Source organism: Tursiops truncatus, chromosome X (assembly GCF_011762595.2).
Source record: "Tursiops truncatus isolate mTurTru1 chromosome X, mTurTru1.mat.Y, whole genome shotgun sequence".
NCBI lineage: Eukaryota > Metazoa > Chordata > Mammalia > Artiodactyla > Delphinidae > Tursiops > Tursiops truncatus.
In genome coordinates, this window is record NC_047055.1 from 35,622,002 (window position 1) to 36,198,717 (window position 576,716).

General features: G+C 42.8%; 2 protein-coding genes and 1 long non-coding RNA gene across 29 annotated transcripts; 2 read left to right on the plus strand and 1 right to left on the minus strand.

Annotated features, from left to right (window-relative positions):
* Window positions 1-128,179: 128,179 nt before the first annotated feature.
* On the plus strand, window positions 128,180-235,292 carry AMMECR1 (AMMECR nuclear protein 1). Of its 5 annotated transcripts, XR_002179284.3 has the most exons (7): window positions 128,188-128,705; window positions 179,803-179,913; window positions 214,463-214,577; window positions 228,008-228,098; window positions 229,493-229,589; window positions 231,925-232,204; window positions 234,092-235,292. XR_002179284.3 is itself a non-coding variant. In XM_033849841.2 (6 exons), the coding sequence occupies exons 1-6, from the start codon at window positions 128,233-128,235 to the stop codon at window positions 234,147-234,149; spliced, it is 945 nt and encodes a 314-aa protein (XP_033705732.1). In that variant the 5' UTR covers window positions 128,185-128,232; the 3' UTR covers window positions 234,150-235,292. The 5 variants fall into 5 exon arrangements, 3 of the variants coding, with proteins under 3 accessions (XP_073655107.1, XP_033705732.1, XP_019805003.1); XR_002179285.3 differs by lacking the exons at window positions 231,925-232,204; window positions 234,092-235,292 and adding an exon at window positions 220,408-220,541 and having other exon boundaries at window positions 128,180-128,705; XM_033849841.2 differs by lacking the exon at window positions 231,925-232,204 and having other exon boundaries at window positions 128,185-128,705.
* TMEM164 (transmembrane protein 164) lies at window positions 235,248-411,978 on the minus strand. 23 transcript variants are annotated; one of them, XR_004524533.2, is made up of 9 exons: window positions 411,829-411,893; window positions 410,436-411,105; window positions 335,718-335,767; window positions 314,726-314,792; window positions 284,556-284,634; window positions 257,048-257,148; window positions 255,232-255,440; window positions 238,270-238,428; window positions 235,248-237,684 (listed from the first exon to the last, which is right to left on the minus strand). XR_004524533.2 is itself a non-coding variant. In XM_033849852.2 (8 exons), exons 3-8 carry the CDS (start codon window positions 410,442-410,444, stop codon window positions 255,234-255,236), a joined length of 513 nt encoding a protein of 170 aa, XP_033705743.1. In that variant the 5' UTR covers window positions 410,445-410,717; window positions 411,022-411,105; window positions 411,829-411,978; the 3' UTR covers window positions 251,037-255,233. The 23 variants fall into 23 exon arrangements, 19 of the variants coding, with proteins under 19 accessions (XP_033705734.1, XP_033705735.1, XP_033705743.1 ...); XR_004524531.2 differs by having other exon boundaries at window positions 235,248-237,744; XR_004524532.2 differs by having other exon boundaries at window positions 235,248-237,747.
* Window positions 411,979-471,138: 59,160 nt separating this feature from the next.
* Window positions 471,139-494,664, plus strand: LOC109552469 (uncharacterized). Its single transcript, XR_002179280.3, has 4 exons — window positions 471,139-471,329; window positions 473,747-473,856; window positions 482,109-482,275; window positions 494,470-494,664. It is a non-coding gene; the product is annotated as an uncharacterized lncRNA (long non-coding RNA).
* The last annotated feature ends 82,052 nt before the right edge of the window (window positions 494,665-576,716 follow it).

A 576,716-nucleotide genomic window follows, 5' to 3' on the forward strand; every position in this document is an offset into this window, starting at 1 on the left:
GGATAGTCGTTAGTTCCTTGGGCTCATTGAGTCCTGCCAGTGGTTTAGTCCCCATTTTACTACCCTGATGGCCCTGAATGACTTTCTCAGGAAAAGGAAGGCATTTAACTGATCAATGGTTGAGAACATCATTCCATGAATTGACAATCCTGTTTATTATGATTTTTATTATTAATAACAAAAATCACCACTATTACTACCACTTATTGCCCACCTAGTGTGTTCCAGGCACTATACTTTAGGCAACTGTACACAACTTTAAACTGTCTATAGTGCACAGAGATGTGCAAGCATTACCCGTTTGAATCTTACAAGAGATAGTAGTATTATTCCCATTTTACCGGGTTTCTCAGATTAACTGGGGCTGGGGCTAGACTAAGAGCACTGTGATAGGTTTTACTGTCTTTGACTATCGCTTCCTCCTCGGGGTTGCCTAGCCTTTGACATCCCTAAGGCCGCATTCAATTATCTCTCTGATGTCCTAGATCATGGCTCACTGAAGCCCAGTCTCTAGCAAATACAGATTTCAAGTTTCTCTGACGACATGTGGGTGGGCAGTCCCAAAGCCTCAGCCTTCCGGCACACTCCCACAAGCAGCCCCCAAAGGGGCTTCTTGGCACAGAGCTTGGAAACCAACACGCACGCTACACGGTGTTGATACATCCCCACAGCCTGCCCATACGCCCAGTGGAACACTTGCTCATTTGGGACAATGTCACAGAAGTCATCAATCTTGTGCAGTATGCCTCCATAATAATATTGAGAATACTAGCAACAGAAGTGACGACAGTCAACACTTCTTGAGCGCGCGCTGACCGGCAAGCACTCTGCTGGGCACTTTACGTGCATCGTTTGGTCCTCACAGCAACACTAAGAGATTTTGGTAGTACCCTATCCTCATCTTACAAAGGAGAAAACTCAGGCCCAGAGAGGCTTAATAATTTGCCTGCAGTCACTTGGATTCACGGGTCCACCCAACTCCAGAGCCCCCTACTCTTCTCCACTGTGCTATAGTGATCCACCTCGTGTTCCCTCTCTCCCTCTTAGTCACATTACCAAGACAGCACCCCGCCCCATCTCCAGCCTGGACAACCCCGAGATGGGGTTTAGTAAAAGAAATACTGGCCTTCCTCCTGGCCCCTTGGTTACTCTAATAAGTGGTGCAATGGGAAAGATGAGTCAAAAGGGCGGTGATAGATGACCACCCCCGCCCCCATCTTTAGAAAAATCCCTGAACACGCCACAGTTTCCCACTAGGCAAAAGCCAGAAAGATCTTACCTTGCCAGTTAGGGAGAAGAGAGGGAGTGTGTCCTTTGTGCCCCTAGCTCTTTTGGTCTGGCCAACTTACTTATGCCCCATGCCCAGACAGTTCATTAAAGTAAGACCCAATACCAGCAGCTGTTCTCTGCAATCTCCCTTAGCTATCCCCTGCCACGCCCCCCTCCTGCCCGCCAGCCAGCCAGCCTGCCCGCCCACCCGCCCCACTGCTCCTGACTTGCTAGTGCTTGCTCTGTCTCTCTGGTCCCAGATTCCTGCCTCTATATAGGCTCTGACATTTGCCTCTGGCCGCCTTTCACTTGACAGCCCTCCAGAAGCTCCAGAAGTGCATAGCACTTGGCCTATGCAACTCCACCCTGCTTCCCCTCGCCCCCAATTGCTGCACCAGCTCGCTCTGCCCGCCTCTGGCCGTCCCAAAGAAAAGAGGAGAGTCACACAAAGAAAGAGATGAGACCGAAAGTGTTCTAGCTCAGGAAGTGAGATGTTCCCGCTGCGGCTGCGCAGACACTGGCGTCCTGGAAGCCAGGCACTGCCACCGGTGGGCCGTGGAAGAGCGGGCAGGGCTTAGAGGGAAGGGAACCGGGGCTGGAGGCTGAGTGGAGCAGTGGCAGAAGAGCTCAAAGACGTTTGGGTGCAGGGAAACCACCGTTGGGAAGGATGGGCCGTGGGGCTTCAGAGCCCAGCAATGGCGACAATTAAAAAGCCAACTGGCTCCGGCGTCAGAGACTCGGAGGGAAATCTGGCAACCAGTGACTCTACCACAGGGCTAGAATTCAACAGCGAGGCTCCAGGGTGTCCAGACAGCTGGCAAGAAAAGCACGCCAATCTTAAGCGTACCAGGTGAGGGCTTGCTCATAGAAGCAGGGCTTCAGCCTGCTTTCTAGAACTGGGGCACAAGGTCAGAGTAGAACTAACAGGAAGGTTTGCCAGAGCTCTCTAACCTTCTGAATCAGGAGCCCTCAAACCCCTATACTAAGGGCAGAAGTGGTCCCTGAGCCGTGGATAGGGCAAAGCTTTTAGGTGAAGTTCAAGTACCCCAGGGACTCAGAGTCTAGGGCCTGGCGGGGAGGCATTCAGGTCATTATAAACCTCCCCATGCTCCAACAGCCAACAATAATTAGCAACCAACAATACCTGGGCACTCGGGCTAAGCACGACACTTGCTTCATATCCTTTGTGCCTCGTGGCAACACCTGCAAGGTAGGCGCTGGCCATTCCCTTTTATTTTTTGCTTTAGAAATTTTTTCCCTTCATTTTCTTTTTTCCAATTTTCTTTTTTTATTGAAGTATAATTGATTTACAATGTTGTGTTAGTTTCAGGTGTACAGCAAAGTGAATCAGTTATATATATATATATATATATATATATATATATATATATATTCTTTTACAAATGGAGAGAGGGGCTTGGAGAATTTGTGACCAAGGTCACAGAACTAGTACATGGCAAAGCCCAGATCTGAACCCGGGTCAGTCTGATTCAAGAATCATTTCCTCTCTTTGTAAACAGACAAGCGGTTAGAAACATTCCAATTGCCACCTTCCTCTTCCCACCCCAACTAATGGCTCAATCATCGTAGTGATAATAATAATAGTAATAATAATAATAATAATAATAATACCAACTGACTTGGAACTCTTCCCATACGCCAAGAACTACACTGAGGGTTTTACAAGCATTCTCTCATTTGATCCTAACAGCTGTTTTTAACTCTCAGTTTACCGATAAGAAAACTGAGTCTCGGTGAAGTGAATTGACATGACCAAAAGCATACAGCTCTGTTTGACTCCAGAACTCACTATAGTACACTACTCAAAAAGAAAAATTCCAGTCACTCTCCCCCTCCCCTAAAGCAAAAACTACTCACAGGGAACCCAACAACAACAATGACAATTATTATTATTATACTTAATAATAAAAGCTAACATTTACTGTGCCAGGCACTGTGCTAAGCACTTTACGCGCAAGATCTCATTTGTTACTCACAACAACCCTATGAGGTAGGTACTATCATCACCCTCATTCCCAGAGAGGCACAGAGAGGTTAGCTAGCTTTCCCAAGGTCACACAGCTAGGAAGCACTGCTGTTTATGATCATAAAAACTTGGAACTTACCTAAATGCCAGTGTTAGAACCCAATCCACTTAATGATTAAACAAATCATGGTGCATCTGCAGTGGCCAGTGAAAACGATTATCTGATTTTTATGAAATAAATATGTATATTTTTGCATAGAAAAAAAATACGGTTTGGAAAGATATATACCAAAATGTTAACAGTGACCATACCGGAGTGATGGGATTAAAGGGGATTTTTACTTTTGTTTTTCTTAGCTGCATTTTCTCATTTGTCCATAATGGACCCATATTGCTTGTGTTAGAAGAAAAAATATATTTTTCTTTCTTTTAAAAGGTGTGTTCCTCTAGGGTTCTATCTCCAGCCCTCTCCCCTCCTCTCTCTGAGTGTCCCCAACATCTCCCCGCCCATGCAATCTTTCTCCCCCAATAGGCTTAATTCTTGCACCACTCAGGTCCTTGGTCAGTAGTGACCTCAGAAAAGTGTCTCTAATGGCTTGCTTTTATTTTTTCTTATTATCAAAAAACAAATTTCTTGTTTTCCTACTTTTATTTATGCCTAACAATTACACAAGTAATCTAGGAATATATACTCAGGATAAAAACTTGAAATCCTACCTACAGATAAAGCTAGTCCTGCACCTTCCCCACCCCCCATCCCCTCAAGTCTGTTCACAGTTGGGTGTGTCTCCTTCCAAACTTTTTCTAGCTGCAATGGCATTTGGAGTTCATATCATGCAATTGCTTGCAAAACCCAGGGTGCGCAAAGAGCTACAGTTAGAAAACCATTCTGACACTGGGCTCTCCAGGAGTTCAAGTTCTGGTCCACTGTGACCATTTGTCATCAGCCGGCTTCTAAGGCAGCTACTGAGAGAGGGTTCTTGCAGGCTCAGCCCATTTGGGTCACAGACTTCCGTTGTATTCGTGCCAGTGTCTTTACAGCCACAGAGAGGGGAGGCCTACTAAGGAGGGAAAAGCCCAGAAACTGCAGCTTGGCATCTCAGATCCCTCACGTCTGGCCCAGTCTGCAGTGATCAATACGGCTATGAGGTGTCATGCTCCCGCCGCCTCACAAAAGGTAATTGAGTTTGGGGGATTGCATGGCTAGCTGCTCGGGGGAAATAAGAATAAACAAGAGACGGTTCAATATGTCAACAAATAGCTTCCCGGTTCTTGAAAATAAACCTTTCCTGAGATTCTGCACGATATCCTCTCCCCCAGCCCTAGCAAACAGGCACCCAGATAACAGAAAAGAGACAACCTCAGGCTAAAGAAATACCTGATCTGCTTGAGGATCCTCTGCCTCCCCTGATCAATCAGGGAGGGAGAGACCCTCCTCACCCCCTTGCTCGCCCCCTTCCCCAACAGCCCTGATGCTTAAAATGCCCACCCGGCTCTTTATAAATCGAGGGGGCAAGTGGCTAGTATTTACTGAGTCCTTACCCTGCCAGGCACTGTGGTAAGCTCTCTACATACATCACATCATTTATTGCACAATAAACCAATGAAGTGCGTTTTTTACCCTCATTTTATAAATCAGCTGAAGAACCAAAGTAGAGAGAAAATAAAATCAAGTAACTTACCTTGGCTCCCACAGTTGAGAGGGAGTGAAGCTGGGCTTGTCACTAGGGTCTGTCTGACTCAGCTGATGCTCTTAACTCACAGGAGAGTCACACACTGTCTTCGAGTCTCTGAAGGGCTGTCATATGGAAGAGAGGGTAGGTGTGTTCTGGGTAGCTCCAAAGAGAAGGATTTGACTGTTAGTTGGGAATTACACTTTCATTGGATGTGCTGCAAATTCCCCAAACAACATGTATATGCATGTCCAACTCTATAGGGGAAAGAACATTATAAGAAGAGCAAATGGAACTGCCTTGCATTAGGTGCTGTCCTGAAGGATCTTTGGAATTGGAGACAACAGGAGGGATATCGAAGGACTGCAAATGGGCAGCGTCCCAATTTTCTTAAATAAGGAAACTACAGACCAGTATACTGTTAACTCCAGAGCTGTAAGCTTGATGTCAATCCTCGGAGAGATTCTGCCACAGATCATGAAGCAGGTAATTTATAAGCACTTAGGACGTAAGTGGTGGTAGGAGGTACCCAGAGGTTCTAGCAGAACTGAACAAATTAAACCAGGTTCCCAAGACTGGCAGCTATCGCGAACCAAAAAACTGGGGGACTGACAGCGGGTTGCCAGATTTTTATTTTTCCAGGTAAAGGAACAAACAAGGCAAAACAAACCCAAATTATCATTTCCTAAAAAGGGTTTTCTTTAAACCCCCAAAGAGAAGGAAACAATCTCAGAATAAAGGACAGTCCTCTAAATGAAATAGTTTTCGCTGTACAAAACACTGGCTACGTAGTCCTCTGATTTTCTCACTGCACCCGTGGACTGCTGTGATTTTCACTCAGAGTGAAAATATCAACACAGATAAGATAAGATACCTGTAAGACAGGAAGTCTTTCTGGCCAGAAGAGGGAAGAACAGAGTCTGACCTTAGCCTAAGTGGGGACATTAACATAGATAAAGGAAGTGTCCACAGGAAGGAGCGTGAGAGAAATAAAACTTGCCAGGTGCAAATGCAAGCCCTGCTGCGGCAGGACTTGGCCGGCGCATTTGACCTCTGCCATCTCTTGGACCACACGACTGTCTTGCAGGAATATGCGCCTGATGCCGTTAAGCATTTGGCTCACAAACCAGTTTCTGACTTGAGACGCTCCAAGCAACCTTCAGACTATTACTCGTCTCTCCAGGGAGAGTTCCTAAAGGCAGATGAATTCACAACTGGCTCAATACCATGGCTAGACTGGGGTTCCACAACAATCTAGAAGGCGGCTGCTAGCCTTGATCCCGTCCTGTTTGACCCTTTTATCGATGGTGTAAATAAGAGCACAGATGGAATTTTTACACAGTTATTCTGGGGCTGAGAAGAACCTGTACGCTCAGCCTGGGAAGTAGGCGTACATTTTTAAATCCCATTGTTTACAATGTATGTCTCTGCATTTTGTCACTTTCTCTCCTGTTCTTTGTTGCCAATGCAGTAAGCTCCTACAGTGTGTGCTTGTCATGGGAAATGCTTAGTGAACATATGGCAGCTGTGGGCTCTGCCCGCTGAAGAGCAGGTAGGTTCTTCTCTACAAAGTGCTGAACATTCATCTCAGGCCTGTCATCTTCCCCCAGGTAACTGGTGTCATTGGATACTTTCCCGGATCAGAAAAGAGCACAAACTGATGTCCTCTTATTTGTAGAATTGACCCCATTTCCAAAAGAGTTTCAACGGGACTCTGACCACGTCTGTTGACCTTGACCTTGTTTCTCAAGGTGAAGGTAAAGCAGCTTACGGTACCTGCCATACTCGATCCAACTGCACTTCTCGAAGTGTGGCTGGGAAGCCCTCTGTGTGAGTCGCCCCCTGGGAGGACTGTTAAAATGCAGGCCGACCTGGGGAGGTGGGCTCCACGTTTAAAGAGTCAGACTCAGTAGGTCTGGGGTGAGGCCGAGGAATCCGCCTTTTGACCCAACTGATTCTGAAACCCTCTAGAGTTTAAGAACTGCTGGCTTAGGGGTTTGTACACCCTGATTTTAACATCAAACAAACCTGGGTTCCAGCTCCCAGCACTTCGAGTTACCTCGCCTCAGTTATCTCGTCTTTAAAACAGGGATAATAACAGTACCTACCTCCCAGGGTATTTGAATGTTTTAAACAAAAAACATGTGTAAAGTGTCTGGCACCTAGCTGAAGCTGTCATCTCTCCTGGACCTGCTTATTCATGGGTCCTGCTGCCTGCCCTCTGCCCCTGTTGCCAACTGCTCACTCTTTCTAGATCTGGTATTCAAACTGCCCAAGCAAGAGACTCTCATTGGTCCAAATTTAGTCACCACTGTGCTTGTTGGGCAAAGTTCTCATCCCAGGTTCCCTCCTAGGCAACTTGCCAGCCTATAGAGTGACTGCTTTTGAATCAGATGCCCTCTCCTGGCTCAATCGGCTATTGCCAGGGGGATGCAGGGTCCTGTGGGCACCAAACATAGCCACCTATTCATAAGAAACTGTTCCTTCCCTCTGCTAGGGTCTGCGGATGGAAACTCCTTAGAAGGGGCCCGTGGGTGTGGCAGGAATTCTGAGGCTTAGCCCGTCCAGTACACCTAGGCTTCTCATTTATCCAGCCTGCCAAAGGAATGAAGCGTTCAAGTTCACTGAAGTCTCTATTTAATTCCAACTTTTCATCTCCATCGGTCTAGGAACACCAGTTTTCAAAAAACTAGACACAGTGAAGGGAAAAAAAAACCAAAAAACCTTAACCCTAAAAATGAGACCGTCTGTGTCTAGAACACGTTTTTAAGTTTTCAAAGCACTTTCGCATCTATTTCCTCATTGCAGAGCTTGCAAACCGGCGGCCACAGGCTGGATTCCGACTGCAGATGGATTTTATTTGACCCCTGCAATGTTTTTACCATTTTTTAAAGTAGTTGCCAACATTTGAAAGTCAGGAGATTTCACCTATAAAGCTGGATTTCCGGCTTCTCTGGGAAAAACAGAAAGGCTTGGATCCTGGTTCTGAGATAGCAAGAATCAGGTGGAGCTGAGTAAGCTGCTCCCTGTAGATGGGGCACTGGCTCACCGTGTGGGCTCAGTACCTAGAAGCCACTTTTACTTTTGCAAGTAAAAAGTAACTTGCTTGGCCTCTGTGGGCCTTTGAGGCCTCATTTTAACCCCACGGAGTAGGTAGAGAAGGTGGTTAGGTTAAGAGCACAGATTCTGAGGCCCAACTGTCTAGGTTAGAATCCCAGCTCTGCCCCTCACTGGCTTTGGGAGTCTGCACGAGTGAAATAACCTCTCTGAGCCTCAGTTTCTTCATCTGTAAAATGGAGATGATGATGATAATAATAATGCCTACCTCATAGGATTATTGGCCCAACTAAATCAGTTAATGCATATAAACTACTTAGAACCACACCCGGTGCACGGCACGCACTAAAGAGACTTTAGCTTTTTTCATTGTCCACAATTCCCTACCTGGCTTTTTGACATGCGAAAGATTCTGAAAACTGAAATTTTGTGGCAAGCTCATTTGGTGGCCAAAGTGGGCCTGAACTGGCACGAGGCTATTCATTTATCCAACTTAGAAATATTAGTGTATTCGATCACAGGATACTTGCCCCAGATCCCACAAGGGGCGTTATATATGTTATATGTACAATATCGCTTTTCTAAAATCGAAAACTTCTGAAATCCAAAACACATCTAGCCCCAGTGGTTTCAGATAAAGGATTGTGGCCCTGTATTACTAATTTGTATACCCACTTGACAGATGGGGAAACTGAACTCCTGGGCACTAAGCAACTGGCCCAAAGTCCTACGGCTCGGAATTGGAAATAATATTGACCATTAGGCGTGAAGCCCCTAGCACCTAGTGCTGTGGTATATGTCAGGCTCACTGTAAACATGTTGATACAGGACTCGAGTGGCTACCGGTCAGGGTCCCTTGAAGAACTGAAGACTGCCACCATTTACTAAGAGTGACAAGCCCTTCCCCTAGTAGCATTCTTGTGACCCTTGGCGTTCATCTCCACTATTCATACCATTGGATTAGGATTAGGGTGGGGATGGTTGTCTTCATTTTACAGAGGAGGAAGCTGAGGTCCAGCGCAGAAAACTGACTTGCCCCAAATCACACGGCAAAAGACAGGCAGAGCCGGAACTAGAAACCAAATGCTGTGCTTTTTCGTCTTAAACCCCAAGGCTGATCCAAGGAAGACATATGCTGAACTTTCTACATAGTGACCCACACTCTCTGCAGACAATCCTAAAATTTTCAACATACCTGATTAAAGGAGAATGTCCCAAGATCTCAGCAAATACAAAAATGAGACAGCGTGCCTGGGTGGACCTCATCCTTCCCAGTGCCATAGGCAGCAATGTACAGACACCATCCAGTCAGAAGCCAGGGAGGGGAGATTTCTCAAATCCCAAGGAAATCACAGAGACCCTACTGTTTGCTCTTCTCTGTTGATGTTTTAGGAGCTGACATTTACTTATGCCAAAGGCCAAAAGAAATGAAAAATCTACTGGAAAGGGAATTTCATCAGTTATGGAGCGATATCTTAAAGAAACCTTCACACAGTATCAGTTCCCTTGTTTGAAATGCAGAAAATAGAGCACTGCTACTTCACATTGTTAGCGCATCAGAGACCTGGGAACGAAAACAGCATCCCTAGGACCTCTTGCCAGCCCCCTGTCTCAGCACAGCGGAGCTTTCTGACACCACTGCCAACTTAACCAAGTTGGAAAAGAGAAGGCAGGCCGTGCCCCGGGTGACCTCGTGTCTCTCCTAAGCTCATGGCTTGAGTTCCTCCTACCAACAAATCCGCACTTTGATCACACACCCACGGCGACCCAGATCTTTGAATTCAGCAATTCTTTCTCAGGTTTCAGCGAGGCATTGGCAGCCTGAGCTATTTTGGGACACTTTCTCTGCTGTGGATGCCACTTTCGGAATACGCCAGAGACATGCTCGGCACCAGGAGCTCTCCGTCCTGGACCCGTTTTCGGGTTTGCTCGCGCGCTCTCTCTCTCTCTCTCTTTCTCTGGGCTGATCGTTTGGAGGACAGTCGCTCTTGCCAACCTAATCCCAGGAGCTTGACTACCTTGCCGGGCTAGAGGCTCCAAGAGGCAGTGTGGCTGCCAGCACCCTCACGGTAAGGGGCATGGAGGCAGCCAGGAAGGACACATGTCCTGGGGAGGGGCGTGGTGGTCTGGGTTTGGATGTGGACTGAAACAACCAGGGGAGGGGCGACAAGATTTTCCAAAGATCTTATTCTTACAATCATCACTTCCTAATCTGATGCAACCACTCAGCAGGCATTCAGGAGCCTGCGGTCTCCATTTTCCTGTCCGAAAATCCTCTGCACCTGTAAGTACCGGGCTTCGTTGTCACTCGTACTGTCTCGGGGAGGGGGAGAGGAGGGCATGGCCTGGGGAAGGTCATCAATATCTGACCCAGGTGTGGGCAGGCCCATGACGTTGGAAGAATTCCTGACACTCTCCCCCCACCCCCCGAAGTGCTTCTTAGTTCAGAAAATGAAAGTGCCTCTTTGTTCTTTCCCAAGCCCCCAGCATACCAGAAACTCTACCCAGCCTTCAGGGTCTTCCGTTCGGCGGTGCTGTGCACACCTGATGTCTCATGTTGGACTTAATGGGAGAAGTGCACCCTCGGCATTTGAATTTCTTAAATGCAAACACAGCTACTATTGAGGGCACAGCCACTACTGGCTTCTCCATTTTTTATGCAGCAATTTGCTGAAATGGGGAAAGAGGTACTTGTAAGCAGGAGGGTCGGTCGAAATGAGAATTTAGACACTCCTCCATGGTGAAAATAGCAGTGTGGCTCGGGCTGATTCTCAGCCCAGTTAGAAACACTGCCACAATGCTCCACGCTCTGAGGGAGAGGGCCCCTTCCAGTGCCTTCCTATTTTGATGGAAAGAGAGGCCAGAATAGCTACAGGCTCTCCAGGAAAGGAGCATTTCTGATGCTCTTATCTACCACTTTCCTGAGAGACTGGACGCCGTCTCTGGCCAGTTTGTCAGTCCCTGAAGCAGTTCAAATGACTGCTCCAAAGGGGACATTCGGCCCTTTCTTTGGGAGACTAGCGAAGTTCCCTCAAAAGAGCTCCCGATGGGGACTTCCCTGACAGTCCAGTGGTTAGGACTCCGCGCTTCCACAGCAGAGGACTCGGGTTCATTCCCCAGGGTCGGGGGACTAAGATCCCGCATGCGACACAGCGCAGCCAAAAAAATTTTTTTTAATTCAAAAAAAAGAGCCCCAGATGACAGAGCCAGGCCCTGTTACCTACCCTTCTCCCCCGACACCAAGACCAAATCATTCTTAGGGGACAGGATACGTTTGGAGGCGAGGGTGAGGAATGCCTTTACAGAAAGTCATCTGGATAAACCTGCCAGGGTCCATACTAAAAACAGTGTCCCTCTGGGCTTTCATAATGACTTCCTGGGCCGTGAATAAGAACAGAAGGAGGTTGGAAGGTCTTGCCCTTTTTATCCCACACAGCACCATAGACGGAACATTGTCTTTAGCAGAGAAAAAGAAAGGCTGGCTACCTTCAACTTTTCCGGCTGGCAAAACAAGCAGCTCCTTATTTGTATTCTGCTGAGAGTGCGGGGTCTGAGGAGGATATGCCGAGAAGAGTGTTAATATCAGTACTGGAGAAATGAAAAGAGGAAATTCACCTTGTCTCTGTGGGAGACCGGATTGGTTCTCAGACTATAGAAAGTAACTAGTCTCCGGAGGAATTCGGTTTTGCTTTGACTCCTGCCTGTTTGTGTGGTCTTTGGTAACTTACGGAACTTCTCAGCCCTCCTCCTTACAAAAAACTCTGAGAAAATAAACGATGCTTGCATCATAGAACTTCAGTATCTGGAAGACTTTTTAGTCAAAGCCTTGAGTGGTGGGTGAGAGGAGGGAGATGGTCCTATGTGATGGATTCTGATTCTAACAGAATAATCCAGATTCTGGCTTGGTGGTAGCCTGAATTGGATGTCTACCTTATGGCATTCCGGGATTATTAAGAACATTCCCTTGCCCTTCCAAATCTCTCCCTATCCGCTCCCAAGGGCTTGAAAATTCTTAAGTATGTAATTCCTTTGACTCAGGGCTTTGGCATCAGTTAAAATGCCAACCTCTTGGGAGGGTCAGTCTGTTAAGCCTCACGTCGATGCGTCCCATCCTGGCAGCAAATTCTGATAAAGGGGTGAGGAGAAGGAAGGAACATGAGATCATTGTAGGTACAAAGATAAGCCTCAGAGCAAGAGTCTGGAAGCGGGACCCGGGTCAATGCCAAAATTACCAAGAACGTCCATTGACAGAAAGGGAAAGTTCTTGCTAAAATGAAGTACAAGACAACTTACTAAGGCAGAGGCTCAGGATTTGGGTAATAGGACAAAGACCCACTTAAGGAAACGGGGGACATGGAGGAGAAAGAATCCCATCTACTAGCATGGGACAGGAGATAGGAGAGTTCCCTGCAAGGGCAGCCTCGGGCTCGGTTTCCTGAGCCACTGAACTAGGGACTCTCCAAAATGTTGAGGCCTCAGTACAAAGAACCAAACAGATCAAATACTCTGTGACTCCTCAACCCTGGCATTTCTCCAGCCCAGGAGGGCAGTTCAAAGGAGGGGATCGCACAGGGACCTAGACGTGGAGACTCTGCCCCACCTTTTCCTTCATCTGGGACCAGAGTTGAACTCATACCCAAGGGGATTCATGATAGATACAGTCAGACACCTGGTTCACCAATAGCTGTAAGATGCAAAGAGGGGCTGCCCATGCAGAACCACAGGCCAAGGGGGAGGCATCCCCACATCCCTACGTCCTTCCAAGGGCCTAGTAAACAGGGTTTCGGAGTAAGACTACCTGGGTTGACATCCTGGCTCTGCCACTCACTAGCTGTGTGGCCTTGGGCAAGTCATATAACCTATCTCAGCCTCATCTGTAAAATGGGCACGGTATTAGTAGGATCCCTCAGAGAGTGTTGTGAAATGAGATGATGCACGTAAAGCCCAGCATAGTGCCTGGTACAAAGTAGGTACTTAACAAAAATCAGCCACAGTTAAGATTCCCAGCTCTCTGCTGTATGAATCATCTAAGAATGGGTGCAGATCTAACACCACCAGCGTTTTGGGGGGCTCACCACTTCCTTAAAGTAGGCCTCTTCTCCTTCGCCTCCCAGCCTCACTAGATGAGAGTATTCCCAAGCCTTTCCTCTCACTACTTTTCCATCCACTCCATCCCCAGCTAACTAAATAGACAGATTCACCGCTAGCTAAGGATTCATGAAATCTTTTTCTCGGCTTTCCCCAACCGCTGACTGAGCTTTGCTACCCGTTCCCTAGTGGTGAGATGGAGTCATTTCTGGGCGGGCAGAAATTTTAGAGTCTCTGGTTCCTGTAAAGCTCACTGCCGCTGTAGCATCAATACCTAGCCACGGCCACTCCTGCTGTGGCTCCCTGATCCTGTGGCTGCTGCCCCACGAATGCACTGCACCCCACCCCTCCCCCACCCTCCCTCCCTCCCTCAGGACACTCCTTTGTCTGGGCCTCAGGGTGCTGCAGCTTCAAGAGGCTTTCCCCTCCACTTCCTCACTTCCCCATCCCCACCCTCTCCTGAGGATACAGAATTCACTCTCCTTCAAGGGGTGCGGTGGCAGAAAAGAGTTCTGCTTTCTGTGCAGGCAGGCCCTCAGCGTGCTCTCTGCATTCTAGCCCTCCCTGACTCTCTGCTGGGCAAAGGGGAGGGGGAGGAAGGCCCCCTGGGCATGCTTTGGGTACCTCCAGAATCAGAAGACAGGCCCCCATCCTCTCAAAGACTTAAGTGAGAGCGGTTCTGGAACGATTTCAGCCCGAGAGTTTGCTCCAATGCACGTTCCAGCTACAATCTCCATAGAGATACACGTGTTGTTCACGTGGAATTAGGAGTTATTTTGTCTAATGTGTTTAGAACCATGCCTGGCCTACATTAAGTTCTCCGGAAACACGACCTGTTATGATTGTTACTATTAATATTATATATATATATAAACGGGATCTATAATATTCATGAGGAATAAATGAGTTCATGTGTGTAAAGTGTTCAGAACCATTACTGGTGTGGTCCAGGGATTTAACACAGGAATCAGTAGCCGTCCTCGGGGTTTCAGAGGAGATCCAGGCCATCCTGGATAATAGTTCTACGGGAGGAGTTGGTTGCAGGCTCAGAAAGAAGATGGTAGTTTGGGGTCTCTTACATCCAGAGTGTAACTGAAACCCTCGTGGCTAACTTGCTGCTACAGATTTATGGGATTATGGGATTTGGTTATGAGACCCACTAGGTCTGATGAAAGTGTTAGGGCTCCTAGGAGACCCACGCTGGTTCGCACAGACGGATCTTTCAAAATGCCCTCGTGAATGTGCTGCTGGCTCCGCAGCACTGAAGGCTCAGTTGTTTGCGCTGAACGCTCCAGCCGTCACTGTGTAGCCCTTGTATGTGTCCTTCCTGTCCCAAATCCCCGGTGGCTAATTTATTGGATTTCATTAGAAGACACTCCCCCACTGAAGAACTCAAAGCTGAAGTGACTGTCCTTTCCGTGGCTCGTGGCCCCTGTGTGACATGAGTTCTGCGCACAGAGCACCTCCCTTCGCTGGCGGGAGCGCAGCGCTGGAAAGGGGACACTGGTCCCGAGGGGAAGGGATGAGGTTTCCGGGAGGGGCTGGGAGAAAGGTGTCTTCCCACCCTGGGCCGGTGTCCTCCCCACATCACGCCCCTTTCATGCTGGGGCTCACCTGGCTCTGTCCCCAGCCCTTGCCCTGCAGGAGTAAACGGGAAAAGAGACACTCCATCCGGTCCCACAGGGTCAGCTAATGCCACTTGAACCCAGTGGTCTCTCAGCCCCATCTCCCACCCCTCTTCCTGCTGGACATGTCCACTCGCAAGTCGCACCGCCATCCCAAACCCAACGGGTCCCAGCTGAACTTGTCACCTGTCCCCACTCATGCCCCTGTCAGCTAATAGTCTTCTGCTCCCCATCTCATCTCAGTTAACAGCATCACCACGGACCCGAGCTGGAAGCTCAGGGTCACTGTCACCTTTTCTCTCTCCTGGACCCTCCATGACACCCAGCCCTGCGGTTTCTACCGTTGACACGTCCCTGGACTGGTCCCCTGCTCTCTGCTCTCACTGCCACAGTCCTGGGCCAGAGCACTTGCCACTTCTTGTCGGGACCCTTGAAAGGGCCTCCCAATCAGTCTACCCGCTTCGAGCCTGTCCAAGAGTTGTCTTCCTGGCCCGTCCCTCCTCCGCCTTCACAGAAACCTTTGGCGGCTTCCTATCGCTCACAGAACAAGGTGCAAAACTCTCAGCCTGGCCAACGAAGCCTTGAATAGCTGCTCCCGAGCACCTTTTCTGCCCCCTCTGCTGCTGCCAATCCCGCACCCCACCAACCATCGTCCCGCCCGCCAGAAGGCGCTTTCGTGCAAGTCCTGCTCCCTCTGCCCGGAATGCCCTTCCCGTCCCTCCACTGCCCCTCCTGGCAAAAGCCTCCAGCCCTCAAAACCCAGCTCAAAGGTCCTTCATCTGAGAAGCCTGCCTAACTTCTCGGTACCAGGTCACTTACCATCAGTGGCCCCGTGACGCTGCTACGTTCCTCGACCACAGCACCGCTGGACCATGAGTGTTTATGTGCGCCCCAGCCCCTCCTGCTAGATGGGGAGGTCCCCAAAGACTACTTGGGACCATATTGGGTTCTCCTTTGCATTCTCAGTACCCCCCAGACTTGGATATAATAAACTATTGGTTTCCTCATTTGTAAGTTGGGGATGAAAAGAATAGCTGCTACCTCCCAGAGTTAGAAGGATTAAATGAGATAATGCATATAATATGCATGCAGAGAATGATAAAGAAGACGGCGATGATAAGAAGGAAGAATAGTTAGCAGCTACTCGGTGCTTTCAAAGTGCCGGACACTGTCCTAAACCCTTTATATGGATGAGAGTCAGGTAAATCGATGAGTTAATCCACGGACACTGATTATGTATGCATGTGTTTGTGTGTGTGTATAAAGATATATTATAGACATCATTTAAATGCCATGTATATAACATATGTACTCCGCACTGTGCCTGACACCCAGCGGAAACTCTAGTTTTTCGTTTCTTCCCACATATTCCCCATCCTTCACCCTTAGCCCTTGCTACCCATCATTCCACAGGGCTGGGGCAGGAGAAAGGTGAACGCAGAAGGTGTCTCTGCGTCATGGTCCCTGGTAACAGACTGGTTAGTGGAAAAGAGTGAAGCCCTTGAATTGCCTTTGGACTTGGTGTCTAAGCTTAGTCTCTCCATTCAGGTTGTCATGTTTTTGAGGGCAGGGGCTATGCTGGACCCCTGTTCAAGGCCCCCATAAGCACCGGCTCAGCGGTAGGCACACGGCTTAGTCTGGGCTCAGCTCCAGAGGTCCTAGTTTTCAGCAATTGCTGAGGCAGGTCTTGGAGTCAGGGCTCCCGGCTTCTCCGGAGCACAGAGAGCAGCAGCCCAAGCCACCCGGTAGCAGCCCTCTCGGCAGCGCCCTGCTGGGGACGGGGCACCTGCACCCCGGACTCAGCTCTGCCACCAACCGGCCAGATGACCCTGTGCCAGCCTCCCTGATTGCCTGGGCCTCAGGGTTCTCACCTGGGAAATGCTGGCCCTTGGAGCTGTCTGAGGAGGCACGGCCTGACAGCTGTGAAAGCTCTTTGCCAGAAGGCTGTGCAGAAGCGAGGTGTTGTCAATTTCAAGTGCTGGGCTTCACTCAGTAGGAAACATTCAGGAAGCGGGGGTGGAGGGAGAGAGCACGGGCTCTTGTATCCAGGACATATGGGGGCCTATATTTGTTGTCCTTTGCTTAGCAGCATTAGTGATTCAAGCTGGTGCTGCCTGCGTGGAACACTCTGTCCTTCGGGATCCTCAGGGACAGGAGAGATTGCAGAGCGGCAAGGCCGAAGCCAGCGCACAAGACGGTGAAAAATAGAGCGATAGCAATGAGGGACCACGCACACAGGTTCATCCGCACGCATCCACGCTCCCCACGCCCCCAGCGCTGCCGCACCACAGCAGCTGGAGCTAATTACAGACACACAGACAGCGCCTTCTCCGTCCCACTCTTTTTCTCAAAAGTGTCAACCTTACCCACACACCCAACCACCAACCCGCCCCTGGGGATGGCCTGAGCTCTCAGTAGGGGTGTAGCTGGCGCCACGGTTAAGTGCCTAGAAAGAATATGGAGGGGTACAGGGTGTAGGAAGCCGCCATGTGGCTCCCCGTCTTGCAGGGGTGAGGGGAGCAGGCTGGGATACAGATGCAGCTTTGTGTTAACAGATGTGCTCTCCTGGTAGGAGAGAGCCCAGGCACTCAGCGCCTCCCTTCTCCTTCATCTGAATCCACCCAGGGATCCCCTCTTAACCCTTCTCCCTCTTAAATCCCCAACTTCCTCTTCAAAGTCTGTATGTGGCACAAAGCTCAATAAATGTTGAATGAATGGATGGATAGATGAATATACGAACGCTCCTCAAACCCACGTGACTCCCAAGCCCTGTTCCCACCTCACAGACCATGATAACTCTGCAAGCCCCTTCCTCTGCTTTGCTTTCTGTATACTCCCTTCGGGCAGTTTCAACTCTCACCTATACGCTTCTAACTCCTATATCTCTTTCCAGCCCAGACCTCACCAGCTACCTGAATATTTCTCATGGCCCTCAAATCCAACAGGCCCCATATTACATTCTTCAGCAAACCGGCCCCAGGGCTTTTCTAGCAGTGAGTCCTGGTCTGTCCAGGGAGTGGGGGAGGGAAGGACTTGCTGTATGCCCCCTGGCAGGATAGAGGCAATGAATATATCAGCACAGTCACGGGGCAAACTCCTGTTCCCAGGGCCTCTCTTCATTCCTCTCAAGGATCACACCTGCCGCACACCCATAAGGAAAGCCAACTTGGGAACCTGGGTGGCTAACTGCCCAATCTGGACTTCTAAGATTGGGACCAGGCAAGTCGTTTCAGCAAAGAGGAGTCCTTGGAAAGGAACCAGTGTGTACTGAGGAGTTATTTCTTCTCCAACGCTCTCCATCCAGACCTCACTCTCATTGCCTGGCAATCCCGGTACCGCCCAATCCCACCCCTGCCATTCCTCACCCAGTACACACACACACACACACACACACACACACACACACACACACACACACACACACACACACACACACACACACACACACACACACACACACACACACACACACACACACACACACACACACACACAGCCCTCCCCTCACTCCTCAGCTCCATTCCTCTTCATTCTGGAGCCCTGTCCCCTGCAAACCCCCAGGTAAATATTGAACCAAGATTGGTGGAGACTGGGGATTTCATTCCATCAAACCAGTGCTGGAGGGAAGACTCAATGTTTACTGAGAGTCCACACTCAAATTCTTTCCTGGCCTTGGCAAGGATAAGAGCAAATAGAGCCCCCCTTTCGTTCAGGCCCTCCTAGATTTGGACAGCAGCCAAAGGGACGGGTTACAAACACAGTGGCCTTTGGTTCCTGACAGCCTCAGGGCCTATGAAGGCAGAATCCAAGTTTCTTCCTTCTTTCCCAGGGGGTCCTGAGTACCCTACACTGAGACAAATGCAAGGTGTGGCTATACCCAACTGTGTTATGGTCACATCTAGGCATTTTCAGGTTTTAAAGCAAAGTGAAACCTTTATCACCAATTTCAGTCCGACATGCAACACGTGAAATACTTTATTTAAAGCATTCACGTGTTTAATCTCAAACGAATTTTAAATTCATTCGTTCATTCGGCAAATATATATTAAACACTTCAAAGAGCTGTAAACCATGGTTCCTGCCTTCATACTGCTCCTATTCTAGTTGGGGTGGGGCGCTACATACAAGGTTAACTGACAATACAGGACCATGCCATGTGCCCCCCCATACCTGGTGTGGCCTATGTGACTCTTACAGTCCCTCTGGCAGTACTGAAATTCTCTACTCTATTGCTACTCTCACGACTATTGCTCTCTCCTCCAATATAAGACAGTGGTTAAATGTATCTCCAGGGTGGGGTGTGTCTCTGGGTTCATATCTGAGTTCTGCCATTCACTATCTGTGTGACTTCAGCCTGTCTGAGCCTGGCGCCTCCTCTGTAAAATGAGGACATTAATAGTACCTACCTCACAGAGTTACAGTGAGAATCAAATGAATTAATACACACAGTGCAGTAAGAATGATACCTAGCACATAATAAGTGCTCAATAAATGTTAGTAATTATTTTCCTGAGGCACGTACTGTCCTTTGTTACCACCAGAGGTTACAATTCTTATTGGGCTTCCAAAAGAACCTCATAGAGGCCTTATTCATTCATCCATTCAATCAATAAATCCATGTTGGGCATCTACAAGCTAAGCCTGGGTCATATAGACAAATAAGGCACAGCTCCTGCCTTTGGGAATAAACAATTCACTCAGAGTAATGCTGGCTTACCAGTGCCCTGAAGCACCTGGAAGAAGCAAACACAAATTCTTCCTGGAGGAATACACCCTCCATCTGGTTCCAGATTCCCATGGATAGAGTCTGGCCAAACATGAACTCGTAACCCAAAATTACAAAGCACACCATGAAGCCAGAAACAACAGGAACAGAATCAGATGCTCCAAGATTGAGATATTGCAATTATGTGATAGAAAATATGTATTTTTTTTACATTTTAGGTGCATTAAAAAACAAAAGAGGATTTTGAAAACGTTAGCAAAGAACAAGATGTTAGCAGAAAATAGAGGAAGTGTCATCTTTTTATAGATGGCAAAGCTAGAGGTCCGAGAAGGAAGTGACTCCTTCAGTGTTACACAGCTAATAACAAGGGACGCACGTCAGCCTCTCAGTGTCTAGTGCTTTATTGTCAGACTTGGTTTCTGTGGCTGGGGCATATTTTCCCCGAGTCAGTCAATGAGTGAGATGAGTGCAAAGCGCTGTGTTCGATCTGTAGAAATGACAAAGATGAACAAAAGAGTGTCTCTGCCCTCAAGCAGCTTAAAATTCAGTACAGAGACATGACTACACACAGCCGTAACCATGGCTCTCAGGCTGTGTGGTAGAAGCTACTGTGGTCTGCAATGGTAGGAGGTCCCTGCAGGACAGGGAAGGGGTGGATCTGTGGGCAAGAGGAGCTTTGGAGTGGTGACAGGGGTAGAGGAGACTGGGAACAGCCTGACCAACGTCATGGAGAAAATGAGGCCACACAGCAGTTCAGGGAATGGTGAGTTCACTTGGCCAGCATGCTGGCTACATGCAGGGGCAGGCCTGTGCCCAAGCACAGGACGCTGCACTCACGAGGGCCCCCTGCTTCGTTGAATGTGCTGCTGTTGCTGTCCTGAAAGTCTTAATAATTTTTTAAAACGGGGTGCCACGTTTTCATTTTGCCCCAGGGCCCACCCACAAATGATGTAGCCAGTCCTATATAGGGGGATGGGGAGAGGCATGACTGGAAAGGCAAGGCACTCTTGGGAAGGGCCTTGAATGCCACTCTGATATCTGCTCTGAAGACAATGAGGAATCACTGAAGGTGTTTGAGAAGGCTATGGTGACTGTGGTTTTAGAAAGCCATGCGGTGGGGTCGGTGGGGTGACAGATGGATTGGAGAAAGGAGAGATGGTGGTTAGTTAGGAGACTATTGTAATAAAGCAATGGGGGTCTGGACCGCAATGGTGGCAGCAGACATGGAGAAGGAAAGGGTCTTCACTTTATTCAGTTATCCATTCTCCAGATGCTTACTGAGCACCTGACACGTGCTAGGCACGATGCGGGGGCTGGGATTCAGGGATGCACATGAGGAAGTGTCCCTAACCCAGACAGGGGGTTCCGAAAAGATTTCCGCCAAGATGTGATATCTGAGCTGTATGTTGAAGGGGGAGTAGAAACTCACCCCATGGACAAGGCACAGACAGGCAACCCAGGAACAGGGCACGGAATGTGTAGTAGCCTGCGACATCTACTGTGCGCCAGGCACTGTCCTAGAGGCTGATAACCCCTGTTCTCAGGCTGGTAGGGGAGGGAGACAACTAAGCAGAGAATAACAAGACGATGGGGAACGTGCTGGGATATAGATGCTGTGGGAGTATCTAGATGCAGGGGAGAGGCATCTAATGCAGACTGGGGAGGTCAGGGAAGTGTCTTCCGTAGAGGTGCCTTCTGAGCTGCGTGTCGTAGATAAGAAGATGTCAGCTAGGTGAGGAGGGGGAGGGCGGAGGGCCGGGGCCGGGGCGAGCTGCGTGCAAATGCCCAGAGGTAAGAAAGAGACTGTGGCCTCAGAGAATTGTAAGTGATTCCCTATCACTCGATTCTAGAAGGAGCATAGGAGGAGCAGGGGGAGATAGGACCAAAGAGGCCTTAAACGCCAAGCTAAGGAGTTGGGACTCCATTCTGGAGAACGGTAGTCCTCAGCCTTGATTGAATACTGAAATCATCTGGGGAGCTCTGAAAAAACACCGACGACTAGCTCCCACCCCCAGGGACTTGGATTTAATAAGCCAGTGGGGGAGGCGTTGGAATGTTTGAAAGCTCCCCGGGTTTATTCTAATGAGCGAGCAGAATGGAGAACCGGGGCTCAAATTTGAGCCCTCATCAGAATCCCCCGGAGGGTTTGTCAGACCCGAATTGGGAAGGGGGTGCGGTACTCCGAGTTTCTGATTCGGTAGGTCTCTAAGAAGTACCTACTCTAACAGGTTTTCGGAGATGCTGTTGCTGCTGGCGTCACGACCACACTTTGGGAGCCTCTGGTCTCAGGTATTGTAAAGTCAGTACCACTTCAGTGGAGGAGGGGGTGGGAAATGGTCTGATCTGCAGGATGGAAAGATCGCTGGGGCCACCGTGGGGAGAAGGGTCACCGAGGGGAAAAAGAGAGGTGAGGAACCAGGAAGCTACTGAAGGAATCAAGGCAAGAGAAGACCGCGAGGGAGTCTAAACTAAATAAAGCACTGGCAGGGGGAATGGAGAAAATGGGTCCAATCTGAGGTCCACTTAGGAAGTAGGCTCGGCAGGGCTTAGTGAATGGCTGAATATGGAGGTGAGAAATCAGGATGTGGGAAAGACAACTCTTGGATTTTTGCCTTGGGCAACTGGTGACTCTGATTGTACTGGGCATGCTGGTTACTGTAATCCAAGGCTAAAGGTGTTACCAGACTTGGGGCAAGAGGTTGGGAGGGGGGCATTTCTGCCCTCAAATCGCACAGCAATAGTCCCAGGGAATTTAACAGGCATCTCTCACTGTCCACTTAACCCCTGCTTTCAGCACCATGAGTCGTCACCTTGACCCTAAGCAACTTGGGATTCTCTTCAAAATACCTGGAAAGGAAAAGCAAGACCGTGATCACCCTGACATGATTGACCAGCCGCCCGAGCCCCAGGTACAGGGCCTGCGCCTCTGCTATTACCCCAGGTGTGTTCCATTCACTTGTTATTTTAATCCGTATAGGGCTGTTGCCTAGAAGGGTTTTTGAAATATTCAGAGGCCACATTTCACACACAGGTAAAGAATTCATAACCTGCTCTTATATAGCCATGGAAACAAATGTAGCTTAAAGGACAGCCTGCAAAGGCATTCATTTGGCGTGGATTTGAAATGTGTAAAAATGAGCAATTTTCCAGTGCATCATCGGTCGTGACTACTTGTTCAGTCTTCTCCGTGGGCAAGTGGAGTGCCAGCAATCAGCACGACCAGGACCATGATGGATGGGATAATTGTCCATTAGAGTACAGATAATTTTTGTACCGTGGGAGGGTTCGACAGCCTACAGACATGATAGATGGAAGATGAGCTAGCTAATGTGATAGGAGTGGCAGCTCCATTTCTGGTAGTAACCGTTCTCTGGCTGAATCGATGATTAATCAAAGACACTTTCTCATTTGAAACTCTTCGCTCACCGGTGCACAACTCCCGCTTTGGGTTAAATTTAATAGCATCATTATAAACTGCTGTTCAAGAAACTCAGATTACTTTTCCGCAGAAGAAATCATGCCACACTAGAGAGTGCTTTTGTGAGCTCGTGGGCAGGGGCCACGAAGGGGGGTGTGCCTGTGTGTAAACGTTTAACATTGGAATCCTCAATGCTTAGCATAGGGGCCGACACAGGGCACTCAATAAATGTTTGTTAAAGTAAAGTGAAATGAATTAATACGTTTGTCCATTCATTCATCTGTTTATTCCTTTAACAGACATTTATTAAATACAGGAATTAAGAGCTCTGGCCCGGGAACCAGATGCTCCAGGCTTCAAATTCTAGCTCCCACCAGCTGTATGAACTTGAACAAGTTACTTGGCCTCTCTGAGCCTGACGCCTCCTGTGGAAAATGGGGGAAACTATAGCACTTGCTCTCATAGGGCTGCTCGAGGGTTAAATGAGTCAGTGTCTGTAAGTGTTCAACACAGGGCTTGGCCCATAGTAAATGCTCACTAAAGGGCAACTGTTATATCATTATCATCATTGTTATATATACTATGGCTAGGCCTTTCTCAAGTAACTAGGTCCATATAAGAGGCCCAGAATCTCTTAAGAAATGACAGGGCTCTTGGCCAAAGCTGGCTTTCATTAAAGTGGTTATTTATGGTTTCCAACCCAGAGCCTGACTGCCCTAGGCCTGCCAGTCCTGGCCTGGTGCCCTCCTGTGGCGGCTCAGGCTGTCTCTAGGTGGGGAGTGCTCTCTAGAGAAACCTGAGAAATTGCGGAGCAGGAAGGTGAAGGAGGAAGGTAAGGGCTGGCGGGGATCCAATTTACCATCAACATGCAACCGCTGCCCCGCCCCCAACATTGTTAACTCCCTTGGGTGTCTTTCTGCGCTTTTGTATAGCTCTTCCTGGCAACATTTCTACCTACTAATTGCTATTTCGAACGTTTATCCTCTTGGCTCGGTTGAACAAGACTCTCCTTGATTTTAATTTTAATTTTAAGGCAACAAAGTAGAGAACCCTTGCCTTGGAGTTCAGTCAGGAAGTAAGGGAGGCGAAGCAACTTAGCGGCTTGAGATGATCTGGAGATAGAAACGATTGGCCACTGAAGAGCTGTGTGACCTAAGGCATATTGCCTACCGTCTCTGAGCCTCAGCTCCAGAAAAGGGAACGAGAGAATAATGGTTGTTGAGACTAAATGGGGACAACTTAGGACTGTGCCTTTTTTTAATTTAAGTTTTATTTTATATTGGAGTATAGTTGATTTATGCAGATCCTTCTTGTTCCTTATTCTCATGATTAAACTAGCCCAGCCTCTTTCAAGCCTTTTACAGTCCCCCGTTTACACACTCTAGTATACGAATTACAGGTCATGCTCGTTTTTTACATCAGGTAAATGTAATACATTTAAATGTGTGCTTCCCATATCTGTCTACCTGGAAGGTCTTATGAACAACTCGAGATCTGATATGTGCTCGATAACCGTTGGGTGAATGTTGGTAGTTGAGCCAGCAATCAGTAACCTACCCTACTGGTGTATGTCTTCCATCTCCCAGGTGGCATTCCAAGCAGCACAAAAAAGTGGAATGGGTGCACTGGACTCACGTGGTCCTGGGCTTGAACTCTACAACTGGCAGCTAGGTATAAAGCACGTGCCAGTGCTGGGAAAATGATAATAGGACCAGTAACCATAGCAGCAGCGGCAGCAGTAGTAATAGCAGTAGTAATTGTAACGATTAGCAAAATGTGGAGTAGGAAATTTTCCTCAAGGATTCATTTTGTTCTCAAGGGCTGTGAGGGGCCTGAAATATGCTATGTGGAGGAATTATAGTGTCGTTGACTCAGATAAACCTGGGTTTGAATCCCAGCCCCCTATATATGGATTGTGTGATCTTGCATTATGTTCCCTGAGCCTGTCTCCTCATCTGTAAAGATAATGACAGTACCTACCTCACAGCTTTGTGGTGAGGATGAAATAAGATACGGTATAAAGCATATCACAGTACAGTGCCTCACACATAATAACGACTCAAAAAATCGATTTGAATTAGTGAATATGAATTTTCAATAAAATGGCATGAAAGAAACTCCGGACACCTTTGAGCATCTGCAAGAGAGCTGAAGGAGGAAGAGAGAATTCCCAGTAAGAGCTGGTTAAACACTTAACCAGCTGTCTCTTCCAATGTAATACCTCGTGTTGGAAACAGTGGGAAATTGACATTCTCAGAACAAACCATTCCCAGTGAACGCAGAGAACGAAGCCACTGTTTCACGGCACAATCACCCAGTTGCTGCATCTCAGAGGGTCTCTGAGAATGTGATTAAGTGTTGAAAAGGACAAATTTGACACACACACAGTAGGTCATGTCAGCCCCTCCCCAATGGGGAGAAACAAATGCACCAATAACCAAGGAAGCCAACGCAGCAGAAAACAAGTCAAAGTAGTTGCAACCTGATCAGTGACCTCACCGGACTGACCCTTCACTCTTGGCCCTGGGGTGACCTGCCAGACTGGACAACCTGTCAGGCTGAGCGGTTGACCCCGGCAGGGAAGTCTACTTTCACGATGTCATCACATGTCCTCTCTCCTCTTTATGAGTCGAGGGGACACCGGACATGATGGGGTGGGATTGGCTCCCAGTCTGGGATGCAAAAACTACCTTTTTTCCACTTTGTGCTGTGCCGCCTCTGCCCCCCGCCATTCTTGTTTGGGCACGCACCGAGAATGGCATTCAGGATTCCTGCATTCTCTGACTCTCTTTTAGTGTTTGGATTGGCTGTTTGCCAAGGCAACTGAAGAGCATTTTCAGAAAGGAGGTGAGTTTGGGGAAGATCTCTCGTATCTTCTCCAATATTTTAACTCCCCTGCCAATTAAAGCATTCAGGGACCCCCTCGGAAAGAACATATCAGCACTCCCAGAGCTTCCAAATTAAAATTCCTACAAGACGCCTAACAAGGTGGTCATTTTCAAGGGAAGAGTACCCAGGTACGGTAGCCGCTTTTAAGAAATTTGAGAAGTGACACACAGGTTACATTTCTGTTGTGAAAACCACGCTGTGTTCCCTGTAAGCAACCGTTTGGGTGGCATTGCTGTCACGGGTGTGAAACATCTGGTTGTAACCAGAATGTGGGTGATTGGCTCACGATTGGGGAGGGCGGGTAAATATGGCTCGGCCTCTTGTCTTGTATCTGGCCCAGACGTGCGAATTCCTATCAGGAAACTGATTCTTCCCTGCCAGAATTCAATAGGTTAATAGTGAGTGCCACACGGCGACAGGTAAAGGACAACAGAAGGCCGCCCGAGAAGGGAGCTTGGATTTTCTGAGGAGTAGGCGACCTGGCTTGCCAGTCAGGGGAGGGAACAGGCCCTGGTCCGCCACTGTCGGAGGTGCAGGGAACACAACCAGAAGAAGCCTGGACAGGGGAAGTACTATTGGTTGAGCACTTACTCTCTCCCCACCAGGCACTATGCCGGGCCTGGGTAAGTTGTCTCATTTGATCCCAGCAAGAGCCCCATTTTACAGAAAGGGAAACTGCAGCCGTAAGGAAAAGACAGATCAAAGGCAGGAACCTGGAACAGCACAAATACCAAAGCGCCCAGAAGGCACTTGGAATCAGTTGCCAGGAAAACTTCAGCAACCTGAGTTCTTTATAGCCATGGCAATGGGGATTAGGAGATTTGCCTCTAAGCTTACCTCGAGGTGGCTGGTAAGGGCTGGCGTGGCAAGGACTGGGACCAGAAGAGGGATGGACAGGTGTCTGTAATGGATTCCTTCGAAGAGTACATGAATGGCCACACGCCATAAAACTCCAGCTAGCGCACTAGTGGGAGAAGGTCAGTGAGCGGCAATAGAAGAATTGGCACATGAATTTGAGCTCTGTTTATACTTCTATAATCAGTGCTAATCATTTCCTTGTTTGCAACTGAGATGTTCTGCCCTCATTAATACCTGTTGATAAGTGCAAATAGGCTTGAATTTCATTCGCAGAGACCCGCGCTCAAGCATACTGACAACTGCAAGCAAAGCACGGGTCCTACCGAAAATAACACACAATAGAAGTTGCCGCAGAACTCTGATTCATAAATTGTCTAAATAGTCTTCCTCCACAGACAGCATTAGCCCTCATTTGTTCTCCAGCCAAAACTGTCCTTGGCTCTGATCCGCAGGGAACAAATGACACTGTACTGCAACATTCTGCCGCTAGAGTGTACACCTCCACACGCAGGAAAAGCAGGCATCTCTCACCTTCAGCCCGCTGTGCCTACAAGCAGAAAAGTCCAAGTGCGTGAAAAGAGTTAGATCCTGCTTGGTCTTTTGAAGGGCGAGAAAACCTCTGAAAGGTGACAGACATCAGAGCTATCCATTTACACTGGTTGGGCTGTGACACAAAGTCAGAGGGGCTGGATGAGAACCTCAAATAATGACAACAGAGTTGCATTCCCAGCTGTGCGAAATGACCAGCATATCATGATTGCCTTTTCACGCAAATGTCAATGACATAATCCTAACAGGCTTGCAGCTCTCTCACTGGTGTAATAAAACAATGACCCAATTATTCCAGAGGGCTGAAGCAGCAGATGTGATGACTGGGTAGGCTGTGCCGGGCACTGTGTGTGATGGACGGGGCACAGTAGGGCAGCAAACTGTGTGCCGAGGATTTGAAATTTGCCTCCCAAGCCAAAACTTCTACCATTCATCTGGTTGGAAAAAAAAAATAAAGCCATTCAGTATGAAAGTTACCACTTGTTCTCATGACGGAGGCCAGTTGGGAAAATGTGGCGCAGCGCTGATTGAAGCAAATTCTGTTTAAAAAACCAGCCGGTTTGTGGGTATTTGTTTATTTATAACTCTCCCCTCCTCCTCCACACCCTGCCTCGTTCTGCAAAGGATTTGAGATGGGATGGGAACACTGAAAGTTTGTTTAAGTCCTAAACAGGTCCAGCTACTTTTTAGATGGACGACAAAACGAAATGCTTAGAATCAAGCGCCTTGCTCTAGAGATGCTGCCTCCGTTTTCCCAGTCAGCGCCGGTCCCCCTTGTATCCCGCAGGGAGAGGGACCTCTTGCATCAGAGCACACCTTGTCGCCAGTGCTACATTTTAATGTAACGCAGGGAAATAAACATGAGCCCATAAGCCCGAGCCTGAGAAAATAAAGGAACATGGATCCACTCCCTCTCTCACTCGTTCACTTACTCAACAAATATTGATTGGTACCTGTTCTGGAACAAGCTCTATTCTAGGCACAGGGGAAGCAAAAATGAAGAAGACAGAGTCCTTGAACTTGAGAAGCTCCCAGTCTAGCGGGAAGGTTAGCCGATCAGGGCTGTGGCAGGGTAGCTTCGCGGCTGCAGGGGGCATGCATGATTCAATTCATGGCCTCAGACTGCCTTGGGTTCAACTTCTGGTTCTGCCTCTCGCTAGCTGCCTGACCTTGGGCACTTTGCTTAACATCTCAGAGCCTCAATTCCCTCATCTGTAAAATGGGGCTAATAATAGAATTGACGTCATTGCATTATTATGAAGATTAAATGAGATAATCTGTGTAGAACACTTAGAACAGCTCCTGGCACATAGTAAGCACCCAGTAAAAAGTTAGCTCTTTATGCTTTCTATTCCTTTTGTTTGACTTTCGTAAGACTGTCTGGTGATGAGACTCCGAGGACTGGTTTCTAAAACAGAACTGTTTTCAACAAACTCCTCCCTTTAGCCTGATTTTTTTTTTTTTCATTTCGAATGACACAGTTCTGTCATGATTTTTTCCCTCAGCAAACATATGTCTGGCAAAAACCTCAGGGAGAAAATATTTCCCACATGGTTTTGTTTATGTCGGCCTACTATGTGCCAAGCACCCCTCTCGATGAGAGGAACGCATTGCTGAGTGATAAAGACAAGGTCCCTGTCCTCCTGGAGTTTACATTCCAGTGGGAAAGACAGACTCTAAACAGACACGTAGAAACAAACATAATTACCCAGAGAGGTAAGTGGGATTAAAGAACTATGGCCAATAAAAGGGATATTAGGAGGGAACTAACTGTAAGTGGTCGGAGAAGGCGTATCTCAGGAGGTGACGTTTAAGCTGAGACAGAAAGGTTAAGAAGAAGCCTCCCGTGTCAAAAGCAAGAGCAAAGGCAGTCCGGGTAGGAGGAAGAGCATGCACAAAGGCCCTGGGGCAGGAAAAGACTTTGGGAATGTTGCAGAAATCGAAAGAACAGCGTGGCTGAGACATGCAGCCCCGATAGGGAGGGAAAGCAGACAGGATTATTCTATGCGTTTTGAATGAGGACACGGAAAGCCCAGAGAGATTAATGGACTTACCCACAATGCCTTGCACACAGTAGGCGCTCCGTATGTTGTAGAATTGTCAGTCTGCAGGGCGGGGCTGAGGCCCACCGCTTTCCAAACTCGGACTGAGATTACCCACCACAACTAGGAATCAGCTACCCAGGAAGACTGAAACATATAGTCTTTTTCGTTGGTGAGTCATAGGCAACACGCATTAGAGTGTAGGGTCGAGTGGCCCCAGCTGCCGCCTGAGTGTAAGGGGCGGGGGTGGGCTCAGGCCGCGGCTGAAGCTTTTTAGCATGTTTATGATGAGCTGAAAGCACTCACTGCTTAATTTAAAATACCGCTCACACATACACATACAATTCAGCAGCTGGGGGAGCTGCCAGGAATTGAGGCTAAGTGTAGAAAATTGGAGGATCAGGAATATCGGGTACCCGGTCCTGTTTCCCAGCTCGCACGGGCTGTCTCTGACCCCGTGCAGTCCCATCTTCCCTAGTAAACTCCTGGAGGTCAAGACGCGGGTGGGGGCAGCAGCGGTTTGGGGAAGGGAGGCCTCCGCAGAGCTCTTCGTGCCAGCGACACTAGTAGTAGTTCTACCTGGTCTCGAGCTTGCCAGTTTTCCTCTCCATCCATGCCTATTAAAATACCCCCTCAAAGCCCAAACCCACTGTCCTGGTGAAGCCTCCCTGTGCGGCCCCCCCCAGGCCCCCTCACTTTCGTTTTCCTGGAAATCTGACAGTTGGGAAAACTCATGTGGCCCCGAGCACAAGTTGCCTGAGCTGGCTGTTGCTTTTTCTAGTGTGCGTATCTCGTCTCTCCAACCACACGGGGGCCCTCGGTGCACATTTGAGGAAGCGTGTTGCTTCCTTCTGTCTTCCTCCCGGCTCTCAGCACAGGAGTATGTACACAGTGAGAGTCCCCAGTGCCTTGGCTCCTGGGTTACATGACAGTATCGTTCAAAAAGCCTTTTGGGTGGAAGAGCTGCTCTTGATTTAAAAACAAGAACTTCAACTTGACAAAATGTGAAAACACCCTCAGGGGTATCCAGTTTCCTTCCCATTGCTCCCCTACACCCAGGGTACCCTGCCCACAAACTGGATGTGCCTGCAGCCTTCGCGATCAAAATGTCCCACAATCCATCTCTTTGTTCATAATATCCCTTCTGACCGGGAGGCGCTCTCTCCCAACCCTACCTATCCAAAGCCCGACTCACCCTTCAAGGTCAAATCCCAATGCCATCTCTGCCGTGAAACCTTCCCAGGCACAATTCCTTGCATTGTCCCTGAACCCTCATGGCACCCTGTGTCTACCTCTCGTAGGCTATAGGCTGGTGAGTTGGAATAACCTAGGTTCCAAGCTCAACTCCATCACTTCCCTAAGCAACCTCAGTTTTCTCTTCTGGAAAAGGGGATAACAACCTGCCTCAATGGGATATTGGAAGGTGCCAATCAAATAATGATATCCTCAGCCCACTCAGCGCAAGACTCGGTCTAGGGAGCTTAGTGAGGGTTACTTATCATCATCATCTTCATCATCTCTGGGAAGCAGGGTGAAGTCAAGGTTAAGAGTGTGTGGGCTTGGGAACCAGACACATCTAGCTTCCAGGCCTGGTCCCGTCACTTCCTAACCATGCGACCTTGGGCCGGTCACTTCCTCTCTGAGGCCCAGTTCCCTTACGTGTGAAATGAAGTAATCAGTTTCCCTGCCCCGTCACAGAACCTGTTGGGAAGGTTCAAAGACATACCGTACGCAAGGTATACCGCTCAGCACAGGATCCGTAGCACAAAAATTGCTCATTCAGGTCTACGCTCCGCTACAACCTATAAAACTCCTTTAAGGGCACAGACAGTATTTGACTTATCTTTGCATCTCTCCCTGCCTAGCCTAGCCCAGAACCTCTGCAGCTGGCAGGCCCACAATAAATCATTGTTGAATTGAATTGAAAACCCAAACCAGATGTGCCTCCTTCCCTGTCAAATGAAGCTTTCAAGCTGGTGGGTTGGGCCTGCTGCCCCTTCGACTCCCCTCCCTCACAGCTGAGCTGCCGCCATTGTCTCGCAGGGCTCTGGGGACGGAAGCCCGGTGGCGGGAGGGATGGGAAGTGGAGAGAGCCAGGCGGGATAAGCCAGGTAGAGAAAGAGAACGCTGTCTGCTCCTGGTGACTCAGAGCAAACTGCCTTGGAAGGGTGCTCTCCAGAAGTCTCTGCTGAACGAAAAGAGGTGGGTTGGATTCCCGAAGTGACACATCGAAAGCCCCTCAACCCATCCGGGGCCTAACTATTGAGGAAACCCACCGCTTCCCTCCAAACAGCGAAAAATGGACAGAAGTGAAGGTGTCAGGAGAAAGCTCCCTTCCCCTTTAGCAGACCTGGTGAAACTGAGGTTCAGAGAGGTTCGGCTCCGAAATCATGAGAGTGGGCTTCAGAACAGAGTTCAGCTGGTGCCACAGAAAAACTCTAACCACTGAGATACCTTGCCTCTAGGTGATTCTTGTTCCAGGACAGAGGTATGTATTGACTGCCCCACCGCCTCAAGACCCCTGGGAAGAAAACACAGAGCTTTACTGGGGAAAAATACTGCCAGAAATACAAATCTGTTTTAAAACTACAAAAAGAGGCCCATGTCTTCAGCGTTTCTGAGCCAGAACTGTGTAGACAGGGCACAGGGAGCAGCATGCTGTCCACAGGTCAAGGTGAAGAGCCACGCACCGGAACATGGCTGCCTGGACTGTAAGTCTCGATCTGTCACATACTAGCCTGTCTGACCCCAGGCAAGTGACTTAACTTCCTGGTGCCTCTGTTTTCTCATCTGCTCCAAGGTGCCAGTAATAGCACCTCCTCAGAGAATTGTCTACGAGAATCAAATGAGCTAATGTGGGGCTTCCCTGGTGGCGCAGTGGTTGAGAGTCCGCCCGCCGATGCAGGGGACGCGGGTTCGTGCCCCGCTCTGGGAAGATCCCACACGCCGCGGAGCGGCTGGGCCCGTGAGCCATGGCCGCTGAGCCTGCGCATGCGGAGCCTGTGCTCCGCAACGGGAGAGGCCACAGCAGTGAGAGGCCTGCGTACCGCAAAAAAAAAAACAAAAAAAAAATGAGCTAATGTTTGTAAAGTACTTACCATGCCTGGTGCGTGGAAACACTGTAGGACTATTTGTTAAATAAAAATAAATACATACCTCTTTCTCTCTGGAGCAAGACCAGCCTAGAGGCAGGGTGGTCAAGTGGTTAGACCTTGCCTGCAGAGCTAGCTGAACCCGGCTTCCAAGCCCAGTCTCATGACTTCAGAGCCGAATCTCCTTGAACCTTCAGTGTCACCGTCTTTAAAGTGAACTGCCAGGGGATCCTGAGTCCCTAGCCCAAAGGCCGTTTCGAGTTTTAAATGAGATAGCTCCAGAGTCCTGAACACAGCGCCTGACCCAGCGGAGTGAGTAAGCACCCAACAAAGGCAGAGTACTCATCATCTGAATCTTGGAGAATGCTGCTTCCCAATTTTTTTTTTTTTTTTTTTTTTTTTTGCCTCTTCTGGGTTAAGTTAACACACGATATGTAGTTTTGGAAATCCTGCCGCAGTAAAGGAACAATTTCATCGTTTTGCCAGTGAAATTCCTAAACATTTTATTCAAGAGCCAGAAAAGGGAAACATTTTTGGTCATTTCCAAACCACGCGAACATGGGCAATCCATTTCCCCAGTCAGTAAACCTGACCCCCCTCCCCCCCTCCCCCAAAGTTGCAGAAGTCACTTACTTTGCAGGACAAAAAAATCCGAAGGAATGAGTATTTTACTGCAAACAAAAGCCATCTTTGTTTGCTGCCCAGCTTTGGGAGAAAAAATACCTCAACCCAGGAGCTTGGAAAATTCTTGAAAGTTCTCATTTTATTCCAGCAAATCCAACCGAACTGGCAAGACTCCTGGCCATGTGAACCTGAATCAGAATGAGTCGCCTCTACCCACCACCCTCTTCACAGCACCCAGAACCCAACAGGGTACACTGGGCGTCAATACACATTGGTTGTCGACTCCTCCATGGGAGCCCCAGATTCCACTGCTACAATGTCTGCTACGTTGCCAAAACCCTCGGAAAGCAGCACTAAAGAACATTTTGAAAACAGGAAAAAAAAAAGCATCCATCAACTCACCACTCTAACACAACTCTTAATTTTGTGTGGAAAGTTCTCTTCCAGTCTTTATCCACGTGCAGACATATTTTTACAGCACTGTAGTCATAGGGAAAAACTGCGGCAGCTTCAGCCAAGAACCAGATACCATACAGCTCATGTCACTAAACTTTCCAAGTGAGGGCTTTTTCTTCCCTCATTCACTCCATTCATTCAGTCAGTCAGCCATTCGACAAACATGGATTGAGCCAGGCTGTGGTGCTACGCCCTGGGGAGTGCGGAGATGGAGATGACTAAGTCACAGTCCCCGCCCTCAAGCAGCTCCCAGTTTAGCGGGAGAAACAGACTAGTCAGCAGGAAATTAGAGCGCACCGTGATCAATGCATAATTGCTCTGAAGGCACAGAAGAGAAGCATTAAAGGTGGGCGGGAAGGGGAGGGGGAGCGGAGGACGGGGGAGACCAGGCAGAGCATACACAAAGACATGAAGTTAGGAGAACACAAGGTGTCATCAGGTAGCAGAAAAAGAGCTGAGAATGGCTGGATCCTAGGCAGATGGCAGTGGACTCGGCGAGGAAAGAAGCAGGGGGGCAAATCATGAAGATGAAAGGTTTCAGTTTCATTTTGAAGACTGGGGAGGGGGGAGCTTCGGAAAGATTGAGTTTAAGCAGGGTAGTAGCACAATCAGATACACATTTGAGGAAGACTGTCCCAGCAACAGAATGGAGGGTAGATGGGAGGATACGAGATAGGGAACAGGGGGACCGTTTAGCAGGCTGTCACGGTCATTGATCAAGATAAAGAGGGTCTAAAGGATTGAGATGGCTTCTCCTCTTACACGCTGTGTCATCTTAGTAGGTAACTTAACCTCTCTGTGCCTTAGTCTCTTCTGTAAAGCAAGGATAACAACAGCTCCCTTGTGGAGCTGCTGGGAGGGCTAGATGAGATGCTGCATGCAAAGCGCCTGGCACAGTGGCTGGTACCCAGAAGACACTCAAGACATGTTACTTCCCCTTCCCCTCATTCCCTTGTCTTCCACCTCACCCTTCCTTAAAGGCTGGCACGGTATGGAGCATGGAAGTGGCCGAGGCAGGATTCTAACCCAGACAGTCTGACTCCAGAGGGCAGTGGAGAAAGTTTGAAAGTGCTGTTGTCAGGACAGTTAGTTAGAAGGATTGTTTAGCCGAGTCGAGGGCCCAGCTGAGGTTGGAAACTATGACTTTTGAGTGGGACTAATCAACAAAGTGATGGGATTTCCTCCAGCAGTGTTCCTCCATCTGGGTGTAAGCACAGAGGAGGAGGCTGTCAGTTAACCTTATCCAGGCTTGGGTTTTTGCCTAGTGAATGTGTCGGAAAGACACAGGGCAAGGGAGTTCAGGATATAGGCAAGATCCTGAAGTCTACATTCCAGGACTTAGGCAAACAGACCTGGCTTCAAATCTCATCTCTGTCCTGTACTAGCTGTGGGACTTTGGGTAAGTCACTCAACCTCTCTGAGCCCCAGTCACCTCATTTTTTAAAAAAAAACAAAAAACAGTCCCTGTCTCATAAAGTCATCGTGAGAATTACATGAGGTTATTGAAATGATGTTGTGAGATGCCTAGTATGTGCCTGGCACGTACATATTCATTATTATTTTTATCATCATCGTCATCATTTTCAAGTGATGGAGAGGGAAGGAAGGAAGGCAGGAAGGGCTGACGGGGTGGAAGAATGAAGGGGCTCAAGAGCCTGGAGATCCTCTTGAGGCAAAAGGATGAGCTTTGAGGTCAGTGGGCAGGTGTGGATGGTGGGGTGTTCTGAGATGGACCGATGATGAAGCATGGTATGGCTAAAATGGGGGTGTGTCCTGCACATGGATCATGGATGTCAACTCACCCAGGATGATATCAGGACTTGGGGTGGAGAAGAAGACAGTGAGCCAGATGTCGAACTCTTCCTTGAATGGGTAAGGGGGACGGGGTGGCTAAAAAGAAGAGTCGATGAGGAGAGGAGAGGAGAGGAGAGAAGAGGGTGCTGTAGCCAGATGGCATCAGAAGGAGGAGTTCTTGGCTGAAGGCGGAGGAGTAACGATCTGGACGCAAACAGGGGAAGCTAGAGCACAGACCCCACCTCCCAGCCCTAGGGTGTCTGTGGTGTTGGAGTGCGAGCAGTGTCCACCAGAGGGCGCTGCAGGCAAAGCCGTGAGCTCCTCCGCGGAGACTCAGGTTTCAGCGTTTGCAGGCGCAGAGGTAGAGAACAGTGTTCTGTGAAGCTTATTTAGAGTGTAGGGAGAGTTGTTTTCCGTGGGGTGGGCTTTCCAGAGGGTACAGAGAATAGTGGGAGAGGGCAGTAGTAGGAAGATGGAGGAGTCAGGGGTGGTGTGGAACGGGAGCACAGGGCAGAATGGGGACGGTGCGGGAGAGGACAGATGATGGGCAGGGAGGCTCACGTTTGGGCTGTAGCCAAGGACTGGGGGATGTGAGGCTTGGTGGGATTAACTGTCCTCAGACTTCCAAATGAAGCTTTTTTTCCTTTACATCTTTTGTTTATTATAAAAGTAACACATGCTTATTTCAGACAACTCTAATCATTACCGAAGTGAAAATCCACCTTCCCCGTCCCTTTCCCCAGAGGTAACCACTGTTAACAATCTGTCTATCCTTCCAGACTGTTTGCCTATGAATAACATATAATATCCTTAATGAAAATCAGATCCTATTATACTAATTTTTCTGCAGCTTGTTTTTATCACAATATTATATTGGAGACATCAATCAGTATATAAATTACATCAGTATATAAAGATGTAGCTATGCATATCAGTACATATAGATCTAACTTGTCCTTACTTACGGCTACATTGTCACTGTCATCATTACAGCACTAGTAGGGATAGTACTAGGTGGCAATTATTGAAAGCCCTGTGCCAGGTACTATTTAGGTATTTCACACGCCATAGGGATTCTCTCATTTACTCTTCACAACTTTAAGAAGGAGGCAGCAGTACTATTATTCTTCCCATTTTATAGATGAGACCACTGAGGCACAGAGAGGTTTAGGAACTTGGGCAAGGTTACACAGCTCACAAGGGCTACAGGAGGAAATCAAACCTAGGCGGTCTGACCACAGAGCCCAAATTCTTAATAATTAGCATAATGAAGCTTAGTCTGCCATTATTTGGACATGCTATAGATTATTTATAAGTTATGAATTATGACACCAGTTCTCCACTGAGGTCATTTAGGTTATTTCCAAATTTTTGCTATTTACAAATAATGTTTAAATGAAGATCCTTTATACGTGGAGCATTTCAAAAGGCTAAACTCCTAAAAGAATACTTGCTGGGTCAAATAATATTTCAAGTTGCTCTCCAGAAGTTGTGCTAATTTAGACGCGTGCCAAGAATCGGTACGTCTACCCGTCTCACCATATCCTCACAAACGCTGGGTTTTAGCACCCCTTTAAACTTCTGCCAATCTGAAAAGTGAAAAACAACATCTTAAGCCTCTCAATGCTGTTTTAATTTGCATTATGACTACTTAATTATTACTGAGGTTGTGAACCTTTTTATATGGCCTAAACACTTTGTGTCTCCTCTGTGGATTGCCTGTTCATTATTTTTTGACCGTTTTTCTAGTGGACTGTTCATCATGTTCTCACTGATCTAAAGAAGCTCCCTCATTCATTCTAAATGAGTATTTATTGAGCACCTACTGTGTGCCAGACACCAGCACTAGGAATACAGTGGTGAATACGAGAAGCCTCAGCCTTCTTGAAGCAAACATGCAGGTAGAGGAAAAGGATAATAAGCAAATCATTAAATAATGTAATTGCAGATAATGGTGAGTGCTGTAAAGAAAATAGTGCACATCCCATAATGGAGCTCTTGAAATATTATGAATAATAAACCTCTGTCTGCCTTTGACTTTATCCGGGTTTGTCCTTTGTCTTTCAATTTTGCGTGAGATCTCTTTTGCTATAGTGAAGGTGTTCAGCTTTTTTCCCAGGCAAATCTGTCATTCTTTTTCCTTATAGCTCCTAGGGTTTTTTGTTTCTTTGCAAATACTTCCATTCTTTCAGTGGTTTCTCTTTTGAAAATCGAAATCTTTGACTAAGCTGAGATCTATTGGGGAATAAGGAGTGAGGTAGAGATGCAGCTTCATTTTGTCCGGTGGCAGGCCACTTGTCACAGTAAGTGGCACCACGGATTAAACGGTGTGTCCTTTTCCCCAGAGATGGTCAAGCAAGGCCCACAGAAAGGAAGAGCCTTGCTCAGGGTCACACAGCAAATTAGTGGTGGCAGAAGTGAGCAGACTGTAAGGTCCCAGGGGTGGCTGACTCCCATGGCCGCAATATGGGACTGAGCTTGCCACAGCTCCATCCATCAGCGCACTTGAGCGGCCCTCCCTGACCCGCGCCAGGATTCACTGTCTGCGGCCACAGCGCTTTCCCTTCCCAATAAACCCTCTGACCCCTGGCTCAGAGATAGGAGTGCAGCGGCCCACGGCAGCTCTGCTACTTATAAATACCTGCTGATCTGTGCTAAGCTACCTGACATTGAGGCAGTTTGGGCTGCAGAGGGCTGGGGGCAGAGGGCAGACAGATTTGCTGTTGAGGAATCAAACTGGGAAGTGTCTATTCTAAATAAAGAGATCTGGCTGTGTTTTCACTCAGTGGCTGACGGAGCAGCTGCCGTCCCGGGAGCCTTCCAGGGGGACCGCCTCGAATTAGGCCAAAGTGATAAGCTGTTTCGGAGACTTCTGGGCCTTGTTCTGAGGCCCCAGCTAGAACCATCCTAGAATCTAAAAGGTTATCTTCAAAAGACAAGGGCCTACACCACCTCCACTGCAGCTTGGCCTAGTATTCCATTTCACGTGGCGTCTCCTATACAGGGTTTCCCCCTCCGTCCACATTTCCCGGGGCTGTGGACATTGTCACACCCCCAGGAGAAAGGAGTGCAAGAGGGGGTCTCCCGGGGGGGAAAAAAAGTGAAGTGGGAGTTACATCATTCAGGCTACGTGAGGAGACATTTAAAAAAAAAGAAAAACACTCCTATTTTCCCTCAGTTACCAGGAGATTTTTTCGGTCAAAGTGTTCGAACATAATAGGTGGATAATTGCCTCCATTATTTCCCTTGGCTTTCTGTGGATAGACATAGCCGAACATATTGACAAGTTCTTATCGTCCTACTAACCTTGGTGGGTATTTTGTTGCTTCTCTCCTAAACCCAGCAGTAAATTTACTGCTTGTGATAAGGTAAAACAACCTCGTGGCATCCCATCTGCCCCCTACGTACAGGCAAAGTGGGCAGCCAGCCTCTGCGGTGAGATATAAGGTCGTTATTCCCGCGCCGAGGATCTCTTCAACCAGTCATAACGATGTCAGATATTCCCACCACCAACACGGTGGGAAGGGACCCGAGTTCCAGCTCCAACTCTGCCATGACTTGCTGTGTGACCTGGGGCAAGTCACTGCCCCTCTCTGGGACTCGGGTAGCTTCCAGTAAAATGAGAAGGTCAGTCTGAGTGGACTCCCTAAGCAAGTTCCTCGTCAAAATCACCAGTGGTACTAATTGATATGCAGATTTCAAGCCCCAATTCAGACTTACTGAATCACACTGAATGTTAGGGGCCACTGCATCTGTATGTCCACAGGACCCCCAGTGATGCCACTGTGCAGGCAGGTTTGCGATCCAGTGAACCAGATGACCTCAAGGCCGCTTCTGCCTCTGACGTTAGGTGGTTTGATACCTCCCTCGGCATTTCTATATTTTATCTCTAAGAGGGGTGCTCCCCTTTACCACCCCCAACCCTATGCAAAGGGGGGGCCCACTCTCTCATCAGGAGCCCTGAAGGCTTCCACCATTCACTTGTCAGACATTGAATAGTCCTTTGAGGACAGGACCCAGGAGGAAGGGGTACACACATTAGTGTTGGGGAACGGGGCCAGGAGAGAGAAAAGCAACAGTAGCAACAACAGAAAAATGGGGGACTAGATCTGCCTGAAGGTCAAGGCAGCCCGAGACCCCGCTAAGGACAGAGAGGACACTGATGTATTATAGGGGCCGCACTTGAGGCTTATGTTCCCTGGGGTCATCTCTGCCGCAGCCCAGGTAACACAGCGCAGAGGGGTGCAGCCACACTGGGGAACAGCCTGCTTTTAGCTGGCGAGGTCTTATGTTTCCTGAGGTTGGTACCAGTAAGCAAGGGCGTGAACCCATCTCTCTCCACCACTGGGACCATCTGACCTCAGTCCCTGGGCCCAAGCATGACTAGGGCCAAGAGACCTATAGGAAGCACTGGGCCTTGACATCAGGACACTCTAACTTTGGGGAAAGCTTTGAACTAGGGTCCTCTTCTCATAGTTGGCACCCTGCACTCTTTTGGCGATCGAGACCCCCCATCTCCTGCCAGTTTTATCCCCCGACTCTGCCGCCCTAGATCCCTAACTCCCTGGCTCTGGGCTTGAGTCCACATTCATTATTCATTCTCCACTCACCCGTATTTACTAAGCGCTCACTCTGACCTGGCCCTGGGTTAATTAGGCCGAATGGAAGCAGGACAGGCATGGTCCTGGCCCTCAGGAAGCCAGCGGGCTAGCACAGTGATTTCCAACCTTATCAGAATCAACACCTCTTTTTCTTTTTATCATAAATGCCTTTGGTTGTACCCCTTTATTATACTGAAATTAAAATCATAGATATAATAACCTGCATGCCTACATAAGTTCAAGAAGATCAAGAAATCTCCTGCCACACAAAGAGGCAATGAAAGTAATCCATAATCAACTACAATATATTTAAATATATAAATGTTCATGCAGGACGACACTGGAAAGCTAAACGAAGGAGGCAGAGGCTTGTGCGTTCCTCTAGAAGCCACACAAAAGCAACAACTACAAGCACAAACTGGTCAGGGATGTTGCATGGACGACTCTAATTCCAAAAGCAACATCACTACCGTCAACGTGATTTTTGAAATGGTGAGCGACTCTGGATAAACCTCAGGGAGAAGAAGAAAAAAGTTTGATCTTCCCTCTCTTTATACAATAGTTTCATTAAAACTGTGTGTGGAGGTGGGAAAGCAAAACCTTTTGTGCATATATGTAAAATATTTACAGTACACGTTCTGATCATTATAAGTGGGGTTTCCATGTCCACGGAAGTCCAACAGAACATTTGAAAATCATGCGAAATGCTGGACTATTCTTCATTTTGCAAGGCTGTCCTGGGCAGGGCAAGACATCTAGCATCTCCCTTTCCTGTCCACTAAATGACCTCAAGAATTTCCCCAAAGTCCCCTAGGGGGCAGTATCGACTCACTTTCGAGTCACTGGTCTAGTCTTTCAGCTTCCGTAGAATCCGGGCTTTGTCTGGTCTCCCCAGATTCGCATCCCCTTCACCCCTGCCCCCAAGGAATGGAGTCCCATCCTTGCTACCAGTGTCTACTGAACTCGGACTTGTAAGCCTCACGCCCTCTTGATCAGTTCAGCTAGGCTGGGTAGGACTGCTGCTTCAACCAAAGGCTTGTCTGGATTACGACCTGTTGTTGCCACTCCCTTTGGGTGACCTCACTGAACTCAGCTCTGGCAGTAGAGTCTCCTACCTCATGCCAAGGGTGCCGCTACTTGCAGATGGCAGCCCTTCAACTCTGTAGCTCAGCTCCCCCGGCCCCCCTCCATCCCCACCCTGGGCCGTTGGTAATCAGTAGGACAGGTCCAAGTACAGCCAGGTTAGAACTTGGATCTCACCAGATCCCTGTGGTCTTTTGCCCGCAGCTAGATTCCCTTAGGATACTGAAAGACAAAAGCATTCTCTTCTGCAAATAGGAAGACGAAGAGAGTTGGCCACTCTTGGGGCTTTCCTATACCAGTCTTTAAACAGCTTTCTCATCAGCATCACACAGAGAGCCCGCCAAACATTTGAGAAGCCAGCCTAGTTTCCTGCAGAGTACTATAGCCAAGAGTGTGTGCTCTGGAATCAGACAGACCTTGGGTTCAAGTCCAAGGTCTACCTCATACTGCTGAGCGACTTTAGGAGCTTTACTTAGACTCTCTGAGCTGCAGTTTGTTCATCTGGGAAAAGATGGCAATAATAATAGTACCTACCTCCATAGTGTCCTTCTAAGGGTGAAATGAAATGAATGCCCATAAGATGCTTAGCAGAGTTCCTGGCACACAGCAAATCCACCCGAAAATGATACTTATTGTTGCTATTCTGGGAATTACCTGGTGTGCACTGAAAACTGGCTTTTGCTGACTTTACTTGTCCCATTCTGCATGTTTCCACTTTACCTTCCAGACCAAGTTAGAAGTTTTTTGTGAGGCTGACCAGGATGGCCCTGCATCTGGGTTGAAGTTCTATCTGCCGAGAAATATCAAGCTGGAAAAATCTTAAGGGCTCTCCATCACCCAGGCAAAAAGAATGCTTTTTAAATTTTTTGTATCCTGTCTCATCCCACAAAGACAATGTGAGAAGTAGTCATTGAGCAGAGCAGAACTGGGGAGCAGGGTTAATTAGGAACTATATTTAAATATGGCATCCACTCTCTTGTCTGAATTGGTGTCTGGCAAAGTTGGCCGCATGGTTAATCACCTCAAGTCGTGTCTGCACGGTGCCAGAGATTTTGGAGGAAAAGGGAAAAACACCATCAATCATCCAGGTGCCAAAGAGAGCATTCAGCTCCCGTGCAGAGACGATGTGAAAAAGTCATCTCAGTGCAAGCAGTTAGATTAAGGCAACAGACATCTTGAAGGTTCTAAGCCGTTTGTTTAGCATTAACAAAGGGTCTCGAACAACCCAGAAACCACTGAAGGGAACATCCAGACATCCGTTAATGGGTCAATATTTATTGAGCACCTACTATGTGTGTGGCACTGTGCAGGCTCTAGAAAGCAGAGGAATATAAGAATCAGTCTAGAACCTTCCCTTGAAGGTTGCTATCTAATTGGGGAGTGGTGGGAGGGTGGCGAGAACAAATCCCTAGACAAAGCAATAGAAAGCCCATCAGCTAGGTCTTTCAGAGTAGGCTAACATCCTTTAGTTGCTGTAATTACAGTCTCACAAAATCAAGCAACCCAGATGTTCTGCTACTTGGTGAAAGAAAAAGACAGTTGAGCTTACTGAGGTGCCTGTTTGACTTTACAAGGCCTCAGGTAGAATGGTTCAAAACCAGGTCTGGTGTCCGGCAGATCTGGGCTTAAGTACTGGCTCTGCCACTTTACCAGCTGTGTGACGTTGCCCAGGTTGCCTAACCTCTCTGAGCCAGTTTCCCCCTGTGGAAATTGAAGGTAATGACAGTACTTCCTTCAAAGGATTGTCGTGAGGATTAAAAGAGATACCTTATCTGAAGCATTTGGCATAGAGCCTACCTCAGAGTTAATGTTCCCAAAAAAGGCAGCTTACTATAATCATTAAAAGAGAGAAAATGGCCATCACTAGCATTGGCCAAAGGCGTCTAGAAAAGTCTGGAAAATAAATTCCAGCCTCTCCAATTAGCAGTGAGGGCAGGTTCTCCTCCCCTCCTCGGAGCACTAGCATTCTCAGGGAAGAGCCAGCCAGGCCTGGTAAGATGGGGAGGTGAAGAAAGCATTCTCACGACAGCTTCTCCTCCCCCGGGTTAATCTGGTTTTTATGCTGCCACCTACTCGCCCAGAAGGAGCTCCCTTCTGCCCTTGAGGCCCCTCTCTGGGAGCTCTCTGTCATCCAATTTCAACATTCCTCCCTTTACAACCTCCCTTTGCAATTTGACATCCTACATCTCCTTCCCTGAGGTATAACAACACAAGAAAGGATAGAAACATTGTAATGTGACCTTTTTAAAAAGAATGACCTGTATGTAAAAATCCATCAGCACCTCTTAAAAAATGCATATACCCAAAACCCCACAAAAGGCTCTGACTCATGCTTGGGAGAAGCAACGGGCACACCTGAATAGATTTTTCTAATTTGACTGGCAAAAATGTATCTTTGAATCTCCCATCACAGTATGTAGTTTCCTCCCCAAAAGGAAACACTTTGGGTTATTAGGAGAAATCATAATGGCTGTTCCAACAGAATGTGGATGACAGAATCTGCTTCTGAAAATGCTACCATGTGTAGTATTTTGTTGTTTCCTGGTTATTAATACATTTTTGCCTCTGAGTCAAATGTTTTTACTTATGCCAAGAAAAATCGTGAGTTACAGGAAATCTAACAGGCTTAATTAGTGAGGAGTTTAACTTAAGCCAGTGGTGTTGCAATCACCCAGCCCAAGTCAGGCTCACTCCCCGCATTTAATGGGAAATAAATGGTCAGAAATGGCCTTCAGCAACCCTGTTTGAGAAAAGGCACACGAGGGGCATACCAGCAAGGCTGGCTCTCCCGAGGTAAAAATGGCAGGTTGAGGTCACTGTGATTATCAACAGCACTTTTTGCATGCAGGTTACTATTACATGTGGTACCTGTTGCTTTGCTTTCAACTTTCTGTAATTACAGTTTCTTCTGGTCAGATTGTGCTGCTTTCCCTGCCTTTTACCAATCAGCCCACTTGGGAGAAAGTCATTCATAGCCCCTTGAGTTTGCCCTGTAAGTGTATTTTAAAAGGCAAAGCTTCTTAGCCCAGCCAAATGAAACTGATTAGAAAAGTTCACCATAGAAACGGGAGACCTATTACGTGTAATGGCTGAGCTCTCTGCAGCCGGATCCTAAGCGTTAGGCCACAATTTCAGAATGAAAGAAACTTTAAAGGCTTCGGAAGATAGCCATGAAGACGATTAAGGGATTGGAAAAGAGGCTCTAGGGGAAAAGGTGAAAGGTATTAGGATTAGGAGGACGATTTAGTCCCAAGAGAAAAAACAAAAAAGAATGAGGTAGGCCGACCAGAATACATGAATGGCAGCATGAGGTACTTTAGGCTAGATGCAGGAAAGAACTTCACAACAATGCATCTCCTTCAACACTAAAGGCCATTCATTCTTCAGCCCTAAAACATTGGTGGAGCCCCAAGCACATGTTGGACTGTGTGCTGGGCGCTGGAGAAGTTCTCAGGTTAATGAGGGAGAGACCACGAACAGATCATTACAAGACAGTGGGATGCGTTCTGTAATGAAAGGAATTTGGAATGCTTTGGATTTTAAAAAGGCCAGAGGGTGCATATAGCGTAATATTATATATCACCTCCGGTGGGGTCTGAGAAAGCACCCAGTAATCAAGTACATTGATATTTAGGAGCAAAAGCACATGAATATTCACACGGGGTGTGATAAAGACAGACTATAAATAGCCTCATGCCCGTTCAGGTTTAGCTGCCAAATGAGTTTGCCATAAACTTACAAAAGGCCCTCAGTTTTCAGAGCTCTGGGGGCTTGGGAAGGACAGACATGGGAGTGTGGATCTGTGTGCGGGGAGTCTGGTCGAGCAGCAGGACTCGAGAGAGACAGGGGACTTTTGGCTGTAGGCAGAGCTTGTGTCTCTAATGTGCTCTGTGGCCTCAGGACCATGGACACATTTTGAGGAAGATGGCTCTGTGTGTGTGTGTGTGTGTGTGTGTGTGTGTGTGTGTCTGTGTGTGTGTCTGTGTATGTGTGTGTCTGTGTGCGTGTATGTCTGTGTGTGAATGTGTCTGTGTCTGTGTGTGTGTCTGTGTGTGTTTGTGTGTGTGTCTGTGTGTCTGTGTGTATGTCTGTGTGTGTGTGTGTGTCTCTGTGTGTGTCTGTGTGTCTGTGTGAGTCTATGTGTGTGTGTCTGTGTGTCTGTGTGTGCATGTGTCTGTGTGTGTGTCTGTGTGTGTGTATGTCTGTGTCTCTGTGTGTGTGTCTGTGTGTCTGTGTGTGCATGTGTCTGTGTGTGTGTCTGTGTGTTTGTGTGTGTGTGTGTCTGTGTGTGTATGTGTGTATGTCTGTGTCTGTGTGTGTGTCTGTGTGTGTCTGTGTGTCTGTCTCTGTGGGTCTGTGTGTGTCTCTGTGTGTGTGTCTGTGTGTGTCTGTGTGTGTCTGTGTGTGTGTGTGTGTGTGTGTGTGTGAAGCAGGGGGAACCTCCTCATTACCCCTCAGGTCAAGCCCACTTTCAGGGCCTATATATAACGTGGCCCCTGGCAACATGTCCTGAAGGAATTCACCAAATGGTCAGTCATTGGTTTTTGTTATGATTATGATGATTTCAAATACTTGGCCCCATGGTCCCTGTGGGCAAGGCCACAGAATTTCAGAATCAGCATCCACCTACTGCGTGGGTAATGGAGCTCCTCGAGACAAATTGAAAAGCCTACAGGGAGGGGCACCTGAGCGCCTGCTTCTCTGGACCGGGGAACACGCAGTTACCCACTGCCAGCCAAGCAGCTTCACTTAGGGGCTAACCTCCCTTGAGGGGGAACAGCCAGTGAACCCTGCCACACCCTCAGAAGTTGTTTGCTTTCCAAAGCAAAGGGGGCAGTCCTTGAGCTCGGTCTCCTCTTCCCAGTCAGAAAAAGGAGACCCCCTTCAGGGGCCGTTTTCTGCTACTACCCACCTACCTGCAACTGTCACCTACACCTAAAGCTGAGAGACACCAAGGCCCTCTTTCTGTCTTTAGACACCCCCCCCCCAAAAGTATGGCCTCCTCCTTGGTCCTCCTGTCTGCCCTCTGGGAATCCAAGCCCACATCATTTCAGGATGAGCTCAGCCTACAATCACTCCCTCTGAGGCCTGGCTTCCCAACCTTGGTGATTCCAGACTTCACATCTGTTGCAACACACAGGGCCCACCCTAGGCAAAACTAGCCTAGCCGGAGACACCCCTGCTTGCCTGGGGAGTCAGCTCCCTATAACCCTTCCCTCTCCTCCCCCTGACAGGAAAGGCTCTGGTAAAGGAATCTGCGCTCAGATGTAAATAATAACCCTGCCTGGCCCAGGCATCCCTGCCAGACCACCCTGGGCAGATGGACTCAAAGGAATCATCCACTGATGGTAGAGACGGTGGCAGCAGTCACGGGCCAAAAGGAGGTGTCTGGGGGCGGGGGGGGGACCTTCTCAGCATCCATCAGATTACGATATGGAGCCATCAGGTCAGCCCTCAGCATTCTCACTGTAAGATGGACTGCGGTGACGCTCCTCAGAGGAATGGACTCTGTTTACTGAATTCAAATCAGCTTGTGCAGTCAGACAGAGTCAGAGAATATCTAGAAATGGGATTGGCCACAGGAAGTCTGACGGGTAGTTGTGCTAAAAGTTGAGGATGCCGGAGGGAGGCACTGGGAAACGAAGAGGAGAGTTTGCAAAAGACCTGTTGGGGGACTTCCGTGGCGGTCCGGTGGATAAGACTCCGCGCTCCCAATGCAGGGGGCCTGGGTTCGATCCCTGGTCGGGGAACTAGATCCCACATGCATGCTGCAACTAAGAGCCCACATGCCGCAATGAAAAGATCCTGCGTGCCACAACTAATACCCAGTGCAGCCAAAATAAATAAATAAAATATTTCCAAAAAAAACCCAAACACCTGTTGGTGAGGTGAGGAAAGAGCAGCGGGGGAAGAGAAACCTGGATGGCTGGATGGCAGTGGGCAGGAAAGAGTTCACATTTTTTGAGTGCTTATTTTGTACTGGATACGGTTGCCGTGTTGTCTCGTGTCATCCTCACAACCACCCTAGGAGATGAGAAGTAGTATTATCCATTTTACACAGGAGGAAACGGAGGCTCACGGAGGTTAAATAATTTGTGGCAAATCACACAATCCATCCTGGAATGGTGGAGCAGAATTCAAACACTTGTTGGTCTGACTCCAGTGCCCTCAGCCCTCTGAGGGAGGGGCCCAGCATCTTGGGGTTGTGGGAGGAGCCTCCGTGGTGTCTGTTGAAAGAGGTGCCCAGACAACCTGCCCCCCCTTCACCATAACACAGGAGCACCCACACAGCTTCTGCAGGGGCCACCCACTCCTGGGTTAAAAATTGCATTCAGGGAGGGCACCATTAACATGTAAACATGTGCTCTGGAAAAGGTTAGCACAGCCCAGGAGTTGGGAAGGACAAAGCTCCCAATGGGATGGGCTACCTCGTAGGAGCCATAGTGGGGGCTTACAGGGGTGGGTGACACTGTGGCACTGAGTCCCCAAGGTACACTGGGAGTCTGAAGACACCGAAGACAAACTCGACTTAGTCACCGTTTTACCCAGAGCTGGCCCCTTCCTCCATACACACAAAGGAGAGAAGGCATTGGAGACCAACAGCCTGGGTCAAATCATGGCTTTGCAACCTTCCAGCAATGGGACCCTGGGCAAGTCACCACTCTGAATTTCCATCTCCTCATTTGTGAGATATGGATGGACATAAAAGCATCTCCTTCAGCATGAGATCGTGCACGTAAAACATTCAGCACGGCGTCTGGTACTTAGTAGAAACTCATTAAGTATCAAGTCCATCTGGCCTGTTCTCACCACCTCTTGGTGGAAAAGGGAGACCAAATTTGGAAGCCCTGAAAATAGCCTCTGAAGATAACCGGGGACTAGGACATTCATTCATTCATTCAACACGCAAGCCCTGGATCCCTCCTTTCTATCCTAGAGAGTCAGACATGAAAAACAACAGTCTTTGTTCTCAAGGGGCTCACGCTCTAGTGGGCGAAGATCCAACACACTACTGCCTTGTGACGGAACACATTATAATAGAGGCAGATCTAGGAGGGCTAGGGGGACTCCTGAGGGTGCTGAGAAAGCTTCCCAGAGAAGAGATCTGAGCTAGAACTTGAAGGAGAAGTAGCGATTGTTAGGCAGGCAGGAAAAGAAAGTATATTCCAAGTGAAGAGAATAGCATATGTTAAGTAGCAGAACATGGCAGGTTTAGATGGAGCTAGAACGGTGAAGATTGGTGAGACATTACCCTGGAGGAAGAGTCAGATGGGGTAGAGGATTCTTGTACAGAGAGAGATGACATTAAAAATGTATAATAACCAGTGTGGCATAGGCATGAAACACTTAGAAGAAACCCTGTGGCCGTAAACAATAAGTAAGGCCACGATGGGGCCTCTCAGGAAGGGATTCCTCATGCTTAGAACAGTTTTGGCCACTGAAGGGAATATAGGTGGATAATTCGTGCATTTGCTATTCCTGAGGCTTCCATGCTGTTTGAACGTTTAGCCTGACATTGACCGTAATATCTGGCATACAAGATATATGCGCAGGGGCACCTAATACTGTTTTACAGAAGCAATTTTCTAAGTTGCATCCGTATCTGTGGAGAAGAGATTCTTTACTATCCTGCCAGAACTTGGGTGCCTGTTCAGCAAACTGCCAGGAAGGAAGAGTGTAGTATCTTCCTAGCTTCCCTAAGCGTGTAGGCCACTGCCACACGTGTCATCTGTCCCTAATCAATGTTGAATTGCTGTAATGTAGTCGGTTGAATTGAATGTCTTCCCTTTGAAATTTGATCCCTGTCAATTTCTTTTAAACGTCTTAGCTAATCATTCGAATGAACTCACCTCTTCCCCTTCTCCTATTCGTTGCCTTTGCTAATAATAATAATGTCAGATAGTCTTAGGTTAGAGAAGGAACATTTCTTAAATTATCTTTGGACTCCATAGAGCTCCCTCTTCGTTAATGATCTTCTGATTCCCCCTGAGTCATCCATGGTCATCCCACACGATCATCTGATGCTAGCATGGATTTTATTGTCTGACCTGTTGTTTTTCTAAGCCTCCCAAGTGAGAGAATCAGTAATGCAGTCTCACCGCACAACGAGGTTATATTAATCATTTATTTGTAAGGGAGCCAGGTCACCTTTCACGTCAGCTCTCCTAACATGTCAATTTTTAACACATCTAACATGAAACAGCCCACAAACAAATCAGTTCCTAGATGTTTTTAGAAAATTAGTAAGAACAAAAACGATGGGTTTTTTCACCGTAGTTTAGTCCTAACCAAGTCAATGTGACCAGGGTCATCTCCACCTGCTGTAGGTCATGAGGGCAAATTCAACACTGTGTCTGTAGGAAGTGAGAGCCCAGGGTTTAGGCTTTGGAGCCAGACCAGCCTCTGTTTAAATTTCAGCTTTACCTCTTGCTTGCTGTGGGTCTTAGGCACGTTTTTTAACCTCGCTGGGTCTAGGTAAGTTGGGGATAAAAATACCTACCTGTGGGGTTGTTGTGAGGATTGAAGGTAAGGGATGGAAACTGGAGGGAGCTTAGCGCAGTGCCTGGCAGCGAGCAGACACTCATTAAGTGGTAGTTATTATTATTGTTACTGTGAGTCCGTTATAAAGCAGAAAGAACTCGAGACTGTGAGTCAGGAGCCTGGGTTCTGTTCTTAGCTGTACCACTAATGAGGCAAAGACACTGTCTCCTCTCTGGACCTCAGACACTCTGTAAAATGAGGAGATTTGCTGAGGGGTGGCTAGTGTGTCACATGGGTTCCACCATTCTCCTCATCGACATTCACAACAGGCATCAATAATCAATCACAGCACTCATTCCTGTGGAGCAAACACATAGACTTGGAATCATTCTCAGTGCCGGATCCCACATAGCCTCTACTGCTCAATTAAAGTTGGCAAGTGAAATGAAGCTTATTTGCCTTCCCTGAATTAAATGGCCTCAGACGTACGTTTTAGTGCAAACATTCTGTGGCTCTGTGGAAGAAGCGCTTTCTGATAGTTTGCAAGCCAACTCCAAGATGAAGTGAAGGGCTCCAGGTTCAGAGAGTGACTTCCCACCTAATGAGATGGAAACAAATAATTCAACCCAAAGGTGTAATGCAATGAGAGCAACCTGGATTTATGTCTGTTTCTTCTGCTGTGTCCTAGCTCTGTGACCTTGGGCAAATCACTTAACCTATCTGAGCCCCAATTTTCTCATCTGTAAAAACAGACCTAAGACGGTTATGTAAGACGTTAACATTCGGGGAAACTGAGTTGTCCTTGCAACTGTTCGGTAAATCTAAAATTATTCCAAAGTTTAAAACAATTTTATTTTTAAAACGTAGGCAGAAGGGCAATTACCTTGAGGGACTGTGAAGATGAAATGAGATAAAGTGTGGAAAGCATGTAGTTCGGTGCTTTTCTTTTTCCCCTCCCAGGCATCTCCCTTCACCTACACATGGGGACTCTCTGAACACCTGAGGAATCAGCAGGTATGTTTTCTGGACTGTGATGCCAGCAGGTTCACCGGCTTGACGGCATTGCAATTCAGAGCCTCGTTGCCAAGCCGAAACCCTGCAGGCAAGAAGGTTGGGTTTACACGGTCCTGGGATCCAATGAAGGTGTCCCACGTTGCCAGAAAGCAAAGTGGCCTATCTTTGTTGGACTCTGGGTGAGGGGCGGGGGCAGTGGGGCAGAGGCGTGTGCAGGGGGAGGCGAAATAAGAGAACTGGGTAGAATCTGGATAAAACTTGCAGGTAGCTAGTCAGGGAAGCAGGTTCATGCTCCACCTGCACCCTCCTACCTGCAGCTCTTTCTTGCTGTCTTTGGGTAAAAGCACTTTTTCCAGATCGACCCTGTTAGATCCAAATAAATTGGAGGTGGGGGGCAGAAGGAGGAGTATATAATCGGCCATTAGGTTCATGCAGGTCCCAGGCCTGTTTTCCCACAATCCACATTACCGTCAGTGCTCCATACTGTAACGGGAGAGGGAGGGGAGGGGGACGAGTGGACCCTTGTAGGCTGTTTCCCAGGCTCCCCATGGAAGGCACTGGTAGGACATTGGAAGGAGGAAGAGAGAATCTGGGGCATTTCTCTCCTTCCCTCTCTGCCTCATGTGATGTCCGCAGCAGTGACTGGGTCTCTCTTGTGGTTCCAGTTTCCACTGAGCCACCCAGCCCCTAGGCTCGAGCGTAGGAGCTCCTTGCTGTGGCTAATCTCTGGGTGGCTTCACTGTCCCCTGTTTGGCACCGAAGCTCTCTCATCAGCTGGGTAAGCAATTCCCTGCGCTGAATTCCTTCTCCCTTAAATACTCAGTGGTTCCTGTTGTCCCAGTTGGACCAGACTGATCAATCCTCCACTGGCCCACAGCCAGGATTCCTTGTCTCCACTAGCCAGTTTTCATTTTTGGAATGCAAGGCTCTGAGAGACTTATCTGGAAAATCTCGGTGGGAGATTAAGGGGAGTGGAAGAGGTCTGGGGAATTAGAAATGGAGGTCAAGCTCGGGAGAGCCCCGGTACCTAAGAAGTCTCTGTAACAAGAAGGGAGCAAGGACAGAAAAGCAGCGGAGCTAGTTTTACTGCTTCTCAAATTTGCCCTGTCTCGACCTGTGGGAGTCCTCTGCCTTGGCAGAGAACAAGTCAAAGCCTAGAAAGAGAAGAGAGGTGAACGCCACCCCCTGCCCCGCCCCCGTTGTGGCGGGCCTGCCTGTAGCCAGCGGCTGCATTCCAGTCAGATGGAGGAGAACAGTCCCACTGAGCCCCTCAGTCAGGCAGTCACGATGGGCCACGATCAAACTGTCCCAGGGAAAAGATTCGCTTGAGGCCGAGTGGCAGGATTTCAACAGTAACAGAAACTAGGCAGGACTGTCCCCAGGACTGGGGTCCCTTCACTTAATTTCCTTGCAAAATGGGTTTGGGGCTGTATGGACCCAGCTGCAGCACTTGAGTCTCATTCATCAGCTACTAATTGACTGTGTGACCTTGGAGAAAACAGGGAGAGGGCAGTTAGGCCCTCTGCTTACCTAAGGGGACAAATTGTGAGTACCCAGTACACAGCAAACTGTAATTCTAGCTAGGAGGAGGTACAAGACCAGATGCGTGAGAAGTGTTTCCTGCTGGGGGCCAGGAAAGAAAGCAGGATGGAGGAACTGCTCTGAGGTGCCCAAGAGCGTGGTTTTAAAGAAGTTATTGTTAGTTTGGTTTGGGGCAATGGCAATATGGTCATTGTATATGAAAATATCCCTCATTTTTTGAGATGTGTCATCAAGCATGTAGAGGTAAATGATATAACACCTGGGATTCCTTTCGATATATTAAGGCCAGGTATAAGAGAAAAGAGAAAAACAAAGGGAGATAAATAAAGCTAAAATGAAGAAATCTTGATAGCTATTGAATCTGGTACTGGGTACACATATAAATGGATTCTTTTCCATTACAGAGTATTACAAGATATTTAGTGTAGTTCCCTGTGCTACACAGTCGGTCCTTGTTGTTTATCTATTTTATATATAGTCATGTTATACTCTTCTACTTTCGTGTGTATGAAAATTTTCATAATATAGTTTTTAAAGCATGTATTTTAGAGTCAGGCCTGGGTTTGACCACATTCATTCAGGCAACAAATGTGTATGAAGTCATACTGGCTATGAGGCCCTGTGTTTTGACTCAGCAGTGGTGGGTGGAGGGAGCACAAAACAGACCAAGTCGGGATTCTCAAGTGGAGGAAAGGCTTTTGATGTTAGATGGCCCGAAAAAAATGACGGATGTCCACCTCCTCTATGCGGACTCTTTCTAATCCGCCTCTGCTGTTTCTGAAGCAACTTTCCGCTTGTAAGGCCAGAGTGCTTTCTGATGACTTCTCCCATGATCCCTAGAAGGACACAGGAGCTCTCTTTTGTGACCTGTGCTGCTGTAGTCAGCGGCTGGGCAAGTAGGAAGCCCTCCCTAGGGAGGACCACTGCCATCTGGGGTGGGCTGCATTTCCAGTGCCCTGAGCAATTCACATAGGCCCACCCAATCCTCGCTCCCAGGAGAGTCTAGACCTTCTGTGGGACATTCCCGAGTCACAAGCAAATTGCCCTTTCCCTCCCTCACCTGTCTCTCTCCCTCACACCTGCCCAGGATTGTGTACTTGAAATCACGTGGACAATAAGGCCATCTCAAAAGTTAGACAGACCTGCGTTTGAATCCTGGCTCCACAAACTGACTACCAGTGTGACCTTTTAGCAAGTCACCTCCATGCTCTGAGCTCCCGTTGCCTCTTCTGTAAAATCGTGACAAGATAGCACCTCCGTCACAGGGCCGTGTGAGGGTTAGTGAGGAAATGCAAGGAACGTGCCTACACAGTGCCAGGTACAAGGTAAACCTTCCCAAACCTGAGGGAGAGGAGAGGAAAGGGATTATTCTCTGCCTGGGTGGCAGGGGGGACAGGAGTCGAAGTATCTCTTTAACGTAGTCCCTGAGGCAAAAGACCTGATGCACCTCTTCACTAGGGAGAACACAGAGGCCCCGGATGAGGCGGAAACCCTCTGGCCTGGGGGGCACCCTAGGATTTTAGAGGAGACCCAAGAAGGAAACCCAGTTCTGAGCTCACGCCAAAGGTTTCAAGCTAATTCCCACAAAGCGTCCCTGAAGCAACCCTCACACATTCCCCGCCTTCCAGCCCACATGCTTTGCCCAGACCCCAACAGTTATCTAGAAATTGCCCTCGACTGGAGCAGGCTCTCTGGCCCTGCAGTGTTCTAGGACCAGAAGCCCCAGCCAATAGCTCAGCATCTGGGACTATGAGCCTGGGATAGCAGGTGGCGGGCCCGTGCCCGCTGTATGAATCACACGTAGCCCCCAGCTGCTCGGCAGGTGCCGACCGGACACACTGAGGGATGGCCTGCTCTCCCTGAAGGCCAAGGAAGATGTCACAGAAGCAACCTTGACATGCAGTTTGCAGATTCCACTTTCCAGGTGAAGGGACAGAAGCTCAGAGAGCTTAAGTGTATCACCCACTGCAGTCCAACTCCTGTGCAAGAGCTGGCCTGCAGGCCTCCGCATCCTCCAACCAACGCTCTTGCCCTTGACTCGCCACTACCTCTGAGAGTAGCTTTGTGGCAGTCCCCTCTCAGGCCAGGGTGGGCCACTGGCAGGATGAGGAGAGGAGAGGGATGATTCCTAGAAGAAAAATCCCCCTTTTCAAGAGGAGTGTGACTTGGCCCTGGTTTGTTTGTACATTTGTTTTATTTATTTATTTGTACTTCCCCTTATGTATTTATTTATTTTTTAACATCTTTATTGGAGTATAATTGCTTTACAATGGTGTCTTAGCTTCCGCTTTATAACAAAGTGAATCAGCTATACATATACGTATATCCCCATATCTCTTCCCTCTTGCGTCTCCCTCCCACCCTCCCTATCCCACCCCTCTAGTTGGTCACAAAGCACCGAGCTGATCTCCCTGTGCTATGCGGCTGCTTCCCACTAGCTATCGATTTTACATTTGGTAGCGTATATATGTCCATGCCACTCTCTCACTTCGTCCCAGCTTACCCTTCCCCCTCCCCGTGTCCTCAAGTCCACTCTCTAGTAGGTCTGCGTCTTTATTCCAGTCCTGCCCCTAGGTTCTTCAGAACCATTTTTTTTTTTTTAGATTCCATATATATGTGTTAGCACACGGTATTTGTTTTCCGCTTTCTGACTTACTTCACTCTGTATGACAGACTCTAGGTCCATCCACCTCACTATAAGTGACTCAATTTCATTTCTTTTTATGGCTGAGTAATATTCCATTGTATATACGTACCACATCTTCTTTATCCATTCATCTGTCCATGGACACTTAGGTTGCTTCCATGTCCTGGCTATTGTAAATAGGGCTGCAATGAACATTGTGGTCCATGACTCTTTTTGAATTATGGTTTTCTCAGGGTATATGCCCAGTAGTGGGATTGCTGGGTCGTATGGTAGTTCTATTTATAGTTTTTTAAGGAACCTCCATACTGTTCTCCATAGTGGCTGTATCAGTTTACATTCCCACCAACAGTGCAAGAGGGTTCCCTTTTCTCCACACCCTCTCCAGCATTTGTTGTTTGTAGATATTTTAATGATGGCCATTCTGACCGGTGTGAGGTGATAACCTCATTGTAGTTTTGATTTGCATTTCTCTAATGATTAGTGATGTTGTACGTTTGTTTTACACTTGATCTTAGCCAAAAGGCCGAGAAACGATTACATTTGTTTTAAATAAGCACATGTTGAAGGTTTTATTTAAGTCATTCGTGAGGAAATCAGGAAGATACCACCACTGGTACGAAAGAGGACTGACAATAACACACATTTATAGTCAGGGAAGGAGTGTTAAAATGAATTTACAAATGGATGTAAAATAGGAAAAACTGGTCAATATTCACAGCAATAATCAATTGTATTCCACCGGACACTGGACATATACAATCCCCAGAGCCTCCAGAATTACACTGAGAAGATATCCAGTCATTTCTTTCGCTCATTTCATGATCTTCTACAATTATCCGTACACCTGGAAACTGCAGAGATGTAGTGGGGTCTTCACCTGACTGGTGCTTTTAATGAAGCAGAGGAAATTTTAGAAGCGTGGGTGCAGTGATGATAGAGGAGAGAGAGCACAGGCCCTGGGAATATGGGAGGGAGGGACTTGAAGCCTGGTTTCTGCTCTCCCTCGTAGTGTGGCCCTGGGCAGGGGACTTTATCTCACTGAGCTTCAACCTCCTCACCTGCAAAATGGGAACAAAGACTGGTAGTATCTGCCTCATCTCGTTGTTGTGAGGCTCGAGGATAAAAATAGAGCACCTGGCACACAGTAATTGGTCAAGAATCCTAATAGCCAACCTTGAATGGGTGCCCGCTCTAGGCCAGGCACTGGGATAAACAGTTTACGTGCCTTAATTCATTTATCCCTCACAATAACTATGAGGTAAGTACTGTTATTAGCCCTTTTTATAGGCAAGGAAAGTGAGGTTCGAGGAGGTTAACTGGCCCGAGATGATCCAGCTAATTAGTGATGGTACCACTGTTTGAACCCAGGCAATGGACTTCACAGCCCAAGCTCTTAGGTTCTCTACTGCCTCCCTGTTTCCACAGGAGATGTGGCCTCTGGTCAGAGGCAGGCCCAGAAATAGAGGGGCAATGTGCAAATAGCACAAATGTGGTCTTAATCCAGGAAGCAAGTTTCCTGTAAACACGGGCCTCCGTAAAGAAGTCACAGAAGGGAGACCAAGGCCCAGGCTTTTTTTTTCCATATTATTATAGTATTTATTTAACAACATTATTAAAGCACTCACACTGCACCAGACACTGGTCTAGGGCTTTACACATATTAACTCATTTAAGGCCCAGGCTTTCTAATCCACCCACAACTCCCACTCATGTACACACATCACATCAAACCTTTTGATTGATCCTCCTCAGTGCTTCCCAGCCTTTTTAATTTCATGGAAAACATAGAAAAGTATATTTTTAAGGTCCAAGGGCCCTTGCTGCCCCAGGCCCCTGCCAGCCTCTCTGAGGGTTGAAGCGATCAATAGCTTGGTACATCAATTGAGTCACTTTGTTGTAACTCCCAGGTACCTTCTATATACTTCAAGCAAAATGATTCGACTGTATGTTTCCTATCAAACACATACTCAAAAATCTGTGGAGGGCTTCCCTGGTGGCGCAGTGGTTGAGAGTCCGCCTGCCGATGCAGGGGACGCGGGTTCGTGCCCCGGTCCGGGAAGATCCCACATGCCGCGGAGCGGCTGGGCCCGTGAGCCATGGCCGCTGAGCCTGCGCATCCGGAGCCTGTGCTCCGCAACGGGAGAGGCCACAACAGTGAGCGGCCCGCGTACCACAAAAAAAAAAAAAAAAAAAATCTGTGGAAAGCTGAACACTTAAATCTTCCACTACGTTTCAGGCTTTGGACCCCACTTCCTTCCACTCACATTAAGAGTTAGTAGATAAATAACTGCCTGATGGTTAATGTGATGCTGTACATTTTTAGTCATATTATTTTAAATGAATAATCAATATGAATTCATTTGTCATTCTTTCCTACAAGCATGGATCATAATAAACTCCTCTGTGATTCACAAGAATGTAAAAATTACCCCCATGGGAATTTTATCTTAATTCAGTATTATTGGTCTTTCTAAGTGAAACATTATCTGTCGCTCTTCTGAACAGAGGGTTCATTGATAATTGTTCATTAGAGGAGAAGCATAATATTTTTCATATTTTTTTCGGCCTTTGACAGAGTCATGGGTAAAAACTGGCTGGGTCCACATGATGCCAAAAGATCTGGATGAATAAAAAAGGAAGAGGTGATATTGTTCAATGACTATGCTGTTTGGTCCATGTACTGCTTGCCAACATCTGGGTGTTTGGCCTGAGAGGGTTCAGAGTATTTCCTTTTCATCCACATGTTATGGCTTTGTGTATATAGATGGCTTCTCACTAAACAACTTGGATGCCTCTATTATGAGGGAATATATGGAAGCAATGAGAAGTTGAAAAGGGAAGGGGTAGGACAAAGGGGAAATTGTGGCAGGAGACATTCCTAAAATGGTTCTGCCACTACCATGGAGTTGGAGCCCGAGCAAAGGAATTTGCAAATTTTCTACATTAAAGCAGTACTGGGAGGCTGCCATAATGATGTAGAAAAATGTGGTTAGTATAACACAAAACATCAAAAGGGGAAGAGAAATCATCAATATTATACCACTTATCAGAAAAGTGTTGAGTCTAAGTCGGCATCTATTAATCCATGTTTGCCATAGACCGAGGGGGTGCCCCTGAACATGATGGTTGGGGAAACAATGACTTGCCCATGAATTCAGCAGTCCAGGGCCCATGGGGCAGTCACATGGACTCTTAATACACTATTCAATTGTAGCTCTGAATTGAGTTAGTGGACATTCACAGCCTCAGTGTGAATGTGCGGAAAACCAAACAAGGGGACTTCATTCTATAAAAGCAAACCCAGAAAAGCTCGGCAGAAACACTGAAAAGTAGCCCAGAAGAGCAGAGCTTTCAGCACACATTTTAGAACTACAGATCAATGGAAAGTAACTTAAAATTATAGGAGGCAAGAGGCAAAGGGAAAGAGCTTCACGGGGAATCTCTCCCCTTCCCACTCCAGAGTGAACCAGTCTCTTTTTGAAGTTGAGGCTACTCTGAATAACGATGTTCCAGCTGACAAATGTGGAGAGAGGAGAGTGGCGGCCAGCTGCTGTTCACCACTGACACTGGCTCAAGGGTAAACAGCTTTCAACAGTCATGGGAAAGAGAGGCCTACTGCAGAAAGGGTTTATAAGAGAGACTCGGGAAGCTTCCTTCTTAAAAGCCATCACGGTCAAACTCTAGCTGAAAAACCAAGTTTGCCTTCTTGCCTTGATTGATATAAGGCAGTTTGACTGGATTAATCGGCTGCTTGGCTAGAGGGACCGAACAATCTAGTCCATACAGCTCAACCCCTCCAGAAGCTAGACAATGATCCAAGAACTCAACAGAGCCATCTCTATTGTGCTGTATGACAGCACGTGCTACTTCTATTCAGCCCTGTGCTTTTGGGGTCCCCAGCGGTAGGGAGTCTCCTGAGACCTTATGGGTATGTTCAGTTCACCTAGCTTCAAGATATATAGGAGATTCGATTTCAAGAGAAAAGATTTAAAAGCTACTTCTGAGTCATCCTCAAATATTTTAGTTAAAAGCAGAGCTGATGTTTTTCTTGTCATTCTTCTATGCAATCAAATAGGTAATAAGCATGATTAGAATATGTATTTTTCATGCTATTAAATATTATTTGCACTTCAAAATAAAAAAAAATACAACAGAAAGCTTATAAACATTTTATTTTTTAACCTGAATTGACCCTTATATTTTTTTAAAAAAAGGTTTCACAGAAATGTACGAGGGACCCCATGTTGCCTATATTTATGTACAGTGTAGAAATTCAGCAAGTATTAGTTGAATCTTAAATCCCATCAATTTCTTTTCAAATGATTGTTTAATGTGGGCACGTGTTTTATCTATATATCAATGTAGATATGTTGTGGCACCCTGCCACATACAGCTTGCCACGTTTCTCCACTGGGTCAAGTTTGTGTTTTGTTCAAGTAGAAAAAAAACACAAGTAATGATTAATTGGGGAACAGACACACTTCCAATGCTCTGTGGTAAACAAACAAGCTGACTCAGTGTTCTTGGTGAAACAAAACTTTCTCTAAGAGCCAAGAATCAAATAAACACAGGATGTGTCTACGCTTCTCAGCCTGTTCATTCCAGTTGGAATCATGGTCTGTAATGGCCTGTCTCTTCCTTCCTTCTTTCCTTCCTTCCTATCAAACTCTCAGCATAAGGCTTCTCACCCTTCTGGCTTTGAAGATTGAATACTCTTGAGGACATGGTGAATTCCAGATTAAAAAAAAAACTGTGTGTGTGTGTGTGTGCTCGTCTGTCTGTTTTGGCTGGGGCTACTGGCTACCCCCATTTGCAAGGGAATGATAAATTTCAGTCACACCCATCATCATAGGAGCAAGTCAACTTGTGGCAGAGCGAAGTGGCAGAAACAGGACAAAATCCCAGACATTTTGACTCCCAGTCTGGTGCTCTTTTCATTGTTACAAGCAGCCTCATCCACTGATAAAATGCTTTGGCATTTGGACGTAAACCGATGAATGTTTCTCAAGCCGTATTCTACAGAAAAATAGCCAGGCATTAGTAAAGGCTCCTTAGTCTACTAAGTTTGAGAAATCCTGCATATTCTATCTTCCCTTGGAGATCTGCAGTGCATGTTAGCATTTGAAAGGCTCCGAGAAGACTTGCAGTAAAGAACCCTGTTCAATTTTATCTAACTCAAAAATTTCCAACCTTATTTGACTACAGTTCTTTTTTATCCCTTTGAAGGCCTATTAACATCTTGTATGGTTCCATAGTCTGTAATTGGAAAAACGCTAGTAAAATAAATCGGGAACGTGTAGATTAAATTGTACTTACTATGTTTGGACACTGCTTAAGAAAATATCACTGGTACTGGAATCCAGCCCTTCTGGTTTCCTGGCCAGTTCACACTCTCCCCACTGCATACATCACATGCTTTCCCCATGGTCTTTTTTTTCTTCTGGTTGCTAACTGTTGCTCAGATCTCTCTAATTAGCTACTCTCTGGAGACAACTACCTTGTTAATCTAAGGCAATGGTTCTCAAAATGCGGGCCCTTGGTCAGTGGCATCACCATTACCTGGGAACTTGTCAGAAATGCAAATTCTTGGGCCCCACTCACTTCAGAACTATTGAATCGGAAACTCTGGGGCAGGCACAGTAATCTGTGTTTTAACAAGCTCTCCAGGGGATTCTGATGCGCCCTCAGGTTTGAGAACCACTGATCTTCTAAGGCAAGCCTTTAAACCACTTTCCCTACATCTTCTATTATTTCATCTTGTCACTTCTTTTCTCTTGTCACTCAGAAAACAGCCAAGACGAAGTAAGGTACATCGCAGGGACATGTGCCCCCTGCCTACCCCTCCCCCGATCAAAAGATGATTCCTTCAACAAACAAATCACTCATTCCTTCCTTTGATATATTCAGTTTAGGATGCAAAGCTTTGCATGAAATATGAAAACATTATCCTTGAGCCAGCCTATCGATGCCAAGCAGCTTGCCCCACCAAGTCATCGCAAAGCTGAAACTTCTTAAAGGTAACAGACATGTTTGTCTCTAAACAATAAGCAGATTTTAACACACCCAAGTTTTTTTTTTTTGTAATTCCATCTGTTTATATTTTTTAATATGGCTACTAGAGAATTTAAAATTACATATGTGGCTCATATCTGTGGTCTGAACTCACCCAAGTTTTGAAGAAAGGTTACACAGTGAGTTCTGCACAATCCTATTGATCAAATAAGCCGACAAATATCTACTGAGTGGCCGTAAAATGCGAAGCACTGTGCTCCATGCTCTGGGCTTTCATAGAACATAATGTGGGCACCTTGCACAATGCGATGTTACAATGTAGTTTAAGAGAGACAGCTATCGCGTCAAAAACTGTCCGACAAAACAAAGTAGTGATCAGAAAGTGACAGAAGAATGCAACTGAGCGATAGGCATCTAGACTGGAAAGATACATCTTTGAAAGAACATTGAAAACGTCTACGAGCTGAACGACCGAAGAGCAGAAAACATGGGTTGTAGTTCTCCCTCTTTCACTTAATAGTTCTGTGACCTTGCACAAGTCTCAACCTCTATGGCTTTTAATTGACATTCTGTAAATTAAGGGTAATGATACCATACACGCACAAAGGCAGGGAACAAAAACAGATGCACTCTTAAGATAGCTTTCAGTCTAAGTCCTCTGACTCTAGGAGATCTCAAACCGAAAGGTGCATGCTGGGTGGGGCGGGGTTGTTGGTGGTGGTGAAATTAGCAACGTTCCTAGAGCGCACATGCTCCAACCCAGGGTTGCCGGGTCTTCTGATTCTTGTAGGGAAACAGGAATACACATTTTATGTGAAACTTGCCCATTACAACTTTTTGCAACTAATTCTACAATTTTTTTTTTTTTTTTTGCGGTACGCGGGCCTCTCACTGTTGTGGCCTCTCCCGTTGCAGAGCACAGGCTCCGGACGCGCAGGCTCAGCGGCCATGGCTCACGGGCCCAGCCGCTCCGCGGCATGTGGGATCTTCCGAGACCGGGGCACGAACTTCTGTCCCCTGCATCAGCAGGCGGACTCTCAACCACTGCGCCACCAGGGAAGCCCCCTACATTTTTTTTTTTAATTGGACCAAAGAAAATGTGTCTGTGAGCCAGATGCACCTCGTTATATTACTAATTGGTAACCTCAGGACTAGACAGAGGCCACTTAAGTCTTCATAGGGAAGGTGGAACTGTGGGGAATTTTGCTGAGGTTGAAATGAAATGGTGGTATCAGTTTAATCATTAAGATGCCTCACTTCAAACAGAGTCAATATTTTTTTCTCTCCAAGTCTTTGTTTAGTATTACACAGGCATGGCTGCAGTCAATTATAGAGCGCTTAGGTCCCTCCTCCTTAAAGCTTTCCCTGGCCACGGCAGCCCCAAGTGCGCTCTCTCTCCTTTCAGTCCCCATAGCAATTATTTTCCATGCAATTCATTTGGCAATTAATCATATAGTGCCTTGTGGCATATTTTCTACTGTGGTCTTGAACTGCTATTTAAACATGTTATAATTATTTAAGTTTCCACATGTTTGCATCTTCTCTTCCCTCTAAGTTAGTAAGCTCTTTGAGGATAGAGGCCAGATCTTATTCCTTACAGTGCCTGGCACAGAGCAGAAGATTAATCTGCTTTGGATTTAATTTCAAAAGAGCATAGTAGAGAAGGGTAGTGTACCTAAGAGTATCTCTCAGTTGGTTTTTAGATCTCACCTTCTCCTCTACAGTCTGTGCTCTTTATCATATGTGAACTTGTAAATTTCTATTTAATAACAATAGCTTCAAGAAAGTGAAAAGATAACATATGGCATGAGAGAAAATATTTACAAACCTATATATGGCAAGGGACTTTATATAAAGAGCTATTAAAAGTAAATAATAAGACAACTTAATCTTAATATGTGCAAAGGATTTGAATAGACATTTCTCCAAAGAAGGCATAAGAATGACAGGTGGAAACTAAAACTTTGGTGATGAGCACTCTGTAGTGTATACAGAAGCCAAAATATAATATTGTACACATAAAACTTACGTAATTTTGTGAACCAACAAAAAGTATATTTTAAAAAAGAATGGCAAAATTTACAAGCAGCTCATGCAGCTCAATTTCAAAAAACAAACAACCCAATCCAAAAATGGGCAGAAGACCTAAACAGACATTTCTCCAAAGAAGATATACAGACTGCCAACAAACACATGAAAGAATGCTCAACATCATTAATCATTAGAGAAATGCAAATCAAAACTACAATGAGATATCATCTCACACCAGTCAGAATGGCCATCATCAAAAAATCTACAAACAATAAATGCTGGAGAGGGTGTGGAGAAAAGGGAACCCTCTTGCACTGTTGGCGGGAATGTAAATTGATACAGCTATGGAGAACAGTATGGAGGTTCCTTAAAACACTAAAAATAGAACTACCATATGACCCAGCAATCCCACTACTGGGCGTATACTCTGAGAAAACCATAATTCAAAAAGAGTCATGTACCACAATGTTCATTGCAGCTCTATTTACAATAGCCAGGACATGGAGGCAACCTAAGTGTCCATCAACAGTTGAATGGATAAAGAAGATGTGGCACAGATATACAATGGAATATTACTCAGCCATAAAAAGAAACGAAATTGAGTTACTTATAGTGAGGTGGATGGACCTAGAGTCTGTCATACAGAGTGAAGTAAGTCAGAGAGAAAAACAAATACCTAACACATATACATGGAATCTAAAAAAAAAATGGTTATGAAGAACTTAGGGGCAGGACAGGAATAAAGATGCTGACATAGAGAATGGACTTGAGGACACGGGGAGGGGGAAGGGTAATCTGGGACGAAGTGAGAGAGTGGCATGGACATGTATACACTACCAAATATGAAACTGATAGCTAGTGGGAAGCAGCCACAGAGCACAGGGAGATCAGCTCAGTGCTTTGTGACCACCTAGAGGGGTGGGATAGGGAGGGTGGGAGGGAGGGAGATGTAAGAGGGAAGAGATATGAGGATATATGGATATGTATGGCTGATTCACTTTGTTATAAAGCAGAAACTAACACACCATTGTAAAGCAATTATACTCCAATAAAGATGTTAAAAAAAAAAAAAGAATGGCCAACAAGCACATGAAAAGATATTCAACATGATTAGCCCTCAGGGAACTGAAAATCAAAATCACAATGAGATACCATCTTACACCTTCTAGGATGGCTATAATAAAAAAGACAGGTAGTAACAAGTGTTGATGAAGATGTGGAGACACTGGAACTCTCATTCCCACTACGGGCAGGAATGTAAAATTGTACAGCTGCTGTGGAAAACAGTTTGGCAGTTCCTCAAACCATATGACCCAGCAATTCCAATCCTAGGTATACAGCCAAGAGAATTGAAACATATCATCACAAAAAAACTTGTAAATGAATGTTCATAGCAGCATTATTCATAATAGCAAAAAAAAGTGGAAGACAACCCAAATATCAATCGACTAATGAATGGATAAACAAAATGTGGTATATCCGTACAATGGAATATTATTTGACTACAAAACAGTGAAGTCCTGATACATGCCACAGCAGAGATGAACCTTGAAAACATTATGCGAAGTGACAGAAGCTAGCCACAAAAGACCACCTATGATATGAATCCATTTACATGAAATGCCCAGAAGAGGCAAATCTACAGAAAGTACATCAGTGATTACCCAGGGCTGAGGAAGGGAGTTAGGGATGGGAATGGCTGCTAATGGGTGCACGGTTCCTTTTGGGGGTGATGAAAATGTTACAGAGTTAGATTGTGGTGATGGTTGCAAAACTCTGTGGCTATATTAAAAATCACAGAACTGTACACTTGAAATGGGTAAATTTATGGTTTTATTTATTTTTTTAAGATGATGTGGACCATTTTTCTTTTCTTTTTTTTTTTTTTTTTTTTTTGTGGTACGCGGGCCTCTCACTGTTGCGGCCTCTCCCGTTGCGGAGCACAGGCTCTGGACGCGCAGGCTCAGCGGCCATGGCTCACGGGCCCAGCCGCTCCGCGGCATGTGGGATCTTCCCGGACCGGGGCACGAACCCGTGTCCCCTGCATCGGCAGGCGGACTCTCAACCACTGCGCCACCAGGGAAGCCCTCTTTTCTTGTATTTTTAAATATATTTCCCCAACCACAGTATGTTTCTTTGGTGCCCAGTATTTATTCATCTTTTTGTCTGTCTTCTCCATTTTTATTTTCCACCTTTCTTCTCCTTTGACAGAGAAATCCCTTTGCTTATTCTCTTTTCTCTTTCCCATTTCTTTGAGTATTGCTCATTCAGAATTGTTTATTCAAGCTTCCTTGCAAGTTTTCAGGAGGATATGTATGAGCACAGAAGGGGGAAACTGCTTAGTAGCCCTAAGGCAAATAGATGCCTGTAAAATCACTGTGTTTGTGGGATAAATAGAGTAAGGGAAGAGGAATAGGGACTGTTGCCTGGTCTAACAAGTCTTGTAGGATTAGTTGACTTATTATAATAGGTGCATGTGTGACTTCTGTTTTAAAAATGAAAAGAAATGAATAATAATTTTGTTTGGGTCATGGTTCAGGAAACAGTACTAGAGTTTGGAAAATTAAGTACTTGGTTCAGGTTCAAGTTCTTTTTTTTTTTTTTTTTTTTGCGGTACGCAGGCCTCTCACTGCTGTGGCCTCTCCCGTTGAGGAGCACAGGCTCCGGACGCGCAGGCTCAGCGGCCATGGCTCACGGGCCCAGCCGCTCCGCGGTATGTGGGATCTTCCCGGACCGGGGCACGAACCCGTGTCCCCTGCATCGGCAGGCGGACTCTCAACCACTGCGCCACCAGGGAATCCCCCGATGTGGATCATTTTTAAAGTCTTTATTGAATGTGTTACAATATTGCTTCTGTTTTATGTTTTGGTTTTTTGGCTGTGAGGCATGTGGGATCCTAGTTGCCCAACCAGGGCTTGAACCCCGCACCCCCTGCATTGGAAGGCGAAGTCTTAACCACTGGACCAACAGGGAAGTCCCTATGGTTGTTGTTGTTTTTGTTGTTTTAACATCTTTATTAGAGTATAATTGCTTTACAATGGTGTGTCAGTTTCTGCTTTATAACAAAGTGGATCAGCTATACATATACATATATCCCCATATCTCCTCCCTCTTGCCTCTCCCTCCCACCCTCCCTATCCCACCCCTCCAGGCGGTCACAAAGCACCGAGCTGATCTCCCTGTGCTATGCGGTTGCTTCCCACTAGCTATCTACCTTAAGTTTGGTAGTGTATATATGTCCATGCCACTCTCTCACTTTGTCCCAGATTACCCTTCCCCCTCCCCGTATCCTCAAGTCCATTCTCTATTAGGTCTGCATCTTTATTCCCGTCTTGCCCCTAGGTTCTTCTGATCATTTTCTTTTTTTTTTAGATTTCATATATATGTGTTAGTATACAGTATTTGTTTTTCTCTTTCTGACTTACTTCACTCTGTATGGCAGTCTCTAGGTCCATCCACCTCACTACAAATAACTCAGTTTCGTTTCTTTTTATGGCTGAGTAATATTCCATTGTATATCTGTGCCACATCTTCTTTATCCATTCATGTGTCGATGGACACTTGGGTTGCTTCCATGTCCTGGCTATTGTAAATAGAGCTGCAATGAACATTGTGGTACATGTCTCTTTTTGAATTATGGTTTTCTCAGGGTATATGCCCAGCAGTGGGATTGCTGGGTCATATGGTAGTTCTATTTTTAGTGTTTTAAGGAACCTCCATACTGTTCTCCATAGTGGCTGTATCAATTTACATTCCCACCAGCAGTGCAAGAGGGTTTCCTTTCCTCCACACCCTCTCCAGCGCTTATTGTTTCTAGATTTTTTGATGATGGCCATTCTGACCGGTGTGAGATGATATCTCATTGTACTTTTGATTTGCATTTCTCTAATGATTAATGATGTTGAGCATTCTTTCATGTGTTTGTTGGCAATCTGTATATCTTCTTTGGAGAAATGTCTATTTAGGTCTTCTGCCCATTTTTGGATTGGGTTGTTTGTTTTTTGGATATTGAGCTGCATGAGTTGCTTGTATATTTTGGAGATTAATCCTTTGTCAATTGTTTCATTTGCAAATATTTTCTCCCATTCTGAGGGTTATCTTTTCGTCTTGTTTATGGTTTCCTTTGCTGTGCAAAAGCTTTTAAGTTTCCTTAGGTCCCATTTGTTTATTTTTGTTTTTATTTCCCTTTCTCTAGGAGGTGGGTCAAAAAGGATCTTGCTGTGATTTATGTCATAGAGTGTTCTGCCTATGTTTTCCTCTAAGAATTTGATGGTGTCTGGCCTTACATTTAGGTCTTTAATCCATTTTGAGTTTATTTTTGTGTATGGTGTTAGGGAGTGTTCTAATTTTATTCTTTTACATGCAGCTGTCCAGTTTTCCCAGCACCACTTATTTTTTTTAACATCTTTATTGGAGTATAATTGCTTTACAATGGTGTGTTAGTTTCTGCTTTACAACAAAATGAATCAGTTATATATATACATATGTTCCCATATCTCTTCCCTCTTGCGTCTCCCTCCCTCCCACCCTCCCTATCCCACCCCTCCAGGCGGTCACAAAGCACTGAGCTGATCTCCCTCCCAGCACCACTTATTGAAGAGACTGCCTTTTCTCCACTGTATATTCTTGCCTCCTTTATCAAAGATAAGATGACCATAAGTGCGTGGGCTTATTTCTGGTCTTTCTATCCTGTTCCATTGATCTATATTTCTGTTTTTGTGCCAGTACCATACTTTCTTGATGACTGCAGCTTTGTAGTATAGTCTGAAGTCAGGGAGCCTGATTCTTCCAGCTCCGTTTTTCTTTCTCAAGATTGCTTTGGCTATTCGGGGTTTTTGTGGGGGGTTTTGTATGGAAATTTTGTGTTTCCATACAAATTGTGAAACTTTTTGTTCTCGTTCTGTGAAAAATGCCAGTGGTAGTTTGATAGGGATTGCATTGAATCTGTAGATTGCTTTGGGTAGTATAGTCATTATAGTATGTGAATTTTGTCTCAGTAAAGTTGTTAACATAGTAATAATAGCTAATACTTATGGAGCAGCTCAGTGTAACACTCTTCTAAGTGTCCTAGATGTATTAACTCATTTAATCCTCACAAAACCCCTAGGAGGAAGGTACTTTCATTGTCCCTATTTGACAGCTGGGGAAATGGAGTTACACAAACATTGTCATTAGCCTGAGGTCTCACACTAAGTGGTGGAGGGGGGATTCTGATTCAGGCCATCTCAGTCTAGATAGAGTATTGCATTCATCAATGCAGTGCTATATTGGACCCAAATAGTCAATGCTTGTCATCTCTCCATTTATTCTTCTGGAGCCATGGTGAAGAGAGTCTGCACAGACATGGGCTACAGTGGAAGTGAATGGAGGGAGAGTTAATTAGCAAATAAAAGGGAAAAACCTACAGAAGACGCAAGAGGAGTAGATTTATAGACAGTCTGGCTCTGCTGTGATTTTGCAACTCTTTCTTCTGCCCATCACAAGAAGAGTATGTACCCTGTACCTAGTATGTGAGAGACTGTGTCCAATGGGGGAGGGGGGAATGTGCTAGGGTAATTCTTACAGAAAGGATTTTATAGTGATTCAGCTGGCCATGTCTGTTGCTTTCTGGGGGATGGTGCCCAAGTTCAGAGTGACCCATGAAGTAGAGTGGAGATGACTCACATTTTCCTTTTGATTCCTAGGAGGATATGGAGTAATCCTATCTGGAAGATCGCTAGGTTCATTTACTCAAGCACAAGTATTTATTAAGCTAAATAGAAGGGGATACAAAAATTGATAATAACAACAATTTAGTGAATGTTTACCATGTGCTGTGCCTTTCATATACTGACTTATTGAATCCTTAAAACATCCCTATGGGGTAGCTACTCTTATTATCATCCCCATTTTACAGATGAGGAAACTGAGGCTCAGGGAGATTGAGGCCATACAACAACTAAGAACAGAGTACAGATTCAAGCTCAAGTCGCTCAGATTCTAGTGTTTTTTCCAGTATAACATACTGCCCCCAGCAAATATTTAATGAGCTCATACTTATACAAGGCACCATCGGGGAGAAGGTAATACAAGTCTCTTCTCCTCAAAATACTTATAAACTGGTTGGGTGACAAGATATAAACACAGTAAAAGTTTTAAAATGCTATAATAATAATAGAATAATAATAAAAGTATACTGTATATACAAGTATGCTATTTATGTAGAAACAATACAACATTAGAAGAGGTGATGATGATGATGTCTACTATTTATTAACATTTACCATTTGACAGGCTCTGTTCTTTTTTTTTTTTTTTTTTTTTTGCGGTACGCGGGCCTCTCACTGTTGTGGCCTCTCTCGTTGCGGAGCACAGGCTCCGGACGCGCAGGCTCAGCGGCCATGGCTCACAGGCCCAGCCGCTCCGCAGCATGTGGGATCTTCCCGGACCAGGGCACGAACCCATGTCCCCTGCATCGGCAGGCGGACTCTCAACCACTGCGCCACCAGGGAAGTCCTGACAGGTTCTGTTCTAAAGGCTTTACAAATATTACCTCCTTTATGGCAGTTTATAGGTGAGGAAACTGAGGGAAAAGGAGGTGAAGTAATTGGCCCAACACCGTATAACATCATAAGTAGCAGCGTCAGGACTCAAACCCACGTAGTATGCCTCCAGAGCCTAGCCTTCTAGTTATTACATCGTATTTCCATGATAAGTATGAAGGGTTTGAAAAAATGCTATGGGAACCCAAAGGAGAAGGCCATGAATTCTATGTGGGGCAGTCGGGAGTGGTTTCCCACAGGATGCAATAGTTGTTCAGGGTCTTAAAGGAGGGTAGGAATTTACTGGCAAGATAAGAGGAGTAAGGGTGTTCTGGGCAGAGGGAACAGCATGTGCATGAACTTCTGTGAAGGCCTCGTTTATCTGAGGAATGTTGAAAAGTTCAGTATGACTGGCGTCTAGAGTATGTTGGGATTGTGAAAGGGTGGGAGCAGCAGTGAAAGTGGAAGATGAGATTGGAGAAGTAGGCTGCGTAATCAGAGGGTGAAGGGAGTTGTGCACAGCAGAACTGATTAAAAAATGAGCTCAACTATGATATCTACTGGGAGATTCTCCCCCTTTTTAATTTGACCCTGATTTTTTAAAGGGTCCCTTTCCTTTCTGCAAGCTTGGGAAATGAGTTTTGCTAAGCAAGGGTAAGAGTTCTTGGGGGGAGGAGGGTTTGAAGGGTGTACTCTTTGGAAAGGAGCTGAGCCACGGTGGGAAAGAAGATTGTAATGGGGAAACCTGGGAGGAACAGCCTCAGATATTCAACTGAGAGACAGAGAGACAGATACCCTTCTCCAACCTACCATTAGGTTGAGTGCAAGCAGAAGTTACTCAGCACCCACTCACCCCCCCATACACATACAGACCGGGAAGAAAAATGGTCTGAGATCTGGAGGGAAAAGCTACTAGTTGGCTTGTTTCAAGAGTTTCTCATCCCAGACATAGTTCCTTAGGTGTCCCTTCGTCCATGGGTCTGGGGGGATCCTTTGGTTCCTTTGCCACGTCATTGTGCAAAATTGAGGGAGTTCTACTGTGTCCTATAGGCAATGGACCACCAAAGAAAGTCGATAAGCAGGGAAGTATTAGGAGGCTCGGTCTTGAGGCAGATTGAAACCTGAACTAGAGGGAGGAAGAGACTAATGGTCCAGATCAGAGAGGATATGGAATTTAATTAACACAGTGACCCTGTCAGTGGGAGTCAGAAGGGCCTTGATTCAGGACAGCCTTCTGAGGTAAACATATAGCCACTTGGTGACCAACTGAATATAGAGGAGAGAGGACTCTCGGAGATAGCCAACTAATTTGACGAACTAATTACCAGCAGAATGTTTGTTTACAACACTTGGCTACTTTCAATATGACCTTCTAATGCTAGTGAGCTTGCCTTGGTTGTCTCACTGGGTTGACACACAAAAACTAGCTACGGGTTACACCCTTCCTTCTTATTTCTTTTCTGTTTTCCTCATTTAGTCTAGCACTCAACTCCATGGTTCTCCCCTGCCTCCTTTGTAGTTTCTTTTCTGCTCTTTTCAGAAAAGGAATCAGGAAGTCTAAAAGTGCCATTTCTGCAACCCTCACCCACGTCTCCCAGACCCTGGCAGCCTTTGTTTCTCGTTGTCGATGGTGGTGTTTTGGTTGCTGTTTCTTTCCTTTGTAATTGGTACACTGCTTACTCACCCTCTGTTCAATAAAGTTTGTCAGGACCCACTGTGCTCTTTCTTCCCAGACTTACACATAATTATTTTGTGTTTCTGTGTAGTTTGTTTCTTCTGTCTCTGTTTCTTCCACCTAGCCTTCTGAATTTTTGCTACAGTATTTAAAAACAAAGAGAGAATGCTGACCAAAGCACAGGCATGAAATAAGTAATTCTTAGCAAAGAATTTTTTAAAATACTATCAACAGCATAGAAGAGGCATGGATTCAGACCTGAATCAGATTAATCTTCCCAAAGCACCTGTTTGATTATAACATTGTCCAACTCCAAAATCTGTCATTATTCCCTCAGGTTGGCGGAAAGAAGTTCAAATTTCTAAAGCTTGTATGTTCTGTCCCCAACATAATTTGACAACCTTAACTCTTACTACTCTCATACACATAGCTACACATACCCATGTTTGTACCTTTAGTCATATTATTCATTCTAGCTTTCTCCCCCTGCCCCGTTCCCACCTGCTGAAACACCAGCTGCTCTTTTGTGCCTGGAAGACCTGATAATGATAAGGAATCAGACCTGGCTTTCAAACTCAGATTTACTACTTGCTGATTGCATGATCCTGGGCAAGTCATTTCTCCTCACTGCGACTAAGGTCTTCATTGGTAAATGTGGATCATAATAATCTATTCTCAGACTTGCAGTGAGGAATAAATTATATAACATATGTTTAGCTACATCTACCACAGTGTCCATCATATAGTAGATGCTCAATAAATTATCGAATGGATAGGTTTCAGGGGTTTCACAGATCACCTAAAGGTCATCCATGCATTTCACGTTAGAAATCCTTGAATTTGAATTCATCAGTATTGGGCAGTCTATCTAAATGAAAAATAATACCTCAAGAGTATTTTTCTGTGTGTGCACATGCGCAAACATATGCACATGCATGTGTGTGACAGAGAGAGAGTATGTGTGTGTTGCAGGGCAGGGGCGGGGGTGGGTATTTACTTCAGCAACTACATATCAGAGGGAGTTGAGGAAACAAGACTTGTTTTCAAAATAAGTCAAGTCAGATGCCAGGGAAGTTGAGTCACTCTAAGGAAGGCCCAGAGTGGACTCAGAGGAGTAAAAGAGGACTGTGCAGAAAGCCAGGATGGGCTGCGATGTTCTCTAGTCCTGAAGTCACAAGTCATCACTGAGGGAAAGTGAAAAGTCTCTTGACAGGAAGGCAGCAACCTGACAGAAGACTTTTGTGACTTAACAATTTAAAAGAACACTAAAAGAACAGCTGAAAGCAGATCCTTTATTTTTTTGTTTTTTTGGTCTCTCATGGAGAATTAACATCACATGAAAATCAGAATCTCACGAAACCATTTACTAAGAATGTAGACCATGGAAAGGCTCTCCCTGAAAGCTATCAGAGAAATGGAAAGCAATCAGGAATGGAACACTAGAGAACAATTCAAAGGTGCAGTAAAAAGGGGAAGGGGGTGGTGTGATACAGAATATCATGAAAGAGCAAGCCTATTGTTAAGAGAAAACCAGTGAGGGGCCTCAAAATGTCATCTGAGTGGTGAGCAAAGTGACGGGAGCAGAGAGCCAGCGTGAGCAGGGGTTGTGGAGAAGCTGTGCTTGCTGTTAGGAGAAGTGATGCTCCAGCAGATTGGCAGCGCCAGCAGTGGGGAGCAGCCGCCGCCATGTCAGTGTCTCTAAGGACCACTCCCATGTGTCTTCTCGGATAACGATTCACAGAAGGGAATTGGGCGACGCCCAGGGCATGCCCGATTGGTAGCTGATTGCCAGTTGTGGACATAATCATCTCCACCATGGGGTCTTCATAAGCAGCAGTTATTAATGGAAATGGGATTGCCCCAGCGAGCTATAATCGCTCTAATCAGTATTACTATTCAATTCAATAAATTCAGCATAATATTGAGCCACCTGGTATGTATTCTGTGCTGTGCTGACTCAGACAGGACCTTCCATTCATTTATTGAGCACCTACTGTGTACCAGGCACAGTTGTGAGCTCTGGGGATATAGCAGTGACCAAAACAGACAAAAATTCCTGCCTTCCTGGAGTTTACATACTAATGAGGTCAAAGAAGAATAAAGCAAGCTATCTGCTACTGAGCATCTTTTATGTATCAGGTGCTATATACATTATCACATTTAATCCACATAACAACGACATATGAGAAAGGTTATTTTCACCACTTTACAGAAGACAAAACTGAGGTTCAAATAGATTAAAAGCCAGACTAAGATAACACAGCTAGGCAGTGAGAGAACTGACATTGGAAACCATCCACGTCTGTCTCCTTCCAAAGTGCATGGGTTTCTCCTCTTTAACTTTCTGATCTTCCACAGACCCTTAGTGTCAATTTCAGCACCCTCAAGATTTAGCTTTCAGAGACTGCTAACAGCCATTCATAAATGTCAGGATTACTCGAATCAATGGTCAGAGTCAGATCTTGAGGATATAGATATGAAAACACATAACCTTTGCCCTGAACTCCTTCTCTGAGTAGGTGGAGAGGCAGTCTGGCAGAGTGCATAAGAGCCCAGGGGCTGGGGAAAGACTCTAAGTGACTTCAAATCCCAGTTCTGCCTCTGCCTGTTACTACCTGCATAACCTTGGGCAAGTTATTTAACTTCTCTGTGCCTTAGTTCTCCCACCTGTAAAATGGGAATAATAGTACCTACCTCATGTGCGGGGAGGATGGTGAGGATCAAGGAAAATAATAATAGCATACACTTACATACTGCTTAGTATGTGTCAGACACTATTCTAGCCACTTCATATATGTTAGGTCTTTAATGACAACCAGCAGTTCTCAAAGCAGAGTTCAGGGACCCCCGGAGATCTGTGAGGTCAAAACTACTTTCATAAAAATACTCTGGGGCTTCCCTGGTGGTGCAGTGGTTGAGAGTCCCCCTGCCGATGCAGGGGACACGGGTTCATGCCCCGGTCCGGGAGGATCCCACATGCCGCGGAGCGGCTGGGCCCGTGAGCCATGGCCGCTGAGCCTGCGCGTCCGGAGCCTGTGCTCCGCAACGGGAGAGGCCACAACAGTCAGAGGCCCGCGTACTGCAAAAAAAAAAAAAAAAAAAAACCTCTGGCCAGTTTTGCCTTTCTCACTATCATCTTCTCACAAGTGTATAGTGGAGTTTTCCAGAGGCTGCATGATGTGTTATATGATCTTTTGATTGAATGCAAAAGCAGATATGAGAATCCAGCTGGCTTCTATTAATCCAGATGTTTAAAAGATTTGCAAAAATGAAAAATAATGCTATTCTTCTCACTACATTTTTCTTTTTTTGGTTTTGGAAAATATAGTTATTTCCCATTACAAAGATGTCATTTATATTAACGTAAGTAATGGGTTTAACATTGTTATTTTAATACATTGATAAATAATTTTTTTAAAACTCTGTTTCAATTTCTAATGAGGGAAATATTGACAGATATAAGCCAAATAAACAAACACCCATTGAGGTCCTCAATAATTTTTAACCATCTAAAGGTCCTGCAGCCAAAAAATTTGAGAACCAGTAATATATATAATACCTAAAAAATATATATATAATATATATAATATATATATATATATAATATATATAATACCTAAAAAGCATTTAGCACAGTGTCTGGCACGTAGTAAGCACTCAATAAACCTGAGTGATTATTATTATAACACCTATAACCATAATAGGCACCATACGATGAGTATCTTAAATGACATTCTAAGTGCTGTGGAAGTTCACAGAAAAGAAAGCTCACATCCAGCTGAAGGATCCTGGAAAGGCTTCATGAATTAGGACGCATTTGACATAGGCATTAAAGAATGAATAGGATGGTGAACGGAGAATTCGGTAGAGGGGAGTTGATTCCAGGTGGCAGAAACACTGAAGCAGGAGAGCAGAGGGTGTGCTCTGGAAACAAGGAGTGGTCAAGTTTGGCTGAAACCAAAGCTATGTGCAAAAGAGTAATGGCAGAGAAGGCTGGAAAGGAAGATCGGTGAGCGCATACCTGTGGAGAGCCTTGAATGCCAGGATGAGCAGTTTGCATGTTACCCAGTAGGTAAGGGGGCGGCCATTAAAGATCATTAGTCAAGGGCTGAGATTTAGAGAGATGACTGGCAGCTACATTTAGGATAGTTTGAAGAGGAAGAGGCTGGACGTGGAGGAACTGGTGAGGAGGCTATAGCCACAGTTCAGGAGAAAGGGACAAAGAACTGAGCTAAGGTAATGGCCCAGGCGATGGAGGGGAGGAGAGGGATGTGAAAGAGTATGAACATCTATTAAATAAAAATTCAGTGAACTTCCATGACCTACTCTGTTTCTCTCTGCAACATTAAGGACTTCCCCACCCCACCCCCAAAGATAGGTCATAATGGATATATTTCATATTTATGGCCCCTGAACTGTGCCACATTGTAGCCAAAGAAATTGAATAGAATAGAGCATGTCAGATTTCAAAATGAATGTCCACAAGGAAATTAGGGTCCTGAAGAAAAGGACAAAAGTGGAGAGATATTGGAGGTGAGGGTAGATATTGAAATCCAGACTCCCTGTACAAATCAAAATGGGTGCAGATATATGGCTTATGCAATCTAGTGGAAAGGGAAGTTATGAGATGAGCCCAAGGGCAAATGAAAAGTATTTTTTCAAACAAAAGCAAAAGAAATGTTCCACCTGTCCCGAGTAAGAAAATACTCTGCAGTACATGGACAGAGTGGGGTGGGGATTAGTACATAACAGTTCCAGCCTTTTGCCCAGTTAATTAATGGTTTGCTTTGGGGCATTGTTTTTAAAAAAAAAAAAAAGAAAAAGAAGCCAAGCTATTCAGTGATTTACTACACTGTTCCCTTAGTTCTCATACCATTCTTTCTGTACTGCATAAGGGACAAATGAAGTTCCTGGAAAACTGTGGGCATCTGTGCTCTGCTAAGCCAACCATTTCACAGAATTAGGAAGAGATAGACAGAGGTCTTGCAGACAAATAGAGAGGCATTAAGGTTCTTGCTATCCCAAGTGGCTACCACGTATAGTTTTGCTTAGCAGGCGTGAATTGTATTCTTAGTTCTGATCCTGTGAAAAGTGACCGTAGGTAAAACATTCTCCTGGCAGGATTCCAAGATTGAATTTAAACAGTCCTCTTCTGTGAGGGAGATCTTCAGGGCGAGGGGAAAACCTTGAGAGTCCCATTCTCCTTGAAGGTTCATTATTACTGTCCACTAGCGGCTCTGCTCCACATTCACCCACAGCCCACCACCGGTATCGTGCAGTGATCAGGAAGGCGCCCAAGTGGGAAGGGGTTTCTGTATCCCAGGGTGGGACTGGCAGACTTGTCTACTGAGCTATGAAATGCTCAAGGAGAAGCAAATGACCAAACGTCATACCTCCCCTTGCCCCAATAATAGAAAGAAAACAATGGCTAATATTTATTGAGGACTTACCAAGTGCCGGATACACTTGACTTGAATCATCTCACTGGAACCTCACCACAACCCGCAGGGAGGCACTGTGATCATATTGTAGGTGAGAGAACAGTGTCAGAGTTTTAAGTGACTTGTTGAAAGGCACACACTAGCTAGTAAGTGGCAGAGCCGGGATTTGAATCCACATCTGTCCGACTCTTTCTGTTATGCCTCACCACCACTAAAAGAGGTTTGTTGGTTTTTTAATTGAAATATAGTTTATGTACGATATTATGTTAGTTTCAGGTGTACTACACAGTGATTGGATGTTTGCATACATTACCAAATGATCTCCACAGTAAGTCTAGTAACCATCTGTCCCCATACAAAGTCGTTGCAATACTATTGACCATATACCTTAGGCTGTATGTTACATCCCTGGGGCTTATTTGTTTTATGACTTCAGGTTTGTACCTCTTAATCCCCTTAAAGAGTTTCTTTTCTTTTCTTTTCCATTTTCTCCTGAATGCTGTGCTTCCCCACAGGGCAGAGCATGTCTTTGGTGCCCCAGACTATCATAGCACCATGGATCTCCACGTCACCTTGTAGAATTCTACGTCATCTGAGGCCTTTGAGGTGTCATGTCAGCCACGTCAGGAAGCTACCCTAACCCATTTGGGATAATAGAATCTCAGATTAAGGTCATCTGGTCCAGTGCCTCGGCTCATGTTGACTCTTCTCTCTAACATCCCTATCTAGAGGCTGGATCACTTGTGATTGAAAGCTTCCAGTCAGGGCTATCTTCATGGGCATATGGCTATTTCATTTTGTGCTGGGCCCTGCAAATTATGTGGTGATCCTGCTTCCAGTGAAGAGAAACTCATTAGCTCAGGAGGTAGCCCATTCCATCGTTGGACTGCTCTGTCTCTTAGCAAGGGCATCCTTATGGTGTGAAGAAATCTGTTTACCCACCGTTTCTTCCCGCTGGCTTCAAGACAAACAGACTTGAGATAAAATTTCTAGCTCTGCAACCTCCTCGCTATGGCTGTAAGCAAGTCATTTAACCTCTCTGAACCTCAGTTTCCTCATCTCTAAAATGGGGAAGGGAGTGGGAGGATGGACAAAATAGGTGAATGGGATTAAGGGGTACAAACTACCAGTTATAAAACAAGTCACAGGGATGTAATGTACAACACAGGAAATACACTCAACAATATTATAATAACTTTGTATGGTGTGTAGTCTATAAAAATATCGAATCACTATGTTGTACACTTGAAACTAATATAATATTGTAAGTCAACTGTACTACAATAAAAATAAATGAGATGGAAATATTATTACCTTCTTTGCAGGATTTTTTTTAAGGACAGGTAGGACGTTGTAGGTAGTCAATGAATGTTAACTACAATTAACACCATTACTACCCCTACCATGAGTGCATTGAGTGCAAAGGACTGAACATGGTACAGAACACAGATCCTGAAATGTTCCTTACCTAAATTAGAAAAATCGCTTTACTTGTCTTACATTTTTGCTATTCTTCTTACCTTCCATGCTAAGAAAACTTGATATCATTAGCCCACTTACCATTTTACCTTTAAAGTACTCTAACCAGCCTTCTAACTTGATAAAAAAAGATACTTCTCAGTAGTAGTTGTAGTATTTTACCATAGGACTGCCTAGTGTTTTAATTTCGTGTAATAATTTCTCATCCCTGATCTCATCTGAATCTCATAATAACTCTATGAGGCAGGCAGGGCAGACATTAGTTCATTCATTCATTTATTCATTCATCTATTCAACCACTATTAACTGAGGCTCTGCTATGTGCCAGGCCCTGTACTAGGGGCTAGGGATACCATGGCAAACAAAGCAGACCTGGTTACAACCCTCTAGAGCTTATATTGTAGTAGATTTGCAGGTAAGGAAACTAGCCTCAGTGTTTAAGTAGTCTGCACAAGGTCACGTGGCGAGCAGGCGGTGGAGCCGGGACTAGAACTAAGGTTTTCTAGTGATGCTCATTCCAGTGGATATGCCACTCTCCCCGTCTGTCTCTTGCTCCCCTGCATCCAGCTCTAAAGCATCTTGAGTTTGCTATTAAGACTATTCTTTCTAAACGCTGCATTTAGTCTTGCCGTTAGTTTGATTACACATCGTTCCCACTGGTCTGGTGGTTCAACATCAAGTCACCCCAGTGTCTCTGAGCTGTTTCCTGAGCTTAACCACTTGTCTGGATAACCTGTTAGCAACCCCAGAAGGAGAACTAGGGGCCTGCATGACTTCAACCCAGTCTCCTTAACTCCTTCCAGGGTGAGTTAACCTTTGTTTGGCCGGCAAGATAACACAATTTCCTTTTAAAAAGGCTGAAGTGGCTCCCAGTCGCCCGTGTATGATATCAAGTCTGAACATTCTGCCTGGCTTTCTAGGCCCTCCATAATCTGTTCCCACCCTGCCTTTGCACTTTATCTCTTTATTCCCCCACCTTTCACACGTCCACCCCAAGCTCATTTCTAGCCAAGGCACTTTCGTTCACCTCATCCCTCTTGTTACCTCCATCCCACAAACCTAGAAGCTCTCTTCTCCTCTATCTAAAATAAATCCTACTCAGCTTAAGTCTTACTTCCTTTAGGAAGCCTTCTTTAATGGCTCCAGTTCTCAATGATCTCACCAGTAACCGAATAGTTCTATATCCGAGTTTTAAAAATTAATTGCTGGGCTTCCCTGGTGGCGCAGTGGTTAAGAATCCGCCTGCCAATGCAGGGTTTGAGCCCTGGTACAGGAAGGTCCCACATGCCGCGGAGCAACTAAGCCTGTGCACCACAACTACTGAACCTGCGCTCTAGAGCCCGTGAGCCACAACTACTGAAGCCCATGCACCTAGAGCCCATGCTCCGCAACAAGAGAAGCCACCGCAATGAGAAGCCCGCGCACCGCAATGAAGAGTAGCCCCCGCTGGCCGCAACTAGAGAAAGCCCGCGCGCAGCAATGAAGACTCAACGCAGCCAAAAATAAATAACTTAAATAAATAAATTTTAAAAAATTAATTGCCTAAGTACACGCTAGAGAAGACGTCATTTGACAGCCCTTCATTTGAAAAAGTCCTGGGAACTTTAATTGGCCTCCTGCTTAACATGAATCTATAACAGTGATGCAGTTGCAAATACATAAGTAAGTAGATAGCTGGGAGACACAATCTCAGGCTATACTAAGGGAAATATCACGCCTCGATTGAGAGAAATAATGCCTCTAACGACTCGTTAATTCATTCACTCATTCATTTAAAACACATCCATCTCTTTTCAATGTGCTTATGCTTTGTTCCAGAAATTCCACCTTTAGGAATCTCTCCCACAGAAATACTGTGCAGCATTATTTGTCTCTAGTAAGTTTTGAGATTTTCCCTTTATCCTTGATGTACTGAAATTCCATCACGATGCATCTAGAAGTTATCCATTTGTCTTCATTTATTCTGCTTAGGATTAGGTATAGGATTTTAACCCGAGGACTCATGTCTTATGAGTTCTGGGAAATTCGCAGCCATTTCTCTTCGAACACTACTTCTTCCTATTTTTTTCCTTCTGGAATTTCTATTAGATGTATGTGGAGCTTCTTATAATCTGTATCTTCTAATTTCTCTTTCATATTTAGTATATTTATAATGTGCTATATTCTATATCTCAGCTTCATTTGTTATTTCACTAATCCTTCCTTCACTCAGGCCTTATTTGTAGTTTAACCTGTCAGTTGACTTTTGAACGTTTCAATGGGACTAGAACTAATGTCTTCCAAGGATCATCCCATATTTTCTATATTCTTCATTTCTAGAATTTTTCTTTGATATATATATAAATGTATGTACCATATACACCATATTATATACCATACACATATATATATGTATTCTGGGTTTTTTTCCTCTTTAAATCTTTAAACATACAATATTTTAAAGTCTGTTCAGATTGCCGTATTATCTGTAATTCCTTGGAACTGAAGTCTCCCCTTTCTGGTACGTACTGACTAACTCTTATTGTAGTGGGTTTCTTCATGTGCTTTATAATTTTCCATGTGAACTTATCTTCTGTAGGAGCTGCATTCTGTGAGAATTTGACCCTGAGTTGTAGAGTCAAAGTTGCAGTGACAGAGGCAGTTTTAAATTTGCTCCTACCAGAGTTCTATGGCATTCCCAGCTCTGGACAAGTTTTTATGTAAAGTTCTCAGGTCAGGGTTTCTGAAATACATGGGCCCTATGAATTTGGGTCTCATACCAATGTGAAGCTCAGGTTTAGATTTTTTAAACTTCTTAGGGGTGAGTTTATTTCTACCCCATCCTAGGGAAGATGGCCTACATCTTGTTTGTAGTGACACAGTATAGGATAATAAAGAGTATGGACCCTAGAGTCAGGATACCTGGGTCTGAATCTTATATCTGCTGCTTCCTGGCAGTGTGACCTCAAGCAAGTTACTTAAACATTTTGTTCCCTATTTGTAAAATGGGGATTATAATAGTACCTACCTCAATGGGGTTTTGTGAGGATTAAATAAATTAATACATGCAAAACATGTAGAACAGTACCTGGCACATTGTACGTACTAGTCACGATTTGTTATTATTTTGCCCCTGGCTATTTGGCAAATCTGGTTTCAATTCACAGATGAGGCAGGTCTCTGCTGCTCCTTGGTTTGTGCAGGAAGCACAATTCTAACTCAATTCCAAGCCCTTCGAAGGACCTAAAACCTCAGCCTCTAAGGTACTTTTCTGGTCCCATTATCCCCGTGAGTTGTGACACTTCAATTCATGCTCATTGCTGTGATTTTAAGTTCCATTTTTGTTTCTGGAATCTGGGATTTTTCTTTTCTTGCTTCTTGAATTCAGCTATATATTTTTGTGGTTAAATTTTAGCCAGTGTGTCCCTGTGTTTTGAGTTGCATTGCTTCTAATAGCGACCAATATTAGATAACCTAAGTGTCTGGTAATAGGTGATTTGTTAAATAAATTATGATACATTCTTCAAATGGAATACAATTCAGCCATAAAAAATAATGAAGTAGGTCTGTATACCTACATGAGCTGACATAGAATACAGCCTGTTGTACTGTTAAGTGAAAAAAGCAAAAAACAGAGATGGGTGTCTTCATTGTATGTATATAAATGTATGCTTTTTTTTTTTTTGTACATAGAAAAGGTGCTGGAAGGATGCCACCCACAAACTATTACTATGGTTACTTCTAGCATGAATGTGAGGGATAGACTTTTACTTCACTCTTTTTCCTTTAGTTATAATTTAAAAAAATAATATGTAGACATTTCTTTTAAAAATGGAATACTCTCTCTTCAATTTCATCCCCCTTCTCTGCAAAAGAAAAGCTAACCAACATTTACCAAGTATTTACTTGGCCAGGAGCTGAGACAATAATGATGAATAAGCTTCATTCCCCACCACAAGAAGCCCAAGATCTAATGGGAGAGACATGCATAAATAATCAGGGTGCTGTAAGAAATGTTCTCAAGGAGGTGGGGGAATGTCTAACTTTCTCAGAGGGAAGGGCACTCAGGGAAGCCCCACAGGGGAGCTGGGGCCTGAACAACGTGGAGTTCACCAAGTAGACAAGGGAGGGAAAATCATGGTAGTGGTCAAGGGTCAAGTAGGAAACCGATGGCACACTCAAACAGGGACTCTGAGGGAAGTTTAATAACGGGACTGTTTACAACCATGTGATCTGGGTTAAGGGAAACCAACAAAGGATGGTGAGGGAGATTTGACCACCTTTATACCTGAAGGGCCAAGAGGAGGGAGCTGTTACGAGAACCCAGAAAGAGTAGCTGTAGCTATAAAAGATGACCTTCAAAAAAGTCTGTGGCCTAAGATAGATTCTTCTAGAAGGACTCAACCAAACTGCTGACACCTCGCAGAGAGGGAGACAGGAGAATAAATATCCAGACTTTAATCTGCTTCTGATCTCCAGTCCCTTGCTAGTACCTCCCATTGGCCACCTCCAACAAGAATTCAGAGAAGAAAGAAGCCAGTTAATACAGTCCATAAAGGTCAGCCTCTGGAGGTACAGAGACAGAATGTACAAGTGTGAAAAGTGGATCCACTGAGGTATCTGGGAAATCTCTGTACGTTCCTCTCAATTTTTCTGTGAACCTAAAACTGCTCTAAAAACATAAAGAAAAATTTTTTAAAAGTGGATCTGGGGCTTCCCTGGTGGCGCAGTGGTTGAGAGTCCGCCTGCCGATGCAGGGGACGCGGGTTCGTGCCCCGGTCCGGGAAGATCCCACATGCCGCGGAGCGGCTGCGCCCGTGAGCCATGGCCGCTGAGCCTGCGCGTCCGGAGCCTGTGCTCCGCAACGGGAGAGGCCACAACAGTGAGTGGCCCGCGTACCGCAAAAAAAAAAAAAAAGAAAAAAAAAAGTAGATCTGGAGAGACAAATAGAGAATATTCCACATAGGCATTTTATGCAGAAAGAGCCATATGGGTAAAGGAATAAGAGCAAGAAATCACAAGGGGTATTTGAGAAGCAGAGCAGAGTTTAGTGTGACTAAATTGTTGGGTTTATGGGGAGGACAAAGGTGAGGTGATAGAGTGAGGAAGACGTGAAAGGAGTGTTAACAAACTGTTTGAGTTCCCAAATTCTTAGATTTGCAAACTGCCAGCCCATGGGACAAAATTGGCCTGTAAAAGTCTTTTGTCTTGAGTTTGAATATGAATATCTTTAGACAGCTACATGGACTCCGCAGGTCCCACCACTTGCCATTGTCTCACAACTGGTCTACCTGACCTTTTTTTATTATCTACCCGCCCCTGAAGACATTTGGAGGGGAAAATCCATATTAGAGCTTGTCCAGGGGACAGCAAAGCACATGGGTTGGAAACCATGTCAAATTAAGAGTTTTAGCCTTGCAAAAGAGATGACTTAGAAGGACATGATGGCTTTCTTGAAGTCAACCAAAAGCTAACATAGAGAAGAGGGAGTAGACTCATTTTGTCTTATCCCTTCATTCACTTGGTAAATATTTGTTGCCTGTCCTCTGTGTACCAGGCTGCAAACAGCTGAATTAGGCTCAAAGGGTATAAGTTTCAGGACGGCAGATTTAGACTCAGGATAGTGATTCTTAACCATTTTAGATCTCAGACCCCTTTGAATCTGATAAAAGGTATGGGTCTTCTCCACCGAAAGATGTACCTATACACATGCCCACGAATAACCACATGCAGTTTCAGGAGATTCATAGACCTGGTGAAACCATTCATAGACTCCAGGTTAAGAATCCCTGGAGAGGGGACTTCCTTGGGGGTCAAGTGGTTAAGAATCCACCTTCCAATGCAGGGGACGCGGGTTCGATCCCTGATTGGGGAACTAAGATCCCACATGCCGCGGGGCAACTAAGCCCCTGCACCACAACTAGAGAGTCTGCAGGCTACAACGAGTGAGCCCACACGCTCTGCAGTCCGGGCACCACAAGTAGAGAGAAACCCGCTCGCGGCAACGAAGAACCTGCGCGCTGCAGTGAAAGATCCTGCATGCCGCAACTAAGACCTGACGCAGCCAAAAATAAATAAATAAATAAATATTTTAACAATAAAAGAATCCCTGGAGAATATAATAGTCATATAATGGATAACTATGCAGCCATTGCAAAGAATGACATAGACGTCAAGTGAGAGAAAAGAAATGTACACAGTAGTGTGCATAGTTTAAGCAAAAGATTATATACATACAGATATGTATATATAATGTATAGGCTACCTCTAGAAAAATGCATAATAAACTGGTAACAGTGATTGCCTCCAGGAAGGGAACTTTGAAGGAGATGAGATGACTTGGGCTAGTGTTCGCCAGGAAGTGACATGATCTGACTTATGTTTCTAAAGGATTTGTGCAATAATTCTGGTTAAAAAAATGGAGGGTGGCTTAGAATATGGTGATAGCAGTGGGAGGTGCTAGAATACATTTTCCACTACGTGCACTTTGAACATTTGGCATTTTGTATCATGTATAGCTAATACCCGTTCAAAAGATAATATGTATCAAAAAGGACCCTTGGCAAAGATCTTTCCAGAAATTAAATACCTCCAATCATGGAGCATTCTGCTTTAGACTAAATGGAGCTCCCTGGAAGTCCTCATGTAAACACTAAATCCACCATCAGGAATGTGGTATTGAGGAGTCCTGCACTTAGAGGGGGGCTGCTTCAGAAAGCAAGAGTGAGCTGTCTCCACCTGAAGATGCCAGGAACCTAAGAACTCCTATTACACTTATAATCATTCTTTCTTTATTTCACAGATATTTATCGAGACCTTTTATGTGCCAGGCACGGGGGTAGGTACTGGGGATAGAGCGGTGACAAATAAAATCCCTGTATTCCTGAAGCTTACATTCTAGTGGTAGAGATGGACAATGAACAAGCAAGCAAATATTGATATATCAGAAAATAATCAGTGCTATGGAGAAAACTATAGCAAGGTAAAGTGATATGAAAGCATGCAGAGAATGGCAATTTTTGAATAGGATGGTCGAGGAAATGTCACTGGTAGTGTTATTTGCACAGAGTTCTGAAGGAAGCAAGTGAGTAAGCCTCTATGGGGAAAGAACATTCAGTTAGAGGGAACAGCAAAGGCCCTCTGGGAGTTACCTTGGCATGTCTGAGAAACAACAAAGAGGCCACATGGCTGGAGCTGAGTAATCAATCAATGGGGAGAGTGGTAGGAGTTGAGGTCAGAAAGGTAACGGGGAAGAAGCCAGCTCCTGTAGAATCTTCTAGGCCATTCTAAAGACTTTGACTTTTACCGTGAACAATATAAAAAGCCATGGGTGGGTTTTCGTTTTCGTTTTTGTTTTTGATATTTATTTATTTATTTGGCTGTGTCAGGTCTTAGTTGCAGCCTGTGGGCTTCTCTCTAGTTGTGGCGCATGGGCTCTATAGAGCACGCAGGCTTAGTTGCCCCGTGACATGTAGGGTCTTAGTTCCCTGACCAGGGATCGACCCTGCGTCCCTTGCATTGGAAGGTGGATTCTTAACCACTGGACCACCAGGGAAGTCCCCATGGGTGGGTTTTAAGCAGAAGCATGACGTGATCTGATTTACATGTTTAATGGGTTTTGCGATGATCCAAGTAAGAAATGATGCTGGCTTGGACTAAGGTAGTAGCAGTGGAAATAGCGAGAAGTGATCAGGTTCTAAATATGTTTTGAAAGATGCAGCCCACAGTATCGCTGATAGATTGGATGTGGGGTGTAAGAGAAAAGGAGGAGTCAAGGAAGACTCCAAGTTTGGCCTGAAATTCTAGAAGAATGGGTAAAGAAGACTGTGGGAGAAGCAGGTCTAAGGCAAATAGTCATTTTGGTTTTGGAGAACTTTGAAATGAGAGGCCAATTAGATGGCCTAATGGTTAGAAAGAGGAGGAAAACCCAGTAAAAGATGCTAAGAAAGAGGAGCTAGTGAAGTAGGAAGAGAACCAAGAATGTGTGGTGTCTCAGAAGCCCAGTGAAAAAATTGTTTCAAGAAGGGAGTGATCAACGGTGTCAAATGCCACTGCTGGGTCAAAAAAAAATGAGAACAGTAAAATGATCATTCGATTTAACATTAAGGAGATACTGTTGACCTTCACATGAGTCATTTTGGCGGAGTGAAGGGGGCAAAAGCCTGATTGGAGAGGGTTCAAGAGAAACTAGGAGGAGAAACATTTCTGCTCTGAGGACAGAGAGAGAAATGGGGCTGAGGCAGAGAAAAGTTGTTTTGTTTTTTAACATTGGAGATGTTGGGTTGGTGAGAGAAAAATTGCTGATGTCTTAGAGGGAGGGGAAAATGACTAGAGCCATGACCTTGGTAAGTCCAGAAGGGGCAAGATATAGTACACAAGTGGAAGGGTCAGCCATCAGTGGAATTACAGACAGTTTGTTCATAGTGACAAGAGGGAAGGCAGAGTGTGTGGATACAGATACAAGCAGGTTTGCAGATACCGCGGTGAGAGTCTGCAGTTGTTCTCTTCTAACTGCTTCTATTTTCTCAGTGAAAGAGGAAGCGGGGTCAGCAGCTAAGAGGGAGGATGGGGGAAGGGGTTTTGGAAGTTTGAGAAGAGGGAAGGTGCAAAACAGCCGTCAGAGAGAGTTCAAGAATGATTGGGCGAAGTAAATGTAGTGAAATTGGAGCGTAGCACGAAGGGCCCACTTGAGGTTAGTGGTCGTGAATTGAAAGTGAGACTAGTTAGCATGGTTTTAAGTTTTTTCCAGTCTTGTTCAGCTGCTGGGGCAGGTTTGGAATAGACAGAGAGTTGGATTTAACCAGGATTAGGTGTCTGTCACTCAGCTAGGGTGAGGGCAGAGAGAGGCAAGGGAAGCTAGGGCGTATGCAAAAGAGTGAATATAATGATGGACATGGGATCTAAGCTGTACAAAGAAGAAAACGACGACACTAGGGGACTGAGGAACAGTTCAGCACAGGATTGTTCTCTTGTTACTTTTATCATGTAAGGGCTAAAAAGTGCCCATTTCTGTTGGCAAGTAGGAGAGCACAAGTGACCTTGAGCACTGTTCTCATAATTGTGTTCCTCAAAACCACGAGCCCCTCCCATCACCCCGCGAGTAAAGTCACAAAACTTCGAAAACTGCACGTTCCCCATCCCTCTCTTGGAGATTCCCATTACCTGTTAACATATCAAGGACTCTGAATATTCTTGTACTTGGGAAACCGCATTTGACCAATCCAGTGGTTCACAACTTTGCCTGTCCATAGGTCTCTTTCTTAATGTAATACTATCCACATCAATCCCCAGGGACTAATACTCCATGGAGCACACTTTGAGAAATACTCATTTAGGAAGTATGTTGGGGATTGGAAGCTGAGTTTTAGACCCAAACCTCACTCACTGCAGCCTTTCTCCAAGGCAGTGTGTGTGGCAGGAACCCACGCCCTCCCCAGGCCATCACACTGCTGCAGCTGAGCCTGCCCTTGGAGACTGGGGGTCTAACCAGTTCTGCTACAGCCAAAAAAGCCCCTGATATTGTCAATACAGCTGATTCCCTAGTTTCCATTCAGCTGTAGCTCTCTGATGTTATATCTTCAATAATTCAAGAGACATTATTGTGACAATGCACTGGAAGCGGCATGAACGTTTATTAACCACTTCCTTGCATCCGGCACTCTGCTTGGCGTTTCACATATATTTTCTCACTCACTCTTCACAATAACACGGTGAGAAGGTATATGCTATTAAAAAAAAAACATTCTGGAAAATCACCAGCAACCAATTTTCTTCAGAAACTTGTTGCCTGGAAGAAGGGAAATCGGTTTAGTCGGTAAAAAGCGATGTGTTTCTGACAAACAGATTTGAAGCCCTAGGAACTTCATAGAATCTGAATGTTGGAGCTGAAAGGGACCTTACAGATCAATTTAAGATATTAGAGAGAGGTTACTGCATTCTCCTCAAAAGTTATTACATAAATTGTCTCAGGAGAGCGGGATTAAGAAATCTTGCCATAACTGCTTTGATTTAAATCAAGCCATATAAAATGATATTGTCACACAAACTAAAGCCTACTCTTGTAATACTGTAATTGTTATTAGCTGGAATTGCAAATGAACATTTAGAGTTTAATCTGTGTTTCAATGTTGTGGAAGCCCGATTTCACCAGAATGCAGCGGTCCTCAAACCTGAGTGTGTATCAGAACTATTCCAGGTACCTGTTTTAAAAGGCAGGTTCCTGGACCCCATCTTCAGAAATACTAATTCAGTAAGCCTGGTTTAAGGGCCGGGAAATTGGCACTTTTAACAAGCTCTCTGGGTGGTACTCAGTGATCCGTCACTGTGGGTAGTCCATAGACTGACCACAATCTGAGAAACACATCCCGAAGGATAGTCCCTTCCTAATCAAGGTGTGAGCAGGCCAGTGTCAACACGTTAGCTGGGGCAGTTGCTCTGCAGTTGCTCTGCAGAGATTGAGAAACTGTTTCGATGTCTCTACTGTCATAATAACCCCTCACCATCATCCCTGTGAGTAAAGTCACAAAACTTCGAAAACCCTGTGTCCCTCAACCCTCTCTTGGAGATTCCCATTATGTTAACATATCAAGTATCAAGGGCTCTGAATATTCTTGTACTTGGGGAAAACACATTTGACTAATCCAGTGGTTCACAACTTTGCTTGTTCATGGGGCTTATGTAATACGATCTACGTCCATCCTCAGGGACTAATACTCCATGGAACACACTTTGAGAAATGTTAATTTAGGAAGCACGTTGGGGAGTGGGAGCTGAGTTTCTACTGTTTCTGGATCCCCATTTTTCTACAGAATCTCATCTTAGTGTTATAATGAACTCTTAGAGACAACTCCTTCCCTGTGTCTGTATGATGGGGGCTGAGGCTCCGGAGCAAACAGAGTAGGTGCTGTGGAAACTTTCTGGGACATAACACTGAGGTAGAATCAAAATTCCTCTGGTAAGCTCTTAAGTGATTAGAAATTATTCTGCATACCCAGAAGTTTGTGGCATTTCATTACATTGTGGTCACTTATATAGTAAAGAAATGGGCGTGGATTGCAGGCTGTGGGATGCCTATACCCTGAAGGGATCTTGGTTCTGAGCCAAGATACAATCCTGAGTTTCACAGGTTCTAAAACGCAATTTTGTCTGTTTTAACCAGGGAGTGATTAGGCTCTGGGGGGGGGCAAATTTCACACAATCTAAACTCACAAGGGCAATGTTTTGGAAACCAAAATGTCAATTTATTAATTGGTAATTTAATTAATTAATTGGTAATTTAATGTCAATTAATTAATTGGCATCTTGGTAATTAACTACAAAGAACACCTATGTCAACCAGTGCATCCTCTTCCCAGTAGGAAATCTACTCAGGATAGCAAATAAAGGCAAAGAAGAAGGCTGTTTGGTGGAGGCAGTGATCTAGTGATCAGATCTAGTGATCTGATCTAGTGAAAAGAGCCAGAATTTTAGAGTCATCCACATCTAGGTTAGAATCCCAGCTAGGCTACTTGTAGTGAGTTGAATGGTGTTCTACCAAAAGATATGTCCAACTGGAACCTCAGAAAATGTGACTTTAGTTGGGATAAGTGTCTTTGCAGATGTAACTAAGCTGAGGATCTCTATATGAGGTCATCCTGGATTAAGGTGGGCTCTAAAGCCAATGAGGAATGTCCTTAAAAGAGAAAGAGAAGACTGAGACATAGGGGAGAAGGCCATGTGAAGACAGAGGCAGAGATGGGACTGATGCGGCCACAAGCAAAGCAAAGTCTGCAGCCACCAGAAGCTAAGAAGAGGCAAGGAATCAAATCTGCCCCAGAGATTTCCGAGGGAGCACGGCCCTGCCAACACCTTGATTTCAGATTTTTGGCGTCCAGAACTGTGAGAGAATAAATTTCTGTTGTTTCAAGCCACTAAATTTGTGGTAATTTGTGCGGCAGCCATGGGAAACTAATACCATTCATTTCGTTTTATGGGCTTGGGTAAGTCACATTACTTCTCTGAGCCTCAGTTCCCTCAACTGAAAATAGGACTAATCATAGAACCCTATGAAATCATAGGGTTACTGTGAGGATTAAATCAGTACATTTATGTAAAGTGCTTGGTACAGAATAGGTGCTTATTATATGGTAGCTGTTGTTACTGGTGAGTGAAGAGGTTAGTAGAGGGTGTGGGATGTTCTGAAGAGATGGAGTCATATCGTTTATGGAACCTCCTGCCACCATCCATCCCCCATCGGAAAGACAGTAAATATATCAGCAGGTCAGAGCATGGCGTGAGAGAAACTTCTTTCTAAATTATTTTTATTTTTGTTTCTATAATGGTTAAATAGCTTGCTCGGCCATATCGTATCATGAATCCCTTCTCGGTTTTGATGGGCTTTCCCAGCCATAGCATTTACAAGGCTACAGTAGGGTTTTTCCACTGTTTACGTTTTAGAGCATTGACTCTTAATGACCTCTTATAGGGAGGTTCCTTATCTTATCAGTACATGCTTTTTTTGTGAGCAACCAATCCCATTTCTACAGTGGGCAACTTTCCGGTCAGCTTAACTCCTTGAGAGTGGCATTTTTCTATCCTACCGGTTGTCCTGAACTCTAGAGTTGGGGGCCTTCTTCCCTTTCAGTCTGTAGCCCTCTATCTCCATTTTTCAGAACGCTGTGAATTCATAGAGCTATGTCTACTTCCTCACCAACCTGTTTGTAAACAGAAAACTCTTTCGTTTCTGTATCTGATATCCTCCATTCCCACCCCACACAGCCCCAGCCAGTGTTAGCTCTGGGAGGCCAAGGGAGATCGTGCCCTATTCATCTTTGTAGACGATGTCTTGTATACTGCATGGCATATGGTAAATATTTGTTAAAGTGAGAAAAAACAATAAATAAATCTTGGCCCTGGAGTCAGGCAGACCTGGGTTCAAACCGTTAGCTCTGCTTTTTGCTAGCTGTGGGAACTTGAGCAAATTACTTCAGGTTTGGGGACCTCAGTTCCCTCATCTGTAAAATGATGATAATAATGGTACCTAGGTCCTAGATGTTTTATAAGGATTAGATGGGTTAATATAAATAAAACCCTCAGGACAGTACCCATATATATAGTGAATGCTCAGTAAGTGTTCACAGTGCCTGAAGGACTATTTAAAATAATGAACAAGTGAATATACATTTTCAACAGGAAGGCATATAACTCCAGGACATCTTTAGTGCCCATAAGAGATCCAGGGAAGAATGGGAGAAGAATCAGTAAAAACGCGTGTATACTTCATTTACCATATCTCTTGCCGTGTGATTCCTACTGTCGGGGGTACTTGAAAGCTGAAGTTTATCAGAACAAACCATTCACATCGAATGCATGGAAGGAAAACAGCATTTCATATCATAACAGTAACAGTTGCTCAACTTCAGAGAGTACTCCAGAATATGATGAAGTGTTGAAAAGTGTAGTGTTGTCAATAGAAGCTATTACTAGCAGTTGTCTTAAATTAATTAAAAATACTGATTCCGGCGTTCTGGTTTTAGTGCAGAGTACTTGAGTTATTATTGTTATTAGAGAGAGTCTGAGTCAGGAGGATTGAATAGACAAATGACAACGTTAAGGGGAGTCAGATGAAATTTCACACATCAGGAGAGTTGCAGAGGCAATGAAAGCAACTTTTACTTTATATGACATTCTTTTAAGTAGTAGGGTAGGGATGATGGGGGAAGGGAGGAAGGAGAATTGATATGCTGGAAACCTAGCCAGAATCAGCTCTTGCTCAAGATTCTGCACCATCAATGGCTCTATTATAGTTATCCTGACCCCCCAGTCCTCCTATCTCCCCCTGTTTCATTCCTTCAGCAAAAATATATCGGGTGCCTACTATATGCCAGGCACCGTTCTGGGTGTCAGGAATATAGCACTAAACAAAAATCCTTGCCCTCCTGGAACTTACATTCTAGTAGGAGTCAGCACAGTATGGCTCATGGACAAATTCTGGCCCATCACCTGTTTTGGTAAATAGCGTTACTGGGACACAGACACACACTCCTTTCTGTATCATCTATGACTGTTTTTGTGTAACAACAGAGTTGGGCAGTTGTGTTGGAAACTCCCTGGCCCACAAAGCCTAAAATGTTTACTATCTGGCCCTTTAGAGAAAATATTTGCTGGCCCTTATTCTAGCAGAAGGAGATGGACAATTTTTTAAAATAGATAAATATATAAATGTCAAGTAGTGTTCAAAGTATAAGGAAAAAGAAAACTGGGAAGGCAGGTAGAGAATGGGGAGGAGGAACTTACAACTTTAAACATGGCTGTCAAAAAAGATCTCACCAAGTAGGGGACATTTGATCCAACACCTGCAGGAGGTAAGTGAGTGAGTTACATTGATATTCGGGTTGTATACAGCACTGTGGGCCATTGTAAGGAGTTTTACTATTACTATGTATGAGATGGGAAGTCACTGGAGTTTTGAGCAGAGGAGTGACACGTTCTGACTTTCATGTTAATAAGATTAGTCTGACCTTTAAATCAATAACGGAATGATAGACTTGGGTGATGGTGACAAGGCCAGGAGCAAGGAGAAGAGTTGCGAAGCTAGGGCAATATAATCCAGGAGACAGATCATTGTGACTTAAACCAGATGATGAAAAGTAGTCAGATTCTAGGTATATTTTGGAGATGGACCAACAAGATTTGATGATAGAATAAATGTAGGATGTGACAGAAAGAGAAGAATCAAGAATGATTCCAAGGTCTTCTGCCTGAGTGACTGGAAGAGTGAAGTTACCATTTAGTGAGATGGGGAAGAGAGTAAGAAGCAGGTTTGATGAGTGGAGCAGGTCTGGGGGGAAGTCTAGAGTAAGGGTGGAAGCAGGGGGAATTAAAAGTTCAGTTTTGGATGTGTTAAGTTTAAGATGCCTAGTAGGCATCCAAGGTCATATGTCAAGCAGGCAGTTGGATATAAAAGTAAAGTATGGAGGGTCCAAGCTGGAGATACACGTTTGGGAGTCATCAGCATATAGACAGTATTTGAAGCCATGAGAAATAGAAGCATCGCCAAGGAGAGACAAAAGAAGAGATCTAAGGCTTCAAGCCTTCCCCTACCTTTCAACTCTAGATTTAGTCCATGTCAAAATCCTATCAATTCTTCCTTTATGTTTCTCAATTCAACATTTTCTTTCCATTCCCACTGCTGCCCTCCTAACCCGGGATCTCATTCTGTCTCACTTGGCCTTTTGCAATAGCCACCTAATTGGTTTCCTTGCCTCTAAATGTCAACTCGAAACTCATCATCTCATCTGTCCCTCCCCTCCAAAAAAAATCCCTCTAGTTCTCCTGGGCTTGCCATCTTAAAGAATAACATCACCATTCCTACTTATTTGTTCAAGTTTGAAACCCGGAAATTACTCTTATCTCCTCATTTCTCCTACTTTCCATATACAATCCATTATCAAGCCCTGTCATTTTTACCTCCAAAATATAACTCAGTTCTGCCCATTTTCCTCTCTCTCTATTACCGCCATCATGTCTCACATGGACAATTGTAATAGCTTCCTAACTACTTGCCTTTCCTCCAGTCTATCCTCCATACTGATGTCAGTGGGATCTTTTGGATTTTTGTCATGGAAGTCAGCAGTGGTTTTTATTTTTTAAAAAACTTTTATTACAGTATAGTTGATTTACAATGTTGCATTAGTCTGTGCTGTACAGCAAAGTGAATCAGATATATATATATATATATATATATCTCCACTCTTTTTTAGATTCTTTTCCCATATAGGTCATTACAGAGTATTGAGAAGAGCGCCCTGTGCTACACAGCAGGTTCTTATTAGTTATCTATTTTATATATAGTCGTGTATATTTGTCAATCCCAGTCTCCCCAGTTTATCCCTCCCCCGCTTTATCCCCTGGTAACCATAAGTTTGTTTTCTACATCTGTGACTCTATTTCTGTTTTATAGATAATTTCATTTGTACCCTTTTTTTATATTCCACATATAAGTGATATCATATGATATTTGTCTCTTTCTGACTTATTTCACTCAGTATGACAATCTCTAGGTCCATTCATGTTGCTGCAAATGGCGTTATTTTGTTCTTTTTTTTTTTTTTAACAACACTACATGGGTTTCGCCTACCTATTTCATAGGTCCACAGAATAAAATTCAAAGACCTTTCATCATTTGGCCACAACTTTCTCTCCGATGGTATCTGCCATGGTTCTTCTGGAAATTCCCTCCATTTTAGCCCTGTGGCCTTGTCAGTGGTCTTTACACCTACCATGACCACAGCACGCCCCAGTAACTTAGTACAGACCTTCCCAAGAGTATTACAAGCATCTGAGGTAAAGACAGTATAGTTGAAACTCCTAGGTTGCTTGCCTCTGGGCTGAAACTGCTTCCTCCATTCACTTTACAAATACTATGCTTTTCTTACAACTACTATGTGTGCCATGATAACAGTTGGGAAGCACTGCCTCAGTGCACTCCATTCCCCCATGCTGGAAAGTGCCGTTCTCTCCTCTTCTCTAAGTGCCCTTCTATGCCAAGTTCAAGACCCATCTTCCTGATAAAGCTGTCTTGGATGCTGCAATCTCAGCCTCAAAATTCCCATATGACCTGACTAGACCACTCACTTGGCAGTTAGTATACGTACCTGTGTGTTGTTATTCAACTTTTAATGGTGAGATATTATCTCAGTTGTGATGTCAGCTCCTTAAGAACAAGGATTTTTATACCTACCTACCCTCCCACCTAGTGTCTTATCATATACTAGGTACTTATTACATTGTTATAATATGTATAAGCAGAGGAATAGATGAATAAATGAATGGATTTGTGAAACCCATCTGATGGTACGACAGAAAAGATCACTGGATTAAGAGTCAGAGAACCTGGATTCTAGTTCACTTTGCCACTAGATGGTTGCGTGAGACGTTAGGCAAGTTGCTTGCTTTGGTTCCCTGATTCACAAAACAGGAACAACACTTTCCATCCTCACTTCCAAGGTGAGATGGGACCATTAATGAAAAAATTCTTTGGTGGGCGAAAAGAGCATGTTGTTTGAGAATTGAGGAGGCAGCATGAAAGAAGAAAAAGGATACCGCAGAAAGTCATGGGTGGAGGAAAAGCCAGTGGGATGGGGGAAATTTGCCAGCAAAGCGAACTTGCCCAGGAATGGTTGAAAAAGGATGGCAAGTACGAGAGACAGAAAAATCAAGTATCTCTATGGAGAGGCAATATAACATAGCCATTAGATCCAGACTGCCTAGGTTCAAAGACTGGCTCTGGCGCTTACCAGCTGTATGACTTTGGACAAGTTACTCAGTGTAACTTATAAACTGAACTTCAGTTTACACATCTATCCTATGGGGATAATGACAGTACTAATTTCCAGGGAGTTATTGTAAGACTTAAGTCAGTTCATGACTGTAAAGTACTCACAGCAGTGGAGACCAGTGTCTGGCACACAGAGCACTACAGAAGAGTGTTTTAGATAAAACAATGGCCTAGCTCCTCCTTGCCAAGCAGAACTTCAATGCCCACGGTTGGGACTTCCTCCTTGGGCCTGAAGCAGGGCTCAGAGAAGCTCTGAGTTGTTCCTCAGTGGGCACGTCTTCTTTCCAGTTTCCAGAACCCTGTCCTGTGAGCCTGGTCTATCTCACTGTTCACAGGCCACTTTTACTAGTTTCCAGCCTGCAAAGTTTCTTCCCAATTCTTCAGCCTCTTTCAAAGCCCAGTAAGAGTTTATTAGGAGGACGGATTAGAGTGGATTCCGTGAGATCCCCAAAGCAAATAGAGTGAGAGTAGCCTACTCTTTAAGAATAATGGCTTTGCAATCAAGCAAAAGTGAGTTTGAATCTGGGCTCTGCAAATGACCAACTCGATGACCTTGAACAAATCAACCTCTCAGCCTCAGTTTGCTCATCTGTCAAATGAGGCCTCACAGGTGGTTTTCAGGATCAAATGAGAAAAAATAGACATGAAGCATTCAGTACAGGGCCTGGCACACGGTAAACACTCAAAAAGTGTTGATCCTTTTCTTTTTAATCAATTACTTAATTTATTTTTGGCTGTGTTGGGTCTTCGTTGCTGAATGCGGGCTTTAGTTGCGGTGAGCAGGGGCTACTCTTCCTTGCGGTGCGTGGGCTTCTCATTGTGGTGGCTTCTCTTGGTGTGGAGCACGGGCTCTTGGGCACACGGGCTTCAGTAGTTGTGGTGCACGGGCTTCAGTAGTTGTGGCTCGCAGGCTCTAGAGCGCAGGCTCAGTAGTCGTGGCGCACGGGCTTAGTTGCTCAGCGACATGTGGGATCTTCCCAGACCAGGGCTCGAACCCACGTCCCCTGCGTTGGCAGGCGGATTCTTAACCACTGTGCCACCAGGGAAGCCCCAGAAAGTGTTAATTCTTATCAGTAATAATCCTAGGATTATCGGTCTGGATTTTAGAATGTAATTTAACAGCATTATGGCTTTCATTCACTACTGCTCTGCCATCCCAATGTGCCCCTTCCAAACCTAAAAAGTGCAAATAAAAAGTTCTTGGAGCCAATAAATTGAGAACACTCCATTTGAGGTTTATGCCCAGTTCAAAAGCATTACAGAGAAAGAACTGGCAATTCTAAGTACACCAGATTTCAACATGTCTGTGAATATCTCAAAGTGGGGTACTCTCAGCCCCCATAAAACCACCAATCTTATTTTTAATTTCATTAAATATATTCTTCTTATAAAATGGCAAAAGTTTTGTCAATGCTCATACTTACATTTACCCTAGAAACAATTCTCCAATTGAAACAACTCTCCAGTGAGGACACAAGTAGCCAGCCAAGTACGTTTTGCTAAAGTTATCCAAACGCGTCTGGTAAGCACTTCTGCTCCGAGTGAAGGACTGGAAAGTGAGTTTGGGGGAAGAGGTCAGGGCCTCTCTTTGAGAAGAAATCCAAGAAGGGCAGGGATAACCACCCTGCCTCCCACACAAAGTGGGTGTGTAGAAAAATGCCCTGCACCCACTGGAGGAGAGCAACCATGTTTTCTCCTCTATGCATTAATCATGGAGGAATTCCTTGCCGTAGTTATCCAAGCGTTATCCTTGACACACCAACTGGAGAATTGTGCTCGGTGAGAAGAAAAAATTTATCCCATGTTTCAAAAAGGCAACTCTATTTAATGACTGGATTAAATATATGTCATGTCTAAAGGTCAAATACTATTTAATGTCTAAAGCAAAGAATGATTACCAAATAATGTAAGTATTTTGGATTTATACAACTGTTCCCAAAGCTAATTGTTTGCTGGGAAAAACTGGCCTTGATTATGAACATTAGTAAGTGTGCTTACATTTCAAATCAAGAAATCAGTTTCTCAAATGGCTTTAATCAAATCAAATAAAAACAAATAATTCTCAAAATAAAAGCATAAAACAAAAGAAAGTGTAAAAAAATAATAACTGATGAAGCTGTTACTTTTTATTCCCTGATATATATATATATATACTAACAACTTCATAAGTTATGATTTGTAGTTCAAAATATTGTTGATGTTCTAAAAAATAGTTTATATTTGAAGAGCATTTTTAAGTTTACCATCTAACATATTTTATAGCAACTGTTGATATACATTATATAAATATATATTATAAATATATGACATACAAATATACACATTATATATACATACATATATAAATATATATTATATATAATATATTTTTTAACATCTTTATTGGAGTATAATTGCTTTACAATGGTGTGTTAGTTTCTGCTTTATAACAAAGTGAATCAGTTATACATATACATATGTTCCCATATCTCTTCCCTTTTGCATCTCCCTCCCTCCCACCCTCCCTATCCCACCCCTCTAAGTGGTCGCAAAGCACCGAGCTGATCTCCCTGTGCGTGATATTAATATATGTTAATATATAACATATGTAACACATATGTATGTTAGATGCACCTATGTTACTTTGGAGGTCCACCAAAAACTTAGATGCTTCCCATAAAATATCTGAAATTTTTAAAGTAAATTTTCATTTAAATCTTTCAAAAATAAATAGAATGTCAAATTTATTTATTTTTTAATTTTATTTTTTGCCTCCATTGGGTCTTCGTTGCTGCGCGTGGGCTTTCTCTGGCTGCGGTGAGCGGGGGCTACTCTTCCTTGCGGTGCGCGGGCTTCTCATTGCGGTGGCTTCTCTTGTTGTGGAGCACGGGCTCTAGGTGCACGGGCTTCAGTAGTTGCGGCACGTGGGCTCAGTAGTTGTGGCACATGGGCTCTAGAGCGTAGGCTCAGTAGTTGTGTTGCACGGGCCCAGCTGCTCCGTGGTATGTGGGATCCTCCCAGACCAGGGATCGAACACGTGTCCATTACATTGGCAGGAGGATTCTTAACCACTGAGCCACCGGGGAAGCCCTCATATTTCATATATATATGTGATCTATAGTAACAGATCTATACTTACAGTTGACCCTCCACATCCTCGAATTCAACTGCACATCGTGTAGCACTGCAGTATTTACTATTGAAAAAAAAATCCGCATATAAGTAGACCTGTGCAATTCAAACCCCTGTTGTTCAAGGGTCAACTATATAGTCAAAGAAATAAAGACTTTTGAGAAATAATACTTCAAGAAGAAATGCTAAATTCATTGAGCTATTGGTGTCAATATTTCAATACAAGGATGCAAAATTTATAATGTAGTTAAGCATACAGACTCAAAAATCAGGTAAAACTGATTCTCATTTCCTTCCAATCTCTTGCTAACTATGTGACCTTGGGCAAGTTACTTCACTTCTTTGAGCTTCGGTTTTCTTACCTGCAAAGTAAGGATAATAATAGCACCTATGTCAGAGGGTTGATGGGAAGATTAAGTGAGCTAATTCACATACAAAATTTTTAAACTGTCTGGCATGTGGTAGGTGTTTAATGGCTGTTTTGAGATTTTGTTATTATTTCTACTAGAATGTAAGCGGTAGTTTCCTTCTCATTGTCTTCTCTGTTGGATTCCTATTGCCTAATATAGGGAGTACTCGATAAATATTTGTTGGGTGGATTAAGTTATGTGACACCTATATGAAGGTCCATAGCAGCTGTTTACTGATTGTGCCACTGCTTCTAATCTGCACAAGTAACTCAAGGTGAATTTTTTTATAATAGCTTTATTGAGTTATAATTCCCTCATTTAAAGTGTACAGTTGGTTTTTAGCATATTCACAGAGATGAGCAACCATCACCACAGTCAATTTCAGAACCTAATAATCACCCCAAAAAGAAACTCCATACCCATTAACAGTCACTCCCCATTAACTCACAACCCCTTCCACTACCACCCCGCAGCCCGAAGGTACCACCAATCTACTTTCTGCCTTTATGAACTTGCCTGTTCTGGACATTTCTTAAAAATAGACTCATACAACAAGTGGTCATTTGTGACTGGCTTCTCTCATTTAGCACAATGTGTTTTCAAGGTTCATCCATGTTGTAGCATGTATCAGTACTTCACTCATTTTCATGGCTGAATAATATTCCATTATATGGATATGCCACGTTTTGTTTATCCATTCATTGGTTGATGGGCATTGTGGTTGTTTCTACTTTTTAGCTATTATGAATAAGGCTGTTATGAACATTCACATACAAGTTTTCGTGTGGACATGTTTTTATTTCTCTTGGGTACATACCTAAGAGTGGATCTGCTGGGTCAGATGGTAATTCTCTGTTTAACTTTTTGAGGAAATGCCAGACTACTTTCCACAGAAGCTGCACCATTTTACATTCCACCAGCAGTGCATAAGGGTTCCAATTTCTCCACATACTTGTGAACATGTTATTATTATCTCTCTTTTGATTATAACCATCCTAATGGAAGTGGTATCTTGTTGTGTTTTGGATTTGCATTTCCCTAATGACTAATTATGTTGACCATCTTTTTATGTGCTTATTGGCCATTTGTATACCTTCTTTGTAGAAATGTGCATTCAGATCTTTTGCCCTGCCCATTTTCAATTGGGTTACTTGTCTTTTTATTATTGAGTTGTAAGAGTTGCTTAGATATTCTGGATACAAGTCCCTTATCAGACATACAGTTTGCAAACATTTTCTCCTACTCCATTCTGTGGGTTGTCTCTTCATTACCTTTGATTCACAAAAATTTGTAATTTTGATGTAGTCCACTTACCCATTTTTTTTCTTTGGTTGTTTGTATTTTTGGTGTTGTATTTAAGAAATATTGCCTGATTCAAGATCTTGAAGATGTACACCTGTGTTTCCTAAGAGTTCTATAGATTAGCTCTTACATTTGGGTCTTTGATCTATTTTGAGTTAATTTTGTATATAGCATGAGGTAGGGGTCCAAACTCATTCTTTTGTATGTGCATAGCCAATTGTTTGAGCACCATTTGTTGAAAATACTCTTCCTTCTTCATTGAATTCTCTTGGCACATTTAGTGAAAATAAGTCAAACATAAATGTAAGGGTTTATTTCTACATTCTGAATTCTATTCCATTGATGTATATGTCTACACTTATGTCAATACCACACTGATCACTGTAGCTTTGTAGTAAGTTTTGAAGTTGAGAAGTGTGTGTCCTCCAAGTGTGTTCTTTTTCCAGATTGTTTTGACTATTCTGGGTCCCTTGCATTTCCATATGAATTTTAGGATCATGATGTCAATTTCTGCACAGAAGCCTGCTGGGATTTTGATAGGGATTATGCTGAATCTATAGATCAGTTAGGATAGCACTGATATATTAACAGTATTGTCTTCTGAGTCATGAATATGGGATTTCTTTCCATTTACTTATGTCTTCTTTGATTTCTTTCAATAACGTTTTGTGCTTTTCAGTGTACAAGTCATGTACTTCCTTGGATTAAATTTGTTCCTAACAATTCCTTTTGATGCTAGTGGAATCAATGGAATTGTTCTGTTAATTTCATTTTTAGATTGTTCATTGCTAGTGTATTGAAACACAACTGATTTTTGTATATTGGTCAGGCAACTTTGCTGAACTCCTTTATTAGCTCTAATATTCATTTTGTAAATTCTTTAGGGTTTTCTACATACAAGATCAAGCCATCTGCAAATAAAGTTTTACTTCTTCCTTTCCAACCTGGATGCATTTTATTTCTTTTTCTGGCCTAATTGCCCTGGCAAGAACTTCTAGAACAATGTTGAATAGAAGTGGTAAGAGCAGACATCTTTGACCTGTTCCTGATTTTAGGAGGAAAGCTTTCAGTATTTCACTATTAAGTATGATGTTAGCTGTGGGGGTTTTATAGATACCCTTTATCGGGTTGAGGGAAAAGGTGAAATTTATTTGAAATTTATTTATTTCACCAGTGATGAAACTCTCAGGCCCAGTTGTATTTTCTCTCTTCTAGTTTGGTATAATTCTTCTGTTTCATATTCTCCAAACAGGGGGAGAAGGCCTTACAAGGCAGACCTATACTTTATTCTGAATTTCAAATTGGGAATGTTTCGTTTCAGAGGAAAGTGCTTTAAAATACAGCCTACTGGGGCTTCCCTGGTGGCGCAGTGGTTGGGAGTCCGCCTGCCGATGCGGGGGACATGGGTTCGTGCCCCGGTCCGGGAGGATCCCACGTGCCGCCGGGCGGCTGGGCCCGTGAGCCATGGCCACTGTGCTAGCGCGTCCGGAGCCTGTGCTCCGCAGTGGGAGAGGCCACAACAGTGAGAGGCCCGCGTACCGCAAAAAAAAAAAAAAAAAAAAAAAAAAAAATACAGCCTACTGAGAATTGTACAGATACTTAATAATTAATTTGTAAAACATAAGATAGCAGGCTTTCTTTGAGCTATGACTTTATTTAGTTTGGTGAAATTCGGGTTCTGCCAGTACATCTCATCTTTTCCTTAATCTCCTTGATGGGAGCATGGCAATGCAGGGAGAGCATGGAGGACTCTATTATGCATGATATCTAGAAAAGTAGTGGCATGTATGACAAGACCTCCTGGGTTCAAATCCTTGCTCTGCCGCTTACACATTTGGCAAGTTATGTGATCTGTATGTGTCTCAGTTTCCTCATTTGAAAAATGGGAATGATAAAAACAATAATGATGATGATAATAATAATACCTACCTTCTATGCTTGTTGTGAGGAATAAATGAGTTACTGTGTATAGAAGTACTTAGAACGGTTCCTGAAACTATAGTGAACTCTATTTATATACTTGCAATTAGGCTGTGGTGTTCAGAAACAAAAATATAGGTTTAAGAGCCAGATAAATCCAAGTTGAAATCCTTTCTCAACTGCTTTTGACCGCTGTGTGGCCTCTGACAAATTACTTCATCTCTCCAAGCCTTGGTTTTCTCATTCCGAATAGGAAACAGAGCTTACATTACAGGGTTATTAGAAGGAACAAATTAGATAATTCCTGTGAAATACCTAGCACAAAATAGTTGTTGAACAAATTGCAACTACTATGCTGCTTTACTTATATATTCCTTTTTTTTTTTTTTTTTTTTTTTTTGCGGTACGCGGGCCTCTCACTGTTGTGGCCTCTCCCGTTGTGGAGCACAGGCTCCGGACACGCAGGCTCAGCGGCCATGGCTCACGGGCCCAGCCGCTCCGCGGCATGTGGGATCTTCCCGGACCGTGGCACGAACCCGTGTCCCCTGCATCGGCAGGCGGACTCTCAACCACTGCGCCACCAGGGAAGCCCATATATTCCTATTTTAAGGCCAGTGAGATCCTATCACTGAACTTCTCATGCTCATTTAATAGTTCAGGCCGGGGATGGCAAAAGCAAATTCCATAGGGGGCTTTAGGTTTAAAAAAATTGTTTCTAAAATTACAAAAGTAACATATACTTGTAAAAAAAATCAAACTTTCAAAAGTATATAGTGAAAAGTAAAAATCTGTTTTCATACCCATTCCCCCACCCGTTTCACTTCCCCTCTCAGAGATAACAATACCAACAATTTGGTGTATATCCATCCAGACCTTCTTCAATGTATATACATACATATGAATATATACATAAGAACACATACATGCACATGTATATATTTCTACATAGACGACACCTTACTATGTATATTAGTCTATGACTTTCTAATTTTACTCATCAGTATGCCTTTTTTTAAAAACATCTTTATTGGAGTATAATTGCTTTACAATGTTGTATTGGTTTCTGCTGTATCACAAAGTGAATCAGCTATAAGTATACATATATCCCCATAGCCCCTCCCTCTTGAGCCTCCCTCCCACCCTCCCTATCCCACCCCTCTAGGTCATCACAGAGCATCGAGCTGATCTCCCTGCGCTATGCAGCAGCTTCCCACTAGCCATCCATTTTACATTTGGTAGTGTATATATATATATATCAATGCTACTCTCTCACTTCATCCCAGCTTCCCCTTCCCCCCCTGTGTCCTCAAGTCCATTCTCTACGACTGCGTCTTTATCCCTGCCCTGGCATAGGTTCATAAGTACCGTTTTTAGATTCCATGCATGTGAGTTAGCATACGGTATTTGTTCTTCTCTTTCTGATTTACTTCACTCTGTATGACATACTGACAGACAGTATGCCTTTGACATCTTTCCATTTGAGTACATAAAGACCTACCTCATTCTTTTTAATGGCTACTCAGTCATCTATAGGATGGATGTGTCAGTGATTTACTTTAAAAAATCTTCCATCGTTGCTCTCAGGATAGCAGCATGAGTATCCAATTGCAGGGTGCTTTTTTCTCAAAGCCTATATTTAACAATGTAGTATGTAAATGTGCAGTTTAAGGAAAATTCATAGTTTGCATAGATGATGAGTGTTTTGTTGAATTCTCAGTTGTAGAGACAGAATGGAAAGCTAAGCATTTGGACAGAAAGGAATTTCTTTAGATAAGTCAGAAGGAAAAAACAAGTCACTCCAAATATTACCAGCTTTTGAATTTTTTTTTCCTGGCGTGTTCTAATATGGAGAGACTAAATGAAAAAGAAGACTGGAGTGGAAAATCAGTAAGTTCATAACAGACCTTGGGACGCTTACTAAAGACAAAAGTTACTGTTGATCTGGTGGATAAAACACTGAAATAACTATAATAATTAACCTTTCGTATTGAGAAGTTACCATAATAATTACTCTTTCGGATAAGAACCTAGCCCAAATAATTGACAAATGCCAGAAAGTGATAGCCACGTATTCAAAATAATTACATTTACATAAATAAATCCATAAAGGAGAAATTAAAATTAATACTTCCAGAATAAGCAGAATATATTGTGTCAATTTCCGATAGCCCCAATCTGTCTACGTGCTGCTGATGGAGGTGTCAGAATTCTGGGCAAGTATTCACAAAGTTCAGAAGTGTCATAGCACTGAAGCAATGTGGTTATAAGAGAAGGAGATGTGTACAGATGGAATCATGGAAATGTCACTCATTGTAATATCTGAGCAGGAGGTTGTAATCAAAGCAGTTAGCAATTAGAAAGTACAAGGCCCTAACTCCCACAGAATTTTTGGTACAAGCAGCTCTGACAGCACACAGAACTGTTGTAAGATACTTTGTGAGAAAGCTTTGTCAGTGGTAATGCCTGACTTAATGACATCTTGAAACAGCTGTTTTTCTCCAAAAGAGAGCAAAATGTCGAAGCCTGCCAAATACAAATAATAAGGTGCTTACCTATCATTAACAAAACTATGCTTTCCTTATTGACAGAAAAGATTTGTTCACGTTGCGAGAAGAGTACATTACAGAACTAGTGAACAGCGATTGAAAAGTATATGGATGGCTGCAAAGCAGTGATTCCCAGCCCTAAATTTGCCACCCTCTAGGGTGTCTACAATTATCCTGAGGATCATCGTGAGCCTTTAGAAAATGTCTCAAAACAAAATTAAATATGAGGCACTTTAATTAAAAAAATTATATGTCATACAGCATTTTCAGGAAAAAGGGGCGATGGTGTAAAATCAAGCTAACAATAGCAATGTGTTATAAACGTCCACAAGGTTGGAAGCTAATGATGGTAAGACTGGTACATTTTATAGATTTAGCGGTAGTTTTTATGAATTCAGAACATTGTACCAAGGCACATCATCAAACTGTTATAAGCAAATGCATGTGTTTTCTATATTTTTTACACAAATAGTCATCCATGAATTCTGTCTCCAAGTTTTGGATAATTTTTGTCCTTAAGCATTTCCTGAATGTCTAAAAAACATATTCCAATGCTAGCAACAAAATCATTCATTCATTGAAGAAATGTTTATTGAGAGCATGCTATACGCCAGGTACTAATACGCACATTGCCTGATAGAAAGTTTGTATCAGCCATGTATAGGAGTGTCTGTTTTCCTAAGCTCTTTTGATAGCATATTAGAAAATATCTTTAGCAATATATTAGTAAAAATAGCATCTTATTGTAGTTTACCACTTCTGTGAATATTAGTAAGATTGGACACTTTTTCATATGACCATTTGTATGGTCATTTGACCTTTTGAATAATCTGTTCACAGCCTATGTCCACTTTTCTACTGGTCTTTTAATTATTGATTTGTAAAGGCTCTTTACATATTACCATGCCATCTGTCTGACCTTACTGTCTGAGTAGGAGCTTCCAGAGACAACCAAATTTGCTCAGTAACTATCAGAGTTGAAGTCAGCTAATGTCAAATATTTTTATAAGGTCTATGAGTATCCTGAAGTCATTGTGATTCTGTTCACTTCTCCTGTTTCTGCATATAATCTAATTTTATGTACACTAAACCAGGTTATGCCATAGCTAAACAGATTCCAGGAGTGTCCAACAAGCAATATTGTTCAGTAGTCAGTAAAGAAGAAATTGGACTATAATCTTGCCAGTGATTTAAGACAAAACAAAACAAAAAACTAAAAGATGTTACTATAGTTGCCACCATCAACTTGCTCATCATTCTTGAAGTTGGCATTAACAGTAGCATCTTTGGAATATTTCAACACATTTTTAGTGCTATGTATATTTAGAAAGGACTTCGCTGCCATCTAAGGCACACTGTATCACCCTGCTTTAAAAAAATCTTAGCAGGCATACACAATTAGGTCCCGGAGATTTGCGGATTTGAGAGCAATACTGACCTTTTCACCAGAAATGGCAGAAGCTAATTTGAGGCAATACCAGAGCTGCTCAGTAACTTGAGCCATCATCCTTGATGACAGATACGTATTAAAATTTCCATAGAATTCTTTTCTCTCTGTGATTCAGAGTCAGTAAATATTTGCTGAGTCTTAATAGGTGCCAGGTGCTTTTACACACAATCTTTCTTCTGACCCTCGCCACCAATCTATTATATCAGCATCCTCATGTTCATAAGAGGAAACTGTAACTCAGAGAGGTTACATGATTTGTTCATGGTCACATCGTAGCTATTAAGTGGCAGAGATGGAACTTGAAGCCAGATTTTCCAAGTCTAAGTCTAGTGTTCTTCTGATGGTGACGCAACTGCCCTCCTCAGCAAGACTGGATGGGACATGTGAATGTCCCAGGCAGGCTTATGTACTGGTGCCTCTTCAATATTTTTTGTTTGTTTGTTTTGGTTTTTTTTCTTTGTGGTACGCGGGCCTCTCACTGTTGTTGCCTCTCCCGTTGGGAGCACAGGTTCCGGACGCGCAGGCCCAGCGGCCATGGCTCACGGGCCCAGAGCCCAGCCGCTCCGCGGCATGTGGGATCCTCCCGGACCGGGGCGCGAACCCGTGTCCTCTGCATCGGCAGGCGGATTCTCAACCACTGCGCCACCAGGGAAGCCCCCTCTTCAATATTTTTAAAATGTGTGCTCAACATTTATTTAATGAGAGTCGGGAGAGACTGAGATCCTTTTAATAAAATTGTATACCTTTTTCATTACGTTCAAAATAGAGAATGTACCACATATCCTCGTCACAATAACAGATGCCATTTATTGAGCACTTACCATGCATCAGGGATGAACCACTTCACATGGATTACCTCCTTTAATCCTAAGAGATTGGCATCGTCATCATCATCCCCATCCCCGTTCAATATGTGAGGCCCAAAGAGGTTAAGTAACTTAGCCAAGGTCATACAGTTAGTAGGGAAGCCAGGATTTAAACTTAAGGCAGTCTGACACCTGAGCCTATGAGCTTAGCCACTATGTTTCACTGACTTCAACAACAATAAAAATCCTAAATTAGCATTTTAACCTATTCATTTCTTTCTTTTGTCACTCAAAACTGAATACAATGGAGGTAATTTACATGGATATAGTTATAAAATTACATTTAGTGTAACATTTTAGAATCCCACCCTTTTGTTTTTTGTGTGTTTTTTTTTTTTTTTTTTTTTTGGTTTTCTTGATAACAAACTGTTTCCTATTTTCCTTTAGTTCTTGTTTTGTCTTTAGTTTCCTTTTGCAATTTTCCAACCAGGTAACTTTCATGGAGGTGTATTAGAGGATTTAAAACTCAGATAAGAAAATAAACCCCTCATTCCTGATAAACAGCTTGCTAATCTCACAGTTGGCGGCACACCCTCTAACTTGCATGTGCTCATGGCAAAAATGGTATGGTTGGCACCAGTGAGGACTGCTGGCTTTTTTTGCTCTTGCTTTTTTTTTTTTTTTAACTCAAGGGCCCCAACCACTTTTTTTTTTTTTTTTTTTCCGGTACGCGGGTCTCTCACTGCCGTGGACTCTCCCGCTGCGGAGCACAGGCTCCGGACACGCAGGCCCAGCGGCCACGGCCCACGGGCCCAGCCGCTCCGCGGCATGTGGGATCTTCCCGGACCGGGGCACGAACCCGTGTCCCCTGCATCGGCAGGCGGACTCCCAACCACCGTGCCACCAGGGAAGCCCCCCCAACCTCTTTTAGCAAGAGAGGTAGCCAATTTCCATCTCACCATTTACTTTGGAAAACACTGGCAGAAACCCAGAGTAGTCAGCACCATATTTATGATTTATCCCAGAGATTTTCTAACACCCCTTTCAAACTGGCACCCCAGGCAGCTGTTTGGCTGAATCTTCTTCCCTGTCTCTGGAAGCTGCAGAGGAATTGATGGTCTAATTGGGTTTTCACAATGGTACACAGAACTCAAGAGTTGAAGAAGAAGGAAGGTATGGTTTGGGTACAAGCATATTGATTCAAATATTAAAAGACAACTTTCTATGAGTTTTGGCTGACCCTAATGGGCATATAGATTCCAGAGCAAAACCCATTTGGTGGGTTTCCTCACTCTGCTATTTGTAAACAGGTAAAACCTGATTATAATGAATGTCAGAGGGCAGCTGTAGCCTGCAGGTTGAATACTGATGCTGACAGCTGTGTAATTACAATGCAGTTTTATTACAGGGCATTACACATGTATAATTATAATGAAGTTTGGATAATTTAGAAAAATGACTGATCGTGAGCAAGGTCAGGCCATCTACAATCTGAACTTCCCCTTGGTGTTAGAGCAAAACCTTCAAACAGAACTGGAAATGAACTGGAAACTTTTCACTCCTGGTGAAAAGACTCCGCTACCCTGGCTTCTAGTTTGTCCAGTCATTGTGTGTACTTCTATGGAAAGCTAAAAACTTTACTGACTGACTACTTCTGGGTTCAAGATCATGCCTCTTCTCCCGCCCCCACTGGTACCCCGACAATTTTTCAAGGGCACGAGTCTGCTTTGGATCTTAATTAGATGTCTCTGACTAGAACTGAGGGTTTCAAATCAAGTGTAGGGAGTGGAGGCAGTTTTATGTCTTGATGCCTGAAAAAACAAAGCCTCCTTCATATGCTGACGAGAAATGCACAGTGACCACATTTTGGAATTTCAAATGGGAACACATAGTCTGGAAATGGAACAGAATATCTGAAATCAGGACTGCCCCAGAAAACTTGGATAATTATAACGATCGTGTATTTTGAGTACTTACTATGTGCCGGGCACTGGGAAAAGTCCTTCCCATATATCATCTCATTTAATCCTTTAATCCTTTCAACAAACCCTAAGAAGTGGGTCCTAGAATCCCCATCTCTGCATATGAGGAGACTGAGGCATAGTGAAGTTTGGACTACTTGCCCAAGGTCATATAGTAATCACATGGCAGAACTGAGATTCAAATCCAGTTCTGACTAACTGTAAAGGTGTTCTCTTGACTACCAAGGGGCCCTGACATTCTCTTGAGATGTTTAGGGTCTAAATAATTTCTTTGCAGAAAGGATTCAAAGGTAGGAGCCAAATCGGTATTTCCATCTGTGTATGACCCGCACAATTTTTGCCATATCCAAAGACAACATAAACTACAGGCAGGGTGTTCAGGCATGCTGTGCTCTCTCTCATTCCCTGAGGGTGCAGGTGGCAGCCTTCCCCACCTTAGCTTCATCCCCATAAGCCTACCCAGGATCCGTTCTTGGCCAGCCAGGTTCGTCTCTGGAAAGTGAACTGCCATGGCTACCTACTTTAACCTCAAAATCTTAAGCAATAATAATCATGAAATCACGGAGGGGATGTTTAGATGTACTTTTTAATGCACATCAAAATAAATAATGTTCATCTGTGATCACCCCAAATCATCTCATGTACCACGGGGGGACATATAACCACATACAGGACAGTACTGATCTGGATGATCTCTATGTGACCTTCTAACCTTGACATTCAATGAAACAATTAACCTCTAAAAATAATTCAAAAAGGATGAGATGAGTTTGAGTAAGATGGCAATTTGCCAATCCTTGCTCATTTTCCTCTCTTGAAGTCTCCAGTCTCTGCTTTCCTCCCATTTTCTGAGAATTTCTTCACAGCTTTTCAGAAGAAACTGGGCACTTCCCAGGGAACAAGCTGCTTCTATTTCCACAAATACTGAACTTCAACCTCCAGCTAAGGTTTCACATCCTTAGAGAAGCTTTCTCCCACCACCCAATCTGAAGTGACCCCCTATAATGTTAGCCTGTCTTATTTTTCTCTTAGCACTTATCACTATTTGAAACCATCTTGCCTGTTTGTTGACCTGTATACGGCCAGTCTCCTACTAAATAATAAGCTCCAGGAGGTCCCTGGCTTTTAGCGCAATGCCTGGCACGTAGTAAGTGCTCAAGGGGTATTTGTCAAATGAACGAAGTAAGGAATCTAAAGTTAGGGTAGGGCTGTGGAGCTGATGAAACAGAGAGAACATAAGGAAAGCTGAACTTTGGGTGATGCAATTTATCCAACAAGGTAAAGTGGGCAATGACCTGGGAAGGTGTAAAACTATCTCAGGAACTTACACCACTCATTCCATCTTGAGCGCTTACTGTGTTCGGGGCATTGTGCTAAGCTGTTCCCTGTGAACTGGCTACTATTAACCTCTGGGGCCTATGCCATTGGTAAGTCCCAGTTGCATTCATGTAATTCATGTTTATTGAGTGACTACTACATGTCAAGCACTGTTCTATGCTAGGATACAGCAATAAGCAGTACAAAGTTCCAGCCCTCTAGTGAGGGCCAAATTAGGACCAGGCATGCATCTTTATATAGTTCTTTTTCCCAGGTGGTATTTCCCAGTGGTCCTTTACCTGTCTAGCAAAACCAGATCTTTGCTCTCAAGGCGGTTTATCGGCCTTGACCCACTAATATTTATAACAGCTTCCATCCATTTATTGAGTATGCATTATGTGTCAGGCACTGTTGCTGAGGGCTTTATATATATATTAATACATGTATTAATCTTTCCAATAACCCCATGAAGAAGGTACTATTATTAACTCCATTTTACAGAGGAGGAAAGCGAGGCTCACTGAGATTAAAATGACTTGCCCAATGCATGTAGCTGTTATGCGGTGGAGTGGATTCAAAGCTAGGCAGGGTGCCCCCAGAGTCACTGTCCTTAACCATGAGTGTGTAGTGGTGTCTCTTATATTACCTATGGCCACCCTTCCCTTCTGAAGATTCTGGCAATGCAGACACTCTCAGATATTGGGTTTTCCTGGGGAGTTGGCAATGAGGTAGGTAGAAATGTTTCAAGATCTGCCTGTGTGGTTCAGAACACGAGGCATATATATACGGTGGATATATGTTATGGAGCAGTTGCCATGGTTCATTACACCCTAGGAATAACACTGACTCAGTAAAGATCAAATTATTGAAGATATAGTTCAAGAGGAAAACAGTATATGTCTGGACTGCCTTCATTTGAAAATGATTAAACACAAAGCCATTAAAGAAAAGCTGAGGGCTTCCCTGGTGGCGCAGTGGTTGAGAGTTCGCGTGCCGATGCAGGGGACACGGGTTCGTGCCCTGGTCTGGGAAGATCCCACATGCCGCGGAGCGGCTGGGCCTGTGGGCCGTGGCCGCTGAGGCTGCGCATCCGGAGCCTGTGCTCCGCAACGGGAGAGGCCACAACAGTGAGAGGCCCGCGTACCGCAAAAAAAAAAAAAAAGAAAGAAAAGCTGAGGAAAACAGTGCATTTGTAGAGAAAATATTAAAACCATATCTCAATATAGGCAACTCAGATTAAAATAATAAATATCTTTGTGCTATCAGTTTTATCATAATATATCCTTTAGGTTCAATGTACAACTAAAAGCTATAAAATATGTTTTGTTTTTACACTAATTCTGCATTTTACTGGAATATATACATTTGTTTAATGCCTTTTCAAAGCAATTTTCCTTACCTGATTTCACTGTGGTCTCATAAAAACTTTGTAAGGTAGAGGAGAGAAGATATTATCTTTGCTTTATAAAAGTATAAATTTAAGATACAAGGTGGACAAGTAAGTTACCGAGAACACCAGATTGGAATTGAAGAAGTGAAATTTGTTCCACACCACCAGGGTGCAAAAGTGTTACATTTCTTTATAACCTGACAACAGATGAAATCTGCTCTGAGCCTTCCACTTTTCAGCTGGCTAAAAATGCAATCTCACTCATGGTTTTGAGAGGCCCTTCCTCTCTGCCAAGGCTGCTGAAAGCCTTAGCGAATCATACACAGACCAGAAATTTCAGGACTGGCCCTCTGCCTGTTGTCCATACTGATATGTTTATTATGCAAATGCACAAGGCCCCTTGTAAGTAGGTGTGTCAGCTGCCTCTGTGCCACCCGTGGACATTGGTGGGGGAAGGGTGTCTTTCCTGAGGTTGGGAGCCTTGTGGCCTAGTATCCAGCCTCCCTGAAGTGTACCATGCAGTCATTGTCCTTTGAGAACTTGCCCCCTTCTTTGGGGCGCTAGAGGAGAGCAACGGTAGTCCTTGCTGCTCAAGGAATCTGCCATTACTCCCATCTCCTCTCTAGTGTTGGACTTCTAGAACTTCTAGGTCAGACAGCTTCTGCCACCTCTACTCAAAAGAGCTCACTTCTTAACCCTCTGGAACAAACCAGCATAATTTCCCTCAATGAACCTAGGCCTTTGAAATCAAAAGCTGTAGACCAGGTGATCATCTGAGTGGCTGACAGCTTCTGCTTTAGACCTTGCAAAACAAAATCTCCCAAGACAAGGGTACAGAAAGACTTGGCTATGTTTTGATTTGGGGGAAGGAAAAATACCTGCAGAGGCAAAAACAAATTATAAAAAATTAATATCTCAATAAATAATCCTACCACAAACTTTATTACAATTCTTATTGGTTATTTTTTTATTTTAGGCATGTTATTTGTAAGTCAGTAGTAACCATGGATCTACATTTTTGCAGTTGATTTCAATTCTGTGTATATTTATTGAACACACACAATGCTCCTATTACTGTACTACGTATTATATGGCGCATGTAAGAAGAAAAAGCTATAGTCTTTGTTTTTGAAATGTGAGGAAATGAAGCCACAATGTGTTCTTCGATAATCTGTTGCTGGTAAGTTTCAGATCCCACTATGCAAGAGGCTAGGAATTTCTTTCTTAAAAAAGTATGCCCTTTATGGAGGGTATCTTCTTTTCTTTCTTTTTTCCTCCTTGCATTCACTCAAGAAACATTATATGCTACTCATGGGGCCAGGGATATAGAGAGATGGCACTATCCTTGCCCTCAAGAAGTAGAAACTAGGTGGAGGAAGAGAATAGAGCTACAATATCAGAGTGGCCTAAAAAAGGAGGGAAATTCCAGAAAGAACTAAGAGCATGGACAAAGAAGGGAATAGAATTCCCTAAAATAAAAATAGGGAAGTGAAAGAACATAGCATCTTGAGGGAACTGTCAATAATCTGACTGATGTAAAAAGCCTGTGGGGAATAATGGTGAAAGACAAGGCTAGGGAGCTAGTCTGCGGTGTGATTGAAAATGTCCCTATATGCAAAGTTAAAGAGTTTGGGATTCTTCTTAAAGGCAATGAGACACTAACCAAAGGTTCAAGTAGGGTTGTGACAAAGGCAGAACAGCGTTTTTTTGAATGCTCCTTCTGATAGAGCTGCCAAGGATGGACTAGAGGAGGGTGAGACTGGATACAGAGAGAGTAATCAGGTGGCTCTTGGTGAGAGTTGATGACATAGGCTATAGAGGTAGAAATAGATTGGAGGTAATATTGGTGGACTAAGTGTAAGAGGTGAGAGATAAGTGGGAGTTACAGATGACTTCCAGGCCTGGGTAATCGGGTTGATGGAGATGACATTAACCGAAATAGGGAATACCCAAGAGGGCCAGGGTTGTATATAATGAGTTCTGTTTTAGATATGTTGAATTTCAGGTGTCTTTGGGACACCAGGTGAAACGATCTAATAAGCCAATTGAAATACCAGCCTGCAGCTTGGTTAGAGAAGTCAGGGTTGAAGTTAGAGATTTGGGAGTCATCAGAATACGGGGTTTGAATAGCCTGATGGCAATAAATGTAGAGCAAAAGAAAGGGCTGGGGATAGGGGCCTGAGGTGCAGGTATCTGGAGTAACAGAAAGACCCCAAAAGAGACTGAGGGAAGCAGTAATCTGTCATGGAAGATATAGGAGAAGAAAGGTCCTGGAAGGAAAGGATGGTCATGAGTCACAAACAAAGAGTAGAGGTCAGATAGGACAAGAACTGGAAGGGCCACTATGAATTAGACAATTTGGACGTCACCAGTGGGCTTTTGTTGGAGCAGTAGCGGGGGCATAAGCCAGACCACTGTGGTTTGAGGGCTTAAGAGGACATAAGGAAGAAGGAAACAGTATATGAGGCTTATTCTGTCAGGAAGACTGGCAGTAAACGGAAAGTGAGAAATAAGATGGCAAAGTTCAAAGAAAGATTGTTTAATGTGGGAGAACGCCAGTGAGAGTGATAGTGGAGCTCTGAGAGAGGAGAAGGCTAATGCATGGAGTTGAGTCTCAGACAAGTCAGGGGAGATGGGTTCTAGCCCAGTACTTTTCAAACTATCTGTGGTGAAGGATCAGCTTTTAAAATTTCCAATCTGTCGCAGACTGGTACTTTTGTAAAATAGAATAAAAATGAATTACTAGAAAAATGCAGTGAAAAGCACAGACAGTCAAAATATAAGCCCCAATTTTTCATTATTAGATCCAATGAATATACAATTACTTTATCAAATTGCTAAAAGAGTTTCTGAATTCTTACTCTCAATTTCAGTGCTTATGTTGTTGTAAATCAATATCAAACAGTTTGAGGATTGGAAGAGGTCTATCACCTTCTTTGGGTCCACTGTCTACTTTGAATAGCACTATTCAAAGTAGATAGCACAGGACCTGGAAAGGAGGAAGGAAAGAGCACCACTTCTTCCAAGAGAGAGGAAGGAAGTGGGAAATGATGGGAGAATAGAGAGAATGCTTAGAAATGGAATGAAGGAGAGTTGAGGGAATTCCCATCTGAAATTTTTTTTTTGTAGTAAAGTAGGAAGTCTTGACCTTATGGAGTAAGTAAAGGATAGAGGGTATAGAGTGGGAGGATTGTAGTAATGGGTTGAAACAGCTGTTGTGGGAAATGAGCAATGTAACTGAATAAAGATGAATAAAAGTGTTGTAAAACAATAGAAAGAAGGTCCAACTGAGACTGGAAATCATAGATTTGTTATGGAGCCAATCAGCCCAATTTTGTGATTTTCTCTAGCAGTTTTGCAGCCTCAGAGCAGGGGTGGAGAAACATATGGTGGGGCTCTGGTAATATGGTGGGCTAGGAGTGCAAACTGACTCTCCCACGGAAAACAACTAAAAATGCTGGATAAAATGCAGCAAACATCTTCTTTTTTTTTTAAGCATGAATTTATTTATTTATTTAATTGTTTTTGGCCATGCCACACGGCATGTGGGATCTTAGTTCCCCAACCAGGCATCGAACCCGTGCCCCTGCAGTGGAAGCATGGAGTCTTCACCACTGGACTGCCAGGGAAGTCCCACAAACTTCTTCTTAAAGGTATCACAAAGCTGGAAAGGTAGTAAGGAATTATTAGCCCAGATCTAAGCGAAGACAGACTGATGAAGTTACTTCTTTGAGAACATTTGCTGAACTTAATATAAACTTCAAGGAACAAGCCATAAGTGATATTAAAAACACAAACCAAAAGCCTACCCAAGGTGGGGAGTGTAATAAGGTTCCTCCCCAGATAAAACTGGAATGACAAGGGGTTGAACCATCAGTGTTCCAGTGAACCAGAAATAAGCCTACACGCACACATGCACACGCACGCACACACACACACACACACACACACACATACACACACAACACACACATAAGGGGACTTTGAGGAAAGCAGCCTTGGCATTACATTAGGCTGTAAACATTGTGTTTACCGCCTCTCAGGCGCCTGCCCTGAGAGGCTGTAAACACAATCTCATCTAATAAAGATTCGCAGCCTAAATTCACATTACCCAGGGACTCCAGAAAACCTCAAGCTCTGAATTTAGTTTAAAGTAGACCCAGACTGGTAGTGCCACCAGGCACCTGGCAGAATGCAAATCCTCTCTGCAGGAACCCACCCTCATCCTAAACCTCAAAATATTCCCACAAATAATTTTCCAAAGATATGAGGAAATCATACTTAAAAATCACTAAGCACACAACAAAACAAGGCACCATGCATAAGAGAAATAGGAAGTTCAAATGAGATAGATTTGAATCCAAATATATAAGTAGTTTTATTTAAATACAAATGGACTAAATGCTTGTGTTAAAAGATAGACTAAATTTAAAAATTCCAGCCATATGCTGTTTATAATAGTTACATTAAAACATAAAGATACAGAAAGATTGACAGTAAAAGGATGGAAAAAGACATTTCACACAAATACTAACCAAAAGAAAGCTGGTACTGCTATATTAGTATCAGACAAAATAGACTTTAAGGCAAGAAAGCACTACTAAAGATATAGTGGGTTGTTTTTATAAAAATACAATCTAAGGAGAAGATATAAAAATGTTAAATTTGCATGAATCTAATAATACCCTTAAAATAAACAAAGCAAAAATCAACAAAACTACAAGGAGAAATGGACAAGTCCACAGTCAGAACAAGAGCTTTTAACATACCTCTGTCAGTATAGAACAAAAATAATCAATAAGTACATAGAAGATTTTTATATAACACAATTAACAAAATTGATCTAATAGTGCAAGGAACACTGACGCCAACAATTGCAGAAATCACATTTTTTCAAGCCCACATAGAAGACTCACCAAAATTGATCATATACTGGGTCATAAAGCAAAGGATTAAAATAATACAAATGACTTCCAATGATCACGATGCAATTAAGCCAGAAATCAACAACAAAGTGATAACTACAAAAACCACATACGTTTGAAAATTTTAAATCATACTTTTAAATAAACCATGGGTCAAAGAAAAATCATATTGAAAATTGTAAAGTATTTTGAACTCAACTACAATAAAAATACTACCTATCAAAGCTTGTGGGATGCAAACAAAGCAATATTTAGAGGGAAAGCTATAGCCTGAAATGCTTATATTTCAAAAGAAGTAAAGGCTGAAAATGAAAAACTAGACATCCATTTTAAGGAGCAGAAAAGGAACAACAAAATAAACCCAAAGAAAATAGACGGAAATAAAACATATGATGAAGTTAATCCAGGATTAGAGGTTGGCTGAGAAGATGTTGTTGAAGGTAATAAGTAGGAGGGAATTGAGGAAGCTAGTGAAAGTGTGGGCAGAAAAGGGGGTGAAGTGGAAGTGGTAAAGGAGGGTATGTCAGGAAGATTGGAGAACAGGGATAGGTCTAGAGACATGAGGTCACAAAGACATGAGATCACAAAGCAGTTTAATGGGAGTAAGGGAGTTAGAGGTGAATACACAGGAGTTTTTGATTAGCGTGGAATTTTAAAGTTAAAGGTTTTATATGTGAAACAGTTCTAAATAAAGAAAATATATGGCATGTGGCCATATAAGCGGGCTGCTGAAGTGAGGTGGAGTACTCTTAATTATCTGTTTAGAAGTCTTTCTCTGACTCTACCTTGGTTCGTAAGACCTTATAGGATTGGAAACACCTTACTCATCTCTACATCCCTGTTATGGGGTTTGTCACATAGTAGATGCTCAACAAATGCTTGTCTACCCTAACTAATATAGGCAATATGCTAAGCACTTTACACACATTCTTTTATTTAATCCGTACAACAATTCTATGAGGTACCTACTAATATGCAACTTAAGAGAGAAGGAAAGTGAGGTTAAGTAACTTTCTCAAAATTGTACAATGAATGAACGGGTACTGTGCTAAAGGCCTGAGAGTAGATGTTTACTACAGCCCCAGACAAGCTATGCCCAAAGCAATCACTAAGCCCTACTGTGATTCTGAAGAGCAAAATTTTGCTGAAGCAGTAAAAACATCATGCCATCAAAATTTTCACTGGAACCCCACCACCATCTAAATCCAAGCATTTTATTGCCTGCCTTCCTCCTGTGCTCATCATTTCCATCCAGCTCAGTCCTCCATCTTTCCTGGCTAACCCTATCTTATCCATCTCCCTATTTATGAAATAAGAATAGAATAATAATTGATGCTTTGAGATCTTAGTAGTTGTGCTGTTCAGGATAGAAGTGTTTCAGAATTAATTCATCTGCCCAAAAATTACTTGTAGGTATACTTCACTGAAGACTTTGTAATGATGACCAAGAAATAAATAATACTTATAATGATAATAAAAACAACTACTTATAATACCTCTAGAAACTATCCATAATTAAAAGAAAGCCCTCCTTTGACCCAACATTCCTCTCTAGCTATCCCCTCATTTCTCCGCTCTTCTTCAGAGCCAACTGTTTCAACAGAGTTATCTGTATACACACTATCAGCAGTTCCTCACCTCCCTATTCACTTTTCAACCCACTCTAGTCTGGCTTCAGTCTCCTCCACTCCAATGAAACTACTCCTATTACTGCAACAAGCAACCTCCATCTTGCCAAATCCAATAGACACTTCTCTATCCTTATCTTACTTGAACTCCCTGCAGCATTTGACATAGCTAACCTTTCCCTCCAAGTTAAAACATTTTCTTCTTTGGATATTGTGACACGACACTGATGATTCTTTCCCCCTACCTCACTGGATGCTCTTGTTTAGTCTCCTTTGCAGATTTCTCCTAACATTGTGGTACCTCAGGACTCACTCCTGGGTTTTCTTCTCTTTTTTCTTTATACAGTTGACCCTCAATATCCACAGGGGATTGGTTCCAGAAGGCCCCGCACGTACCAAAATCCACAGATGCTCAAGTCCCTTATATAAAATGGCGTAGGACAAGGAACACAGCCAGTCCTCCTTATCAGCAGGTTGCACATCTGCAGATTCAACCAGTTGAGGATCAAAATCTGTGGTTGGTTGAATCTGTGGATGCGAAACCCATGGATACAGAGGGCCACTGTATTCCTTCTCCATGTTATCTCATCCAGATCATGGCTTCAAATACCATCTACATGCTGATAACTCTCAAGTTTATTTCAAGACTCTACTCTGAGTTCCTAACATACATATTTGACTATATGCTTGACATCTCCATTTGGATACCTGGCAGATACCTTAAACTTATTACATCAAGAACTCTTGCTATTTCTCCCAAACAGCTCCTGTTCCTATCTTCTCCATCTCAGTATGTCACCACCATTTATTCAGTTACTTAAAGAAGAAATCTAGGCATCATCCTTAATTCCTTCTTTTTCCTTACCTCAACAACATATCTATCAGTAAGTCTTGTTGACTCTAACTCCAAAATTTATGTAGAATATCTCACCTTATTTCATCATAACTGCTACCACCTAGGTCCAGGCCTACCCTGGATTATGGAAGTTTCCTGCCTAGTCTTGCTTCCTCCTCTCTGTTCTCCTCTAGTACAGTTCTTCACATGGCAGCAAAATTGATCTTAATGAACCCTTCAATGGCTTCCCATTTGGCTTTTTGAATAAAAACCCAAAAACCTTATTATGGCTATATGTGAGCCACTCTTGCTCCTTAATAAGTAAATAGAAGACTTGGACAACACTATACACCAACTAAACCTAACATACATCCATAGAGCATTCCACCTAATAACAGTGGAATACATAATCTTCTCAAATGCATGTGGAATATTCTCCAGGATAGACTATATGCTAGGCCACAAAACAAGCTTCAAACCATTTAAAATGATTGAAATCATACAAGGTATATTCTCTACCTTCAAAGGAATAAAATTAGAACTAAATAGCAGAGATTTGGGAAATTCACAAATATGTGGAAATTAAATAAAACACTCCTAAATAACTGATGTGTCGAAGAAAAAAATCACAAGAGAAATTAGAAAATAGTTTGAGATGAACAAAAGCAAAACTACAACACACCAAAGCTTATGGGATGCAGCTAAAGCAGCACTTAGAGGGAAATTGATAGCTGTAAGACCTTTACTTAAAAAGCAGAAATATCTCAAATCAATACCCTAACCTCTCACCTTAAGAAACTAGAAAAGGGACTTCCCTGGTGGTCCAGTGGTTAAGACTCTGTGTTTCCACTGTGGGGGGTGTGGGTTCAATCCCTGGAAGGGGAACTGAGATCCCACATGCCGCATGGTGCGGCCAAGAAAAGAAACTAGAACAAAGGGTAAAGTAAACCCAAGGCAAACATAGGGAAGGAAAGAGTAAAGATTAGAACAGAGATACATGAAATGGAGAATGGAAAAACAATAGAGGAAATTAATGAAACAAAAATTGGTTTGAAAAGAACAGCAAAATTGACAAGCTTTCAGTTAGACTGCCCAAGAGAGAAAAAAGGGAGAAGACTGAAATTACTAAAATCAGATATGAAAGAGGGGACGTTACTATAGACCCTACAGGGAAAATAAAAAGGATTAGAGAAGAATACCATAAACAACTGTATGCCAACAAATTAGATAACCTAGATGAAATGGACAAATTCCTAGAAATGCACAAAGTACCAAAACTAATTCAAAAAGACAAAAAAAAAAAAGTAAAAAAACAAACTAATTCAAAAAGAAACTGAAAATCTAATAGGCCTATAACAAGTAACAAAATTGAGTCAGTAATTAAAAAAGAATCTCCCAACAAAGAAAAGCCAGAACCAGATGGCTTCTTCACTGGCGAGTTTGACCACACTTTTAAGAACTAATACCAATTATTTTCAAACTCACCCAAAATATAGAAGAGGAAGAAAACTTCCCAACTCATCCTATGAGGCCAGTATTATCCTGCTATAAAAACCAGACAAAGATATCACATGAAAACTCAGACCAATACTTCTTATAAATATAGATGCAAAAATCCCTACAAAATACAAGCAAATTGATCCAGCAACATATAAAAAAGCATTATACACCATGACCAAACAGGATTCATCCCAGGATTAGAAGGTTGGTTTAATATCCAAAAATCAATTAATGTAATACACCATATCAACAGCATAAAGGACAAAAAGCACATGATGCTTTCGTTAGATACAGAAAAAGGATTTGACAAAATCCAACCTTTCACAATAAAAAAAATTCAACAGGGCTTCCCTGGTGGCGCGGTGGTTGCGAGTCCGCCTGCCAATTCAGGGGACATGGGTTCGTGCCCCGGTCCGGGAAGATCCCACATGCCGCGGAGTGGCTGGGCCCGTGAGCCATGGCCGCTGAGCCTGCACGTCTGGAGCCCATGCTCCGCAATGGGAGAGGCCGCAGCAGTCAGAGGCCCACGTACCGCAAAAAAAAAAAAAAAAAAAAAAAAAAAAAAAAAAAAATCAACAAACTAGAAATAGGAGGGAACTTCCTCTATGTAATAAAGGGCATCTATGAAAAACCCACAGCTGACATCATACTTAATGGTGAAAGACTGAAAGCTTTCCCCCTAAGATCAGGAACAAGACAGGGATGTCTTCTCTTGCCAGTTTTATTCAACATTGTACTGGAGATTTTAGCCAAAGCAATTAGACAAGAAAAAGAAATAAAAGGCATCCAGATTGGAAAGGAAGAAGTAAAAATATCTATTTGCAGATGACATGATCTTGTATACAGAAAATACTAAGAAATCCAATAAAAATTATTAGAACTAATAAACAGTTCAGCTGGGTTGTAGGAGTAAAGATCAATATATAAAAATCAGTTATGTTACTATGTAATGTACAATTCCCAAACTGAAATTAATAAAACAATTCCATCTACAATAACTTCAAAAAGAATAAAATATTTAGAAATAAATTTAACAATAGAAGTGCAAAATATACTCTGAAAACTACAAAACATTGTTGAAGGAAATTAAAGTAGACCTTACTAAATGGAGAGAAATCCCATGTTCATGGATTGGAAAACTAAATATTGTTAAGATGTCAATACACCTCAAAGCGATCTACATTCAATGCAACCCCTATCAAAATCCCAATCGGCTTCTTTTCGCAAATTGATAAGATGATCATGAAACTAATATGGAAATGCAAGCATCCCAGAAGAGCCAAAATTATCTTGAAAAAGAAGAACATATTTAGAGGATTCACACTTCCCATTTTCAAAACTTGCTACAAAGCTACAGTAATCAAGACAGTGTAGTGCTGACCCAAGGGCAGACATATAGTTCAACGGAATAGAACTGAAGGTCCAGAAATAAACCCCTATGTAATTTTTGATTGGTTCTTGACAAGAGTGCTAAGACATTTCAATGGGGAACAAAGAGTGTTTTCAACAAATATTGGCTGGGATGACTGGATACCCATATGCAAAAGAATTAACTTGGACTCCTTCCTCACACTGTATACAAAAATTAACTCATAATGGATCAAAGATGAACTGTAAGAGCTAAAACTATGGAACTCTTAAAAGTAAACACAGGTGTAAATCTTCATGACCTTGTATTTGGCAATGGTTTCTTAGGTATAGTATCAAAAGTACAAGCAACAAATAAATTGGACACCATTTAAAAAGTGAAAAGACAACCCACAGAATGGAGGAAAATGTTTGAAAATGATATATCCTGGTATCATGAATATATAAAGAATTCTTACAACCTAATCATAATGAGACAAATAACTCAGTTTAAAAATGGGTAAAGGATTTGAATAAACATTTCTCCAAAAAAGATATACAAATAGGTGATAAGCACATGTTAGTCATTAGAGAAACGCAAATCAAAACTACAATGAAATACTATGTCACATCCATTAGGATGGCTGCAATAATACTTCTTTTAAAGATAAAAACAAGTGTTGGGAAGAATGTGGAAAAATTGGAACCCTCATACATTGCAGATGGAATTCGAAAATGGTGCAGCTAGTTTGAAAAAGAGTCTGGCAGTTCCTCAAAAGGTTAAATATGGAGTTACCATATAACCCATTACACATAGCATATAATTCCATCACTAGGTATATACCCAAAAGAAATGAAAACATACATCCACATAAAAACGTGTACATGAATGTTCATTGCAGCATTATTCATAATAACCAAAAAGTGGAAACAACCCAAATGCCGATCAATTGATGAATGGATAAACTGTAGTAGAGCCGTATAATGGAATATTAGTCTGCCAGAAGAATGAAGAAAGAAGAATGAAGTACTGATAGATGCTACAACATGGAGGAACCTTGAAAACATGATGCTAAGTGAAATAAGGCAGACACAAAAGGACAAATATTGTATGATTCCATTTATATGAAATGTCCAGAATAGGCAAATCTATAGAAACAAAAAGTAGGTTATTGGTTGCCAGGGGCTGGTGGGGGGGCAGGTCGATGGGAGGGAATGGAGAGTGACTGCTAATGGGTACGGAGCTTCTTTTTGGGATTATGAAAGTGTTCCAAAATTATGTTGCTGATCGCACAACTCCGTGAATATATGAAAAACCATTGAATTTAAATGGGTGGATTGCATGCTTTGTGAATTATATCTCAAAATAAAAAAAGAAAGAAAGAATCAGAGGTGTTTGGGGGACTCATAGATCAGGGTGTAGCATGGGAAATTTCAAGCCCCTTAGAAAAGCCGTAAGCCACCATGAAGCATCTGCAGTAGAAATGGCAGCATGGGGGGTTCGTTAGAGAGAAGCCTGTCAAGTGGCATGGAAGAAATCCAGAATTCCTTGTGGGGACCTGTGGAGGACGCAGAAGGCAGCTGAGAATGAAGAGGCAGCATAGTTGCCAGGCAGTTGCTGTGGCATTAGTGAACAGCCCTGAAGTCAGGGACTGGATGGAGGATATGGCTGAAGTTTAGAGGGCTAGCAGACCGCTGGGAGCTGAGGTAGGAATCCTGGGCAGTAGTATATAAGGAGAGAGAGATGTGCTTCCTGACCCAGTCATTGTGCATTGCGCATAGTGAGAGAATAAGCCATAAATTATGGACATTTATTTTATTTTATTTTTTTATGTTGGGGGTAGGAGTTTATTAATTTACTTATTTATTTTTGCTGTGTTGGGTCTTCGTTTCTGTGCGAGGGCTTTCTCTAGTTGCGGCGAGCGGGGGCCACTCTTCATCGCGGTGCGTGGGCCTCTCACTGTCGTGGCCTCTCTTGTTGAGGAGCACAGGCTCCAGACGCGCAGGCTCAGTAATTGTGGCTCATGGGCTGAGTTGCTCCGTGGCATGTGGGGTCTTCCTGGACCAGGGCTCGAACCTGTGTCCTCTGCATTAGCAGGCAGATTCTCAACCACTGCGCCACCAGGGAAGCCCAATTATGGACATTTAAAAAGTGAATAGGGTGAGGCAAAATGAGCTAAACTTCAGCTAGGATCCAGCAGAGGTTATGGGACGCACTCACTGCCATGAGTGTGTTTGAAGTGTAAATCAAATGCTTGCACAAAAGAGACTTTTAATTCAGAACACATTTTTATATTCTAATTGACAACCTTAATCTGTCCAACCTGTGCCCAACCTGTGCCTCCAGGCAACTGGAATAGGTGCTCCAGAACACGATGAGATTAGTTATAGGAAAACAACTATATGTTCATAATTAAATGTGGAGGTGGGGCACACTTGCGGTATATACATTTTCTCACCCCATTAAATGCATAGAGGATAGTAGATGAAGTCTTTAAAGAAAAGAGAAAAGAGGGAAATAGTCAAGTAAAGATTCTCCAGGCTATAGTAGACACCGCGTTTTGGTTGCTCACAGCTCCCCTAACTGCCCAAGATAACACTCGCTTTGATCATCTTCTCCCTAAAAAGCTTTCCTTTCCAATCCACGGTTAGCTAGCTTTGTTAATACTTCCACATTCAGTATAGATATTCGCATACCTAAATCTTATTAAAGAGTTCATATAACTTTGTCTCAAGGAAATAGGTAGCAAAACAACATTCAATTAGCTTGCATTCCAGTTGACAATAGAAGATATAAATGAAACAACTATTTAGAAAACAGTCAAAAGTAGACCATGGTCCTTCGTCTCATTAATGTGTTCATTAAAAACAGGTTTCAGGAGGGAAGGAGCTGATTTGTAATCAAGAAAACAAAAGCTGATTTATCCATTTGAATTGAAAAGTAGGTAAAGAATTTCAGTATTTATTCACATATTCATTCAAGTATAAAAGGGAACTGATCACCACCTCTGCCACCAGAACCATGTGTCATATGTGTACAAGGTTAGATCAAAGTGGTAGCTAATAATATTACATTCTGCAGTTGTTCAAGGATGACAGTTGAGAAAGTTTGATGACAGAGGATAAAAATAACACTTGTTTGGGCATAAATGGAAGTTTTTTTCATTGAACTATGTGAACGTTCCTCTTCTCACCCACACTGCCAGAAACCTAAGAAAATAATTTTGCAACATAAAAGTGTTCACTACTCATCGAATTACAATTATTCTCTTTTTCTGAAATGAAAAATAACTATATTGTAAGCATGAGAATAAATTGAGGTAATGATAAAATAATCAGGATCTATTGGGTGTAATTCAATTCCCAGTTTTACCACATAGTAAATAATGTGAAAAACAACTTTTCACAGTTGTATAACAAAACATTTGACAAGAGTTACTTAACGGCAATTTAGAGTCAGATGCAGAAGCAGAAATGCTTACAGTTTGAATGTGCTTTCTCGACAAAGAGACTATGGCCTATTTACTTTTTTTTATTTAAAAGAAACGTGGAATCTTTAGCTCCCAGCTTGACAGTCAGTTACAAAAAGCAGAAGGCACCTTAACGTTTCCTCTGGAGGATATTATCACTCCAGTATCAGCAGCGGGTAGAAACACATTTGCTTTATCATACTTTGACCTTTACACTTCAAGTCAAGAGAATCCTGAACAAGGTCAGTTTCCCCACCCAGTGTGCACTTTGCTGAGATGTAAAAAAAAGTTTTTTTCCCACAGAATTTGATCTGTGGATTTTATTTATGTTTGAATGAAATATGTTTATTTCTATGGTGGTGACTTTGCAAGAAAACAAGACCAGGAGAGGTATTTCCTCAAAGGCTAAAAGGAGGCATTACTACCACCACCACTGCTTGCCAAGGGATTTGCAAAGCATCTTGAGGCTCAAGGTTAGTATGGGAGACGAGCCAGGCTCAGAAGAAGTTAGCACAGAGAAAAAAGTTAGTGTTTTTCCCCCTTTTAACCAGCCAATTCAACAAAGTACTTCAGATAGTAATGCTTAGTGGTCAAATAATGATGTCTTTTCTGCAATGATCATGTTTGGGTTTGTCTATTTCCTTTATGCTTGTGAGGTTTGTAATTGGAATTTTAAATCCTTGGGGGAAAAGCTATTTTTGTAATTCAACTGGGATGTCCTTGTCTTAGGGTTTCCCATTGCTTCAGTCCCCTAGCCTGGTACTAGAGCCATGATAGTGTTTTGTCTTTTAGATGAAATGCAGAACTAAGGACATGACTACTGGTGCTTATTAAAGATTCCTTGCTATTTTCACAAGAGTAGGGGCGTTAGACTCTTGTCTACTGGCCAAATTCTAAATCGGGAGATTACGTTCTGCTTTCCTGAATTCCCCTAGCAGAAGCAGCCATCCATGGTATCCTACTTTGCTTCCTGTGCTAAACTGTCGTGTGATGTCATTAAATGGCACTGCTTCTCTACTCTAGAAGTGACCACTTCTTAGTGGAGTGGTGAATAAATTGGTACCTATTGTCTGATATTGTATTTGACCTAGTTTCAAACAAATTAAAAGGTAGGCTCTGACAGTTAAGGATAAAGTACAAAACAAAACAAAACAAAACAAAACACCCTAACAGTGTACCGGTTGTTGTGGAGCATTTTTAAAAAAACAGTATGCCTTCTCTTCTGCAACACAGACAAACAAATTAATGCATTTTTCAAAACTACACTAGTGGTTGACAATAAGTTGTTATTTTGCCTCAAACAGGACGATAGTTCTAACAGGGATGATGAAGTTTGAGATGATGTGATCACATATCACGAACTAGTTAAACCATCTCTTTTGTCTTCGGGTTGTATCTAACCATCCTAGACAATTGATCTGTCTATTTCATAAAATCTCTCTTTAAGGAGAGTCTTCATTTTTCCTTGGTGACATAAAAACTTTCCATAAAAACTAAGTTCTTATTTTTATTTAACCTCTGTTCCACCTGCTGTAGCTTAATGCCACCATCTTTTATCCATCTCTAGCTTTCTATCATACACTGGTATTGAGAGGCAGTGTAGCACAACGGCACGGTTTTTGGAGTCAGACATGCCTGCGTTTGAATCCTGACTCCATCACCTTCTAGGTGTGTGATGTTGGGCAAGTTACTACTGAGGTTCAATTTCCTCATCTGTAAATGAGCAACTTCAGAGGGTTACTGTGAGGATCAAATGACATAACATATTATTTGAAGGGTTATGGGGTAAGATGAGGCATGGTACTCAGAACCCAAAAAGTGCTCAATAACTAGTAGCTATTTATCTGATTAGGTACACAGATCTGACTTAATTCATAAACTCTTTGAGAGTGGGAAGTGTACTTCCTGGATTTTAACATAAGTACAGTGTCATGCACGTACTATGGCACAGAGGCTCAATATTTGTTGAATGAATAAACTTATTTTTCCCCCAAGTGGAATGAACAGCCCTCACCTATTTGCAAGATCCCACGCATTTTAGCTCAAAGGTGACAAATCTGATCGCTCCTCTGATGCCTCCAAGTATGCAGATAGATACCTCACTTTGTCTAGATGTTTTGGCATGGCGTGGACACGATGCAAAAAAACTTACACTTTCTGTTTCTATCAGGTTCATTTCTATGAATTTTTACATTTGATGATTGTCTCGGGTGCCCAGAATGGGACTGACTCAATCATCTACCTCATCCATCCAAGCATTCTTTGAGAAATTTTTAAAATGAATACTAACGACTATCTAATTATATGCCTAAACAAAATCTTTCAACTTGTGACTAAGTATACTACCTGCCCTATTTACCTGTAAGATCTATGCTGACTGCAGATATATTTCTAATTTGCTTTGTTCCCAAGCCAGCCCCTTCTCCCAATTACCCACCGCCGCAAGTTCCAGAGCACAATTAACATCTGTGAACCAGTGAGGTGTTGGTTAGGACTTTATTTTTTGCTTTTAAACGTCTTCACGGGGCTAGGAGGGGAAGTTGAGGAACAAACAGAGGATATATAGATTCCATCGGGCTGCAGTATTTGTTGATAAGGAATAGAAAGGGTATTGCTCTTTTACCATAATCTTGGAAAACTTCTGGTGCGTGCTCAGATTGAGCCACTGCCGTGTGGCCATTTCCCCGACTGATTTGTACAGACTTTAGAGGGGCGATCTCAGGTGTGGAGCTCTGAGCACCTGCTTGCTCACACTCTGGCAGTTCAGAACCCAGCGTATTTGAGGCCGGTGGCTCAGGTTCCACGTAACTCAGCTCAAGTGTCACTAACACTATGTGCAGCGCCCGTCATCGAGCTGGGCTTTGAGACTTGGACACTTACTTCGGACTTTCTTCTTTCTCCCCCCTCCCCTCCCACTAGTTTCCCTTTCCCTCCTCTGACCCGGGGCGTGCCCACCTCTTCCCTTTGCTCCCACTCTCCGCTTTCTTCTTCTTTCCTTCTGCTTCCTTCCTACTAGGCTTCGCGTCTTTCATCCTCCGAGAGCCGCGGGGAGGGAGGCTGAGGCTCGGCTCGGAGGAGGAGGCGCGAGGCCGGCGGGACAAGCGCGAGGTGCCGATCGGCGAAAGCGCGGGGCGCGCGCCGGGACGGGGGCGCGCGAGGGCTGGCCGCGTGGCCGGGCGTCCGGGTCAGGTAGCGGCGCGCGCGCGCGTGGCCTACGAGCCCCAGGCGCGCCCCCGGCGGCCGGGGCCGCAGCGTGCTCGCCCCCGCCGCCAGCTCGCCTCACTCATGGGTCGGAAGCGCTGCGTGGGGGAGAGTGTTCCAAGATGGCGGCGGGTTGCTGCGGGGTGAAGAAGCAGAAACTGTCCAGTTCGCCCCCCTCTGGCTCGGGTGGCGGTGGTGGCGCCTCCTCCTCCTCCCACTGCAGCGGAGAGAGCCAGTGCCGAGCCGGGGAGCTGGGACTAGGAGGCGCCGGTACGCGGCTCAACGGTCTAGGAGGTCTAGCCGGAGGAGGTAGCGGCAGCGGCTGTACCCTCTCTCCCCCCCAGGGCTGCGGCGGCGGCGGCGGGGGAATCTCCCTGTCGCCCCCTCCGAGCTGCGGAGTGGGCACCCTACTTTCTCCCCCGGCCGCCGCCACCTCACCCTCGCCCTCCTTGCCGTCCGCCGCCTCGTCCTCATCGCCCAGCTCCCGGAAGATGGTGGTGTCAGCGGAGATGTGCTGCTTTTGCTTCGATGTGCTCTACTGTCACCTGTACGGATACCAGCAGCCCCGGACCCCCCGGTTCACCAACGAGCCCTAGTGAGTACCGTGCCCACCGCCGCCCTCTCCCTTGCGCTCGGGATGGGGCTCAGAGTTGAGGCAAAGTACGAGTCAGCCTCCCCGCCGGCCGCTGCCCCTGCCCCTCTCGCTGCCCCGGGTCCCCGGAGCCGCTCGCTCTGAGTAAGGGCACCCCGCGCTTTCTGCCCTCAGAGGCAAGCGCCTCACACTTGGAGCGGGGTGCTGCTGCGAGAGATGGCGCGCTGGTTCCCAGAGGTGTTCACTTTCTCTTTGAGATAACTTCGAGGAGTTTTGACCCTCTTCTCTCCTTCGCCACCCTGCGTCTCGTTCGCCCGGGTTTGGGAGCTCTGGTTCCCTCACGATGTTGACTTCTCCTGGCTTGGGTTTCCTTGACCCCCTGTGAAAGCCCCGCCGGTATTCCCGCCCCGCGTACCTTGCACATGGAGAGTTACTCTTCCATTGCAGCGTGAAAAATAGCAACTATCCAACTTCTGTTCTGCTAGTGATGGAACTTAGCTCCGGAGCCAATGAAGTTTACGCATCTTTTTCTTTCGGGTTTCCTCGTGTCCTGAGGAGGGAGGAGGTTTTTTCAAAACACATTTTCCCTTAGTACCTATTTTTATCCGAACATACCCATTAAAATGTGTTTCTAGTGAAGCGCACCGCCGGCTCTCTCACATTTAAAGAGTGAGACTTTTTTTTTTTTTTTTTTTTTCATTCCACCGTCTGGGTAATAGCTCATTCAAAGAGAGCTGTCCCCATAGAGCCACTGTCAGTTTGTACGTTAAGCGCACATTCGCTTTTGTGTCGATTTCACTTTTAAGAAACCCATGTTAGGCTCGACAGTTCGAGAAATAGTTGAACAGTAAGTGTGTAGGAATTTTTACGGTTTCCTTCGGTTTTGTACTTTTAGTTATTTTACCCTTCAAGTGTGTGGGTGAAATTATTTAAAATAACACGGTTACAGCTAAAAGCCAGGTTAATTCTAGTCCCTGTCCACTTGGATGTGTGGGAAATGGGGCATATGTTGTTTTTTTTAACGTGTAAACTGGGTATAAACTGACTTTTTGAGTTAAATGCTAGACAGAATGTAAAGCCCAAGGAAGGACAGAATGACAAAGAGGGCGATTGTTTTTATTATGAGTACTTAGCATCAACAGGAAAAATAATAGAGAAAAATTTCAGTGAAACTTATACTGAAAAGCATCAACCCTTTTTCTAGCTAAGACAAGTGCCCCTTGTCCCCATATCATAAATACCTGAATTGATGTTCTTTTTAAACTGCTTCTTTTCATTTTGTGAGATTAGGGGATTAGACTGTGACTGGATACGTATAAACACTTCTGCCTAGACTAAAAATATTCAATTAATATGTAAAGTGGAAATTACAATAAAGTGTCCTGGAAATTATAAATTTGCTTCGTTTGTTTTCTTTGGCTTTGATGCTTGAAATGTATTTTTGCCACTCTTCTGTGGTCTGTGCTTTTTCTTTCAGACTTGGTTCCTCTTTGGGCATTGGTTCATAAGAAATGCATGAAAGAGCATAGAGACTGATACTTTGTCAAATAAATTAAATATCTTGATAAATTTCATAGTTTTAATTCTAGAAGCTTAAATCCTAAACCCACACCTGTACTTAGCCAATTTAGTTTTTGGTTAAGAAGTAGAATTCATCTTGAAAAAGACTGCCATGTAAAAAAAAAAATCTATGAAATATTTATTAGGTTGAGTCACTTATTTGTGACTTTTCTGCCTTCTCTTGGATGTCTATGATGTATTAAAGCCAGTCTGGGGATGATACATAGGTTGGCTCAGCAAAGTCATGGGACTGCAAAAATTCACTCCTGTTCAGTTATATGAGTTTGGCAAAGGCTGTTTTACTATTCACGCTCCATTGCTCCAAAGCATATGCGAACACACTTTCAGGAGGTGCTATTTTCACACATTTTAAAGTGAGTTTGGGTTAACTGAATGACTGTAACAAGAATTTTAAAAGGAAAGTGAGCTTGACCATCTCATACAGGAAATGCTTTTGAAAATGTCATTTAAAAGTGGCTACTCTGCACACGTATTTAGGTATCGATTCTCCTCTAATAGTCCACCCACTGGATTTTTCATGGAATTAAACAGAGAAAATAAGACACCCTTTTGACCACTGTGGATATGTTGAAATGATGGTGGAAGAATAATAACTATTATTTAGCAGGCCTTGGCTGTGTCATGCATTCTACCAAACAATGAATTTAGAAGAGCCACTGAACATGACCAAGGGGAGAATGAAAGTTCACTTAAGTGGAAAGAGGACTGTATCTTATTTTCATTTATCTTAAAGTCATTTTTGAGGTGGACGGTGGAAAAATTCAGCAAAGTTTCTTAAAAGCAGTGTTTGATTATGGAAGTGATATAACTATAATCACTTGACAGTGCCTTAGTAACCAGAACCCATTTTCTTTCTGTTTTACATATTTAATAGCATTGTATACTTATTAGTGTGGCTTGGTGCTGGGGGTCATAAGACAGAAATAGGCACATTGCTTTTCTTTTTTCTCCTCAGAGTTATTAGGATCGTGGTGTCACGAGCAGTGCTGTTTCAGGTCCTGTCTCTGTCCACCAGAAGACGTGCTTTCAACAGTGGCACATTCTCCTGTGGGAAAGCACACCGTTTTCATCCCTTCCCAGGACCTTTCTGTCAAAATGTCACTGGTGAAATCTGCCTTTTGTAGGCTTAGAAGTTCTAGCTTCATCAGTGACCCTTCCACTCTGGAAGGTTATTAGAGATTTCCAGTGATCTATCTGTTTCAGGTTTGGCGGGGAGGATGTCACTATAGGAAAAGGCTGTGTGGATACAAATTCTTCACTGTTGCTGCTGTTTCTTGGAGTACCTACCTCATTGCGAAGAGGTAGCAGTATCTGGGACTTGGGAGGACAGTGGAAATCTGTTTAGTGGAAGACAGGTAACATTTGTGTTCAAAGTGAGGAATGAATTACTGAATCCTTGGTCTCAGTCGCACAGCCACATTTGCCCACAGAACTAAGATTCAAGACATGATAAAAAAATGACTTTAGGTGCATTTTACTGTTCAAAGTCAGAGTTCTTAGATTTATATTGAATAGATGGGAACACAGCCACGTTATAGGAAACGATTTGCTACCATAAAGGGATCCACTGTGCCAGGTGTCGAGCCAGTTAGACTCCAGAACCGTCGCTCTCAACCTGCACATTCGAATCACTGAAGAATTATTTAAAATATGGACGCCAGGGTCCCAACCCCAGAGATTCTGATTTAATTGGTCTTGGATGGGGCCTGGGCATCAGGATTATTAAAAGCTCTCCAGGTGATTTTAACATGCAGCTGAAGAGGAGAACCAGTGGTTGTATTCGACGAGGCCTTTCTCCTGAGATTCTGATTAATTTGGTCTGGGGTGGTTCCTGGGTACTCGGATTTTATGAGCACCCTGGGTGATTTTTGGTAAACAGCTAGTTTGGGAAACACTTGCAGTGTGGTCTGCAGAAGACATCACCTGGGAACTTGTTTGAAATGTAGGTTCACAGACCCCCACCTCAGACCTGCTGAATTTGAATCTGCAGTTTAACAAGCTCCCCAGGTGATTCTTATGCACATTAAAGTTTGGGGAGGAGTGGTTCTCGAACTTTAGGGTACATCATAAGCTCCTGTAGTGCTTGTTAAAACACAAATTGCTGGGCCCCATTCCCAGAGTTTCTGATTCAGTCGGTCTGGGGTGGGGCCGTGAATTTGCATTTCTAACAAGCTCCCTGGTGATGCTGCTGCTACAGTTCCCAGGACCACAAGTTGAGACCCACTGGGTTAGAGAGTGGTGAAGACCTGAATAAAGTAGTTGAGCAACTGTAGGGGAAGGGCAGTTTTCACTGTCAGTTTCCAATATAAAACTTCCTGCTTCCGTGTTAGTATATTTTATCGTGGTCTTTCTAACTTAGCACCAGGGAGATTGAAGGCTGCCAAGATCATCATAAGAGTCTGAGGTTCTTGGTTTGGTTTCAGTCCGAGGTGGGGTTGGCAGGGAGGAAACCCTCACCTGGAAACCTGCGGTACAATTTTAGGTCTTTTTTTCAGAAATTGTTAAATGTGGGGGGCACATTTTAGGAATTAAAAGCAGCTCAAGTATATCTTTAAGTGAGTTGTATTGATTTTAGTAAGTCAAGTCCCCCTCTGTTCCCATAAAAAATGCTTTGATGATTAGTTCGCTTAAATAACATGTTGTGATGAGATTTTGAAAGCTTTTACTTATGCTTACGCTTGCTAGATTGCATTTTAAGAATTTCCCTCATTAACAAAGAAATATAAAAGGATCCTGCTAAGGGACTGGGCCTGTTCAGTCTTTATATCTTTAATGCTGTGTTGCATGTCACATCCCATGAACTTTTAATTTTAATCTTCTTACCACCTTTGAAGTTAATGCAGTACTACATTCTGTATAGACCATAGCACATAAAATATGTTTTACTATTAAACATCAACAAGTGTGGTTTTTCCATTGCAGTGAACAAAATGTATTTTTTAAAAATCCACTCCTGGACATGCAGATTTTGAGAGACTCTGATCAGGTGTTTGAACAATTACCTTTTTCTTGTCGCAGTAGTCAAATTACTGTTTTTCTGTGTGCTTGGGAGGAATTGGGTTGCTCTAGGGAGGTGAGAGGTAGGCACTTTGTTTCACCAGAACAGTAACAATCCTATCGCATGTTAGTAAAAAAGATGATTTGATAATGCAGCTCAGGTCAAAGTGATATTAAATCAGCATTTTAAACACAAACTATTATATTTCTAGTATGTCTTTTTTGGATGAAGACTGACCAGAATGGCCAGAAGGTGAATATGTTTCTTGCAGATGGTGCTACTAAGCCATTACAGATTTCCTTATCTGTGCTAGTGTAGTGGTCATAATGGATAGTTCTTCTTTTTAAAAAAAAATTGTCTGAAAAATTGTTGAGCATTTTTGGATGTATTATACGGGTTGTTTTTCAACAGTGTTGATTTCCATTGGAAGGCAATCCGGTGTCCTATCTTACTGATAGAAAAGAAAGCAGGCATGCCCCCAGTTGTCATTTATGCTGTAAAAACCATCAGTGACTGAAATGGTAGGATGTAGAAATATAAATTACAAAACTATTTTTATATCCATGCATAAAGGCGTACGTAGGGCAAGGTATATTTAGTTACAAAGGAAAACTCATTGCTTATTTTACTTTCTCCCCCATGTGGCCAAAGGGAGTGATGATCTAGCTCATGATTTTTCTTGCTTATGTATTGTGTTTGTGCTGTGTTCAGGTCCCAGTTAGTGGGTAGCAACCAAGAAGGAACTTCTGCTGGGATCTCTCAGTCCAGTGGGAAGAAGGACCACTACTGAGAAAGAGAAAAATGCTCTGTTAGCCCATGCATAAGTTGCTTTTTTCTAGTATGTGTTTCTCAGAAACATACTAACATTCACATTGTTGTCTTTAAAAGACTACACACTTTTTGAAATTGTATTTGCGTTAAAACACTATACCCTATTATGGCAATTTATTATAATTTTGAAGTCAGTTGTGCTTCCCATTAACAGACCATCTTTTTGAGAATGTATATGTGTGAAACACTAAAACTTGTGCAATGAGATTAGTCAAAGTTCCCTATTTCAGTAGGCGTTTTTCTGTTCTCTCCATGTCACACATGCTTGCCTGTTTTAAAGCAGCACAATGACCAGGGCTTTTGCATTTAAATTTTCTTAAATAGTCTTTTTTTTCCCCCAACTTGTGTAATAATGTCTCTTTTTGATACTGTTCTGAATCAATTAAGCTAAGTGAGTGAGGACCAGCAGTAAAACCCAGGGGCTGCCAAGAATGGACCTTCAGTGTGTAAGCTGTCTTTCCACAATCAGTAATTGGGCAGTCGCTCACAGGACACTGGAAACAGTGTGGGAAGCCAGTGGTTGTGTAGGTGGGAAGAGTAGATTCCCAACAGTAAACTTATTTAGAGTTGAGCTTCTGTAGTTAGTGTTGCTAAGAGCAAAAATGAGCCACAAGCTTATGTAGTAGAAAGAAAAGCGCCCATAGGAAAAAGTATGGGGCAATAATATAGCTGGTTGGGTGGGGCGTATTTTATGTTTGGTCCAACTGTAAGTGGCATCTTTTCTATCAAGTGTGGGTGTATTTTCTACAGCTTTTAATGTATCATACTTTCAAACTTGCTCAACCTTAAAAATTTTAGTGTTGAGTAGCTGAGTGGAAATTATATGTCACTGGGGAAAAAAACCCGTTTTTTTTTCTGTTTGTTTGGTTTTTTAGCATATACATTATGCTGAGTTCCGTGGATGGAAACTAGAGAAATAGAAGAAATAGTTCTATCCTCACAGAACTCACAGTCTTGTTCAAGATATGATACAGATATCAGAGTTTCTTAAAATGCTTACAGAGCAGTGTATACATGATTACAGGTGAATTAGATACATGAAAAATGTTGTACCTAAGCATGGTAATGACATGGGGTAAAGGAGTGGTCAGGAAGAAGGCTTTTGGGAGAGGGCAACTTTTGAGCCAACGTTTTAAATGGCAGAAGTACAGAGACTATTGGTAAGAGTGGGTATGACCAGTAGATCTGGAAGTCTTACTTGGTTGTTCTCAAACCAGTTGCTGTCACCGCCACACCCCTTGCCAGAGCACTTGGGGATTCCCAGCAGCTGTCTTCAGTCAGCAACTTGCACACTCAGCATTCGCCATACCAATCCCCTTGCTCTGGTCTCTAAGATCATAAAACTTCAAGGAAATGGAACGTAGCCTTTTGTCCTGGGAACCCTCTGGGAATGCTGGATAAGAAATATTGGATCTGATTATAGTTTCCCATGTTAGGAAGGGAACAGAATTTGCAGACGAGCCCTCTAGAATGTAGGATGAATTGGAAGGAGAAGAGTCTCAAGGTAGGGGAGCCCAGCGAGGCTTAAGGTGATGAGGGCAGGAGGAAAACTGGCGTTGCAAAAGTAGGGAATGCACCCCAGGGACAGAGTTTGTGAATAAAGGAATGTTGAAAAATCAAGAAGTAGAAGAAGTTGTCAGTGTATGCAGAGACTCGCACCCTAGGACCAGGTTTTGTGTAGGAGTGGAAAGATTGCAGCTCACCTGTTTTTTGCTTTCCATCATTGCCTCTTCTTTTCTTGGCTCTGTGCCTAGCTATTCTTGTGCTCAGGAAAAGTTTGTTCAACAGCTCTGTTGGAATGGCGATGAAATTTGATCCCAAGTGTAAGAACCTACCCCGCCCACCTTTCACCTATTCCCAACTGTTATCTAATTTGAGAGAAAGGAGAAGACATGTTGGTTTGATCGAATTTGGATCACGTATAAAGATAGCTGAGAGAGCTCTTGGATGAGGATCTGAAATCAGGTGATTGCATGTGAGTAAAGAGGCATTGCAGAAAAAAGAAATCTACGAAACTCCCATTGCTGGGGCAAGTGAGGCTTTGAACATAATTCAGAGTTTGTAAGTCTGAGGAACCAGGAGGATGGTGGTGTCAGTTAAAAACATGGTGGGCGAGGGGATGGGACGAAACAAATAGTTGGTCACATGAAATCGGATTTCTTAATATGTATATTTCAAGTGTTGGCAGTTAGCAAATGTCATTTCTTTTTTAATTAACAGAACCACAGAGCAGCAAAGAGCTATTGTGATGATTTGGTTTGGTTGGTCTCTTGGGATCTCTCCAGCCTCCCGGTCTCCCCAGTCGTGACTTTGAACTGCCGAAATGGGTAGAGATCAGTGATAGTTTTAAGCTTTGTCTTGCTAGTAAAAATACCTGACAGAATGTTGGGTTTCCCTAATGTAGGTTTATACATTTTCTCAGTCTTCAGGCTTATGAATTTGAAAGCACTCAGTGACTCTTATATTTCCTTATGTGTTTATCACAGCACAGTTGTCAACAAAATAGAGCCTCGTGGAGGACCATCTCAGAAACTTGTATTGGGTTGGCCAAAAAGTTCGTTCGGGTTTTTCTGTATGATCGTACAGAAAAACGCAAACGAACTTTTTGGCCAACCAATAGTTTCAGGCCTTGGATTAAAGGAAATTTGTGAAGGACTGAAAGTACTGTCTGGTACTAGATTCTAGGTCCTATGTCCTCAAGCTTGGAAAAAAAGAATCAAGCTGGATCTGTTTTGCAGCTTTGCTCAGCAGTGAAAGAGAGATGTTATCAGTGGACAGAATTAGCCATATTGCTTTGTGATCTTTGCAATCTTCAGTGGATAGGCAAATGTGAAAAGTTCTGCTTGAGTCCAGGCCTGCTAATATTAGTTTTTAAAATAAGGTCTGTGATAGTCTTGATGATTCTTGCCTTTCCCCTGTTTCATTTTACAGATAATCCACACTGTGACCCAAAGCCACATGCAATGCTGGGAGAGCACAGTTGACTGTATTATGCAATATCCTGCCAGAAGATGCTGACCAGCTCTCTAGTAATGGAAAGTAGTGAGATTGACTTAACTGCCTATGTAGCTCGCCTTGCCATTCCATATACTTTCTGTAAGCATATGACACACAATTCTAGTAACATATCTTATAGTGAGATCTTGGATTGCTGCAAGGTGGTGACACCAGATTCTCTGCTTTGCTTCAGGCACTGGTGGATCTTTGAGTCATTCTCATAGTATGGGATCTATGAAAAATCGGTTTTGGTGCTGTCAGCCCAACGGCCACAGCACTGTGTCTGCCTCAAAGAAATGCTCGTGTGCTAGTCACGTTGGTGTGTTTCTTCTCTGTGACAGTAGTATTGCTTATGTAGCCTAAAGACCACGTGGTTAGGTATAGGTGGTTTGGGTACAGATAAGTTACATCTCTGGTACAACTTGGACCTCAGTACAAACCTCATTGTAGTAAGACAAATACCCTCTGTATCCTGATTTTGAACAACAGTGAGGTAAGTGTTTAGATGCTGGGTGCTCTTTTCACTTTTTTTTTTAAGGTGGTAAGTGGAAGACAGTGTTGGTGATTTATTCACTAAAGAAGAATCTCATGAAGTCTTCTGGCCTTTTTTCTATGTTAGAGTATTGCTCTTGATGCATTTCATGAAGTTCCCCATGATTAAAACAAACTCCCACGCTTAGTTTGCATTAGAAACAAAAAACTTGCCAGTAGGTTGGCCAGGTACTTGATTTTGTGGAATAACTCTTTGATGGTAGAAGTAGAGGGCTAGGCAGTCAGTGGTTGAAAATGTTTGTTCATTTCCTGGATCCATCTACCCCATACCCTTGTCAATTTAAAAAAAACCCACAAGAACAAATGGGAATGATACTGCCTCTATTTCTCTGACGCTAATGAGGTGATAGGTGGTTTGTGGTGTATTTTACTCTACGAAGTCCTCTAACCATTGCCCTGTTTGGCAAGTTGTTTTGCAGAAATCCACCCTTCCACACAGAAAGCATGGCTCTGTGGAGACAGAGAGTCACACAGGGCTGGAGGCAGGAGTAGGGGGCATGTGGGAATCAGCGAAGGAGAAAAATGAGATTGTTGTCAAGTGAGGTGATGCCTGGATTCAGGGCAGATAAAGAGACCAAGTGTGGAGTCTGGAGCAGGACTGCTGCAAGAGGCGTATTTTACATGATACAAACCTAGGTGTCCCTCCTTTAGGACCAAGAGTTGTGGCACTCTGGTTAAAAAGAAATGATTCCTATCAGCAACAGATGCACAGAATGAAGTTTAATAACATAAGAGGACTTGCGTACGGGTCCCCCGAGTGCTTCCTAGAGACCACATTGAAAACCATTCACATCGTGTCCTCAGAATGAGGCCTCTGGGTAAGTTTGGGAGCCGTGGGACAAGTAGCTTAAGTATAGTCCAAATGGATAAATGTAGCCACTCTCTGGTCATTATCCTTTTTTTTCTTGATTTATCCTCGAACATAGTTATAAATCCTCAGGTATTCAGATATGTCTTATTTTTAGGCATGTGTATTTAGGTATATTAATAGCCTCTCCTTAGATGTATGATGTTTCTTTTACATAGCTTGCTGCTCATAGTTATTCTCCATCACAAAGATTATGGAACAGATACTATGAAAGGAGAGAGCCAGATGTAATGTCTGATTGCAGAATGCAGTCATAGGAAGGCATCCTACTGAGTATACTTGGCTCTTCTGTCCCTTATCTCCAGTGTCTCTTAACGGGACCCACTATGGTCGATTTAATTTGCAAATTACACTCTCAGAGGTAACTGGGGTATCAGCTATTTTTGGTTAACGAATTTCTCTTCAATCATATAGATGTATACTGATTTTAGCAAGTTTATTTTTATTGTGGTAAAAAACACATAACGTGCGATCGAACCTGTTAACACATTTTGTAAGTGTACAGTACCGTTAACTATAAGCACCATGTTTAGCTTACTTTTTAAAGGTACGTAATAGTGGCTCTACCTCAAGCAAGTAAGTTTTCATAGGAATGTTGAGAATCTTTTAAAGATCTTACCAACCCAATTAGAGATGCATGAAGCCTATCCCCACTTCGTCCCAGCTTACCCTTCCCCCCTTACAGGAGAGCCTAATTTAGGCTTTGAAGTATTATTTTTCCAAACTTACTGAAAATTATGAGTAAACTAGATTAAAGGCATTAGAGGCAGAAACAACCATTTTTAAAAAACATTTCAAACTAGTAGCATTTCAGTTAGTATTTGACCTGGCATTTATCATTTGCTTTGTTAGTAGACTTAATACCAACTACCTGTATTTGAACAGAGCTTGATTTTCTAGCTTTCCTTTTAGGTCGTTATCTCATCCTCTGTTCTTTAGGGCTTTCTAACGAATTAGCTAATAATAATATAAGGAAACATCTTTGACAGGTCAGAGCTTGGCCCTTGTTCACCCACTTTTAAAGGTGGAAGGAGGGACCAGAGCATTAAAGGAGAACATTAGTTTTGACAGTTAATCCTGATATTTCTGAGAAAATGTGTTTTCTAGAGAGATGGAAAATTGGAAGACACCTTGCCTCATGGGATATTATAAGTAAGGCCTTTCAGTCCATATGTGTGCATATAAACTGGTTAAGCACTTTTTGCAATTGCTTCTTATGGTGTACACATTTGTTTCTAATGGAGAGCTCACATCTAAATGTGGTAGTGGCATCTGTGAAATAATAGGTATGGTAAAGTCATGGGTCTTGAAAGTTGTTTATTTGCCCTGTTGTCTACACAACCAGTATGAGGTTATTTATCGTTAGCAGAGGTGCAGACATTTTTAAGTAATAGCACTGAATTGTAATGCATTAATTTGAATTTTGGAGCAGTTTCTAACTTCTTCCATTTAGAGATGCCTCTGCACTTCTAAAGGAGAAAATAGAAATTCCACCATGATTTTCCCTTTGCTTATAGACATTTAAAAATGAATATTTGTTCAAGCTTCAGGATTTATTTGCCAGCATTATCTTAAGACAGTGTGTTTTACCTCGAAACCTATCTCTTATTCTAAGCTAGTACTGCTCTTCATATTTTGGTTAATTCTGATATTTCAGTTCAACAAGTGATATAACTGTTGTGGGCAGAACACTGGTAGGCTCCTTTTTGGGTGCGGGTGAGTGATCTATAAAATAGACATAAGCCATGCTTCCTGCCTTTAAAAAAGCTTGCAGTCACATTGAGGAGACAAGATTCAGGAAACAAGTAATGAGGTCACATATGACTTAATGGCCAAGTGAGTGATGGAGACAACGAGGTCTGTAGGAGTTTGGACAAAGACTAATGTGGGCAGGGGTTATAGGAGGGCTTTGTAGACAAAGTAGGATTCGGGCTGGGTAGGCCTTTTTCATAGATAGATCAAGCATTCTAGACAGGGAAACAACTTAAAGATATAGAGGTCAGAATGAGAATTAGACAGTAGTCAATGGGTGCCACAAAGGTAGTTTGAAGTGGGGGAGATCCTAGCAAGAAAGGGGATCCATCACGAGACTGTTGCTGTAATTCAGGCATTGGGAAATGAAGGTCTGCCAGTTGACAATTTTTAACTGTTAATGGCTTGTGAATTGCCTCTGTCTTGGTATAGTTTCCCTTTTGTCCAGTTAATTATGCCTCAGCAGGTTCTTTAATGTCACGAATGTCATGAAGCCTGGACAAGAGACTGGGAAATAACACAAGTAGGAGTCTGCTGTGTAGACAAAGTACTTTCATTCATCAATAGACATTCAGCATAAGTCAGTTAGATTAACATTGGTTTTACCACCCTTTGCTGAGTGCCTTCTATGTTCGGTGTTCTTTTTTTTTCTTCTAAACTTCAGTATCTCAAACATAAAGCTGGGAAAATTGAATAGCTGCAAAGATTATGTAATTGAAAAAATAAACCACCCTAATTATTATAGAATTAAATGGCTTTAAGCCACTTTTTTCCTCCATAAATTAATGAAGAAATTTTACTTGGATGTTGCAAATGTAACCCACATAAGGTAGGTACTGGGATTTATAATAATTATAGGAGAATTGTATACTAATTATTGAATGATGTTATTTATTAAATTAGCTTTAGATTAGTGGGTGTATCCTTATGGTTCTTTTTCTTTTAATTTTTTTTTTTTTTTTTGGCTGCGTCGGGTCTTCGTTGTTGCGTGTGGGCTTTCTCTAGTCGTGGTGAGCGGGGGCTACTCTTCGCCACAGTGTGCGGGCTTCTCATTGCAGAGCATGGGCTCTAGGCACACGGGCTTCAGTAGTTGTGGCTCGTGGGCTCTAGGGCACAGGCTCAGTAGTTGTGGCGCACAGGTTTAGTTGCTCCACAGCATGTGGGATCTTCCCAGACCAGGACTGGAACCCGTGTCCCCTGCATTAGCAGGTGGATTCTTAACCACTGCACCACCAGGGAAGCCCCTCCTTATGGTTCTTAACATACCCTATTTGAGAGTGCTACAACACTTAAGACACAAACTATATAAGCAAAATCTTTAAAGGTTTTATAGTATTATTTAGAAACAAAACTCTAAAATAGTTTCCTGAATTACAATAGAACAGCATATTTTTATTTTTTGTTGAACAGTTGCTCTTTGAAGACAAAAGAGCAAAATTCTCAGTCTTTTGTTGATAATTTGTCTTTAATTTTATTAAGATATAAGCTTAGAACCCCCAAATTCTTCTTCAGTGATCACTGTAAAATTTTATTTTAGTAACTCACTTTTTTTGTTCTCTAGAATATGTTTCAGAATATAAGGAAATTATTTCGCAACTCTGAGACTGATCTCTGACAGGTTCTAGCCACATAAGCATGAATGTTGTGCCAGCATACTCAGGAAGTAAAAAACAACACTAGCACAATGCTTATGAACAGTGTTCTCTGTGTAGTCAGTTTATGTTTATAAGTAGACCAGCTCTCCCTGATGTCATAGCCTTGAATTATGAATAATCTGTAACTTGAATTATCTGTTACTACAGTGAGGTGAAGATATACCAGATGTTAAAATAAAATAGGGGTAGTGAAATATTTTTGAATCAACTTTTTTGGAGAAGAGATGGATTTTGGCCTATATAGGTGATCATAGACCCCTGCCACACAGTAGGGTAGGAGGCCAAATGGAATCCAGTGGTTCTTAGGACAGACCACACAGAGGTCCCTGATCACTCTCAGTATGCTTAAAATCTTTATTAACAAAGGTGTATGCCCACGCCAGGGGAAAGAGAGGTAATTTTGTTTATACAGGGTTGAACCACCTAGATGCCAATTTCATTTTTCACAGGCTTCAAACAATAGTCATGTTAAATGGGCAGTGGCCTCCATAGTGTAGAGCACAATGGAGGGAAAAAAAGTCAGTGGTTTTCCATTTTGGCTGTGGCAAGAGAACAAGCAAATCCCGTTTTAAAGTGAAACAATGGGTGTAGGTCCAAAGGGTCCTGGTTCCTGTCTCCAGTGGGCTGTGCTTAGAACCTTTGCTGTGTTTATTTCAGTTCAACCTAGAGAAATTCAGGTCAATTTTTACAGAGGAGCGTTTTAGCCTTGAAGCTTTCTTTCACTTTCATGAAGAGTTATAATTATTTGCCATCCCATAATAACCATTCGTTAACCCTTTATTAACTTAAATAACTTACACGAGCCCAGCAGGGCCACTGGTGCTTTCCTGTTCTCAGAATTGTTGTTATATTTATTTGAATACTTTTGTCTCCCAATCTCTCCCACCCCAAAATTGAAGCACAAATCTAGGAGGATCCTTCTCTTCCCCTTCCTCAACATAATTTTTCTATGGAGCTTCATTTTTGAAAGCAGTAGTCTTGAATATCTGAAGGCTTGGTAGCAACTGCATAATATATAGAATTTTGAACACTTAAATCCTAGCAGTGTTTAACCACTTTGCATTATCTAGAAAGCTATTTACCGGTCCTGCTAGTTTTCCAATTTGGGGAGGTGGTGGAGTGATGGTGGTAGAGAGGTTGTGAATTTATGACTTCCAGGTTTTTTCAAACAGTGGATTTGAATATCTAAAGGAGTACATAAACACTGTTTAACTGGACTGATTTTGAATTCAGGGCAGTGCTAGATTTCAAAGATTTCTAGGTTTTCCAGACAGTTTAAAAGCAGAGAATAAGTGAGATGTTCTATTGTGCTCCTTCCTGTGCTTCACCTGGAAGTGGGTATCTTTTTCTCTATGTGTATAACTGACATCATAAGATCTTTGTGGATTTATTTGATATTGTCTGTTGTTTGGGGACTGACCTGGCTACATGTAGCTGTACGCAGGAGGGTAAGAACATGTGTTTATTGTTCTCAAGGAGGTATGGCACAGGCTTTAATCACCTGCTTATCTTTTACCTATGATTCCATTCTTATAGAAGATTGGAATGCTTGGAAGGCTATTTGGTACTATTTACTTATTTTTTTCTACTGTTTTGTTTTAAACTCTAGGTTTCCATATGTTTAGATAAATGCTTCTTTCTTTCCTAGTATTTCTGCAGTCAGGAGTTTTTAATCTATTGCCTAAGAATGCATTTTTGGGGGGGGTCAGCAAACACACTGAATATCCTACATTTGGTGAACCAAAGGAATACCTTTGTTTGTTTTTATGGAAATTCTTGATGTGTCTGTTCTCCCATTAATATAATTTGGATGAAGAGACACAGATTTGAAGAAGCCTGACCCAAGGGATTATGAGTTATCCTGAAAGCACAAATAATATTTTAGCATGTAATTTCCCTCATAAAATGTTTTATGGCAGACTTGTTTATGTCATAGAACTGAGTCAAAGCTGAATTCAACACATTAGTCTCTATCCAAAATTAATATTTTCTGGCTAAGAATCAACACTGCTTTACGACTCTTAAAGCATTTCCTTATATTAATCATCAGCAGTAGAAATTTGCTTTATTTGGGGACCATTTATTTTCAAAAACAATTTTTTCTCACTTCCTGAGTTATTGCGTAGTTTACAATGCAAAGAAAACATCCAGCGCAGGGTTGAATGATAGGATAGACTTACTAACTTAGCAACTCATTCACACATATTGGCCTTAAAGTACATAAGATTCAAATTATTTATATTAATGTCAGCGAAATGAAAAATTATTTAATCAAGGACTGTAATGCTTGCTCATAAATTCCTAAACTTGCAGATTCTAAGTCCATGAGTTCTAACGATACATAGTAGTGAAAACTTATCATGTTATATACCTTTATCATATGTTCATGCTGGTTTTTAAAAATATGTAAGACTAGAATAGTGAAACTATGAATGAATGATAGCATCGTAAATAGCACTGAGACTACTGCCGTCGTTGATTTTTATGAGTGAATTCCTCTATATTGAAGATTTGGTCAATTTAAATTGTTTTTCTCAGAGAAGAACTTAATGACTTTGTAATCACTTTTACTGTGTTGTAAACATTAAGTCAGTGATACTCAACAGTTTTTTTCCAGCAACATGCCTCTCTGCCCTGCAGCATGACCCCCAAACCCAGAGTCTCATGTACAAATTCTGGGTGCTAATTGGAGGAGTAGGGAAGTTATGTGGAAAGCTTTATGTGTTGGTTCTCATTCTCTGCGCCACCGCCCCCACGCCCCCGCAACATATACAATACACACAAGGGTGTGAGCAGGTCGTTTTTCATATCGAACCTGCAACTAAACTCATTCAGGACCCCCAGGACTCTCCAAATGAAGAACCGCTTATAATATGTTTGATATCTCCTAATTTAGTATTAGGATAATGCTATCATTGTTCTCAGACTCTTTCATAACTTGTAATTTGGTTTGGCAACATGATAATGAATAGTCAGTTGTACGTGATGAAATAGTAAATGTTCTATTAAAATGAGTTTTTAAAGTGTTTATGATTCTTTATAAAAGTCAAGATTTAGAGCTTGTAATCACTGTCTTCCTCGTTTCATCTAAGAAACACAGTGAGACCTTTTCTTAGTAACCTTTCATCTGTTATGACTCTAGGCATTGAATTAGATGCTATGCCTTCAGTCCCACCATGACTTGGATAAGTCATAGTCTCTCATGTTCTGTTATGTAAAATTAAAATATGTGAATCTTTAAAAAGAAGCAATATTTTAAAAATACTTAAATGTAGCCAAATGTTTATAACGGTAAATGCATTTTTTTCATGTCTATTATCAAAAAACATATATTTCCTTGTAGTCGGCACAGGTAAAATGAAATGTAAATATAGGTTGATCATATTTTACCTCTTCAAATTTTATAGATGTTCACGAATACTTTAACCTAGAAATTTATGTGTAGATATCACCAGGGATCCCACATGTTTTGCTGGGCAGTTTTAAGAGCTGAAGGTTACAGTCTTTTTGGAAGACACCGGTTCCAGAAAGGTTTTCAAACTCAAAGAAGGGATTTCAGAATATTGGAGTAAGGACCTCAGAAAATCTACTCATCTAAAAAAGCAACATGAAAACTGGCAAAAATTTTCAAAATCAGCTTTCTTTGGAATTCTGGAAATTAACCAAAGACTTCTAACAACCTTAGGAGCATTTATTTATTCATTAAAAACAGCCTATTTTCAGTAAGAACAGTGAATATTGTGTTTTAACTTGTCCTAATCCTACCTCCCTTTCCCCAGTTCCATAAGGAAACCAGCAACCTTGCAAACACAGTAGCTATGAAAACCAGTAGCCACTGGAAGGGTCAAGCTCCCCAAATATCCCTGTCCCCATAGAACTGTAACTGTTTGACCTGTCTGGCAGCTCCATGAAAAGGCCTCATTCACAAGGCTTGTCTTAACTTGATGTGACTCATCCTTGCTTAGTGGAAAAGTCTTATCCTCAGGACATTTGTTTAAAACAGTTAGGGGCAATTGTTTAACATTGCATCTGCCTGAGGTAGTGATACCAGGAGGGGCAAAGAAGGGGCTGGTCAAAAAACTCAAAAGAAGGATCTGGAGATGAAATAGGGAGCTTTAAAAAACTCCAGTATATTCCTGGGTATCTACAAGGCCATACACATGTGCAGGGCTGGGTGCATGCCCAGGAAAGATCTGAGGAGGCCCTGTTTGCTCACCTCTGGCTGACCTTGAAAATCTGCAGAAGTAGGAAATGAAGACCAAGGCAGAGTTGTAAACTGCCAGAGCATTGAAGGCATGTCCCAACACACACAGGATCCCTTGGCAAGGGGTGAAAGATCTATTGGTTCAAGACATTTTAGAAAAATCTCTGTCCAATCATTAGCTGACCTCTAAGCTAACTGAGCAGAGACTTCCAGTGACCACATATGGCAGGGAATACAGACTTTACAGAATTCTTCCAGGGACGTCCCCAAACAAACAAATAGCAACAGCAACAACAAACCTTATATTCAAAGGAAATCATGCCTGAACAATTAAAGGAACGTTGTGAATGTCTTGCCAAATAAAGAATATCAATAGATAGAAATTATTTTTAAAAGAACCAAATGGAAAATCTGGAGTTGAAAATTTTTAATAACAAATAAAAAATTTACTGAAGTGGTTCAACAGCAGATATGAACTGGCAGAATTAAGAATCAGCAAACTTGATGATAGATTGAGATTATACTGTCTGAGGAACAAAAAGAAAAAAAGGGTGAAGAAAAATGAGCAGATCCCTGAGGCCTGTGGGACACCATCAAATATACCAGCATACATATAATAGGAGTCCCAGAATGAGAAGTGGGGGAGCAGAAAGAGTATTTGAAGGAACAATGGCTGAAAACTCCCCAAATTGATGAAAGCATTAATCTACAACATCCAAGAAGCTCAACAAACTCAAAGTAAGATGAACTTAAAGTAGGAAAAATTCACAAGGATCCACACCTGGATGCATGATAGTTAAATTGTTGAAAGACAAAAACTAAGAGAATCTTAGAAGCAGCGAGAGGTAAGGAACATATCACGGACAAGGGAGTCTCAATAAGATTAATAGCTGATTTATCATCAGAAACCATGGTGGCCAGAAGGGCAGTGGGATGAGGTATTTAAGTGCTGAAAGAAATGGATTGTCAACCAAGAATCCTATATCTAGCAAAACTATCCAACATAAATGAAGGAAAAATTAGCATACTCCCAGATAAATAGAAACTGAGAATTTGTTGCTACAGATCTGCTCTTTAAGAAATACTAAAAGGAGTCCTTCAGGCTGAAATGAAAGGACACTAGATAGTAAGTTGAATGCACACAAAGGAATAAAGAGCACTAGTAAACATAACTACATAGATAAACATAAAAGGCAGCGTAAAGGTATCTTTGTAACTCTTCTCCTATTTGATTTAAGAGAGCTGCATAAAGCAATAATTCTAAAATTGTTGATGGGTTTATCACATATAAAGAGGTAATCTGAATGACAATAATAGCATAACGGAGAGGGGGAGGGACAGAGATTTTGTATACTGTTGACATTGGCTGGTATTAACCTGAACTAGATTTTTTTAAGTTAAGATGTTAAAATGGTTCCCAGGGCAGCCATTAAGAAAATGACTCAAACTGGAGGTAAGAATTTGGTAGTTAGTTTTAGAAATCTCCGTGCTTTGACATGCAGGTCAGATTCTGGGAGAGAGATTGCAGATTATTTTCAAAGTTAAGTTTTATTTGACAATTTCTTTTATATGCTGTAAACAAGCACATTATCTATGTAGAATATTTTGGGTTCTTTGTAAGACCTTAATAAAATACTAAAAAGAACTTCATAATGATCATTCTCAGAACGTTCCCATGAATTAGGAGTTTGTTCTTATTCCAGTTTCTAAGATGAGAAAACTACACCAGAGTGTTTAAGCCTTGCCTATTTCTTCTTAGTATGATTTCTAACATGGTGAGAATTATAATACTCAAGCATTGGTTTTATAACATATCCCTCCTCTCTCCTAAAAGTGCTTAATGGCATATATTTATTTATTAAAAAATTTTTTTTTACATCTTTATTGGAGTATAATTGCTTTACAATAGTGTGTTAGTTTCTGCTTTATAACCAAGTGAATCCGTTATACATATACATATGTTCCCATATCTCTTCCCTCTTGCGTCTCCCTCCCACCCTCCCTATCCCACCCCTCTAGGTGGTCACAAAGCACTGAGCTGATCTCCCTGTGCTATGCGGCTGCTTCCCACTAGCTATCTATTTTACATCTGGTAGTGTACGTATGTCCATGCCACTCTCTGGCTTTGTCACAGCTTACCCTTCCCCCTCCCCATATCCTCAAGTCCATTCTCTAGTAGGTCTGTGTCTTTATTCCCGTCTTACCCCTAGGTTCTTCATGACATTTTTTTTCTTAGATTCCATATATATGTGTTAGCATACGGTATTTGTCTTTCTCTTTCTGACTTATTTTTGATATTAAAATTAATATGTTTTAATAATTTTATGACACCCCTCAAGGAACTGGAGACAATTAAAAAATCTCTCTCTAAGCTTGCTTGCCTCTCTTCGAGAACTAATTCCCAGAGGCCTTCAATCTGATGTGCAGTATCTGTCAAAAAACATGTATATCTATTGCCCAGAAAGTTGGTTTTAGCTCAGGTGGAGTCTCTTTAGAGACTTGAGAAAAATTACGTTTTTTCTGAAATAAGTATGGCACATCAGTAAAAAAGTTGAATCATTTTAATAGAAATGTCTGAATTTTAGAAGTGAATTATCTGTCAATGGGCAGATTCAATGCATCCTTGAAAAAGTTAATTCAAATAAATATTTCTTAAGAATTTTGTATGTCCAAGGCACTGTGGGAGATTCAAAGATAAATAAAATGTGGTTCCTGCCCTCATCAAGGCTTACTATTAAGGACAAGTATGAAGGATTGTAACATGATGAAAAAAAGTTGCCTTTTATATTAATGCTTGCTTTAAAAATAAAAATAAGAATTATAATAGAGTTTTAGTATAACCTAAGCTTTTGGAACTTAACATAACCTAACTCACCTAATGAATTACAGAGTAGACTAAAAAAGTTCCAGATAATAAAACCCGTTATAACTTATAATATCAATGATTTGTTCCTATGGGGAGAACATCAGCTCTCATTTTGACTTGCTTTCAGTTCTCTTTATTTGAGGAAGAGGTAATGTGGCAGGCAAAATGATGAAAGGCTCTGAGCAGTTTTGAATGGATCTTGACCCTGCTGCAAGTAACATGAAACAAGCACTGCACTGCTTCTGGGGACTGGCTGTCAGGATCAAGGATGTCCAGCAGGCAAAACAAGATTCCTTGTAAGTAGGAAGCTATTGAATGGGTGCTCTCGGAAGGGACTACCATCTTCTTCTCTCTCCCCTTAGGGATCTTAGTCTCCTTATTTAGCAATTGTTTATCAAGTTTAAAGAGCGAGTAGCTTAGCAATTTCATAGTAATGTTTCAGCTTAGAAGCAAGCTGTACATGGTTGAGGAAGGGAGAAAGGATATGGTTCTAGTATACAGATCAAGAAGGTGCTGGTTCCACCTCCATGAAGTCAGGGCAACATTCTCAAGGATGTTCTGATAGCATACTTTCTTTCTGTGACAGACTTGTAAAAGTCTTTTTATTTGCCCTCACAACAAACCCACTGTGCTATTTTAAGCAAATTAGTTACTTTTACATTAAATGGTATTTTTAAAGTTATTTAATTTTTAAATTATGAAATGTTAATTAAATGAACTGTCTTCAAAGATGACTGACCTCGATATTAGTTACTGTGGGAATAATGAGATAGATAAGGCTTCCCTGCCCTTAAGAAGTTTATACTCTAGTAAGGGAGCTAAGTCATGCACTGAGATAACTGTACTACAAATAAGTCTTACCTTATAGAGGGAGGGACAAATAAACCCTATAGAAGTTAGGGAGTGAGGAGCCTGGATGGGAGATTTTAGCTAAGATGGCTGAAGAGTCATCTTGTTCATTGACATACAGATGTTAAAATAAAAATGAAATTTATAAATCACCCATATTTCCATGAAAAATCTTGCCTTCACTGGAATAAACCTGCATCTTTTTGAGCATTGGTGTCAACAGTTGCTGACCTGGGAATGACTGATGCTAATGAGAAGCTAATTTTTTAAGCATCATTCCCGGGGCAGAATCAGTGGTAAAGAATCCGTCTAGGTGTGGGGTTTTAAGAGTAAGTCAAAAGGAAGGGCCAAGATAAAAGGTCAAATTAATTCAAGAAAATCTGTGTCCCAAGATATGCCAGACATTGTGCCAGGAGCGGCTAATGCTGTGGTCCCTTGCCCCAGAGGAGCTAGCTCACAGTCTAGCAGGAGGATGCACACAGTGCTGGGTCAATGGAAGAACCTATCCCTAGATCCCATCCCATAACCCCTGGGCCTTTTAAACTGGGTGAAGGGGAATACATCAGATGGAAGGGATACTTTAAAACCTTCTGGCAGGAAAACTGTGTCCCTGGAATAAACTTTTTTTGAAGAGGTAGTATGTGTACATGGTATGAAATTCAAACATCACAAGAGGACAATAAGATGTACGTCTCTGGGCTTCGCTGGTGGCGCAGTGGTTGAGAGTCCGCCTGCCGATGCAGGGGACCCGGGTTCGTGCCCTGGTCCGGGAAGATCCCACATGCCGCGGAATGGCTGGGCCCGTGAGCCATGGCCGCTGAGCCTGCGCGTCCGGAGCCTGTGCTCTGCAACGCGAGAGGCCACGACAGTGAGAGGCCCGCGTACCGCAAAAAAAAAAAAAAAAAAAAAAAAAAAAAAAAAAAGATGTACGTCTCCTTCCCACCCCTCTCAGCTGCCCAGTTCCCCTCCCCTGCTGCCACCAGTTTCTTGTGTACCTTTATAGAGATAGTCTATGCATATACTAGCATTTGTGTACATATGCGTACCCTTTTTTTTGCACAAAGAGTAGCATATACATATACATACTATTCTATACTTTTTTTGCAGTTAAGAGTCAATCTTGGAGATATTTCTACATCAGCACACTGCGAAATGCCTGGTTCTTCTATTTTTTTCCTTTAGCTTTTTATTTCGAAATAATTATAGACTCACGGGACGTTACAAACGTAGTACAGAGAGATCCCATGTACCCATCACCCAGCTTCTCCCACAGGTGATATCGTCCTTAACTGTAGTGTATTATCAATGCCAAGAAACTGACCGCCACAATATAATTAAGTAGACTCCAGTGCCTGTTTCTGTTTAATGCCTGCAAGGTATCCTGGTGTATGGATGTACCATAGTTTATTTAATTAGTCCTTTATCTGTGAACATTTAGATTGTAGCATTGCTGGCAGAGGGAAAGACAGGAGACAATAATTATCCATGTATTCAGGGCCACTGCTAGCACGTACGTTGCCTTTGTGTGAATTTGAAAAAAGTGCCCTCCCTGGGTGGATGCAGCACCATAGGTGCATGGCTTGGAAAGCAGAATATAACCTGGGTAACTGCATTTAGCATCACTGCATGTATATCTGTTTGCACCTAAGTGGGAATCCATACGTGGGATAATGGAGTGTAATTGAAAATCTGCAGCATGGCATCAGTGGTCCAGTTTCGAACTTTGAAGCTGTCTTCTTTCCGACTTGGCACGTCCTCATCACCCCTCCCCAATATCTCAGTCATTGAATATTTTCTATTATTTGTATATGTGTCCTTCTCCCACATTGAATGGTAAGCTCCTTTGATAGCAGAGACCTCATGTCTTCATCTTTGTAGCTTCCTTCCCTTTCCCTCCTCACTCCATTATTACCTACATAGATAGAATATTGTTTTATATAAAAGGGTTGAGTAAATTTTTGTTTAAACTTTTTCTTAAGGCAAGGAAGTTAAGAGCAGTGAAGTTTTTAATTTGCCTGTCGGTACTTGAAGAGGTGTCACGAAGTTTTAAAATAAAAATTATTTCGAATGAAAATACCCACATATACTGCATTTGCAGGAGAGAAAAAGAGTGTGTCAGTAAGTCAATCAACTAATAATGGGGTGCTGCAATTTCAAAAATATTAAGCATTAAAGTATTAAAAGGAAGAAAATAAAGTAACTGAAGTCCTTGTGAAATTTTAAGCCAGTTATTGGGTTTTGGTTCCACCGAATATTGAAATGTGGGAATAAGAGTAATCCTTCATAAGGGCATTTTAAGAACTCATAATGTGTACAAAAGAAATATATACCGTTACAGATAAAAGAAAGCATTTTAAAGCTCTATCGCAAAGAACCTGAATACATATTTTATATGTATTATACGCTATGTTCAAAAGTACAGTTCTGAGAAGTTGCATAAATTTTGTGTCCTAAAAATATGCAGTGTCGTCAGGTCTTACCTTTGTATGCCATTGATTTAGGATTAAAATTGTCCATTTTTACCACCGGGCTTTTTTTTGCTCCCAAGCACTAGAAATGTTTTATGAAGTTTTAATTACATTAAGTATTTCATTAAAACTTACATCATTAGAACCATACGTGGTACATATCAGTACCGTTATAAACATACAAAGAAGAATGGAAATGTACTGTTTTTTAAACCATCTTCTATTGTGTAGAATTTACATTCACAATGTAACTAAATATAATTTAGCCGACTAACCATACAACCTAATTGGCATAAATCTTATACAAGTAACAAGTTAAAATAGATAATAGGAGTTGCAGAATAACTTGATTCCGAAGATTAAGCCCATGGCATAGGCAGTGAATGGACTTGACATCCATTTTAGACAGTTATGTATGCTTGTGTGTAATATTTAAGGAGGTGAGGGTTGAGGAAGTCGTACTGAATAAAAGTGGGGGAAAATGCTCACAGTGAGGTATCAAGTGAGAATTGCTTTGCCAGCAGCACATATTTTTTCATTATAGGGAGTGACTGTTACTAGAAGAGAATTGAAGAAAACATTTGTTTTCCTTGATTATTTGCTGTAAATAATTTTTTTGTAACCAAATCAACAAACTACTGTGGGTTCATTTTGAGATAGAACATTGTTATCTCGAGGCTTTGTTATCCTGATGTTAACTGTAATGGGTTTTTACCTGTATTCCAGGAAACAAAGCAAGTTGGATTGATTCCAGTAGGTTTTATTTTCCAGCTTTTGTGCTAAAATCAGATTGTTTGCGACTCTGAATCATGGTTCTATAAATTCTTGGCTATACTAAGTAAATTACAGTATATCTTCCAGTACAATTATAAGAATGCTGTAACATGCAGGATCCTTTCCTTGAGTGTTTTTATGATTAAAGATTCATTTCCTCCTGAACTTGGCTGGATAGGTTTTCATTCAGCTAGTATTGAAGATCACTGTCAACTACCACTTGAATGCCCTCTGTGTACTTGACAGTTTACTGTGGACAAATAGGAGTTTAAAGAATGGTTTGGTTTGGCAAGCTTTCTTATAAGGGACAAATAGAATGGGCATGTTTACTTGGTAAGTATGTGTTTTATGCACACATACATTTCATGTTAATCTTAGCCTGGAAACTTTCAGTATACAGTTCACAGAATAATTTACCAACTTGCTTTTCCACTGGGACATATGTAAGTAAGCATCTTTTCTACTTAACTAAGCAGGTGGCTATTTCTATGGCTACGAGGTATGTCTCAATTTATAATATAACTTGATGTAATTAAAGTTTATCAATACATATATATGTTATCACCTCTCATTATCCCTGCTTCTGTAAGGGACCTTAATGCAAATAGTGCCAAACAGTAATTTCCTTGCCTCCTTTTCTTGACTTTCTCCCTCATTCTGTGAGCTGTCTGTATGTGCTTTCCCTGCCATGCTCCAGTGACTTCACTGGAGTGGCCATGCCCTAGGCCAGTAACTGAAAGAGGGGAAACGGCCACAGGTGGATGATGGGAGTTGGGTATTCACGATTATACGTGAGAATGGGGGAGGCATATTAGTTATGTTGAGGTTAATGGACTTATTTGTTGGAAAAGGATTCATGGAAGATTTTGAATTATGTTTCAAATCATAAGAACTTAGAATTCGATTTGGGGGGAGGGCATTAGACATTTCAACCAGCGAGGGTCACAGAGTTGACTGAGTAGTTTTGTTCAGGGAGCCATCAGGAAATGAGGGTATTTGAGAAACCTTGAGTCAGGAGAGGGAAGAGTGGAAAGGCTTGAAATTAAAGCATTTGTTCATTCATTTTGACTTGATTTTTCTGACCTGTTGGGAAATATTGGTGTAGGAGTTATATGGTTGAATCAGTGTGAGAGATTGGTCACATTTAAAACAGCCATTGTTGAAGGGAACATTGGAACAGTTAGCTCAGAGAGGACTCTGGTCTGCATAATGATTAGCTGTGAAGTTAGGTTTGAGAGGAAAGAATAGGTACAAATCATAGTACAGGAAAGAAATGGTATAGTTTGGCGTTTTACTGAATAATGTGGGTGGTAATCTAGACATTCATGCTAGGGCTCTCACTATTCATCCACAGAGAAGGGCTGCACCATTACCCAGTGGATTTTGGAGAGCTCTGTCAGCCATACACCAATGAAACCCTGCAGAGTAAGGTCTGTATTTTTGCCTCCAAGTATACTTCGGAGATCTCTGTTTTTTCCCCCACTTCTGAGGGCAGAATCTGACTCCTGAAATTCTGGTAGAACTTGTGGGGAGACGTCAAGAGCAATAATGTTTGCTGAGAACTAATGTGCCATGCACTCTTTTGGGTGTTTTACACACTTGCTTTTTCCCACCCTGTTTCTCCACCAAATCAAATCTTCTGTAAGGGTATATATGCAGGTGGGTGAGAAGGCATCGTGCTGAGAGAGAATTTCCCACCCTGTCAAAGCCATTGTCACCTAAAAAAGTCCAAAGATGATGGTGCTCCTTTGGCTCTTTGACCGGAAACTTTCTAGCCTTCCCCCTTCCTTTTATTCTACCTTCAATTTATGCTATCTGGTGGCTTCAAGCCATAGACCTTGAGCTAGAGTACTTTCCCTAGTCATGATCCTCTCCTTTCTTGCTTCCCTGAACTCCCACACTAAGTGGCCTTTCTTGTGCCCCCTTACTTCTCATTCATAGCTGTTTTTGTATTTACTGCTTTAGTTTAAATTCTATTTATGTGGTTTCTCTTCTTCACTTACTAGACAATGAGCTCCTAGTGAGGGATGGCCTTTGTTATTTCTGATCCCTAGGACATGGCACAGAGTAGAGAAGGTGCTTCACAATGGTTTGTTGTACTAAATTGACCCTATCAACTGCAGTTTGGTTTCTCATCTTGTTTATCCTTGTGGGATGATGACTCTCTAACCCATTCTCTCTGCTGAGAAAGAATGAGGCCAGGAGCACCTCGTAGCTTTCTTTGTAGTCTCTCTTAATCCAGACAACTGCATGTCCTCCAGATAACAGACTGAATCCTCCAAGGGCCGAGTATTCCCCGCTGTAACCCGTACTGCATGGTGTGGTTGAGGTGAGGAATTCTTTTTTTTTATTTTTTAATTTATTTACGTTTGGCTGCGTTGGGTCTTTGTCGCTGTGCGCGAGCTTTCTCTAGTTGCGGTGAGCGGGGGCTACTCTTCGTTGCGGTGCGCAGGCTTCTCCTTGTGGTGCGTGGGCTTCTCCTTGCGGTGCATGGGCTTCTCCTTGCCGTGGCTTCTCTTGTTGCAGAGCACGGGCTCTAGGTGCCCGGGCTTCAGGAGTTGTGGCGTGTGGGCTCTGGAGCACAGGCTCAGTAGTTGTGGCGCACGGGCTTAGTTGCTCCGCTGCATGTGGAATCTTCCCGGACCAGGACTCGAACCTGTGTCCCCTGCATTGGCAGGCAGATTCTTAACCACTGCACCACCAGGGAAGACCGAGGTGAGGAATTCTGAGTAATAGTTAAGCACACTAATTTCTTCCCCCGAGTGATGATACCCAGGAAACCAGGGAGCCCTTGGTTACTTAAGGAGGTGTCAACTACTGCAGATTGAAATTAGATCAAGTCATGCTAATTGCTGTCACTCTGACTGATCGGATGTGTTCTCTCCAACTACAACGACAAGGTGGCCTCTCTTTTCCAGGGTTGGAAAGGAAACCAGAACAATTTGAAAGTTGTTACTCAACTTGGTCTGGAGGCCTAGCCATTTCCCTGAAGTGGAAGCCTGATTCAACAACGCCTGCTCAGTCTCATTCACGCTAGATGACCGCACCAGTCAGTGTCTCTGCAGTTTGATTTCTATTTGGGAAAAGCATCCCGGGAAGGAAAATGAACACAACAGTAAGAGGTGGTTTATCCTTCATCCCACTCTTTTGATATCCTACTCTTGAATTCTAGTAGATAGAATTATTTTGTCTCTCTTAAACCTGCTACTTTCACATGAAGGTAAATTGTTCAAACTCACCTACCTGTGACTGACTTGACAGCAGCAGGTCTCATAATTGACAGAGTAAGGCAATCACTGGCAGTAAGGCGATTAATTCTCTAACCAGTCCAATTTTTATAACCACTGGTTATAAAATTCTGCTTAACTGTCTATTGGATCTCAAGAAACCATGAACTCCTGAACATGATTTAGTATTGAAGGACCTTTTGTCCCTCCTTACCATCAAGGGCAATGAAATAGTCCAAAGGAACCCTTAAGCTGATATTAAAATACAGTAGTAGCTAATGTAGGATACTTGGGAGAAGCCTGATGCTCTTTGCTGAGGTCTCCAGATTTGGGCCAATGAATTTATAAAACCAGAAGGGTCTGGTGGAAAGGGAAGAAAGAGAAGATGACCCTAAGTAATTTTTCATAAATGCTCTAAGTTTTTAGGGGTCATGTGCCCATACAGCCTTCATTATTCAGGGTGAGTCATAACCAGAGCCTGTATGGAGGTATTGTGAAACTCTGCAGTTCTTTAGCCATACTGGTGTTGGGTTCTTTTAAAAATAGACCATTTCCAGACAGTAACCATATAGTCTGAAATTCCCAGGACAGCCCTGGTTTCAGTCTGTCCCATTGTGTCCCTAAGTATGCTCATATTCGTCAGACTCTGTACCAGTTTTTGGTTTGGAAAATACAGACACCAAACATATAAGGACTTCCTTCTTGCCCACTGAGAAGAGTTCAGCGTGGCCTAGCCTTGCTCTTCCAACCCTGCCATTTTCATTGCCAGCAATTCTCTCACCCACTACAAGAAATCTCTTAATACTGTCCCCATCTTGTTTCCTGTCTTTAACCCTTCATGGGTTAACTTCTCTTTTTTTCTTTGGCATCTCTTTGCTCAGTAGTCTAGCAAATGGTATATCTTTACACTCTCAGAAAGCTACTTGTATCCTAGCATTTGGGTGATACCCCTTTGAAAACTAGCACACTTTCTTTCTTCCCAGGGCATTCTTGGAGGTTGAGAATGTTAGATCCTCCAGCCTGTGAGATCCTCATCCTCATAGCCTTGTAGAACAGATTCAATAAGAAGAAGCCACCACTATCATTTATTGAGTGTTTACTATGTTCTAGAACTTAGGTAAAATTCTTTAAAAATCTCATTTAATCCTTACAAACTGTGAGGTTGGTATTATTCCCTTCTCACAGATAAGGAAACATGCTTAGAGAGGTTAAATAAGTTGTGCAAGATCCCTACTTAGTAACCTCCATTTGGAAATCCTTACTACATTCCAGGTAAAATGTTATTTGTGTGCATACCAGGCTCAGAATTGTGGATGATGTGGCCAAGCATTCCAACCCCATATTTGAAAAGAACCTTTACCTTTATACTTCTCCCTACCAGGAAATGTATATTTCTGTACTCTTGTTATATACCAGTGGTCCTCAAACTTGAATATGCATGAAAATTCCCTGGAGGGCTTGTGAAAATGCAGGTGGCTGGCCCCAATCCCGGAGTGTCTGATTCAATAGGTCTGAGGGGTGGGGCCCGAGAATTGAATTTCTAACAAGTTCTCAGATGATCCCAATGCTGCTGGTCTAGGGACCACACTTTGAGAATCATTGTTATAGCAAATTATTATTCAGCATTTGCTGTGTTCTGGGCCCTGTGCTAAGCACTGGGGATATAAGAGTGAAAAGGGCAGACAGGGTCTTTGTTCTCCTAGAGCTTATAGTCTAGTGGGAGAAACAGACGACTGAACTAATTTTATTTGGGCTAAGTAAACAGGATCGACATGGAGAATAACACAGTTGCTATCCTCTACTTTAGATAGGCTGAGAGAAAGTCTCTTTGAGGAGGTGCTATTTAGTCTAAGACTTAAAGGCTGTGAAGAGCTCATTAAGGCTTTCAGCATTGGCTTTTTTCAGCTCAACCTCTGTTTCTGTCACTGGTGATGACTACCTTGGGAGAACTCCATGAATTTCAGAGTGACCTCTGGGCAATTCATTCCTTGGCACTTTCTGTGGCCTTGGCCAAGCTGGACTGCATACTTCTTCCATGACTATTTCCCTTCCCTCTACCTCATCCCCCACCTTCCAATAAAGATACAGGGGTCAGAGGAATTTGAAGGGTAGGCTAATTTTGTCTTCTGCCTCCATCTAGGTCACATTCCTTGGTATCTAATGGCTTAGGAAGAATATATACCAAGGGATTGGGCCTGTGAACTTACCATTCATGGCCACTGCCTTCACCTTGTAACTATTTATCAGTGACATTTTAAGATTCTGTTTTATTTGCCAGTTGGCAGATTTGCCCGGAAAGGGGTGTCAGTATAGGAATCCGCGTGACTCCCTAGCTACCCTGATGTTGGGTTTCTTTAAAGAAGATTCCCAGATTCTTGTGTTCTAAGAGGACGCTTTCTGCTTTCCAAAAGTGCATCAGAGCAACACAAAACCAAACCTTGTTTTTAGTTGTGTTGACCAAACCTGGAAAAAATTTTAGGTCTTTGAAGATGACTTCGGTCCCATTTGCCCTTATCTCTAGGCCTCTGGTTTTTAGCTCTGATTTCAACTCAGATTTTTAGTTTGATTACTTATTCTTTTTTTTTTTGCTCTGGATCTACCGTGCCCTGATTTAACTAGCTTTTGCGTGGAACCCTACCACTTCTAGAACCATTTCCTTGATGTTCACTTTTATTCTGTTTTGATTAAACATTTCCTCTGGTATTCTGTTCCTGTAGAGGTAAAGGGACTCTTACTAGATATTTCTCTGGGTGTTTTCAGGCAGAGCATTTCTTTTGGCCTAGGTATACTTTTTTGGGATAACAGACTTCCTTAGTCACCCCTCTATAAATCCCTGAACCCAAGGATGTTTATCAGATGCAGAATACTGGAAACTGACTTTTCTGGTTGCCGAGGATATCCTGAGTTTACTTAAGAAATCTTTTAAACAGTCATCCAGTGCATGCTTCATGGGCTGTGATGTCTCTTCTACATACCTAAGAGTCATATTTAACTACTTTACCCAGATTGAGAATCGCCTTTTCCCTGTGGATTCAGAATCTTCTTACTGTTAATCTGGTTCCTAATGATATAGAGTGGATCAGCATTTTTTGTTAACACATATATCAACCACAAGAATGACTGAAATAAAGAATGAAACGGTGTGCAAGCTCACTCATATCTGGAGATGATAAACTTTTTGTGTGGCTTTGGAGTCAGATAGCCCTGGGTGATAACGTAAGGTCTTCCCCATACTAGTGGTGTCTTAGGCTTAAGTAACCAACCTCACGGCCTCAGTTTTCTCATCTGTAAATGGGGATAATAACACCTTTTTAAAAATAGAGTTGCTGTGAGCATAAAATGCATATGAAAACACCTAATCGTACTTGACTCATAGTATGCTGTCATTGAATGTTAACGCTCACTTTCCTCCTTAGTGTTCTTTTGTTGTTGTTTTTTTAAAAATTTATTTAATCTGTTTACTTTGGCTGCTTTTGTTCTTTGTTGTGGTGCGCACGGGCTTCTCATTGCGGTGGCCTCTCCTGCCGTGGAGCACGGGCCGTAGGCGCACAGGCTTCAGTAGTTGTGGGGGTTGGTTGCCCTGCGGCATGTGGGATTCTCCTGGACCAGGGCCCGAACCCGTGTCCCCTGCATTGGTAGGCAGACTCCCAACCACTGCGCCACCAGGGAAGCCCCCTTCCTTAGTGTTCTTAAAGTCCTGACCCATTTGACTGGGCAAGGCACAGTCTCATGGTGCACCTATCAGCACCAGAATCTTACATTTCCCCACACATGGAATCCATTCAGAACCACCTGTGAAATTATAATACTAATTATAAGAAATTATAATACTAAATTATAATACTCAAGTATCTCTACTTCTCCCAGGTATCCCAGGAAGGAAATTAACAGTTATTGAGGGGCTACTTATTAGAGGTTTCATTGGGCAAAAATGATGATAACATTAATAATTATACCTTTACTGATATGGCATTATAATACTTGGCAGTTTCCAGAACCTCTGAACTGGCTAGTGTCCTTGGATCCTTGTAGCATAGCAGCCTATCAAGCAGACAGTGCACTTGCCCCCATCTTGCATATCCATGTCTGAAGATGAAGGGAATTGAATGACTCTTTCTTGGTCTTCTGACTTGGATGGTGGAGTTGAGCCTTGGGCCTATGTCTTCAGACGCCCCGTGCCTATTTCCCTTCCCTTCCCACCCTATCCCAGCTCTTTTATCCTACTGTACCACATTGATTTGAACTCTGAGGTTCTGATACATGATTGACCCAATCACTAGAATTCTAAGAACAAAACATCTCTTAGGTTTCCCCCTGATTTTATCCCTGAGACATTTATCTCCCTAAAAGATATCTCTAAAGTGTGAAAATTTTACACTCTTCCTAGGGGCCTGAGAAAGCTGTTTATGCTTCCCCCCCCCCCCCCCCCGGTACGCAGGCCTCTCACTGTTGTGGCCTCGCCCGTTGTGGAGCACAGGCTCCAGACGCGCAGGCTCAGCGGCCATGGCTCACGGGCCCAGCCGCTCCGAGGCATGTGGGATCTTCCCGGACCTGGGCACGAACCCGGGTCCCCTGCATCGGCAGGCGGACTCTCAACCACTGTGCCACCAGGGAAGCCCTGTTTATGCTTTTGATATAAATTCTGTGTGCCACAGTTAGACGTCCACTGCACATTCAAAAACAGTATTGGGTTTAGACCCACAACAAAACTCTTTTAGTGTGATTCTCAGTCTTTTAGATTAAATTATTTTATTCATTCAACAAACATATATTTAGCCCTTACTGTGTGCCAGGGGCTAGGAATACAGCGATGCAAAAGGCATGTAAGCTCTTGGAGCTTACAATCTGGTGGGTAGACAGTAAACAAATAGGTGGTAGTATGTGCTGTGAAGAAAAATGAAGCACTTTAAAATTTTTGCTCAAACCATGAGGTAACTAAATTGCAATAGCTATCAGTGGCCCCTGGTAGACTTTATAAAAAAGCTAGTTATTGGGAAGATGGCCTCAGAAAAGGAACACTGTCTCTGACAGCCCTTAACTGTTCCTACCTTCCTTTCCATTCTTCGGACTAAAACCTTGCTTTCTTGTATGGTTTTGAGGAACCCTGACAGAATTGGATTGTAAGGATACAGCCAAGCACTTAAGATAGACTGAAGAGGAGAAACAAAATCTTGCAACAGACACCTTTAGAGTTGTGTTTATCTTTTATTCTTTAAGTGTAATGTCTTTATAACGTGTTACATGAAGAACATTGAAAATAAATGGATTTTAAAGTATTGATTCAACTATGCTACGTGTAACAAGACATAGTATAAAGAAGCAGCCTCCTCAGATGCTTCTAGTTTTATGGCGTAAGACTGTGTAAGTTCTTTTTGACATAAGTGCTTTAAAAGTTTTGAAGAACAGGGAGTCTGCAAGCTGGAAAGAAGCTATTCTTACCATGAGGCAAATATACTTGAGTTTAATTTTTAAACTATAACTGCTGTTTGACCTTAAATTAAGACAGCCTGTTTCCATTGTGGTGTTTTACCGGTTTAACAATGAGAACATTTAAAGCAGCTGCCGCCAATTAAAATGATTCAGAAATACTGGTTGTAAATAAATATTCTTGAAGTTTTAACTCAGTGAAGTCAGTCTTTTTTGTTTTGTTTTTGTTTTTTCTAGTTTTTTAGTGGCACTGTCTTTCTGGAAGGCAATTTGGTAAAATGCATCAAGAGCTCAAAAAATGTTCATACACTTTGAACTGGTAATTATGTTTCTGAAAAATCTATCCTTAGAAAATAAATCTTAGATCTGGATAAACTTTAATGCACAGAGATGTTCCCCATAGTTTTAATAAGAAAGAAAGGATTACTTAAATTATGGTACACCCATATGATGGAATATCATAGAACCATTAAAATATTTTTGAAGAATCTTAACCATGTAGGAAAATGTTTATGCAATTTAGTTGAAAAACAAACTAGACAAAACCATGCAGTATAATCTTAACTATGTGAAAATATTTTCATAGAAAAAGGCTGTCAGGAAACATTGTAAGTTTTCATTTTCTTTGTGTTGTGAGATTGTGTGGTTTTTATTTTCTTCTTTCTACTTTTCTGTATTTTCTTAAAATTTTTTACAGTGAACATATATTACATTTATAGTGAATAAAATATTAAGTAAGTGTTTTGAGTCTTTCTTTCAATGGGATGCTTTTTATTAATACCCAGTCCATTTATAGTATTATGACATAATTTTTATCTTTAGAGCATTTATTCTTTCTAGTGAAGTTTTATGTTTTTGATCTTCTGTTTATTTTAATTTTTATGATATACATAGTGTCAACAGTTTAATTTATGCTTGCTGTAATTTCCAAGTATTCTTCCTTAAAGCAGATAATTCAGTTCCACATTGGAATACTAATTTTTAGGTGGTTTATATCAAACAACACACATACATTCATAGTATGTAGTAAAGAGACTTGGCCCTGGAGCCACAATGCCTGGGTCCAGATCTTGGTCCTACCACTTAATAGCTGTGTGACCACTGACAGGTTAATTGTCCTCTCTGATCCTCAGTTTCCCTATCAGTAAAATGGGGATAATAATAATATCTACCTCATAGGGTGTGGTAGGAATTTAAAGAGTTAGTACACAAATAGAACTACCATATGACCCAGCAATCCCACTACTGGGCATATACCCTGAGAAAACCATAATTCAAAAAGAGTCATGTACCAAAATGTTCATTGCAGCTCTATTTACAATAGCCCGGAGATGGAAACAACCTAAGTGTCCATCATTGGATGAATGGATAAAGAAGATGTGGCACATATATACAATGGAATATTACTCAGCCATAAAAAGAAACGAAATTGAGCTATTTGTAATGAGGTGGATAGACCTAGAGTCTGTCATACAGAGTGAAGTAAGTCAGAAAGAGAAAGACAAATACCGTATGCTAACATATATATATGAAATTTAAGAAAAAATGTCATGAAGAACCTAGGGGTAAGACAGGAATAAAGACACAGACCTACTAGAGAATGGACTTGAGGATATGGGGAGGGGGAAGGGTAAGCTGGACAAAGCAAGAGAGAGGCATGGACATATATACACTAGCAAATGTAAGGTAGATAGCTAGTGGGAAGCAGCCGCATAGCACAGGGAGATCAGCTCGGTGCTTTGTGACCAACTAGAGGGGTGGGATAGGGAGGGTGGGAGGGAGACGCAAGAGGGAAGAGATATGGGAACATGTATATGTATAACTGTTTCACTTTGTTATAAAGCAGAAACTAACACACCATTGTAAAGCAATTATACTCTAATAAAGATGTAAAAAAAAAGAGTTATTACATTTAAGCACTTGAAAAAGGCCTGGCACATAGGAAATATTCAATAAAAGTTAGCTGTGTATTTTTAGTAGTATATATGCACAAACATACATATATCGTCATGATCATTTGCAAAATGCTCCTTTCTGTCTTGTTCTTTTATACAGTTGTAATTTTAAAATGAAGATTTTTGTCTTATTCTCAGGTAATTGGTCAGTTTTCCTTTCATGCTTTGAAATTATTTTTTAAAGTTACTATATTTTCAACAATAGAAACCTTATTGATTTGTTTTCCAATCATGTTTTCTTTTTCCATATTTGGAATTGATGCTCAGTCATGTGGGCTGGATGGAAAGGAGGTTGGCTTTGTCCTAGGTATAAAAGAACTTCTGTTTATATACAAATGGTTAGTGTATTCATTGCCAGTTATTCTCATCTATTAAATGATTTACCTTATTTATTAAAGCGCTACTTTAGTAGAGAAGGAAGGGAATGGGCAGGTAAGTGAGAGTGTACCCGCGAGTAATAAAACTACACTTGTTTTATTTTAAACTCTATAATTCAGACTTCTCTTCTTTTTTTTTTTTTTTTTTGATTTTGGTGTGCTTGTGAGAGGAGGTGAGCTCAAGGTCTTTTTACTCTGCCATCTTGCCCACTTTCCTCTATGCCACATTTTCTTTTTGTTTGTTTTGTTTTAATTTTTATTGGAGTATAGTTGCTTTACAGTGTTGTGTTAGTTTCCACTGTACAGCAAAGTGAATCAGCTGTACGTATACATATATCCCCTCTTTTTTGGATTTCCTTCCCATTTAGGTCACCACAGAGCATTGAGTAGAATTCCCTGTGACTACTCTAATTCAAACTGATCTTCCCGGACAGATTTGGGGTGAAAAGAGAGCTACCTTTTAGTGAATCGTGCACTGGGCTTACATATATTTTACATATATATGTGTAAAATAAATAAATAATATGTTCTATACATACTACATATAAAATACATTATAATATGTTGTCTATTACATATATATTATACTTACGTATATTATGTAATTTTGTAGCCCATATGAGAACTACCAATATTTTATTATAAGTAAAATAATCATTTGCCAATTTTTCTGTCTTATATTACAAAATATGTTCCTATGGAAAACAATTTGGATTTAACTGATTACCTGTTCTCTATAGCTAATTACAATAATTTTGTCATTGCTCAGTTTCATTTCCTCGAAGAAGAGGTGCATTTGTGGTATGTTTACATTGTCAAAATGAGGAAAGACGCTGGGCAAGTTTGAAAGCATGAAGCTGGTCACTGAAAGACTCTAATAAAAAGATTTTTTTTCATTAGTCTAGTAGTAGTCAACTGAGACCAGTAGAGTCCAGACATCTGCATCTTTAACTGGAAATTTGTTTAGTGTTTAATGCCAAGAAAAATGTGGGAGAGGTAGGCCCAGTGCGAAATTACATTTCCCCTGGTCTTTGGTTCTGTAGCTATATAGAAACTCTGGACTGAATATGAAGTTCCATGTGTGCATTTCAGATCTGGAAGTAGAGCACTCTAGTTTAAAATAAAGTATTTTTTATCTGTGGGATTTATCTAAAACGCAAAGGTTTGGGGAATGTTCTTGTTGGTTTTAAAGAAGAGGACTAGGTAAACTCTAGGGAAAAAATTAGCTTTCAGGGATGAGCATGTTCAATAGCTCAGGTGGCAAATCTTGCTTTCTTGTTGTATTAACGTGATGAAGCCGAATAGGTCACCATCATTTCCAGACCCTATACACCACCTTTGGCTAATTTGTAGTCTGCTGTGTACCTAGCAGTTCAGCTGGAGGCTTTTTAAATCAGAGCCTTTAAATATACAGAGGAAGTTGTTGTGCTGGTGCTTGTTGGTAGGGCTGCTGTGTTCTTTCTTATCTTCCCAGGGAGTTTGGTCCCTTTGTTTAGCTTCTGTTTCATTTGTTTACAAAGTTATAGGCTTTGAAGTAAGCAGTTATATAGGACTGCCTAAAGAGAAGTGCAAGGCGAGAAGGTAAGCAATTATCCTTCTGACTTCACTACCTTATTTCCTCGGTTTCTCAGTCAGTGTCATTCATGGAGTCTGCTTTTTTCTCGTAGGTTCTGCTCTGGCTTACTTTCTGCTATCCTAATTTTCTTTGGAAACTTATGTTGTTCTGTGCCTCCCACATTAGAAGCTGGTTCAATTTACTTTCTGAACATTGAGCTTTCATGGTGTTGCCTGATGAGTTGGTGGGAAATTTTTAAAAATAATTTTGATATGATAATTTAATGGCACATGTCATAGAATTTTTTCCTGTTTGTTCCATCGTAAAAGATTTTTGCGTATCTGATTTCCTTAATGTGGAGTTCCTGTCCTTAGGTGACTGCCCTTCCATAGATGTGGCATTGTGATTGCAAGGTTTATTCTATTAAGACTATGATAAATGCAGTGTTATCTAGCAGAGTAGTGAGGTAAATAGCTGAGCCCTAAGATTGTTTCAGTCGTCATAGCTGAAAAAACAGCCCTTTAAAAATAGTAATAACAAAACATACATACATCAGACATCATTCATAATTATTAATGACTTCCTCAAGATTTTTTTAAGTGTTGTAAATAAAGTTGTTCAGATTGCATTTATTTATTTATTTGTTTGTTCGTTTGAACTTGTACGGGGGGAGAATAAGAGGAGTGAGCTATTTTTGGCATGGGCTTAAAGAAGGAGATATCAGTGTGACTGGTAACTGACACTTTTGTCAAGTTCAGTTTATACTTGACTGCTTTGACTTTTTTTTATTTCATTACTTTGGATTTTAGAGTTCTTGATTTGATATTTTTAAGAGTGACATCTCTGACCTTTTGGTTCTGAGCAGTGCGTTGCCCCTGAAATTGGTTGAGTCACTTCATATTCTTCTAAAAGTGCACCAGCTGTCAAAGCTGAAGAGATCTGTCCCTTTTGCTTTCTGCTTCCTGAACCATTTTCCTGCTTACTGTAGTCGTCTACTATTTGTGGTAGGCTCTTTCCACATTTAGTATGTGAAACCTACCACAGAGTTTGACCCTTAAAGTGACTCAGTGTTGAAAGGCTTTGAGACTTCCACTTTGGTCCATGAAGGAGTAATTGGTATAAGACTTGTTCCTTTCTGCCTCACATACCCCATAAACAACTTGAAACTGGACAAAATATATGAAACAATGTTTTCAGACATTGGGCAACAAGTAGCACAGGACTGTGATCCCTGAGCAAAAGGGAACAAACAAAAGGAGCCCTACAGTCACCCTGGCTTTCTGTCTGTAGGCAGTTTCTGGCCCATAGCGTTGTGAGAGGGAACCCAAGCAGAGCCTGCAGTCTTGTTGAACTGATGAGACAGAGATAGGAACTCAGGGAGGCCTACCTAGATGGCAGGAATTTGTAGAGCAGAGTACTGGAAGGGGCAGGGGGAGCTAGTCAGAGAAATAGCTCCAGAAATCTGCATAAATGTCCCCTTTATCTTCGGCTGAATTATGAATCTGTGAATGTGTTGAGAGAAACACCATGGGGCTGGGCAAAAAACTATCGCTCAGGAGCTATAAGCTGAAAATTTGCCAGAGCTCATATAGGACTGAGAGATATTTCAGTTCCCACAGCAAGAGTTGAGAGACCTTGTTGAACACCCAGAGCGTTCAGTAGAGACTCCAGAAGGGTCATTCCTTAGTAGTTGAGCTAACGTAGCCCTAGAATAAAGCATACTTTGAACCCAAACTAACAAAACTTAAAACCTTGCAAGCCTTGAAAAATAATTATCCACAAAAAATGTAGATGCACAACAAAACAAACTTCAGTACTCTTTGAAGGAAGACAGTAAGATCAAAACACTCAAGAATGTAATGATTATAATAGCTGATATCCAAAAAAATTACTAGACATTCCAAGAAGCATGTGACCTATAACCAAGAAGAAGTCAGTCAGTAGAAACTGAACCAGAAATAACAGTTACAGAATTAGCAGACAAGGACTTTAAAGCAGCTATGACACTATGGTGAACAATTGAAAGAAAAACATGAATACAATGAGGAAAATTGAAGACATATAAAGAACCAAACAGAACTTCTGGAGCTGAAAAGTATTACTATATGAAGTGACAGATTCACAGGATGAGATTAATAGAATAGACTGCAGAAGAAAAGATCAATGCATTTGAAGACAACAATAAAAGTGTCTGATCTAAAACAGAGAATGCAAAAAACTGAAGAAAAAAGAGAGAAGGCCTCAGTGAACTGTGGGACAATATCAAGCAGACTCACATGTATGTAATTGGAGTCCCAGAAGGAAAGGAGAGAGAGGAATAGGCAGAAAAATAGTTGAAGAAATAATGGCTAAAAATTTCCAATTATTATGGAAACTATAAACATATAGATCCAAGAAGCTCAATGAACCCTAAGTGGGATAAACCCAAAGGAACCTACTCTAAGACTATTATAATCAAATTGCTGAAAACCAGTGATAGAGGGATCATTGAAAAGAAGCTAGAGGGGGAAAAAAGAAACAGTACATATGGAAGAACAAAGATAAAAAGTCATACACATCTCATCAGAAACAGTACAAGTGAGAAGACAATGGAATGACATCTTTAAAGTGCTAAAGAAAAAAAAAAGTACTGTCAACCTCAAATCTTATCTCCAATGAAAATCTTTAAAAAAAATGAAAGCAAAAATAAATGAAGGTGAAATATATTTTTTCAGACAAAAAACTGTCACCAGCAGATGTGACCTACAAGAAATATTAAAAGAATTTCTTCAGGCTGAAGGAAAATGATACCAGATGGAAACTCGAATCTCTGAAAGTAATGAAGAGTTCCAGATAAGTGCGGTAAGTGTGGAATGGATATGAAAGACTTTTTCCTCATTTTTAAATTTTTTAAAAAGTTAAGTGATTGTTTAAAGCAAAATTAATAATCTGTCACGGAATTTATAATGTATGTATGGAAGGAGTGAAATAGAAGTATGCTGCTAAAGTCCTTACGTTATATGTATAGTGATGTAATGTTACTTGAAGGTAGATTACAATAAGTTAAAGATGCATCATTTGCAAACTGGAATAACCACCAAAAAAAGGTATAACTAATACGTTAATAATGGCGATAAAAATGAATACTAAACTATACTCATTTAATCCAAAAGAAGACAGAAAAAGCAGCAGAGAACAGATGAGAAACAGAAAGCAAATATCAAATATAAAGAACACAGCAATATGAAAGTTACATTAAATATAAGTAGTCTAAATAGTCCAATTAAAAGAAAAGACTGCATGAAAATGCAAGACCCAACTATGTACTACTGTCTGTAAGAAACCTACTTTAAGAATAAAGACACAGATAGTTTAAAAATAAAAAGATGGAAAAAGATATATCATGTAAGCACTAATCATGAGAAAGCTGGAGTGACTATGTTATTGTGAGAAAAATTTGACTTTGGGACAGGGGGCACATTTCATGATGATGAAGTGGTCAATTCATCAGAAAAGCAGCAATCCTAAAAGTGTATGCTCCTAACAGAACCTCAAAACACATAAGGAAGGGCTTCCCTGGTGGCGCAGTGGTTGAGAGTCTGCCTGCTGATGCAGGAGACACGGGTTCGTGCCCCGGTCTGGGAAGATCCCACATGCCGCGGAGCGGCTGGGCCCGTGAGCCATGGCCACTGAGCCTGCGCGTCCGGAGCCTGTGCTCCGCAACAGGAGAGGCCACAACAGTGAGAGGCCCACATACCGCAAAAAAAAAAAAAAAAAAAAAAAAAAAACACATAAGGAAAAACAAAACAGATATAACTGAATGGATAAATAGACAAAACCACAATTAGAATTGGCTATTTAAACACTCTTAACTCAGTAACTGATAGAATAAGTAGAAAAGTCAGTGAGAAGATAGAAAATCTGACCAACACTACCAACCAAATGTAACTAACTGATATTTATAAAACACTGGACCTAACACTACCAGAATAATACCTTCTTTTCAAATTCACATACTACATTCGCTAAGACCACATTCTGGGCCATAACACAAACCTCAATACATTCAAAACAACTGAAATAATACAGAGTATGTTCTGTGATCAAAATGGAATTAAATTAGAAATCAATAACAAAAAGCTATCTGGAAAATTCTTAAATATTAGGAAATTATGCAGTATACCTCTAAATAAACCATGGTCAAAGAAGAAATTATAAGGGAAATTAGGAAATATTTGAACTGAATGATAATGAAAACACAATGTATTAAAGCTTGTAGGATGCATGACTTCCCTGGTGGTGCAATGGTTAAGAATCCGCCTGCCAATGCAGGGGACACGGGTTCGATCCCTGGTCCGGGAAGATCCCACGTGCTGCAGAGCAACTAAGCCTGCGTGCCACAACTCCTGAAGCCCACGCACCTAGAGCCTGTGCTCTGCAACAAGAGAAGCCACTGCAATGAGAAGCCCGCACACCACACCGAACAGTAGCTCTGGCTTGCTGCAACTAGAGAAAGCCCATGTGCAGCAACGAAGACCCAATGCAGCCAAAAATAAATAAATTAATTAATTAATTAAAAAAAAACTTGTAGGATGCAACTAACAGTGCTTAGAGGGAAATTTATAGCTTTAAAATAAGGAAGATCTAAAAATCAGTAGTCTAAGATTCCAACCTGAGGAGCAAGAAAATGAAGAGCAAATTAAACCCCAAATAAGAGGAATAAAATATTAGAAGAGTAGAAACCAATAAAATGGAAAACTAACAATAGAGAAAAATCAATGAAACCAATAGCCAGCTCTTTGAAAAGGTTAATACAATTGATAAACCTATAGCTAGATTGATAAAGACAAAAAAGAGAAAAGATACAAATTAATACAACTCACCAATATCAGGAAAGAAGGAATGGCTATCACTACGGATCCTACAGACATGAAAAGGATAATAGGGGAATATTATGAATAACTTTATGCCAATAAATTCTACAACTTAGATGAAATGGAAGAATTCCTTGAAAAACACAGATTACCAAAATTGACTCAAAAAGAACTAAAAAAGTCTGAATAGCTTTATGTCTATTAAAGAAATTAAATTTGTAATTAAAAATCATCCCATAATTAAAATCTAGGCTCCAATGACTTCAATGATGAATTTTATCAAATATTTAAGAAACAAACTAACCTTGTAGAAAAGAGAGGATAGAATTCTTCCCAACTCATTCTATGAGGCTGACATCGCCATGATACCAAAAACTGACAAAGATATTAGAAGAAAAAAACATAGGCCAATGTTCCTTACGTACATATACACAAAAATCTATCACCAAATAAAAAAATGAACGTCAGTCTTTGCCTTACGGTGTATACAGAAAGTAACTCACACTGGATCATAAACCTAAATGTAGAAGCTAAAATTATAAAACTCCTGGAAGAGAATAGGAGAAAATCTTCATGACCTTTGGATAAAGATTTCTTTTATTGGACACAAAAACATGAACCAGAAGAGAAAAATTGATAAACTTCATCAAAATTAAGAACATATGCTCTTCAAAAGATACCGTTAAGAAAATGAAAAGGCAAAACACAGGCTAGACAGCTATTTGCAATACATATATGTGATAAAGATTGGTTTCCAGAATATATTTTTAAAAACCTACAGCTCAATAAAAAGAAGAAAAACAATCCAATTAAAAAAATGAGTAAATGAGTTGAACAAGCACTTCCCAAGAGAAGATATGTGAATGAATATTAAGCACTTGAAGAGTTTCTCAGTATCCTTAGTTATCAGAGAGCTACAAATTAAAACCACACTGAGATATCCCTACACATTAAGTTGAATTAAAAAAAAAGACAATACCGAATATTGGTGAGGCTGTGGAGCCACTGTCACACTCATACAATACTGGTATAAGGTAATTGGTACAGCCACTGGAAATTAGTACAGCCAATTAGAAAATCATTTGACAGTTTCTTATAAAGTTAAGCATATGCCTACTCATGGCTCAGCAGTCCTCTTTGTAGGTAATTACCGAAGAGGAATGAAAAGTTATGTTCACACAAAAACTTGAATGCAAATATTATCATAGCAGCTTTATTTATAATCGCCCCAAACTGGAAGCAACCCAAATATCCATCAGCGAGTGAGTTAGATAGACAAATTGTGATATATCCACTCAGTGGAATATTACTCAAAAATAAAAAGGACCAAACACCATGAATGAACATCAAAAGCAAGCATTGTTCTAAGCAAAAGAAGCTACACACGAAAGACTGCATATTGGTTGATTCCATTTACACGAAGTTCTAGAAAAGGCAAAGCTATAGTGACCAAAAGCAGGTCCGTGTTTGCCACAGTGCAGGAGTGTGGGGAGGGGGATTGATTGCAAAGAGACACAAGGGAACTCTCTGGGGTGATGGAAATGTTCTATACCTTGATTGTGGTTTAGGTTACCTGTATATACACGTTTGTCAAAATTCATCGAATTTTACACTTAAAAGGCTGCTTTTATTGTATGTAAAGTATACTTTAATAAAGTTGATTTTTTAAAAGAAGCACTTTGGAGGTGAGGATGTCAATTCCATGTTTAAAAAAATCATAATCTCTTGGATATTTCATGATAGAGGTTCTTGAGAGGTTGAAGTGTTTTCCAAAAGGTAAAAGAGAAGGAGGAAGAAAGACAGCAAAGGCAACATAAGTTGCCCTGGTACAACTGGTCTCAGTTGAGTACTTTGTCCCTAGATCCTGCGTTTCTTCTTCCCCCTAAAATGAGAAAGGCTTGCCGAATTCCTGCTGCAAAGCTGAGTCTATCCAGCTCCTTTCTCTCGCAGGAGCAAGTAATCCAATACAAGGACCTTAAAATCAACAGTTACCTTTCTAAACTCAGAAAACATGTGAAAAACAAATACATCACAGTTTTATTGCTGGTCTTACTTATGAAGCTGGCACATTACATGAGGTCTCCTTGGAATGGGAAACAAGATAAAAATCTAGAATGAAGAAGCTGAATAACTTTCCAGCTGTTTTTATATTATTTTTTTATAAATGTAACTTTTATTTCTATCTTTTAATTTATTAATTTATTTTTGGCTGTGTTGGGTCTTCGTTGCTGCGTGTGGGCTTTCTCTAGTTGCGGCGAGCGGGGGCTACTCTTCGTTGCGGTGCGTGGGCTTCTCATCGCGGTGGCTTCTCATTGTGGAGCACGGGCTCTAGGCACGCGGGCTTCAGGAGTTGTGGCACGCAGGCTTAGTTGCTCTGCAGCACATGGGATCTTCCCGGACCAGGGATCGAACCCGTGTCCCCTGCATTGGCAGGCGGATTCTTAACCACTGTGCCACCAGGGTAGTCCTGTTTTTATATTAGTGTTTAAATCAATCAGCATATTTATTTCCTACAAAAGGATGGTAGAAGATGGGTCATTAGCTGGGGAGGTAAGATATAGGGACAAACCTAAACCAAACCAAACCAACAACAAAATCCTTAGTTGTTTTCATTGTTTTAAGTGTTATGAATTCCTTGATCATCCGGCATATAAATGATCAAATGGAAGTACCAAAACACAGTTCCACAGAAGTTTTTAATGGCATAAAAAAAGTAAAAGTTGACTGTATCAATCACCATTCATTCTAAAACCCCTGGATCTAGTTCCCCTAGTTCTCTTACTTTTGCTTATATTGAGTTCAGAAATCTTAGGACTTCAGTACAAGGTCATCTTTTTTGGCCTGGTCTGTTTTATATTAAAATAATTAATTCTTTTCATAGTTAAGGCTGAGTCTCAAACTTTAAAGCTCTTTGAACAAATGGTTTCAGAATAGGAATTCCAAATAGAAATTATTTCATTTTGGAAATCGATAGCAATTTGTCATTTAAAATTTATTTTATGAGTTAGATTTTCAGATAATAAAGATTTATGATTTGTTCCTATTATCAGAAGAAAGCACATAGTTATTTCATCCTTCAAGTGCTACCAGATATTAAATTTAATACACACTGCAGTGTAAACTAATAAGAGAAAATATGTGCAAATGTAGTATTTTTTTTTCCCAATGCACTGCCGTTCTCATCTAATTTGGGACTTTAAAAATGAAAATAATAATGAGACTATCTCAGTTTATCAAGCCTGAGACTGATTTTTTTTTTTAGTTTACTGAAAATTATTGATTTGGTCTTGCTAAAAGGAAGAAATGGTTCTTTCAGTTCAAAAATTGGCAGAATCAAGGTAATCCTTTAAAGTATGCTTGTGATTCGGCTGTTTATGTGTCGGTGGTGATTACCCTTGATTTACAAGACACACACACACTCAACCTTCCCAATCATCTGCAAGACTTTTAGACTGCCTCTCTTCCTCTGGCATTTGCCAGTTAAATTAGCATTGTATATATATAATATATATAAATATAACGCTGCTATGATAGAATTTCTGGGAACACCAGGCAGAGAAAAGTAGTGAAAGATTGGTAATTCCTGATTCCCACTTTCAGGTGTTTGTGGTCTTCTGTACCAACTCATGCTGTCTGTTTAAGGAGTGTCTCCTTATTTTCCTGAGCCCCATGGGATACAGGCTAGTTACAAAGGTTGGAGGGAGGAGTGTGGTATAAGGCTGTAATGGTGATATAATGTATTTTCGTTACCTGCAGTAAAGGATTGGTGTAGATGAGAAAGTGTAAAATGTTTTGGAACCTTACCTTCTCTTCCCACCCACCAACCGTATACCTCCTTCTATTCCTCTCCTTTCAGGGCTTCCTATCAATTTGAATTTCAAATTATCTGAAAGAGTTAAGCATCATTCATTCATTAATGATTCATTCATTCATTCATTCAAAAGCCTCATTAAATAATACAAATTACTTAAACAATCAGATCGGCACCTAGCTAAATAGTTGTTAACCAATGGTAAATGGGAATTTTGATTTGGTGGAAATTTGTAGATATTAGAACACCTGAGTTTGATGAAGGCTGGCTAAGCAATAGGAAAAACTGAAGGTTGCAAGGGAGTGAGAAAGGGTGTTGGGAGGCCATCAAAGATAAAATGTCAGATTTGGGTATGGGCTTCTAATGGGAATGGTATAGAAGCTTGCAAACTGGGTCTAGTGTTTCTAGGCCGATCCAGTGTTTCCAGTTTGTCCTGTTATCGTCTCAGCTAATTTCTCTTTCCCCTTCTGAGAGGAGGAGGAGGAGGAAAAGGAGATTTGTGCTTAGGCTAACCTAGGTGGTACTGTGTAGTGTTCATGTGGTATTCCTATTCACTGTTATTTTAGAAGACATCTGGGTTTGCTACTCACAATTTTAATTAAAAAATTAAATCAGTAGTGAGAAATTTTGGAGAACTAGCCAGGTTCTAACACTAACCAGTTGACCCTACACTATGCCTAGATAGCTTTTTGGTTTTCACCTGTAAAATGAAGAGGAAATAGAGTCTCTTCTTTTAATCTCTTAAAAGCTCTTTCAGCTAATAACCTTAGATACCTTATTACATAAACTTTGAACTATGTGCTAAAGTTCTTGTTAGCGATTTGCTATGGACTGAATTGTGGCCCCACAATATTCATATGTTGAAACCCTAACCCCTAATGTGACTGTATTTGGAGATAGGGCCAATAATGAGATAATTAAGGTTAAATGTGGTCATGAGGATGGGGCTGTGATACAATAGGATTAGTGTCCTTTTAAGAGATACTAGAGAGCTCATGTGGATGCTCGCTCTCCTTCTGAAGTTCAGAGGAAAGGCCATGCGAAGACTAAGCAGCCATCTACAAGCCAGGAAGAGAGCTCTCAGAAACAGAACCATACTGGAACCTTTATCTCCGACTTCCTATCCTCCAGAACTGTGAGAAAATCAATTTCTGTTGTTTAAACCACCTTGTCTGTGGTATTTTGTTATGGCAGCTCGAACAGACTAATATAGGATTTAACCATAATTGAGTATATTTTTACAAATTGAATCAGTTGTTTATATAGTCTGGAAATGAGATATATAGCTTGTTTGTGTTGAAATAGGACATGAAAGGTTTTAACCTGGTTGTGCAGGGAAGACTCTGCCATTTCTGTGTTTCTCTGAGCTTCTAGATACTGTGGAATTATGGTATTGAGTTGGATGTTATGAGTAATACAGTTGGATTTTTTGAACAGAGTTGGTGAGGAACCTGAGTTCAGTTGAAAAGCAACCATTATTTGATGACAGAAGAAAAGAACGAAGCTAGGGGACTTCTCTCTTTTCCTGTATCTACCTACAATATAAATAACTTTGTTGAATACCCCTGTTACAGTAATTAGTATATTGGTGGGGATTGACATTGTGTTGTTAATGTTACCGCCTACAAATCTCATTCTAAAGAAGAGCAAATTGCCGGAATAGGGGCTTGCTAATGTCTAAGCGTATTTTTAACCTGTATTTGCCTTGGTATGGCAGGGGAGATAGGAGTTATGGTTTAAAAATTAAGTAAATACACCTTTTTCATAGTTGTACCCCTCTCCCACAAACATATTTCTAATCTTTCCTGGTCTGCATCAGTAGAATAGTCTCAGAAGGGGGGCACAGGAAGTGGCATGCAGCTTAGACTGGGGAGTATCCTGCTCAGACTTACATTGCTTTTCTGGACTTTTGCTGATTCCGTGCAACTACATTTCCCCTGAGAGCTACTATTGACCTGATAGTACTGGCTGCCAGTTGGCAGGGAAGATTTACCTAGATTAGGTGGTTATTTCCTGTTCCTGTCTACAGGCTTGGAAAAATGGAGAGAGTTTACTTTCCTCCAAACATTTCTCAGAACATAGTGGCACAAACTGTTCAGAAGTGGGAAAATTCCTTAAAAAGCTATGTCTGGTTACCTTCAGATAAACATTTCCATTAATATTTCATTTCATTTTGAGCCCCTTTCTGGTTTGTAGTATTTCTTCAATATATATAGGTAGCCTCAAACCATACGGTAAAAGTATTTTCCAAAAACATTCACTTTTTGTCTTACTATGAACTGTTTTCCTTATTTCCTCGTCATTGAGTAATCAGCTCCTCTCAACAGGCTCAAATCCCTTTTTCTACTTTGATCTGTCTCTGATTATGCTGATGTCTTATGTCCTTTTGTGAACTCATACATGTTTTAATAACAACATTTAAGAATGAAATTGCCTATTTCTTCCCTCTGTGTGTTGGGAAAAGAAAAACCTTTGTTGCTATGTTTAGATGATATGTATTGAATGTTCCCATAACCATTGCCCTGTGTAAAGTAGTTATCACACACAAGATACAATCTCTCATGCTCCGTGGTGTTTATTCTGTTTCAGTCTACTTTAAAATGCTTAACTTCCTAAGTTCTTTTCCCCATTAAGTATTGCTTTTAGATATTTTGGGTTTTTTTAATTTCCATATACATGTTCTTTATAAAAGACATTGGATGGGCATTTGCAAATGAAAAATTAGAGTCCCAGATTTTGAAGGAATAGTTTTATTCTGTCTACTAAAAGTCTGATTTCTTCCATCTTCAGGCATCTGTCCTAAACACAGTGGGGTTGTCAAGTAGCAATCCCTCCCATCTTTGACACAGATACTTCCCTGCAATACCAACCCCCAAAGAGGATGTTTCCTGGGGCAGGTAAGGAACAGGGAGAGTACAGATGATTCTGTATCTGCTCTACCTCTTATGAGGGCTCTTGAGAACATATACTCAACAGTGCCTAAAATTCATAGAATGTTAAATCTGGAAGAGACAATAACAAGTTATCAAGACTGGCAGACTACATCCTGGTCCCTGAAAGTGTTGTGTACTTTTACATCTTATTATGGAGTGCCTGGCAAAATGCAGGCCACGAGCGCCTGGCAAAATGCAGCTTATCCTCTAGCACCCTACCCTCTGAGTGAATCATCCCTTCATCAGTCATAGCGTAGCCTAATAAGAAACTGTGTATAATTTCTCCCACTATGTGTTTGAATGCCCTCCAACACATTTCATAGTGTAGTGTTTAATGGTGTTCTTTTTTTATTTACTCTACAAATTTTGAATGTTTGCTTGAATAGACAGGATTATAGTAAGAATGGCGTACATATCTATTTTAGTGGGATAAACAAGAGGATTGAAGGTAAAGTACTTGTAAATGACTTCCATGTTTTGATAGGAAATGAATTCACTCATACTTTTAGGTTTCCACTCAAGTCACTGAGGAAGAGAATATACAACTTAGTTCTGTGTTATTGAGAAACCATCAATGGAATTTTAAAGACATGTTATAGATATATATGTTACAGTACAATTCACTTTGTTCTGAATCTGCCAAGGGACGTGTCTTACACACAGCTCTTTTGTATAGGCATTGCTATGGGCAAGGATTGACCTCTTACTGTCCATTTACTGGTTGCTGACGTTGACTCTACCAAATCAGAAGGTGAAAAATGAAGAGGTGAAATTCATCTTTAAAGATAACGTGTGTGAATTTTAGGATACTAGTATTTGTATGAGTAATAGAAGAATTGGTGAGAAAGTGATCCCATCTAATACTTATCTTCCTGATCAACTACTAGTCAGGAGCAATTAGAGATAAATTTCAGCTGGAGCATTAGAATCTTGTCTCAGGTTATAAGATAGTATATATGATGTAGAAAGCAAAACAAAAACAAAAAACCCTGGAATTTACCTTTTGCTTTTTATTTTAGGGCCTTTAGTGTCGGTCATCCAGCATGTGAATACTAACATTGACAAAACTTGGCCTTGTACTTAGTCATCTTTTTCAATGCCTCTGGGCATTTGGCTCTTGGAAGGAGGTAATTCTTAGTACTGTTCCCTGGTTTGCATTATTTATTTGGGAACCTGTCTGCCATTGTGGTTACTTGTCAGAACACAGCATAATTTAAATGTTCAAGGTGGGTGATTGAAGTACTTGAACTTTTTCCCTAACTGCTGATGACTGATTAGAGAGTACTTTAAATAAAGAATGTGTTCTCCAACTTAACAGCATATTATAAGAGATATATGACATATGGTATATCCCCCCAAAATTTTAATTTTTAGAAAGCAGAAATGTATTATATTTTACCAGTAATACTGTGAATACTCATATTAACAGGAACCATCCCCAACTGTAGGGTATTAATCTTTTTACAAAATGTCCTAAAATGTATAAATTAATTTATTTCATAAAATCTGACAAAGTTGCTTCAGTTTAGAAACGAATTGCTTTTAAACATAACCATTAATTGAGACTATCAGTGCTTTGCTGCAGAATCCAGACATCTACTGTATTAAACTTCATTTAAAACTATATTACCCTTCTTAAAACAACAACAGTCAAAACAACTAAATTATTTTCTTGTTGCCATTTTATTATAATTGATATTTTGATGTTTGATGATTGTATTTGTTGGCAATAATTTTATCTGAAAATTAAGATAAACTTTCTGGTTTCAGAGTATTACTTTGTTAATATTTGCTGTTGTCCTTCACCTCTCCAAACCCTACTCGTTCTTCTAGGCCAAGCTGAAGATGAACAAACTCACTAAAATTTTCTCCTATCCCAGCAGCTTAATTTATGGCATTTTGGACATGGCTTATAGCACTTACTTCCTTTTGCCTTGTGTTAGTTAGCTGTGAACATGCCCTCCTCCTGTACGTTAGTTAGCTGTGAACATGCCCTCCTCCTGTACTGGCTCCCAGAGAGCAAAGACTATGTTTTAGGCAACTGTGTATCTCCAGTAGCACCTTTCACAGTGCTTTGTACACCACCCCCCCCCATACATTCAGTAAGTATTTATTAAATCTGTTTATTTTTTCCCCTGATTTTCTAGACTAGACTTAGGAATCAATCAGTGACTTGAGGTTTAAATGAGGAATGAGGTAGTAATGGCTCTGTAGTCAAGATTGGCCAGGTTTGAGTTCCTACTTCATGATGTATTAACTGTGGGACTGCCTCATCTGTAAGATAGGAATGTTAGTAATAGTATCAGCCTCCTAGAGTTGTTGATGAGGATTAACATAGATAATCCGTTAAGACCATTTATTGGGCTTTCTGACATATAGAATACATTCAATACAGCATAGCTATAATTGTTGCTAAATGCAGTCCTACTGGGCTACATGCTAAGCCCCCGAGGGCCTGTCTTCTGGTCTTTATAGCTCAGGCACCTAAGCTTGATATAGTAAATATTCAACAAATACTTCTTTTAATTGAATTGATTGATTTACCCTATTTTTATCTTCCATTACAGCCCACTGTTTGTAACATGGAAGATTGGTCGAGACAAAAGATTGCGTGGATGCATAGGTACTTTTTCTGCCATGAATTTGCATTCAGGACTCAGGGAGTACACACTTACCAGGTGAAGACCAATTTTTGTTACCTCTGCTTCTACATTTAAAAAAAAAAAGAAAAAAACTTAAGAAACTTGAACCTGATACTTTAACTCCTTTTTCTTTCCTGAACTGTCAACATTCTTGACTTCTTTCATGTCAGACTTTTTTCTTCTCTTCGACCATTTGCCTTGTCTCTGATAAAATGTTATTGATATATATTATCATAACATAAAATACTGTGATTACGTGTATTCTGCCATAGATGTCTTAAAGTGTTTTTTTTTTTTCTTTCAGTGGCCATCTTATTTTGTATAACTTGAAAATCAATGACCAAATATCTATGGGTTACTTCAATGTATTATTTCCATAATAATAGTCATTGTGTCTTCTTTGTTAGGCTTTAAAAAAATTGTTGATGTCTGTTCCATCTCACACATTTTGTTACACTTTTATGTACTTTTGGAATTGAAGGGAGAACCTAAGAAGAAAGTGATGCAACAGCCTGGCAGCATAATCATTCACATTCACACTTTACCCAGAATTAATTGCAGCTTACTTATTTTGTTTCATCCAACACAAGGACAAAGTAATGAATGCCTCATTACAGTTGTTAAGACTTTGTTCTTAATTTCTGAACTCACAAAAAGCTATCTAGCATGCCATCAGATTTTTTTGGTTCAAGTTTAGATTTCTAACAAATTGTGTTCCAAAATTATTTCAAAAGAGGAAAATTCCTTAAATAATAAGCTATTAGCAAAGGAATTTCCTGTTTTTGTTCATATTTCAGGGTGATTATCTGATACAGTTTCTATAGTTGTAATATGCACAGTGTCTGTCCAACAAGAAATTGGTCCCTGCTGACTATTGGTACTTGTGGCAAGTTGCTCAATCTCCAATAGATAAAGTAGTAATTATAGTACTTTGTTCTACATACTTAATAGGAGTATTAGGGAGATGTCAGGGGAATGAAGTAATAATCAGTCACTGCTTTGCTTCAGGATTAATGTTGTGGAAGATTCATTATTTTACTATAGAATTGCACAAATGCTGCTCATAGCACCAGTTAATAAAATGCTGGCAACTGAGTTTAGTATTCTTATATTTGAAGACGTAGCTCACAGCTACAGGATTTTCTTAGCTTACACTGAAGCCCAGAAAGAAAAGGAAAGGCTTGGAGGGTCATGTTCATTCTTAGATTTTCACAGGTATTAGAAATGGGGTGTTTGGACTTGATTAAATAATAATTAGGCAGAAAGGGGGTTGAAACACACATTCTGGAAATAACTACAACTTACTAAAGATAGTACAGTTATAAGTCTAGGCGTGTTAGATTTTTTTTTCCCTGACACGAAGTACCGTGGACTCATTTTGGGACTTTAGCAAATTCTGCCACGACAGGTGCATATGAAATTACATTTTAAATAGCTAATCAAAGGCAATTTATTATATATTTCCTAAAATAAGTTGTTATGAGGAATACCACTTCCTTGGTATTGCTTGAAAAAAGAGTTCTACGGCCAAATAAATTTTGGGAACACGAGTTAAAGAAATTTAAACAGCTCTGCTCACTGCAGGGTTTCTCAGAACCTTTTATGTTAATAGTGTGGTGAATCTCTGAGGGATACGGAATGCAGCATTTCCCAGACTTCTTTGACTACAGAACCCTTTTATCCTTCCACCCTCGTGTCTTATGCCATTAGTGCTCCAAGGAACACATTTTCAGAAACAGAAGTATGTTATAAAATTTCCATTTTTCTTTATAGTTGGGGAGCCTGAATTGATAGTATAGAAAACCTTTGTACTTTCAAGTGAAATTGTGGCAGAAATCCCAGTATCAAATATTATATACTTTAGAAATCCTTAGTAGTAGTAACTATAGTAGCAATTTGTTTTTACTTAAAATACGAAATTCTTTTGCCTACATGGATAAAAAGGGGTGAAAATATCCAGTTTTTCTGGACTTGTGAATCTGTCTCCTAGGGCAATTACCAGAAGAATTATAGTATATTTTTTCTGACAATAATATGATTCTGAATGAATCATTCAAATAGTTGGACTTAGAAATTTGCCTACATTTGTATTTGTATTTGTACATATACAGGTGTAGTCTATGGCTCTTCCTGTTTACTTTTCAGCTTTTTCCCCCATGTTTCTCTACAATTTCCTGAAATTGTATACAGCACATTAGAGAGATATGTGTGTTTGTGTGTGTATATACACATATATGTACCTGGTCTTCTCATTTTTGTTTGGCTTCATTTCTTTTGCTTAATATGATAATAAGAATGAAGTTATTTGGAAGAGACGAACAAAGAAAACAAGTCTTAAAATATACAGTTGCTCTTTTTTCTGGATTCATTTTAGAGTCAAAACTGTGGCATCATTTAAAAAAGTTGCAGTATAATGTTTTTCAGTCCCATAGGGCACTTATCATTTCTACATGCTGTTGTTATTAGTGGTATTAATAGCTACCATTTACTAAGAAGTTACTACATGTCAGACACTGCAGAGGAGCCTTTATATGCATGGTTCCTAACAACAACTCTTAGGTATTAATATCCACATTATAAAAATGAGGAAACTGAGATTTAGATAATTTAACTAGTACACCCGCTCACACATCTAGTTAGTGGTAGAAACAGGATTCAAACCCAGGCCATCTGACTGCAAAGTTCAAGCTCTTAACTACTACATTTAAGATAAGATAAAATAAAATTTTCTGAGAATATATGTTTTGTAGCTTCATGGTGAAAATAATGAACTTGAAAGCAGGTTCCTATAAATTGTTTAATCATGGGTCAATAATTCTTCAAAAATTCTAGTTAGCAGTTAAGACTGAAATTTTAGAACATTATTTTAAATTCCAGAAAAGCCATAGATGGGATCATAAAGAGTATATAACTCAGGGTTGCATAGACTAGTCAGAAGAAAATTGACTTGGATTAATACTGTAGAAAAGGATAATGCTTATTACAAAAATGTACTACTGTATGGTATGAAATTGTGTTCTTTGGCTACATGTAAATAATGAATTAGACTTCAAGAGGAATACAATTCTTCCGAACATAATAGTGGTGATTCTTGGAGTCTGGTCTTAAAACCTATAAATCATAAAACTTATAAATGGAATCAAATGAACTTAGGGTATTTGGGATAAAAGGGAAGGAGAGAGCAAAACAAAAAATAAACAGTGAAATTAAAGACTCATCAGGTATAGGTGTCGTTTTAAAAAAAATTAGGATATCTGGTTACTCGCTGTCTTCATCTGTGACTAGATAGATTATTATTCAGTTTTCATAACGTTACCCAGCTATACTCTTTATTTTTTATTGTAAAATATGCATACCATAACATTTACCACTTTAACCAATTTTAAGTGTATAATTCTGTGGCCCTAAGTACATTCACAATGATGTGCAACCATCCACCATAAATCTCCAGAGCTTTTTCATTTTCCCCAACCGAAACTCTGTACCCACGAAACACTAACTCCCCATTTCCCCTTCCCCCAGCCCGACAGCCATCCTTCTACTTTGTCTCTATGAATTTAACTCTTCTAGGTGCTTCACAAAAGTGGAATCATACAGTACGTGTCCTTTTGTGACTGGCTCATTTTCATTTGGCATAATGTCTTCAAGGTGCATCCGTGTTGTAGCATGCGTTAGAATTTCCTTCCTTTTTAAGGCTGAATAATATTCCACTGTATGTATCTACCACATTTTGTTTGTCCATTCATCCATGCATGGAAACTTGGGTGGCTTCTACTTTTTGACTATTGCACATAATGCTACTATGGACATGGGCACGCAAAAATCCGTATGAGTACCCTTTCTTTTTTAAAAAGCTAACCATTTTATAGAGGATAATGATCTAGTTTGTTTGTGGTCCCTTAATCTCTAAAACCTAAATGTAAAAAATGACCAGGTACTTTTTAAATGAAATGCCTATCCTGGATTAAGTTTTTATGTATAAATATACTGTTTTAAAATGAAAATACTTGTCATAGTCAAGTTTTATGTTCTCCTAATTGAAATTTTGATTTATTGTAGACTGGAATAAGACCTTATAAGTAGGCTGAGGATTTCTCCCAATTGTAAAAATACATAGTTTCTGTGTAGGTAGCAGGAAAACTTTGTGACAATTACCACATTGAACTATTAAATAGACTATTATTTCCTTGACCTGAGTAAAAGCAGGAAAGATTATAGCAAATAAGAAGCAGGATGGAGAGCTCAGAATTATTGATAGAAGTTTATCCATGGTGAAATTAAAGTTCACAGATTAGTGTATTTATTAGTGGTCAAAACTTCAAGGTAGAAATATTCTTTGTCCCACTTGAAAAAGAATAATTTCTAGTACTCATCAAGCTAGTTGCATTAGTGGCTTTTACATGTTAGAAAGCAAAGACAAATTTGTTTCCTCTTTTTTAGTACTTAGATTATATAGTTTTCTAAAGAGGAGAATTACAGTTAATATAGACGAACACAAACATCTCAGTCAAAGAAAATTCCTTAAAATCTTGGTTAATAATTTTCCAGTGAAGTGTAGGTCTATTTCTTTCTCTTTTTTTAAAATATCTTTATTGGAGTATAATTGCTTTACAATGGTGTGTTAGTTTCTGCTTTATAACAGAGTGAATCAGTTATATATATACATATGTTCCCATATCTCTTCCTTCTTGCGTCTCCCTCCCTCCCACCCTCCCTATCCCACCCCTCTAGGTGGTCACAAAGCACCGAGCTGATCTCCCTGTGCTATGTGGCTGCTTCCCACTAGCTATCTACCTTACGTTTGGTAGTGTATATATGTCCATGCCACTCTCTCACTTTGTCACAGCTTACCCTTCCCCCTCCCCGTATCCTCAAGTCCATTCTCTAGTAGGTCTGTGTCTTTATTCCCGTATTACCCCTAGGTTCTTCATGACCTTTTCTTAGATTCCCTGTATATGTGTTAGCATACGGTATTTGTTTTTCTTTTTCTGACTTACTTCACTCTGTGTGACAGACTCTAGGTCCATCCACCTCACTACAAATATCTCAATTTCGTTTCTTTTTATGGCTGAGTAATATTCCATTGTATTAGGTCTATTTCTTTATGTAAATTCAAGTTGATAGTACTTTTTCTAGAATATGTAAGTGATTGATAGATGTGTTCTTATTTCATCAAACAGGGATATGGCCTATCATCACGCTTAAAAGACTGTCTTTCCTTTCTTCCCCCTTTACTTGGTTGTTCTTAGCCGTCTTGGCAGTGAAATAATTATGCAGGTGCAGGCAGTGTCTGGAGCTTGATTCAGAACTATGCCACTTTGTTGCACTGCTTAATTCTGAGAAAATAGTAAGGGAGGTTTGTTCTTTCTAGGGAATAGGGTGACCACATAAAAGGTGATGTGTTTTTTTGTGTGTGTGAGAGTGAGGTAAGGGTGTGTGTGTGTGTGTGTGTGTGTGTGTGTGTGTGTGTAGGGGGGGATGAGGGAGAGAGGATGATTGTTTGTTTACATGTTACAAATGTTCACTTACTATTAGGCTTTTGGGGATACTGCAAATAGCTAACAGACCTACTTTATTACTTTCAAAGGTCCTGGCTAGATTGGGTACTTTTGGGTAACTAGATTCATTGTAAACCAAGTTTGCTTTTATATTTTGGTGTTGTAATCTGGCATTTTTCTAAAGCAGTACGAGTTTAAAACCACTGAAAGCAGCATAATTATATTTTCCGCCTCAGGGCGGACTATTTTGTGATTATTCTTTTTCTTGATTATTTTAGGTAACTAGACTTGGCTCACTGTGAATAATTAGTTTAAGCCAGCTCCCCCTACTCCTCACGGTAATATCAGCCGGATTGATTTTTCTTATGAAAAGAAAAGCTGTACATGAGTCACTCACTTCTGACTGTACACTCTTGTCAGCGAAGCTCATTCTGGAGATGTTAAGGCCAGACTGTTTTTGGCAAGTGTCTGCGGCAAGGCTCCTGGCTAAAATATGCTTTTTGGAGAGAGAAATTAGATCTGTCAAAAACACTATGCAAAATTAATTATCTTAATTTACAATCTACATTTTGTTGCCTTTTACAAAAGGTGGCATGGCTTGAGTCCTAAAAGGTATACCTAATTTGTTAGTTTCAGTGTATAAATTACCAAATGAGAAATTAAGTGTTTGTCAGATTTCATAAGCATTTAATTTGAGGTGTAGTTTGGAACCTAGATTGTTACATGCCTCTTACTCGAAATTATCCATAGAATAGCACAGCTAAATATAATCTGTGGAGTCCTGGAATCTTGATTTTAGCCACTAGTTAATGCACTCCTTCATTATCCCGTGGTTGTGCTAATGTGCAGAGATGTGGCCAAAAACTGGCCAGGAGAAACCAAAGAGCAAGAACCATTCCCAGTATGGGTGATGACTCCTGAGTTACAGAGAATTATCTGAATTCATATAGCACCTACTGCCACAGAAATTAAGTGTAGTGAGTATATCAGATTCTAGTTCCTTATCACATCTTTCAGATTTTCAGAGTCTCTACTTGGAATCCCTATGCTGCTTTGATTAAGAGCCACAGGCACAATGCCTTTGGGTAGAAAATCAGAAAACGCCATCTGAAAAAGGTGAAGGTGTGAGAGAAGCTGAAAATGGGTTTTTGCCCTGTCAGAGCTCTTGGTTTCTGTGTTTCATAAGGAGAGGGTAAACTACAGGAAATTGACCCTATTCTTTTTTTTTTTTTTAACATCTTTATTGGAGTATAATTGCTTTACAATGGTGCGCTAGTTTCCGCCCTACAACAAAATGAATCAGCTATATATACACATACTTTCCCATATCTCCTCCCTCTTGCGTCTCCCTCCCTCCCACCCTCCCCATCCCACCCCTCCAGGCGATCACAAAGCACCGAGCTGATCTCCCAGTGCTATGAGGCTGCGACCCTATTCTTACATCTAACTCTAAACCTTACCCCTTTGCTCTTTCTCCCTTTAATTATGTTTAAACAGTTCATCCTGTAAATCTAGTCTAAATTTTGCCTTAGGAGTTTATGATGTAGTAGGAGAGATAAGCTATATAAATAATTACAGTCCTAGGTAGAGAGTGACTTTTGCCAAAAGTCAGAGGTGGTGATAATGGATGAACAGATATTCTACATCTGTAATAAAAGCAGAAATGTATTTAAAGCAATTTATGAAATTATTTTATTTGGTCCATCCCTACTTCACTTTGAGTAAAAGCAGAACACTTTATACCACTTTTTGGTTTGTTTTTATCCTACGTGGACAAAAAAAAAGTCCAGATTACAGGGATGTGCGAAAATTATTATCATCAAAGTGACCACATACAAGGTATTGGGTGTTTTGAGAGATTTTACTAACACGTATTTTGAAGGGAGGCGGAATGAACTTGCTATGGAAAAAAATAAAACCTCAGAAACAGAGTACCCACACACACACTCTTCACCAAAGAATATCTAGAACCAGTTGGATTATAGCCTGATGCGTGGCAAATGAAGAAAATTAAAAGTTAACAGTTTAGATTCCACTTTCCTCTTGTCCCATTAAAATAAATTCATATTTTGTGTCAGTCCAGTAAACTGATATCTACCTCCTTTCCTGAGAATCATTGCTTGAGATATTCTTCATTTTTTCTGATGAAGGATGAAGTGGTAAAGATAAGTTAGAACACAAAATTGTATGAAATTATTATCATATTAGATGTGGTCTAAAATCATACCATAGGCATTTAACAATATATTTACTTTTGTCTGAACATTTAAAAAATAAATATTGGGTCTACTTATAAATGTCTGAAGTATTTGAGTCATTGGGGCCTGAACGAACAAGAGAACAGATTTGTGTCTTAGTGTTCTGGAAGAATAAGATGCTCACACCAATATATGCTCAAGGCGGCTGTTCATTCTAGAATATCATGCAAATAATATACTCTTACCACTCTAGGGGACAATGTTGCTAGTAATTTGAGTACTCTAAAATAATTGAATGTTGAGGTTTTTGTGCAGCAATTTAATATTAAATTTTCAGCTATTATTTTATGAGCATGAGCAAATGCTTTTTAAAAGATTTCCTTAAAAGGCAAAAGAAACAGCCCTCCTCTGTGATCTTTGCCCTTCCCCAAAACTTTCAACTACCTCATACGTGGATATCCAAAGTAGTAGACTTTGGAAAACATTTCCTTTTCGTTATTGATAACAATTTGGTGTTCTTTAAAGCCTAAACACTTGTTAGCCCTTTATCTTGCATTATAAATATATTTGTCTTAGAAACAATTTCCAGATTTTTTTACATTCTCTCTCACTTTTTAAATAAAGAGTAAACATTCAGTATGTCTTGTTCTAAAGAGCTACATTTTCTGAGCTGCTTCTTGTTAACAAAGTAAATTAAAACACCCATACTATATAACAAATAAAGTAGGCAGGGACAAATGGTAACTTAAAAAAAGTTCTACTGGAATAAGAATTTCATAGGTGCTAAGGATTTTTAAAGGTGAAAATTGGTATTTAACACCTTCTATTGAGAATGTAGCTCTAATTATTGTTAATATCAAATGTACATTTTTAGTATGTTTAAAATTTAAAAGTGAAGAGAGTACATTAGATTCATAAAGTATAGATTTACAGTTGGTCTCATGTTCAGAAAACTTTTCTATTAGTTTTACAATTTTACTTCAGCTCACGAAGCTATCTTGTAAATAATCGAAAGTATAGGCTTCATCATTCAAATTAGGTTAGCAGGTTATATCCCATATTTAAGCCTCATTTTTAACATTTATTCATTGACGTGCCAACTCTTGTGTCCTTTCTAGTGGTGAAAGAGAAGATCAGAAAAAGCCATAAAATAAATCCTTCAGAAGCTTTAATTAAAGGGATTGCCCAGAACTCAACGTCCCGTCCCTACACCCGGCTACTTTCAGGACTGACTTATATGTTCCACAAAGCTGATTTAAAAGGTTACCACTTCACTAAAGATGGGAGGAAAGAGGATCTCTCTTAAAAATTCTTCAGGCTGGGCTTCCCTGGTGGTGCAGTGGTTGAGAGTCCGCCTGCCGATGCAGGGGACACGGGTTCGTGCCCCGGTCCGGGAAGATCCCACATGCCGCGGAGTGGCTGGGCCCGTGAGCCATGGCCACAGCCTGCGCGTCCGGAGCCTGTGCTCCGCAGTGGGAGAGGCCACAGCAGTGAGAGGCCTGCGTACCACAAAAAAGAAAATTCTTCAGTCTGCTTTAAACCTAAGCCATTCTTCTAAGATGGCCTTCTGTTGCTCTTTGGCTAAGGGGGATTGATTTGCTTACCTAGGTAGGGAGAAGCCTGCTAATAAACCTTTTAAATGAGTGGAGCTGCATTGCAATATTATGAAGAGCAGTAAATAACCATACACTGTGGTTAGACTTCCACTGCTAATGAGGTCACAGGTTTAATCCCCATTTGGACCACTTCACTTTGTTTTGCTCTGACTCACAGCCTGCACCCTAGACCCTGGGCAGTGGATTATAAGGGGCCTCAGGTAAGAGCATGTGGATGATCCAGTACCACACCCCAAACCTCAGCATTGTCTCAGCATATGAAACATGCTGCATTTGGAGTACCCCAAACTGAGCTGTCTCTGAAGTAGTTAATAGTAAGTCTAATAATAATTGCTTTGAATCTCAAAGAAAACTAAGAGAATGTTAAAAATGTTAGTTTCTTTTCACAAGCTCTCTGAAGAGAGCCAATGTGACGTTGGAAAAAGAGCTCTTTGGAGTAGCGGTGGGACTGAGAACACAGGTTGGGTTTCAACAGGCCTGAAAATTGCTATGGACAAAAGGGGAGATCTCTGGTTGGATCCCTGGCCTCAGAGCAGCCTGGAGAAATTGTGTCTTAGTTCCTTTTTCCTGAATTTCCACCTCTAATAAAGAGTAGTGGCTAGGGATGGGAGTCATCCCAGATGACAGTGGATTTCAGCTAAAGCAACTCCTAAGCACTTCAGTGGTGAAAGGATGACTGTTAAATTCATAAGGTTATAAAGACATGTTATAAAATGTAATTGCTCTTTTTAAAAGACATTTTTTTGAAAAGGCTGCCTTTGAAGGTTGTCATCTCTGGTGTATTGAGATGTTCCTGTGCCTCATGTATCAGCTCACTAAGGTGTGTGTCTACTGTCTAAGCGTCTGTGCCCTCCCATGCTGTTGCATCGTCCTCTTCATAGCTTTTGTTACTGCTCAGAGCAGCTCAGTTACCCCATCAGCCAATATGGGCACAGACGTACCCACCGGCATGACTAAACTCTCCTCAGTTATTGTTAATCCTTATACCCGAGACAAGAAGCGCCCCCTCTGTCTACCCATCTTGTCTAGAGTAAAATTAGAGTCATTTCAAAGCCTGTATTTCACTCAGAATAAAGTTAATGTTCTAAAGTGCCACCATCCTTTGTCTGCCCCTGCCTCTCCCCCCCGTCTCCTATTCCCATCCTTCTTAAAAAGCACAGCATCAGAGACCCTAACCTCACACTCCAGCCATGCACAGTTATTCGCCACTTGCCAAGTGTAGTCTTTTGTGTCTCTCTGGCTTTGAACATTTTTTTTTCTCTGCCAACCACACCTCTCTCCATTTCCAGCCAGTCAACTCCTACTCATCCTTCAAGACTCAGCTTGCTCATTACTTCCTCTGAGATTTCCTAGACACTCCCCAGCCAAGCTGGTCCGTCTCTGTGTTCTCATAGCACTTTGTTCAGGCCTCTATTATAACACTTAATATATTGGATTGTAATGATTAGCTTTACATGTTTGTCTCTCCCTTTTGAAATTGCTCTCAGCAGTAGTTTAGCAAGCCACATCAAAGCAAATCAACAGAAACCAGGCTCATGACTTTGTAGCAACTTTCCTCGATCCCGAGAACCATTTTTACTCTTTTCCCTTTCTGTCTACTTCTGTTAGCTTAGGTTTGTCAACTTCTCTTGCTGCCAGTGTGCTTGAGCTGGTAGGAGTTGCCGATGCTGATTGGTAGTGAGAGGGGTAGTTTAAGGCCACTTGGAGTTAGACTGAGCCAGGGGACAGTGTACCCAGTACACTTTAGAAAGCAGGTTAACATAAGGTCAATCTCTTGTTATAAGTGCTATAAGTGATTGAGTTGATGCTCACCATGGAACCATATAGCTGGAAGACATCCTTAGAAGTCATCTTAGTCCAACCCCTATCAGGTACTTTAAAGTATCCCAAGAAATGAGCATCTAGCTTCTATCTGAAACTCTCCACTGACTTGGAACTCACTACCAGTTAAGTAGTCATTTCATTCTCAAACACCTCTAAACCCACCACCACAGCTCCCGTTACCACATAGCTATAGTTGAAGTGCCAGGAGTCAAAGATTGCCTGTATTTAGCACTTTATCCTTTATAGAAAGCCACATTAACCAGCAGTGGTTAAACTTGCCCTCTGAGTAATGGCTGAGTCTTTAGAAGTTTAGGAGTGGTAAGATACACAGCTTTACTCCCATCCACCCACTCATAACAATTTTAACGATTTTAACTGGCCCCTTATTGAAACCTTTGAAGCTGCTGCCACCGCATCTTCTCTCACTGCCTACATTAGACTTCTGGAATTGGCTGGGCCAGAGAGTCCACAGATTCTGAGATAGAACTGGCACTAGAACTTTTAGTGCCCCCAACAATTTATCACACAAAATTGTGTTGGAGTTAGAACACAGGTCCTCTGACATCACCAGGGAGACTGTCACTACAATTTCCACGATAGAAGGGATCCATAAAAGTATGTAAATTTATTTATTTTAGTTTTATGTTAAGAAGCATACAGTTTCAAGGCAGCCTGTAATAAAATAATCATTTTGTAATGTAACATCTCACCGTCAAGTTATCTGCCTTGGGTCAAGTTTTTGGCATATTTCTGTAAAGTGAAGAATGCCCTTGGAGCTATTCAACCAAAACTACAGGTGTAGTAGGATATGTGTATTGAGAAGCCCGAAGCAAAACATATATATATACACACACACACACACACACACACACACACAAACTCATATATATATGAAGTTTGCTCATATCTTAGATTTCCATATTTTTTCAAAACATGCCTCCAACATACTACTAGTTATATTTCCTAAGCACAATAATAACTTCTATTTTTGTGCGTGTGCTGGACCTGTCCTAAGTATTTTATATAAGTTACCTCATTTAATCTTTTCAACAACGTGAAGTTGAAGGTATTTCACATATTACAGTTAGGGAAAACCGGGGCTTAGAGAGGTTGAGTGACTTGCTGAATGACAGCTAATATTTACATGACAGTACCTGAATTTGAACCTGATTCTGTCAAAGTCTGTGTTCCCAACCACATTGCTATACTGTTCCCCTCCAGTAACATCACTCCCGCTTCTCCCATGAAGGCTTCTTATAGCTGTTTGTTCTGCTAACTCAACTGGTATCCCCTGGTCTCAGCTCACAGGAAATAACTTTTCATTCAGGGACTCAGTTTCTTAACTCAGGAATCCAGAAATCTCCCTTACACCCTCAGCCTGTTCATTCCAGTCTTACTCAACTTCTCCTGAGTTCTCTTTCCTTTTAGAATCCTGCAGTGCAATGTCTCCCTCATGTGCCTTTTTTCTTCACAGCTATCCTGTCAGTACAGTTTGGTGTTCTGAACTCCCATAGTGCCATCAGAATTGATCAGTCTCTCAGGGATACACACTTCCCAAGCTTTGATCTCTCTCTGTGCAATTTTTGCATTTAATATCAGCGAGTTTCCATGGAATACTAGTTCAGCCTTTAGGTTTCTAGTTAGGCATAACCCACTGAAATCTACTGTGACTTTTCAGGGGCTCTGCTCTTCTCAACAGTCAGTCAAAAGGGAGACATCATTTCGGGGGTCAGAAATAAGTCTGTTCCTTGGAAATTATAATTAAGGAAACATATTCCAAATATCTAGGTGATTCAGGCCAAATTTATTGCCTTAGTTTTCATTTTTACAACTTGAGTTCCTTAGGGCAACTTATAAAACAAGAAACAGCTATATAAATGAAGGACAAATATATCCATGATGGACATTTTTCTTATAGTAATAAAAAAGGAATTTCAGGAAAGAATTGTATGTATTTGGTCATGGACTATGTCAGTTTTACCAAACTTAGATTTCTTACAATCATAGGGTTTAAAAAAATAAAACGATCCAGTTTTTGTCTCTCTCTTACTGTAGCTGGGATTCAGGGATCTGAGTATTTGGAAGACAGGGAAGATTTTTTAAATGTATTTTTTAAAATGGTATGCAAGTCTTTTATGGGTGCATTATCTTTTTTAAATTTTGAGGTGAATGGTAATAAAAACTTTAGAACCACAGGCTTTGTGAATATCTTCTGTTTTTGCCCCTGATCCGTTTAAAAATTTTTCTATGTCTAAAACAAGTAATACATCGTTGGAAGTCTATTTTCAGGAGGGTTATTTTAAAATCTGACAGGAAAATACCTTTCAAAATTTATATTCATATACTGCCTGTTAATTATTGTAAACTTAATAGCAGTGTTGGTTGGTACATTGTCCATGTCACATGTTTCTTAATAGGCTTTCAAGAATTTTGCCAGTATAAGAAGTCATTTCATATATTCAAGGTCCAACATACCAGAGACTCAATCATGGCAACATGGCAAATTAATGATGCAGTGGAGGAGAAACCAGCAGATGGCTTGGGGATGCTAGCCCAGAAATTAGTAACATATTTAGTCTTTGGGATGCCAGTGAAGCTAAACAAGGCACTTAAGTGTTATTTGTAGGCTTACGTCATAGGCCAAAGAGGTGGGAAGAAAGGGTGACGGGGGCATGATAGAGCAGAAATTCTGTGGAATTGTTTAATGTCAGAGTTGATTGCTGCTGTTCTGTCTCTTGCCTTAGGTGTATCCCATTTTAAGTTCAAGACTAAGAAAACCTTTCAGAGAGGAAATTGAAAAATTTCAAAGCAAATAAATTAGTAAACGCTCATGGCTGTCAAGTTTCACGTTGCAGATTCCATCTTCTGTTTCCCGAAGGATTCACCCAGGGTTTTCCCCAAACCCCCAGAGTTACTGCTGCTTTTTTGTGTGTGCTCATTACACACTGCTTGGTGCCTCTGTTACAGCACTTGCTTTATCTTGCCTTGCAGTGTCCTTAGTTTCTTACCTGATTGTCTTCCCTACCTAGATGGATAGTCCCTTGAGGACCTGGGCTAAATTTTTCACATCTTTGCACCCCTTAAGTAGCTGTGGGGGATTAGGCATAGATCAAAATAAATGTTTGAATAAGAGAGTTCCCTTAGTATACTGAAATAATTGTTTACTTAGGTACATAAGGTAATTAAAGAAAATGTTAGGACCCTATGCAAGGGAAGTGGGAAATGAAGATTAAAGCATCTCTGAACACGTAAACCATAGGACAATAAAATTATTTTACAAAAGCAATTTACTTTCATTTTTAGGAACCTAGATATAACCTAAGGTGAGACATATCTGTATTTTGTTCTCTATTTATAATTTTAACTCAAGGAGTTTTTTAACACCTTATTTGCTTTACAGTTGCATCAGCTGTCATTTAATGAAGGATGGGAACACAGTTCTTATGAGAAGCTTTTCAAGGTTGACAAAATATTTCAGTATCCTAGTTGCAGCTGCTAAGTTTTGCTATTATAAAGTGAAACAACTGAAATAAAAGTTTTACATGTGCTTCCATATATACTAATTCTACAAATGTGATGAATGAGAAACAGAAATAGCCTGAAAAAAGGAAATGAGAGTGGTATTTAACGTCCTGTATATTACCTGTAGTGCACAATTGCAACTTATAAGCATTTGGTGCCACGAGGCTGATTATTAGAATTGTTTCACGAGGGACATTTTATTCCCAGTGGCACTACTGTCCAGGTATTTTTTTTTAAGTCCTCGGAGATGGCCATTTCTGGGAAGTTTTACATGTACTTCCTAGTCTTAAAAAGGTTTGGGTTAGTGGGTGATGGTTTGTCAGAAATGATCTTTCTGTGATGGCCAGACACCTTGCGGGGATCAAAGTTTGAGGTGAGCAATCCCAGGTAATGTCTTCGCGTTGTGCCATTTATTAGTGTCTAGTTAACTATGCTTGAATCTGTTAATGGATGAAACCACACAGAAAGGCTGTGTTGACATAGAAATAAAACTTGAATTCAACAAACAAAACAGTACTTCACCCCCTCTTTGCCAATGAAGAAGGTTTGGGCTAGGGATTGCGACAACATTTTGATCATTGTATTTATTAGCAAGTTCAAGAAAGTCCCCTTGAGAGATGCCTCAAGGGCTCCCATTTGTGATTATCTGTGGGAATATTCGCGCAGGGAGTGGATCCTACCCTACTGTGAGCCCGACTTTCCTTGTCATTCCCCCTGCGATAAATACTATGCAATACTTGTCTGTGTAACAAATAAACAGTTTGGGGATTAAATAGAATGCAGTGGAAAAAAAGAAGTCCTTTTGATATGCATTTGATAGGAATGTGTTAATTTCAACAAAACATCTGGTATAAAAAAAGTTGTGAATGCAGGACATCTGAGGGAGTTGTGGAAGGAGAAGGGATTTACTGTGCTTAACAATTGCCAGTAGTCAGGCCACTTCCAAGTTGTGATTTTGTCAGACTTGGAAATTAAGTGGGATCAAATCTACTCAGCCCTTCAGTGGGAGAAGATCTAAATCCAGCTGCAGCAAGGAGCAGTTTACTGATTAAGAACTAAGGCTGTACCCAGTGTCTCTTCGCTAGTTTTCATGCTATTAAGGGCAATGCTTAATATTGCCCTTTTTATATTCTGGGTAAAAAAAAAAAAAAAAAGACTGCCTTTGTGGTTTACTGGTTGAACTTGTACAGCTGAATCTACAGTAAAAGGTCTTTCTTGGCGTTATTTTACTACAGATTTCAGTGTTCTTACTGTTCTGCTTATTTTCTTAATAAGGTAATTCAAACTTAGAATAGTTACTGTAGTTTCAAAGCTTGATTGAAAGATGCATTCAGTATTTTCTCTAAATAAGCAGCAATTATAACAGCACAGCTGTAGTTAAAGATAGAATTTATTATGAATCCTGGCAGTCTTGCTTCTCAATTACACCAGGCTGAAATAAGGTTTATTCAGTTCAATTCCACATTTATTGAGCACTTAACTCAGCATGATACTGTACCAGGTACTGTGGAGCTACAAAGATGAACAATGCATGATATCTACCCTCCATGAGCTTGTAGTCTTGTAAGAGAGATGGATGGACACACAAAAGAACAATGAGGAAGAAAGCATAAGTGCTATTTAGATGTATAAGCAACACTACTGGAAGTTAGAGGAATTAGCTGTGGTTGGACAGACTGTAGAAGGTTTTACAGAAGAACTGACATTTAAGCTGAACCTCTGTGGACATTTATGACTCCATTTCAACATTTAAAAGTGAGGATGTGGAGAGGGTATGCATTATGTGTCCAAAAAACATCCTGAGCCAAATGCAAGGAGGCGGAACAGTGTATGTTGTTTGGGGGAGAGCAGTGAGTAACCCTGTGTGGCTTGAGCTCCAGTGAGAACAGTGGGAGAGAAAATGATAGACTGGGGCTGGATTTTTTTTTCTAATGGCATTAAGTTGCTGTTGAAAGATTTTCAGCAGAGTAAGAAGATCATTAGGGATGACTCCGGCTGCTTGTACATCGGATGGAGTGAAAAGGATAGAGATGAGAGACAGAACAGTGCAGAGGCTAATTTTAAATATTCCAAATGAGAGATGCTACAGGCCTGAATTAGATTAGTAGCAGGAAGGATGTAAAGAACAAGATGAGACTGTATGTGGGGAGTAAGGTAAAGGGAAGAGTTGACGATGGCTCCAGAGGTTCTTTCTTTTGTGACGGGGAGATGGCACAATTACAAGTGATAGGCAACACGGGAAGAGGTATACTTTTGACACATTGCTTGTAGAAGAGTCATTTTTAATGTCAAAGTAATTTTGGCTTTAATCTTAGGTTATCTTTTTTTCTGAATTTGAGCCTTGAAGATTTTTTAAGTTAAAATTTTATTGAAAATTGTTTCCTTTCAACGGTAGTGAGAGTGAAGTATCCTCTTTAATGTATTATTGTCTTACTTCACTTCTGTTTTCCTCCAGTTTTGCTGAGGTATAGTTGCCATACAGCACTTTTTAAGTCTAAGGTGTGCAGCATCATGACTTGACTTACACATATCATGAAATGGTGACCACAGTAAGTTTAGTAAACATCCATCATCTCATATAGATAAAAGGAAAAGAAAAAAAAGTTTTTCCTTGTGACGAGAACTCTTACGATTTACTCTCTTAACAGCTTTCATATATAACATACAGCAGTGCTGATTATGTTTATCATGTTGTACATTACATCCCTGGTTCTTATTTATCTTATAACTGGAAGTTTGTGCCTTTGACTGCCTTCATCCAGTTCCCCCTCCCCTCACACCCACCTCTGGTAGCCACAAATCTCATCTCCTTTCCTATGAGTTTGTTTTTGAAGTACAGTTGTCCTACAACAGTGTGTTAGTTCCTGTTGCACAACATAGTGATTTGATATTTCTGTACATTTCAAAACGATCACCACGATAACTCTAGTTACCATCTGTCACCATGCAAAGATATTAGGTAATTATCGACTATATTCCCCACACCGTACATTTCATTCCCGTGACTCGTTTATTTTGCAACTGGAAGTTTGTATTGATACTTCTTAATCTCCTTCACTTTAAAAAAAAATATATATATATATATAATTTTATCGGATAGTATTATTATTTAATATATTATTTTATATAAAGGCATAATAAGGAAAATAGGGGAACAAGATCCTTGATATCATTATTTTCTTTTAGCCCATGCCACAAAGCAAAACTCAGAAAATAAAAGATAATTTTTATAGGCTACACTTGCTTGAAAAAACATTGATGTTGAAACATTTGTTAATGTACAACTAAACCCTCAAAATTCCTTTTCTAACTAAATATACATTTTGTGGATGAGAAATCTATAAAGAAATAAATGTTAGTAAACACTGGATGGTTGTTATGGAATTTAAATATCTGTACTTATTACCTAAGAATGTCTGGGTTTCAAGGCTGAATTAAAATAGATTCCAGGCTTCCTTAAAGGTAAACAGCACATCTGTTAATTTGTCTAGGACGATGGAAACTGACTGAATTTTGTATTATGATAAAAGTCAGCATCTTCTCTTCCATCTATTTAGCAATACTTCTGGGTAATCTTTTCTCCTTTGGGGAACTTTCCAGATGTTTTGTGAACATGATTCCAATTTAGAAGAATTGTTTTTATATTGTAGCTGACTGATGTCCTAACTCTGAAACTCTTAGACTGGTGTAATTCTATCCAAGTGTTCGTCTGCAGTATGTGTAGGAGTGCCCTGTGACACTTCGGCTTCCTCGACTGGCCTAGACTGTCAAAGCTGCCTATAGGGGCAGTTTCCGGGAGTCAGTGAATCCAGCCCCTATTGAAGTAATTTCCATTAACAAAGAAAATAACATTGCCAGGTATCATCCAGGGTCACTGAGTTTTGAGCAGTGTTCGTATAGTACAGTGAACATGAACAGCTAATCCCACAAGATTATTTAGATGGTTCCTTAGGTACAAATGTCGACTTGTATATTCCAAAAGGAAGAGAAGCCCTGAAATGCAGTGAAAATCACAGGATGGTTGCTGTTGTATACATGGTTAAAAGAACCATCTTCAAATAAAAGATTGCAAACATTAATTTTAATGCTAATGCATTATAATAGTCCAGCATTAAGTAGTGTAACAATCTTAGACAAGTGTCCAATCTGTATTATGACTACATTTATTTCTTAATATTTCTTTAGAAAATTAACCGCCAGTGCTTAGTTTTATCTGGGTATGGATTATGCCTTCTATGATCTTCCACGGAAAAAACCTCCCAGACCAGAGCAACTCGGAGCTACCTCACTCGGCCCAGCAGTTAGCTTGTGTCTTGTGTTTGCTGACCACCTTAAATATTTGCCTATACCAGGCATAATTTCAAAAGTAAAATTCCCATCTGAAAAAAAAATGGTTCTGAAGAACCTAGGGGCAGGACAGGACTAAAGACGCAGACATAGAGAATGGACTTGAGGACACGGGGAGGGGGAAGGGTAAGCTGGGAGGAAGCGAGAGAGTGGCATGGACATATATACACTACCAGATGTAAAATTGATAGCTAGTGGGAAGCAGCCGCATAGCACGGGGAGATCAGCTCGGTGCTTTGTGACCACCTAGAGGGGTGGGATAGGGAGGGTGGGAGGGAGGGAGATGCAAGAGGGAAGAGATATGGGGATATATGTATACGTATAGCTGATTCACTTTGTTATAAAGCAGAAACTAACACAACAATGTAAAGCAATTATACTCCAATAAAGATGTTACCAAAAAAACCTGTATATGAATAAATTGATTTTATAAATAGAAAAAGAAAGAGTCACAGGCTTATGGTGTCCAGATGTTGATGATTTTGAGACTGTGGACCCTCTCATAGCTCTCATTTTAACACTGATACAGAGATTGACACAGATGATCAACCCAGTAGATAATGAGACCTATGGTTTTTTGTTTGTTTGATTGTTTGTTTTTTGTTTAAATTGAAGTATAGTTGATTTACAATGTTGTGTTTCTGGTGTACAGCAGAGTGATTCACTTATACATATATATACGTATTCTTCTTCATATTCTTTTCCATTATGGCTTATTACAGGATATTGAATATAGTTCCTTGTGCTATACAGTAGGACCTTGTTGTTTATTTCATATATGGTAGTTTGTATTTGCAAATCCCAAATTCCTAATTTATCCCTCCCCATCCCCTTTCCCCTTTGGTAACCACAAGTTTGTTTTCTATGTCTGTGAGTCTGTTTCTGTTTTGTAAATAAGTTCATTTGTATCATTTTTTTAGATTCCACATATAAGTGATATATGATATTTATCTTCCTCTGTCTGACTTACTTCACTTAGTATGATAATCTCTAGGGCCATCCATGTTGCTGCAAATGGCATTATTTCATTCTTTTTTATGGCTGAGTAGTATTCCCTTGTATATATATACCACATCTTCTTTATCCATTCCTCTGTCGATGGACATTTAGGTTGCTTCCATGTCTTGGCTATTGTAAATAGTGCTGCTGTGAACATTGGGGTGCATGTATCTTTTCAAATTACAGTTTTCTCTGGATATATACCCAGGAGTGGGATTGCAGGATCATATGGCAACTCTATTTTTAGTTTTTAGAGGAACCTCAATACTATTTTCCATAGTAACTGCACCAATTTACATTCCCACCAGCAGTGTAGGAGGGTTCCCTTTTCTCCACACCCTCTCCAGCATTTGTTATTTGTAGATGGCCATTCTGACCAGAGTGAGGTGAAACCTCATTGTAGTTTTGATTTGCATTAAGAGACCTGTGTTTTAAAAGAGAGTATATAAATTAGGAGTTTGGGATTAACATATACAGACTACTATGTAAAAAATAGATAATCAACAAGGACCTACTGTATAGCACAGGGAACTCAGTATTCTGTAATAATCTATATGGGAAAAGAATCTGAGAAAGAATGGATATATGTATATGTATAACTGAATCACTTTGCTGTACACCTAAAACTAACACAACATTGTAAATCAACTATACTCTAACATAAAATAAAATTTGTTTTAAAAAAGAGAGTATAGACTTTCTTGCCCAAAACCATTTCAAAGAACTTTTTTCCCTATAAAATTTACTGGCTAGCATTTCACTTTTGTTGGAACATTGACCTATGATTATTTTATTCAGTATTCTTGTGGGACACCTATCAATTTTAGTGTCCCAAATTTTCTTAAGCAAACACATTTCGTGGTTCTGGTATTTTCAGAGTTTCTATAGAAACTAGAAATTTGGGAAGCTTTTTTTAAAAAAAATCCTACTGCTCTGATTTACAGTTCTGTATATGAAAAGAGGGAGTCTTATCACCTCAACTCAAGCGAAATTAGTAGTGCAGCCACCCATGATGTGCTAGTCCTGTGTGTCTTGTGCTTAAGGGAAACTGGTAGGAATCCAGGAGCTTACAATATTATTAGAGTGGTCATACCTAAACTTGTGACAAGGTAACCAGGCCTCTCAGGCAGCGAGCCATGTTCACAGGGGGAGCTGGAAGTCTGCCCTGTGCTAGTGAAGTCAGAGCCAGTATGGAGGTGTGAGGAGTAACAGCCTCAGGAGTACTTCCTTTGGAGAGTGATGCTCCTTTGTTGGACTTTCATTTGATATTTGTTTCATAATGACTGAATATTTAGGTTTCCCAAGGACTTTGTTGCTTTCCCTTTGATTTTGTTTGTTCTGGTGTGTAGGCCTCTAATCTAAGGGATATAAGCCTTCTTTTTGTTGTTGTTGTCCTCTCTCCCCCCTGTTTTATAGCTAGATATAACCCAAGGTATTAAACGTTTGTGACTTCTTTAGGTCAGACAGTAAGGAAGTGATTGAACTCAGTCAGGAGGCTTGGGCCATATTTCTGATTCAGTTACTAGTGATCTCCTGTAAGACTTGTACTCAGAGGTCTTTGAGTGTGACCACAACTGTAGGCGAGTAGCCTAGCAACACCAAAGTAGAAGTCAGAGCTCAGCTCCTGAATTCAAAATAATTGCAGGAAGTCCAGAATGATCAATAAAGAATGAAGGCAATATTTCTTTTAAAAATAGCTCTGCTTGGTTTAGTGACACAGGTAACTCCAAATGGGCTGAGTGTTTTTAAATAGAAGTCTTCCAGAGATCTGCTTTTTCATACACACACAACACACACACACACATACACACACACGTGTAATTATGATGTTACAGTGCACGTAGATGGTTAATTCTAAAGTTCTGAAAATAGTTTCTCTTTCAGCAAGTCCTGTACTTCTCTTCCAACCTTAATTACAAAGTTGATTTGCTTAGTGGAGCAGACCCTTCTTTTCCTGTCAGCCTAGGTCTGTTTGAATTAACACAGATTTTGAATTAGTGGAGTTCAAATTAATGACGTTTTATTCTGCTACGAAGAGTTTGTTTTCCATCACTGATAATTATTTCCAGGAAAGTTAAGTCCACAGAAAATATTCTCTCAGTTTCCTTCACTTTGTTTACCAAAGTCTAAGAAGTGGCTTTTAGTTACATGGGGGAGGGAGAGCAAAGGAAAATGAGGTGCTACAACCTGGCCTCTCAGATGTGTGGAGCAGGCTCTGAGCAGCATTCTAAACCATTATTTCTTGTAAAAGGCAAACCAGACCTGGGAATGTTAAAGTCTAATGTGATTGAGGGAATCTGTGCTGGTGCGTACTACTTCTTTAACCCCCATAAGCCCCGTGGGTTGTCAGAACGTCTCAGTTGATGAGCATTCTGCCAGCCCCACCAGGGGGGCATCACAGGTCTACCCATCTTCTCCAGAGTCAGCTCTTCTCCCTCTAGATCATTCTCATTGCCTCTGAGGGTTGATTTCCAACAAGTCCCCTTTCCCCCCTAGACGCTTACTCACCTGAAATCCCACAGAGAACCGGAAGAGTAGGCAGAGGATATTTTTAAGGATTTTTTTTTAAATTTGTGAACTGACATCTGATTTCTTTTAGACCCATGTTCATTTAGAGAGGCTGTTATCTTGTGCTTCTTTTTTCTATGCCTGCCCTTGCTGACTTGTGATTCATCCAGTTCATAAGATTTTCCTTTATAAGAAGGTGTAAAAAGGCATAAAAAAATAGATGAGTAATATGGGTCCCTGTATGTTCCAAGCTACAGCAAAATAGTAGTAATAATCACTGCACAAACATAAGAGGCCACTGAGCTCTTCCAGGTTGCAAAGCATCTGTGTTTTCCGCGGGGGGTGGGGTGGGGTGGGGTGTGGGGCGGGGAGGGAAGGCCTGTGAGATCAAAGCAACTCTGTAACTCTATCATGGAAGTAGATTATTATCTATTTATAGCAGTCTGTGAGTTCTAGATTGAAAAATGTCACCAAACTGTGCTGCACTGTGAATGCACAGTAATCTAACTAAAGACTCAAAACGCCAGTTACCACCATAGCGAAACTTCTATGAGGGAAGGTGTTCCACAGGACTGCAGTTGAACAGACTATGCCCCTATGTGTAGACTTGTACTTGGCATATAGCGAGCACTCAATAAATATTTGCTGCATTAATTAGTTCACGGTCATAGATATTCTCTTCCATCAGTAATCATTAGGACTGCCACTTATTCACTACAAGTTTTGCTGCTGTGGGGGACAGAGCTATTGTCACATGACTGTAATTTAAATCGCATGGCTTTTATCCATTGCATTTTTTCCATCCCCAAATGATGCAGTTTCCTTTTAGTATCTATTGTGGTTTTCCTAATATGTACTGCAGTACAGAATCAGCAATTGTTGTTATTTCAGCAGCATATTGCGAAGCTTTTCCAACATATTTCATTACCCCATGTGCTTGTCTCATGGAAACAAAATCAAAGTAGGACCTCTTCAATGGGGGAATTAAGTAATTTTTAATGGTAATAGAATGGGAAACTATACATGTGAAATTTTTCTTTGCCTTTGAAAGTTAGATTTATCAAGATATAAACCAAACGAGATGAAGCATTAAAATATCCTTTTCTCTTCGACCAGGCTCACTTTAAACATTTGTTGAAAGGAATAAAGTAAAAATCTGTTCCAAGTTAAGAGACGGGAAGGTAGGTTGGATTAAAGTCCGAGGGCTTTAGCAGTACATGAAGAGCGACATATTTCTCCTGTGCCAGGTCCATGCATGGTGGTGTGCTATTTACTGGAAAATGGGCATTGAGGTTACCTTGCCCTGACGAGCTTATAGTCTGACATACTTATATACACACAATCAGAACACAGTGTGGCATTTACAACAAGGTCAGATTCTCTAGTTGCGAGAGCTTGACAAAAGGGAATTAAATACCTTATTTTAAAAATGTATAACTTTTCTGTTGTGCGATTCTTCTATGTAGCTCAGCAGCTAGGGAGAAATGACAGGCCAGAATGGATGGCCCGGACTGCAAGGGCGAAAAGAACAAGGGGAAAGCACAACAAGGAGAGAGCAACACCTACTATAAAGAGAGGTGAGGAGGGAATGGATTAGAAACGCAGAGGAGGGCAGTAGTGATGACTGTGTTCGCTGCCCTCACAGCACAGCATTTGCGCTCTGCTGCTCCCTCACCCTTATCTGCTCAGTTTGTAGATTCTGCGTGACTTCAGCATGCTGGCAAGTCCCAGGGGCCTGGCAGTGTTGGGAAGCTCACTGCTTTATTGTTCTAGCTGTTCCCTGGTGCCTTTGGCATCATTTTCTTCTTCCTACTCCATACATCCCTGGTAGAGTATTATTGGATTAGGACAGAGTTGGTCAACAAACATGTGAAAGATGAGTGGATGGGGCGGGGGGACAAGGGAAGTCGGGAGATGCAGCAGATGAGTCCCGACTCCACTACTCAGTAGCTGTGTGACTTTGGGCACATCACTTTCTGCTCCAGTTCCCCCAGATGTCAAGTGAAGGGTGTGGACTAGATGGTCTCTAAGTGCTTGTAGCTCTGACATTTCGTGACTCTATGACTATAGGGGTCTTGTTCTTGGAGGAACACCTATTATGGTTTCTAATATAATGTAGCATTAGCTTGTCAACTTCATGAGGCTGTTTTGAGCGTCAGCTAGGATAGAAGATGTGAAGACCCTTTAGAAATTCTATGAAGAATCATATAAAACAAAGGTGATATGAATGATTTAAAGGAAGCTTTCCCCCAAAGATACCACATAGTGATAAAAATTAAGGTAGTTCCATTTAAACGAATGTAAGGAAAGTTACAGAGGCCTTAAAAACAGGCGTGTAGTTATGCTTCATTGTAGAGATATATGTCGTTGGAAATTACACAGATCAAAGAAACCGATTCTGTAACCTTGTGTGGTTAAGCAGCTAGGCTTCTGGGGGTGAGGCCCTTGACTTTTCATCCCAACCCCCATCCTTCTGCTCTTCAAGGGTATCCTATAAACCCCAGAAAGAAACAGGCAGTGGCTTGTGTACCTTCCTCTGTCACCATCACCCATCTACTCCCCGAAGGCTGAAATAGAACATTAAAACCAGTACGGAATGGAATGGGTCATCTTGACCCAATGGCAGCTGCCTTACTTAATGTTCCCATCCCTCCCTGCACCCCCGTTCTTCTCTTTCATCTCCTTCTTGTGACATTTTACAATTCTTTCTTCCTTTCCTTGGTAGAGGAAGAAGAGGAAGAAAAGGAGGAAAACATCCAGAAGGTGGGGGAGGGGAAGAAGAGAAGGAAAATAAAGATGAAAAACATCTCGGTTGAGGCAGTGGAGAGGACTGGAGTCCTTCGCTCCCCCTTCCTCAGCAGGACCGAGTTGATAAGTTGATTTTGGACCTCATCTTCAAGACTGACTTAACCCTTTTCCTTTGTTACCTTTAGTCCCCTGTCAGAGACATCTGAGAAAATCAGAGACAGGCCCCACAGTAAGAACCAGCATGCTAGCTCTCAGCAGGCCTGCACCATCTAGGACTGACACGAGTTTAAGAAACGACAGTAAACCCGTGGGTAAGACCAAGCCACCTTCACACGGCACACAAGTTAGAGTGACACCATATGTTTTGCAGTTTACAGAGTTTAATTTATAGATTTGATTACCATGGAAAGAGGGAAGGAAAAAAAAATTGCATGACTCTTGTGGTGAGTATGAGAGGGCTTATTCATTCACGTTGGAAAAGCAAAGTTAAAAATCAGAAACAGGCCCGCCAGCCTAGATACGTCCGAAACTAGTACTTTGGTAACGCTGTTATGACTTCCAGTAGATTAAATTTCAAATTGTGGAAAGGCTTCAGAATAAGGGAAGGCTTAGTGTCCCACTAATAGGGCTTATTAAATTTAGATAAAACAGATGTTTTTCAATGACAGCAGCTCTGAGTCACCAAGATCAAAATGGAGAAAGAAGAGAACAAAAACAAGCCAAGACTTTCACTAAAAAAGTACCATTTATCTCCGTTGCAGAACTTGCCCACACTTATAACCTAAAGCATCCAGTTAAACCCCAGGAGAAGCAGCATTAATTGGGGGGAAAATTCCTTAAAACTGACTGAATGTGCATATACTGAAGTTGATTTGCTAACATTCTAGAGGCGCTGCTGTGAAAAGAGAATGGGCCATAGAGGCAGGCAGCCCAGAGTTCAAATGTCAACTCTCTTACCTGTTTTTGTGACCTTGGGCAAGTTGCTTAATCTCGCTGAACTCACTGAACCTCGGTTTCCTCATCTACAAAATGGGGTGGTTTTGAGGACTCAACAAGGTAATACATGTCTAACACCTGGCTCACGGCAGGCGCTCCATAGATATCGGCTCTTTTGTATTGAAAGCTCTTTTTGCTCATAGTGTCATGTCTAAGTATATTAGGAGGACCAGTTTCTTGGAACTTGATTAAGAGCTTTAGATAAGCAGTCTCCTAAGAGGGGTGCACCCAGATGATCCATTGTGGGGCAGGAAGAAAAGATTACCAATTCTATTTATGATCTTTTTATCTAAAATATAAGAAAGTACTGAAGTAGTATTATTTTCAACTTGTGGTTTCTTTGCAGGAATCTTCTTAAACCATTTGACCATTGTGCATAGGTTAGCTAAAGCTAGATAAAGCCACTCAGGATGGACAAGGGGCTTAAGAAGATTCCTGCAAAGGAACAATGGAGTGGTGATAATAGTCATACTACAAGCACAAGGCAAGGACAAGAAAAAGGGGGAGCTAGCTGCCACTTCTCCTGCAAGTCACTTTGTAACTTGGTCGGCCAAGTCATCAAGTAAAAATGAAGATAATCTAATCAGACCTGACAAGATGTCAGCCCCCAAATAAGAAGGAAATTATCAAGAACATTATTTGAAATATGTATTTATACCCACTGCTTTTTTTTTTAACAACAATGCTTATTCTAAGTCTATACTATGCTTTGGATATATTAGCTATACATGACAGTAGTACATTTATGTATTTTATAAGTAAATATACATATTGAGGATGTGTGCTCAGACTTCTACTGATAAGAATGCTCAGTCAACAGTTTGGAGACCTTTGGGTTAGATGAGGAAAGCATGGAGCTTCTCAGCTCTCATTCTCTGTCTGCTGCTTACAGAGTATTTTCGTTTTGTTTTTCCTAAGGATTTTGCTGGAGCATAACCAGTAGGATAGAGAATAACATACCTAAATCCATTGAAGACAAATTGAGTACCGTTCAGGGAACCACATCTCTTGGTAAACATTTTTTTTTTTGTATGGAAGTAAAAAGCCAATCCGTGCCCTGGAGATTTTTTTAAACCTAGCTCAGGAAATCTAAGAGTTACATTACAAAGCAACATGCGAATGCATGGCTGCAGGATAATGGAAATTCTTGATGAAGTACCTCGCTTGATGTAGTAGATTTCTTACTAGAAAAAAAATGTGTATACATTTAATTTCTGTAACTTTACCTGCAATTCTGGGTCACTTGGTAACAAGTAAACCAGTAGCAGAGAGTGTACAACAGATCCTTCCAGGAAAGACGCTAACCTTGTCTGACCATTCCTCTCAGACTTCCTGTCGATGTCTTTTACATGTATTCATATATTATTTTGTAATCTGTTCTTATATCCTCTGTGGCTCTTCACTTAATAAAAGGCATATAGCCTTAATAAATATTTTGAAAATGAAAGAAAATGAGATGAAGGCTTCTCAGAAACACCAGAACCTGAAAGGGTAGCCATTATCCCCTTTAGATGGTCACAGTAAATTCCTAGAGCAGATAACTTGCTTAGACCTTCTCATCATAAGGTTGAAGGGTCAATCTTAGTCCTGGGGCTCCGTTCCTTTCACCAGAACCATGATATGGAGGCAGCCCTGTGGGTATAAACTTAACAAATATGCCGATGACCAAAGTTCTTTGACAGCCACTACTTATTGAGCACCTGGTGTATGTAAGGCACTTCTGCAGGTATTATTATTTTGTCCACTTGCCACAGTAGCTCTGTGAGGAAGGTACTAGTATTATCGCCATTTTATAGGTGAGGACATGGAGGCTGGCACAGGTTAAGAGACTTGCCCAGATGTCACACAGTTAGTGTGCAGTGGAGCCAGGATCCAAATGTAGTTATGTCTGACTCTAGAATCCAAGCTCTTAGCCATTCTCCTCTGCTGTGTTCTACAGGACTGTGAAATAAGGCTCATGTGTTAATGATGACTTCAGGTTTTCATTTTTAGGAGCTACATTTATTGGCAGCAAGTCACAGTTATTACACCTTGGAGAAGTGCTTTTGATGACCCTGGGGAAATAATACTTGTTCAGCGTTGTGGAAGTTTCTCTAGATTCTACGAGAAAGGCACTAAAATTTACATTTAATCCAATTCGAGAGGTAGTTCAGTTTTATAGTATCCTATCTTAGAGAACACAGAGACAAGATCCTTAGAAACGTTGAAAGTCTATGACAGGTTATTTTTGTGTTACATTCTCTTAAAAGTAGAGATTATCTCACGCTTTCAGATTTCCCAAGATGGAACTTGCTGGTGGTCATACTGTTAATCTGTTTTCCATACCCACAGATTTTTTTTTTTTATTGCCAAGACTATATTGAGAGCACTGTTTCAATACCATATAGTAATGAATGACCCAAGTCACATTGAGTCTTAAAGATGAACCTGAGTCATTATGTCCATTACACTCTGGTAGAATATATTTTAAAAGATTTCGTCAGAAAAATAATTAAAACAAAAACCAGTTTCTAGCAGTTCGTTTCTAAAAAGCGTATCAAGTAAATCCAGAAACTCTGCAGGGAAAGCATTATGTGGATGTTACACGGAGGGAGATGAGGAATACCCGCCATATACACCAAACATTTAGCCGTATGTTTCCTTCATGTATCTTGTATTTTCCAGTTGTAGTTCCACTCGACTAAATCAAATTCACAACCTCGTCTCCTAATTTAAAGGTGAGGAACTTGTGGCTGGGAGGCAGATTCTTGACACTATTGCTCTGGTCATCAGAGCATGCAGCCCACAGAGTATTTTTCCCTCCTGGTGGGCAGCTGTAGCCATCTCAGAGAGTAGAGGCTTTTAAGAATTCGAGATTAGAGCAATTCGAGAACTTTAAGCCAATCGGAGGGCAACAGGTGATAAAACTCTAAAGCCTAAGGGAATCCTGCAGGATAGGAGCCAAATAACATATGAAAACCTCCAGCACCCATCCCACTGGATTTCCCTCTCCCTCTTACCCTTCCACTCTTCCTTCCTTGTGTTCTCTCTCTGCCCCTTTGTGTGTCTCTATTTGTTTGTTTCTTTGCTTCCCACTTCATTTTCCTGCTTCTTGTTTTCTCTCCCTATCCATCTTTCCTTGCATATATTTCCTTTTTCTTTTTCTTTCCCACCTTCCTACTTTCTCTTCCTTTTGTTCCATGCCTTAGTTCTTTCCTCTATTCCCTATTAATTACCCATCATATCATGTTTAAAAATATATATTCCAATGAATAAATTTTAATGTTCATCAAGCAGCAGGTAGGTTGTACTCATTACTCTAAAGGGGAAAAACATCTCCCAATTAAGTAACACTTTACATATGGCTTACAATTGAAAATTTCCCTTTTTTGGGTCACAGCTCTCACCAAAATAAGGTTCCCTTCCTCCCTCCTTAACCATGACCATGTCCTTTGTTGCTCCTCTCTACCCTTAGGTTTGATGAACAGTCACTTAACTCTTTTGCATTCTGTTTTGTGTCTGTTATTTTTTTAACAGTGAGAAGCTAACATTGCTACTTAATGTGAAAGAGAGGATATAGAAAACTTTTCAGATTTGGGTTTAGGATTCTAGTATTCTAAGTTCCTGGAATTCAGACATGTCACATGAGGAATGGCAGAATTTCCAGATGATTGAAACCCCTCGTGAAAAAGCTGTTTTGGGTTTTTTTTTTTTTTGTCTTAATTTTAGACTAATGTATGCTTGATTTGCGTTTCTTCACCTATCCAAACAGGGATTTTTAATTTTGGTTTTAATTACTTCCTTGTCCTGAAAAATGATTGCCTGTAATTATGAAGCCCTTCGGCAGTTTGGTAACTTTCCACTGTTTAACCAATTAAGGTCATCAGTGTTTTAGAAAGCAAAGGAATGAATGGATGAGTGAGTGAATGGCTAGCTGGCTAGATTCTTAAATAATTTCTGTTGCATGCTCTATTGTTTGTGATGAGCCTTACAATATCTAAGGCTTTGTCTCTTTTCAGCTGTTTTTTTTCCCCTCATAGTTTCCAGGTACTGTCACAAACCCTTTGATTCTTTGATAGCTAATTCCTTTTTTTAATGTTCATTTTCATTAAAGTGCTATTTAACATTAGATATTAACTTTGACAGATGTTAATGCTGCTTCTCAATTAGGTGAAATATATTCTTGGGAGGATGCCAATTTGAATTTGAATATATTTGAATTTGGTATTGAATTAAACTGTTGTTTAAACCTTAGCCATCCATCATACGGTGATGGAGCAGCCCGCAGGTTTTTGTACATAAGTGTTCTTTTTTTCCTAGCGATATTTAAACACTAGGAAATGGCTTCCTACTGTAGCAAAGATAACTTCATACGAGTTTATTACAAGATCTCTTTCTTTGTCAGTTCCTCAGACTGCCTAGAATTTAAATTGGCAGACACTACTTTGGTATAAAATGCTTTCCATGGACAATATTAATATTTTAAAGTCCTTTTTGCTCCTGCAGATTTCCAGTAGACAGGAAGTCTAGCTCTGTCTACCCTTCGGCTACTAATGAATGCTATTAAATTATTATTTATCTTCTTTAGGCAGAGGCACTGCAGGTATGAGATCAGAATTGCCTAGTAAAGCAAGCATTTCATTTTAAAATTAAAAAAGAAACCCATAATCCAGTCAAAGGTGGCAACTCAGGTACACATACTAGAAAGAATTGTGGACTTGAGTCAGAGAATCTGGGTTGTACCCCTACCTGTGTCACTAACTAGCTGGGTCACCTTGAGCAAGTCACTGCCCGACTCCAGACAGCATAGCCTCTCTAAAGGCTAAGCTTCCACATCACATATTCTATATACTAAAGAGAACGGGGCTGAGGGAAGCTGAATCCTCTTGTTTATCAGCCATCCACACCAGCCTAGCAGCTCTGAGGTCAGTCTCCAGCCACATTTTTCATCTTTTTCTTATAATCCCTTAAATCCTTGCTAGGCTTTCATTGCTAGTTCTTTTCCCTAGGAATTTGCATTTAGAGATATTGAGGGGTTCCTGCCTTTTAGAATTTGTCCGTGTTCCTGAATTCAATGAAAAGTTACTTAGAGTTGATGAAAAACGCAAGAATTAAAAGTCTTGTTTGAATGAGTGTTTCTGTAAAATCAGACTGTTTCCGTCACGATTAATGTACCTTCACTATTTCAGAGTTCTGAAGTTAAAACACTTGAGTGTTGGTATGGCGAGGCATGATTGTTATTTATGTTATTAGCCATACTAGCCCTCTCCCACTCACTCTTTGTTCTAAACATTCTTTTTTTAAAAGCCCCAAATGATTGAGCACCCAGCTCCATATCACGAGGAAAGCTTGCTAGCCTGATCCTCAGTTACGTTTTAGGTACTTGAAAATTTCATTGATTTGAAATAATAGTTTGAATTGCACTGAGCTAAAATATACCTTTCACTGATTTGCTAGGAAATAAACAAAATAATAACTTGCCTCAAAGTGTTGAGGAATTAACTGCATGGCAACTTCAACATGTGTATTTTTTTAATGTAAAAGCTAGAGCTAGATACAAAAACCTTTTCATTAAAGGAGGCCTAGCACTATAATGAAAAAACCAGACAGTAACAGGTGTTGGCAAGGATGTAGGGAAATTGGAACCCTCGTACATTGCTGGTGGGAATGTAGAATGGTACGGCTACTATGGGAAACTGTTTGATGGTTCCTCAAAAAGTTAAACATAGAATTACCACATGACCCAGCAATTCCACTCCTAGGTATCTACCCAAGAGAAATGAAAACATTATTGTCCACACAAAAACTCATACATGAATGATCATAGCAGCATTATTCATAGTAGCCCCAAAGTGGAAATAACTCAAATGTCCTTCAACAGATAAATGGATAACAAAATGTGATATATCCATAGAATTGAATATTATTGGGTAATTAAAAAGATGATGTACTTTTACAAAATGTAACATGTCAAATTTATCAAACAGAAGAAAATATATTAAAAAAGGACGAAGTACTGATACATGCTACAACATGGATAAAATCTCAGAAACATTATGCTAAGTGAAAGAAGCCAGACACAAATGGCCACATATTGTATGACTCCACTTACATAAAATGTCCAGAACAGGCAAATCCGTAGAGACAGAAAGGAGATTAGTGCTTGCCAGGAGCTGGGGGGAGGGGAGAATAGGGACTGACTCCTAATGGATATAGGGTTTCTTTTTGGTGTGATGAAATGTTTTAAAATTGGATGGGGTAATGATTGTACAATTCTGAATATACTAAAAACCATTGAATTGTGTACATTAAAAGGGTGACTTTTATGGTATGTGAATTATATGTCAATAAAGCTGTTATATATGAAAAACATTTGCGACTATATTACTATAATTATTTGAAATTATAAAAGTGTATTTAAATTACAACATTTTTGCCAAGGGCTGGAAGGAGGGAGGAATGGGGAGCTGGTGTGTAATGGGTACCGTGTTTCAGTTGGGCAAGATAAAACAACGTTCTGGAGATGGTTGGTGATGGTGGCTGTACAGCAATGTGAATATATTTAATCCCACAGAAATGTACACTTAAAAATGGTTAAAACGGTAATTTTTATGTTATGTATATTACCACAATAAAAATCTATAACCCGAAAAATTATATTTTATGTTATTCTAATGTATAAGGCTCTTTTCCCCTTTTTTGCTTTTCACAAGGAAAACTGAAAGTGTGATTGGCCTTTGGGTTTTTATGCATGGGATTCTTCTGGTCTGTGTTTTAGAACTTCTCTCCTGTGGCAGGTCTGGGGCTGGGGGGACGTTACACACACACCATATATGTCTTCATCTTGGCTTTGAATGACAACTTGAAAATATTTTTTTAAACTTTATTTGCCAGTTGGAAAATAAAAGAAGCCAAGCCATAGGAAATTTATGTTGTTAAATTATAAAGTAGTGAAGTGCTGTTCTCAGAGTATGAATTATCACAGATTTCCTGATTTTCTTGGTTAATCTTGGCTCCTCGAATGGGGAAAAACATGTATGCTTTATATATAACATCTCTGTCTTTCTGTAAGCATTTTCCTCTGTATAGCAGGATAGAATGAACACCAAAATGTATTGAAAATACTTACAAACATAGGGGCATATTTGTACAGTAGAGTGAGTGAGTTTCTGAATGCGAAGGAAGGGATGGAAAAAAGAAAATCCAACAATGAGGAACTCACTGAAAAAGGAATTATTTCCAAAGGTCATGGAACTTTGTTATGACCCAAGCAGTTTGTAGGCTCTAAGTTTTTAACCTCTTAAGGATTAATCTGTGAAAACATTTTCTATGCCTGGCTCTGCTTTATAGGACATTTGAAGAGCGACAGCGCAAATGCCAGCAGTACCATTAATATAGTGTGTAATCAGAGGTGTGTTTGTTTTCTTGACCAGGAAGTGGTTTCTTTTAAAAGTACAAGGAACACACAGTGCCTGTGTGTGTGTGTGTGTGTGTGTGTGTGTGTGTGTGTGGTTTGTGGATGTCTTTGTGTTTTCTGTCTGTTCTACTGTTGCAGGAAGAATTACGATCTTCCAACGTTTTTGTCCTTTACAGTTGGGTTTTTCTACAGTTAGGCACTGTGGTACACTACCCTTGATTACAGGGTCCAGTCAGACTTGATGTACTCAGAAATCCATTGATGTGATTAATGGTCTCCTAATCATAATTTTATTTCCTAAGATTAGTGCTATTTCCTGAAGTGTCACAATTTTTGAGTCATATCTTGAATTATCCTTTACAGGGAACTGAAATCCTTGTATTTTTAGTGTGTAATTTGCATGATTATTTTCATTTTCTTTGATTTCTTTTGCTTGAAGAAAGTAAAATTTTTATCTTTTTTTGAACTCTTTAGATGCTGTTCTATGGTAACTGGTCAACCTAGTATGAACCTTTTTTTTTTAACAACATGAAATATGTATATATTTTTTCCAACAGTGCTAGACCCAGAAATCTTCCCACAAGTTTCCACTACTCTGGTTTTTATTCTCCTCAAAAGTAAAATAAAACATTGTCAGGTTCTACAAGTAACAGGGAAACATACAAGGAAATAACTGTACAGGAAATATAATTGATCGTTCAGTTTTTACAACTGAATTGGTCACAGAATTGGCTAGTAAACACAATCTACTGAATGAACAAAAATAACGACTTCTAAAATCTTTGGAGCCTGTGAATACATTTGAAGATTTGGGCACCTTTCTCACCTGAGATTTTTTTTTAATCTCATACCTTTTTCAAATGATTGCCTGCCTTTGAAACTAAGAACTCTCATATCTAGTGATCGCTTTAATATTTGCTTTGTTTTCAACAGCGCCCTTAAAGATAGCCGTTTTCCCCCAATGACAAGGGATGAGCTGCCGCGGCTGTTCTGCTCAGTGTCTCTGCTCACTAACTTCGAAGACGTCTGTGATTATTTGGACTGGGAGGTAAGGCTATAGAGAATTTTTAAAGAAAAATGAAAGTAACTCCTGAGTAATTGTTTAAAAATTAGGCCCAGAAAATAACTCTTTCAGCCCATTTCCTATCGTAATGGAGGTGGAGAGTAACTTGGATAAACCTCACAGCTGATCAATGAGATTGTAAGCAAAGGAGTTTTTCTTCCTTTTTTTTTTTTTAAAGGCAAAGTACCCTGTGTTGTTTTAATCCCCCAAACTGAATTTGCTCTTCATTTTTATCCTATTACTTCACTACAGCACCTCATAAAAGCTGTTAACAAGTAGTAGGCAGGACTGATTGGAATTTATTTCTCCTCTTAATTCCATTCCAATGCACTCTGGTGTGACTACCACCAAGCAGTTAAGGTAGTCAGGGGATGCATCACAGAAACAAGGAGCAAAAGGGTTAGGATAATACATCACTTGGGGACGTCAGCTCATGGATAATAACAGGGTGTTGGTTAACTACAGGTAAACCATGCTAATTCATTCTTGGCTACCTTAATCTGTGTATTTCCACACACCAACACGTAAGGGTATATATATCTAGGGTGTCTCTGTGCGTTGGGATTATCTGAGTAGCCTATATTGATCATATTTTTGTTCTTCGTTAGTATGTGGGGTTGAGTTGTTAAGGAAGTTCAAAGATTCTCACCATGATTTGTTTTGGTGGTTGGGGGGAGTTAGTTGAGTGTATGTCTATGAAATTTTACACGCAAACATACCCATGTTACCTGACTGCTTACTGTATTCAAGGCATGTGCTACATGTACAAAAGTGTTAAAATTTGGTCCCTGCCATAAACATCTTAGAGTCTAATAGCAGAGAAAAGGAGTATACACAATCACGAAGAAGTAAGTGCTGTAAGAATTAAACAATGGGAATTCAGTGATATACAGGGCATTCGTGTGCATACACATACTCGTAAATGACATGACTGTATCATGATATAACATGTTTAATTCTACTGCCTTTTTAGAATGACTGTCCCCCATGATAACTGAGATATTTTGCTTTGTGGACAGACCACTTTCTTGACAGTTAATTTTATTTTTGGCTTTCCCCTCATTCCTTGTGAGACTTTGGACAACTTACTCCATTGCGATTCAGTTTTTCCACACAGAGAAGAAGACATTTATAAAGTTCGTAATATTCATTGAAAAAAATCTCTGTGATATAAACATTGTTGTTATGCCAGAGCTATTTAAAAAAATTCTGCAGAGAGTAGGATGAAAGAGTTCCTTTCTGCATTTTGTGGTAGGGTTTTTTGGGAGCATTATTAGAATACGAAAGCATCTTAAGATTTTTTTCTAAAGGAAAAAATAAAATTTGTTGATAGTGTTGATCCTGGGAAAGTTGGAGTGTGTAAAACCTTTTATGGGATTAAAATTTCCTAACTGATTGTTTTCTATAAGTTTTATTGTTCCTATTTGAATTTTTCTTAAAGAGAAGTCCACCGATATTATAGAAATATTCCCAGTACTTTATTTTTAAATGATCCCAAATCATATCCCTTACTTATTAACAAATATTACAGTTTTGGTGGTTCTTTGACCGTTTTAAGGGGACTACTCCCTCTTCTCCAGCTAGAATTTTATTCTGCTTTCTGAATCGCAGGGTGCGGTGTGTGTATTGGTGGGGATGGGAGTGATAATAACAGAAAAAGCCTGAGACCTAAGGGATGATTGAGCTACAAAAACACTTCTTCCCTTACTTGCAGCCACTGAATTGGAAGTATGGTTCTGGGGGGAGGGCGTGCATTCGTGTGTGCATAAGTGTGCATGTGTGGCATGTACATGAATGTTTATTGCATAAACGTGTGTGCATGTGTTCTGGGGCAAGTTGCTAAGTAGGTGTGGGTAAGCACACCATCATCTTCTTTAGCCCACATCAAGTACTGTCTACAGCTAAAATGAACCTTGATATTATTGGACTTTTATGTTCATGAGACGTATCATCTTTCTGTTGGGAGGGTGGGAGGTAGAACATCTAAGAATTGGTACTGTGTACTCTTTGAGGGTATATTTATCCTCTCTGATCACCATTTGAATTTCTGGAAGATTCTGTATGCTTCTACTTGGTATTGTATATTTAATACATCCCTTAAGGTTTAAATATTGATGTCTATTTTGTGATGCTTTTCATTTAAGGAAACAACAACAAAATGCATATATTTTTGTACTTTTAATATATAAGCATTTGAAAGTGATTTAGGTACTGCTAGAATGGCTATGCTAAGAGGAAAAGACTGTCCTTTTCAGTTAGTTCATCATAGTTTAAAGTGTCTAGCATAAAAGAAATTTGTTCCCAAAGAATAAGGATGAAAATTACATTTTTGAAAAGAACATGATTTGGCCTTTAAAAAAAAATGTACCATAATCAGTGATTGAAAATGGAATGGTATTATTGTAAGAATGATATTATTAAGGTTATCCTTAATAATTCTGAAAAAGCATTGCTACTTTAAACACAGAATGCCAAAGTAGAATTAAAGACATTTAAAAAAGAGCATATGTCAATAACATTCCACTCCTAGGTATATACCCCAAAGAAATGAAAACAGATGTTGAAACAAAAACTTATACATGAATGTTCATAACAGCACTATTCACAATAGCCAAAAGGTGGAAACAACCCAAATGTCTATCAACAGATGACTGGATAAACAAAATGCATTATAGCCGTGCAATTGAGTATTATTCAGCCGTAAAAAGAAATGAAGTACTGATACATGCTCCAACAGGAATGAGCCTTGAAAACATTATGCTAAGTGAAAAGAGCCAGACACAAAGGCCACATACTGTATGATTCTATTTACATGAACTATCCAGAGTAGGCAAATCCATAAAGATAGACGGCAGATTAGTGGTTGCCAGGGTGAATGGGAAGTGACTGCTTAATGGGTACAGGGTTTCCACTGGGGGTGATGACAATGTTCTGGAACTGGATAGTAGTGATGGTTGTATAACGTTGTGAATGTACTTAATGCCACTGAATTGTACACTTTAAAGTGGTTAAAATGGTAAATTTTATGTTTTGTGTATTTTACCACAATAAAAAGGAACATATGCATATATATGTATGTATTTAAACCTACTGTCCATAATAATACAGTAATTCTAAGAAGAAGAAAACTTTAAAAATTCAAAAAATATAAAGAAAGAAATGCAAGCCATTTGCGGTCACACCATTCTGAGATAACCACTGTTAATAGTTTGGAATTATTTCTCTTCTTTTTCTGTGTCTTTGTATCAATAAAACTGCATATTTGTGTACGTAACTGAGATCATATTAAATTTACAGTCACTATTAAAAAGAGGACCATGGGGAAGTCTTCGTTTATGGTTTACCTTTGTATATAAGTTAATTATTTATATTGTGGATTTCCTTTATGAGGAGTCAGTCTATATTATGAAGGTATACGTTTCACTTTGAGAAATTTCACACTGTCCAATAGGTACACCTTTTCTTCCAAGAATGAACTATCCTTTTCACCATAAGTATCTCGCTTTAACCGGAAATGCAAGGTGCTATATATGTTTATGCCAGAGGGGGAAACAGGAGATGATTACAGAATTTCAATAGAGAATTTTTAAGTCAGGGATTGGTAATGAGTATGTTTTATATGAGCAGAAGCCTCTAACATAGGGCTTTTCTGGTGGAAGTACAGTTTGAGAGTTGACCCCCACTGGTGCAGCGTGTTACTGCAGTAGAATTCTTAATTAAAGGGACAAAAATGCCCAGATCAATGCAGGGAGAGGGCAAAGTCTAGAAGTCCCCAAGGGTAGAGTTAGGTAACTTCAGCGACAAGAAAGACATCCCTGTGGTCATGAGGATGAGGGACGTGACCAGTGGTAATAGACACCTAATTTTCAAATGACAAGTGAACTGCCACAGGGCTGGAAGTTACTCTCCATCCAAGCTTTTTAACTCAGCCTGTTTGGGAGCTGTCTTCTGGTAACATGTCTCTAATTTTATGACGGCAGTTAGTAGGAAAATAGGATCTACGTCAGACTTAGAGGCTAGAATGCTTCTATTTGATAATGTGAAGAACGTTTGATAAGTGGTTTCACAAGTGGATGCAATTAATTTCAAGTCACTGTTGAATTGACAGAATGATCAGTAATGCTTCCTTCTGTTATATTTCCTCAAAGTAGTAATTATACATTTAAACTGGGTATCTGTAGGTAGCCTCTCAAGGAACCTGGGTAGTCATTAAAAACAACAAAGCCAGCCACAAAAGGCTGTAAAGACAAACTGGAACAGCGGTCCCTCCCTTATCATTGCCCGCATCATGATCTACTTATTGCCCTGGTAGGCATGAGAAGAATGAGGAGTGATTGAACTGGGGGAAAAAATTCATTGCTGATAAGTAGAAATATCTACCTGCAAGACTAAAATGATTGTTAAATGAGGAAAATTGCTCCCCTAGGGAGAAATCCGAAGTGATCTGCCTTGTGTTTGAACACAGAAACTTAGCACCATTGTTCTGTGTTCTTCAATCGACAGCACTCTCTTAATTCTGAATGGCAGCATGGCTGACAGACATGGCGCTTTAGAAAGAAAGAAAAGCTCATGCAGCATGTTGGAGTCCTCTAAAATGGTACAGAGCCTAGAACTCGTATGGTGACACTATTTGGGAGCCATGTTTCCTTTTAAAGATCTGAAAGAAGATGAAACCAATGACATCACAATCCCTGGAGTTTGACTCGTGGGATGATTCTAGGTGTATCATCTACTAGCTGCTCATTTTCAGGGAGATATAAATGAATAAGCTTTTTGTTTGTAGAAGAACTTGTATAGCAAGTATGCTACCAGTGATCCTGTGGGGAACCGATGTAGCAATTTGCTGACAGATGTCAAAATATTTTATAAATTGTAGTCAGGCATCTTTTATCTCTGCTTTAGAGACAAGATCATTTTGAAGGTATGAGGAAGAAATATTTTTTGTATCCTGACGTAGACCTTCAGATCATATTTCAGTAGATTACTGACATTTTCCCAAACCATAAGGTACTTTTTGCTATATCTAGCTCCCCAAATCACTGAGATCTCACCTGTGTATACAGCTGTCACTTGTGGTCCTAAGGCAGACGGTTCCTTTTTAGCACCCAACACTTACATGGAATAAACCCATGCTGGGTGGGGCTGGCCAGCATGATCCTTATGTGATGCCAAAAATCTGTCCCCAGACTATAAAGCTAGACCTCAAGCCCCTAGTCTCACTCTGTCCCTAAAGCACCCAAGCTTGCTGGACTGCTGGTACTCAGAGAGCTGCACTTCACTTTGAAAGCACACCTCTTGAATGATCACAGCTGATTTCTGACGTGGTCAGTTGCAGTTAATAATAGGGCGCTTTTGTAGCAACCTTCATGAGTAAACAGATGAGGTGAATAAATCAGCTGCCATCATTATCTCACATATATTTGAGAAGTTCATGTTCTTTTCACCCTCTCTCCCCACTTAAAGGTTTACCTTTTTCTAGCTCCTCTTAATGTTCCACTGAAAACAGTGTTCCCATTCATACACAGATGGTTAGCATGACTCACAAAGTCACCAAGTGAAATGACTTCTAGTGGTACGTGTTCTGTCAACCCCCAGCCCTTGGTTATTTTTTCCCAACTGTGATATACACTATGTTTTGCTTCTCCTCTAACTGAAGATTTCTGCCTTTTTTAAAAAAATACATAGGCTTCATATATCCAAGAAAATGTTTTTCACAGTATTTTCTCAGGGACCTTGAGGTTGTTGTATACGATGTCACTATCATTATGATCATTTAGTCTTTGTCCTGATGCTCTACTTTAAATGTTTTTTCAAGTGCTGTGGAACATTGGGAAAGGAATGCTTCACGCTTCCTGGCCATCTAGAAAGAATTTGCTGTGAATCAACAATTCAATGTATCAGAAGCCTAGTGAGGAAGCAAGCCGAACAAAGTAAAGTGACTTCTAGAAGGTGATTTAATGCATAAAAATTTCCATTGGCTATTGATACTCTTAGCGAAATGGGCTGCTGTAGTCCATTCTCAGGCCTCCTCCAGTCGCTTCCTGCTTCCCTCCCAGTGTGTTGTTTGGTGGTGGGAACGTTTTCCTGCTTCTTCCCCCAAATCCATAAACTCTTCCACCCCTTTCCCTAGTAGTTGCATTCCAGTCTACTCTTTCCTGTACAGTTTGACTCTGTGTGTGTATCCCTGGCATTTGATGAAAAGAGAGTACCGAATTGTGGGAACGAGGGGACTCGGGTTCTCTTCCTAACGGCCACTACCCAGCTTGGTGACCTTTCTGGATCTCCGTTTCCTCACCAGGAAGCTGGAAAAGTTGGACTAGATAATTCCTAAGGTTTCTCTGGATGCTGACACAGTGTGACGCTGTGACTCCCGTTTTAAAAATGGCTTGTTTCGTTTTACTTCCAGGGAATCAATCACTGCTAGCCATTTAGAAGTCGTAAGAGGTCCCTAACTTTTAAAATGGCCATTGCCAACTTAAATGTAGGCAGCAAAGTGAAAGATAGTCCAGTTTTAAAAATTTTACATTCTAGATTTCTTTTTCACAAAAGGATTTTCTTTAGGAAGAAAAATACTCTATTCTAAACCATATATGCTTCTATTATATTACTGCATCATCCTCTAAGTCAATATTATATGTATAAATCTAAATTAAGCAAACATATTAGGGAGTGATTATTCACTTTACAAATAGATATTTTCCTTTGCAGAAGGACACACTATAGGGTTTCTTTACTGTCCTCCTCATGACTTGAAGATTAATTCATTTACATAAGTTCAACCCATATGGAACTTTTTAGGAACAAATCTCTTTTGTAGACGGAGTGACACTATATTGAGTCAGGTACTCAATGTACAGTTGTAATGTGTATAAGATTTTTCTCAGTTTCTTATCAGGCAAACATCTTTATATTGGGTACATTTGCAAGAGGTGTTTTTCCCTGAGCCTTTGAAAAGCAAACTAAATCACATCTCTAGGTTTTAAGAAAATTATTTTATTACTTTAGTTTCCTTGTCTGTAAAGTCACCCCCTTCCTCATTCCCTTTTAAAAAATGGTAGGAATGCACTTTTCTAACTTTTGACAAAAAGCAGGCTTTTTATTTAAAGGTCACCTGTGTTGCCTGAACTTTCCTTGGAAAGCTTCAGGTTGTTCAGTTTTTAAGGAATGCTCATTATAATTAATCATTACAGAGAATAGTTTTTTTTTTTTCCTTAATTGCATTCTGAGCTGTCTCTTGTTCCCTGCAAAACCTTAGAGTAAGAACAGTTTCTTTCACTGCACATGATACATAAACATGTTTGGCTTCATAGCTTTTCAGAGCACCTCTTCGTTAGCCATGCTTTATTTTAAAATCTTAAACTAATTCTTTCAGAGTTCATGGGGGTGATTATTAGCTAGTCCAGGTATTTTAGAGCTGCACGTATATTAGTTAAAATACAAGTTTTCAGATTGTTGTTCAGTGGCCTTTGTGAAATAAATTGGCAGCCTTATGTTCCTGATAGACAAGATGTCTAAGTCTCCTACATCTCCTACATGAATCAAAATTGGCACTAATTGGTGTTTTGGTAAGCTCTGCAAAAGCCAAGAATTGGTCCATGGAGACCAGACTAATTTCTAAGCTAAAGGTGTCCGATTTGCAGGGATTTTAGAGAAGAGCAGCTTATATGTATTTTGGTCAAGGAGACCTTTGCAGTTGTTTTCACAAAATAACAACAGGGGAAAAAAAAAAACCCAAACCTCAGCTGAGGTAGATGGTGAAGTGGAGTTTTTATAGTAGACTATATTAAAAGGTTACTTGTGCCCAAGTGACGGTTTTGCAGTCAATTACCCTTTTTGATTTATTTGTGTAGTATTTCTTGTGCTTTTAAGAGCTTCTCACTTGAAGGAGATTTGAAAGCAAGTACAGCTACAGGAACTGGTCAGATAATGGATAAAAACAGCCTAACAATATAGTCCTTGTTGACATCTCATTTGGTTCAAGGGAAGATTATTTTTTAAGTCACGAAGGCAAGAGTTGTCTCTAGGTGGTACTAGGATTACATGTCATCTTTATTTTCTCCTTTATACTTTTCAAAAGGGATTTTTTTTTTTTTTGGTAATATGCACGTACTATTTTTATAAACAAAAAAAAATCCATGTTTATAATTTTTAAGGTTTACAAAAGTAAAAATTACTGAGAAAAAAACCCTGAATTGCAGCAACACTGTTTTTAAAATTTATTATTTGGCCAGATTCTGAAGTGTTAATTGTTAACCATTGTTAATTGTTAAGTGTTAATTGTTAATCAGATGGGCACTTTCAAAACTTCAGACTTACTTCTGAAGTTGATGGGTGGATTAAAGCGATGAGGAATCACAACTTTGAGGATTTGATGGGCAGATCTGGACAATCAATATGTAGTCGACATTATTTTTGTGTAGTCGACATTATCAGGATTGGGGGAAGTGTTTCATTAGGATCTGTGCAAATTGTCATCAGCCTTTATGATGAAAATGCTAATTTTACTTGCTCAAATAAGAACTATTCTTGGTGGAGACCCAAGTTTGGAGTATTTTCTTCTTTTATGTGGAATTTGCTTTCATTGGGAAGAGGAAGAGTCAGTCTGCAGAAGGCTGAGCTGGGGATGGGGCAAAAGGTACCGTGGGGCTATGAGTGAATGAGTTGAAGGTGCTGCGTTATGGGTTTTGTGCTTTCAGGCAAAAATATCACTTGTGGCTTTGTCCTCCTACAAATATTAGAAACACCAGACTCCGGGTCAGACCCATGGGTTGTCCAATGCAGTGTTTGTTTCTGTCCGTGGTACCACAGGCTGTTTTGTGAGCGAGCATGTGTGTCTCCTATGATGCCAGCCTCTAGAAGTTAGGGGGTGCCCTCTCCTTAGAAACAGAGTCCTTCCATTCAATTCAATGGAACTGGCATACTGAGCCTGGCAGGTCAGTCTTACATGAATGACCAGCGACTGGCTGCTTTGTTAATTGCAAAGCCTATTTTGCCAAATGGTATCAGCAACAAAGCCATGTCAGACAAACGTTTGATTCTTTGACCTCCTGATATTTTTTATTTTATTCAAGGTGAACCCACTGAAAATCAGTGGAGTGAGCTATGGCCATAACGTTACAGGGAAACCCAACATTTGGTTCTGAAAATGGGGACGAGTGGGACTAACTGTGACATTGCTAAGACAGGATGAACCTGAGGAAGTAATTGGTTTTATTGGCCAGGATGTGATCAGGGGCAGATTTAGCTTTGAGGGTCAGGACCGTGTAGGTAATTGGGGACCCAAATGGTCCAAGGCTTGCGTGGAGCCTACTCCACTTAACCAGAGCACATTTTATACTCACTGATGCTTTTAGCCGGATGACTTTTTCATGTTTCAGCATATCCAGATTGTTGGCTTGCTGATTAGGTTCACAAGTAAAAGCGAGACCCTTTTGTAGTGCTGCTAGTGAATTATAGGACTAACACTTGCCTTATAGACAGGCTCAACTTTGTGCAATTGAGCAGAGCATAATATGGACTATGTATTATAATGAGGGGGAGAGGGCACTTATTTTTAATGTTCCTGCGTTGAGAGTCACTGCATTAGGGGGTAATAGTTTTAAATGAAGCCACATTTCTAACAAGGGACCAGATAACAAGGATAAATGAAATCTGCAGACAGTCTAGAAGCTTCATTTTAGCCATTATTTATAATCTCTTCTCCTACCAAACCTTTTTACTATGTAGCAAAATTGATTAATTTGCGTGTATCTCTTTTCCCTGTGCCCACGTGCTCTCCGATAGAGCAGTGAACAAACAGAGATGGACAAGAGAGGAAAGAGGATGAGGCCGAGGCCAGGGGGAGTTGGGGATGCATAATCCCCACACTGAATAATCAACTCCAGAATAATCAAGATATATTTTAGGGTCCTAACATTAATCTTGATATTTAATCATTCTGGGTGATGTTAAAAACAAAAGATTGTATAATAGCATTAATAAAAATCACTTGCTTTGGAAAGGTTCGGAATAAATATGGCTTTCTTTTTAACATGAAATAGGAATCTGTTGAACTGCTCTTAATGTCCGCTCACAGCACACACAGATACAGCTCTGTTTAATTCCATATCCTCTTATCTATAAGTCCTACATTTAATTTGCTACCATTCGAGTTGATTTATAGCTTTGCTTAGCAAAAGTACAGTCTTGATTAAAAGGACATTATCACAGCTGATGGACCTTGAAAGCATTTTTCTCCCCAGACCTTCTAATAATTTTGAAAATGACCTGAAGACTCCGATAAGGCTAGATTTGCACGTCTCCAGCTTTTGCTCACCTGGCTGTACTTTGGGCAGTGGTGGCTAGGGGTGTTTGGTGACATAGTTTTCCCATATGCTAACTCCTTATCCATCCTGAGAAATGGAAAGTTACTGCGATAGAGTTTTCTAGCAAGTTTGCCTCAAGGAATCCCAGACCCCTGGTTAGCTGATCTCTTATCTAGCTGATCATTGCAGCTAGAGCCTTTGTCTCTTGGGATGCTGCTGGCCTGAAGGATTCTCCAGTCTGTTGAAGGGAGGATTCAATTATTATACATGAGGGTTCCATTTTGGAGTTGCAGCTGTGACAGATGCCTCCCTCCAACAGTACAGAATTCGTTTTGGTGCTCATTTCAGTGGAGATGACTTAATTTGCAAAGCCAGTGATTACCACAAGTTGGCCAGATTGGGTCAGTCTCCACAGCAGGCCATTTTCCACTCTCCTGTTCTGATTGCGCAGTATGACTACTTGGTGGCGTCTGTGGTTCTGGGAGCGAGATGCTGTTGCTCAACAGGTGACAAAAGGCTATATTATACTTTGATTCTGTTCAGAACGTTATTACCATTCTCCTGATTCCACTAGTTGAAAGAAAAATGAGTCACTCTGGCTTTGGCTTTATATCTCTGTGGAGTATATTTTTGACCTAAGAAATAAGTTATTTCTCACAGAGGAATCACTTGGATATCACCATACCTACAGTGCAATTTACAGGGGCTTTCGATTGTTCAGAATCGTAGGAACACAGAAAAGAATTAAAAATTGTAAATGTGGTACTAATTCAAAATGGGGGAATTTGGGTAATTTTTTTCATGTCAGATTTGATGGTGGGGCTTCTCAAAATACAACAGTAAATCAATTTTATCCATGAGTAATTTTTATTTTGGTCAACATGTCCTTCCAGTTTGGTCTTAACCTCTTCATATGCATGTATCTTTATTAAGATATTATTTGCATACCATGCAATTGGTCTTACCTCTTTTCATTTTTAAATTACTAGGCTTCAAAATCTCTGTCATTTTTGTTGAATAGCACAGAATGTACTCCTATGAAGAAAGGATTTATGTCTAAATCACCTCCAATTTGCCTAAATCACTTTTTTTCCCCCAATACTTAGCCACAGTTTGTCGGAGCTCAACTGATTATTAGAGGTTATCTAGTTAACCCGGAATAAAGATCACTTGGGGAGTTATTCTTTTTACAAACTATACTTGCTGAAGTAGGAAACCTGAAATTCTGATAACCTTCGCAGCCCGCACCCCGACCCCATACCAATTAAACAGCACTGATTGAGTCTAACATTCTCATCTCACAGATAGGGAAACAGTCTTCCTCTCACAGTTTAGATGAGACACCTTAATAAACACCAAAACTCTTTGCAATTTTAACATGACAGATTTTTTGATACATTGAGTTGAAGTTGCAGAATCCACCTCAGTGAATGATGGGAGCATAAATTATTTATGCTGTATGTTTTTAAAAACAAATTATGAAGGATCTAATATTGTTGAAGGAAAAAATTTCAAAGTCACTGATCAGAAAGTCAGTATACAGAAACGGTTGCAAATTTGTCATTGTCTCCGTAACGTGTCAGGCACTAGGGAGATTAGTAGATGTCCTTTATCCTGGAAATGCCTGATAGCTAAGCACTCATATTTCTTCTCAGCTGTCCATAGTCATTTCCCACAGGGTATGAGAGGCCTTACTGTGTTAGTTTTTAAACAGCTGCCCTGATTGCATTTTCAGCAGAAGGATATTCATAAGAATACTGATATTAGGTAGAAGAAATAGCCACAGAGATAGGCTTTAATAAAAAAACATCAACTGCTCATAAGATCTGACAGACTCTAATGGATGGATGTGTGAAGACCTGGGGAAAAAATAAAATGGATTTTCCAGAGGACTTCTTATTCCCTGAAAAACTGGGAAATTTCAGGCTAAGCGCAGAAGAAACAAAAGAAGTCTTCATGGACCCCTTTTCCTCTTCTAGACCTTTACCTCCATACAGATGAATGGATATAGCCACCTGCTCTGAAAAGAAGCCCCTTTCTCTGGTAAAAATGTTTACCCTCCTGGACCTTGGACAACCTTAAACTCCACCTGGGAACCCTTGATCTAAAGCAACCATAGATTTGGGAGAGCAGAATGGAGTTGTTACACTTTTGAAATGTCATTTTTGTTATCAGTGTATATAAGGAAGATAACTTTTTGTGATCTTTAGCACTATACACTATTCTATGTGAGACATGACGGGAAAGGACAGATTCCTTTTGATTGAGTGCTAATCAAAGAAAAAGTAGATTACTTTCTTAAAACATTAGCAAGAAATTGCCCACACTTACTTAGGAGACCACCTTTTTTAGGGTACCATCAAAAGTTTGTCTTTCACATGATAAAGTTATAGTGGTCTCTGGGTTAGTATATAAGAAACTGTGTAAAAATGCCCTGCCCCGAAGTCATTTGAAATCTTTATTGCTCTCGGATTTGGCAGCAGTGTTGTAGATATACAGTGAGGGTTTGCCACCTGCGCACTTGAAGCCATAATACATTTTTTTTAGAAATGCCGTAATGGGTGACGATGCAGGATTTGATTGTTAGATTTTTTTCAGTCTTATCTGTGTTTGTTTATCTACATATAATTCAAGGTTTCGAAGAGACTAGACAGTTTGGGAAGAGAGTCAGCAGTCCCAGAAGTTTTGAAACTCGATCTGAAATGGTGATTATCCCTGAAAGCAGGATGGTTGCTTGCTATGTCTCTGAAGTCGGTTCCCTTGGTCTAGTTCCTTATTGTCATGAGCCACAGTTTGGGGGTGGGGGCAGGACTCTTGCCATCATCGATTGTCTTATTCTACACACAGCCCCAGAATGGTGGTCCTGGTTCCAAACAGAATGGCATAGCCCGGTGCATGCTGGGCACATGCAAAAATCAGTGTTTTCAAGTCTCCATGGCCATCATAATGGCCTTCAATCCTCAAAGTCAGTGTTTCGGAAAGAGAAAACAGATATGCCCTGCCAAAAGCAAGGGGAAGGGAAGAACTGCATTCTCTGAAAGTTAAATTATAACTTTTTCTTTCTGTTTCTGTGAAGAAGACTGTACTAATGAAACTGCCAATTTCTTTCAGGTGGGTGTACATGGCATTAGAATAGAATTCATCAATGAAAAAGGATCAAAACGCACCGCCACCTACCTACCGGAGGTTGCAAAGGAGCAAGGTCACTGTTGTACTTTATTTCATATGACCTAGTGAAGAATTTAAACAAATAATACATATTGAAATGCGCTATCTGACCTTGCAGTTGTATCTGGTAATTGATCACTGTCAGATTATAAGAAGACTCTTCCATCGCTGCCACTGCAATGTCTGTATGAAATCGGTGAATTACACAGAAGTTGAGTCTCTGCACTGAAGTTTGGCAGCAAAAACATATAAAAGTATACTTTCAAAAAAAGCATAGATTTGTAAAAGGTGGGCTTTATTTTAGGCGATGGTCTGCTATGAATTTTAAGTGCCATTTTCCCATATTCCACTGGGCCGTAGCCTTGTGGCATAAACAAGCCTCTAGTTTGACGATCAGCCACACCGTTCATTGTCAGTATCAAATGTTTCCTTCTTAGGTGGTTGCCATTACTCCTTCTGCTACTATTAAGATTGTAAGTGTCCCATGAAGAAAAGGAGCATTGAGAATACATGAACTATTAGTGTTTTATATGTTCCTAATCAACAAACGTTTTTCGATTTTACAGATATAGCACAAACCTTTATGAACTACCAGTGTAACACAAAATAACGTTTCACTCTGTAGTATCTTGTCCTTTCTAGCCACTACTAAATTATAGTTTCATGTTAGTTGAAATGAATACCTCTTCTTTATCTCATGGAGCTTTTCTTCTCATCAGAAAGCATTGGTAATTTGGTTTTCCCATATGTTTCATATAAATATGATACATAACTACAAAATTTAATATCATTAAACCCCCAAATGAGAGCGTTAGTCTTTAAAGCAGCTATCTGCAGATTTATTTGGGTTGCTTTCGAAAATTTCTTAATTCTGTAGTTCCACTGACTCTGTAAAACATACATAAGAGGTCGAGGGCCTCGGGTATGAGTGTGCATCCCGTGTCAGAACCCATAAAAATGCCTTTGAACGCTGCACACAGATGCACTTGATAGCCTGCAGAAGATACGGTTAGAAATGGCGATTACCATGAGTTAGTGTGGGAGTTCTAAGTACTACTGAGTTGGCTCAGTGAGGCTTTTCCTTCCCTTTTAAAGATGTCACTGTTAGAGGAGAGTACAATGTTTGTGGCTTGTTACTGAGACACGACCGAGCAGTTACTGCCCGCCAGCCTCTTAGGCTCCTTGCCTTCAAATGCAGTTGAGATAAAGAAGCCAATGTTGCTAGCCAGCAGGGATAGCTAGAATTTAAGGTGTCCCGTGGTGTCCCTGCTTCTGTACAGGATGAAATCTTAGCTCTTCTGTGTGACTGTTTTTAGGACCAAAGGGGTTGGTGACAGTGATAGCTGACCTCTACAGTCATTTTGTATTTAACCAAAAGTGCTTGTTACATGTGCTTGACTGGTATTTTATCTGGTCTGCTCTCCACAGGATGGGACCATATTCAGACCATAGACTCCTTACTGAGGAAAGGAGGATACAAAGCTCCGATTACTAATGAATTCAGGAAAACCATAAAACTGACCAGGTACAGAAAGCATTTCCTAGTGCAAGGCTGACCAGTACATTTTGATGCGTATACCTGTAACCTTTTGATGTCTTTGGTCTCTCTAACTATACTTGCTTCTCTTTTCTGAAACAGAGTGGAAATGAGTGGCAGGGCTGTACTGAGGGTGAATACAATGAACTCTGCTTGGCAGTAAAGCCCATATGATGTATGAGCCCATCCTTCGCATCGTAGCTCTGTGGGCTTACTCTGGCTTTGTTAAAGAAAGCCCTCTGAGCCTTTAGAGTACATTATTGAAGAAAGTTGCCTGAATTAGAAATTGGCCAGCTTTTGACATTGCTTAGCAGAACCCCAGGATCCTGATAAGGCAGTCCTCAAATTTGAATTTCACCTTAGAATTTTGGCAGTGATAGAAAGCTTGCTGAAAAACACAATTGACAAATGCTAAATGTATTTCTGCATGGGCTCATAGGGGTACTTACTTAAAAAGGAAAATATCAAACATTTTGGGAAAATGAGTTGCTGTTTCCATTTCTTTTAATTCCACAAAACCACATTGAATGCCTATAGTCTAAAAATGGACTATTCTCAGCTCTGAGGAGTTACAAATTTGAAAATGCCTGCATTGCTGCTCTCTCTGAGTTCATATTCTAGGAGAATAGAAGCGCATGTACAAAAATAATTATTAATATACAGCAGAATGTGATAGATGATATGAGATCATAGAGTAGGGAAAGAGGAACTCCAGGAGGGGGTTGAGGATAACAGAAAATTTCAAAGAGGAGGTAGATGTGAGGCTGGGCTTGAAGAATGAGTAGAATATTTGACAGGTGGAGAGTGGGGGAGCAAAGGGATTAACTTAAACAGAACTTGGTGAGTCAAGGCATGTAGGTGGCGAAGTATGGGGCAAGTTCTAAGGAATCTTCAATAGTCTGATTCGGTTGGTCTCTCGGTGTACATAGAGAAGGTGGTCACTGGGGAAAATATGGCCCAGAAGGTAGAGCGTAAGAAGTTTACACCTGATGCTATAGTCAATCGGTAGCCATTGAAGGGTTCTGAACAGATGGATTTGGGGAAGTGTAAGATTAGAATTGGAAACAGGAAAAATAATTAGGAGACACTGTTATTATCTAAGAATCTGTGGCAGCAATCCAAAGAAGGTGAAATGGGAGCCTTAACACGAGCTGTGGCAGTGGGATGGGAAGAAAGGAAGGAAAAAAAATATTGTGGGGAAAATGAAAGGACTTAGTCATCATTCGGAAGTAGGGAAGAGGAGCCAGTCAAGGCTTTCATCTCAATAAAAGGGACCAAGGCAGTCCCTTTCACCAAGAGAGGGACCGCGTTGGGGAGAGTTACATTAACGTATTGATTCTGGATTTGAAGTGCTTCCTAGGCTCTCTGTATAGAAATGTCCAATAGGTCACTGAAAATGTACGTGTGTAGAGCTCATGGCTAGAGATGGTGATTTGGATCATCTGTAAAGAGGACATAGTTGAAGCGGTGAGGCAAGAGTTCACTGAGCTGGGACAGAGCGTAGGGGCAGAAGACCTGAAGGTAGAAATGTAGGAAACTCCTACAAGGCGAGGGTAGGATGAGTAGTCAGAGAGATAGGGAGCAGTCCGAGAGGCAGGGGGAGAACCAAGGGAGTATGGAGTTGTGGAACACAAGGCACAAAAGAGCTTCCAAAAGGGAGTGCTGCGCGGTATCCTAATGGAGAGGTCAGGCATGATGAGGGGTGGCTTCTGAAAGAGCAGTTTCTGCGGAAGCGCGGCAGTAGAAGCCAAGAGGCACGGGGCCGAGGAGCGGTGTGAGATGAGGTAGAAAATACACGTTACTCCTCTGAGAAGGGTGGCAATGAAAAGAGACCTGAAGATGGGGGGAAAGAGGATTGAGATACCACGATCAAGACAAGTTTTTTGTTGCTACTGTTTTCCCTTAATGGCAAGACCTGAGACATGTGGACAGAAGGAAAGGAATGGTTAAAGAGGAAGCAACGGAAGATCCCGGAAGAAAAAGTAGTCAAGTGAATGAAATGCATACATGACAGTAATAGGCTGGCCTTCCTCCGTTCTTTCCTGTTAGCAAACCGGAGCTGAGGAGGGCAATACAATTTCTAGAACAATTTAAACAAGGAGTAGTAGAGTGCAAAGAGCACCGGACTCAGACTCTGGATTCCTGGGTTCTGATCTCAGCTTTGCTGCTTATTAGCTGTGTGACAGTGGGCAAGTCACTTCTTCTCTCTAGGCCTCTGTTTCCTCATCTAGAAAATTATCTCTAAGGGTCCCTCCTAGCTCTGACATTCACATGTCACCTATTTCGTGATGTTAACTTTGTCTCTTCCCTAACTTTCTTTCAGGTACCGTAGTGAAAAGATGACCTTGAGCTATGCTGAATACCTTGCTCATCGCCAGCATCATCATTTCCAAAATGGCATTGGGCATCCCCTTCCGCCATACAACCATTATTCCTGACACTGAGCCACACAACCAGTCACTGGGCCTCTCTGCAGACCTCTTCCCAGGAGACCCTACCCCTTCTTGGTCTAGCTATCTCTTTTACTGTACCATTTTATGATGATAGTTTCCGTTGCCATGGTGAAGCTTCGACATCGTCAGTTAAGATCATCATGGTAACGGGTAGGAAAATGGCATTTATTAAGATGATCCTGTTTTATTATATTAGGTCATTGATTTTTTTTTTTTTTGCAGCATATATGAATTTTGGGGTTTTCTTTCCTTACAATATTATGTGGAATTTTGCTTTGCTATCTCAGTCAGGTTTGTCTTTCTGTCCTTCTTGCCTTCCTTCCTGTCTTCTTTCCTTCCTTCTCTCTTCTCTTCCTTCCTTCTGTTGACTGTGGATGGGAGAATTCATGCAGTTTCTAAGGATTTCATTTAGGTGTTTCTTTCATTTTCCTCAGTAAGATAGGTCATTTTTGATAGCTGTGTTTGGGAGTAATTCATATCAAATTCAGGTATTTGTATATTACTCTTGAATTTGTCTGAAATTCATTTTGCTATGAGAGCTTAGTATGTGGGTCTTCACTGTTTAAGTATATGTTTTTCCCATGGTTAGAATAGATGAACTTTCGTTCTGGTGTAGAACATTCGAAGGTCCATGATAGGACTTGTCACAGAGAGTGAGAAATCATTTATGCCTATTGTGCTGGTTATCACAGGAAAAACTGCCTCATCACTTTATAGAACCAACTTACAAACTAAAACACTGTTTTAAGAAAGTACAAGCTACCTTTGAAATATGCTACAGAAATTATTTTGAAAAGCAGAGAATATCAGGAAGAGAGCAGATACAGAATTTAGTGCCTTTGAGAAGAATATAATTATGTGGAATTAAGAGGGGTTAGAAGAAAGGCAATTTAGAGAAATATTCTTAAAAATTTTATTGTTTCTATAATGTGAAACAACAGATTAGACAAATTGCTTACTCTTAAGTATTTTTTTAAGCTGAAAAAAATTATTTTGAGCAAATAACCAAAAAGAGACATGTGTCTATTATATATTAATTTAAATTTGTTAGCTTTAGGTTCCAATAAGTCATGATTGGCCAGAGACAATTTTAGCTACCATTTAAAGAAATAGTAAAGATAATCTAGTGAAACGAAAGTTAATACATGTCGTGATTTCAGACATGTTTGTCATGGGGACAATACTGGAGTTTTAGAAATACTATAAAATGGCTTGAATCTCTTTCTGCACTACATACTTTTGATAGAAACACATTTACTATATCGATAAGATGTTATGTTACCCCTGTAAAAACGGAGTTGGCACTTAGATACGATATAGTTGTTAGAGCCCAGCTCATTTGCAGGGCTAGTCTTCCCATGATGCATATGCAGAGAACTTCCTAATGTCAACGGGAGGTCTGTATGTATATCCCCAGGAAAAATGACAGATGATTCTGGAGAAAGATTACCTTCATTTTATGGTAGTAAATATATATATATGTGTGTGTGTGTGTGTGTGTGCGCGCGTGTGTGTGTAAAATTTTTTTCAAACAGGAAACAAATATTTCAAGTGATGAATATGAGTGTGGTGCAGAATATATAGTCTAAAACTATGAGATGTCACTGAATATCAAGATGGCATAGCTTATACATGTAGTTGCTGTGACAAGTGACAGACTGCTAGTTCAGAATTTGAAAACCCTTTTCTAGTTTGTGAGATTAATCGGCTGAATTCCTTCTGCTTGTCCTTATGGCAAAGCAAACTGCTTTTGTTTTTGATGAGAGTTCTCAGAAGTTTGTTGGTATTCCTTCGTCCGCAGCATCTGTTGTTGGAATAACCATTTTCAGTCGTGATGCCTTAACCAAGAAGCCAATTGTTAGCCTGAAATGGAATCTCGGTAGCCAGTTCCACTGAACCTAGAGATTAGTCAGAGAAAGCTAGCTGCTGGGCTTTAGAAAGGGATCTTGAGTCCTTTCATTTCTACTTGGGAGCAGATTAGTCTTTCAGTATAAAAACAAGTGGCTACCTGATGGAAATTTTTTCTTGCCCTTATAGGGAAACTGAGCACAAGCTGAATGATATTGTCTGCTGCAAGAAAAAAAAAAAAAAGTAAATAAAGCAAGCAAACCGAAGAGAGACAAAATAGACCAATATTGATCCATCTTATCTATCATCTCATCAGTTCAACAGGCTCCTCGTCCTGGGTGAGCTCATGGTTAGAAGTTCTTTTGTTTTTAAAGAAAAGATCTATCCCATACGTGTGTGTGTATACTTACAATACATACATGTGTGTGTGTTTATGTATTTAACGGTGCTAATCAATTTTGAGCAGGTCACGTGACTGGTCATGCGGACTCTAAAATCATATCAGATTTTTAAAAATTCTTGATATATGCAGATGTTATACAGATTTTCTTACCAGTGTAATAATGTTATACTGAAGAAATAACCATCCTGCAGGCTTCAGAGGACGAGGTCAGCAATATTTCCCACCGTGGCTTGGGGGAAAAGGATAGTTTTGTCTCCTTTTGTGTTCAAATTAACGCACAGTGCATTTTTGTGTCTAAGTAGCTGTTGACTAAAAGACTTTGTAGTGTAAAGGGTGTTACACAAACTTGTAATGGTGTGCTTCAAACAAATGCTAGACCCTTTCACCTTTGTCGTATATTACAAAGCTGTTAAATATGTAGTTTGCATTAACTTTGAACATGTTGAAATATGTAGCATGTGTTTTTAACTCAGACGAAGATTCTGACTGCACAGGTTGTGTTCTAGCCAGTTGTGGTTTATTTGTGCAGAAACACAAATGTGAATTGCACTCTTGTCACCAGAATATTGTGTAAGTTCAGTGATCTCTAAACAGCTCAGAAGTAATACTTGAACTTCATTTGAGTAGCACAAAGTTTACATAGCCCCCCTTTTAAATGTTAATTAGTTCCATTTATGTTTTCCGTTTTCAGATGCAACTGGGTATTTTTTTCCTCTTGGAAAATAGTACGTATTTTACTTTGGTATGTAGCAAAAGGCTTCCATTTCTGGAAGGGTTTTTTTGTTCTTAGAAAAGGTCAGCCAGGTACCAGATTCTAGAAGAACAATTGCCCCTCCCCCCCCAATTAAGTGGCCTTCTGACTGCACGAGAATATGTGCTACTGCCCTGCCCGCTCCAGTCTCCGGTGTGATTGATGGAGGAAGTGCAAGGCTTGCTCTTTACCCGCCCCCCCCCCCCCCCCCCCGCCGCCCCGCCGCCCCACTTAAGGCAGTTATAAGAGTTTCAGTCCAGAGCATACAGCCCCAGTGTGCAGCACACCGGAAGTTTGTATACTGGCCTCTGTTCATGTCTTCAAATGTGCAGGAAATCCGAAACTGTCATCTGGAATAGGCTCCATCTCTTGTGTGTGTTAGATCAAACCAAAGAAGCCCCCAGCCATGCCCAAATGCTGCTCCAAAAGCCTGCCTTCCAGTCCTTACAAAAACCTTGCAGGATTAAATGTGTTAACTTTTTTATTTTTGTACAGTTTCTAAGTGATTTTTGCTAGTGATGTTAAATTGAATTAAGTTTATTTGAGGGGTGTGAGCACCTCCTCCATTTAAATAAACTGGTGACTTTCCTTTTATTTTATAAAAGCAGAAACCCGTTGTGTGCCTCTCGATTTAAGGGTTTCTGATTACATTATTCTTAAGACCAGCATTGATCCTTTATATACAAAGATATGTTTTCCTTGTTTTTTATTACTGTTTCAGAAGAAAATAAACCTTTTATTTTGCTCTGGACCCAGTAACTGCGCTGGTACATAGACGCACTGAGAAAACAAACTTTTGTAACCACCTCTGACTGTTTTTGTATATGAAAGTTGATTACTTTTGAAATATTTGGATCTAGTTTCTAAGTTATTTTTGTGTTTTATATGTTCCCCCAAATTACTTTGAATCGGTCACCAGCATAATGAATTCTTGGTGATGCAGTGGTTGGACTTGTAATGAGCAAAGCTACCTGGAGTAGCTCTTCTCCTCGTCCCTTTCTTAGTACCCTGTTTTTTGATTACAGTAAGACATCACAGATTACCTGAAACCCCTTCAAGTATAACAACTAGATCCTCCTTCCTTCCACATTTAATTGCTTAATAGTTTGAAGAAACTATTGGAAATGGGCATTTTATATGACATGTATGGCTTTAAAATATTACAAATGAAGAAAAAGAAAAATGGGAAGGTTTATGTGGGTCTGTAAGGTATGGCTGTGGAAAGATATTGTAGTAGTTTTGACACTATTGTTATTACCTTTAAAATCATTTACCCAATAAAATGTTAAAACTGAGTTACCATTTGTGGTCTCTTTCTTTAACCGGCCTCATCAGAGGATTTGGGGCTCATGGGTACTTCTTACTAAAAGCTAACAAATAGTTGAAGCCTTTGAAATAATACACTTAGGGACTGATACGGGTTTCTTTCCAAACTGGCACTTGGGAAACCTCATCTGCTTACGGTTGCTCCCTACCGTATGATTTACCTATGTCATTCTTTTACCCAGCCGTGAATCCTGGCCTGGTGATACAGTAGTCTGGCCTTTATTGGGCACCCTACCCTGGCCACGGAGCTGAGGCAAGCAGCAGACTTGAATTCCAGCGGCGGCATGGCTATACTTAAGCCCGCTCCAAATTTCTTCCAGATCAGTGTATTAGTGGGTGTCTCCCTTTGTGAGCTGGTAGGGGGCAGTAGCAGTGCCATCCAGCACAATCATCTGGTGAGGTGGGAAGGCTTTCTTCTGCCGTCAAGGCTTTGCCGTTTTCTCAGTACAGGACAGAAACTAAACATGCCCAAGATGTGGCCGCTCGGAGCTTGTCCACACTCCTCATACACACGCTGGGCACATCACACACGTAAACGTATTTCCAGTTTTCCAGTTCCAGAGTGGTATGAGATGAACCCTATTCGCCACTTGAGCTTGGGGAAAATGTCTTGAGTGAGTATCGGGCAAGGCAACTAGTGCTACTGCCTTCCGAGGGCCAGATGGGAGCCTGCTTCAAGCAAGGGATCTCTCGGTGTGCTACCTCTATCGGCTGTTGCCTTAGCTCTTCCTCTATGGAAAGGCCATCAGGGACTTTGCTGACATACCTCTGGCTCTTTCTAAATCATTTGCTGTCTCAGTTCCATCATGCATATTTCAGGATTAATTTCTAATGAATATATGCAGGACAATTTTCTGTTACGTTGCCCCAAAACCCCACACCCCATGTGAATTTGATGACACGTGCTCATGTCAATCACAGTGGCTAAAAACAGCCATCTCGGCTCTAGAGGACTATTGTGGTTTGGACTAGTGCTCCATTAAGGCAGCCATCTGCTCAGGGCCAGTTTCATCATTCATGTTTAATGGTACACAGGATTTTTTAATGATTTAGACGATATTAATAGGTTCAGGTAGAATGAAGTAATTTAATGAGCCCACAGCATTCTCTTTTTATAGCATTAGTGGTTAACTCAGTGGTCTGGACAGATTTCAACTTCAGGAATCACACTCCACCTACCTAAATTCTCCCCAGAGTTTCAGCATTTCCTCTTTAGACTTCATGCCCCACTGGGCACCTTTTAAATTGCTCCACTGCTTCAGAGGGCAAGTGTGACTGTGTCTGAGTTGCAGCAGTTCCTCTCTGCTGATGGAAAATACTGTCATATCCGAGGGGTACCATCACTGTGAGCTGGGGGCAAGTCTGCTGTGAGGAAACCACACCTGGTCTCAGAGCTGCCAGTCAGGAGCGCTCAGTGAATGACTGCCATTCAGAGAATGGCTTCTCCCACTTTCTGCAGCTCTGACCGCATGAGCCGAGACAAGTGTGAGTTTGGACCAAGCTCTGATGGCTTCCCATCTGTCTGCCCAGGCTTTTCACCGGCCAGAGGACTAGCTGAATGGGAGGACGCAACTGAGGCAGGCCCTGGGTATACTGCTTTGGCTGCTATATTCAGCGGCCTTCCTTGATCCCTTTAGCGCATGGTACAATCCCCTGTTCCGAACCCCCCAGCCTGTTGGAAGAAATCTTTTTAAGAATCGGAAACAAACTGCCTTAGGGTCCAAGCCAGTTGGACCCTCCTCATCCCAAGAACTTGGTTATAACCATGTTTAAAATGACACTTAATATATTATGTCCCGAGTAGATGGACTGTGTATCTCAAATGGTTTCAATGGACCCACCCAGAGGGCTGGTGAGCGCATACGCGTTATATGAAGAAACACTGACCTGCACTTGCAGATTTCCATCATGACGGATGATCTCACATTAGCTCGACAGAGGTTAGATGTAGGATGCACTAAGTCTGGAGCGCGCGCTGGGCGGCGGCTGCGTTACGTGCCTCCGTGCTCACAACTGCCCTGGCGTCCTTGAGTTCCTGCTCCCACTCTAAAAGGATGCAGCCAAGTCACAAGGGGCCGGTAATTTGTTTAGCCTTTAGTCTCCCTCCATGCTGGAAGAACCTCTTTGCTTTTTCATCAGAATCTTAGCTGCTACCTCATTAAGTTACAAGTACGAGACTAAAAACGGTATTTCACTGTTATAAAGTACGAATGCATACCAGTTACTTATAAAGTTAATGAGAACGACGAGGCTGTTTGGGTGACTATAAAAATTTGTAATTGGGGTGACAGATGACAGTTATAGTCTCAGCGCTCCATTGATTTCTATATTGTTTTGGCTGTACAGCAGCAAGAAGGTCCTGATTTGCAAAGAGAAAGAGGTGGTATCTTAATATAGTTTTATGAAAGTGAGTACCTATTGGCCTAAATTATAAAACCCCGGTGCAGTCACAACCTTCTGAACCAGGCCTGACAAGGGAGGCCTGCAAGAAGTTCAGGCAGGAGAAGCATCAGGCCTGAGGTTTGAACAGAATGTGTCAACTTGATGGTTCCTGCTGACCCACTGGGTGGTCCTCGATTGCCATTCTGAATGTAACACATTAGATGTTTTGGTTAGGTGTTTTGGTTTTGTTTGTTTTTTTCAGTTTTTATTACAGTGTTTAAATATTATACATTTAAACACACACACGTTTTTTGAATCAAATGTTTATGGAAACTTCGATCAGTTCCAACAGAATGCCGGGTCCCGGTCCCGCGGGACAATCTGAAAACCACTGCTGCTGCCCCAACGTGCCCAGTTATTTTGAGAGCCTTTGGCAAAGCACCATTTCATCTCCTTTTCCATTTGGCCTTTTCCTCCCAAATGTCAGGCTCAACGTGATCCATCAATATTTACTGAGTGCCCGCCCGCCCCCCCCCCCGCCGCCCAGAGGCACGGCACCGTGCTTGGTTTCAGAATAAAGATAGTATCATTTTGTAAGACAAATTAACAGTTCACTCTGAGCTAAGAGTTGTGAGTGGCATACAAGTTCGGTCTAGCTGGCAAAAGTCATTCAGACTGGGGCCCAGGTGACATTGGGCTGGATTTATAGTGTTTCCCTTAAATGGCTCCCACCTCAGAGTGGCATTAATGAGCAGGGTTGTAGCGGCCCTGTTGGGAAATGGCATTTCTTTGGCCCTCCAACGTGTTAGCAGCAGAGACCACCCAGAAACCGGGCACGGTCATGGTTCCTTGAGCGGAGGAGAGGATTTGTTCCCACAGTGAGGCTCTCTTGCTCCCTAGCAGGAACGCCACGGTGGTTGGGAGAGAAATTATCAATACATGACCGTATAAGAGACAGGTCTGTGTACCTGCAGAGTGGCATTTGGTGGCTCAAAGTTTTGTTTTTTTTACTGCAGATCTGCCCTCTGAAAGGTATCAGGCCCTTCCCATGACCAGGAGAGAGAGAGCAGCACAGAGAGAAACTAGGCTGTTTGCTCTACGAGGCTGCCCTGAGGCCTGAAGAAAGGTTATAGTATGCTGACTAATGGAAAAATCCATTCATGAGGCAGGAGGAGAGATAAGATAGTGAGGGTAACCCACCCAGAGAGGGAAATCAGAGTCACCTTCTGAATCACCCGCTACACAGAAAGGGCAGGAAGGCGATATTAAATTTGGATATTATAAAACAGGAAACACAACTGGTACACAATAGAATGTTTAAATCACATTTTAACTGACAGGAAGCTGCGGAGAGTCGCAGTCATTGCCTGAACACCAGGCAGATTTGAAACTAGGAGCTGCTATCGTCACTTTTCATCAAAGTAGCATTTCCACCCCACCGTATTCTGGAATGATCCAACGTTAGCGTATGTGTCAACATGTGTACGTGGATTTGCGTGCATCAGCACAGGAGACAGGGGCTGGCCGGACCGTTGGATGGGGCAATCAAAGTCCCCACTCGCACACAGCCTGGCAGGGTAGAAAGGGGGGTCTTGGATTGGAAAGAGCGGAAAACCCCCATCTTGTTTGAAGGACAGTACTAGTGTGAGTAACGCAAACGTTTCCCTAAACTTTCTCTACTTAAACATTCACATGAATTCCAGGAACTCTGCATGGAGATATTGCCGCCCCGCTGCAACAGGCCTCAGCAATGGCCCCTTTCCCAGAATTGTGGTGGGGGACAGTGGTGGGTGGCCGTAGTGACCTCTGTACGTGGAGCCATGCCCCTCAGTGCCTAGCCTATGTGGTCCATGGTGCTCATGAATCATGGGGTTGAGAAGAGGAACACGGGGTTAATCCAGTCGTTCAAATAGGCTGGGACTGCTCCTGCAGGGTACGTTGGGCCCCTCCTCCCCGCTTTGGGTTTGTACCACTCCAGAAGAATCTGTGGCCTTGGAGAAGATCAAATAGAAACTGCTAACGGTCAGCCCTAGGCTGGGAAAGTGCAGGCAACACGTTTGCTCTTGGGAAGGTTACCCAGTGAGTCCTGTGAGCAGGGTGCACAGTGCACTTGAGAGTTAAAAAGAAATTCCTTTCTTTTCACCTCCTTTTGTTGACTTTTTTTTAATTGCGGTGAAATCCACATGACACAATTAACCACCTGAAAGCACACAGTTCAGTGGTATTTAGTGTATTCGCAATGTTGTGCAAACACCGGCTCTCTCTAGTTTTAAAATTTTTTCATCACTCCATAAAACGCTCCGTCTCTATTAAGAGGTCACTCCCCATTCTCCTTTGGCCATCACCTAAGTAACCTCTAGTCTTCTGTCTCTCTGAATTTGCTTATTCTGGACATATCATATAAATGGAGTCATACAACGTGTGACCTTTTGTCACTATCTTCTTTTACTTAGCATCATGTTTTCGAGGTTAATCCAAGTTGTTGCCTGTTTCAGTACTTCGTTTCTTTTGATGGCTGAGTAATATCTCATTGTACGTACAGACCACAATTTGTTTATCCATTCGTCCACTGATGGACATTTGGGCCGTTTCAATCATTTGGCTCTTAAAAATAAAGCTGCTACAAACACGTGTGTCTAAGTCTCTGTGTGGACATTATGTTTTCATTTCTCTTGGGTAGATACTTAAGGATGGAATCGCCAGGTCATATGGTAATTCTACGTTAAGCTTTTTGAGAAACAAACTGTTTTCCACAGTGGCTGTACCATTTTACATTCCCACCAGTATGAAGGTTCCAATTTCTCCACATCCTCACCAATACCTGTTATTATCTGTCTTTTTGATTACAGCCACTCTAGTGGGTATGAAGTAGTATATCATTGTGGTTTTGATTTGCATTTCCTTAATGACCAGTGATGTTGAACACCTTTTCATGGGCTTATTGGTCATTTGTGTATGTTCTTTGGAGAAATGTCTATTCGAGTCCTTCGCCCAATTTGTAATTGTGTTGTCTTTAGGAGTTTTTCATGTATTCAGGATATTAAACCCTTATCGGATATATGATTTGAAAATATTTTCTCCCATTTTGTAGGTTGTCTTTTTCACATTCTTGATAGTGCCCTTTGGTGGACAAAATTTTTTAAATTTTTATAAAGTCCAATTTATCTATTTTTAATTTAATTAATTTTAATTTTGTTGCTAATGTTTTTGGTGACAAATCTGTGACTCCATTGCCAAATCCTATGTCATGAAGATTTATCCCTATGTTTTCTTCTAACAATTTTAGCCCTTATATTTAGGTTGTTGGTCTATTTTGAGTTAATTTTCCTACATGGTGGTGTACTCCAATGGTTGATTTTCTTATGTTGAACCACCCTTGCATTCCTGGGGTAAATCCCGCTTGGTCACGGTGTATAATCCTCTCAATGTGTCATTGGATTTGGTTTGCTGGTATTTTGTTGAGGATTTTTGTGTCTGTATTCATAAGGATACTGGTCTGTGGTTTTCTTGTGGTATCTTTGCTTGCTTTGGTATCAGGGTAATGTTGGCCTTATAGAATGTGTCAGGAAGTGTTCCTTCCTCTTCTATTGTTTGAAAGAGTTTGTATAGGATGAGTGTTAAAGCTTTAAATGTTTGGTAGAATTCACCAATGAGGCCTGTTTTGGGTTTTTTTTTCTTTTTTTTAAGTTGGGAGGTTTTTGATTACTGATTCAATCATCTCTTTACTTGTTCTAGATCTGTTCATGTTTTCTATTTCTTCTTGAGTCAGTTTTGGTAATTTCCGTGTTTCTAGGAACTTTTCCATTTCATCAAGACTAATTTGTTGGCATACAACTGCTTATAGTATTCTCTTATAATCCTTTAAATTTTTGTAAGGTTGGTGGTAACATCCTTGCTTTCATTTCCAATTTTAGTTATGTCTGTTTTTTCTTAATGAGTCTAGCTAAAGATTTGTCAATTTTGTTGATCTTTTTAAAGAACCAACTATTGGTTTCATTGATTCTATTTTTTTTTTCTATTCTCTATTTCACTTAACTCTGCTCCAACCTTTATTCTTTCTTTCCTTCTGTTGGCTTTAGGTGTAGTTTGTTCCTTTTTCTAGTTCCTCAAGGTGTAAAGTTAGGATGTTGATTTCAGAGATCCCTTTTTAATACAGGTGTTTAAAGCTATAAACTTAACTCTGACCACTGCTCTCACTGTATCCCAAAGGTTTGGTACGTTGGGGAGATTGGGATTGACATATACGCACTACTATATATAAAATAGATAACTAATAAGAACCTACTGTAAGGGAACTCTACTCAATACTCTGTAATGACCTACATGGGAACAGAATCTAGGAAACAGTGGATATGTATAACTAATTCACTTTGCTGTACAGCAGAAACTAACACAACATCGTAAATCCACTATACTCTGATAAAAATTAATAAAAAATAAAAAAAGCATATCGCAAGAAATATATGCAGAAAAAAAATTTAAATGGTACACTGTATTTCCCTTTTCATTCATCCCAAAGCATTTTCTAATCTCCCTAGTGATTTCTTCTTTAGCCCATTGGTTAAGTGTGTTGTTCGATTTCCACATACTTGTAATATTATCAGTTTTCCTTCTGTTTTTGATTTCTAGCTTTATTCCATTTGGTCAAAGAAGATACTTTGTTTAATTCCAATCTTTAAAAATTTAGTGATAATTGTTTTATGGCCTAAAATATGATCTATCCTAAATAAAAATAAATAAATAAAATATGATCTATCCTGCAGAATGTTCCAGGTACACTTGAGAAGAATGTGTATTCTGCTCTTGTTGGGTAGAGTACTCTGTATATGTCTTTTAGGTCTAACTGGTTTATAGTGTTGTTCAAGTCTTCTATTTCTTACATATGTATTGTCTAAGTGCTTTATCCGTTATTTAAAGTGGGATATAGAAGTCTCCACCTATTATTGTAGAACTGCCTGTTTCTCTTTTCAATTCTGTCAATGTTTCCTTCATATCTTATGGAGCTCTGTTGTTTGGTGTGTATATGTATGTAATTGTTATAGCTTCTTGATGAACTGATCCTTTTATCAATTTTATTTGTCTCTGGGTCTAAATTGAGTCTCTTGTAAGCAGCATATAGTTAGATCATGTCTTTTTAAAATCCATTTTGCCAGTATCTGTCTTGTAATTGGTGAGTTTAACCCATTTACATGTAAAGTGATTACTGATAATGGAGAATTTTTTTCCTGCCATTGTGCTATTTGTTTTCTACATGTCATATCTCTTTTTTTCCTCAATTCCTCCAGTACGGCTTTCATTTGTGTTTGATGAACTATTTTCTAGTGTACCATGTTGATTCCCTCTTCATTTCCTTTTCTGTATCTTTTATTTTCTTAGTGGTTACCATGGCGATAGAGTTAACATCCTAAATTTATAACAATCTAGTTTGATCAACTTTTTCTTTTCCTTTTAAATAGACTATAATTTGAGAGCAGTTTTAGGTTCACAGCAAAGTTGAGCAGAAAGTACAGAGAACACCCATATACTGCCTGCCCCACCTCCTCTGCCTCAGACACACACAGCCTCTCCTACTATCAGCATCCCGCACCAGGGTGGTACACTGGTTGCAACTGACGAACCTACATGGATACCAAAGTCCAGAGTTTACATTAGGGTTCACTTTTTTTTTTTTTTTTTTTTTTTTGCGGTACGCAGGCCTCTCACTGTTGTGGCCTCTCCCGTTGCGGAGCACAGGCTCCGGACGCGCAGGCTCAGCGGCCATGGCTCACGGGCCCAGCCGCTCCGCGGCATGGGGGATCTTCCCGGACCGGGGCACGAACCCATGTCCCCTGCATCGGCAGGCGGACTCTCAACCACTGCGCCACCAGGGAAGCCCTAGGGTTCACTCTTGATGCCGTAAATTCTATGGGTTTTGACAAATGTCTAATGAAATGTATCTACCATTATAGTATCATACAGAGTAGTTTCACTGTCCTAAAAATCCTCTGTGCTTCACATATTCATCCCTGCCCCCAACTCCTCCTGGTAACCACTGATCTTGATCACCCCTTTTTAACAATTATAATAGCCAATATTTATGGACTGCTTACTGCACAAAAAGGACCAGGTTATACACTTTCAACAGCCTTATGAATTTTCGATTTTACAGACTCTAGATCAAAGAAGTTATCAGTTACCCAAGGCCACGTAGCTACAAAGTGGCAGAGCCAGGATTCAGACTGTGTTTTTCAGGCTCCAGAGACAGCTTTCCATCGTTCACTCTGCTGTCTTAATGAAGATGAAGATGATGGTGACAGTGGTGGTGGCAGTAGTGGTGGAAATGGTAGTAATGATGGCATCTAACATTTATGGAAGTAGTGCTTACAGTGTGCCAGGCACCGTGCCAAGTGTCTTATCTATTCACTCTTCACACCTGCTCTGTGAAGTAGTTATTATATTTATTATTATTATTATTATTGCCATTTTATAGACGAGCAAACTGAGGCTCAGGTTAGATAGCAATCTCCCTCAAATGGACAGAACCTACTAAGTAGAGGCTAGTGACTGTGACTGAAGACTTCGTTTTGCCTATCCGCCATCTCTCTCTAGGGCTGAAGATGGCAAAAACATAGGACAAGGTCTTTCCCAGAAAATTGGTTGGCTTGGTCTTTGAAGTTCAAAATCCAGGGACTTAGACTTGACGTTCCTGGGCTCTTTCTTTTCCAAGGACGCGTGAGGTGTGACAGCACTGCTCTCCCGTGGGCAGGGCAGACTCTCCCCTTGGCTGTCCAGCCTTAGTTATTGTCTTTCTTGTCACAGGAGGACTGACCCCAGGCTTCTGGGTACACAACCAGGGCTCAGAAATAGCCCCCTAATCGGCCTCATCAGCTTTGAAGGAGGCCGCTGCAGGAGGGGCCTAAGTAGGCCAACACTTTAACCCAGTTACATGAGGGCGGCTGTAATCCGGGCTGATCATGTCTTGCTAAGCTCCCTTGGGGGGTGGTGCGGGACGGGAATGTCCCAAAACTGCTTCCTGTGCCCAAGTATCCCTGGATCTCACTGCAGACACCCCTTTCCCTTCTGAAAGAGCCTGGCCTCAAGGCTACAAGGGCCGAGCTTAATTAGAGTGGCTGCCAGGACTTGAGGGAAGGTTGGTGGCAATTTCCAACCACAGTGACTGTGCATGGCCTAGGCTACCCTAGGTGCTGCTTTTCCCCGAAAGGCCCACCGCCTAACTCTTGTTCCACCTTGTTAGACGAGGTGAGGAAGTCATCGTCTCCCTCTGCGTGGGCCAGACAGCCACTTACATCAACCCAGGGAGCTCAGGACAGGCTGCGCTCCCTTCCCCTGCCCCAGCCCTACCAGCTCATCTCTGGCAATGAGCAGCCCCGGGAGCTCCCCAGGGCAGCAGGCTAAGCCTTCTGGCCAGGCTCTGGTTGGGAAATAAAGAAACCAGAGCTGCCGGGGGCAGCTGGCCTGGCTTGTGTGGCTCCCTCCCTGTCAGTTGGCACGGTGGGCTTCCCTGCGCAGGTGCACTCGGCTTCCTTTCTCTCACGTCCCACGGAACATCTGCCCCAAGAGACAGCCCAACAAAGGGGGCTCCCTCTGGTCAGGAAGCGGAAAGCTCGCCTGGCCTGGGTGGATGCCGGCAGGGAAGAAAGAGAGGATGGAGTGTTAGAAGGAGATGACATGCTAAAAGTTTAGAAGTTGTTTCGAATGGCTGTTCTCTACCAGGAGGGTGACTCTCGTGGAGAAGAGGAAGAATCAAAGTTAACAATGACGGCCCTTCAGTGACTCTAAGACACCTCAGATTGGAAGATGTCTGTTATTTTATGTACTGCTGAAAAAGAAAAAAATAAGTTGCCAATTCAGTTGTCATGCCGCTGACTGGTAAGGTGCCTCTCAAATTTGGAGATTTTTTTTAACACCTTTGTTGGAGGAGAATTGCTTTACAGTGGTGTGTTAGTTTCTGCTTTAGAACAAAGTGAATCAGCTATGCATATACGTACATCCCCATATCTCCTCCCTCTTGCGTCTCCCTCCCACCCTCGCTATCCAAATTTGGAGATATTAAAATCTTCTTTAAAAAGTGTCTTAGAGTCAATGAAATACAGAAGAATGCCTTAAATCTGAGGTTAGCGCCTCTCTCACACACCTCGACCACACAGGGTACAGGAAGGCGCAGTGTGTGAGTGTAGTCAAAACCCCGACCAACTCCTGTGCTCGGAGAACAAGCCTAGTAACCACGCTCTCTGCAAATAGGACCCCCTTACGTTGGATAGGACTTTGCAGTTTATAAAGCCCTCTCACACCCATTTATCTCACTGGATGTCTCCCACTGCCCCGGAGTTCAGAGAGGTCTGACTTTGTCAAGCACACCTGGGACCTAAGAGCGGACGGAGAGCTGGGACCACGGGCCCCATCTGCTGAGTCCTACCGCAAGGCTTTTCCAACGACTACAGGACCACTATCTCAGAGAGGGTAGAGACAGACTAGTGAGGGTGGAATTAAGTGGCTTTTAAACCCTCTTCCCAATGAAACTATTTACAGAGCCTCAGTGTACGAAGTGGAATAAAATTGGAGTTGTTTTGGGTGAAGCAAGGGGAAAGGCTGGAACCTCACCCACTCTGCACCACCAGCCCTGCAGGTCCTCAAGTTGGCTGCCATCCAAGCCATCCCGTTGGAAACCCATGGAAACCCACGATGGCGACCCTACCAGCAACAAATCCCTCTGTACCTGCCGCCCTTGCACGGAAGGAGGCCCTTCCACCTCCCTCCTCACCCTAAGGAGACCTGGCTGGTTTATAGCTCAGACACCTCCCCAGACTCCCTGAAGCTCTGAGGAACAATCTGGAGTAAGGGGCCTTCAACTCTCTTGGTAACATTCTTTTCTCAAAGCTGGACTTAGATATTATTCTTCATACCTTTGGGTATGTCTTAAAATTTTCATGAAAAAACGGCACTTGGTGTAGATGGGCACGTCAAAGAGATGACTTCCAACCTGGAAGCTTAAAGTCAAAACAAAATCAAGCAGGAAGTTTGCTTTGAATTATGAGCTGGGGTGAGGCCTGGGCACTGAGTCTTTGTAAAGCTCCTCAGGTGATGCTAATATGCAGGAAAATTTCCAAGCCCCTGTATCAGCGGCATCCTGTCATCTCCAACACTCTGGAAATCTGAGGGAGGCCCCTCCATTCTCAGAGGGAGAAAAACTGGAGAGCCCAGGGTCTTTCTCAAAATGTAAGGAGACTGGGGACTCTTGCGACTAGGGAAGGAGCAGCTGAAGGGACAGGACAGCAGGCAGCACCTCTTACTGGTCCCTGGATGGAGAGGGAAGGGGGAGGGGAAAGGCGGCGGAGACCAGGGAGAACCAGCGGCTGGAGCAGTGGTACAGCTGGGGATGGGTCGTTGGAAAGGAGAAAACCGACGCGGCCCATGCTATTGGCTCTGTTGCCTATCAGAGCTTTGTTAAGGAAGCATCTACCCTCCTTGCTATGACCTGCTGTGTAGTGAGACTCCGAGGCCACCGGCCGGCTGCGATGCAGGCAGAGCCCCACTGAAGCTAGGAAGCCAGCTGTGGAGGGCAGAGCCCTTCGGGTCATCCATCAGCAACAGGAGTAGCCTTCGCTACTGCCTTCCTGGGAGACGCTTCAGACCCTCCGTCGCACAGCTCAGACACCCCAGATATGCAGTGGAGATGCTAGGCGAACGCTGACTGGGAGAGAGGCAGGTACAGGCAGTAACAGAGACTCCTTGACTTTGGACTAGGCCAGCCTTACTGGTTGCCAAGGTTAGTAAACCACATGGCCTTTGAGTAAGCCACTGCATTTGTCAGCCTGACATCTGTGGATCTCTGTCCCCCCACTGGCCTTGGCAAACCAGGACAAGGGGAAAACTCACTGGGGGATCAGGTTGTAACCATCAGCTGCTCCCTACGCCTCAGAGGGGTAGGTGACACATTCCATGGGCTGGTGGGGCTTTTGCCACGTAAACACCAGCCCTGCCTGTGTGCCCCGGGGAGTGGAAGGGGGACCCTGGAGGGGATAAACAGCTACCAGGGATGCAGAAAAGCAGCTGGCTGCCTCACCCACACCCCGCCCAGAGGTCTAGCGAAGGGGCAGGCGGAACAGATGCTGTCTCTGTTCTCTTTCCTCACAACACGCCTCCTCACCCTGGATCCCAGCTACCCAGGGTCCCGCAGAGAAGGAGGATGGAGGCCCACCGGCTGGAGCTCGAGGTGCCCGGGCCATCAAAGGCACGGGGCCCCACGCAGGAGAACTCAGGGGATGAGCGACAGCTTGTGTGGCCTCCCACCATTTTGCAGGACTCTGGGATAAGAGCATCGTTCACCGAACACCTTCCAAGGACCAGGTCCCGGGCCAGGGGCTAAAGGATGCATCAGACCCCTCTCTGCCCTCAAAGAGCTCAACATCTACAGAGGGAGACAGCGCCCTGATGACTTCCTAGGAGGCAAATGGGGGCCCCGGAGTGAGCACCGGGGAGCCGAGTGGAGGGGTACCTAATGCATACTGGGGCTCAGGGAAGACTGCGTACAGGAGCTGACACCTGAGCTGAGACCTCCGGACAAGCAGGGAGAGCGGGGTAGCCGAGAAAACAGCGCGAAGAACGAGACAAAGCAGCGAGAGACGGCAGGGCACGAACAAGTGGAGCTCAGTATGGCTGGGGCAAAGGGTCTGCTACGGATGGGTCTTTGTGGGACGTGAGGGTGAGGAGATGTCTACAAGCCCCCGCGGGAGTGAGGCGGTCAGGTCTCCATTGGAAACTGTTGCCTGCAGTAGAGGGTACAGACTGGAGCAGAGACCTTCAGCAGGGGCAGATGCACGAGCCCAGGGGACAGGGGGCCTTGGCCTAGGTCTTTCTGAAATGGGAGACACACAGAAAGGCCACGGGACCAACCTGCCGCACGTCCTTCCGGCAGCCTCTCCCCCCAGGGCCAGCCTTTGCCCGGCCCCTTGTAGCCCCATCCCGTTTACTTGTAGGCCTTTCAGCCGTGCTCTGCTCTGCGGCTCACCAGGGTCAGGTTTGCTGGCCACAGAAGAAAAGATGGGCTTGACCCCCTGCCTCGGCAGTCGTGGGGCCCGCCCTCCTCTCTCTCGCCTTCCACCTCACTGCCCGGTTCTCCCGTTCCCCTCAGGCCTGGGGGCCCTGGGCGAGGGTCTGCCCGGTCATGCCAGCACCCAGACAGGCAGCAGAGTCCAGGGGAGAGTGCTGAGCACCGAGGCGCTGGAGCCTCACCAAACTGGCTTCCCAGGCCAGCTCTTCCACTGATTGATTAGATCTGAGCCTCAGCTTTCTCCGTTTCTGCCTGTTCCACAGGGACAGCATGAGCAATCAGCTCGCCGTGTTTCTGAGGGGATTACATCCTGTAATGCATGTGGAGGGACCTAGCACCATGCCTGGCACACGGCTGTAGCTATAGCTTTACTGATGGAGAAGCTGGGGTCACAAGCCAACGAGTGACTTGCCCAAGCTGGTGGTTTTGTGGCCCAGGATGGCAGGGCCCAGCCTCTCCGATAACCTGGGTGCCCAACTACTGGCCAATGAGGAAATCCACCTGCACTGGGGACCGCTATGCCTAGCTGTGTCCCTTCTAGAAGCAGCCACAGCGGCAAAAGTCTGAGTAGGGCCTCTGTCTGGTGTAAAGGCGGGCTGGGCTGATCATAGTCACCACGGGCTGCTCAGTGGGGAGCCCTGGACAGCCGGGTCCGACTGTTCCCCAGGGGCAGGGTTACCTCCACATGGGACGGTCTGAGCTGTGTCAGCCTCGCACCTCTGCTGAACAGAGCCCGCCCTCAGGAAACCTGGGATGAGGGAGCCTGATCACGTCTGGTTTTAGAGCTGCCGCCCCTAGCTCAGTCCTCCAGCCTGGCCCAGCGCACATGCGGCCCCGCGAGCCCAGCAGATGCCCCCAGCAGACAAGCCCTGCTAAGAGCACAAGGCCTGCTCGGTCCCTGGCAGCACTAGTGGAAGCAGGCAGCAGCGTGGGGGGATTCGAGGCCGCACGTCCGGCCACGCGACTCCCAGGGCAGAGCTGTGCTGAGTGCGCCAGCTGCCCCTTGGTGGTCCTCCACGGCCTGGACGACCATCGGCCCCTTTTGTCTACTTTTCAAAGCAGAAGCCCTACTGAGAGGGTTCTGAGAAGCAAGGCCAAGACTCCTGGGTTCTCATAAACCTTTTAATAGCAGTAAATGAAGGAAACATTTAACAGTGAGTCCCATGGTGAGGGTTCCTTTTCATTCAAGGATCTTCAACAACAGAAACACCTCAGACTAAAATTCAGAGTGCTAAGTACACAAATTAATGACCATTTATTTCCAAAGGTGACTGCAGAAACCACTGTGGTACAATCAAAAGGTTTTACAAAACAGAGAAAACATTACAAAATGCCCCAAGAGGCAAGCAAACTGGTAGGGGCACAGAGCACCCAAGAACCAGCTTGGCAAAAATACTCATTCTGCAGCTGTTTAGGGGAATCACAAAGACCGGTTCTAAAGGGAGCCGCTGCGGGGGCGGGGGCCAGGGAGGGGTGTGCCCAGCGCATAGCAATCCCACCCTGGGAATGAGGAAGGACCGGGGTCGGGGCGACGACAGAGGCACTGCCAATTTCCCGGCAGAAAGAATTACAAGTCGGACTATCTTATTCTCTCTACCACAGTAACACCAATAGAGATGAAGAATTCCTCCAAATACAATACAACACTGACACTGAAAGAAAGCAGGTTTCCAAAACCACAGCTCAGCTTGAAATGACTTTTCTTGTTGTGTTTGTTTCGTGCCACGAGTAGCAAACCAGTGTACAAAAATGTCACAAGAGCAGCAACAAGCGACTAGGTTTTCCTGAGCACAAGTGGCTCACTCTATATACAGAAGAGGAAGGTTCGCTCCCTCTCATGGACCCTACCCACCCCCCCCCCAGAGGGCGGGGCAGCGTGTGCAGTGAGGACGCCCCTTCCCGGTAGTCCAAGGAGCATGCGAGGGCCTGCAGGACAGACGTCCTCCCTTATGCCTGGCTCCCGGTTTACCAAAACCAGCACCGGTGTCTTGTCTTGTAGGGGCCACACTGGCCCTTCTTCTCCCCTCGCCCGCCTCCCCATCTCCCCTTCAGATGACTCGGGATCAACACGTACACATCCATGGAAGTCTTTTTCTGGCCAAGGGAGGGGGAGGAAGGGTCTTCTGCCAGCCTCCCCCTAACACCAGCGCGCAGAGACGTGCTGACAACCTGCTCTCCGTGGGCAGCTGTGCCCGCTCCGCTAAACACTGGGCCCCGACGCCCCACACGCCCTGGCCACGCTGCAAGCAGCTTCTGTGAATGTTGAGAAGTCCCAGGAGAAAGGGAGAAGGTTGACTTCGGGGGACAGAAGCCGTGGCTTCCTCACAAGCTGACAGAGGAACACATCACTGGGCCTCCGGGAAGAAGATAGGCCAGATCATCTTTGGTGTACAGAAGGAAATACCACGGGGAATGGAGAAGAGATGGGGGCCTACAAGCAGGCATGACCATCTGTTATTCTGAGCTGATGTCCCAAGTTGGCCAGCTGAACACACTGATCTCACTGGGCCAGTCCTTAGCCAGGGCTACCTGGGGGCTGGAGGGAACACTCCTTTGCCTTCCCGGGGCCATTTTAAAAGAAACTGTCCACTTCCACAAACACACGGAGCTCTCACATGCTGGCCAATGGCACATGGAAACTTGACCAGGATGGCTGGGGAAGCCCCTTGGCACTGACAGGAAAGCACAGGGGATGTGCCGGGCAGCCCGGGCCCACTGCTGCAGGGGCCACCCTCCAAGGCAGGCCGCCGAGGGTCTGGCCAGGTAACCTCTCCGCATGGGCCTGGCCCAAGGAAAGAGTCAGGTAGAGACCAATTCAGACGCCCGCTGCTGCCCAACACCTCCAACGCAGGCCATGACTCCCTGTGCAACCTGGGACGGGACTTGCTCTCTGTTCCTTCCCCCTACATGTTTCCGAGCCAGCCAGAAGCCCTGCATCTCCCCTTCTCATCCCCCTCCCCCGGACAGGTGCACCTGCCTCTGGCCTGGCCCAGCCAGGCACGTAGCTTCCACTTTCTTCTTTCCCTCTAAGCAGCTGAAAGCTGCCAGCCAGCGTGGCGAACTTTGAGAGGCACGCTAGTGCAAGGGAAGCTCGAGCTGACTAGCACCCCGCACCAGGCCATGGAGACACGGAGGAAGAGGCCAAGGGGCACTGAGGTCTTGCCTCATCAGCCACGCCTACACGCAGCCAGTGGGCGGGGCGAATCCAGCCCCTCAAGAGCTGCCTCTTCCGGAGGGTAACCCAAGGCTGAGAGGCACTGAGAAAAATTCGGCCAAACCCTCAAAGATGGCAGAAAATGAAGGTCACGCATCTTGAGGAGCTCACGGGGAGCCAGAGCATTCGGTGTTCCCCCTTCCTGCAACCCCACACCCTGGGGATTGATGATCTCACTGCCAGCGTACCTCTGCAAAGGGATGGGCCCCGCCGTGGTTGCTTCCCTGGGCCTCGCCTTGCTAGGAGAGACTTCTCCATCCTGCTGCCTCCTGTAGGTCCACTTGCTAAAATCATGACCACTGAGTCACTGAAACTCAATCTAGGTCTGATACAGTAACACCTGAAATATTGAATGGGCCCAGGGCAACTGGGCTGCCTAGAGTGGGAGAGGGAGGGGGGCTCATCAGAGGAGGTCACAGAAATATCTTTTCTGTTATTAAGTAATCTATTCTTAGTAAGAGCCAACAGGGAGCCAGCAAATGGTACCACCTCCTTCTTGAGGTCCATGTATGACTGAGGCTGCCTTGCAACAAAAGGTCTCCCTTTCAGAGCACTTGAACCTCCACCCATGGGGACCTGATTTTTTGGTACCTCCCTTTCAACCCAGACGTGGGCTTTCGGGCCGGGGAGCATGTGATGCCCCCCACCCCCATGCTAAACAATTCATCTCTGAGTCTGCCCACAGTGACGACACCTGGCCCGAGGGAAACAGCACTGCAGGATCTGTATGTTCCCAAACCTAGGATGCCGAGACATGCTGCAAAACCACGAGACGGATCGACAGGTGTCCCTCCAGAGACAGGCCCTGATTCAAGGATGCTCCGAACTCAAACATCCAAAAGCAAATGGACAGACGAATACACAGAACTCCAAGAGCCAGAAAACCCAACTCTAGCTCATCCTTCCCTGAAGCTGCCTTTAAAAGAGAGAGAGAACATTTAAGGGGCACTCAAAATTAAAATGTCGTCTATTATCAACATTAAACTAAAAGCAAGCATATGATTCAGATCACAGTTTTCTCAAGTTACCACGGCTTTTGACTCATTTCTACGCTCACTTCTGATTGGGATATGGGTCAGTTCTCAGCTCTCAAGCAGAATTTACCCAAGGTCCTGCCTAGCATTAGCTGTGGACATTTCAACCTTGCGCACTTTGGATTTGCCATTGCAATAGTGGAATCTAGCCCCTGGGCTGGGTAGCGCCCCACACCTCCCACCTCTGGCAGCATCCTGGAGGGAGTGGCTGGTTGGCCGCTTGCTTTGAGTCATGGGACACCAGTGGGAAGAATCTGGCCAGCTCTCTTTTGGCCATGAGCTGGGAAATCCCTTGGCTCCCGGCTTGCCGCTGGTATAGAAACAAGGCCTCGGTCCCCTTATGGTGAGGGCTGTGCTGGAGACAAAAGGGGACCCCAGCATAAGCCTGGAGGTCCCTGGCAGTGGAGAAATGAAACACAGCCCAATCTCATCGCTTCGATGCCAAAAGAACTACTGCTTGTTGTTCCCTTTCTCCTCAACCAGATGTTGTTAAAGCAGCAACTAGCAGAGTGAAAGCCACTGACTACTGTCTCGCCATTTAAGGCCACGAGGAGCAGGGAGAGAGCGGCAAAGGGAAGGAGGAAACGTGCGGCCCTCGGCACTACAGCCCATACTCCAGCACTACCGCCCAGGCTCCAGGACTACAGCCCAGGCTCCAGCACTACCGCCCAGGCTCCAGGACTACCGCCCAGGCTCTAGGACTACCGCCCAGGCTCCAGCACTACCGCCCAGGCTCCAGGACTACCGTCCAGGCTCCAGGACTACCGCCCAGGCTCCAGGACTACAGCCCAGGCTCCAGCACTACCGCCCAGGCTCCAGGACTACCGCCCAGGCTCCAGCACTACCGCCCAGGCTCCAGCACTACAGCCCTGGCTCCAGGACTACAGCCCATGCTCCAGCACTACCGCCCAGGCTCCAGCACTACCGCCCAGGCTGCAGCACTACAGCCCAGGCTCCAGGAGCTGTCCTGGGGGAAGAGCCAGGGAAGGAAGAGTGGTGGAAGAAAGGGACAGAGAGGAAGGAAAAAGAAACACACCAAACGTCCTCCTGCCCTCTCCCATGATGTCATCAAGAGCTGGGTGTCCTCCAAGTGGAGTCAGGACTTGTTTCCTCAGGGGCAGAAGAAAAAAAAAACCCCAAAACAAAACAAAACAAAACAACACAAGCACCTTCAGTCTATTTTCTTGGCTGGAAGCCGGAGCAAATCCAGCAGATATTTACACAAGGGCCCAGCCATGTATGAGAACAGGATGACCAGCTTCCCGTGGGTCATGGTCATGAGAGTCTGGTGTCCCGAGGCCCAGATGCGATACCAGGGGCCGTAGAATGGGTCTGAGATGGCCGGACACAGCATGTTGTTCAAATTCACTTCGGTGACCTGCAGGGACAAGGGAGGTAGAGTGAGCGTTCACCATCCTTAGGCTTTCTCTGGCTTCTGCCAGTTCAGCCGTGTCTACCTAATGGGGACTAGACAAGGAGGGATTGTCAAATCCCCACCTGTTCATAGTGGGATCTTTCTCCCCTAGGTTTTCTGAGTGGGTCAAGGCTAGAGCCCTTTGGAGGTGACGGGGGAGGCCGTCCAGTGGAAAAGCTGGTCGGTTTTGCTCAGTCTTGCCTTCCAGTTGGGCCCAGTGCCCGTTGCCATTCCTAAGCATTTACTGGGTGCCTAGACCCGGAGGGGTGTCATGGGATAAAGGCAGTCCGCGGCACGGCCCCTGCCTGCATCAAGGTGGGGTGATCGGTCTACCACGTGTGACCTCAAAACAGACGGTGCTCACCAGCTCTTGCCCACCATGGGATCTGAGGGGTGTACAGGACGGGGGCTGAGTTCTCAGAGAAGATTTCACGAGGGCAGTGACACCTGAATGGACTCATGAAGGATGGATGGGGGTCATGGCGAGAAATGGAGTGAACGGAGCCTTCCTTGTAGGAGGCCCAGAGGTGACACCGAGCACGGTACGTATGGTGACGTGAGCACAGCGACTCCTCTGGAATCGAGGAGTCCCAGTGGACAGCAGGTGTGAAGGCCATACTGCTTCCTCCCTAGAGAACAGGAAGCATTCATGCTATTGGCAAGGAGCTCCAACTAGCCCCCAGGCCAACCAGAGCAGAGCAACACGCCGGGATGGGGAAGACAAAATGACTGAGTGCTTCAACAAAGGCGCTGGTGACATCGGTTACACGCCCTAGTCCTGCCAGGTCCACGCGGCTAACGCACACAAAACCCGGCATGCCGCTCCAGCCTCGAGCACGGCCACGGCCCCTGCCTTCCAAAGCCCTTCAAGCGCGTTCTCCTTAAAGACAAGTCCTCACCACCTCTCGGGGTCGGGGCTGCGGGCCTGGGCCGTGTCACGGAGGGTGGAGAGCGCACTGCACTCGAGAATGAGGTGACTCACCCAGAGCAGTGGCAAGGCCAGGACTCGAACTTGGGTCTCCCGACCCCAGCCCCAGCCCCAAGCTCTTGCTACTCACTTCGCCACCACTAGACACACCGCCCACGCACTCAGCGATCCTGGGCTCTGGAAAACTCGACTACTGAACATCCCAGAATGCCACGGGGGTCACCCGACACCACACTTTCACTGGACACACAGCTCAGGGCCCGGTAGTAGACCCAGAATGGACCCGAGGTCAGAAGCCTCCCCCAGGCCCAGGGCCAGGGCTAGCATCCTGCCTCGCATGGGGTCCACAGCAAACCACTTTCCAGCGCAGCTCTCTAGCTCCGATCCAAGCGGCCGTGAGTGAAGGGCCTCCTTGCCTCCCCAGGGGTGAAAGGAACAGTCATTACTGAAGGATTCAGAAAACTCTTCGGAGAGGCCAAGGCTGTGGATCGTAAATCAAGAGCCCAGACACAACACTCTGACAGCCTGGCCTTTGGCATCTTGTATTTTCAAAACAAAACGATACACCAGCGCCAACCAGGATTATCAAGATTTATGAAGAACGCCAAACAGAAGGGATAGAAGGGGATAGAACCAAACTTACCAGGCCCAGGATCTGCAAGACGCTGAAGTGATAAAAGAACATGAGGCCAGTCGAGAGAAGGGCCCAGCGGAAACTGCTGAGGGGCTCCGGGGTATAAGCACCTGGGGGGAAAGTGGAGACAGTGAGACAGCGCGTTTGGTGACCCTCTTCTCCTCCCTTGTCCCACGAGGGTGCGGGCGCTGCGGCCACAGCTACCGCCTGCTGTTTACCCCCTTCTGCTGCCCTGCGACGGCTGCTCGAGAGACAGCCCAAACCGATGAGCTGGGCACTCCTGTCACCCCTTCCAAAGTCTGTTCTGGGGGCCATTACAAAGAGGGATTTTTTTTTTTTTTTTACTGTTATTATAAAAGTAATACAGTCGGCCCTCTGTATCTGCAGGTTCCACATCCACGGGTTCCACTAACCGGATCGGTCCGTGGTCAGTTGAACTTGTGGATGCGGAGTCCACGGATCCGGACGGCCGACTGTACTACACCGTTCTCTATAAGGGGCTTGGTCAGCCTCGGATTTTGGTACCCGCAGGGGTCCTGGAACCAGTCCCCCTCGGACACTGAGGGATGACTGCACGTGCTCACTAAAGGAAACTTAGAAAATGTTAAAAGGTAGAAATGAGATGGAGGAAACGAAGAAAAACACCCCCAGCGCTCTACTGAATGTGACCACTGCTAGCACGTGGGTGTGTCTCCTTGGTTCCTGTATGCCTTGGGGGCTTCTTTTCTTTCCTCTTTTGATTACTAATCGGAATTTTACTGTATATATAATTGTATAGCCTTCATGTCCACATTTTTTTAATCATTCCCTCATGTTTCTAAAGAGAAACGTCACCGAGCAAGTATGGCATGGTGGTCGAGATGTCACACAGATGTGGTTTCAAACCTGGATTCTACCACTTACTGGCCGTGTGTGACCCTGGAAAAGGTGTTTCAACTCCCCGAACCTCAGCTTACTTGTCTGTAAAATGGGGCTACTTCTGAGAGTTGTTGCGCCACTTCCCAACCATTAGACAACCCTCTCCCCTTGGAACAGCAAGAATGATGTATTTTCCCTCTATCGGCACTCAGGAACTCCTATCCCGGTAGGCTTGGATGTATTCTAGACCCTGCAGAGCAGGGGTGTGGCTTATAGGACGCTACGGGTGCGTGCATCCATGGGGGTGCTCTGGAATGGAAGGAACCTGGAACCCTCTACCTCAAGCAAGTAGGCGGCGACAGGACATCCTGGAGTAGTGTTTTCCCAAGTCAGTCTTTCACAGATTCATGCATTCATTCACCAGTTATTAGGCACCTATTATATTCCAAGCCCTGCGCCAAACTTTGGGGAAAGGAACATAAAGAAGACGGGCTCCCTGCGGCCTCAGATGCGCAATCCGGCAGACGAGGCAGACAAGCTGCTAACAATGAGAACCGGTGTGATGGGTGTGATGACCCAGGTCTGTGCCACGCGTTAGGGGAGGACGGAACTCAGCTTGGGGGGCGGGCGGGGAGACTGATTTTTGGTGGAGGGGGCACCAAGCAGAGTCCTAAAGGACTAAAAGAGAGGCCTAGGCATTCCAGAGCAGCAGCCTGCAGGAAGGCAGACATCTGGGGGAACGAGCCAATTCACAGAACTATGGGGAAGAGTTGAGACCACAGGGGAATAGGACTCAGAGGTTGGCAGGGCTAGGCTGCTCCCAGCTGGGCCAGGTAGGACCTTAGGAGCCCGGCTGAGGGCTTTCGGCTTCATCTTGTGCCACAGGGTCATGACCCTAGATGCCTCAAACCTCAGGCAGGCAGGTAACTGGGAGCAGGGGGGTGACCAGACAACAGGGATGCTGGAGATGGGCCAACTGGGAAGCCCAGGCCCCTTCTGAAGAGGTCAGCCGCCACTCAGTTCCACCCCATCATTGCCCTACGGGGACGTGGGCCCAGAGTTGCCAGTGTTTTCACTCTTGCAAGAGAAGCCAGAAATGGGAACTTTCATATGGAATTTCCTGATTTTTAAACGTTGGCAAATCATTCAGATTGTTTTAAGAACGCTCAACGGACCACACGAAACATGTCTTCTTGGATGGCTTTCAGCTCATTGGTGGCCAGCTTCGAGCTCTGCCGCAGAGCCACAGCAAGCGGCGGAGGGGTCTGAAGCGGGAAAGTGATGCGATCAGACGTGCGCTTGAGAAAGATCTGCCTGGCCGGGGTGCGGGGTGTGGGCTGGAGCAGAGAGCGTCAAGGCGGGGGACTGAGACAGAGACTGCTTCAGGAACCCGATGACAGAGGAGGATGGATAGCTTTGAAGACAACGGCGGTGGCCCTGGGTTCTAGCTTTGCATCACTGGGTGGATGACGCCGTTTACTGAGATGGAGAAGAGAGGAAAAGGCAGATTTGGGACAGAAGGTGGAGAAAGGAGGCCAATGTTAGACATGTTGAAGTTGAGGTGTCCGTGAACTATCCGAGTAGAATCGTCTCTTAGGTGGCTGCCTGCACTCTGGGAAATGCAGCGTGACGGGTGACAGTGTGGGCACTGGAGCCGGGCAGACACAGGTTCTCAAATCCTGGCTCTTGTCGCTTATCAACCTCAGGGCCTTGGGCAAGCCTCAGTATCTCTTGAACTCAGTTTCACTCATCTGCAGAATGGGGTGCCGCCGCCTACTTCACAAGGTCGTCGGGTAGATAAGATCATTTAAGCCATGACTGGAGTGTCATATCTGGGATCTAAGAGATGCTGATTATTTTCATTATTATATGAATCACAAGCTCAGTGAAAAGGACGGGGCCGAGCGTCCATATATAGGTGTCATCAGCACAGGACAGTAACTGAAATCACAGGAGCATATGCAGACCGAGTGAGGAAGAAGGTCAGAGGCAGAACAACAAGGAACACCACAGTGGGGAGTGTCGAGGGAAGGAAAGGAGTGAGATGGGGGTGACTGAACCCCCCGGGTCTTCTGGGGGAGAAGCTCAGGCTTGCCCTGTGAACAAGAGGCAGGCTCACCGCACATCTGAGTCAGACGGCCCTTTGCAGGTATTGGACTCATCCGTCCACTTTGTAGATGGACAAACTGAGGCTGGGAGATGGGCAGTGACACAGCCAAAGTCAACAGCAGAGCACTGGGCTCTCAGACACAATGCCAAAGGACTCACTGCTCAGTGCCCCCGCTGCCACTTGTCACAGACCTCCAGCACACCACGTTGTACCAGATCTTTATCTACCCGTCTAGACGAGTGCCTTGGGTCGAGGACTGCGTGGGATTCGTTTCTGTGTTCCTAGCAGATATCTAGCACAGAACTTGGAATGCGCTTACACTGTATGCACTTTCCTGTCTGCTGGATAAGTGGGAATTGGGTACCATGTTGTCACCCTGACTGCTGGGGACGTAAAGGGGAAGAGGGCACCTGGAGGACCGACAGGTGCTTAGAGCCCTGAGCAGTTTTCCCCAGGTGTCCCTTCCCTCCAGCCTCTGCTTGGCTCCCCCTGGTGGCAGCAGGGCAGTAGTGACAGACCCCACGGGCCTGGTGGTGGCTGCAGAGGGAAAAAAAGGACCAGAGGGGGAAGTATCCTCCGCCAGACTTCGGCAGCCCTCCCCCACCCTCCCCTGAAGCCCCTGAACCCTGTCCTGCCCTATATATGGGGGGAAAGGAACGCCCAGGCACTGCCAAGGGGCTCTCAGTGCTCTCACTGCAACCTCAGGACCATTCATTCTGTGTTACATCACCCGTCCCACGTCGAGACGATTAGTTCTCTGAGGGAGGGGCCGTTTCGGAATCACCTCTTCACCTCCAGCACCGGCTGCACGGTGGGCACTCAAAAATCATCACTGCTTGGGAAATGAACGGGACAGGCTTTCTGGAGCACCTGTTACACTATAACCCGTTGGCTCGACAATGCTACTTTGAGGACTACCGTCCAATACCTCAAACACCCAACACATGGCCCTTATTTGCACAAAGATATTTACACCTGCACTACCCACTATACTGAAACACTGGAAACAAACCAATTGGGGAGATAAGTTAAGTAAACTCTGGTACCTCAGTATTGTGCAACAGTCCACTGCCATTCAAATAACAACCAGACAAACTATATACCTGTGTGGCCAAGTCCCTGGCTCGTGATGGCAAGTGTAAATGACAGAACACCAAACAGTACATCAGTGATGGAAAATACAGCTTAGTGGTTTAAAACAAAGGCCTTGGGGTCAGACAGCCTTGGGTTTGAGTCCTGCCTCTGCCACTGCCTAGAGGGGTGACCTTGGGCAAACTGTGCCACCCCTCTAAGCCTGTTTCCTGTAGCAACGTCTATCTCTCGGGGCTGCTGAGTGGAATAAGAGATATAAAAAAAGTAAATACACCAGCTAGCCTGGCATACAGATGGCCGCTATTTTTATCATGGCAACCACAGCCATCCAACGTCTCATAGAAGACTGGAAGACGACAAGGAATCTCGTAAAGAGGTGATCTTTTTCTGTGAAGGGGGACTTTGTGGTTGCCTCTGCCTTTTCACTGCTGTTGCTTCTTTTCATTGCAAAGGTGATCAAATATTCAATCTCTTTGAAAAAATAGAGACAAAAAAGAAAGCACCATGAGAACAGATGACCCAGTCTACCCAGATATATGCAAATTGTATGCAAACGCACATCATTCTTTTTTTATATACCTGGATGTGGCCCTTGGGAAAATCTCAGTGAAAAACCAGTTTTCTTTTAAGAGAAAATAGAAACTTAAGCACTTTCAGAAAAATTAAACACATAAAACTTTTCTTTTTTACTTTAAGAAAAAAATTAATGTGACATTTTCTGCTAGCATCTTCTACCCCAGGAGGATAGAAGCATTTCAGCTCTAAAGGTAGGGGGAAACCGAGATAATAGCTTTTTCTGAAATTGATTTCTGCCAGAAGGAAGTTTTATGAGTGCTGGGAGAGACATCAACTGTGCCACCGACAGCCAAGACTGATCCCCAGAGGCCTCTCCCAAGGGCCCTTTCTCTCATCCTCTAATCCCACCTGGGAAGGGCTTACACTGAGGAGATGAGACTGGGCAGGACGGCATCCTATTCTCCAATCTCCTTCCTGCTCCCTTCAAGTCATTCACTTTTACATATTACCCATTCATTCAACACGGACTGGCCGCACGCTGGGCAGACTCCATGCTAGACAGTGGGGAGATGGAGGCCAAGACAGGCCGTGCCCTTCAGAACTACCCTGCAGCTTACCCGTGAGCAATGAGATGGTGTGATGAGGTAAGCGCACTAAGTAATGGAGACACTGAGGAAGGGGAGCTGAAGAACATGACAGTTTGGGTGAGTTTTGAAGAATAAGAAGGAGATGGCAGCAGGAGCTTAAAGGAAGGAAAGGACATTCCGGGCGGCAGAGTACAGCCTGGGAAAAGACGTGGAGGCATGAAACAGCATGCCATTTGCATGTAATCCCAAGCAGGTCTGTGTAACTGGAGCATCAAGTGGGAGGGGACACGTGCCCAGAGATGAAGCTGGAGAGACCGGCTCAGGTCATGAAGAGCCTTGTCTGCCGTGCCCGGGACCTTGGCCTTTATCCTCTTCACAACGAGAAGCCATTGAGAGGTTTGAAACAGGGGAGTGCAAGGTCAGGTTTCTGTTTCAGCTAGCTCGACTGCTCTGGCAGCAGTGTGGGTGATGGACAGGAGAGGGATAAGGTTGAACACCAGTTCGGATGCTGCTGCAGAAATGGATGACTTGGCAATTCGTAGGACACAGAGGAGGCACCTAGGCTGACTCCCAGGTCTATGAGTTCAGTGACTGAGAGGTTGGGGGTGTGCTGACACTGAATGCCTATTGGATACCCACACGGACGTCTCCAATTGGCTGTGCAAGTCCAGGTCTAGAGCTCAGAAGAGGGAGATGTCCCAGAAACAGAGCTTTGGGGTATGGATAAGATCAACACGGAAGAGTCCACAGAATGAGATTAAAGGACCAAGGACAGAGCCTGCAATTTACATTTAAATGGGTTAAGATGAAATAAAATTAGAAATCTGGTTCCTCAGTAGCCCGTCACATTTCAAATGCTCGATAACCACACACAGCTAGTGGCTACCATATTGGACAGGGCGGAGAAATAACACTTCCCATCATCACGGAAGACTCCACTGGGAACACGCTTCTTTGTAGAGGTACAGTAAAGACAGATACTTCCACTGGGTTTGGCAACATGCTGGTCACTGGTGATCTTTGCTGTAGCAATTTCAGGAAAGTAGCGATGCAGGAGCTGGGTTGTAAACAACTGAAGAAAAGCTTTCCAGGTGCACAAGGTAAGGAAGGGAATGCCAGGAAAAGGGAACAGGATATGCAAAGTCACAGAGAAATCATTAGCCAAATTCCCAATGTTTCGATCACTTCTCTGAACGTTCCCTTCATCCTTTATGCTCTTCCCTGACCTACCTCTCCCCACAAGGAAGCTGCTTCATCTCTAGCCCTCTGAAGTAGTCACTGGTTTATTTTCCCCCTGGGCCGAGGGAGAGTAGGGAACTTCTTTCTTTGCATCGCTATTTCCAACCCACTACCCTTCCGTTTCACAGTTTTCTACAGACTATGGGTCATGGTCCTTAATATTCCTCAGGGCTCTTAGTACCTGGCTCGGTACCTTTCTCTCCAAAAATACCCCCATCTTATCTCTTGATCTTTTCAACATATGCCTAACATGAACCCTCCAGTACCCTGGCCTCTCAGCTCCCTGGCCTCCTCTCCTCAATGATTTCGTCCCCGTCTCACTTCAGCCAGTCGTTCTCAAGCTCGTACCTGAGACCTTATAATTATGAATATCTACAGCCCCTCGTTAAGTCAAGCATTCCCTCTTCATCCACCACTTCTATCTTTCCAGCTGACCCCCTCTAACCCTGACCCCAACACTTCTTTGACCCCCCCTGGAATCTGTGATCCATTGGTCCTCCCATCTTTCTTGCTGTCCCTCATGGTTCCCTCTTCTCTCCTTCAATTCCATTGCCCAACACTCAAATTATCCCTGGCATACACCTTTGACTTCATGGCATCTCTCATTAGCCCCGTACTTATCTTGAAAAAAACCCCAGCCCTGGTTAAGTCCCAGTCTCCTCCCCCGCCTTGCCTGCACCTACACAGTTGAACACGGCTGGAGAAAAACATCTGTGCTGACTGTTCTCACATCAGATTCGTGATGACAAACCTCAAGTACATCTTTCATGTTGCCAGACAGTCATACTACACTTCCCCAGCCCGTTCACTCTCTCAGGCCACAATTTAATAATTGTCTTCTGTCTTCTCAGATCTTCAACACTTCTAGCCCATCCTCACTCTCAGATGATGACCCTGATTCCTACTTCACTGAGAAAAAAGGAATCAAAAACTTCCAGGAGCTCTCATGATCACATCTAACCACTTATCTGCATCGGTGCCCAATGTGCTCTGCCTTCACCCTGTTCCCATGGATGAACTGCCCAGGACCCCAGCCAAGGCAGGCCTTCCCTTTTGTATCCCAATCCCACCCGCTCTCAGCTACTCAATATCGCTCCAGAAACGGTTTCCTCTTTCTCTTACGTCGAGGAGTTCTTCTCCTCTACTGGATTATTCCCATTAGCATATAAACTAAACATACTGTAACAGCTTCCATTCTAAAACAAACACACACACACTTGACCTCACTTCGCCCCTGCAAGCACCTCATCCTCTGCTCATCTGCACAGCAAAACTCCTTGAGAGAAATGTCTACACCTGCCCTGTCTAACACGGTAGCCACTTCCATACGTGGCTGTTTAACACTGAGATGAGCTACTAGTGTAAACTACACTACTGTATTTCAAAGGATATAAAATATCCTGGTAATAATTTTATATTAATTATTTGGGGGTGATAATATTTTACATATAGTGGGTTAAATATCAGATATATTATTAAAATTAATTTCACCCATTTCTTTTACCTTTTTTTTAGTGTGACTACCAGGACATTTGAAATTACATATGTGGCTTACATGTTTTTATTGGACAGCACTTGTCTATATTCCGCTGTCTACAATTCCTCTCTTTCCATTCTCTCTCAACACGAGCTAATCAGGCTTCCGTGCCTACCTCCCCACCCCTCCCTCCACCAAATCAGCTCCCATCAAGGTCACAAATAACCTTTTCATTGCTAAATCCAGTGGCCAATTCCCAGGCCTCATCTTATGCACCCTTTCTGTCTTGAAACGTTCTTCACTTGGCTTCTGGGATGCTGCTGTCTTAGTTCTCCTCCTGCCTCACAGCCTGCTTCTTCTCGGTCTCCTTTACTGCTTCCTCCTTATCTCCTTGACCGCTAAATGATGGAGAGGATCAGCCTGCAGAACTCAGAGCTTTTCTCCTCTCTAAATACTTTCATTCCCTAGGTGATTTCAACCAATCGGCGTGCTGATGACTCCAACATTTACATCTCAGCCTGGACCTCTGCCTTGAACTCCAGGCTCGCATAGCTCACAGTCTACTCAATACCTGCACTTGGATATCTAAGCAGGCATCTCATTCTTAAACCCAGCTTTTGATTTTGGCTCCTATGGTAGATTGTTACAGTACTGGCTCCCAGTGAATCACACCTTCCCAGTATCCACACCCTTATGTATTCCTCTCCCACGATGATTTGGCCATGTGGCCCATCTGGCTCAGCCAGGGAACTTGCTTTGGTCAATGGGACTTCATCAAAAAGATGCAATCAGAGGCTTCATAAGCGCTTATGAATTGGGGCTTGCCCTCTTGGAATGCTGCCCTGAGATCCCCATGCCATGAAAGGCCTTGTGGACAGAGAGGCCCAGCTATCCCAGCTGTCCCAGTTGAACCCAGGCAGGACCAGTAAGTAGAAAAAAAAATGTCTTAGCTCAGGCAGCCATAACAAAATACCATAAGCTGGGTGGCTTAAACAACAGATACTTATTTTTCATAGTTCTGGAGGCTGGGAAGTCCAAGATCAAGGTATTGGTAGACTTGGTGTTGGGTGAGAACCCACGTCCTTGTCCATAGACAGACATCTTTTTGCCATGTTCTCACATGGTAGAACGGGCTAGGGAACTCTATGGTCTCTTCTTATAAGGGCACTAAACCCATTCACAAAAGCCCCACCCCCATGACCTCACCCAACCCTAATTACGTTCCAAAGACCCCACCTCCAAACATCATCACATGGGGGTGGTGGTGGTGGTTAGGACTTCAACATAGGAATTTCAGGGGAGGAGACAAACATTCAGTCCGTGACAAAGAATGACCCAGTCAACCGACACAACTGTGAAAAATAATAAGTCATTGTTTTAAGCCACTGAGTTTGGGGGATGTTATACAACATTAGATAACTGAAAGAGCACTTCCTCCCCCGACCCTCCAAAAAAGCAATAAACAAGCACAAAACCCCTTCTCCTAGTCTTCCTTATCTCAATAAATGGTAATTCATTTAAGTTACTAAGGTCAAAAACCTTAGAGTCATCCCTGACTCCTCTCTGTCACATCCCACATCTGATCCATCAGCAAATCCTGCTGGCTGTGCCTTCAGCATGTATCCAGAATCCAATGGCATTTCTCTGCCGCTACTGTTAGTACCCAAGCCCAAGTCACTAGCATCTCCTTCCTCTTTTATTGCAAACATTACTTATAGGTGTCCCTATTTCTATCCTGTGCCCGTACAGTCTAATTTCAGCACAGCAACTGGGTGACCCCTTGAAAGATTAACTCAGATCATGTCAGTCCTCTGCTCAAAAGCTTCCAATGGCCTCCCATCTCCCTAAAAAGAAAATGTCAAGTCCTTACAATGGTCTATGAGGCCCTATATATGAGCTGCCCCTCACCTCTATCCCCTGTCTGACTTCATCTGCTACCACTTTCCCCTTCCTTCACATGGCTCTAGACACACTGACATACTTGCTATTGCTAGAACATTCTAGAAACACTTCTGTCTCAGGGTCTTCACACTCGTTATTTTCTCTGCTTGGCATATTCTTCCCCCAGATATCCAGCAGCCGACAAGCCTTCGCTCAGATGTCACGTTCTCAGTGAGGCCTTCCTTTACTCTCTCCTCCAATTCAGCAACACTATACCCGTTGCCCTGCTTTTTCTCTTCCTTTATACACTTAACATCATCTGACTTACTCTCTATTTTACTTATTTCTATGTACTTATTTCTTTACTGTCTCCTGCCACAAAAGAATATAAGCTCCATGAAAGCAAAACTATATCCGCTTTACTGTTTTATCCCCAGCAGGTACCTGACACAAAGGAGGGGTTCAATACATATTTGTTGAAAGAATGAATTGAGCAGCCCAGTATGTTCGAGAACTTTATACAGTTCAGTAGCAGTGGACTATCATGTGGGAGAAAGGGATAAACAAGAGACGAGGGCCAGTTCTTTAAGAAGACTGTTTGCAACATTAGATATTTTGGACTTTACAAATCATCTTGAGATCTTGTTAAAAGGTGGGTTCTGATGCAGTAGGTCTGGGGTGGGGGCCAGAGCGTCTGCATTTCTAACTAGCTCCCAGGTGCTGCTGGTCCTCCGACCACACTTCACATTGTAAAGGATAGAGCTCCCCATCTGGCTGCTGAGCGAAATAGGGCAAGACTAGAGGCAGGGAGACCAGTGTTGAGGCTCTTGTAGTAGACCAAGTCAGGGATGATCAGATGTGAACTAAATGGAATAGGAGTGGTAGGAATGAATCTGAGAAATGATCAGGAGGTCAGATTGACTGGATGCGGTGGGAGTGGTGAAGAGCCAGTGGTTATGTTAACATTTCTGGCCCGGGTAATGAGTGAGTGGTGGTACCACTCAGCGGGAATGGGGAGCATCGGAGAAGGTGCAGGGTTGGGTATGGGGGGAGAATGACAAGTCTAGTTCCTGACAACAATGCCACCCCATCTTTGGTGCCCTCTGAATGAGACACCCTCATTTACCCAGAAGACAGAGCTCTGGGGGGTGCAAGCCCAACATGACCCCAGATGTGTGATTTCCCATCCTCAGCTGTTGGGTGCAGGCCCAAGTCAGGCTGCTTTTCATCCAGGCATTGGATCAAATGAACTGTACCCTCTAGTCTGCTTAATGTATAAGGCTGTCCCAAGCTGGGTGTCCATGTGGAAGGTCCACCTGGTTGACCTTCTATCCTGAGGGGCTGGAGAGCCCACTCAGGCCAGGCTTCACCCTCAAACTGCCTAGTGGAGGCTGACTGGGCCACCCAGCCTACGTCTAAGGCAACGTAAAGACCCACCTTCATCCATGAGGATCAGAGAGCCAGCCCTCTGCCCAAAGCACACAGAGTGAGGACCCTGAGCTCACAGAGACTCCAAGAGGTAGACCTGGCCTAGCAAACAAGCACTGGAGTCCAGAGACCCAGGTCCCAGCTTCCGCTCTTCTCAAGTTGCTGTGTGACCACCTGTGTGGATCAAAACCCCTCTGGGCGTCAGAGTCCTGCTGGCAGGGAATTCTCAGGCTCTCTGCTCCTTGCAGGAGCACTGTAGGGATAGAAGAGCTAAAGGAGCACAGAGATACTCTAGGGAAAAGTGCTACTAAACATAACCCGCCCCGTGCCTCACACACGTTCTACAGTTAGTACTTGCTGGGTCTCTGGTGAGCTTTCAGCAAGGGGGAACCAGCTCTCGGATCGTTTGAGGCAGTGAGGCTAAACCTTCAGTCTGTACCAGAATCCCCTGGCGGGTGGCTCTCAAGCATGAGCTGGCATCAGAATCCCCTGGAGGGCTTGTTAAAAGGCATCTTTGCCGGGTCCCACCCAAGAGTTTCTGATTCAGTAAGTCTGAAGGGGGGCCTAGAATCAGGAATCTGAGAATTTGCGTTTCTAACAGGTTCCCCGGTTAGGCTGCTGCCGCTGGTCCAAGGACCAGACTTTGAGAACCCTTGCCCTAGAGAACCTATGGAAAATGCAGATTCCTGGGCCCTGCACCAGAGACTAGAATCCAGGAGATCTGGGTGGACCCCGGAATTTCCATCTTAGGAACAAGCACCTCAGGTGATCGATGCTAGGTCCTCCAACCACACTGCCTTAGGGGGAATTCTGGAGTTGCAAGAGGTACCAAGAGGTTCGGGGAAAGCCACCGGTACAGGGGCAGATACTGCTCCTTGAATTAATTAATTCCCTGCTCCCACAAAGCACTCCTGAGCTCCAAATACTTCCTCTTCAGCAGCGAAAATCCCACAGTCTTCAGAAACTCACCGACCCACCCTCCTGCACAAGGACCAGCCCTGGGCCAATTTCTCAAATTCCCTAGCTTTTCCCTCTAACCCCCTAACCCATCAGGAGCCTTCAGAATCTACCTGAGTCCCTTATCCTTCCTCCTGCCCCTCGCCTGACCAGCAAAGTGGAACTGGGAAGCCATTGAAAGAGAACCTTCCCAGCATCCTAAAGCTAGACAGACAAGTGGGGCAGTGGGCTAACATTGGGTGGGAGAGAAACAGGGGACACCACCTGGAACTGAGGTCGGCATGAAAACTTGGGGACGTCACAGGCCAAAGTGCTCTGGCCTTAACTGTCCTAGAGAAGCTAGCACGGGGGCTGTGTCCCAGCCCTCATCCTGCAGGAGATAAGTATAAAGCCCACTCAAGAGAGAAGTGGCTTGCCTGGATCAAACAACACTGGGGTTCTTACACCCCAGTTTCCTGAGGTGTCCCCAGAGGACATATGATTTGCTTGGACTTCAAAACAACCTTGTCACCTGGGTCAAGCCTGAGAGTCCACTGTTCTCCAAGTCTGAAACAAGAGCGCCCTCTAGTGAAACCTAAAGGGGTTTCCAAGCAGCCTGGAGGTGGGGCTTGTTAGCCTTCCTGTGCCTGGCAGGGACCCCTCAGAAAACATGAGGACACTGGTGAAGCCCTTCTTAGAACAAGGTTTTATATGCATAAAATAAGAGGCAAAGGGTTATAAATGAAGCCAATGACGTTAAAACACGGTTATCAAAATATTTAAACAGACTTGTAATATAGTACGTACGTTTCTTTATTAATGTGTTTAATAATAAGAGCTAGGCAACTACCGTAATTTCAAAGCAGTGATGAGCATAAACAGTATTCTGAGCTGTCTGCCACGACTGTAACGTGATAGGAAGCCATCTGCGATTGCTACTGACAACAAATCCGCAGGTATGGCTCATACCTACATTCATGTGCTGCGTTTCTGCTAGAGGTTAGTGAAAACAAACGTGATTATTTTTCTCATCCAAGTTAGTGGACCCCTTAATTCCTATTTGTGGACCCCAGGTTAAGAAACCGTGCTTAAATAAAAACCAACCCAAAAAACCCCACAGGGATGGAGAAAAGGGAGTTCCCAGAGTGGGGAGTTGCACCACCAGCCCTGCAGGTCCTCAAGTTGGCTGCCATCCAAGCCATCCCGTCGGAAACCCATGGAAACCCACGATGGCGACCCTAGCAGCAACAAATCCCTCTGTACCTGCCGCCCTTCCACGGAATGGCCCTTCCACCTCCCTCCTCACCCTAAGGAGACCTGGCTCTCCTCTGAGGACACTGCTTCTCCCTCTGGCTGTTCTGAGCAATTCTTTCTCACAGCAAGCTTTTTTTTTGGCGGGGGGGGGGGTATGCGGTTGAGTGTTGGGGAGGTCCTCTAAGCCCCCATGATTGCTTCTAGATGTTTTCTCTTTTCTCCGTCTTTCAAGCGTCAGCCTCTCTCCCTCAACATTGTCGCCCGTTGTCCTCCAGGTCACTATCAGATTCATCCCAGTCTTCCTTTTCCACATTAGGCCTTTTGCTGCCAGCATCCTGGGTGATTTCAACATCCACGCGGGTGCCACTTCCAACACCCTAACCTCATGGTCCGGTGAACCTTGTCGACTCTGCCTGCCGATCCGCACCTCTACTAAACCTCGCTCCCCACAACTGGCTTCGGTCAGCACCGCCAACTGTCCCACCTCACACAGGAGCATCTGACCACAGCTGCCCACACTTTCAGCTTTCACATCCTCATTCCTACCGTGCATGTGCCCGTGGACTTCCTCGTGACCTCCGACCCCTTGGTGCCCCTTTCCTCCCCACAAGGATTTCTTCCCTGGTGGGCATAGGGCACTCTTCATCCCTCCCGCCCCACACTTCTACCTCCCCACTCACTAGCTCATCCCCTAGCTTGCTGACGTGAGAAGAAACCACTCAGACCACGTTTCATAGGTTTGTAGGCCGAGTCCTGACACATTAGCAAGAAGAAATCATGCTAACAGCAAACTTATGTAGTGCGAACCAAGGGGCAGGCACTCTTAGAAGCGCTTTACATACATTAAGACATTTAATGCGCATTACAACCCTCTGAGGAAGTACAGCCGAACCGGAAACAACATAGTGCAGATCCACTAATACGTGGATTTGTTCAATAAATACGTATATACGCACTGTAAATGTATTTTCTCTTCCCTGATGATTTTCTTAATAACATTTTCTCTTCTCTAGCTTCCTTTATTGTAAGAATACAGTATATCACATACATAACATATAAAATATGTGTTAATAGACTGTTTATGCTATCGGTAAGGCTTCTGGTCAACGGCAGGCAATTAGCAGTTAAAGTATGGGGGGGAGCCAAAAGTTATACATTTGACTGTGCAGGGCACTGGCACCCCTAACCTCCGCCTTGTTCAAGAGTCACCTGTACTATTCTTCTTATTTTATAGATGAGGAGACTGAAGCACAGAGAAGTTAAGGAACTTAGTCAAGGTCACACAGCTACTAAGCGACAGAACCAAGATTTGAAACCACACAGTCTAGCTTCATAATGGGCAGCACGTACTTTTCATCATGCACATCTCAGAAGAACCTGTCTCTCTGGGCACCCAGGCCTGTTCAGTAGACCTTCCTCTCTACCCTAGCTTCTCAGCTCCTTTGACTGGGTGGGAAATGAGTTGAGGCCTGCTCTACAGATCTGGCCACCTTAGATTCTTAGGATCCAGAGGAGGAAGCTCACTTAGGTGTCCAGACCAAAGCTGCAAGCTCTAGCCCAGCCCTGCCTACACTGAGGTCCTGGCTGCCTGCTCAGCTAATATGAAAGTGGCACTCTGTTTCTCATTCTTACTGATCCTTGTGGGACCCACCCTTGGTTGGAAACCCAAAGGCATGGTTACCAAAACTCTGTCCCGAACATCCCTTGACTTCTGGGTCTTCAACACCACTGACCTTACTTCCAAAGCCCCAACCTTGAATGGATCCCTCAAGCCAGGTGTTCTGCTTCTGCACTCAGGCTGCTGAGACCTCCTGGAGAAAATGGGGTAACCGGACAAACCAGTACTGGAAGAATGCAAGGAAATGTGTTTCAGGAGCGGTCCCCTCAGTGCTAACCACCAACCAGAAGGTTGAAGAAGAGCTGCGCTGTCCAATATAGCAGCAGCTATTTCAACTGCCATTCAAGTTCCTTAAAGTTAAATTCGAAATTCCCCAGTCCTAGTGCTTCGACCGCACGAGCCACATTTCATCTGCTCAGGAGCCACCTGGAGCTCATGGCTGCCATGATGAACAGAGCAGATATAGAATACCTCTGGCATCACAGAGCATTCCACTGGACAGCACTGGGAACAGTCTAGACTTATCTCCTTCTCTCATTTCCCACAGCACTTACTCCTCTTGTCATTACCCTTCTCAGTCTACCATCAAGCCCTTTCATCCTCAGCGGTTGTCATCACCTGAGTCATTCACTCCCCTTTCTCCCAGTGCCTTCAATGTGCCCTCTCATGACCGGCTTTCACCTTAGCACCTGAATGTGCCCCAAGCCATGGGCAGAGAGGGAGGGGGAAGAGGGGAAAGCAGGGGAGATAAACCCCTCCCTTGACTCTGCAAGGCCCTTCACCCCTCCTTCCTTAATGTCCTTAAGTGCTTCTGTCCCATCCTCACATCGCCAACGACCTCACTTTCCTGGAGCCCTCTGAAACAATGTGGCACTCTGGATCATAGTCCTTTGATGACAATTGCTAGTGCCTTCGCTTCCAGAACAACCAGCCACTCCTCTGTTGCTCTGACCATTCCTACAATTTCCTTACCTTCTTCTTCCTGTCTATTATTTACAGGTTCATGTCCCACAAGGCCTTTTTCAAAGTTCTATCTCCTCCCCACCTACACAGTTACCCTGGATCATCTCATGATTCCCATGTTTATATCCATCACCTTTATACCGAAGCTATCAAAGACAGCCTCTAGCCCAGACCCCCCTGAACAGCTCCAGAATATTCCATTCAATGGCCTCCTGGACATCTCAACCTGGAGAGCCTAGAGTTGCCTTAAACTCAAGTAAAATCGCCTTCCTCCTTAAAATATGCTCCTTCCTTCTGTGCTCCCTATGCATCAGGCGCAGCCAATCCCCCCGCCCATGGCTACCCAGACCAAAATCCTGTGGCCTCAGAAGACTTCATCCTCTCCCTTGCTCCTATAGCATCTTAATTATAATAAACACTATTATTAATTTAAGGATTTATTATTAATTTAAATTACAATAAAATATGATTTTAATTCTACTGGCTTCGCCAAAAAGTTCGTTCGGGTTTTCCCCTAAGATGTTACGGAAAAACCCGAACGAAACCTGAACACACCTTTTGGCCAACCCAATACAGCTTCATCTCCTGAAAAGATGAAAAGACGAGACTGCCACCTAGTGGCGAAGCACAGATAAACAATTGGATATGGAATATAAAAAGTATAAGGAACTTCCAGGAAAATGTGCCTTAGGCTGCCTAGGAATGTCAGACACAGATCCAGAGAGGAGGTAGCACCTTTGAGCTAACTTGTAGAGGAGGACGCTGAGTTTGCCAGGTCCAAAGTAGAGAAGCTGGTTTGTGTATTGGGCAGGGGACAGGGGGCGCAGGTATGACTTTGAAGGGAAAAGTAACGGGAGTTGAACTCTTAAGTGATGGGAAATTGGGTCCAAGAGAAAGGCAAGGGTCAGATTGTGAACAGTCTTGAATGCCACGTAAAGGAGTTTGGTCTTCATCCTGTATGGGAATTTTAAGCAGCGGAGTGAATTCTGATCAATTTGCTTTCTTTAGAAAGGTATTTTGGAGACTGGATGCAGGAGAGACTACGTGGGAGGTAGGGGCAATCAGGGGGCAGGGAGAGGAGAGAAGAATCAAAGTACTAGTCCCAGCAATGGACGCTGAGAGCCTGGCCTAGGACAGGGGGTTGGGGGCCAAACTGGCAAGCATTTTGAAAATCTGGATCCTCAGAACTTCTGAGCCGATTGGTATAGGGGATGAGGCAGAGGAGGGGGTCCGGGAAGCTGCCTTGGATTTTGGCACTGGATGGTTGGTGGAACCACTAAGATAAGAAATAGAGGAAGAGAAGAACAGCAGGTTGGAGGGAGGAGCATGGAATTGAGGAAGCTGATTGCAGATGTTTACTCTAAAGCACCTGTGGCGTTTCTCGGGCCCGCATCTATAGATGGGGAATGCCAGGATCTCTGGGGCAGGCAGGACAGAGGAGCCGGAGGAGAAACAGCTGGAGAAGGAGGAGAACCTGGAGACAGGGGTGTCATGGGGCTCAAAGGAGAAACGGGCATCTAAGAGGAGGGGTGTCAGCAGTGTTAAATCCACTGACAAACATGCACTTCGTATCTGCAAGCCTGTGGCTTTAGAAGTCGGCAAGGTACAACCCTGACCCCAAGAGCCCACAGTCTAGTTGGAAGACAGATGCGAAATTAACGAGAGGCAGTATAAGCGGTTAATAATAAGAACAATACACCGCACTTACCATGCGTCAGGCACTCTTCTATATACTCTACATATATGAGCTCCCTGACCCCTCACAACACACCTACTAATCCTCATTTTACAAATGAGAAAACAGACACAGAAAGATGAAGGCACTAGCCCAAGTGCCAGAACCAGGATTCGAACCCACAGTCTGTCACATCCAGCAACTACATGCAGTGTGGTCATGACGCCTGCCTGCCTGGTTTCAAATGCCAGTTTAAACTCTAGTGCAGGGGTGTCTAACCCTTGGGTACCTTGGATCCCTTGGGCTGTTTGGGGCCCTCTCTCAGAATAAAGCTTTTAAAATATAAATATCTAAAATACATTACATATTAAATATATTATATTTATATATTAAGTATATTTTAAATATAAATATCTAAAATAAAAGATACAGGGTTATAAAAGAAAAAATACTATCAAAATACAGTTAGCAAAATACTTTTAAATAATAAATGTCTTTAAATATTGAGGTGATGATGAAGTGAAAATGATTTTTCAAGATTATCTGGAAAAAACAAACAAACAAACAAAAACTCGGGGCTTCCCTGGTGGCGCAGTGGTTAAGAGTCCGCCTGCCGATGTAGGGGACACGGGTTCGTGCCCCGGTCCGGGAAGATCCCACATGCCGCGGAGCGGCTGGGCCCGTGAGCCATGGCTGCTGAGCCTGCACGTCCGGAGCCTGTGCTCCGCAACGCGAGAGGCCACAACAGTGAGAGGCCCGCGTACCGCAAAAAAGAAAAAAAAAAGATTATCTGTAGCGGCTGTAATCAGTAGAAAATATCTGTGATTTATATTAACGACAACATGCCACGTACTGCAAATGCAACTGTGTGTTGCTGTCTGCGATTCAGAACTGAAGGAAATGCTGTATTTCAGTTGGAGTTAATGCAAATGAAAACGCGATTTTTTTTTCCCCACATCCAACGTCATGGGCCCCGTAGGTCTAGTGAACTTTGTGCGGACTCAGTGAGCTCAAGATCATCTTGTAAAACTCTTACCCAGTGCCCAGTTCATGGAAAGTGCACAATAAACATTAGCTCGTAAGATGTATAACAGGATATATGCAATGTGTAGTGTGTGGATATACAGTCATTCATTCATCCCTGAGATATCGAGAACGAAAGAAAAATTCCTGTCCTTAGAGTGACGGGCATGTGAACAGACACCTGCACTGCAGTGTGACAAGTTCAGCCACAGAATAAGAGGGCTGCCTGGAGAAGGTGACTGCGGAGGTGAGTTTTGAAGAAGGCATGCTTTCCTGGCCAACAAGCTAGACATGGGTATTCCTGCCAGAAGTCATGGCATTTTCAAGGGCACAGAGCCATGAAAGTTGCACAGTAAACTCAGGGGACCCTAAGGATTTGGGTATCACCAGAGTGCAGAGAACAAGGAAAGGAGGAACACGAAGGGAAAGGGGCAGGGCCAGGGCACACAGGGTCTTTTGTGCCCCTGGGAGGACACACAGTGCTCTGGGGACAAGGGGGAATCACTGAAGGTTTCCGAACAGGGAAGTGCTATGAGCCAATGTGGGCTTTAGAAACAGCTTTGGGAGTTGCCAGGGCCAAAGGGCTGTTAGGAGGAGTGGGGGAGGCTGGGGGCAGGGAGATCACACAGAGCCAACTGCCATGGTGGCTCAGCCCAAGGTTGTGGCCCTAGAGACGGCAAGAAGGGGATGGCCGTGAGAGCCATCTAGGAGGTAAAAGTAGGAGAACATGGTGATCTCTGTCCACAGCACCGGCACGATCTTTTCCACAAGCAGATCTGATCAGGCCGGACTATTTGATAAACAGTGTTGGGACAAATGAGAGACCATCTGGAAATAAAGCTGGTCCCTTTAATACCAGGACAAATTCCAAGTGGATAAAGGACTTAAAGGTAAAAAAATAATAATAATAAATAAATAAATGGAACTACTAACATAGCAGAAGAAAATATGGGATATATTATTTTTTATGACGTTGGAGTAGGGAAGGGCCTTCTACCCATGACTCAAAATTCAGATGCCGTAAAATAATTGATACATTACATGGAAATGTAAACATCCTACCTGGCAAAAATAAACCATGAGCAAAGTTACAAAACAAATGACAAAAGTGGGGAAGATATCTGCAGGTCGCATCCCAAAGGGCCAACTCCTATTTGTAAAGAGCTCCCAGGATTTAATTTTGTAAAAAACAAAAGCAACAATGAGAAGAATGAGCACATGAGAGGAACACATAATTCAAGGACAAGGAAATCAAACACCAATTGAAACATGTAAAAAGAGGCTCAGCCTCACTCAAAGTAAGAGAAATTCAAATTAAAACTAGATCAATAAACCATCAGTTTTACCCATCAGATGCGCAAAAAGTGGAAAGGTTGGAAATAAGCCAAAAGCCTCTTTTGGTGAGGCTGTGTGGAAACAGACACTCTTCCACATTGCTAAGGAGCATTTAAATTGGTATAACGTTTCTGGGTTTGGAAATATCCGTCAAATTTACAAATGCATATACTCTTTGATTCAGCAATTCCACTTAGGGGGATGTATCCCTTAGACACACTTGCACACCTGCAAAATGGCATAGGTTCAAGGTCGTTCAGTGCAGTGTTATTTATATTAGTGAGAGGTTGGAAACAACCTAAATGTCTATCAAGAGGAGATGGGATAGATAAATTACAGTAGAGTGTTGTAGCCTTGTGTTGTGTCTAAAAGCTGCACCGCCGAGTTCAAATCCCGGTTCGGCTACTTACTATCTGAGCATGTTTCCTCACCTGTAAAACGGAGATGACATAACACCTACCTGAGAGGACTGTGGTGGGGATTCAATGAGTTAATGTATGGGAAGAGTTTGAAACAATGGTACATCACAGTGCTACAGAAAGTGTTGCCATTTTTATTACCCTGTATTTTATCATCCACCCAACAGAACGCATGCTGCCGTGAATGAGAAAGCTTCCTTTGGGCTTACTTGGAAAGCTCTTTAAGACACAGTGCTAAGCAAAATAGTGACAGCAACAAAACAGTTGTGTGGTATGCTATTTGGGGATGTGTGTGTTAAGAAGAAAATAAAATATTTTAAAAACTTACTTATATATACAAAAAAAGAAATTCTGGGAGGATATGCCAAAAACAACAATGGTGGTAACCTGTGGACTTGTTGCTGTGAATGGGGGAAGGGGTGGGAAGGTGTTTTTTCACAGAATGGCTTTCTGTATCTTGGATACAGAGCTATATCAATGAATTACACAAGAAAAGAATCAATAGGAAAAACAAGCTGATGCTATGCCCCTTCTTAAAACTTTCACTGGCTTTCTACAGCTCTTAGAATAAAGGCCAAACCCCTGACCACAAAGCCCTCCATATCTGCCCCTCAGGCCCAGGGTCATCTGCCCTCCCTCCAGTTCTCCCTCCTGCTGAGGTGCTGGCATATCTGCCATTTTGTCCAGTTACAAGGGTTCACCTCCCTTAATCCTACACTTACCTAGTAAACTCCTACTCATCCTTGAGATCTCTGTTGAAATGTCACTTCCTCAGGGAACTCTCCCCAGAACTTCCATACTAAGTCAGCTTGTTTTGTTCTAGGCTCTCATAAAAGCACGTTCCTTTCCTTCAGAGTACTTAGCTCAGTTCTAACTATATGTCCATTTGTGTGATTACTGAATTCACATCTGGCTCCCCCCACTACATTATGAATTCTATGAGGGAAGGGGTGGGGTCTGATTTTCGCTCATCAGGGCCCCCCAGTGGCCAGCGCAGAGGCTGGCAGAAAAAGGGCACGTGTAAATATGTTGCTATGGTTTGAATGTTTGTGTCCCCCAAAATTCATGTGGTAAAATTCTAACCCCCAATGTGAACGTATTAGGAGGTGGGGCCTTTGGGAGGTGCTTAGGCCATGAGGGTGAAGCCCTCATGAATGGGATTAGTGCCCTTATAAAAGACACTCTAGGGGGATCCCTAATCCCGTCCACCATGTGAGGGCACAGTGAGAAGGGGCCAGCTAGGAACCAGGAAGAGGGGCCTCACAAGAAGGTGACCATGCTGGTGACTTGATCTCAGAATTCCCAGCCTCCAGAACTATGAGCAATAAATTTCTGTTGTTTAAAAGCTACCCAGTCAGTAGTATCTGGCTATGACAGCCCAAACGGATGAAGACGTATGTGTTAGATGAATGGATGAAATAGATGCGAGGGTAGGGATGATTCCCAGGTTCTGCCTGGGGTGACTGGTGGTGCTACCTGTCAAAAGCCGCAAGAAGAGAAGCAGAGCTGATGGGGAAGATAATAAGTGCGCACAGACAAGATGAGCTTATGATATCTTGACTATCTTGATATGATATCTTGAGTATCAAGCATATCTTGAGTATGCTTGACATATTCAGGTGGAGATGCTTGAGTTAACAACATGAAAAGGAATCTCCTAAGATTCCGGGCTGCAGAGGGCAATGTGGTGGCCATCGCTGCACAGACTGGTGGCTAAATTGTGTAAGCACATGAGACCATGCCGGGAGTAGCAGAGCGAGAGGTGAGGCCAGAACAGAACTCTGGGGGAAATCAACAACTTGGAGGACAGAGGAAAGAGAACTCCTGCAGGAGACTTGGGAAGGCATGGTCAGTGAGGTGGGCAAGCGGGAGCGGGGGCAGGGGGGGATGTTGGAAGCCCTGAGAGTAGAACATTCCAAAAAGGAGTGTTCAACAACATCCAACGTAGCAAAGAGTGCGGGCAGGATGAAGCCTGAGAGACGGCCATTAGATTTGGTCACACAGTTGTTGGTAATCTTTAGAAGTGCTGTTTCCACGAAGAGGTGGGCAGTGTGGGTAGACATCAGATGGCAACATTCTGATGAATGAAACGTAACTAAAAAGAGGGCTCATCAGATGCAGACAAGAGTCATTCAAAGTTACGTCCTACAAAGTGAGAGAGTGGCATGGACATATATACACTACCAAACGTAAAACCGATAGCTAGTGGGAAGCAGCCGCATAGCACAGGGAGATCAGCTCGGTGCTCTCTGACCACCTAGAGGGGTGGGATAGGGAGGGTGGGAGGGAGGGAGATGCAAGAGGGAAGAGATATGGGAACATATGTATATGTATAACTGACTCACTTTGTTATACGGCAGAAACTAACACACCATTGTAAAGCAATTATACTCCAATAAAGATGTTCCAAAAAAAAGTTATGTCCTATTCATGAGGTGATTTCAGGTAGTAAACATTTTGTTTTTAATTTAAAAGTTGTATATTTAAGGTGTATTAAAATAGATAACCAGTGTACTGAATCCAGGATTTCACAGAGAGTATAAGGCTTCTCTTAAAAACAAATATATCTTAGGAAAAAAAAAATCAACAGATCAAATATTACATATATAATAATACAGGTGATTATAATGAATAAGGCAAAACTTATTATGTCCAAAGAACTGAAATTCAGGAAATATTGTTTGGACTTTTTTTTTTTTTTTTTGCGGTACGCGGGCCTCTCACTGTCGCGGCCTCTCCCGTTGCGGAGCACAGGCTCCGGACACGCAGGCTCAGCGGCCATGGCTCACGGGCCCAGCCGCTCCGCGGCATGTGGGATCCTCCCGGACCGGGACACGAACCCGCGTCCCCTGCCTCGGCAGGCGGACTCTCAACCACTGCGCCACCAGGGGAGCCCTGAACTATTTTTAAAAGATGCTTAGCTGACAGGGAGGATGAAAGATGGAGTTGTGTGGAGTTAAAGTTTTTTAGAATAGGGAAGACTGAAAAGCCAGTAGTGAAGCATTGAAAATCCAGATAAACAAGGGACTTACTGATGGGATGAGGTTCCAGAGGAGGTGGAAGGGATGCGAGGCAACCACACCGGGGTGTGGGACCAGCCATGTGCTGGAGGAACACCACTCCCTCCAAGACAGGAGGGAGGAACCTAAGGATGGGCGTGGTTAAAGAAACTTATCAAGTGGAGAGAGGTCGCTGCGGGAAAATTCACACCAGCAAGTCTGTATTTCCCCAGTCATTTATTGGGAGAACATCTACTGAAAGTGGAGAGGACTGGAAGTTTGAATAGACTGGACAGGAAGTTTGGGGAGGGCGGTAAAGCTTTGGCATATGACTTCTGAGGGCAGCGTGTGGAGGAGCCGGTGAAAGACAGAAAATAAGCGAGCGATGCTGTTGAGAGCACAATTACAACAGAGACCATGGGATTTCTGTGGCCCAAATCTGAGTGATCTGAGAGATTTTCTCAGTAGACTAAGACTGGACTCTGGGATTAGACACTAATCCCAGTGGATGGGACAAGGGAGTGAGACAGTCTCAGGAGCTGGTGAAGGGAAAGTTCCAGTAATTGGTCATAGTGGCACAAGCTGACCGGGGAAAAGGGGAGGTTGGAAGGAGTAGATATTTGGGTCAAAGAAAAGGCCATAAAGGCTTATGATCTCAGAAGAGTTTTAGTGGAAAGCAAGGGCCAGGTGGCTAAAGGGGATGCAGAAGTCACTGCAATTAAGAAGCCCAAACCTTGAGAAGCTGGGGGTGGGATGAGTGCCCCTCACCGGAAGGCTCTCAGGATGCTGGCTAGCTTGTAATGAAAACAGTGAGAGCGCCATGGGCCAAAGGCATGGCGGAATGTGGGAGAAGTGACCAAGAGGTTTAGGTGGTGGTGGTAGTGAAAAAGAGAGATGGTAGAGGAGAAAGCACTGTCAGAGAAGGCAGAGGCGAAACAGGGGTCTGGAAGAGACAGTGGAGAGCCGGGCGGCACAAAGGGCCCAGCGGAGAGAACAGCCTCCGTTAAAGGGAGTTTCAGGCAAGAGCTGGGAGGACTTTGTGTTCTGTGAAGAGCTGGGGGTAAGGGTGGAGTTGCACACGGCCAAAGTCAGAGTTGGGAGGAAAGGAAAGAGAAATAAAGAGCCCGGCTGGAGGAAGAAAAGAGCAGTGTGGACAGGGGAGGTCACGTTTACTGTGGTGGTGCTGAAGGGCTGCAGAAACGAGGGGGGAATGAGATTCCCACTTAGCACCCCCTAGACACCCCCAAACCACAGGAGAAGCAGTACCTTGCCTTTCAGGGAAACAGGGTTCCCGGGCATGGGAGCTGTCGGGCCTTGGGTAAAAACTCCTGAGCCAGCTATCTCTGGAAAATTACAAGACTTTTATTAGGGAGGAGAAGCCCCAAACTCAGCTTTTTGGTTTTCAGGGAATACTCTTCCCACTGTTCACTCCAGATCCACGCCCACTCTGCAAGGCCTACATCCAAGGCTCACGTGAAGGTAAAACCAACCTCAGGAAATCCAGATTTTTTATTTCCTCTATATGCTCATAATTTCCCCCAAGTGAACAGCAGATGACAGCAAAGAGCCAGAAAGGAAGCCAAGAGCACACAAGAGCCCAGAAATGGTAAAGCAGGGAAGGCGAACAAGGCTTCGGAAATCCTATCACGCCCTCACAGTTGCACTTGTCACGCTGTATTACACCTGTCTGTCTTCTCTCTCAGACAGGGACTCCCTGTGGAAGGACTGGGCCTTTCTGGTTCGTCTCCGATTCCCTAGCGCAAACGCTCTGCACATAGTAGGTGTTGAACAAATCCCGGCACACCTCGGAGTTGCTGCGGGTTTGGTTGCAGACCACGGCCATAAAGCGAATAGCGCAATAAAGTGAGCCGCGTGATTCTTTTGGTTTCCCAGCACATATCAAAGTTACGTTTACGTTATACTGTATTCTGTTAAGTGTGCAATAGCATCATGGCTAAAAAAACAAAGTACATACCTTCATTAGAAAATACTTTATTGCTAAAAAATGCTAACCATCCTCTGACAATGCAAGGTTGCCACAAACCTTTAATTTGTAAAAAAAACAAAACACGATAAAGCCAAGTGCAATAAAATGAGGTACGCCTGTCTGTGTTGAGTGACTGGCTGAAGCAGGGCAGGCTGGAGGGCTGATTCCCAGCCTGATGTGGTCAGGAGACACACATCTGTCTTTTAGGACAACACGGTGTATGAGAGAATCAAGGCCAGGCTTTGAATTCAAGCTGCAGGGCAAGGTACCTAACCTTCCTGAGCCTTGATTTTTTTTTTCTCCCCTCTGTAGAAGGAGGATTTTTTCACCAGGTTAGCTGTGATGGGGACATACGCAAAACATGCCTAGCACAGTATCCTGCACAGAAAACGCTCAATGAAAAGTAGGCATTGATAGTTACACTGTGGTTGCCATTACTGTTACTACTATTACAGCCTCTTTTCAAAGCCAGGGACCAGAGGAGAGGGGAAGGCTCACTCACAGTAAACAAATAAGTAAACTGGAACTAAGACTTTGGAATCCCTACTTCCTTAGCTCGGTTCCCCCAAACAGTGCGGCAACAGATTCAAAAGAAGGCTGCAGTGGGATCAGCCACTTCTAGAAAGTGTAGCTTCCCAGGTGGTGGGATTTTTTGAAGAGGCGGGGCGCGTAGAGGCTACTGGGTATTTTCCGTGTCAGACCACTCTGGCTCGGCCAACTGACAGACGTTTATGCCACCTCAGAGCACAAATAGGTTTAACTAATAGCCATGCGCATTTGGCCAGAGCTTGCATCCCACACCTCAGAAACCAGGAACCATCAGTGGTGGGGCTCTGGAGCCCCGGGACAGCTTCCTGCCTGGTTCCCTTCCGAATGAGTGTATCTCTGAGACTTAACATATTATTAGGAAGCTATTTCCTGTGCCACAGGGGACAGACCTGAGAAATGGCACAAGTCACCTAGATATTGGAACGTCAGCCGTCTCTAAAAGCTCAGTGGGGAAAAAGAGTGTGTTTAGTGCAAATTAAAAGGAAGTACTCTTTGACAGTGTGAGACCCCAAGTGGCTATACAGGGTAAAGACAGCCTCAAAGAATATTTAGAGACAGGTCCTAAGAAGAGTCCTAACTGACAGAAACCAGGGACCCTTGACTGTAAGTAGACTCCATGGAGAGCAACAGTTCCCATCCTCCAGCAGGTCCCCCGGTTGACTGGTCCCTGAGGCTCCCTCGTGCCAGGAGTTCTTAAGATTTGCTAGAATTCCTGAGTTAGAGGAAGCACGACTTCCAAACGATCTCCCAGTGGGTTTTAGGGTCCGTGTGGCTTCACGTGATAGAAATGAAACCCTTGCTGCCTGGGGTGAGGTTGGTCTCCCAGAAAAGTCCCAGCAACCAAGATAGAGAGGCTGCTGGCTATGACTAGAAGAGGATGATTTCCAGGTACAGGGCCTTCCGGGAAGGTCAGAACATCGACAAGGGGGCTCTCACAGCCAGTCTCCCCTTCTCGTTTGTCTACTACACAGTAGAGGGAGGGGATCATTTAAGGGTCATTGTGAGGTCACAAAGAGATCAACTTCCTGACCAGGTTGGCGGTCTCCCCCCTGATGATCAAATGAAGATTTTCGATGCTTTGTTTTACATGAAGGTCACTGCTCTTTCACCTGCCTCTTCCCTCAATCCCATAATCCCAGTTTCTGGACTTCTTGCCCGTTTCAATACCTTTTTTAGTTCTGAGGGGATGGGTATAACGAACAAAAGCACAAGGCCCTTCTCTTCTTGTACCCTACGCTGCACACTGAGGCCGGAGAAGGCACAAGCAGAAGCGAGTGACGGAGTGCGTGAGGCTCCGTGAAAACCCAACGTCACAGAGCCTGAGGCCTCGGCCCTAGGACAGGCCGCCAGTGGCACCGAGCTCACCCACACGAAGGATGGTTCTGGAAAGCCACCAGGCTCTTTGCGGGCCTCATCTGTGCCCGTTGCTTTCCCACTGCCTGGTGTCTGCACAGACCCAGCCAGGCAGCACCTCAAGATTCTGATAGGCACCCCAGAGGTTGTGAGGGCCGCAAACAGAAGGGTGAGGCTAGGTGTCGGGATGGCACAGGGGTGGGGCCTGCTGGCCTTACCTCCTTTCCAGAGCAGGTAGATGGGTACCACGTAGAGCATAACATGCTGAATGTAGTAAATCTCCAATTCAAAGGGGAGCTGTAAGGACAGGAGAGAGAGAAGTGTTTCAGAGCAGGAAGCACTCATTCCAACAGATTCTGAAGCTGAACGCCCTCGCTCCCAAGGACCCACATCTTAGCAACCCCATGCACTTCAACCAGTTCAACTCCCTTTGCAATTAGAGAAAAAAGAATGAAATGAATATACCTATGCCCTACGCTGGCATCTTCCAAAGTGTATTTTGCAGAGATGGTACTTGAAAACTGCTCCACTGAGAAAGTTTGGCGAAAAATTTAAGAAATGTTACCTACAATCTATCCCCTTGGAGATTCACCATGTATATTAGTGGTAGATTAAGGACCTGTGGGGTCTGTGCAAAGAAGAAGGCTGCTTGGGCTTCCCTGGTGGCGCAGGGGTTGAGAGTTCGCCTGCCGATGCTAGGGGACACGGGTTCGTGCCCCGGTCCGGGAAGATCCCACATGCCGCGGAGCGGCTGGGCCCGTGAGCCATGGCCGCTGAGCCTGCGCGTCCGGAGCCTGTGCTCCGCAACGGGAGGGGCCCCAACAGTGAGAGGCCCGCGTACCGAAAAAAAAAAAAAAAAAAAAAAGGCGGCTGCTTAACACTGTTTATCCGGTGTGGCCCAAAACTTATTTAGCCAGTGCCTTTGTAAAAAAAAATAGCACTTAGTGTTCTGCAGAAATATACTTGAAGAAACACAGGCTTGCGTCACTTCCTGCTCCTGGTGAGTAGCTGATGGACTACTTAAAAGCTTATTTCTCATTTGACATGAAGAACGTATGGGGTAGGATTTATTATTCCCATTTTGCAGATTAAAAAATATTGATTGCCAGGTCTGGTTAGGTCTAGATCCAAGAATAAAGAGTTTCTCCACGGGATACTTGGGGTCAGTCCAGGGTTAGCCCTAATTTTGGGTGAAGACCAAGCAGCTGGGCCAGTTCTGGCGTAGCTTGCCAAAAAGAATGTCCCCACCCTCCTTCCATCCAACGTGCCCACTCATTCACTCCTGTTTCCCATCTCTCTCAAAATGGAAGCTCTAAATTACCAAAGCAGAGTGCCTTTCAACCTGGCACGGGGACCGTGCTGCAGCGCTTGGCAGTGGGGGGAGAGTGGAAACAGCTGAGCGGCTAACTCAATTTTGGGGAAAAGAACTGCAGCTGCTGGCAAGAGGCCTGGCCTCCGGGGCTTACACAGCCCTACACAGACACACACCCACACACCTCCCCCCCCACCGCCAAGGGGAAGCCCAGAGAAACAAGGACACCCAGGGCAAGGGTCAGCTGCCTCACTGTGCCCAACAGGGCGAGCGCAGAACCAAACATGTGAGCTCATGAGAGGACCCAGTTCTGGGCTCCCGACACCCAGGAACCCAAGGGCCCAAACCAAAAGATGGCAGAGCTCCCAGAATGGGAGCTGAGATGACTGCAGACCCTGGACAGAGTCACCGGTCTGGCTCTTGAAAATGAAAACCGACTCAGAAGGAAAATTTCCCAAGGACCCAGATGATAATCGACTATTATTTTATGCTCACAGAAAGAAATGTAAAATCCCAGAAAGAGAAATGAGGTTCCAAGCGTCTCTGTAGACCTCGCCGGAGTAGCTTTCAGGGGTCATGGGGTTTCACAGTGGAGGAAACCACCAGCAGGAGGTAACTCTGGAGGCCTGCGAGGCCCACGGGGACCCTCAGAGTAACGTGGTCTGGGACCACTCTACTACCTTAAATTAACTGACTAGACTGCGGTCACACAGAAAGCAGGCAAGAAGGCAAAGGGCTCGGGAAGGCTCAGCTCTCTGGCGCCTAAGGGACTAGACCTCTCCCTGCTGCTCCCACAGCAGGGAGCAGAGAACTGGGCTCACCCGGGTCCCAGCCAGGTCCCCAAGCAGTATCCCCATTGCTGAAGTCTCAGACTCCAGCCACTATTTACCCACCTAGACTCACGGTGCCCACTTGCTTTCCCTTCCCTCACAGCCCTTCTAGAAAGCAAACTCCCCACCAGGCAGGTCCGGGGAGGCAGTTCAGCATTGCGGCCGCAAACGAGGACTTTCAAGTCTGCCAAATTCCTATTCTAGATTTGAATCCGCCAGTTAATATCCCTGTGGCCTCGGGCAAGTCACTTAACCTCTCCATCCCAGTTTTGGCACCAGTAAAATTAAAATAGTTATGCTGTTATAAGATTGCTGTAAAAACATTTTTAAAAATTTTACTAAAACAAACATTTGTAGAATCCTTATTGCATGCCAGGAACCATTAAGCACTTTGTTAACTATCAGTTCACCTATTAATTCACCTGTAACTGTTCCCATTAACTCCACTTTAGAGATGAGAAATTGAGGCACAGAGAAGTTAGATAACTTACCCAAGGGCACAGGCCTCATCTGGTGACAGGACCAAGATTCAAACCCAGGCAGTCTGGCTCTCGAGTTTATACTCTTAGCTTGTACACTCCCCTACCCTATGCCCCGCCCCTTCCCTCCCACAAAATCCTGACACCTGGGAGATGCGCAGGGGAGATGCGCAGTGGAACTGAGCCCCTGTTAACAAGGGGAGTGGTAATCGAAGCACATTAGCAACAACAGCATCAGCAATTGTCCTTCACCTGGGGCCTGGACCCAGTCACTCCCTGTTCACGTGATGCCCGCCCTCACAGTGGCCAAGCTTGGCCTGCAATACAGGTCTCTCAGCTCCCACCGGGACTCTGGAGACACCTCGGTCACAGATCTCAGCTGGGGTGGCCAGGAGACCGGCCCCAACAGCAGCGTCTTTCCTCTGAGGGCGGCCTCTCCCCCTATTCCAAGAGTTCTCTACCTCAGAAGGATACAGAGAGTGTTCAACTAGGTGTGGGCACCGCTGACAGCTAAGGCCAGGGAGAGGAAGGGAAAGGGATGAAGGAGAAGGAGGGCAACATAAGAAAACCACGCAAGTGGCAGGGAAGGGAGCTGAACGCAAGAACCTACCAGTGGACATTTAATAACAAAGAATATTTAGAAAGTACTTATGTACCACGCACTGCGTTAAATACTTTCATGTGTCTTATCTCACTTAATTATTGCAAGATACCCGTTTCATAAACACTATCTGTGAAGTGTCTTACTTCCCCCAGAAGAAGTTCCACTTGGCTAATTCGTCTCTGCCCTCCAGAACGCGCATCTGGAACTCGAGTTTAATGTACATATCTGGGCTCCTTTTCAGCTGGGGGATTCCCGAGGCTTTAGACAGAAAGTCCTACATCACTGCAATGGAAAGCCAAAGGCAATAAAAACATTTTAAGCTACATAAGTCATAACTTCCTTCTCACGTCCAAGTCAACATCTTTTTTCAGAACCAAAAGAGTAGACAGGTAAAGTTCTCCAGGCCTCTGGGATCGGACTGGCCGAAATATGAAGTGCACGGGTTCCATCCATGGCGAGATCCCCGACCTCCTTCCTACCGACCCTCCGCCCTCTGACAGCCACACCACCACACTCTGCCGTGAAGACCGCCCATCCCAGTGTGCCGAATGTCCCTGGTTACTTCCGTTACCGTAAGAAGCCCAAGACTCCCAGGTCCCCGCCCAACAGCTGAACTCTAACCTCCATACGGCTCTCTACAAGCCCGAATCTGAGACCGCCTTCCACTGCTCCCCGACGCTGGAAACCCTTCCCCTCTATCCCCTGGAACCCTCTATCATCTGCAAAATCCCCTCCATCTTCAAACTCTTCTCTGAGCGGTCCCTGGACCTTCTTACTTTGATGAAAACCTGGTCGCCCCTCTGAGGACACAGCTATCCCTACAGCCCTCTCAAGTGGTGGGTGCTTTCCCTCCCATGTCACCTTGTACCCCTGGGCCGGGAGGGGTCCTGTCTGCCCCTCAACGCTGTCTCCTTCCTAACCGCTGCCCTGATCTGAACCTTATGTCGTCAGTCTCTCCCACCCACTACTCTCCTTGTAGAACTCAACTCTGGACCCTCCCTGTCACTGCCATCCAACATGCCTTTGTCAAAATTCCCGTGTTTTCAATATTTAGCACGCACTGGCTTCTAATGCCTTGAACTCCATTCCCCTCGAGGGTCTCACCTCCATCTCACCTCAGCCCTTTATCCCCATGATCATACCTGTCACTGCCAACACCTCCAACCCTTCCATAAACTCTGTCATGCACCCCACTCTCCAACCACCACCTCCTATCTACCCAATCACTCCGCGCCCCTCACATCCCGACTAATAATCCTCCACCTTCACTAGGACCCACATCTGATCCTCCACTGTTTTCCTGGCCGTCACCTACCTCATGTCCTCACTTCTATACTTGCCCATTACTCCCTTCCATACATTTTCAACCCTTTTCCGTGCCTCTACCATGCAAGTAAGCACGGCTGGAGAAAAACGTGAAGCTATGCTGTTAACCCTTGAAATTCATGACTGCAAACTTTGAGCGGGCCCTTAATGCGACCTTATAATCCAACTACATTCAAGTCCGTTCACTCTCCTCTCTCCTGAACGATTCCTATCACTATTTCGTAACTTCTCCTGTGTTCCTCAAACGTTCCCCCATCCTCCCCCTCGGCTGGTGGCATGGCTTTCTAGTTCATTGGGGGAAAAGGGGGCAACTGGAAGAGAACATCAACAAGCTCCCACCTCCATGTCGCCCTCCTCCTTGCAGCGTCCCCACCCATGCTGCTGGCTAAGGCTAGTCCCCATTCCTGCACTAGATCCTATCCTTTCTCGTCTACTCGGGGACGCACCACCAGCAATTTGTCCCCCTTTTCACTGGATCATTCCTATCATAAAACAAGCTACAAAGTCGTTCATCTAGAGACAAAAGTTCTTTTTTTTTAACATCTTTATTGGAGTGTAATTGCTTTACAATGGTGTGTTAGTTTCTGCTGTATAACAAAGTGAATCAGTTATACATATACACATATCCCCATATCTCCTCCCTCTTGCGTCTCCCTCCCACCCTCCCTAAGAGACAAATATTCTTGATCCCACTGCACCCTCCAGCTATCATCCCCATATCTCTGCTTCCCTTTATAGAGAAACTCCTCAAATGGTTTGTCTCTCCTCACTGCCATCATTTCTTCTCCTCTGAATTATCCTTCCATCCACTCCAATCAAATTTTCATACCTACCACACCCCAACCCCCGAAATAGCTTTGATTGAGGTTACCAATGACCTCCATGTTCCTAATTCCTCTACATATTGGAGGGGCCCAGAACCAAGTCCTTGGCTTTCTTTTCTATCTACTCTCACTCACCAGACAATCTTATCCAGGCTCCTGGCTCTAAATACCATCTATATACTGATGACTCCCAAATGAATATCTCCAGCCTAGAGTCAGGCTGTTACGACTGAAATTCTAGCTCCATCATTTAGTTGCTATGCAACTTTGGGCAAATCACAATCTTGCTGAGCTTCGGTTGGCTCATTTGTAAAGTGGGAATGACAATAGAAGCTATCTCATCAAGTTGTGATGAAATTAGGTGAAATAATTCGTGTAGAGTTCCTGGCCCAGTGCTGGCATATAATATGTACTCAATAAATGCTAGCTGTTATTATCATCCTCCTTTTCAACATCAAGGCAGCCAGTGAGTGGTAAAGCCAGGATTTCAACTCCAGCCATCAAGACTAATGCCAGGTCTCTCTGGGTCAAAAGCCGAACCTCATTTCACCTCACTATTCTGCCCTAGCAAGAGCTTCCAGCTAGAGTTGGTGGCACCTGGGCCTGCCCACAGCCCTAAGTCACAAATCACTATTTTATCAGACGACTACTAGGATAACTTTAGCTTCCCAGCTCAATCCATTCTTTTGGCCCATCTCTAAGAGAGAGTTTCTCCTGGAGACTTCTCTATTTCTCAAAGGAGTATCAACACCGCTCTCCTCTTCTCACCCATGACAGTCTCACTCTTACTCTCGGCCAACCAATTAAAAAAAAGCATTTATTGAGACACTCCTAGGTGGCAGGTCATGTGTCTGGCTCTGGGTACACGGCAGTGATGAAGACACAGTCCCTGCCCTACAAGAGCTCATAGTCTGGTTGAGAAAGCTAACAGATAAAGGGATAACATCAGCGCAGCAAAAGAGCATGGAAGGACCTGTATATCAAGCACTGGATTTGGTCTGATTTTTCTTTAAAAGTAGGGACGGTCCTGTACGATGTACAGTTGTGCAGAGCTCCAGCTGGTGGCTGTGTGTCAGGGACTGGGAATAGAAACGTCTAAATCAAGCTTGAAGGCAGAGGCAGCGAGAGAACAGAGGATGCGCAGGTTTGAGATAACCTAAGGAAGCTGAATCACCAGGACTGAGTAACTGACACAGATGGCGGGGGTGGGGGGTGGGGGTAAGCAGGAGTGACAGGACAGGTCAAAGATGACCCCAGGCTGATGGCCTAGCTGGCTGGTGGGATGTTGGGATTCCTCCCTAAGTTGGGGCCGACAGTCAAGGCAGCAGGTTGGAGGACGAGGGGCATAAGGAAAGCTGAGACCGGGCTGAGTTTGTGAGCCCAGTGTGAGAACCTCGCAGAAATGCCCATAAATCAGTGGGAATGTGGGTCCGGATCTCAAGGAGGCTGGAGAAGATGAGAAGAGTTGAAAGGCAAATGATATACATGTATATGAAATACAAACAGAGAAAAGTAAATGGATGAAATTCTAAAAGGGATAGAAATGCTGATATTCTCTTTATGCACCCAAATAGAACACCTTATGCAGCCCACTTTGCAGACCCCTGTCCATGGTACTCTTTCAAGAGTGAATGGATGGCGAGAGATGGAAGTCGTAGCTCAAGGAGAGTATTGATAGAATTGGGAGATACTTGAACATAGTTATAGATGGAGGGAAGGTGCCAGTGGGGAGAGGGAGGTTGAAGAAGCAAGAGGGGCAGGAGGCACTGGATGGTGAGAGGTCCTGAAGCGGACAGGAGGGCTGGGAGCCAGAGCACATAGAGGAGCGTTAGCCTTGGGCTCCAGGAAATGAGGAGGGAAGGACGAGCTGAAGTGAGAACAGCTGCACGGGGGAGGGGTGTGCTGGGAGTGGGGGAAGTTCACAACCCAGGAGTTTCCGCTAGCCAGCTGGGGACTTGTGTTACCCAAAGGGTCCACGGCTGCTGATGAAGTGCACAGTGAGGATGGGTGGTTACAAAGAGAGGACCTTGCTCTCAGCTGAGCCCCAGACTGTAGCCTCTCCAAAGAAATCAGAGAATCAAAACAGATTATTGCTATGGTCTGAATGCTTGTGTCTCCCTCAAATTCATGTCTGATGGGATGGTATTAGGAGGTGGGGCCTTTAGGAGGAGATTAGGTTCTGATGAAAACGGAGGCCTCAGAGAGCTCCCTAGCCCTTCCTGCCCTGTGACCCGGAAAAGGGTCTGCACTTGACCCTGCTGGTACCCTGGTCAGACTTCCAGCCTCCAGAAGTGTGAGAAATCGATCTCTGAGGTTTATAAGCCACACAGTTTATGGTATTTTGTTATAGGAACCTTAACAGACTAGAACAATAATCAATCTTCCTTCAAGGGGAAAGGATGCAGCCTTCGGTAATTCTCCTGCCAACCAAGTTTGGCTTTGGAACACTTTATTTTCATTAACTGACCACAGACTTCTACTGTGGCTACCGGTGCCTCAAACTCTTTGGGACTTAATACCACTTGTGAGAGGAGCCACAAAAGGAATGCCTACAACCTAAAAATCAACCGCGATACATTCACAGAACAGAATACCATGCTGCCATGAAAAACAACAAGGTGCCACGGCAAACAGACAAATCCCGGATGTGGAACATTCTGCAAAACAACGGGCCTGGATTCACCAAAATGTCAATGTCATGAATGAGAGCGTGGGGGAACTGCTCCTAGATTTTAAAAAGTGAATAAACAAAACCTGAAGAGAGAGAACAAAAGCAATCTTGAAACCTGACTGGATTCAGATTTAAAAAAAAAAAAACACAAAAACTTAAAAAAACACATTCCTGGGATAACTGGGAAAGTCTGAGTATAAACAGACTATTAGATAAAGAAGACAGTATTAGAGAATTGTTGATAATTATCTTGAGTGTGATTATGGTATTGTGGATATACACGAGAATGTCCTTTTCCCTAGGAGCTGTAGGCTGAAGTATTTAGAACTGAAGTGTCAAGATGTCTGCAATTTGAGGGGAAATGATTCAGCAAACTTACACAGAGAAAGAGAGAAAAGAAGGTGAATAGGGAAAAACAGTAATTGCTGAATCTAGCTTGAGGGTATACAGTCATTGTTCACTATACTCTTATTTCAACTCTTTGGGATGTTTGAAAATTTTTATAAGAAGCTGGGAAGTTTTGAAAATGTAAATAAATTTAAAGAAGGTAAATCTATATGAACTAATACAGCAAAATCTTAAGGTATAATTAACTGGAAGAAAAAACAAGGTGCAATCATTTTGGTTTTTTTGTTTGCTTGTGTTTTTGTGTTTTTTTTAACATCTTTATTGGAGTATAATTGCTTTACAATGGTGTGTTAGTTTCTGCTTTATAACAAAGTGAATCAGTTATACATATACCTATATCCCCATATCTCCTCCCTCTTGCGTCTCCCTCCCACCCTCCCTATCCCACCCCTCTAGGTGGTCAGAGAGCACCGAGTTGATCTCCCTGTGCTATGCGGCTGCTTCCCACTAGCTATCTCTTTTACATTTGGTAGTGTATATATGGCCATGCCACTCTCTCACTTCGTCCCAGCTTACCCTTCCCCCTCCCCGTGTCCTCAAGTCCATTCTCTACATCTGCGTCTTGATTCCTGTCCTGCCCCTAGGTTCTTCAGCACGATTTTTTTTTTAAGATTCCATATATATGTGTCAGCATACGGTATTTGTTTTTCTCTTTCTGACTTACTTCACTCTGTATGACAGTCTCTAGGTCCATCCACCTCACTATAAATAACTCACTTTCGTTTCTTTTTATGGCTGAGTAACATTCCATTGTATATACGGGCCACATCTCCTTTATCCATTCATCTGTCGATAGCCACTTAGGTGGTCCAATCATTTTGGAGAACAATTTGTCAAAATTTATAAAAAATGTTAAATACCCGTTCACTTTGACTCACTAATTTCACTTCTAAAAATTTATACCAACAGAGACACTTGCATGTATGAACAAAGCTGTATGTATAAAGATGTTCACTGCAACATTATCTGTAATAACAAAAAAATATCTAATAACAAAATAGCTAACTGAATGTCCACTGGCAGGAGAGTCATCAAAAAATACTCTGGAAGATTAACTCTGCAACCATTTACAAAAAAGGAGGTACAACCATTTGTAGGTAAAACAGAACAAATCTATATCGAACACAGCATGATCCTTTTTGTAGAAGAAAAAGGCCAAATTAGTCTTTGTACTTTTAGATGACTATTAATGCACAGGAAAAGCACTGGAATGATATTTACCAAACTGGGTGGGGGAAGAGGACTGGGGAGGACAGGGAAGGGGAGACTTAGACTTGGATTCTATATATGTGTATAGTTGGATTTTTATGACAAATTAATGCATTAATTTATGAATCATGTAGCTGAAAGTTTAAAAGTCAAAAAAAAAAAGGTCACAAGAGGAATGTACACCTTAGCAGCAATTATCTCTGGGGAGCGGGTGGAGGAGAATTTTCATGTTATATTCTTCTTATCTCTGTATTGCAGGCATCCTTAACCAGGAGGATGCATTAAGCTATTAAGGATGATTAGTGTGAATTTTTTTCTAGTTTTTAATCTGAGCACTGTAGTGGAATAACTGAGGACATGGAAAGGAGACGTGACCCATGAGCCCCCCCCCCAGCAAACTGGGGGCTGGTGAATAAGCCAGAATTGCAAACAGTCCTGATTGCTTTGAGCCCCCCGGGCAAACCGGGGGCCTGCGAAGAAGCATTGAGTGCTTTGGGCACTGATCCATGAGATGTCCTCAGTATAATCAGAACGGTGGGAATGCAAGGAAGTGTCCTTGTGCTACTTCAGTATAATCAAAATAATGGTGGGAACTTTGTGCTGCTCTTGCGCTCAAGGACGAAGCACGGCATGTCTTCAAGAAAGCCCATTATTGCTTGTATAATCAATAGAAGCATATGTTGCTACTTTGGCATTTCTGGAATGTTAAGAAAACAAGTCTTAAAGTGTAAACCTAGATAATGCTTTCATAAAAGCTACCACAGCAGGACAGACGGCGCTGTTTTGCCTGAGCGAGCGGCAGCCCTCTACTGCCGTGCTTCGGCACCATTGACTTCATGCGATGAGCTTGCTTTCGGAAACCCTGACATAAGAAAAACGACAACAGAGCACATTAGAGACTCCCTCCCAAGTCCCTTGTTCTCACCGTATCTTCCCTTGTGAGCCCACTCCCAAGCCCCAGTACGGACAGATGCCCACAGTCCTACCAGGCACATGGAATTCCATCTTACACTCAAGGTCTGATGTGGAGAGAGGGAGGGGTGGGCAACTGGCGCGGGGGAGCTGCTCCTTCCTTTTGGAGTCCAGATCCTATCAGGGCTACTCCTTACTTCCTCCTCGGTGCTCAGAGCCTTCCAGAGGGAGAGCAGGAGAGCAGAGTTGTGGCTGCTAGCCAGCTCCCTAATGTCAAACAAAATATTCTAAGCCCATGAAAGACGTTGTTTGCTCTGGTGGTGCAGTTACTTGTGTAAGTGTATTTCCTGGTACAGCAGCCCAGGCCTGGCAAGCCCACAGAACTTTACTGAGTGGCAATTTCGGGTCAGTCAGCCACTGGCTCGCCCGCAAGGCCTCCCTTTGCTTGGTTGGTTTCCTTTAACCAAGGTGACAATGAAACCTCGTAGCTCCTCTCCTCTCACCTCTAACAGACTTAGGAGCTGCTGCCTATCACCCTGGGAAACCACAGAGTGCCATTCTTTAGTACTGTTGCTGGCATCAAAAGTCATTTCTGAAAAGGCAGGGAAGAAAACTCTGGGCTTCTGACCAAATAATAATAATGATGATAATAATAGTAGTAGCAGTAGTAGTAAGAGCTAACTTTTGAGTACTCCCAGGGGCTATGTCATAACAAGTCTGTTGCATTTTCCTGAGCTGTAATGATGGAGATAATGACGGTCATAATAGCTTATACTTACTGACCGTTATGGGCTGAGTTGTGTCTCCCCAGAATCCGTATGTTGAAGCCCCAACCCCCAGTGCCTCAGAACTTGACTCTTTGGAGATCCTTTACAGATGTAATTAAGATAAAATAAGGTTATATGAGACCTTATTACATATATATATATATATATATATATATATATATATATATATATATATACACCAGTCTGACTGGTGTCTTTATAAGAAAAGGAGGTTAGGACCAAAGAGGGAGGCCCTCAGAAGAAAGTAACACTGCTGAAACCTTGACCTTAGACTTGTAGCCTCCAAAACTGTGAAGAAACGTTTCTGTTGTTTAAGCTTCTCAGTCTGTGGTATTGGCGATGGCAGCCCGAGGAAACGAATACACTGGCCAAACGTGTGCTATGAGCCAGGCACTGTTTTAAGCACTTCACAAGTATTAACTCCTTTCATCTTCATCACATACTTATGAGGTAGCTCCTATTTTTATTCTCCAATTTTAAGATGAGGAAATTGAGGACAGGCCGGTTTCTTGTAATAGCAAGATCCCGGCAACAGCAAAATGCCCATCACGAAGGGAATGAAGAAAGGCACTGTGGTATGTTTCTGTGATGGAATGTTACACCACAGTGAAAATGTAACTACACTTATACTCAATAATAGGGATGCATCTTACAAACAGAATGTTGACTAAAATAGGCAAATCCCAGAAGACTACATACAACATAATACCCTTTTTATAAGGATCAAAAAGCAACTACAATTATATAATACCTTATTTAGGACTGTTTTACATATATAAAATATTACATATTTTATTATATATATAATGTATATTATATATATATTTATTTTTCTGTGTACATGAGAAGAGGGATAAGATTACTTTTAAAAAGAGAAAAGGAATCATAGCCGAAGTTGAGGCTAGTGGTTCACAGTGGTGGGCACGGACGTAGGGAGCAGGGTGGGGGAAGCACATAGGCTCACGTCGGTAAGTTATTATCAACGTGGCTAGTTGTTGGGTTGAGTTCATAGTTGTTTATAATACTCTCCATGAATAAATAAATGTACTCATGAATAAAATTAAAGCATGCCATAAACGGACCAATGTTGAAATTTGTTATGAATCGAGAATTATAAATATGATTTATGATTTAAACAGACCTTTGCACCAAAGGTCTGTTTAAAAAGAAAAAGCGGTAGCGGTTTCATTCAATAACTTGCCCAAGGTCTCAAGGCTGAGCCAGGATGTGAACCCAGGCAACCGGGCTCCAGAATGTATAATCTTAAAACCACTGTTGTCTATTATATATCAAAACACCAGGCTGTTCCCCTGATGGAACAGAAATAGGGTCTACTGTGAAGCCTGAAGGCCTGACCCTACACCCAGCTACCACCATATGGGCACTAGCCATCCAAGACCCTAGGGGGGCTCCAGTCACCAAAACCAGATTTACTACTTCTTCAGACTGAGCCAAAGCTCGAATTTCATGTGGAAAAAGGAGAGAAGCTTTGAGTACACAAGAAGGTACTTCAGGACATAGAAGTCCAGCCCTGAACACGTTATTTGACTTTTTACTCAAGGAGGGAAAGTAAATATTTGTATGGCTCTCTCCACAGAACTCAGGGGAAAGGCTAATGACAGAGATTGTGCAAAAGCCCTACAGAGGAACCAGGGCAGCTACAAGTCAAAAGACAGTCAGCTTGTGTGTGGAGGCCAAACCACACCTGCGGAATGACTGAGCCAGGGCTGGCCTCCCTGCTTAGGGTGTGTGACAAGGGGACCCACGAGGACCTTTTGCACCACTGACAGGACCAAGGCCTCGTTCTCCTCGGCCTTGGGTTACAGATTCCACACAGAAAATGTGAGCCATGTAGAGTGGAAGGGACGAGAGGAAAGGTACTAAACTTCCAGTCCCTCATCAGCCCAAGCAGTCTGTGATGCCATCTGGCTCGATTTTAGCGCCTTCAAAGGACTTGAGCATCAGATGGCTTGAAATAAGGCCAACCCCACACTAGCACTAGAGCAAAGCGAGGGACAAACACATCTGAGATTTGGCTCTTAGCCCAGTCAAAACAGCTCAAGGGCACTCAGGAAACAGCCCACTTCCCTCAACCAACCAACCATGGAGTCTGGTTAATCTTCTACTCCTTGGGGGCCCTTGCTTGAAGGCAACCAGTGCGCCGGGCAGCCATTTGTAAGGCAGGCCTCCCTACCCTGTTGTCTGGAGCCAGGTTCAGGAATCCCTAAATCAAGGGGAGGCAAATGTCACATGACCCCTTGAGGCATGACCGTTGAGAAGAGGCCGAAAGTTGGTATTTGACAACCTCCTGACATGAGTAGACTCTGCTCACTTCTCTTTCTACTTCTTTTCTTCTCTTCTGTTTAACTCTCCCATTCTCAATCCCTTCCCAGTCTCCAAGCCTGCTCCCAGGTTTTCTATGAGCACTGAAGGGTGATGAACTTAAGACTCACAGCAGCTCCTGGCTAATCCAACACACAGAGAATGTGCAGAATCTTGATTTTCGTCACTAATTTTTAGAGAAAGAATCCTTTCGACCTACTAGGATGGGGCCCAGCATTCTAATCTGGATGGAGGAGTGCTTAACTTACGCTTGGGGAAATACTACAGTAGGTCAGCCTCCAGAAGTCTAAATGGTAGGTGTGAGATTAGAATATTTTCTCACAGAAATGACAGGCAGTTCCCAGGAAAATGTACTGACAAGAATAATGATGTGACTAGTGTTCAAAACAACAATAAAGAGAATAATAATCATTACTAATTGCTCGTACATAGCACTTCTCGGCTAGGCACTGTCCTAAGTACTTGTATTAACTAACACTTAAAACAACTCTATAAGATAAATGCTATAACCCCCTTTCTTTGCATGAAGGAATTAAGACACAGAGAGATTAATAACTGGCCCCAGGTTAGTTACAGAGCCTGGATATAAGACAGGCAATCTGACTCCAGAGTCCACGTTCCTACCCACTGACCTACATTATAGTACCCTGATACATGCTGAGGCCCTTTACAGTACAGAGGAAACCCTTGATTTACAAATGACTCAAATCCATGACGGTTTGATCCCCTGCTACTGAAATATTATCCTCTCTCTTCCATACCCACTATGTGAACCCAGACCTGGAATCTTCTAACTATATTGCCAAGGGAACTAATCAACACTGGAATCTACCTCCATGACCTCCCAGACACCAACATATTCATTCATTCAATCAATCAATCAATCCACAAATATATATTAAGCACCTCTTATGTGTCAACTATTATGAACAAGATACAAACGGTCCCTGCCTTCATGCACTTACACCCACCTCACTCTAAATGCTGATTTCTAGGGTTTAGAAGGGCTCAGAAATCAAAAGATGGTTTAAATCAGTGCCCCAAGGGCTCACGACCTCTAATATTAATGTTTTGTTAGCTACATGACAGGTTAAATAGCTACCAGATACCTCATAGAACTTAGTACAATACTAGACAGACATACAGTAGGTATTTATCAACTTATATAGAGATATTTCAGGAGAGCACTGAGAACAGATAGATGGCCAAACCAATGAATAGAATTAGAACATCCTCCTGACTGCCCCCAACAGGAAGGACACAGACATAAGAGGGCTGGGAAACAAGACCCGGACTTCCATTTCTGGTAATAACAAAAGCTAGTTAGTACTTAAAGAGATCTATGACCCCAAAAAGCCACACTTCAGTGTAAAGTATAAATTACCCCACCCCTAGAATGGTACGGAAAATCCAGTCTCAAATCTTAACGATGAGTTGGGGTAGTAGGGGAAGAAACTAGTTAGTTCCACTAAAATCCTGGAACCAGAACCCAGCCCTCTAGAGAAATCCAGGACTCAAAAAATTCCCACAAATAACATTTTAAAGAAAATAAGCAATGTACAATAAAAGAACAATAACAACAGTAATATTTAAAACAAAACCTAAACACACAAGTAAATAAGCCAAGAGCCAGTAAAAACAGAGCTTTAAGGACCTCAGAATAGTTATAGACTATGTTTAGGTTTGGAAAAGGGAAAAATAATTGAAATGAAAAACTCTATTGATAGTTTTAACTGATATGTTTAGTTACTGATTAGACAGCTAAAGAGATAAGTGGAATATAGAGCTGAAGAAATTATCCAAAATGCAACATAGTAGACAAGGCATAGTGGAAGATAGGAACAAAAAGGATTAAGAGATGTGGAAGACAGAGTAAGATGAACTAACATAACTCTAAACATAGTCCTAGAAGAAGAAGAGGAGACAGACAAAATAGCTGAAGGCATAATAGCTAAGAATGTTCAGAAACCTGAAGAACGACATGTACCCACAGTCTCTCAAACAGAATAAGCCAGAACAAATAAACATTGAAACAAACCCTAGTAAAACTGCAGAACGCCAAAGACAAAGAGAAGATCTTAAAACCAATCAGAAAGAAAAGAGATTACTTTCCAAGGAGTGAAAGTTAAGACTGACCAATGACTTTTCAAGGCAACAGTGGAAGACAGAATATAGTAAAATTACATCTTCACCGTGCTGGGAGAAAAATAATTATGAACCAAGAATTTTATATCCAGTGAAAATATCTTTCAAGAATGAAGAAGGAATACAAACATTTTTAGGCAAAGAAAAACTAAGAGGGTTTGTCATCAGCAGATCATCTCTAAAGGGAATTCTAAAGAATATAATTCCAGCAAAGGCAAACTAATGTCAAATAGACACAATACAAAATAATGAGCAAAGAAAGTGGTAATTATGTAGGTAAATCTAAATGAACATTTTTTTCATAAAATAATAATGTCTTGTATTATTTTTAAAAGAAACGCTAAAATAATACAGAATTAAAATACATGACAACATAAGCATATAAGTTGAGGGTGATGAATAGAGTTAAAATATTATAAGGTCCACATGCAGAAGAATCAGGTTGTAACCCCATTTCTCAGCGTATACACTCCTATGGATAGACCCAAGGGTAAAAAAGAACAAAAACAAAAACATGTCTACACAAAAAGTTACACATCAATGTTCATAGCAGCATTATTCACAACAGCCATAAAGTGGAAACAATCCAAATGTCTACCAACAGGTGAATGGATAAAAAACAACATGGCATATCCATACAATTGAATTTTATTAGTCAGTATAAAGAAACGGAATATTAATAGATGCTACAACATGGATGAATCTTCAAAACATTATGCTAATGGATATATGTATATGTATAACTGATTCACTTTGCTGTACACCTGAAACTAACACAACATTGTAAATCAACTATGCTCCAATAAAAATTTTTCAAACATTATGCTAAGGGAAAGAAGCCAGACACAGAAGGACAAATATTTTATGATTCCATTAATAGGAAATGTCCAGAACAGGCCAATCTATAGAGATAGATATTAGATCAGTTGTTACTTAGGGCTGGGGGCGGGCAGGAGTTGGGGAGCGCTGTAAGGGGACAGAGAGATGATAGCTAAGCAGTTACACTTTCCTTTTGGGGTTGATAAAAATGTTCTAAAACTTAATTGTAGTGATGGTTGCACGATTCTGTGAATATACTAAAAAACTTTACATTCTACACTTTAAATGAGTGAATTTTATGTTATGTGAATAAACTCAGTAAAACTATGACCAAAAAAATGTTACAAGATCCTTGTATTATTTGAGAGAAAAAGTCTGACTGACTCTAGAACTGGGTATTTATGTTAACATTGGTAGGATAAACATTAAAAAAAACAATAACTGAAATAGTGTGTATAACTTCTAAACTAGTAAAGGGAAAATATCCAATAAATCCCCCCAAAAGGCTAGACTGAAGGGGAAAAAAAAAGACAAAATGCTCCAACCTGGAGTTTACAACCTGTATCAAATGGTGGCAGACCAAGTGACATCCAGCAGTCACATCTGTGCTAAGAAGCAGACTCTCCTCTGTGTGCCGGAGGTTGGGACGAGTGGAGGCTCACGCTCTACCCAACCCCCTTCATCAGCAGGGTCCCTGGAGAAACAAACTCCTTATGGAAGGCCTGGACCCTCCAAGAAAATACCACCTCGGGATGAGACAGCTTCCTTTGGTCACCAGGGATCAAAATTATTCCTCCAATGAGTTGAGGCCTATAGGTCTTAGGTTCTAAAGGAGAATAAGTAATTTTGCGCTGAGAGGTCATCTGAATTGTGACACACAAACTAGTTTGAACTATTAAAAGAGTGTAATGGCTGGATGACTTGTACACGTAGCCCAGTAATCCCCGGCTGCTTCAATAAGAGCCATGAGTGTACCTCGTGTATGCCATCATAGACAGGGTCCCTGCATCTCCCTCTAGGTCAGCCTGTTGTCACAGGACACGTATTTGTGCTGTAGTTATTCCACGTATTGGAGCTGACTGATGGGAATGCTGTCTAGCCCCTGACCAGAGGAGGTGGGTGCTCCCCCAGTTCTGGCTGGACGGTGGGGATCCTAGCTCTCCCGCTACCCTTGCCTCCCTGGTCCTTCTTCCCTCCTGCACTGGCATTGCAGGGCAGGGGAAGTAAAACTGAATCACATCTGGAACGACTCTTCTTGCCTAAGGGCCTACTCAGTTAAAGGAAAAAGAATCTTCCCTGGTTCCACCTTTGGAACTAAGAGTTTAGTCTTTAACCACATGAAAGCAGCCTGCCAGGATAAAGTTCCAGGCCGTATTTTACAATGGACAGCTCTGGCCCTGCGTCTGCCAACAGCAACCCCCCTGGTCTCTGCTCCGCAGAGCAAGTCGCCATCCCTTTGCTCAAGATTGGAAACAGAACAGGGCCCATCCCTTTGGCCCAAGTTGCAGCTGGCTTCTGGCTTAGCTTGGAGAGCAGGAAAACAGCAGCTACATACAGTGAATGTGGTTCGATACCCAAATGGGAGCGGCCCAATTCTTCTGACACAGTCTAGATCACCTACAAATTAGCCCTCTTTGTCATCGGCTACACACGCGCACGCACACACACATCCCTAAAGCCCTCTTCATCAATTACCGTATCCACTGGTTGCGTTTCAGTGTGCCTCGGGAAAATGGAAGTGGAGAGCAGTATTCATGGCTACTTGGAAACAAATCCTGGAAATCAGAAAGTTACGGATAAACACCTTTCCCGGCCAAAGATGTCCTGGTGGCTCCTGGAGTCACCAGTCTGTACCTGTCACAGGGCAGGGAGCTGCTGTGAATCCGCGAGTTGTGGGTTTCTCCTGCTTTGAGACTCACTGCCCTCGAAGGAGGAGAGGGGTGGGCTCTGGATCAGCAGGGGGAGGGAAACAGCATTCTCCCCACCCTCCTGTCAGCTGGACCTCTGCTCCCATGGGACGGTCCCCACAGAGGGCAGCCTGTGAGTCAGACCAGAAGCAGGGAGGAACCAGGCAGCTTCTGGAAGATTCATGGTCTTCTCTTCCTCTCCATTCACCCTCCAAATAGCCATTTCTAAGTGGCTGTCATCTTAAAAAAAAGCATACTCCTTGGTCTATATGGACATGTTCCGCTTCTTATAGCCCCCCTCTATATCTCCCCGCCCCCGCCTATTTTGGGCCAACATAATTTACAATTCCCAGAAATGCCTGAGAAGCAGCGTATGCACTTCTGGTGCCAAGCCTGACCGGTTTTACAGATTTTCATTTAGCAGGTGTCTGTTGCTAAATCAGCAGCAGCTGCTAATTGCTTTTCCTCCCTCGAACCTTCAGACAGAATGAAACATCTGGTGTTCTCTCACTTTGGGTTAAAATCAGATACCTTATCACCCCTCCTTTGGGTTCCATTTTTATTAAAAAAGCTCTCAGCTGATGCCTGGAACAGGCAGCAGAGAGCAAGCCCGCCCCAGAAGCAGGGGAATGATTCTAAGGGCAACCCAGCAGGATGAGGCTGCCTTCCATTCCCAGACCTCAGGCACAGATGCAGGGTAGCTCGTGCACCAGTCCCCACAAGGTGGAGCTTTAAGCCCATGGCCGCCCAGGTTACTTGGGGCTTCATTTCTTGAGCAAGGAATCTGTTCCAAAGCTGACACCCTATGTCCCAGCCCACTCGCCTCTCTCTTTAATATGCACATGCGTCTACCGCCATGAACGGGAAGCTCAGGGGGAATAAACTATATATGCCAGTGTTCTGTAGCTTTTTCAGCCACCTTTTGGTTTGGGTTTTTTTTTCTCCCCCCAAAAAAAAATCTGTTGGCAAGGCCCCAAATCTGCTTCTTGATTCTAAGCCAAAACCACTCTTAAAGGTACCTTAATAGCAACTCAGATATTTTACATTATTAATAAATAATAATCTTAGCTAAACTTTATTGAGCACTTACTATTTTTTTTTTTTCAGGAAAACAAGGTTCATCATACTCATAGGTCAGAAATAGGAGGCACCCACGCCATGCAGAGCCACACGGGGAAGCACCAGTGTTGGTCAGGAGGCAAAGGGACAGGAGCGAGGGGAGAGCCTAGGCCATGGCCTTTATGAGTTTCTGCATTTCTGCAGGACAGGCAAGGCAGGGCAGGGTAACAAGTTAGGACTGCTTAGTTTGAATAATTACAGTAGGCTCTAAGCGATACGAGTGGTCTCTGGTTGCCTGGTACCTGGTCCTGGGATGATTAAGGCAGAGGAATATTGCTTCCAGGGGGGTAAGGGCCAGGTAGTACAGGTATGGCTCTGGATTGGTGAGTTTTGAGCATTTACTATTGTGCATCAGGCATTGTGGTAAGCACTTTACATGCATTACCTTATTGAAGATTTAGGAATTATTAAGATAGTCCTCATTTTACAATATGAAACAGGCTCAGAGAAGGGCTATTGATGTTGTGGAAGCAACACTGGAACTGTGTTCTGGCTGGCTTAGAAACCTGTGCTCCGCTGACTGGGTATTTGATAATATTAAGGAATTACTGATAACGATTATAGATATGATAATGGAATTGTGATTATATTTATATATATATATATATATATATATCTCCTTATATTTTAAAGATGTATAATGAAATATCCATAGTTAAAATTACATGAAATTTCCCTTAAAATCATCCAGGTATAAGAGTGAGTGGTGGGAGGATGGGGGGGGAAGCAGTTTGAGGTAGAATAAGGCGTATTGATTAAAAAAACATTGGCTATGAGTTGATAATTGTTGAAACTGGGTAATGGATGCACTCGGATAATTTTCTTTTTCTACTTTTACATATGTCTCCATTTTCTTTAATATAAAATTACAGATCTATAGAATTATACACATACTATCCACTGCATTTTAGAACCTCCTGACTTAAGATTTTCCCTGCCCCAAACTTCTTTGCTGGCTCAGCTCCTCTGGCCTGCTCCTACCATCAAAGTTTCCTCAGCTGGTACCAGTGCAGTACTGGGACTCAGAAGTGACCACCCTCCCCTTGGACTTATAAACCCTCAGTTTGTCTTCAAGTCTCCAGTCACTTTACTCAAGGTCCTAGGTGCGTGGGACATAAAGGGAGGCTGGGAGGACAGCTGCTTTGGGAAATAGTTTGGCAGTTCCTCAAAAGGTTAAACGCGGAGTTACCGTATGACCCAGCAATTCCACTTCTAGGTATATACCCCAAAGCAGTCAAACAGATACATTTACAGAAATATTGACGGCAGCACTATTCACAATAGCCAAAAGGTGGAAACAACCCAAATGTCCACCAGTGGATGAATGGATAAACAAAATGTGACACAACCAACAGGACCTACAGTATAGCACAAGGGACTACACTCGATATTTTGTAATGACCGATAAGGGAAAAGAATCTGAAAAACTGAAGCACTGTACTGTACACTTGAAGCTAGCACAACATTGTAAATCATCTATACTCCAATCTTCTAAAAATGTGGTATATTGTACAAAGGAATATTATTCAGCCATAAAAAGGAATGAAGTACTGATACACGCAACAACCTGGATGCACTTGAAAACTTTATGCTACGTGAAATAAGTCAGTCAGAAGAGGCTACATATTATGTGATTCCATTTACATGAGATGTCCACAACAGGAGATTAGTGGTTGAGAGAGAGAAAGGAGATTAATGGTTGCCAGGGTCTAGGGAGGGGAGAGCAGAGAGGTCACTAATGCTTTTTTGGGGAATTATGAAAATATTCTAAAATTAAATAGTGGTAATGGTTGACAACTCTGTAATAGACTAAAATTAAACATTGAATTGTACACTTTAAAAGGATAAATTTGTATTATGTAAATTATATCTCAATTAAACTCCCCTCAAAAAATGATTAAAGGGAGAAAGAAATAGGCAAGGATTCATTTGTGGAGTGCTTTTAAATGTTCAAAGCTCTTTGCTAACTCTTCTTTGTTATCTTTTGTTGTCTGCTATCTTTTCTTCCATAACACATCTGTGAGGTAGATGTCACTAAGCCCATTTGACACACGGGGAAACTGAAGCTTGATGAGGTGAAATGAACTTGGTCAGAGCCCCAAATCCCAGTCAGCAGTAGCTGCACCCTGGAATTGCCTGGGGTGCTTTTTGAAAAGCTTTACGTCTTGAAATTGGCTCTGGTCTTGGAATTAGCTCTGGTGATTCTATGGTACAGCCACGGTTGAGAACCACTGGTCCACAGACTGGAGAGAGTGAACTCGCCCACTAGCTAAGGCTTTTACTGCATAAAGAAACACTGCTTGGGGGTGTGGCTCAAGGTTGAGCGAGAAGTGTTGGTTGGACGAGCCAGAGGCTGTGCCTTCTAATCGCTTTTTAGGAATAGAACCAAAAGGCAAAGAACTATTAAGCTCCGGAGGCAGAGGCTACTGCCTGCCATTCTCATTCACGGCTGCCACCTTCCCTATGGGTTGGGGGGCTTGGGCGTCCCTGACAAACCCAAAGGTCTCGATGTTTCATTCAAATGGGAAGAAACACCAGGTGTGGGCCTAATTCACCTGTCATGAGGGAGGAGAGGGAGCTGGCCAGTTCCCTAATCAAACAGGCTGTCTGGGAAACAAATGCAAAAAAAAAAAAAAAAACCAAAGGTGCTATTAGTCAATGTGGAAAAGAAATCCTGCCAGGGAATTTTAATCTCACTCGGCAAGGCTAATTCTGAAACAAAGCCCACTTCACTTCACCATCACCCAACCAGGAAGCTGGGGCCAAGGCCCTGAAGGCTAACATCAAATAGAACATGCCAATAGGAACACGCCTCAATTTCTAAGATAATGTTAGGAATAGTAGTAACAACGACAGCATCTGATACTTACTAAACACTTACTATGTGCCGGACACCGGGCTGAGTGCTTACCCCACATATCTCAATTCATCTGAGCACCAATCTACAGATAAGAAAATGATATATATGGAATCTAAGAAAAAAAATGTCATGAAGAACCTAGGGGTAAGACAGGAATAAAGACACAGACCTACTAGACAGTGGACCTGAGGATATGGGGAGGGGGAAGAGTAAGCTGTGACAAAGTGAGAGAGTGGCATGGACATATATACACTACCAAACGTAAGGTAGATAGCTAGTGGGAAGCAGCCGCATAGCCCAGGGAGATCAGCTCCAGGGAGATCAGCTCAGTGCTTTGTGACCACCTAGAGGGGTGGGATAGGGAGGGTGGGAGGGAGGGAGACGCAAGAGGGAAGAGATATGGGGACATATGTGTATGTATAACTGATTCACTTTGTTATAAAGCAGAACCTAACACACCATTGTAAAGCAATTATACTCCAATGAAGATGTTAAAAAAAAAACTTAAAAGCTTAAGAAAATGAGGTCACAGAAGTTTGTAGCTTACCCAAGGTCACATGAATAAAGGCAGAGGAGCCAGCCACAAAAGCAAGGACAGGCTGGCTCCAGGGCCAGCAACTTGACCACTACATTATGCTAACTCTTAACAACCAGGCAGAGACGAGAAGACCTTGAGAATACGCTGCAAACAATGTGAACAGTTGTTACTGCTCAATGTTTTCTGTTCTATTTTGGTGTTTTCCTGTATTTTCTTTTTTTTCCATTATGAATATATTACTTCTGTAAAGAAAACATTTATACAATTGTAACGGCAGAGGCACAAAAGCCTCATGCTTTGTGTTTTTTTTTTTCTCGTTAAAACATTGAAAAACAACCACTTTTGCATTGGTGGTGATTATTTTTCTATTTCTACTTTTCTGTATTTCACAAATTTTCTTCAGTAAATATGTCTTCAGCTGTAATCAGGAAAACGTCATTATTTTATTAATTTTTTTTAAATATCATTATTTTGAGTGGTTTAAGAAATAATTCACCTGGGAAAAATATCATCTATCGTCCCTCTGTCTTCATACCTAAGATTTTATCCTGGACATGTGTGTGAAAGATCCCTGGAATTTCTCTGAGCAAGACAGAGGTTCGAGTTGACTGACTAATTCACTTACACCCTCTGTGGATACCTACCATGTGCTGGGTGCCCTGCAGGGGACAGATACCACAAAAGACACTATCCCTGCCCGAAGACACTAGTTATGATGCAGTGCTGAGAGCCTGGCAACAGGCTGAATATACAGTCCAACCAAACTATGGAATGCTAAGCAGCTATTGGAAAAGAATGAGCTACATCCATACCTGAAGAGATTACAGATTCTACTGTTAGGTTAAAGGAAAATACTCTGGAGGGATGTTTATAGTGCAATGCCAGTAGTGCGAGAAACCTAGACCCAAACAAACCAACAACCCTAGAAATGCGAACATCTTTATCTGCATTTACGAGCAAAAGAAAAATGTGGCAACATATACACAACTTACCCATGGGGGGACAGGATTGAAAGTTGATGGGGTTAAAAGATTGGCTTTCTCTTTATACTCATCTGTTTAAATGGTTTCTCAAGGAGCGTATATTATTTTTGCAAACAAAAAAAAAATTCTTGAAAGTATAATCGATCCTCCAAATCTCTAATGGATATTGTATAAAATTTCTGCGAAGATTTGACTTGGATTAATACTTGAAAATCAATCTTATCAATTAGGAAAGAGGAGGAAGGAAGCCCATGAGGTTTGGTATCAGAAAGACAGAAGTTCTCAGGCCAGTTCTGTCCATTCCTGTGTGTCCCTGGGCAAGTTATTTAAACTTTCTAAGGCTTATCTGTAAAATGGAGACACTAATGAAACCGAGCGCAGTCATCAGCTAGATTCCTTAACCCACAACTTGCTTAATAAATAATATTCTGTCACCTGCCTTCACCGACCAAGCTCGCCTTAACTATTCTCACAAACTGTATACCCTCCAAGCTGCATGAAGCTTAAAGATTATATCACAAGACTCCTTTCACCACCCCCTACGGAGGTGTTAAGTTGTTTTTCAAGAACGTGGAACTAGTCTTGCCCAGTTGAAACTGGTCGAGACCGCCAACCACTCAACTGGGCCTGAGAGTGCCTGATGCATAACCTTTTGATATCAGAGGGCCAAAAACTCCACCCTCAGATCATGCTAAGGTCACCATTTTTCTGAACATGCAGTCCATGAAGAAGCATGTAACTCAGATACACGTGCACAGAACACAGATTACTTCACCTTCTTGCCACCAATCATTTTACCCCAGGCCTCAGACCACCCTCTTTCCTTGTCCCATTAATATCCTGAGCCCCTCGCCTCGTGGGAGGTGGATTTGAGATCTGTTCTCCTTGCTTGGCTGCCTTGTGAATACATTTTTCTCTGTGGCAAACCTCAGCATCTCAGCATTTGGCTTGCTGCGCGTCAGGCAAATGAACCTGGCTCAGTAACACTAATACCCACCTCGCAGGGTTTCTGTGAAGACCAAAGACTAATAATTAACAACTGATGCTGCTTGAGGGCTTCCTATCCGCCAGGCGCTCTGCTGCGTGCTTTACACATATTAACTGATTTAATGCTTTGAACAGCTTTAGGAGGGAGGCACCCCCATATCAGAGATGAGAGCACGGAAGCCCATTCAAGTTAAGTAACTTGGCCAAGTTCCCTTCCTCCCTCCCTCTCTCTTACACACACACACAGGCACACACACACACACACACGAGTAGCACAGCCAGGGTATGAACCTACAGAATCTGATCCCTGAGTCCATACTCTTAACAACTACACTAGGGTGACATATTTGTATTCGTGAAAGCTTTTGTGGTTGCAAAGTGCCATCTACTTGCAAGGAATTCTTAGCAGTGGTGGAAAAGATAAGAAATACACATAAAATCTAAACACTACAAGGGCTAGAAGATGTGACAGAAGCGGTGTCACAGGATGTCTTCTGGTGATTGGCAAATAAGGGGCAAAGTCTATATATACGAACTGGAGTTCATGACTCTCCATCCTGCTCTTCAGACTCTCAGTGAGGAGTTTACTGGTTCCTACCTCCATGCCTCTGGCCCCGGCATTCCTTTGGTTGAACTACCTCCTTCCTCTGCAATTTGCATGCACATTCTAATAGCGCTTCAAGGTTTGGTTCAGGCTTTACTTCTCCATGAAGCCTTTCTGGACCACCGCATCCAACGACCTCTCCAGGAGACAATGCATTAGAGTGCAAAGTCCTCGGGTTTAGCTTTAGTACCTACAAACCATGTAACCCTGAGCAAGTCATTTAGCTTCTTTGAACTTCAGTTTCCTCATAGGTAAAATCGGGTTCTTGTGAGAATTAAATAAGAACATCCATAAATTGCCTGGCACATGGTAGGTGCTCAAAAAATGCTGCTAATGTTAATCCTTTTCCCATTTTCTTAGAGGTCGGAACAACTGCAATTTAGCGATTGAGCCTGAATTGCCTTGCAATTTTCCTTTTTCACCATTTTGACTCTAACATTGCCATCACCTCTCAGGCACTTATGCCTCATCTTTCTAACTAAACTGCAAGTTCCTTCAAGGCCAGGAATGTATTCTGGTTGCTTTTGCATCTCCAGCAGCATACGGCACAATACTTAACACAGAAAAGTGCTCAATAAAAATCTGGACTGACTGGTACGGCTGGGCTGTATTCATGGAGGATGTAAGACCCTCAGAGGTTAATCTTGAAGTACAGGCAGCAATTAGACATATTCTAGGGTAGGCCCTAGAATTTGGTGGAAGCCCAGGCCTTCTCACCACCTTCCGCATCCCTGCACACTTGGCATTCATCTGATCAGAAACACGCTGGTGTTTGTAGAAGGTTGAGGTGCAATTTTGCCCAAATCAATTCTTCAGAAAGCTAAGGCCTCTTTTGAAAGCAAGCTTTTTCTATTTTAAGTACTATTAAGAAAGCAAAGGGAATTATAGTTTTATTTCTTTGAGCTTAAATAAGAAAAAGAAATCAGATAGCTAAAAATTACATTAACTTATCGGTCACATGACTTAAAAAAAAGCCCTCAAAACTATCCTAAAATGTCTTGTATTTGTAATGTACAATTTTTCTGTTTCAAAAATAAACTCTCAAAAATGCAAAAAAAAAAAAAAAAAAAAAAAAAAAAGAAGCAAAGGGATGTTCTGTCCGTAGTTCAGGTCCAAAACCCCAAACTATAACTTTTTAAAATAGCTCAATTTCCCACTCACAGAAATAACTTTTCTAGGTCAATTAGCATGTTTCAATATGCCAATCAGCAGAGTGAGAGCCGATCTGCATTGGTGACAGCCAAGTTTTCCCAGAAGCCCACACGGGTACAAGGTGTGCCGGCGGCAGTTACATCCCAAGAACATTGAAATAATGATTGTGGATGGGGAGTAGTCACCCCAGTAATGAAAAAATCTAACCTCTTCCACTCAGTCTGAGAGTTAGGAACATTCAGGAGAACCATCTAACAGAGAAAAAGAACTGGGTAAAAGGGGAGGGGTGGTAAAGGAGGAGAAAAGGAACTAATGTAACAGATCAACATGGATACACAATAATGGGCAATTTTGATAATGAAATAATAATATACTTGAGGCTTTGAGCCTTGAAGAAGAAAGGAGCTCGATGAAAAGAATCATTATTCTTCTTCTCCTTATTATTCTAGTAGAAGACAGCTGGCTGCAAACATAAATACTGGTCAGGCCAGAGTCTCTGGTCTGAGAAGGGGGCTGATACAGTGTCTTATGTTTCTTTTCTGTTTCCAATCTCCCTTGCTCAGAACACATCGCATTTATAAGAAACTGTCATGGGCATTTCAGGGCAAAAGGCACAGGTCTGGGGATGCAGCTTGGGCCCAGTGCCTCATTCTGAGGACCAGACCACCAGCTTTGCAAGGTAAGAGCTATAACTGAAAAGCTAATATGCAGGCAAGTTCCATAGGCCCCCTACTTAACTGCACCCCCCCCCCCCCCCGCCTCTTGGCTTGCACTTTCCAGAAGGTGGTTTAGCCTGGCATGGATGATATTCTTTGCAAAGTCCCAGGCATAGATAAGGAACCCCATCACCATCAGACCAAAAAGCCACTGGCTATAACAAGGAGCTCACAAAATAGGCAGCTCATCTGTTCTCCAAGCCATGGACTACTGACAGCTTGGGCTGGGGGGATCTTAACATGGGATCCATGGATGGGCTTATGGGCAAAAGGGGCAGGAGGTGGCAGTCTGTGTCCCCCCTGAAATTGTATGCAAACCTGTCTCTGCGCATCTGGGAAGAGGCTCTATGGTCCTCAACAACTTATCAAAGAAGCCTATGACCCAACACTTTTAGATGGAGAGAAGCTAGCAGCATCTCCAGCATCTTGACTCACTAGTATTCAAACTCACACTGGATTTCAACCAGACAACAGGAAAAGGGCTCTGAAGTCTGAGTCAGGAGACCTGGGTTCGAGGCACACCCACCTTGGCTTTTTAGGCAAGTCATTTATCCATCTAAGTTCCCCCTCTAGAAGATTAGACCAGACAAGCTTTCAGCTCTCTGCTGATCTAATAATAGTTCTGTGATGCATTTCCCCTCCTTCCCTCCAAGAAACAAAAGGGAAATCGCCCTTGAGACACTTCATCTGAAGCCAGAAAGAGACCTACTCTGAAATCCTGGAGGCAAAGAGCACTTACTTGTAATATGGGCCATTGGAATACACGTTCCTTCTTCTAAGGTATCAGCTTCTAAGATGAAGAACCAGGAGGAAGTTGGATCTGGGTATTCTCTAGCTGGTCTGCAAACCCCAGTGCCAATGAGGCACAGGACAGAGTACTACAGCACATGGAAATTCACTGATGACCCAAATCCTTTAGCTGACTGTGGCAACTTCCTCCAACTCCCTCACTCTCTGTCTTTATATATGTGAGTGTATGTATGTCTGTGTTACTGGAATACACACCAATTAGTTCATTCTACTTTCCTTGTTTCCTCATTATAGCTAATTAGGAAAAAAAGGATTAAAAAGATCAAGGGCCAAGAAGGAAGGAAGGGCAAAAGAGAAGTCAAAAGCTGACTTCCTGCCTAACTGGATCATCAGGCTTAAAGAGTTGCCTACCTTCCTGTGTCTTATTTTAAGTCAAACAAGAGGTCTGAGTTCAAATAAGGGGTTGCAAAGCAAAAAGTCTGGAAAGCCAGGGTAACCCAGGAGTGGTCCCAACCACTTAAAATAACCAGACCAAGACCAAAGCCAGTTGTCAAGACATATGCAAATGGAGCCACCATTGTGAGCTTTTATCGGCTTCAGTTTAGAAAAAGAGGACCAAGATTATTTACCAGAGTGATTGGAATCGCTAGTGAAGAGAGAGCTCATCAAAGAAATCTCAATGTTAAGGAAAGTTACTTGGACATTCTTGATAAGCTGGCTGGCTATAGCTTGACATTTATTTGGAAAGTATTAGGTGTCATAACAAATATAATAGAAAATCTGCCATTAGAGAGGGGAAGAAGGGCAGAGAGGGAAAGGGAGGGAGGGAAGGAAGGAAGGAAGGGAGGGAGGGAGGGAGGGAGGGAGGGAGGGAGGGAGGGAGGAAGGGAGGAATTTCTACTGATATATATATAATAGGCACCTAGAAAAGTATAACCATCATAAGGGTATACATGAGTATCTGTGGAGAGGGAGTGACTAAATCCTCGGAGAGAGTGAAGTGTAGCTGTGGTTGTAGGAGCTGAGGCTTAGTCTCCACTCCCAACTCTGCCACTTAGAATTTGTGTGTCTCCCTGAATGTCAGTTTCTTCTACAACAAGAGGCCATAATACTTGCCCTCACCCAGCTTAATATCTACGTTACACAATTGTTATTGGAAAAGACCTTGTATACTATAAAATGCTATCCAAAGAGGAAGGGTTATCATTATGAGATTTAAAGTATGATCTTAATGCATGAGGCAAATTTAAGTCATGAAAACAGAAAGCAGTAGGAAGGATTTCACAGGTGATTTCTTTCCCTGAGCTTTCTAACCCAGCCTGCTAATTCCTCTGCAGTCCCACATATGGGAGTCTGAGGACAGGGTCCAGCCACTCCTATAGCTTCTGCTTCCCCTCTGCACTGGTTCATCACCCAGCCACCTGCCACAGGGGGATTCTACCTGCTAGCCACTGGGGGGATGTGTGGGCCAGACTGCCCTGTGGGTTTGGAGGAACAGGGAAGAAATCCAGTTCTTGCCCAAAGGGGCCTTTGGCAAAGCAGATTATTCTGGACCAATGTGGCCGAGTCCACACTAGAGGCCCTTAGGACACCTAGAAGCCTCTGTCGAATGGGTGGGGCCCCCTTTCTCTTCACCAAACCCTTCCAAGAGCCTCTGTAGGCTTTTTTGGTCCGTTTTGGTTCTGGCCTAAACCCTTATTAAAGCCCTAAGAGTTCCACACAGTACTCTCGGCCCCATCAAGCCCCACTGTACCCAAACAGGGCTGCATCAGACCTCAACATTGAATGTGTAGATATTTAAAAACTTACACGGAGGGGGAAGGGGTAGAAACTACTATGTGTAAAATAAACAAGCTCTAAGGACACACTGCACAGCACAGAGAATATAGCCAATATTTCATAATAACTTTAAATGGAGATGAATCTATAAAAATATTGAATCACTATGTTGTACACCTGAAACTGATATAATATCGTAAATCAGCTATACTTTAATAAAAATAATTAAAAAAATTAAAACTCACACGGGCACATGAGCTAAGGATGAGCAAGCAAATACCGTTTTGTATGTTGCTGGTATGTTCCTAGAAGAGGTTACTTACCAGCCGCGTATTTACCACAGGAAACAGCAGGGCAAGAAGAGCTCCATTCAACATGTGCATCTGTAGCCTGGAGAGGAAAAGAGATAAAGTGCAGGTCACACCCTGACTCTGATGCAGAGGCAGACGAAACTGTATCAGGTTATGCCATGGCAGATGGGAGAGCATGTAAACAAGTGGCTCTCTGTGTAAAATGGCACTGGCATCTTTTGCATTAACTGAAATATTCTGAAGAGCACCACCGCCACCTCAAAATCCCCCAACCACTTTGTGAACACGCTTTGGTTACAACACTTCATTGCATAATGAGCTCTGGGCTCCCTAAACATGCGGTCAGTCCCAATCTCAGCTCCAACTGCTGCGGATCAGGCAGCATTACAAAGGGGAACTGCGGGAGCCAGGTGTTATTACACTAGTGTGTTATTACAGTAGAGACCTGTTTCTTAAAGCAAGGCTGCTTATTTCCACAGCCATGCCCAAGGCTTCTCCCCAGACAGAGACCTGGGCATAAAAAGGCTAGCTAATACAACCCAGGGAGCCAACTGCAGCGTTTGCAAATGAGCTCTCCCACCTTCTTAGAAACACCTTCAGGGGCCGCTGCGGGAGGTGGGGAGGGCAGAAGTGGCAGCCTTCCAAACTTTCCTTCATCTATTTTACATACTGGGTTCTGTGATTTAAAAGCAAAACACAAAAGAAAAAAGAGACAGAGACAAGAAAACCACGGGTCTCCAGCATCGGGTAGGGATACCGTTTCCCAAGTCCAGACTTGTTAAAACCCACACTAGGAACCCTTTGTAAGGGGGTTCCTGATTGGCTCAAGAACAAGCAAGTCAGGAACAAATTCTGCTTGTGTGAGCTGTGGGGATGGAGTTAAGCAGCTTCCTTCATCCAGGCAAGTGGTCCTTTACTACTGAGGGAGAAGCAAAGAATGACAGTCTGTTCCTCCTGGAGAAAAGCTAATTTGACGGGTCACGTACAACCATCGCTGAGTCAACGTGGCTTCTGGACCTCAAGCTCACTCTCGCGCTCTCTCACACCCACACTCACAGCAGCCTCGTGATACCAGGATCTCTGTTATGCACTGACTGGGACCTAGAAGAACTTAAGCTCTTCTCTTGGCGCTCACAGACGTGTGCCTAAGACTAACAGAAATGTTGTAAGGAGCCCCAAGGGAACAGCACACAAGCCCCAAGGCTGCTGTTTGTTTCTTTCTGCTGCTCGTTGTTACCAATGCTGCGATGAGGGTGATGATGTGCACTTAACATATTCCAGGCAAGTATCAAATTAACTGCTTTAGGTAAATTCTCTCGCCGAATTTTTACAGCAATCTTATGAGATGGGTACAATTAGTGTTTGCATTTTGTGGATGAGGAAACCAGGCTCAGAAAAGTGAAGTGACTTTGTCAGTGTCACACAGAGGACAGTAGAGCCACAATGCAAACCCAGGTTTATCCGACTCCAGACCCCTCTCACTGTCTTGTATCAGAGCCTGACTCCCTTCCTCCATTGCAAATACGACCTCAGGTAGAGAGTCACAGATGCTCCGTTTTCTTTCCTTTTGGTCACAGGAGTCTCTCTTACCACCTCCTTGGAGGTACACCAATGCAACGTCCCTCCCTGGGTTGGCCAGACTACCATGCTTTCACAACAGCATCCTTCTAGGGGGCACCCCATGCTCTCAGAAACTGACTGTTAAAAACTCTGGCTCGAGCCTCAATGCCTGGAGCAGGGCTCATTAACAGCCGTTCCAGGGCTGGGGTGAAGTAACGTTTGGCCTAACTCTGCCCCCGGACCCTCCTAAGTGACAGCCATAGCAGAACACTCGCCCTGGGAGAGGAAACATCTCACTGATAGTCGAGGTAAAGCTGAACTCTAGTGCCAGGCTTTGCCACTGACCTTAAAAGAATGCTGGCATTTACACAAGGCCGAGTAGATATTTGGGCAACAAAAGTTAAATCTTGAGGATAATGGAACTGATCCCAAAGGCCCACGGAAGGCCAGAGATAAAGAAGATAAAAGCCAACATCAAGATTCAAAATAACCAATAAATTCCTAGATAAAGATAAGCCTTGTTCTGGGTCCTCAAAATTCAGTTCCACAAGCTACATACAGGCCAAAGGGTGAATTATACTTAATATATAAAAGGGTCTTGCATATCACTAATTATAAAAAATATCTAACATATATTGAGCACTTCCATGTGCCAATCACTGGACTAAGTATTCAAATACATCATCTCATTTAATCCTCACAGTTTTTATTATAATCAGTATCATTTTCAATTTCACAGCTAAGAAAACCAAAGCACTAAGTGATTAAGTGACTTGCCCAAGATCAAACAGATAATAAATAAGTGGCAGAGGGAGAAGTCACACTCACCAAGTTTCAAGACCGTGTTTTTGCTGCTGTACCCTGCACTTCAAATCCATGATATGAACGTTACACGTGTTGCGTGCGTGTGCGTGTGCCTGTGTGTGTGTGTGTGTGTGTGTGTGTGTGTGTCAGACAACAGACCAGGTAGGAAAAAAGGTTCTGGGATGCCCATGGGACAGAGAAGGTCATGCCTAAGAGCGACGGAACCCCTAGTGTGTTCTGCCCCAATTACACAGCTTCACTGGCCTCTACAGACCCAGGGCACAGCCCAACAGGTAAATGACTGACCACATCAGAGGCAAAGGCTTTTGCTTTTGCTTTATACCACCTCCAGCCTGCCACTCAGATTTCTATTGGGTATTGGAAATAGAAAATGAACCACTAGAAAATCCAGTGAGAGTTCCTTCATCTGTACAATGGGAATAATAACAGTACCAACTCACAGAATTATGATAAGGAGTTGATATGTATAAAGTGCTTAAAAAAGTACATGGCATACAGTAAGACTCAGATACATGTTTCTTAAATAAATGGTGAAGAGCTCACCTAAAAGCCTCATATTAAAAGGCGAGAGGGATCATGAACCATGGAGGAAAGTCGAACTGTTTTAAAAATTCGAAGTGTGAGGAGATCGAGAGAGAACAAAAGGACAGACTGAAGGCCAGAACCAAAGAGTAGAGCTTGGAGATGGACTCCAGGTCAGTTCGTCACACTTATAAATCTTCTTCTTGCTGGCTAGAACACTTGGCCATTACCACTGTCACAAATATTCTGTCAGCTTTTTTTGTTTCTGTGTAGGATACTGTACTAAGTTACCTTAGTTGGTAACAACCTGGGGCAATATGGCGAGTGTTATGGGCTTGATTCTCTTTCAGGTCAGTTAATTTCATTAAATTTAGTCCACACACATTAGTCCCTTAGTGTGTGTCTAATATCGTTCCTGGTGCTATAGAGAAAAGGAGATCAATATAATTAAGACCTAGTACTTGCCTTCAAGAAGCTGACAATCGTATTGAGAAGCCAAGAAATAAAATAACTAGAGGAAATGTATTATAATGGTTAAGAACTTGGTTTGGAATCAAACCTACATTCAAAGCCCAGCTCTACCATTTACTGGCTGAGTTGACTCTGGACAAACCACTTAAAATATGTGATTCAGAAACTTCCCTGGTGGTCCAGTGGTTAAGACTCTGCGCTTCCACTGCAGGGGGCATGGGTTTGATCCCCGGTCAGGGAACTAAGATCCTGCATGCCCCACGGCATGGCCAAATAAATAAATAAATAATAAAATTTTCAAAAATAAAGAAAAATATCTGTGACTCTGTCTCCTCAGTAATAAAATGGGGCTAATAACAGTATCAACTAAAAGAGTTGTTGAGAGAATTTAATGAGGTAAGACCATGTAAAGTGATCAACATAGTGCCTAGGACATAGTAAGCACTCAATACATGATAACTATTATAATCCTTAATAAAGCAAGGTAAAGGAATATCACATTATTATTCACAATGACAAATGAAGTTATTAGAAAACCCTCATCAAATGACATATTTGAATTTAGCACTTGATTATAACCAAGAATCAAAAGACATGGAACAGATAAAGTTCTCTGAGTGCCTGGAAAGGAAAATTCATAGAACGAAATTCTCAAAGGAAATTATAAAATATTTTGAACTGGACAAAAATTAAAATACGATATGCCCAAATGGGTGAGATGCTTATAACATGAAATTCTTATATTAGGAAAAAAGTATGGTCTCAAAGCAGTAACCCAAGATTCCACCTTCAGAATCCAAAAACAAGAAGAGCAAAATAAACCCAAAGCAAGCAGAAAGAATGAAATAATAAAGAGCAGAAATCAATGAAAGTAAAAACAAAAACAACAGAGAAAAATCAATGAAATCAAAAGCTTGCCTTTGAAAAAGGCAATATAATTGAGAAACCACTAGGCAGAATGACATGGATAAAAAGAGAATGCAAAAGTTATCAATATCAGGAAGGAAAGAAGGGATATCACTACAGTCCCTCAGGAATTAAAAGGATAATAAGGATATACTATGAATATTTCTATGCACATAATTCAAGAACTTAGAACAAAATGGAGAATTTCCTCTAAAACCGCAAACCACTAAAACTCACCAAAGATGAAATAGATAACCTGCACAGTCCAAACCTTGCCATTTGTGACAACATGGATGGACCTTGAGGGGATCATGCTGAGTGAGGTAAGTCAGAAAGAGAAAGACAAATTACTGCATGGTCTCAATTATATGTAGAATCTAAAACAAACAAATAAACAAAATAACAAACTCATAGATTCGAAGAACAGACTGGTGGTTGCCGGAGGGCAGGGGGTTGGGGGTGGGTGAAATGGGTGAAGGTGGTCAAAAGGTACAAACTTCCAGTTATAAAAGAAATAAGTCATGGGGATGTAATGTACAGCGTGGTGATGACAGGTATTGTACTGTATTATTTGAAAGTTGCTAAGAGGGCATATCTTAAAAATTCTCATCATAAGAAAAAAATATGCAACTATCTGTGGTGATGGATATTAACCAGACTTATTGTGGTGATCATTTCACAATATATACAAATATCAAATCATTATGTTATATACCTGAAAGTAATATAATGTTATATGTCAAGTATATCTCAAAAAAAAAGAATCTGTAAAAAAAAAAATCTGTAAAAAAAAAGAATCTGTAAAAAAAAAATCTGTAAAAAAAAAAGAATCTGTAAAAAAAAAATCTTCTGAATAAGACTCAGATGGCTTCAGTGATCAATTCTACCAAGTATTTATACAACCTGGTCCAGAAAATACAACAGAAGCAAAGCATTTCTCAACTCATTTTATGAGGCTATTATTACCCAGATACAAAACCTGGGGGGCAGGGGGAGGGGAGGTGGGAGGAGGAGGAAGAAGAGGAGGAGGTGGAAAACTAAAACTAAACCAATATCCCTCATGAACACAGACCCTAAAACCCTCAGTAAAATGTTAGCAAATCTAATGCAGCAGTATAAAAAGAACACTACTCTACGACTAAGTGGGGTTTGTCCTGGTAATGAAAGGTTGGCTCAGTATCTGAAATTCAATTAATGAATTCTACCAAATTAACTGTGTCAAGAATAAAAAAGTATATGATCATATCAACTGATACAGAAAAGGCATTTGTCAAAATTCAACATCTATTTATGATAACAAAAATACCAACAAACTAGCAATAGGAGGGAACTTCCTCAACCTGATAAAGGACATCTAAAAATTACTATGCCCAAAATCATACTTAATGATACCGAATGCTCTCCCCATTAACATCAGGATCAAGATGAGGGTGCCCACTCTCAGCACTCCAATTCAACACCATGCCAGTAGTCTTAGCCAGTGAAATAAGGTAACAAAAATAATAGAGATTGGAAAGGAAGAAATAATACTAGCTCTGTTTGCAAAGAATTATTATATTTATAGAAAATCCCAAGGAATCAACAGGAAAGTTCCTAAAACTAATATATGATTTTAGCAAGGCTTCAGGATTGCAAGGTCAACACACAAACATCAATAACATTTCTACACAATAGTGGTGTAAAACTGGAAACCAATTTTTTTAAAATATATACTATTTACATTATCTTCCCCAAAACTGTAATACTTAGGTATAAATCTAACAATATATGTACAGAATCTGTACACTGAGAACTGCAAAAGGCTGATTAAAGAAATCAGAGATCTAACAAATAAAAAGACATACCATGTTCAAGGATTAAAGGGCTCATCATAAGAAAGATGTCAATTCTCGCCAAAATTATCTATAGATTCAATGCAATTCTGATCAAAATCTCAGCAGGATATTTTGTAGATACAGGCAAACTGACTCTACAATGTATATGAAAGGGCAAAGAAAGAATAGCTAAAATAATTTTGAAAACGTAGAAGGTAGATGAAAGAATCACACTACCTGACTGTAAGCCTTATTATATAAAATTATAGCAATCAAAACAATGCAATCTGGCCAAGAAAAGACATATTAAACGATGAAACAGAATAGCCCAGAAATAGACCCACACTGATAGATTTTGATTTGATTTGATTTTTCATCAGATTTGATTTTTCATCAGATTTGGAGGCCAGAAGGCAGTGGGGCAATGGGCAGATATATATTCAAAATGCTAAACAGGGGCTTCCCTGGTGGCGCAGTGGTTGGGAGTCCGCCTGCCGATGCAGGGGACACGGGTTCATGCCCCGGTTTGGGAAGATCCCACATGCCGCAGAGCCATGGCCGCTGAGCCTGCGCTTCAGGAGCCTGTGCTCCGCAGCGGGAGAGGCCACAACAGTGAGGCCCACGTACCGAGAAAAAAAAAAAAAAAAAAAAAAAAAAAACAAAGTGCTAAACAGGTGTGTGTTGGAGGGGGGTGCTTGTCAACCAAGAATCCTATATCCAACAAAGCTATCCTTCAAAATTGAGAGAGAAATTAAAGACATTTCCAGAAAAGCAAAAACTAAGGGAGTTTGTTATGACTTGACCTGCCCTGCAAGAAATGCTAAAGGAAGTCCTGCAGGCTGAAATGAAAGAACATCAGACAGTAACCCAAAGCTGCATGAAGAAATAAAGGTCTCAGTAAAGGAAAATACATGGGCAATTATAAAAGCTAGTACTAGTGTAACAGCAGTTTGTAACTCTAATTTTGTCTACATGATTTAAGAGATTAATACATTTTTAAAAACACAATTATTAGTCTAAAAGTTAGTGTTACTTTAACTTTGGTTTGTAATTCCACATTTTGTTTTCTACATAATTTAAGAGACTAATGCATTTATCTAGATTAAGTTTGGAGGCATACATGTATAAAGATATAATTTTGTGACATCACTAACTGAAAGGGGTAGGGATGAAACCGTTAAAGGAGCAGAGTTTTGTATATTATTGAAATTAAGCTAATAAATTCAATATAAAATGTTATAACTTTAGGATGCTAAATGTAATCCCCATGATAACCACCAAGAAAATTGTTGGAGAATATATGCAAAAAGAAATGATTAGAGTATTAAATTGTTACACTACCAAAAAAAATCAGCTAAACACAAGAGAGGACACTAATGCAGGGAATGAGTGACAGAAAGTTATAAAGCATATAGAAAACAAATAGCAAAATGACAGAAGCCCCTGCTTATTAGTACTAACTTTAAATGTAAATGGATTAAACTCTCCAATCAAAAGACAGAGATTGGCAGAAAGGATTAAAAAGAAAATATGATCCAACTGTATGCTGTCTACAAGAGACGCACTTTAGATCCAAAGACAGAAGTAGGTTGAAAGTGAAAGGATAGAAAAAGATATTCCATGCAAATGGTAACCAAGAGAGCAGAGGTGGCTATAATAATATCAGACAAAATAAACCATCAATCAAAAGAGTTTACAGGACTTCCCTGGTGGCGCAGTGGTTAACAATCCACCTGCCAGTGCAAGGGACACAGGTTTGATCTCTGGTCTGGGAAGACCTCACATGCCACGGAGCAACTAAGCCCGTGCGCCACAACTACTAAGTCTGCACTCTAGAGCCCACGCACCACAACTACTGAAGCCCGCATGCTCTAGGGCCCGCACACCACAACTACTGAGCCTGCGTGCTGCAACTATTGAAGCCCGCGCACCTAGAGCCCATGCTCTGCAACAAGAGAAGCCACCGCAATGAGAAGCCCGCGCACCGCAACAAAGAGTTGCCCCCACTTGCCACAACTAGAGAAAGCCTGCGTACTGCAACGAAGACCCAACACAGCCAAAAAATAAATAAAAAATTATAAATAAATAAATAAATGTCTGCCCAAATAAAAAGAGTTTATAAGACAAGGAAGAAAATTATTTACTAGTAAAGGGTTCAATACAGCAGAAGATATGACAATTATAAACATGTTGGTACCTGGTAACAGACCATCAAAATATCTGAAGAAAAAATGACCAAGTTGATGGTAGAAATAGACAATTCTACAATAATTGTTGGAGACTTCAATACTCTACTCTCAGTAACAGATAGAACAGTCAGACAGAAGAAAAGCAAGAAATTAGAGGACTTGAACAGCACAAGAAACCAACTAGATCTAACAAACATATAGAGAACACTTTACGCAACAACAACAAAATTCACATTCTCTCAAGTGCATTTGGGACATTTCCCAGATAGACCATATGTTAGGTGGCAAACTAAGCTTCAACAGATGTTAAAAGATAGATATTACACAAAATATCTTCTCTAACCATAACAGGATGAAGTTAGAAATCATTAACAGAAGTACAGTTGACCCTTGAACAACACGGGCAGGGGATGGTTTAGGAGCACCAATACCCCAAGCAGCAGATATCTGCATATAACTCTATAGTTGGCCCTCCATATCCGAAGTTCCATGTTCACAGATTTAACCAACCGCAGATTGTACAGTACTGTAGTATTTATTGAAAAAAATCTGTGTATAAGTGGACCCATGCAGTACAAACCCATGCTGTTCAAGGGTCAACTGAAAAATGGGAAAATTCACAAATCTGTGAAAATTAAATACATTCTTAAACAATCAATGGATCAAAAAAGAAATCACAAGGGTAAGTAGAAAATAAAATGCAAATCAAAATCATAATAAGATACTATCTCACACCATTAGAACGACTACTATCCAAAACAGAAAACAACAAATGTTGGCAAAGATATGGACAAATTGGAACTCTTATACACTGTTGGTGGGAATGTAAAATGGTACAGCTGCTGTGTAAAACAGTATGGAAGTTCTTCAAAAAATTAAAAATAGAATTACTATATGATCCAGCAATTCCAATTCTGGGCATATACCCAAAAGAATTGAAAGCAGGGGTTCTCTGGGATATTTGTACACTGATGTTCATAGCAGCATTATTTACAATAGCTAAAACATGGAAGCAACCCAAGTGTCCATCAACAGGTGAATGGAGAAACAAAATATGCTATATACATACAATGAAATGTCACTCTGCCTTAGACATTGTGACACATGCTACAACATGGATGAACCTTGAGGACATTTTGCTAAGTGAAGTAAGCCAGTCACAAAAGAACAAATACTGTATGATTCCACTTGTATGAGGTACCTATCTAGAGTAGTCAAAATCGTAAAGACAGAAATGCTGGTTGCCAGGGACTGGAGATAGGAGGTAATGGGATTTATTGCTTAATGGGTACAGAGTTTCAGTTTTTGCAAAATGAAAAGAGTTCTGGAGATGGATGGTGGTGACGGTTGCACAGCAACATAAATGTACTTAATGCCACTGACCCCGTACACTTTAAAAATGGTTAAGATGTTACATTTTATGTTGTGTATTTTATCATAATAAAAAAAGATCTCATAGAACTGTATGCCAAAAGGTCAGCTCTACTGTATGATAATTAAATAAAATTCAAAAATACATGAGAAGCAAAACACTCAACTCTCCCAGCCTCAGCTTTTCACCTACAAAATAAGTGATCCTAGATTCTAAGCCTTTTAAATAGTGCTTTTTCCCTCTAGTTTTAACACTAAAATTTTCCAACATACAGAAAAGTATAAAAATAATATAAAAGGAACCTCTGCGTCCAGCATCCCACTTTAATAAATTTGAACATTACTGATTTAGTTGAAGTTCCATGTAACCTTCCTGAATACCATTCATCTCCTCGACTCCCTAACCAGATGGAGCCTTTATCTGAAGGAGTTCGAGTCTTTCCTATGTTTTTTTTTTTTTCTTTGCGGTACACGGGCCTCTCACTGTTGTGGCCTCGCCCGTTGCGGAGCACAGGCTCCGGTCGCGCAGGCTCAGTGGCCATGGCTCATGGGCCTAGCCGCTCCGCGGCATGTGGGATCTTCCCGGACCGGGGCACGAACCCGTGTCCCCTGCATCGGCAGGCGGACTCTCAACCACTGTGCCACCAGGGAACCCCCTTCCTATGTTTTTATACATTATTACATTTGTATATATCCACAAACTATATACATTGTTGTTTCATGTCTATCCCATTAAATAAATGATAAATGATATACTCTGTGTGTGTGCGTACACATGCATATCTATCCCCTTCTGCAAATTACGTTTCATTCAACATGGCTTCTTCTAATTGTCCATGTTAACACACTTAGTCTGTTTTTCACTGCTGTATATTATTCAATTATATGAATATATTAGAAGTTATTTATACATTGTCATGTTGATTGAAGTCTGGATCGACTTTTTTCCCTTCAGCCAGGAACTACGTTAAGATTTGCTTTCTGTAATTTGTATTATAAAAACAATAGATATATTTCTATCATCCCAGAGCCTAGGGTCCTTCCACTCTACTCCTGTTTCCGTAAGCCCTTGGTCTCAGAGTATATACGTTTTGCCTGCTGTGTGAGGCCCCACAGCACAAGCCTGTCATGTAGCAGGGAATGCAGTTAGGATCTTACGTCTTTGAACTCACTTATCAGAAAGCATGCCAAAAGCCGCTGAATCTAGGTGGAGGTCATAACTGTGCTTGGTGTACCGCCCTGTTCACCTTTCCAAAGGTTTGAAAAATTTCAGAATAAAAGTTGGAAAATAAAAAAAACAAGTAAAGAAAACCAAACAAGTACAACAGGAAGGCTTGGCTGGCTTTGCCTGTGGGCACGAAGATAAACTTCCTGGTTGCAACTGGTGGTTTCCCACTTCCTTGTTCTGGACCAAATGGGGTTACACAACTGCAGGGGCTCCAAAACCTTTCTTCCTGTGAATTTCATGACGTTGGCCCAAGGCCCAATCTGGAAAGTGCCCAGCTAATGAAAAGGGTTACTTCTCCGAAGGCAGTTTTCATTCTGAAATTCTACTTATCTGCATGAAAGCAATTTTCCTTCCCTGGGATCCTAATTCTAACAGTTAGGTTAGTACACAGATGGTGAAGCCTAAGGACAAGGATAATTCTATATATTATTAACACCTATTGATTACTGAGTCTATGTTAGGTTTCACGCTAAGAGATTAACATGGATCATCTCTCATCTAATTGTCACCACCAAAGAAGTAGTTACTATTCATAGCCTTCTTTGACAAATGAGGAAATAGATGCTAAGATTTAAGCCTTGCTCCGAAGGCTTAAGAAATAGCAGAACTATAACCTGAAGCCATCTACTTCCACTGCTCTCAAGATTCCACAAATCACATCTATCCAACAAACCAAATGTCGAATAACGGGGCACGGTTTAAATACATATTATGTCCATTCAAATGATGAAATACTATGCAGTCATTAGAAATCATGTTTAGAAGAATATTTAATGACACTGGGAAACAATCACAGCATATTAACTTTTACTATATTACAAAGTAGCATGTATAAAATAATCCCAATTTTGTTTTTCATAATGGGCATATATACACAGAAGACTGGGAGGAAATTATACCAACATATTAATGGAGGAATTATCACTTATTCTTATTTTCTTCTCTATTGTTCTGTAACGCTTGATGTTTTCCTTATAGTGACTGGATTACTTTTATAATGAGAATGAAATCTCTATTTTTTCTTTTCTTTTTTTTTCCTTTTTTTTTCTCTCTCTCTCTTTTTTATTTTTTTTGGCCGCACCGTGCGGCATGCAGGATCTTAGTTCCCCGACCTGAGATTGAATCTGTGCTCCCAGCAGTGGAAGTGCAGAATCCTAACTACTAGACCGCCAGGGAATTCCCCCTACTTTTTCATTACCCACTGAACAGCTCCTACACAGCTTACCCAAACCTTATCTATTATCCTGTACTGTTTTTCCCTCCTGGAATTACTTTTGCCCAATAATTAGCACAGTAGATTCTGAACTTGGCTTCCAAAAGGATCAGGTGTGCTGACAAAGTACGAAGAGGCCCAAAACGATCAGTCCCCGCTCCTCTGCTGAGAACTCCTTTTCATGCTTCCCCAGATGGGAAAAGTCATCTGTATCTCCGGCCTTGCTTTTACCGGGAAATTGTGTACATTCAAGCACATGTTGAAAGCAGAACAGCCCAACGAGGGAGAAAAAAAGGACAGAAGCAGTCCCTGCTCCAAAAGCCTTCAGAGAGACTTCCAGGAGAGAATTTGGGGAGATGAAAATACTGAATCAGAATCTGTGGGCCAGGGACTTCCCTGGTGGCACAGTGGTTAAGAATCTGCCTGCCAGTGCAGGGGACACGGGTTCAAGCCCTGGTCTGGGAAGATCCTGCATGCCGTGGAGCAACTAAACCCATGCGCCACAACTACTGAGCCTGTGTGCTGCAACTACTGAAGCCTGTGCACTCTGGGGCCCATGCTCCACAACAAGAGAAACCACCGCAATGAGAAGCTCACACACCGCAACGAAGAGTAGCCACTTGCCACAACTAGAGAAAGCCCACATGCAGCAATGAAGACCCAACACAGCCAAAAGTAAATAAAATTTTAAAAAAAAGGAAGAAAGAAACTGTGGTCTAAGACTGTAGAAGTCAAAAATTCCCAGGAGAGAACAAAACTGAATATGTACACGTGGGGAGAAAGGCTGCTTCTGCTGTGTATGGAAGGGGAGGGGAGACCCGTGAACAATCTGAAAGCTTCTTCCCTCTTCCATGCATTAAGGGAGAATACGCATAGTTGCAGGCAGCAACGTGGCAGCGGCTCAGAGGACCGCAGACACCAGAGCAGCTTCCGTATCAGAAAGGAAATCGGTGTCCTTGAATTGCTGTTTATTTACTACGGATTTTAGGTTTCCAGTATCTTTCCCTTTGAAATCTACAGCATTCATATGTACGGCTTCCTCTCCCATGCCAAGAACAGTCTTAATAAAGCTGCCCAGGTCAGAGACAGTCTCGCAAACACCCTTTTCAGTCATGAGTCCAAAGCTAGACCAAAAAGCAGCTACCTCTGAGGTGAAGATGCCAAAAGGCTGCTCCTTTGGGGGTTCCAGAGCAGCGGGTCTGTTGAGCACTAGGAAAGGGGGTGCTGAGACGGTGAAACCACTAAGACAGCAGCTTCAGCCTGAGCCCACCTCATGAACTCAGGACAGTCCTAGAGATACGAGTCTCCCTGGGGAGAAGCCTGCTGTTTAAAAATTTGAGTGTATAATAAATGGGATCTAGAGAAAGAGAGGGTCACGGGGCTACTGAACTCTCATGATACCACGTGGCCCCAAGGCCAACAGGGCATCAGTCTTGCAATGCCAAGATCACATGTCAGGCTGTCGTAATTGCCCTCACGCGCCCCCATGCTTCCCTCACCTACCTTGGCTCACACCCGGCCTCCAGACCTCTTTCCATCCAGCAATGCACCCCTGCTCTCTGTAGCACAGATGAAATTTCATCTCATCTCCTTCAAAAGCCTCTCCAGATTGAGTCAGCAGACACTCATGACCAAATAATACTGCTTGCATCACAGGTCCACTCCCTTCCATGGGTACATGAAAATAAGCAGATTTAAGGGGTTCAGCGTTGGGAGGTGGGGGTGCCCGTACCCTACACTTCCTGAGGCAGAGGATGTAAACCAGCTCTGGGCTATGCACTTTTCTTACCTGGGGTGGGGTAGGGGAAGAGTTCTCTGCCACGGGTGCTCACAAGACAGCTAAGCTGGCTGGTCACAACCCAAAGCTAGTCACTCCCTTTTCCTCCATCTATTCCTTCAAAATACCCCAGCTCAGAGACAGGAACGTTCCAAAAGGCTGGCTTCTCGAAGAGGTTCCTAGGCCCTTGTGAAACCAAGAATTCCATCCTTTTCTAAAGCCAGTTTTCAGCTTGCTTTTCGGCATCCTGGCTGCTAAGAGGCTACTGGCACTCAGAGCCCTCTATGGTGGCGGGATCCATGGAGACAGGGAAGGGGGAGTGAAAGCTAGCTACCAAGTGATGACGACTTCTTCCTTCCAACAGAGAGCACGAAACTCCGAGCTACCCAGCGCTGCCCAAGGCTGCCCTGGCCATGGCTGCAGGTCACGTGACTGGTGGGCCTTCAGCAGCAGGCCCGCCTTTCAGGTGCAGTAGAGAGCTCTTAGATGTCCTCCGACTTCAGCTTCAGATGGGGCACGGCCATATAAATGGATCTGGATATGCTAACTCTGCTCTAAGAACAGCATTAAACACACCAGAGGCCTGCTTCCCCCAGGGAGATGGGAGGCCACGGTTAGACTTCAGTCTCTTTCCAGGTCTTAGAAACGCTGAGGGCTGCCAAGGCTAGAGCTGGGAAGTTGGAGAATGTTTTCCACACCACTGAGAGAAATGTGGCTTGGGGTCCTGAGAGCAGCGTTGTTTCCGGAGGTGAAGGGCCCAGGTCTCCAGCTGACAAGTAAATCCTAATGGCACAAGAATCTTGGAAAGGAGGTGCAGCAACAGCTGACTCAGATGAGCGGCTGTTCCTTTTTATCCAGTGAACCTGGATAAACTAGGATAAACTAGAAACTAGGAGTTTCTAGCCTTGGGAAGAGACCAGATCATCTACAGGAAGCATCGCCAGTCGCCAAGAAGGAGGGACTGGCTGGCTTTTCAGTTGCATCTGATATGAACACTTGCGACAGCTGCAGAGGTTCCCCAAGCCTCGGGAGGAGAAAATCCCCGCTCTGATCGTTATGCCAGAAAGTGTGACTATAAACTCTGGGTATCTCTATCCCTAAAGAGCATGGGATGACATCACCAGGATGAACTGCAGCTTTCCAGAACCCCACCCCACTCCAACTCTGATATTCCTTTTAAATACTCGAGAAATCTGCCTCACTACCTTTGAGCTTTGAGCAAAGTCCCTGTACACATGGAATTTCCTCTTCCCTCCTCCTCTCTTTCTGTGTGCTAGATTGAATGGCTCTAAACGCAGGGTCAGCAAAATGGCTCTAAACGCAGGGTCAGCTAGATTGAATGGCTCTAAACGCAGGGTCAGCAAAATATGGTCCTCCTGTTACGTTTGGGTCAGGAGGGGGGTGATTTGTGTGGTGAAATACACATAATATGAAATTTACCATCTTAACCATTTTTAAGTGTACAGTTCGGTGGCAGCAAGTACCTTCACAGTGTTGCGCAACCATCACTGTCATCCGTCTCCAGAACTTTTTCGACCAGTCCTCCTGTTTTTGAAAAGTTTTCTGGGAACACAGCCAAACTCATCACATCACCTACAACATCTAAAACATTTATTATCTGGCCCTTCATAGGAAAAGGTTGCCGACCACTGCTCTAAACCAAAATATAGGGAATTCCTTGGCAGTCCAGTAGTTAGGACTCTGCGCTTTCACTGCCAAGGGTGTGGGTTCGATCCCTGGTCGGGGAACTAAGATCCCGCAAGCTGCACAGCGTGGCCAAAAATTAAAATACATATATATTTATACACACACACACACACACACACACACACATACATACACACACACTGGATTTCTAGTTTAAAATAGCATTTGCTTAACCACCACTAACACAGCCTCTCCCAGCTTTCCACTAAAATACCTATCAAGATACAGAAAATGAGAAAACTCCCCCAAGTTACTGAAAACTTAGACTAATGGCCATCTTGTCACAATAATCTGGAAGAAATCTCCATTAACAATAAACCTAAGGCTGAAATGAGAAAAAAACAACCTGGGGCCAATTCGTGCAGCAGAAACCTGAAACGAGATAGTAAAACACCGAGACCGTACAGCACTGTCAGCCCCATGGCTTAGCAATGGAGAGTTCATCTAGGAACCAGCAAACTGCACAGCCATGCCTCCACTACAGGGCTACTGTTTGCAAGGAAAACCAACAACTCCCAAAGCTGGTCTATATCCATTTGGAGACTCCTCCCACACACCAAAAGGGCTGAAGTGATGGCTTCGGTACTGTCACACTGCATTCTGGGAGTGGGAGACTTCACAAGTAAAACTCAGGGACCAATGCATGTTGGAGGCTGTAGCTTTTCACATACTTTATATGTTCAGCGTGTCAGAGAATCTAGTAGTAGGACTAAGCGATTCTATATGCGTCTAGCAGAACCCACCAGATGAAGCTGCTAGACACTGGGAAATGGGTTGGAAGCTCTGGGCATCAACCTGGCCACCAGGAGTGGAGCTGAGAAGGGGTTCTAACCAATACCAAAGAGAATATGAGGATACTCAAATGAAATCCACGTGCCCTGTGTCTTGAACAAAGAATAAATAAATCTTCCTTCTAATATGCATAAACATACCCCCAAAGACAGCATGCTTCCTATGAAAACCTCTAGCAGCAGAAGGGAAATGTGTATCATTCTGAAGACTTGGAGGAAGCACAAAAGTCTACATTTAGTGTCTGAACCAGAAGAACTATTTTAGAAGATGGCATCCTCAAGAGAACACAAGAAAACGTGGACTCTGTGAAACAGGTATAGAAAGCCACTGGAATCAAAACATATTGAGAAGGAAAGACACCAAACTGGAGTGAAGAGAAAGCTCAGCAAACCAAGGAAGAATTACAAAGAAATATTGTTGCAGCAGAATTAAATTTCACATTGGAGATGGCAAAGAGCAGAATCTACCAAATTCATAGTATGGTGGTCAGATCTGAACCTCTCCCAAGTGTGCAGAGGAAAAGGAAAGCTGACCTTAGAAATCCAACAAAGGTTGTTATTAGGAAATCTATTAATGCAACGCACCAAATGGGGAGGTCAAAGGAGAAAACCCAAATGAACCTCTCAATAGATTCTCAAAAAGCGTTAGCTAAATTCAGCAACCATTCCTGATTTTAAAAGGGGGGGTTGATAACTTAAGAATAAATTCTTTAACATTATAAAGGATGTTTAATCTTAACCAACAAACAACATGAGAGTCAACAGAGAAAACACGAGGAACATTTCCACTAAAATCAGAAACAAGGCAAGAATTCCGGCCAGTACTACTATTATTTAACATCGTCCTGGAAGTTCTAGTTAATACAATCAGACTTGAAAAAAGTTGCTCTTTGAAGGGAGATAAAGTTATCATATGGAAGTTGATACTATTAATTTCCAAAATAATCCAAGTGAAGCAGCTGAAAAACTACTAAAAGAGTTAAGCATGGTGGCCAAATATAAAATAAACATATAAAAAAATCAAAATCTTTCCTATGTACCAGTAATAATTAGTTTGAAAATATAATAAATAAATGATACCACAAACTACAAACTGTCCAGGAATGACGTTGATGAGAAATCTGCGGGATACACCATCCACACACACACCCTAGAATAAATTAAGAAATCTACCATATGTCTTTTCCCGGATAGAGAGACTCACTATGGTAATGACATTAATGAAATTTTAGGTTTAAAGTAATTCCAATCAAAATAACAGTATTTGGAGGAAGAGTCTGACAAAAACATTTTAAGTTCATTTGGAAGGAAAAAATGGTTCGGACTAGCTATGAAAAAAGTGTGAGTAAAGGAACAGTCTGGGAAGAATGGTGAAGAGAAATCTGGCCTGCTGGCTGTTACAAATACAAGAGTCTGAAATTGGTGGCAAACTCAGCAGAGACATCGATGGGATAGTATAACAAGCCACCCAAATAAACCCTAGTTTATCAAAAGCATTTGGTAAAATACAGAACCATTTCCGTTTAAAAATCTCCAAGTAAATGTGGAGACTATTTAAATATAATAGACTATTTGACAAATACCAACAGCAAATATGGAGGAACACCATTTCTATTTGAAATTAGTTATAGACAGAGTGGCCCACCAGCATCATTTTTATTTAACGCTGTCTTTGAGTTTCTAGCAAAAACAGAAGAAAATGAAATAAATGATATAACCATTGGAAAGAAAAGATAAAACTAAAATGAAAGTTACCAGAACTAACAAAACGATTAGGTAAGATAGCTAGATATAAAAACTATTTTTAAAATTAATAAACTTTTTCTATTCTAGCAAGAGGCACTTAGGAACGGAAAGGAGGACAGTATTCCACTCATAACAAACAAAAAAGTCCTTAAATCTTTAAGAATAAATGTATCAAGAAAGGCATAAAACAAGATCTGAGCAGATGGAAAGAAATGCCATTTCTTAGACAAAAAGAGCTATAGGTTTTAAAAAATCAATTCTTACAAAACTGAAATTTAAATTTAATGCAATTCTAATTAGAATCCCAATAGGGTGGGGTTGGGAGGGCTGAATAAGTGATATTAAAATGTGCAGAAAAGAAAAAATACCGAAGAATAGCCAAGAAAAATATTATTGAATCTAATGTAATCCAATCAACATGATTTAGGTACACAAATAGACACACAGATGAAACAGAACAGAGACTCCATAAATGGATCCTCGTATATAAAAAGTTTGATGACACAAAGATAGCAGTTCAGTTCACAGGGGAGAGTAAGGATTACTTAACGTATTATGCTACTGTCACTGGTTATCCATCTTTGAGAAAACAGTCTTAACAAAGACTGGGAACCCAGAAGCTCTAAGAAAATAATCATATTTGGATATGAAAAAGATTATGTGGAAAAATATACCATCAGTAAAGTCAATACATACAGATTTGGGGAAGATATCTATAATAAAGATGGTAGACCAAGGGCCAATATCCAAAATATACAAAGAGGGCTTACAGGTTAAGAAAAATATAAATAACCCCTAGGAAATGGGCAGATAATATGAACAGATAATTCAAAGAGAAAATCCAACTGGACCAAAAGAGAGAGAGAGAGAGAGAGACAAAACCAAAATGCATTAGTAGCCAAGGAAATACATCCATTAAGTTGTCAGAATTATAAAAGAACCATAAAACCTTATGCTAGTAGGGATGTGAAACAAACAATAATCTCATATGTTACATATAAAAGGGAAAAGTGAATTATAACAGCCTGTTTTTGTAAAGCAATATGGAAACAAATATTTATTTATATATAAACATTTGTGTCTGTGTGTATAAATTGAAAGCACCAGTATATAAGGGCATAAGCACAATGATGTTTAATTCAAGCATCGACTGTAGTGGCCGAAATCTGGAAAGAATGTAAATGTTCATTAGTAGGGGAATAGCTAAATAAATTGTGCATCCATGAAATATTTTCCAGTCTTTTAAAAGAATAAGAGCCATACCAAGAGGCTTTGATACATTTTCATGAGATGAAAAAAGTAGGATGTGTTAAAGTATATATAGAATTCTATTTTTATAAAACAATTAACAAAAACAGCAAAACATTCCAAAACCCGTGTGTGTGTGTGTGTGTGTGTGTGTGTGTGTGTGTGTGTGTGTGTATGCGTGTGTATACCTGTGAGCATAGAGAAAATATGGAAGGATACATACTGGTTTGGTAATATACAGGGATGATGTGGAAAGGTAGAGGCGAGGCACAAACCAAATAAGGAAAAGGACAGGGTAAAAAGGACCACTATAAAAAAATAAATCCAGCAGTTATATTTATGTATTTTATATGTACAAACACACATAAATTGAATTCAATTTAGAAAAGATACAATAAAAAAAACTAAATGTGGTCTCTGCTTGTTAAATTTTAAAAAAAGCATAAAAGGAAGGCAATAACCAAAATAATCTCTTGGTGGGATTAGGGGTGGTGTTTATTTTCTCCTTTATGTTTCTGCATTTTCTATAATGAGAACTGTTACTCTCATAATAATGAAATAAAGCCAATAAATGTGACTTTTAAAACATGCCACTGAAAAATTGAGCCCATTTTGGGAAATCAAGGGGGGAAAACAGGGTTAAATACACCTTCCGCTTAGAAGCTGTCCAAGTAAGAGCTTATGAAATCAGGATCCATTACCCCTCAACCAGCAGAAAGTTATTCACCTTAGGCAAGAGACTAAGTGGCTATTCCAAGGAGCTATCTGAAGCAGCGAATAGGGTATATTTTCCCCTACCTAACACTTAAAAGACTTAACTAAATCAGAAAGCCATTTACACCACTCTCAATTATCTAAGGATTGGCTGGGCTCTTTACTTTTTGCCCTCTCTCTCTGGCTTGCAGCCATTTCCCTGCTCAGAAACAGCTCCAAAATGGGGGCCAGAGAAGGGGGAAAGAGACAAAATTAATTGGGTCGATTTAGCTTCTCATTAGCAACTCTAATAAAAGGTTTGATAAATGAGATGGTCACAACTCGTGGTTAAAATGAGGCTTCCGGGACTCTTGAGAATTTCATTTAAGCAAACTTGCCTTCAGACAAACATGATTTGCCTGCAATACACTTTAATGGATCTGATGCTTTTCAATTTTAAAGAAAGTCAGGACCTGTAATAAGGTGATATTTTTCTCTCCTCAATTTAATTTGCACTTTAACAACAAAAAAACCCCCATAAAAACACAAAACAAAGTCCTTCAAAGTATCCTCAGTGGAACAGCAGGACCACAGTACAAAGATTCGCTAAAGGAGGGGAGCTGTCTCAAGAGAAACTTGAGCACACTCAAGAGAAACTTTATGAGGGCGGCAAACTTCCAAGGGGGAATGTCTTGGCCATAAAACACCACCACAGAGAATCGCTAAAAAGGATCTGTCAGGGCCTGACAAAAGCACAAAGGCCAAATCTCCACATACAACATTTGCCTGTTTCATTGGACCCTTGAAGACTTTTGTCCCTTGGGAAGCCCAGACACAAAGCACTGCAGGTTCAAGGTGGTCACAAGCAATGTGTTCATCATCCTTTGTTATCAAACAGACAAGGCAGTTCAGCAATGGCAACAGAAAAACAATCTCCCCTTACTTGAAGACGACGACAGCTCCCGGACATGGAGGGCAGGCCAGGAGAAAGATCTGCAATGGAAAAAAAATTAAGTATGGTTATCAAGAGAAATGCTGGACACAGTGAGACAGTGTTATTTTAATAATAATAATTAATAACCAAACTCTTACACAGAAAATGTAACATAAAAGTCTTTAAAAGACAAGCAGGTGGTGTTCCAAACATGTCTGTGTTTGCACATGCATCTGTGTGTGCCTGTCTGTTCCGGCTGTGTGTGTGTGATGGGGAAGGGGTAGGTCGGGGAGAGAGGGAAAGAGATGGATGAAGAGCGGAAGAAGTAATTGGTGGAGGGGTAGGAGATGGGGAGAGCTTTTCTTAAGCCATTTCAGCCTCTAAAACACTTCCTCTTAACCTCTAGAAGACTCAGTTTTTCAATTCTTCAAGATCAGCATGACACGAGTAGCCAGTATGACAAGCTTTTAACCTAGGACAAGTAAAAATGGATTCTGAGATAGGACAAATACACAAATGCCATCTGGTTTGCCTCCCATGGGGGAAGGTGGGTTAATCAATACCTAGCTTTACCAGATTTAGAAAGAAAAATACAGGATGCCAAGTTAAATTTGAATTCCAAATAAACAATGAACAATGTTTTAGTATAAGTATATCCTGAATAGTGTATGGAACGTACATATACTAAAACATTATTCATTGTTTATCTGAAATTCAAATTTAACTGGACAGCCTGTATTTCATCTGGCAATCCTATCAATATTGCCACCCCCCAGGCCCTCAACCTCCCTTTGATTTTGAAGGGGAGCAGAATTTGCTACCCCAAAGTTTGTTTCTTTGGCATAAGGATTCCTTTAGGCTGGTTGTTTTTAAGAAACAACAGACATAGGAAAAGCTCTGAAAACTGTGTAGAAGTTACCCTTCTGTAAGAGACATCTACACTTATAAGGAAAATCTCCATTTGTTAAGGTGTCTCCCTCTAGGAAAAGAAGGAAGACTCGAAATCTCTAGAAACTCTCAACAATGGAGAAGGCAAGGACCTAAATCTGCCTAACAACCCTACCCTTGTTCACTGTGCTTTTCCTGGTCACCTCCAGGAACTGGTCTCCTCCACCCCTACCCACCAACCAACACTCAACATCTTTCTTTTAACTTTGGCTGAAGATGGTATTTCAGGTGGTGGATTGGGCCATTTCAGGGAGTTAGTCAGTTTTCCTGAGTCTCCCTCATGTATACAGGAGGTATACATGTTTTTAAACTTCCGTTGTTTTTCTTCTATTATTATTATTTTCCTCCTTCACATTTGATTGGTTTGTTTCGAAGCATGACTAAGTGGGTCCTCTTCTAGTCTCCCTGCTCAAACCAAACAAAAAGAACCTGGTCCTTCTAAGAGACCATCAGTTCCATGCTACTTGGTTTGAACTAGGCCTGGGTTACAGCCTTCAAAAACCTATAGCCGTGGCAGTCTGACTGCACCAAAGCACTGGTTCTCAAGAGGGACAAGGAAAGCCCTGCAGAGCACTTATAAAATGAGCAAATTCCTGGGCTCCCCCCATTGGGAGTGCTGATGCCAGAAGTTTGGGGTTCCGGGAATCTGCGCATTTTAACAAATGCCCCAGGAGATTCAAACACTCCAGGCAGCCAGATGTGCTGAAGGTTTGATCAAAGACATTCAGGGAAAAAAAAAAAAAGACATTCAGCAGGAGAAGGATTGACAAAAGAATGAAACTCATGTTTATGGAGTCACCTTACCTACAGTGACTTAATGGTGAGGATATACAAAATCATTGATATGTGTCCCTCTCCTGTGGTGAGCATTTATGAGCAGACATTATCTGCATTATGGGCTAGTTTGGCTTTGTCACGAGTATATTCTTTATATTCTGTCCTTCAGTTCTCTCAGAATCTACACTTAAGAGGAAAGGGTACTATAAGGAAAATCACTATAAGTAGAGACACCTGCTTGAATCCCTGCCACGAAGAAGAGAAAGAATGGAAAAGAAAAAGGGTCTTGAAAGGAACACGGCCAGGAGTCCATTACCCACACAATACTTCATCAGAGAACCCCGCCAAGAAAATATCCATCGAGAACATGCCTTTCCCCTGTGGATCGATTTGATTAAAAGTGCAAAACCAATGACAATCGCAGGTCCACAATTCTTTAACTGCAATCGCCAAATCCAAAAAGCTCTAAAAACCAAAAGTCTGTTTTTGGTTTGTTTGGTTTCTTTTCAAAACTAATTTGGTAGCAGATATGACTTGAACTGAGCTGGGGCTACTTACAGACTTTCTTTATTCCATTTATGGTGAGTATACACACATTTTCCACAAAAAGAATGTATTTTGAATACGGGGTGCTGTCCCAGACCCCACTGGGAGTGTCTGTAAAACACGTTCACTGGGGCTTCCCTGGTGGCACAGTGGTTGAGAATCTGTCTGCCTGTGCAGGGGACGCAGGTTCAAGCCCTGGTCCAGGAAGATCCCACATGCCGTGAAGCAACTAAGCCCATGTGCCACAACTACTGAGCCTGAGCTGTACAGCTCACGAGCCACAAGTACAGAGCCTGCGTGCCACAACTACTGAAGCCCGCGCACCTAGAGCCCGAGCTCCTCAACAAGAGAAGCCACCACAATGAGAAGCCCGCGCACCGCAACGAAGAGTAGCCCCCGCTCGCCACAACTAGAGAAAAGCCCACATGCAGCAACGAAGACCCGACGCAGCCAAAAAAAAAAAAAAACCACGTTCACTGTATTGCCTTTCTAAAATCCAAATAATTCAGACTTATGAAATACATCTGACCTTAATGGTTTGGGACAAGGATTGTCAACTTGGAATTTCAATCATCCAGACATGAACTTAACCCCACTTCTCAACCCCACCTGTCAGGAGCAGTCCAAGAAAGAAACAAAGCTGGTATTCTTTACCACTGTCCCAGCAGTAAAGTTACTCACTGTAGGCAAGGGACCAAGTTGGAGGCTGTACAGAGTTACCCAGCATCAGGCCCATCAAAGGCTACATTCAGAAGCTACAGTATATAGAAAGCAGACAGGGGCCCCTAACCACCTTGGAAAGAATACTTCTGGAGTCACCTAAGAGCCATGCCAGCAGTCTTCCTGAGCTTCTGGAATACCCTAGATACTTCCAACATGCGAAAACAGAGAAGCAAAAATGCGACGCTGGGCCCCACTGTTCACTCTTACTTTTCTATACGCACAGCCAGGAGGAGATAAGCAGATTCTTGGGGGCCAATTTCCCTGTAACTGCTCCATTTGGCTGGTTCTGATCCACGACAGCCCTATGCCAGAGGCCCAGAAACCTACTGAAGAAAGCAAGCCTCCAGTCCCAACTCACTCATGCATCTGATTTCTCTTCAGGTAGCTCTGCTAGTCTTGACTGTAACTGAGTTTCCAACAGTTACTTTCCTGTGGCCATGTCATTTCCAACCAGCACGTTGGCCTTCCTCGTCTTGCTTGTCTATTCCCAACACCAGGATAGAGGGTATCTTTTTCAAGCAAACTTTAAAGCAGATACATGTAGACACATCAAAAAAGGAGATTTGAAAAATGACCCCAGGGACTTCCCTGGTGGTGCAGTGGTTAAGAATCCGCCTGCCACAGTGGTTAAGAATCTGCCTGCCAATGCAAGGGACATGGGTTCGAGCCCTGGTCCGGGAAGATCCCACATGCTGCAGAGCAACTAAGCCCGTGCACCACAACTACTGAGCCCGTGTGCCACAACTACTGAAGCCTGCATGCCTAGAGCCTGTGCTCTGCAATGAGAAGCCACCGCAATGAGGAGCCCGCGCACCGCAACAAAGAGTAGCCCCAGCTCGCCACAACTAGAGAAAGCCCGCACTCAGCAACGAAGACCCAGCACAGCCAAAAATAAACAAAATTTTTTTTAGTTTATATGAAAAAGGATCCCAACTCCATCCTATCTTTTTCCAGTAAACTCACAGTCTCCTCTGGCAACTTCATAGATTTATGACACTAAACCTCTCTGCTTTGTCATGCTGGAGGCACATCCATAATCACGATTAACCAAAGGAGAGGAGTGAAGATAACATGTTAATTCAGAGGCCCAAAGGCCCCCAGCCTTGGCCCGAATATCCCTGCTCTCTTCTTTGATTGGCTGCCAACTGCCTCCAAATTTTGCCGGCGTTTGTTTCAGCCTAGCAGACGGAAAGCTAAACTATCACTTAAGCTGCAAACAGGGTGGGAAGAGAGGACACTTGGAAGTACAAACAAGGACGGCAGGAAGATGAGAAGGCATATGAGCACATCCCAGCACCGACTCGGCACTCTGTGCTCATGCTGCCATCCGCCCAGCTGGGCACCTGAAGAAAAGGGCGTGGGCAGGGAGCACACAGAGAGATGCTACAAAGCACTTCCACTTACCCATCGCCTGGGAGGTAAGCAGGGCCTTGCTATGAAATCCCATTTTACAGATGGAGAAACCCAGGGGGAAGGTTCTGACAAGGTTTCTGGCAAGAACCCAGGTCCCGTAACTCCCAGATCAACACACTTTCCACCTCACACCTGACATGGTCCCAGCCTCACGGGGGCTTCTCTTCTTTAGACTCTAGCCCTGCCCCTAGACCCCCCAACAGAACACATGGTGCCACCGCAGGAGCCCCACACCTGTACCACCACACAAAAATCTACTCCTCACAAGGCGAGACATCTCAAAACACAAACCTGCCTGGGCAGCAAATTATATTTACGCAGATGGATTTCAGAGTCCAGCAGTCTCTAAGGACAGGCTCATCTTAGCTCCAACCTGCTTCATTCCCAGATCTGCTGGGTGCTGGCAGTTCCTGAATCCTTACAGAACTGGACTCTTGTTTGGCTGGTTTTTCCTGGAAAACCCTTCAGGTTCCATTCAAAAACCACGCTCTCGCAGCTTCCCCAGGAGAGACTGGTCTAGCATCTTGCCCACAAACTCGAAAATTCAGCTTTTTCCTAAGCATCTAATCTAGGCACCAGCAGCTGTTCCAGTTCATCCTCTACCTCTGAACCACTCTGGTACCAGGTTCCCACCTTCCCTACCCAAGCTCTCAGCATCACTCGACCCACTCCTGTTCCTGTCTCTGTTCCACAGTCATATCAGCCCCAAGTTCACCGGCATCAATATCCAACTCCCTGTCAAATTCTGCTCTACCCAAACATTAGATTCAGTAAACCCCCATGGTCATAACGCGGAAAGAAGATAATTTTTATTCACAGGAGGAAGCGGTAACACTATGAGAGATGTATTTGGGAAGGACAGCCAGTCACCAAGACCATCCTAATTGAAGGGCTAGACAGGTTAAGCAGTGAAGAGGGATGGGAAAACGAAATGAAAGGGAAAGAGAGTAAGAGAGGGACAGGCGAGTTGCGTTTGGCCTGCAACACAATCTTCCGAGGCCCAGCCCTTGCAGCTCCAATTCTCCTGGCTCCACCGCCTATGAGAGCACCCGACAATTTGGGGGTTCCTAAACAGGAGTGCTTACAAACATTACCCACCATTCCTTGGGCTGCCCAAAGTCTGTCCTAGGCTCTGTTCACCAATGTTTATACTCTTGGGTCCTCATCTTCTCTCTCCCTGGACCACTGAAATAATGTTCACTGGCCTCTTGCCTCCAGACACATTGCTGCAAGAGGGATCTATCTAAAATGCAGCTCTGAGCTACCCTTTAAAATCCCTTAATGGCTGGCCAGTAACTACAGGAAAAGCTCAAGTTCCTTAGCATGGCCTCAGGCATTGTCCCAAACTGTATCCTGAACATACTCCATGTCATAAACATGCTTCTACAATCTCATTTTCTAATAGCTTCATTTTATTCAATTATATGGATATGCAACAATTTACTCAATCAATCTCCTCCTGTCGCACACGTAAGTTACGTCTAAATTTTCAGATCCTTCTCTATTTAGCCTCCATTTGTAGAATTAGAATTTCTAGGTCTTCAAAGGGAGTATACATTTTAAGGCTTTTAACGGATAATTCTAAACTGCCTTCCAGAAAATGTCTTTGAATTTATACTCCCGCCAGCAACATATGAGAATGTGTTTCTGCTACAGCCTGGCCAAATAGGTCATTATCACTTTTTAAAAGGCAAAACACTGAAGGGGAGCAGAATTTGCCACCCCCGAATATGTCTCTTTGGCATAAGGACTATTTTGAGCTGGTTTAAAAAAAAAAAAAAAAAAGCAGATACAGGAGAAGCCCTGAAAATCAAGTATATAAGACTCTTTCTGTAAGAGACATTTACATTTATAAAGGAAAACTCCATTTGTAAGGGTGTCTCTCTGTACAAGAGAAGGATGACTCTGAATCTCTAGAAACCCTTATCAATAGAAAAGGCAGCAACTTAAATCTGCATAACAACCTTACCCTTGTTTACTGTGCTTTTCCTGGTCACCTTCAGGAACTGGCTCCCTCCACCCTTTTGTCTTTAGCTGCAGATGATATTTGAGGTGGTGGCTTGGGCCCTTTGACAGAGTTATTCAGTTTTCCTGGGTCTCTCCCATGAACACAGGAGGTATACAAGTTATTAAATGTCTGTTTGTTTTCCTCTTGTTATTCTGTCTTTTATTACAAGGGGATCTCAGACAAGAATTTAGAAGGGTAGAAGGAAAATTAATTTTCCTCCACTACAATACACACACACTCTTTATTGCTTTAATTTGCATGTCTCAGATTACCAGAAATATTAAACTATTTTCTAACATGGTTTTTGGCCAGCCATATTTCTTCTTTGGGGATGTGACCATCTGTGGCCTTGCCTGTTTTTCAACTAGTATGTTCTTTTTCTTATTGGGTTATAAGAGCTATTTACATTTTAATGACATTGAATACAGACTATTTGACATTTACTGCAAATATCTTTCCCATGTTGCCATTGTTGTAGCTCTGGTTACGGTAGTTTCGTATGGAACTTTTTATATCTTTATGTAATCAGATATACTTGTTATTTCCTCGATGGCTTCTATCTTTGACGCCATGCTTTGAGTCTTTTACAACCCTGGGATTAAAAAAAGAGTCCCCGATTGTTTTCATAATATTTTAAAATTTTAAATCTCCAAATCAAGAAATTGTATCACTGCTAATCCTACTCACTCTTCCATGAGAATGGCCTTCTCATCTTTCTTCTTTTAGCTACCTCTTTTTTACCCTTCAAATAACAAAAGAAAGCATCATTTCCTCGATCCTCCCATTAATTCCTTCTGTTTACCTCTTTCTGAGAAATTACCATTTTTGTCAGTATAAGGAGCTGACAAAGAGCCTTCTCTCAAGAATTTAGACAAAAGGGAAATTGGAGTACCTGCTAACAAACTCTCAGGCTTCAAACATCAACATACGATAGATTTAAAAGACTGCAAATTCATTTTAAAGCCAGAATGTTCCCAGACTTGAAAGACCACATTGTAACCTGTTTGAATTATACCCAAAGAAAGAACGAGGTTGGCCAACGACTGAGGTATAGAAAAAGGAGAGTCACAAAGGCATATATACTTGGTAGTGTCCACATCCAAGCACTATCCAGGGACCAGAGAAGCTTAGCTTAAAAACATCAAGTCTTCTGGTCCCACTGCCAAATTCATCCCTATTAAGAGAATGGAAGCAGGATAGGGAGCCTTGCTAAGTGGTTAAGATTATGGGCTTTAGAGTAAAGACAGACTCGGGTCCACATGCTGGCTCTGCCGCTCACCAGCACCGTAACCTTGGACAAGAGACTGGAGGAATTTTCAACTCTAAAATAGGGATAAAAATAGCACCTATGTCTCACGAGGTTTTGGAGAGGATCAAATGAGATAAAGCAATCAAAGCACTTGGCACAATGTCTAGCACATAGCTAGCACTCAAGACATAGTAGCTATAATTATTCTGATCTCAAAAGAAAATCCATCCCTACTGTGCGCTACATCAGCAAGAGCTTAGATTAAACTTCCAATTCATCTAACTACACTTGTTCTATTTCCACGCTTGTACTATAATGTGCTAATACATTACCTGGCTTCCCTTGTCCAGCCGCCTACAAGGAGAGAATCCTTAAACACTCGAGACTCAGTTTCCTCGTCTGTCAGATGAGAATTACATTAGTACTATCTCATAGGGTAGAGGTGAAGATTAAAGCACTTAGTTTGAAGCCCTTAGTTCAGTGCCTGGCACATTGTAAGGAATAAAATAAGTATGAGCTATTGATAGCATCACCCTTCTTGGATGCCCTTTCTGTTCTCCACTCACTGCAAATTCCATCCAGGCCCATAGCAAGTTCTAGTTCCCGCACAAAGCCTTCTCCAATAACTCCAGATAACACCTCTTTTTTCCCAATGGCCTATACAACTCATTAGGTACTTAGATTTTATTTAATTTGGAATATTAAGCGGCTCCCTATGGCTGCACACAGTGCTATCAAGAGCTAGGATCTGATTATCAATTGTTCCCTCCTGGCGAATTTTTAATTGGCACTGGTGAGTCACTGAACAAATTCCAAAGTCATCTGTCGGGTAATTAAGGCTCTAGACAATGTGGCCCTCAGCTGCCTTGCCCACTATGCCTCAGGTTTTCACCCTGAACCTCAGTTTCTACATTCTAAAACAGAAAATAATAATAGTGCCTGCCTCCAACATCTTAAACTCAACTGTTGTTTGATGCAGATAACAAATGCTTTCTGGATATTTCCATCTGTATGTTATACAGGTATCTCATGCCTACCATGCCTAAATCTGAACTTGCCGTCTTCTTTCCCTAACCTCTTCCCTCCCTTAACTGCTCCCTCAAAAAATGGGAGAGAAGGGACAGCTCTTCCAACAGTAGAATTCCGACTGATAAAGGCAGAAGGCATGAGGGAAGCAAAATTAACATTAGACAAACACTGCAGCAATAATTGTACGCAAGAACCATTGATAGATGCTGATTAGTAGTGAAAGATGATCATTTTTGCATGGAAAGTACTTATTAATTACAAAGGTAAAATAGTAACTTTACGGTGGAAAAATCTGGCAAATGACCAAGGTTAACATCACCAGAAATAACATATATCATCATGTACCCCCTGATATGCACCAAGAAGGGGAGGACATCACTTCTGTGGTATTTTTGCCAAAATTACTCAAATCTAATCATGAAAAAAAAATCAAGTTAAGTCCAAATAAGGAACACTTTACAAAGTAACTGACCAAGTACTCTTCAATACTGACAAGGTAATAAAAGACAGAGACTAAGGAATTGTCATGGACGGAGGAGACCTAACAACCAAACGCAATGTGCGATCCTGGACTGGATCCTGGAACAGACAAAGGACGTGTGTGGAAAAACTGGTGAAATCGGAATAAAGTCTATAGTTTAGTTCAAGCACCAATGCTAATTTCTCAGTTTTCAGGATTTTACCATGGTTATACAAGATGTTAACACTAGGGGAAGTTGAAGGAAGGGTATATAGAAATTCTCTGTAGTATCTTTACAACTCTTCTATAAATTGAAAATCATTTTAAGATACAAAGTTTTTGCAAACTACTATGTATAAAATAGATAAACAACAAGGTCCTACTGTATAGCACAGGGAACTATAGTCAACATCTTGTAATAACCTATAATGGAAAAGAACCTGAATATATATATATATATATATATATATATATACACATGTATATAAAAGTGAATCACTTTGTTGTACAACTGAAACTAAAAAAACATTGCAAATCAACTACACTTCAATTAAAAAAATTAATAAAAAAATAAAATACAAAGTTTTAAAAAACAGCAGTTATCCAATCAATTAGCCTATCTTCAAGCCTCAGAGCTATCTTTGATGCCACCCCTCTTTCTCAGGCCCCATATGTAGTCAGTCTCCAAGTCCTGTCATCTTGACATTTAACCTTTTCGTATATCTCAAATCCACCCTCATTATCTTTTCCTAGTTCACTCGCTCTCATTTTCTTCAACTACTATAACAGTTTCCGATCTGATCTCAAGGCCTCCAGTGTCTTCCCTTCTTCACTCTAGTTCATACAGTACTGCCAGGTTCCTCTTCTTAAAACAAAGCTCTGATCATGTTATACAACTCACAAATTCTGGATGATCGATTCAACATAATCTCTATCAAAATCCAACTGACGGGGACTTCCCTGGTGGCACAGTGATTAAGAGTCTGCCTGCCAATGCAGGGGACACGGGTTCAAGCCATGGTCCGGGAAGATCCCACATGCCGCAGAGCAACTAAGCCCGTGCGCCACAGCTACTTAAGCCTGCGCGCCTAGAGCCCATGCTCCGCAACAAGAGAAGCCACTGCAATGCGAAGCCCACGCACCACAATGAAGAGTAGCCCCCACTTGCCACAACTAGAGAAAGCCCACGCACAGCAACAAAGACCCAAGGCAGACATAAATAAATTAATAAAAAAATAAAAATTAAAAAAAAATCCAACAGATGTCTTTATACAAACTGGCAAGCTAATAATTCTAAAGTTAATATGGAATTGCAAGGTACCCCAAAGAGCCAGAAAAACCTTGAAAAGAAGAATAAGTAGGAAGATCCACACTTCCAGATTTCAAAACTTACTACAAAGCAACAGTAATAAAGACAATGTGGTGCTGGCACAAGGATAGGCATATAGGCTAATGGAAAGAATTCGAAGTCCAAAAATAAACCCTCCCAACTGATTTTCAACAAGGGGACCAAGACCATTCAATGAAAAAAAATTCTCTTCAACAGTGTGAAGCCTCGTAGATAGCTTCATCCACCAGAGGGCAGACAGCAGAAGCAAGAAGAACTACAATCCTGCAGCCTGAGGAACGAAAACCACATTCACAGAAAGACAGACAAAATGAAAAGGTAGATGACAATGTCCCAGATGAAGGAACAAGATAAAACTCCAGAAAAACAACTAAATGAAGTGGAGATAGGTAACCTTCCAGAAAAATAATTCAGAAATAATGACGGTGAAGATGATCCAGGCGCTTGGAAAAAGAATGGAGGCAAAGATGGAGAAGATGCAAGAAATGTTTAACAAAGATCTAGAAGAATTAAAAAACAAACAGAGATGAACAATACAATAACTAAAATGAAAAATACACTAGAAGGAATCAATAGCGGAATAACTGAGGCAGAAGAACAGATAACTGACCTGGAAGACAGAATGGTGGAAATCACTGCTGCGGAACAGAATAAAGAAAAAAGAATGAAAAGAAATGAAGACAGCCTAAGAGACCTCTGGGACAACATTAAACGCAACAACATTCGCATTATACGGGTTCCAGAAGGAGAAGAGAGACAGAAAGGACCCGAGAAAATATTTGAAGAGATTATAGTCCGAAAATTCCCTAACACGGGGAAGGAAATAGCCACCCAAGTCCAGGAAGAGCAGAGAGTCCCAGGCAGGATAAACCCAAGGAGAAACACGCCAAGGCACATAGTAATCAAGTTGACAGAAATTAAAGACAAAGAAAAATTATTAAAAGCAACAGCGAAAAATGACAAATAACATACAAGGGAACTCCCATAAGGTTAACAGCTGATTTCTCAGCAGAAACGCTACAAGCCAGAAGGGAGTAGCATGATATATTTAAAGTGTTGAAAGGGAAGAACCTACAACGAAGAATACCCTACCTGGCAAGGATCTCATTCAAATTCGACAGAGAAATCAAAAGCTTTACAGACAAGCAGAACCTAAGAGAATTCAGCACCACCAAACCAGCTCTATAACAGATGCTAAAGGAACTTCTCTAAGTGGGAAACATAAGAGAAGAAAAGGCCCTACAAAAACGAACCCAAAAACAATTGAGAAAATGGTAATAGGAACTACATATTGATAATTACCTTAAATGTGAATGGATTAAATGCTCCAACCAAGAGACAGAGACTCGCTGAACAGATACAAAAACAAGACCCGTATATATGCTGTCTACAAGAGACCCACTTCAGACCTAGGGACACATACAGACTGAAAGTGAGGGGATGGAAAAAGATATTCCATGCAAATGGAAATCAAAAGAAAGCTGGAGTAGCAATACTCATATCAGATAAAATAGACGTTAAAATAAAGAATGTTACAAGAGACAAGGAAGGACACTACATAATGATCAAGGGATCAATCCAAGAAGAAGATATAACAATCATAAATATATATGCACCCAACATAGGAGCACCTCAAAACATAAGGCAGCAGCTATAAAAGAGGAAATCAACAGTAACACAATAATAATGGGGGACTTTAACACCTCACTTATAACAATGGACAGATCATCCAGACAGAAAATTAAGAAGGAAACACAACCATTACATGACACAATATATCTCATATATTTACTTGATATTTATAGGACATTCCATCTGAAGACAGCAGATTACACTTTCTTCTCAAGTGTGCATGGAACATTCTCCAGGATAGATCACATCTTGGGTCACAAATCAAGCCTCGGTAAACTTAAGAAAATTGAAATCATATCAAGAATCTTTTCCGACCACAACACTATGAGATTAGACATAAATTATAGGAAAAAAAATGTAAACTACACAAACACATGGAGGCTAAACAATACGTTACTAAATAACCAAGAGATCAATGAAGAAATCAAAGAGGAAATGAAGAAATACCTAGAGACAAATGACAATGAAAACACGACAAACCAAAACCTATGGGATGCAGCAAAAGCAGTTCTAAGAGGGAAGTCATAGCAATACAGTCCAACTTCAAGAAACAAGAAAAATATCAAATAAACAATCTAAACTTACACCTAAAGGAGCCAGAGCAGGAAGAACACACAAAACCCAAAGTTAGTAGAAGGAAAGAAATCATAAAGATCAGAGCAGAAATAAATAGAAACAAAGAAAACAATAGCAAAGATCAATAAAACTAAAAGCTGGTTCTTTAAGAAGATAAACAAAATTGATAAACCTTCAGCCAGACTCATCAAGAAAAAGAGGGAGAAGACTCAAATCAATAAAATTAGAAGTGAAAAAGGAGAAGTTACAACAGGCATGGCAGAAATACAAAGCATCCTAAGAGACTACTACAAGCAACTCTATGCCAATACAATGGGCAACCTAGAAGAAATGGACAAATTGTTAGAAATGTATAACCTTCCAAGACTGAACCAGGAAGAAATAGAAAATATGAACAGACCAATCACAAGTAATGAAATTGAAACTGTGATTAGAAATCTTCCAACAAACAAAAGTCCAGGGCCAGATGGCTTCACAGGTGAATTCTATCAAACGTTTAGAGAAGAGCTAACAGCCATCCTTCTCAAACACTTCCAAAAAATTGCAGAGGAAGGAACACTCCCAAATGCATTCTATGAGGCGACCATCACCCTGATACCAAAACCAGACAAAGATACTACAAAAAAAGAAAATTACAGACCAATATCACTGATGAATATAGATGCAAAAATCCTCAACAAAACACTACCATACAGAATCCAACAACATATTAAAAGGATCATACACCATGATCAAGTGGGATTTATCCCAGGAATGCAAGGATTCTTCAATGTATGCAAATCAATTAATGTGATACCCCATATTAACAAATGGAAGGATAAAAACCATATGATCATCTCAATAGATGCAGAAAAGCTTTTGACAAAATTCAACACCCATTTATGAGAAAAACTCTCCAGAAAGTGGGCATAGAGGGAACCTACCTCAACATAATAAAGGCCATATACAACAAACCCACAGCAAACATCATTCTCAATGGTGAAAAACTGAAAGCATTTCCCCTAAGATGAGGAACTAGACAAGGATGTCCACTCTCACCACTTTATTCAACATAGTTTTGGAAGTCCTAGCCACGGCAACCAGAGAAGAAAAAGAAATAAAAGGAATCCAAATTGGAAAAGAAGTAAAACTGTCACTGTTCGCAGATGACAAGATACTATACATAGATAGTCCTAAAGATGCTATCAGAAAGCTACTAGAGCTAATCAATGAATTTGGTAAAGTTGCAGGACACAAAATTAACGCACAGAAATCTCTTGCATTCCTATAAACTAACAATGAAAAATCAGAAAGAGAAATTAAGGGAACAATCCCATTCACCATTGCAACAAAAAGAATAAAATACCGGGCTTCCCTGGTGGCGCAGTGGTTGAGAGTCCGCCTGCCGATGTAGGGGACACAGGTTCATGCCCCAGTCCAGGAAGATCTCACATGCCATGGAGCGGCTAGGCCTGTGAGCCATGGCTGCTGAGCCTGCACATCCGGAGCCTATGCTCCGCAACGGGAGAGGCCACAACAGTGAGAGGCCTGCGTACCGCAAAAAAAAAAAAAAAAAAAAAAAAAAAAAGAATAAAATACCTAGGAATAATCCTACGTAAGGAGGTACAAGACCTCTACTCAGAAAACTATAAGACACTGATGAAAGAAATCAAAGGTGACACAGACAGATGGAGAGATATACCTTTTTCTTGGATTGGAAGAATCAATATTGTGAAAATGACTATGCTACCCAAAGCAGTCTACAGATTCAATGAAATCCCTATCAAATTACCAATGGCATTTTTTACAGAACTAGAATAAAAAAATCTTAAAATTTGTACGGCAACACAAAACACCCTGAATAGCCAAAGGAATCTTGAGAAAACAACAAAACAAAAACAAACAATGGAGCTGGAGGAATCAGACTCCCTTACTTCTGACTATACTACAAAGCTACAGTAATCAAGACAATATGGTACTGGCGCAGAAACAGAAATATAGATCAACGGAAGAGGATGGGCTCGGAAGAGGATGGAAAGCCCAGCAATAAACCCATGCACCTATGGTCAACTAATCTATGACAAAGGAGGGAAGGTTATACAATGGAGAAAAGACAGTATCTTCAATAAGTGGTACTGGGAAAACTGGACAGCTACATGTAAAAGAATGAAATTAGAACACTCCCTAACACCATACACAAAATAACCCTCAAAATGGATTAAAGACCTAAATGTAAGTCCAGACACTATAAAACTCTTAGAGGAAAACATAGGCAGAACACTCTATGACATAAATCACAGCAAGATCCTTTTTGACCCAACTCCTAGAGAAATGGAAATAAAAACAAAAATAAACAAATGGGACCTAATGAAACTTCAAAGCTTTTGCACAGCAAAAGAAACCATAAACAAGACCAAAAGACAACCCTCAGAATGGTTAAAATAGTTGCAAATGAATCAACAGCAAGGGATTAATCTCCAACATATATAAATAGCTCATGCAGCTCAATAACAAAAAAACAAACAACCCAATCAAAAAAATGGGCAGAAGACCTAAATAGACATTTCTCCAAAGAAGAGATACAGATGGCCAAGAGGCACATGAAAAGCTGCTCCACATCACTCATTATTAGAGAAATGCACATCAAAACTACAATGAGAAAAAAAAAAAAAAAAACTACAATGAGGTATCACCCCACACCAGTCAGAATGGCCATCATCAAAAAATCTACAAAAAGTAAATGCTGGAGAGGGTGTGGAGAAAGGGGAACCTTCCTGCACTGTTGGTGGGAATGTAAATTGATACAGCCACTATGGAGAACATTATGGGGGTTCCTTAAAAAACTAAAAATAGAATTACCATATGACCCAGCAATCCCACTACTGGGCATATACCCAGAGAAAACCATACTTCAAAAAGACAGATGCACCCCAATGTTCATTGCAGCACTATTTATAATAGCCAGGTCATGGGAGCAACCTAAATGCCCATCGACAGACAAATGGATAAAGAAGATGTGGTACATATATACAATGGAATATTACTCAGCCATAAAAAGGAATGAAATTGGGTCATTTGTAGAGATGTGGATGGACCTAGAGACTGTCATACAGAGTGAAGTCAGAAAGAGAAAAACAAATATTGTATATTAACGCATATATGTGGAATCTAGAAAAATGGTACGGATCAACCAGTTTGCAAGGCAGAAATAGCAACACAGATATATGGACACCAAGGGGGGAAAAGGGGGGTGGGGCAGGATGAACCGGGAGATTGGGATTGACATATATACACTAATATGTATAAAATAGATAACTAATAAGAACCTGCTGTATAACAGGGAACTCCACTGTACAGTAGAAACTAACACAACATTGTAAAACAGCTATATCCCAGTTAGAAAATAAAATGGTGCTGGGACAACTGGATTTCCACATGTATAAGAATGACATTTGGACCCCTACCTCACAATTGTGTTCAGAAATTAACTCAAAATGAATCAAAACCTAAATATAAAAGCAAAAAGTATAAAACTCTTAAAAGTAAACATAATGGTAAATCTTCATGATCCCAATTTAGCAATGGATTCTTAGATGTGACACCGAAAGCATGAGCAACAAAAGAAAATATAGGTAAACTGGACTTCATGAAAATTAAAATATTTTCTGCCTCAAAGTATAGTATCAAGAAAGTAAAAAGACAACCCAAAGAATGGGAAAAAATTTTTGCAAATCTTGTCTCTGATACGGGTCTAGTATGCAGAATACATAAGTGGCTCTCAAAACTCAATAATAAAAAGACGATAGTTAAAAAGTGGGCTAAGGATTTGCATAGACATTTTTTTCTAAAAAGACATACGAATGACCAATACACACATGAAAAGTTATTCAATATCATCAGTCATTGGGAAATGCAAATCAAATATACAGTGAGATACCACTTCTCACCCACAAGCAAGGCTAAAATAAAATGACAATCTCAAGTATTCATGATGATGCGGAGAAATTGGAAACCTCATACACTGCTAGCAGGGATGTAAAATGGTGCTGCAATATGGGAAAACAGGTTGGCAGTTCCTCAAAGAGTTAACACAGAGTCATCATATGACCCAGTAATTCCACTCCTATGTATATATCCAAGAGAAATGCTCATAAAAACTTATACATGGATGTTCATAGCAGCATTATTCATAATAGCCAGAAGGTGGAAACAACCCAAATACTCATCAACGGACGAATGGATAAACAAACGTGGTATACCTATACAATGGAATATTATTTGGCCATAAAAAGGGATGAAGTTCTTGTACACACTGTGACATGAATGAACCTTAAAAACATTATACTAAGTAAAAGAAGTCAGTCAAAATAGACTATATATTATATGACTCCATTTCTGCAATGTCCAGAATAGGCAAGTCTATAGAAGCCGAAAGCAGCAGGGCAGTCAGTGCTTCGAGCTAGGGGGATGGGAGGACAGGTAGGGGAATGTTAGCTAAATGGTACGGAGCTTCTTTTCGAGGTGATGAAAATGTTCTAAACTGACTGTAGTCATGGCTACACATACCTGGGAATACACTAAAAACCAATGATTGAACACTTTAAGTGGGTGGACTGTACGGTAATGAATTATATCCCAATAAACCATTTAAAAAAAAAAAAACTTCAGATGGCTCCTTATGGCTTGTTGAATAAAGTCCAAACTCTTTAATTTGGCATCCAGATCCCTCCCCTCCCCCATCATCATTTGATCTTCCCCACCAGCGTTATCGCTCACTACCCTTTTTCACACACCAAACTGAATTATTTACCATTACCCATATACTCCACGCAGCTTCCTATCTTTGTCTTTCCTCTTGCTAGTCCTTTCCCCTGGAACTCTCTCCTCACAATTCATCTTCACATGTTTATACTCTGCTTCTCTTACAAGGCCCAGTTCAAATGCTCCCTCCTATGCAAATCCTTCCTGTTCTTCAACCCTCTACGAGGGCCTCAAAAATCTATTTACTAAAAGAATGAACATAAGTAGTCCTCCCGTATGATGGTTCCCACTGCCAGATGATAATCCTCTCAAAGCCATAACTGCACTTCTCTCTTCCTTTCCTAGCTACAGCAGCAGCTCACAGCTTCAAGCCCCACCCCCCCTTAATAAGTCCCTGAGAATGGTTCCAAACTGCTAGTCTCTACCTCTCCCAGAAACCTGCTCAAGATGAAGAAAGCTGACATTACATTATGCCAGGGCCGCCGAGTACAGTTGTGTAGGTTGTGCCCTGCACAACCCTAGTGGCGCCATTCATTTATAGTCTATGTGAATGGCACCCTCTCCTAGGGTTGTGCAGTGCACAGCCATTCGTGGCGGCCCTGCTTGGAAATATCAGAATTTGGGAACAAAGCCAAAAAGAGCACTCAATGAGAAGAAATCACTCTAACTATATTGTTGTTGAGAAGTGGGTATTTTCCAAATCTTATGAAGAAGATGGAAAAGAAACCCAGGAGAGTAACATGGTCTTAACACACACAGTGTTTGCATGGAAATAGAAAACAGAAACATCCAAGAGAAAAACTGTCACTGATGTTTTTTCCAGCAGTGGAGAGAGAAAAGGACCCGTGTTCTTGTCAATACAAAGGTATGATATACCTACATGGTCTCTTTCATAAGACCCTTCAATTCCATTAGGTTCTGGTTTTAGGTTATCAAATAAGCCCCTGTTTAATTTGGCTTCAGGAATCTTGCTATCAGGAAAGGTATGACCTGACATAGACACAAGTGTTATGTGTCTTTACAGATCTCTCTCCCATCATCGATCCATTCATATCCACCTCATGGTTAATCAAGCAGTCTTTTGTGAGGTTGGGAGTGTGAAACCAACATCCCTAGGCAAGCTGATAAAAATTAGGCTTTGAACCCACCAACCAAGTTGCAGAGTTGGGACCCATGTCAACTCTACTGTGGCACAGACACCTTCTAAGTCCCAGTCAGAAACAAGTCCCCCTCTGACTACCACATCTAAACCGCAAGCAGTAATGTAGGACTCCTATGGGGAGCCATAAATAGCTGGAAAGATGGGCTGTGAAGACAGGTGAGCTAGTAACAGGGTCCAAATATGCCAGATGTTGGGTTTGTTACTTTTCGTCCCCACTCCAGTTCAGTTCGGCCTCCTACTTTCATATTTGCTCTACCCGGCATATTTCATTCCACCTCTACCTCCTCCGGACAGTTGCTGGATAACACTTCCCCAATGGATCATTCCTTTTCTGAACACCATCTGCATGTATTGCTACTATACACTTATCGCACCTTACTGTTGTAAATAATAACGGTAGTAGTAGTGATGATGATGAGATTAATGTTAATAATAACAGCAGCAACTATTATTTATTGAGTGCTTCACTAGGCACTATATTCATGTATTCCTCATAGCAATCCTATGAGGTAAGTGCTATTCCCCACCCCAACTCACCTCCGTTTACATATGAGGAAACTGAGCTAAGGAAAGGTTAAGTAACTTGTCTAAGGTCACACGACTAAGTAAGTCAGGCCTTGAACACAGAACTGCCTGATCGCAAAGACGTGTTTGTAGCCAATACTACCTTTTGCCTCCCCCATTTGTCTTTTGAGAAGTTTCCTCTGCCTCCACGCCCCATAGTCCCTAACATAGGGTCAGACACAGAAACGCTCCCCAGGAAACCTGTGCAAGTGTGACTCTGTTCCCTGGCTACAGCACAGCCCAAGACACAAGCTGGAAGAGGAGGGAAGAGGGGCAGTGAGTACAGAGACGCATGACCTTTTGGGGAGCCACGGGAGTCCTCCTCCTCTGGCCCATTTAGGACAGGATCATGCTGCTACCTTGACCTCAATCCCAGAAAAATATTTAGAACAGGACAGATAACCTGGTTGTCTTAAAACTCTTCCAGACAACTCTGAAGGAACAGAGCCTGGGCCAACCCGTGGGAGGGATGGATGGTATCCAGTTCCCTGCAGGAAGGGAACCAACTGTGTCAGGGTCACAGCCACGTGGGCCAGCAAATGTTTGCAGAGCTCTGCCACCGAGAAGCTCTATGACTATGGTCATGGAATTGCGGGGGGGGAGGGGAACAGGAGTATTTTTAAAGAAGGGAGCTATAGGGCTTCCCTGGTGGTGCAGTGGTTGAGAATCCGCCTGCCAATGCAGGGGACACGGGTTCGAGCCCTGGTCTGGGAGGATCCCACATGCCGCGGAGCAACTAGGCCCGTGAGCCACAACTACTGAGCCTGCGCGTCTGGAGCCTGTGCTCTGTGACAAGAGAGGCCGTGATAGTGAGAGGCCCGCGCACCGCGATGAAGAGTGGCCCCCGCCTGCCACAACTAGAGAAAGCCCTCGCACAGAAACGAAGACCCAACACAGCAAAAATAAATAAAATAAATTAATAAACTCCTACCCCCAACATCTTCTAAAAAAAAAATAAAGAAGGGATATATATATATATGTATACACATACATACGTACATACATACACACACACACACACACACACACACACACACACACACACACACACCTGCCTCATTAAGCCTCAGTTTTCTTATTTAAAAATGGGAATAAGAACACCTACCTCTTTAAGTGCGGCTAAGGTATAAAATGAAAACATAATAAAAGGACCTGTTGCCTAGTACCTGCATCAGTTTGTCCTTGCTGGCATTCTGGGCACACACAGAGATGCAGGACATAGTTCCTGTCTGCAAGAAGTTCAGTCTGTCTGACAAGGGTCTGATCTAGCATACTGCCAGCACTCTGTCAACCAAGTACAAAGCTGGCTGGTAGATTATTACCCCAACTCTCAGCAGGCCGTTTTGTCGGATGAAAATTCTGGCGGGAAAGAAAACTGCTGGCAAGAATAAAGGTTGCAGTTTATGTCTTTGCCTCCAATCTCCCATCCACACCTCCATGTTAGAAAATTGGGGAAGGGGACTCTACCAACCACTGTTTTGGAAGTGACACATGTAAACTCCATTCTTTACCTTCACAACACTCATCACCATTTCTCATTTGACAGTAGCTGTGTCTTTGTTAAGTGTCAATCTTCCCTGCTAGATTGTAGGCTCCTGGAGGGCAGTGGCTGTGCGCTGGTCCTTATTAGAGATCCAGAAGCTGATGTAATGCCTGGAACATTCAAGATGCTCAGATACTTGTTGAACGAATAAATGAAACAAACAAATGTCTCTTGTAGGTGGATAGATGTGATTACCTAATCAAAAAGTCACTTTAAAATATTCAAGCCTTCCCTGGTGGCGCAGTGGTTGAGAATCTGCCTGCTAAGGCAGGGGACACGGGTTCGAGCCCTGGTGTGGGAGGATCCCACATGCCGCGGAGCAACTGGGCCCATGAGCCACAACTGCTGAGCCTGCGCTCCACAACAAGAGAGGCTGCGATAGTGAGAGACCCGCGCACCGCGATGAAGAGTGGCCCCCACTCGCCGCAACTAGACAAAGCCCTCGCACAGAAACTAAGACCCAACACAGCGAAAATAAATAAATTAATAAACTCCTACCCCCAACATCTTCTTTAAAAATATATATATATACATATATATATATATATATATATGTATATATATATTCAAGCCTTGTTTATGCACAGAATGCCTCTCAAGATTTCCAAGAAACTGGTAATGCTGGTTTGTTTCTGGGGAGAAAAAAATAACAGAATAGGGGTAAGGGGTTGGAGAGAATTATACATGCCCTTCTATTCCTTTCAAATTGTTTGAGTTTTTCAGTAACAACCAATCAAACATAAAACCTGAAGGAAAAACACACTGATGGTGAGAGACAGACTTGTAGGGGACTTTTATTTGCTACATGTCATATTCTTGTAATGTTTCAGGTTTGGATCATAGGCTTGGCGTTGCCTCTATGTTAGAAAAACAATTAAAAAGGAAATTTCACAAAGAATAAAAATATTGGGCCCGACCCTGCTAACTTTCTGCAGTATGAGAAGGGACAGATTCAAACACCCGGAAGGCTCTGTCCAAAGTGGGGCAAGTGAAATTGCTGTGCTTCCCCATAGATAAGCTCCTTCTTCAAGCAACTGGAAGATTTATTTTAATCCCCGAGACTGCCTCAAGCCACCGTTACGGCCCAGACACCAAACCAGCTGGATACTTGGATTTTTTTTTTTTTGAAGGGAAGGTACCACTCTTTTGTATGTGACAGCAATGACAGGGCAGTCACAGTGAGACTCTGTAGCTCCTCAAACTTTGCTGGCTGCATCTTCTAGGCAGGAAAAACTAAGGTACAAAAAGGTTGATCCTATTTTCCTCACCTGTCTCAAACAGCTCGGAACCCAACCGTTTGGCTTTGCTGTTAAAACTCAATGGTTCTGTGAGGGAGGTTCAAGAGGGAGGGGATATGGGGACCTACGTATGCATATGACTGATTCACTTTGTTGTACAACAGAAACTAACACAGTATTGTGAAGCAATTACACTCCAATAAAGATCTATTAAAAAAAACCTCAATGGTTCTAATGATACAAATGAACTTATTTACAACACAGAAATAGATGCACAGACATAGAAAACAAACTTATGGTTACCAAAGGGGAATGGGCAAGAGAGGAATAAATTAGGAGTTTGGGATTAAAATGTATACACTACTATATATAAAATAGATCACCAACAAGGACCTACTATATAACACAAGGAACTACATTCAATATCTTGTAATAACCTATAATGGAAAAGAATCTGAAAAATACATACATATGTATAACTGAATCACTCTGCTGTACACCTGAAACACTGGAAATCAATTATACTTCAATAAAAAAAAATACCTCAGTGGCTCTAAATGCCGAATGCACATTAGAATCACCTAGCCAGTTAATTTAAAATAAAATCCCAATTCCTGGGGCCCATTCTCCAAAATCCTGACTCAACTGGGTGAGCCTGGGGCCTGGGCAGCAGTATTTTAGAGCATTCTGGGCGATTTCAAACTACAACCAGGTTTGCAAACCCTAGTTCTACCCACTGCTGAATACCCCAGTATCCTTTGAGAAAGAGCCCTCAGTTGCTATTTTTAAAACTCTTCTTTAAGCAGTATATTCCCCTCAAAAAAAAAAAAAGGCAGGCCAAAGAAGTCTGTAACCAAGACAACAAGCTAGGAGCACAAAAGACATAGGTCTTCTGTGATTTGCAACCAAAGGCAGCAGAAGAGGAAAAGTAGACACTGAAGAATGGACAGGAAACTAGAGAACAAAAGGCACAGTGGCTGAACAAGCACCTGAACACCAGCACATCAAACTCCTGCTTCATCTTCCGGGCTGGGTACCTTGACACACATGCCCTCAAGATGGAAAGCAGCCCTGGATTAGCAAATGAATCCCTTAAGAACACGCTTTCTTCTGAATTGAACTTCTGATCCCCAAAGTGGGAATGTCTGTTTTGGTGAACCAGTTTTTTTCCTCCAAGGCCTCTCTACCTTCCCTACCGGCAGCTGACCCTGTATCGCAAAGCAGTATGACAATGAAACATGAAATCCGCGTGGGCTTAGAGTTTGAAAAAGCGCTCTTCCTCCATATGTGTTCTGACCCTGGAGCTTGGGTTTTGTTCCCAACTAGAGGAGATAGATGAAAGGGCTGGGGATGCTGCAAATTGAAAGCCAAGGAGTTGGCCTTTTGTTCCCTTTTTACAGTCGAGGACTATTCTGGAAAGCAGACATCAAAAGGAAAATTCAGCCTGCGATGAGCTGAAATTGGACAAAATGTGATAAGGCATAAATGAAAAAAAAAAATAAGAAAGAATAAGGAAAAGGAGCCTTTATTTACCAGAAGAGGCTCTTTTCTGAGAACTGCTTCAAATTACACTTTTCACGTTTGGTTCACTCCAGAAAGCTTTGCATTGTTACTTAGAACCAAAATGCTTTTTGTCATGTTACAAGGAGAAACTGAGGCAGATGCAAACAGCCCAGAATTTGGTGGTGCGTGACTTCAAGGATAGCCCTTCTAGGTTCATTCTGTTTCCCTCAATCCAGACAGACAGACAGACGAGAGTTTATTCAGTGACATTAAAGAAGTGGCATAGGGGCTTCCCTGGTGGCGCAGTGGTTGACAGTCCGCCTGCCGATGCAGGGGACACGGGTTCGTGCCCCGGTCCGGGAAGATCCCACGTGCCGCGGAGCGGCTGGGCCTGTGAGCCATGGCCGCTGAGCCTGCGCGTCCGGAGCCTGTGCTCCTCAACGGGAGAGGCCACAGCAGTGAAAGGCCCGCGTACCGCAAAAAAAAAAAAAAAAAAAAAAAAAGTGGCATAGAAGCAAAACTGGGATGGAGCAAAATACTGGCAGTTTGAAGGACTACAAAACCATAGGTTACCTTTTCTTAAAGGGGAGTAGGGAATGGTGCTTTCCGTTCTCACTCATTATGCTATTGGCCCACCAGTCTCCGAGGACTTTGGGTGGCCTGGTGGAAGGAGGCTTAGCTCTCGCAAGCCCTTGAGGTTGGCTTTGGGGCTTATGACCCTTTTAATTAGCCACCTGTTGGCTGTCTTCTTCACCACAGGGAGAAATACCCAGCCTGATAGGAGACTTGTGGAGTGTGTCCTACAGAAAGGCAGGTGAGAAGTGAGCTATGCTGTCCTCTCCAGCCAACCACATACCTTCCACAAGAATCCGACCTTGGGTCACAGGTTTACACCTGGAAAAGCCCTGCTTTCCCTTCCTCTCCAGGGACCAGCAGATCGGCACTTCTAAATGCCTGTGAACTTTACTTAGGTAAAGTTTACTTAGTGTGACCCATGAGGCTGTTTCCTTTCATTCAGTCCTATGGCGGATTCTGTTGTGAGCAGAAGAAACACATAAGAATCATAACCAGAAGTACAAATAACATTAAGCAACAGGTATTTAAGGTCCCCATGTACTTTTTAATAGCTGATGCAGGGTCCCAAACCAAATGGCAGAAAGGCTCCTCCTAACTCTACAGGAGCTCCTTAAAAGTAATAATAGTAATAACAGCCACCACCTCATTTATCAAACCACATGCTTACCAATTAAATGTTCAATGGTATAAAAAATTCTAACTGGTATTATCATCACACCAGAGGAGTGATTTTTGTAAATCGCATAATCAAGAAATACCCACTGAGCATTCAGTCACGCTCTACACTCCGTGCAGATGTGGAATCCTAGCATAATGAAGAGCCATCTGTTAAGCCTCAATTCCGTAAGCAGTGCCTTGGGTAAGCTGGACTCCCTGTGCTCTGCCCCCAGGCCTTGCATTAATGAACCAAACCTAAATGAGAGAATGTACTTTTTGCATTACTTCACCCTCCTGTTGCCCTCAATCTATCACCAGTAGTGACCCTGGTCAAGTGATCTGAGACTGCCTTGAATATCCACGGAAGGATTAAGTTGTTTTCAATGCATGCTGACTTTATTTATAGACCATATAACCTCTGGAAGAAAGTACAATGGCCTGGGAGTCAAAAGCCTTAGACTGTATTCCCAGAACAGCTGTTCACTGAAGTATGGACTCGGGCAAAAGACTTGTCCTTTCTAAATCTCAAAGCCCACATCAGGACTGGACCAGATCTGTGTTTCTCAGAACCATGTAGCAGCCCATGGGTAGGACTCATCAGGCGAGAGAGGTGAGGCAAGTGATTTATGATGAATAATAGTTAGAGGACTGAAGTTTGAAAATTATTTACACATCTATTCATTTTTATCTTATCCCTCCGACAGCTCACTCTTTCTCACTTGCAAAATGCTTTTTTGCCACATGTTATGAGGAGAAATTGAAGCAGATATAGATGCTTTCATATGCTTTCTTGAGTCAGAGAGCAGAGGTGAGTCACAGATACAGCAGTTGGGAATTCTATATAACCCAAATATTACCTTCTTATTGACACAGCCCTCAGCTTAGTCTGCTGAGCACACGAAGACCATCTGGTGTACAGCAGCTACGAAAATGTTGAGAACCCCTGGGCTAAATCATTCATTCACTTGCCATATTATGAAGAACCTACCTCCTGCCAGACACCATGCTAAGTGCTGGGGAAAGAACAGCGAGTTAACATAGACATGGTCTTGGCTTTTGTGGCGCACTTAGTCTGGCAAGAGGAAAGAGAAATGACATAAAACAAACAAATCACAGCATAATAAAACCTATGATCAGAGTTTTGAGAGTCTGTAACAGAGCCACCATTGGGCAGCAGGGAAGGAGGTCGCTGGCAGAGGGAATAGCAATGGGTAAAGGCTTCAATGGCCCAGAGGTTACAAAGACACGTTCAGGGAACTCAAAGTAGCTCCTTTTGCCTAGATAATATAGAGTGCCAGGGGAAACCCGTAAGAAACAATGCTGGAGAGGTGAGCACACAAGGTCTAGGAAGCCATGTGAAGGAGTTTGAATTGTTCCCTCCAACAAGTTCGCTCCAACTCTCTGATTCTGCTCAGAGAGTGAAACTCGGATGCGTAACGAGGATCATAGGTCTAAAACTCTGGTGCTTTTTTTTCCCATAGAAACACTGTTAGGAATTCTGGCTAGGGGCTGAGGAACTGCACTTCCATTCCATTTCAGATTAAATAGGCTTTTGCCAGCTGGTCTGGGAACCAGACCCCCAAGAATATTGTGTCCATGGGACAATGCAATCTGAATTCTAAATAGATTTCCAAAGAAACTTTTGGAACAAAACCCATTCAACAGTTGTTGGGGAATGCTTGGAAAGCAATGAAACACAGGACCTTGCTTTCCTCCACGGAGCCAGTGTTTGAAAAAAAAAGACTGAACACTACAAGCACTGTCTTAAAATAAACACAATATCCTCATTTTGATTAGTAGGGTTATATTTAGGTACAGCCATTGAGTGGCACCATGCAGTATCTATTTATATATTTAAATTACCACAAAACCCCAAATATGTTGGAGATGACCAGCTACTTTCATTCTAGATAAAGACAATGCAGAAATGGCGAAGAGGGTGGTCTCTTTAGAAGGAAACATAGATGCAAACCAAGTCTGTAACTTATACACAACATTCCTGTGTCCCTGCTCGATCAACTGTCAATTATCCGGGGAGTCATTCAACAAATATTTGAATGCTAAGTACCATCTAATTTTGCATGGCGGAGTCTCCATTTTTCTTCACTTTCATTTCAGTAGAGAAGCCCTATCTATCTGCACTCAGAAAAATACTGACACCAGGGATGCCCCATCTTCCCCACCCACTCACTTGGTCTACTAACAGTGAGGGAAATGGAAGTGGTGGTAATTTTCCAGAACTACCCTCCAAATCCCCTCAGGTCATTTTACAGAGTAGTCATTCTCAAAGTTCAGTATGCATAAACATCACCCGGAGAGGAGTGGAGTAAAAGTCATGTTCCCAGGTCAATTCCTCTCCCCCTTACCTGGACTCACTAGGTCTGGGGTACGGCCCAGGAATCAACATTTTTAAGAAACACCCAAGGTAACTCTGAGGCAAATGGCTCAAGAACCAAACCTTGGGAAACTCCACTGTGGAAATTTTAGCTGGCTGAGTCCCGAACCTTGAACTGAGAATATAAGTTGCCCATCAGAAAGCTGGGTGATCTGACGTGAGACACTGACAGAGGGTGAAATAGATGCAAGAGAAAGAAGTGCATCCTGGTCAACTTGCCCCCAACTGTATTTTAGTTTTTCAAAATCCCGTATTTTTACTTTAATCCAAGCAGATGGCACTGGCTTTCCAGCAATCTCCTACTGGCACCAGAAGAGGAACTCAACAGAGACAGCCTCCTTACCTCTCCTGATGGTTGGTTTCCATTTTTTGGAACTTAATGCTGCTGTGGCAGAGAAGAGAGGCCAAGGTGGGGCGGTCTTCTATTACTCCCATTAATGTTGTCCCCGATTACATGAATAATCAAGAGTTGACTGGAAAGAGGAATAGATGAAAGGCAAATATTCTACTGAGAGCTTAAATAGGATAAAGGAGGCCCCCTGTTGGTTGAGAGCTGTGAGGTGATAAATGAACAGTCAGAATCCCTGCCTCTTTTCATTCTCGGTTTGCCAGGAACACAGATTTAAAGCCCATAACGTGGGCATTGAGCCTGAGAGAAATAATCGGGTATCTGTGTTTTTCCACTGTTTCCCCGTAATACCCAGAAGAGTCTTCAACACTTGATGTTAACCCTAAATGTGAAACGACTGTTGTCAATCGAGCCCCAAAGTCTCCAATTGTGGACCTAGATCTGGTCTGACAATTTATTTTATTTGATTGTGATAAGAACATTTAACATGAGATCTCCCCTCTAAACAAATCTGTAAGTGTACAATAAAGTACCGTTAACTATAGGCACAATGTCGTACAGCAGATCTCTGGTACTTGTTCATCTTGTATAATTGAAACTTTAGGCCCATTGATTAGCGATTTCCCAGCCCCTGGTAACCCTTCCCTCCCAGCTTCTAGCAACCTTCATTCTACTCTGATTCTATGAAGTTGACTATTTAAATACCTCAGATAAGTGAAATCATGCAGTATGTGTCCGTGTGTGACTGCCTTATTTCACTTACCATAATATCCTCAAGGTTCATCCATGTCATAGCATATGACAGGATTTCCTCCTTCTTAAGGCTGAATAATATTCCACTGTGCATATATACATTTGCTTTATCCATTCATCCATCCTTGGATGGCATCTGGATTGTTCCTACATCTTGGCTATTGTGAATAGTGCTACAATGAACACTGGAGCGCTAATACCTCTTTGATTTTCTGATGTCAATTCCTTCGGCTAAATACCCAGAAGTGGAATTACTGATCATATGGTAGTTCTGTTTTTGAGGAATCTCCATACCGTTTTCCATAGCAGCTGCACCATTTTGCATTCCTATCAACAGTGCACGAGGGTTCTGATTTCTCTACGTCTTCACCAACACTTACCTTTTTTGTTCTCGTTATTATCAAGAAATCGAAAGACAAGTGTTGGACTGACAATTTTTATTGAAAGAAAACAGTCCTATTCAAGCTGGCTCAACAAAAGGGAGGTTTATGGTAAGAAAACAGGTATCCCATGAGAATCCTAGTGCGGGATAAAGCTGGGCCTCAGGAGAACTGGAAGGTGGCTCTGGGTTCAAGGTGGCGGTAAGGAACAGCTACACTGTCTCTCAGGGCTTCTCTCCTTCTCTCTTACTAGCTTCTCGGTTTCCTCATGGCTTCTGTCTCCTCCTGGCACCAGCTTGGACTTGGCCTGACATGACTGCCCCCCTCCCCATCATCTTTTGGCTCTCGTCCAGGCTGCAAACTGTCTTATTTAGTCTCTCAGCTTCCCAATTCTAATTTCCTAGGAGAGGAAAACGAATGGCCCAGCTCATCTTATCAAGCCCATACTGCTCACCAGGTGATCAACGGGCTGTTTTGGGGACAGGGGGCCACTCCCGGTCCAATCAACCTAAGCCAGGGGGGCAGGGTCTCTGGCACAGTTCATGGCTACTGCCCCCCAGCACAGCTGGCATGAAGCAGTTTGCCTTTGAAGGGGATACGGAGCAGAAGGCACAGTAAAATATATCTGCACAAACCTTAGGCTTCACGTGTAATCTGAAAGTTAATGACATGTCCATTAATGAGCTTCAAACACCCATATTTCTACCTTTGTAATTAAGAAAAAAGCATCTGACCCCAACACAGACCTCTTAGCCCTCCACCTCTACTATAAACTAACCTCTTTAAACTGGTAAAAGAATGCAAATGTGTTGTATTAAAGGGAAAAACAGTATGCTGCCAGCTCCCTGAGACAAAGAGAAAGAGAAAGAAACCGTGAGATAGACAAATCCTGATAAACGGATACCTCTGGCCTTCAGCCCATCTCTCTTGACAGGCCTTCTGTCAGCTATGATCATCTTATCTCCCTCGAAGTTTCTCCAAGTGGCATGTGAGGTCAGTGTTCAATGTTAACTAGAACAAGCAAGTAGCATCACAAACCGACAGATGGCAACTGAGAGCTTATCATTCTTGGATTATTTCATTCCCTGGAGTGATACGTGCCGGAGAGTAAAGCATTCTATTTTGACAGCCACCTAATAATGGCTGTCAGACACTTCTACTACTCCCAGGCTACACCTTCCCCTCCATAACCTTCTTTCTTCCCATGAATTCCCAGTTGCAAAAATCATAAATGCCACGCCTGCTGAAGTCAACGGGAGCTTTGCTAGTGACAAGCGCGTGGACCAAGGAGAAAACAAAAACACTGACAACCATGGAGAATATCAGAGAACCAACAGGTCAGAACGAGAAGATCTGGTGGTGGCCATCTTGAAGAATGAGCAGGAGATGAAGAGAAATTAAAAGTTTGTGTTGCTTTGAAAACAATGTTTCTCAAATTCAGAGCAGGTCCTACTGGAGTTGAAGAAAAAGATTCCAAATAGGGTTTCTAAGACCAGAGCTGCAAAGCCCTAAAGGCCCGTGGAAGATTTTCATACATAGCCTTATCTCACATTTATCCCTGAGTCGCTTAGTTTATTGAAGAGTTTTCCTGGAACTCTTAACAACATTAATTGTTAAGTGCATCTTATCACTCCAGGTAAGTAAGTTATAGTAGCTCTGGGGGAGGGAGCAGACAGAATGGTGCTCTGTTTCTGGTACCCAACAGCGGTTATCAACCTTTTTGTCCCATGTGCCACCTATTATCCCTTCTTCAAAACAGCCGTTCAAATTCCCTTATGCTTCTTTCTCACCAGAGACATTATGTAGCTATTAAAAGGAATGAAGTTGTGCTACATGCACTGGCATCCAACTCTACTGTCCGATGAGAAAAATTTCAGATTGTAAGGAATCATCTCAGTTTTGTTAAAAAAAAAAAAATACAGAAAAAGATCAAAGATCTGAGAGAATAAATGCAAGCTGTTAATAATGATTATCTCTGATAGATGGGATTATGGAGGATTTTCACTTTCTATTTTTGACATATTTCTTACAAAACTTGGGAGGTTTTTTTGCAATCAGGAAAATGATTTTTTGTGTGTGTGTGGTACGCGGGCCTCTCACTGTTGTGGTCTCTCCCGTTGCGGAGCGCAGGCTCCGGACGTGCAGGCTCAGCGGCCACGTCTCACGGGCCCAGCCGCTCCGCGGCACAGGGGATCCTCCCGGACCGGGGCACGAACCCGTGTCCCCTGCATCGGCAGGTGGACTCTCAACCACTGTGCCACCAGGGAAGCCTGAAAAGGATATTTTTAACCCTCTACAGTTCATTGATAGGTAGTACCAACACGGCTTTGGTTTTCACCTCTAATTTGTAGGTTTTGGAGAGGCTGAAGGCGAAAGAATAACACAGAGGGGTCTCTGAGGTTAAAAGAAAACCATTCACTCTGTTTATGGGAGTCAACACTCAATAAGTAAATTCCACGAATGGGACAGAAGGTAGTATAAACAGAGGTCAAATGCAGTGGCTCTGGAGTCCAGGTTCAAGTCTCAGCCTACTCTGAACTTGCTTTAAGCTTCCTCCGTTGACTGATAATATGCATCAAACACTTGGAACATGTCTAGCATACGATGAGCTCAACAAATAGTAGCTATTCCTAAAGAGTTGTTAATTGAAAATCTATTTCATTTAATTTTAGTTATAATATCTGCAATTCAATTTAAAATACTTTCAGCATAGACACTGTGATATGTATGCGTATATTCGTTTTCTACACTGTAGGGCAGTTAATTAACATTTAGTGCTGTGCTGGAAACCCAACAGCACTGGCTAGTACGAGTCGATTCTGTGCATCCCTTCACAATGCCTTTGTAACTTCAGCGAGGACGGTCTGGTAATTTGAAATGGACCACATGAATTGGCAAATGCTATAAATCAAGGCTTTAAATGTTTATCAGTACGCCACTGTTAACATCTGAAGAACCCTAACTGAGAATACACACTCCAGGGGTGATTAGTTAGCAACTGAAATCTCTCATCAAAGCCCACAGTCAAGAACTCAACAACAAAAAGACATACTATCCAGTTTAAAAAAATGGGCAAAGGACTTGAACAGACATTTCTCCAAAGAAGATATACAAATGGCCAATGAGCACAACGTTAGTTATTAGGAAAATGTAACACAAAACCACAGTGAGATACCACTTCATGCCTACTAGGATGGCTATAATTTTCTACAAGGAAATAAGTGCTGGCAAGAATGTGGAGAAATTGGAACCCTCGTGCGTTACTGGTGGGAATGTAAAATGGCTCATCTGCTGTGGAACAGTTCTGCAGTTCCTCAAAAAGCTAAACACAGAATTACCATGTGACCCAGCAATTCCACTCCTAGGCACATACCCCAAAGAAGTGAAAACAGAGACTAAACAGATACTCGTTCATGACAGCATTATTCACAATAGCCAAAGGAAAACAACCCAAGTGTCCACAGACAGATGAATAAACAAAATGTGGTGTATCTATAAAATAGAATATTATTCAGCCTTTTTTTTTTTGGCGGGGTGTGGGGGGCACTGCGTGGCATGTGGGATGTTAGTTCCCTGACCAGGGATCAAGGATTGAACCCGTGCCCTCTGCAGTGGAAGCACGGAGTCTTAACCACTGGACCGCCAGGGAAGTCCCTATCATTCAGCCTTAAAAAGGAATGACACATGTTACAACGTGGGTGAACCTTAAAAACACTGTGCTAAGTGAAATAAGCCAGACACAAAAGGACAAATATTGTATGATTCCACTTATATGAGGTAGCTAGATAGGCATATTCACAGAGATAGAACAGTGGTTCCTAGGGCCTGGGGGAGGGGAAAATAGGGAGTTACTGCTTAATGCCTGATGGGTACAGGGTTTATATTCGGAGTGATGAAAACGTTTTGGAAATAGTGGTAATGGTTGCAGAACCTTGTGAACATAATTAGTGCCACTGAATTATGCACTTTAAAAATGGTTAAAACGGCAAATTTCATTACATATGTATATTTACTACAATTTAAAAAATTAATAATGTAACATACCAAAAATCATTAATGATACACTTAACATGGGTGAACAGTATGGTACATAAATTATATCTCAATAAAGCTTTTTTAATCTCACAAGCAAGTCATAAGGGAATTTTTGGGAGGGGGGTGATGAAAGCATTCTCTATCTCGATTATGGTATATATTTATCAAAACTCGTAGAACTCTATCCTAAAAAGGGTGAATTTTACTGTATGTAAAACACACCTTAATTTTTTTAATGGATATAAAGCCACACTCAAATGTTTCAGCTATGAAATCTTCAAATGGTTTGTTCATTAGAGCAATGGATACTAGAAATGATATTTCATTAGGGAACTCCTTGGTGTTCAAGACAAGTGGATAAGTTAGAATTATTCAGGCACTCCCACCCTTGCATAAATTGGATATAGGACTCAGCTGGCCCAATGACCTTCACCTCTTAAGGAATGACACATTAGGCTCAGGAGTCCCAACAAATCTTATGTTCAGACACTTAATGGAGGATTTGGATGTGCCCTTTAATTAGAAGGTAAGCTGAATCCTACAGCTAGACTATTGTCACATCTACCTCCAGTGAACCTTTCACACAAGATGGTGGTTGGCAACAATAAGAGATGGAATGTCTCTGGACATACAGATCAGGCTGTATGACTTCTTTGTGCCGATTATTAATAAATGTTTGTGTGGTAGAATGTGATCTGAATTGCTTTCACTGTAATATACCGGTTGCAGGGAGGAAACCTTTATAGCCCTCACCTACCTCTAACTATTGAAGATGAATGATACCCACCAAAATAGAATCAAATAACTGTAGACAACCAAATTGGTTTATTAGATCAATTTGCAACAAATATTTTGCGGACTTCTGGACAATCAGGGATGTGTCTGATTTTGATAACTTACTTCAAGTAAAGTCAAAACTGAAGAAACAAAAAACTGATCAACTTTCCCATTCAGGCCGTACGGCTAAGCAGGGGTGAGGGGATGGAAGCTGTTCATGTTTGTTACTTGTTTACAATGTAATACTACTTTTTTTAAATTGAAGTACAACTGACTTACAATATTATGTTAGTTTCAATTGACAACATAGTGATTCGATATTTTGATACATCACAAAAGGATCAGCATGATAAGTCTAGTTACCATCTGTCATACAAGGTAATACTATTAAATGAATTTGTTTCATGGAAAGATTTCCCATTTAATCCATTGCTCACCTAGGTGTTTTATCCAAAGGGTCAAACTTTACCATAAGGATCCAGGAAAAAAGATGCCATTCAACAATAGCAACTCTTTAAATCGAGCTGAAAGTTAGGACCCAAATATCAGTGTTTGGGCATGTCCACTAGCCTCAGAGGCAACGTGGTTATGAGCCCAACCAGTAGGTAACCTCAGAGGATGGCTGAGCGTAGAGGGAGGGAGGTTCAGTGAAACAAGAGAAGGCAAAGACCAGCAGAAAGAAGTAGAGGCTTCATTCTGTTCTTTTTCTTTTCTTTTTAATTATATTACCCTGTATTCTGTCATCATGAAGTGACTGTAGACAACTCCTTAAAATACAGACAGATGAAGGCTGCTGGGAAGTCACATTCTAACAGAACTAACAGTTGCAGTTACAGCTCTGAGGTCTTAAGTCTCTAGGGACCTAGATCAACGGGGACCATGACGTGGTTCCATTTCCCGGAGTATTTTATAAAGGGGACATACCTCGTCATTTCACTAAAAGGAGGTTGTAGCCTAAAGCATAAGCAAACTGCTTGAAGCAAACCCAATACATTAAAAATCCAGATTTCACAACCAAGAAATTCAAAGGTTATAATTCACATTACCAAAGGATTTTTTCTAAATGGTATCTGTGGAAGTCCTTACTTTTTTTTTTTGAAGTCCTCACTTTCGCAAGCTGCCCCTCTGCACGTGAAGCAGGACTTAACATAAAGATTTGTGTCACAAGCAGTTTTTTTTCATTCTTACAGAAGAGACAGCAACAGAGATGAATAAATTTGAAGGAGAGGACATTTGTAGCTCTTAGAGGGATGTCCTCTTAACATTTAATTTTGATATCTGTGAATATATCTCCGAGCTGGTGGCAATGATCCAGTCCTGTTTCTGTTCGCTAGGGTCCCCCATGAGGGCAGTAGATGTGGACAGCCCCTCAGTCTTGCTGAGGGATTTCAGTGTTACTCTTACACAACCCTCAACCTCTGAAGCACACCTGGCCACTCATCCACACACCAGGTGTATCACTCTCAGAAAGTCTGACCCAGATAGTACAGAAAACCAAAATCTAGACCCACTGAACCCCTAGAACACAACTCTGCATAGTTTTCTGTGGGAGGTGATAGCCTACGTGACTTCCAGTGTTATTTCTGAAGATTAAGAGGTCAACTGGAAAGCTTTCCTTAAAGCCAAACCAACAGAGCATCCTAAGGTGGGGAGACCATGACCACGCAAATATGGAACAAGAGGTGTCCCTGACTCAAAAACAATATCCACCCACCCATTCAACTTCCTGGGAAAGTGGCCTCTACTTTGTGCAGTTACTCGAAGGCAACTCTAGAGCTTTCCCCAGCTCAGTCATCTGGTACCTAGGGACCTTCTTTCCATCAAGAAAATCATATTAAATCCACCACACCCAATGTCTCTTATTCTGAGTATGTAGCTTCAGAAAGGCAAAAGCCAGGATGCTGAAGGATGAGGAGAAAGGACGTTGGATCAACAGGCTTAACCTTGAGGTTATTACAAACTGAAATGGACACCTTAATAATAACAACAGTTACCTTTTATTGAGTCCTTACTAGGTCCCAGCAACTGTACTGTACAGATACTCTCTAATCCTTACAACAACCATACAAGGTAATAAGCATTATTACTCCCATTTTACAGGCAGGTAAACTGAAGTTCAAAGAAGTTAAACTCACCTAAGCTCAAATAGCTAACCACTGGCAGAACCCAAATTCTAACCCACTAGTGTCAGATTCTAGTACCAAGCAGAATTACTTGGCAAACAGCACATTGTCAGTAAATGCGTGTTACAAGAATCCATGCTCTTCACTCGTAAACTATACCAGCTCCGTGATCAGGATAGAAACCATTAAAAGACCATCGATCTTTGCAAAAATCTTACATTGTGTAGCTCAACTCTTTCCTTTAATCGGGCAACTATGAGGAAGCCGCTTTCCTCTGCCGAGGGGAATGGTACTCACAGTTATTCTAGCTGTATCTCAAAGAGCAGGAGGTGAGCTGAGGCGCACCCAGACCACCTTTACTCTCAGCAACTAGCCCCTGTTTGCGGGAATGACGTGGACAGGGCACTCTGGTCTCAGTAGCAAGGCCTGATGACACACGGAGATTTAACTGTCAGACATCTCCAGGGCCCACTCAGGTCAATGGTTTCTGCAGGCTTGTGGGTTTGACTTTGTTAAACCACCTTTTCCCTAAAGAGAGGGTGTTTCTGAGCTAGGCTGTGTCCCTGGGCCAAGCTGGGTCTGGAGGTTGGGAGGCAGATGGGAACGGTTGCCTTAGCTGGGCACAATGGCGAGTGTGAAGAGGCAGAGTCCTTTTGACAGTGGTTTTCCTTTCCCTAAAAATGAGTCCAGAGGCAGATCTTTAGAACAGTGCCAGCCAATCATCAAGCCTGTGTGCTAAAGTCAGGACAGGGTTATGAAAATATAAGCAAAGTAGTCAGGGACACGGTAGGACCAAAAGGAGCAGACAGAAGGAAGAAACACACATGTTCAACCGAACTGAAAAGTAGGGAGGGGGGAAAGCAATGAGATTCAAAATATTCTAACAAAGAAACATGAGAAATTTTCCACTGGCCCTTAAAGGAAGCGGGCCAGTGGGAACAGAATGAGTGGGCTGCCAGGTTGTTTTGAAGGCTCCGGGAGCCATCCAAGACACACCTTTCAAGGCACCAGGACCACACAGGCGGCCTTTCTCTCCCACCTCCCAGCTCCGAGCCTTCCTTGCTAGATGCTGGCGTGGATCTGAGCCACAGGAAGGCACACAATAACTGGAAGCTAATGCAAAAATAAATCATTTTTGTTTTCTGATGGGACTGGGTTTTGAGGGCTCTGGTGAATCATTACTGCCCAGCCCTACCCAATAAAGGAGGAGCTAGTAACTCACATCCTCTCCCAGTAGCTTGCATGCCCCTGGCAGAGGCGACCTTGCAACACCACTCCCTCCCGGCTCTCCTCTCCTCATGAATTGTTAATGGCTCCCTATTACCGACCATATCAAGTCCACATGTCTCCTCTGGATGTTCCAGCTCGTGCTCTGCCTCCACTCTGTACCAATCTGGCGCCATCTCCCTCCTCTCCCAACACAGATCTGCCACTGGAGGCAGCTTCCATGAACCAAACTCACAGCCTCTTCTCTCACCACAGTTCTATCAGGATCTGGGCTGCCTCACCAGAATTCTGGACAGCCACAACGTCAAGATTACGTTAGATTACTAGAAACACTGAGCTTCTCTTACCCATACAAAAAAGGGACTGTACCTTTAAATATTTTGTAAGATCCTGCACTTTCTAATATGGTAACCACTATTACCCGTGGCTATTTCAATTTAAAGTACTTAAAATTAAATAAGGGACTTCCCTGGTGGTGCAGTGGTTAAGAATCTTCCTGCAGGGGACACGGATTTGAGCCCTGGTCCCGGGAAGATCCCACATGCAACTAAGCCCGTGTGCCACAACTACTGAGCCTGTGCTCTAGAGCCCATGAGCCACAACTACTGAGCCTGCGTGCCACAACTACTGAAGCCCGTGTGCCTAGAGCCCGTGCTCTGCAACGAGAAGCCACCACAATAAGAAGTCCATGCACTGCAACGAAGAGTAGCCCCCGCTCACCGCAACTAGAGAAAGCCTACACACAGCAACGAAGACCCAAAGCAGCCAAAAATAAATAAAATTTTTAAAATAAATAAATTTTTAGAAGACACCTTACTAAAAAAATTAAATGAAACAAAAAAATCAGTTCCTCAGTTGCAGTAACAACGTGTCAAGGGCACAGTAGTTGCACCTGGCTAGTGGCTACTCTATTGGAGAATACAAATATAAAACATTTCCATCATCATGGAAACGTCTATTCGATAGTGCAGTACTACACTGTACATGCAAGAGAGGAGTAGCCTAATGTGTGTGAAAATTGTTGCTTACCACCCCTTGGAAAACTTGAGGATCCAGATTTAACATAAAGGAATGCATAGGACTTAGGGATACAGCCCATCTTAAGTAACCAGGAAAACATTCTTATTACTGATCCCAACCAGCTCTGTAAACATCACAGGTAATTACAACATCTTTTTTTTTTTTTTTAAAGTCACATGTAGCAGACCTCAGGAAACCTTCAACAAAGCATTCATAGACTAGTCAGGCTTCTGTATCCTAAGCTCTTTGCTAGGTTCTGGAAGCCAGTACAGAGCACATGACCCAGTCCCTGCCCTGGGAAGAAAGTTCATATACAGAAAACTACAGGAGGCAGAAAGGGATAAAGGCCATAAGAGGGGGACTATGGGGCAGAGAGATCAAATGAATGGGAGGAAAAAGGGAGGACTGCATGGACAGAGAGATGATTTCAGATCTGGGTTGGGCCCTAAAGGATGACTACAATTTTGAAAAGGAGCTCAGAGGATGAAAGGAGAAAACTGCATAAGCAAAAGGGGGAGTGAGTTAGAGCCCAGGGTACATTTATGGCCGAGTGAGCAAAGGAAGAAATATGACAGCCAATCAACAATTCTTTGAAATTTTCCCTGAGCACCCTAATAATCAAAGAATACATTAACTTAGATTCCATTTTCACAAAGATTTTGCTTTAGTGAGAATTTCTGTTGGCAAGGACAAGGTGAAATGGGGTCTCTTCGACACTGCTGGTGGGAAGTAAATGGGTACTACTTTTTTTGAAAAGCCCATATGAAGCTCCTTAAAAACATTCATACCCCCGATCCAACAATTCCGCAAGAAGGAAAATGGCCTACAAAATAATCTGAAATACAGAGATTTATGCACAAAGCAGTTTTTTGCAACGTTATTTATAACTAAGAAAATAATAGGCAATGATTAAGTAAATTATGATCTAGTTATAGAATGGAGTTTGATATAGCCATTAAGAATTATATTTCTGACAAGTTTTAAATGACATGGAAAATGTTTATGAGAATGTTATGTGAAAAAATAATCAGGGTATAAGTTTGGTAGTATACAAAACATAGTCACAACCATGTAAAACAATATGAGTAGTCGATAGCCTCATCCACCAAGGGGCAGACAGCAGAAGCAAGAACTACAATTCTGCAGCCTGTGGAAGGAAAACCACATTCACAGAAAGACAGACAAAATGAAAAGGCATAGAACTTTGTACCAGATGAATGAACAAGATAAAACGCCAGAAAAACAACTAAATGAAGTGCAGATAGGCAACTTTCCAGAAAAAGAATTCCGAATAATGATAGTGAAGATGATACAGGACCTCAGAAAAAGAATGGAGGCAAAGATCAAGAAGATGTAAGAAAGGTTTAACACACACCTAGAAGAATTAAAGAACAAACGGAGATGAAACATACAATAACTGAAATGGAAAATACACTCGAAGGAATCAATAGAAGAATAACTGAGGCAGAAGAATGGATAAGTGACCTAGAAGACAGAAGGGTGGAATTCACTGCTGTGGAACAGAATAAAGAAAAAAGAATGAAAAGAAATGAAGTCAGCCTAAGAGACCTCTGGGACAATATTAAACGCAACAACATTTGCATTATAGGGGTCCCAGAAGGAGAAGAGAGAGAGAAAGAACCCGAGAAAATATTTGAAGAGGTTAGAGTAGAAAACTTCCCTAACATGGGAAAGGAAATAGCCACCCAAGCCCAGGAAGCGCAGAGAGTCCCATACAGGATAAACCCAAGGAGAAACACGCCGAGATACATAGTAATCAAATTGACAAAATTAAAGACAAAGAAAAATTATTAAGAGCAACAAGGGAAAAACGACAAATAACATGCAAGGGAACTCCCATAAGGTTAACAGCTGATTTCTCAACAGAAACTCTACAAGCCAGAAGGGAGTGGCAAGATATATTTAAAGTGATGAAAGGGAAGAACCTACAACCAAGATTACTATACCCAGCAAAGATCTCATTCAGAGTTGATGGAGAAATCAAAAGCTTTACAGACAAGCAAAAGCTAAGAGAATTCAGCACCACCATACCAGCTCTACAACAAATGCTACAGGAACTTCTCTAAGTGGGAAACACAAGAGAAGAAAAGGACCTATTAAAACAAACCCAAAACAATTAAAAAATGGTAATAGGAACATACATATCAATAATTACCTTAAATGTGAATGGATTAAATGCTCCAACCAAGAGAAACAGGCTCGCTGAATGGATACCAAAAAAAGACCCTTATATATGCTGCCTACAAGAGACCCACTTCAGACCTAGGGACACATAAAGACTGAAAGTGAGGGGATGGAAAAAGATATTCCATGCAAATGGAAATCAAAAGAAAGCTGGAGTAGCAATTCTCATATGAGACAGAATACACTTTAAAATAAAGACTATTACAAGAAACAAAGAAGGACACTACATAAGGATCAAGGGATCAATCCAAGAAGAAGATATAACAATTATAAATGTATATGCACCCAACATAGGAGCACCTCAATACATAAGACAACTGCTAACAGATATAAAAGAGGAAATCGACATTAACACAATAATACTGGGGGACTTTAACACCTCACTTACACCAATGGACAGATCATCTAGACAGACAATAAGGAAACACAAGCTTTAAATGACACAATAGACCAGATAGATTTAATTGATATTTATAGGACATTCCATCCCAAAACAGCAGATTACACTTTCTTCTCAAGTGCACACAGAATATTCTCCAGTATAGATCACACCTTGGGTCACAAATCAAGCCTCAGTAAACTTAAAACTGAAATGATATCAAGCACCTTTTCCGACCACAACGCTATGAGTTTAGAAATCTATTACAGACGGACTTCCCGGGTGGTGCAGTGGTTAAGAATCTGCCTACCAATGCAGGGGACACAGGTTCGAGCCCTGGTCCGTGAAGATCTCACATGCCACAGAGCAACTAAGCCCGTGCATCACAACAACTGAGCCTGCACCCTAGAGCCCGCGGGCCACAACTACTGAGCCGGCGGGCCACAACTTCTGGAAGCCCGTGCACCTAGAGCCCATGCTCCACAACAAGAGAAGCCACCACAATGAGAAGCCCGTGCACCACAAGGAAGAGGGGCCCCCGCTCGCCGCAACTAGAGAGAGCCCGTGCACAGCAATGAAGACACAATGCAGCTGAAAATAAATAAATAAAATAAAATAAATAAATTTATTTAAAAAATAAAAAGAAATTAACTAGAGTGAAAAAAAATGTAAAAAACACAAACACATGGAGGCTAAACAATACATTAATAAATAGCCAAGTGATCACTTAAGAAATCAAAGAGGAAATAGAAAAATACCTAGAGACAAATGATAATGAAAACACAATGATCCAAAACCTATGGGATGCAGCAAAAGCAGTTCTAAGAGGGAAGTCATAGCAATACAGTCCAACTTCAAGAAACAAGAAAAATATCAAATAAACAATCTAACATTACACCTAAAGGAATAAGAGTAAGAAGGACAAACAAAACCCAAAGTTAGTAGAAGGAAAGAAATCATAAAGATCAGAGCAGAAATATATGAAATAGAAACAAAGAAAACAATAGCAAAGATCAATAAAACCAAAAGCTGGTTCGAGAAGATAAACAACACTAATAAACCTTCAGCCAGACTCATCAAGAAAAAGAGGGAGAGGACTCAAATCAACAAAATTAGAAATGAAAAAGGAGAAGTTACAACAGACACCACAGAAATACAAAGTATCGTAAGAGACTACCACAAGCCACTTCTATGCCAATAAAATGGACAACCTGGAAGAAATGGACAAAGCCTTAGAAAGGTATAACCTTCCAAGACTGAACCAGGAAGAAATAGAAAATATGAACAGACCAATCACAAGTAATGAAATTAAAACTGTGATTAGAAATCTTCCAACAAACAGAAGTCCAGGACCAGATGGCTTCACAGGTGAATTCTATCAAACATTTAGAGAAGAGCTAACACCCATCTTTCTCAAACTCTTCCAAAAAATTGCAGAGGAAGGAAAACTCCCAAACTCATTCTACGAGGCCACCATCACCCTGATACCAAAACCAGACAAAGATACTACAAAAAAAGAAAATTGCAGACCAATATCACTGATGAATATAGATGCAAAAATCCTCAGCAAAATACTAGGAAACAGAATGCAACAACACATTAAAAGGATCTTACACCATGATCAAGTGGGATTTATCTCAGGGATGCAAGCATTCTTCAATATACACAAATCAATCAATGTGATACACCGTATCAACAAATTGAAGAATAAAAACCATATGATCATCTCAACAGATGCAGAAAAGGCTTTGGAAAAAATACAACACCCGTTTACGATAAAAACTCTCCAGAAAGTGGGCATAGAGGGAACCTACCTCAACATAATAAAGGCGGTATATGACAAACCCACAGCAAACATCATTCTCAATGGTGAAAAACTGAAAGCATTTCCTCTAAGATGAGGAACTAGACAAGGATGTCCACTCTTGCCACCTTATTCAACATAGTTTTGGAAGTCCTAGCCACGGCAACCAGAGAAGAAAAGGAAATAAAAGGAATACAAACTGGAAAAGAAGAAGTAAAACTGTCACTGTTTGCAGATGACATGATACTATACATAGATAAACCTAAAGATGCCAACAGAAAACTACTAATCAATTAATTTGGTAGAGTTGCAGGACACAAAATTAATGCACAGAAATCTCTGGCATTCCTATACACTAACAACAAAAAATCAGAAAGACAAATTAAGGAAACAATCCCATTCACCATTGCAACAAAAAGAATAAAATACCTAGGAATAAACCTACCTAAGGAGGTAAAAGACCTCTACTCAGAAAACTATAAGACACTGATGAAAGAAATCAAAGGTGACACAGACAGATGGAGAGATATACCATGTTCTTGGACTGGAAGAATCAATATTGTGAAAATGACTATGCTACCCAAAGCAATCTACAGATTCAATGAAATCCCTATCAAATTACCAAGGCATTGTTTACAGAACTAGAATAAAAAATCTTAAAATTTGTATGGAGACACAAAAGACCCTGAATAGCCAAAGGAATCTCGAGAAAGAAACAAAACAAAAACAAACAACCGAGCTGGAGGAATCAGACTCCCTTACTTCTGACTATACTACAAAGCTACAGTAATCAAGACAATATGGTACTGGCACAAAAACAGAAATACAGATCAATGGAAGAGGATGGAAAGCCCAGAGATAAACCCATGCACCTATGGTAAACTAATCTATGACAAAGGAGGCAAGGATATACAATGGAGAAAAGACAGTATCTTCAATAAGTGGTGCTGGGAGAACTGGACAGCAACATGCAAAAGAATGAAATTAGAACACTCCCTAATACCATACACAAAAATAAACTCAAAATGGATTAGAGAACAAAATGTAAGTCCAGACACTATAAAACTCTTAGAGGAAAACATAGGAAGAACACTCTTTTTTTTTTTTTTTTTTTTTTTTGTGGTACGCGGGCCTCTCACCGTTGTGGCCTCTCCTGCTGCGGAGCACAGGCTCCGGACGTGCAGGCTCAGCAGCCATGGCTCACAGGCCTAGCTTCTCCGCGGCATGTGGGATCTTCCCCGACCGGGGCTCGAACCCGTGTTCCCTGCATCGGCAGGCGGACTCTCAACCACTGCGCCACCAGGGAAGCCCAGGAAGAACACTCTTTGACATAAATCACAGCAAGATGTTTTTTGACCCACCTAATAGAGTAATGGAAATAAAAACAAAAATAGACAAATGGGACCTAATGAAACTTCAAAGCTTTTGCACAGCAAAAGAAACCACAAACAAGACAAAAAAACAACCCTCAGAATGGTTAAAATATTTGCAAACGAATCAACGGACAAGGGATTAATCTCCAAAATATATAAATAGCTCATGCAGCTCAATATCAGAAAAACAAACAACCCAATCAAAAAATGGGCAGAAGACCAAAATAGACATTTCTCCAAAGAAGACATACAGATGGCCAAGAAGCACATGCAAAGCTGCTCATCACTAATTATTAGAGAAATGCAAATCAAAACTACAATGAGGTATCACCTCACACCAGTTAGAATGGGCATTAACAGAAAATCTACAAACAACAAATGCCGAGAGGGTGTGGAGAAAGGGGAACCCTCCTGCACTGTTGGTGGGAATGTAAATTGATACAGCCACTATGGAGAACAGTATGGAGGTTCCTTAAAAAACTAAAAATAGAATTACCATATGACCCAGCAATCCCACCACTAGGCATATACCCAGAGAAAGCCATAATTCAAAAGACACATGCACCCCAATGTTCATTGCAGCACTAGTTACAATAGCCAGGTCATGGAAGCAACCTAAATGCCCATTGACGGATGGATAAAGAAGATGTGGTACATATATACAATGGAATATTACTCAGCCATAAAAAGGAACAAAACTGTGCCATTTGCAGATACGTGGATGGAACTCGAGACTGTCATATACAGTGAAGTAAGTCAGAACTAGAAAAACAAATATCATATAATATCACTTATATGTGGGATCTAGAAAAATGATACAGATGAACGTATTTGCAAAGCAAAACAGAGACACAGACATACAGAACAAACGTATGGATACCAAGGGGGGAAGGCGGGGTGGGCTGAACTGGGAGATTGGGATTGACATATATACACTACAGTGTATGAAATAGATAATAAGAACCTGCTGTATAAAAAATAAATTAAGGGCTTCCCTGGTGGCGCAGTGGTTGAGAGTCCGCCTGCCGATGCAGGGGACGCGGGTTCGTGCCCCGGTCCGGGAGGATCCCACATGCCGCGGAGCGGCTGGGCCCGTGGGCCATGGCCGCTGAGCCTGCGCGTCCAGAGCCTGTGCTCTGCAGCGGGAGAGGCCACAACGGTGAGAGGCCCAGGTACCGCAAAAAAAAATTAATTAATTAATTAATTAATCAATTTAATTAAATTTAAAAAAACCAATATGAGTAGAAAGAGGAAAGTTAAGCAAAAATGTTAACACTCTAGTGACAAGATTATGGGCGATTTTTATTCTCCATACCAGGGCTCAGCAAACTATGGCCCACAAACCAAATCTGACCCACTAACTGACTTGTATATAGTTTTATTGGAACACAAACACACATGTTTATCTCTGTATTGTCATGTCTGTGGCTGATTCTGTGCTACAAAGGCAGAGTTGAGTAGTAGTGACAAAGACAAAATTATTTACTATCTGGCGCTTTACACAAAAAGGCTGCCAACCCTTGTATCTTCAAAATTTTCTAAAATGAGTAGGCATTACGTTTGCAATCCTTTCCTAAAATGTCTATTTCCACATTGTGAAAGGCCAGAGGAGCAGGCTAACAACTTCAGATTTTATTCTACAAGTTACTGGGAGCACTAGAGGTTTCTGAGGAGGACAGGACATGATCTGACATGATGTCCACCAGTAAAACACAGAACACCAGATCATTTAAGAGGATGGAATTTAAACTGTATGCCAGGCAAAGTCTGATTCATCAGCAGCTGTGACTCTGGGCCACTCCTCATTTAAAGGGGAAAGTTAACTTAAGGTGTGGCTTGTCATTGTTTTCAAACTTCCTCCTCTGAATAAACCCTATGAAATGGTCTCTTCCCTGTAGTAATGACCAATCAAATTTTTTCCGAGACAGAAAGGCGGAGGCCATATGCAAATTTGTGACTTTTGCCTGGAGAGACAGTTTGAAAGTTCAGGGTGGTAATCCTGTAACCATGCAGTCAGTCCTCCATCTTCCAAGCTTTTTCCTGTCTCTTACTTTTCTTTTCTTTTCTAGAAGGACACAGGGAGATGACATTGGGTAAAGGGGGGGGGGGGGGGGGGGGGGGGAGGAGGGGGAGGGAAAGGCACAAAAGGAAAGAATAAAAAGTATTAGAAGCTTCTGTCTCAAGAGTCCTTAAGAAGCCCCTAGATCTACCCACCCTTAGAATGTGGCCAAGGCCCTAAATCCTATCTCCAGGGAATATGGTCCACCTGACTTTATCTTTAGAAAGAGGAAAGACCTGTTTCTCTAAGAGAAAGTCTCCTTTCTACAGGCTTTCTCCAGGTTCTCTGTGCCCTCACCACCTGCCTCAGGCCTACTTCCCCAGATGTACTGCAAATAACCAGTTCATACAAACCACTGTTTACACATTCTCTCAGGAATGAACACAGTGAAAGGATGGTAATGGTCTGAAGACTAGTTTCCTTGCAAATAAGCACACAACCCATCACAAAGAAGATTAATCATCTACAGAATGAGAAACTCCAAACTACCATAATTTCAGGTCCGGATGCGATTAAAAACACAGTAAATAGGTCTCTGGGTTTTGGTTGTTTTTTTTTTTTTTCCCTTTTAAACACATGATAATTTTTGGATTTCAGCAAATTAAAGTTGGGAATTTCATTTGGGACACTTTATAAAACAGAACCATTTGCATGTAACTCTGCTAGCAGTTTTTTAAAATTTGAATTATGTTGTCTTTTATTGGTTCATGAGAGAGACTGGATACAGAATGCACTGAGGTGATCAATTATTTAACAGACCATACTTAACATTTCACATTTTAACATATACCCGGTGCCAACAATTGTCCTCACGAGCTTTCTGAACCATTAAGCTGCACTGCTCTCCTTATTCTAAATCAAATATAAGTAATTTGTTGTCATAGCAATGCTTCTTCCCACTCCAAAATCGTTCAATACAGGCTTTATTTCTGCAGACAACTATCTGTCTACCAAAAATTGGTCATTATCTGCCATCTTCTTGACAAATGTCTTATTAAATTTAGCTGCCTGGCTTTTACAGTCATCAGCAGCCTGTATTGCTGTGGCACTTTCTAGCACCTGTACAGGAAAGGGGCTTATAAGACCCCTGTGGAATTGCCTGGAAGCATATCACAGTCGCTGGGTGACAGCCAATCTCCCCAGTCATGATGGCAACAATCCTTTGCATTATTACCCAGCTTTACGGTTTATAGAGTGCTGTCACCCACTTTACTGTATTTGAGGCAGTACTAGGTGACGCTTTCTTATATGCTTCTTCAACTGCCTACCTCGAGTGGGTTATTTAACTGTGCACATCAGTAGTAAGTTACACTTGTTCTGATCTTTCTCCTCTAAGGCCAAGTTCTGCTTCTCTACCCTACTGATGAGGTATATATTAAGCCGCTGAGAGTGATTAAATCAGCTTTGGAATTGCAAATAGAAGGAACAACTGAGGCACAGGATACCATTTTGCTAGTCGCTTGTGCAATGGCCCACTGACAGATATTAACTGTTTAGATAAACACACAAGACAGCCCCTCCCAGAGGCAGCAACAACATTCGTGCTAATCTCATATTTGTAGAGCATGTTCGTTTACAAAGCAGTTTCTCAGAAATGGTCTAATTTGGACTGTACCTCTTGTCCACCCATCCCCTAAGACACATAAACACAGCTAGATCAGGATGTGGGTACCTAAAATCTTATTCCCTGCCTTACAGTTGATCCATTTTTAAATAAGGATGAATAACTGGTGTTTCCAAATCCAGTTCATAAGGCCTGGCCTTTATTTCATACAGCCATATTCCGTAGAAGCTAGAGCCCCCCTTACCCCTGCCCCCGCAATTAGGTTGAAATTTCTTTTGCACTAAACTTCGGTAATAAAAGCAAATTGGAAGGAAAGGACCAGAGGGTGGGGAGGAGGGATTCTTTGACATTAGCCAAAGACTTTAAAAAGAAAAAAATGGGGTTGAGGAGATGGATTCCCAGGAAATTTCCCTTTTTCTTTATCCATTCCTGTGTTTTTAAGGTTTTTTATTTATAATCATATGTTACTTCCATAATCAAAAGATAATAATAATGAAAGTTGGTCCTAACTGGCTCACCAGCTCCCCCTTCTTTGAAACTCTCTGGGAGGGAAGGAGGCATGAGTGAAGAGGACCAGCTCAGAGTGCTTATTTCAGAAATACGATCGGAGTACGGGGCTGCCCTAACAGCCTGAAAATGAGATTTCACAGAACCACACTGGCTCAAGAGCTGGAACTGAAGAGTTCTATTCCCACCCAAATGTGAACAAATGTAATTTGTCTCTCTGTATGACTTCCAGCTTCATGTGGGCTGATTCTATTCGAAAATCTAATAAAAGGTGTGGTCATTGCCACCATTTCTGTTGCTTGGTCCTCCTGAGCGCTTGTCTCCCACAGACTTGATTTTCCTTCTGCAGAGTGAGCGGAGGAGCTGATTAATTATTTAGAATCCCTGTACAACTATTATCTCAATTTCTGCACACCTCACCTCTGTCAAGTGGAAGGGGAATGAGTACTACCCACATAATTACCACTGAAACTAAAAGGCAGAGAGGTTAACGGGGTTTGAAGCAGGTCCCACAGAAAACGCTAGGCAATAAGAAGCAGAATGCCTAAGGGTCTGAAAACTGTCTGACCAACCAATAGCAATGTCTATAAGGCCCAAGAGAAATAAAGCTCTCCTTCCCAACCTCTCGCCCAACCCAAAAGGAATACAGCTTTCAAAACTGTTTTAATCATGACAAAAAGCCTCTGGCACTTGAGGATATGAGGGTGTTAATTTTGTTTGGCAAAGTCAAGTTGCTTTAAGAATTTAATTCTATAACTGGGAAGGTGCAATTCTGATTTTAAATGTCTTTCTTCCCTGGAGCTCAAAATCCAATTTACCCAGCCCACCTAGAGGGACGCTTCTGCTTCCACCAAGTCACCCTTACTAATCTACAGGCTAAGCTGCAATGGGAACGCCTATATTGAACATTTGGTCAATGGACCTAACAAAGAAATGTAAAAAGTAACTTACTACCCCTAATAACATAGCTTCAAAATATATAAAATAGAAGGTGACAGAACTAAAAGAAGAACTAGATAAATCCACCTTTGTGCTGGTCAATTTTGAAAACTCTCCCTACAATTGATAGAGTAAGCAGATGAAAAATCGGGTAAGGCTGTCAAAGAGGAGGAAAATTAAAAAGGTTGATCTAATGGACACTGGCCTCATGCTGGGCCACAAAGCAAGTCTCATCAAATTGCAAAGAACCAGACCACAGAGACCACACTCCCTGATCACAATGTTATTAAGTTAGAAATCAGCGACAAAATAACTTTAGAAATGTTTAGAAAAATTTTTAAAAATCCTTCGAAACATCCCATGGGTTAGGAAATCACAATGGAAATTATAACATACTTGGAAGTGAACAACACAACAAAGTACTACATACCAAAATCTGTGGGATCTAGCTAAAGCAGTAGGTAGCTCAAAATTATTAGCCTTTAATGCGTATAGATAGTCAAATAAAGTCTGAAAATAAATGAGCTAAGCATCCGACTTAAGTTAGAAAAAGAACAAGAGATAAAACTCAAAGAGGGCTTCCCTGGTGGCGCAGTGGTTGAGAGTCCGCCTGCCGATGCAGGGGACCCGGGTTCGTGCCCTGGTCCAGGAAGATCCCACATGCCGCGGAATGGCTGGGCCCGTGAGCCATGGCCGCTGAGCCTGCACGTCCGGAGCCTGTGCTCCGCAACGGGAGAGGCCACAACAGTGAGAGGCCCGCGTACCGCAAAAAAAATAAGAAATAAAAAAATAAAGTATTTTAAATTGGTTTAAAAAACAATTTTTTTAATTAGCATAAATTAACAAAACAGAAGACTAACACACTATAGAGAGGACAAAGCCCAAACTGCTTCCTACAAGAGAAAGTAAATAAAACTTATAAATTTCTGTTGAGATTGATTTTTCAAAAATAAGTAATGTTATGAATGAAAAGGGGATTATCTTTTTAATATCTGCAGTTTTTATAGTTAAGAGGCTATTAACAATTTTTAACCAATAAATATGAAAGTTTAGGCAAAATGGTCACATTCTTAGAAAAACAAACTACCAACACTAATTAAAGAAGACACAGAATACTTGAAAATTCCTATCATCGTGAAAGAAACTGAATCAGTAGCCCAAAATCTTTCCACAGGAAGACACCAAAGCCCTGATAGTTTTAGTGGCAAGTTCTAGCAAGCATTCAAGAAACAAATAACTCCAATCTCATGCAAACTATTCCAGAGTTTAGAAAGAAGAGGAAGCACTACCCAACCCAGTTTATGAAGCTAGTATAAATACCAAAACCTGACAGGGACAGTATGAGAGAGGAAAACCAGAGCCATATTCATTCATGAACATAGTTGTAAAAACACCAAATCAAATACTAGCAAACCATATCCAGGAACAAGAAAGATAATGCATCATGGTCGAGGCCATCCGATTTCAGGAACGCAAAGTTGGTTTAATATTAGAAAATCAACATAATTTACCACAGTGAAAGATTAAAGAACAAAAGTAATATAATCATCTCAATAGACGAAGGAAAAGCCTTTGATAAAAAGCAACATCCATTCATGATTAACAAAAAACAACTCAGCAGGGCTTCCCTGGTGGCGCAGTGGTTGAGAGTCCACCTGCCGATGCAGGGAACCCGGGGTCGTGCCCCGGTCCGGGAAGATCCCACATGCCGTGGAGCAGCTGGGCCCGTGAGCCATGGCCGCTGAGCCTGCGCGTCCGGAGCCTGTGCTCCGCAACGGGAGAGGCCACGACAGTGAGAGGCCCGTGTACCGAAAAAAAAAAAACAAAAAAACACAACTCAGCAAACTCAGGATAGAAGGGAATTTCTATTGTCTGATAAAAGATGCCAAAATAATTTACACCAAACACCATACTTACCGTGAAACACTGAAAGCACATCCTTTAAGACAGGGGAAAAGACAAGGGTACCCACTATTGCCACTTCTATTGAACATTATACTAGTGGTCTTAACCAGAACGGTAAGGCAAGAAAATGAGGGGTGGGATAGGGAGGGTGGGAGGGAGGGAGACGCAAGAGGGAAGAGATATGGGAACATATGTATGTGTATAACTGATTCACTTTGTTATAAAGCAGAAACTAACACACCATTGTAAAGCAATTATACTCCAATAAAGATGTTTAAAAAAAAAAAGAAAACTAAAACAACGGAACAGAATGAATAGTTCAAGACATAATTCAAGAAAAAAAAAGAAAGAAAATGATATTAAAAATAAAATGACTGCAAAGGAAGAGACAAAAGTCTCATTTGTTGTAGATTATGATTACCAACATAGAGAACCCAAAAGAATCCTCAGATAAATTAATTATAATTAATTTAAAAGCATTCAGCAATGTTGCTGGGTACAAAAAAAATGAGCAAAAATCAATTGCATTTCTGGACACCAGCAACTAACAATTACAACGTGTAAGTTACAAAAGAGAAAGAAAAAAAAAAAAAACACTAGAGACTTTACAGGGGAGTTGGTGAAGGCCCTGGTTCTGGTGTCAGACTGCCTAGTTTCTAAAAGCAGTCCCACCACCAGCTGTGAGACTTTGGCAAGCTCTCAGTATTTAGCTGTTTTGTGCCCTACCTTTTAGACTTCTTGTGAGGATTAAATGAGTTAACACATGTAAAGCACTTAGACCGGTGCCTGGAACAAAGTAAGAGCTAAATAAATGCAAGCTGTTATTATCACTGTGAAGAAGTAGTTAACAGGCCTGTTATCAAGGGCCCCAAGGTTCAAACTATTGGACTCCAAGACATCTCAAGGGTAAAAATATCAAGGATCCACCTGTCATAGGAGCCAATGAAACTCACCCATGTTGTCCCTTAGGCTGGGCACTGAACTCCCACACGCAACATACAGCTCATTACTCATACACCCTGCTGTCTTCAGCTTAATTAGCAAAAGCACACACTTTTTCTCTGGAGATTTCCACCCCTATCTTCCCAACTCTTTTAACTGGCAGCAAAAGTCAACAACTTCAAGCTTCCTGTGAGGTTGAAATCCAGAGTTCTGGTTGGTTACTCTTCATCATCAAAAGACAAGGCAAACCTCAGCCCCTTAGGGCAGACTAATGCCAGGAGAGCTTCTGGAGATATTCGAAGAAAGGCTGTTATTTGTTACTGGCTCCACTTCTTGGGGCGAAGGGGATAGACAGTAACTAATATTTTGTGAGCACCTATTATGTTCCATGCACTCTTCTCAGGGCTTCACCAATATTAACTCATTTAAATTCTTTCCATAACCTGAGGAGATAGAATTCTTAGCCCCATTTTACAAATGAGACAGTGATTAGGTGACTTACTTAATGCACAGAGCTCATGAGTGACAGAAATTAGCTTCAAACCCAGATCTGTCTGCAAAGCCCTGCACCAAGCTAGTAGAGAAAGAAATAAAGGAGGGAAGTGGGTACTACGTATATGAAGCTGTGGATTTCAATTCTCCTTCTGACACCAGAGACCACAATTCCAATGGGAATGCAAATAATCATTATGTGAATAGAAGACTGAAAAATCAGCAGAACAGAAGGGTATCCAAGTTAGTGTTTATTATATAAAGTGGCAGCAGATAAAATGCTGCTGCCACTCTGTGGCATGACTGAGCAATATTTTTTAAAAACCCACAGAAAGGGACTTCCCTGGTGGCACAGTGGTTAAGAATCCACCTGCCAATGCAGGGGACACGGGTTCAAGCCCTGGTCTGAGAAGATCTCACATGCTGTGGAGCAACTAAGCCCGTGCGCTACAACTACTGAGCCTGCGTGCCACAACTACTGAAGCCCATGCACCTAGAACCCGTGCTGCACAACAAGAGAAGCCACCGCAATGAAAAGTCCACGCACCGCAACGAAGAGTACCCGCCGCTCGCTGCAACTAGAGAAAGCCTGCACACAGCAACAAAGACCCAACACAGCCAAAAAATTAATTAATTAATTAATTTTAAAAATAATGTTTGTAACTCTTTAAAAAAAAAAAAAACAGTAATACTGCCCCTGTGTGGCCTCATTTTACCCATTCTTTCTCTGAAAACCAAGATATTCATGGCCGGAACATACACTCCTATGAGCATACGCAGACCCAGGTGATCATGAATAACGTAAAATTGGGTTGGTAGCTGAAGAATACGATGTGCCTGCAGCTTGGGTTTTGACGCCACCCGGTTTTTAACTCCTTTTTTTTTTAACTTAATAATATCTTTTTTTTTTGGTAAGTTTTTTTGATTTTATTCACTCTAATGAGTGACACTGTATCTTACTGTAGTTTTTTTTAATAGATCTTTTTAAAATTTATTTATTTTATTCATTTTGATTTTTGGCTGCATTGAGTCTTCGTTGCTGTGCGCGGGCTTTCTCTAGTTGTAGCGAGCGGGGGCTGCTCTTCATTGCAGTGTGCGGGCTTCTCACGGCAGTGCCTTCTCTTGCTGCAGAGCACGGGCTCTAGGTGCACGGGCTTCAGTAGTTGTGGCATGTGGGCTCTGTAGTTGCGGTACACGGGCTTCGTTTTTCTGTAGCATGTGGGATCTTCCTGGACCAGGGCTCGAACCTGTGTCCCCTGAACTGGCAGGCGGATTCTTAACCTGTGCCACCAGGGAAGCCCCTAACTCCTTCTGTATGGCAACACTGCCAGGCTAACCGACTTGATGGCCCACAAGTGATGAATATCCCAAGGGCTTTATCCTGGAACCAGTGAGCACAAGGCTAACATCTGTGCCACACTATGCACCAATCACCAGTGCCGTCACAGCCCACCTGTCAGGGCTTCCCCTTCCTGTCCCCAAGTAAATAATTTTGCTCCTCCTAATGGCAGAACCTAATCTTAATGGGCAGAAGAGGAGACCAGAGCCTGGCTTTGGGGGCAGCCCCTCACAGCCCTGCCTGATGCAAGCTGATTGATATACCCGTACGATCCAAAATAAGAGCCCCCAGGTTCAAGAACACACGTGCCCACACACCCCAAGGATAACATAAAAATACTTTTTAAGATCAAAGTTACCATTCTAACTGCAGCATCACATAGGTTTTATAGATTATTAACCTTAAGTGTTCTTGAATCCAAGATGATTTTTGATGACGAAACAGATAAGTGCAAGGTCAACAACACTAGACCTAGTTATGGATCTACCTGCTCTTCAACTCTGAAGGGAGATAAAAGTTGCATGTACAACATTGTTTAGATTGCTTCTCTTCTAGAAACCACCGTCTCCCAAAGCCCTCTTGCAAAACAGAACACAAATTCTAGTAATTCTAACCCAGACCAATAAAATACGAGCACCCCAGATTTAGGTGCCCTGCTACCCTTTCAGTCTTTACTTGATCTTTAGAAATACTTTCAGCGACTACGAAGGGCTGAAATTAAATAACAGCCACTTTAAGAAAGCTGGTAATTTTTGATGTGGGGAAGGAGCTAACTGAAAAGAAACTATTTCAGGCTTCCCTGGTGGTGCAGTGGTTGAGAGTCCACCTGCCGATGCAGGGGACGCGGGTTCGTGCCCCGGTCCGGGAGGATCCCACATGCCGCGGAGCGGCTGGGCCCGTGAGCCATGGCCGCTGAGCCTGCGCGTCCGGAGCCTGTGCTCCGCAACGGGAGAGGCCACGGCAATGAGACGCCTGCGTACCGCAAAAAAAAAAAAGAAAAAAAGAAAGAAAAGAAACTATTTCTTTATAAATTCCTGAGGAAAACCAGAACAAATGTGTAACTGCCTAAGCATGATAAAGCCATCTGAGGTTAACTGACCCATCCAGGAAGCTCCTGGGAGCACTCTGAGTTTCTCCCCACTTTTACAGTTCTGATGCATTCTATCCCTCATCCAATTCCTTGACTTCCATCCTGCCAGGAAGTGAGAAATGAACCCAAGTGTCACTAAATTTATGAGCTGGGAGGGATCTTACACATCATCTGGTCCAACTCTCATTTACAGATGTGGAAAGTGAATCCCAGAGATGGGAAGTGACTTACCTGACCCTGCAGTGCTGGTGACCGGCAGGTCTCCCAATACAGTCTGCCCCACAGTGGAACAGAACTCGACTACATGGGACTCTTCCCACCTGACTAGTTCTTTAAATGGGCTTGCAGAAAATTGGCAGATAGTTCTTCATCGATATGAAGAATGTCATTGGTAATCTCTTTAAATGGCAAACTCTACTAGCCTAATAGTTAACAAGACCAGCCTTGGAGTCAGGCAGACCTAGCTGTCCAGACCTAGCTTGGCCACTTTCTAGCTGTATGACCTTGGGCATGTTACCTAACCTCTCTGAATCTTATTATCTTCACCTGTAAAACAGAAATGCCAATAACAGCATTGATCCCACAGGGCGCTCAATCAATATTAGTTGTGACTATTACCACAACCTGGCACAGCGGAAGGCAGAGCTGTCAGCTCCCTAAACCCTGTCTGTGTGGGGAAGGGGCTCGGGGAAGAGCAACCCAGAATCTCTACCTTGAATTACACCTGACTCTTCATAGAAAGCCCCAGACTTGGAACTGAATTTTGGACTTGGAAACCGGCAGGAAACGGGGCTAAAAGAAACAGCCTGACGCTGTCACCACTAGGAAGCCGCCCCACGGCACTAATTCTCAGGACCGTACATAACACCTCCTTCCTCTAAGGTAAGCTTCACACACACACACACACACACACACACACACACACAAAGGAGTGACTGAGGCATAAACCTACTAAGCTTGGGAAAGCCCCTTAGAAAGAGTAGAAAAAGTACCATAATTAGACACAGAGGGCTTAGAGTCAGTGGCTGTTTAAGTAAAGGGAAAATGTACCATCTTTAAGGCCTCTTGGGCCTGAGCTATAATTCTAGTGGTAACCAGTGCTGGCCCTCTCCAGGCAAGGTTTTAAGAAAGACTAAAATGCAACTCCCCTCCCTCAACCATAAGGAAGCTGGGAGCATAAAGCACAAAGTGGAATTCTAGTTAAAGTTTTAACATGGGCCATTAGGTTCACTTGTCGTTCAGCTGATCAACAGAACACTGTAACAGGGCCTCAAAGAGAGACAGCCCGGCACGCCAGCCCTGGCTCTGCCCCATCCCAAGTGGTGTGACCTTGGGCAAGTAGCTTCCCGCTCTGGGCTTCTTTTCCTCACTGCAAAATGAAGGGTTTGAACTACAGGATCTTCAAAGGCCCTCTGACCTCTATCATTTTCCTGTTGTAAGTTCTCCACATAAAAATGTAGTAATTGGGGGCTTCCCTGGTGGCGCAGTGGTTGAGAGTCCGCCTGCCGATGCAGGGGACACGGGTTCGTGCTCTGGTCCGGGAGGATCCCATCATGCCGCGGAGCGGCTGGGCCCGTGAGCCATGGCCGCTGAGCCTGTGCGTCCAGAGCCTGTGCTCCACAACGGGAGAGGCCACAACAGTGAGAGGCCCGCGTACCGCAAAAAAAATAAAATTAAAAAAAATGCAGTAATTAGACCATAAATGAGCCTTGATAATAAGCTCCCTGGGGAGCAGAAACCATATCTGATATTCCTTGTGTATCTCACAGTCCCAAGTATGATGCTCGGCTCAGAGTAATTGCATAATAGATGCTGAGTGATACAGATTCACCGCACAGGGCCTGGCATATCATAAGCTTTTCACATGCCAGGCAGTTTGCAAGCCTCTCTCCCACCAGGCTTTTCAAATATGTCAGATTTTACCATTCCCGGGCTTTTAATAAAAAGCAGCATTGCACAAGAAAACAAAGCTCCTTGTCACTTCACGTGACAATGATTGAACACGTAGGTGCCAGGCACTCTGCTCTGTACTGCAAAAGGGGCAGACCTGGGCCTAGTGCTGGCACTCGTCCTATAAGCTTTATGAGTCAGGGTGAGTCAGTTAACCTGACCCAGTGCGAGGCCCAGTGAGCACAGTTACTATTATTGAGTAACTCCTGAATTTTACATCTTAGATCTTAGATCTCCCCTGATAGGCTAGCAACTAACTAGCACACAGTGGGACGAGCGCTTTACTAGTGATGCACCCACAGGCTTTGGGAATACACAGGACAAAATACGTGTATTGAAATAGTGTTAAATACACACACACACACACACACACACACACACACACACACGCAAACACACAAGCTTCCGAGGGCCAGTCTAAGCTCAGAACACATTTAATCCCATCTTCTACACTTGTGGCTTCTAATCCTAGTTGCATACTAAAATCACTTGAGGAGCCTGAAAAATTGCTGGTGTCCAGGCCCCCAGCCCATACAATTAGATAAGAATGGGGTGAGGGGAACAGGTATTGGTATTTTTATTTTTTTTTATTTTTTTGCTGTACGCGGGCCTCTCACTGCCGTGGCCTCTCCCGTCGCGGAGCACAGGCTCCAGACACGCAGGCTCCGGATGCGCAGGCCCAGCGGCCATGGCCCACGGGCCCAGCCGCCCCGCGGCACACGGGATCCTCCCAGACCGGGGCACGAACCCGCGTCCCCCGCATCGGCAGGCGGACTCTCAACCACTGCGCCACCAGGGAAGCCCGGTATTGGTATTTTTAAATGCTTGCTTAATGACTGTAGGTGTAGCCAGGGTTGAGGACTCCTGGCCTCCGCCTTCTCCATCTCCACCTTTAGTCCCAAGCTTAGTGACAGGTCCAGCAGATAACTCAACTCGGAGGTCTGCAAAGCCACAGAAATCCCATTTTGGTCACTCAGCAGACTATTCTCTGAGCCATTAAGATGACTGTGCCACTGCCAAAACATTTTTGGCAAAACTTAAAGAGGGGCTTTCTTAACCCTCGGTCAGTCAGAGAAGGTAATTAGCTAGTCCAGCCTCTGCCCCAAGCACTCTACTGGAGGCTGAACTGGCCTGAGATCTCATCCTTTTGGGGGAAGCTTCTCTACTCCTCAAGTTGATATTTAATCTGTCCCTTCTTAACTGCGCTACTCCTTGCCTCATGCGGATGTTTCCTTACAGCTATGAGTGTGCTCAGCTCCCACTGCAGCTGGGCCCCCCGCCAGTCTCTCCCCTGACCCCATCCTCTCCCTTGCCCCCCTTATATACACACGCCCACTTTGGTTTGCTTTTCTAATTCCTTCTTAATCAGCCTCCGCCTGCCTCTAGGCCACCTTGCTACTCTTCTACTTGATCCCTCCCCTTTCAGCTGAACCTCCTGGCCATGGGGTTGCTGCCTTACTCTAGCTCCGTTCCCGCCAGCCACACAGGCAGCAAGGCCCCTGTGGGCACAGCCTCCCAAACACATGATGCTTTCTCAGTTGCCAGATCTTCTCTCGTGAGTCGGCTTCCTTCATCCGCTGGCTCTCTTCTACTAACTGCTCTCCCAGGCTGCCAACCATCTCCTTTCTTTCTTTACAAAAATATTTCTTCTTAATTACTCAAGAAATTTGTACTCACACCAAATTCAAACAATACAGAAATGTGTTAAGTATAAAGTGAGGGTGTCCCCCCCTTTCCCTAATCACTCAGGAGTAAACACTACTGGTACACATTCTTCTAGGCTTTTGCAACGTGCTCAGAAACACGCACATATACAAGGGCTTGTGGTTTGTTTTCTTAGGAAATGGGTTCCTATCATACATACTGTTCTGCAATTTTTTTTTTTTTTTTTTTTTTTTTTTTTACCGGTACACTAGCCTCTCACTGTCGTGGCCTCTCCCATTGTGGAGCACAGGCTCCAGACGCACAGGCTCAGCAGCCACGGCTCACAGGCCCGGCTGCTCTGCGGCATGTGGGATCTTCCCGGACCGGGGCACGAACCCATGTCCCCTGAATCGGCAGGCAGACTCTCAACCACTGCGCCACCAGGGAAGCCCTGTCTTTTTTTTTTTTTTAATTTTAACAATATACTGTGAATATCTTTCAAAGGGAATACAGAGATCAGCCTCCCTTTTAAAAGCTGCACAATACTCCACTGGCTGGATTTACCACTCTGCCACTGGCAGGCTGTTTCCCAGTCTTCTCTGATGCCATGACGTCCGTGCACACGACTCTTCACACACAAACATTTCTAAGGTAACTATTTAGAAATGGGTGGACGGCTGCCCACAGGACCAGCCTGTACTCACCAATTCCAGGTGCCTTTTCTCAAGTCCTCCTTGGTCTCAACCTCTTTGCCTCACATGACAATAGAGGACCTGCTTCATGAAACTCCTTCCTCTCTTGGGTGTCTTTCCACTTTTGCTTCACTGAGTCTTTTCTTCTGCCCACAAAGGTAGGCATTTCACAGAATCCTTTTCTTCTTTCTCTCCCCTGGCTTCCATGATGTTTGCATCTTCTGCCCCTCCATCTTCTCTAAATCACGTTGCTAGCCCAACCACATCTCAATTACCTGCTGTTCACTCCAGCCTCAACGTCTCAAACATCTGAGACTCAACAAATCCCCGAATGAACACCTGACCTCTTCCTCTAAGCCTCCGTTTCCTCATCCGAAAAACAAAGGGAATGGACTAGACTCGATTAAATTTTCTTTAAAAATTAGGAGTCTAGTATGTACTAGATGCTGTGCAGGATAGAAAAAAAAAATCAATAAAACGCAGATCTTGCGTTCAGGGAACACGCAAACTAAGGAGTGGGGGAGAGACATAAACAATTATGTAATATAAGGCAGAATAAAATGCTAAAGTAGACAAGAATGGCTAAATCTGGCATGAAGGCTTGAAAAAAGCTTCACAAGAGGGAATGTTTAGGCTGAGCCTTGAATGATGACTGGCATCTCAACAGGGAAGAGAAAAGAAAGTATTTCTGGCTGAGGGTACAACATGAACAAAGTATAAACTCAGAGTCAAAGAAGCATGGAAGTTCATGGTACATGTGGCTGGATCAGAGCACATATGAAAGAATGTATCAATACTAGAGGACAGGGGCTTCCCTGGCGGCGCAGTGGTTAAGAATCCGCCTGCCAATGCAGGGGACACGGGTTCGAGCCGTGGTCCGGGAAGATCCCACATGCCGCGGAACAACTAAGCCTGTGCACCACAACTACTGAGGCTACTCTCTGGAGCCTGTGCACCACAACTACTGAGCCCACGCGCCACAACTACTGAAACCCATGCGCCTAGAGCCCGTGCTCCGCAACAAAGAGAAGCCACTGCAATGAGAAGCCCGCACACCACAACGGAGTAGCCCCGCTCGCCGCAACTAGAGAAAGCCTGCGCGCAGCAATGAGGACCCAATGCAGCCAAAAATAAATAAGTAAATAAATTTATTAAAAAAAAAATACTAGAGGACAAAGCTGGGAAGAAGGTTGAAACCAAGATCATAGAAGATCCTGAATCCTATCATAAGGAGTTCCGGCTTTCCCTAAAGGGTTTATCTATCTGCCACTCTCTGACTGAGTAATAGTTGCTGCCTAATATACTATGCTAAAGGCAATTCTGAACTGACATGGAGACACACGTTGGGAAAGCATGCTCATGTTTTGATTAGCACGGTTGGCCTGGGGCACCGTAAGGTGTATTTGTCTAGCTATATCTACTATCCTTGCCAAAGGCAATAGGGAGCTATTGAAGGCTTTTGAGCAAGGGAATGGCAGGACCCAACATGAATTTTCCTTGTATCATTTCTGGCAGCAGTGTAAGGGATGGACAGAGCAGAAAGACCCCTAGAGAAGGGAAGATCAGTCAGGCAGCTGCTGTGAATAAGCCAGATGGTGGTGGTGGTGATGATGATAAACAACCAGACGAATTAGGGCAGAGAAATCAAAGAAGGAAGAGACAGATGGGAGAAATAATGGAAGACAGAATCAAAATGACTCCGAGACTATGATGATGGAAGAGAGGAATGGAAATGTGTCAAGGTTTCAAGGGACTTAACCTGGGTCACTGATGGACCGCAGTGCCATTAACTAAGATAGGGGCCATGAGGGAAAAGTATAATCCTTGCTTTTCACTCCAAATCCTCCAACCACTTTACTTGGCTTTTAAGCACTCTTAAGTACACTAGGAGGGAAAAAGCAGGACATACATTGCTTGATGGCCCCAGCATTTATATAACCCCACACATAAACCTACTATTCTTCCTTTGGCCAGATCGCCAAAGAAATATCCACCAATATCTGATCCTAAAACCAATGGGCTAATAATCCTTTGAATGCTCATGCCCCCAAAAGATGATTTTTCCTATGTAGATAGTGCTTTCTAGTTACGAGACACGTTCAACATATCTTATTTTACTTGACTGTGAGGTATGAAGGGCAAAGATCATCCCTATCTTACAGATACAACAGCCGTAACTCATATTTATCATAGTTACTCTACGCTTGCTATGCACCAGACACTGATCTAAATACTTTACATGTAGCCATGTACTGAATTCTTACAAGAAAACCACAAAGAAGATACTATTATCCCCATTTTACAGAGAAGGAAAACAGGCCCAGAGATGTCAAGTAACTTACCCAAAGTGACACAGCTAGAAAGCAGCGGAGCCAAGATTTGAACCTGGCCAGTCTGACTTCAGAGCCTGAACTCTTAACTACCACACTTTGTATCATATAAGAAGATCAGGCACAGAGAGGCTACCTGACTAGCCAAAACTACTAGGTTCTGTCAACCAGAAACCTACATCCAAGGCCCACGTCTGTCTAATACTTAATCCTGTGCTCTTTCTATTACGCTACATTGTTTACCGAGATGAACTGACCTCTTCCACTGGGTTAGCAGATTATTTTGACCTTTTCCCTCTTCGACCTTTGTCACTCACTTCTGCCAGACAAAGTTTCTGATTTTGCTCCCCTGCCGTGGAGCCTCATACAACTGTTCACTAGGATAGGATGCAGGTCTCTATTTAGAGGAGAGAAATGATGACCTCAGTTATAGTCCCAAGTGAATGGGTCTCATTTCCAAACAACCAGTTGTCTCGCAGCAGATCACACTGGCTTGACATACAGGCTAACTGAGCGTACACAACTCCCTGGACTACCTGTCCAGGACAAGCAGCAAGCAATGGTGGCACTACAGCCTGGCTCCTCTGTGGAAGAGAGGGAGCAAGGGCAGAAAAACACATAGAAAAGCAGTCGCTAGAGCAGTCAGGCAGAGAGGTGGCCTGCAGCCGTGAGATCCTCACTTTCAAGGCTGTAAGACAATGATGCTCAAAAAACACATGATTTCTGTTTCTCTACTAGTGGGCAAGAACAAAAGTCCATCTCCCTTTATGCTGGAATAGCTAGGGGTGGAAGGAGGCCATGTATGGTACTAGAGAGAGACAATGAACCGGGAGTCAGGAGATCTACCTCTGCTTCTACTGAGCTGTGTGACTTTGGGCAAGTCACTTCACCTCTCTGGGTCTCAGTTTGCTCATCTGGAAAAATGAGGGAGGAGATGACCTCTGAGGTTTTTTTTCAGCTCCGACCTGGCATCACTCTGCCATTTCAACCCAGGAAAGTATTGCTCGAATATTTTCTCCAGTATCTATAAGGCGACCAAAGGAGAAATCAGCTAGAACCGAGAGAAAGAAGGATTAGATAAAACAAAAATGACCTTTTTGTGGAAGGCTGCAAATTAGGTAATATATATGTTACAAGTATCATTATCACTACTACTCCTAACTTTCAAAGTGTACAGAGATAACCAAAAATTATAACGAGCTCTTTCTCTTAAATTTAACTCCTTTTTGTCCATCTGACCCTAGTCCAGGTTTATGGTGTTTAAAAGGTCTGGGTGAGGGAGGACCCTAAATGAGCAGCGGCACCAACTGTCCTTAATGTCGATGGACAGTTATGACTGGAAAGTGAGAACCCAACCCCAAGGGAAACTAAAGAGAAAATGTAAGTGGGAGGAGCCAGGCTTAATCCTCAGTTTGCTGCAAACTGGCCGTGGAAAGGGGACTTAAAAAAAAAAAACAGCAACAGGTGTGGACCACAGTGTACTCTGCAAATTGTTTTTCAGTTCAGACCCAAAGCGGGGAGTAAGAAACTTGGGAAGATGATCCCAGCCCGGTTTCCGCGTGTGTCCATCTGAGCAAACACAGCCCTGACTGTGAGGTATGGCCAAACACCGTTCAGCCAGGCAGGAGACCCTGTGACCGGGGTCACAGGGCTTTGCATTCTTCCCCAGGAAGCGAAAGCAGCCTCGGCCTAAAGGTCACCCCTGACTTCCCAGGGCCAAGACAGCACCCCTCCCCGCCAACAGCCCCGCCCCGGGAAGGACAGCCACAGGGCTGGGGGAGTCAATCTGTTTCTCTTTGCTCACTGGCCAGAAACCCCACCAGCAAACAGGGAAACATGACCTTGGCTTTGGTGCTAGCTTGCAGGGCTATGCTGAGGAGAGCTGAACTGTAAAGTCCAGTGCGGGGCCGCGAGGGGAATGGAAATCCAAAGGTAAAACCGGGCGCCCTTTCCTCAGGGGACCCTGAGAGTCCTCCTGCGACTGCGGGCCCCGGGAAATGGGGAGAAAGGCGCACGTGAAGCAGCAGCCGCTAGCAGAGGCAGCCCAAGGGGCCAAGTGTTAAAGTGCTGAAGATAATAAGGCACTTATGCACATGACCCCGAGCAACATTCCTGCAGGGCGCAGGGAATAAAGCACATTCAACAGGCAGGCGCACACGCTCAAGTGCCTGGGACTTAAAAAAGGAAACTCTTGACAAATGCAAAGCGACAAGGAACAAGTGGTGATATGAAGGAGACCCTTTGGTACAGTCTCCCCTAATTTCTCAGGCTTGCTCTTTGTTTTAGGAATGCCCTCCAAGCCTGCTCCAACCAGGGAACCAGGATTATTACATTATTAAAACATGACCTTAACCTAAGGAACTGCCTATTTACCCATAATGCTTGGGAACATGCCTGGGGGTCTTCCAATGGCCTTGCTGGGTGGGATAGGGCACTCCAACCCCAAGGCTGTGAAATCACATGACCCAGGCCTTGGCCCTGGAAGGGCCCTTTAGTGACTCGTGGCTGAGGTCCCAGTTCTGAAAGAGTAGCTGTTCTTCAAAACTGAGAGAGGTTTCCCATATCCGGGAGATACTGAATTGTCTTTTTTTTTTTTTTTTTTTTGGTCCGTTTGCTGACATGTCAGGCAAAGCACTGGTCTACTTTTAACCTGTCTTTCTCCTAGGAGCTCTGGGAGCAGCCCTTTCTCCTCCAATAATTTCTTAACCCTGAGAACAGGCGGCACTTGAGCAAGTTGCACTCCCCTCGGTCAAAATAAATTAATGAAAAAGGAAAAAGTAAATCCACGCACCTGTCTCTGCCCACACCCAAACCACTCCTTTCCTACTTCTGTCATGTACTCGTTGGTTTCCTAGGCTACCAATCTCAAGATAGCAGGCACCAGAGAGCCAGCCCATTGATGAAGAGCAGCAGTAATTAAGCCCAGAGGTCCCTGGAAAGCCAAACTTCCTACCAATGACAGCCATCCTCCAAATGCTTCAGAAAGGGCTGCGTGATTTACAGGAACATCCAAATTCCCCACAAAACCGTCCTTAGGCCTCCAACAGTCGAGCCACCCTGCCCTGCAGAGATCATGTGGGTGCCACCTTCATGGAACCAATATTTTTGCCTACCACATGAAACAAAGATGCCAGGGAAGCTGCTCTTGGGTGAGATTTTTTTGGGGGGGGGGGTGAGATTCTTAAAGCTGCCTTCCTGTATCTAATCTCTATCATCTTATCCCAGCATCAGGCATCCAAGCTCACAGCAGCAGCAGCCATAATAAGGATAACGAAGCTCGTGACCATCATCACGCATCACATCACAGCAAAAAATTTATTGACTGTCTACTATCTCAAGTGCTTTATTAGTATTGTCTCATTTTTTCTCATTTAATTCTTACAACAGCTCTGCAGGGTAGGTATAATTATTATTCCGTTTTACAAATGTGGAAACTAGGGGTTGGAGAGGTTAAGTAACTTGCCCAGGGCTACACAGTTAGTGGTAGGATTTGAACCCAGGCCTTTACCACCCTAGAGCCAGCTTCTACCCAGTATGCCTTGAAATACATTGTACTGCTACTACTACAATAGTCCCTTGCTATCCGCAGGGGGTTGGTTCCAGGACCCACCACGGATACCAAAATCTGTGAATGTTCAAGTCCCTTGTATAAAATGGTGTAGTAGTTGCATGTAACCTCGCACGTGCTCCTACACACTTTAAATAATCTCTAGATGACTTATAATACCTAATACAATGTAAATGCTATGTAAATAGTTGCAAATACAATGTATAAATAGACTTATAATACCCAATACAATGTAAATGCTATGTAAATAGTTGGAAATACGATGTATAAAAAGACTTATAATACCTAATACAATGTAAATGCTATGTAAATAGTTGCAAATACAATGTAAAAGAAATGTAAACAGTCGCCAGTGCACAGCAAATTCAAGTTTTGTGTTTTCAAACTTTCTGGAATTTTTTTTTTCCTAAATATTTGCAATCTGTAGTTGGTTGAATCTGCAGAAGTAGAAGCCACGGTTACAGATGGCCAACTGTACTATGAAAAACTGCTAACATTTATTGAGTGCTGACAGTGAGCCAGAACTTCTGCTAAATGCTTGATTTAAATTATTTCATTTAATCCTGGCAACAGCTCTATTAGGTAGGTACTATTTTTACTCCCGTTTTACAGATGAGTGAAACTGAAGTTGATTAGCAGGTAAGTAACATGCCTAAGGTCACATGACGATGGAGCTCAAATACATACCCAGGAAATATGGTCCAAAAGCTCAGTCCACTAAGCTGAATTTGCATTAGGAAAAGGAGGCATTACTAGTGCCCTACTTAACTTAGCCAGTCTCCTTGCTGTGTCCCAATCCAAACCTACCGGGTCCCAGTGAGAACTTCACAAGTAAATGCCAATGAGGAAATCTGTCTAGCCCTTCCATGTATATGCCAGCAGCTCGGACCTGACGAGTCTAGGAAAAGAGGAGCAAGACCCTTTCTAGACACTTTCTCTCCTAGCCAATTTCCCCTAACTTGATTTCTGAAGAAAGCACCTTATGTCCAGCAGCCTCTGCTAATACTCTGCCCAGAACATCTAATAAGTGTTTACCCAGGGGCTCCCAGAGCCGTAGTTAAGGGCCTAATGTGCAACCTGGCTCTGCGCCTTATTTAATCAGCACCTGAATGAAATGTCTCTTTGCTAGCAACAGCCTGAGCACACAGTCTTTCTGCAAACACAGCTGGTCGACTGGCAAAGGCGATTCTATTCACAGGCAAAATACACCCTGAGTTTACACCACCACTGATGTGCGATGGAGACAGGGAGACTGGAGGCACCCGGATGGAATTAGAATGGGCTCATGCCTCCTTTCTCCTCCAGATAATCCCGCTTCTCGCTCTTCTACCCACCTAAACACCTGCCCATAGGACACGGCTTGAACTGTTTCTGCCCAACAGGCCAGTCCTCTCTAACCTCCCGTCTATTCCCTTTCCACAGAGCCACAGGCCCAGGACCAGACTCATCCCACCCTTCCTCCTCTGGCATTTGCTCCAACAGCGCACAGCCACCGGAGAGATCCCCCCAACCCTCCCCTTCAGGATCTCAGGTTCGCAACAGGTCTGCGTCCCCTGACACAGCACACGCTGACGGACATGCAAGCCATGCCCTATTTAGCTGGTAACTCTTTCCCTGGGAAAGAGCTGAGTAAACAGAGAGGACCATACCCAGAAGAGGAGGAATCCTCCCCAGGCCTTCAGATTTAACTGCTGTATCCAAGCACCCTGGAGGGAGACTTACCCTGGGGGTCCAGCAATTAGGGTAGCAAGACACTGATAACCCCAGTTCTCGGGGGGATGGTGGGGTGTGGAGTGGAAAGGAGGCCAAAAACTGGGTAAGGAACACGGGAAAGGCCACCTGCTCAAAAACACTGGGCCTGCTCAAAAACACCCCACCATTTAGAGTAAGGGTAACAAGGCCCTTTAAGAAATGCCTGCCCTCCCCCAGCCCAGTTGAGTCTATGAGCCATTCGCACTTCAGTGTGAACCTCCTAAATGGAACTGACTTCTTCCTGATTTCCTCAGCGATATGACCTCCTCTGATGAAACGGGCATTTCGAAATGTATCAATACAAGGGGTTGATTTGGAGCTTTGAGTACTCTGGAAAGAGGCAAACCTGGATGGAGTGGGTCGGGGGGAAAGACTTGGAAACGGGGAAGAGAATAGAAAAGAGAAAGGTAGAAGGACAGCATCACATTTCATCAGTTCTGCTGTGGAATCCGTGGGGACAGCAAGCACCCCATGAGCTGCTAAAAATCATCTTCTGGTCGCAGGTGGGATGCCTGCTATCTCACTTCCTGTATTTAATGTCGGCTCACTCTCATCAGTGTTCTGTGTGTCTGTCTTTGACCGTGTGAGCCCTCCTTGGGACAGCACAGAGAACACAATTCTCTATCTCACAAGCCCCCTATCAAGGATTCGTAGGCAACTGCAGCTGTCTTATCAACGGGCCAGAAATGACAGAGCATTCCTTGGTTTGCCAAGGGAGAAATATGAAAAAATATCTTCCCCTGATAATAACAACGGAATGACTCCAGGTAAGAGTTGAGAAGCTTTCCTGTGACACAGGAAGCAACTCTGGGCCTTTATATGTATTGTTTCCTATGCCTGGAATCCCTTCCTTCCTGCAACACCCCTTCCTTCCTGCAACACCCCTTCCTTCCTACTCATTCATTCATACATGTTTACTGAGCACCTACTATGAGGCAGGCCCTGTCTGAGGCGCTAGAATAGAAAACAAGACAAACGAGGGCCTCTGCTCTCAAGGAGCTAACATGCCTCCTTTGTGAGTCAAATGTCACCTCTTCTAGGAAGCTATCCTTAATTGCACTAGGAAAAAAAAAAAAAGACCCTCTGTCCTCTATGCTTTGTTCAAATCTGTTACCGTACATGTCATGTTGTAATTTAGTTGATCTTTTTTCTTGCCTGTCTCATCTCAACTGTGAGGAACATGAAGGCAAAGAATGGTTTTTATTTATCTTTGAATCTCCAGTGCCTGGCACAATGTGTGACACACAACAGGCACTGGATAAATGTTTGCTGAATGGATACATGAATGAATACATTCCCATGAGCATTTAAAACAAAAGTCCTGCACATAGAAAATTAGCATGCAATAACTCTGTGTCAGTATTTCCTCTCGTTAGTTCCCCAAAATCTCAGACACTGGAAGGCTGGGAAGGGAGTGTAGAAGGACTGGAAATCCTCCACTGACATAACCCCTAGGGACCCAACAAGCCACTGGAACTCTAAAGCTACCGTAAAATCCACCTCACAGTATCTCGGAGCCCTCAACCTCTAATTTCAGCCACATTATTTAACACCCACACAAATACTGAGGTACTACCAGAAAACTAAACGCCCGCCCAAAGGCCACCAGATTCACACCAGTCAGGAGGAGCATTTGAACCGACAGCCCACCTCATACTTTAGCCTCTAGATAATGTCTCTCCAAGCAGGGTCCAATGCTCACCAGCATCAGAATCACTTGGGAGCTTGTAATAAATGCAGATTCCCATCCTCACCCTACAGGCCCTAGACCTACTCAGACTCCCTGAGTAGAGAGCCAGGCATCTGCATTAGAACAAGCTCCCAAGGGAATTTTTCACAAAGCAAGTTCGAGAAGCACTGCACTCCACACCCATAGTCTCTTCAGGTCCAGTCATCCAGTGACTGGCAGAAGATGCTCTCAATTCAACAAAAGATATGAAAGACCATGGATCTCCATGGGGGGTGGGGAATCCTTTCACAATGCATACGTACATCAAATCGTCCTGTTGTGCACTTTAAATATCTTAAAATTTTCTTTGTCAATTATACCTCACAAAGCTGAAAAAAAAATAAAGTAAAAAAAAGATATGAAAGACCAGAAGTTGAGAAGCCTGGCTCTTCTTGCAGAGGGTGTTTCAGTGAGGTATGACGACAGTGAGCTACCTACTGAAAAATACAAAAGGGGAGAGAAAGAGATGGAAAGTGAGTCACCAGACTAATAACGTTTTTTTAACGTGTCTGATATTAAAGAAGGAAAGGAAGAAAGTAGACACTTCCAGATGTCGAACCAAGGGATTTCAGACCAAGATCCAACAGCGTAATTTCCTCACAGCAATGAAAGGGAGCAGATACTTGGGGCAGAGAATGGGCTGCAGTTCCTAATAACCAGCTCTTTGTGATGGAACCAAAAGATGTGTGAGCTGGAGGCAAAACCACCTCTCTCCTCTGGCTATTTCAAAAAACAGACAGGAGATTCTCTTAATGGGTACAGGAGACATAGGAACAGTGCCCAGGAGACCTCAAGGGAACACAGACAGAACCACCAGAGGGAAAATGAAAAAGCGGAAGAAAACAGTCAGCTCTGTCAGTCAGTCAGCCAGCATTATCCAGGCACACATTAAAAAATTAATGTGCATGTATTGTATTAAGCTCTGCAGGGAGTTACAGAGGGAAGAGAAAAAACAAAACACTACTCCTTTCCTTAAAGAAAAGTGTTTACGCTAATGGTGGAAAATGAACAAACACGCAAAGACAAGCAACCCAGTCGAAGACTCACTGAATTACCTACATGTATACAAAGGCATATGCTGAAGAGCCAAATAGTCTGAGGAATATTCAGAGGGTCAGGAAAAGAGGACAAAAGCTGTTACTGGAATGAATGGAATAACTGTGGAGCCAAGGTCAACTGGAAAGTTTCACAGAGGAGACGCTTCAGGGGGATCTGCAGAGGGGAGGAACTCACGACAGATCCCACGAAGACAGCGATGAAAGAGACACATCTATGGCAAAGGGACAAAAACCCAGGGATCCTGTCGGTCACCCCAAGGAGGAGCCAGCCACATGCTGTTACTTAATAGCAAGCTCCACGCTGGGTTGTATTAACAAGTGCATGGTGAGAAAAGGCAGAGAAGGAAAGCTTTCCTCTCTGCTGGGTGTAGGCTGGACCTCTGGTCGCAGCACCCAGTTTTATAGGCTGTGCATGAGAAGGGTATGCAGGCACGGGCAAGGATCCAGAGAAAAGCAACAGAAATGATTAGAGGAATGGATTCTAATAGCTGTCAAGAAAGGTGAAAAGGTGTTGAGGTTTGTCAGTTTCTGAGCCGGAGGTAAAAATCTATTGGTCATCGTCCAGCTCTGATCAGCTGTACCTGGAATCTGTTTAAGTGACCACAGAGTTATTCAGAGGATTAAAATGCTTTGTTTCCATGTGGCCCGTTTCATGAAGATGGAGATAGGAAAAGGTTAAATAATTTGCTCAGGTTCCCTAGCAAGCCACGAGCCAAACTGGCATCATAATTTTAAATCCCAGGGCTGTCTGTGGCTTGTTTAATCCACCAATCCACACCACTTCCCTTTATAATGGACAACCCCCCCCCCAGCCAAACACTGTAATTATGAAAGATGGAAAAATTCTCTGCAAATTTCCTTGGGGGAAAAATAAAACAAACTAAAAAGGAATGTCATGCCTCACCGCTGGGGCCCATATAAACATTATCCCCTTGTGTCCCCCTGGACTGATGACACAGGACACAGTCCATCTGATAAGCCGTCAGCAGATGGCTGGATCCCTCATTGTACCCATTCCCCACCGACGTCAATCGCAAGCGGGAGCAGTTATCAGCACTCCAGACAACAGATGGGATGAGGAGGTGTGGTTGGTCTGAAGTCAAGGAGGCGGGGGACAAAAAGCCTAGTTCTCAAATCTATCAGGTTTTCTCTCAAACAAATCCATCACAGAGCAAATGGAATACACCCGTGTATATTCCGTGAGTTCCAAAAGGTGTCACAAAAAGCTCAGGGCCATTTTGAATATGTGCCATTCTACGCTTTCAGCAAAGAGGGAAGAAGTAGAAAAATAAACAGTGAGCCAAAAGCAGGTTAGCCATATTTGGTGGAAGTCAGCCTTCTAATATATCGTAAAGACAGAAAAATAAAATAGCAATGGCAACTCTAAAAGAAGGATGGGGCTCACTAGGTATTACAGGCTAAAAACCAGAGGCTTGGCGTTCCAGGGTCAATAGCATCAATTATTATTTGGCAAATGTCCAGCTGAGATCCAGCCTGCCTTATGCACAGAGACACGGAGGGTTAAACACCATATGCTGTGCCCCACTCAGTTCAGCGCCCAATCAGGAGATATTGACACAGACGCACACAGAACCAACCGGAAGTGGACAATTGGGCAAGACATCCCAAATTTGATCTTTTCGTTAAGTTCCTAAGACAGAGACAATATAACTGGATGCAAAGGAGATAAAAGGCCACCAGTCTTTATGGACACGATCAGTCCAATTGTCTGGCATTTTAACCCTTCTGCTAAGAACGTGTAGATTTTCGGACTTAAGTAGCTATGAGAAGCTCTTCCTGCAAAGCCCCAATACCCACTGTGGCAGCTCGGTTCTAAAGCCACCTCTGCCACTAACTTGCTGGGTGATTTTTTTGGTAAACAGCAGAATCAGTCAGTAAATTCATTCCCTGTAACCCACACCTGCCTAAATAATATGCACAAGGGGACTAGCCACACTTGAAGAAATACTGGTGCAATGGGTAAACACCATTGACATTCAGCGAGGGGTTTAATAACAGTGCGTTAATCCCGGTGCTTGCTGATTCCGAGAACCCTCAAGCGTCACCGGCCTGAGCTCAGATGTGGGAAGGTGCTGCTGTAATCATACAAACCTCCGCCAGACCCCAGTTCCAGGGCCCTTGAGATATCAGATGAGGCCAAAAAGAAACCGGACAGCAGGAATATTAATCCAGAACAGACCTCAGATACAAGGACTGCCCTTCCTTATGCTTCTAAAGCTGGCGGTCACCCAAAGGCAGCATGGCTATGATGAGGGTCTGCGTAACAAGGCCTTGGAAATAAATATTTTACAGACTGAAAAATGGGAGATAAGGAGACTAACCACTTTCCCTCCAACTCTTCCATTTCCTGGCCTAAAGCAATACTGTCCTTGTTACAAACTTACACTGGCTCTGAGGAACAAGGCCTTTCTATAAAGCCATAATTGAGTCGGCCTGTTGAGAGACACACATCAGAAATGCCTCTGCTAAGCTCCCGCTTTCATTTCAGCTAATGTCTCCCTTTCCTTATTGGGACCTCTGAACTCCACAGAATTCACTGCCATAGTATGGCCTAACTCAGCTAATTCACTTGCCAAAGCATTTCTTTGTACTCAACATCTCCCCTGTGGAATACACACAGTCACAGGAAACATTTTAACAACCCCCTCTCCAGGCTCAAGCTTATCTAGCATAACCCTAAAGAAGATAATGCATGTGAAAGTGTCTTATAAACAGTTAAAAGCTAGATAAATGTAAAGTATTACTAACCATACTTACTACCATTAGTCATTGCTGTAACCGAGTCAAAATTGTTTCCAACCATCTGTTGTTAAATTTCTTTTAAGGACTCACATGAACTTTTAAAAATCCATACATCCCTGCTTCCCAGGAAGAGCCACAGGTAAGGTATGGAATGTTGGATTCATCACAGGCTAGGTCCCCCACTGGGCCGGAAGTTACTATTTAAATGACACAAAGCAGTGACTTAGGAGTAAAGGACAAAGCAGTACAATCCTGCTCTGGTCCAAGAATTCCTCAGCCTGACTCTGTTCTTTGTACCCCACCCTCTAGCTTCAGAGTTTAAGCTAAGCACAGGACAACAGCAAAAGCACAAGTAACAGGAATCAGTCCCTAGTTCCCCAAACATCTGTCTCTCTGCAGCTGTCAGCCTCGAGTGCCAACATCATCTACGTGTGTCCCTAAGGGTGGCCTGGTCATGTGTACTTTACGGGGAAGACACAGGGAGCAAAAGATGAACGAAGATGAACAAGGCCACCTGAAATCGGAAAGGAGGCCAAAAGCATTTCTAGAATAGCTCTCTGTGGCATCCCCGGACTCTGCTTATGAAGAAAAGAATCACAGAACATAGGCTGTCAAGAGCTAGGAATGCAACTCTGCCTCGTTTTGCAGCTGGGAGAACTGAGACCCAGGAAAAGTGCTTTCCCCAAAGTCACACAACTAATTAATGCCAGAATGGAGTCTCCAGTGTCTTCTAAAAGCCTCTAAAACCCTCTGCACTAAAAACCGTGGTGCTGGACTTCCCTGGTGGCACAGTGGTTAAGAATCCGCCTGCCAATGCAGGGAACACGGGTTCGAGACCTGGTCCGGGAAGATCCCACATGCCGTGGAGCAACTAAGCCCGTGCACCACAACTACTGAGACTGCACTCTAGAGCCCACGAGCCACAACTACTGAGCCCGCGTGCCACAGCTACTGAAGCCTGCGTGCCTAGAGCCCGTGCTCCACAAGAGAAGCCACCGCAGTGAGAAGCCCGCGCACTGCAGCAAAGAGTAGCCCCCGCTCGCCGCAACTAGAGGAAAGCCCACGCACAGCAACGAAGACCCAACACTGCCCTAAATAAATAAATAAATAACTTTATTAAAAAAAAAACATGGTGCTGCCAGGTTTGATGTAATCACACCAGCAGCAGCCCCAGTCAGGCTGAATTTAGTTCTTTGTTGACCTTCTACGTATGTGGTTGTCAGAGGCCTCAAGACCCCTTTGTAGAAAAGGCACCCTCTGACCCTCACCACCTGCCAACCAAAAAAAAGCTCTCCTGTCCCAAGAGCCTCACATAGCAGCGGCTGAGATGCGTTGTTTCCTTTCATTAACAAAAAGCCCATTCATCAAAAAAAGGAAAGAAAGAGGACAGGCTCAAATTTACACAGAAGGTCTAGCTGGGAGAGCCCTGGGTTTCCTGTGAATGGCATCACTCCCCAAGAAGTCCTCTTTGGAAAATGCTACCCACTCCCACTCTGCTGGATGCTTATAGCCATCCCATCCATAAGAGCTGCTTTATTCCAAAGTTGTCTACACCTCCTTGCCACATCTGCAAGACTGGAAGGGGTTTGTGGCCATTCACATTTTACAGACTGGGAAACTGAGGCTAGGAAGCCGCCATCAAAGGAGTTCCTAGAACACAGAGCTAGCAAGCATGCCGGCCACAAGCAGGCGGCGCCATGCCCATCAGCATCGGCCTCTCCCCAGAGACCGCCCTGCCATTCCGCGAAGAGGGTAGATTACCTTTCCAACCCGGAAGGCTAATTCATCTTTTGGCTGCAGGCGAGCGACCTCCCATCCCTGGGCTCCACCAGGCCTTTAAAATGGAGATAAGCATCTCGACCTCCTGCCCCACACGGGGTTATCACAAGGCTCCTGAGAATAACCTTCTACAAATATAAAAGCAATCAAGATGCTAATGACAGGTTTCAAAACTGTCCCTGGATAAAACACACCAGGTTTTCCACAGCTTGAAATCTAAAAACGCTCTTTTTTCCCTTTCTCCTCTTCCTCCTCCTCTATGATTTTATAGTTTTAGAACATCTCTCTACACAGGCTGAGTACAGAAAGACAGTCTCGCTCTTGGTCCTCACCCAGATTATTTTTATGTATCTGGCAACTTTCCTTTTCAATCTCATTTGTTTTTCTTAGCGCCACTAATGGGAGGTAAAGAAATCAGCTGTCTGGGCACCCCTGGACCGTGACCTCAGGAGAGAGAATAAGAGTGGTAAGATGAAGAGGTTTGCAGGAAATAAATACCCTCTCACCATGGACAGAGAAAAGTTCATGAGTCTGCCTGGGGTCGGCTTCAGAGTGGTTAGTAGGAGCTTGGGGCTGCTCCAACACCGCAGAACTCAAAGGCAGACCTCACCCCAGGAGCGTAAACTCCCAAATGAAAGAGTCATTAAGAGAAACCCGTAAAAGGATTTCCCCAAAGTACGACAGTGGAGACCAGTAACCTTATGTGACCACCTCCAGGAAAGAATGTCACCAGGCCTCTGGGAAATTAACTGTGGCAGAGGTAATGGGGGAATGGGCCATGGTTCCCCACTGGTGATTCAGAAAGGGCACCTGGCTGGGGCTGGACTTCCTGCTTGTGAAAGACCAGGGCAGGCCTGGGAGGGGAGGGGTCGTGGCCCGAGTGCTAGTCTTTCCTAGTGCCCACCTCCACCGTGGAGCTGACGCATTGTGCAAAGGTAGAACAGAGCCAAGTCTGAAATCCGCACACAAACTGCCTCGCTGGAAAATCATTTGGGAGGGTCCCACTTCCCGCAGGGATGAGGTGCTCTACACTGCCACGTGTCCTGAGCACACAAATGACTCCGATGGCTGAGGCTGCCCGGGGTGGGGTGGGGGGGAAGTCAACAGACTCACATGCATCATGGTGACCAGGTGACAGGGGTTGAGCAGGTAGATGACGGTCTTGGTGGCGAACTTAAAGCCCACCTCCACCCCGAAGGTCAGGCACAGGGCTACTAAGAGCAGATTCTTGCTCAGGCTCTCTTTGCCTTCCTCTGGCCGCTGGGTCACCTGCTCTGGCTGGCAGCCACGGCCACCCCTACCGTCCTCCTTCGTCTGCCTCAGGATGTGCCGCAGGGCCACCAGGATCTCCAACAGGGCCAGGGTCAGGACCACCACACTTTCCAGCAGCCGCTGCTGCCAAGAGAGGAAGGCAGCACAGTCGGGGCCCCCATTGCCTGCAAAGCTGGGGTCCACGCCCCCATAGAGCCAGTCCAGGAGACTTTGGTAGCTATACCGGGACATGATGCAAAGTGGTTCCCCTCGACCACCGTGCAGGAAGCAAGAGCGAGATGGAACACAAGCCCAGAGGGTGGCCCGGGTGGTGGGACATGTACGGAGGGCACACCCCCGCACCCGCACCCCCCTCCGGACACCAGGGCACCTAGAGCAGGGGACGGGAAGCTACACGCGAGGCCCGGGGCAAAGTGCTGGCTCTAACTTGTCCCCACGGCTGTCTGGGGAGCCCCCCGCGCTTCTCCAGTGGCCACCAACGAGGCAGGGTGGAAACGAGCCGTTGGCCAATCTAAAAGGAAGGAGAGGAAAAAAAAAAAAGGTCTCAAAGAGGCAATTGCATCGGGAATTTACGAGGCGGGGAGGGGTAACTAGCGAGGGAAGAAAAGGAGAACAGGGGCAGTGGCGAAGCAAGCAGGGGTCAGGGGAAGTCGGAGGCCGGGAGGGTCAGGGAGAGGGCCGAGGGGACCCGGCAGCGCGGCGGGAGCGAACCGGGGGCGACGGCGAGGGGACACGCGGAGGCCAGGAGGGGAGCTGGCGGGGCCGGGCAGGCGGGGAGGGCGACGGGGCTGGCGGGGACGCCGGACTCCTCGTCTCAAGCACTCGCCACAGGGGGATCGCTTACTCCTGCAACCGCGTGGCCGCCTCTGCCCGCAGCGAGCAACTTCGCCGCCGACTGGCCCCTCCGAGCCAATTTAGAGCCGTCCCTGTCCAGCCTCCCGCCCCCGGGTACACCCCCGAGCCCCCAGCTCCACCCCCCGGCCCAGACGCCCGCCCTCCGGGCAGCACCTCCCCCAGCCCGCGGCCCGCCCGGGACCTGCCCCCCTCGCGCGGGCAACGGCGGGAGGAAGCCGGTGGGGAGAGAGGGAGGGAGGGAGGGAAGGCGGGCGGGAGGCCGGGCCAGCCGGGGGCTGGGCTCCGGCCGGCCCCCTCCCTCCATCCCGGCGCCGCATCTTCCCGCGCCTCCCGCCCGGCCCCAGGGACTGACAGCCGCGCCCTTCGGGGCTCCACTCACCGGCAGTCGGCCTGCAGCCCCGGCTGGGCACTCGCTTGGATCCCCGCGCTCCCCGCGCCCGGGCACTCGGCTCCCCCGGCGGCTGCCGCGGCCGCCGCGCACGGCTCCTCCTCCCCGTCTTCCTCCCCCTGCAGCCGCCGCGCTTGCTTCCTCCTTCTTCCCCTCCCTCTCTCCTCCCCCTCGCCGCCGCCGCCGCCGCCACCTCCCCCTCCGGTTCGGCTCGGCCCCTCGGGCCGCGGCCACCCCGCCTCGCCTCCTCCCCTCTCCCGCCTCCCTCGTTCCCCCTGCCGCTCCCACCCTTCACACCTCCCACCCTCCCTCTTTGCGCCTCTCCCTCCCCTCCCTCCCCCGGGCTCAATCCCCGCCTCCTTCCCCTCCTCCCCGGCCTGCCTCGCGTTCGGCACTCGCCGAGCCTGCACGCGTGCACTGCCACCTTCTTGCACCACCGTCTACGGAATTCGCCTCCTCCGCGAAGCCGTTTGGACCGACTCCACCTCCTGCAACCCGGTTCTCCAGGGCATTTCTTTGCACACCGGGCACCTAGTAGGCGCTTAGCCAGCCCTCGCTAAGTTCTTGGGGGAATGGACGAGCCTGTCTAGTGATGAGCAGCTGGTCAAGCTTGGCTTTGGTGGGGGGGGATCTGCTGGGTGTGACCTTCTACTGTTCGCCTCTCCTCCTGTCCGCCCTGAAATAGCAGACTCGGGCGGGGCCCGGAAGGCGTCTTCTCCCACCTTTCTAGCCACAGCCCTACTCTCCAATACTAGGACGAGGCTTCTTTTCCTACTTTGCCCGGCCCTTCCCCCTCCTGCTCCGCCCCAGCGTTTCTCCTTCTAACCTCCGGACACACAGCCCACCGCTACCGCTGCCGTCTCTGCCTCTGCCTCCCTCTCCAGGCCCTCTGTCTCCCCTTTCTCCTGCCACACCTTCGAGCTCAATCGTACTCTAGCTGGAGGAAAAGAAGCTTCCCCTGACCTCTTTCCCTCCTCCCTCTCTGCGACGGAGCAGCTGTTTCCCAACCTGAACTTGGCCGAGAGTCCTGCCACTGAAAGGCCTGCCAGGACGGTGTGGGTGTGCAGGGGCCCCAGAACTGGATAAGGGCTGCTGATTGAAACAGGAGCCCCTCTTCCCTGCTGCTTCCTACCCATAGACTGTGGTTTGCTTTTCTTTGGGCAAGGAAATGGGAAAAAGACCTTTTAAGAATCTACCTCGTGTTGGTTTAATATTTATTGAAAACTCAACAAGAGAATATCCAGAAAAACACAGTTAGGCACCTCGCCTTGGAAACACTTTCTGGTGTTGGCTGCAAGCCAGACTCAAAACATAAAATACAATCTACTGTATTATCAGGCCATTGTCCTCCCATCCTTTCCAAGTCTGGTTTTCCCCACGTAACCTCAGAGCCAGGTAACCTTGTCTAATTCCAAGCTTTGTACAGCATCAACCATACACCTGATGCTCTCCAAGTGCTAATTAATAAAGAACAACAACAAGCAAGGATTGATTCAGCGGCTCTCCCTCCGTAGGTGTTTTGTTAAATCCTCTGCACCATAACATTAAGGATAAAGCTCCTGGCAATGACTGCAGCCTGAGACCAAGTTCCTATCTTCAAGGAAGTAAGAATGAGGTTGTAGCACTCAGCAAAAGCCTTCATTAATCCATGCAGAACTTCCTTAGGAATTTGGCCTAGAGGGTCCTGTGTTTGCAAGATGACTGTCTTTAGGGACTGTAGCCAGGCCAGCTTCCTCACCTGAGGCACAAATTCCTCTCTTGCCAAGTGTAGAATAGCCAAGTGTTTTGACGACTAGGATTCTAGTTCTAATTATGCCATTTACTTGCTATGTCACCTTGGGCAATTTACCTCTCTGTGCCTCAGTTTCCACCTCTCAACCGAAGGGTTATCAGTGATCTATTATCTAATTCCTAGGATTATACACATTTAAAATGAGTTGAATTATGCAGCACATTATGTAGTATCTGGTGCATAAAAAGTGCTCGATAAATGCTATCCGTTAGTTATCTTCATCCAGTTCTGCATCTGCGCTGGCAGGCCTGCATGGGTGCAGACACACTCACATTCAGTGCCCTCCCCTACATCTGCATAAACAATCCTACCCAGCCTTCAAAGCCCACGTGAAATTGCACTCTCCCTACCCCCCACCTCCAGCTCCCAGAGCTCTCTCCCTCCTCTGAACTTCAGCAGCAGTTATTGCCTGCACTACTCATTTTATTCTGAATCACATACTGCCTTCCATTGTTCTCTCATTGTTAGTTCTGTCTCCCACACTCAGATCTTTGACAGCAGGGATGGGTCTTCATCTTTTCTAACCCCCCCTCAGCACCTAGCAGAGTGGCAAACATAGTAGGCACTATGCATAGACACTGGGGGAGTGTTGTCCCCATAGGTAAAAGGCAAACAATGATTGAGCTGAAATGGTGGGTCAGATTTTGGAAACTCATACGCTCCAGACAAATGTCCTGATCATTTCCTTGCTGGGACAACAGGCCATTGGCTTCTTGTCTCCAAACCGTAACAAGAGCACATGAACTTGGTTTTTTAAGTGGAACTTTGAAGCGCAGTGATAAGGGAACTGGGACCTTAGGGAAAGTCATCTCTCCGTGACTCCATGTACTCAGGTAAAATGAGTGGGGTGGACTGGAATGGATTCTAAGATGCCTGTCGGCTCTAAGATTCTATGACTCTAGGAACTCAGCCTTGCTGCCTTTCATCCAAGTCATCTTTGAACCTTAAGGCAGAAACCTGATCTAACTGGCTTGGTGATCCTAGCCACCTTTCTGCCTGTTGAGACAGTACCTTAAATTCTTTTGTCCAAAGTACCTTCCCAGCTATGAACTCAGCTGACCTCCTATGGAATGCAAAGAGTCAAATTATTACCTCTGTCATACCACAGACGAGCAGCTCAGGAAGGTGTAGTGACTTACCTAAGATCACACAAGTTCATGGCAGAGCGAGGGCTAGAATTGGGGGTTCAACAGCACGGACCAGAGCAAGCTTGCCCATTGACTTGGCCATCGGACCCTTTCTCCTCCTGCACTTCATATTCTTTGAATCCACTCCTGTCCTTCTACGCACAATCTAACCTGAAAGTTAAATGCGTGCGTGATTGCCCACAAGCAAAAAACAATGCAAAATCCCCATATTATACAAAATGTTATCAGTAAAAATAAACTGTGTGTATGGGGGCGAATGAAGAGAGAAGCCTTTGTCTTGATCTGACTACCTGCTTACTGCTTCTTTTTTCCCCCTCATTCATTCAACACTAGCGTTCATTCCACAAATATTTACTGAGCCTCTATTACAAAATTACATATTGCATAGGGATATCCTAGACTTGTAGGCCATCTCTGCCTTCAAGGAGCTTAAGATCTAGCTAGGGAGACATGACAAACAAGGAAGGCTGGATAACAATACAGGAGGCAGGTATAAATACAAACCAAGCAGGTGAGAGCTGCTGCCACCAGAGCAAATCTTGCATATTTCAAGTGAGCTGCACAGGCAATGAGGGTAAGAATTCAGTAGTTCAACACCAGGCAAAACTCACAGCAGTAAAGGGGAACAGAATCTGTCACCCCGGAATATGCCTAGTTGGCATAAGGATTATTGTAGACTGATTATTTTTAAGAAACAGCTGACATAGGAGAACTTACCCTTTTGTAAGAGATATTTACATTTATAAGGGAAATCTCCATTTTTAAGTGTGTCTCCCTCTCTGTACAAGGTAGAGAAGAAAACTCTAGAAGCTCTCTAGAAACTCTTATCAGCAGAGGAGGCTACAATTTAAATCTGCATAACAACTTTACCCTTGTTTACTGTGGTTTTCCTGGTCACTCGCTTTGAATAGCTGGCTCCCTCCACCCTCAACATCATTTGTCTTTATAAGATGGTAGTTAAGGTGGTGGCTTGTGCCATTTCAGGGAGTTACTCAGTTTTCCTGGGTCTCTCCCATGTACTGTATACAAAACCGAGTCTCCCTAAAACTGTTTCCATGCTGAGTTTATGATTATCCTTTCTATCCAAAACTTTATTCCCTTTCCTGTCCTGCCCCTGTTCCCCTCAGGATTGAGGAGTATCAAAGAAATGGGGGGACTGAAACTGAGCAGGACCCTGCGAGGCCCTCCCCAGTACAAAAGTCCCTCCGTGTCCCCATTTCTTGTTTGTAGAAAAGGGTTTTAGTCTCCTAGGCCTTCCCTGAGTTCCAAAGAGCAGACTCAAGCAGTTACTAACAAGTTCATGTGCCCAGCACACAGTGAGGCCAAACAAACAGAAATGTCAGAGTTTGGGGCAGAGAAAGGTTTATTGCAGGGCCAAGCAAGAAGAACAGGTGGCTCATGCTCAAAAAACTCAAACTCCCTGAAGATTCTTGGGGAGAAGTTTTTAATAGGCAAAATTGGGGGTGAGGGCTGCAGGGTGTGTAGCTTTCTTCTGATTGGTTGGTGGTGAAGTAACAGGGTGGTGCTCCAGAAATCTTGCGCTCAGCCTGAAGTTACCATCCTCCACCTGGCCGGGGGGGGGGGGGGGGGGGGGGGGGGGGGGGGGGGGGGGGGTTGGGTGCTTAGTTCCTGCAGAAGAACTCAAAGAAATGCAAAGATTGTTATGTATATTCCTTGAGGAGGAACCAGGACCCTGCACTATTGTTCCTTAATTGCTCCTCCTTTGTTTATACATTCCCTTACTTCTCTGATTAGCAACTGTTTGAACCTGCCCTTTGGTACTCAGGGAAGTTCTAGAGGCTGAAGCCTTTTTCCAACGCATAAGAAATGGGAGACCCAGAAAGGATTTGTACCCAGGAGGGCCTCAAAGGATCCTGCTCGATTTCAGTGAGGGAATGCAGAAACAAAGAAAAAGCAGGTAAACAAGAAAAGTAATGACAATAGTTCAGTGATAAAACAGAGTCCTAGTTCCTCCTCAAGAGATATACATAACAATCTGACATATATCTTTGAGTTTTCTGGAGGAACTAAGACACACACACACACACACACACACACACACAGGTGGAGGATGGTGACTACTTACTGAACACAAGCACATAGACCCCAGACTGGTTGGAACCAGAAGGTTGATGATTAAGATTCCAGAAACATCACCCTGTTATCTCATCACCAACCAATCAGAAGAAAGTCATGCACCCTGCAGCCCTCCCCTCAAATGTTGCCTTTGAGGCAACCCTTCCCTTAAAATCCCTTCCCTGAAAGCCTTTGGGAAGTTCAGGTCTTTTGAGCATGAGCCACCCATACTCCTCGCTTGTCACCTGCAATAAAAGCTGGACTTTCCTTCACCACAACCTGGTGTCAGTAAATTGACTTTGCTGTGCAGCGGGTGAGCAGACCCAAAGTTCAGTCCAGAAACATATACAGGAGGTATACATGTTATTAAATGTCTGTTTGTTTTTCTCCTGTTGATCTGTCTTATTGCAAGGGAGTCTCAGATAGGAACCTAGAAGGGGAGAGGGAACATTATTTTTCCTCTCCTACAGCAGTTCCTCTTGGGGGGCACTGACAGGGAAGGTGAAGGAAGTCTTCCAGAGTATAGGCAATGCTTATTTCTTGATCTGGGTGCTGTTACATGGGTGCACACATATGTGAACATTCATAGACCCCCAAACTTGAGAGTTTTGCACTTTACCACATACCAGTTATACCTCAGTTTTGAAAAAAGTTCAGAGAAGGGAGAAAACATCTAGAGCAGGAATTGACAGGAACTTCTTCATGGAGGAAGTGGTGGTATTTAATTGGAGTTGTGAATGAATCTAGGCCAGTGGTTGTCAGCTCTGTCCATGAAACCAAGCAGGACCCTGTGGGGCTTTCCAAGGTACAGAAGCCTTTCCATGTCCCCTGTTTTGTTTGCAGGAAAAAGGCTTCAGCCTCCTAGACCTTCATGAATACCAAAGGGCAGATTTAAATAGTTGCTAATCAGGGAAGGGAAGGGATGCAGAAACTAAAGAGGAACAATCAAGAAACTATAGTGCAGCCTCCTGGCTCCTCCCCAAGGGATATACATGATAATATCTTTGAGCTCTTGTGCAGGAACTAAGGCCCCCACCCAGGTAGAGGATGGTAACTTCAGGCTGAGCACGAAATTCCTGGAGCACCGCCCTGTTACCTCACCACCAACCAATCAGAAGAAAGTCACATACCCTGCAGTCCTCACCTCAAACTTTGCCTATTAAAAACTTCTCCCCAGAAGCCATTGAGGAGTTTGGGTTTTTTGAGCATGAGCCACCTGTTCTCCTTGCTTGGCCCTGCAATAAATTTTCTCTGCTCAAAAGCCCAACGTTTCAGTTTGTTTGGCTTCACTATGCATTGTGCACATGAACTTGAGTTCAGTAATAGGTACACTTAAGAATCAACTGAGTAGCTTTTTAAAAATACTGAATCTGGGGGCCCACCCCAGACCAATGCAATCAGAAGTTCTGGAAATAGGGCCTTAGTATGGTTTTTTTTCTTTTTCTTTTTTAATTAAAGTGGAGAACTACTATGTGTCTGGTCACTACAGCAAGAATATCTAACTAAGGCTGATGAAACACCAGTAAGTGGTATACAGTATCTCATTTAAGCCTCATGATAGACAAACCTGAGAGATAGGTACCATTATTATGATCCTCATTTTACAGATGAGAAACTAGAGGCTCAAGTCATACTGCCTATAAGTGTCAAAGCTGGATTTCACCCTAGATCTGTTCACCCCAAATCCTGAACCCATATACACTATTGCCTGGCAGCCGATCATGTCACTGGGGAAACATAGGCAAATGCTCTTGACAGACGAGCTGGCTGTCCATGAAGAGATCATTGCTTTTTTTTTTTTTTTTTTAATTATTTATTTATTTATGCTTTGTTGGGTCTTCTTTTATGTGCGTGGGCTTTCTCTAATTGCGGCAAGCGGGGGCCACTCCTCATCGCGGTGCGCGGGCCTCTCACTATCGCGGCCTCTCTTGTTGCGGAGCACAGGCTCCAGACGTGCAGGCTCAGTAATTGTGGCTCACGGGGCTAGTTGCTCCGCAGCATGTGGGATCTTCCCAGACCAGGGCTCGAACCCATGTCCCCTGCATTGGCAGGCAGATTCTCAACCACTGCGCCACCAGGGAAGCCCGATCATTGCTTTTTAAATGTTCTCTTTTTTTATTGAGAGTTAACTTACATACACTAAGATGCATTATTAGTCTTAAGTGTACAGCTCCATGAGTTTGACAAATGTATACACCCCTATAATCACCACTCAGATCTTGATGTCCCACACCCAGTCAATCCCCACCCCCAGAGGCAACCATTGTTCTGATTTCTATCATCATAGATTAGTTTTGCTTAAACTTGAATGCCATATAAGTAGAATCATAAACATGTACTTTATTGTATCTGGCTTATTTTGCTTACCTTTCTGTCTGTGAAGTTCATCAGATTACTTCTTATGTCAGGAAATAAATACTAAGAGTATAGGAGATGCCAAACCAATTACACTTGGGACCCACCAGGGCTCAGGGCTTTCATTGCCAAGCTGGGAACTGTTGTAACTGGGAAGCCCCTTCTCTACCCCCGTCACTATAGTTCCCAGCCATCTTCCCACTGCTGATATTAACAGTGGGGCCCCCATGTTGTATTTCTACTGAATTGTTCAAGACACATTAACCTCATACAACCTGGGAAGCAGCAGAAGCCAGCTTCCTGGAGTCAGAGAGAGGTACATACTACAAAGAAATTGGCCTCTGGACTCCAGGAGCCCCAGGAAGATTTCCAGTCCTCCCAGTTTTGGAAAGGTCTCAAAGAACATTAATTAACATTTGGTAGGAGGTGGGGAGGGCATTTCTGCTGCAACCCCACCTTAGTAAAGTTTAATAAAGTCTTTATATTCCCCTCTACTTCCCATCAGAACTGAGCCCAGAATGCCATGGCTGATCCCCAAATAACACAAATTGGACACAGCTACTCTCTCTCTCCTTCCATCATCCTTCCACCCCAAGCTAATGCCAGCCTCTTGTGCTCAGCTACTCTATTTTTGTAGGCAATTCCAAATTTCTAGATTTTCTAAGTCCATTTCTATGTGCTAGCCCTTCTTCTCATGGTAGAAACAATACAACTCTTTTGAATGCGTTTAGTCATATGGACACAGCTTTACTCTCTCTCTGTTCAGGGTCTCCAGCATGAGGCAACAATAACTCCAACTCTCACAACGTGCAGAGTTCTTTCATCAGGGCTGTAAAAGGCGGAGAATCACAATCCTTGCACTCTATTTCCTGGCTTAATTTTAAGGGTTTCCTTTCTATAACCTTGAACTTTGACCTTTGGACTTTATTTGTAAGTCTCCTGGAGTCTCCAGACATCAAGCTAACTTTTTGATATGGTTCCTTAGTATCTGACGGAGTTTTTTCTTTGATTGTTTGCTTTGTTGTTTGGTTCCCTAACTTCTAACCTACTTTGATCCCTCTAGCAGCAATTTTCACTTGCCCTCCACTGGATCGCTTGATAAGAGACCTGACCCACTAGTTGAGAAAATCATTGTGTTCAGAGACAAAAACGATCCAGGTTCTAGCCTTGTGTCCTTGACTTCCTACCTAACCGACTTCACCCTTTGGTTTCCTCATATTTGGCAGAAAGGTACAAATTCCAAACTCTCCTTGTTTCACAAGTATATGTACAGGACAAATAAGAATATACACCTGAGGGGACTTCTTTGGTGGTCCCGTGGCTAAGACACTGTGCTTCCAATGCAAGGGGCAAGGGTTTGATCTTCGGTCAGGGAACTAAGATGCTGCATGCCGCACAGCATGGCCTAAATTAATTAATTAATTAATTTAAAAAGAATATACACCTGAGGTGCTCTGCAATCTGGCTGATCTATAAATTCAAAAGATTATTACCATCATTAAATCTTAAATAATGGGAAAGTCATTCTTTTACAAGGGAAGCCAGTTAGAAGTACATATACCAGGTACACACCAAGAAAAGAAAGAAAAACTTCAGGAACAGCACACACGAAAAAGGTCTTTGCTTTGGGGTAAACTAACTGAACAGAACTGACATTATTAAACCTTTTATTTATCATCTAGAAAGCTCAAGCCAAGCTGAAGAAGAAGTTCAAGATTAACAAATTACTCCTCCAGCTTCCAAATTTAAACTTTGCCTTAATTCCTTTAATTGGCTGTCAGTGGAGAAATGTTTTCTTGGCTTGGAGTCCTAAGTTACCACTTACTGTGTCATCAGAAATTCAATTTGGCATTATTTGGTTATTTAAATCATGAAGCAGTCAGGTGGTTGTCTTTTCTCCAGGGGTTCCAAGAAAGGTGTGTGGTTAAATGTCATAGACTCAGGCAGAGCCAAAAACTTGCTGTGGCATACTGGGCAGAGCAGGGAACTCTTCAGGACTTGGGTTGCTTGCTCTGTCCTTCACACAGTCTGGGAAAGGCTGGCTGGCAGAAATGTCATACAGTTCAAAGCACAGGAGAGAACTAGCAGCCAGGAAACCTGGGTTGAATTTGATTAGCTTGGGCTAGTCACTCCCTTTCTTTGGGGCTCTACTTTCTCTTTTGGAATACGAAAGGATTTCAGTCACTCATCTCTAAATTCCCTTCTAGCTTTAATAGTCCTTAAAAAAAATCAGGAATGTTGGTGTGAAAAAACAGGCCTTAAAAATATGGGCTGCAGTTTGGAATCCTGACTATCTAGCTCATTTGTCTCTTTCTATGCCACGATGCGGGAAAGAAGAAATTGCTCCATTGAATAGAGACATAAGCTGATTGATTCCACACTAAGCTAGTCCCAGGTGCATGGAAGATGGCAGACCCAGCATCTTCCTGAGGGAGGCTCATATCTACTGGTTGTATTTCCTCACGTCCCTTGTTATCATTTTTTTTTAACATCATTATTGGAGTATAATTGCTTTAAATTGCTGTGTTAGTTGCTGCTGTATAACAAAGTGAATCAGCTGTGCGTATACATTATCCCCCTATCCTCTCCCTCTTGAGCTACCCTCCCACCCTCCCTATCCCACCCCTCTAGGTGGTCAAAAAGCACTGAGCTGATCTCCCTGTGCTATGCGGCTGCTTCTAACTAGCTATCTATTTTACATTTGGTAGTGTATATATGTCCATGCCACTCTCTCATTTCATCTCCGCTTACCCTTGCCCCTCCCTGTGTCCTCAAGTCCATTATCAAAGTCTGCATCTTTATTTCTGTCCTGCCCCTAGGTTCATCACAACCTTTTTTTTTTTTTTAGATTCCATATATATGTGTTAGCATACTGTATTTGTTTTTCTCTTTCTGACTTACTTCACTCTGTATGACAGACTCTAGGTCCATCCACCTCACTACATATAACTCAATTTTGTTTCTTTTTATGGCTGAGTAATATTGCATTGTATATCTGTGCCACATCTTCTTTATCCATTCATCTGTCGATGGACACTTAGGTTGCTTCCATGTCCTGGCTATTGTAAATAGAGCTGCAATGAACATTGTAGTACATGACTGTCTTTGAATTATGATTTTCTCAGGGTATATGCCCAGTAGTGGGATTGCTGGGTCATATGGTTGTTCTATTTTTAGTTTTTTAAGGAACCTCCATACTGTTCTCCACAGTGGCTGTATCAATTTACATTCCCAGAAACAGTGCAAGAGGGTTCCCTTTTATCCACATCCTCTCCAGAATATATTGTTTGTAGACTTTTTGATGATGGCCATTCTGTTGGGTGTGAGGTGATACCTCACTGTAGTTTTGATTTGCATTTCTCTAATGATTAGTGATGTTGAACATCCTTTCATGTGTTTGTTGGCAATCTGTATCTCTTCTTTGGAGAAATGTCTATTTAGGTCTTCTGCCCATTTTTGGATGGGGTTGTTTGTTTTTTTTATATTGAGCTGTTTGTAAATCTTGGAGATTAATGCTTTGTCAGTTGCTTCGTTTGCAAATATTTCTTCCCTTCTGAGGGTTGTTTTTTCATCTTGTTTATGGTTTCCATTCCTGTGCAAAAGCTTTTAAGTTTCATTAGGTCTCATTTGTATATTTTTGGTTTTTTTCCATTTCTCTAGGAGTGTGTCAAAGAGGATCGTGCTGTGATTTATGTCATAGAGTATTTGGCCTATGTTTTCCTCTAAGAGTTTTATTGTGCCTGGCCTTACATTTAGGTCTTTAATCCATTTTGAGTTTATTTTTGTGTATGGTGTTAGGAAGTGTTCTAATTTCATTCCTTTACATGTAGCTGTCCAATTTTCCCAGCAACACTTATTGAAGAGACTGTCTTTTCTCCACTGTATATCCTTGCTGCCTTTGTCATAGATTAGTTGACCTTAGGTGTGTGGGTTTATCTCTGGGCTTTCTATCCTGTTCCATTGATCTATATTTCTGTTTTTGTGACAGTACCATACTGTCTTGATTACTGTAGCTTTGTAATATGGTCTGAAGTGCAGGAGCCTGATTCCTCCAACTCCGTTTTTCTTTTGCAAGATTGCTTTGGCTAGTCAGGGTCTTTTGTGTTTCCACACAAATTGTGAAATTTTTTGTTCTAGTTCTGTGAAAAATGCCATTGGTAATTTGATAGGGATTGCATTGAATCTGTAGATTGCTTTGGGTAGTAGAGTCATTTTCACAATGTTGATTCTTCCAATCCAAGAACATGGTATATCTCTCCATCTGTCTGTATCATCTTTAATTTCTTTCATCAGTGTCTTATAATTTTCTGCATACAGGTCTTTTGTCTCCTTAAGTAGGTTTATTCCTGGGTATTTTATTCTTTTTGTTACAGTGGTACATGGGAGTGTTTCCTTAATTTCTCTTTCAGATTTTTCATCATTCACGTATAGGAAGGCAAGAGATTTCTGTGCATTAATTTTGTATCCGACTACTTTACCAAATTCATTGGTTAGCTCTAGTAGTTTTCTGGTAGCATCTTTAGGATTCTCTATGTATAATATCATGTCATCTGCAAACAGTGACAGTTTTACTTCTTCTTTTCTGATTTGGATTCCTTTTAATTCTTTTTTGTCTCTGATAGCGGTCGCTAAAACATCTGAAACTCTTGAATAATAGTGAGCATGGGCAACCTTTTCTTGTTCCTGATCTTAGTGGAAATGGTTTCAGTTTTTCACCACTGAAAACGATGTTGCCTGTGGGTTTGTCATATATGGCCTTTATAATGTTGAGGTAAGTCCCCTCTATTCCTGCTTTCTGGAGAGTTTTTATCATAAACGGGTGCTGAATTTTGTTGAAAGTTTTTCTGCATCTAATGAGACGATCATATGGTTTTCTCCTTCACTTTGTTAATATGGTGTATCACATTGATTGATTTGCATATACTGAAGAATCCTTGCATTCCTGGGATAAACCCCACTTGATCATGATGTATGATCCTTTTAATGTGCTGATGGATTCTGTTTGCTAGTATTTTGTTGAGGATTTTTGCATGTGTGTTCATCAGTGATATTGGTCTGTAATTTTTTTTTTTTTTGTAACATCTTTGGTTTTAGTATCAGTGTGATGGTGGCCTGGTAGAATGAGTTTGGGAGTGTTCCTCCCTCTGCTGTATTTTGGAAGAAGTTGAGAAGGACAGGTGTTAGCTCTTCTCTAAATATTTGATAGAATTCACCTGTGAAGCCATCTGGTTCTGGGCGTTTGTGTGTTGGAAGATTTTTAATCACAGTTTCAATTTCAGTGCTTGTGATTGGTCTGTTTATATTTTCTATTTCTTCCTGGTTCAATCTCTGAAGGTTGTGATTTTCTAAGAATTTGTCCATTTCTCCAGTTTGTCCATTTTTTTAGCATATAGCTGCTTGTAGTAATCACTCATGATCCTTGTATTTCTGCAGTGGCAGTTGTTACTTCTCCTTTTCCATTTCTAATTCTAATGATTTGAGTCTTCTCCCTTTTTTTCCTGATGAGTCTGGCTAATGGTTTATCAATTTTGTTTATCTTCTCAAAGAACCGGCTTTTACTTTCATTGATCTTTGCTATTGTTTTCTTCATTTCTTTTTCATTTATTTCTGATCTGATCTTTATGATTTCTTTCCTTCTGCTAACTTGGGGCTTTTGTTCTTCTTTCTCTAATTGCTTTAGGTGTAAGGTTCGGTTGTTTATTTGAGGTTTTTCTTGTTTCTTGAGGTAGGATTGTATTGCTATAAACTTTTCTCTTAGAAGTGCTTTTGCTGCATCCTATAGGTTTTGGGTCGTCGTGTTTTCATTGTCATTTGTTTCTAGGTATTTTTTGATTTCCTCTTTGATTTCTTCAATGCTCTCTTGGTTATTAAGTAACGTATTGTTTAGCCTCCATGTGTTTGTATTTTTTACAGTTTTTTTTCCTGTAATTGGTATCTAGTCTTATAGAGTTGTGGTCGGAAAAGATGCTTGATACGATTTCAATTTTCTTAAATTTACCACAGCTTGATTTGTGACCCAAGATGTGATTTATTCTGGAGAATGTTTCATGAGCACATTAGGAGAGTGTATTCTGTTGTTGTTGGATGGAATGTCCTTTAAATAAAAATTAAGCCCATCTTGTTTAATGCTTTGTTTTAAAGTTTAAAGCTTATGTTTGAAGCTTATGTTTCCTTATTTATTTTCATTTTGGTTGATCTGTCCATTGGTGAAAGTGGGGTGTTAAAGTCCCCTGTTATGATTGTGTTACTGTCGATTTCCCCTTTTATGGCTGTTAGCATTTGCCTTATGTATTGAGGTGCTCCTATGTTGGGTGCATACATATTTACAATTGTTATATCTTCTTGGTTTGATCCCGTGATCATTATGTAGTGTGCTTCTTTGTTTCTTGTAATAGTCTTTATTATAAAGTCTATTTTGTCTGATCTGAGAATTGCTACTCCAGCTTTCTTTTGATTTCCATTTGCATGGAATATCTTTTTCCATCCCCTCACTTTCAGTCTGTATGTGTCCCTAGGTCTGAAATGGGTCTCTTGTACACAGCATATATATGAGTCTTGTTTTTGTATCCATTCAGCCAGTCTATGTCTTTTGGTTGGAGCATTTAATCCATTCACATTTAAGGTAATAATTGATATGTATGTTTGTATTACCATTTTCTTAATTGTTTTGGGTTTGTTATTGTAGGTCTTTTCCTTCTCTTGTGTTTCCTGCCTAGAGAAGTTCCTTTAGCATTTGTTGTAAAGCTGGTTTGGTGGTGCTGAATTCTCTTAGCTTTTGTTTGTCTCTAAAGGTTCTAATTTTTCTGTCAAATCTGAGATCCTTGCTGGGTAGAGTAGTCTTGGTTGTAGGTTTTTCCCTTTCATCACTTTAAATATGTCTTGCCACTCCCTTCTGGCTTGCAGATTTTCTGCTGAAAGTTCAGCTGTTAACCTTACGGGGATTCCCTTGTATGTTATTTTTCCCTTGCTGCTTTTAATATTTTCTCTTTGTATTTAATATTTGATAGTTTGATTAATATGTGTCTTGGCATGTTTCTCCTTGGAGTTATCCTGTATGCAACTCTTTGCGCTTCCTGGACTTGATTGACTATTTCCTTCCCCATATTAGGGAAGTTTTCAACTATAATCTCTTCAAATATTTTCTCAGTCCCTTTCTTTTTCTCTTCTTCTTCTGGGACCCCTATAATTTCAATGTTGGTGCATTTAATGTTCTCCCCGATGTTTCTGAGACTGTCCTCAATTCTTTTCATTCTTTTTTCTTTTGTCTGCTCTGTGGTAGGTATTTCTGCTCTTTTATTTTCCAAGCCACTTATCCGTTCTTCTGCTTCAGTTATTCTGCTATTGAGTCCTTCTAGATAATTTTTAATTTCATTTATTTTGTTGTTCATCTTTTTTTTTTTTTTTTTTGCGGTACGTGGGCCTCTCACTGTTGTGGCCTCTCCCATTGTGGAGCACAGGCTCCAGACGCGCAGGCTCAGCAGCCATGGCTCACGGGCCATGCCGCTCCGTGGCACGTGGGATCCTCCCGGACCGGGGCACGAACCTGTGTCACCTGCATTGGCAGGTGGACTCTCAACCACTGCGCCACCAGGGAAGCCCTGTTCATCATTGTTTGTTTGCCCTTTCGTTCTTCTAGGTCCTTGTTAAATGTTTCTTGTATTCTCTCCATTCTATTTCCAAGATTTTGGATATCTTTACTGTCATTACTCTGAATTCTTTTTCAGGTAGACTGCCCATTTTCTCTTCATTTGTTTGGTCTGGTGGGGTTTCCCCTTGTTCCTTCATCTTCTGCTTATTTCTCTGTCTTCTCATTTTCCTTAACTTACTGTGTTTGGGGTCTCCTTTTCACAGGCTTCTTGTTCGTAGTTCCCATTGTTTTTGGTGTTTGCCCCCAGTGGGTAAGGTTTGTTCAGAGGGTTGTGTAGGCTTCCTGCTGGAGGGGACGGGTGCTTGTGTTCTGGTGGATGAGGCTGGATCTTGTCTTTCTGGTGGGTAGGACCGCGTCCAGTGGTGTGTTTTGGGGTGTCTGTGAACTTTGTATGATTTTAGGCAGCCTCTCTGCTAATGGGTGGGGTTGTGTTCCTGTCTTGCTAGTTTTTTGGCATAGGGTGTCCAGCACTGTAGCTTGCTGGTCGTTGAGTGGAACCAAGTCTAAGTGTTGAGACGGAGATCTCTGGGAGAGTTCTTGCCAATTGATATTACGTAGATCCGGGAGGTCTCTGGTGGTCCAATGTCCTGAACTTGGCTCTCCCACTCAGAGGCTCAGGCCTGACACCTGGCTGGAGCACCAAGACCCTGTCAGCCACACGGCTTCAAATCTTCTTCAGTGTGTTCTTTGAGTTAGTTTTCCAGTCTGTTGGATCAAGGAGTTTTCCTTCTTCATATTTTACAAAGAATTCTCCCTTTTCTTTCCCTTTGTGTTTTCCAGTTTCACTCGTTCATTTGGTGCCGGGGGCAGAGGCCTCACACCTGGCTCTTCAGACCAGAATCCGTAGTGCAAAATGGCTGCTGATCCCTCAGCCAGACGGGCTCTGTTATCATTCTTTTTAGTAAACATGTATTGAAGGCCACTCTGTGTGAGGTAATATGTACAAACACGTATTTTACAGCTGAAATTTCACAATGTATATTTCGGACATTAGAATGCATAAACGCACTTCCCTTTTTTTTTTTTGCAGAAGTTGAATAGTGCGAGAAATATTTTAAGTCCCTGATGCTGAAATTAATATAAAAATAAGTATTGACTTTATTTCATGAATCAATATTTGAATAATCAATTAAACAAACAAATCAGGCTTGAAATCAGAGAGACATGGGTTCAATTCCTTGCCATCGTTCCTTGATGAGCTTTTGCAACTCCAGGCAAGTGACTTAACCTCTCAGAGCCTTTTTCCTCATATGTGTTATGCTATTCAAAGTATCCAACTTGCAGGGCGGTTGTGAGGATCGATGAGGTAATACATATGGAAAGTAGCTAACATGCTGTCTGGTAAGTAAGCCATTCAATAACTGTTTGCTTTAGGGATTTTCCCCTTTTTCAATTCCAGATATTCATGTTTTAATCCTAAAGCAGAAATCAAATCTATCCCAAGTTGGTCAAGTGGGCCGATTTTCTGTGGACTAGAATACCCTTTTACTTCTGTAGCCTCAGGTGAAACTGACATCCTGTCCCAATACAACATTACAGGAGTGTTATTAGAAACCACACACTTTGCTGCACGGGAGGAAGAAAAAAGGAAAGAAAGAAAATCAAGCATCTGGTACATGTGCGATTGATTTGGAGATGTGGGCAAGTGGGCAGTTTGTAGTTGCTCTTTTCCTGAAGTGCAGAGCTGTCAGAAATCAATATGCTAAAAGCAGTTTTGGAAAGCAATCTCAGGAACCCCCCGGGGGATTCTGAGAGCTGTTGCTGCATTCATCCTAGCTCTATGCAATCCCCTACCCTAACCTGGTACTCTGTAAGATAAGCAGTCAGTGCACTATCTCCTCCCTCCCTGTTACAGAGAAGATAAAGCTTTTCTGTCCATCCCTCGTGGGTAGGCCCAAGAGCTTTGAATCACTGTTCCAGCAGTGGAATCAGATTGAGGATAGGAGATTGATTTCATTTGACTTGAAATTACTAAGGGGTACTGATAATAGCACCCTCTCTTGGAGCGTGTTAAACAGTGACCAGGGCCAGGTGAATTTGCATCTCTTCTGAGAATTCTTGAGGGGAAGTGTGGCAGTGGCAATCAACTTCCAAATTTACACTTAGATCTCAATCTACACTGAGAATTGTAACGCTATGGGTGATAATAAAAATAGTAACAGCTATCATGTATTGAGTAGTTATGTGCTAAATTATCACACCCTGTGGGGAAACCAAGGCTTAGAGAGAGAGAGAGGATAAGTAATTGGCTTAAGTTTCCACTGGTAATAAGGAGGAAATAACAAGGGGAAGTTTGCAAGCCAGATCTGTCTAAATGCAGAGCCTGACCAGTTACACTCCACACCACCCTGCCTCTTGCCCAGAGTTTTATAGGACCTGTGGCTTGTTCTTGCAACATGACTGTCTAGGTCTGGAGGACTCATTTGTGGACAGGGGCACAGTCACTACTGTTTGGAGCTGGGGAGTCAAGAAGCAAATAAGCCACATAGGGTTTCAGCCCAGGACCTCAGCCTCATGATCACAATATTTTAATCTTCTGAGCACTTGGTAATACCTTCTACCATTAAAGGTGGGTAGGCTTCTTACTTGCTGCTTCAAATAAGGAAGTGATTGAGCTCTTTCAAGGACTCATTTGGCATAACTGGCATCTGCTTTCAAAACACTTGGGGATTGAATATCTTCAGAGCAGTTCCCTCTTGGATGGGGTTCTCCCGATATTGATGGATTTGTTTCTAAGGAAACAGAGACAGAAAGAACAAAGGAATAAGAGACAGGAGTCCCCATTTTGCCCTTGGATTGGCCCCTGGCATGCTAATCGCTTATCTACACCAGGGGTTCCAAAAATGAACGTTTTATACTCAGATTCTTAGTTTATCCCCATGCAGCTCAGCCTCTTTCCAGAGCCTCCCCCATTTGGAGCTACCCTTTGTGGCGGAGCCTTAACTTCAGGGCCACCTCCTGCTCCTTTCCTCCATTCCTTCTCTTCATCAACTCTCCACCTATTCTTTCATCCAGATTTCACCTCCAGATGCCCTCCTTCCCCTGTAAGGGATACTCAGCATGACGTGCACGTGACCCGTACAACTCATGATACACTATTAGTCCACAGCACAAGTATGGATTCTCTTCCTTTCCATAGTTGATATTTCCTTTACTCTGGCTTAGAAATTTACAGGAACTATATGTAGAGAAAAGTACAATTTGTCATTAAGGCAGGTGAATAACAAGATGCAGTGACCACATGAGACTCAGATGGAAGCTTTCTGTTTTCCCCTTTGGAATGGGCCATCTCTGACTTGGCATTTCCTGGTTCTTCAGAGGTGTGTACAGCACAATGTTTTATGAACTTAATCATGCAGATGAAGAGTGAAGGGGTCCACTAAAGAAAATTCTAATCGGACTTAAAAAAATGAATATAGTACAGCATAGTGCCTACAGTTAATACGTAGTGCCTGTATTGTATATGTGAACATTTGCCAAAAGGGTAGGTCTTGGGACTTCCCTGGTGGCACAGTGGTTAAGAATCCGCCTGCCAATGCAGGGGACATGGGTTCGAGCCCTGGTCCAGGAAGATCCCACATGCCGCGGAGCAACTAAGCCCGTGTGCCACAACTACTGAGCCTGCGCTCTAGAGCCCGCGAGCCACAACTACTGAGCCCACGCACCACAACTACTGAAGCCCGTGCACCCTAGAGTCCATGCTCTGCAACAAGAGAAGCCACCGCAATGAGAAGCCCATGCACTGCAACGAAGAGCGGCCCCCTCTCACCACAACTAGAGAAAGCCCATGCACAGCAACAAAGACCCAACGCAGCCAAAAAAAAAAATAATAAATTTATTAAAAAAAGAAAGGGTAGGTCTTATGTTGTGTTCTTATCTCCCCAAAAATAAATAAATCAAGAGGGTAGGAGGAAGCTTTTGGAGGTGATGGTTATATTTATGGCATTGATCGTGGTGATGATTTCACAAGTGTATACTTATCTCCAAACTCATCAAGTTGCATACATTAAATATGTACAGTTTTTTAATATGTCAATCATACCTCAATAAAGTTTTTTTTTTTAAAAAAGCAAACATAACTGGATAGAGGGTACCCAGGGTCTCTCTGTATCATTTCTTACAACTGCATGTGAATCTGCAATTATCCCAAAATAAAGTGGAACTTTTAAAAAGAAAAGAAAAGAAGATCTTTATATATAGGATTTAGTCTGGAGTTCCTAAGAGAAAGAGATCAGTGGAAAATCAGGTCCAAACACTTCTGTTTCCCTCAAAGATCAAAGAAACTCTGATTCTGAGTGCAGAAACCATGACCTTATTAATATTCAATTGATTAAAGGTAACGTGATGTTTTCCCCTCAGTTGCGTCCACTGCAATAACTGAAACAGCCACATCATCTGATTGGGATGGTCGGGTCAACCCCAAACAGAAGGGATATTCCCCAAACGGTGATTCTTTAAAAAAATAAATAAATAAAAAGGATCTATCAGCCTTCTAGGGCCATTTGCGTCCTTTGGGCCTCTCCCAGCCCTATCGGCCTCTCTCCCTCTCTCTCTCTCCCTCTCTTTCTCTTTCCACCCCCATCACATCATCCAAAGATTGGATTTCATCCTGTTTTCTATAGAAGACAGACCAGGCTTGCCTGGAAAGAAAACATCCCTGGAGAGATTAGAATCTGACAAGTTCTCATTTCCAGCATCTAAAGGCAGAAGATTAGATTAAGAAATAAATAACATAATACTGCGCTGCAACTGCACTACACAAGGTCCCTAATATATGGCGTTTTTAATGGCGACCGGCCAAGGTGGTTCTTAGAAGCAGATGGTTGGTACTATATTGGATCAAAGGCCCTGCACACCTAGGAAGAGGACAAGAGGAATAACTTAGATTTAGAGCAGAAAAATGACTTCCGTTTTTTCTTCCTGTTCTGATCTAAACATTCAAAGTCATAAGCTTCACATTGAAGTGTGTGTTTGTGCAAGCTGGGGAGAGGAGGGAGGGCAGAAATGCTAGTTTGTTATAGCCAGCACCTGTGGCTAAAGGGGCCCAATAACTACCATTAAGCAGGACAAGCCTGGGTTTTCGCTTCCTATTCCTCCTGACGCCCCTCCAAAGGTCTTTCACTGCTCCTCCCTTCTTACTTTTATCTTCTTTCTCTTCCTTACCCTGTCTCCTTCCGTCTCTCCTTTTCCCCTGGCCCAGAAAATCATACTAACCTTAAAACTCATCCTAAAAATATTCAACTAGTGTCACCTGACTTGGAAACTCAGCGGATATCGTCATCAATCTCTCATCTTTGTCCCCTCCCACTCTGGGTTGGCTTCCATCTCTGGGGTGACACATCCCAGCCACCCTAAATAGCCCACAGAGTAACACATCTGAATCTGGCTGCCTTGTGGTTAGTGGATGGGGAGCTTGCCTGTGTTAAGGGGACTTCCTTGGCTATTCTCCAACCCTACAGAGAAGCACAGTTGCTCTGTCATTTCCCTGCTTCCCACCCTCCTCATGTTCACCTGACAGGATTCTTGCCTATTCCTCTGGGCAGGTGAAAAAACACCTGCAAAAATGACTATTGCTTCTTAGATTGCTATAACCACCAGTGAGAGCAACGTTAGAGGTCTGTAGAGGATGAGAGGGGAACAGTGGGAGGGAGAGAAATGGTCTCCTCTGCCCATTAGGCCAGTATTACACATAAGACCAAGCTGTCAACTGGCTTCTTTTATGGAGTCCCTTTCCTTCCTGTAGTGACAAACGAAAGCAGAAGGGGGAAGGGAGGGCTTTTAGGGTATCAGAAAAGAAGCTGAAGCTATCATGCTTCATAGATTTAATTGTTTCCCTTATCAAAGGCTTGAATCCCAAGTAAGGCAAGTTGCCTGAGTATGTGATGAAAAGAACCGAGCCAAGTGCCTGGCGCTACCTAATGGGTGTTGTCTGAGTAGCACTGTAGAATGAGGGTTGAGTGTAAGAGCCTCTGAAGTAAGGGACAGCTGGTTAATCCTGGCTCCTTCCCTTACTAGCTCCACTCGTGCCCTTAAACTCATCTCCCACCTGCTTAAGAAGACCACTCCAGGAATTCTCACCTCTCGCATCAATAATATCTTCCTCTCTATATGCTGCTGTATCTACCAAGTAAAGTCCTCCATTCACCCCACATCCCTCTCCAGCTTCCGTCCCACCTCTCTTCTTCCCATTACAACAAAATTCCTTGAAAGAGCTGTCTATATTCACTGTCTCTAATTCCTATCTTCTTCTCTCTTGAATCATCTTCAATTAGACGTTTATCTCTATCACTCCATGAAAATAGCTCCTCTCAAGGTCACAAATGAACTTCTTTGTTGTCAAATCAAATGGTCAGTTCTCAGTCCTCATTTTGCTTGACGTTTCATCAGCATTCTAAAGAGATGAACCCTCCCTCCTCCTTGAAAAACTTTATCTCCATGGCTTCCAGGGACCATTCTCTCAACAGCTACCTCACTGGCTACTCCTACTCAGTGCCTTTTGTTGATTTCTCTTCTCAATCCTGACCTGGCACCATTGGAGTGCCCCAGAATTCAGACCTCGGGCGATTTCCCTTCTGTATACTCTGCCCCTAGGCAACCACACCCCGTCCCATGGCTTTAACTACCATCGATACATTGAAGATTTCCAAATTTGTGTCTGAGTTCAGACTTCTCTCAACTCCAGACGCATCTATCCAACTGTCTACTCAACATTCCCTCTTGGAGATCGAATAGGCATCTTAAATGTAACATGTTCCAAGAGAATTCCTGATTCCTCCTCCACAAACCTGGTTTTCCTCCATTCTTGTCCATCTCTGTTGATGGCAGCTCGAATCTTCCAATTGCTGAAGTCAAAATCCTGGGGTCATCCTTGACTCCTTCTTTTTCTCCCACATTCCATACCCAAGACATCTGCAAAACACATCAATCTTTCATTCAAAATCTGACCAGGTCTCGCCACCTCAATCACCACCACCCTGATCCTGGCCACCATCATCTCTCACGTGAGCTACTGTAAATTGCCTCCCCCTTGTCTCCTTGCTTCTGCCCTTAATCTCCTAACGTCTGTTCTCACTCAACACAGCAGCTGGAGTGATTCATTTAAAATTTAAGTTACATCATGTCATTCCTCATGGAATATTCCCCCATGGCTCCCAATTTCACTCAGCGTAAAAGCTAAAGGTCATATAATGCCCCATAAAGCCCTACATGATTCAGCGCCCCTCCCTCCCACACCATCATTCTTACTATTTTCAACCTCTGCCCCAATCACACTGGCCTCATGGCTGTTCCTTAAACATGCCACACATGTTCCCACTTTTGGGCCATTGCACTGGCTGTCCCTCTGCCCAGAAAACTCTCTCCTTGGACAACCACATGGATTGCCCCCTTGCTTCCTGAAGGTCTCTGCACAAATGCTATCTCCTCAGAGAATGCTTACTCACTGTTTCTCTCAACAAATATGACCATCTGCTACATTACAATTTTATTTGCTTCATGTCTGTCTCTTCCCAATGTAAACTTCTTGGGAGCAGGGACTTTGCTTTATCCACTGCTCTACTCGTTAGCACTAGGAATGAAGTCTGGCACATAATATTCAATGAATATTTTCTTTTTTTTTCTTTTCTTTTTTAAACATCTTTATTGGAGTATAAATTGCTTTACAATGGTGTGTTAGTTTCCGCTTTATAACAAAGTGAATCAGCTATACATATACATATATCCCCATATCTCCTCCCACTTGTGTCTCCCTCCCACCCTCCCTATCCCAAGTCTCTAGGTGGTCACAAAGCACGAGCTGATCTCCCTGTATATATGTACTGTACTGTATATATGTATATGCCACTCCCTGTATGGTACTGTATATATGTATATGCCACTCTCTCATTTCGTCCCAGCTTTCGCTTCCCCCTCCCTGTATCCTCAAGTGCATCCTCTACATCTGCGCCTTTATTCCTGTCCTGACCCTAGGTGTTTCAGAACCTTTTTTTTTTTAGATGTGTTAGCATACAATATTTGTTTTTCTCTTTCTGACTTACTTCACTCTCTATGACAGTCTCTAGGTTCATCCACCTCACTACAAATAACTCAATTTTGTTTCTTTTTATGGCGAGTAATATTCCATTGTGTATCTGTGCCACATCTTCTTTATCCATTCATCAGTCAATGGACACTTAGGTTGCTTCCATGTCCTGGCTATTTTCAGTAGAGCTGCAAGGAATATTGTGGTGCATGACTCTTTTTGAATTACGGTTTTCTCAGGGTATATGCCCAGTAATGGGATTTCTGGGTCGTATGGTAGTTCTATTTTTAGTTTTCTTAGGAACCTCCATACTGTTCTCCATAGTGGCTGTATCAATTTACATTCCCACCAACAGTGTAAGAGGGTTCCCTTTTCTCCACACCCTCTCCAGCATTTATTGTTTGTAGATTTTTTGATGATGGCCATTCTGACTGGTATGAGGTGATACCTCACTGTAGTTTTGATTTGCATTTCTCTAATGATTAGTGATGTTGAACATCCTTTCATGTGTTTGTTGGCAGTCTGTATCTCTTCTTTGGAGAAATGTCTATTTAGGTCTTCTGCCCATTTTTGGATTGAGTTGTTTGTTTTTTTTTATATTGAGCTGCATGAGCTGCTTGTAAATTTTGGAGATTAATCCTTTGTCAGTTGCTTCATTAGCAAATATTTTCTCCCATTCTGGGGGTTGTTTTTTTGTCTTGTTTATGGTTTCCTTTGCTGTGCAAAAGTTTTGAATTTTCATTAGGTCCCATTTGTTTATTTTTGTTTTTATTTCCATTTGTCTAGGAGGTGGGCCAAAAAGGATCTTGCTGTGATTTATGTCATAGAGTGTTCTGCCTATGTTTTACTCTAAGAGATTGATACTGCCTGGCCTTACATTTAGGTCTTTAATCCATTTTGAGTTTATTTTTGTGTATGGTGTTAGGGAGTGTTCTAATTTCATTCTTTTACATGTAGCTGTCCAGTTTTCCCAGCACCCCTTATTGAAGAGGCTATCTTTTCTCCATTGTATATTCTTGCCTCTTTTATCAAAAATAAGGTGACCATATGTGTGTGGGTTTATCTCTGGGCTTTCTATCCTGTTCCATTGATCTATATTTCTGTTTTTGTGCCAATACCATACAGTCTTGATTACTGTAGCTTTGTACTATAGTCTGAAGTCCAGGAGCCTAATTCCTCCAGCTCAATTTTTCTTTCTCAAGATTGCTTTGGGGGTTTCCCTGGTGGCGCAGTGGTTGAGAATCTGCCTGCTAATGCAGGGGACAGGGGTTCGAGCCCTGGTCTGGGAGGATCCCACATGCCGCAGAGCAGCTGGGCCCGTGAGCCACAACTACTGAGCCTGTGCGTCTGGAGCCTGTGCTCCACAACAAGAGAGGCCACGATAGTGAGAGGCCCATGCACTGCGATGTAGAGTGGCCCCTGCTCGCCACAACTACAGAAAGCCCTTGTACAGAAACAAAGACCCAACACAGCATAAATAAATTAATAAAACTCCTATCCCAATATCTTAAAAAAAAAGATTGCTTTGGCTATTAGGGGTCTTTTGTGTTGCCATACAAATTGTGAAAATTTTTTGATCTAGTTCTGTGAAAAATGCCATCGGTAGTTTGATAGGGATTGCATTGAATCTGTAGATTGCTTTGGGTAGTATAGTCATTTTCACAATGTTGATTCTTCCAATCCAAGAACATGGTATATCTCTCCATCTGTTTGCATCATCTTTAATTACTTTCATCAGTGTCTTTCAGTTTTCTTCATACAAGTCTTTTCTCTCCTTAGGTAGGTTATTCCTGGGTATTTTATTCTTTTTGTTGCAATGGTAAATGGGAGTGTTTCCTTAATTTCTCTTTCAGATTTTCATCATTCATGTATAGGAATGCAAGAGATTCTGTGCGTTAACTTTGTATATGCTACTTTACTAAATTCATTGATTAGCTCTAGTAGTTTTCTGGTAGCACCTTTAGGGTTCTCTATGTATAGTATCATGTCATCTGCAAATGGTGACAGCATTACTTCTTCTTTTCCAATTTGGATTCCATTTGTTTCTTTTTCTCCTCTGATTGCTGAGGCTAAAACTTCCAAAACTATGTTGAATAATAGTGGTGAGAGTGGACCACCTTGTCTTGTTCCAGATCTTAGAAGAAATGGTTTCAGTTTTTCAGTTGAGGACGATGTTGGCTGTGGGTTTGTCATACATGGTCTTTATTATGTTGAGATAAGTTCCCTCTATGCCTACTTTCTGGAGCATTTTTATCATAAATGGGTGCTGAATTTTGTCTAAAGCTTTTTCTGCATGTATTGAGATGACCATATGGTTTTTCTCCTTAAGTTTGTTAATATGGTGTATCACATTGATTAATTTCCATATATTGAAGAATCCTTGCATTCCTGGGGTAAACCCCACTTGATCATGGCGTATGATCCTTTTAATGTGCTGTTGGATTCTGTTTTTTAGTATTTTGTTGAGGATTTTTGCATCTGTGTTCATCAGTGATATTGGCCTGTAGTTTTCTTTCTTTGTGGCATCTTTATCTGGTTTTGGTATCAGGGTGATGGTGGCCTCACAGAATGAGTTTGGGAGTGTTCCTCCCTCTGCTATATTTTAGAAGTGTTTGAGAAGGATAGGTGTTAGCTCTTCTCTAAATGTTTGATAGAATTCGCCTGTGAAGCCGTCTGGTCCTGGGCTTTTGTTTGTTGGAAGATTTTTAATCACAGTCTCAATTTCAGTGCTTGTGATTGGTCCATTTATATTTTCTATTTCTTCGTGGTTCAGTCTCGGAAGGTAGTGTTTTTCTAAGAATTTGTCCATTTCTTCCAGGTTGTCCATTTTATTGGCATAGAGTTGCTGGTAGTAATCTCTCATGATCCTTTGTATTTCTGCAGTGTCAGTTGTTACTTCTCCTTTTTCATTTCTAATTCTATTGATTTGAGTCTTCTCCCTTTTTTTCTTGATGAGTCTGGCTAATAGTTTATCAATTTTGTTTATCTTCTCAAAGAACCAGCTTTTAGTTTTATTGATCTTTACTATCATTTCCTTCATTTATTTTTCATTTATTTCTGATCTGATCATTATGATTTCTTTCCTTCTGCCCACTTGAGGATTTTCTGTTCTTCATTCTCTAATTGCTTTAGGTGTAAGGTTAGGTTGTTTATTTGAGATGTTTCTTTTTTCTTGACGTAGGGTTGTATTGCTATAAACTTCCCTCTTAGAAATGCTTTTGCTGCATCCCATAGGTTTTGGGTCATCGTGTTTTCATTGTCATTTGCCTCTAGGTATTTTTTTGATTTCCTCTTTGATTTCTTCAGTGATCTCTTGATTATTAAGTAGTGCGTTGTTTAGCCTCCATGTGTTTGTATTTTTTACAGATTTTTTCCTGTAATTGCCATCTAGTCTTATAGCGTTGTGGTCGGAAAAGATGCTTGATACAATTTCAATTTTCTTAAATTTACCAAGGCTTGATTTGTGACCCAGGATATGATCTATCCTGGAGAATGTCCCATGAGCACTTGAGAAGAAAGTGTATTCTGTTGTTCTTCGGTGGAATGTCCTTTAAATATCAATTAAGTCCATCTTGTTTAATGTATCACTTAAAGCTTGTGTTTTCTTATTTATTTTCATTTTGGATGATCTTTCCATTGGTGAAAGTGGGGTGTTAAAGTCCCCTACTATGATTGTGTTACTGTCGATTCCCCCTTTTATGGCTGTTAGCATTTGCCTTATGTATCGAGGTATTCCCATGTTGGGTGCATAAATATTTACAATCGTTATATCTTCTTCTTGGATACATCCCTTGATCATTATGTAGTGTCCTTCTTTGTCTCTTGTAATAGTCTTTATGTTAAAGTCTATTTTGTCTGATATGAGCATTGCTACTCCAGCTTTCTTCTGATTTCCATTTGCATGGAATATCTTTTTCCATCCCCTCACTGTCAGTCTGTATGTGTCCCTAGGTCTGAAGTGGGTCTCTTGTAGACAGCATATGTATGGGTCTTGTTTCTGTATCCATTCAGCGAGCCTGTGTCTTTTGGTTGGAGCATTTAATCCATTCACATTTAAGGTGATTATCGATATGTATGTTCCTTGTACCATTTTCTTAATTGTTTTTGATTTGTTATTGTAGGTCTTTTCCTTCTCTTGTGTTTCCTGCCTAGAGAAGTTCCTTTAGCATTTGTTGTAAAGCTGGTTTGGTGGTACTGAATTCTCTTAGCTTTTGGTTGTTTCTAAAGATTTTAATTTCTCCAATGAATCTGAATGAGATCCTTGCTGGGTAGAGTCATCTTGGTTGTAGGATTTTCCTTTTCATCACTTTAAATATGTCCTGCCACTCCCTTCTGGCTTGAAGAGTTCCTGCTGAAAGATCAGCTGTTAACCTTATGGGGATTCCCTTGTGTGTTATTTGTTGTTTTTCCCTTGCTGCTTTTAATATTTTTTCTTTATATTTAATTTTGGTAGTTTGATTAATATGTATCTTAGTGTGTTTCTCCTTGGATTTATCCTGTATGGGACTGTCTGTGCTTCCTGGACTTGATTGACTATTTCCTTTCCTATATTAGGGAAGTTTCCAACTATAAACTCTTCAAATATTTTCTCAGTCCCTTTCTTTTTCTCTTCTTCTTCTGGGACCCCTATAATTCCAATGTTGGTGCATTTAATGTTGTCCCCGAGGTCTCTGAGATCATCCTCAATTCTTTTCATTCTTTTTTCTTTATTCTGCTCTGCAGTAGTTATTTCCACTATTTTATTTTCCAGGTCACTTACCCATTTTTCTGCCTCAGTTATTCTGCTATTGATTCCTTCTACAGTATTTTTAATTTCATTTATTGTGTTGCTCCTCATTGTTTGTTTGCTCTTTAGTTCTTCTAGGTCCTTGTTAAACGTTTCTTGTATTTTCTCCATTCTATTTCCAAGATTTTGGATCATCTTTACTATCATTATTCTGAATTCTTTTTCAGGTAGACTGCCCATTTCCTCTTCATTTGTTTGGTCTGGTGGGTTTTTACCTTGTTCCTTCATCTGCTGCATATTTCTCTGTCTTCTCATTTTGCTTAACTTACTGTGTTTGCGGTCTCCTTTTCGCAGGCTGCAGGTTTGTAGTTCCCGTTGTTTTTGGTGTTTGCCCCCAGTGGGTATGATTTGGTCAGTGGGTTGTGTAGGCTTCCTGGTGGAGGGGACTCGTGCCTGTGTTCTGGTTGATGAGACTGGATCTTGTCTTTCTGGTGGGCAGGACTGCATCTGGTGGTGTGTTTTGGGCTGTCTGTGAACTTTGTATGATTTTAGGCAGCCTCTCTGCTAATGGGTGGCATTGTGTTCCTGTCTTGCTAGTTTTTTGGCATAGGGTGTCCAGCACTGTAGCTTGCTGGTTGTTGAGTGGAGCTGGGTCTTAGTGTTGAGATGGAGATCTCTGGGAGAGCTTTTGCCATTTGATATTATGTGGAGCCGGGAGGCCTCTGGTGGACCAATGTCCTGAACTGGCTCTCTCACCTCCGAGGCACAGGCCTGACACCCAGCTGGAGCACCAAGATCCTGTCAGCCACACAGCTCAGAAGAAAAGGGGGAAAAAAAATGAAAGAAAGAAAGAAAAAAAGAAAAGAAATAAAGTTATTAAAATAAAAAGTTAAAAAATTATTAAAAATTAAAAAGGAATAAAAAAAAGAAAGAAAGAAGATAGCAACCAGACCAATAAACAAATCCACCTATGATAACAAGCGCTAAAAACTATACTGAAAAAAAGAAAAAAAAAAACGGACAGAAGCCTAAGAGAAATGGTAAAAGCAAAGCTATACAGATAAAAACACACAAACAAGCATAAACATACACACTCATAAAAAGATAAAAAGGAAAAATATATATATATCTGTATATATATAAAAAGGAAGAGAGTAACCAAATCAATAAATAAATCCACCAATGATAATAAATACTAAACTAAGATAAACATAAAACCAGAAACCAGTCAGTTGCGTACAGCAAACCTCAAGTCTACAGTGGCTCCCAAAGTCCACTGCCTCAATTTTGGGATGATTCGTTGTGTATTCAGGTATTCCACAGATGCAGGTACATCAAGTTGATTGTGGAGCTTTAATCCGCTGCTCCTGAGGCTGCTGAGAGAGGTTTCCCTTTCTCTTCTTTGTTCTCACAGCTCCCAGGGGCTCAGCTTTGGATTTGGCCCCGCCTCTGCGTGTAGGTCGCCGGAGGGTGTCTGTTCTTTGCTCAGACAGGACGGGGTTAAAGGAGCCGCTGATTCGGGGGCTCTGGCTCACTCAGGCTGGAGGGAGGGAGGGGTACGGATACGGGGCCAGCCTGCGGTGGCTGAGGCCGGCATGATGTTGCACCAGCCTGAGGCGCGCCGTGCGTTCTCCCAGGGAAGGTGTCCCTGGATCCCGGGACCCTGGCAGTGGTGGGCTTCATAGGCTCCCAGGAGGGGAGGTGTGGAGAGTGACCTGTGCTCGCACACAGGCTTCTTGGTGGCGGCAGCAGCAGCAGCCCTAGTGTCTCATGCCCATCTCTGGGGTCCATGCTGACAGCCGCAGCTTGCGCCCATATCTGGAGCTCCTTTAGGCGGTGCTCTGAATCCCGTCTCCTCACGCACTCCGAAGCAATGCTCTCTTGTCTCTTCGGCAGTTCCAGACTTTTTCCCGGACTCCCTCCCAGCTAGCTGTGGCGCACTAGCCCCTTTCAGGCTGTTTTCACGCCGCCAACCCCAGTCCTCTCACTGGGATCCGACCTCCGAAGCCGGAGGCTCAGCTCCCAGCCCCGCCCGCCCCGGCGGGTGAGCAGACAAACCTCTCGGGCTGATTAGTGCTGGTCAGCACTGATCCTCTGTGCGGGAATCTCCCCGCTTTGCCCTCCGCACGCCTGTGGCTGTGCTCTCCTCCGCGGCTTCGAAGCTTCCCCACCTCCACCACCCGCAGTCTCCGCCCGCGAAGGGGCTTCCTAGTGTGTGGAAACCTTTCCTCCTTCACAGCTCCCTCCCACTGGTGCAGGTCCCGTCCCTATTCTTTTGTCTCTGTTTATTCTCTTTTCTTTTGCCCTACCTAGGTACGTGGGGACTTTCTTGCCTTTTGGGAGGTCTGAGGTCTTCTGCCAGCGTTCAGTAGGTGTTCTGTAGGAGTTGTTCCACGTGTACATGTATTTCTGATGTATTTGTGGGGAGGGAGGTGATCTCCACGTCTTACTTCTCCACCATCTTGAAGGTCTCAGCTGATTTGTTTTGTGCTTCTGTGATTCTGGCTATGAGCCAATGGATGGAAAAGCAGCCCACAGCGATTGTTGCTCTCTGCTGTCCTGACGCAGCTGCCAATCAAGAGCTATTCACCTTTTTCTTTCCTTTGTGTTTAGTCTAGTTTCACTGGCTCACAGGATGCGGCATGCAGAGGCCTCACACCTGGCCCTTCAGACCAGAGTTCCTCATGCAAAAGCTCAATGACTATTTTCCAAATGAATGAGTGACTGGATGAATAAATCTCTCTACCAAGACTCTTCCATATAGAACAAGTTCTCAATAATGCTTACGCAAAGCAGCTGAAAAGAAATGCTCACCCCAAAACAAAACAGATCCACATCTCAGGGAAGAATAGCCTTTTGTATCAGAAGAAATACTGACAATTCTTCACTTGCTTTTTATGCCTGATCCTCATACCTGGAAGTAGGGATATGAATCCATTTTCAGATGAATAAAATGATGAGGCTCAGAGAACTTAAGCAATGTTTTCAAGGCCACCTAGTTGGTAAAAAGTCATCCTCTAATCCATTCATTTGTTCATTCCTTCAACATTTATTGAGCACTTACCCTCTGCCAAGCACAGTTCTAGATACTGGAAATACAGCAGTGAACAAGAGACATGGATTTTCTGCCCTTCCTGGAGTTTAAACTCCAGTGGAGTAAATGATCCTATGAGTAAAAGACACTTAAATGTTGTTTCATTGACTTGATTTATTGCTAGTGGATCAGCTGATAGCCCTAGGACAAATCTTTTTTAAAAATGCAGATTTCCACCTAGTAGGCCTGGGGTACCGAGACCCTGCTGGTATTGCTGGTCTAGGGACCACACGTTGAACAAAGTCTTAGTGTAAACACAGTCTCTCAAGGAAACAGGAACATCTACTTGGCCCCTGTCCTTTCATATAACAGTCTAGACAGAAGGGCTAATAACAGTATGTGGAGAAAATGTCAAGTTACCAAGACTTGGGATTTCCTGACAGGTGTGTTCAACAGGGCGCTGGGAACTCTAGGAGCTGGTATTCAGAGATGCAGCTGGGCAGGCAACATCAGGGAAGTAAGTCACAAGGTTTCAAGGCCACAGCCATTGGAGCATTCCAATTCCTGTGAGGGGGGAGGAAAAGGACTTGAAAGAACAGAACAGATTCCCAGTTACAGAGGATTATCAAGGCCCAAACAGAAGCTCAAGACCAATAGGCCAGAATCAGAACAGAGAAAGACAATGGAGACTTGAACTCAGGACGAAGGTAGAAGTCATCACCACAGTGTTATGGCAGGACTTGTCTTGAACTTGAGCTTTGAATTAGAGGCCCTTAGATCACTGGAGGGCAAGATTGGCCCCATAGATGGGGCAGAGCTCACTGGGCCTATAGATTGTGGTTCAAGTGGCTCCAGGGGGAACTATGGAAAGAGGAGGGCTTTGGGGATGGGAAACCAAGCAGATTCCACACTGTTCCTATCAGTAATTCTTAGAACTCACCAAGAGATGGAAAGTGTGTTGGACTTTGTTTTGAATGGCATGACCCAAAGGGGGAAATTTAATATTGATTATTGGCCAGAGATAATGAAAAAAAAAAACCCAACACTGATTTCTCTCTTATCTGTCAGGGTAGAAAGCCCTTGGATGTGAAGAATATTAAACTAATATTGGGAAGGAAGAGATAGCAGAGAGCTCTGTTGAGAGAGAACTGATGGGAGAGACTGACAAAAGAGGACAAAGGGAATCTGGTGTTTATAAAACGATGCCCTTGATGAGATAAGAGGAAATGTAGGAGGGACCCGAGGAAGCCAGAATCTAACACTGCGAATGTCACACCAGTCTGTGTGCTCCAAGTGAACTCGGCAAAGAAGGGTGACTAAGCCCCAATTTCCTGGAAACTCACTGAGTGAGTGGCCAGGGAAATCTGTCATCTCTCCTTCAAAAGGAGCCGGAAAGGCCGTGTAGCCACACTGACTCAGAGATGGATACTGGGAGCAGTACTGATTATGAATGTGGCTCCTAGAGCCAAACAGGCTTGGGTCCAAATTCCCGCTCTGCCACTTTACTTCTTTAGGTCTCAGTTTCCTCATTTGTAAATAGGGATTATAATAAAATCACATACATCACAGAACTATGGTGAGAATTCAATTACTTGATGCACAGAAAGGTTTTTCTTTAATATTTATTTATTTATTTATCTATGGCTGTGTTGGGTCTTAGTTGTGGCACAAGGGATCTTCCGCTGGGCGCAGAAGCTTCTCTCTAGTTGTGGCGTGTGGGCTCAGTAGTTGTGGTGCACAGGCTTAGTTGCTCCACGGAATGTGGAATCTTAGTTCCCTGACTAGGGATCGAACCCGCATCCACTGTATTGGAAGGCGGATTCTTAACCACTGGACCACCAGGGAAGTCCCCACAGAAAGTATTTAGAACAGTGCCTGGCACACTGTAAGTGTTTGCTAGGGGTTAGTTGTTACTGTTGTCACAACAAGGAAGAGCTGGAAGGAACGTGAGAGTCCAATGCCCTCATTGGCTAGGAAAGGAGCATGAGGTGCAGAGAGAAGCAGGCAGGGGCTCCAGGTCACCAGCAAGCTCAGAGCAGGGCTCAGAACAGAAACTGGGTCTCCTGAGTGCTCTACTCTTCCCACCACACAACATTAACTTTTCAGAGGAATGGCTTCCCAACTTCTTAGATCACACATAATTTTTTTTTTTTTTTTGCGGTACGCGGGCCTCTCACTGTTGGGGCCTCTCCCGTTGTGGAGCACAGGCTCCGGACGCGCAGGCTCAGCGGCCATGGCTCACGGGCCCAGCTGCTCCGCGGCATGTGGGATCTTCCTGGACCGGGGCACGAACCCGTGTCCCCTGCATCAGCAGGCGGACTCTCAACCACTGCGCCACCAGGGAAGCTCGATCACACATATTTTTTACACTGTAATCCATCCATACACGCACACTGACACAAGATTTATGTGAAATAATACATTCATTCTACATTCATTCACTGTAATATTTCCTATTCTATGAACAACAACAATAACAATAATTAGGAAAAAAAACCATTAGCGTCAGGAGGCAAAAGTAGGAACTGAGCGAAGCCAGCTGGAGAATATTACACTTGTGAGGGGTGACACGTGTAAGAGCCCATGAGGCACTTGAATGGCTATCAGACAGAGGACAGAAAAGGGCAAATCTGCCCCCACTAACACTATAGCACCATTTCCCTTTCCTCTAATCACCACATCACACTGCCCCTATTCTGGAGAAATCAGAAGCATTAGGGGAGAAGGACTGAAGGACAGACAGAGTTCAAGACCTGCTGGCCACCGGACATGCCTGAGCTGAGGGGCATGGGAAAACGTGCTCTGAATCCAAAATGGAATTGAAGATTGCAAGCAGGACAAGACTGGATTGAACATGATGTGGTATAAAATTGGCTAGAAAACCAGTGATGATGCCCACATGAGATCATGTAAGAGAAGGGAAGGAGATTGGAGCTAATCAAAAACATTAAATGTAGAAGGAAACATTTCATGTTGGTCCCCTTGTGTTCAGATTGCTCAATAACCTCTTCACATTTGTAGAGGTACACAAAAATATACACTCACACACAGAGAGAAACCATGTTTTTATTAATAGAGAACTGATTATATAAATTACCACAGAGCTGTATGATGGATTGCCATGTCACAGTTGAAAAGTATGAAGTATATCGGTAATGCTGATGGGAAATCTCAAACATGCATATTTTTCTTGACAAAAAAAAATACAGAGGTGTGTCCATGGATTTGGCTATTCCAGATATTTCATATGAATGGAACCATGCAATATGTGATATATTATGTCTGGCTTCTTTCACTTAACATAATGTTCTTCAAGGTTCACCCATGTTGTAGTGTGAATCAGTATTTCATTCCATTTTATGGCCAGATAATATTCCATTGTATGGCTAGATCACATTTTGTTTGCCCATTCATAAATTGATGGAAATCTGGTTTATTTCTAATTTTTGGCAATTTTGAATACTACTGCTATGAACATTCATGTACAAGTTTTTGTGTACACATATATTTTCAGTTCTCTTGGTACATACCTAGGAGTGGACTCGTTGGGTCATATGGTAACTCTACATTTAGCTTTTTGAGGAACTGCCAAGCTGTCATACAAAGTGGCTGTACATTCCCACCAGCAATGTATGAAGATTCCAATTTCTTTACATCCTCATAAAAACTTGTTATTATCTGTCTTTTTAATTATAGCCATCTTAGTAAAAGTGAAGGGGTATCTCATGGTTTTAATTTGTATTTCCCTAATGATTAGTGATGTTGAGCACCTTTTTTTTGTACTTATTTACCACTGGTATATCTTCTTTGGAGAAATGTTTATTCAAACTCTTTGCTCAAAGGAAACCATAAACAAGACGAAAGGTCAACCCTCAGAATGGGAGAAAATATTTGCAAACGAAGCAACTGACAAAGCATTAATCTCCAAAATTTACAAACAGCTCAATATCAAAAAAACAAACAACCCCATCCAAAAATGGGCAGAAGACCTAAATAGACATTTCTCCAAAGAAGAGATACAGATTGCCAACAAACACATGAAAGGATGTTCAACATCACTAATCATTAGAGAAATGCAAATCAAAACTACAATGAGGTATCACCTCACACCAGTCAGAATGGCCATCATCAAAAAATCTACAAACAATAAATGCTGGAGAGGGTGTGGAGAAAAGGGAACCCTCTTACACTGTTGGTGGGAATGTAAATTGATATAGCCACTATGGAGAACAGTATGGAGGTTCCTTAAAAAACTAAAAATAGAACTACCATACGACCCAGCAATCCCACTACTGGGCATATACCCTGAGAAAACCATAATTCAAAAAGAGTCATGCACCACAATATTCCTTGCAGCTCTACTGAAAATAGCCAGGACATGGAAGCAACCTAAGTGTCCATCGATAGATGAATGGATAAAGATGTGGCACATATATACAATGGAATATTACTCAGCCATAAAAAGAAACGAAATTGAGTTATCTGTAGTGAGGTGGATGGACCTAGAGTCTGTCATATAGAGTGAAGTAAGTCAGAAAGAGTAAAACAAATACCGTATGCTAACACATATATATGGAATCTAAAAAAAAAAAAGTTTCTGAAGAACCTAGGGGCAGGACAGGAATAAAGACACAGACGTGGAGCAAGGACTTGAGGACATGGGGAGGGGGAAGGGTAAGCTGGGACGAAGTGAGAGAGTGGCATGGACATATATACACTACCAAATGTAAAATAGATAGCTAGTGGGAAGCAGCCGCATAGCACAGGGAGATCAGCTCGGTGCTTTGTGACCGCCTAGAGGGGTGGGATAGGGAGAGTGGGAGGGAGACGCAAGAGGGAGGAGATATGAGGATATATGTATACATATAGCTGATTCACTTTGTTGTAAAGCAGAAACTAACACATCACTCTAAAGCAATTATACTCCAATAAAGATGTTAAAAAAATTCTTTGCTCATTTTCAACATTGAATTATACACATTTGAGGTAGCAAAATATAAAAGCATTTATAAAGTCTCGCCTTGTGGGCAAAATTTTATGTAATATAATCTCCAAATAAAAATTGTTAAGGATGACATAATTATAAAGATGGTGGGTAGAGGGAATTTCAAAGTGTACTTAACCATTGCCACATGATTTGTGACTCTAACTGGTAAACTGAGATTGCTACTAGACTTTCTCAGAATGTTCTTGATTGATTAGAGGTTTTGAATGTTGCAAAATCTTCAGGAAGACTCTGGAATAAAATACATCCACCTTCTATAAACAGAGCATGCTTCTGAAAAGAAACATGGTGGTTGGCTTTTAAAAAAATGTCCTAATCATGAGTGAACAGCTTGATGAATTTTTAAGTACGTATGTACTTGTGTAATCACTGCCTGGATTGAGACATGGAACACTTCCATAATTCCTCAGGTCACTTCCCAGCCTATACCCCGACTCCAGAAGTAACATTATTCTGACTTGTATCACCATTATGTCCTATTCTTGAGCTCCATTTAAATAGAATCAAGCCATTTATATTCTTTGGTATCTGATTTCTTTTGTTCAACATAATGGTTGTGAGATTCATCCACATTGTTATGTGTGGGATGAGAAGGGAATCTGTGCAGAAAGAAATGGTGATAGCGGAGAGTGTGTTTGGCTATGTACAGGAAGATTAAGGATGAAGGGAGTGAGGTTTCTCACAGTCAGAGAAGGGAGTTAAAAACAAGGAAAAGGGTAAGACTAGAATGAATCTTGTGGCACTGGATTTGACTTGGACATATTGATATGAACTCGTAGTGTATTAATTTCCTGCTGTAACAAATTACCACAAACTTAATGGCTTTAAAACAACATACATTTATTCTCTTATAGCTCTGGAGGTCAAAAGTCTAATAGCAAGGTGTCAGCAGGGCTGCATTCCTTTGGGAGACTTCAGGGGGAAAATCTGTTTCCTTGCTTTTTTCAGCTTCTAGAGGCTGCCTACATTCCTTGATCCTTGGTCTCATTCTTCCATCTTCAAAGTGCATCACCCTGACCTCTGGTTCCATCATCACGTCTCCTTTTTCTGTAGTCAAATCTCCCTCTGTCACCCTCTTGTAAAAACATTTGTGTTTATATTGGGTCTACCCAAATAATCCAAGAAATATCCTTATCTCAAGATCCTTAACAATGGCATCAGCAAATTTCCTTTTACAATGTAAGGGAACATATTCAGAATATCTGGGGTCAATATTCAGCCTACCACACAGAGTGTAAATATATACATGGCTAGATATAGAAATAAATATAGAAATAAGTGTGTGTGTGTGTGTGTGTGTGTGTGTGTACCCGTGCACATACAGATCTTGGCTTCTAAATACCATTGTCCAGTAAAAGAGCTGGGGCTCCTTCAAGAAATGGTTGATTCCAAAGCTGTGGCAAGAAAAGAACAAGATAAGCTTGAAAAATCTTATTGTGCTTTTGAAAAGCAATGAAGTAGGGACTTCCCTGGTGGCACAGTGGTTAAGAATCTGCCTGCCAATGCAGGGGACACGGGTTTGAGCCCTGGTCCGGGAAGATTCCACACGCTGCAGAGCAACTAAGCCCGTGCACCACAACTACTGAGCCTGCGCTCTAGAACCCGCGAGCCACAATTACTGAAGTCCGTGCACCTAGAGCCCATGTTCCGCAACAAGGGAAGTCACCGCAATGAGAAGCCTGCGCACTGCAACAAGGAGTAGCCCCTGCTTGCCGCAACTAGAGAAAGCCCACGCACAGCAATGAAGACCCAACACATCCAAAAAATAAGAAAGAAATTTATATATTAAAAAAAAGGCAATGAAGTACTAAAAAAAAATAATAATAGAGGCATGTCAAAAGAAATATAAGCCAGCTGGAAGGGGCTCCCATTGGCCAAAGTGGGACATTTTGTGCATTAGAATAAACAATGAAAGTAACTGATTGTAACACATTGATTTATAAGGGAAATAATGAGTCTGTACTCATATAAGGAAATATATGAGAAACGAGAAAAATACACTGAATGGAATTAATAGCAGAACATACACTGCAGAAGAAAAAAATTTGCAAACTTGAGGACATAATAATTGTATGTCTGGCAAGAAGGGCCAGAAAGAGAGAGTGAGAGCAAGACAGAAGTCAGTCTTTTATAATCTAACCTTAGGAAAGACATCCTACCACTTTTGCCTTATTCTATTCATTAAATGCAAACCATTAGTTCTAGCCCACACTCAAGGGGAAGTGATTACACCAAAACATAAAAGCAGGAAGTGGGAATCATTGGGAGCCATTTTAGAAGCTGACTATCACAGCAATAGAAACTATTCAGAATAAAACACAAAGAGAGTAAGGAATTTAAAAAATGACAGACAGTGCATCAATAAGCTGTGGGACTACTTCAGGTGGCCTAATACACATGTAATTGGATAGGTGAAGGAGAATAGAGGTGGGAAGAGAAAAAACATTTGAAGAAATAATGGCCCCAAATTTTCCAAATTTGATTAAAACTATAAGCTTACAGATACAGAAACTCTACTAACCTCAATCACAAGAAAGACAAAGATAACTACACCAAGGTACATCATAATCAAATTGCTCAAAACCAGTGATAAAGAGAAAATCTTAAACACAACCAGAGGGAAAAAGAGACATATTGTATATGGAAAAACAAAAACTAAGGAAGACAACAGGTTTTTCATGAGAATCATTGCAAGTGAGAAGACAGTAGAGGAACATCTTTAATGTACTGAAAAAAATTGTCAACTTAGATTCCATACCAAGTGAAAATATCTTTCAAAACAAAACATTGCTTCTCATCACAAGAAAAAAGAATTTTGTAACTATGTATGGCAACAGTTGGTAACTAGACTTATTATGGTAATCATTTCACAGTGTATACAAATATTGAGTCATTATGTATACAAATATACAATTTACAATATACATTACATAAATATTGTCATTATGTATACAAATGTGTATATATGTACACATTATGTATATAAATATACAAAATACAATATACAAATACTGAATTCATTACATCTGAAACTAATATAATGTCATATGTCAATTATACCTCAATTAAAAAGAACAGAAACAAAACAAAAATTAAAACATTGCTGAAAGAAATTGAAGAAAACATAAATAGAAACGTATCCTGTGTTCATGGATTGGAAGACAATATATTTTTTTTCTTCAGATATTTATTTGAAAAAATGGGCTTCCTAAATTTGGGAATAGTTAACTACCATGTTAACTCTTCACTGAACATTTTTGGATGTCTTCTTTTTTCTGTATCTGAAATGCCTTTTTTTTTTTCTTTTTCTTCTCTCATTTGCAGATTTCCCCTAAGAAATATTGAAAACTTTCTGCCTGTTCCCTGCAAGGCAGCAATTCTCTTTTCATGAAGTTCTCTCTTTCATGAAGTTCTCTGTTTCATGAAGTCATGGAAGTCAAAGCACATTATGTAAGAAGAATCTCAGCATTGTGTAAATAAGTCCAATTTCCATCACTTGAAATGTGGAATCATGGAATTCTCAAAGTGAGAGATACCTTACAGATCATTTGAATAGCTGGCAACTTTTCAGAAATTCCTTCTGGTCACATTTGAAAGAAACCCCATCCAGTCACCAAATACATGTTGGAGTCCTCAAGCTACCACTGGGGATCCCTTCCTTCATTCCAGGAATATTTACTAAGGTTCTATCAAGTTTTGGCACTGAGATTTAACAGATCCAATCTCCAGGTGTCAACTCTTTTCTTCCCCCTTTCCAGCTTTATTGAGGTATAATTGACAAATAAATTTCTATATATTTAAAGTGTACAACGTGATGATTTGATACAAGTACACATTGTGAAATGATTACCAAACTCAAGCTAATAAACAAATCCATCACCTCACATAGTTACTTTTTTTTCCCATTTGGTGAGAATGATTTAGGAGCCACTCTCTTAGCAAATATCAAGTATACCATACATTATTATTAACTATAGTCACCATGCTGAATATTAGATCCTCAAAACTTACTCATCTTATAACTGAAAGTTTGGATCCTTTGACCAACACCTCCCCATTTCCCCCATCTCCCACCTCTGGCAAACACCATTCTGCTCTCTGTTTTTGAGTTTGACTTACTTTTCTTTTTTTAGATTTTTCTTTTTTTAGATTTCACTTACTTTTCTTTTTTTAAATTTAGATTTTTTAGATTTCTTTTTTTAGATTTTTTAGATTTATAAGTGAGATCATACAGTATGTCTTTCTTCCTTTGTGTGATGCATTTAGCGTAGCATACCTAATGCTCTCTGGGTTCATCCATGTTGCTCCAAATGGCAGAATCTCCTTTTTCCTTCTTTTATGGCTGAATAATATTCATATATCTATGATATATATAACACCTTTATCCATTCATCTGATGATGGACACTCAGGTTGTTTACATATCTTGGTTATTGTGAATAATGCTGCATTGAACATGGGGTTCAGATATCTCTTCAAGACATTAATTTTATTTCCTATGGATATATACCTAGAAATGGGATTTCTAGATCATCTGGTAGTTCTATTTTTTAATTTTTGAGGAACTTTCATACTATTTTCCATAATGGCTGCACCAATTTATATTCCCACCAGCAGGGTAAAAGTGTTCCCTTTTCTCCACATCCTTACCAATATTTGTTATCTCTTATCTTTTTTATGATAACCATTCTAACAGCTGTGGGGTGATATCTTATTGTGATTTTGATTTGCATTTCTCTGATGATTATTAATGTTGAGGCCATTTTTGTGTACCTGTTGCCCATTTGTATATCTTCTTTGGAAAAATAGCCTGTTCAGATCCTTTGCCTACTTTTTCTTTTTTTTTTTGGCTGCGTTGGGTCTTCGTTGCTGTGCATAGGCTTTCTCTAGTTACAGTGAGCAGGGACTACTCTTTGTTGTGGAGCACGGGCTATAGGAGGTTGGGCTTCAGTAGTTGTGGCTCGCAGGCTCTAGAGCACAGGCTCAGTAGTTGTGGCGCACGGGCTTAGTTGCTCCACGGCATGTGGGATCTTCCCGGACCAGGGCTCGAACCCGTGTCCCCTGCATTGGCAAGTGGATTCTTAACCACTGTGCCACAAGGGAAGCCCCCCTTTGCCTATTTTTAATCAGATTATTATTATTTTTTTGCTATTGAGTTGTATGAGTTCTTTATATATTTTAGATATTAACCCCTTACCAGATATATGGTTTGCAAATATTTTCTCCCATTTGGTAAGGTAACTTTTCATTTTGTTGATGGTTTCTTTTGCTGCACAGAAGATTTTTATTTTGATGTAGTACCGCTTGTTTACTTTTGCTATTTTTGCCTATGTTTTTGGTGTCATCCAAAACAATCATTGCCAAACCAATGTCAAGGAGCTTTTCCTCTATGGCTTTTTGATGTTGTTTTGGCCTCACTGCATGGCTGCACTGCATATGGGATCTCATTTCCCTGACCAGCGATTGAACCAGTGCCCCCTGCATTGGAAGCGTGGAGTCTTAACCACTGGACGACCGGGGAAGTCTCCTCTATGTTTTTTTTTTCTAGCCATTTTATAGTTTCAGGTCTTACATTTATGTCTTTAATCCATCTTGAGTTACTTTTTGTGAATGGTGTAAAATGGGGGTCCAGTTTCATTGCTTTGCATGTGTTATCCAATTTTCCCAACATGATTGGAAGGCTCAATATTCTTAAGATGTTAATGCTACCCAGAGAGGATCTAGAGATTTTTTTAAAAGTCCTAAAATTCATATGGAATCTCAAGGGACCCAAATAGCTAAAACAATGTTGAAAAAGTGGAACAAAGCTAGAGGCCTCACAGTTCCTGATTTCAAAATTTACTACAAAGCTATAGTAATCAAAACAGTGTGGTACTAAAAATATAAAATGTTAGGATATTAAAAGACTTTTCAGCAATGATTCCAAAATATTTACCCAAGTTCATAACAATTTCTAGTCCATAATCATAAGGCAAAAAAACAAAAACAAAAGCAGTGTGGTACTGCCATAAGACAGACATAGAGATCAATTGAATAGAATAGAAAGATCCCCAAAATAAATCCTTGCATACATGGTCAAAAGATTATTGCCAAGATTAATCAATGGGGAAAGGACAGTCTTTTCAATAAATGCTGCTAGGAAAACTGGATATCCACAGGCAAAAGTTGGATCTAACACCAAATTACCAATTCATTACCAATTGAGACAAATTACCAATTAATGAAAGAGTTGACATCAATATAGATATTAAAAGGAAAGTAAGGGAATGTTATGAACAACTTTATTCCTAAAAAGTCAACACATTAGATGAAAGACACATTCTGTGAAAACTCACTCAAGAAGAAATAGATAACATGAATAGCACTATAGCTATTAACGAAATTGAATTTGTGGTTAAAACCCTTCCCACAAGGAAATTCTAAGCCCAGATTGCTTTGCTGGTGAATTCTACCAAACATTTAAAGAAGAAATAACATATATTCTACCCAAACCCTTCCAGAATATTGAAGAGGAGGGAAACCTTCTAAACTTATTTTATGAGAACAGCATTACTAAAGTTGGTACAAGGAAAGAAAGCTACAGAACAATATCCCTCATGAACCTAGATGCAAAGATTCCAAACCAACTTTTAACAATTTGAGTCCAATAATATGAAAAAAGGATAATACATTATGACCAGCTAGACTTTATCTCAGAAGTGTAAGACTTGTCTAATATTTGAAAATCAGTCAATGTAATTCAACATCCACGAAATTAATCTCGCAACTCAATAATGTGTTATCAACTGCAGTTTGATAAACATTGTGTGGGAGAAGCTATAGACCATTGCTTTGCTTGTTAGCTTACTTGTTGGCTGACCACCATTCATTCTCTTCCTATTTGAAGGGAGATCTCCTAAGATGGAGATACTGGTACAAAGTATCCTGCCTCAACTAGAGAAGTTGAAGAATAGAGATCTTCTCCCCCTCTCCCCCCATTCCTAGGACGAAGAATCTGGAGCAACTGACCAAGAGACAGGGATGATTAGTATCTCGTCACTGTAGTCTTGACAATGCTTAGCCTCACCCACAGTGTCCCAGCCATACTGTTCCTGCTGGAAGAATGTTGTGCGTTTCTTGGTGGCCCCTGGAACGCTTATCATATTGGAAGATTGAAGAAGATTCATATCATCTTCCAAGTCTGGCCCTCTAACCTCCTCTTGACTTGGGGAGCTTCCCCTGCCACACCAACATCCTTTCAATAAATTTTCTTTTGTTTTTTGTTTGATTAGGTTAGCTGTAGTTTCTTGGTTTCTTCTACTTACAATCAAGAACCCTGATAAAACAGAGAAGAAAGGGGAGAGTTATGGAGAAAAAAAATTCTGGAAAGCCCACCAAACTTCAGTCAAGCAGGAACTAAATACCTATTTTGTTTAATAAAATTCAAAACCACTGACATGAAACCCTAGGGTAGCTTTACTTAGGGTTAAGGAAAAGAAAAGTATGTTCAGCAATTTTTATACAATAAATAGAGCCTGCTAGTTTGCTCCAGATGTCTGGACTGCAATGTCATCTTCAAAGACACTTCCCACAGGGCTAGCTTGGGTGGGTGGGCATTGAGTCTTGTTTTTCCTTTTTCTTGTCAATAGAGAGAAGGTTGGGTTTATAGAGAGTGGACAGAGTGGTAGTGGCTGTTTGCCATTGTTAGGTAGTGGGAAAGATGGCTCAGTGACCCTGGATTTGGACCTTCCCCAAAGCAGTCAAGACCAAGTTCTCTGTCTGAGCATATCAAGGCCTTCACGACCTGTCCCAGCCTGCTGTTCTTCCATTGCTACCTGTCCCTTCCCCTCTATATAACCACATCTTATTCACTCTCATCCACTGGTTTTCAAATTGTGACCTGATTAAAAGGCTCTAAGGTTTGATGGAAATTAAACTCAAGCCAGGAAAGTTTAAAAAACACTGCTCTGGGCCACAGTCACCTCTTTCTCCTCTGATCTTGTCTTTTTTTTTTTTTTTTAATTTATTTTTTTCTTTATTTTTTGGCTGTGTTGGGTCTTAGTTTCGGCGTGCGGGATCTTTGTTGCAGGTCGGCTTCTCTTTAGTTGTGCCATGAAGGTTTTCTCTCTCTAGTTGTGACACGTGGGCTCCAGGGCACGTGGGCTCTGTAGTCTGCAGCACACGGGCTCTCTCGTTGAGGCACACAAGCGCAGTAGTTGTGGTGCATGGGCTTAGTTGTCCCGCGGCATATGGGATCTTAGTTCCCAGACCAGGGATTGCACCCGTGTCCCCTGCATTGGACCACCAAGGAAGTCCCCTCTGATCTTGTCTTGTTTTGTTTGTCATGGATCACATTCAGCTTTTTATTTAACATTTCTTAGGTTATATCATTTTTTTTTTCTTTGCGGTACACGGGCCTCTCACTGCTGCGGCCTCTCCCATTGTGGAGCACAGGCTCTGGACGCGCAGGCTCAGCGGCCATGGCTCACGGGCCCAGCCGCTCCGCGGCATGTGGGATTTTCCCGGACCAGGGCACGAACCCATGTCCCCTGCATCGGCAGGTGGACTCTCAACCACTGCGCCACCAGGGAAGCCCCATAAGTTATATCTTTTTCTTAAATTGAGGTAATGTTGGTTTATAACGTTGTATATGTTCCATCTGTACAACATTATATTCCTACTTCTGTATACACTATATCATGCTTTCCACCAAAATTTAGTTTCCATCCATCACCATACAGTTGACCTTCTTTACCCATTTGGCCCTTCCCCCACCCCCCTTCCCCACTGGTTACCATTACACTGGTCTCTGTATCTATGTGCTTTCTTTTGTTTAGTTTGGCTTCCTCATTTATTATTATTATATTTTAATATATCCCACGTATGAGTAAAATCATATGGTATTTGTCTTTCTCCGTCTGACTTATTTCACTTAGCGTAATACCCTCAAGGTCCATCCATGTTGTCCCAAATGGCAAAATTTCATGTTTTTATGGCTGAGTAGTATTCCATTATATATATACATATACACACACACCACCTCTCTTTATCCATCTGTTGATGGGCATTTAGGTTGCTTCCTTATTTGGCTACTGTAAATAATGCCGCAATGAACATAGGAATGCATATATCTTTTTGAATTAGTGTTTTTGTTTTCTTCAGGTACATAACCAGAAGGGAATTGCTGGATTGTATGGTAGTTATATTTTTAATTTTTTGAGGAATCTCCATACTGTTTTCCAACTTAAATTCCCACCAACAGTATATGAGGGTTCTCACAGGTTATATATTGTCTTGGTTTCCCAGTGAAATTGGAAGATTTTGGAAAGCACAGTGCCAAGCTTATTTCCAGCACTTAATAAACACCCATTGAATGAATGAATGAATGATAATAGTTAACATGTATTGATTACTATGTGCCAGATACCATGTTAAACAATTTGCATGCATTGTCTCATTCAATCCTCACAACAAACCTATGAAATGGGTTTTGTTAATATACTCATTTCATAAATGAGGAAAGTGAAGTTTAGAAGATGGAAGTGACCTATTCAAGGTCACACAGCCAGTAAGTGGCTGGCCGGCATTTAAACTACTACTAGTCTCAAAGGTAGCATGATTCAGAGAGGGAGAATGTTAAGGACTTTCAAGATCTACAGTTCTGAGATACCAGATGTTCTCAGACAGAGTTGGCAGGTAAAGTATGAAAAAAGTGGAGGAAACTCATTAAATTGAGTTTTAATGAAGAAAGAAGGAAATGGAAACCATCACCATATTAGGGCCATTGATTCACTTTCTGCTGGCACTCTGCCCCCCTCTAAGCCCTTTGCCAGACACTCAGCAAGTTTCTATTAAGTGAGAAAAGTAGCCCACATTCATTCACAAAGCCAGAATTAAGCATCTCTTTGTAAAGAAGTTTTCCGTGGTTCTCAGATACTAAAACATGTACACGTGAACAGCTGTTTATATAGAAGCTAGCACAGTGCCTGGCACATACACAATAGGCACTTAATAAATGAATCATTCGTGTTGTTGTTGGAGTTAATAAATAGAATGTGTATTGAGTGTCTAATATGCAGAATATTCTGGGTAATTTAATAGTTCCTGACTCACATAATCCTCACAACCATCCCTTGAATTAGATGATTTTACCGCAGTTTAACAAATGAAGAAACTAAAGCACAAAGTGGTTACAATTTCCTCAAAGCCACACTGATCTGATACCAAAACCCATGCTCTTTATAATACTCAGTACCAATAAATAACGTGTATGCTGATACGAATAAATGGACCAAAAAGGAACATGGCAACCAGTTCTTACCAACACCCTAGAAAAAATGCCTATGGTTTGAATTCAACTGAAGGATGAAATTCATTCAAAGTTGTTGGTGGCCCCCTCCAGCATCTCGATCAGATTTTACAGATGATAGCAGCTTGGAGAACAGATATTCTGTCCCTCCAGGAGTCAAAGTCCACTTGAGGCTGGCCTAAGGCCCATTTCATAGCAGACCACAGGACTTTGTCCTACCCCTTTCATCAAGAACCTTCTTGCTTAATCAAAACTACAATGAGGTATCACCTCACACCTGTCAGAATGGCTGTCATGAAAAAGTCTACAAATAACAAATGCTGGAGAGGGCGTGGAGAAAAGGGAACCCTCTAGCACTGTTGGTGGGAATGTAAATTGTTACAACCACTATGGAGAACAGTATGGAGTTTCCTTAAAAAACTAAAAATAGAGTTACCATGGGACTTCCCTGGCAGTCCAGTGGTTAAGACTCCACATTTCCACTGCAAGGGGCACTGACTGATTCGATCCCTGGTCAGGGAACTAAGATGCCGCAAGCCAAGCAGTGTGGTGTGTGAAAAAAAAAAATAGAGTTACCATATGATCCTGCAATCCCACTCCTGGGGATATACCCGGAGAAAACTCTAATTCAAAAAGATACATGCACTCCTATGTTCATTGCAGCACTATTTACAATAGCCAAGACATGGAAGCAACCTAAATGTCCATCAACAGAGGAATGGATAAAGAAGATGTGTGTGTATATATATATATATATATATATATATATATATATATATATATATATAAATGGAATATCACTACCATAAAAAGGAATGAAATAATGCCATTTGCAGCAACATGGATTGACCTAGAGATTATCATACTAAGTGAAGTAAGTCAGAAAGAGAAAGACAAATATCATATGATATTGCTTATATGTGGAATCTTTAAAAAATGATACAAATAAACTTATTTACAAAACAGAAACAGACCCACAGACATGGAAAAGAAACTTATGGTTACCAAAGGGGAAAGGGTGGGAGGGATAAATTAGAAGGTTGGGATTAACATATACACACTACTATATATAATATAGATAACCAACAAGGACCTACAGGGATCCATTCTCAATATTTTGTAAGAGTCTATAAGGGAAAATAACCTGAAAAAGAAAATATGTGTGTGGTGTGTGTGTGTGTGTGTGTGTGTGTGTTTGTGTGTGTGTGTGCGTGTGTAAATGAATCACTGTGCTATACACCTGAAACTAACACAACATTGTCAATCAACCATATTTCAGTAAAAATAAAATAAAATAAAAATAAAACAGAAGGAACCTTCTTGCTTGGTTACAGCCATGGAGAACAAGCCAGTGAACCAAGGCGTCTTTGGGGAAAAAGAGATAAGCAAGGTTATTCATTCATAATATAGTGCTCTGCCACAGACTGCTTGTTGACTCCTCACAATATTTATCCTCATGTTTTTCAATAGAAATAGGAACTTTGTAAATTTATTTATTTATGGCTGCGTTGGGTCTTCGTGGCTGGGCGCGGGCTTTCTCTAGTTGCGGCGAGCAGGGGCTACTCTTCATTGCGGTGCGTGGGCTTCTCATTGCGGTGGTTTCTCTTGTTGCAGAGCACGGACTCTAGGCGTGCAGGCTTCAGTAGTTGTGATTCGCAGGCTCTAGAGCACAGGCTCTGTAGTCGTGGCACAGGGGCTTAGTTGCTCCGCGGCATGTGGGATCTTCCCAGACCAGGGCTTGAACCTGTGTCCCCTGCATTGACAGGTGGATTCTTAACCACTGCTCCACCAGGGAAGTCTGTAATAGGAGATTTAACTGCATATGCTAGGCCAGGTAAAGATTTCACTTTCCAACATCCCAGGCAGGTAGATGTGGCCGAGTTACTGGGTTCTTAGCCAATCAGACTCAAGTAGAATGGATATTTGCAATTTTTGAGTTGTTTCCTTAAGAGAAAGATGCATATATTCCATTCCTCTCCATAGGTGAGGGAGATTAAGAGGTACAAACTTCCAGCTGCAAACTAAAATGAGTCACAGGTATGAAATGTACAGTGTGGGGAATACAGTCAACAACTATGTAATATCTTTGTATGGAGGGATATTGTAACTTGACTTATCTTGGTGATTATTTTCAAATGTATAGAAATACCAAATCACTATGTTGTGTAACGTAGTGTTGTAGATCAATTACAGTTCAAAAAACAAACAAACAGGGACTTCCCTGGTGGCGCAGTGGATAAGACTCCGCTCTCCCAATGCAGGGGGCCCGAGTTCAATCCCTGGGGTCATGTGAACTAGATCCCACATGCATGCTGCAACTGAGAGCTCGCATGCCACAACTAAGGAGCCCACCTGCCACAACTAAGACCCGGCGCAACCAAGTAAATAAATAAATATTAAAAACAAAAAAACCCCAAGCAAACAAACAAACAGAAAAAAGGATGAGATCTGTGGTTACAAGAGGCGGGGTTGGGGGATGGGAAGTCAGGGGGGAAGGGGAATTGGATGAAGGCAGTCAAAAGGTACAAACTTCCTGCTATAAGATAAATAAGTACTAGGGATGGAATGTACAACAAGATAAAGATAACAGTGCTGTATGTTATATATGAAAGATAACAGTGCTGTATGTTATATATGAAAACTGTTAAGTGGGTAAATCCTAAGAGTTCTCATCACAAGGAAATATATTTTTCTATTTCTTTAATTTTGTATCTATATGAGATGATAGATGCTTACTAAACGTATTGTGATGATCATTTCATGATGTATGTAAGTCAAATCACTATGCTGGACACCTTAAACTTACACAGCGCTGTGTGTCAGTTATATCTCAATAAAACTGGAAGAAAGAAAGAACGAAGTGTGCCTTTCACTGTCCATGTGCTCTGTCTCTATGAGCTGGAATGTTAACAAGGTGGGTGGGGAGAAACAAGATAGAAGGAGCCTGTGCCCTTAACATCTCCAAACCTCCATGTCAGCCCTGGACCACCTCCTTGGATTCTTAAGTGAGTGAAAAAAAAACCTTCTGTCTTGTTTCAACTACAATATTTTGGGGTCTCTTATTAGAGAAGTTGAGCGTGTAGGTAACTAATAGGAGTACTAATGTGAAGATTGTTCTGGAAGATTGGCTACTTTGGGGGTTTTGCTCTAAATGATTAGAGATAGAAGGACCTTTGTCTGTCATCTAATCCAAGGCCTTGCTATTTCAGATGGGACCCAGAGAGGAGGAAAGAACTTGTTAAAGAGTCCCCATTTAATTGGGGTTACCATCTGTTGCCTTCCAGGGAGGCTCTCCTCTTTAGTTATGTACTTGGCATTATTAGAGGCCAACAACACATGCACTTTCTAAAAATAACAAACTCAACTTGCCCTCATTTCCAGATAGGCCAGTTTCTAAAAGCAGGTCTGTTTCAGCCCCTTGAAGGCTAGCCTGCTGGTGGACTGAGGTGGACTGAGGTTCATAAAAGCAACGTATTATGAAGTGATGGGGTGAACTGTAAATTAGTGCCACTCATTTTTTTAAATAATAATGATTTTTTTCATCGCCTTTTTTCCTGGGAATCAACATAAATGCACAACCAGATATCCAGCACTGACTTTGTAAAAGTGGGAGTTAGAAAACTTGGCAGAAGTAAACATTGACTTGGCCAGGTTGGCAGTTGAATGACAAGCGTTTAGGGTGTACCTCAAGCAACTGTTACATGGAAAGCAGGCTCTGGATTCACTCACTTTTGTAACAGAGCATCAACCCAAACAAATATCAAGTGTCCAGAATGCTGAAAAGTCAAGTAAGCAAAGGAGTCCGATTTACCTTCAGCAAGTAGGAGTGAGCACCAAAGATGGTACATGAGGACAGAGAAAGAAGATTTGAAGAAAAGATCTGGTGGCAAAATGATGTTACAAAGAGGCAGCATTAGAATGATTGTTTGAGGCAGGATATAGTAAAGGTTCAGATCATGGCCTTTGGAGATGGGTAGACTTCAGTTCGAATCCCAGCTCTGCCACTTACTAGCTGTTTTTCCTTCTCTTCTTCAAGCCTTGAGCTTCTTTTTTTTTAAACATTTTTGAAATGGCATAATGTTATTTTATTTTTTTAATTTATTTTATTGAAGTATAATTGATATACAATGTTGTGTTAGTTTCTGGTGTACAATGAAGTGAGTCAGTTATACATAAATATAATAGTTTGCATCTGCTAATCTCAAACTCCCAATCCATCCCTCCCACACCCCCCTTTCCCTTTGGCAACCACAAGTTTGCTCTCTACGTCTGTGAGTCTGTTTTGGTTTCATAGATAAGTTCATTTGTGTCATATTTTAGATTCCACATATAAGTGATATCATACGGTATTTGTTTTTCTCCGTCTGGCTTACTTCACTTAGTATGATAATCTCTAGATCCATCCATGTTGCTGCAAATGGCATAATTTCATGCTTTTTTATGGCTGAGTAGTATTCCATTGTATGTATATGTATGTGTATATATATATATATATACCACATCTTCTTTATCCATTCCTCTGTCGATGGACAGTTAGGTTGCTTCCATCTGTTAAACCTCAATCTTCTTATCTGTGAGATACAGATAATATCCCTTGCCTCACTTGGCAATTGCAAGGATTATATATGCAATAGTAATGTCCAAAGCACTTAGCACAGAGGCTGGCATAGAGTAAGTGCTCAGTTAACATGCTCTGCCATTATCATGGTGTTTATACGTGATTATGACCCTGAAACCTGTTTGGGCAGAAGGAGTAGGAACCCCTAAACAAAGTCTCCTCATAGTAAGGGCAGCAGTTGTTGTCTTTTACGGTATCACAGATTTAAGCAGTAAACATGAAGAAAATGCAGATACCTGGGTCCTACTACCAGAGATTCTGATTCAGCGGTCTGAGGTGAAGTTGTTTTTTTTTTAAAACTAGATTACCTGTTTATTAGAAAAGAATATAACTTAGGAACAGTAAGATGGAAGAGATGCAAAGGGCAAGGTATGGGGAAAGGGCGTGGAGCTTCCATGCCCTCTCAGAGAGCTCCACTCTCCCCATATCTCCACATGTTCACCAGCCCAGAAGCCCCCAAGGCGAAGCGTTTTCTCACAAGCTTTCCACATGATTCTCGTAGATGTGTTCCAAGAACTCTACTTTGAGAAAGAGAGGCCTACGGTCCTAGAATGCCTATATAGGACCTGGGGAAGGGCTGTCAGATGATTTCAACAGTCAAGCAGGTCTCGGCTAAGCACCGTGAGACTGACAAAATCCTACTTCACCCTCTTGCTTGGGAATGGGGGCGGGGCGAAGGTCTCCAAGCTCTGGGCTCTCTTGGTTCCATTAGGTCATCGATGTTTCAGAGTTGAAAAACTTACAGTTTAATTTCCTTCAGCTGCTTTTACCTGTTCCTTTCCGAAGGCCCTCTCTCCCACTCCCGTCTCTCGGGAGACACAAGGGATTGCTGACCAGACAAAGAGGAGGCTGTTATAGCTAATGGTTCATTAAGCTGTTAAGTGAGGAGCTCCACTTAACAATTGTCTTGTTCTCATCAAAATTAGAACTGGAGAGTGGCTGATAATGGGATAAAGAAGGCATCTTCTCAGACTGGCGCACACAGCCCCTGCAGTTCAAAATCCCAGGCTCCCCTGATGCCTGTCTGAACTCTTCAGCTAGGATATTTGCTCCTTTTATGTTGAAATCAGACATAAGGACAACAGACAAACTGTCCTGCTACTTTATGTAAGACCTCCCCCGCAAAAAACGATTAGCTTGGTTTTAAACACACTCGCGCACGCACGCACACACACACACACACACACACACACATCTTCTTTATTTGGCTAAGATAGTGAGAAAAGAATCTATAAGGCTTTAAGATTAACAAGGTTTCCTTTTTTTTTTTTTTTTTTGGCCACTTGGCTTGTGGGATCTTGGTTACCTGACCAGGGATTGAACCCAAGTCCTCGGCAGTGAAAGCATGGAGTCCTAACTACTGGACCACCAGACCACTTGTTGGGAATTCCCAACAAGATTTGCTTTGACACCATCCCACCTTACCTTTGTGATGGATACGAGGTGACAGAGACAGCAAGCATCTCATATAGGCCATAACTGAAAAAAATGAATCTCTAATGTTAGGCAAGAGAGTCTCGGGTAGGAGGACTTTGAGAGGGCACTTGTTCCTTCTAGAAGATCTTGGTTTTCTCAACGAGGCTTTCTATACATTGTGAAATGGACCTACAGAATAAGAATGGCACCTCCATTGAGATTTACCAACCCCAAATCATCTCCCTCAGGACTTTGGTCTTCAGTAACAAGTCACTAGCTACACCTTCCCTTCCCCAGCAAGCCCATTAAAGAAGCTGTGCAGAAACCCAAAGCTTTTACTCTTTCCAGAATTCGGACTCAATTAGATGCACAGAGAACCATTGGCCTCTCTCCATCCTGTGGAAAGAGGTCAGTGGCTCATAATAGCTTATAGAACAGTTTGCTTAATTCTGATATTGTCTGAAAGTCTGCCATCCCAAGACGGCATAGATCTGGCGTTTCACACCAGCTACGACGCATTATCTTTCCCGTGTGTGTGCCCTATCTGCTGCAGCTAGAGACCATCGTACACCTTGCTGGGCGCTCCACATTTGCTTGTTGATGATAATCACAGGTAGCAGAACACCGGCCTATGAGTGAGGAGACCTGCGTTCCTGTTTCAGCTCTGCTAACAGCATGCTGTGTAACCATGAGCATGTCCCTTCCCTTTCTGAGAATCGATTTCCTCATCTGTAAAATGAGGAAGAAGGTCTCTAAGAGCCCCTCCAGCTCTGCCATTCTCTGAGTCTTAACATAAAGGCTTAATCAAATGTAAATTAGTCCTATCACATCAGCAACCCCTAGGCCGGTGGTTCCTAAATTCCAGTGTGCATCAGAATCAGCCAGGGAAGCAACTCTAGTTTTGGAAATGTATCTCACATCTGAAAATGGTGCATGTACAAGGTAATTCATTACATCCATGGATCGTATTAGTTAGCAGAGGATTGGAGACAACCCAAGTGTCCATCAAAAAGTGACTGGTGAGGGAATTCCCGGGCGGTCCAGTGGTTAGGACTCTGTGCTTTCACTGCCGAGGGCTCGGGTTGGGGAACTAAGATCTGACAAGCAGCATGGCACTGCCAAAAAAAAAAAAAAAGTGACTAGTGAAATAAAGTCTCCTCTTTCCATATAATGGAATAGTATGCAGTTGTGAAAACTAGTAAGGAAGTACTCTGACAGTTATGGAAAGATCTTTAAGTTATATATGTACTTATTTTATTTTATTTTTTTATTGCAGTATAGTTGATTTAAATGTGTTAGTTTCTGGTGTACAGCAAAGTGATTCAGTTATATATATGAACATATATACATATTCTCTTTCAGGATCTTTGTCGTTATAGGTTATTGTAAGATATTGAATATAGTTCCCTGTGCTATACAGTAAGACCTTGTTTTTTTTTTTTTTTGCGGTACGCGGGCCTCTCACTGCTGTGGCCTCTCCCGTTGCGGAGCACAGGCTCCGGATGCACAGGCTCAGCAGCCACGGCCCACAGGCCCAGCCGCTCCGTGGCATGTGGGATCTTCCCGGACCAGGGCACGAACCCGTGTCACCTGCATCGGCAGGCGGACTCTCAATCACTGCACCACCAGGGAAGCCCAAGACCTTGTTTTTTATCTATCTATCTATCTATATTTAAAGATAAAGAACAGTATGCAAAGCATTCTAACGTTTTTGGGGGGGCAAGTGAAAAATGTATTTCCTCTTTTGCTTGATATCTGATAAAGAACCTGGGAAAGGATTCCTAAGACTTGAATAGCAGTGGTTACCTAGGTTTGTATGGCAGGTGAGGCTGCGGAAAGGTCGGGACTGGTCAGCTGAGGACAGGGATGGGAGTGACACTTTCACTCTATACATTTTTTAATATTTTTAAAGTTTTATGCCATATGAATGTGTTGTCTGTTTAAAAATTACATAATAGAATAACAATCCACTTGAAAACTAGTTTAAAATGCTGAGCTACATGAGTCAGAACTCCAGGGGTTCAGAACCTGCATTTTTAGCTAGTTCCCCCCCTGTAGATTCTGATGTAAGTGGTGAGTGAAATATACTTAAAAAAACACTGGGCTAAACACTTTGCAGAACAGGAAGGACAGCAAGGATGCCTGCAGTGTAAGTAAGGGCCTTCTCGTTAACGATTTCTCTACCAAGCAGGCCCACATCACGATGAAATTCTAAGACTTCCAGATCCATACCTTACCTTTCTACTTTCCTACATCTTCCAGTGACGTGACCAAGCCTTCTTTGGGAAATCCTGCTATTTCTTGACAGCTGAGAATATCAGGTCTCCGGCACTTTGGTTTGTGTGGCTTTTCTCTTTCAGGCTGGCAGGACTTGCTCATCTGGAGGAATAAGGGTTGTTGGTAAAGAGAAAATCCCCTCCAAAAGATGAGATCAAAGCGTGATTTCACTTGCCCTGCCCTTCTGCTGCCAGCAGCAGTAGGGCAACCCCTGCCTCCTAGTGAGGAGACCTGCTTGTGGATTTTGAGTCAGGGTGTGGGCAATACGTAGATTTTGCCTGGAATTGATTTACACTGATACTTTGAGCCAAATCGATGTGCTTTTAAAAATAATATTAAGCAACATTTATTGCTCGTGTGTGTTAAGCACTTGCCATGTTATCTTATTGAGTTTTTCAACCTTGCTCTATTTCACAGATATGGAAGCCAAGGCTGGAGTAAGTGAAGTGAGTAGCCACAGGCTCCACAGCTAATAGGCAGCACGGTTGAGATGTACATTCAGGCAGTCTGCTGCTAGAGTGTGCTCCTAACCACTTGACTATACTGCCCCTCTTTGCTGGTGGGAGGAGGGTCATCCCTACTCAAAGACAAGGCTCAGTCACCCAATAAGAAGTTTCTGCAACTCTGTCCCAAGAGCTCAGGGAATGTCCGTAGGCTGCCTTTGACTCCCAGTCCAGATCCCTCTTGCGCTGGTCTGCCGTGCCTGGTTTTCTCACTAACGTTGAAGAGCCCAGATTCTCTCCCTTTGGTCTGCCCGTGGGATTGGCACTTCAGCTGGACTGTCTGATGGGATTTAATGTTCAACTTTTCCCTTGATCACTGGCTTTCAGATCACCTTTGGCTCCAAGCTCTGATGCCCCCAGGCGGGTCTAACCTGAAGCTCAACACTGGTTCCCAGCCCAGGCCCCCAGCATGAATGTAGAATCCTGGCATCCTGCTTGTCCTACCAGGAAGAGAAGAACAGACTTTCTTGGTCTCTCTCAGACTGTTCTATCTTAACTAGCTGCTTCTGCTGACCCCTCACCCTCAGTCACATGCAGCAAGGTCTCCCAAGCCTTGTCAACAAGTTGACTTCCTCCAGCAAACCACAAAGTCAAGCCACCGGCAATGACTTATTGGTGGCCCAGCATTGTACCTTAGAGCTATAATTTCATTTGAGGGCATTTGCTGCCCCTTCCTACTAACAACTGGCATACAGCCCAGGCAGTGTGGAGACAGGAAGAGGAAATAGCATCTCATACAACAACCATATAGTTCATGCACTTCTTGTTTTCTCAGGATTGGGGACGAATTTGCACCAAACCAATCATTTGTTATCGCCTTGTTCTAGGGTGGGGTGCATTTGAAGATAGTTGGCTACAGTGGGGGAGAGGTGGAGTGTTTGGACACGTGATAGAGTAAAACAAACTGGTTCAGCCTCAGGGTGCTCTGAAAGCTTTAATCAATGGTGTTAACCGGTCCCCGGTAGGGTGACAATAACTACACCAGCTCACTTTTGGAGAATGCGTGCTTGGTTCTGTTAGCCATGGTGAGAGCCGAATGATGCTGTGCTAATTTGTCCGTTTTAGCATGTCCTTGTCATCAACCAAGTCCTAGGGGCTACGTGGAGTAAGCCCACTTTATCTCCTTTTGCTGCTTTGACCGCATCCTTCCCCTTCTCAAAACCATTCAGCAGTTCTCTCATCGGAACACCAGAAAAACTAGATCCCACCCATGGTCCATTAACACGGCGTAGATAGCCTGGGTTTGGGAGCCTGAAAGCCTGAGTTTTGAATCCTAGCCCGGCTACCTACAACCTGTTTAATTTGGGGCAAGATACTGAACCTCTCTGGTTCCCAGTGTTTTCCTTTGTAAAATGAGAATAAGAATGCCTCCTATCTTACCGGGTTGTTATGAGGAATAAATGAGTTAATATTCGTAAAGTGCTTGGAACGGTGTCTGACTATAGTAAATGCCATGTAAACGTTTGTTAAATAAATAAATAATAAGTATATCCATCCATTAAACAGATATCTGTCGAGTATCCACGAGCTAGCCGGGGATTGGCAAATTTTGCTGTGGAGGACCACATACTAAATATTTTTTTAGGCTTTGCGGGCCACGAGATCCCTTGCAACTGCTTGACTCTGCCATTTTAATGTGAAAGAAGTCGTAGATAGTATGTAAATGAGATGGTGTGGCTGTGTGCCAATTTCAATTTATTAAAGAAACAACAGACTTTGGACTAGATTTGGCCCAGAGGCCATAGGTTGGTGACCCTATGCTAGGGAATGGGGATCCAATGGTATGCAAAACGGACCCACTCGATCGTTCAGTCTAGTGTGGGAGACAGATAGGAATGAAATAATTATGCACTGTGTCAATTATGATAAGTATGGGAAAGGAGTAGGGATGGGAGTAGGGGTAACGCACTCTGGAGGATCAACCAAAGTTTCTGAGGAAGTAGCTTCCAACAGAGATCAAGGTCAGACTTAAAACAGGTGAATGGGGGTGTGTGGAGGGGCATGTGTGAGATGCCCTCCATTGACATCACCCTCAAAGACTAAGGATGTCCTAAACACCTTAAATATCTCCATCGTTACCCTTCATTGAGTCTATGGAGAAATAATTGAGATTTGTATTCAGTCCTTTCCTAAAGTTGTTTTTAACTTCGGCATGTCTTATGTATTGTGAGAACAGCAGAACTGTTAAAAGCACAGACTATTGCCAGGCTCCTTGGCCCTACACAGTACTTGTGTAATCTTGGGCACGTTTCTTAACTTCTTCTCCTTTTTTTTTTTTTTTTTTTTTTTGCGGTACGCGGGCCTCTCACTGTTGTGGCCTCTCCCGCTGTGGAGCACAGGCTCCGGACGCGCAGGCTCAGCGGCCATGGCTCACGGGCCCAGCCGCTCCGCGGCACGTGGGATCCTCCCGGACCGGGGCACAAACCCGTGTCCCCTGCATCGGCAGGCGGACTCCCAACCACTGCACCACCAGGGAAGCCCTCTTAACTTCTTTGTGCCGGAGTTTCCTCCATCTTTCAGATGAGGATGACAATGTTGGTAGTATCCACCTCATGGGGTAGTTATGAGGATTAAATGAGCCAATGTACGTAACCTACTTGGAATAGTGTCTGGCTCATAGTAAGTGTGAATATGTGTTAGCTCTTGCTATTGTGGTCGATTATGTGTTTGATACTCTTTGTAGGGTTCACTAGGGCTTCCTTTTCTTCCTGCTAACATTGCTCCCTTGCTACTCTGAGGAGTACCACTCCACTAAATTCTCTTATTTCAGGATTTAGTTAATTAGCCAATAAGACAATGACTAACATGTGTTGGGCACTTATGTTCCAGAGTTGGCGCTAAACCGTTTACGTACAAATCTCACTTAATTCTCAAATTCAAAGTTTTAATAGCCCATTTAAATTGAGGAAACTGAGGCTCAGAGAAGTTAAGTGATGAGACAGAATATGCAAATGGACAATGACCATAGCGTATAAAAATATAAGGCTGGGGGCTTCCCTGGTGGCTCAGTGGTTGAGAGTCCGCCTGCCGATGCAGGGGACACGGGTTCGTGCCCCGGTCCGGGAAGATCCCACATGCCGCGGAGCGGCTGGGCCCGTGAGCCATGGCCGCTGAGCCTGCGCGTCCAGAGCCTGTACTCCGCAACGGGAGAGGCCACAACAGTGAGAGGCCCGCGTACCGCAAAAAAAAAAAAAAAAAGTCTGACCCACAACCTGCAGCAAATGCCTAGGAAACCACCTCCTTATCTACAATAACCAGCCCAGGAAGGCAGCCTGCTATGTCAGACTCACACAAAGTCAGATTGCTACCTCTGGTAACAGTCAAGGAAGCCAAACGCTAACCCCTGTAACAATCAGCCCCAAACGGCCAGGACCTGATTAGTAATTGACAGCTCCCCTAAGTTTTGTCCCAGCTTCCAGCTTGGGACCAACGAAAGAAAGCCAAATATGCCCCTCTAGTCAATCGCATAGGATGCCCTTCTTCTAGTTAGCCTGCCTACAGTGTTCCTATGCCAACAGCCTCCAATCAGGGCATACCCAAAGCCTTTCCTTTTTCCACTATGAAACTTTCCCACTCCTCTGCCTGCCTTTGAGTGTCTGCCTAATCCTAAGTGACAGTGACTGACTCTTTTGTTGTAGCAAGCTCAGAATAAATAGCCTTTGCTTGCTCTTACTTGGTTGATCTTCATTTTGTCACACTGACACCCTAAGGGTTACAAAGCTAATAAGTGGCAGAGCTAGGATTCACACCCTGGTCTATCAGTCTGCAGAGTCCCAAGTCCTTAACTTCTATACTATACTGTCTTCCCACACTTGCTTTTGGGATTTTTTTTTTTTTTTTTTTTTGCGGTACGCGGGCCTCTCACTGTTGTGGCCTCTCCCGTTGTGGAGCAAAGGCTCCGGATGCGCAGGCTCAGTGGCCATGGCTCACGGGCCCAGCCGCTCCGTGGCATGTGGGATCTTCCCAGACCGGGGCACAAACCCACGTCCCCTGCATTCGCAGGCGGACTCTCAACGACTGCGCCACCAGGGAAGCCGTGGGATGTTCTTGAATTAAACTTTTTGATGGCATCCTCTTCACCTTTTCCCACTGAAAAGAGGTAATCTGTTTAGGATTTCCTTATGCAACAGCCCCTGCCTCCAAGAAAATTGGAGGTTCCCTCTCTGTACCTTCTCTAGCTCACTGCGCAGTTGGAGGTGCAACCTACATATAATAATTACAGGGCTGACAGCACCCAGTGTAATACGTGGTTTTTTTTCAGGGCTGGCGCTATGGGTAGGTAGTGTAATCAAGACAAAGATATAATAGTTGTTGAGTTCATGTGATGTACCAAGCACTGTGCTAAATACTTTATATACATTAATTATCTCATTTAATCCTCAGAACAGCTCTAGCAAGCAAATAATGCTATAATGCCCGTGGTGGGGATGATGAATCAGAAGCAGAGAGAGCTCCAGCAGTATGACTGTGACTTCAGGGGATGGAGAAAACTTCTTCGCTCCCCATAACACTTCTGGGTATCTCCTACCTGACTTCCCATTATTAACAACCATTGGTTTTATCAAAATGCAAATCTCCCTGGAAGAGGTAATACAGTCAGCCTTCCCAACCCTTTACACTTCACTTGGAATGAACATATCACAGTCCCATTTCTGATTTCTGACAGCTGGCTTTGACAGGCAGAAAAATGGAGAGAGCAAGGACGTACTCAGTGAGGTGACAGACTTTGGGACATTTACTATCATATAATGCAATCAAGGGCCAGAGAGCTGGTCCTAGCTTCTGTTTCATTTCTGCTACCCTTCCTGACTAAGAACACCATCAGAACTTCCCATTCCTGTTCTCCAAGCTTTCTTTAAGCTCTGGACCAGACCATTCCTTCCCTTTGATATCTTTTTCTGCTTCATGAAAATCAGGTTATAAAACCTTTCCCTTAAAGCTCCTTTATATCATCACTTCCTCCAAGCAGCCTTCTTTGATTAAGATTAGATCTGTTTTCCTGAGGAACCAGAGCAAACTATTGACAAAATTTCCAGTTCAGCCTGACCATTCTGTGTTTATCATCCAAGGACCACTGCCTGTTCCAATCTGTGTATTAACAAACTTTCACAAAGCCCACAAGCTGATTGGATGGACCTGATTTTTAAAAAATAAATTTATTTGTTTTATTTATTTACTTTCGGCTGCATTGGGTCTTCATTGCTGTGCGCAGGCCCTCTCCAGCTGTAGAGAGCAGGAGCCACTCCCCGTTGCAGGTCACGGGCCTCTCACTGCCCTGGCCTCTCTTGCTGCGGAGCACGGGCTCTAGGCACGCGGGCTTCAGCAGTTGCAGCACGCGGGCTCAGTCGTTGTGGCTTGTGGGCTCTAGAGTGCAGGCTCAGCAGTTGTGGCGAACGGGCTTAGTTGCTCCGCGGCACGTGGGATCCTCCCAGACCAGGGCTCGAACGCGTGTCCCCTGCATTGGCAGGCGGATTCTCAACCACTGCGCCACCAGGGAAGCCCCCTGATTTTTTTTTTTTGAACTTGATTTACAATGTTGTATTAGTTTCTGGTGTACAGCAAAGTGATTCAGTTATACATACATACATATTCTTTTTCATATTCTTTTCCATTATGGCTTATTACAAGATATTGTATATAGTTCCCTGTGCTATACAGTAGGTCCTTGCTGTTTATCCATTTTATATATAGTAGTTTGTATTTGCTAATCCCAAACTCCTAGTTTATCCCTCCCCAACCTTCCCCTTTGGTAACCATAAGTTTGTTTTCTATGTCTGTGAGTCTGTGTCTGTTTTGTAAATAAGTTCATTTGTGTCATATTTTAGATTCCACATATAAGTGATATCATATGGTATTTGTGGATAGAACTGGTTTTAATATAATCTGGTTGTCCCATGTAGTCAGAGTGTAAATCACCACCTTGTCTTCAGCCCTCAGTCCATTCCGTCTCCATTCCTCTTTTTAGGAAGTTTCCAAATTGGTGATTCAGAGAAATCGGCTATCACCCACTCAAAGCAATGGAAAGGAGAGAGAAAAACTGACAAATCAATATTCTGTGTCCACTATTAGCTAATCTTTTGATCTATGGTCCAGAAAGAGAGAGAGACAGAGACAGAGACAGAGACAGAGAGACAGAGAGAGATGGAGAGAGAGAGAGAGAGAGAGGAGGCCGGAAAGAGAGGAAAGCGAAGAGAAGAGATGTCTAAAGAAAGTCTGCCTGTATGTCCCATTCTGCACCATCCTTAGCCCAAACCCCATCCCCTAAGTGAGAATGGGACTAGACAGTTGAAGGAGGCTCTGCGTTGGAAGGGAGCAGGTGGTTGGTTCTCCCAGTTCAGCCTGAGATTTAGGGACATTCTTGTAGACCACATACGCTCTGTTACATGTGCATAAGAACACCGTTTCCAACAATGCTTTCTCACCTTGACTTTAACCTCCACCCACACAAATATACACGCAGACTTCCACAGTTCTCGGGCTCTGTGTACCAAGTAGAGGTGGCTGAGCCTAGGAAGAGCATTTAAGTCTGCTTGTCCACATTCCTGCCCCTTTTGCCCAGCCAGTACTGGCTTCCCTTCAGCAGTGTGTGTGTGCGCGTGCGTGTTGGTGTGTGTGTACCGGGGTGGTCGGTGGAGGGAAGGCAGGAGAAGAGAAGAGGAGGAGGAAGGAGGAAGCATCCCCCACTGGTTTAGGACCAGCTCCAAGAGGGGTCTGCAAACATTTTCTATACGTGACCAGATAGTAAATATTTTCGGTTTTGTGAGCCATAGAGCTTCTGTCAGCTCTCCAACTCTGCCATTGTAACGTGAGCGCAGCCATAGACAATATGTAAATGAATGAGCAAGGATATGTTCCAATAAAACTTTACTTATAAAAACAGGTGGTGAGCTGGATTTGGCCTTTGGGCTGTAGTTTGCAGACTCCTGATCTAAACTAATGCGAACACTGGAGATCATGAATGGACAACCATTGCCTAAGCCTCTGTTGAGTTGAGTGTCTTGCAGTTTCACAGGTCAACACCTCTGGTTACTATCCAGACACGGAAGTGGAAATCACGCTGGAGACGGATGCAGGGGATTAGGCCTAGTGTGGCCTGACCTCGAGACATATTCTGGTAGTGCTGTTTTATTTATTTATTTACTTTTAATTTTTTTTGCGGGGGGGCTGTGCCTCCTGGCTTGCAGGATCTTAGTTCCCCCACCAGGGATTGAATCCGGGCCCTCGACGGTGAAAGCACAGAGTCCTAACCCCTGGACCGCCAGGGAATTCCCTGGTAGTGCTGTTTCATTTTTATTTTTTTAATTTTTATTTAATTTAATTTTTATTTATTTATTTATTTTTGGCTGCGTTGGGTCTTCGTTGCTGCACACCGGCTTTCTCTAGTTGCAGCGAGCGGGGGCTACTCTTCGTTGTGTTGCGCAGACTTCTCATTGCGGTGGCTTCTCTTGTTGTGGAGCATGGGCTCTAGGTGCGCAGGCTTCAGTAGCTGTGGCACACGGGCTCGGTAGATGTGGCACGCGAGCTTAGTTGCTCTGCAGCACGTGGGATCTTCCCGGACCAGAGCTCGAACCCGTAACCCCTGCATTGGCAGGCAGACTTTTAACCACTGGGCCACCAAGGAAGTCCCGGTAGTGCTGTCTTAAAACAGGAATCCCGATAGGAGCTTACTTTCTTTCTATTTCTTCTACTTCCTGAAAGTGTAATGTGTTTTTTGTTTGGGGAGGGGAGTAGAAGAAAGGAGGATGATGGGGAGGTTTTCAGTGACTTGAGGGTCTGATGAACTGGATTCCACTTAACTGAGGTCTGTCTGCCTCCCAATTATCAGCAGCGCAAGCTTGCTCTCCAGTCAGGGCTTAGCACTACCAGGGCCGGTGGACTTGCCCATCCGTGTTCGAGTTTCACAAGTGGCTTGATCATAACTCTTGCAGGCCTAGAATATCCCTGGATCTCCATGCCCCTGGGTGGACTCTGTGACATGCTGGCAGTGCACTGTGCCCCAGAAGGTTTGAATGTGCTCAAGACCTGGTATGGCAAATAAGCCGTGCCAGCTGATTGGTAGGTAGCTGCTGTCTTTTGAGGGGGATTTTGAGGTTACATCTGCAGAAAATGGGAAGGTGAGTCTGCTTGATTAATGAGGGCTGCTGTGGGCATGGGAGGAGCAAGGGGAAACATAAGGGCACCAGCTCTGCTGCAGGTCTGGAGAACTGAAAACGGTATCTAGATATGCAGACTATTTGCTGAGTCCTATCTGTTAGTGCCTGGCTGGCTGGTGAGAAACATTCCTTCAAACATCTGAGTGAATCAAGTGGCTCATTGGGAAGATGGCCCGGTTAAGGCCTATATTTGTGGCCATCATCACCCACCATGCTGTCGTCTCCTGTAGTATAGTCTAGAGCACATGCCTGCTCAGGGTGTCCTGTAAGGAGGGTTGGGTTCCCTTTACTGTGGACCATCTGTATTCATTGTGCCGGCACTGAAGGGTGCAGACAGAGATGGGGAAGAGAGAGTCTTAATCACTAAGGTTAAGACTGATATGCAAATTAGCATCTAAACCATAAAGCAGATTGAAATACATCCTAGAAGAACAGATTAAGGAAAATGCTGTTGGAGCACAGAGGAATGAAATGAGCTTTAACCCATAGGAGATGGGATTGGGGCCTCAGAGACAGAGGGCATGGAAGTCCCTTTGGAGGAGTTAGCCTATGAACCAGGCCTTGAAGCTGAAGTCAATTTTAAGGTGTGGAGAAGATGTTGAGGAACTGCTTTCTTAAAGGTCTCCTGTCTGTGGTCCAGTGGTTCTCAATCTTATTTACACCCCAGCCTCCCTGAGGAATATGATGTGTCCCGTCCACTCACCTGTCGAAATTTTCGAGCACCTCCAGCATGCCAGGTTGTGAGCCAGAGGCTGTGGTGGTGTGGCTTAGCCCCCCTCCTAAGGGACCATGCTTCTCAGTGGGAGAATCTCCACTCCAGTCTCCTATTCTGCCAACCCACCCTTCCCACTGCAACCACAGTCTGCCTGCTTGCTTTAGTTTCAATTTTTTTAGCATTTTATTTATTTTTAATAAGGAATACATGCAAATGATCCAAAAAATGCAAGAGAGTATAAATAAAAAGGAAGTTTTTCCCCCCCAAACCCTGTCTTGTCTAACCACTGTTAACTGTTCCTTATGTACTCTGCAGGAGAGAGTCCAGATAAACACAAGCAAATAGGCAAAGACTTTTACAAATGGCAGCATATCATACACATTGTTCAGCATCTTGCTTTTTTCACAGAACTATGCATCTTGAAGATGCTTTCCATAAGCACGTAAACGACTAGCCATTTTATAGCTGCATACTATTCCTTTGTATCGATTGCTGTGAATTATTTAACCCACCTCCTATTGACAGATATTTAGGTTTTCTGCAACCTTTTTTTTTTTTTTTGCGATCTTTTGCTAATGAATGATTTTTACACATGTGGGAGTATGTTTGTAAGATAAATTCTTAAAAGTGGAATGGCTCTATCAAATGCTGTGGGCATCTGTAACTTTTATACATATCACCAAATTGCCCTCCATAGAGATATTGCAATCTACACACTCACCAGCACAGTGTATTGTCACACTTTTTCATATCCCTCAATCTGGTAGATGAAAAATGAGATCTCATTGCAATATTAAATTGCATTTCTCTTATTATAGCGACATTGGGAAACTTTTCATATGTTTAAGAGCCATTTGTGTTTCCTTTTCTGTAAACTGTTCACATCCATTGCCCTTTTTTCTATTTGCTTAGTGGTCTTTTCTTTTCTTTTTAAATTATATTTTATTGAAATATAGTTGATGTACAATATTACATAAGTTACAGTTACAATATTACGTATGTACAATATTTTTAAAATTTATTTCAATTTCCTATAACATTATATTTATTCTATTTATACAGCATGTTCTTATTAGTTACCTACTTTATACATATTAGTGTATATATGTCAATCCCAGTCTCCCAATTCATCCCACCATCAACCCGCCCACCCCACTTTCCCCACCTGGCGTCCACACGTCTCTTCACCACATCTGTGTCTCCAGCTCTGCCCTGCAAACTGGTTCACCTGCACCATTTTTCTAGATTCCACATATATGCGTTAATACGATATTTGTTTTTCCCTTTCTGACTTACTTCACTCTGTATAACAGTCTCTAAGACCATCCACGTCTCTACAAATGACCCAATTTCTTTCCTTTTTATGACTGAGTAATATTCCATTGTATATATGTACCACATCTTCTTTATCCATTCATCTGTCGATGGGCATTTAGGTTGCTCCCACGTCCTGGCTATTGTAAAGAGTGCTGCAATGTACACTGGGGTGCATGTGTCGTTTTGAATTGTGGTTTTCTCTGGGTATATGCCCAGTAGTGGGACTGCTGGGTCCTATGGTAGTTCTATTTGTAGTTTTTTAAGGAACTTCCATACTGTTCTCCATAGTGGCTGTATCAATTTACATTCCCCAAAACAGTGCAAGAGGGTTCCCTTTTCTCCACACCCTCTCCAGCATTTATCATTTGTAGATTTTTTGATGATGGCCATTTTGACCGGTGTGAGGTGATACCTCATTGTAGTTTTGATTTGCATTTCTCTAATGATTAGTGATGTTGAACATCCTTTCATGTGTTTGTTGGCAATCTGTGTATCTTCTTTGGAGAAATGTCTATTAATGTCTTCTGCCCATTTTTGGATTGGGTTGTTTGTGTTTTTGATATTGAGCTGCATGAGCTGCTTGTAAATTTTGGAGATTAATCCTTTGTCAGTTGCTTCATTAGCAAATATTTTCTCCCATTCTGGGGGTTGTCTTTTCGTCTTGTTTATGGTTTCCTTTGCTGTGCAAAAGCTTTGAATTTTCATTAGGTCCCATTTGTTTATTTTTGTTTTTATTTCCATTTCTCTAGGAGGTGGGTCAGAAAGAATCTTGCTGTGATTTATGTCATAGAGTGTTCTGCCTATGTTTTCCTCTAAGAGTTTGATAGTGTCTGGCCTTACATTTAGGGCTTTAATCCATTTTGAGTTTATTTTTGTGTATGGTGTTAGGGAGTGTTCTAGTTTCATTCTTTTACATGTAGCTGTCCACTTTTCCCAGCACCCCTTATTGAAGAGGCTATCTTTTCTCCATTGTATATTCTTGCCTCCTTTATCAAAAATAAGGTGACCATATGTGCATGGGTTTATCTCTGGGCTTTCTATCCTGTTCCATTGAACTATATTTCTGTTTTTGTGCCAGTACCATACTGTCTTGATTACTGTAGCTTTGTAGTATAGTCTGAAGTCCAGGAGCCTAATTCCTCCAGCTCCGTTTTTGTTTTTCAAGATTGCTTTGACTATTTGGGGTCTTTTGTGTCTCTGTGCAAATTTTAAGATTTTTTGTTCTAGCTCTGTAAAAAATGCCATTGGTAATTTGATAGGGGTTGCACTGAATATGTAGACTGCTTTGGGTAATATAGTCATTTTCATAATATTGATTCTTCCAATCCAAGAATATGGTATATCTCTCCATCTGTTTGTGTTATCTTTGATTTCTTTCATCAGTGTCTCAGAGTTTTCTGATTATAGATCTTTAACCTGCTTAGGTCAGTTTATTCCTAGGTATTTTATTCTTTTTGTTGCAATGGTGAATGGGATTGTTTCCTTAATTTCTCTTTCTGATCTTTCATTGTTAGTGTATAGGAATGCAAGAGACTTCTGTGCATTAATATTGTATCCTCCTACTTTACCAAATTCATTGATTAGCTCTAGTCATTTTCTGGTGACATCTTTACGGTTATCTATGTATAGTATCACGTCATCTTCAAACAGTGACAGTTTTACTTCTTTTCCAATTTGTATTCCTTTTATTTCTTTTTCTTCTCGGACTTCCAAATCCGTGTTAAATAATAGTGGCGAGGATGGCCATCCTTGTCTTTTTCCTGATCTTAGGGGAAATGCTTTCAGTTTTTTGCCATTGAGAATCATGTTTGCTGTGGGTTTGTTGTATATGGCCTTTATTATGTTGAGGTAGGTTCTCTCTATACCCACTTTCTGCAGAGTTATTATCATAAATGGGTGTTGAATTCTGTCCAAAGCTTTTTCTGCATCTATTGAGATGATCATATGGTTTTTATTCTTCAATTTGTTGATATGGTGTATCACATTGATTGATTTGTGTATATTGAAGAATCCTTGCATCCCTGGAATAAATCCCACTTGATCATGGTGTATGATCCTTTTAATGTGTTGTTGGATTCTGTTTCCTAGTATTTTGTTGAGAACTTTTGCATCTATATTCATCAGTGATATCGGTCTGCAATTTCCTTTTTTTGTAGTATCTTTGTCTGGTTTTGGTATCAGGGTGCTGGTGGCCTCATAGAATGAGTTGGGAGTGTTCCTTCTTCTGCCATATTTTGGAAGAGTTTGAGAAGGATGGGTGTTAGCTCTTCTCTTAATATTTGATAGAATTCACCTGTGAAGCCATCTGGTCCTGGGCTTTTGTTGGAAGATTTTTAATTCCGGTTTCAATTTCATTACTTATGATTGGTCTGTTCATATTTTCTATTTCTTCCTGGTTCATTCTTGGAAGGTTATACCTTTCTAAGAATTTGTCCTTTTCTGCCAGGTTGTCCATTTTATTGACATAGAGTTGCTTGTAGTACTCTCTTATAATGCTTTGCATTTCTGCCGTGTCCATTGTAACTTCTCCTTTTTCATTTCAATTTTATTGATTTGAATCCTCTCCCTCTTTGTTTTGATGAGTCTTGCTTAGGGTTTATCAATGTTGTTTATCTTCTCAAAGAACCAGCTTTTGGTTTTTTTGATCTTTGCTATTGCTTTCTTTGTTTCTATTTCATTTATTTCTGCTCTGATCTTTATGATTTCTCTCCTTCTACTAACTCTGGGTTTTGTTTGCTCTTCTTTCTCTAGTTCCTTTAGGTGTAAGGTAAGATAATTTATTTGAGATTTTTCTTGTTTCTTGAGGTAGGATTGTACTGCTATAAACTTCCCTCTTAGAACTGCTTTTGCTGAATCCCATAAGTTTTGGATCGTTGTGTTTTCATTGTCATTTGTCCCCTGGTATTTCCTGATTTCCTCTTCGATTTCTTCAGTGATCTCTTGGTTATTTAATAGCTTATTGTTTAGCCTCCACGTGTTTGTGTTTTTTTGGTTTTTTGTTTGTTTGTTTTTGCGGCACACGGGACTCTCACTGTTGTGGCCTCTCCCGTTGCAGAACACAGGGTCCGGACGCACAGGCTCAGCGGCCATGACTCACAGGCCTAGCCGCTCTGTGGCATGTGGGATCTTCCCAGACCGGGGCACGAACCCGCATCCCCTGCATCAGCAGGCGGACTCTCAACCACTGCGCCACCAGGGAAGCCTGTGTTTGTGGGGTTTTTTTCCTGTAATTTATTTCTAATCTCATAGCATTGTGTTCGGAAAAGATGCTTGATATCATTTCAATTTTCTTAAATTTAATGAGGCTTGATCTGTGACCCAAGATGTGATCTATCTTGGAGAATGTTCCATGTGCACTTGAGAAGAAAGTGTAATCTGCTGTTGTCAGATGGAATGTCCTATAAATATCAATTAAATGTATCTGGTCTATTGTGTCATTTAAAGCTTGTGTTTCCTTATTAATTTTCTGTTGGGATGATCTGTCCATTGGTGTAAGTGAGGTGTTAAAGTCCCCCACTATTACTGTGTTATTGTCAATTTCTTCTTTTATAGCTGTTAGCATTTGCCTTATGTATTGGGGTGCTCCTATGTTGGGTGCATATATATATTTATAACTGTTATATCTTCTTCTTGGATTGATGCCTTGATCATTATGCAGTGTCCTTTCTTGTCTCTTGTAACATTCTTTGTTTTAAAGTCTATTTTATCTGACATGAGTATTGCTACTCCAGCTTTCTTTTGATTTCCATTTGCATGGAATATCTTTTTCCATCCCCTCACTTTCAGTCTGAATGTGTCCCTAGCTCTGAAATGGGTCTCTTGTAGACAGCATATATATGGGTCTTGTTTTTGTATCCATTCAGCAAACCTGTGTCTTTTGCTTGGAGCATTTAATCTATTCACATTTAAGGTAATTATCAATATGTATGTTCCTATTACCATTTTCTTAATTGTTTTGGATTTGTTTTTGTAGGTCCTTTTCTTCTCTTGTGTTTCCCACTGAGAGAAGTTCCTTTGTTGTAGAGCTGGTTTGCTGGTGCTGAGCTCTCTTAGCTTTTGCTTGTCTGTAAAGCTTTTGATTTTTCCATTGAATGAGATCCTTGTCAGGTAGAGTAATCTTGGTTGTAGGTTATTCCCTTTCATCACTTTAAATATATCGTGCCACTCCATTCTGGCTTGTAGAGTTTCTGCTGAGAAATCAGACCTTCTGGGAGTTCTCATGTATGTTATTTGTCATTTTTCCCTTGTTGCTTTGAATAATTTGTCTTTAATTTTTGTCAATTTGATTATTATGTGTATCGGTGTGTTTCTCCTCTGGTTTATCCTGCCTGGGACTCTCTGTGCTTCCTGGACTTGGGTGACTATTTCCTTTCCCATGTTAGGGAATTTTTCGAGTATTATCTCTTCCAATATTTTCTCGGGTACTTTCTCTCTCTCTTCTCCTTCTGAGACCCCTATAATGCAAATGCTGGTGCATTTAATGTTGTCCCAGAGGTCTCTTAGGCTGTCTTCATTTCTTTTCATTCTTTCTTCTTTATTCTGTTCCATGGTAGTGAATTCCACCCTTCTGTCTTCCAGGTCACTTATCCAGGTTCTTATTCCAGGTTCTTCTGCCTCAGTTATTCTGCTACTGATTCCTTGTAGTGTATTTTTCATTTCAGTTATTGTATTGGTCATCTCTGTTTCTTTGTTCTTTAATTCTTCTAGGTGTTTGTTCTTTAATTCTTCTAGGTCTTTGTTAAACATTTAATGCATCTTCTTGATCTTTGTCTCCATTCATTTTCTGAGATCCTGGATCATCTTCACTATCATTATTCTGAATTCTTTTTCTGGAAGGTTACCTATCTATACTTCATTTAGTTGTTTTTCTGGGGTTTTATCTTGTTCCTTGTCAGATGGAATGTCCTATAAATATCAATTAAATGTATCATCTGGTACGTAGTCCTCTGCCTTCTCATTTTGTGTATCTTTCTGTGAATGTGTTTTTCAGTCCACAGACTGCAGGATTGTAGTTCTTCTAGCTTCTGCTGTCTGCCCTCTGTTGGATGAGGCTATCTAAGAGGCTTGTGCAAGTTTTCTGATGGGAGGGACTGGTGGTGGGCAGAGCTCAGTAAAACTTTAGTCTGCTTGTCTGCTGATGGGTGGGACTAATTTCCCTCCCTGTTGTTTGTTTGGCCTGAGGTGACCCAGCCCTGGAAGATACAGGCTCTTTGGTGGGGCTAATGGTGGACTCTGTGAGGGCTCATGCCAAGGAGTACTTCCCAGACCTTCTGCTGCCAGTGTCCTTGTCCCTGCAGTGAGCCACAGCCACCCCCTCGCCTCTGCAGGAGACCCTCCAACACAAGCAGGTAGGTCTGGTTCAGTCTCCTATGGGGTCACTGCTCCTTCCCCTGTGTCCCGATGCACACACTACTTTGTGTGTGCCCTGCAAGTGTGGAATCTCTGTTTCCCCCAGTCCTGTCAAAGTCCTACAATCAAATCCTGCTAGCCTTCAAAGTCTGATTCTCTGGGAATTCCTCCTCCCATTGCCAGACCCCAAGATTGGGAAGCCTGACGTGGGGCTCAGAACCTTCACCCCAGTGGGTGGACTTCTGTGGTATAATTGTTCTCCAGTTTGTGAGTCACCCACCCAGCAGTTATGGGATTTGATTTTATTGTGATTGCGCCCCTCCTACCATCTCGTTGCAGCTTCTCCTTTGTCTTTGGATGTGGGGTATCTTTTTTGGTAAGTTCCAGTGTCTTCCTGTTGATGATTGTTCAGCAGTTAGTTGTGATTCTGGTGTTCTCTCAAGAGGGAGTGAATGCACGTCCTTCTACTCCACCATCTTGAGCCAATCTGTGTACAATATTATACACTGTCTTTTCTTTATTAATTTGCAACAGTTCTTTATATAGTAAGGAAATGAACTCTTTGGATGTAAATTGCAAATATTTTTTTCACAGGTTAAAGATCCTTCATTTTAGTTGTGATATGTATGATTTCTCCCATTTCTCAGTCAGAACAGGTATAGCAAGGTGACTTTTTTTGAGGATCTTTTCCTGCTTCAATATTGTATACTTTCTAGGGACATTTCTTCCCTCCTTGCCCTACCGCTTATATTCTGGATCCTATTGTTGCTATTCCTTGCTAAAATATTTCCTGGTTAGTGATTATCTGCCTTTTCAATTCAAGGAGACTTTCAGAACCTGATTAAAGCTCTGTACCCAATGCCCAGAAATATACTCACATATAACACACCCACGAGTTTGCATTTACTTTCAGGGAGTTCACGGTCCTTCTGAAATGTAGTGTTTCTTGAAGTGTTGCCTAAGGACAACCTGTATAGCAATCTCTTGAGAGCCTTGTTTAAAATACAGTCTTCTGCGTACCTCTCTAGGGTGAAGGAATCAGATTCTTTGCAAGTGGATGGGGACATGGAATTTGCATGTAAACACATTCTGGTAATTTCGATGCACACTAAAGCATCCCACAGCCTAGGGACATCCATGGATCCTGGTTAAGAACCCCTGGTTGAAGTCTCAGTCCCCAACTAGAGTACAGTTGTCCCTCTGTATCCACAGTTTCTGCATCCACCTATTCAACCAAATGCAGATCGAAAATATTCGGGAAAAAAATTCCAGAAATTTCCAAAAAGAAAAATCTGGATTTGCCATGCACTGGCAACTATTTAAACAGCATTTACATTGTATTGGGTATTATAAATAATCTAGAGAAGATTTGACGTATACAGGAGGCTATGCGGAGGTTATATGCAATACTCTGCAATTTTATACAAGGGACTTGAGCATCTGCAGATTTTGCTATCCACAGGAGTGCTGGAGCCAATCCCCCTCGGATACTGAGGGACGACTATATCTGAATTCTGATAGGAAAATTTGAAAGAGGAAAAATCCTCAAGATTCAAGACTCAAATGAAGCTCTAAAGGAGGAGTGACTGATGGGGAAAATGATACTTTTGTGCAGAGGTCTCTCATATTGTACCATGTGGTCAGTCAATTATAATAGCATCCCACTGTGTGTGTGTGTGTGTGTGTGTGTGTATGTGTGTAGAGAGAGAGAGAGAGAGGAAGAATCACACCTGGAATTCTTTATCTTTTTTGATATGTAGATAAAGAATGACCTTTTCAATATTTCTCCCTCTTTTTCCCTCTCTCCTCCCCCTTCTCTCTCTTTCTCTTTTCTTTTATTAAAGTACCACCAGGGACTTCCCTGGTGGTCCAGTGGCTAAGACGCTGCACTCCCAATGCAGGGGGCCCAGGTTCCATCCCTGGTCAGGGAACTAGATCCCACATACCGCACCTAAGAGCCCGCATGATCCCACCTGCTGCAATGAAGATCCCATGTGCCACACTAATACTCAGCACAGCCAAATAAATAAATAAATAAATTTTAAAAAAAGAATTAAAGTACAAACAAAGCACATCCTTACCCCAGGAGGAGAAGGTGCTGGTGAAGGGAGAAGTAAGTGCTTCCTGTACAAAGCAGGCTTTAGTAGAGGCCTGAGTCTTGCTGGAATAGGCCACGGGTAAGGGTGATTTGACTAGCATTTGACTTTTTCACAGAAGAGTGTGCCAAGAGGAAACAGTTACTTGGTTGTCACTGGGGGCCCCAGGGCCATTCTCCTGGTACTTTCTCCTCCTGTAGGCAGCCTCCCCCAGGGACCCAATGGCCTCCTTTGTTGATCAATGTCTGCTTCTTCCCAAGAAATATATATTATGTTCTGACTACTCTCTTAGAACAGTGTCTTTTAATTGTATGTGCCTCTATCTGGATGAAAGCACCAAATACACAATTTGCATAGAGTTCCGGGGGTCAATGAAGTTCCTGAAGCCCATCCAAGAGCTCCCAAAGCACTACTTCCCAAACTCTAGCCCAGGAGAGCTGAGAATCTGTGTTACTCGGGAGCTTGTTAGAAATCCCTGGGCCCACACCTCACTCCACACCTAGTGAACAAGAAAATCTGGGGCCTCTGCCTGGTCCAGCTCTCCAGGTGGTTCTGATACATACTAAAGTGTGGGACCCACTGAGTCAGAGGTAAGAAATCTGCCTGAGGATCCCTTCCTGTGTTGACTGGTGGGGGGTGCAGTCTTTCAGTTCCCATGGGAGTCTTCTCCGAGGGAAATCAGTGAGCCCAGGGGAATGCAAGGCACTGGGGGCCATCACATGGACCTCACATGCGAATCTCCAAGAAATGAGGCGAACTCACCGATTTTGTTTTATTCCCAGATCAGGCTGTATCAGGGAGCATGCTGAGAGGCCAGGTCTCCTTGGGAGATGAGAAAATAGAATAGTCCAGCCTAAGAGCTCTTCAATGATTCTCTTTATAGATACAGTCTATCTCAGCCCTCTCTACTGTAAACATGGGCTTGGAAATTGAGGTGGACAACCGCCTGCTGCTAAGTGAGGAGAAGAGGCTCAGGTGAACCAAAGCCCGGGTAATAACAGAGTGTCTGGCCATGGCAGTCTGCCTAGCTTCCGGCAGCCTGAGAGTGGGAGAGGGCGGGGGCAGGGAGGCACGCTCTCCCCAGCTCCACTGCCCAGGTGTAGCACCCCCAGCTCCCTCAATGCAGCTCAGAGAGAGGCTGCTCTCTGGGGAGCTGTCTGACTTTCCAGGGCAGCCTCCCTGCCCCAGTCCTCCCTGCTACCTTCCAGCTAATAAGAAGTCTTTGAGGAGCTGGGAAAGGCAGCCCTCCTGGAGGGCGGCACGTGCTCCTCCTGTCAGATGTCTGGAAGAACCACAGCACGGGGAGAGAGGGAGGGATGTGCAGGCTGCTTAGAACGCACACAGAAGATGGAAGATTCCACCGAACAGCCATTGCCGGGTCTTGCTGCAAGAGAAGTGTTACTGAGTCCAAGCTCTCTCTGCTCGCCACACGACAGGCCAATAAATTGGAGATGAGGTGTTGAGGCAAGGAGTATGACTTTATTTGGAAAGCCGGCAGATGGAGAAGATGGCGGACTAGTGCCTTAAAAGAACCATCTTATCGGGGTCTAGATGCCAGTTTCTTTGATAGAATCAGAGAGGGAAGTAAAGTAAAAAGGCAAAATAGAGAGGGAGAGGCAGCGAGGAAGTAAAGTAAAAAGGGCAATCAGTCTTGCAAAACATCTGGAATGGCCAGCCTTGGTGAGGGCATGTGTTCATTTCAGCCATTTACAGGTGGGCAGGGTCAGATTGTCTCCCTGTGAGCTGAACGAAGACACTTTAGTTCAACATTCAGGCAGAGGGGCAGGGTTCCCTGTGTCAGGCCATTATGTACGATTATAATAACAAAAGCAATGAAAAGCAAAGGTTAAGGTCAAAGAAACAGATCCAACATGGATTCCGATTTAGCTCTTCCCTGTTACGGAAGCACATCGATGTTTGTTTCATGCAACAATGATGTACTTCCAGGTGGTCCCCTTTGGTGTGGGGTTTTGCTCTGCCATCCGGAACCCAACTCAGCTCTGAGTCCCAAGAAGAACCATTGGGTTCCAACGGAACCAACCAAGGATAAATAAACAAGCGCAAAAGACTGATTCCCAAACTCGACCTCTGACTTATGAAGTATCAGTGACGGTTCTATCTGCAGCGGACATAAGTTCCCTGCTTAATGTGGTTTGGGTTGGGGGGCTAGTTCCTCCCAGCTCCCAACTCTCAAAAGTCTCACAATGGGCTCTGCCGTTGTGTCTAAAATCTTCACCATCTGAGGTGCTTCTTTGCATTAGGGGGATGCATTCTCAACAGGAGTGATATCACCCCCTAGGGGAAAAAAAATTGGTTCTTGGGTGGGGGGAACACTGGTCCGGGGAAAGGTAAAGAACTTCCAAGCCCAGGGCCAGATCTGGTTCTTGGCCTGCTGTTTCTCTGGTCATTGCTATAGGAAGCCAGAAAATAACGTTTTCCTAGGAGACTGCCCTAGCTGAGTCATTTGGAAGGAAGCAGTAGGTTGAAAGATGAAGAGCAGTTGAAGATTTGTGACTAATAACTTAATTGGAATTTCAAAGGCTGAAGCCTAAATCCTAAATTATTTTCAAAAAGCAGCTTATCTTGCTCACACTCACCTCAGAATTCTCAGAATTTATAGTGTCTCCTGACTCGAATTAGATGAGGGTGCTCTAAATCAGAGAAGGGCCCTGAATGATCTTTGTTGTGGGTCGGTGACGTCAGATGACAAAAGACCTCCCCACCACTTGGTTGAGGCATGGATCTCCTCACCGAATGTTCTTTACTCCTGATGCCTTAACTGATGCGTGGCTTCCTGAGCGGGCCTCTCTCGTGAAAGTGGGGTAGGTGTCCTCCTTGTTCCAAAGTGCTGCTTCCAGACCACTCCTCCTTCAACCTCAGGTCAAAACCTCTACTGCTTTGAAGCTCCTTCAAGCCAGCAATACCACATTTCCCCCTTGTGAACCATGGTCATCTGCTAAAGTCCCCATCATTCAGTGAATACATAGGCACCTACCTCTCCGTCTTCCTCTCCATCCCAAGTCCTGCCATCTCTCTGGACCTCCATTCAGCCCTTCAAAAATTCAGTCTATGTTCTCCTTACAGCAAAGAAATCTTTTTAAGACCTAAATTGGGGCTTCCGTGGTGGCGCAGTGTTTAAGAATCCGCCTGCCAATGCAGGGGACGTGGGTTTGTTCCCTGGTCCGGGAAGATCCCACATGCTGCGGAGCAACTAAGCCCGTGCACCACGACTACTGAGCCTGCGCTCTAGAGCCCGTGAGCCACAACTACTGAAGCCCACGAGCCTAGAGCACGAACTCTGCAACAAGAGAAGCCACTGCAATGAGAAGCCCTAGCACTGCAACGAAGAGTAGCCCCCGCTCGCCGCAGCTAGAGAAAGTCTGCGCGCAGCAACGAAGATCCAACTCAGGCAAAAATAAATAAATAAATAATAAATAAAATAAAAACTAAATTTGATCCTGTCCCCCATTTGCCTAAACCCTCCAGCGGCTTCCCATTGCTCTTAGGATAAAGTCCATATTTCTCACTGTGCATGGATTACAAGGCCCTGCGTGATTGGTTCCCACCTACTTCTCTCTCTTCTTGGGTTTTCTCACTCTGCGGTAGCCACATGAACTCACCAAGCTCATTCCCTAACGTTCCTTACATTTACTTGTCCCTCTGCCTGGCAAGTTTTTCTCCCAAATTTTTGCATGGGTAACTACTTCTCATCCATCCAGTTCACAGCTGAAATGTCACTGCAGAGAGGTATTCCATGGCTACCCGATCTAAACATAACCCCCTACCTCCACCCCACCTACTTGCTCTCTTCTACATTATCCTATTTTATTATTTTCATAGCACATACCATGTTCTTAAATGATCATCTGTTTGTTTTTGTCTGTCTCCCGCCAACTTGAAGGTGTTAAGGAAAAAGGCTTTTGTCTGCCTCAATTCACTGCTGAATCTCGAGCACTTAGAATAGCGCCCTGTACAGAGTACGTGTTGTAGGCAGCCTCTCAAATGGCTCCCATGACCCTCACCTCCTCTTATTCACACCCTTGTGTAATCCTCTCCCCTTCCAGAAGCAGAGGTGACAGATGTCACTTCAGAGATGAGATTACAAAAGATTATGGCTTCTTTCTTGAACGCCCTCTCACTCTTTTGCTTACTGACTCTGAGGGAAGCCAGCTGCCATGTTGGGGGCTGCTCTATGGAAAGGCCCACATAGTAAGGAACTGATACCTCTGGTCAACAGCCAGAGAGGGCCCAAGGCCTGTCAGCAGACATCTGAGTGAGCTTGGAGGGGAACTGGAAGTGGATTTTTCCCCAGTCAAGCCTTGAGATGTAGCCCTGGTCAACACCTTATTGCAACCTGGTGAGAGATGCTGAGACAGAGACATCTAACTAAGCCACACTCAGGTTCCTGATTCACAGACAATGTGAGATAACAAACGTTTGTGGTTTTAAGCCTCTAGATTTGGGAGTAATTTATTGCACAGAAATAACTAGCTAATACAGTAGATCTTTAATAAAGCAAATACCTATTGACTTAGTGAAGTCTTGGCGACTTGCACATGCATGTGATTTTCTCAACCTCAATGATCCTGCCTTTCATCCCACTTTAGCCACTTACTCTCTTGGCCACACCCATGTCCTTGGTCATCATCCAGAATTGTTCCACCTCTGAAATCATAAGACATTCCACCCTACGACCACACACTTCCATCCTTTCACCTCATTTACTCCCAGTACAGTGACTCCATACAGAGACACCATGTCACAGATTGGTTTCCCCAGGAAGCAAACTCTTAAAGGGAGTTTAGTGTGCAAGATGCTTTTTAAGAAGTGCCCTTGGCAGGACAGGAATAAAGACGCAGACGTAGAGGATGGACTTGAGGGCACGGGGAGGGGGAAGGGGAAGCTGGGACGAAGTGAGAGAGTCGCATGGACATATATACACTACCAGATGCAAACTAGATAGCTAGTGGGAAGCAGCCGCATAGCACAGGGAGATCAGCTCCGTGCTTTGTGACCACCTGGGGGGGGGGGATAGGGAGGGTGGGAGGGAGACACAAGAGGAAGGGGATATGGCGATATAGGTATATGTATAACTGATTCACTTTGTTATACAGCAGAAACTAACACACCATTGTAAAGCAATTATACTCCAATAAAGATGTTAAAAAAAAAAAAAGAAGTGCCCTTGGGATTAATACCTATAGAAAGGAGGAGAAAGAAGCAGAATTGGGCAGAATTTGGGATGTAATACAGGCCTAGTGACTGTATTGGTCAATTCCATAGGGAAGTTCTGAAACTACCATGGTCCTTAAGTGTTGTTCTGAGTTGGGCCAAGATGACCAGGACTTTAATTCATGTCTTGGTCAGTCATTGAAAGTGGGCCACTGGGGAAGGGGTGTGACTTCTTTGTGTAAGGCAGCTATCTCTCTGCAGCTATGAAGTAATCCTTGAAGGCCCTGACAGCACAGCTGAAGGCATTCCCAACAACTGAGGCAACAAGACTTTTGTTGAAAGGTAGTCTGGGTGGTACATCACAGTGTGTATCACACTTCAATCTACCAGCCGCCTTCCTGTCCTCATTTCTTTCCTTACTCAGCTTATATGCCATTGTTCATCACTCCAATTATACTCAAGTAAGTACTCTCAAATGCTCGTTCCATTGTCTTTCTGTGTTACCTGCTCAGGCAAAACCTCCAGTCTTAAGTGAATTCAAGTAATCTTTCCCATTCCTGCACCTGAGTTGCTGAACATAGATAGAGAAAATCAAATAATGTGAGATATCACCACACACCTGTTTGAATGGCTATTATCAAGAAGACCAGTGTTGGCTAGGATGTGGAGAAAAGGAAACCCTAGCGCACTATTGGTGGGAAAGTAAATTGGTTCAGTCACTATGGAAAACAGTAGGCAGGTTCCTCAAAAAATTAAAAATAGAACTACCATATGATCCAGCAATCCCACTTCTGGGTATATATCCAAAGAAAATGAAATCACTATCTCAGAGAGATATCTGCACCCCCATGTTCATTGCGGCATTATGCACAATAGTCAAGATATGGAAATAACCTAAGTGTTCATCGATGGATAAATGGATAAAGAAATTGTGGTGCATTTATATATAATGGAATATTATTGGGCCATAAAAAGAAGGAAATCCTGTCTTTTGTGACAACATGGATGGGCCTTGAGGGCATTATGCTAAGTGAAATAAGTCAAACAGAGATAGACAAATACTGTAGGATCTCATCTATATGTGGAATCTAAAAAAATAACAAAGCTCAAATTCGTAGAAATGGAAAGTAAAATGGTGGATGCCAGGGGTGAAGAGGTAGGAGGGGAAAAGGGGATCTACTGGTCAAAGGGTACAAACGCCCAGTTAGAAAATAAATAAGTTCTGGAGATCTAATACACAGCATGGTGACTATAGTTAACAATAATGTATTATATACTTGAAAGTTGCCAAGAGAGTATAGGTGTGTTAGCTAACTTTATTGTGGTAATCATTTTGCAACATATATGTGTATCAAATCATCATGTTGTACACCTTAAACTTACACAATGTTTTTGGTTTTGCTTTTTTATATTCCACATAAAAGAGGTCATATGGTATGTCTCTTTCTTTGTCTGGCTTGTTTCACTTAACATAATGCCCTCAAGGTCCATCCATCTTGTCACAAATGTAAAGATTTCATTCTTTTTTGCTGGCCAAATTCTGTTATGTATGTGTATGTGTGTATATATATAATGAAAACATTATATATATATATATATCAAGTATCATCTATCAGTGGACATTTGGGTTGTTTTCATACATTGCCTATTATATATAATGTTGCAATGAACACGAGGGTGCATGTAACTTTTCAAGTTAGTAGTTTCATTCTCTTGGAATAATACCCAGAAGTGGAATTACTGGATCATATGGTAGCTCTTTTTTTTTTTGGCCGCTCCATGTGCCCCCTGCAATGGAAGGGTGGAGTCTTAACCACTGGAGAGCCAGGGAAGTCCCACATATGGTAGTCCTATTTTATTTATTTATTTATGTATTTATTTATTCTTGGCTGTGTTGGGTCTTCGTTGCTGCGTGCAGGCTTTCTCTAGTTGCAGCGATCATGGGCTACTCTTCGTTGCAGTGCGCGGGCTTCTCATTGCGGTGGTTTCTCTTGTTGCGGAGCACGGGCTCTAGGCGTGCGGGCTTCAGTAGTTGTGGCTCGTGGGGTCTAGAGCGCAGGCTCAGTAGCTGTGGCGCACGGGCTTAGTTGCTCTACGGCATGTGGGATCTCCCTGGAAAAGGCCTTGAACCCAAGTCCCCTGCATTGGCAGGCGGATTCTTAACCACTGTGGCACCAGGGAAGTCCCTGGTAGTTCTACTTTTAATGTTTTGGGAAACATCCATACTTTTTTCCATATAGGCTGCACCAATTTACATTCCAACCAACTGTGCACAAGAGTACCCTGTTCTCCACATCCTCACCAACACTTGTTATTTCTTGTCTTTTTGCTAATAGCCATCCTAACAGGTGTGAGGTGATAGCTCCTTGTGGTTTTGATTTTCATTTCCCTGATGATTAATGATGTTGAGCACCTTTTCATGTACCTGTTGGCCATCTGTATGTCTTCTCTGGAAACATATCTGTTCAATTCCTCTGTCCATTTTTTAGTCAGATTATTTTTTTTTTTTTGCTATTGAGTTCTATGAGTTCTTTATATATTTTAGATATTAACCCCTTATCAGACATATGATTTTCAAATATTTTCTCCCATTCCATAGGTTGTCTTTTCATTTTGTGAAGTACACAAAGTTATATATCAATTATATCTCAATAAAGCTGGGGAAAAAAGAAGTTTGGGAAATGTTAAAAGAAAAAAAAGAGACATCAACCAATTGCAATGTATAGATCTTATTTTTCCTGATTCAAAATACTTAAAAAGGGAATTCCCTGGCTGTCCAGTGGTTAGGGCTCCGTGATTCCACTGCAGGGAGCATGGGCTCGATCCCTGGTCAGGGAGCTAAGATCCCACATGCTGCTCAGTATGGCCCCAAATAAATAAATAAATAAAGTTTGCTTAAAAAACCTATTTAAAAAACACACAAATTAATAATATGTACCCTGGATATTTAATGATATTAAGGAATTTCTGTTAATGTTTTTAGTGAGATGATGGTATAGTTATTTTTTAAGGAGTTCTTATCTTACAGAGATACACAGTGAAATAATTATAGTTGATATAATTTTATATATATATATATATAATTATATATATATTATATTATTTATATAATTATATATAAATAATATAATTATATTTATATAAATAAATAAATAAAATTATATATAATATAATATAATTATATTTATATAAATAAATAAATAAAATATAATTTTATATATATATATATATATATATATAAAATGATATAATGACTGGGATTTGCTTCAAAATGATACCAAGGGAGTGGAACATTAAGGGAAACAAGATTGGCCTTGAGTTGATAATGTCTTAATCTGGATGATGAATAAATTGGGTTCATTGTACTATTCTTTCAACTTCTGTAACTGTTTGAAATATTCCATAGATAAAGTGACAAAAGTTGGAGGAGGAGGCATTCCATGGCTCAGAATGTGAGCTCTAGAGTCACATGGCCTGACTTCATGTACTTTCTCTGCCTTTAACACTTATGTGTCTTGAGGCAAGTGAATGGTCAAGATAGAAGGGACCTTGAATGACGGAGGCTCCGCCATCTTGTAATACCACCATATCAACATGGTGTCTGAAGATGCTGCAGAAGGGGAAGAAAAGGCATGAGGGATTTATGAGATGTTTTTAAGAACCAGGCCTAGAAATGACTTACATCATTTCTGTGCATATTATGTTGGTCAGAAGCCAGTCACATGGTCTTAGCCTAATTAGAAGGGAAGATGGGAAATGTATGTCCAGGAAGAGGAAGATGAAACTGATTAGATGAAACATGCTTTGTGCCACGAAAAGTTACTTAACTTCCTGTGCTTTAGTTTGCTCCTCTGTAAAATGGGGAAGATAATGATAACATGTATCTCACAGGATTACTCTAAGTATTCAATGAGTTAATATATGTAAATCTCTCAGACCAAGGCCTAACCCAGAGTAAGTTCTTAATTTTATGTATATATGTGTTTATCTAAAAATGGGCCTTGACACATCAGGAAGATTATTATCAGCCAAAGACAAGGATTGGTGAAGCAGTCTATTTCACAAACATAGGGGACAGCATCAGCCAAAAAGCAAAAGGAAAGCACGGGGTGTGTTCAGGAAATAATGAGTATGTGGTGTGCAGAGGAGGATGGGGGACATATCTGGAATGGCTGGTTGGGGATTGATCATGGAGGGCCTCAAATGCCTAAATTTACCAGGCAATAGACCACCAGTGAAAAAATGGTGGCAGTCAGATGACAAAATATCATAGAATCATCTAAAACTATAACACTGGAAGGATTACTAGGTAACATATAGTCCAATCTTCTCATTTTACAGAGAATATAATTAAGACAAAGAGAGGATTAAATGACTCATCCAATGTGACACAACTTGCTGATGGCATGGCTGAAATGAGTTCAGCCTCCTTAACTCCCCAGCCTCTGGTTTTCCACCATATTTTGCTCCTCTTAACAATTGTAAGAGACTTTAGGAAGATGAATTTGTCAGGTTCTCATCTCAAGTGACTATGGGCAAGTTACTTCATCTCTGGATCACAGTTTCCTTTTCTGTAAAATGTAGGTTGTGCCACACAATCTATAAGGTGCCACTTCTAGCTCTAAAATTAGATTTAAATTAGAGTTGAGAAAGTTTGGAACCAGTTCTTTTGATAGTCTAAGACAGAGATTGATACTTGTCCCCTAGTATCAGTTCTCCTTCCTTCATATACAGCACACAATTTTAAACTGGGAATATGGCTGCTAGAATAAATTTTATATCTCCAGCCTCCCTTGGAGCTATAAGTGGCTATGTGACCAAGCTCTGGCCAGTGGGCTATAATCTATGTTTTGGTGGTGAATACAACTTTCAGGAAGTATCCTTCAGTGGGGAATACTTCTGTCTTTCCTTCTTCCTCCTGGCAGGAATGCAGACATGACAGATGGAGCTGGAGCAGCCATCTTGAATCATGATACGTCATTGGCCCTTGTATGGAAGCTGTGTGTTGAGAAATGTAGAACTACATGGTGAAAGAACTCTGGATGCCAGTGATCGTGGAGACTTCACTAACTCTGGACTTCCTATGTTTACATTCACAAGAAATAAATACCTACCTTGTTTAACCCACTGTCATTTTGGGCATTCTGTTACTTGCAGCTGAACCTATATTATAACTGATACAGGAGATAACTGATGTACCAGATTAGACTGAGAATCTGAACTATCAATAGGCTGGTAGCGGTGACTCTACGAAAGCACAAGTGAGTTGATGTTTATTCCAAGGTTTTGAGCCTGAATGGCTAATATCAGAAATAAGGAAGTGGGAGGAAGAGATGGTTTTAGAGGAAAGATCAAGAGATCACATGAACATTGCCCAGATGATACCAAATGCAGGCTCTCAGAGACACTTGAATGGGGAGGAACTCAGCCTTCTCCTGAAGACTCCCCCAGTTACTTCTGTGAGTCTCCCTGAGCATTTCACTTTATTCTTAGAAACATGTCCTCTTATGTCCTTTCACTCTAGCTTCCTTATCAAAGCCCCTTATTATTGCTTCTGGCCCCATGAGAACACTCTGGACCATGCACAGCTGTCCTCTGCTGATGGCCATGCTGAATGGCACTGTTGTCTGTAGCAGAGAGGTAGGAGGCAGGGGGTGGAGGCTAGTCTTTCCTCAACTTTGTGACTCACTTTGTCACCTGCCAGGAAGAGCATCCTTTATGCCAAGAATCACACAAAGTACACAGCTTTTCCAGCACCTGGTTCTAATCGGACCCAAAACCAATCTCTTTGGAACCACTAGGGCACAGACCCAGTAGCTTCAGTGAACAGACACTAAGATGGCCCTTAATAATCCCTATCTCTCGGACTTCCCTGGTGGTGCAGTGGTTGAGAGTCCGCCTGACGATGCAGGGGACGTGGATTCGTGCCCCGGTCCAGGAAGATCCCACATGCCGCGGAGCGGCTGGGCCCGTGAGCCACGGCCGCTGAGCCTGCGCGTCTGGAGCCTGTGCTCCGCAACAGGAGAGGTCACAACAGTGAGAGGCCCGTGTACCGCAAAAAAACCCACAAAAACCCAAAAAAGCAATAATCCCTGTCTCCTGGTATATCCTTGTATAATCCCCTCCCCTTGGGTGTAGGCTGGCTTAGAAAGTTGCTTCTAACCCATAGAATATGAAAAAGGTGATGGGAATTCACTTCTGTGATTATGTTACATAAGATTTTAACTGTCTTGGTGGCTGATTCTTTCTAGTATCTTCATGGTTTGCATGCTTCCATGAAGCAAGCAACCCGGTGGAGAGACCCAGATGACAAAGAATTGAGGGAGGCCTCTAGTCAGCAGTGAGAAGGGAACTGAGGCTCTCAATCCAACAACCCACGAAGAACAGAACCACACCAATAACCACATGAACTTGGAGTGAGACCCTTACCCAGTCGAACCTTCCAATGAGACCCCAGCCCTGGCTGACACTTTGATTGCAGCCTTGTGAAAGACCCTGAAACAAAGGACCCATTTAAACTATATCCAAATTCCCAATTCACAGAAACTGCGAGATAATGAATGTGTGTTGCTTTTAGCCACTAAGTTTATGGTAATTTTTATGCAGTGATAGATAACTCATATAGTAATATTTCCTCCATTCTCGTCACCTCTCCTTTGGCTTCTGCCTCCTCCACCCCAAAAATCTCCACCATGTGCATCAACTTATGCAAATATGTGTCTTCAGGGATCACCAGCCCACTGGTTCTGCAATCACAGAGTTTTGGCATCTTATTTTGGGCTATGATCTGGAAAATAAATAATCTAATATAAGGGTTTATCATTCCCTTACTTGTACAGCACAGCTTAATTTAACTCTAGATTCACCTTCTGGCTTCTCATATTTTTTCATCTTGATGTGTTCAATTTCTCCTAAAGTTGTCCTGGGTTCTGAGGCTCCACAGAAGGTCAATTATGAAGTCTCTAGATGCTTACAGATGCCTCTCTCAGAGCCTCAACTGGTTTATTCAGTCGGCTTCAGTTCATAGAGCTATTTAGTGTTTAGTTTGATTTTCCAGCCTCCAGGAAAGAGGATTCCACTCTTGGTCTTTCAGACTATCCATGTCTCCATTCTTCTTCTGGGCTAAGTATTCCCATTCAGAAGGTATTTATAAAAACTTCTATGCTCTGCCCAAATCTGCCTCCACTTCTGATTCATCCTTTATTTTCATGTGCTTTAGTAACCTATAACTTTCTCAACTGGTCACCCTCTGTTGAAGGCACATGTACTTTTCCACAAAAAAAATTTTTTTAAATTTAACATTTTTCATAAAACTCTATATTTTGGAAATATATTTATTTTTGATATGTTAACATTTTTTCTGTCTCTTCCTAATAGCTATGCCATTTCCTTTAACCTATCTGCACAGTGCAAAAAAAAAAAAGAAAAACAGTTATTTGTGCTGTATGCCTCTTGTTTTCATTTGTAGGTGACACTGAATATCCTGTTATTCGTTGTCATTCAGTATTTGTAATCCATGTTTACCACCTGTATGTAAACTCTATGGAAACATCTTTCTCAGGAATTTTTTCTAGTCTAAATTCAATTAATTCAACAACAAACATCGTACAGAAAACATGGGCAATGCATCTACCATGAGTTGGATGCTGGGGATACAAAGATGACTAAGACATGAATTTTACCCTCAAGGAGCCCACAAACACGAGCTCTCACTTGTCTGTATGAGGGACAGATAATAAACCAATATTTGTAATACCACGTGTTAAGTGCTATATTCAAAGTGTATAAAGGGCTACGGGAGCACACCGGTGGAAGTGAATAGTCTCCCTAGGTGGGAGGGAGAAATTTTATCTAGAAGGTAGCTTCTGAGATGAACCTTGAAGCCTGAGTAGCATTTTCACATGTGGTGAGGGACAATAGTGCATTCTAGGCAGAGAGAACATAATATTATGCATGTTCAGGAAGATGTTCATTGAAAACCACTTTTAAATAGAGCTTTACAAGATTTTAAAATCGATTTCAAGTGGTTTCATTATGCCCTCTCCAAATGTTTCAGAGCTACTTCAAATGATGAAAAAAATATCTTAGGATTTGAAGTAGGTGGTGGGTATATTTTTCAACACCCAGATTAGGACACATGATCTGAAAAATACAACTGTAATTTTGGGAATAATAGAACCAAATGTTTGAATTTGGATCTGTCTGGGAAAATCAGGTCAGAACACACGTTCTCTTAGATACTAGCATATAGAAATGCCAGGTAGAGAAATTCATGATTACAACCCTTGACAATCAGGCAACTAAATCAGAATGTCTGAAGACTGCTTCTTGAAATTTACTGGCTCTTTGGAACCAGTCACATCAGAGGCTCTACCATGGGAGTCCAGCCATTCTGATAGTCTTTTATCTTTTGGCTACAAGTAACAGACAGTCCAGGTAGCTCAAGGGAGTACAAAGTATTGAGTGGAATGCTTTGTGGGATTCTGGGATATCTCACAGGACCAAAGATAGAGTGAAATAATCAAGGCCCAGGAACAGCAGAAACCAGGATATGCCAGTAGCATGCCCTTGAGGAGCAAGGATGACAAATTCGGAGGGTCAGGTAGGGTTGAAGTGAGCTATAGTGATCTGGAGCAGTTGTTACTTCCTTCTAGCCAGTTGTTGCCATGTAAAAATCTGGCACAGTGCCACCAGGTCCAGTAAAGTCAGAATTGTGGATTGTTATTTGGTAATCCACATTAAAACAAAAGACATTGTAAGGGCCAAAATAAAACCATGTCTTCAGTGTCTGCTCCAAAGTGCTGCCATTAAAGTGACTCAACTCCAACATCTCATCCTCTCTGACTTGCTTCATTCACAGTTCATGTTTCCTGGAGAGAGAATTCCATTGACCCAATCCGTGCCAAGGATCTGCTCAGACTCATTCAGCTATGACGGGAGGGCAGAGTCACTTAGCATAGGCAGACTGCTGGGCGTGTGTGTGGGGAGTTCCACCTTTACGTATAAAAAGGATCCTCCTCAAGGAAAAATAATCATGACTAGCACATATTCAGTGCTTACCATGTGCCAAAAAGTGATCTAAGTATTTAATGAACATTATTTCATTTAAGCTGCACAGCAAGCGAATGAGGGGACATTCTCATTCCCATATTACAGATGAGGAAACTGAGGCTCAGAGAGGTTATAAGGGATTTGCCAGAAGTCACACAGCTAGGGGTGGGAAAGCTGGACAGTCTGCTCCCTGATCCCGTGCTCTTAACTACTTCACCAAGATTTCTCCCTAACAGAAGGGGGGATTCTGAACCAGGAGGCCACTCCACTTGCTTGATTGGTGAGAAGTTTCAGGAAGTACGTGCATGACAGAGTTAGAAATGAAAGGACCACAGGTCTGCCAGATTCTGACTTCCAGGAAAGTGATTCTCAGGCTGGAAAAGTGGCTTGTCCAAGGTTACACAGCTCATAGCAGGATAGGGGTCCTCCAAATCCTCTGCCTTTCCACTACAGCCTCTCATTCTCAGCCAATCAGCCACAATATTCACGCCCCCTAACACCTCATTTATATTTGTGGGGGTCCCCTAAAAGCACCCTTCCATTTTTTTCATTCAGTTCAGCCTCTTAGCTGCAATTCTGTGTATTCACCCTTTTATCCCAGATCAGCCTGTTTATTTATGAAAATCGAGGGAAACCCTAGAACGCCTTCCAGGGCAGGAAGCACATTATTTCCCATCTGCATTACTTTTTCCGCTTGTCAGAGCTTACCAGTCACGGAGAAGAATCAGCAACTTTCCGACACTGGTCAGGAGAAGTCCAAAACTGTAAATAAGTACTCAGAGGTTAAACTCTACAGGCCAGTGTCCACTGCCGTCATTGCCACACTGTCAGGCTAACCTTGGGTTGAAAGCACATGCTTCTCACAGATCTCAGAAATGAAAAGAATGGATTCAGGGAAAGTGCTGGTGCTTGGGCCAGCCTTGTCAACTGGCCTGGAACTTCAAAACATGTGGCAAATCTCAGGCCTGCTATTCCATCCTGCGTGCTTTGGGGAGCTGCCCTTGGGCATCAGGTCCTCTGAGAGATGGCTGTAGTGAGGAAAGGGCCTGAGAGTGGGTCAGATGGTGGAAAGCAGAGAGTAGGAGAGAGGCAGAATTGAAGTTAGGCAACCTTTTAAAAAAAATTTTGGCCATGCTGTGCAGCATGTGGGATCCTAGTTCCCCAACCAGGGATGGAACACGGGCCCCCTGCATTGGAAGCACGGAGTCTTAACCACTGGACCGCCAGGGAAGTCCTGGAGTTTACCTGCATTCTTATGTTGCCCTCTTTGTTAAAGCCTCCGGAACGAATCTGTTATACTCATTCCCACCGATTGATGCCGACCTTCCCAGGGGGATTGGTGTTGTCATCAACTAACCTCACCTGGGACTATTGTACCCCTAGACAGGTGGTGCGTGAATAGAATTTAGGAAATCCAAGAATCTTCTGAAATTGTATGTAAAATGTTGTGGGTATGTGCATTTTTCTAAGGAAAGCAGTCATACATCTGATTAGATACTTAATGTGTCCAGGATATGTTTTTAAAAAATGTATAAACCACTTGGCCTGGAAGCTTTAAGGTGAAGGAATGCATTACGATTCGTGTCATTTCAGGGGCTGTGAGCTGGGGTTGGGGGTCAGGGATTTCTCCCAAAGTCCTTAAAAGCCTCATGGAACGCATGAATAAAGTCACAGAGAGTTGGCCTGGGAGAGGTAGGCCGTCTTGAAATGGACCAATAGAAACTGGAGGGTAAGGCAGTCACAGAGGCAGCAGAGATGTTGCAAGATTTGAGGGGGGTTGGAATCAAATCAAAGCCAGACATTTTAAAATAACTCGAGCAGAGGAACCAATCTGAAAGTGCTCTGCAGAACTCAGCTGAATGAGAGGGATGGGATCTGAATGGCTGGGAGCAGAAGCTGTCTTGAAGAAGACTTGTGTTTAACTGTGATATTTAATATTCCTTTGCAAGGCAAAACAGTAGCAATCAATGTGAAAGTAAGGGAGCAGCTGCTGCTTCCCAAATACTGTCAACAAGACAGAAAATGTGTGAGGTATTGTGAATAATGGCTGTAATTAAAGCAGTGCAGCGATTCTGGTAGGATAAGCAGGGCTCCCAGGGTTATGATTATCAAGTTCAGTCTCCAAAGCACTGCCTCTGGGTGTGTGTCTCCATGTGTGCAAGTGTACGTGAGTGTACACATATGCGCACATATACCTATGTACAGAAATGTGGAGAGTTGAAAGAAAAGAAAGATAGAATCTGGAGAAAGTATCATGGGGAGGAAGATGAGATAGATGAGACTTGACTTTATGGTAGGGAATTATAAGAAAAGAGGAAAAGAGAGAAGATGAAGAAGAGAGAAAGAGAGAGGAAGAGTTGGTTTTTTGCTCTGTGGGTAAAGGGTCAGCAATCTATATTACCTGACCACCTATGTAAAGTAGGTACACACACACACACACACGCACACACACATACACACACAGACACACAGGTAGTCATTTTCACTACATACTATTTCTTGCAATAATTTCCCTCTCTTTCTCTTATTTTTCTTACTTATTTACTGCTTTCTTCATTGATTTGTATATTCCATGAGGGCAATGACCACATCTGTCCCATTTACAACTCAGTAGTAGTCAGTGTAGGCTAAGTCATGCTGCAGTAACAAATGACTGCCCAAGACAAAGATGTATTTCTTGCTCATATTTTTACATGTTGGCCATGGGTTGATAATGGTTGTGCTCCATGCATCTTCACCCTGGGACCCAGGTTCACAGAGTAGCCCTTACCTGGGATATTGGTGTTCACATAGCAGAGAGAAGACAGACCATAGTGTTATCACGCAAGGGCACTGAAAGCTTCTGCTTGGAAGTGGCATAGTCACTTCCACTCACACTTCATTGGCCAAAGCAAGTCTCATGGCTTCTCCTGAGTTGAACTGGATGGGGAGGTATAATATACCCTCAGGCATGGGTGACAGTAAATTTAGACAGTAATACAATCCGCTGAATCACTGCATTCTCAGCACCTAGCACCCTGGAGCAAAGTAGATTGTCCTATCAATGGTGCTCTGTGGTCCTTGGCAATTGGGAGGTTTCATTCTAATTTGTGATGTGAGATTGGACATAAGAACTTCCTCCTGGTTTGCATTATTTCATATAGAAAAGTGATATTTTCTCAAGCTTATGTAATATATAAACAAAAGCGTCTTTAGAAAAAAATAGCTCTTTTCATTGCTTTGTAGCACACAAGCCAAGTGAAAACCATGCGCTTTTTATGCAAAGGCAGCGTCAAGAAAAGCCCCCTAGCTCCCTTTTAAACAGATTGCATTCTTTAAACTCCTTCAATGCAAAAATCTCAAAACCACCACTAGGTATGGTAATGGAGTGAAGGGCCAGTGGTGGGGGTGTGGGGGGCTTTGGAGCTTTCCAAACAATTCAGGGAGATGGAGGTATTGTTATTCTTTCAAAGTATAAAACTTAGGATAGTCTACGGGGAAACGCTGAACTATGAATTATCTAATAGGCCTGCCAAGCTCATTATGTCCAAAGCTGAATTTCTGATATCCCCCCACCAAAACCTGCTCCACCTTAAGCCTTTTCCATTTTATTAAATGATAACTCTGTCTTTCCAGTTGCTCAAGCCAAATTGTGTGGAGATGTCCTCGAATGTTCTTTCTGTCGCTGCTTCTCTTTCATACCCCACATCTAATTCATCTGCAAATACTGTCAGTTCTGTCTTCAAAATATATCCAGAATCTGACCATTTTCTATCATCTTCACTGCTATCACCTTGGTCTTAAGCATCGTCATCTCTTAGATGGATTATTGCACGACCTCCTCTATCAGTCAGCTATTGCTATGATGATACTGCCAAACAACCCCCAAATGTTAATTGCTTAAAACGTTTATTTTGCTTGCTCAGTGGTCTGTGGGTTGGCTGGAATGGCTCTGCTTCAGGCTGAGAGTCAAGTTCACATCCTCTCCATGAATCTCTTTATTCTAGGACCAGCAGCCAGCTGGGGCATGTTCTCCTCACAGCAGATGGCAGGTGTACAGGAGGCCAAGCTAAATCAGGCAAGTGCATTTAAAATCTCTTCTAGCATCATGTCCATTGACGTTCCACTGGACATGGCAAGTCATGTGGCCATGTTCAGCGGCAATGTGGTGGTGAAATACAGTCTACTTGTTCTAGGAGGAAGTACTGCAAAGTCACATGACGAAGGGATGCATAAAGATTCTGTAACAGGAAGGGAGTGGAAAATTAAGAACACTAATCCAATCTGCCACGCCTCCTAACTGTTCTCTTTGCTTCTGTCTTTTTCTTCCTGGAGTCTATTCTCAAGGTAATTCCCTCCCTCACCTCTTTCTGGTCTTTGCTCAGATGTCACTTTCTCAGAGAGGCCTTTCAAATTGTCACCCCCCCCCAAACCATCCCAGCATCTCTACCTTCCTTTCCTGTTTCATTTTCCTCTAATAACACTCAACAGCTAACTTGCTGTGTATTTTGCCTATTCGTTTATTGTCTGTTTCATTTCAATGAAACGTAGGCTCCCCGAGGGCACGTAATTTGGTCTGATGTGTACACTGCTGTATCTTGAGTGCCTAGAGCAGTGCCTAGCTCATATTAACCCTCAATAAATGTTGAATGAATGAATGAGCTATCAGTAGCTAGGCAGTGGAGTGACACTTTATGCCAAAGGCCCTGCCTATTTTGAGGAGGGGAAAGGAGGTAACAAAAGCACCTCTGGGGGAAGGGAGGCAATAAAGTATCACTTTATTCCTGACCATTTGGGGTCCATAGGCTAGGTGGTGAGGCGACACGATAACGCACAAATAGCTTCCACACGGTTCTGCTACCTCCTTCGTGTCTGCCCCCTACTCACACGCAAAGAAGCAGAACCAGGATTACAAATTCATGTTTCCTGAGTTCCTTTGGTCCATTATTTTCCACTGGCACCACACAGCCAGGAATCTTCAGCGGCTGAAGCTTCACTTAAAGCAATGAGGTCTGCCAGGCTGGCTGGTTTTTCCCGTGTGAGTCCCAGGGGGCTACTGCCTTGGGATAGGACCTTATTTGAGAAGACCCCTGGTTTCTGTCTCAGAAGAAACAAGCGATTTCATGCAAGTAGGGACCAGGCTCAACCCTAGAATCATGGTCCTCTAAGTCACTGGGCTCTGGGAGAGCTGGCTGAACTACTGGAAAAGGCACTGAAACACTTGATAGAATCCAGGCCTCGGAATGAATTCCAACACTCACGAAGCATCCTGAAGTGGGGTCAATGGTTGCAGAGTATTGGTCAAAATATCTGCAATTTTTGGCTTTCTTAATCAAATTTTTTTGTGTGTATATATACAAACATATGAGGTAATGAATTAACATGTATATATAAAACATAATATAAATAGTGTGTATGTAAATAATATGGTAGTCTCCAAAGATGGCCACTATTATTATTTCTTTCCATGTACCAGCATGCTACTCCAGTCATCAGAGTGGAGTCTCTTTTTTCTCCTCTTAGAGATGGTTCAGTCTCATGTCTTATTTGACTAGTAGAATGTGGTAGAAGTAATACTGTGCCCAGTTCCTGGTCTAGCTTTTTCAGAGGCTTCAAAGCATCTGCATTTTCTCAGGGGCAGCCAGCTACCATGTAAGAAGTCTGACTATTCTAAGACCACCATGCTGTGAGGATGCCCAAGCTAGCCACATGGAAAGGCCATGTAGAGGAGAATCCAGTGTCCCAGTAGACAGTGAGAACCGAGGCCCCAGGTACAGGAGCCCAGTCAAGACATCCTGACCAGTCCCCAGCTGTTTGAGTCATGCCAGCTGAGGCCCCGGAGATCATGGAGCAGAGGCAAGTTATCCATACTGTGTTGGGATTCCTGACCCACAGAATCACAAGCAAGGAAAATGATGGTTGTTTTAAGCCATTAAGTTTGAGGGTGGTTCTGTAACAGTGGAAAACAGAAACAACAGAATGTGTGGCAGTGAGAGATATAGTGCGGTGTCAGGCCCATGGAGCCTGGATAAAGGCTGCCCAGGTACCAGCTGCATGACCTTAAGCATGTCACTGAACGTCTCTGTATTTCAGTTTCCTTTCCTCCAAAACAGGGTGAATAATATGTCAAATCAGAAATGTGATGATTGAGGCCATGCACGTAAAGCCCTTTGAACTGTGCCTGGCACATAATAAGTTCTCTGTAAGTGTTAGCTATCTTTGTCATGATGATGATGATGATGTATAATTTGCATCATGGGTCAATCTGTTTCATGCATATTTAACTCTCTTTTGTCCCTGGGACCGCTGAGAAACGAAAAGAAGCCACGTAGGACGAAGAAAAGTACTGCCTCTCTAGCTACCAACATAAGGCTTTTGCACGTGGTGCGCAGTTGGCATTTGGGAACTTAACTGAAGGCCCCAAATCATTTCTGGCTGACATGGGAAAGAATCAAAGGATTGTGTGTGCCCCTTTTCCCCATCGAATTTTCCTCTGTATTTCCATTTGCGTAGGCAAATGTTCAACTTTGCATTCCTTAAGCACACAGCCACAGGCTGTCATGGGAGTGTGGGGGGTGGGGACAGCTCAGAAACCAGCTGGAAGGCAGGGGAAAACCAACTCAGAGAAAGGCATCATCCTCAGATAATCCGTGAAGTGGATAAATCACAGGAGGAATCGAGGGTTGACTTGAGTAAATTACCACTTCCCAAGCACTCCCAGTGGCCTGAAAAGTTCATGCATCCTCTCCAAGTACCTACCGCTGCTGGAGAGGAGTAGTGTGGGCCCCGGGAGGATTGGCTTCAATATAAAATAGATAATAAGTATTTCCACCCTTCTTGTCACTATCATGGAGATGTAAGTTGCCAAAGCGGAGGGGAGGTGGGTGTGAAGCGTTCATCTGACTAATCTGTAAATCAGCACGATGCAGCCTGGGCCCAGGTAGTAGGAGGCAAGTCGGAGGAAAGAGCTGGGGCCCTGAACAACACTTGCAAGTGGAGGTTGGGAGGCTCCCCAAGAGGCACAGGGGACATGGCCGGAGCTGGAGGTCAGTAAGAGGGGGAGAGGTGGAGTAAGATGTTAAGGTAGGCAAAGTCCTCCCCCCGACTTTTCCGTCCCCTCTTACCGCTTGCATCCGTTCCCCTCATTTCCCCACCGCCTCCTCAGTTCCCAGGCAGATTGCACAGACCTCTCGTTGGTGCTCCTGAAACACCAAAATAATCAGCCCCCCAACTTGGGCCAGCCCCCTCCCCATGTATTCAAAACCGCCATTCCCCTGAATTGCTGAGCCCCTTCTAATCGAAGCCCCCAGAGAACGGCCAGGTCAGAGACGCATGAAAGAGCTAGCTGCCTGTGAGGGAGGCCCGTGAGGGGGGAGAGGCGATGGAAGCAGGAGAGTCCTGGCACCCAGCTGCTGCCGGGAGTGGCAGGGCGGGGAGTGGTGGACGGGATGGTTTGGGCAGCTGCCTGGCTACTGGATCCCACCCGACTTTCCACAGACCGCCCAGGGCTTCAGGGAGCCGGGGAGGGGTTGTTGCTAGTACATGCCAGGCTTGCAGGATGGGAAGGGAGAAGGGGCAGTGCAGAGCGTGCCCGAACGGAAAAAACCAACAGAAAGCCCTCTCCCTAGGGGAGCTGCCAATTGCTGTGTCGCTTGACTCTGCTTTCCAACAGGGGCACTGTCTGCCGGGCATATGATGTTGCAACGATCAAAAATAGCCTCTGGTACTGCAAGAGGATCTGTTTATAGAGCTCCAGCCTTCACACCACCTGTGAGTTACAGCCAACCAAGCCCTCTTTTCTAAAGAACCAATTCGTTCTCTGAAGGGCCCACTGGCCACAATAGGTGGATGCTTTTCTGCACTCCCCATCCCTCCCTCACCCGCAGGGTCACCAGCGCCTGCCTGCCCTGGGTGTGCCCTCAGGCTCTGCTGAGCACTTCTTCTTGGCCTCCTCTCAGCAAAGTTTACTTATTCTGTGTCCCATTCTCTCCCCGTGCTCTCTCTCTTTTGCTGGAGACTAGCTAAGTCACTTGAACAATGTTAGCAATCCTGAATTCCTTCCAAAGTCCTTCTGCTGCAGACCCTCTCCCCTTCGTGTTCCTGGAAACCAGTAGAATGGATTGCCCCTCCCAAGTTAACACGTTTTCATTTTGAAAGGGGAAGGCTACTTTCTTTAACCTAAGAAGTGACCGATCGTGTGAATTTCAGACAGGCAGGTCCCAGGAAAGCTATTTTTGAGGCATACGGGCTTTCTGTTGGCAATCTGTCTCACCCATCAGCGCTGGCAGCTACAAACCCTGCCTATGTGGAAGACCAGCCTTGTGCCCTTAGTGTAGGGGTCAGAGACACAGACCTAGTGACTACAGGAGCCTGGTAGGCAACTGAAATAAATCTAGTGGTTGTGGTACACTAGTCTTTGTGGCAAACTGGAGCGCACATACCCATCTGAATCATGAAAATAGCAGCGCAGAGGGAGATAACAAACTGCAAATGACAGCCTGCCTCCTCGCCTGGCGGAGAAGAGGAAGTGGTGGGTCGGAGGTGCCCACGTGGCTGCAGGTCAGACTGCGCGCCCAGAGTCGGCAGAGCTTCTGCATTTTCAAGAGAAACTGAAACAGCTGATGTTTTGAAATGCAAACTATCCTTGTTTTTTTAAATATTTTCCAATTGCCAAAAAAATAATCCTGAAATATCGTGCATGCCAAACAAAACACATCTTCGGGATGCATGCAGTCTGCGGGCCTCTCTCATGGAGGCCATCCCAATATACGACCCCAGGCATTGAATCAGAACAGAATATTTAAGCTTGTGTGACCTTTGGCCTGGTGCTGATTATATGTTCAGGAATAAGGAGAGAGAGAGAGAGGGAGAGAGAAACCAACCTAGAGATAACTTCTTTATCTTTTTTGTTTCTTTTTGTTTTTTTTTAACATCTTTATTGGAGTATACTTGCTTTACAATGGTGTGTTCGTTTCTGCTTTATAACAAAGTGAATCAGTTATACATATACATATGTTCCCATATCTTCTCCCTCTTGTGTCTCCCTCCCTCCCACCCTCCCTATCTCACCCCTCTAGGTGGTCACAAAGCACTGAGCTGATCTCCCTGTGCTTTATCTTTTAAAAAAATCTCACAAAAGGTGTTTGGGTAAAGCTCCGGAGTGGAAGAATCCTGAAATTTAGCTAGTGACTGGAATTCAGTCACTATTCAATTATCCACTGGAGAATTGCCTGCTCTAGGGATTAGTCATGGCCATTGTGAAGCCCTGTGCCCATTTCCTGTGACACTCAGTGACATCCCTGGGTGCTGACTGCCAATCCCCTGCATTGGAGTGGTCACGAAAGAATACTGACCCTTGCCCACAACAGTTAGGAAAGCAAATCTGCAGTAAAGATAATCTCAGAATCTATCCCCCCAATTCCATGCTCCTGCGAATCTCTGGCACAAGAGAGAAAGCAGGACTCCACTGCAGGCTTTAACTTCATCTAATTAGTAGAAGTTGGAAAGAGGAATTTGCCTGGGGCTATCTGTGCAAATGTCTTGCCTAAAGTCTTCTCAAGTAATTCAGAAACACAAATAGTATCCAAGGGACAAAAATTCCTTCCTTTCCCCCCCCCTTTACTTCCTTTCTTCTTTTTATTCGGTTCATCTGTAGACATCATTTATTGAATAAGGTCTATGCTCCAGGCACTGTGCTTGTCACTGAATACGGAAAACCAGACAGCTGCAAGCACTGTCCTCTGGAGCTAGTGGAAGCTTGTGCAGATGGGGAGAAGGGAATTCACCTGTGATACATGCCTGGGCCTACGGAAGCTTCTCAGTATATACCTGTGGAGATCTCACCATATTCTGAAGCCATAGCACCATATCATGCTATGCAGAGAAAACACATGGACCCTGGAATCTAACAAGCTTCTCTTTGAATCTTGGCTCTGCCTCTTGCTACATGTGTCACCTTGGCCAAGTTATTTATCATCTTTTTAAAAAAAATTTATTGGAGAATAGTTGCTATTTATCATCTTTATGCTTCAGTTGCCTCATCTGTATAATGGGGGTAATAGTAGTAACTACTTCATCCGACTGTGTGCTTAGCAGAGGGACTGGCTCATAGATTTGCTAGATTTGCTCCTTTCCTCCCCCATAATTTGAAAGTGATGCCCCTGGCCCTCCATTCAGGATATGCACTTCTGGACAATTTTTTAGTGGTGGAGATGGGTAATGCTGATTCACCCATCGTTTTTAATTTCTCTTTGCCATCGTTCATGCTGGCCCTGGTTGGATTTAGTAAAGGTCCAAGAATCCTGGCCAGTGGTGTGCAGAAGTCAACTTGCACCAGCTCACAAGAGTGGTTTGGGCACATTTCCCTGCTCTGTGTTCAGAGACAACTCGTTGATAGCTTGAAATGGGCCATTATGGGAATATTTACACCACAGAAACTGGCAAACGCTATAAATCACAGCTCGCCCTGCCAAAGAGCTGGTTGGTAAGCATTTATCAGCATTCCACTGCCCAGGACTAGATGGAACCCCACTAGCTCATCTGGTCCATTCCCTGCTTCAGGACTGGTACTGGGGTGAATAAACAAAGTGCCTAGGCTGAAACTGTAAGGTGTCACTTTCTTAAGGTCATGGAAAGGCAGGCTTGGCCCACTGTCCTGAGAATGAATGCCTCCTTAAATATGCCCTGGGCACCTTGCTTGTCTCATCCTAGTCCCACTTTACCTCATTTCCGTACAGTTACGCTTTCAATCAATATTTATTGATCATCTACTATTTGCCACGTTCTTGTCTAGAAACAACCAGCATCCCTGGCTTTATATAAGGAGCTTACATTCTACTGGGGAAGGGTAGGAATAAAAATGATAAATAAACATATAGTATGTTAGATAGTGTGAAGTGCTAAAAATGAAGCAGGGAAGGGGATATAGGAAATGTTTTGAGGTGAGTTGTAATTTTGGATAGGGGGGTCAGGGTGGAGCCTCACTGAAAAGTGACCTTTGAATAAAGACCTAAAGCGGGTAAACAAATTAAGACAAATGGTTTTTGGGACTTCCCTGATGGTCCAGTGGTTAAGAATCCGTCTTCCAGTGCAGGGGACATGGGTTCGATCCCTGGTCGGGGAACTAAGATCCCCCATGCTGCAGAGGAACTAAACCCACGTGCCGCAACTACTGAGCCCACGCACTCTGGAGACCGTGCACCACAACTAGAAAGAAGACTGCGTGTGGCAACAAAGAGCCCACGAGCCATAAAAATCCTGTGTGCTGCAACTAAGACCCGACGCAGCCAAAAAAAAAAAAAGAAAGAAAGAAAAAGAGACTAATGGTATTCTTCCATAGTTTGAGAGCTCTCTAGGTGAAGAGAATCCACAAGTTCGTGGACTGATCCATTTATGCATTCATCCAACGCTTATTGATTGAATGTCTGGTGCCTGGCATTGTAGATGTTGGGGATAAAATAATAGCTAATTCTTAGCTGTGGGCTCACCCGGGGCCAGGCACTGTTCTAAGCATTTTGCACTAAGCATTTTGCATTAACTCATTTCCTCATCATAACAACTCCAGGAGGTAAGTACTATCTCCATTTTACAGATAAGGAAATTGAGGCACAGGTATGGGGGTAACCAAAGCATGCTACCTGTTCTCCAAAAGCTGTCACTCGAAGAATATAGATATTTAAATAATTATAATGTAATTTGATCAAAGGAAGGACAAGATGCTATGGGAACATAGAAGGGCCCTATTTCAGCCTTGAGAAATTGGGGATGGTAGCCAGGAAGGATTTCTCAGAGGAAGCCACTGTTTTGCAAAGAGGGATATTAAAATAAGCAGTTTCCTATCAAATTCATCATAGGAGTGTTGTGGAGAATTCCATCCAATACATCTTACAGTATCTTCTGTTTTGAGTATCCTCAGAGGATGTTTCTCTCAAATCCCGGAAAAAAAACTGAGCTTCTTTTAAAAATGAAGGGGGCAGGTATTTTCTTTTTAAATTATGGAAACTATGAATCCTGTAAGTAATCAGGTTTCTATCCTGGCCTTGGCTGCTAGCAAGCTTAGAAATAGATTTGTGGCCCACCTCTCCAGAAACAGAAGACTCTTTTAGCAAGTATTTTTTCTAGGTGAATCTTGCCTCCCTGGGTTTTTGTTTTTGCTTTAATATTTATTTATTTTTGGCTGCGTCGGGTTTCGTTGCTGAGCGCGGGCTTTCTCTAGTTACAGTGAGCAGGGGCTACTCTTCATTGTGGTGCACGGGCTTCTCATTGTGGTGGCTTCTCTTGTTGCAGAGCACAGGCTCTAGGCACACGGGCTCAGTCGTTGTGGCACGCAGGCTCTAGAGCACAGGCTCAGTAGTTGTGGCACACTGGCTTAGGGGCACCACGGTACCAGGGATCCTCCCGGACCGGGGCTCGAACCCGTGTCCCCTGCATTGGCAGGCGGTTTCTTAACTACTGAGCCACCAGGGAAGTCCCACCTCCCTCGGTTTTTGTTTCCGTTTCTAATTATAATTTTCTTTTGGCTATGATTTTAACACTTACTTGGTATTTTTCCCATTTTATACATTATGAAAGCCATCTCAAATAATTATCAGAATAAAGTAGAATATAAAAAGTAGAGTAATTATAAAAGACAAATGACACAAAGTGAGTCTTAAAGGATGGGTTTATCAGATGGACAAAGAGAAAAGGACAAGGCAGGCAGCAGGAGAAGAGGAACGAAGGCATGAAAATTAATGGTGCGCATTGGGGAGAGTGAGTTGGGCAAGACAGTGGCTGCAAGCAGAGCCGGTGGGGTCAGACAAACTTGGGTTGGAGTCTCAGCTCCACAACTTTTATGACTTTTATTTAATGTAGCTGAGCCTTGGTTTCTTATCTATAAAATGGGGATAATAGTTATACCCATCTGATAGAGTTGTTGTGAGAGTTAGATTCATCCAGGCATCAAGAAACATTTATTGAGGGCCCCCCATGTGCCAGGCACTGTGCTGGACAGTGTGGGTAGAGGGGTAGATCGATGGCGATGGTGGCCTTGTCTTCATGGAGCTGACAGTCCGCTGGGAATAACACATGTAAGGTACTTAGCATATGGCAAGTGCTCGACAAATAGTCTGAATAATCATATGAATAACAAATAATAGTAACAATAACAGTATAAATAGTGTTGCATGCTCAGGGCACGAGAACTATGGGACTTCTTTTCTGAGCTGCAGCGTAGAGGAAGGGGACAGGAAGACAATGACGCTGGAAAAATATAAAGGGGACAGAGATCTTAAAAGGCTTTGTATGCGCTGTTAAGCAGTTTGGAGTCATATAGAGTTTTTAAGTGTGTGTGTGTGTGTGTGTGTGTGTGTGTGTGAGTGTGGTAGGGGTGGGAGGAGGAGTGAGATGATTTTTCTTTTAATTTAGAGTCACTCCATAGAGAACAAACTTATGGTTACCAAAGGGGAAAGGCGGGGAGAAGGGATAAATTAGGGATTTGGGATTAACAGATACACACTACTATATATAATATAGACAACAAGGACTTACTGTATAGCACAGGGAACTATATACAATATCTTGTAATAACCTATAATGGATAATAATCTAAAAAAGAATACATACGTATATATGTATAACTGAGTCACTTTGCTGTACACCTGAAACATCGTAAATCAACTATACTTCAAGAAAAAAATTTAGAGTCACTACGTTCTCACGTCTGAGTCAAATCTCTCTTCCTGAACTTCTTATATACATTTCTATCCTCTTCCTCCTCTTCCACCTCTTACTACTCCTACCATTACTACTAGCTCTCATTTCTTGAATGATTACTATGCCAGGCACTGTGCTAAGTTCTTTTTTTTTTTTTTACATGTGCTATGTTCTTAACCTGTGTTTCATGGTACTTACTCATTGGGCTGTGAAGATTATTGTCTCCATTTTAGAGATGTGAAAACTGAAGTTTAGAGAGGTTAGGGAACTCGCCCAAAGTCACATGGTTAATAAGTGGTGGAGTTAACTTCTGAACCCTGGGTATCTGCCGTAATGGCACATAATGTAAAACTTTATCTCATTTCATCTTCACAACCACCTTGTTAGATAATATTATTATCCTCATTTTATACATAGAGTCTCAGAGAGGTTAAGTAACTTTTCCAGCGTCACACAGCTTATATGTAGTATAGCTCTACATGCAAATTTTGGCTGGTACTACTATTTAAATGGGCAGATCTACAACACTTGTACTTAAATTCTAGGTGCTATAGCTTAAATGTTTTGGGTCAATAGATAGATCAACGGAACAGTTGTTCTTGTTTTAAATGGGTCACCTTTTCCGTGTGCCTTAGGAAAGAGCTATAAGCAACTCTTGAACTTGGTCTCCCATTGAAACAGCTATACAGCTGTTCCTGAGGCTTCTGCCTTTTAACAGAGGTTGGAATCCAGAGCTCATACCCAAGTCAGCCTTGTCCCCTGCCCTCACACACACATACCACCCTCTCCCACATAACCTGATGCCACAAAAGCCACTGGAGAAGGGTGGGGCAAGGTTGTGCACAGGGAGATTTGGCCTGTCTACTGAAGAAGCCAACAGTGGCAGAAGCTAATGAATCTGGGTTTGACAGGTCTTTTTCTGCAAAAAAAAAAATAAAAAAATAAATCATTATAAAATGTCGCTGTCTCTTGAAGCCTCTCAGCGCAGCTCCTGATTCATGGGAGATAAGCTGAGAGTTGCAAGCCTGCCACACAAAACATTAATCATTTGGGTTTTTACACCCTCCTGACAGCACAGGGTAATCAGACAGAATTGCAGCTCTGAGACATTCATGATCATAGGATTTGCACCAAATAAACTGCCCAGGCTTTGATATCAATGGCTTGTTATAGCTTTTTCTCTTCCTATCTTTTTTTTCTGTTTCTGCAGAGCCAAGGGCACCTTACTACATTTCTATTCCACATACATTTCTTCAAAAAGCCTTGATTCTCCATTAGCAAAAGAAATTGATTTATGCTACCCAAGGCTAACATTTGCAGATATACAACCAGGAGCCTGGTATTAGCCTTGGTTTCTAGGAGCCTACCTTCTGCTCTCTGTTTCCTGAATGTGTGGGCAGGGTGTTGAGCAGGGGATGAGAACAGAGGCTGCGCTTAGGAAAGGCAAGGTCTGTGTAAAGGCACAGTAGGGGATATGACTGCGGGGCAGGCTGGGGTGGTCCTTCTTCCCCTCTTCCTCAGCGGACCACTGCTGCTGCCTGAAATTTCCCCATGTGTGTTGGATTTCTTTGGCTTCAGGTTCGAGTCCCTGTTTGAAGGCACATGTCCTTGGGAGAAGCACATTAATATGTTTCGGGGAATGAGTTTGTGTCTTTCAACGTGTAACTAGCTGAAAGCGAGGCTGCTTTTCAGGTAATTTAATGTTTTCAAATAGGTAGTAAGTACATTCACACGATTCAAATTTCAAAACTATTTAAAAGAGATACATTAAGAAGTCTTCCTCCCACCCTGGCTTAACTTACCCCAGTCTTTGCCCAATCCTCTTGCCTCTAATAGGTAACCACTTTTATCCACCTCTTGTATAACCTTTAATATTTGTGCAAATATGCGTATATGTTTCATCTTTTCCACCTTTCTTCCATGCAGGTAGCATACTATATAGCCTCCTCTGTACTTTGCCTTCTTTGCTCTAGTATATATCATAAAGATACAGTTGTCCTTTGGTATCCACAGGGAATTGGTTCCAGGACCCCACGCAGAAACCAAAATCTGGGGATGCTCAAGTCCCTTATAGAAAATGATGGAGTACAGTCGGCCTCTGTATCCATGGGTTCCGTATCCACAGATATGGACGGCTGATTGTACTTCAGTATCAGTACAGAGACAGCTTCCTCAATCATCTTTTTAAACAAGTGCACGATACTACATTCTGCAGATGGACCACAGTTTATTTATCTAGTTCTCTGTAGATACTTAGGCTGTTTCTAACCCTTCATCATTCTGAACAAGGAATAACCCTATACATGAGTTGTTTCATAAGTGTTAAAGTCTACCTGTAAGAGAAATACCCAGAAGGGTAAATGTTTTTAAGTGTTGATAGGTATTGCCCAGTTGCCCTCTCTGGAGGTTGGACCATTTTGTATCCCTAACAGCAATGCGTGAGAGTGCTCATTTCCCCACTACTTTATAATGGAGTGTTGTCAAACGTTCAGATTTTGGTAAATTGAATAAGAAGGAAATAGTTTGCAACTTTAGTTTTAATTTACACTTCTTAAAAGTGGGGTTGAGCACCTTTTCATGTGTTACAGGGCGATGTGCTTTGTATTCATTCATTTGTTTCTTCATTAAACCTTCTGCAACGTTCAACAGATACTTATTGAGCACTTACTTATGTAGCAGGCACTGTGCTAGGCATTTGGGATACATCAGTGAACAAAGAAAAGATCCCTGCCCTCCCTAGAACTTACATTTATTCATTCATTGGTTCATTCTTTCTAGAAACCCTCCAGCAGGCACTGGGGATGTGCAGATGAGTAAGACATAGTTTCTCCCTCAAGGTTCAGTTTGGTTGGACAAGGAAAGGGTCTGTTATGCTATGGAGAGGTAATTGCGATGAGAGAGGTGTGTACAGGAGGCTAACAGAGCACAAAAAGGAAGCATGTAACTCAGACTGAGAGCAATACAGGAGCACAGCTTTGAGGAAGATTGACAGGTGGCCAGGCTAAGAAAGAAGCAAAGGACAGCTTGGGCAGCACAAAAGCATGAAAACTCATGTCACTGTCATGGGGGAGAGACAAAGGTAAGGGAGCATGGCAAATAAGGAGTTTTCATATTTGGTGCTTGTATTTTTCATATTCAGTACTCATTGTGTAGTTATTGGTTGGTTGAATGAACGATGAATGAATAAAGTTTGAGGTCATATACTAGAGTGATAAATGAGTTATCTCTCCCTGTGTAACAAATTTCCCCCAAACTTGGAAGCTTAAAACAACAAACACTTATTATCTCACATCGTTTCTAAGGGTCAGGAATGCGGGAGTGATTTATGTAGGTAATTCGAGCTCAGGTTGCTATTAAACTGTGGGCTGGGGCAGCCATCTCAAGGTTCGACCGGAGCTGGATAATCCAGTTTCAAGCTCACTGACATAGTTGCTAGGCCTTGGTTCTTCGTTGGATGTTGGCAATATATGTCTCAGAGAATTGCCCGGCACATATTAAGTACTATATAAATACAAGCTATTATTATTACCTAGAACTCTGAGGGATTGTGGAAAGATTTTAAGCAGATGAATGAAGAACACTCCTTCCAGCTTTGGTGTGGGGAGTGCACTGGAGAAGGAGGAAATCAGGAGAGAAGGAGACCCATTAGAAAGCTGTTATAGGGGCTTCCTTGGTGGCGCAGTGGTTGAGAGTCCGCCTGCCGATGCAGGGGACGCGGGTTCGTGCCCCGGTCTGGGAGGATCCCACGTGCCGCAGAGTGGCTGGGCCCGTGAGCCATGGCTGCTGAGCCTGCGCGTCCGGAGCCTGTGCTCCGCAACGGGACAGGCCACAGCAGTGATGAGGCCCGCGTACCACCAAAAAAAAAAAAAAAAAAAAAGAAAGCTGTTATAGGTGAGAGATGACAGTGGCCTGGATTAGGGTGGTGCGAATGGAAACGGAGAGCAATGGATTCATGCGGGGTACATTCTAGAAGTAGAGCTATCTACACATGGATTAGATGTAGGTGATGACATGATGATGTAGGAGAGGGAGCTAGGGAACATAGGAGGAGGGGCAAGGTTCTTTGTCTGTGGAGGTGAGGTGAGGATGGTGAGTTGAATTAGGACCACATGGAGTTTGAGGTTCTTGTAAGACATCCATGAGGACATGTCCAGTTGGCAGTCGGATCTATGGGTGTGGAGCTCAGAAGAGCAATCTGGGCTAGAGGTTTAGCAGTCATCAGCATATGGGTCACTGAAGCATGGGTGTAGATAAGATTATCCAAGGGAGAATATGTCTAGTGAGAAGAGAAGGCTGCCTAGGAAAGGACCCTAATGGTCACCAGCAGTGAAGAGATGGCCAGAGGAAGAAGTGTCTGAAAAGGAGAGTCAGAAGGAGTGGCCGGAGAGAAGGAGGAAAACCTGAAGGTTGTGGTGGCATGTAAGCCGACACCACACCTCATGGAGAGAAGGAAGACTCAACAGTGAGAAGGAAGACTCAACAGTGAGAAGGAAGGCTCAACCGTGAGAAGGAAGGCTCAACAGTGAGAAGGAAGGCTCAACAGTGAGAGAGAAGGCTCAACAGTGAGAGGGAAGGCTCAACAGTGAGAGGGAAGGCTCAACCGTGAGAAGGAAGGCTCAACAGTGAGAGGGAAGGCTCAACAGTGAGAGGGAAGGCTCAACAGTGAGAGGGAAGGCTCAACAGTGAGAGGGAAGGCTCAACAGTGAGAAGGAAGGCTCAACAGTGAGAAGGAAGGCTCAACAGTGAGAGAGAAGGCTCAACAGTGAGAGGGAAGGCTCAACAGTGAGAGGGAAGGCTCAACCGTGAGAAGGAAGGCTCAACAGTGAGAAGGAAGACTCAACAGTGAGAAGGAAGGCTCAACCGTGAGAAGGAAGGCTCAACAGTGAGAAGGAAGGCTCAACAGTGAGAGAGAAGGCTCAACAGTGAGAGGGAAGGCTCAACAGTGAGAGGGAAGGCTCAACCGTGAGAAGGAAGGCTCAACAGTGAGAGGGAAGGCTCAATAGTGAGAGGGAAGGCTCAACAGTGAGAAGGAAGGCTCAACAGTGAGAAGGAAGGCTCAACAGTGAGAAGGAAGGCTCAACAGTGAGAGGGAAGGCTCAACAGTGAGAAGGAAGACTCAACAGTGAGAAGGAAGACTCAACAGTGAGAGGGAAGGCTCAACAGTGAGAGAGAAGGCTCAACAGTGAGAGGGAAGGCTCAACAGTGAGAGGGAAGGCTCAACAGTGAGAAGGAAGACTCAACTGCTGCTTGCTGAAAGACAAAGGTCACAGAAGATAAGAGTTGAAAACGATCCACTGAATTGACCAAGAAAGAGGTCATTGGTGATCTTCGTGAGAGTCATATCACTGGAATAGTGTGGGGCTGGGGGTCCTTGCCCTAGCCTCCTTCTCTAAGCTACGAATGCACCCATTATGGGATGTCTAGACCTTGGTGTTGAGTACCAGTTCCTCTTCCCAAACAGAACCTTTGATCCCACAGGTGTCAGCTTCTTAGAGATGTAGATTCTTGGGTGGAATTTACTGGAACTGGGGTACTCCTTGACCAGGATGGTAATAATAAATAATAGGAACTAACATTTATTGAGTACTAATCACTTTACATGGATAATCTGATTTAATCCTGACACCAACGCTATGAGGTAGGTACATGGCTACAGCGTTTATTAGGTGCCTAGTACTGTGTTAAGTACTTCACATACATCAACTTCTTTATCATCCCCAGGTAAGAATCTGGTGGCCCACATCGCCGTATAGAAGACCCGGGCTGAGCTGAGTTTGGCCAGGATCAAGGAAGATGTAAACCAAGGTCTTCAGTCACTGGAGAACTTCTGCAGCCTCTGGGCTTCAGGAAGAGTCTTTTCTGAGGAATGTCGAGTTATGAGGGCATTTTCTTGTGTGAATTATTGGAGTGGGTCTGTCTGGAGCAGGGGGTGTCAGATCAGGGAATGTTTTAGAATATCATCTAGGAGACCATAATAAGTTGCCCTAGGGGCCACCTAAAATGATACTCAGTGAGCACTGGAAGACCTTTAACCACAGTCTTCCATTGCTCTCCTTCTTGGGTACAGAGGAAGCTCTGGGAACCTCAGAAATCTAATTTCATGAAGACCCAAGTCCCCAAGGAAGCAGAGAGAGCAGATTGCCATTTTAGATTGTAGCAGTGTGGGGACTGCAGTAATCCCAGCTCCTCTATTAAGATCTCCAGGCACGTACAGGTGTCCATATGCCAGGCTGAGGGCACATCTGCTTGGAGCTTTCATTGCCCTCGGTGCCTCTTCAGTGGCACTAGCCCATTAAATCACAGGAAGGTGGGAACAGCTCGTCTCCCTATCAGACCCTGAATTTCTCAATAGTGGAGAGGAAATATAGTTTGCCTGGTGCCTCCCATGCCTTTTCAGCCTCTAACACGGTGCTAGGTTCACAGTGATCCTCAATAAATATTTGTTGAATTATTGAATAAAAGAATGAATGAATTCCTCCTAGGGCCAACCCTTGTTCCAGCTTCTTATTTGTATTCAAAACCAGACTAACGTCCCTAACCAACAGAGCATCTGTTGCTTTCTCTAAGGCAGGGATAACAAACAATGGTGTGGGAGGGGCTAGGTCAAGTTGATTCAGTTCAACAAGTATTTAGTAAGCCTGCTATGAACCTAGTACTGTGTTACATGCCCTCTCAGAACAGACACGAGCCTATGTAATACAAAGGCTTTTAAAAGTAATATTTCATTTAAAAGTTGTGAATCACTATGTTGTACACCTGAAACATATAATATTGTAAATCAACTGTACCTCAATTTAAAAAAAGAAAAAAATGAGTGACAGAGGGACAAACTAAACTATGGCATACTCTTTCTTAATATGTATCATTTTTAAAGAATGCCATGGCTATATTCATACTAATAGATAAAACTGTCTAATGCATTAAGTGAAAAAGGCAATTGCTGTGATATGTTATCAATTATAATTACGTTTCTGTTATCAATGTCTAATTTAAATGCACTACCATCAGAGAAATGATATGATACCAATTCTTGAAATTTGAGGTTTACCTTAATAAAACGTTATTTGCATTAAACTCTACTTTTGCCCCCCCCAAATTAATATTTCAGACATACAAAAAGGTATAAATTAATATGACAAACACCCAGGTACCCATCACCCAGCTTCAAAATTAAAACATAAGCAGTTTGCATCGTACAAAAGGCTCTAAAAGTCAAGAGGCTTTCTAAAATTTTTTTAAAGTTTGGCATCAAAATTCTTCTGGCAACAAAACCTAACCTGGACTGACCTGACGCTATTTCACAATCTTCATGTATCTCACTAAGTGTGACCAATCCCACTACTCTCTCCCTGCAGAAATAGTAATATGTTTGGTTACGAGGTGTTGCCCCAGACCACACTGGTTTTGTTACTTAAGGTCGGGTACATACCTGTATTGCTTTTCTATAATCCAAACAATTCTGAATTCCCAAACACACATGGTCACAAGGCTTGTAGGTAAGGCATTTGTAAGTTTGTGGTCTACTGGGCCACAATTTCGGGCTTCGTTCCTGAACAGTGCTTCCCAATGTTCCCCAAAGGAAGGACGATGGGGGCGGGGGAGTGGGAATAGAAACTAGGTAGGCAGCCCAGAGTGTCCGGTACACTCCTCAGCCCCTGAGCCTCCACTGCTCCACCTGTTTCCTAGGCTTCACCTTTCTTTCGGCCTCTCACTTGCCTGACTCAGTGGCAGCCTCCTCTTATATAAACTTCTTATGCCAACCTTTCTGTATGGGTCTCAGTTTCTCCCCATCCCCCAGATTCTATGCCTTCCTCTTCCTATCTCTCGCCCAGCTTTTCCCTCTTAGTTTTGAGATCCCATTCGTCTCACCTGCCCCTTCCATCTTTCTGCTGTCTATTGATCTGGGTCCGTTGATTCATCAGCTTCAGACCCATTATCCCTTCCCATTAATCTCTGGTGCAGCTCTTTCTTTCTCTCTGGGGCCGTTGTGTTTTTCATTTATGTATACCTCTCTCTTTTTTCTGCCCCTCATCTTCCAGGTTACTTCTAAAATAGGTATTTTTTTTTCTTTTTTTTTTGCGGTACGCGGGCCTCTCACTGTTGTGGCCTCTCCTGTTGCAGAGCACAGGCTCCGGACGCGCAGGCTCAGCGGCCATGGCTCACGGGCCCAGCCGCTCCGCGGCATGTGGGATCTTCCCGGACCGGGGCACGAACCCGTGTCCCCTGCATCGGCAGGTGGACTCTCAACCACTGAGCCACCAGGGAAGCCCAAAATAGGTGCATTTAAGTTAAAAATCAAGCCAGTGTAAGGAAAAATATTTAAAAATATATAGTAGTATGCTATGCTATGGCTAAAATTCATGATGGCAGTACTCAAATGATTGTGGGAAACTTGTTCAGTAAACCTTTCTCCGAATGAAGGGTTCATTTTTTTAAATGATGCGCCATCTAGTGGCGAATGGAGGATGACAATTCTTCTAGTCAGAAAATACAGTGGATCTTTCCAAGAAAAGCCGGTTTCAACACTCAACCACGCTAACAGGTGCAAAGCACTAGCCTACGAAAATATGTGTACACCAAAAGTCAAGTCCAACCTGGAACATAGCTGCGTGTGATATATGACTTTAGCTTGGCATTGTTGAAGGATGTAATATGTACGATATGTATGTGTTCATATATATGTACATGTTTATGTTTACATATACGCATCTCGGATAACCTGATGGCGAAATTCAGATACTCCACAAATGCACTTTACAGGCATCCCAAGGACGTTTTGACTACGGCAATGTATGTGACTGCCTTGTATCTGACCTTTATTCTGGGAAGCCACATTAAGAGAGAATTACTGCTGTGCAAGGGAGGAAATTGCTGTTTGAGAAGGGGATGACTTTCAAATCGTATCTCTACATTTCATAAATCAAGTCTGCAAAACACCCAAGTCAAGACATTTTGATTGGTAGTTATTCATCCAGCTAACGTTTATTGAGCTACCAAATAGCATCATAACACTACTCCAGTCCTGTTAACATACGCCTGCCAGTTTACAAAAAGAAATATATCACCTAATCAAGAAATATATACAGTAGAGCTTGGGCACATTCCAGATACAGGGAATTCCTGCGAGCCTAGAAACGTGTTCCCTCCCATGCGCTTCTTTCCTCGTCGCCCAAGTTAGAAATTTTAGCTAGAGTAGCTAATACATACGTAGACTCTCAACCTTCAGCAATTATTCCTGGTTGAATTACTACAGCCTCTGAGGCTTATAGCTTACTGTTTACCAGTAAAAATAATGTATATAAGTAAGTACTTGAAGAGTTTCATAAACGTCTCCCTTTAGAGTAACTGACCATCGCGACTTTCCCAGGACTGTCTTGGTTTTTAGCACTGAAAGTCATGCGTCCCGGGAAACCTCTCAGTACTGGGCAAATGGGTACAGCTGGTCAGTCTAGCTCCCTTAGAATCTTCAGAGGATTAAGCCTGAGCAAAGGATCAACCATCCAAACAACCCTGAAAAAGTAATAATTTAAGCTGTGTCTGAATGGTTACTAAATGCTATTTATGTACCACCTTCAAAACAATCTTACGAGGCGAGAATAGAGGAAAATGGATGAAGTGAATTTCTTTGCAGATGAGCAGACTGAGGCTCAGAGAGGAAAAGAACTTAGAACTTGCCTGAGATGACTTCATTAGCAAGTAGCAGAGACAGGATTCGGACCCAGACCAGTGCAGCTCTAAATCCTGCATCGTTAAGCAGCACGCCATACTTCTGCTACCCAGACAGAGCCCTCCACGCCAGCAGTGGATGCGCTGTCAGACTCCACCCCTGGCCCCAAGTCATTGACCAAGGGGAATCTAGAGTTATCAATGACTTCAATATTTCTTTAAAACATCTTGGCAGCAAACCTTCAAGAGCTTAGAAGGTGAGACAAGTGTTTTTCTAAGTGTGATTTTTCAACAGCTTTTTCATTTTTCATTTGATTCTGAATCACCTTAGGTGCCTACTTAAAAAAGAAATAATACAGAGACTTGAGCCCTAACTCAGATCCACTAAATCAGAATGTCTGGGGATCTACACTTTGAACAAGTGCCCAGATTGACCCAGGTGTATGGTCTTTTGAGAAATGCTGGGCTAGAAGGTTCTGAAGAGAAACCTTCTAAGGTTTCTCTTCAGATTCAAGAAGTTCACTTCATCCATTTTCTCTATTCTTGTTGTGTTTTCCCACCCCAACTATTGTGGACACACCCCAAGTTCCATGATTCTGTCCTCTGTCTGGCCTTCTCTCTCTCTCCACTCTTCCTCAGAGGGCTCCATTATTGACTCTGCCTGGTACATTATATGAGGAACTGCAGACCTAGGTCCCACCTCCATTCTACCATTAGTTTTGTGACACTGAACAGATCAGTTTTCCTCCCTGGACCTCAGCTTTCTCACCTGTAAACTCACATCAGGATCACGTGATACCTGATCCTCACATAAAGGCTTTTCCAGGCTTAAAGTTTATGATCTACATCGTTATTCTCAAGTGTGGTATGAGGTCCAGCTATAACAATCAGCCAGGGTGTTTATTGGAAAAGGACATCCATCAGCAGATGAATGGATAAAGAAAATGTGGTATATCCACACAAAGGAATATTATTCAGCCTTAAAAAGGAAGGAAATCCTGTCATATCTACAACATGGATGAAACTCGAGGACACTATGCCAAGTGAAATAGTCACAAAAGGACAAATGTGTGATTCCACTCATATGAAGTATCTAAAGTAGTCAAAATTATAAAAACAGAAAATAGAAAGGTAGTTGCCAAGGGCTGGGGAAGGAGAGGAGGGGAAATTCATGTTGAATGGGTGTTGAATTATAGTTTTGCAAGATGAAAAATTTCTCGAGATCTATTGCACAGCAATGTGAATATATTCAACACTACTGAAGTGTACACATAAAAATGTACACATAAGTGTACACACAAAAAAAAGTGTTAAGGGCTTCCCTGGTGGCGCAGTGGTTGAGAGTCCGCCTGCCGATGCAGGGGACACGGGTTCGTGCCCCGGTCCGGGAAGATCCCACATGCCGCGGAGCGGCTGGGCCCGTGAGCCATGGCCGCTGAGCCTGCGCGTCTGGAGCCTGTGCTCCACAACAGGAGAGGCCACAACAGTGAGAGGCCCGTGTACCGCAAAAAAAAAAAAAAGTGTTAAGATGGTAAATTTAATGCTCTGTATTTTTTACCACAATACATAAGAAAGAAAAGCACAGTTCTGAGTCCCACCCCAGAGCTACTGAGTCAAAATTTCAAGGCTTGGGGCTGTGACTGTGCATTTTTTTTTGACTGTGCGTTTTGAACAAGTTCCCCATGTGATTTTTATCTCTTCTAAAGTTTGAGAACCACTGAGCAAAATGTATAGTAAATCTTCTCTTCACTGAGACAAATTTGATACCATGATGTCAGCTTCCCCTTCTCCCCAGGAATATTTATGTGCACGTTCACTTGCTGCCAGCTAGCGTGCTTAGAGAATGTAAATTCATTTTATTATTAGCCAAAGCAGAAAAGAACCCAAAAGGCAAATGTGCTGCAGAAGAAGTGCAGCCAGTCCATTTCCAAGCCAAACAGAGATGACTTTGAATCTGGCACGGTTTTGGATTACACATGACTCTGATCTTGTCCATTAGAGTGAGTAACTGAAAGCTGGCTCTGTGTTTGCTTACAGAAATCATTATTTTAACTTGTTCACATTAGATAAATCTCAGCCTCTGATGCTGTCTGTAAGAAAAGGTGGTCAGAATATTAATGAGCACTTTCCCTAGAATGAGATTTTGTAACTTCTAAGCAACCATGAAGGCTTCTGTTTGCATTCCCACTAATCAGGGAGCTGCTGAGAAGGGGCTCGCACTATTCAAGGTCAGTGTCAGGCAAGGGATAAGATATTTAGTTCATATTTATTGGGTGCTTACGGTGCACTGGGCACCGGGCTCAATTCTTTCCATAGAAATCTCGTTCTATCCTTACCCTCGGTGTTATTATTATCTTCTTCTTTGCAGAAATGGGGGCTCAGAGAGCCTCAGCAATTTGCTGAAGACCACACAGCAAGACATAGAGCTTTCTGGCTCTAGAGCCCATCCTTTTAACCCATGTCACTATGACCCTCCTTACACACAGTCTTCCTCTTCCCATACTTCCTGCCTACTAATAGATTCTGCCCCAGACAATAGTGCTGTTGGATGAGGGGCATTGGATAAGAAACTTTAGTTAGCTGCATAGAGGCTAACTTTTCACCCTGTCTCCAGTACCTGGGCTTTGTTCCTAAGATAAGTACACTTTGAAGCCCAGACCTGATACCTGGGTCCCTGTCTTATTATTGATACCTATCCTGCCCTGTGCCTCAACTCCTAAGGCTAGAAGCCTGTCTTTCTCTTGCTAGTCCTTGCCTGACTCTCCTTTCCTGGATGTTCCTGTTCACCTGCTTCAACATGCCTAGATTCCTTGCCGCTGCTCTGCTCATGGGGTGGATGCCTTATTATCCCAAATGGACCTTTCTGATGCTGACTTCATAGACTCTGAAAATTAAACTACCGTTGGACTCACAGCCCACAATAGTATGCTAGGACCTGTGTGCTAAACCTAAACAGGGTAATTGCCTGACAAACTAGAAGATTTACATAGGCTCTAGAGTCTCCTAATATAATAGGCAAAATGTTCGGTTGCCGTTGAAAATCACCTATCATACTAAGAACAAAAAAAACGTACCTTGAATTAGAAAAGACAATTACCTGACAACAGTATTGAGATTAATCAGATACTGGAATTATCTGACCAAGATTTTACAGTAACCATCATAAAAGTGCTTCAAAAGTGCAAATTCTCCTGAAACAAATGAAAAAGTAGAAAACTGTAGCAAAGAAGCGGAAGTTACCAAAAAGTCAAATGGAAATTATAGAACTGAAAAGTACATAGCAGAAATGAAAAACTCACTGGATAGACTCAATAGTTGAGTGGAGATAACAGAGGATAGAACCAGTGAACTTGAGGACAGATCAACAGAATTTACCCATTATGAGTAACAGAACAAAGATGGAAAAAAATGAGATCTTCAGAAAGCTGTGGGACAATAACAAAAGATCAAACATTCATATCACCAGAGTCCCAGAAGGAGAGGAGAAGTCCTTTTCATCTTCTCATTTCAGAGCTGAAAAAGTATTTGAAAAAATAATGGCTAAAGACTCCTCAAATTTGGTGAAAGATACAAACCTTCAGATTCAAGAAGCTGAGCAAACCCCAGATAAGATAAACCCAAAGAAATCCATGCCAAGACACATCATAATTAAACTTTTGAAACTAAAGACAAAGAAGAAACCTTGCGAGCAGCCAGAAGAAAACAATACATTACCTATAGGAGAATGCCAATTCAAATTATATCAGATTTCTCATTGGAAACCACAAAGACAGGAATGAAGTGACACATTTTTCAAGAGCTGGCAGGAAAGAACTGTCAACTGCAAATTCTATACCTGCAAAAATATCCTTCAGGAATGAAGAAGAAATGAAAGCAATTTCAGACAAAAGATAACCAAGAGAATTGTTTGCTAGCAGACCCACTCCTGAATAATGGCTAAAGGAAGTTTTTTAAACAGTAAGAAAATTATAAAAGAAGGAATATTGGAGCATCAGGAAAGAAGAAAAAAACAGCAGCTAGAGCAGAACTATGGACACATATAACATATTGTCATTTTCCTCATGAGTTTTATACATCATATTTGATAGTTAAAAAGTATAACACATTCTGATACTGAGGACAATGTTAATTAAAAGAAGGAAAGGTGAAGGAACCTAGTCACATGTGGCAGAGACTGCTCATTAAAATCTATTCCTTTTCCTCTAAGACAGTAGATTTGTCACTGGAACATGACCGCCCAGCTAGTAATTCCCTTTCCTAGTCCTTAACCCTTTTGCAATTGGAGTGGCAGTATGACTAAGTTTTCACCAATGACGTACGAGTGGAAGTGATGTGTGCTACTTCCAGGCCTGAGCTAAGCAGAGGCCAGGTTATTAGGGTCTAATAATCCATGGAAGGACTCTTGATTTTATGATATTTGTGGTGGGAGTATAAAATGATCCAGTCGCTCTGGAAAACAAGTTGGCAATTTCTTTAAACATTAAACACGTCCTTACAATAAGACGTAGCAATTGTACTTTGGAGCATTTATTCCATAGAAATGGAAACTTATATTTACATAGGACCTGTACCTGAATGTTCGGTAACAACACAAATGCCCTTCAACGGGTGAATGGTTAAACTGAGGCACATCTATATCATGGCATACAACTCAACAATAAAAAGGAACAAATTATGGATACGTGCAACAGCCTAGATGAATCTCCAGAAAATTACGTTCAATGAAAAAAGGCAGTCTCAAAAGTGACATACTGTACGATTCCATCTATATAATGTCTTTGAAATGACAAAGTTAGAGAAATGGAGAGCAGATTAGTGGTTGCCCAGGATTAAGGAGGTGGGTAGGAGAGGGAAATGAGTGTGGTTATAAAAGTGCAACACACGAGGGATCCTTGTAGTAATGGTACTACTTTTCAGTGTCTTGACTGTGATGGTGGATACACGAGTGTTCGCAGGGAACTGAACACACACATGCATACACATACAAACACAAATACAAGGAAAACTGGGAAATCTTAATAACATTAGTGGATTGTATCAATGTGTCAATATCCTGGCTGTGATATTATAGTTTTGCACAATGTTACCATTGGGGGAAATTGGGCTGAGTGTGCAGGGATCTTTCTGTATTATTTTTACCACTGCATGTGATTCTGCAGGGATCTCAATAAAAAATTCAATTTTTAAAAAGGCCAGTATTTCTGGAGCTTAGTGGATGAACCCTTAGTGGAAGCCATAGGAGAGGAGTCACATGAACTGATTTGTATTCTAGCCAATCATTGTGATTGCCGTGTGGAGGCAGGTGTGGGAGCAGGGAGACCAGTAAGGAGGCCATTGTGGTAGACCAGTATTTCTCTCTTTATTGCAACCTTTGTACCAGAAATTCTGGTAGCTTGGATTAGAACTGAGTGAAGAAGGAGAGAAGCGGATGGATTCAGGGTATTTTGGGAGGTAGGGCTGACAAAAGCTCATGGCTGTATGGATGACTATAAAGTTCTCAGTCCAGAGGATTTTCCAGAATGGGCCCAATCGGACTGTTTGTGTTATTTTAACTTTTCAACTACAGTGTCTCATTTCGACACTGACGGCAGCTTCCTGGAGATAGGCATAAAGGTGGCAGTCGCAATGCCTGAATCCTCTTTGGGCAGGACGCACATATATTAGGCTTTGATTTTGAGGGTATAGATTCTGGCGGGGTTGAGATTCGCCAAGATTGGGTTATAAGTGAGTAGGCCTTTTGCAGGCTGGAATACTGTAACTGGGCACCAGACAATTAGCTTTCCTCTTTTGAGATGAGTTATTTCTCTGGGTGAGAAACAGAGCATGAATCATTGGGATAGTTTCTGGAAAGCCTAAGAATTGCCAGACAACCTGAACCATCCTGGAAGCCTCCAAGCCTAGGACCTTCTTTGGCATGATGCTTGTCTTTTAAGAAATCCCACTTGCACATTTAGGCATTTTTTCCCCAAATGGCCCAGAAGTGGTTCTGTGGGCTAGTCCAGGTTGATTTGAGGACAGATTGAGTGATATCCACCAAAGTGCTGTCTAGCTGGATGACTACTTCTCTGTTCAGTAATTCATACAAAGATCCTTTCATTGACCACCTTGTTAATTAGGATAAGTCTTGACCGCTGTAACAATAGGGTCCAACAATAGTTCCGTGGCTTAAAGAAACTTATTTCTTTCTCAAATAACGATGGGAGTGAGTAGTTCAAATATGCAAGGGTACTCTGCTCCACGTGGTCACTCAGGGACCCAGGTTCAATCTGTTTCAATTCTCCATCTCCCTTGAACTTTGGCCTTAGTAGGATAGTTGCAGCCAGATCAGGTGCACCTGTGTGTATCAGCTCATGGGAGGGGAAAGATAACAGACAAGCACTTAGCAAGGTTTTATAGGCCAGGCCTGGAAGCAGCACACATCACTGCTATATACATGCTATGGGTGAAAACTTAGCCATACCACCTCTCTAATTGCAAAGAGGTTTAGGGCTCGGAGTGGGAATTCCTAGATGCACAGTCATGTCCCAGCTACATTTCTATTATTATAGAGGAAGAGAAGAATAGATTTTGATGGGCAGTCTCTGCCACACATGATTATGTGTGTACTCCGGGCAAGGTGCCACTTTTACCTTCTTTATTCTTCCTTATCTGTGTCACAGGGTGACTAACTCAAACGTCTAGAGGAGCCAGGCAGGTAAAATAGTGAAACAGCCTTAATTAACTGGACAGCATGTGACTATATCAAAGAGGTTGCCTCCACATGGCTCTAGCCAACTGTTGCCAATTGGGATTTTAGGCTCAGGGACACAGGTGCCTTAATAGGGGCCTCCACTGGTGGTGTCCACTCATGCGAAAGTGGACTCCAGTTAGATGTGCAACAGAGGTGCTAGCCTAAGTCTTGGAACATGAGATCTCCCTAGGCTCCTGAGTGTATTCATGGTGTAGGGCAAGACCTGGACATTTTCTCTTCCCCTTAGCACCTCCATATATACCCCCTGAGATATTTCTATAAGACAAGTGCTTTTTCAGAATTGGGAATGGCACTCCCACGCGTTGGACGCATGCTGACTGTGTGGCCATCGTGTAGCGCTGGTAGTTGCCTCTATGGTACCTTTAGAAAGTAGAAATCTCAGGCAACGTGGAGATTTGTAAAATAAGGTTAGAAAAAAGATGACTCCTTTGGGCAGACAAATCAGAGAAAGAGGTCAGCCTTTTGGTGGATGCAGCCCTGTGTGGTGAGGAGAGGACAGGCTGAATTTCAGGCTCACATCACCTTAGCCTGGCACCTTTTTGCCCTGCTGCCGTTCCTAGCAGAAGCTTAGCTGCCCTGCCTGCCGTTGTTGCTGCTATGTGGACAAAAGGGGTCAGCCAACTACATAAGTTGCGTCTTGCCTTGTGCCCCCATGGGAGGACCTGCTGTACCCAGGAGATGTGGGACAGCCTTCACATTCAGGTAAAATCTGTTAGCTCCCAGGGGCTCCTGGGCTCGGCTGATCTGGGCAATTCATTGCACATTGATCCCTTTGAGACCTTGAAGAATTGGGTTGCCGGTTCATTTCGCCCCAACTGTGGTACCTATTGCTTCAGGAAGCAAAACTAACCTGGTTTCCTGCAGACTTGATTATACCTTAGCAAGTGGAGCCATAGAATGTCTCTTAAAGCAGTTTGGAAATCTGGAAAATTCTAGCATAGGCCACATCATGCCAACAAAATTCCGATATATTCCTGTTTGCAACAAAAAGATTCCACTGTACGGCTTTTCTGCCAACGAGGAGACAAGGAATATGATTTATGCAGTGTTCCCTTAGGACTCTTAGAACTCAGTGTTCCGGTCATAATTGTATCTGAGTCTAGTGGGTTCCCTTGTTAATCTCTGAGATGGCGGTGAGGGGACAGCTCAAGCTGATTGTGGGAAGAGTTCCACGACCTCATTGCTTGGCACTGAAGCACTGCTTCTGAGTGGGTAATAGATGGTTTCTGGTATCCCCGGCCTTAGGGAGCAGGTCAGCTCAGTCTAAGGGGATGGGTGGATGTTGAGTATGTAAGGCTGTGGGGAAACAGAATTTGAGAGAGCTTGCTGAGATCCAGATGGAGGGACCTGGCTCAAGTGGGGTGTGGAAGCAGAAGGAGACAGGGCAGTATCAGGAGCCAATATGCTGAGTCAGTTGGGTTCCAGAGAACCAAGGTGCCTGCAAATAAGACCTGCTGAAGAGGAGCTGAAAGAGGCAAATAAGAACAGGGGCGTCCAGTGCTGCTGGGTTGTTACATGCCTGTATTCCTCTGGACAGACTGAGCCTAGTTCATTGGGCCGGGTTGGGGAAAATCACCACGAGGCATCCTGTATTTCTCCTCCAGGCTGTAATGGGACACTCCATCCTGCGTAGAGGGGATAGCGGACTTGCCCTGCCTTGTGCCCTGGTGTTCTGTACGTCCTCCTCTCAGGATAAATGCACTTCAGTGGGCAGCCTGGCATTCTGAATTGTTCTTACTAAGAACATGTATAATGGGCTTCAAACCATTAACATACAAAGGTTTTCTAGAAGGCAAATCTAGCTGTGCAGCCTCTGATGAGGCCTGACTTTCCAACAGAGGGCAGCATCCGCTGGTCAAATTTCTCCATCCTGGAAAGCCTCGTGATAGCTTTAGGGAAATTAGGGCGTGGGAGTTGTGGTCTGGAGAGTGGGGAGGAGGGTGGATTTTCTCTTGTGTCATCTCATCTTACAGCATCACGGTGTATCTGAGGACTCAGCTTATTACTGAGTATTTCTTCTCTCCACTGAGTATGGTGCAAAGTCATGGAGGGACCAAAGAGGTTGAAGGGGACTTTGGCTTTCTTTCCAAAGAAGTTTGGGTAAAAAAGTGATCACTTCTGCAGGAAAAGTAGCTATCAGGATTGCTTGTGGTGTGGCTTTGTTTCCTGTGGCGTGTGAAAACACTGGCTTTATCTAGTTTTACCCCCCTGCTCCTCAGAAAACGATCTATCTCAATATGAACTCATCTTCCTTCCCCTTTCCAAGGAGGCCCTTCTCAAGTTCCCCTATCAGTAGCTGTCTCACTTCCTTTTAGAAGTTCCCACCCAGTAGTGGCCACATTTCACTCTGGTGAAAGGAGTAAGCAAGGATGGGTAAACTGGCTCAGACCTTAATTTTCTGCCTCGTTGGGGCTCCAAGCTGCCTGGACCCCCTCTCCCCAAGGTCAGTCAGCAGCGTAACCGGAGACCTGTGTGTCTGCAACTAATGGGTAACCTTGAAGGGGGGCTTAGCCCAGAAACTTGACAACCCAGACAAGTCTTAGTCACTCGCTGATAACACGAGGAGTAAGAAGCAGATGTGGTATTTGAACAGAGATCTTTTGACTGAAAATGTAGTGCTCGTTGTATGACCTTGGAGGGCCTTTTGAACAATAGGCACTGAATGAATGTTCATCGAGAGGCAGTATATATAACACAGTGGTTAAGAACGCAGCTTCTGACAACTGGTTTTTTTTAATCTGTGGTAAAATATGCATAACATAAGATCTACCATTATTATCATTCACGAGTGTACAATTCAGTACATTAAGCATATTCACAATGCTGTGCAGCCTTCACTACTATCCGTTTCCAGAACTTTTTCATCATCCCAACAGAAACTCTGTATTGAAAGTTGGTTTTGAATTTAGGTTCTGCCACTTGGTAGCTGTGTAAACCTGTACCAATTCCTTAGGGGACCTCAACTGCCTCATTTATAAGATGAGGATAATAATAACATGTCTTCATAGAACTGTAGGTGTGTGTAAACACAAATACACATTGTGATACGAATCAATATGAATTAGTAATATCAATACTAATGATCGGTTAACTCGTTCATGTTTATTTCACATTTACTGAGTTCTTACTCTGTGTCAAGCACTGTGCTTGAGCCACTAAGTGGCAGGGCTAAGACTCAAACTCAGCTTGACTTCAGGGCTTATATCTGTACCGCTTGTACTATAAGGATTCTCTCAACAAATGCTGGCTATTTCATTGTTCTCATTACTGTTATCCAACTGAGTTTGAAGCTCGTGCCCCCTTAGCATCTAAGGTGATGGTAGGCTGCTCTCTTTTATCGCGCAGGGAATGTTCCAAACTTAGAAATAAATTTTCCTCTACACTTAAGTAGAAGAAAGAGGCAGGGAGCCTCTTTGATGTGTATCTATCACTAACCACATATACCTACCACCCAGGAACTGCCACCCTGGAGGATGCTCACTTCCTTCTTCATTTGTCCCTCATGGCAGGCCCAGGGCCTAGAGCCTGGTAGGGCCAGCAGTGAAAAAGACCAACTCCCAACAGGTGAAGAACCCCCCAACCCCTCCCAACAGTAGATGGCAGTGTCAAGGGGAAGAGAGAGAGGAAAGAGAACTCTATCCTACTCTGCCAGTCCTGCTATCACTGAACTTTCTCCCCTCACCCTCTGGCTGTTTCAGTGTCAGCCTCCAGGGCTGGCCAGGGTTGAAGCGAGGACACAGGGGAAGGGAGGTAGAATGGGAGAAAGTGGGGCAACTCTGGGCTTCGTTTCCTACATTTTGCTCATTTCCCAGCCCTCACCCAGGCCTTTGCCTCCAGATCCACAAGCCTATTCTCTATCCCTGAGTCCTTTCCCCGGCTACTCCCAACCTTCAACCTGCTGGACTCCCCATCTTCCGCCCCTCACTCTGCCTCGCCTGAACTAAAGGAGTCATCATCCAACGGCAAACAGGGGTTCGGAGAAGGAGGTTGTCACTGTTCCTGCTGTTAAGGGGAGCCTGGGATCCTCAAGTAACATATCTGAATTCTCCCCTAATACTCTGCCTCGACACGAGAGATTATGTGCCATTTCTCGGCCACATCTCATGTATTCCTATTTCCATGCCTTTGCTTCTGTTGTACCATCTCCTTTAAATACTCTACCCTCTTTGCTGACATTATTCACCTCAAATTCCAATGCTTTCTTAAAGCTTTCCTTGGTTTCTCCGCCCTAGGTGTAGTATCTTTCTCTTTTTGATCTTCACTTTTCTCCGTGTGTACCCCTCCAACACCTCAGATAGTCTCTCTCTTAAAGTTACTTATGTTAATGTCTTCTCTCCTCTTACAAGATAGCTATCTGAGAGGCAAGGACTCTGAATCACATTGGCACCCGTGCAGTGCCTCGCACAAAGGAGACAATTTGGTGAACGCTTGACCCTCATTGAAAGTATTTTCCGTAGAAACATGGGTAGGCTTTGATTACTTTATGGATTTGGGGGGATGATGGTGAGGGCTCAACCACTGTGTAAAACAGTGCTTTTGTCTATAGGAAAATGCAGGCAAACTATAAACAACAGATTTTTAAAAATTAATTTATTTATTTTGGCTGCGTTGGGTCTTCATTGCTGTGCACCGGCTTTCTCTAGTTGCGGCGAGCGGGGGCTACTCTTCGTTGCAGTGCGTGGGCTTCTCATTGCAGTGGCTTTTCTTTGTTGCGGAGCACGGGCTCTAGGCGCATGGGCTTCAGTAGTTGTGGCACGTGGGCTCAGTAGTTGTGGCTCACGGGCTTAGTTGCTCCGCGGCATGTGGGGTCTTCCCAGACCAGGGCTCGAACCCGTGTCCCCTGCATTGGCAGGTGGATTCTTTACCACTGCGCCACCACAGAAGCCCCACGGTTGAATTTTTTTTAACATAAGTCACTACAATTCTTTACATTTTGATATTCTTATATACATTAAAATGACATAAAATGACAAATGACATAACTTATGTCAATTATGGTTTCTAACTTATTTTGTCCTAAGATCCTATTTTGATTGGATTTCCATAGGCTTTTACAACTGGAAGGAAATTTACAGGATTAGTAGTCTAACCACGTGAGGCCCTTGTGGAGTTAAAAAAGAAAACCTTCAATTTTCTTTTTAATTAATTAATTTATTTTTGGCTGCATTGGGTCTTCATTGCTGCATGTAGGCTTTCTCTAGCTGCAACGAGAGGGGAGTACTCTTCCTTGCCGTGCACAGCCTTCTCATTGCGGTGGCTTCTCTTGTTGTGGAGCATGGGCTCTAGGCATGTGAGCTTCAGTAGTTGTGGCTCGCAGGCTTAGTTGCTCCGCAGCATGTGGGATCTTCCCAGACCAGGGCTTGAACCCGTGTCCCCTGAATTGGTGGATTCTTAACCACTGCGCCACCAGGGAAGTCCTAAACAACAGATTTCAACATGCACACCGGGTTTATAAATTGCATATGACCCAGACTGATAGCAGGAAAAAAACTGCTTTAACTGGTCAGCTGCAAGTTGAATCTTCCACCAGCAGAGGGCAGCATCAGTAGAGCCCAAGCTGAAACAACCATGAACCCAAGCTCCTTTCCCAGGGTGGTCATCCTTTCTGTCAGTGGAGGAGACAGGGGATTCTCTGGCAAAAGTCAACAGAACCCCCTATCAGCTATGTGGGAATTTAGAGTTGAACTGGGAGGTGGCTGTGGAAGGAGAAGGGAAGGATTGACTTCATATACATTAAATTCCTTCCCACTGGAGCTGTAGGAGAGCAGAATTTATCACCCCAAAATATGTCTCTCTGGCATAAGAATTATTTTTAAGAAACAGCAGATATGGGAGAAGCTTTGAGAACCAAGTAGAAGTTACCCTTTGTAAAAGCTATTTACATTCATAAGGGAAATTTCCATTTGTGTGTCTCCCTGCTGTACCAGGAAGAAGGTGATGACGGTCCCTTATCATTGTATAGAAGTCAAAGCCTCAAATTCGCGTAACAACCTTACACTTGTTTACTGTGCTTTTCCTGATAATAGCCCATAACCGACTCCCTGTTTCTAACATCTTCATTTGTCTTTAGCTGAAATGGTATTTAAGGTAATGGTTTCTACTATTTCAGAGAGTTGCTCAGTTTTCCTAGGTCTCTCCCATGTATACATGTTACTAAACTTTTGTTTGTTTTTCTCCTGTTAATCTGTCTTATGTCAACTTAATTATTAGACCAGCCAAAGAACCTAGAAGAGGAGAAGGAAATATCTTCCTCCCCTACAGTTGCCATAGCTGGCAGGATACTTCACTGGATGAACTCTACCTACTCCAAGGTTGCTGCGGCCGAGAGATCCTGGGACATTTGACAAAAAGTTTGCAGAAGGTAGGATTTCTTACCACATCAGTCTCCCAGATCTCTGCCTGCAGGGTCTAATGGAAGTGAGAGTGATGAGAATCCTACTCCCCCCCCCCCAAAAAAAAATTTAGATTAGTAAGAGAAAATACTTGTGGAACTAGTTCCTTAGACACAGCGACTCTGGTAAAAAGTTGTTAAATGAGTACTCTTGGTTTTTTGTTTGTTTGTTTATAATTTTATTTATTTATTTTTGTCTGCGTTGGGTCTTCATTGCTGTGTGCGGGCTTTCTCTAGTTGTGGCGAGCAGGGGCTACTCTTCGTTGTGGTGCGTGGGCTTCTCATTGCGGTGGCTTCTCTTGTTGCAGAGCACCTGCTCTAGGCGTGTGGGCTTCAGTAGTTGTGGCACGTGAGCTCAGTAGTTGTGGCTCACAGGCTCTAGAGCGCAGGCTCAGTAGTTGTGGCTCACGGGCTTAGTTGCTCCGCGGCACGTGGGATCTTCCCAGACCAGGGCTCAAACCCGTGTCCCCTGCACTCGCAGGTGGATTCTTAACCACTGCGCCACCAGGGAAGCCCAGTACTCTTTTTTTTATTGATCCTTTTCCTCTCAGAGATGGTCACTGTTTTTCTTTGTTTCTCTCTCTCTGTTGTGTCATTTGTCTTGCTCTGTGTCTTGAGAGCTTGGCTTTATGACCAGCAAGAATATTCTTTCTGGTCACTGCCAACCAGTGGATGCATGTACCGGCATCTATTTGGCAGGCAGCCCGATAGGCTGTGGATCTGATAAGCACTGCTCCTTGTCCAAATGTGCCAGCTCTCAGGGGAATTTGTCATATGGGATCCCAGTCCATAAGGGGACTTTGTTTTCTCAACCTTCTTTGTCTCTTTAGTTCTGGAAAAGTCCCATTCCAGTAGCAGCTGCCTGGTGTCACAGTTTAGCGGGTCTATGACTGGAGGTGTCTCATGTTCTCATGGGAAACCACAGACACCGTTTGCACTACATAATTCTTACTGCCTGCGACAACGAAAGGTCTTTGCTTTCAGCTGTTGCCTTCTTGTTTGTCTCATTTTGCATCTTGGCTTGGCAACCATCAGGTTGGGGGCCCCCCAGATTTGACCAGACAGAAACATGGGTTGCACCCCTTTTGCAGCTAGATATGTCTTTCTTTCTCTTGGTTTTCTTTGGGAGCTGAAACAAAAACAACTCTGTCTCATGGGTCTTACGTATACTAATAAAAATATTGGGTTAATTAGTAAGAAAATGGGAAGTGAATGAGGAGAGGATCATAGGATCTCTTCCTAGCAGGGTGGCAATCTTTTGATGGTTATTAAGAAATGGGATAAATGAAACAGACATTGATGGGGTTAAACCAAAAGTTTTAATACAGTACTATCAACGATTGGGAGGGCCAAAGAGACCTCCTGCTTGTCCTCCGACGTTAAAGGGCCCCAAATGAGTCTCCTCTATTTACCCCTATTTGGAAAAATTTGAAAGGCCAGAAAGTGAATTTAGCAAAAGCACCTGAGATGAGTGGTAAGGCTGGCTTTGCTGTCCCTTATAACTCCTCCTACTTTCCAGGCTCTGCCATGGGGCTCTGTCAAATTCAGGCTTTTGTGCATGCGTCCAGGACCTCCACCCAAAGAATTCATGTCCCCTGGACAGCAGCAGAGTTTTAATGGTGGGTCAGCCCCTTGATACGTAGATTGCAACCCAATTCTTTGAGGAATTGGATGTGCAACTGTCTTTGTCTTGCAAATTTCTGCAAGGCTAGTGGTGTAGCCCTAAAGACAATTCAAAGAGCTACCAAGCCCCAAACCTCCCTTATTCATCTCAAAATGCTTTGAGGTATTGGGATGTTGTAAACAAAATTGTCTTGCACTTAAGAACGAGAAAAAAATTATTCTAAATAGTAATTATCCTACATCTCTGATAATAGGGAAATATACTCCCAAGACTCCATCTTGGAGAAAACTTGGACACTTTCTCTGTACCATATTGTGACGCAGATTTTCTACCCATCCGTGTTCTCTAGGGCCCAGGAGCCATTCTTTGAACTGCAATCTTTAGGGAGATATTTCTTATCAAAAGAAAAAAAAAAGAGGGAGAAATATTTGAAAATGGACAAATGAAAAATCTTAAGTGTCAATCTGTATGTTTGTGTGTGTCTATATATGTACTCTGTAGATGTTTGATAGTTTTTTCTACCTCTAAATGGTATTACCAAAATTAATTTGTAAAAGAACTCTATTTAGTTGGTTTGAAGGCAAGTGCTTGTAAGGATCGGGTATTCTGAAACTCTCAGAAATATAGAAACTAACCTGAATGCTTTTTCAAGTTCATGTGATCTAGGATAATTTTGCTCAATTAAAGTTAGCTTAAGTTTGTTGGTTTAATTAAAATAGATATGTCTTTAGAGTTATCAACACGGAATGTAATGCAGGCATGCAACTTTTATTCCACCTGGGGTTTATTCATCAGATAAGTTCATATTATCTGTTACAAAATTTGTCAGCAAGAAAATTAGCTTGAGATGATTGCTGACTTTGTCTAACGTCTCATGAAGTTTTTGTGAGTAGTCTGAACATAACTGTTGGGAGCATATTATTTAGATAGATGTAAGTGGGATAAGAGTTTTTAGGCATAATAATTGTGTATTATGGTATGTGTACTTAAAATGAGCTTTAAAATCAGTAGTGTACTTATATAAAACTAATAATTTTCTTTCACCTGCTAAAAAGACACCATTTTTCTGTACAAGTGGTCAGCTCTTGATAATAAGATACTATGAAAGGTTGTTTTTTCTTTTCCTTTCCTTTCCTTTTTCTTTTCCTTTTAATATCTGCCTAGAAAGTAAATATTTTGTTTTTTATGAAAATAATTTCCTGTGCCTTATGAGGTCTTTGCTTGGCTTTGCTCACCACTATGTAACATTATGTATTTGCCTTTGAAATCTTTTATTGTCACTTTGGTTAAATAGATAACTGAGTATTATTTCATAATCTGTGATCCTGTTTAGTCGTGTCCACACTTTTTGATATCTTTGTCAAACTTCCCCAAATCAAATTCTAAATGAAGTGCTTTTGACCTCTAGCTAACTTTGGAATTTTTCAGAGGGCCCCTCAAACATCTCAAAGAGAGATATTCAACTAATTAAGCTTATTTGGTATGTTAAATTGCATGGGAAGCATTGTCAAATAATGATGCTAAATGTTCTTTGATTATATTTGTGTAGGTATATGTTATTAATAGAAATGTTCTAGAAATTGTATGAAATTCTTAAAATCTAATATGTCCTTGTATAATGTTATCATTTGTAATTCTAGTTTTATCTTGATTGTTGTATATTATGGAAATAACCAAATTTCCTTTTCAATTGCATTGTAATGAATTCTAATTAACCATTGTCTTTTTTTTTTTTTTTTTTTTTTGCGGTACGCGGGCCTCTCACTGCCGTGGCCTCTCCTGTTGCGGAGCACAGGCTCCGGATGCGCAGGCTCAGGGGCCATGGCCCACGGGCCCAGCCGCTCCGTGGCATCTGGGATCCTCCCAGACCGGGGCACGAACCCACGTCCCCTGCATCGCCAGGCGGACTCTCAACCACTGCACCACCAGGGAAGCCCAGCCATTGTCATTTTTAAGTCTTTTGTCATTTGCAGTTATTGTTTTACTCTGATGCTTTTATAAAAGTGCTTCATCTTCAACAAGACTAATAGAAAGAACTCTGGATACAGATTTCTGATAAATTTTCAGACCATTGAACTAGATAAGAATTTACAGACCTGTAATGGGGAAATTGATGGTTTCATAAAACTTCTAATGAAAGACCATGATCAACAAGAATTAATTACATGGAACTGAATGAACTGAGGAGGATGAGTATAATTTTTCTATATATTTTTTGAAATATTGCTGGTTCTTTAACCTTTTGTTTTCCAGATATAAAGAAATCTTTCCTCTTAAGCTAACTATGATTTACAGCAATTTGGTAGATTATACCTTTGTAAGCAGAATTAAAACATTTATCTTTTTCTCCCTACCTGATCCCTCCAGAATTCAGAAACTCATAGTGAGTATTCTTATTTTCATGGAAGTATATTTATTTGCATAAGTTCAATAAGCATCTGCTCTCCTTGTAACAGGACACAATTAGAAACTGGTTATATTACCAAGGCTTCGATTATAATGTCATATTTGAGAGAGACATATCTAGACTCAGATATGACCAGAGAGCTTAAAGAAACTAAGGTGGACTTTATGGAGCAAATAAAGCCCCTTGGAAATATTGGCCTGGTACCTTGCTTACAGGGTTCCCAATAGCCTAACCAGGTGAGTAAAGAAGGTCACTTCCTGGCACGTGCAGGAACTTAGGATATTTGGGGGACCTCCAGAAAAGAGGAATTCATCCAAATCCATAGGTTTTGCAGGCAAAGTCTGGTGGTAAGTATTTGGCATGGCTTCTTAGCCTCAAGAGGCTATTAAAAGTTCAATCTAGAGATTCCTCATAAAAAGTTCCAGCAAAGGAAACCATAAACAAGACCAAAAGCCCTCAGAATGGGAGAAAATATTTGCAAATGAAGCAACTGACAAAGGATTAATCTCCAAGATTTATAAGCAGCTCATGCAGCTCAATATCAAAAAAAACAAACAACCCAATCCAAAAATGGGCAGAAGACCTAAATAGACGTTTCTCCAAAGAAGATATACAGACTGTCAACAAACACATGAAAGAATGCTCAACATCATTAATCATTAGAGAAACGCAAATCAAAACTACAATGAGATATCATCTCACACCGATCAGAATGGCCATCATCAAAAAATCTAGAAACAATAAATGCTGGAGAAGGTGTGGAGAAAAGGGAACACTCTTGCACTGCTGGTGGGAATGTAAATTGATACAGCCACTATGGAGAACAGTATGGAGGTTCCTTAAAAAACTATAAATAGAACTACCATATGACCCAGCAATCCCACTACTGGGCATATACCCTGAGCAAACCATAATTCAAAAAGAGTCATGTACCAATATGTTCATTGCAGCTCTATTTACAATAGCCAGGACATGGAAGCAACCTAAGTGTCCATCAACAATATACAATGGAATATTACTCAGCCATAAAAAGAAACGAAATTGAGTTATTTGTAGGGAGGTGGTTGGACCTAGAGTCTGTCATACGGAGTGAAGTAAGTCAGAAAGAGAAAGACAAATACCGTATGCTAACACACATATATGGAATCTAAGAAAAAAAAGAAAATGTCATGAAGAACCTAGGGGTAAAACAGGAATAAATACACAGACCTACTAGAGAATGGACTTGAGGATATGCGGAGGGGGAAGGGTAAGCTGGGACAAAATGGGAGAGTGCCATGGACATATATACACTAGCAAACGTAAAATAGATAGCTAGTGGGAAGCAGCCGCATAGCACAGGGAGATCAACTCGGTGCTTTGTGACCACCTAGAAGCGTGGGATAGGAAGGGTGGGAGGGAGGGAGACGCAAGAGGGAAGAGATATGGGAACATATGTATATGTCTAACTGATTCACTTTGTTATAAAGCAGAAACTAACACACCATTGTAAAGCAATTAAACTCCAATAAAGATTAATAAAAAGTTCCAGCAGAGCAGATTTAAAATAACCTATATGATCAATCTCTATTCTTGCTGCATTTATGTAAATAGTTCTGCCAAGCTTGTTGAAACTAGACTTATTTTACAAACAAATTAGTTTAATTTGGCTATATTTGGTAGGAATGGGGGTAGAAATTTTAGAGAGAAAAATTAAGTTTCAGTCATATACCTTTGCGAAAAGATTCTAGTACTGTTCAGTGTCTTCAAGGTTTTATTTTCCTGAATTCTTTTAGTGTCTTCATGTCTGGCTACAACTCTCCAAACTCACACTTTCAATTTTCTCCTATCCTTTTGACTTAAAATCACAAATAGCTAAGCTGCAAACTGGAACTAGAAGATTTGACATAAACTTCAGAAAAACTGCCACAATAACTCATGTTTAGACAATCTTCTCCATGCCTGTTGCTGCTGTATGGGCCACTTAGAAAGTTTACCTGATGACCTCGTCAGAGACATTCAAACAACAAAGTGGGAAAATCTGTCAGGTTGCCACTGCCTGCCTTCACTCCATCTGAAGATGTGTCGGGGAGGAAGAAAATTTCCTCTACCTTCCTAGGTTCTTCTGGCTGGTCTAAGAAATTGATATGAGACAGATTAACAGGAGAAAATCAAACCAAAGTTTAGTAACAGGTATAAAAAAGGAGAGACCCAGGAAAACTGAGTAACTCACCAAAATGGCTGAAACCCTCACCTTAAATAGCATCTTCAGTTAAGAACAAAAGAGGATGTTGAGGATAGGTGTTTGGACCTCAAAGGAGAAGAAGGAAATTGACATGGAGATGGAAAAGCGAATGTTTGGTAAACAAATGTTTGCTGGGCCATGCAAAGACAATGGGACACAGAGTGGATCCTAATCTCTAGGCTCACCATATCTAGCCCATATTCTTTGCAGATATATCTGGTTATATAGCTCTATTCCAAGAACAAGACTTTTACCTAAATTTTTTAGGCAGCTAAGGGGGAGGTAAAAAGAAAGACTTCTGGGGCTTCCCTGGTGGCGCAGTGGTTGAGAGTCCGCCTGTCGATGCAGGGGACACGGGTTCGTGCCCTGGTCCGGGAAGATCCCACATGCCGTGGAGCGGCTGGGCCCGTGAGCCATGGCCGCTGAGCCTGCACCGCAAAAAAAAAAAAAAAAAAAGAACAGACTTCCGGAGTCTTCTGTTTCTTAAAAATAATCAGCCTAAATTATCCTCATGCCAAAGAGAAACATTTTGAGGCGGCAAATTTTGCTCCCTACAGATCCTTTGAGCCTAATACTAGAAATCTTCTTGACTAGCAGCTATCGGGACTCAGGCACTAGGTTTATAATTTGCTCCAACCATTAACCTTTGTTTTTCTTTTGTTTCCACAGAAATGCCTTATTAAACTCCTGATTTCTTACACAATATAGGCCTAACTTTAAGAGCCCAGCTACATCAGCCACCTTCTGAAATGAGACGCAACTGTTTAATTGAATTGATCTGAAACAGGAGGGAAGGGGGCAGGGAACAACCTTTAAAAGAATGACATAACTGTTGAGGACATGACAAAAACTGGTTAGAACCAACTAGGTCCAAGATGGCAGAAGATTCAACTTCCAGTAGACTATGACCCTCATTATATGCTCATTGTAATACATTAGCATTCTAAATGACACACTCACCAGTGCCATGACAGTTCCAAGAATAACCATAAAAGGCCAAAAAGTGGACGGTGGCCCAATTCCTGGAAATCCCCACCCCTTCCAAGATAGTCAGAATAATCCCCCCACTCCTGAGCCTATGATATTACCCAGCCCATAAAAACTAACTACGACTTATTTCGGGGCCTCTCACCTTCTAAGATGGCCCACACTCTGTGGAGTGTGTTTCTCTCTAAATAAATCCACTTCTCACCTATCACTTTGTCTCTCACTGAGTTCTTTCTGCGACGAGACATCAAGAACCTAAGCTTCATTAAATCCTGAGACCAGGTGTGTGATCTCATTTAAAAGACTGTGGGTTCAAGTCCCAGTCTGGGGTCTGGCTGGGTTTCCGTCCTGGCCTGTGGGTTCAAGTCCCATCTGAGTTGTACAGTTTCAGACCTATTCTGAGGACTAAGAGACTGGTTCAATGAGATGGAGCAATTTAGCTTCTGGATTGTGAAATTTCTTGGGGAGGGTTCAAAGGTGGGACTATAGCAGAGCAGAATTTGTCACCCCAAAATATGTCCCTTTGGCATAAGGATTATTCTAGGCTGATTATTCTTAAGAAAGAGCAGACATAGAAGCTCTGAAAATCAACTAAAAGTTACCCTTTGTAAAAGACATTTACATTTGTAAGGGAAATCTCCGCTTGTAAGGGTATCTCCCTGCTGTACCAGGAAGGGAGGGGTGACTCAATCTCAAGAAACTCTTATCATTGAAGAAGGCAAGGACTTGAATTTGCATAGCAACCTTACACTAATTTACTGTGCCCTGGTAACTGCCCATAACTGACTTCCTATTTCCGACATCTTTTGTCTTTAGCTGAAATGGTATTTAAGGTAATTGTTTCTACTATTTCAGAGAGTTGCTCAGTTTTCCTAGGTCTCTCCCATGTATACATGTTATTAAACGTTTGTTTGTGCTTTGCTCCTGTTAATCTGTCTTATGCCAACTTAATTATTAGGCCAGCCAAAGAACCTAAAAGGGGAGAAGGAAATTTTTTCCTTCCTTACAGATCCAATTGTGAAAGAGGAAAACCACAGGTGCAAAACGATATCACTTGTGCTAAAGCCCATGATACGAATCTTAGATTTAATACCTAATCTAATTGCAGTTTGGATCTTCAGTAGAAATGTAATCTTAATCAACCAGTCTGGAATTTTCTGGTCAGTATCAATGAGGTCATCTGCCATGTGGGCCCTCTACATCCTCCCTCCTCCAGAGAAAGAAGATGCAATCTGCATGATAAAACCCTTGAGGTTTCCTTTCCTCCCCAGAGAAGATGTCCTGACCTAAAAATAATCATTTCTTTTCTTTTGCTAAGAGCTCTCTTGACCCATCCTTCTTCTTATAAAAACTTTCCATTTTGGACAACCCCTCATAGCCCCCTTCTAATTGTTAAGTGGGGGGGGGATGCTGCCCGATTCATGAAATGTCTAATAAAGCCAATCAGATCTTCAAGTTTACTCGGTTGAATTTTTTTTTAATTTATTAATTTTATTTATTTACTTTTGGCTGCATTGGGTCTTCTTTGCTGTGCGCGGGCTTTCTCTAGTTGTGGCGAGCGGGGGCTACTCTTCATTGAGGTGCGCGGGCTTCTCATTGCAGTGGCTTCTCTTGTTGTGGAGCACGGGCTCTAGGCGTGTGGGCTTCAGTAGTTGTGGCACGTGGGCTCAGTAGTTGTGGCTCACGGGCTCTAGAGCGCAGGCTCAGTAGCTGTGGCACACAGGCTTAGTTGCTCCGCGGCATGTGGGATCTTCCCGGACCAGGGCTCGAACCTGTGTCCCCTGCATTGGCAGGCGGATTCGTTACCACTGCACCACCACAGAAGCCCCACGGTTGATTTTTTTTAACACAAGTCACTACAATTCTTTACCTTTTGATATTCTTATATACATTAAAATGACATAAAATGACAAATGACATAACTTATGTCAATTATGGGTTTTAACTTATTTTGTCCTAAGATCCTATTTTGATTGGATTTCCATAGGCTTTTACAACTGGAAGGAAATTTACAGGATTAGTAGTCTAACCACATGAGGCCCTTGTGGAGTTAAAAAAGAAAACCTTTATTTTCTTTTTAATTAATTTATTTATTTTTGGCTGCATTGGGTCTTCATTGCTGCACATAGGCTTTCTCTAGCTGCAGCGAGCGGGGACTACTCTTCCTTGCGGTGCACAGCCTTCTCATTGTGGTGGCTTCTCTTGTTGTGGAGCACGGGCTCTAGGCACATGGGCTTCAGTAGTTGTGGCACGTGGGCTCAGTAGTTGTGGCTCATGGGCTCTAGAGCGCAGGCTCAGTAGTTGTGGCACACGGGCTCTAGTTGCTCCGCAGCATTTGGTATCTTCCTGGACCAGGGCTCGAACCCGTATCCCTTGCATTGGCAGGTGGATTCTTAACCACTGAGCCACCAGGGAAGCCCCAAAAAGATAAACCTTTAAATCAAGTATTTCTGGCATATAAAAAGTAGAAATAATATAACCAACACTCACATACCCACCACCCAGCTTAAGAATCAGAGCTACAGAGCTGGTTACACAGGTATGTTCACTTTGTGAGCATTTACTGAGCTGTACTGAGACAGGAGGGAAGGGGGCAGGGCACGACCATTAAAAGAATGACATAACCATGGAGGACATGACAAAAACCGGTTAGAACCCTAGGCCCAAGGTGGCAGAAGACTCGATTTCCGGTAGACTTGCACCTCATTATATGCTCATTGTATGCATTAGCATATGCTAAATGATACACCCACAGGCATGATGACAGTTCCCCGAGGCCAACCATAAAAGGCCAAAAAGTGGGCAATGGCCCAATTCCTGGAAATCCCCACCCCTTTCCCAAAATAGTTGGAATAATCCTCCTACTTTTTAACCTATGAAATTACCCAGCCCATAAAAACTAACCACCCCTGCACCCCAAGGCTGCTCTCACCTTTTGAGAAGGACCACGTTCTGCCTATGGAATGCGTATCTCTGCTTTCACTTTACTATGGCTCATTCTTAAATTCTTTCCTGCAGGAAGCCAAGGACCCTCACTTGGTGGCCTGTCCCAGGGACTCACCTGAGACCTGGGACATGACCATCCTCTCATGCCCCATTTCCCTGCAACCTCTTTACAAAGGATATTAATAAATCTATAATACTTCTTACCTATCACTTTGCCTCTTGCTGAATTCCTTCTGCACCAACACATAATGAAGCTGAGCTTCATTAAGTCCTGAGACCAGGTGTGTGGTTTCAGCTGGGAGTTACTGGGTTCGAGTCCCCTCCTAATCCAGAGATTGTGGGTTCAAGTCCCATTTGAGGTGCAACTGGGTTTGGGTCTCAACTGAGGTGCAACTTAGTTCAAGTCCCATCTGAGGTATGCGGTTTCAGCACCCTTTTATTTTGTGCTCTTTTTTTGTACATATGTTACCTTTCAATAACATTTACCAAAAAACTGACAGATACAAGTGTAGCTTCTGTGTATTCTCCTAATCTCATCCTCATCTGCAGAGGTCCTGAATATAGAGATTCTCATTCCCAGGCAAGTTTTTGCACTTTTACTGCTACCGAATGCAAGTTCCTGTGCCCAACGCACAGTGAGGCCAAACAAACCGAAACATCAGAGTTTGGAGCAGAGAAAGGTTTATTGAAGGGCCATGCAAGGAGAACACGTGGCTCATGCCCCCCAAAACCCAAACTCCCCAAAGGGTTTCGGCAAAGCATTTTTAAAGGCAAGGTGAGGAAGCGGTGTCCTAGGGTAGGTGATCAGCTCATGCACTGTTCTCTGATTGGTTGATGGTGAGGTAACAGGGTGGTGTCACAAGTGTTAACATTATCAATCCTTAGACGCCAGAAAGTCTGGGGGCTACTGCGCTCATGATAATCGATTAGTTAATTTCTTCCATTTGGTGGTGGTTTTTAGCATCTGAAAAACTCAGGGAATATACATTAGATACTATTAACTGGGTACTTCAGAAGGAGCTACATCAGAGGATAAGGGGAGGGGTCTGTCTTCGAAAGGCCCCATACGGTCTTGCTCAATTACATTACTACGCATGCATACATCCATAAGAAGTATGTAGTTTTTTTTTTTTTTTTTGCGGTACGCAGGCCTCTCACTGTTGTGGCCTCTTATGTTGCGGAGCACAGGCTCCAGATGTGCAGGCTCAGTGGCCATGGCTCACGGGCCCAGCCGCTCCGCGGCATGTGGGATCTTCCCGGACCGGAGCACGAACCCGTGTCCCCTGCATCGGCAGGTGGACTCTCAACCACTGCGCCACCAGGGAAGCCCCAGAAGTATGTAGTTTTATTTTGCATTTCTCAAAACTTCATGCAAAGAGTGATCTGAGTATATTCTTCTTCAATTTGTTTGTTTTGCTCCACACTGCTTTGTGTATTATTATAGTCACTAGTAATATATTAGAACAGAAATTCTTGTGAGATATTTATCTACTTTATATTTACCTGTGATTACTTTTCTTCTGTTCTTTGGGACTGCCTACTTAAAACTTTTTTTTTTTACATCTTTATTGGAGTATAATTGCTTTACAATGGTGCGTTAGTTTCTGCTTTATAACAAAGTGAATCAGTTATACATATACATATATCCCCATATCCCCTCCCACTTGCGTCTCCCTCCCACCCTCCCTATCCCACCCCTCTAGGTGGTCACAAAGCACCAAGCTGATCTCCCTATGCTATGCGGCTGCTTCCCACTAGCTATCTATTTTACGTTTGGTAGTGTATATATGTCCATGCCACTCTCTCACTTCGTCCCAGCTTACCCTTCCCCCTCCCCATATCCTCAAGTCCATTCTCTAGTAGGTCTGTGTCTTTATTCCTGTCTTACCCCTAGGTTCTTCATGACATTTTCCTTTTTTTCTTAGATTCCATATATATGTGTTAGCATACGGTATTTGTCTTTCTTTTTCTGACTTACTTCACTCTGTATGACAGACTCTAGGTCCATCCACCTCACTACAAATAACTCAATTTCGTTTCTTTTTATGGCTGAGTAATATTCCATTGTACATATGTGTCACATCTTCTTTATCCATTCATCTGTCGATGGACATTTGGGCTGCTTCCCTGACATGGCCATTGTAAATAGTGCTGCAATGAACATTGTGGTACATGACTCTTTCTGAATTATGGTTTTCTCAGGGTATATGCCCAGTAGTGGGATTGCTGGGTCATATGGTAGTTCTATTTGTAGTTTTCTAAGGACCTCCATACTGTTCTCCATAGTAGCTGTACCAATTCACATTCCCACCAGCAGTGCAAGAGTGTTCCTTTTCTCCACACCCTCTCCAGCATTTATTGTTTCTAGAGTTTTTGATGATGGCCATTCTGACCGGTGTGAGATGATATCTCATTGTAGTTTTGATTTGCATTTCTCTAATGATTAATGATGTTGAGCATTCTTTCATGTGTTTGTTGACAATCTGTATATCTTCTTTGGAGAAATGTCTATTTAGGTCTTCTGTCCATTTTTGGATTGAGTTGTTTGTTTTTTTGTTATTGAGCTGCATGAGCTGCTTGTAAATTTTGGAGATTAATCCTTTGTCAGTTGCTTCATTTGCAAATATTTTCTCCCATTCTGAGGGTTGTCTTTTGGTCTTGTTTATGGTTTCCTTTGCTGTGCAAAAGCTTTGAAGTTTCATTAGGTCCCATTTGTTTAATTTTGTTTTTATTTCCATTTCTCTAGGAGGTGGGTCAAAAAGGATCTTGCTGTGATTTATGTCATAGAATGTTCTGCCTATGTTTTCCTCTAAGAGTTTGATAGTTTCTGGCCTTACATTTAGGTCTTTAATCTATTTTGAGCTTATTTTTATGTATGGTGTTAGGGAGTGTTCTAATCTCATACTCTAACATGTACCTGTCCAATTTTCCCAGCACCATTTATTGAAGAGGCTGTCCTTTCTTTACTGTATATTCTTGCCTCCTTTATCAAAGATAAGGCGACCATACGTGCATGGGTTTATCTCTGGGCTTTCTATCCTGTTCCATTGATCTATATTTCTGTTTTTGTGCCAGTACCATACTGTCTTGATTACTGTAGCTTTGTAGTACAGTCTGAAGACAGGGAGCCTGATTCCTCCAGCTCCGTTTTTTGTTCTCAAGATTGCTTTGGCTATTCAGGGTCTTTTGTGTTTCCATACAAATTGTGAAATTTTTTGTTCTAGTTCTGTGAAAAATGCCAGTGGTAGTTTGTTAGGGATTTCATTGAATCTGTAGATTGCTTTGGATAGTAGAGTCATTTTCACAGTGTTGATTCTTCCAATCCAAGAACATGGTATATCTCTCCATCTATTTGTATCACCTTTAATTTCTTTCATCAGTGTCTTATAATTTTCTGCATACAGGTCTTTTGTCTCCTTAAGTAGGGTTTTTCTAGATATTTTATTCTTTTTGTTGCAATGGTAAATGGGAGTGTTTTCTTGATTTCACTTTCAGATTTTTCATCATTAGTGTATAGGAGTGTCAGAGATTTCTGTGCATTAATTTTGTATCCTGCTACTTTACCAGATTCATTGATTAGCTCTAGTAGTTTTCTGCTAGCATCTTTAGGATTCTCTATGTATAATATCATGTCATCTGCAAACAGTGACATCTTTACTTCTTCTTTTCCAGTTTGGATTCCTTTTATTTCCTTTTCTTCTCTGATTGCTGTGGCTAAAACTTCCAAAACTATGTTGAATAAGAGTGGGGAGAGTGGGCAACCTTGTCTTGTTCCTGATCTTAGTGGAAATGCTTTCAGTTTTTCACCATTGAGGACGATGTTGGCTGTGGGTTTGTCATACATGGCCTTTATTATGTTGAGAAAAGTTCCCTCTATGCCTACTCTCTCTGTAGGGTTTTTAATCATCAACGGGTGTTGAATTTTGTCAAAAGCTTTCTCTGCATCTATTGAGATGATCATATGGTTTTTCTCCTTCAGTTTGTTAATATGGTGTATCACGTTGATTGATTTGCATATAATGAAGAATCCTTGCATTCCTGGAATAAACCCCACTTGATCATGGTGTATGATCTTTTTAATGTGCTGTTGGATTCTGTTTGCTAGTATTTTGTTGAGGACTTTTGCATCTATGTTCATCAGTGATATTGGCCTGTAGTTTTCTTTCTTTGTGACATCCTTTTCTGGTTTTGGTATCAGGGTGACGGTGGACTCGTAGAATGAGTTTGGGAGTGTTCCCCGCTCTGCTATATTTTAGAAGAGTTTGAGAAGGATAGGTGTTAGCTCTTCTCTAAATGTTTGATAGAATTCGCTTGTGAAGCCATCTGGTCCTGGGCTTTTGTTTGTTGGAAGATTTTTAATTACAGTTTCAATTTCAGTGCTTCTGATTGGTCTGTTCATATTTTCTATTTCTTCCTGATTCAATCTTGGCAGGTTGTGCCTTTCTAAGAATTTGTCCATTTCTTCCAGGTTGTCCATTTTATTGGCATAGAGTTCCTTGTAGTAATCTCTCAGGATCTTTTGTATTTCTGCAGTGTCAGTTGTTACTTCTTTTTCATTTCTAATTCTATTGATTTGAGTCTTCTCCCTTTTTTTCTTGATGAGTCTGGCTAATGCTTTATCTATTTTGTTTATCTTCTCAAAGTATCAACTTTTAGTTTTATTGATCTTTGCTATCATTTCCTTCATTTCTTTTTCATTTATTTCTGATCTGATCTTTATGATTTCTTTCCTTCTGCTAACTTTGGGGGGTTTTTTGTTCTTATTTCTCTAATTGCTTTAGGTGCAAGGTTAGGTTGTTTATTTGAGATGTTTCCTCTTTCTTAAAGTAGGATTGTACTGCTATAAACTTTCCTCTTAGAACTGCTTTTGCTGCATCCCATAGGTTTTGGGTCGTCGTGTCTCCATTGTCATTTGTTTCTAGGTATTTTTTGATTTCCTCTTTGATTTCTTCAGTGATCACTTCATCATTAAGTAGTGTATTGTTTAGCCTCCATGTGTTTGTATTTTTTACAGATCTTTTCCTGTAATTGATATCTAGTCTCATAGCATTGTGGTTGGAAAAGATACTTGATACGATTTCAATTTTCTTAAGTTTACGAAAGCTTCATTTGTTACCCAAGATATGATCTATCCTGGAGAATGTTCCATGAGCACTTGAGAAAAATATGTATTCTGTTGTTTCTGGATGGAATGTCCTATAAGTATTAATTAAGTCCATCTTGTTTAATGTATCATTTAAAGCTTGTGTTTCCTTATTTATTTTCATTTTGGATGATCTGTCCATTGGTGAAAGTGGGGTGTTAAAATCCCTTACTATGAATGTGTTATTGTCGATTTCCCCTTTTATGGCTGTTAGTATTTGCCTTATGTATTGAGGTGCCCCTATGTGGGGTGCATAAATATTTACAATTGTTATATCTTCTTCTTTGATCGATCCCTTGATCATTATGTAGTGTCCTTTTTTTGTCTCTTCTAATAGTTTTTATTTTAAAGTCTATTTTTTCTTATATGAGGATTGCTACTTCAGCTTTCTTTTGGTTTCCATTTGCATGGAATATCTTTTTCCATCCCCTCACTTTCAGTCTGTATGTGTCTCTAGGTCTGAAGTGGGTCTCTTGTAGACAGCATATATATGGGTCTTGTTTTTGTATCCATTCAGCCAGTCTGTGTCTTTTGGTGGGAGCATTTAATCCATTTTATTTAAGGTAATTATCGATATGTATGTTCCTATTCCCATTTTCTTAATTGTTTTGGGTTTGTTATTGTAGGTCTTTTCCTTCTCTTGTGTTTCTTGCCTAGAGAAGATCCTTTAGCATTTGTTGTAAAGCTGGTTTGGTGGTGCTGAACTCTCTCAGCTTTTGCTTGTCTGTAAAGGTTTTAATTTCTCCATCAAGTCTGAATGAGATCCTTGCTGGGTAGAGTAATCTTGGTTGTAGGTCTTTCTCCTTCATCACTTTAAATATGTCCTGCCACTCCCTTCTGGCTTGAAGAGTTTCTGCTGCAAGATCAGCTGTTAACCTTATGGGAGTTCCCTTGCATGTTATTTGTTGTTTTTCCCTTGCTGCTTTTAATATGTTTTCTTTGTATTTAATTTTTGACAGTTTGATTAATATGTGTCTTGGCATGTTTCTCCTTGGACTTATCCTGTATGGGACTCTCTGCACTTCCTGGACTTGATTAACTATTTCCTTTCCCATATTAGGGAAGTTTTCAACTATAATCTCTTCAAATATTTTCTCAGTCCCTTTCTTTTTCTCTTCTTCTTCTGGAACCCCTATAATTCCAATGTTGGTGCGTTTAATGTTGTCCCAGAAGTCTCTGAGACTGTCCTCTGTTCTTTTCATTCTTTTTTCTTTATTCTGCTCTGCAGTAGTTATTTCCACTATCTTATCTTCCAGGTCAATTATCTGTTCTTCTGCCTCAGTTATTCTGCTATTGATCCCTTCTAGAGTATTTTTAATTTTAATTATTGTGTTCTTCATCGTTGCTTGTTTCATCTTTAGTTCTTCTAGGTCCTTGTTAAATGTTTCTTGCATTTTCTCTATTCTATTTCCAAGATTTTTGATTATCTTTACTATCATTTTTCTGACTTCTTTTTCAGGTAGACTGCCTATTTCCTCTTCATTTGTTAGGTCTGGTGGGTTTTTATCTTGCTCATTCATCTGTGGTGTGTTTTTCTGTCTTCTCATTTTGCTTATCTTACTGTGTTTGGGGTCTCCTTTTTGCAGGCTGCAGGTTCTTACTTCCCGTTGTTTTTGGTGTCTGTCCCCAGTGGCTAAGGTTGGTTCAATGGGTTGTGTAGGCTTCCTGGTGGAGGGGACTAGTGCCTGTGTTGTGGTGGATGAGGCTGGATCTTGCCTTTCTGGTGGGCAGGTCCACGTCTGGTGGTGTGTTTTGGGGTGTCTGTGTACTTATGATTTTAGGCAGCCTCTCTGCTAATGGGTGGGGTTGTGTTCCTGTCTTGCTAGTTGTTTGGCACAGGGTGTCCAGCACTGTAGCTTGCTGGTCATTGAGTGAAGCTGGGTGCTGGTGTTGAGATGGAGATCTCTGGGAGATTTTCGCCATTTGATATTATGTGGAGCTGGGAGGTCTCTTGTGGACCAGTGTCCTGAAGTTGGCTCTCCCACCTCAGAGGCACAGCACTGACTCCTGGCTGCAGCACCAAGAGCCTTTCATCAACACGGCTCAGAATAAAAGGGAGAAAAAGTAAAAGAAAGAAAGAAAGAAAGAAAGAAAGGGGATAAAATAAAATAAAATAAAGTAAGATAAAATAAAATAAAGTTATTAAAATAAAAAATAATTAAGAAAAAAATTTTTAAATTAAAAAAAGAAAAAAAATGGACAGATAGAACCCTAGGACAAATGGTGAAAGCAAAGCTATACAGACAAAATCTCACACAGAAGCATACACATACACACTCACAAAAAGAGGAAAAAGGGAAAAAATCATAAATCTTGCTCTCAAAGTCCACGTCCTCAATTTGGGATGACTCGTTGTCTATTCAGGTATTCCACAGATGCAGGGTACATCAGGTTGATTGTGGAGGTTTAATCCGCTGCTCTTGAGGCTGCTGGGAGAGATTTCCTTTTCTCTTCTTTGTTCTCACAGCTCCCGGGGCTCAGCTTTGGATTTGGCCCCGCCTCTGCGTGTAGGTTGCCTGAGGGCGTCTGTTCTTTGCTCAGACAGGACAGAGTTAAAGGAGCCGCTGATTCGAGGGCTCTGGCTCACTCAGGCCGCGGGGGGGGGGGGGGTGGGGGGGGGGTGGGGGTGGGGGCACGATGCGGGGTGAGCCTGCGGCGGCAGAGGCCGGAATGACGTTGCACCAGCCTGAGGCGCGTCGTGCGTTCTCCCGGGGGAGTTGTCCCTGGATCCCGACGCGCAGGCTTAGCGGCCATGGCTCACGGGCCCAGCCGCTCCGCGGCATGTGGGATCTTCTCGGACCGGGGCACGAACCCGTGTCCCCTGCATCGGCAGGCGGACTCTCAACCACTGCGCCACCAGGGAAGCCCTCTTTCTATAATTTAAATGGGTATTTTTACTTTTCCCAGAGAAGAGTTAAGGGAATAGAAAAGCACGAACATAGTCGTATTAGTAGATTTGTGGATAGGCCCTGTGGTGGGAAACATCTGTGCTTTGGATTCAATAAATACAGTTCCCGCTGTATGCTGATCATTGTTCCAGGTGCTGAGGGAACAGTAGTGAGAAAGACTGACAAGGTCCCTGTCCCTACAGAGTTAATGTTCTAGTAGGGAGAGACAGATGGCAAATAAGTACACTAGTAAAATAAACAGCATTTCTTTAGACAGTGGTAAAGCCTATGTAGAAAACAAAATGAGATAAAGTGATGGAGGACGGTGATGGTGGTGGGGTGATTATTTTAGATGGATTGGTCAGGGAAGGTCGACAAAACATGGAGTTGCCGTATGACTAGGCAATGTAAATCCTCTATATATAGAAATGAAAACTTATGTCTACACAAAAACTCATACACAGATATTCACAGCAGCATTATTCATAATAGCCAAAAAGTAGAAAGGACCCAATGTCTTTCAACTGCTGAATAGACAAAAGGTGGTCTATTCCTACAATGGAATAATATTTGACCATAAGAAAGATTGAAGCACTCTTATAACATGAATGAACTCTGAAGCTTTTATGCCAACTGAAAGAAGGCAGGCAGAAAAAACCACTTATCATATGATTCTGTTTATGTGAAGTGTCCAGAATAGGCAAATTTAGGGAGACAGTAAATTAATTGTTGGTTGCCTAGGGCTGGGGAGGAGATGGCTGATGGGGGATAATAACGAAAGGGTACAGGGTTTCTTTATGAGGTGATGAAAATAGTAATTATAGCTCAATTTTTAAAAAAGATAAGAATTGTTTCATGAATGCTTGAGAAACAATACTTTGCTACTCATTTCAAAGTGAGAGTAAAACATTTAAAAAGAAGAAAAAAAAAGGGTGATGGGTGAGTCAGTCATATGGCTTGTGCGGAAGCATGGTTTCAGGCAAAGAGTATGGCAGGTGCGGAGGTTCTAAGAGTAGGGAGAGCTTGGTTTGTTTGAGGAACAGAAAGAAGACCATATGGCTGCTGTTCCACAGAGGAGGAAGAGAGTGATGAGAGATAAAGTGGAGAAATAGGTAGAGACCAGATAGCATAGTTTTTCTTCCAGCCATTTTAATGAATTTGGATTTTTTTCTAAACACAGTGAGAAAGCACTGGAGGGTTTCAGGCAAGGAAATTACACGATCTGGTTGGAATTTTGCAAAGATTCCTCTGGCTGCCAGATGAAGAATAGTTTGTGAACTGGGCTATGAGTAGAGGCAGGGACACTAGTTAGAAGGCCACTGCAGGAGTCCAAGCGAGACGTGATGGTGGCCTGGACTTAGAGAAGATGGAGAGAAGTGGATAGATTTAGAACATATTTTGTAGGTAGAACTATGAAGACATACTAATTTACTGAGTGTAAAGTGTAAGGGAAAATGAGAAATCAGATATAACTTCTAGAATTTTGGTCTGAAATACAAATAAATAATTGTCCTTTTTTTCGATTTCTCTAGAGATCTTTTGGACTATGGGAAAACATATGACTGTATCTAGTTTTAACTCAAAAAAGCAACATGTGGATCTGTCCTTGTTTCCTTAGTCACTCAGGCACTATTTTATTTTAGTTTTCACCCTTTGCTCTTTCAAATAATCCAACTCCCATCAATAGCTGTGTGATAATAACAATGAACAGTCTTTTCATCTTAATTTTACGGTTCATTGTTATTATGTTATTACTTCCACTGTTTTTTCTTAGCTCCTACTTATAAACTTAGACTTTCTAGAACATAAACTTGCCAAGAAGGTCACTGCCTGACCATTTGTATCTGCCAGTGAGGTCAACTCAGGGTTCCAAAGAACTACGGGAGGCCACATTTTTCTTGGGAGTTGCCCACGGAGTTTTGAATTGTCTGTGGTTTTCAATTACTTCGTTCTATCACCATAGCTAATTGAGTTGGCGCTATGTCTTTAGGAAAAAAAGGCTTTGTAATGAAGAGTGAAGGGCTGGCCGATTTACTTCATGCAACTCAGCTAAAAAGCTCTACAGGAGAAACTTAATAAGGTCGTGATAATGTAATTTTTTCTTCTTGTATGCATTCCAGTTTTAGAAAAGTTTCGGTTTCTAAAATTGCTTTTTAAATTCATGAAGATTTCTTAATACAATAGACTTCTCACTGAGAAATCAAGTAATCAGTATTAACATAATCTTCAATTTTATGACCCATACGGAATCGTGCAATTTCTCATTAAGCTACTTGGAAGATGGTCACCTTTCCTTCAGGTGCTGTTTATCTAATAGAATTTGAAAGAGGCCCTTTGCACCCAATAGGTCCAAAACGTGTCTCATTACTTTTCCGTCATGCCTGATTTCTCCTGTGTCCTCTGTTATAAACAGCATTGCCACCCAGACGATCAAGAGTCGGAAACCTCCCTCATCTTTCTCATTTAATCAGTTACTAAGTCTTGTCACCTACCTCCTAAATACCCGACGCATGTGCCGAGTCATCCATCACTATTCATCTCTATTGCTACCGCCGTGGCTCACGCCTCTTTCTCTCTTGCCTAGAACATTGCGATAGTGTTCTGACAAATCCTCCTCTTGTCAGTTGGCTTCCTCTCCAAGGAATTAATTAATTCTTAATTAATTCTACTGCCATGGATTTTTCTAAATGTAAATCTGACTTTTAATCTCCTACCTAAAAACTTTCAATAGCTCCCTATAGCCTGTTGGATAAAATCCAAACCCTTAGCATGGCATACAAGATCCTTCATTATTTGTCCTCTGTTCATTTTTCCAACATCACTTCCGACCCTCTCCCTATGCCATAGGTTTCCTGAATTACTTATCGGGACCCTATATTTGTTATGAGTTTTATGCCCCATTGACTTTGTACATATTGGTCCTCTGCCCAGAATAATGCTTCCTTATTCATCCCTCACCCCACCCCAGCAAACTCCTATTCTCCTTCACAACCCAGTTCAAATGTCTTCTCTATGAAACTTTCTGAGATCCATTCCTTGACCCTGGGCCCTGATAAAAAGCAGGTACTTAATGAATGCTGCTGAATGGGTAAATGCATTGAATGGATGAAAGTTAGTTCGTGAGGCCAAAGGTGAAAGAGTCAGGAATGAGGACGCTGGGGCACTGAAGTGTGTGAGAAGCTGAGCCAGAGAGGTTGGATTACAGATGAGAAAGGAAGGAAAGTTGCAGAGAAAAGAGGGAGGAGCAAAGGCAGATTTGTGGTTTCCCTGGGTTAGGATGACCTTCCTATACTTAACCTATTTCTTTCCTGAAAAGGGAAACATGGTAACCACTGAACTGAAACTGCCTACAGAGGAAAGGCACTGAGAGGCCTTTGTAGAAGGGGGACAGAAAATAAGGTCATTTGGAGATACACATTGTTTTTGTTGCTATTGTTGTTATAAATAGAGCCATGCTTTCACATAGATTAAAAGAAATACACACCACAAGCAACCCTACATATGTTTATTGTTCTAGTGTCTCCTCTTCCTGCTAACATCCCTGGAAAGGTTACCCCTCTCCCTGCCCTCCCACGCCTCCCTGCCCTGAGGAAATTTGGAAAGAAAGCTAAAATCCCTGAGAGCCTATAGAGTTTCCACTACAACTTTTAACCCACATTCAATGTAGGGAAGAGAGGTACAGTAATAGCTCAGCCCCCAGATATCCCAAGACACTGAATGAAGAAATACTTTAGACTAATAGGACTAGAAATGCTCTTGAAGGTCATTTGGTTCAACCCTCAGGTATCACAGATGAGGAAATTAAAGCCAAGAAAGCTTTGGTTAGTAGCAGGGCTGGGACCAGAACCCAATTTATTTATTGGGTTTGCCAATTTATTTATTTATTTGTTTGCTTGCTTGTTTGTTTGAACATCTTTATTGGAGTATAATTGCTTTACATTGTGGTGTTATTGCTGCTGTATAACAAAGTGAATCAGCTATACATATACCCCCATATCCCTTCCCTCTTGCGTCTCCCTCCCACCCTCCCCAGAACCCAAGTTTTATGGCTCTCTTTCCAGCAAACTTTTCGCTACAGCAAATTCTTATTCATTCAACAGAGTTGACCATCAGTTGTGTGCCAGACATTGTGCAATGTCTTAGGGATACAGGGATGAATAAGCCACGGTTTTGGCTCTTAAAACGCAGTCTAGTGGGGGAGGCAGAGAAACACCATTCGCAGTAGTATGGAGCATGGATGAGAGTATTATGCCTGGGATATTATGGGACAACAGAGGAGAGAGATGGAGCAGAGCTTAGGGGTGGGAGGGAGAGAGGTGTCAAGGAAGGAAGTCTTCCTAGAGGAGGTGAAACCTGGTGTGTCTTAGAGAAGAAGAAAATGTAGCCAGAAGTCATGACTTCTGATCATTTATAACCTATATTTTGTGTTTTGCTCATTTAATGCAGATTGTGTCACAGATTCATGAAGTATGTCTTGCCTTCCCCATAAGATTGTAAGTTTTTTGAAGGAAGGAGCATGTCTTTACTTTGTTATATTACCCCATAGGGCCTAGCTCCTTCCTGTGTATGGACATGGTAGGTAGTAAACAAATATTTGTTAAGTGAATGGATAAATGAGGGGATAAATAATTATACTTCCTGAGTGCTTACATTTTTTAACTCTTTGAAGCCTTACATACATTCTATGAAGAAGGAACTATCATTATCTCACTTAAAAGATGAGGAAATTAAGGCACAATGAGGTTACTCGTTATATAGTAGAAAGAATGAAGAATCAAGCAATTTGAGCTCCGGACTCCAGCAGGAACTAGACTCACAACCATTTGCGGTAAATGGCTTAGATGTCTACTCCTACCTGTTTACGCATTATAATCAGACTGGACTACGCTGGCAATGGTGGAAATGACTGGTCTGAGAAACAGCTTGGCTTTGGAATTGTAGGATACCAAGGATGTTTGAACATAACTTTGAGTTGTTACTGTCTAATTTTCATGTTCCAACCAGTTAGGGAGTCAGCCTGCCTTCTCCCTCCTTACCTACATTCAGTGATTTTCAGCTGCTACCAAAAATCTAAGAACCTAAGTGTTGTCCAAGTCTCACCTGTCACTCCCCCAGTCTGACTGGAGCCCACCCCATGGCCTGCTCCAGAGGAGGTGTCCTGGTGGATGTGTTTTCTAAGCAGTTGGTCCAGATTTGGTTCCAGCAGCTGCATTTCTTTTAGGTTAATACCATGATGAGGCAAAAAGCTGAAATCTTGTAAATGTTTCATGGAGGTACTTGTCCAAAAAAAGATACAGAAACCCAAGGTCTAATAGGACTTTATTTTACATTTCTAACTATTTGATCATGGGTTGGCTGGTGATTTGTTGATTTACTTGTTTTCTTGTTTGGAGTTAGTATAAAAATTCAAATTTCTCTGCCAGACATAGCTGGCAGTCCATTCTCTGCCCACTGATAATCTCACAGATTCTCCAGCTCGGATCCTGGGCTCTAGCTATACTGATCTTTAACACAGAACTCCTGCAGGACATGTTCAGTCCTGTTTTTCTTGGACCATTCCCTTGACAATTCCACCTGCCCAGCAATCCGTAATAGGCAGCTGCTCTTAGAGCGTTAGCTGTTAATCCTCTCTGCACCTCTGTAGTGCATTTGGTCTGCTCCCTACAGTGTTCCCCTTGTTTGCATGTGCCAGGGTATGCCACAGATTCAAGAAATGCTGGCATCCTCAGCAAGTATAAACTAAGTTCCCAAGTATCTGAATGCTGAAGCAGTGTGCTCAGAAGAGGAGGAGACATGTACAAACAGAAACCCTGGAATGTCATTGGCTTTGATGTATGAGCAGGAGGTTGCCAGAGTCATCCAAGCTAGTTAATAATCAGCTCTGGCATTGATTTGCTGCCAGATCTTCAGTTGAGAACACATACAGCAACCGTGATTTCTAACATCATGATCCTATTTCTTATTGTCGCTTTTTTCACCCTCAAATAGAAACTGGTGACTGTCCTGTCAGATGGAAAGTGGAGAAAGTTAGGAAAGACAATTAGCAGTGGTAAGTGGAGAGTAAAAAGTGAAGAAAACCACAGAGAAGGTAAAAAGAGCACTGGACAGTGGACCAAGAGACCTAGGTTCTAGTCATAGCTCTTTCATTAACTGGCTGTATGACCTTGGGCAAGGCATGCCACATCTCAGAGCCTCCAATTCCTCATTTCAAAAGTCTCTTCTGGAGCACAGCTTGTCAACAGGGGAAATTGAAATTGGATAGGTATTAACTGATATTAGAAAATTACTCTTAATTGTACTAGGTGTGGTATTGTGATTATGTTTTCTATTCTAGTATTGAGATATAATTGACATACAACATTGTAGAAGCTTAAGGTGTACAACATAATGATTTGATATATGTGTGTATTGCAAAATGATCACCATAATAAGTCTAGTTAACATCCATCACATCACATAGTTACAATTTTTTTTCTTGTGATGAGAATTTTTAAGATCTAGTGTCTTAGCAACTTTCAAATATACAATAAAGTACAGTCATCCCTTGGAATCCATGGAAGATTGGTTCCAAGACCCCCTTGGATACCAAAATCCATGTGTGGGTTTCACATACGTGGATACAGAGGGCCGACTATATTGTTAATTACAGTCACTATGCTGTACATTACATCCCCAGAACTTATTTTACCTATAACTGGAAATGTGATTATGTTTTTCTAAAAAGCAGAATCTGTTAGAGATACATACTGATTTTTTTATGAGTGAAAGGACATAATGTCTGAGATTTACTTTAAAATACTTTTTCCTTCCAAAAAATTTTTTTTTAATTTAGGGAAAGGGTTGGCTAGATAAAACATGAATGGTGAAATGTTAATGATTGTTAAAAATGGGTGATGAGTACATAGGAGTTCATAATGTTAGTTTCGGGTTTCCCTGGTGGTTCAGTTGTTAAGAATCCACAGCCAATGCAGAGGACATGGGTTCGAGCCCTGGTCCGGGAAGATCCCACATGCCGCAGAGCAACTAAGCCCGTGTGCCACAACTACTGAACCCGCGTGCCACAACTACTGAAGCCTGCCTACCTAGAGCCCATGCTCTGCAACAAGAGAAGCCATCTCAGTGAGAGGCCTGCACACTTCAATGAAGAGTAGCCCCCGCTTGCTGCAACTAGAGAAAGCCCATGTGCAGCAACGAAGACCCAACACAGCCAAAAATAAATTTAAAAAATAAATAAATTTTAAAAAATCCCATAATACTAGTTTCTTTTTTGTATATTTGAAAATTTCAATAATAAAATGTTAAATTGAAAGAGATAAGAACTTGCTTGTTTCAAAGGAAGAGGAGATAGAACATAAAAAATGCGTGAGGAATAAAATTAGTTAACAGAGGTGTTATATGTTTTCTACCTGCTTTTATTTTTAGCCATCAAATTAGCCTTATGATCAATACTATATGAAGACAACTATTACATGCATAAACTATGATTTTTGCGTGATATTTTATTTGGTACCATGAGTCACCAGTACTGACACTTTTTACATGTCATCTAGGCACAACTTCCTTTTACCAGACAACAGCACTACTTTAAATCCTGGCCAGGCCAGCACCTGGAAACAGCTGTTTTCCACTTATTGAATGACAGTGTTCATTCTGGCAATGTGGTCTCATTGGAATGAAGATTGCTAAACCCCAAAGTTCATGGAAAGTCCCCACAGGAACCAAGTAGTGGAGTCAGTATTGACTCAGGCATAGAACTTGAGGAATGAAAGAACAAAATCTGTCCCGGAGATTACTGATTACAAAGTAAACTCTGGACTCACTTTCCCACTCAGGTTTATTCAAAATGTTGCAAGTTTGGAAGACCCACCCCTACAATGTAAACTTGCAGAATTTGTGGTGAGCAAATCTTACATCTTTCCAAGAGCACATCTGGGAATTGGCTTTGCTGGAGAGAGGCGCATTGATTTCGTGGTCCTACACTCACTCTGGCTAAATGTTACTGTTACCACCTGCTGCCTCCAGGCCAGGTGTGCTTGAGATTGGGCCTTGCCGAAGTCAGGTGAGGGGTGGTGGAGAGGAGGGGGCAGGTGAAACCGGGCCAGCGAGCTGACTCAGTCACATGTTGTTTTCTTGCCATCATGTCCTGCAGCTATTCCAGTAGGCCTCTTAAATTTTGGTATTTGTAAGGGTGTGGGATCCTTTAGGTTACACATCCTGGTCCTCTAGATCACTCACTACTGCTTCTCTTGGCCTATGGCAACTCAGTGTCCCAAGTTTTATTCTGTGAGCTCCCAGCTTCCCCAGGCCTGACTCCTTCCAGAATTCCCTATGTCTTAACACAATAGGAGAAAGATATTGCTCTTATATGTGGGGGAGAATGAGGGGAAAAAAATAGTCACTAACATTTTTTTTAATTAATTAATTTTATTTATTTTTTATTTATTTATTTTTGGATGCTTCGGGTCTTCGTTGCTGCACCCAGGCTTTCTCTGGTTGTGGTGAGTGGAGACTACTCTTTGTTGTGGTGTGCAGGCTTCTCATTGCGGTGGCTTCTCTTGTTGAGGAGCTTGAACTCTAGGTGCATGGGCTTCAGTAGTTGTGGCACGAGGGCTCAGTAGTTGTGGCACACGGGCTTAGTTGCTCCACGGCATGTGGGATCTTCCCGGACCAGGGCTTGAACCAATGTCCTCTGCATTGGCAGGTGGATTCTTAACCACTGCGCCACCAGGGAAGTCCTAATCACTAACATTTATAAAACACTGACTGCCAAGAATTACTCATGTAATCTTTACAACCACCCTATGTAGTAGGAGCTGTTATTATCCCATTCTACAGATGAGTAAATGGAGTGACAGTGTTGATGTTACATGGGCCATAAGCTGTAGAGGCGGGATGTGAATCCATGTCTATTTCATGCCTGAGCCCATGATTTAAACCACCTCACTATATACTGCCCTCTGAAAGAGTACCCACTGAACTGCCATTTATTGAAGTATACTATAGATGTTCCTGGTGAAGAAGTCGCACCAACTTGAATGTCAAGACCCTGGCTTATTCTTTTTTTTTTTAAAATTGAAGCATAGTTGATTTACAACATTGTGTTAGTTTCAGGTGTACAGCAAAGTGATTCAGATATATATATATATATATATATTACTTTTCTGATTCTTTTCCATTGTAGTTTATTACAAGATATTGAATATAGTTCCCTGTGCTATACAGTAGGTCCTTGTTGTTTGTCTATTTTATATATAGTAGTGTGTATCTGTTAATCCCAAACTCCTAATTTATCCCTCTCCCACTTTTCCCCTTTGGTAACAATACGTTTGTTTTCTATGTCTGTGAGTCTATTTCTGTTTTGTAAATCTTTTTGTATGTTGCCACCATGCTTAACCCAGTTCCTTGTGTGATACACGTGTTAGTTCATTAGAAGGAGTGAGAAGAACAGGTTTTCCTCTGAGGTACTGTTGGGTAACTCTTCTTTAAAACAACTAAACATTTCTGGGGTTTAGGAACAGTGTAGAGACTGAAGATGTACTTTATTCTGTGGGATCCTAAATCATGAGTCAATGAGTTAGAGACCATTCATTTAGGGGAAATGTTTACAAACCGGAAAGAGCAATGTTGGTGAAAGCTGAAATAGATCTAGAGAGGGAATTCCTCTCCTAAAGACTCACCATTTGCATGGAAAGGTGATTTTGGAAGGGAACATTTCCCCAGGGCCCTGGTAGACAGAATCCCTGTTGTGGGTACTGCTGTAGACATTACAACTACATGGTTGTAACTCAGAGGAAGGCAAGCAAAAGAAAACAGGAGAGTTGGATGAAACTCATTAGAAAAATCTTCCTGGAAGAGGTGACTTAAGATGGAAATCGAAGACAACAATATACAAAAAATAAAGGAAAGAAATGGGAAATCAAGACGAGGGGAATGGCACGTGCAAAGCGTTCAAACCATGTGTATCAGATTAGTTTGGCATATTTGACTGGATTGCAGAATAAGAAAAGATTAAACAACAATCACTTATTGAGTACCTACTATATATCAGGCATTGTGCTAGGCATTGAGAATGCAAAGAAGAACCCAATATGGTCCCAAGTAGTCTTTGGGGACCTCCCCATCTAGCAGGAGGGACTGGGGTGCACATAAACACTCATGGTCCAGCGGTGCTGTGGTCGAGGAACGTAGCCGCGTCACGGGGCCACTGATGGTAAGTGACCTGGTACCGAGAAGTTAGGCAGGCTTCTCAGATGAAGGACCTTTGAGCTGGGTTTTGAGGGCTGGAGGCTTTTGCCAGGAGGGGCAGTGGAGGGACGGGAAGGGCATTCCGGGCAGAGGGAGCAGGACTTGCACGAAAGCGCCTTCTGGAGGGCGGGACGATGGTTGGTGGGGTGCGGGATTGGCAGCAGCAGAGGGGGCAGAAAAGGTGCTCGGGAGCAGCTTATTCAAGGCTTTGTTGGCCAGGCTGAGAGTTTTGCACCTTGTTCTGTGAGCGATAGGAAGCCGCCAAAGGTTTCTGTGAAGGCGGAGGAGGGACGGGCCAGGAAGACAACTCTTGGACAGGCTCGAAGCGGGTAGACTGACTGGGAGGCCCTCTCAAGGGTCCCGACAAGAAGTGGCAAGTGCTCTGGCCCAGGACTGTGGCAGTGAGAGCAGAGAGCAGGGGACCAGTCCAGGGACGTGTCAACAGTAGAAACCACAGGGCTGGGTGTCATGGAGGGTCCAGGAGACAGGAAAGGTGACAGTGACCCTGAGCTTCCAGCTCGGGTCCGTGGTGATGCTGTTAACTGAGATGAGATGGGGAGCACAAGACTATTAGCTGACAGGGGCATGAGTGGGGACAGGTGACAAGTTCAGCTGGGACCCGTTGGGCTTGGGATGGTGGTGCGACTTGCGAGTGGACATGTCCAGCAGGAAGCGGGGTGGGAGATGGGGCTGAGAGACCACTGGGGTTCAAGTGGCATTAGCTGACCCTGTGGGACCAGAAGGAGTGTCTCTTTTCCCGTTTACTCCTCCAGGGCAAGGGCTGGGGACAGAGCCAGGTGAGCCCCAGCATGAAAGGGGCGTGATGTGGGGAGGACACCGGCCCAGGGTGGGAAGACACCTTTCTCCCAGCCCCTCCCGGAAACCTCGTCCCTTCCCCTCGGGACCAGTGTCCCCTTTCCAGGGCTGCGCTCCCGCCAGCGAAGGGAGGTGCTCTGTGCGCAGAACTCATGTCACACAGGGGCCACGAGCCACGGAAAGGACAGTCACTTCAGCTTTGAGTTCTTCAGTGGGGGAGTGTCTTCTAATGAAATCCAATAAATCAGCCACCGGGGATTTGGGACAGAAAGGACACATACAAGGGCTACACAGTGACGGCTGGAGCGTTCAGCGCAAACAACTGAGCCTTCAGTGCTGCGGAGCCAGCAGCACATTCACGAGGGCATTTTGAAAGATCCGTCTGTGCGAACCAGCGTGGGTCTCCTAGGAGCCCTAACACTTTCATCAGACCTAGTGGGTCTCATAACCAAATCCCATAATCCCATAAATCTGTAGCAGCAAGTTAGCCACGAGGGTTTCAGTTACACTCTGAAAGCAGGTACCATATTGTTCTTATAACCATTGAAAGGTGTTGCTTTAACTGAGATTTGCCATCATCACCATCACCTGAGTTGGAGACATAGAAACTAGTAATATGCTTACACAAGCATACACACGTACACACGCACACATATGCACACATTCTTTGTCGCTTCAGTGTCTGCTGTATTTGCTCTCAACCGAGTCCTGGACTGGGAACTAGTACTGGGACCGGGTTACTTAGGGTTTAGCACAGGATCTAGCTACCTCAAGGCCTCTTCCCCACTGTCTCCTCTCTTCCCTTTAGGAGCAGTACACCTACTTGGGGTCCTCTCCCCAGATGCAATCTGAAGGCAACCCAGAAATTCTGGAACTCCCACCACTGGGAACAGCAGCTGTTCACCTCCCCACACCAGCCCCAATGCCACAGATATCCCCTGAGTCGCTACTGCCGGTCCATCCTAGGCTGTTCCCTCAGAAATGCTGTCCCAAAACAAACTGAGACCCATCATTAGCTCTGACAGCACCTTGGGGACCATGGCTGTCTGTTGTCAGCTGCTTTAGGCAATGAATAACTGGACCTCAAGTGTGAGGAATGTGAGAGAACCGAGGATTAGCTCCCAGGCCCCAAAGCGCTGAAAGCTAGTCTACCCTGCTACTGAAGATACCAATCAGGAAGTGAATTGTATTCTCTCTGAGGTGCCCCAAAGTTTGCAAAGAACCCCTAGGAAACTCCGACTTCGTTTTAGCCTCTGATGCTTGACCCTGACCTATGACACTTGACCTAATCTTATTTTCAGAATGCTCTTTCCAGGATGGCCTTAGCCTCCCAATGATTTCTTTGTTAAGTCCCTGAGGTCCTAAAGCCAATCGCTAAGAACTTTGTCAGGGAGAGGACAGACCCCGGTTAACTCCAAGTCTTGAGAACCCCTTGCCTTTCATGGGCTTTATATATAGTCAGCCAGTCCCCTAGACCCATGGGACCTAACTCTGCTTTCTCTTCTGAAGCTAGGAAGAGGGTAGTTATGGGTAGGTGCAGTCTCAGATAACCCCCAGGTCAGGGCAGATCTGACCTGTTGCATCCCATAAGTCTGAGGGGCCTCTCCTCCAGTCCCTGTTAAAGCCATCTTCTGTACCTCCTCACTTCCAGAGCCCAGAAAGTGAACTACTGTGGACACTGTTGCTCCCCAGGTGTAAGGGTCTCAGAACTCCTGAAATATTCTCCTACAGGCTCTTGGATCTCCTGGTTCACAGAAGCAGTTTTCCAAGGAGCCCTTGAGGGCTGGCTAGCAGGGCAGGGTCCTTGCATCCAGGGCACTCATCACTAGTTCTGTGGCCCTGACCAACGGGGAAGATCTCACGGGTCAGGGCAGAGACGGGGTAGGATCCCCAAGCCCAGTGGAGTTATTCCTTTCCCTGCCCAGGAGAGAGGCACCAGAATCAGTTTCTTACCCTGAAAGGGGATGAGTTACTAGTCCACTGATGCTGTAGAGTAAACGTCTTCTCCCCCATCCTGCTTTTTATACACCCTATGCAATGGGCAGCCATTGCCCCCAAGTTGCTATCAGAGCTAATTATGAGTCTCAGTTTGTTCCTGGAACAAATAGTAAACCAAAGTAGAGAGCCCAAGTTCTTGGTTATCTCAAAGCCAGCTGTTACTATAATTGAATGGCTTGGGGTCTCAAGAATGCCAGCCTACCAAGGAGCAGGTCCAGTGATGAGGGCCTTTGAGCCCCCAGGCTCAAAGAGAGTTGAGAAGCTACTCTGGGGCCTTTCATCCTCTCCCCACAATCAGCCCAAGAGGCAAGATTTATGAGAATGAGCCATTCCTATCTAAAGGAACTTCAGAGCTTACAGGAGGGCTAAGTAAGAGCCAGCTGAGGTCACCTACCCTACCCTGGGAAACCCTAAAGCTAGAATATGCAAAACACCCCCAAGTTTTAGCTGTTGTTAACCTCAGTGGTGAAGGCCTTAGCCAAATGGGACAAGTGGTACCATCTTGTAGATACAAATCATCTAGTGCTTAAGGTCTCAGATTCTGGAGTCAGACTGACTTGTGTTTGAGCTCAAGTTCTGCCACTTTCTAGCTTTGTGACCTGGGGGCAAGCTACTCAACCTCTCTGAACCTTAGTCTTCTCATGGATAAAATGGAGACTATAGATGTACTCAGCTCACAGGGTTATTGTGAGTATTGAATGAATGGATGCATGGTAAGTCTTTAACATAAGACTTGACTGGAGCAAGAGTCCAGAAATGCTGCTTGAGTTTGTTGCTATCACTGATCTCATCAGCATGCTCACTGAGATACAGTAGAGAAAGAAAAGACCAGTGGCCAACTACTACACAGGCCGAATTGTCTGGTACCAGTGCTTCATCAGGCCACACTTGAGCACACTGATTTCCAGATACTATTTATAACAGGGTCCTTGTTTTCTCCCGTGCTTCACGAGACCCGAGTTGTGGGCGCCTCCAGAACTGTGGTGGGATTTGTAGACTATTCATTTATGTGCTTTACTCCCACCCAGCCATCACTGAGTTTTGTCACTTGTAGCCCAGGAGCCTTTCCCCAAAAGCCAGGCTCTTGTTCTCTCTCCTAGTACATGTGACCGAGGTGTGGGTGGGTTCCTCAGGGACCGATAAGATCTGGGATACTTAGTATAAGCACTGTTTTCCAAGTGAGTGTATTAGGACAGGTCAGGTGGGTGGCCCGAGCCAAGGAAGTGACATTTACTAGCCTAGCCAGGCTGGTCCTTGGGAAATTGCTTCAGAACTAACTAGGCAGAATTGGTAATAATACAGATTCCTTGACCCGTCCTCAGAGACTCTGGAGAAGAACACAGGGTTGAATAAACTCCCAAGATGGGTCTGATGCACAGCTAGGCTTAAGAAGCCAGGCCTGTCTGAGCAACAGTAATTCTCACATTTCAGTGCACATTGGATTCACTTGGTCGGGTGGGACTTGATAAAAATGCAGATTTATAGACCCCAGCCCACTAAGACCTTCTGATCTAGTGGTTTCTGATAGGCCTCAGAAATCTGCATTTTTAATCAGCACCCCCAGGAACTCTGGCCTAGGGGAAATGATGACTCCCTTCGTAACCGTTCCTGGCTAGGGCAACCCAAAGATTCTCCAGAGAAGGAAGGCATTGCTTAATCGATTACGTTTCTACACCCCTTTCATGTTAATATATAATCTCCTAAATCCCTTTCAGAAATTGTTGAAATATTTTCTCATTCTTGTGATAATATATAATAAAGAGTGATTCTGAGCAACAAATATCTTTTTTAAACATCTTTATTGGAGTATGATTGCTTTACAATGGTGTGTTAGTTTCTGCTTTATAACAAAGTGAATCAGCTATACATATACATATATCCCCATATCTCCTCCCTCTTGCAGCTCCCTCCCACCAAATATTTTTAATTTTGATCATTATATTATTGAAGATTATATTAGTTATTTATTGCTTTGAAACAAATTATCCCCAAATTAGCAGCTAAAACAACATTACTTATTTCACAATGTCTGTGGGTTAGGAATCTGGGCCTGGCTTTGTTGGTTGCCTCTGGCTGAGGGTCTCACACAAGGCTACAATCAAGGCATTGGCCATGGCCTGTGGTCTCCTTTGAAGGCTCAGCAAGGGGAGGGTCTGCTTCCAAACTCACTCATGTGATTGTTAGAAGGATTCAGTTCCTTTCTGACTGTTGTCCAGAGACATCAGTTCCTTGCCATGTGGACCACTTCTTAAGGCAACTCACAGCTCACAACAGGGAAGCTGGCTTCCTTCAGAGTGAGCAAGGGAGAGAGACAGACAGAGAGCCAGAGAGACAGAGAGAGAAATGCAGTGAGAGTAAGCCCAGTAAAAGCCAGATTTTTGTAGCCTGATTTTGGAAGTGAAATCCCATCACGTCTGCCATACTCTGTTAGAAGCAAGTTGCTAGGTACAGCTCACACTCAAGGGGAGTGGATTACACAAGGGCCTGAATATCAGGAGGCAGGAATCGTTGGGGGCCATCTTAGAGGTTTCCAACAACAAATATCATATTTTAAAGCACATTTTAATGCAATATTTAATATTGTTCAAAATATAGGAAAATGATTTACCTTGAGTGAAACATGCTATTTAAAATATGTAAAACAAAACATGATTTATTTATTCTAAAATAAAGAAAACAATTTTAGTCTTGCAGTACAGTACTTTGAAAAGTACAGCAGTACAGTACAGCTGCTGGCATACAGGGGCATGTTCTCATCTTTGAAAGTTCACAACTTGAAGGTTCTTGTGTAGGGGTTACTGTATTATGGCTTAGGTTTTATTTATTTTTATTTATTTTAAAATTATTTATTTATTTATTTATTTTGGCTGCGCTGGGTCTTAGTTGCGGCATGCGGGATCTTTTAGTTGCGGCATGCAGGCAGCATCTCGTTCCCCAACCAGGGATTGAACATGGGACCCCTGCATTGGGAGCACGGAGGGGTCCCCAGTGGACCACGAGGGAAGTCCCCACATCCCCCCTTTAAAATTATTTCTAGATTTTTAAAAAATGCATTATAAATGGCTCCCTTTAAAATTTTATATTTTCTTTTTTTTTTACATCTTTTTTGGAGTATACTTGCTTTACAATGCTGTGTTAGTTTCTGCTTTATAACAAAGTGAATCAGCTATATGTATACATATATCCCCATATCCCCTCCCTCTTTTGCCTCCCTCCCACCCTCCCTATCCCACCCCTCTAGGTGGTCACAAACCTTATAGGGTTTCCTTCGTATGTTATTTGTTGCTTTTCTCTTGCTGCTTTTAATATTTTCTCTTTGTATTTAATTTATGATAGTTTGATTAATATGTGTCTTGGCGTGTATCTCCTTGGATTTATCCTGTATGGGACTCTCTGCACTTCCTGGACTTGATTGACTATTTCCTTTCCTATGTTAGGGAAGTTTTCAACTATCATCTCTTCAAATATTTTCTCAGCCCCTTTCTTTTTCTCTTCTTCTTCTGGGACCCCTATAATTTGAACGTTGGTGCCTTTAATGTTGTCCCAGAGGTCTCTGAGACTGTCCTCAATTCTTTTTCATCCTTTTTTCTTTATTCTGCTCTGTGGTAGTTATTTCCACTCTTTTTCTTCCTGGTCACGTATCTCTTCTTCTGCTATTGATTCCTTCTACAGTATTTTTAATTTCATTTATTGTGTTGTTCATCATTGTTTGTTTGCTCTTTAGTTCTTCTAGGTCCTGTTAAACGTTTCTTGTATTTTCTCCATTCTATTTCTAAGATTTTGGATCATCTTTACTATCATTACTCTGAATTCTTTTTCAGGTAGACTGCCTATTTCCTCTTCATTTGTTTGGTCTGGTGGGTTTTTACCTTGTTCCTTCATCTGCTGCATATTTCTCTGTCTTCTCATTTTGTTTAACTTACTGTGTTTGGGTCTCCTTTTCACAAGCTACAGGTTCATAGTTCCCATTATTTTTGGTGTTTGCCCCCAGTGGGTGAGACTGGTTCAGTGGCTTGTGTAGGCTTCCTGGTGAAGGGGACTGGTGCCTGTGTTCTGGTGGGTGGGGCTGTATCTTGTCCTTCTGGTGGCAGGGCTGTGTCCAGCGGTGTGTTTTGGAGTGTCTGTGAACTTAGTATGACTTTAGGCAGCCTCTCTGCTAATGGGTGGGGTTGTGTTCCTGCTAGTTGCTTGGCATGGGGCTTCTAGCACTGGAGCTCATTGGCCATTGGGCGGAGGTGGGTCTTAGTGTTGAGACGAAGATCCCTGGGAGAGCTCTCACCAATTGATATTACATGGGGCTGGGAGGTTTCTGGTGGTCCAATGTCCTGGACTCGGCTCTCCCACCTCAGAGGCTCAGGCCCAACCACCGGCCGGAGCACCAAGACCCTGCCAGAAGCACGGCTCAGAAGAAAAGGAAGAAAGGAAAAAAAGCCAGACAGAACCCTAGGAAAAATGGTAAAAGCAAACCTAAACAGACAAAATCACACAAAGAAGCATTACATATACACACCGACAAAAAGAGAAAAAGGAAAAAAATAAAAATAAAATAAATTTAAAAAATTTTAAAATAAAAATAACAATAAAAAATTAAAAACTGAGGAGAGCAACCAAACCAATAAGCAAATCCACCAATGATAATAAGCACTAAAAACTAAACTAAGATAAACATAAACCCAGAAACAAATCAGATGAAGAAAGCAAACCCAAAGTCTACAGTTGCTCCTAAAGTCCACCGCCTCAATTTTGGGAACATTCCTTGTCTATTCAGGTATTCCAGAGGTGCATGGTACATCAAGTTGATTGTGGAGATTTAATCCACTGCTCCTGAGGCTGCTGGGAGAGGTTTCCCTTTCTCTTCTTTGTTCGCACACCTCCTGGGGTTCAGCTTTGGATTTGGCCCTGCCTCTGCGTGTAGGTCACCTGAGGGTGTCTGTTCCCTGCAAGGACAGGAGGGGGTTAAAGCAGCAGCTGACTAGGGCTCTCTTGCTCACTCAGGCCGGGGAGAGGGAGGGGTATGGCAGTCAAAATTGGAATGCGGGGCGAGCCTGCAGCTGCCAGCATAACACTACAACAGCCTGAGGCATGCCATGTGTTCTCCTGGGGAAGTTGTCCCTGGATCACAGGACCCTGGCAGTGGTGGGCTGCACAGGCTCCTGGAGGAGGTAGGGTGGTAGTGACCTGCACTTTCACACAGGCTTCTTGGTGGTGGCAGCAGCAGCCTTAGAATTTCATGCCCATCTCTGGGGTACAAGCTGATAGCTGTGGCTTGTGCCCATCTTTGGAGCTCACTTAGGCGGTGCTCTGCCTTCTGTGGGAACACAGGGAAGGAATCCCCTCTCCTCGTGCACCCTTGAAACAATGGTCTCTTGCCTCTTCAGCAGCTCCAGACATTTTCCCGGACTCCTTCCCAGCTAGCTGTGGCGCACTAGCCCCCTTCAGGCTGTGTTCACGCAGCCAACCCCAGTCCTCTCCCTGGGATTTGACCTCCGAAGCCGGAGCCTCAGCTCCCAGCCCCTGCCTGCCCAGGCGGGTGAGCAGACAAGCCTCTCAGGCTGGTGAGTGCTGGTCAGCACCGATCCTCTGTGCGGGAATCTCTCTGCTTTGCCCTCTGCACCCCTGTGGCTGCGCTCTCCTCCGTGATTCCGAAGCTTCCCCCCACCCTGCCACCTGCAGTCTCTGCCTGCGAAGGGGCTTCCTAGTGTGTGGAAACCTTTCCTCCTTCACAGCTCCCTCCCAGAGGTGCAGGTCCCGTCCCTATTCTTTTGTCTCTCTTTTTTCTTTTGCCCTACCCAAGTACGTGGGGAGTTTCTTGCCTTTTGGGAGGTCTGAGGTCTTCTGCCAGTGTTCAGTAGGTGTTCTGTAGGAGTTGTTCCACATGTAAGTGTATTTCTGATGTATTTGTGGGGAGGAAGGTGATCTCCATGTCTTACTCCTCTGCCATCTTGAAGGTCTCCAAATTTTACATTTTTTAACTATTGGCTGCCTTCTACCTAGGAACTGCCTTTCTGCAGCAGACCTTGGGCTGGAAACCACCCAAGAAATGTTCATGGAAAACGAGGAGTTAAATTCTTAGGTGGGCAGCGTCACCTCCTCTCGAAACGTGATTTATTGAGAAATGCATTTAAACACAACATTACAGTATGTTTTGTTTGGAGACTGAATGTATATTAAGATGTCAAAAGCACTTTAACTATGTGTAATGTATCAAAAAATAGAAACTGCTTTCATGTGATGTTTGAAATTCTTACATTTTGTACTATAAAAATAAATTCACTTATTTACATAATTTTATATTTTGTTTCTAAGTGATGACATTAGAAAAAGGTGCTGCTATTTCTCCACACCTTCTACATAAATAATATAGCAAATGTGTTTAATTTTCCCCCCAATAAATGTAGAGCCAAATTGTATATAATTGTCACTATGCTTTCAATTTTGTGATTGGTGTTTGAAGCATGAGAGATAGCTTAATGTACCATGTAAATTTTTTGGATTAGAGGTTGTCACTTAAGAATCTGGTAGAAGAGCAGCTTCAGACAATGCATCAACTGGCTAGGGCTGTCATAACGAAGTGTCATAGACTGGGTGGCTTAAACAATAGAAATGTACTGTGTCAGAGTTCTGAGGGCTAGAAGTCCAGATCAAGGTGTTGGCATGGTTGATTTCTTCTGAGTCCTGTGTCCTTAGTTTTTAGATGGTTATTTTCTACCAGTGTCTTCAGATGCTCTTCCCTCTGTGTCCTAATCTCCTCTTTTTATTGATATAAGGACACCAGTCATACTGGATTAGGGCTCACCCTATTATTGGCCTCATTTTAACTCAATTACCTGTTGAAAAGGAGCTCTCTAAATACAGTTACATTCTGAAGTCCTGGGGTTAGGACTTCAATATATGAATTTGGAGGGAACTCAGTTCAGCCCACAAGGGACAAATTTTCAAAAGTGCTGCCATTCTTCCCATCCTTATTCCCATCCTTATATTTCAACAGCAGTCTTTCTTATGTTTCTTGTCTATTAGCCAACAATCCACTGTAGGCATAAATGGAACAATACATGACTATCAACAAAACCAACTTCAAAACCACATAATGATCCAACCAACAGGCTAGCCACTAACTGCCAAGTGGGCTCACTACCTATGCTCTAGAAGTTATCAAACTGTTCTCTTTTTAAATGAACAATTTTAAACACTTTTAAATATTGATTTTGTAAATAGAAATTGAAAAAAGATGCCATTACTGGCTTTAATGATGTTAAACTGTGGGTTTGTGAACCGCCTCGTGGGAAATGCAGCCCAGATCCAGACTTCATATCTTCTCCATAGCTGAGTCACCCAGTGTTCATTAATTGCTTTCCACCTGCCCAGGCTCTGGACTTGGTGCTGTGCAAGAGACCTTCACTTATGCATCTCATTTAGCTGCTCTAACAAGGAATTGGGTCAATTCTTGGGCACCATGAACTTCACTCTAAAATCCTAGAGGAAGGGTTTTTGTCTGTTTGTTTGTTTTGGCTGTGCCACAGGGCTTACGGGGTCTTAGTTCCCTGACCAGGGATCGAATCCGGGCCCCCCTGCAGTGGAAGCGTGGAGTCCTAACCACTGGACCGCCAGGGAAGTCCCTGAAATCCTAGAAGAAGGTTAACAGTAAAACATAATAAGGCACCAGGACTGGCAAGTACCATAGCCCCTTAAAAAGCCCAGAAGCTTCCCCATATAAGTTGCCACAAACATCTCCACCTATTTCCTCATCCTCCTGTAATTAGACTTGCTGTTCTTCAAGCATTACCATTTGAGAAAAAAAAGGGAAAATAATTACTCAATTTTCTTTCTGCTTCATTTAATTATTGGTTTTGCTACCACCAATTTCTGTTATTTTCTTTGGCTAAGATTCAGCATTTCACCAACATTAAAGGTTAAATAAGCTCTTGTGGGCTGGACTTGGAAGCAAATCATCATTTATGCCATTGACTCCCGGGAAAATGGGATCTGAATTCCAAATTACTATTTACTACATTTTTGGAACCAGCTCTGTTTGTAAGCTTGGAACTGCTCGCTTCCTGTCTGACAATTACCAATTTAAAAAGAATAGGAATTCAATAAAATATATTTAACATTAAAATTCTACTAAGCATGGCTGATTCTTTCTTTGAGAGTTCAGGAAGCCCTTCAGGATCTTGCCCTTGTTCTAAACAGCAATTGAAGTGCTGCAGGAGTTCTAGGAAAGTGTGCTGACCTCAGCACTTCCCTAGAAGTGGGCAACCCCTCAGCCCAAAATGGGCTGAACCTGGTCTCAGAATTTCACAATCATTTCAGAAGCTGCTACTTTCCCTTAAACTGAGAGGGTCAATCAAGATCATCTGTCCACGCTCAGTGGAGTTGGTTTCGAGCACTTTCTGGCCCTGGTCGAAGATACCCAAGACTCAGAAGACATAGCCAAGACGTAGTTTCTGCTCAAGATGTTATCTTTTATGAGTAAGCTTAGATTTTTACAATGGGCAAGTTTTACGCCTTCGTATCCTCTAGCTTTTCTCCAGTTGTATTTTGGGAGACCTAGGATCTGTCTCTTTGTTGGCTTTTCCTTTTTTAGTGTGTTGGTCACCATTATGATCCATGGCAGGCAGAGTAGCAGGACATTTTGGTAGGGCTTTGGCAGGCTCATATTTTATTTTATTTTATTTATTTATTTTTAAAATAAATTTATTTATTTATTTGTTTATGGCTGCATTGGGTCTTCGTTGCTGCGCACGGGCTTTCTCTAGTTGCTGCGAGCGGGGGCTGCTCTTCGTTGCGGTGCATGGTCTTCTCGTTGCAGTGGCTTCTCTTGTTGCGGAGCATGAGCTCTAGGAGTGTGGGCTTCAGTAGTTGTGGCACACGGGCTCAGTAGTTGTGGCTCACAGGCTCTAGAGCGCAGGCTCAGTAGTTGTGGCACATGGGTTCAGTTGCTCCGTGGCATGTGGGATCTTCCCGTACCAGGGATCAAACCCATGTCCCCTGCATTGGCAGGTGGATTCTTAACCACTGCGCCACCAGGGAAGTCCTGGCAGGCTCATATTTTAAATGGCAAAACCAGTTCTAAAAACTGCCGTAACAGAAGTTAGCTCATTACTTGAAGGTTTTCTCAGGTGATCCCCACTACTAAAACATTTCTTCTGTGCCTCATTAAAGCCCCCCTCTGTGTTCTGTGCTCAGCAAGCCATGGGTACAGGACACTGTTTACTGGGTACATTATATTCACTTGACAAATATGCAGACATGTAGACAAGATCACGATGATTGAGGGCTTAGGCAATGTGGCAGCTGTAGCGAGTATGGTGTAGGCTGCATTGTCCAACAGACAAAGAAAAAGCAAAATCGGGCACACTTGGGAGCATATTTCACAAGCCAAGCCAAGAAAGGTGGCTCCCTTCCTAGAAGCTCTGAAGCCATGGCGACTGTAGTTATTTAGTAATATTTTCTGGAATATACTATTTAGTGATGATGTTCATTAAATGGTGTGTGGGGGCGTGTCTCAGGAAAATTGGAATCTGACTCCTAAACACACCTCTTGTGAAATAAAGCTGAACTGGTTTGAGGGAGGTGTAGGAAAAGAAGTGGCAACAGATATAGGAAAAGACACAAAGAAGGAAAATAATAGAAGGAAGAAATAGAGAAATAACCGAAGCAACATGAGGGTTTTTTTGTTTTTTTGTTTTTTTTTCCCTGCGGTACGCGGGCCTCTCACTGCTGTGGCCTCTCCCGTTGCGGAGCACAGGCTCCGGACGCACAGGCTCAGCGGCCATGGCTCACGGGCCCAGCCGCTCCGCGGCATGTGGGATCTTCCCAGACTGAGACACGAACCCGTGTCCCCTGCATCGGCAGGCGGACTCTCAACAACTGCGCCACCAGGGAAGCCTGAGGGTTGTTCTTTTTGATTAAAAATTTTATAGTACTTTGACACAAGACATTACTTAAGCCACTGGAATCAGAAATGTCCTTTCCTTTATCCTCAGACTGGATGTTGCCTGGTGATCCAAATTAGAAGGTTTTGTGATTGTCTTTTAATTGAAAATATCTTGACATCTTTGAAATCTTTCTAAAGCATTCAGTTATAGCCCATCGAAGTGACTTAATTTTAAAATAAAAGACAAAAATAATTTGCTGAATAATTAATACAGCTTTGAATGACTTTTCTCAGAAGTCCCTAAGCACAGGATATAAAATGCTATTTTCTGGGTCACAGTCATCCATGAGCTGTGGGGGCCGATCTGCACTTGGAGTTTCACAGTCCTTGTGTGGATCCTACTCATGCAGCCTAGTGTTTTCTGAAGTTGTAACTACTGGCACCTAGTCGGCTCTTTATTAGGTCATCCCGTATTTTCATCTCTGTC

What these genes read in the sequence shown, in the direction of transcription:
- AMMECR1 (XM_019949444.3), top strand. Translation starts at nt 128,233, where the DNA reads ATGGCGGCGGGTTGCTGCGGGGTGAAGAAGCAGAAACTGTCCAGTTCG. An exon ending in GTGATTATTTGGACTGGGAG is followed by an intron (nt 214,578 to 228,007) that starts GTAAGGCTATAG and finishes AATTTCTTTCAG; the next exon opens with GTGGGTGTACATGGCATTAG. An exon ending in GGAGGTTGCAAAGGAGCAAG is followed by an intron (nt 228,099 to 229,492) that starts GTCACTGTTGTA and finishes TGCTCTCCACAG; the next exon opens with GATGGGACCATATTCAGACC.
- TMEM164 (XM_033849843.2), bottom strand. Translation starts at nt 410,825, where the DNA reads ATGTCCCGGTATAGCTACCAAAGTCTCCTGGACTGGCTCTATGGGGGC. An exon ending in ACCTGGTCACCATGATGCAT is followed by an intron (nt 335,768 to 410,435) that starts GTGAGTCTGTTG and finishes TTTCCATTGCAG; the next exon opens with ATCTTTCTCCTGGCCTGCCC. An exon ending in TCTTGCAGATCCTGGGCCTG is followed by an intron (nt 255,441 to 257,047) that starts GTAAGTTTGGTT and finishes TTGTCCCTGCAG; the next exon opens with GTCACCGAAGTGAATTTGAA.